The sequence below is a fragment of the Pelodiscus sinensis genome, chromosome 2 (assembly GCF_052426305.1).
Source record: "Pelodiscus sinensis isolate ZL-2025 chromosome 2, ASM5242630v1, whole genome shotgun sequence".
Classification (NCBI taxonomy): Eukaryota; Metazoa; Chordata; order Testudines; family Trionychidae; genus Pelodiscus; species Pelodiscus sinensis.
In genome coordinates, this window is record NC_143053.1 from 40,212,014 (window position 1) to 40,788,729 (window position 576,716).

General features: G+C 43.7%; 2 protein-coding genes across 4 annotated transcripts; both read right to left on the minus strand.

Annotated features, from left to right (window-relative positions):
• Positions 1-109,299: 109,299 nt before the first annotated feature.
• CPQ (carboxypeptidase Q) lies at positions 109,300-365,852 on the minus strand. Of its 2 annotated transcripts, XM_075920338.2 has the most exons (9): positions 365,452-365,852; positions 348,366-348,427; positions 341,987-342,442; positions 310,986-311,193; positions 280,884-281,091; positions 194,918-195,029; positions 167,419-167,510; positions 145,315-145,516; positions 109,300-113,698 (listed from the first exon to the last, which is right to left on the minus strand). In XM_075920338.2, exons 3-9 carry the CDS (start codon positions 342,411-342,413, stop codon positions 113,535-113,537), a joined length of 1,413 nt encoding a protein of 470 aa, XP_075776453.2. In that variant the 5' UTR covers positions 342,414-342,442; positions 348,366-348,427; positions 365,452-365,852; the 3' UTR covers positions 109,300-113,534. The 2 variants fall into 2 exon arrangements, with proteins under 2 accessions (XP_075776453.2, XP_006123989.3); XM_006123927.5 differs by lacking the exon at positions 348,366-348,427 and having other exon boundaries at positions 365,452-365,851.
• Positions 365,853-376,911: 11,059 nt separating this feature from the next.
• On the minus strand, positions 376,912-491,337 carry SDC2 (syndecan 2). Of its 2 annotated transcripts, none has more exons than XM_006123928.5 (5): positions 490,825-491,337; positions 399,592-399,703; positions 386,908-387,041; positions 379,792-379,933; positions 376,912-378,118 (listed from the first exon to the last, which is right to left on the minus strand). In XM_006123928.5, the coding sequence occupies exons 1-5, from the start codon at positions 490,882-490,884 to the stop codon at positions 377,955-377,957; spliced, it is 612 nt and encodes a 203-aa protein (XP_006123990.1). In that variant the 5' UTR covers positions 490,885-491,337; the 3' UTR covers positions 376,912-377,954. The 2 variants fall into 2 exon arrangements, with proteins under 2 accessions (XP_006123990.1, XP_025040876.1); XM_025185091.2 differs by lacking the exon at positions 490,825-491,337 and adding an exon at positions 490,388-490,417.
• Between the last annotated feature and the right edge of the window lie 85,379 nt (positions 491,338-576,716).

The window sequence follows — 576,716 nt, forward strand, 5'->3', positions numbered from 1 at the left end:
AAAGTGTGTGGACTAAAAGGGCCCGAGGAAATTATGTTCTTCCAGGTCTCACAGGGAAGTTTTATGAATTAAAATGTTGAGAGTGCTCCTCATTTGAATGAAGCCTGGAAATCACATTAACGCTTGTCCCTCAAACTAATGTAAAGCAACATGACATCCCATCATCCCCTACAGTCACATCTCAGACAGGAGTAAGACAGCAAGGTCCAAACAACTCCTCCTCTTTGTGGCCATAGATAATGGTAAGAAGGTTTTGGTTTTTTCACTGGTAGCATTTGTTTGTGGAACAACATTTTAGCACCTCTTGTCAAAACGACCCAGTTCACTCCTCATGCTGAAGCTGAGCAGGTGTGATCACAGAGAGCCAAGTTCATGCCTGGAGTAATGCCAGTGCACTCAGAGGAGTTACCCCAGGGATAAACTTGGCTGGAAGCATTTGATACATAGAAACCAGGTGCATTTGCTGGGGAACTGCTGCCATTACAATTATGATGGAGTGTTAGAGAGTGGTCTTTGCCCATTTTGCATTCCAGTCTAAACAATAGCTTTGTTCCTTGAAAGTTAAATACCTATTCAGGCAGTTTCTCTTTTCACATGCAGCAGAGGAATATTGTGGTTCATCCAGGAGGTCCATTGCAGAGATGTGGGTCTGCAGCATGTTATTCTGCAAAGTTAAATTGTTACTAATAAAATTGACCCACTCTAGCTACCTGCCCTTTTAAAATGATCTAGAAAGGACAAAGACATTTAAGGAGGCAACACACCAGAACAGCAGGGTGACTCTCCGAATGGCTGCACTGTAAGAAATATGGAAAGGGGGACCTAACTTCATCCCTTTCTCAGCTACGCAGATAGACTTACATGCCAGCATACTCACATTACATTAATTCTACAGCCAGGTAGTGAAAACTCAACAGCTCTGGCTGGCCCAGTGGCCTAGCTGGAGCACTGCTCACTGCTATGCCAGAGACCTAAATTCAATACATATGAATGGTTTATTTCAAAGATGTAAATAGCAATATTTGTTTTTACTGTAATTGTCACTCTGGTGGTTCATGACAGTCCCAGGGCAGACTGTCAAAACCAGGACAGACACTCCAAACGGGTAGTGTGTGCTGTCATTAGATTTCCTCAAGTCAGTAACAAATGTGAACTCCTGGATCGCTATTAGCTGTCTCACCGTGGAGTCACATATAGTCCTTTAGACCCACCAATTCGTCTTGCCGTCCAGACAAACTGGACATAGTGATAAATGGTCACATACACCAAAAATCACACCACATTCACATTGCTTCCAGTCCCAAGGGATCAACCCTTAGCCCTGGTCAATTAGCACCATACGGGGGGCTGACAGCCATGCTGGGGACCTTGGCCAGGTTGTGGTGGGGACGGACTCCATATTCCAGGAAGGGGCAGGGACTCAGGTGGAAGGGGTGGGGCCGAGGGCAGCCAGCCCTCAGTTCTGCCTGGACCATGGAGCCCCCTTCCCAGTGCTATCTGGAGTGAGCTGCACAGTGCCCTTGTCTTCCCAGGCAGCCGTAAGAGCAGCCTGGAGCAGTTCTGTGGCAGGGATTTAAAGAGCGTGGTGCTCTGGGCGCTGCCGCTGCCTCAGCTGGAGTCCTGGGCTTTTTTGAATCACTGGGCTCAGAGGCAATTGCCGTCCTTCCAACCCACCCCCACTCCAAGTCAGCAGGCCTGATGCCTTAGATCCTCTGCCAAAGACAACTCCTGTCATGTACTACATAATGTAAAGGTTTATTGACTAGGAAAAAGGAATAAGAGACTTATTTACAGGTCAAAGCAAGCAAACATACACCCACACAAGCTGTAATCTAAATCCTAAGAATGACACAGTTGTTGTTAGCTGTCAATTCAAACTGTTCTTCAGAGCTAGCCTAGGAGGCAGCCTCCCGGGAATCTGGCTTCAGTTTAGCATCTCTGCTGCTTCAGTGTTCAAACAGCTGAAAAGATGGGAAAGTTTGTCTTTGCCTTTGTTTTATTTCCTTCATTCAGCTTCAAAGCCCACAAGATGAGTTTCTTTGCAGTGATGTGCGAAAGGACCCATCTGATTTTGATAGTCCTTTTGGATGGAAAAGGGGAGGAAGGACAATTCCTTGTGTCTGAGCTCACAAGTCCAGAGCAAATGTTTTCAAAGTTATAAAGCAAAACCTTACTTATTTTTTCATAACCTGGAATACAGGTGCTACAAGTGAGATTAATGCATGGATCCACTCACGAGCATTTCATCTAAATACCAGATACATTTGTATAAGACTAAGTATTTTGCGCAAAACTAACAAATGGGTGACCTGGTCTGGTCTCTAGCTACGAGGATGTCAGTTCTTAGCTAATGTCTGTAGCCTTGGCAATAGCTGGCATCTGGCCTGCTAGCATCAAAATAATCCTTTCCATTATATTCTCTGGCTTGTTCTGGTGGCTGATTTTTAGCCCTGCAATACCTTAATAATTTTCTGTGGTGTGATTTCATTAACATTTCTTTCAATTCTTTCCATTCATGAAATTAGATGGATTTATTAATTCTTGCCAATTTTCTAAAACAGACAAATATTTTATAAGAAAATCCATTGTAGACAAAAAATAGTTAAGCCATAAAGGTACCAGGCCAGGCTGCTTGCTCACTTACACTGCTAAGTGCATTAAAGCCCATGGAGCTATTTTAGATTGATACCGGTATAAATTAAGATCAGCATTTAGCTACTTGTGCTGTGTGATTTAGTCATCCTAGTCACATATTAATGTTTCTGCACACTGATCGGATGACTCACAAAGCTGCAAAGAGCTTTCAGGGTGGCTACACAAATTTCTGGTGAGACTCCTTTCGCAAATCCACATTCACATTTGTATTTGCAAGTTTCTCTTTCAACAAACATTTTGGTGAATACAAGTGTTTGTGGAAGACCCTGAAAGAGATCATGAATAATATTGCAGTTAATTTGTAATTTTTATTCAAACAAATGTTCCTGAATACTTTTCTGCTTCACCCACTCCTCGTTTAGTGATGAAAAGATTAGGAGTACATTCTGCTGGTCAAAAAATGTCAAATTTTGTATTTTTCAACAATATAACAATTCCAACTTTTACCTCAGAATTATTTTTCTCCGCTAATTGTACAACTGAGCAAAAAAGCCATTTTATGAACATGTATGGCAAAAGTTCTCTCATTTCTTGATTGCGCTAGAAATAAATCTAAAGTCTCCAATAAAATGAGAGTTTGTTTAAAATCTAAGTGGTCAGAATTCTGATAGCTTTAGCAAGATGCTATATTTTAGGGTGCAGGAGATAAAACAAAAACAAGTAAAGTTTGCCCTGAAACACATCATCCGTTCTCTGAAAATAAGACCTAATGCATCCATTTTACATCTCATGGAATGAGACAGGATTTTTCAAACTCACAAAATGTTTCATTTTAGCATTTTTCACAGATAAAAAAATGAAACCATTCCACATAGGTCATTAAATATCTCCTGTTATTTTAGTGGACTTCGCCAGATATTTCATGGTTGAGAAGCAGGCTACTGCTGTGTGAGCACGGGTGGTGGCGGCTGGGGAAAACAGCAGCAGGGATCTCATCCTTTTCCCAGTGAAAGCATGCATTGTATGCTGTGCACCCAATCCTAATCCCATTGAAGTCATTAGGAGTTTTGCCATGCAAGGTAGTAGGAATCATGTATTTTTCCACTGCTAAGGCTAGCTAATGGTTTTCATCATACAAAGGCACACCACACATTCTGCTCCCAAAAGAAGGCTCACGAGTTAAGAGCATCAGCACCATGCAGGGCTGAGCCTCTAGTGATTTACTTTGCATATGTAATACAAAATATGCTACCCTCTTACTCTGTAAGAACAATGCGACACCAAAAGTGCTGTGTTAAATGAATTGGAACATTTAATGTAACTGTGTATTCTTATAACCCTCTAGATTTTAAATATATCCTTAATGATTGGTTTTCTACTGTGCTATTGTGTCATCCCTACAGAATGTTTGGGGGGTAACTATGTGGAGAAAGGGCACCTAATACAATTTATGCTCAATTTAAGAGAGAACACAGGTGGGTTTTTTATGTTAAAATGTAGGTCTGACCCTACTCCATGGAAGTAAATAGAGGAGTTGGATTGGGTCCTGCAGTATCTATTTTCCCATTAATAACTGAATGTTGCGCTGAGTGTCATTCTGTCAGCTAGTAAAAGGGAGAGAGAGACTCTTCAATCTTTGTTGGGTTTGAGATTAATTTAGGAGAGAAAACCAACTCAGCAGAAATGTATCTGGGATGAACCATTATGTATGTTAACATGGCATTGCCAGAGGTCTGACAGTGACTAGCCAATGAAAAGTCCATGTCAGTGGGCTGCTGACAGATATTTCTCAATATCCAGTGCTTAATTTGTGCCATGGCTTGTCAGAGCAGAGCCCTCACACTTCTAGACTTCATAGGTCATAGTCCCTGTACCTCTGGGCTTGCCATATTAGTAAAAAAATTGCTTGAGACCCGACATCTCTTCAGTTACAAATGAAGCACTGACAATATCAGAGATAGGGCTCTGTCCTGCATGGTAGAGAGTCTCTTCTCTGAGATGCCTACAATGCCAATGAAGTAGCAAGACTTACTCAGCACTTGCAGGCTGGAGCCCCTAGTTTACAGGGGGAAGTTGTTACCTAAGACATTCTCCAGACATGTGGAGAATGTGAGAAGTTTATACACCTGTAGCTGTGTAGTTCCATTTTGTTTTGGTCTAATTTCTTTCAGCTAGAACTTGGTAATTTGTGCAAAAATATGTCTGAATGTGTACTCAAATTCCCTTTGCCTGCATTCACTCCCTTAGCATGTTCCCCTTCCATAGGTATTCCAACTAACAAGCCAGCTCCTGACCCAGTATATGGCTCCTCTGTGCTGCTCAATGAAGTTGCCTTTTTTGGACAGCTGAGATCTCCCACGCAATGGGATAACCTATGGATGGCATAGGACTGATTTAGCTGGCTCTAGGCTACTACTTCTGAGCTCCCTCAGCACAGGAATGGGTAGGGGCACAGAAGAAATAAACTATGCTTTTGTAATCTTGGCCTGTGTAATCCTCCTGGGAGGGCTGTTACAAGATGGTGTAATTTAGGCTAAGTCTACACTAGAAACTAGGGGTGTGCTTTCCTCCTTTGTTATGCAAATGCATAATGAAGTATGCAAATTGTGTATCTTTTTTCGATTTAATTTCGAAAGAGGCTATCTTGAAATTTGGCGCGTCAACATGGCATCAAAATTTGAAATAAAGTGCTCTTTCGAGCCATCCCTTATTCCTCATGGAAAAGGCTAACAGAGGTGGCGAAAGAGAGCGTCCGCTATTTCGAAAATGTTTCCGAAATAGTGGGCGTGTTCCTTGGATGTGGCATTGCTATTTTGGGATACTTCTGGTATTCTAGACATAGCCATACTCATGCCAACTCCCATCAAAGTAGGGTGAGTATGAACAGCAGTGTAGCAATGGTAGCAAGGATTGTGGCAGCAGAGTCAAAGCAGAACCATGCCAAATACTCATTGACTGGTTTCAGGCAGATTTGGCTTAGCCACACCTTTACAGATGATATCCAGGCTACCATAGATATATTGCTATTTATTCTCATGCTGCCTTATTGAGGACTAGCCCAAATATGTGCACCACATATCACAACTCCAGCTCACAGTGTAGATGTAGCTTTAGGGTTGCCATAAGGATCTTCTAAGTTACGCTGGGGACCAAAGAGGCCCAGGGCTCTGTCGAGATCAAAAAGCCTGGAAGGTGGCATGAAGCCATTTTTCATCCTCCCCTCCAATATCCATGTATATGTGTCTTGTGCCAAACAGAGCTGATCTAGACCTGAGAATTGGGGCTGTTGAGTTTATTACAACAGAAATCTTTTTCAGAACTACATATTTTAAATAGCTATTGAGAAATATTCAAAATGAATGCTGCCTTCATAAACTTACCCCAGAAACCCGATTCTGCAAGTTTTATTCATCCAATAATAACAGAAATATCCTATTAAAATTAACCAAATCGTCTTCTTTCAGAAATACTGAACACTCACAACAAACTATTTGAGTGTGTGAGCTACAAAACAAACATCATTTGTTGCAAACTTTGTGCAAACTATTTCCAACACCACCATTCCAAGGAAAACATCAGCCACCAAAGAGTAGTCTGAAGATGAAAATAAAGGAAATTTGTTGACTAAGGGCAGGTCTACACCTTGGGGGTATGTCGGCTTAAGGTACACAATTCTAGCTATGTAAATAATGTACGTTAAGATGAGCTAGGGCACCATCATCACAGCAGGAGGTCGATGGAAGAAACACTCCTGCCGACTTCCCTTACTCCTTGCAACAGAGAGGATACCGGCATTGATGGAGACACCCTTAGCATTTGATTTAGCGTGTTCCCACTAGACTCACTAAATCGAACACCTGAAGATTGATTGCTGCAGTGTCGATCTTTCCAGCAATGTAGATGTACCCTTAATTATTCAGTGAATTATTTGTTCAGCTCTACTCACAAGGCATTTGACATGAGAATACCACTACACATTGCTGCTTATTGCTTCATAAGTATATGGCTTCCTTAATATATTTTTACTCCGTTAGTAGTTTTAGTGCCAGGTGTCTGCTAATGTAGCTTAAAAGTTGGAGTTATTTCCAGCTGAACATCTCAGCTCATTTTTTTCCTTGGGGAAAAAGATAGAAAGAGAAAACCTGCTCAAGCCCACACAATTATTGATTTGCTTCCTGGTAATTTAAACTCTCTCTCTCTCTCTCTCTCTCTCTTTTTCTCCCTCTTTCCTTTATATGTGGTATATGGTAAGGATGTTAAGAGGCAGATAAATGGTTAATTATGTTGTCAATACAATTTGCATCAACTACATGATTAGTTGATAAGGGAAGGCGCTCAGTCCTGGCTTGTGCCAGTCCCAGGAGCTACCTCTGCCATGTCACGTCAACCAGGATGATTTGTTTGTCCTAAAGAGCAATATTTTTTTCAAAATATTTTCCATTTTTTAATTTTAATTTTTTTCTCAAATGAAACTGTTCAACAAGTTCAACACAAATTTGCAAAATGTATCAGTTGACTAAATCTGCATTTTCCAGCAAAAATAACGTTCAAAGAAAACTTTCCTTACAGCTCTAATCATTGAAGGGGAGCACAGTAGGGCTCCTTGCATGTAATTGTTTGGCACTGATACGGATGTCCTGCCTTTGCTCTGTGGCCCGCCATTAATGATCAGCTTCATTTTGCAAGACTTGGTTGACTTCCTGTAGGTATTTATTGCTCCACTAGACAGCCATGGTATTCTGTGCTTCAAAGGCAGGAAGTCTACGGTTTGCTGACCCAGAATGCTTCTGACCTGAAAGATGTTCATTTGGTTTTCTGCACCAGTTGCTAGCTTTGGATTCAAAATGCCAGCAGAAACTGGGTGGTTTACGTGTTGCTGTTCACACCAGAGGTTTGGTGGGCTAGGAAAAGTGGAAACAGTGTGTGGGAGGGAGGAACCTTTGAGCACTGTCAAGCTGACAATCAGCCTTACAGGATTCTATGTGGTTATGGTCAGAAAAGTGACCCTGTTAAAAATGACAGCCTGCTGTTCTATATTTACTCCCCTTCGATGATTCCCACTTCCAATTTACTCCAAATGCTCAAGTCAAAACATTTTTTTAACTGCCAGTTCATCCTAATAGCTATCTGAGCAGTCTTTACATCGGACTTCACTGAGAAGATGAAAACATTTGGAGCCAGAGCTTACCCGGTAATTTTGTTGATGATACAAAAGGCCATGCAGAACACAGCTTACTCTGCTATAGCTGTACAGCCTTGCTGGGTTCACGCCCATCAATACTTTTTATTTCCGCGACTAAGGGAATACAACTCAGAAGACACAAAGGAAGCAGAAATGTTCAGTAACAAGGTACATTTTTGTAGTTCCTTTTCTGACCATAACCTCACTTTAATGCAGCCACAATGTGATCAGTGGCCTTGAGGATTTATTATTGAAATAAGCGTCTACTACATGCTGAACCAAATAAATTGTGTTATCAGCTCAAGTATATGGAGCTCCTAGATTCTTTCACATTCACTATAAACCCTAATTTTATTATGGTTTAATAGATAATAAAATTAGGGTTTATAGTGAATGTGAAAGTATCTAGGAGCACTGGTGGGGGTATGAATGCCAGTTCACAGAGCTGGAGGGGACTGTGAGAGCCATTAACATTTGGACATATAATAGTACTATAGTGGGGATCATGTCACTACTTCCATAGCTCCATGTCATGAAAATACCCTCTTAGCTGACATTTGGCAAACAACATGCTTCATAATAGGGGCAAAAAGATGAAATATGCCTGTAGTAATGTTGTGAGACCTCCCCTCCCACCAATATGAGGGAAATCGCTGTGGATGATATGGGAGGGGAGCAAAGGTCTTGGAAAATGAATCAGAATGATGAATAATTGTCAGAACTTTAACAGTGTTCAACAAGGAACTAGATAAATTCATGGAGAAAATGTCTGTTAATGCTTATTAGCCAGGATGGGTAGAAACGATGGCCCTAGCCTCTATTTGTCAGAGGCTGGGAATGGGTGCCAGGAATCATCACTCGATGATTACCTGTTCTGTGCATTCCCTCTGGGTCAGAGGTTCCCAAACTTTTTGACATGGGGACCAGTAAATTCATTCACGAGTTTTTGGAGGACCAGTAACATTCATTTGCATATTTGCATATTCATTAAGCAAATGATGAATATTCAGATACATTGTTTCTGGTCCTCCCAAAGCCCCCAGTACCAGCGTTAGCAAAGCTTTTGATACCGTCACCCACAATGTTCTTGCCAGCAAGTTAAGGGAATATGGATTGGATAAATGGACTGTAAGATGGATAGAAAGCTGGCTAGATCAGGGTTTCCCAAACTTTTTACTTTAGTTGGAACCCGGGTTTTTTTTAGTACTGTTTTTTGCAGCCCAAAAATATAAAAACACATATAAAAAAAGAATGAAAAATGAATAAATTTTCAATTTTCACCCGTCTGCATCCTCCACCCAGCCTGGGCCATGGCTTGGGGGACCCGGCACTGCATAGGTACTCCAGGAGGCGGGAGCAGGAGCAGACTGGGGGTAGGGTACCTGTCTAGGAGGAAGGGTGCAAGGAAGGGTAGGGTTGCCAGGTGTCAGGTTTTGTACCGGACAATCTGGTATTTGAGGGTTTTGTCTGAGAAACAAATTGAGAAATTACCAGACACACAAAATGTCTGGTATTTTCTAATTAGGTAAGTTTTATTGTAATTAGGTGCATCAGTCCTTAGCTGCCTGGATAGTAGATGTGCTCATGCTGCCTGAGTGTGTTTACCTGCCAGGCAGTTCACAACTACTCGAGGGAGGGTATGTGTGTGTGTGTGTGGGGACAAACTGGAATCCCCAGGCAGACTCACTCCTCTGCCAGGGTCTGTAGGGTCTGCATGTGCCCAGGTCAGTCCCTCCCCCCCCCCCGCCCCTTCTCCTCCTGATCTCCCAGTCAAGCCCTGCTGCCCCCGTCCAGCCCTCCTTCCGGCAGCCAGTTCCCACCAATCTCCCCCGGTCAGCCCTGCTCCCCCAACGACCCCCCCCAACCAGCCCAGCCGCCCCCATCCAACCTTGCTTCTGCCACCCACTCGCCTCCCCCTGCCCCCCATCTCCACAGGACAGCCCTGTTGCCTCCAACCCTGCTTCTGCCAGCTGCCCACCCGGATCGCCACGGAACTGCGCCGCTGCCTCCAACCCTGCTTCTGCCGCCCACTCGCCTCCCCCCCCCATCTCCGCAGGACAGCCCCGTTGCCGCCAACCCTGTTTCTGCCACCTGCCCGCCTAGATCTCCACAGGACAGCGCCGCTGCCTCCAACCCTGCTTCCGCCACCCGCCACCCACACACCTGGATCTCCACGGGACATCCCCACTGCCTCCAACCCTTCTTCCCAGCAGCCGGTTCTCCCTTTCCCCCGCCGCCACCTCCTCCCAGCCCGCCCTGCTCTGCGCCCCTACCGGCAGCCATGCTGAGGCCTGGTATTTTTTTCCCGCGGCCCGGTAGCAGGCTGTGGCCCAAAGTTTGGGAAATGCTTCTCTGGAGCACCTGGCATTGGCCACTGTCGACAGATAGGATAATGGGCTAGATGGACCTTTGGGCCAAACCAGTATGGACATTCTTATGTTCTTATGTCAGCTATGGCAGAAAGCTCTGTTCCCCTTTCACATAGCCTGAGGTTCTCGGCACTGGCGTTCTGATCCCATGCTGGGTCATGCCTAAATCTGTTTCTTTGGATAAGGAGTCTTGTGATTTTTCTACAGAATAAAACCTTTCATTAAAAAAAACTCAAGCTTGGACTTGGGAGTTTTGGGTATCTCAACTTTGGCAAAGCTTTAGAATTATATTTTTCTTTCTATGGTCAATACCATTTTAGATGAATAGGTAAAGGAATCTGTTATTCTCTACTAGGAAGAATTCGGCCCTTATAAAGAAATTGGCATGAGGTCTTGGAAATAGAAGAACGATATTTCCTTTGGTGTTTTCTCTTATAAACTAAGCCACTGGAAAGACGTGGCAGCCAGCTGCCAGGAGTGGAAGACTACAGAGAGAGTGTGTGTTTGCAGTGAAATGAATTTGCAGTACAGTAAGTGGGATCCTATTGGCTGCCGTTGATCCTGCACCTTGTTAACGCTTCTAAGCACTGTTCTACTCAGTCACTGGGCAGATATGAGCTGTGTGCTTGAAAGGTGGGGGCTGGGAATTGGCTGCAGGAAGTCAATTGTGGTTTGCGATTACCTACTAGTGCAAGTTAGGGACCTTCCACGAGTCAGTGGAAGATCAGAAGCAGCACACCCACAGAGTACCCATGACATGGCCCCCTCCTTCTCCTCACATTGGGCTGGCTGGCAGTGTAGGTACCAGCTTTTCATCAACAGCGAGTTCCCCTCAACAGTGGGAATTCTGCACTGTCTTCCGCTGACCACTTTAAATGCAGTGCTAAGTGGATTTAGCAGACTGGAGATTTCAGTTTAATTTGAATAATGGTGGCAGAACTGGGTACCCTAGCGCCTTGATAGACAGTGAAGGGCTAAGGACATGGGTTACAATGATATAGGGTGACCATCCATCCCATTTTTAATGGGACAGTCCCTTATTTAAACCATCTTGCAGGTGTCCCGCTTTTTTAAAAAACAGGCAAATTGTCCCATATTTTCACTCCCCTTTCAGGTCAGTCAGTGCAGCCTCAGCAGCCTCCTGCTTGTGGCTGGTGGATGGATGCAGGTGCGCAGTGGCCAACAGGTGGTGCTCTCAGGCAGGGTTCAGAGGCAGAAAGACACAAAGCTAGTAGGAGGAGAAGCAGCCTGTGTATGACAGGGGAGTGGTGGGGGAGGCTGAGTGAGGGGTGTGTGTCACAAGTGCACCCTGAAGCAGGGTTTCTCAAGGGGGGGATCTGCCATCCCTTTCAGCCTATGAGGCTGAAGTCCCAATCCACTGTGGGGCTGAAATCTCAGTCCCTGGTGGCCCCCTCCCACAATGAATTTCCTGTGTCCCCCCAGACTGAAGCTCCAATCCCTGTTGGCCCTCACAGGTTGAAGCCTCAATCCCCAGTGCCACGTCCCACTCAATTCCCAGCACCCCCAAAACCGAAGCCTCTATTCCACCTGCCCCCCTGAATTCTCTCCCAAACCCCTGTCCAGTTGGAGATGGAAGCTGGAGCTGGGCAGGGTAGGGCAGCTGCTCCTCTGGCTAGTGCCTCACCATCAAACCCCACAATCACCCAACAGGTGATTCATGGGGATGGCAAGAGGAGACATGTGCCCCCCAAACACCATGGGCAGGAAGGTCAAGGGGCTGGCTTGCAGCCAGTAGGCCCAGAGTCTCTGGGCAGATGGGGGGAGGATTAGCTGTGGGGGCTTGGCACCAGTAGCAGGGTCCACCCGTAACCCCACACTCACCAGCTGTGGCAGAGAAAGCAAAGCAACACAGCCCAGTGCAGTGCTCAGGAGAGGAGCTGGACCACCCCCACACTCCCAGCAGGAATCAGAGTGACGTGGCTGAGGGAGTAGACTGAGCTGCGCCTACTGCTGCTAGTGAATGTGGGGGGTCTTGACCACTGCTGCTAGCACCAGACCCTTTGTCTACTAGTTCCCGTTGTGCCCGGGGGGCATTATAGCATGTTGGGAGGAGGGGCTACTGCAACCGTTCTGATTGATTGCAATTAAACTTGCTTGAGTTTCAGCAGTTTTACCAGGTATCCTGTATTCATCATAGGGAAATATGGTCACCCTATGAATATACAAGTATTCATTTTAGGTACATGGACATCAAAAGTGGTTCTATTTTTTAAAGTAAAGTATAAACATTCATGGTTGGTATTCAATGCAGCAGGAAAGAGTTTTAAGGGGTAAATAAGGTCCATGTACAAAAAGGCCTTTGTGACTATATTTACTGTAAGCCAGGGATTCAGTTTTATTCTCCATGCAACTCATGTCTTAAGAGAGTCTTGTGGACACCTTCCCACTAACTGGCTATGGTGTAATACCTCTGTGACCACTAACACAAATGCTTACATGGAAAAGGAATATTAATATGCCTTTAGTTATCTTGTAATTCAGTTTAGTAGGTAGAAACAAAGAGTAGAATGTGTGATCTGCCACCTTCCTGCAAATCATCAGCAGGTGTTTTTGGCCCATCAGTGATAGACAGACTGTAGTTTGAGAACCTCTGCTATAAATAACTATGCACTTACATATACACTTTGTTGTGCAATAGTTTTATATGCATGGGAAATTGCAATTATCCTGTGTGTATGCTACACTAGAGTGTGTGCTTTTGTGTGTCGGCCCACAAACATTTTATTTCTAAATTGCACATAAGTATTTATGAATGACCATTTTAAAAATTCACATCAGCATGTATTCATACCAGAAGTGTTTACAGACAAAACCTGTCAAAAAACCAACACGATACAATATGATTTATCTGACCAGTCAAAATTATAAATTAATATTTAGAGGGAACTGTTTGCAATCATTTATAGAGTTAAAAAATTACAAAAAAAAATACTTGAGTGCTTGAGGATCAGGAATACATTTGAGGAAATTAAATATATTTATGGATAACCAATTAGTGGAAAAGGGGTAAATACACATTGGATATATTATTTATTGTGAAACCACTGACCTTTTGTGGTTATAGATTGAACAGTAAAAGCATGTATCATAAATAAAATTTCAGCTTTACATGCTTTGGACATTTAAAATAATTGAATACATGATCTGGAAAAGCTATTAGAACAATGATATAAATTACGGTAGTTGGTCTTAGAATATATGATGATGAATTATATCTTCCTGTAATATAGAACCTAACAAGTCCTCATCTCGATGCAATTTTACAGCACTATTTTTCATCTCAAGAAACTCATCTGACTGTAAAGCTGTTCTAAATCTAAACCATTTTTATTATACATCACCATCTGTTCCTGAGAACCCCCATAAACACAAAATCCCACTCCAAGTGTGGTTCTAGCTGAAAAGTTACTTTGGAAAAAGGATACCCTTCTTACGCAAAGCATTTGCTCTCTGTGAGTAGTCATTAAAGAAGCTATATTTACTGTACTGCATTTCAAATATGTACCCCAACTTCCCTATTTGGTTTATTTTTCTGGGGTGTTAGGATAGGGAGCCATTATATATATTACAGACATCCCCTCAGGTTAGAAAAACACAGATTCTAGACAATAAAGAGCTGCTCCATTAGTAGGTGCACAATGTAATCATAAGTGAATGATCTATACTTTCCTTCATCTTTCTCTTGCTTCTAATGTTCTAAAGAACCTCTAAAATAATAAAACACTCTCTCAATGACTTAACCACCTGCATTCTGCTACAAAGACCTTTTACATCTGCACTTGAAAGGGAATCCTCTGAACTGTCATTCATGTTAAAATTCAACACTCTCCGGGAAGGAATGAACAAATACTCAAACTATCTTACCCATTACCAAGATAGCTTCCCCAATTATCACCTCTAATACCATTAGCTCACAGACATCCCACTCTCCCCACCTCTAATATCATCAATTCACAGACACTTACCTTCCTTCCTTCCCCCTCCCCCGCCCGCATCTCCCTCCTGTTCTGAAATGTGATTTGTCCTTTTCATATGTGTTCATTTTTTTTAATTGTATCCTTTGGTATATATGGTTGTGACTATTTTCTTCCACTATTTGATCTGAGGAAGTGGGTCTGGCCCACGAAAGCTCATCATCTAATAAACCATCTTGTTAGTCTTTAAAGTGCTACATTGTCCTGCATTTTGCTTCTAAAATAATGGTGAGTTTTTGGGGCTTGATACTTGGGATGGTTGAGGTCCCTGGATCTCAGTCGTTGTTGTGGAATTGAGCCTCCATGGACTTGAAAATTAGTAACAAAAAAGCTTTTGTCATTTTCAGAGAAAAAAAATCTATTGAACTTCATCCTCCTCAGCCTGATGATTGTGGTAAAAACACTTGGGAAATCATGAGTGTTTCTTTTCCCCTCACTCATCCGAGGCCCTTTCTGATAGCAGAAAGCCATGATAGTGTGTGCCTGAGTTTTCTCCATTCAGCCAATTCTGCAGCTGTTAAGAAGCATACAAAATAACTAAGCCATCTTACCCAGCAATTAATCATTAATGTTTCTTGGAAAACATGTTAAATTGAAAAGAACAGTTTTATTTTTCCTAAAATATTACATTAAAGCTTCTTTTTCAATTGCTTTGCAGTATATCACAGAATACTATGTATTATGCATTAAACTATCCTATTTCTTCTTGTACAACCAGATTATTCCTTTGCCAAGTGCTCCAGTTGTAGAAGGTCCACTTTAAAAGTGAAATAAAAAGAAAAAGTTGACACAATAGGAAAATGTATAAATATGCTTTTAATTTGGATATGTCTGGAAAAGGGGAGGCATAACACAAGAGGATTAGGTGACATGTTATTTGAACGGACATATTGCTCTGTGGGTTATATATGAAGTCCTGAGAAAAGCTGGGATGTATCAGCCTGCTTTCCTGACATGAGCATGGCTGAGGATTTTGGACAGCCAGTGCACTGATTCTAATCTTTACCTCCTGACAGCTCATTACTTTACTCCCTGTTAATGCTGCACTAGTCTGCCTTTTCTGGTAGTGGTAAGAAATGAAATGAACCCCATGGTATATGTACAGCAGTTGCCACTCTCAATACACACCAGAAAAAAATGTACAATGCAGCATAATAATATTGTCTTCATCTCTTCCACAGAGACATAGAAGCAAGTTCAACACACACCGTCATATGTTTCAGAGGGCAGCTGTGTTAGTCTGTTTCAGCAAAAACAAGGAGGAGGCCTCTGGCACCTTAAAGACTAACACATTTATTTGGGCATAAGCGTTTGTGGGCTGGAGCCCACTTCATACTCAGATGCATGAAATGGAAATTTCTATTAGCCATGTATATATTACTACGTAGAGGACCAGTGCTAACCACGTCAATTCATTCAGGGTGGAGGTGGTACATTTGCAACAGTTGATGAGAAGTTATTGATACTAAAAAGAAGAAAAAATACTTTTTTTATGGAGCTACCTGTTGAGAATGGGCCACTTCTATACTGAATGAATCAACCTGGTTAGCACTGGTCCTCCTCAAAGTAATGTAACACACCCATCATTGAATTAATGTATTTATCCGTGTCAGTCTGAAGTTTCCGTTTCATGCATCTGAGGGAGTGGGTTCCAGCCCACGGAAGCTTACACTCCATAATGGAGATCACTGTACTAACTAGAACTAATAACTGAGATTTTTTAAATGCCAAAGCACCCACCTTGCCTCTGCATTAATTAGCATAGAGATAGCACCTGACATGAATAAGCCAGAAAGACTTGAGCAGGGCCAGTCTTAAGATATGTTGCGCACCAAGCAAAAGCAAGACTGTGACTTTCCTTCTGCTGCTAGAAGGAGAGATTACAGTGAAGGGTAAAGTAAATTGGAAGCCTTTCCATTGACTTCACTGGAGATTGGATCAGTCCCTTAGCTTCCTCCTCTGAGTCAACTATTGAATGAGGCCAATGAAAATCCATGCAGGAACAGAGGATCCTAAAAGTTTCTTGAACAGTTGTCTGTACCAAGGCTTGCAGAACTACTAGGGATAGAATCACCCCTTCATACAGGTGCCACCAATTGTATACATAATGCTTTCCCCTAGATCGCTATGGGGAATGAATCCAAACCTTTGTCAGCTGTCGTCATTGGCACCAATGAATTTGGCACTGCTCTGGTAATAGGATTTGCTATGTTGTGCTCCCCTTTTAGACTCCGTAATCAGAGCAGTCCACAGTTTGCAATTCTCAGTAGCAGTGATTTTTGTGGTTGATCTTGAAGGAATAATTTCCAGAGGGCATTGCCCACCAAACCATAACTAGGGCTCTACCAAATTTTTGGCCCATTTTGGTCAATTTCACAGCCATCAGATTTTAATAATAGTAATTTTCACAATTTCAGCTATTTAAATCTTAATATATCCTGGCAATATTCTCCAATAAGAAAATAGTGGTTACTTCAGCCACCAATTCAAGGCAAATGAATTGATTTCTGCTAGATGTAAATATCATATAAACAACCAATTAGTTATTTGGGGAAACTATGCCATGAATTAACACAGAAATAGCTGATAGTTATGTAACATTAAGGTTGCATCTACACATCAGGGCTTAACTTGAAATAAGCTACACAAATTGAGCTACGTCAATTGTGTAGCTTATTTTGAAATTGAAATTGGGAGCATCTACACAGCACTTATTTTGAAATAGAGCATTCTTCCTCTGACTTTCTTCCTCCTTGTACAATGAGGGTTATAGGAGTTCGAGTAAGAAGTCCTCCAGCTTGACAGTATCTCGACATTATTTCGAAATAACTGCCTGTGTAGATGCAGACTAAGTTATTTCAAAGTAACATTAGTTATTTTGAAATAATGTTGTTGTGTTGATGTACTCTCAAGGTGTGTCACCAACTTTAATCATGAAAAGAAACTTAAAGGGAAAGCTGCCAGTCCACCCTTGGGCTGTAACGACTAAGGGTAGCAGGTTGTATGTTAGCATCTAACAACTATGTCCCAGACTTAGCATTAAGGTTTATTGTCAACTTCAGCTTGAAATTTCCCAGGCATGTGCCAATTTGTACAATATCTTTAATGTTATTTAAACAGATTTATGTCTGTGTGCTTCATAGGGAAGCTGCTGTTTGTTGTGAAGTTTTCAAAATTTATGTGCCTTGCAGGGATATTTGAAAATATTTTGAAATGATAGCTAGGCAGTTTATTCCAATCAAGAGTGTTTATGCAATGAAAAGCAAGATCTCTACAAATATTTGTATTGTAACTGTACTTGTATATAGAACCCCAAAGTTTGTATAAAACAGGTGTTTGTTATATACATGTTTCCCTGCGATGTTAACCATCTAACCTACACTTTACATTGCTAGCTCCATATACAAACATAACTTATTTGGAAAAAATACACTGAAACTGTCATTAATTTTAAGTTAACTCATTACAAAGCTGGGAAGAAGGCTACAGAATACAGGATGCTATATCAATCAGGGTCACCTTTTGACTATTAAATATCAAGTGATCTTTACAGATCAGTGTTTTTCATAGCCAACTGCTCCTATATGACAGGTGATTATTTGGTACTGAGAAGAGAGGATTTTTATGGATGGATGGGTGGGTTATATGGCAGGGTTCTTTTTGTTTTGTTTTTTAATAAATGTGGGACATGTGAGAAGCACAAGATGTGCGGGGAAGAATAATCAAAGATCTCCCTGTTCCAGAGGAAATTTTTTTTAATAAACATTTTGATCACATTTTCTAATAATTTAGTACATATTCCATTCTTGTACAGAGCCCTCTGACAACAGTACCTGGCTTCCTCGACACGGTTAGTTTCTCTAGAGTATTTATTTATTTATTTAAAATATTTCTACCCGGCCTCTCTATTTAAAATATTCTAGAATGCTTACAAAAACGTTTAAAACAAAATAAATATGTATTGTAGCACCCTCTACAGTTTCAGAGACTTCTCCAAAACAACTACAGGTTGGGCCTACCTGGTCCAGCACCTCCAGGACCTCAGTGGTCCTGAACCAGGGAGATTGTTGGACCAGGTAGGTCAAAGTTCCCCTCCCAGCTGTCAGCCCCTGAGGTGCCAGCCTCAGCTATTGGGCTGCGCTCTGGGTCCTGCCTGGGGCTCTGTGTCACACCAGTCTCACTGCTACCAGCTCTAGCCAGGGCTGTGCTCCCCGCTGCACCAGCCCAGCTATGCTCCTGGTCACTGACCGGGGCTGCACTCCGTGCTGTGCTGGCCCTGCTGCCACTAGCCCTAGTCAGGGCTGCGATCTCCACCACACTGGCCTGGGCTGCACTCCTGGCAACTGGAGAGCTGCTGCTGCTGGATGGGGCTTTGCACCTGACCCTGGCCACCCCCAACCCCCACCTGGGCTCTCTGGACCAGCAATACTAGACCATGGATGTTGCCAGACCACAGAGTGTTGGATTTCAGAGGATCAACCTGCAAAAGGATAATCAGGAGACTAAAAAATTATTCTTGCATGTACTGTGGTCATTATATTATCCCATGATTTTAGGAGGATCTGAGCCAACATAGACAATATTGTTTCTTCTTTTCCCCAAAGATGGAGTTTCCCTTTAAAATTACCTCAGAGGTACAGATTGGGCAATGGCTTGTCCCACTATTCCACATGCCATACTCAAGACTAGATAGAATGCCTTTATACAGAGAGCTTAAAGCTTTCCATTTGTGAAGGCTTCATAAGAGAAAAATCTCCTGGATCACCATCCGTTCCAATAACTCCTGCTCATCGGTTTAAATATTACTCGCTGTGCACCACCACCACATATTCTGTGGATCAAAGTGCAAGAATAACTAGCTTAAAATCCAGATGAGCTAGGATCGACCTTTCCAATGGAACGAGACATGTATTTGCAGTTCAGGCAGGCTAGTCCTTGAGCATAACAGTTTTAATGAAAGACAAATATTTTGGATAAGAGGGCACACACACTTGGCTCCATATGCCCATTATCTGTTCCTGTGCTATCTTTTCCCCTAGAGGCGCTTCCTTTCGGTCAGAGCTGGGAATGTTGGAAGGAAGCATGGAAGAAGCTTACACTGCCATAGCTCAGCAATGGGCAACCAAGGCTAGTGAGTAGGTTCAATAAGAGGGTGCATCTACGCTGCACTGTTATTTTGAGATAACTAGTGTTATTTCGAAATAACTATGTGAGCATCTACACAGCCATTCCGTTATTTTGAAATAATTTTGAAATAACAGATGGTTTGTTCCAAAATCTGTAAACCTCATTCTATGAGAAATAACGCCTATTCTGAAACAGCTATTTCGAAATAAGGCGTGTGTAGACGCTCCACTGCTGCTATTTCAAAATAGCCCCTCACCAGGGCCATGCTAAGTTATTCCTCCCTAGTGCCTCCTGGGGCTCTAAAAAAACCAAGATAGCGCGTCCACATTAGGGAAGCCTGCATGGGATTAATTTTGAGGCTTCCCTGCTGTGTTGTGTTATTTCAAAATAAGCTATTTCGGAATAACTATTCTGGAATAGCTTATTTTGAAATAGCTGTGCAGTGCAGACGTACCCTCAATGGGCCCCAAGACTGTTGTGTCCAAGACAGGGTAGTTTTGCTAACTGTGCTTGCATACTTAGAATTTATGGGGTGTGCTGATTGAACCATATGTAGAAGCACTTTCATTGGATGCAGAGGGAGCACATGGCTCTCACAGTCAATGTTGTGTGCAGTCTGCACTCACCTCACTTCATGTGCCCTGGCTTTATGTGAGTGTCATGTTAGTAATACTGGTTGGAAAAAAATCATGCAGATGGAAACCAGCGGAATCTGGCAAACTTTGCGTGTGGGCAAAGATAAACAAATTGTCCTGCAGGGTCACAAATAAAACCTTGACAGACAGGTTGCTCACCACTGACAGAGTCTGTATTGTTTGTTCTGTGGATAGACAGGAATCTTCAATCTCCGCAGCTGCCAGTCTGGTACCTTTTGTTGCCCACTAGTTCCACACTGACAGAACCAGATTTTGCTATAGCTGATTTGGCTTAAGGGCTCCCAAAGAAATGTTTTTGGGTAAAGTGTCGTTCTTGGGAGGCACACAGCTGACATAGTGGACCCATACTACCCAATTCATAACCTCTAGCATGTAGGGTTGGAGAAATGAGAACATAAGAATGGCCAAACTGTCATACCAAAGGTCCATCTAGCCCAGTATCCTGTCTGCCAACAGTGGCCAATGCCAGATGCCCCATAGGGAAATAACAGAACAGGGAATCTTCAAGCAATCCCTCTCCTGTCACCCATTCTCAGTGTCTGACAGAGGCTAGGGACATCATTCCTACCCATCCTGCCTAATAGCCATTGATAGACGTAACCTTCATGAATTTATCTAGTTCTTTCTTGAACCCTGTTAGGCTATGTCTACACTGTGCAGCTGTTTTCGGATACTTCTGGTATCCCAAAATAGCTATTCCATGTTTTTTGAGCAAGCCCGTTATTTTGAAATATAATGGGCTTGAGATTCCAATGTCCCTGCAAACCTTGTTCCACGAGGATTAAGAGACATTTCATTATAGCAGTTTATTTTAAAATTTGGCACTGCGTAGACAGTGCCAAATTACAAAATAAGCTATTCAGAAATTAACTTGAAGTAGGCTATGCAATTTGCATAGCTCAAATTGCATAGCTTATTTCAAGCTATAGGTGCAGTGTAGATGCCCCCTTAAAGTCCTGGTCTTCACTCCTCTGGCAAGGAGTTCCACAGGCCGACCGTGCTCTGTGTGAAGAAAATCTTCCTTTTGTTTTAAACCTACTACCTATTAATTTCATTTGGTGACTTCTAGTTCTTATGTTATGGGAACAAGTAAATAGCTTTTCCTTATTCACTTTTTCCACACCAGTCATGATTTTATAGACCTCTATCATATCCCACCTTAGTCTCCTCTTTTCCAAGCTGAAAAGTCCCAGTCTTTTTAATCTCTCTTCATATGGGACCCCTTCCAAATTCCTAATCATTTTTCTTACCTTTTTTGGACTTTTCCAATGCCAATACATCTTTTTTGAGATGAGGTGATCATATCTGTACACAGTATTCAAGATGTGGGCGTACCATGGCTATATATAGAGACAATAAAGCATGTCCCTACACTCTTGCCAAGAATATCCCCAGGTGCTTGAATGATCCCTGGGGCCATGTGAAACTGGGTATAATTTAGTGATTGCTCTAAATTATACCAAGTCCCACACTCATGTTCAAGAATTGCAAAGGTGTCTTAGCCTACGTCTGCAGTGCAACGCTATTTAGGGATACTGGAGTATCCAGAAAACACTATCCCGTATCTTCACACCAAGCTGTCATTTCAAAATATAATGGGCTCACTATTCCAATGTCCCTGTAAAGTAAACCCAATTCCACAAGGAGTAAGAGATGTTTCAGAATAGCGGGTTATTTCAAAATTTGGCACTGTGTAGACAGCGTCAAATTAGGAAACAAGCTATTTTGAAATAAGATTGAAATAAGATCAAATTATGAAACTTATTTCAAGCGACAGTGCAGTGTAGACATCCTTGGAGAACGACCTCTGCCTACCACCCACTCAATAGCGCTGAGCTGCTCTCAGCTGACAGCTGAGGATCTAGCCCATAACATTTTAACATTGAGGAACAAAGTCCCAGTAAATGATTCATGGTACAAAGCTAATAAGAGATGTTATTATATAACACCCCCCTATCAGAATTACTTGGTTTTTGTAAAATACCACTAGATTGTACAAATGAATCTAGATTACTACAATCCCTCCTCTGATTTGTGGTAAACCTCAGCTTATTTGTGACATTCAGTTTTGTTGAGGAATAAATCCTGGAGAATAATATGGATGGTTTGTTTAAATGTAGCAGAAGAGAAACTCAGCCTGTTTCCAAATTTCACATCCAAGCCTTCACCTAAATTCTTATTGTGTTAGAAAGGGTAGGAGGTTGTCAGGAACACAAGTTACAGTTTCAGGTACAACCTAGACAAGGAATGTGATCCATCTCTTTAGGAAGCCTGATTACACGGGCATGGTAATTACTAGAGCACAAGGGGGAAATCACAAACACCCAAAAGGGCAGGTTTCTCTAAAATTGTCTTTCATTTGTTACTGGAATATATACTCTGCTGATTAAGTAAGTCTTTCCAGTCTTGTCACTGTGCTCAGCCTTGCAAAGCTTTTCCTTTTATTTTTAAAGGCAAGTGCCCTTGTATGCCCCAGTTTTTCTTATTTGTTTTATCTTCCATGTGTAAGCAGTTCCACTGAAAATAAGTGTAGCTATTAAGTCATAATGTGCATCAAGAGAAAAAGATTTTATTTTTGGATTTAGTTTTAGTTTTGGTTCCCTACTCACTTTATGAAGACTTCTGACTCTTGCACCACAGATGGGCCAGGCTATAGCAAAACTTCCCAGAACTTTATTTATCTTATGTATTTACTGTGGGTGAAGCAAAGCAAGTTTTATGTGTCCATTGAGGACTGTCCCTTCAAAGGTTGGGATGTTTGGTTTTGAAAAGCAGCTGAATGCTTAGATATTTGTCTAAAATTAACCTAGAAAAGCAAGGGAATGAAAACTGAAGCATCCAACAGTAAATACTCTCTACTTCCACACTGACAGATGTATTCACAGACAACACAACCGTCGTGCCCAGCAGACCATACCACCCAACCTTCACTCCACTCTGCTCTGGCTGCCTTCCACTGGCATAAGGTCTTTAAGGTCTATTAAGGACTCTGTCAGTAGCAGACTCAGAGCCAGCCTGTCTGCATCCCTGAAGTGCATCGGGTGGAGGGTTGCACCAAATAACATCTGTCTCCTTGGTCCCCACTAATCTCCTGCATCAAGCAAAGTCTGCCACAGGATGGAACTTTACCAGTACCATGCAACCCCACAACCTGACATACAACACAGGAGTGCTGCATATGAATTTCAACATTTGCTTTTTGTTCTAAGCCCTGTTGCTTGTGCAAGGATGCAGATCACTGACACTGCAGTGGCTTCTTTGGCTGGATGCTTTGCTGCACACCCTGTTCTTCAGGAGAGGGGCAGTTGCTGCTGGGTAGCTCCTCTCCTCCAATGCAGCCTGAAGAGCAGGCTCTTTGGGACAGTGCTCATCAGGCTCAGAAGAGGGGGAGGGAAGGGAACCGAAGCAGGCAGCTGGTGAGAAGGAACAGGGTTTGGGGAGCATCATGGGACAGGCATAGGGAGCTGCTAGAAGTACAGCTGCTGAGGAGGGGGAGGAGCTGCTGTATGGCTGGCCCTAGTTTAACAGTAATTTTGTCTCCTCTCTTGTCTCTTTACTCCATACTTTTTCCCAGGCCCACGGACAGGGGCCTCAAGGAGCCAGCTGCCCTAGGACCTGGCAATCCAAAGGCCCCAGGGTCCTTTAAGTCACTGCTGGTGTGCTGCATGGGGTGCTCTGGGTGGCTCTTAGGGCTGCCTGGGGAAGTACAGGAGCCATGGCATGTGCTCTGGAGGGGAAGGGTGTACCATAGTCTGGGTGGTGCTGAAAGCTGATTGCTCATGCCCCTGCCCTTTTCCACCTGAGGCCCCGCCCCTTCCATGTGTGTGGAGCACCTCCCCTCAAACACCTTGCGCCAGGGCCCTCAGAAGCTGTCAGCTCCCTTGCTTGTTCCTCATATGTAAGTGCCAATACCCTGTGTGCTCCAGAGCTGAAGCACCCATAGAAACACAATAGTGCGTGCTCAGCACCCATTGGCAGTTCACAGATCAGCACATCCCCCTCCCTCCAGCACTTCCTGCCCATTGTGGATCAGTTGTTTAGCAGCTTTCAGGAGAAGCTGCAGGAGGCGGGCAAGAGAGAGGGCAGAGAGGCACAACTGAGGAAAAGGGAACAAGCAGGGGTAGGAAGAGGCAGGGTGTGGGGGACTTGGGGAAAGAGGTGGAGTGGGGGGATCAACACTCTTCTGGCAACTCATCAGACAGAACTTAAGCCTCATCCTTTCTTCCTCTCCTTCCTCTCACCTGCTCTCACCTTCTGGTTAGCTAATTCCCTCCTAATTCAACCTACCACCCAGCTATCCCAAGAGGTGACTCTGCCATGTTTGTCTCCTTCCAAGTGATCGCTCTGCCAGCGTGCTCTACCCCATCCCCTACCTTTTGCCTTGTCTCTACGCTGTGAACTCGCTGGGACGGGGACTGTGTACTACTCAGAGTTTGTACAGTGAGACCCTCAATGTATCTCATCTCCTGGCTCCACTCTAATGAACAGAATTCTTAATCTACAGGAGGCAAATGTCAGACCCTTTGATGCTGCTTATTTAAGAAAAAGCTGATCGGCTGGCTAGTTCTCTTGTACCATGGCTGTTTTTACACATTATTTTTTTATATCACGGAATCATTTTTCTAAATTGGCTCCTGTGCAATGTGAAATAGTTTTGATCGGATTATATGGACAGTGGAGGCAAATGCTAATTTGATGCCTGTCAATATCTTGTAAGATTTCTCTTGAGATCTTATGGTGCTGTAACAGCCTATAATTAAATGCCAGAGGCCAGTTGCATCTCAGCTATAGCTTCATGGAAGACAGGGATGTTACACCAAGGATGAATTTAACTTTGCTATATGGAACTCTCCAGTCTACTTGACATCTTGTTATTTTTAATTTATTTTGATTTCCACATTTTCCCTCCACCATGCCTCTCTCATTTGTACTTCAATACCACTTTTCATCCCAATTTGAGTCATGCCTATGGAAGGCTGCCATTCATCACAGCTTTCTTTGATATGCAGCTTGCTTTCACTTTGCTTTATTTATGGATCAGTTATCCATTCATTTATAATTTCGTCTCTAAAAATACCAACACCAGCATTTCATCTGATGTGAACTGCAGGGAGTTTCCAAACTTTGCAGTAAGACCTACAAAGTTTCATCGTAAAGCCTGTATCCATATAGCATTGGGGTTTGTGCAACATAGTACCCATTTTTACTTATATATTTTGTAACCTTTCCCTCAAAGACTTAATGTTCATTATTAAGGAAAGCATTATTAAGAAAGGAGCTGTCATTTCTGCCTCCCCATTGCACTTGTTCACATTTTATAAATATCTTGTGGCACCTTTCCAATGACAGATATTTTTCATACACAAAAAAATTGTGCTTAGCTGAAAATCAAATTTCCATTTGAAAACTGTTCTCATGAAGAAACTTTGCCCAGGCCTATACATCACTTAATCTGTGCTGTGCCTGTCTGTAAAATGGGGATCAAACTTCCTTACCAGGAGTGATCTGAGGATAAGATCTGTTAATGGTTGTGGGGTTCTCAGATACCACACCTAATAAAGGCCATATAAGTAAATGGCTAGATATCAGAATAAGCAGTGTGGTCTGACACAAAGGCTCCCATGGCCTTTTAAATAGCATAGGATAAGGTCTTATTATACATCATGTCTGTGTCTAGATGCACCCCTTTTGCGGAAAAGGGATGCAGATTAGACACAGCGCAACTGAAAATGAAGCGGGGATTTAAATCTTCCCCACTTCATTTGCATGAACATGGCTGCCACTTTTTTCCGGCTCGGGGCTTTGCCGGCAAAAAAGTGCCAGTCTAGATGGGGATCTTTCGGAAAATAAAGTCTTTTCCGAAAGATCCCTTATTCCTGATTTTAAGAGGCAGCCATGTTCATGCAAATGAAGCAGGGAAGATTTAAATCCCCGCTTCATTTGCAGTTGCGCTGTGTCTAATCTGCATCCCTTTTCCACAAAAGGGGTACAGTCTAGACACAGCCCATTAGTGCAGAGTGTCTGAATTAGGACATGATCCTGCAATCTGCAGTGTGTGACTAAGTCTTTTACACTTAAATAGTCCCATAGACTTTGACTAGACCACTTGAGCGAGTAAGAGCTATTGACATGAGTAAAGATGACAAGATCCAGCCCTTAATAAGATTTACTACTAAGCTATGCTGTGTGCATATGTGTGTGTATGCACTCTGTATGTGTTATTTTCAGAGCCCAGAACAGTCTAAGCAGAATTGCTGGTAGACATTGGCATGCGTACGGGGTGTGCCGGGTGTGCCCAGGCACACCCTAATGTCTTAGGGTTGCCAGGTGTCCGGTTTTCTACCGGACAGTCCGGTTTTTTTAGCTCTGTCCAATAACAAAATCCAGAAAATACCGGACATGTGCAATGGCTGGTATTTTCTGCTTTTCCGACTGGGTGCCTGGAAGCCTGGCGGGGGGAGTGGCTGGGAGGCGGGGTGCAATCAGCACTGGATGCCCTGGCTGCGTGTGAGGAGGAGGGGCAGCCCGGTCCGTGCTCCTGCGTGCTGCGCAAGCGCGGGGTGGAGCCACAGCCAGACTGACTCGCGCTTCACCTGGACCACGCGGGGGGCGGGATCACTCTGGGATCTGCAATGCCTAGGTCAGTCCCGTTCCCCACCAGCTGATATGCTTCTCCCCTCCTGCCCCCTCCTGGCCGGCTGGTTGGTTCTCCCCCACTTCTCCTCCCGATCTTCCCCGGCTAGCCCTGCTGCACCCCCCCACCAGCACTGCTTCCGGCAGCCAGTTCTCCCCTCCTCCTCCTGAGCTCCCCAGCCAGCCCCAGTCCCACTGGCCGCCCCCCCCTTCCCCTGATCTCCCCTGGCCAGCCCCTCTCCGCCTGACCCCCTCTGCTTTCCGTTGGCTGCTCCCCCCCCCCGATCTCCTCCGGATAGCCCCCGCCCCCCTGCCCCTCTCCTGGACAGCCCCGCTCCCCTCCCGGATGGTCTCCCCCTCCCCCCCCATGAAGCGTGTCTGATATTTTTTTTAAGACTACCTGGTAACCCTATAATGTCTCAAAAAAAAGTGGCTTTGAATTTTAATTTAATTGCATGATACGCTCTTTTAGTTTTAAAGAATGGATTGCTGTATTATGCAATTAGTGCCGAATTGCACATGTAAAAAACAAACTAAGAAGTACAAAGTCCCATACTTAAGTCTATATTTTTTAAGTAAAGTTTAGTTGTTAATTAAAAAAATAAGTTTAGTTAAGTTTTAGTTTCTTTAGTTTGTTTGATGAATAAAAATAATGTCCTTCATGATTGAGTATTCAATAAATGTTCACCTTTAAAAAAAATAAAAAATAAAATTCCCTGGGTGCACACCCTAATGAAATGTTCTGCGCATGCCTATGCTGGTAGATCTATATTACGCCTCATGTAGCTCCATTCTGAAAGATGCAACACTCAACACAACACAAATTCCATCCTCTTGATTCTGTCCCACCTCCCAACAGTTGCAGATTAATATGCTCTTTCACTATAACAAAAGCCGGCCTGGTGCAGTTTTGGAAACCATGGTATAGTAGAACTCTGGATCCGAAACACAGGAGCACTTCTCTCTATTTAAAAGCACAGTTACTCATTTTACAGGCCTGTCTGAGCCTCTATTGTGTTTGGGTTCAAAAAGAATGTGTTCCTGCTCTTCCCTCACCTGTGTGGTATGCTGAGTCTCACCTGTGTGGTATGACTTTGGGCACCTGCAGCTCACTAAGGGTATATCTGCTCCTGAGTGGAAAGGGGTAATTTCCAGCTCAAACAGCCATAGCTGTGCTTGCGCTGATCGAATTAGCAATTGAAAAACAGAAGTGTAGCTGTGGCACCGTGGGCACTTGGAGGGGCTAGCCAGCTGCATACATACTCAGGGTTTCAGACGGGCTTGCGCTCGGGGCGGCTAGCCCTTCCTACTGCTTACACTGCTATTTTTAGTTCACTAGCTTGATCAAGCACACATTGGTCTACTCAAGCGGGAAGTGGCACCTTCCTATACACAGCCTCCCTGTGTTCCTGAAAACGGCTCGGTCCGAGATGGCTATTTGGCAAAGACCTTGTCTCTGACAATGGGCTATGTGGTTTCTCTCATGCTCTCACTGTTGAGTTTGAAAAGCAAACCTGATAATTTCCTTCTTCCTCTAGCAATGCAAACACAAGTGCAGTCATAAAGTTAAATGCATCCCGTTTTTGCTCATTGCAGTTGCCTGCCAGGAATGCAGAGCCCTCACACAAAAGGTTCGGGTTCAAAAATAGCCTGAAAACTCCTTGTGCTCGGGTTGGTGGAAGACTAATCTGGTAGGAGCAGTTTGGGAGAACATTCCTCTCAGCCTGCCCAGGTCCAAATGTGGGCATATGAGTGTGATTCACTGGCTGCACATGGTTTAGCAGGGTCTCCTCTCTGCACCCCCTGTGAGAGCCACTATTGCCCTGTAATTGTCAGTTTCTTTGTGTCACTCAGCTCTTTGGCAAGGTCACATGAAATCACACACCTTCCAGAGTAAACCAACAGTCCAACAAGCAATCATCCACTGACCTTACATAGGGCCTTCTCTCTGAGGCTGTCTACACTGCATTCTTTTTCCAGAAAAAGATATGCAAATTGCGAGTCACAATTTGTGTACCTTTTTCAGCTTTTTTTTTTTTTTTTTTTTTTTTTCAGGAAGAGGCTTTTCTGACATTTGGCCCCCATCTACATGGGGGGAAAACCTCCTTTTTTGGAAGATCCCTTATTCCTCATAAAATGAGGAATCCCGAGCTTCCGAAAGAACGCTCCCGCTTTTTCGGAAACTATTCTGAAAAAGCGGACGTGTTCTCTGCAGTCTCGACATACCCTGACTCTGGACTCACTAGTCCGTATCCCAGTAACACGTGGTTTCAATATTCCCCACACTTATGTCCTACCTTTCTTGGTAGGCTGACCGGGAAACCCACCCCTGGTTTCCAGTTCAGGGATCCTTAAAATAAAAGTAAATGTCTGGCTCTGCCAAACCCCTGCTGTCTTCCTGGACCACACATACCACCACTGCCCTTAGCTCTTTCCCACAGCCTCTTCTTGGGCTCACTGCGTATTAGTGTCACTCTTTCCAGACCTCTTCCACAGGCTCATTGTCGCTAAAAGCTGTGTCATGTAGTAAAAGCCTTACTTACAACCCTCACAAAAAGGGACATAAGAGAGGCAAGTGGGGAAATGACTGAGGCAAAGTGCAGTGAGGAGAGAGGGAAACCACATGGAGAGGACTATGGGAATCCCACAACAAAAACAGCAGCACAATAGTTCATACCAATCTACCTCTGTGTAGCATCTGTGGCAATATGAGTTCCATCAGAACTAGAGCCATTATAACACAAGCCCCTCATGCAACTGCTGGCTGCCAAGATCAGTCTTACAGAGCCAACCTTTCCAAGTAGTCGTCTGGCTGTCCCCCAGTTGTCTGTAGGTTGGGTACTCAAGGAAGGGCTGAAAGAAGGAGGGCCTTGGCTTTGTATCCAAAGAATTTTTTTTCTTTACATGAAGCGGCAGACAGCACAATGAATAAGGCTGGTGCTTGCACTCCCCACAGATGGCTTTAATGAAATAAGGACAGGGAGTGTCTAATGAAAAGTTTGAGAGGGCTGTTAGAGAAATTAAAAGCAAGTTAATAATTTGCATGGCAAACTTATTAAGAAATGGAAATTAAAGCTGTAATTGAAAATTTTATGTAATTAAAATCATTATGTGGAAAAAGTGAAGTCCTGCTATAGATGTAATAAGAAGCACAGAAATTGTTCACACATGCTAGAGACAGTGTAGCTAATTAAATGTTCTCCATGCTTCGGTTCTCTCTAAAAACTAAATAGGTAATTAATGTTTATCTGGTGCCAGCTGCAGATTATTCCATGATTCCACTGTGCACAATATGAGTTTCCCACAACATTTGCATTGTTGCAACGGGTAGTTTCAGATATTCCCCTTAATATTAAGAAATAAAGCCAGAATAATAGTGACACTGAAATAATGCTGAATTAGCATCAGGACTCATGGTGCTAGGTGCTATACAAACACATATGAAGGCAAGATACCTGCTCTAGAACACTTTGCTACAAGATGGTATGAGGCCTTGTGGATACTTTGGGAATGGGGATGGGAGAAAAATCTAACAGCTGAAGTGAGTGTGGTTGCTTGATTTGAAGTTAACAAATTCTGTTTCATGCTAGTGTCTATTTCATGCAATTTCATGGAAGAAAAGATATCTTTGTGAAAGGGTGTTCTCCTTTCCATGAGCGGGATAAGATACAATGGTGAATTTTGTGGTTAATTTGTGCCTGAGCTCTGACACTTCTGGACTGGCCATGTCAATAATGAAAGTAAAAAATTGCTTGAGCCCCAGTACCGATTTCATTACAGATTAAGCACTGGATAAATTTATATGAGAATATAGACAGCAGGTACCATATACTTGTTTCCATCGTGCCTGCTGACATAGAGTTGCTTTAGATTCAAACACCAGCCCTACAGAAGTTTGGATTGCTGGGTATTGCTGGATTCCTGGGAACTCAGGGGCTCCTCTGGGAAAAGGAGGAGCAGGGGTGTCTGCTATTTCTTTTTTTTAAGTACAAAGAAGCTAGTTTTAAACAGACAAAGAGGAAGAGTAATGCCCTTGGTAAATGTTTTTCAGACAGTGTTTGTTTACAGTATCTGGTTCACTGACGAACAGACACATACGTACCTCAAAAAAAAAAAAAAAAAAAAAAAAAGGCTCTATGTCTTAGCATTCCTGGCCTTTTTGTAACTTTCATCATCTTTAACTTGTCCTAACTGTGGCTTCTTGTTCCAGGAATAAATGTTTTTTGGATGCTGCTGCATTGCTGGCTCAGGTTGCAGGATTTCTGGGTAGCCCAACTTGTACCTGTGTGAGGGATAACCCTCACCTACTCTTCAAAGCATTTTATTCTGGGACATAAAAATCCTCTCTTTTCCCCCTATGTTGCTATAGCCGCAGCACATAGCTAAGGAAATCATCTGCTACAGGCTGACCACCACGTCATGGCATGGGTTCAGTGTTCACAACCTTCAGGCTAGACTGCTGGGTTTATTTTCTGTCCTTCTTTGCTGTTTTGAGTGTCACAATGTGGTCTCCGATACAGTGATTTCTTCTCTCACAGCTTTCCAAATCTTAACTATGCCTGTACATCAGACCTTCGACACAGCAGGTGAAATCCTGTTGTCCTTACATGGTCACATCTCTCACTGACTTCAGTGTGATTAGGTCTGGATAGTGGGATTTGTACTATCCAGTTTCACCCCAAATTAAGGGAAAAACATGACTGCAATTGATTGATTTGGTTGCTCTAAGACCACGTCCATTGGACACTCACAACACGTAGGCATCACACAGTGTGTATCAACACTAATATAAATTCAATACCAGTGCAGAAGCACTAGCAGCAGGTTAGAATTTAACTGCTCCACAAAAGCAGGGCCAGGGATCTCTTGTATTGTGAAGGAGTCACGACCTCATGTCAGTGTGATACCCACTAAGCCAGTAAATCAATACAGCTCTTTCTCCTGGCTTACTGCTACATTAGGATGCCCCTAACTAAACAGTCCTTTGATGTCAATCCTTTTATCAGCACAAAATGCACCCAGCTTCTGGTAACTGTACTATCACAAATTTGAAGCACATATGGCTTTGCATAATTCTTTTTTCCCCCTCAGAAAGCTGTTTCAAAAAAAGTAAATTCTAATATCACACTAATATATTGTATTTTTCAAAATCCTCTGGGAAAATTGTATGGTATGTTCTCTTTACAGTCCACTTTTCTACCCACTCACTTCCATTTTCACAGGCATTAACCACCAAAGGCTCTAGTGAATAAATGATTCACATTCTAGTTGCATGGGGTTTCCATGGATTATAGCACACTTGTAACAGCGCATCTACTGCATAACTCCCTGGTAATGAGGCAGGTCTATATTTGTTCAGTAGCAGCACAACCAGAGACATTTAAAAATTGCATCCCCATCTGATGTCGTAAAAGATGTATTTATTTAAAATAAAAATAATTTAAACTGAAAACCTACTGGTTGAATAAGACTGATTTTATCTGTTCATTACTGATTTCCAAGGAAGTTTACTACTTCTTTTATGTAGGACAATCCTCAATACAAATTATTATACACACAAACATTGAAATTTTTCAGGTCCCATAACATATAACACTTACCAGTTACATAGTACTGTTCATCTTCAAAGAATTCTGCTACTATGTACTAATTAATCCTCATAACATAGCTGAATGGCGAAGTGACTTTCTTCTGAGTTGGTCTCAGAGCCAGGATTAGATCACAGGAGATTTTGTCACTCACTTCTCTGCTGAGACTATGCCTTTCATATAAACAACTCCTGGCTGTTCTTCCCTAGGGAAATGCGGGCAAACAAATATAGATGAGGAGGAAAAGGCTTTGGCTGTAGGAGGAAACTTTTTTTGGTATTATGCTTATATATTGCATACATATGGCCATACTGATTTTATGGGCGCTAGGAAGAATTAGTATTTACAGGCTCTGGCTATTACTATTGCTGTATAATTTGCAAACATGTATTCTTCAGTGTCCATCATCTTTGCTTGTCTTTTCTCTTCTTGTGAGCAAGCTAGGTCTGAAGAGCAGAATTCTTGCCAATTACAATATCTTGTCCTTGCTGACAAGAACTGAGCAGAGGAAGGATAATGAGAAGTGCACTTGCAAACCAAACCACAGCTACTTGGCAGAAATTTTAGGGCAACACTCTTGATATTTTCCTTTCAAATAATTTCTGGAGACTAAACTCATGAACAAAAATGTTGACATAACTCCAGGATCTTCACAAACTATGACATAACTGTTATATAGCATTGCTTGGCGGGGGAAATCACTAACATTACAAATTATTACTATTGATTTATGAGCGTTAATAAAACGTGGAGAAACATGAAAATTAGTTATATACCAGACTCTTCAGCAGACTCATCCAATCTTGATTGAATCAAGAAAAGTTATCAAAGGGTTTTATCCCAAAGGAATAGGATTTATTCATAAATGGTGGACTAACATATTATAGGATGCTTGTGGTCATAGATACTACTAGCATTCGGATGCTACAATGATAAATGGAAGAAGAAAACCCTAGGATATTACTCTCTTGGTCTAAGAATTACTGTTAATATATGTTTTCTTTTTTGCCTGGAAGATGTGCCCAAGTTCAGGAAAAACACATAGACCCAAGATATTTGGTTCTTCCCATCCTGGTTCTGGATTTATTTAAAATCTTACTTATACATTTGCAATTAGGGAGTCATAATCCAGAGCTGCTTTTTGGACACAAGTCCTCTTCAACGGAATTCCATGAAACATCTTCCTGTGCCCAGTGTTATATATTACCATATTATTAAGATAGGCATTAAGGACGGTCACGGGCTGCACCTTTCACCACAAGCTGTCACTCTATCTCTATCCTAGATCTGTAGACCCTCTCTAGATCAAGGAACCACAGCATCCTCTTTGTCACTCTGTCCTCTGGTCAGGTCACCACTCAGTGTTGCCCACCTTTGGGGTCACAAAGTCCCTTCTCCCTAGCAGTGCTAGACAATCTTTTTTCTCACTGTCCCATGGCGCCACTCACTCTGTGGTGACTAGGGCAACCCGGGCCCACCCTCTACTCTGAGTTCCAGCCCAGGGACCCTCAGCTCAGAAGTTCTGTCTCTTCCTCTTTCAGACCTTATTGCTCCTTCCATAAGGATTGCTTCCTATCGCACCTGATTCCTCTTCTCCCTATGGTAGACCCGCTCCAAACCCCTCATTGCGCTGGAGTGACTGCTGTCTGCCTTCCTGCGCCCCTTCCCAACAGCCCTTTTTACCGCTCTCAACTTCTGGGCTTTAGACAAACCCCTCCTGTTCCTTCACAGCTGAACATGCTTCCAGTTAGTTCCCTGCCCCTGTCTCTTCCTTCCCATGCATCCTGTGGAGTTAATAAGCCACTTTGGCCATCTTACCCCCTTCCCGCCTTGGGTGGGGTGGGCACTCCATCACAAGGCCCATTGGTGTGCTTTGTGCTGCACAGGACCTGTCCAAAAGAGTTTATGACAGAGTGGGAGAGGGGGCGAGGTTCAAACGCACCTATGGGATGTAGGACCAGAAGTCCGACTGATTTTAAATCCATAGATTTTTTTCCTTTCTAAGGCCCTTATTTTGCCCCCACTGAATTAAGCGGCAAAGCTCCCATTAATTTTCATGAATATAAAGCATAAAGGGGGACTTACCTTTGTATTTATTTTTGTCCATGAGATCAGACGCCTTACTTCTCCACTATGAAAGCAATGGCCCTTTTTGTTTCTTGGTGTTGTTTATGCCTTACAGATGGTAAATGGTTTGGGAACTGGCAGCCAAAGACACCGCTGCTTTCCCCCACCTGAGGTCATCACAGTTGTAATCGGCAGAGGTACTTAACTGAGTGTCCCTTTCTGTGTAAATGGGAGAGCAGGAAAGTTTTTATGACAGTCTCTCTGCTCTGGCTCAGGCTTTGTGCCTTAGTCAGCATACAGATTTAACCATAGGAGCACAAAGCTCAGACCTGCAAAGCCCAGAGCTTTGTGTGGAGAGATAGGTTGAGGGCTGACAGTGTTTGAATGAGATCATGCATAAATATTATGGGTGAACCCTGTATTTTATGTTGCCATTTGAAGGGCCTTGGTGAGGCAGTTCATTTCCACAGAAACTAACTTTCATCTTTCCCTGGGAGTGCTCCACTCGCACTCAGCCCAAGACCCCACACAAACTCTACTCCTGCCTCAAAGGCCACTACCGTCTTCCTGTTCCCACACCACCCAGCTCTTGCTTTGCTCCTCCCACCCTGGATGCCTCCTGCCTGTTCCAAACAGCTGATCAGTGGCAGGCGGGAGACATGGGGGCCAGGAGGTGATTGGTGGGGCCCACTGAACAGCTGATCAGCGGGTGACTGGTGAGTGCTCAGCACCCACTTTTCCAAGGGCACTCCAGTCCCAGAGCAGTCAAAGATTCAGCACATTTCTACCATGGAGTTCAGTCCTATTTTTGTCATTCATCACCTAGCTTTGTCATCACTCCTGCTGATATCTCTCCTGAGGCACACAGCCTCTCCATACTTTACTTTGCACCCTGATGTTTGCAAAGAGCACATGCCAGGATCAAAAGAGCAAATGATTAAACATTTACACTAAAAAGAGCCATTTCCAATAGTCACCTCATAACGTGTGATCTTGACCTCGGTGTTTAGTTTTTGCAAATTAGAGGAGTCTGTGTGTGAAATTTGGGCAGCTGGCGTAAATCAGGTGGATGACAGCAACTAATTGAGGATTGTATGGAAGTGGGGAATAGGATCAATTCCTAAACTATTAATTTCTAGGTATTCTAATGCTTGGGGGGGTTCACTAGCTGTTGAATTTTCATAAAGACTCATTTTGCTTTGGGGCATTAGCCTGACTCTTTTGAAACACATGTTCAGAATTACCTTTGTTCCGACTTCTTGTTTTTTCTAACCAGTAAATGTAGAATTGCCACGTGTACAGACACATGTCCATTCATTTTTGTGAGTGTGGCTTATACCACAGGCTGTGAAAATTTGGGCTTGTCTCTATCTTTCAGACACGAGTCACAAATATCTTCCTAGTGGTGTTTGACTAGTATTCACTCAACTTTTCAAGTCTATAGACAAAAAAGGTGAACTTTCAGTTTTCTACATGAAAGTATCTGTTTCTTGAATCCTTTTCTATTTGCTTCAATAGCTTTACTTAGAAATAATTTATTCTACATACTTATTCCACATACTTTGATTGAAATAGTTCTGCCTGAATTTTCCCTTCATTCTAAATTTTCTAGTTTTTAGTCTCTTGTTTTTTCCAGACCTCTTGTCACATCGAAGAGTTTCTCATTCTACTCATCAAACCTTTTCACAATTTGAATATTTTTCTTAGATCACCTTGAAGTATTCCCTCTGATTTTTGCTGATGAAAATAAATGTATTCCCTTGTATCAAATGCTCTTAAATCAGGATTCATTCTGCTTGCCCTATTTCCAGAAAACTAGTACCCCGTAGGAGAAGCTGAGCCAAGCGAACCACACTCTTTCAGTCTAACCGAGAGTCTCAAACTCAGTTTACATTAGGGTCAGTGCCTGTCCTCAAATCCTGCTAGTGGGCCAGCGGGCACCCTTCTCTGGCAGGGCTCTGGGGGATCTCCCTGCATTGTCTCACCCACATCTCCCAGTCCCTCCTGCCAGCCTACATGTTGTCCCCCTCCCCACATCCCCTGGCCCTGCCTGCTGCCCCTATGCAATTAAAACCCCTATCCAGGGCCCCCCGGAGCCACCACCAGTAGTGCAGCAGGGCACTGTGTCACTGTTGGCACATCTCCGTGACCCATGTGAGGTGTGTGCAGATCCATTCTGTCCATGTTCAGTGTGGCTGCCTCAGGCCCTGTGCTTTGGGGACCCCGCAATGGCTGCCCCAACTGTCCTACTGATGAGATGATCCCCCATAATCAGATTAGCCCACAGGACCCTGGGTGGGCTGGGGCTGGCAGCGGGGGTCAGGCCCTCCCTCCCTGAGCTCACCATGGCAGTGGGAGCCACAGGGAAGTGGGTGATGTCAGGGTCTTTCTGTGGGGTCACCACTACCTCATCACTGTCCCCATTAAGCTAAGTTTTTGCAACAACCTTTTGTGATGTTGCTGGCACATCCACCCCTCCCTTGAAAAGCTGATGACTTTCCCCTAGCTAGCCCCTTGGGACTCATTACTGATCAGAATAAAGTGCCCTCAAATGAGCTACAAAGAAACAATTGCTCATAGTCATTATTCAGCAAGTATTTGAGAAGAATTAGCACATTAGAGAGAATCAGGAACTGCACAGAGACAATAACTTCAGAGAAGCAGCATAATCAAAGACATAATTGCTTGTGACTTATTTGTTTGGTCTTAAAGAGAAGAAAAGGACCTGAGTTCTCCCTCTCGGCCAATCATAATTGAGACTGAGAGCTTGGAGGTGAAGAGGTCTCAGCAGAAGTCTTAAAAGGATGGCCCAAGTCACCACTGGAGGAGATCATTCTCTGAGCATTAAAAGCAGGGCCAGTCATTTGTCCTTGACCTTGACTCATTCTTTCTCCACTGAGGGCTACCCACCCCTCTCCTCATACTGTGCTGCCTAGTGCAGTAGACTGGGTGCTGACCTTGTCTGTAAAAGCGACGAGGAGTCCTGTGGCACCTTATAGACTAACTGACATGCATCTGACGAAGTGGGTCTTTGCCCACGAAAGCTTATGCTCCTACACTTCAGTTAGTCTATAAGGTGCCACAGGACTCCTCGTCGCTTTTGCAGATTCAGACTAACACGGCTACCCCTCTGATACTTGACCTTGTCTGTGAAGACAGAGGCAAAAATAGCATTGAGTACTTCAGCTTTTCCCACATCATCTCTATGTAAGACAGCAGTAGGATTGCATAGACAGCAGATCTTCCCTCTTATCTTCCCTGCCTGTCCTTCCTGAACAGTTTATACCCTTCCATGACAATGCTCCAATCATTTGAGTCATCCCACCAAGTCTCCATTATTCCAATCATAGTTCTTTGACTCTGCCAGGACTTCCAGTTCTTCCTGCTTGTTTCCCAGGCTTCTTTCATTTGGAATGGAAAAGGGAAAAAAGAAGAGAAAGAGGGAGGGGAGGAGGAAAAAAGAAACCTAAAAGGACAAACCCTCAATGTCCCCAGTGATTCTGCATGACAAAGCCCTTGGTAGGAAAGAAATCAAATCACCTTAACCTAGTGATTTCTATGCCTAGAATTCAGCTGGTATCAGGTGGATCAGATCGGACAAATTCCAAACTCTCTGAGGCTCTTACCTTCTGAACAGGGACTTCAAAATCAATAATAGGGAATGAGAAAACTCCAACAAGTTTCCTCCTCATACTCACGTACTAATCCTAATTCTCTCTCAGTCCCCAGAGACCTTGAGAAAGAGCCTTGCTGCTGCAAAGCCACGGGAGCCTCTGAGGTTGCCCCTGCCTTGCACCTCTGTTCTGCCTGGCTGATGTCAGTGTCTCTCTATGAGGTTATCACCTCCCCACCACTGTCCCCCAATAGGCTGAGGTCTTGCAACAGGCCTTTGTGATGTCACTGCCACACCCACCCCTCCCTTGTAAGGCTGGTGTCCTGACCCTAGCCAGCCTCTTTGGATGTTTGAGTGGCTTCCCCGGATCATCCCACTTAATGACAGCTGATTCTGGGGATCCAGACAGCTACACAGTAAAGACCTAGAAGTTGCTCCCTTTGCCACACTCAGTTTTTCATTAATCAGTAGACTTAAGGCCAGAAAGGATCATTAGAGCATCAAATCCTATACCCGAATATCCTAGCCCTCCTGTGTATCATAGTAGCTAAGGGTATGTCTACACTACAAAGTTAATTCGAACTAACAAAAGTTAGTTCGAATTAACTTTGATAGGTGCTACACAGGCAAACCGCTAGTTCGAACTTAATTCGAACTAGCAGAGCGCTTAATTCGAACTAGGTAAACCTCATTCTACAAGGACTAACTCCTAGTTCGAATTAAGTAGTTCGAATTAAGGGCTGTGTAGCCACTTAATTCGAACTAGTGGGAGGCTAGCCCACCCCAGCTTTCCCTGGTGGCCACTCTGGGCACCACCAGGGAAACTCTTCTGCCCCCCTCCCGGCCCCCGAGCCCTTAAAGGGGCATGGGCTGGCTACAGAGCCCATGCCAGGTGCAAGCCTGCCAGCACCCAGCCAGCAGACCCTGCACCTGGCACGGCATGAGCCAGCCACCCGCTGCCACCCAGCCCTCCACCTCTTCCCAGGACCAGGCTGGCGGCTCCCAGGAGCCTGCCCGGGGCTGCAAGAGGCGGGCGCCCGCCTGGTCTAGTGCGGACATCGTGGACCTCATCCACGACCTCCACACTAGGCACAGGAAAGTGGCCGTCTAGGGCAGGATAGCTGCCAGCCTTGCCACCCAGGAGCAGGTGTGCATGAAGCTCAAGGTGGTCCAGTGAGACCCCCGACCCTGAGCCCTGAGCTTAGAACGGCCGTACTGGGTGAGACCAAAGGTCCATCTAGCCCAGTAGCCTGTCTGCCGACAGTGGCCAACACCAGCTACCCTGGAGGGGATGGACCGAAGACAATGACCAAGCCTTTTGTCTCGTGCCAGCCATCTCCAGCCTTCCAAAACAGAGGCCAGGGACACCATTTCTAACCCCTGGCTAATAGCACTCCATGGACCCAGCCTCCATGAATTTATCTAACTTCTCTTTAAATTCTGTTCTAGTTCTAGCCTTTACAGCCTCCTGCAGCAAGGAGTTCCACAGGTTGACTATTTACTTTGTGAAGAAGAACTTTCTGTTATTAGTTTGAAGCCTGCTACCCATTCATTTCATTTGGTGTCCTCTAGTCCTTCTATTATGGGAACTAATGAAGAACTTTTCTTTATGCACCCTCTCCACACCACTCATGCTTTTATAGACCTCTATCATATGCCCCCTCAGTCTCCTCTTTTCTAAGCTGAGAAGTCCCAGTCTCTTTAGCCTCTCTTCATATGTGACCTGTTCCAAACCCCTGATCATTTTATTTGCCCTCCCCTCTCCCACCCTCTCTCTTCCCCTCTCCCACCTTCTTTTCCCAGTCTCCCCGAGTTTTGTTAAATAAAGAGAGTTTCTATTTTTGAACACGTTTCTTTTATTTTGTACATCAGGAAGGGGGGCTAGGAAGGGGTAAGTGGAAGGAGGTGAGGGAGGAATGGGGTATGAGCCCTCAATGGGGAGGACTGGGGTGGCTCTGCCGGCTCCTCTCCTGCAGCCCCCCCGATTGACACCCCCCTGGATGGCAGCCTGCGGCAAGTGCAGCTGGGCTTATGGCCGAGTGTGGGCATTCAGGGCACTCCAAGACAGGACCGCTTTGCTGTCCCTCATCGAGTTAGACATGCGAGCGGGGAACCCCTGAGAACTGTCTGTCCGGGGTGGAGGTCGGGACCCTTTAAGCACAGCCCTCGGCCAGCCTGAGACAGCAGCTCCACGCTTTAAGTCCTAATCTGATGCCCTGCCGGCACTGCTTCCGGCCATCCTTAACGTCAGTTCAGGGTCCACTCAATGTGGACATGCTAGTTCGAATTAGCAAAACGCTAATTTGAACTAGTTTTTAGGTCTAGATACACTAGTTCGAATTAGCTTAGTTCGAATTAACTAATTCGAATTAAGTTAGTTCGAATTAGTGCTGTAGTGTAGACATACCCTAAGTGTGGAAGAAAACAAGCCTTCACTATGTGTTGTGTTTAAGCAACAAGTAGCTAGAGGCAGTTTTATTACGAGCTGCAGCAAGGGAAAAACTGGTTCGGATGGGGGGGATCCCCCCCTTCCGAGGCAGATCTTCCAATACAAGCAATTATGAAGCAGTTTATATACTGTCTATTAGATATAATAACAATAACAATTAGTCTTCTTCTCATTACAAACACCAGTGGCTAACAGTTATTTAGTTCTGCCCAGATGCTCCTTATCTCAAGGTCCCTGCCAGAGTCAGCGTTCTATCCTTATCTCCGTATGGAGGCGAGAGGCAAAGGCAGCGTCTAATTACAGATCTCGCGTTGTCAGGCTACAGACTTAGCCTGACTCTTGCTCTCTTGTTAACAAGACCAAGATGGCTGCACACAAATTCCCTTATTCCCTTTTCCTGCCTCCACATAAGTTTTGATCCAAGTACACACCCGAAAGGCCTCTAGTCTTCATTAGAAGATAGCAAGAAATGGAGAATCTCTCACTTGCTTTGTTAGTTTGTTCCAATGATGAATCATCCTCACTGTGAAATATTTGTGCCTTATTTCTAATATGAATGTGTCTGTTTTCACCTTCCAGCCACTGCTCTTATTCTGCTTTTTTCTGCAACATTAGACAGGCTTTTAATACCTGACATTTTCTCTCCAAGAAGGCACTTAGACACTTCAGTGAAGTTCCCTCTCAGCCTTCTTTTGTAGAAGCTAAACAGATTGGGCTCCGTTCAATAGCTCACAAGAAGGTGTTTTTCCTCAGCCCTCAAAACACTGGGCTCTTTGCTGGCCCATCTCCAGTTTTTCAACATCTTTTTAAAATGTGGCCCCTAAAACAGGCTGCAGTATCCAGTCTCAGTTTCACTGATGCTGTGTCACCTCCAGGTTTGGGATAGCCGCTCTGGGCCCTGTGCGTTGGGGTCCCGGTGGTGGCCACCCCAATTGTCCTGTTGACGGGATGATTCCCCATATGGAGATGAGCCCACAGGGACCAGGGTGACCTGGGGGATTACCTGGGGGGCCTGAAGCCAGCAGCAAGGTTTGAGCCCCTATGTACTCACCGCAATGGCAGATGCTGCAGAAAGCAGAGCGACACACACAGCAGCCCGCTCTACTCCACTGCTGTCTCCCAACAGGGTCACTCTGCTTCACTGTGGTGGGATGAAGTGGAGTGACCCGGCCCTTGCCGGCTCCACTCTTCTGAGTGGTGCAGGTGTAACCCACACACCTATCAGGTGTGGCTCACTGTCCTATGTAGTGGATCAAGGGAGCAGAGCGCCAGACCCCCAAGCAATTCCCTGGCTCACGCTGCTTGGGGGAGGGAGCTTTGTGGAAGGAGTGCCAGCGGGTGGATCACAAAGAAAATGAGGATCCATTAACTCGTCCTGGTTCACTTGCTAGCAAAGAGGCAGCATTTCCATCTGAGTTCTGCCAGCACCTGTCATGGAAGCAGATCTGGAATTTGCATGGCTTCTGCACTGACCCACTTACAATTCCATCAAGCTTCCTTCTCCCTGGCTTGGTCTGATGCCTTCTCCCTCAGACCTCTCAACCCAATCCCCCAGTTACTGCTGTGCTAATTTTGTATTATATCAGTGGTGTACTGAAAACTTGTGTAAGTTATCACTTTACTTTTCAGAGTGTTTCCCAGTGCTGTTTGCAGGCTTAGGGGGCTGTGTGCATGTGATCTGGGACCAGCAGCATTCAGTCTGCCAAGAGCTAGGCTGCAGGAAGGAGAGATGAGTTATGTATCTCTGTCTTAGGGGAGCAGCCTGCTTTGTCTCTTTGTTTTGTGAGTTATTGTTCTGAACCGTGAGAAATAAACAGTCTTAGATTGTAACTTTCCAATAAAAATCTCCTAGGCTCTATCTAACTTCTCTGTGTACACACCATGAACATAACAATACCAGTTGGACCTCCCTAGTCCAGCACCCTTGGGACCAGACCAATCCTGGATGAAGGATTTTTGCTGGACCAGGACAGGTCATGTCTGGCTCCCCTGCTACTGGTTCCCCCTAGCCCTGGACCAGCTGCCAGGCTCCTGCACGGTTCCCCCTTGCCACCAGCCTTGCTGCCCTGCTGGGTCCGCCACCACCTTCTCTGCTATGCTGGACAGCCCAGCTTGCTGTGTGCCAGGCTTCTAGCCCCAGTGAGCAGCACTGAGCTCCTGGCCCTGCTGGGAAGCCCTGCTGCAGTACGCTGAGCTCCGGGCCCCACTGTGTTGTGTCTTGCTGCCCAGTTGCAGAGTAGCCCAGCTGCAGGGATCCCAGCTTCCAGCCCTCCACCGGGACTCTCTGATCCTGGAACACCTGTGGTCCTACCGGACAATGGATGTTGCCAGACCAGGGAGTCCCGGATTACAGAGGTTCAACCTGTACATCCTTCTATGCAAGCAGCTGGTTTCCAGTGCAGTGTGGTCCATGCAAAATGGGCCTTTTAAATGAGAGCAGAGTCCTGTAAGTTTCAGGTTTAAATTAAAGCTCATCGAGCAACCATTCTTTATAAGTGGCTTGGTGTATAGTAATGGTTGTGATTAGTATTGCCCCTTTGGCTTGAGTGGTTAGCCAAAATCTGGCTCTGTAGGGTCATTAAGGTGGACAGTAACTGCTATATCCATCTTTGTGGCCCTGACAAATGCAGTCTTGCTCCATTCATCCATTCAGAATGCTGTTGCAAATGCTGTTGCCTAGTTCATTGCCTTGACCTTGCCACCCCTCTTGTTGCATCCCTCCATTGGGACTCCTTTTCTATAACATCAAACTTAAGTTACTTCAAGGCCCCTCACAACCTATCCTCATGGTACCTGTCATCTCTTATTCAGCAGTGACAGGTCAGCTTCTGCATCCAGTCAACCCATAATGTCAGCTTCCATCACCCACTTATTACAGCTTTAAACAAGTGCTTTGTGCTTTCTCCCTTGTTGCCCCTCCTGTCTGAGAGAAACTTCCTGTAAACATTTGCAAAACTACCTCATTATCTGTACCAAACTCTCCTTAAACTATTCCTTTGCTTTAGCACCTACAAAACACGTAACAATGGTTATGCTGGTGCTGTACTGAGGCCACTGGATAGCACCTAGGGGTAAATAGCACTCTGCTGCCATCTGTTGGTGAGAAGGGAGACAACAATTACACAGAGAGCATCATTTGCAAAGTGGTCTATACAGAATTACCTAAGTGACACTTTAGGGCTGCGTCTAGACTGACATGATTTTGCGCAAAAGCAAGTGCTTTTGCGCAAAATCTTGCTGCCTGTCTACACTGGCCACGAGTATTTGCGCAAGAACACTGACTTTGTAATGTACAAAATCAGTGGTTCTTGCGCAAATACTCTGACACTCCCGCTCAGGGATAAGTCCTCTTGGCAAGTATTCAGCAACATTAATTTCTTGTGCAAGAAAGCCCGATGGCTAAAATGGCCATCGGAGCTTTCTTGAGCAAGCGAGCGTCTACACTGGCACGGATGCTTTTGCACAAAAGCAAATCTTTTGCACAATGGCACATGCCAGTATAGATGCTCTCTTGCGCAAATACTTTTAACTGAAAAACTTTTCCGTTAAAAGTATTTGCGCAAAATCACGCAGCCTAGGAGTTACCGTAATAGAATGTAACCCACTCATCCTCTGGGTGTGGTGTACTATCCCATCTGTTCTCAGAGGGATAGCAGTATTAATCTGTAACTTTAAAAATAACTAGTAGTCCTGTGGCATCTTAGAGACTAACAAATACATATATATCATATCATGAGCTTTTGTGAGTAAAACCCACTTCTTCAGATGAAATGATCTTGTGTGGAGAAAAAAAGATGGACCCTCTGAATAAGGGAAAGGGGGGAAAAGTACCTGTCAATTGTAGTCCTGTTGCTAATTAGGCTGTGTGGTCTGGAAGTGTCCCGTATTTAGCTTTTGATGTCAATGAAGTGAATATAAGGAAGCTGGTTTTATAATATATTAACCAGTTCAAGTCTTTGTTCTGGCCAAGGGAGACAGTGTCAAATTTGTATATGAAGGTTAATTCCACACTGTCGCTCTATAATTGGCTTGTGAAATCCATCCCATCTAGTGGCACTGAGACCATTTATAGAGAGAATGAGTCTGTTCTATTACCTTAGCAGAGAGCCAGCTGGCTTTTCACTCATGCAGTAGAGGCTTATACACTAAGCTCCAGAGATCCCAGGTGTGATTCTGCCCACAGATGATGGAGATCTGTCAGTACAAAAACTCAGACTTGGTTGGGTAGTGAACTGAAGTGGGAAAAAGAGAGGGGAGAAGAGTCTTACCTTTTAGTGCCATTCTTACCTCTTAGTGCCATTGTTTTCCCTGCATTGATGACTTTGCACCACTGAGAGGACATGAAGCAAAGGTAGCTGTGTCCTACAGCCCCAGAAGACAGCAACAGAGGCAAGTGAATTCCAATAAGGCCTCTTTTACTCCACCACTAAACAGAGCTGACATCATTCTAGCTGTGTGGGACGGTAAGGACTCATATAGGGCTAGGCAGCCCGGAGGTACCTCCCTGAGTGCATTTCAGGCCTTTAGTGCTATGCTACCCGCTGAATGGAGTTCAGCATATTGGGGAGGGGAAAGTGGTTCAGGAAAAGGGCATTTGTCTATTGACCCTTCATACTAGTGGAGAAGGACCCAAGATAACAGACTACTCACAATGTTAGAGTGGGGGGAGCATTTTATGCATCATTCCATGACTGTACTAAGGCGGTCTTTTCCCAACTGATGCTGTGTACCGTTTTGTCCCGGTATAGTTTTTCTTGTTTCATACACAGACTCAGCATGTGTGAATTGAGCAATATTGCCCACTAAGGCTGCCCAGAAAAGGGAGTCAGTGATCCCAGAAACTCATAAGTAGGCCACAAGTTGGTCCAGTTATGTGTTGAGAGAGAACCTTGACATATTGAATCTGATCCTTTCTAATTCTAATGGAAGAGTCACACATACAGATGGTAACAACCACATATATTCCAGCTAAAAAAAATGATGAGACATTATACATATTATTAATCATAATATAGCATCATGTGAATAGTCAAACCAAAAAGTGTCTCCCTCACATTTCAGGGCCAAATTTTCAAATGGAGGATTTTAAATTAGGTTATCTGGTCAACAAGAATTTAGTTGGCTAGCTTTTGGTCTGAAACATTTGGAAAAAGAGAAAATTTGATCCTCATTTTTAAATTTGTGGGGGAAATGAAAACTTAAAAAAAATCATATTAATGTTTTGGAGCCGGGACTTTCTAGTCTACGGAGTCACTGATTGTATGGATAGAAGATCTCATTAGATCATCTAGCCTGACTTCCTGAAATAGATGGGCCATAGAATTTCACTTAGATATCCCTGGCCTGAGTCCAATTATGTGTGTAGGTAACTTAGTCCCTATCGGGCCTTTATCTCTTACCATCAGAAGAGTAGCAAATAGCACCAATAAACAAATGAGACAGGGAACAAATTGTTTCTGGGAAGCCAAACAAACATTTTTGGTTTTAGTCATGAATTACTGGAGATGGGACCAAACAACAAAATTTGGATCTGGATCTCACTTTTTGTACATTCAAAGGAGCTTGCATTTGGGGTTTTGGTTTGTTTTTCCATACACACAGAGCAACCATTTACTTTCAGTTGAAACTGCCATGTTTCAATTTACAGTCAATATAGCAATAAGAAAGAAAAAAGCTCAGTAAGGAAGCAGAGTGAGTTGGTGTATGACAGCTTTGAAGAGGGGAAAGGAAGGGTGGCCCCTTTATTTAGGACACTGGCATGGAATTTGTGAAAATTAGGTTCAATTTCCTGCTCCACAGTGCACTTCCTGTATAACTTTGGGAAAGTCACTTACTCTGTGCCTCAGTTCCCTATTTGGAAAATGGGGACAAAAGTACTTCTGTATCTTTTGTAAGAGTAAATATATTTAAGACCATGGGACACACAGATGCTACAGTAAAAAACACCGTAGAATTACCCGAGAGACTTAGAAAACAAAATGGCTGCTGTCCTGGCACCACTGTAAAATTCTTAAAAACTTAAACCTAAAGCAAAGACTTTTTTTTTCTGTATAAACATCAGAGGGCTCCTACTGTAGAGAAAGGGTAAAGAACTGCATTTCCCCAAATGGGAATGTTTTGATCTAGGGCTTTGTTTCGTGCCCATCACTACACATTACATTTAGGCAATGACAAATCTGAATTTCCACCACTTTATTTACCTAAAGGCTCCATAGCCACAGAGCCTCGTGGCTCTCATTGGCTCCAGTTCAACATTTCCAGCTAAGGGGAACCGTGGGAAGGGGCAGCCCAGGCCATTCCACGTCTCGCGGCTCTCCTTGGCTGGAAACAGTGAATCAGAGCGGATGGGAGCCGCAAGGCTCCATGGCTATGGAGCCTTTAGGTAAACAAAGCAGGGTGGGCAGCTTTCCCAAAGTGGGCCTATGGTCCACTTGGCAAAACACTGACATACACATATTGAGGTCTGGCTAGCTGCTAACTGCAATCAAAGGTCATCTTGTACTAGGAAAAATATAATCACTAATTAGCTTGCAGCTTACAGGAAAAAGTTATTACACAGTGTTCCCACACTGGAAGTCCAAAAACATGGACTGTGTATTGTATGGCATTAGACTGGTAATTCTTAAGCGGCCCGACACTCAGACGGGTGCCCATAACAAAAGGAGAAAGCTTTGCAGTATGATGAATGGTTCATTTGGAACAGATTCAGCGAATTCCTGAGAGTCACTTCAATGCCAGACTATTTTTATTTAGATGCGCCTTATAATTCATGGCCTTCAAAAAAGCCATCCGTGTCTTTATTTCTATTTTTGTTTCTCTTGTTCTGCGTTGTCCCAGTTTTCCCTCATTTGAGTTCTTCCTGCCACCCTTCTGGTGAAATCAGTGCAATGTTTAGTCTCTGGCCCAGAAAATGAGTGGGAGTGTCCCCTTTACAACCATTGCTGAGTCAGTTTCATGAATCATCAACCAAGAGTGCTACTCCCACTGCTGTATGAATGATGCAATGAGAGCATCTGCCTCCTTTTCCGATTCTTAACACTTCTCACATCTAGGGCAGATACACCCTGAGTGAGGCAGACTGCCCTGGGGCCTGGGAACCTGCACGCCTCTACAAGGACGACCCTGCATCACTACCATGATCAAATCCCACCAGTCTTGTGTGTGAATTTATACAGCTAAGAAGATGTTACCAAATACAGTCAAGAAAGCCAGACAGTGAGGAGTCAAGCCTCCCACCCTGATCAGCCTTTATGTTATTTGGGGTCAATTACCATAAACTATCAATTTTTCAGGAATGCTATTAGTTCAACGGCTGTATAAACCGAGTCCCTTGTTTCTTTGCAGTTACAATGCACAAGACCTCAAACACTAGTAAACCTAGATTTTTCTCCCCCTTTTTCCAGTTTTATTTTCTCCCAGAGTTAATGGTTTCCAGCTGTGTATTCTTTGGAAAGGTTTCCACACCAGCTTTTTCCATAATAAAGTGCTGGCCCACTTCCAAGCCCCAGATGTGCTATTTATTTACTCTGAAGCATCTGGCCCCCGACATGGTCCTGTCACTGCAACGTGGCAAACTTGTGAAAAACTCAGCCTGGCAGCCAGTTCTCAGGCAGTACTGTACTGGCAAGCCCTGGGAACATTGCAAAGGAGAAAAGGAAAGAGGAGTGGGCTGGAAATGAGGAGGGAGCAGAGGTCATGTTTTCTTGTGCTGTGCTTTCTAAGGTTGCAGATGATTAGTGACATTCAAATTGGAAGCTAGGGATTTCACTCTTCTCATAACAGAACCATACAGACATTAAACCTCCTAGAAACAGATCAGCCTGGCTGCTGTTTCTCACACATCCTCTCTGATTGTCTCCATGTGGCTTCCTGGTAAAGCCAAACACACTGCATTTCATGCTGGTGGATGGTGCGGCATGTTTTCTCTAAGTCATGCATTTTTTAAAAACCTTTGAAATGACTGTGGCCCTCTGGAGTAAATTAAGAATGGCATGTTAACCTTCCCTCTGCAGCTCTCCTTTGAGGTACACGTGTTTCATCAGAGCTTTATAGATCAGGCCGCAAATATCATCTTTAGCATCACAGCATAATGGCCATTCCTTCATTTTGTTTTAAAAGGCAAAATACAAGAGGATAAAATCTCCAAAATATTCCCTACAGTGAAAACTCCAACAATGGCAATTATAGTAAATATAAAATAATTGTTTAAATGATGGCACCTCTACTTTAACTTACACGTCTCATTGCCTTAATGCCAAGAATCTGAAATTATGTAATGGCACTAAGATGTCAGGTGGCCCTGAAGAGACAGATGTTTAAGCAGGTGTCAGCGATTGTTTTAAGACACGGAAGGAATCAGTCAGAGGTGCTGAAAGCCAAGAAGTCAAAAGTTTACTAAAGCCTGCATAGGAGAAACAAATGATTTTGTGAAACTGAAATTCCTTATGGTATGAGTTTAATTTTAAAAGTGTTGGATCACATTAAAAATGTGAATACTTCCCTGTCCTCCTATGCAGGCTACAGTTAGTGAGCTTGTGCCTGTCATTCACAGCTTGAAGAGTGTGTACTCCCTTGCTTTACAACTGTAGTAAAACAGCAGGGGCTGAGAAAGTTCTGAGCAGAAGTAGTTCTGTAGGGAAGCAGAGAGCAAGAGAAAGGCAGGCCATAAGGAAAATAGCGTTTTCCTTAATCTAATCATGTTCTGTGCTCAGTGTTGGCAGAAAGCTATTCCTTGTGTGATTCTTTACCATTGCCACATGATGAGCGACGTATGTCCAGATTTGTCATTTCCTTCAAGCCCACATCATAAATGTGTCTCTGAAGATGCCTCGGGGTCTAGAGCAGGGGTGGGCAATAATTTTTGACGGAGCCACCCCAAGATTCTGGTAAGTGGTCAAGGGCTGCACTTTTCTGTGGAAGGGACACGGGATCTGGGATGGAGGCTGGGTGCAGAAGAGAGCTCAAGTTAGGGGATTAGGGTGCAGGAAAGGGTGTGGGGTCAAGAGGAAGTTTGGCTGAAGGAAGGGTTTGTGACCTGGGGCTGGAAAGTAGGGTGCAGGTCTGGGAGGGTTAAGGGTGCAGGAGAGGATTCCTGCCTGGGGGAGAGGTTTAAGAAGGAGTACAGAGTCTGGGAGGAAGTTGTGACTTGGGGCAGATGGGCAGGGGGTGCCTAGGCAGCTCCAGGCCAACAGCGCAGTGGGATTCTTAGGCAAGTTTCCTGCCTGCCTCAGCCCAGGCCGCTCAAAGCGACTGGCTGCTCCATGTGCCTTTTTGTGCTGTGTGCCGGGGGGAAGGCTTCATGTACTACCCCCATCCCCAGCAAAATCACTGCAGCTCCCGTTGGCTGGTTCCCCTCCCCAGGTCCTGGTGAGGCAGGCAGCAGGTTGGAGCCAAAGGTGTGGCGGGCTGGATTCATCCCTCAGAACATATTTTGCCTGCCCCTGGTCTAGAGAAAAGATGCACGTACTCTTCCAGCAATACAGTAATTATATCGACCTAATCCTCCATATCGACAGCACTACCTTGAAGGAAGAGCTTTTCCACGACATTGAGACTGCCTCTTGAGGATATGGATTAATTACACCAACAGGAGATCTTTGTCCCATCAGTTTAGAGCATCCTCATTAAAATGCAGCACTACAACTGTGGTGATGCAGTGTATTAAGTGTAGCTGTCCAGGGTTCAACACCCTCTCCCTCCCCACCCCCCGCAGCCTCAAGTCACTCCCTCCTTAGTGTCCACTTTGATAGGAATGTAGCTTTATCATGCATACAGTGAAATGCACCAAAACGTTTAATTTGCCTGGAGCAACATTAGTTGTGTCAAAAGTTGAGGGAAAGTTTTAATTTTTTCCATAGACTTTTCAGCTGGAAATGTTTCTTACTGAAATATCCACACACCCAGGCAAAAAAGCCACAAGAATGCACAAGTCACACCTACCAGGAAGTGTACAAAGGGAGAGAAAGAGGAAAGGGTAAGCCCCTACAGGCGAGAAGCCACATGAGATAGAGCCCATCACTGGAAGCGCCGCAGATTTTGTGTAAGTGATTCCCACACAATTTTGGGGTTTGGTTTTTCGGGGGGGGGGGGGGAGAGAAATAACTCACTCACCTCCAGCCAGAACTTTCTAGACATGCCCAAACCATGTGCCCCAAAGGGCCACACTCTGATGCTGCTGCCTTGCAGGCACGAAGCTTGTCCGGAGTGCTACATCCCAGTTACATCCCCTTCTTACAAAATGTAGTGCAGTTCCACAGCACAGACCTCAGACACGCTTGCTCCTTGAGGCACACCCCCTCTCCTTTTATTAGATACAACAACACTTATTAGTGAGTTCATTGGAGCATAATATTTGGGAGGAAGAAGATGCCTTCACGTATGCCCCTTCAGGAGAGAATGGGATGATAAGGGACTGTGCAGGGCTAAGTGGTCATGTTAACAGGCTACTTCCCAAATACACTTTTTCCACAACTAAAAGTTTGAAATAGGAAGAAGGGAGTTTGCGACCAAAGTAACTCAAACAACCAGGCTCCACAGCTCTAGAGAAGCTTTGCCTTCCCTCCTTTCCATCATTCCTTGGGAGGAAGCTGTTATGTTCAAGGAGCAGGGGTCTCAAACTCCTCTAGTGCCAAGAAAAGAATGGCAAGGCATAGAATATTTCAGCTTTGGGAGGGCTCTGGCTCACCAGTAAGTCTATCAGTTTTTCAGCATTTCCACAGCCAATGTTGGCATGAAGACAACTCTGGAGGTGGCAGGTTAGAGGCCAGGGGAATAAATAGAGTATCCACCAAACAAATTAAGTACTGAAATGTTTTTACTGTTGGGGAACTGTGCATTTCCTATGTTAAAGCATGTCCCAATACCTTAGCCATCACAACAGTCATTTTCTGGGGTCACAAATTATTTTATGAAGTAAACACAATCACAATCGTCTTATGCTGTAGGAGAGCTGGTTGATGTTTTGTCAAGCCATGTATTCAAGACCTGTGGGAAATACAAGTACCACTTATGGGACTGCTTGCACTTGGCTTTCCACTATAGAAGAACAATAGCTATTTGTATTTCCATTCATTCTGCTTCTGATCTAGTACTGCAATAAAATGGCATACCAGCAAACAAATCATATATACAAGCACACTGATTTACATTGTAAATCTTGAGAACTGAACCATGCTTAGCAAAATTTAATAGATTAGCCAGTCTTTCATCTGGACCCATGTTCTTATGACCCAAATTAAGGGAATCTTTCTTTCACTGTTCATTTTCTTCTGGGCAAGAATCACTAAAGCAAATTTAAACAGATTTTTAAAATGAGCATAGGACCTCCTGGATCATCAAATCCAGTCCCTGCCGTCACGGGCAAATATCAGTTAACTTAGTTCCTCTTCAGAAATAGAGTGAGTGAAATTAAATCCTCTGTTCTTAGATGGTAAAGAGCAACAAAGCATCATTATGAGCAAGGTAAGGTAGTTATGCCAGTGAATTAGCAACCATCTTTATACACTGAGGCTGTGTCCAGACTCAGGGGTTTTTTCGGGAAAAGTAGCCTTTTCCCGAAAAAACTTCCCCTGCGTCCAGACTCAAGCCGCGTTCTTTCGAAATTATTTTGAAAGAACGCGGCTTTTCTTTCGATGGTGGTAAACCTTGTTTCACGAGGAAGAACGCCTTCTTTCGAAAGTTCCTCTTTCGAAAGAAGGCGTTCTTCAATGTAAATAGGGCTTCCTCGAAAGAGAGCATCCAGACTCGCTGGGTGCTCTCTTTCGAAAAAGCGGATTGCTCTTTCGAAAGATCCGCCTGCAGTCTAGACGCGATCTTTCGAAAGAGGCTCTTTCGAAAGATGCTTTCGAAAGAGCCTCTTTCGAAAGAAGCCTGCAGTCTAGACATAGCCTGAGTGACATCAATATGTCTGTATTACTCTGCCCAGCTAATTGGCTTTGATGCAGATTACGTGTCAGAAAGCTGGGAAGGTGAAACTCCCTCCTCCACCCAAAACCCAAAGCCAGAGCACAAAGGGGCAAGTGTTCTCTATCCTAGGGGAGGGAGAAATGGCCATGGCCCCCATTGTGTTGAATTTACATGCCCCTGCCACACCCCACCACAGTTGTCTTCAATAGCCCATGTGGCTCTTGGATTAGATCCTACATGATGCTGAGCATTCTGGACCTGAGCCAGCAAAGCACTTAAGCATGCAAGAAGCCCTATTGAAGTCAATGGTGCTATTCATATGCTTAACTCAAAGCATGTGTTAAAGTGCTTAACTGGATCAGGGCCAGAATGCAGATCTCTTCCATAGCAGAGTGGGTGGCAGGCATCCTTGCTGCAGGTCTCACACACAGCTGGAGCTTGAGTGACAGGAGAGCCCGTGCAGGTCCTTTGCAGCACAGATTAGCACCACTTGTGACTTTTGACATACACACTTTAGGAAATCTCTGCTATCTGTATTACACCTTGCTGATAATGGAAATGGTATGTTACAAACCAAATCAAAGGCTCATCTGGCCTAGAATTGTGTAGAGATGTTCCAAAAAAGTGATCATTAGTAATTCTCTGATGATCTGAGGTCATCATTCTATTGCAGCCAGAATGGATATCGGGTTTTATTACAGTACCTCTTCAAGGTTTGATTCAGTTTGGGATAGGATGTTGTTGGCACAGAATATATGATTCCCTGAGGTGGAAAATCTCCCTGAAAGTGGGTAGCATTGTTCTAAGGTTTCTTCTACTCTTCTAGGATGCTTGAAGTCATGTCAGCACCGCTAAACAGGATCTTTGTTCAGGGATATATAGTCAGAATGCCCAGGGGATGATCTCTTGTGAATGCTCCACCAAACAGAGCTCAGCCGTGCAATTTAAAGCTGTCTTCTCACAGAGTCGTTGGGGTGCAAACATTATCTCCCTTCTCCCAGGGTGAATTCAAATGGTACAGAGGGAGGCAAATGTTACCCCCTACTCTACCACAAGTGAGTTTATATAGCTGTCTGTCTCATCTGTCTGCAAGTCCAAGAACTAAAGCAACCACATTCAGTATGCAGCTTCCTCTTATTCGAACTTAAAGCAAGGCCAGGGTTTGGTTGTACCTGGAAAACAGGAAGTCCTTGGAATGGGACTGTTTTCCATAATATGGAAAGGTAGGGTTCAGAGAGAAGGGATGCAATACTCACAGTGGCCACTAGGAGGCAGTGAGTACAGGAGAGAGCTATATTGCAGCATTACCAGTGAGGGTATCTGTATCACCAAGAAAGTGGCCAGCTGGGGCTGGGGCTTGCCATTTTGCCTGCCATCAGACTGGGTAAGTAGCCTCCCTGCCCCAGGTGCTTCCCTACCTCCAGCCCATAGCCACAGTACCAGGGGGCAGGGAGAAAGCCCTGCCAGATGGGTGGGAGGCCCTTGCCAGTTGAAGGTCTGGTGAGGGAGAGAAAAGGACTCTGCTGACCAGAGAGCAGCTGGGGGGATGAATGAGGAGGCCCCTGTCAGCTGGAAAGGGGCTGGGGGGGGCAGGAGAGGAGAGAAAACCCTGCCAGATGGTACTTCCCCCACCCTGAGCCCCTCCTCACTCCCCAACCCTCTCTCGCATCCCTCCACATCCCCAGCCCCCTGTCCTGAGCCCTCCTTGACCCCCTAACCTGACTCCTGCACCTCATACTGCCAGCGTCCAGCATTGTCCCACATATCGCTTGGCCCTGCCCTGATTCCTGCATCCCCCACACCATCAGCCCCCTGCCCTGAAGTACATATATACTTATGAGACTTTTCCTTGAATTGATGGTATATGTCCAGTCACTGTCTGTTCTCAGGGATCCCACCCATTTCCCTCAGAACTCACTAGGGCATAGAATTCACTGTCCCGCATTATCTTTCTATGCAAATCTCTCCCCTCTTTGAACTACACCTGGAAATTCCTCCCTCAGGCTTCTTTTTGAAAGTTTATGATCACTATTGAGCCCATATTTATCATTTCTTCTCCTCCCCCATGGTGGGCTCCCTCTCTTTGCTTTTCTAGTATGAAATGCTCCGTGGTTACTGTTGTACCTCGGTGTTTTTGTACCTCGGTACCTTCGGTAGTCTGGACTGTCAGCGTCGTCTGGTCAGGGTCGTCCTGGCGCGCTCCTGACAGGACCTCTACTCCGTTGGTGGTGATAAACTTTCGGCTGCATGCGTAGCAATCAGTACTCCCTTTATCTAGAGTGTTAGACCCCGTGCACTTGGGTCAACACAGGAGATCTCTGAGAGGCCCTGGAAACGACAGATGCAGGCAAGGTTTGAAATCAATCGAGCATGTTTATTGTCAAGTGCGAAGCTCTACCAGTTGGTAACAGATCAGTACAGTGTTACACCACTGGGCACTATGGCCCGCGTTGACAAGGTACCAACACCAGGCAGGCCTATTGCCATAGATCAGATATTAACAGCAGTTAGTCAAAGTTAAGCTACTGTGCATTCTGTAAGTTTAGGCAATGATACCTGCTGTTCAGGCGCCTAGTGCGCCCTCCCAAGGTCGGCTGGAGAGCACCCTCTGCGGTGTCCTTTTATAGACAGGTACAAACAACTTACATCATTTCTTTACGTACCAGGTTACCACCCTCTGTTGCTTAGGTACCACCCCTCACCATATGGAAGGGGGGCTTACTTACTATCCTTCATGCTGTCAGTTCCGACCTGGTCCTGAACCTAGGTCAGTATGTGCATTAGTTTTTAGGGAGTTTTTGTACCGAGACATTTCTTATTAAGATGTTCTGTTACTCCCCTTTGGCTTACAGTCTGTACCCAGTGCCTCCCTATGTCCTTCCATGCTCGACCTAACTTACACAATCACACAATTATCAATAGGGCTTCTTTCTTCGCTCCTGTGTTACTGAACCAAAGTCTTGCTCACTAGATTGCAGGCCTGTTGCTGTTTCCATGTTTCAGGCCTTAGGCCTGCTGACTCCATATTACTGACCCTCAACTTACTACAGTTACTATTAAGTTTGTTTTCTATTCAACAGTATTTTGTACTACTATGGAGACCTCCCTGCCTCAAGGGTCTTTTGAGTATTCTCTACACACAAGATTATTGTGTTCTTCCAAACCATATGAGCTTTTCATAAATCAGCCGCTTTGCTCAGAAAATATGTAGGTCTCTTTGTGGAATTTTCAGAGACAATGATGTTGGAGAGTCTCAGTCATTCTGCAGACAAATTTCTTAGGGTAGTTGCCCCAATCCGTTGTAGCTTTGGTACAACATCAAGCCTCCCTGCAGGGTCCTTGAGCCTGGGCTTCAGTGCAAGCCTGGAAGTCTGCTCAGCAATGAAGCAGCCCTACAACCTGAGTGAGCTGGCACAGGCCAGCCACAGGTGTCCAGTTACTGTGTAGATATACTTTTTTCAGTGAGTCTAATTTCACCAATGGAAAACGCAATTGAGAAAAACATTGTGAATGTCTTCACAAAACCCCAGAGTAATACACAGCATTCTTAGCGTGTTTTGGCTTTACCAATCTAATTTACATTAGTAAAAGTCCTGGCCTCCATAACCACTGATTATAGCTTCAGCTGGAACGGAAAGAGATGATGGGTACTAAAATTCTTTGGTGGAAGCAGAGGGTTTGGCTATATCCCACAGAAAATAGTAGGTGACCCAAGGCCGCCAACATTCACATGGAAGGCCTGTTGGTTTCGTTACAGTAAGAAGGTCCGAAACTCATTCATATTTATGGCATTGATGAGAAGCACAATAAAAAGGTTCAATTCAGGAACGGTTAGCAGAAGTTTTCAGTGTTAGCTGGAGTTAGTGACAGTAGATATTGATCCCTCAAAAATCAATCCCGCACCAACTATTATCCTACTGTACCCTGCTCAGGTGACTGGAAGTTTTGAATATAAAGTGAAGACTTTCACTCATGAGCAAAGAGACAAAAGCTTAATGTGTGCATACTCCAGGCCAAAACAGCCATTCCTTTAACAACTAAAGTCTACGTCATTTGTGTTATACCCAAAAGTTCAGGATAATCAGGATACATTTGTCAATATTGTGGGATTTGGAAGTAGAACTTGTTGGAAAACTAAATCTTTCCCTTGAGAAATTTAAAATGAAAAAATTGTTTTTTTCCTAAAAGTAGATGCAAATTGATTTGAAGTTAAAATGTTCATTTTATTTCAGTTTTAGATTCATTCTTTCTTTCTCAAATCCAAACTTCCAAGCATCAGGAGGGATCCACTCTGTCATTTGTCATTCCAAAATCAAGAAACTGGTCCCCCAAAATCATGAGATTAAAAAAAACCTCATAATTTTTAAGCTAAACAACAACCAAACAATATATTTTTAGCTTCTTTATATTTCCCTTGATTTTTGGGTCTTGAGGCTGTACTCAAGTCACATTTGCAACCTTTTCTCCCCAGATGGCAGCTAGAAACTTAACAATTTTTTAAATGACAGATGAGATTCCCATGAGCCTGGGCTTTAAGAAAAAATATCAAATAATGCTAAACTCATAATAAAAATCACAATGGTTAGCAACCATGCTTTCCCACTACCAGCACGTTCATTGCCTACTTTGCTTCTATTCATCAGCGCTGGGACCATTGAATTGCAACCCCTTTGGACTTTGTCAGCTCCTGGAATACTAGATGGAGCTTCTAAAGCACCTATCTAAGGGTACGTCTACACTGCATCCCTAGTTCGAACTAGGGATGCAAATGGAGACGACCGAAGTAGTTAATGAAGCGGGGATTTAATATCCCGCGCTCCATTAACATGATCTTGCCGGCGCGCTAGTTCGAATCACAGTTGATTCGAACCAGGAAGTGCGCGCCGGGACGCGTTAGTTCAGACTAAAGCCCTTAGTCCGAACTAATGTTACTCCTCAAAAAATGAGCCCCATGTAAAACTAAGCTGCACCATGGGCTGCAAACAAACGGGCCGCGTGCCGCATGTTGAGTAGCCCTGTCCTAGAACATTTAAGGAATTGGTCGAAAAGAGTAGAGCCTTTAGCTATTATTTTTAAGGATCCATGGAGGGTACGAGAGATCCCAGAGGCATGGAAAAGGGCAAACATACTACCTATATAAAAAGAGAGGAGTCAGGACAACCCATTTTCTGGAACAGGCTATGTCTACACTACGGGGTTTTTCCGGGATACCAGAGGTAACTCCACGGTGTCCAGGGAACGCATTTGCTCTTCCGTTTTTTTTGGAGGAACAGCAGATGCGTTCTTTGGAAACCCTGTCCTCCTCCTTCCAAAAGAGGAGGCTTTTCCGAAGTTTGGACCAGTGTAGATGGGCCAAATATCAGAAAAGCCTCTTCCAAAAAAACTATTGGAAAAAAGGTAAGCAAATTGCGGTGTGCAATTTGTGTACCTTTTCCCCATAGATCAGTGTAGTCTAGACATAGCCAGAGTCATCTTAACTTCAGTATCCAGAAAGCTAATGGATGATAAGCAGCCGAGGTGATTAGTAACAGTCAACATGGATTTGTTAAGAATAAATCATGTCAAGCCAACCTAGTATCCCTCATTTACAAGATGACAAACTTTGTGAATGAGGGGATAGTAGGCGCAATGAGAGTATTGTGTACAGTCCCGGGCACCATACTTCAGAAAAGATTTGGAGAAAGTCTTGAGGAGAGCAACAAAAATTATTAAAGATCTAGAAAACATGATCTATGATGGAAGATTGAAATAACCGGGTTTGTTTAGTCTGGAGAATAAAGGACTGAAGGAGGACATGATAAGAATGAAAGAATGAATGAAAAAGTAGTTATAAAGAGGTTGTTGATAAATTGTTCTTCGTAACTACTGAGGAAAGGCCGAGAAGCAATGGACTTAAATTGCAGCAAGGGAGGTTTAGGTTGGACATTAGGAAAATCTTCCTGTGAGCGCTGTTAAGTACTGTAACAAATTGCTTAAGGAAGTTGTAGAATCTCCACCACTGGTGATTTTTAAGAGCAGGTTAGACAGACACTTATCTGGGATGATCTAGATAGTACTTAGTCTTGCCTCCATGAAGGGGACTACACTAGATGACCTACGGAGGTCCCGTCTGTTCTTGCACCAGTTTTTATACAAGGGAGTGAACTTGACCCCAGAGCAGTGGAGGACATACAGTAAGCAGACAGGTCAGTAACAGTCACTTGCAAGCAGCATGGAATAGCAGTTGGAAGACTGGCAAAGTAACTTGCAGTAGTGTTGGGGTGCACACTAACAAATGAGAAAACAAGCTCAGTTCACATCAAAGATTTCACTTTCAAAGAGGATTTCAGAGTTCAGAATAAATATGGAATGAGTGCACTATAATGAATTATCTTGTGTGCACATAAGCATTTTCAAACTAGTTTAACTCAACTTAATCCATTTTGAAACCCATATGTAGACATGCTGTAAAATAAGAACATGCAGAAATCAAGGAACACACTGACCTGGTCAAAACTGAAGTTTTTGGTAATGTTCTATATAGTGGAAGGGTCTCTGTTAAGGTTGAAGTTTTCTCTTTCTCTATAATGCTTTATCCTCTTACAGCACATTAAATTATCTGCATGCACAGGAAAAGCTCATTTTTTTAAAAAAAGTGTAGCAATATTCAGTATTTTGAAAAGATGATAATTGCTTTTGGAGAAATAAACAAGAAAGATCAGAAGAAAATCTGGTGATGTTTCAATTATCCGTCTTGTGTGAGCAGCATTGTAAAATGTAAGTGTATGATGGAGGCCTCTGCACTTTGCTGGAAATTGCTTCCTGAGAGGAGTGAGAAATCTTATTCCTTAAGGTAATTAAAAAAAAAGGGAACCCTGGAAGGGCTAAACCTAGAAATAAATACAAAAGGGAAAGACAATGCTGAGTTTATGTGAACGTATTTCATAGAAATCTAGAGAAAAGTGCACATCAAGAGGCCATCAGGCTCGTCCCCTTGAACTCAGGTAGAATTAAATATACCTAGGCTACTCCACAGATGATTGTGTAATTGTTTCTCAAAACCTCCAGCAAGAGGGATTCTAAAACTGTCTTTGGCAACCTATTCCAGTACTTAACTATCCTTGGACTTTGAAAGATTTTCCTAATATCTAACCTAGATCTCCTTTGCCTCAAACTAAACTCATTACTTCTTGTCTTACTTGCAGTGAACATGCAGAACAATTGATCATCACCATTTTTATAAAATTTGTTTCCATATTTGGATACTTGTGCCCTTCTCCTTAAATCTTCTCTTTTTTGGATTAACCAAGGCCAATTCTTTCAGCCTTTCTTCATCAACCATGATTTTTAAATTTCATTTTGTTGAAGAATGGAGCTACCAATGGCAATTATCTGGAATAATGTCCAAGAAATTCACAATTATTCTCAAATTAGTAGAGAGAATGCAGATTACTGTATCTTGACAGGAGGAAAGAGAACATAAACTGGGCCAATTTGTCCCCTCTTAACAACTGAAGTCAGTGGACAGAATTTGGCCTGTTTCACACACACAATTCTGTATGTTATGAAAGGCCTGCTGTTCTGTCTCTCCCAAGCTCTTACTTAGCGCTTCATTATTTGGACGATATTGTATGGGAAAGATGAGATTGGGCTGCAAAGTCATGCCATGAAGTCAACAGCCCTGTGATTCATCTAGCAGCAGAAGAACAAAATCAGAGTAAAGTCTTTTTGCAAGTATTCTGATTTGCAAAACTTGATCATGTTTTCTAAAACAAAAACACAGTGTTGGCCTTTTAAGAGCAGAGAACTGCCAGCTAGAAATTGGTCACCTAGCAACTGGACACTGATTTTTCCCTCACTCCTTCAAGGCAGCTGATAGCCACCACCAGCAAGCTTTTCAGCTTGCTTTTTGTCTGTTAGTAGGCACAATTCATTTCTGGTTTAAGTCTGTTGGAATCAGTGAACGGTTAGAGACTGACTTGGGCCCCCCACTTCTGGATCCCAAGAGACTGTATTGATAACAGTAAATAACCCATGGAGGTCTGGGATTCTTTTGTAGTTTTTCAATATTGCCATCTTTACCCTAGTCTAGGTTATATTAACTCCCAAAGAAAATGAAATACAAGAAGTAAAGGACTTCACACATCTAAAATGGTTATAGTGCTCTGAAAAGACCTTCTATACTTAGCAAAGATAAGAGCAGCCCTGGAGAAAGCAGGCTATCAGAGTTATGCAAATTAGTTTGCTTGGAGATTGAAGGGATGTTAAGATTACAATAAAACTGCAAAGTCTGCAAAAGAATTTCACACTGTTTTTTTGCACTTCTGAATATAGGATGAAATTCCCAACCAAGTAATATGTTTACGTATAGAACAACAGGCTATTTCCTAATATAGAATGATGAGGTACCCATGTAGATGGAGTGAGCCCTCTTAAGCAACAGACATCTATGTTGAAAGTGGCACTAATGCCTGAAAAGCCATGCACTTCAGAATTAAGGCTTCTGCCTTGGCTCATCCTGTTGAGAAGTGCATGAGATCAGAGTCTCCCAATACATAGGCATGAATTAGCTGTGTACCACCCTTACACAATTTATCTGTCTGCAACTGCATTCTAACTGGGCCATGGAATCCTTGTAACAGACTCAGGCAGGGAATGCTGGGCTAAGTCGACATGGCTAGTTGAGGAAGAAAGTGCTGGTTTATTTTGCCCATTTGTTCTTTATATGCTGTGACAGCGTTGTGTTTATTTTTTTGTAAACAGCTACCTTCATGGTTAGCAATCTTGCCAGGCACTTGGCTTTCAAAGCCAAGAAGTGTTCTCTGTCAACAAAACCAAAATAAAACTAATACCCTTTATTAAAGGGAAACATGCATATAAATGCCTCTTTGCTTTGAATGATACATTTTGTTGGGATTTCTGCAAATGTGTCACCATTTGTCCAGGTAATTCCTGCAGTCCTGTCCATCATATTCTTAAACTTATTCAGTTTGCACTGTAAATAAAAACATGGCTAGTGATTTGATCTTTGTTTTGTCCCATTATGCATAAGTCATAAGTCTATTTTCAATCAAATCAAAACTTTGTATCTGAATGCACTCAATCTAGATACGTTTTGAATTTCCGCTCAAACCAGATCTACAAACAAGGCTATTAGGACAATCTTTGCCTCTGTAGTTTGGAAGTGAAATTAGAACTTTTGCCTGACCAGTCCCTACTCCCGCTCCCTCCTCCCAGGGTACACATCAGTGAGGACCTAGTGGGAGAAGGAGGGGGTCCAAAAACATTTCTCAAGCTTTTCAAGCTGACCATCCCCACCATTTCCAGTTCCCTATTCCTTCTATCAGTCATAGTGGAAACACTCACCCTTCAAATTCATTCCAGCTCTCAAAACACTCTTGCACCCAGAGGTGTTTTTTCAGATTGCTTAGAAATGTTCGTCTCTAGTGTCCCCAGAGTTCTGTTGGGTGCTACCAGGCAAGCCTTCCTCACCACACAGCTAATACAGAGAGGAGGCAGAGGAGGACTGGACACTAGCTGTTGCCCTAGGTCTATTATGCATCCATGATCCATAGTCTATTCACTTCTTTGGACTTTGAATCAAACCCTTAGTTACTTTCTAATGAATAAAGACAAAAGGAAAAACAGGAAATGGGTTTTCATATTTCCTTTGTTTTTTATAATGTTTCTAGGCCACATTCTGTCTGCAAACACTCTCTGGATGAAGTCGCATGCCCAAAACTTGGGATTCAAATTTCCAGCAAAACCATCTCTCTCGGAATCTCTTCTTCCTTTCTATGGGCTCCCTACCATTCATTTCATTATGAATTATCTGTAACCATGGGGCCAATGCCTACATACTCTTGCCCCTGGGACTTTGCTGATCTTTGGGGGAGAATGTCTTTAAGAAGCTGGCAAACACAAAAGGAGACTAAATGGAATGTTTTCTTCCCTGACACCTGAGCTTTGAATGTGTTGGCAGTGAGTGATTCCATTTCCAGTCATACCTTGAGCCCTCTGAGTAAGGTGACAATAAAGGGTAAAAAAATGTGCAGTTGGTCTACAGAAAATAACTGGTTTCCTTTACAAAACACAGGCCTAAGCACATGATTTCCCAGGGTTTAAAGCCTGGAGCTCTTGCTTTGTCCTTTACTCAGGCAGCACTCTCATTGAACTAAGAGAAGGGATCCCCTAGGGATGCTACTTTTAGTAAATGTGACTTATCACCATTCTGGACTTGTAGTCAGGCCATCTGCAGTGAGGAAAGAACTTACGTTTGGTGGAATGATCTAACAGTGTAAGAAGTCTTTGTGCCTAACACAAAAGTACTCATCTAAACCCTTCTGACAAGTTACAAGTGTCCGTGTTACATGTGTGATGTTTCTTGTTCTCTGATCCTACTGCAGCAACTTCTGCAAAGTTTTCAGTTTTATACATCAACACACTCCTTATATGCTCACCCTACATAAAATGAAAAGTTGAGCTGGCTGAAAATTTTCCTACATAGCAATTTTTCCACGAGAAAATGCTGATTCTACAAAAGTCAAAATGTTCTGAAGAAACAGATCAATTTCAACAATGTTTCATTTCAGATAAAAGACCAAAATATTCTGTTTCACGGAGGAAGAAAATCAGCTAACTGAAGATGTAGTAAAGGTTAAAAGAGCACCTGAAGGTAAGTATATGGACAGCAATGACAAAGAAAGTTAAATATTGATTGGAGTAGTTGGCAGGTGGGTATCACTTAGTGAAATGCCTATACCTAATCCAGCTAGAAAACTGGGTGAGATCCAAGGGAAACACAGGAGATGCTTGCAAAGAAATACAAGAAGCCTGGGCAATAAAAAGGTGGAACTGGAACTACTTTTTCAGGAGGTCAAGTCATATAGGGATTGTAGAAACATGGTGGACTAGCACTCATGACTGTAATACAGATATGGAAAGGAAGATGTTGTTAGGAAAGAGACAAATAAAGGGAAAGGTGGTGGGGCAGCATTGTAACTCAGTGATTCAATCAATTGTAAAGAAATAAATGACAGAATGGAGAAAATGGAATCTGTTTAGGTTTAAAAAAACTTTGGGGAATGATAATAAAAGAATTTCTACTAGTATGGTGTTGGGGTCAGTTATGGAACTCTGTAGCTGGACTCTGCTATGAATAGAGATTTCTTTCATATTGTTAGGTCACGTCTAGACTATGTTTTACTTTCGAAAGAAGATATACAAAGTCGGTGGCAATTTGATATCTTCTTCCGATTGTTTTTTCAAAAGAGATTTTTTCCAAAAAAGCAAGCAGTCTAGACGTGTTTTTTTCGGGAAAAAACAACAACCCTTTTTTCGAAAGAACCTGTAAACCTCAATTTTTGAGGAAGATGATTCTTTCAAAAAAAGGTGGGTTTTTTTTTTCAAAAGACCCACGTCTAGACTGCTTGCCTTTTCAGAAAAAAAAAGCTCTTTTGAAAAAGCAATCAGAAGAAGACATGCAAATTCCTGCTGAATTTGCATATCTTCTTTCGAAAGTAAAACGTAGTCTAGACATGCCCTCAGAGAGATAAATACTACTCGTCACAAGTGCTAACTTTTATTTTTTCAGAGCGGTGCTTCACCACCACCCTATCTCCTGAGGTCCTGAACTAGCTCTGCCTCTTCCTAGCTCCCCTTTCCCAAAACCCCACCACCCACTCCATCCCATCCCATCCCCTGAATGTCTCCTGTCTGCTTCCAAACAGGTGACTGGGAGGGCCTGCCGAACAGCTGATTGGCTGTGGGCAGAAAAACAGCTGTTTGGTGGTGGGTGGATGACAGTTGATCAGCAGGTGGCTGGAGTGTGCTGGGTAGTCACCATTTTTTTTCTGTGGTTGCTCCATCCCCTGAGTACCCATGGAGTCGGCACCTGTGCTACTGAAAACTGTGTCATAATGGAATACTGTAATTTTCTGGGTCTAGATTGGAGATCAAATGCCACTAATGCTGGTAGGGCCCAGTTGTTCCAGGATAGGATAGAAGGCAGCTTTCTTCATCAAATAGTTACTAAAACAACCTGAGAAAATGCAGTTTTAGACTTGGATTTGGTAATTGGTGAGGACACCCAGGACCACCCAGAGGATTCAGGAGGCCTGGGGCAAAGCAATTTTGGGGGGCCCTTCCTGGCACTCCCTGTCTCAGACCTCAAACTTCAGACATTCTCGTGGGCCCAGGGCAAATTGCTCCACTTGCCCCCCCCAAGCAGCCCTGAGGACACCATGGAAGAACTGGTTGTGGGAAATCACCTTGGAATGAGTGATTGAGAGCTGCTTGAGTATAAGGAAGGAAGGATAACCCAAACCAGATTACAAAGCCTCAGAGGAGTAGCCGTGTTATTTTGTAATTTTAAAAACAAGAAGTCCTGTGGCAGGTTATTTTGGATTGACTTTGAGGAATTAAGGGTATGTCTACACTAGGCCCCTAGTTCGAACTAGGGAGGCTAATGTAGGCATTCGAAGTTGCAAATTAAGCCCGGGATTTAAATATCCCGCGCTTGATTTGCATCTTCCTGGCCGGTCGCCATTTTTGAAAGTTACAAGTCCAGACTAACTGCCCGCGACTACAGGGACCCGGTAGTTCGAAATAAAGTCCTAGTTCGAACTACCTGTTATTCCTCCTGGAATGAGGTTTAACAGGTAGTTCGATTTAGGGCTTTATTTCAAACTACCGGGTCCCTGCCGCGTGTGGACATGGGCAGTTAGTCCGGACTTGTAAATTTCAAAAATGGCAACCGACCAGGAAGATGCAAATGAAGCCCGGGATATTTAAATCCCAGGCTTGATTTGCAACTTCAAATGCCTACATTAGCCTCCCTATTTCGAAGTAGGGGGCTAGTGTAGACAAACCCTAAGGGAATTAGTCAGGGAAACCAACTAGACTGAAGAACTCAAGGACTTAAATATGGAGGTTGCTTAGAATTTCTTTAAATCAAATATACAAAAGCTAGCTTCAATTTGCATCCCAAGTAAGGGGAAAAACTTGAAGAGAAAAGAATCCAGATCCAGCAAGATGAATAACCCTCTCAAAAAGGAAGTGCTACAAATCAAGCTGACTTAGTTCTTGGAAGGATGAAAACTGGCCGCTGTGCAGTACAGATGGGAGAAAATTAAAGATGATCTACGTATGGCTCTCATACTAAATTAATACCTGCTTCGATTTTCAGTAAGACTGATAAGGTTGAACACAAGTATGAAAGCTGCACGGCTGATGGAAATGAGAGTATAGAAATGGAAATTACCACATCTGAAGTGGAAGAAAATGAACTTAATGTACTCAGCTGCGTGGGGGGGGGGGGGGGGGGGGGGGAGGGGAAGCAGATCATTCGTATCTCAGAATATTGAAAGAACTGATGCATGAGACTGCTACTCCATTTGCAAGGATTCATAATGATTCTATTTAGTTAAAGGTAGTTCCATGTAACTGGAGAATAGCTAACATCTAACCTACGTTTAAGAAAAGGCAAAAAGTAATCAGGGAATGGAGGGTCTGTCTTTTGAGAGGGGACCTTGTCTTCTTTAGTCTAGTGAGATGGAGGCTGAGAGGGGATATGATTGCTCATGCTCTAGATATTGCAGGTATATATACCAGGGAGGGTGATGTGCCGTTTAAATAAGACTATGTTGGCACAAGAACAAATAGATATAAACTGGCTCTGAACAAATTCAGGCTCGAAATTAGAAGACAGTTTCTAACCATCAGAGGTATGAGGTGCTGCAAGAGCCTTCCACTTATGGTTGCCAAATGTCCAATTGTATAAACCCAAACACGCTTACCCTGCCCCTGCCATGCCTCTCCCTCAAGGCCCCATCCCTGTCCTGCCCCTTTTAAAAGGCCATGCCCCCGCTCACTCCATCCCCCTCTCTCCATCCCTCGCTCTCCCCCACCCTCATTCACTTTCATTGGGCTGGGGCATAAGGTTAATATGTGGGAGGGGGATGCGGGCAGCCCCCAGAAAGCAATTGTCATGTTTGGCTCCTAGGCCTCAGGCATGGCCAGGCAGCTCTGCACACAGCCCTTGCCTGCAGGTGCCATCCCACAACTCCCATCATTGGTTGTGACTGCCAGCCAAGGGAGCTGTGTAGTTTGGGATGTGGATGGGGCCGCGTGCAGAGACCCTGTGCACCATCCCTGCACGTAGGAGCCAGACATGCCAGTAGCTTCTGGGAACTGCATAGAGCCAGAGCAGGCAGGGAGTCTATCATAGACCCTCTGGGCTGCCATTTTATATTGCAGGCCACACTTTTTCCATTTACCAAAACCCAAAGTCTTAGAAGAAAGGATTGAGCTCTGGTTTGTTTGACTTTCTAACTCTATTCCTCTCCCTCGTCTCCTGAAGCATCAGATACCAGGAATAGGCTTGCCAGATGCTTTCACCAAAAATCCTGAACATTGCAGGAAAAAAACTTGGTTGAGCAAAAAAAAACACTGGACAAACCCCAACCCAACCACACAAAAAAAGGTTGCTGTGCGTTTAAGAATCCCCACACCCCTCGCTTCCCCCCGCCCACACCAGATGCAGCAGAGGAGCACCGTCCCAGCCAGCCAAGAAAAACAGATTTAAAAAAATTTTTTTTTTTTTACTGGACAGGGGCCAGAAATAACGGACTGTCAGAGCGAAAACTGGACACCTGGCTACCCTAACCAGGAGCAAAAAACTACTAAAATATGCCTTTAATTCAGAGCTAAAATAAAGCTTGGTTTCTAGCGCACACTTTTTAGCACAACAAAACTTTCGGTGGTTCACTAAAGATGACTGCCAAAGAAAATGTATTTGTATGGGTTGAATCTGTTCAGAATCTTTCAACCAGCAGGTGTTCAAAGACCTGTAAGCAAGTCATGCAATTTACGTGCATTCCCTGCCTCTGGATAAGATTGTAATACCATTTGTCACAGGGCACTCTTCACATCAGGTGGTTGCATCAATCCATAACAAAACCACATCAGCGTGTTCTGACCTATCATCATGTATTAACCTAATGCTATGACAAGAATAAGCAAAGTCACACTGTGTTGCTGCACTGGGATATAAAATCAGAATGCCGGAAATCCAGTCAGGTGTTTTAACTTTACTGCTAAACTTGCATGACAGGGGGTGGAACCATGACAACTCAGATTATTCCATGGATCAAGAGCAAAACTGAAAACCAAAGAAGCAGAAGACACCTCTTAATGGTGTGCTCTTCCCTACAGTTTATCTAGGCAGGTGAGAAGCTGATGTGTATAAGAAATTTTAAAAGAGGGAAGGAAAAATCCCCAGATTGAGGTTTAGCTGGTCTCATGACCTTCCCCTGGGTAGCTGTGCAAAGGGTGGGGAAAGGTGAACTGGAATTAAGCCTCTGTTGCCAGAGGAGACTCCCACACCTTCTTAGGGTGGCAACCTCGTCTCCAGTGTGCACCACTGCTTATGATGTGCTGATGCCTAGAGGAATTGCTCCCAGAGTAGGCATACCAAAAATAAGGTCACACTTGGAGAAAACTAACTGGTTAATGGTGCAATATACAAAGTAATCAACTTCTCTCTCTGTTTCTTACAGATTCAATAAGCAGGATGTTTGGAGCATTTTCCTTGGCACTGAGCTTGACTGCTTATTTCAGCACTTCTCGATATGTCTACACTGCAAAAAATACCAGTGTAAGGCTACCTCCAGACTGCATCCCTCTGTCGGCAGAAGGATGCAAATAAAGCACTTCGAAAGTGCAAATGAGTCCGGGATTTAAATATCCCGGGCTTCATTTGCATACTCACGTTCTGCTGCTGTGCCAATCACACGCCATTTCAAAAGTGAAAGTGCTGTGTAGCCACGGTTCTGCCGACAGAGGGGAGCTTTTTCAACAGATCCTGTATTCCTCATTTTGGGTGTGTCTAGACTACAGGGTTTTTTTTCGAAAAAACTTCCCCTGCATCTAGAAAGCTGCCGCGTTCTTTCGAAAGAAAATCGAAAGAATGTGGCAGTTTTTTTGACCGCGGAAAACCTCGTTTTACGAGGAAGAACGCCTTTTTTCAAAAGTGCTCTTTTGAAAAAAGGCTCTATGTAATGCAAACTGTGCTTTTTCGAAAGAGAGCATCCAGACAGCTTTTTTGAAAGTACTGATTGTAGTCTAGATGCTCTTTCGAAAAAGGCGTGTAGTCTAGACATAGCCTTTTTGAGGAGTACAGGATCTGTCAAAAAAGCTCCCTGCTGTGCCAGTGGGGCTCCCTTCACCTCCCAGCTGGCAAGGCTCCCTGCCCCTGACCCTGCTCTAGCTGGTGGAGCTCCACTCTCCCAGCTGGCAGGGCCACAGTCAGCCCATTGCAGCCAGTGGGGCTCTGCACCCCCAATCAATGGGACTCCATGCCCCCAGTCACCAGAACCACTCCAGCTTCAAGCCTGCTGGCCAGGCTCCCTGCCCTCAGACCACTGACCCTGCAGGCTGCCAGACTGGCTGAGTGCCCAGCTGCTGGCTAGGGCTATCAGGTCTAGCAACATCGGTGTCCCTACCAGACCAGAGAGTTTTGGACCACAGAGGTTCAACCTGTAGTATTTGTTTGGGTCCATGTCACTGTGCCAGTATGGCCCCAGTTGCCTTACTGGAGGTATAAGCATCTATGAGAAAGGCTCATAGGGCATCTTGGGTGATCAATATGGATGTAGTCATAGATGTGAGTTTTAGCTCACCAAATGCATGCTTGATTTTGGGCTGGACTTGTTCATTCCTGCAGAACAGAGCAGTGAGGGGTCAGGCTTGTTTTGAGAAATATGGGATAAACCAGAAATATAAATCAGCAAATACAAAAAAAAAGGCAAGTTGGGAATCATATGGGGAGATGATCCAGTGACAGAAGCCCTGGATCTTGTGCGGGTCCATCTTGATCCCTTTGAGGATCAGGAGAAAGCCCAGAAATTCTGTGGAAGTGTGGTCAAACATGTATTTCCATGTTTAGCAGAGTTAGAGTTACCAGAAAAGCAAAAGGACAACTTGAACATGACCAGTGTTCTGCTCAAGGTTTTCTGAAAAGATCAGGATGTCATCTGTGTAAACTTCTATGTAGTGGTCCTGAGACATATAATTTATGAAGTGTTGAAATCTAGCCAGAGCATAGCTCAGGCTGAACAGCAGCACCAAGTATTCAAAATGACAAATAGCACATTCAGGGCATGTCTATACTAGGAAGTTATTTCCAAATAATTTATTTTGAAATAACTCCTGAAGTAACTATTTCGAAATAGCATGTCTACACTACAGGGAAGCCTCAAAATTAGTCTGATGTATGCTCCTTTAATGTGGACCTACTACCTCAACATAGAGCCCCAGGGAACACTGGAGAGTAATTACTTTGCATGACTCTGGGGAGCAGTTATTTCGAAATTGCAGCAGTAGAACGTCCACACTACTGATATTTCAAAATAACTATTTCAAAATAAGCGTTATTCCTCATGGAACGCAGGCGTTATTATATTGAAATAACCAGCCCCTTATTGGCTTGGTAGTGTGGCCATGTCACTTGTTATTTTGAAATACTGGGAGTTATTTTGAAATAACTCCCTACTGTAGACGAGGGCTCAGAAGGTAATCTTCCATTCATCACCTTCCCTTATGCACACAAGGTTATAGGCTCCCCAGAATTTCAACTTAGTCAATATCTGGACAGCCCAATAAGAAGCTTAGAGCTCTCCTAATCACTGTGCATGGGCAGGGTTAGTGCCTCAGTTGGGCTTCATGGACCACAATCCTAGCTGCTGTCTACAAGCAGCCTGGTGGATTATTGGAGTGTGCTAGTTTCCAAAACCCCCAGGTGCCAAGTTTCAAGACCAGCATGGCCTAATACCAGTGATGACACTGATTTAAAGCTGCCCACGTTAAAACCCAACCAACCTATTTGATAGAGAACTTAAATGACAATATTTTCTCCCCTAAGCATGCCCAATTACCTAGTCCAGGAACTACAGGAGCCAACAAGAAAAGTATCGTCATATTTATATGAGATGCATTTTTTCCTATTGGCCATCATGTAGAGTTTAACCTAGAACCAAAGTGGTGGAATTTATATCTAGAGGCAAACTGTCATTTCTAAGTTAATACATTTTTGTCTCATGGCCTGTGTTGTCTGAGCTATATCAGAAAAAAATGTTGATTTTTCTTATCCTGAAAGAAACACCAACCTCATTGCCAAACCTCAAGCATAATCTGATCTTGATCCTATGTATGACAAAAAGTTAGGTGAGCACAGCAGGGAACAAATTAAGATAAAGGATCTCCCAATGCTTTTGAAGTGGGGACAGTTTAAAATTTTGAAAATATTTATGGAGTGCTGGGGTGGGTACTTTTTTCTGTAAAAAAGCTTCCACTAGATTGGATAGTATGAGAGACTAAAGAAATTGGTTTAGTTTCTGAAGCTTTAATGGCTAACAAGTTTGGTAGCGTCTGATGGACTGTCCCCGAGCTATGTTTAGATATCAAGACTGCACACCATAAAGTTGCTTCAATTTCAGCTATAAGAAGAACTTGTGATGGGGATAGAACGGCAAATCTAAAATCTCTCTTTCAGACACTCCAGCCTCTTTTGCCTGTCACATATGAGTTAATAAACACATCTCCAGAGGTTTAGCCACTGTCTAATTTGTATATTTCCTGAGGCCATCTCAAGCTGATGTGCAGATTCCTAAGCATTAAGGAAATAAAGAGACATGAAGCCCACCCCAAAACATTTGTCACAGGTTCAGTTCCAGCTACAAATAAACCTGAGCCACAATATTTGAATCAGAATCAAACTCCCTTACAGGTAAGGGATGTTCAGATTCACCTACAACTGTTAAGTATATTTCTTAGTTTATCTCATCAGTTCACCATTCAATTTGTAGGCTAGCAGGATCCAGTCCTGCTCCTACTGAAGTTAGTCTGAATTTTGTTATTGTCTTCAATGGAGGAAGAACAGTCATCAACAAGTCATATTTGCAAAAGAAGCCTCTGAATTTTGAATGCCTCAGTTTTACTTGCCCACCATCAGACTTCAAAGTCCTGATTTTCCCATTGCTTCCGATAAGAGCTGTGCATATGCAGTTTCTCTGGGGTGTCTCACATTTTTGTCAGCATTTTGTATAGTTTTGCACATTAGTAAAAGCTGGGCATTCAAAAACAGAGGCACTGAAAATCAGAGCTCTCTTGTGAAAATGATGGTCTTAGTCCCTCAAATCTGAAACAAATAGAAAGCCAATTGATTACAGTAGAACCTGTGTTATCCAGCAAGCTTGGGGATTAGGGCGTTCTGGATATCTGATGGTCTCATCAATATAGGAACAACCAATGGACAATAATAGTAACATTCAAGTTTTTAATATTAGTAATTTTGTAGTGTGAGGCAGTTGGTCTCACATTTCTACTTTGAGTTAAAGATGATTAGTACTTCTTAAATAAAAAAATGTTAAGCCAATCATGATAAACCAAGCCAGACCTGTGTGCCTGAAGATGTGACCATACTGTGGCTGAAAGCAATGCTGGTTAACAAAGTTTTCTGGTTAACAGAGTGCCGGATAACAAAGGTTTCACTGTACTCTGTCTTATGCCAGATTTTCAATGAAAATAGCCAAGATTTTTTTTATATAGTGGAGTTGGATAACTCCACAGCAGATGGATTACCATGACTTGCCAATGCAGATTTTACATACTCAGAGCCCAAATTCAGCTAAATAAGTAAGAGTGTAACATTAAACAGTAACTATCCTGTTAGGAACTATTATATTCCAGCAAGTTTAAAAAAAACCACGAGTTGCTTTTGTAAAATTGCCTAATTACAGTATATTTTGAACAGATTTTTGGCAAGCAGCATCTACTCAGTAGCCAGACAAATATGACAGGCTGTGGCAACTGCTTCTTTCTGAAATCTGCTGGCCACAACTAGATCAGGAATCTGCAATTTATTTTGGGCAGATGATGCAGTTTCAGCACTGGCAGAGTAGTTCAAAGAACTAGAAAGTAACATCATGGCTGGGAATCTCAGCAGTTGTTCACAAGAACAGCTAGGTGGCTGAGACAGGCTTCTCTGTCTGTTTTTCAGCCCTTCTTCCTGTGGTGTGCCTAATTATGCAAGTTGCCAAGCCCCTTCAGAGAGTGCCTGGATGGGCACTTTCAATGGGAGTTAAGAGAGCTCACCCCTTTACAAATCTACTTCAGAGACAGCCGGGTGACCCAGAGTATATGAACTTTTTTTAATCCACAGGGACAAAGAAAAAAACACCTTGCTTAATTATTCCCAATTATTGTATTATGGGAGCATGTACTGGCCACTTCAAAATCATGGCTCATTGTGTTAAGCATTATTCAGACTTAAAGAGAGAGCCAGTCTTTGTCTCAGAGAAGGCAAAATAGAGAAGACAAAAATTACTTTCCCAATTTTTTTAAGAGATGGGGAACTCAGTCATGGAGAGGCTAAGTGAGTCACCTAATAACATATGAAGTCTGTGGCAGAGCCAGAATTTGAATTCACATTTAGTGTCTTCGCCACAAGAATCATCCTTCCTCTCAGCTTTCTTTTAATGGGAGACAATTACATTACGTTTGCAATTACATGGGAGGTTTTTGTTATGGATATTAATGAGATGTTATATAAATATACAGTTGCTGCTGGGATCAATTATTTATCATCCATTTACAAAGGACTTTAAAGAATAAAGTAAATTAGGAAAATAATTATTGAATATGGGTGGGATTTCCCCTTCCTTTCTTTTTCAAGTTACAGTTAATTATCTAGGAGATTAGAATAGCTGCACTGTGTGATTTTAAGAAGCATGTTCAGTCGGTCACCAATGTAAAATAAGGGTGTTCCAGTCTTATATACAAAAATAGGGTGACTGCTACCAGAATCAAAAAGGCTTTATCCACTCATGCACAGCACTGCAGAATAGGTGAGGTGATTGCATATGGGTGAGTGGGAATTCGTGGTCCTCTGGAGCTATGCATATTAGCAACTGCTGGAAACAAGATTCAAAAGTTCATGGACAATGCTCCATGCTTATGTAATAAATCTTGGGAGAACAGCAGTAGAGGAAAATAAAGCATCAAACCCAATGATTTTTATTTTGCTAGTTTTAATATTAAAAATGAAAAGCTTACAATGACAGCTGTGAAATTTTGTGAAGTGGTTGTAAGCTGGCTTTAATACGCTAGAGAAGTTCTTAAGATTCCTGAATAAGATAGGGAAAAAAAGAAGTGATGCATTTTCAAAATCTATTCTTATTGTTAGAGGTGCATGCTAATTATAAATGGAGTACACCTGAAATAAGGGTGGGTGTTCCCATGAATATAATCTGACATTAAAAGTGAATAAATGTTATTCTGTTTGAAGAGAAGAAAGAACATGTTAGATAGTTATGATGCCCCTCATGAAATTCTTGTCTTTACTGTTTATGCCATGTGAAGCCTTTAATTTGGATTGAATACTGAACGGTTTTCAGACAGTGCCAGATACATCAGTGCCAGTTCAGCTTACAAAATGGCTTCTGCTGTCAAGTCTGTCCCAGTACAATGTGTTCTTTCACTTTAGCCCCATGCCACTTGGCAGGTTTCAGGCATAGCTCAACCTGTCAGAGTTTCCTGCCATTAGCCCATTCAGTGTCATACATGGGTCTAGCATTCATGTCATGAGATATAAAAGATGGTTTGAAGGATGTGAAATTACAGGTGCTGTTCAGTCTTGCAAATCATAAGTAAAGTTAAACTAATTTTACTAGATACCTTTCCACACAATAGGTAGAAAGGGGTAGGAGGTGGCTATAATTACCATAAGCGACAAAGAGTCCTGTAGCACCTTATAGACTAACAGATGTGTTGGAGCATAAGCTTTCGTGGTCAAAGACCCATTTTGTCAGATGCATGTAGTGGAAATTTCCAGAGGCAGGTATAAATATGCAGGCCAGAATCAGTCTAAAGATAACGAGGTTAATTCAATCAGGGAGGATGAGGCCCACTTCTAGCAGCTGATCTGGAGGTGTGAACACCAAGGCTGTGTCTAGACTACATACCTCTGTCGTCAGAGGCATGTAGATTAGACACATAGGCAAAGTCAAATGAAGCCGCGATTTAAATGATCGCGGCTTCATTTAAATTTACATGGCTGCCACGCTGAGCCGACAAACAGCTGATCAGCTGTTTGTCCGTTCAGCGTGCTAGTCTGGATGCTCCCCTGTCGACATCAAAGCCCTTTGTCGGCAGCCCCGTTATTCCTCGTGGGATGAGGTTTACCGGGGCTGCCGACAAAGGACTTTGATGTCGACAGGGGAGCATCCAGACTAGCGCGCTGAGCGGACAAACAGCTGATCAGCTGTTTGTTGGCTCAGTGCGGCAGCCATGTAAATTTAAATGAAGCCACGATCATTTAAATCGCGGCTTCATTTGTCTTTGCCAAAACAACAAATCTACATGCCTCTGATGACACAGGCATGTAGTTTAGACGTACCCCAAGAGAGGAGAAGCTGCTTTTGAGGTTAGCTAGCCATTCACAAAATAGAGGACTATGTAGCACTTTAAAGACTAAGAAGATGGTTTATTAGATGATGAACTTTCGTGGGCCAGACCCACTTCCTCAGATCAAATAGTGGAAGAAAATAGTCATAACCATATATACCAAAGGATACAATTAAAAAAATGAACACATATGAAAAGGACAAATCAAATTTCAGAACAGAAGGGGGATGCGGGGGGGGGGGGGGAGGGAAGGTAAATGTCTGTGAGCTAATGGTATTAGAGGTGATAATTGGGGAAGCTATCTTTGTAATGGGTAAGATAGCTGGGGTCTTTGTTGAGACCCATGCATAGAGTGTCGAATTTTAGCATGAATGACAGTTCAGAGGATTCCCTTTCAAGTGCAGATTTAAAAGGCTTCTGAAGCAGGATGCAGGTAATTAAGTCGTTGAGACAGTGTCCTTTCTGGTTGAAATGGCAAGAAACTGTTTTTTCTTTGTGATCCTGTCTAATATCTGTTTTGTGGTCATTGATCCTTTGGCGAAGTGTCTGAGACGTTTGTCCAATGTACAAAGCAGATGGACACTTTCGGCTCTGAACTGTCATTCATGCTAAAATTCAACACTCTACGCGTGGGTCTCAACAAAGACCCCAGCTATCTTACCCATTACAAAGATAGCTTCCCTAATTATCACCTCTAATACCATTAGCTCGCAGCCATTTACCTTTCCCCACCTCTAATACCATTAGCTCATCACCTAATAAACCATCTTGTTAGTCTTTAAAGTGCTACATAGTCCTGTATTTTGTTTAAGCTACACCAGACTAACACGGCTACATTTCTATCACTAGCCATTCACAGTCTTTTTTTAAGTTAATGGAAGCTTTGAACATAAAAAGTGCTACAGAATGGCAAGAACTCTGAAAAATCAAATTCTAATTGTTTTAATTATTATTTATTCATATTACTGTAGGATCTGGGAGTCCCATTCAGGGCCCACGGCTCCAGAGTGCTAAGCCTTGTACAAATACAGAACAAAATATTAGTGCACAAAGAACTTACAAAGTTGATTCTCTTCGTCATTTTTTTTTAAAGGAGCATAACCCTTTTAAAATCCTAGATTGCTGAGCTTTGATCCTGGCTTTAAAAATAACGTAAAGTATCCCATTCATTTACAGCATTTTTTGCCTGGACACAAATTTCTGACTTGACTCTGTCTTCCTACACCATCCATGTCTCAGTGTTATGCTACTGCACAGACCTCTAACTTCTTCCTACCCGCTGAAGATGATTGGCCTCCAAATACAGAGTTTTAAGTGCCTTACTCAATGATGCATGCATTTTGAAGTGAACTTTTCAAGTCACCCCTTTGCATATTTCTCCAGTGGCACGGCACATGCTTGTGCTGCATAAACAAGAGGGCACCACCCAAGCAAAGAGAAAAACAAATCAGGGATTGGAAGAACTTCAGTCTACTAATCCTCACCCCTTATGTAAACATCAATGAAAATGGTCCAAAGTTTGATTTTTTTTATGTGAATGAAATGCTTTGATATTGGTGGGGATGGAGCAAGGCAGACAACCCCCGCTAGTCTTGATTCTAGAAAACAACAAATCAGTATGTTATCTAAAGCTGCCTCTGGCCAGTCCAGCATAGGTCAAGCAGGAAACTGTGCTGATGTGTTAGGCATTTCTTAACGCTGAGGTCTTTTAAAACATGAAATATTTGTGCAATGAGAAATGAGGTTCAGTTCGTCTTCTATTTTCTCACGCTGTTTGAACACAGGAGAGGGTTTCACTAATGACTGCCCAAAAGGCATTGGATTGGTGTGAAAAGCTAAAAATTAGCTTCTGCGAGTTGCTTCAGTGTAATTAGATATTTAAAAACATCTAAAGGGATATGCTAGTGCAGCGGCTATCTCAGACACTTACGAACAGGCAACATCACTTTGTTGTCTCTTTATTGCACAGTCATTGAATAAAGAAGTAAACTACACGGTTACTTATGGCAGCAAAACTTATGTTGCTCAGGGGTGTAAAAAACACATCCTGTGTTTTGCTGGCATAAGTGGTAGTGTGCATGGTGCTATGTTAGTGGGAGAGGTTCTCCTACTAACATGGTTACTACTACTCATTCAAGTGCTTTTATTATGGTGATGGGAGAGCTCTCTTCCATAGGCATAGAGCAGCTACCTAAGCAATCTTACAGAAGCACACCTGCATTGGTAGTGCCGTGCTGCTGTGAGCTTGCTGGGAGACATGGCCTAAAGTTTTAAGTTGCCGCTAAACATAGGTCTGTTTAAGGTCAGTCATGACAGGATCTGCACAAAGGATTAATATGAATCTGACAAATCATGTTTGAAAAATATATTTATTCTGTCAGATTTCATGAGTGCTAGCTATTTCTCCAGTCAAGCTGAATGATAGCATTCAGCTCTCATACTTACTCTTCTTGACAGCTAACAAGATAAACATGTCAGCATGTGATTTGCCAAATACTATCTCATGGAATTCAGACAGAAGTTGCCAAAAAGAGCTAACTTTCAAAAGGTGGATCATGACATAAAAAAAAAAAGCCGTAACACAAGTTTTCAATTATAGTAGCCCACAATGGAACACTCTGCTCTTTATGGAAGTTCAATATAAGCTAGGGACTGGGCAGTGCTAATCAGGTGCTTGGTGGGAATGAATCAAAAGGGCAATATTATCAGGCCTGAAATTTTAGTTATCTTGTGTTGGCATGTAGTGCTTAATGGACTGTGATTTTGTGATCTTTATCACAAAAATATTTATCTTTATCACTAATCTTTATCATTGGTCATTATTTACACTTTAGGAACAATTTGTATCCTTTAAGAGGAAAGCAATCAGAACACAGGGCCAAAAAAATAGTGTAGAAGCCACAAAACAGAATGAAGAATGGTGAGAGGACACTCTGAACAGTACTGAAGTGACCTGCTATTTTAATATAAGGTTTTTTATCTACAGCATCTTGAAATCTTTAAGAAGCAGAGGGAGCATGATAGGCTTCAGCGCCCCAAAGAGACATCTCATGCAATAATTATTTTCTGTCTACTGTGCCTACGTTGACCTGTCACTTCCAATGCAGCAAAACACAGATGGAAAGAAAATAGGGAATACAGTGTCTAAATGAAATGACATAGGGATTTAGCTATGTGGAATTATCCATGCTAGAATTTGGCCAGGACACTAGAGCTAACACCCACACAATTTCTACAAGTGCCAAGGCATAAAGGTTGTCTAGACAGAGGAACTGGCCAGCACAGGGGTTAGTGAAATAGAGAGCAAGCTCTTCACATCTAAGCTGACAGGGTTTGCCAGTACAAATGCAGCTCAGGCTGGTAATCACCAAAAGTCACTGCCAACTGATTACTGATTGCCCTGCATGAAATGAGATGATGATAGACTCTGTTCAGTTTCTGCTAGATGAGTGTCCATGTCAGAGAAGACTGGGATGATATCTGAAAATAAGGAGGCAAAACTGACACAAATGTAAGCTGAGCACAAGTTTGCAGTAGTAGATAAAGATTATGCTAATTTAAAGCAAAGGGATAGCCTGTCTTACTGAGTAACCATTGCCAAAAGCATCACAGCAATTAGCAATTAGTAATTTTCTTTGCAGTTTTGCTGGAGAGATCAAAGATTTTATGAGTACGGTATATAGTCTGAACTACCTTCTTGCCAAGAACTGGTCTCATTTGGCCAGGAAGAAACATGTTAGGTGAATTAGTGTGGAGAAGATTACATGGCCACACCTATTCTGTAAATTAGTGAAGACTTCAGCATCCAAAGATGCCAATCAGGTACCCTTCCTAGATTTGAACTGGCCCATCTAAAATTCATAGATTCTAAAGCCAGGAGGTACTGTTGTGATAATCTAATCTGGCCTCCTGTATAAAAGAGGCCATAGAACTTCCCCACAACAATTCCTAGGGCAAGTCTTTGAGAAAAATACCCACTCTTGATTTAAGAGTTGCTAGTGATAGAGAATCCATCATGACCCTGAGTAAGTGGCTCCAATGGTTAATTAATTTCTCTGTTAGAAAGGTACGTCTTAATTTGAGTTTGAATTTGTCCAGTTTCAACTTCCAGGCATTGGACCATATTATATCTCACTGAGTGAAGAACCCATTATCAAATATTAGCTCTCGTTATCCACAGTTGCTTATAGACAGCAATTAAGTCATCCCTTAGCCAGGTCACTAAGGGCATGTCTACACTAAAAAATTATTTCAAAGGAACTACATTTGAAAGAATAAGTCCTGATTTAGCAAAATCAAAGTGGTGTGTCCCCACTACAGGGGAGCATCGAAATTAGTCAGAATGATTTGGAAATAGCGTGTCCACACTGATTGGAGCCTGCCCCGGGCTTAGAACCCCCAGAAACACACTGGGGGGCACCAGGAGGGCAGACAGTTCCTGTGGCTGCTTGGTCAGGCAAGCTGTGGCACTTGCTTTCAGGGGCTCCTCCCTACGGCTACATCTCCCACACCACTCCTCCACTGCATGCAGCCTGAGTTGCTGCAAAGCAGGGCCAGGCTCACAGGCCTCGTGCTGAGCCTCATGGCACAGTACTTCCAAACTGCCCAAATGGTGCTCCAGAAGGATGAGGACCAGCCTGGATCGCAGGCCCCAATCACCCAGGTCTTCACACTTCTGCTGCTGCACATGCCCCTCAATCCCCTGGAGACCATGGAACACTGCTTCTGGTGGTGGGAGACCAGTTTGAACTGGTGGAACAACATCGTGCTGCGGCTATGGGAAGACGAGCAGTGGCTGCAGAACTTCCATGTGCAGAAGGCCACCTTCCTCAAACTCTGCGAGTGGCCCTCAGATGACACGACACCCATAAAAGACCCACCATCCCCATGCAGAATCAAGTTGCCATTGCCCTACAGAAGGTTGCAACACCAGTTCGTTGTGGGGAAATCCATAGGCTGGGCCATCCTCCTGCAGGTAGTCATGGTCATTAACCAGGTGCTGCTAGCTGCTAATGAGGGTCATCACTCTGGGCAACTTGGACAGAATTGCGGATAGCTTTGCCGCCATGGGCTTCCCCAACTGTGGGGAGCGGGGAATAGACAGCACACACATCCCCGTTCTGGACCCCAACCACTGTGCCTTGGGCTAGATAAACGGAAAGGGGTACAACTGCATACTGCTGCAGGCCCTTGTGGATCACAAGGGCTTCACCAATATCAACATCAGGTGGTCAGGGAAGGCGCACAAAGCCGGCGTCTTCCGGAACTCCTGTCTCTTCTGAAAGATGTACTCTGGCACTTTTCCCCCAACTGCACCATCAGAGTTAGGGAGGTACAAATGTGCATCATCATCCTGGGAAACGCAGCCTATCCCTTGCTCCCCTGGCTCATAAAGCCCTACATGGGCAGCCTGGAGCCCACCAAGAAGCACTTCAATGCCTGACTGAGCAGGTGCCGCACGGCGGTGGAATGTGCATTTGGCCATTTAAAAGGGAGGTTCAGGAGTCTCCTCACGCCTCTGGACCTCAGCAAGTGCAACATCCCCTTCTTGGTGGTGGCCTGTAGTGTGCTCCACAACCTGTGTGAGAGCAAGGGGGAGACTTTTTCTAAATGGCTGGCCAGAGTTTATGAGCAGCTGGACATCAGTGTCATCTGGAGAGCACATCAAAGAGCTGTGCTCATCAGGGAGGCAATGAGGGAGAGTTTCATGCAAGGCCAACTGTGAGACTCTCCCTGTACCTCTCCACAAGGAGCCCCTGCATTCTCTTTCCTCCCACACCTCTCCCTCCCCATCTTCCCCCTCCCCTTGCAGAGGAAATAATAAAGCCTTCGTTGTTGAAATGACAGGACTGATTATTGGGGAGATATACAACAGAGGAGGGACTGGGGAAAGAACCTGGAATGGGGAAGGGAGGAGGAGGAGGTTCAGGGATGGGGCTGGGAGCAGTTGGTCAGGAGGCTTTAGCTGCCCAAGAGGTCCCTCCACCATGTGTTCTGGGGCCCCGGTGGGGCTAGGAGGAGAAGCCATGGGGGGGCAGGGAGCTGGCTGGTGGCCTGCTCCATGCACAAGGCCATGCGCTTCGTCACCTAGGTGAGGGAGGAGCATATGGCCTCGTGCTGGCTGTAGCCAGACAGGAACCCCCCTGTAACATCAATTTTTGCTTGCCTGGAGCATACAGGGCACACAGAGCAGTAAACGCCTTGAACAGAAGGCCCGGATATGCAGGCTGCTGTGACCCTGGATGGCTGTAAACAGAGATATGCCAATTGTTGACCTAGAGGCTGCGAGAACTGCCTTGGCTGGCACCTATATTGATACGAACACACAGCCGTCCACGGGGGGAGAGGAATCTCTCACCCAGTAAAAAATGTCCAGTACTCACACTTTAGTTATCTCTCTCTTGCAAGTGTAAATTAAGTTGAAACTCCCTTGTAAGAACTGGCGTCACAAAGACGGACCAACACAATCTGGCATCTTAGATAAGAAAGAGGATACTGGCCCCTATGGGTATAAAGATGGGTCCAGCAGCACATTTACTCTGTGCGTCAATCTACCATCTATCTGCTGGTCAGGTTAGGTGTTTGACCTCCCGAGGTTCCACGGGGACACCCACCTCATATTCATCTTTCCTAGGAATTGAGAGACCAGCCCTGGCCTGATACACTGGAGTCGAGAGGCACAGAAGGGGGTAAAAATTGTACCTGGATGTGTCCTTTGTCTTAAGTGTACACATAGACTTAGAGCTCTTTAAAGATTAAGCTGTCACTTGGTACCATTATTTCTATTTTCTATCTTTATTTTCTTTGTAACCATTTTTAAGATTTATATTTGCTAGCAGTTAAGAAATAGAGCAATAGCCATTGTAACCATATGATTTATAAGCTTCTTTAATAAATCTGTAAGGGTATGTCTACACTACAGCACTAATTCGAACTAACTTAATTTGATTTAGTTAATTCGAACTAAGGTAATTCAAACTAGTGCATCTAGACCTATAAACTAATTTGAATTAGCATTTTGCTAATTTGAACTAGCATGTCCACATTGAGAGGACCCTGAACCGAAGTAAAGGCTGGCCGGAAGCAGTGCCAGCAGGGCATCAGGTTAGGACTTAGAGTGTGGAGCTGCTGCCTCAGGCTAGCCGAGGGCTGTGCTTAAAGGGACCTGACCCCCACCCTGGGCAGACAGTTCTCAGGGTTCCCCACTTGCTTGTCTACCTTGATGAGGGACAGCAAAGCAGTCCTGTCTTGGAGTGCCCTGAGTGCCCACACTCGGCACATCACAGCACTCGGCCATAAGCCTGGCTGCACTTGCCGCAGGCTGCCATCCGGGCGGGTCAATCAGGGGGTGTCAGGATCTAGGAGGCCCTGCAGGAAAGCTTCCACCCCGAGGAGCCCGAAGAGCCACCCCAGTCCTCCCCATCGGGGGCTCGTACACCATTCCTCCCTCACCCCCTTCCACTTACCCCTCCCTAGCCCCCCTTCCTGATGTAAAAAAGGACACGTGTGTTCAAAAATAGAAACTCTCTTTATTTAACAAAACTGGGGGGGGATTAACCTCTGGGGAGACTGGGAAAAGGAGGTGGGAAAGGGGAAGAGAGAGGGTGGGAGAGGCGAGGGGGAAACCTGGGAGGAGGGAGCTGGAAGGGGGAAGCCAGGGGAAGAAGGAGGAGGGGAAGTATCAAACTATGGTATGCCATATCTTCAGTACTGTGTACAGATGTGATCTCACCCCAGAAAAGATATTTTGGCCTTAGAAAGGGTTCCGAAAAGGGCAACTAAAATGATCAGGGGTTTGGAACAGGTCCCATATGAAGAGAGGCTAAAGAGACTGGGACTTTTCATCTTAGAAAAGAAGAGACTGAGGGGGGATATGATAGAGGTATATAAAATCATGAGTGGTATGGAGAGGGTGCATAAAGAAAAGTTCTTCATTAGTTCCCACAATATAAGGACTAGAGGACACCAAATGAAATTAATGGGTAGCAGGCTTCAAACTAATAAAAGAAAGTTCTTCACAAAGCAAATAGTCAACCTGTGGAACTCCTTGCCAGAAGAGGCTGTGAAGGCTAGAACTAGAACAGAGTTTAAAGAGAAGTTAGATAAAGTCATGGAGGTTGGGTCCATGGAGTGCTATTAGCCAGGGGATAGGAACGGTGTCCCTGGCCTCTGCTTGTGGAAGGCTGGAGATGGATGGCACGAGACAAATGGCTTGGTCATTGTCTTCGGTCCATTCCCTCTGGGGTAGCTGGTGTTGGCGCTGTCAGCAGACAGGCTACTGGGCTGGATGGACCTTTGGTCTGACCCAGTATGGCCTTTCTTATGTTCTAAGCTCAGGGCTCAGGGTCGGAGGGTCTCACAGGACCACCTTGTTTTGCATGCAAACCTGCTCCTGGGTTTGCATGTGGCCTTTGGTGGCCAGGATGGCAGCTATCCTGCCCTAGACGGCCACTTTCCTGTGCCTAGTGCAGAGATCGTGGACGTTGGAGGCCTCCCCCCAACCTGGATGAGGTCCACGATCTCCACACTAGACCAGGAGGGCGCCCGCCTCTTGCGGCCCCGGGCAGGCTCCTGGGAGCCGCCAGCCTGGTCCCAGGAAGAGGCGGAGGGCTGGGTGGCAGTGAGTGGCTGGCTCATGCTGTGCCAGGTGCAGGGTCTGCTGGCTGGGTGCTGGCAGGCTTGCACCTGGCACGGGCACTGTAGCCAGACCGTGCCCCTTTAAGGGCTCTGGGACTGGGAGGGGGGCAGAAGAGTTTCCCTGGTTGTGCCCAGAGTGGCCACCAGGGCAAGCTGGGAAGGGCTAGCCTCCCACTAGTTCGAATTAAGTGGCTACACAGCCCTTAATTCGAACTACTTAATTCGAACTAGGTGTTAGTCCTCGTAGAATGAGGTTTACCTAGTTCGAATTAAGCGCTCCGCTAGTTCAAATTAAGTTTGAACTAGCGGTTTGCATGTGTAGCGCCTATTAAAGTTAATTCGAACTAATGGCTGTTAGTTCGAATTAACTTTGTAGTGTAGACATACCCTAACTGTTTAAGCTTTAATCTGACTCCTTCAGTTGCTGTAACAGAACCAAGCACAATTTAACAGAACTTCAGCTGGCCATAAGGGACAGATATAGGAAGAGCTGGGCGTTTGGATCGTGTCGCTTCCAGAGGACAGATCCATAGGGGCATCTCTCAGTCTTCACTAGGCTGCCCGCTGCGAAGGGATCCTGTATCCTAGCAGTTAAAATCTGAGATGTAATAAGCTCTTCCTATAAACTCTGGGGCATCTGTCAGCCTGTTGGCTGCCCTCTGCGAAGGGATCCCGATCCTAGCGGACTAAGACACAGATGTTAAACTCCTCGGGGTGCCCGTCAGTCTCTCCTAGACTGCCCACTGCGACGAGGCCTTGTGTCCCAGCAGTTGAAGACTCGGGTGTAACACACACACACACTGCCCTGAACATCGGCTGACACTGGCTCACCAGCTGGTTCCAAGCAGCCTTCCTCTTCTCCTGGATGAGGGACTGCAGGCAGGCCATCTGCTCCTGCATTGGGTCCTTGTGGGTTCTTTTCCGCCTGCAGATCCTGTGAAGTCAGGCAGATGGTGTGGGAGTTGGGGGATGCACCAAGATCGCAGGTGGCCCAGCTGTGAAGACAAGTGACAAGGGGCAGTAATCCCAGGGGATGCTGTGTGTGAAGCTTAGACCCAATCTCTGAGCCGACACCGAAGGTCTCGGTTCACACGATGGCAATGTGCTTTGAGCAAGGCCATATGTTGCCTAGACAGTGGGCACTTTCCTGCAGGGGCACTGATGACCCAGGGGAGCATCGCTACACCCACAGCTCAGGGACACGCAGGCATGAGAAAGTGCCGGCCAGTCCAGGAACCTACTGGTGGGAGTGGGGGACAGTGCAGCTCAGCTTCCTTCTGTGCCCTGTACACACTCGGTCCGGCATGCTGCAGAAAGAGAACTTCTATCCCTGCCCACTGGAGGAGGGCCAGGGATGTTGGGGGAGGCGTGTATGAGCAGCAGAAGCTGCTTTCTGGAGTGCTACTGGGTTCCCCTGCACTTCCTCCCCCTGGCAGGTTCCCATGCACAAGATCAGTCTCCTCCACATCGCCATGCTTGACTAGGAGTGAATGCTGCACTCGAGCCTGTGCTGTGTGCAGAACTGCTGTGTGGCTCCATGACCCCAAACTCCTTAGTGGTGGCTTCTTATGGGAAGGTGTCCCACCACGGAGGCTGGGGCAAGGCAGGCCTCTCCAGGGGTTCCTGTGTGAGAGCGTCATGGAGCTGGGTGCTCCGGACTGGCGATCCACATGCAACCATGTGCACAGGCTGTTGTGCAGCCCCCAGGCCGAGTAGATTGAGTGAAGAGCATGCAGCTTCTTACATCCCATTGCCTGCCCCCATGTGTAGATAGGAAAAGTTATAGAACTCACCTGAAAAGGCAGAGATACATCCTGGAAGCAGGGATTGGCTCCAAGGTGAGGAGCAGCTCCTGGATGGTGGGCATGGTCACCTGGCTGGTCTCTTCTTCCTCCTTCTTATCTGCCACCCTGCCCTCCTGGAGGCTGACACTGGGTGTGTCCTGGCTGGACTCTATGATGATGGGAGGGAAATGACTGGTCCCCCTCCCAGGATGGCATCCAGCTGGTCAAAGTAGCAGCACATGTGTGGTGCTGCCTCGGAGCATCCACTCTGTTCCCTGGCCTTGTGGTAGGCCTGTTGGACCTCCTTAACCTTCATCCAGACCTGGTTCAGGGTCTGATTGTGGCCTTTGTTGGCCTGGCTAGTGGCAAACTGGCCGTAGACATCCACATTTCTCTTCCTGGTGCAGAGATCCTGGAGGTTGGCCTCCTCCCCCCAGACCTTGATGAGGTCCAGCATCTCCACACCAGTCCAGGCCAGAGCTCTCCTCTGTTCCTGGCTGGAGGCCGCCAAGGGAGCAGCAGGAGTGCTGGTAGCCGCGGGAGACTCTGAGAGAGTGTTGGGGTCACTCATGGCTCCCTGGGATGCTGCTGTGTTGCATGGGGCTGGCAAAGCTGCCCACATGGCACAAGCCCTTTTTCTGCTGCCTGGAGTTTTAAGCTCCACAGAAGGGGGAAGTAGCGGAGATGCCAGGTGTGGCCAGACTGGTCAGAACTGCAGCTATGAGAGGCCTCTGGAGGCCAATTATTTCAAATTAGCAGCACCGGATCAGTCACACTAATGCTATTTTGAAATAAGCATTATTCCCTAGGGAAAACAGGAGTACAGATTTCCAAATAATCAGCCTGTTATCATATATATAGTAGCCCAGTGTCCGTGATTCTGTAATGCTGAAATGCTGACTGTTGCCTCTGGGTGGCATTGTTGCCTCAGTCATGTCCTTCGCCTCCCGCCATGTACATCACCGCCCCACCCCCGTTTGCCTCCTGCCATGGCGCTTGGCTAACTTCTGCGCCTCTCAGCCGGGCCGCTGCGGAGGAGCCCAAATGGCCGCTTCCACCGCATGATCCCCAGTGGCGGCACGGCTGAGCAGCACAGAAATCATCCAAGTGCCATGGCGGGAGGCGAAAGGGAGTGGAGCAGTGACGTGAGGCGTGACAGCAACTCCAGGCCCCGCCCCCTGGCCATGAACGGCACCGCCTCTCCCCCGTGGTGCTCAACTGACTTCTGCGCTGCTCAACCAGGCTGCCACATGGGAGCAAGAGGCACAAGCGGCTGTTCGGACGCTGCGCTCCCCATTCAGCATGGAGAGCGTGGTGCCCAAATGGCCTCTTGCGCCACTTGCTCCTGCACAGGGAGCACAGAGCCCAAATGGCTATTTGGGCTCCATGGTCCCCCGAATGAGAGGCAGTAGGGGGAGGAGAAGAGAAAGAGAGAGATGGAGAGAGAGGCAGGAGGCAGAGGAGAGCTGAGAGAGAGAGGGGGATTTAGTAGGAAGAGGAGAGAGAGAGAGAGAGAGAGAGAGATGGACGTGGAGGAGAGACCTGAAAATCCCGTCTTATGACGGGTTATTGGCTAGTTTCAAAATAACAGGCTTGGTAGAGTGGACACTTTACTTATTATTTTGAAATAACGGGAATTATTTTTAAATAACTCCCTAATGTAGACCAGTGCTTACATTGGGGCAGGAAGATTTACAGCTGCATTCTTACAACAGCTGACCGTGACATTCTTTCATTTCCTTGCAGGGTGCATTCAGGATAGTCTCAAGCCTCAACTACCAGCATCCCCTTTTATATTTATATATGTCAGCAGGGGACTTGTGATGAATACTAAAGTGCTAACAGAAGGAACATACATTTCTGTGTTATAGAAATACTTCCAGCTACATCAGGTTATGTCATAAAAAGGTGCTCTACATGCTGGCTCCCTAAAAAGCCGTAGTGGGAAATAGGGGTGGAAAATGACTCTTCTGTTACGGCTGCCACTGAAAAAGTTGGCTGCATTTTAGGATGAATCTACCACTTCAATAATTTTGTTAAAATAAAAGCTTAAGTAGCAACATACATTTGCATGTTAAACTGAAGTGGTGAAAAATTAGTGGGATAAATTATGATTTAGTTACTGTCCAGCTATTCTCCAGGACTTAACTTTCTTGTAAACCTTTCTGCTTGGCAACAATAACCGAGGCTTCTAGGCAGCCCATAACAACAAACATCATTAATACTTTTTATACTTCAATAAGTATGCTTGCCACTCTACAGACAGCATAATAAATATTATTTGCTTTTCTAGAGAAGCATCCCTCCAAGTATCTTAGAACACATTGCAAACATTCATGAATTAAATGTGACAACACCCCTGAGAGGCAAATAATATCTCCCAATAGAAGAGGAAATCCAGGCACATAGAGGTCAAGTCACTTGCCTGAGGTCACAGATTAAAAATGCAACTGATGAGGGAACAGAATACAGTCTCACTTGTCTGTGCAAACCACAAGAAACAGCATAAAGTCTTACACCTCTTTCTTCAGTGCAATGCCCGGCCCATAGCACTCCATCCATTTCTCATATGAATATCAACTATCTGGACACCAAGTTAATTAAAAGAGTAACTTGGCTATAAAGTTCTCCCAGGCACTGCAATGCCCGGGGTCTGAATGTCTCATTGACATGCAGCCAACATTTTAACAAGGAGCACCTTCAGAAATCTCCTACCTTTCCAGCCACTGACCCAAACAGCACCCCTTTTCTCACTATGGCACCTTGCTGGTATTTCATTGAGACTCCTCTTGGTGAATCATAGAATTGGAAGAAACCTCAAGAGGTCATAGAGTCCAACGCCCTTCTAAAAAGAGGACCAGCCCCAGCTAAATCATCCCAGCAAGGGCTTTGTCATGCTTGGATTTAAAAACCTCTAGGGATGGAGATTGCACCACCTCTCTAAGAAGCTTCACCACCCTCAGTTTTTCCTAATAACCAATCTAGACCTCTCCCACTGTAACTTGAGACCATTGCTCCTTGTTCTGTCATCTGTCTCCACTGAGAACAGCCTCTCTCCAACCTCTTTGGAACCCCCTCTCAGGTAGTTAAAGGCTGCTATCAAATCCCCCCTCGTTCTTCTCTTCTGTAGACTAAATAAGCCCAAATCCTTCAGCCTGTCTTTGTAGGTCATGTTCTCCAGCCTCCTAATCATTTTTGTTGCCCTCCGCTGGACTCTCTCTGGGTATGTCTACACTAGAAAGTTAGTTCGAACTAACGGACGTTAGTTCGAACTAACTTTCCTATGCGCTACACTAGCGCTCCGTTAGTTCGAACTTAATTCGAACTAACGGAGCGCTTAGTTCGAACTAGGTAAACCTCATTTTACGAGGACTAACGCCTAGTTCGAACTAGCTAGTTCGAACTAAGGGCTGTGTAGCCCTTTAGTTCGAACTAGTGGGAGGCTAAGGCTTCCCAGGTTTCCCTGGTGGCCACTCTGGCCAACACCAGGGAAACTCTATTGCCCCCCTCCCGGCCCCGGAGCCCTTAAAGGGCCACGGGCTGGCTACTCACTTTGTGCCAGTTGCAAGGCTGCAAGCACCCGTGCCTGCACAGCCTGCACCTGCCACAGGATGAGCCAGCCATCCGAGGGCTCCCAGCCCTCCACTGCTCCCCACGACCAGCCTGGCGGCTCCCGGGAGCCTGCCCGGGGGCGCAAAAGGCGGGCGCCCGCCTGGTCAAGTGCGGAGATCGTGGACCTCATCGAGGTTTGGGGGGAAGCCTCAAATGTCCACGATCTCCGCACTAGCCACCGGAACGCGGCCGTCTATGGACGCATGGCTGCCAGCCTGGCCGCCAGGGGCCACCAGCGCAGCCGGGAGCAGGTGCGCTGCAAGATTAAAGACTTGCGGCAGTCCTACTCCCGGGCCTGCCTGCCAGGGGCTGACCCGGAGGCCTGCCCCCACTTCCATGCCCTGGACCGCATCCTGGGGCCTCATGCCGTCCCTGCCCCCCGGGACGTGATTGACCCCGGGGCAGAGGGACCGCTCCTGGACACCGAGGAGGAGGAAGAGGGCTCTGAGAGCCAGGAGCCTGCCGCCAGCCTTCCCAGGACCCGGGACCCCCGAGGCACCCCACAGAGCCACTCGCCTGCATCATCAGAGGCCGGGGAGGCGTCCACCTGTGAGTACCCTCGTGTTCCCCTTATGTGTACGGGGGGCTGGGGCGAGAGGGAGCCCCGGGACCGTGCGCCTGGGCCTTGCCCACTACGGAGCAGCAGCTGGGGATCCTGCAGGGGCCCTGGCCTTGCAGAGGGGAGCTGGGTTTCACACACCTGGGCCCCTGGGGTAATTGACCGCTGGTCTTCTTGCACCACAGCTGCAGCACCGGGGACTGCAGGGCGCACCACACCGCCTGCAGCAGCCGCCCGCGCCCGGGCAAGCAGGACAGCCAGGAACCAGGAGGACTACCAGAGGCGGCATCTCCGGTTCCTGGACCGACAGCTCCGTCTCCAGGACCACTGGGTCCAGGAGGACCTCAGGCTGCGCCAGAGGAGTCTGGAGGCCCTGGAGGAGCAGGGCCGTGCCCTGCGAGGCCACCTCCAGAGCCTGCTAGACCGCTTTCCATTTCCTCCTCCCCCTGCTCCCCCTCTTGCTCCCCCTGCTCCCCCTGCTCCTCCTGCTCCTCCTGCTTCCGCTCCTGCTTCCGCTCCTGCTTCCTCCACACCCCCTGTCCTCTCTGCCCCCCCCTCCACAACCATTCCCCACCGACGCCCCCGGACCCGCAGTGTGGCGAGACGGGAGAGGCACCCAGACTCCCACCCCTGAGCTTTCCTTTCCCTTCCTCCCTTCCCTCCCCTCCCCTTCCAGCTCCCTCGTCCCAGGTTTCCCCCTCCCTTCTCCCACCTTCATTCCTCCCTCCCCCACCCCAGTTCTCTGAAATAAACAGACGTTTTTGTTTGAAAAACAGGTGTCTTTATTGTACAGTAGATAGGGAGGGGAAAGGGGAAAGGGGGGGGGGTAGGGTGGAAGAAGGCCCCGGTGGGGCATGCAGGGAGAGGTCAGTCCTCCTCCTCCTCCACCTGGAAGCTCTCCCGCAGGGCTTCCCGGATCCGGATGGCCCCCCGCTGGGCTTCCCGGACGGCGGCGGTGCGGGGCTGACCGTAGTGTCCAGCCATGCGGTCAGCCTCAGCCATCCAGGCTGGCAAGAAAGCCTCCCCCTTCCGCTCACACAAATTGTGGAGCACACAACATGCCGCCACCACGGGAGGGATGTTGTGCTCGGCCAGGTCCAGACGGGTGAGGAGGCATCGAAAGCGGGCTTTCAGTCGCCCGAAGGCCCCCTCCACCACGATGCGGGCCCTGCTCAGCCTGTTATTGAAGGCCTGGCGGGAGGGATTGAGGTGCCCCGTGTAGGGCTTCATGAGCCACGGCTGCAGTGGGTAGGCGGCATCCCCCACCAGGCAGACGGGCATGTCCACGTCCCCGACCCTGATGTGGCGGTCGGGGAAGAAGGTCCCGTCCTGCAGCCGCTGGCACACGGAGGAGTTCCGGTACACCCGGGCGTCGTGTGCTTTGCCGGACCAGCCCACATTTATGTCCATGAACTGTCCCCGGTGGTCACACACGGCCTGCAGGATGACGGAGAAGTACCCCTTGCGGTTCACGTACCGGGACGCCTGGTGTTCCGGGGCACGGATGGGGATGTGCGTCCCGTCGATGGCCCCCCCGCAGTTGGGGAAGCCGAGGGCGCCGAATCCCCGGATGACGGCATCCGGGTCGGCGAGGCGGACCACCCTGCGGAGCAGCACCCGGTTGATGGCCTTGACCACCTGCGGAGAGAGACACAGCAAAGCGTCAATCAGTGGGGCGCCCGGGTGGCTGGGAGCATTCATGCCCTGGCAGTGCCCCGCGCCCCACTCCCGGAAGCAACCCCCCTGGCGGCGTGTAGTACGGCCGGGACAGCCCGACCCCTCCGGTGCGGGGCGCCTTCGCCTCCTCCCGCCCCCCCCTTTGTCCCTGGGGCGGCCCATCCCCTCCTCGCAGCCCCCCTCCCCCCCCGGCTCGGTGGCTGACGAGCGCCGTACCTGTATGAGCACTGCTCCGACAGTGGATCTCCCCACGCCGAACTGGTTCCCGACGGATCGGTAGCTGTCCGGCGTGGAGAGCTTCCAGAGGGCAATGGCCACCCGCTTCTGGAGGGGGATGGCGGGCCTCATGCGAGTGTCCCTTCTTTGCAGGGCAGGGGCGAGCCACTCGCAGAGCTCCAGGAAGGTGTCCCTCCTCATCCTAAAGTTCTGGGTCCACTGTCGGTCGTCCCAGTGCTCCAGGACGATGCGGTCCCACCAGTCGCTGCTGGTGTCCAGACGCCAGATGCGGTGGGGCACGCCGGTGCCGGGGCGCCGCCGCGGCTCCTCCACGGCCCCCAGGGCGGCCAGGCGGAGAGGCAGGGGGCTGACGTTCCCCAGGTGGTGCCAGGCAGCCTCGAGCCATTGCTGGCAGGCTTGCAGTAGCAAGTCCAGGACGTGCACCAGAAGGTGCAGGGCGAGCCGTGGCTCCATGTTGCCACCTGCGGCGGTCCTCCCCGAAGGGAAGCACCGACACAGACGGGCACAGAGACCGACGCTTTGCTGTCCCTCGGCGAGGTTGGCAAGCAAGCAGGAAAAGCTGAGAACCGGCTGTCCAGGGGGGGTCCCTTTAAGCACGAGCCTCAGATAGCCTCAGACAGCAGCCACACAAAGCAACTGCTGACCTGATGCCCTGCCAGAACCGGTTTCAGCTGCCCTTAAATGCCCCCCTGCGTCCAATCAGTGTGGACGCGCTAGTTCGAACTAGCAAAACGCTAGTTCGAACTAGTTTTTAGTTCTAGATGCGCTAGTTCGAACTAGCTTAGTTCGAATTAACTAATTCGAACTAAGTTAGTTCGAACTAGCGCTGTAGTGTAGACGTACCCTCTAATGTGTCCACATCTCTTCTGTAATGGGGGGGCCCAGAATGGAATATAATACTACAGATGTGGCCTCACCAGCACTGAATAAAGGGGAATCGTCACTTCTCTAGATCTGCAGGCATTGTTCCTACTAATGCACTCCAAATATGCTGTTAGCCTTCCTGACTACAAGGGGACACTGTTGACACATATCCAGCTTCTCGTCCTCTGTAATCCCCAGGTCTTTTTCTGTTGAACTGCTGCTTAGCCCATTGGTCCCCAGCCTGTAGCAGTGCTAGGGATTCTTTTGTTCCAAGTGCAGGACTCTACACTTGTCCTTTCTGACCTTCATCAGTTTGGGGATATTTTTTGGCCCAATCTTCCAATTTGTCTAGGTGGCTCCTTCCACACAGCAGCAGCAGCAGTTGGGGCAAGTATCCTGTGGCTGCTGTTGGCAATAACTGGTAATTATGGCTCTCTGTGAGCTCCGGGGTTTGTGAGATGTAAAGAATAGGACATTTCCTTCTGTCCTCCCTCCATTCCATATGCTTCCACAGGATCCGACCCAGCCTGTCCTGTCACACAACATACTGACTTTTTTCTCTGATCCTTCCAGTTATTGCTGAAGACACTTACCAACAATAGGGTGGAAGCTGCTTCTCAATTTTTCACTGCAAATGGGTCCGTGCTGAAACTGTGCCTCTCCCGTCCGTCAATACACTGAAATAAATATCATTTGCAGAAACAAAAGGATGATGCATGCAGAGAGCAGCCATGTTTATCCCATGAAAAAAATGGAACATTTCTGGACCAGCATTTTCACCTGTGCAGCTTCTAAACAATGCAGAAGATCTGCTAGGCAAATCTTGAACTTTTCCATCCCTGCGCTGATATGGATTTGTGAGTGTTGTGGGGAGGGAAAGGACAGAGGAGGAGGAACAGGAAGCTTGCAGAGTGCTTGGAAACTGCAAATTTCAAACATCTACTTGCATTTCTCAGTAGTGCAGCTTCATTCAGCCTTTGGAGGATATTGTTTTCGGAGAAAGGTTGAACGCCTTAGTGACTTGAATTGGATAAGGATTTCACCCCAGGCCTTTTAACTTGTGTTGTAGGAAAGGTCTAAATTAAAAAATTAGGTCAATCCAGCCACATTGCTCTGAGGTGTGAAAAATGTCAAGCCTCTGTGCAATGTAGTTAGGCTAAGCTAATGCCTGGTGTAGACAATGTTAGGGCAGTGGAAGAATTATTTCATTGACCTAACTGCCACCTCTTTGGGAGGTAGCTTACCTATCCATACAGAAGGGCTTCTCCCATTAGCAGAGCTAATGGCTATACTGAAATGCTGCAGTTGTGCCACTATCCTTAAATTAGGCTGCTAAACTAAGAAACTAGTTCACTCCTGTATTAGCCCAGTTTTACATGGGTGTTTCATTAGCATAAAACCAGAACAGGACACTAGTGAATCAGACCCCATGTCTATTAACCAATATACTACTTCACCAGCTAGTAAGATCAGAGAAACAAAACCCAGCTTTTGGAGACCGAACAGAGTTATAGGCCACATTGCCAGTAACAGTTTGGCATTTATGATTGCTCATAAGAACCAATCATCAGATCACATGACAAAGCACTCAGAATCAGAACACAGCAGAGAAATGTAAAAACTGCCTCACCTTTTGAAAAATTGCTGATTGGTGAAGGGAGGTGGGTGGAAATGAAGAGAATGAAAGAGACCCGATCAAATAAAAAAAAATCCCCTAAACATCATGTAACCTATTGCATTCAATGAGAAAAGGGGGAAAAAGGAGAAGCAGAGGTGAGACGAGGGGAAGAATTAAAAAAATAAGGAACAAAATTTGAAAATATAGAAATTTCTGATATGATAGAAAAACAGAAGCTTGATGGGAGTGAGAAAAGAATAGAGACTTTCATGAATGTTTTTTTCTTTTGGATGAAAAAGACATGTTTCTTTGAAAAAAGTGTCAGAAAAAGTTTCAACTAACATTAGCGGTCACACATTACCCATTTAAAAGAAAATTGAGTGTGTATATAATACAAGGAGTATGTGGAAGGGAACTCAGATGTCCTCCCACAAGAATATGAATCAATACAAGTTTCAGTTTATTGCATATCTTCCCTCTCCTCCCAGCGGGAGTATTTCCCTAATGGGAAAACTTTTTTATGAAGAAACCTAATTCATGAAATAACTTAACAAATAAAACCAAAATGGGGTATGAAGAACCCATGCAAATTTCAAACTGAGATGGGGTCTATGTTAGTTGGAGAGCAAAAAATTCCCATAATAGGAAATAATGAGTCTATTTGCTGCATGTGAATTCACTTTTTTTTTTCCTAGAAAGACATTCCATAGCAATTTCACATTACAGACATACATTACATAAGTCATAAAGTACATCATCTGAGGCTGTTATTGTACACCCCTCCACCCCATCTCACCCTGAAAATAGTGTTAAAGCCAGCAGTAGATATCCAGTATTTTGTTATACTAGCCTATCCCATTTTCCTGTGCTAGTTCACACAAAATTGGTTGATGTTTTTAAACAATATAAGGTTTTGTGACTTTAAGAATGCCTCAACGCCATCTGCTAAAGGATTCATTGTTCTATAACAGCAATTCTTATCAGGCCTGACCAGCCTGACCTCGCATGCAGCTTTCATAGTATTTATCCATACAGAACATCACGGGAAATTTTAAAGGCAAGCCAGGATCATGTTGTCATTAATATTGTTGTGAAATTATGTATTGACACTATGTAAAGAGTTATGTCTGTATACTGAAAAATCAGTTTTCAAATCTGAATCAAAGCAAGGTGGTCAAATAACTTTTTGCCAAAAGCTGTGTATTCATCTGTTTGTCTTGGTTCACCTGTCAATTAAGCGTTGTTGGCCAACACAATAGAAGCCTCTTTTGCATATAAAGTCAACACAAAGACATGAAGGCAACTTGGGGTCAACACCTCAGGGAATAAATCATGGGAGGTGGGAAGGGCAGGTATCATCCTGACAAGAAAAAACAATGAATTTGAGGGTCTACAAGGAGAACGCAATAGAATATCCCTTTATCCTTCACCATGGAAGCAAAAAGGACATCACTTCTTGCATGCATGAATGAAGGATCCCAGCCATTGTGGATGGATCATCTGAGCGATTGCTTTAGGTGGAATAAACTACTTTAGAAAACAGTTTAGCTTTTTAAAATTAAGTGTACACTCTTGGTTATACTTTTTGTGTTGTATGTTGACTCCTCTAAAGGTGGCAGCCCTATGTGAGCTAGTGTTTGGAAGTTATGACATTTGTGCCTTTTAATATAAGAACTAGGGGACACTAAATGAAACTAATGGGCAGCAGGTTTAAAACAAATAAAAGGAAGTTTTTCTTCACACAGCGCATAGTCAATCTGTGGAACTCCTTGCCTGAGGAGGTTGTGAAGGCTAGGACTATAACAGGGTTTAAAAGAGAACTAGATAAATTCATAGAGGTTAAGTCCATACATGGCTATTAGCCAGTATGGGTAAGGAATGGTTACCCTAGCTTCTGTTTGTCAGAGGGTGGAGATGGATGGCAGGAGAGAAATCGCTTGATCATTACCTGTTCGATTCACTCCCTGTGGGACACCTGGCATTGGCCACTGTTGGCAGACAGGGTATCGGGCTGGATGGACCTTTGGTCTGACCCAGTATGTCCATTCTTATGTTCTTATGTTAATATCCATTTCCCATGTTTAATGCCTATTCTCCTAGAATCCAAAGAATGCAAATCACTATAATATCCACTGACAAAATCAGTTTTTGCACAGCTCATTTTTGTTATTACCAGAAATTCAGCTTGCTCAGTGCTGCATTAGACCATGTAGTACTTTTCTTATATTTTGCTAAAACATTATGAACTTCCAAACAGTAAAACTAAGTAGGTTTTGCTGTACATGGCAACTCTCCTGATTGAAGAGGTCTTATCAGCCCTGTGTACTTGGGGAGTGTTCATTTGGGGTGCAATTTAGGTGGCAGAGAAGCATGAGTTTACTGTGTTGTGGTAGCCGTGCTGGTCCTAGGATATTAGATCAGAAGTTAGTCCAATAGAAAAAAATATGACATCACCTATCTTATCTCTTTAAAAACTTTTGCTGTTTCAAAACAACAATGAAAATATTTTACTGGGGGAAGGCTTTTTTAAAAAGCTTGTTTCAAAAATCTAAAGTGTGGCCCAATCTTGAATGATGGTGTCCAGTTGCTAAACTTCCCTGGATATAAAATTGGTCATGGGAGAGTGATTTCCTAGTGCCGAAAAAGGAATGTTGATGAGGAAAATTATTCAGAATAGGTGGGGCCAACCTCTGTATATTTTTAAAACTGCCCAATGTTAACAGATGATCTGTTATGGTGACAACACAGTTTATCTCAAATGGAAGGGCCAATTGCTGACACTATGCCCACATGGTGAGTAAAAACAGCACCTCTCCAACTGAAAAAACAAATCCAGTGGCAGGCAGCCAGTAAATTTGTATTTGCCACTGGGAGTTAGAGTGGGTCCCTCTCCAAGCAGCAAATACTGTCTATGTATTCTCTCTGAGCTCTGCAGAGATTTTCCATTTTGTATGTTGCACACACAGATTTGAGTGCAAGACGGTTTTAAGTGGGACCACACAAAGCTGTCAGCTCTTCTCCATTCCTAACTAATTACATTTTGCTGACTCATTTAGTACCTGACTTGGGTACCTTTGAAATGCATAGTCTCTGAACCACACATGTGTCTGTAAAAGCTCTCTTCAGTGAAAGTGTGCAGTTAGAAGCATCACATTGCACTGTGCACCTAGAAGCATCAATGAAAGCTATGGGAAGGCAGCAGAATGCTACACTGCTAAAAACAGCAGTGTAGAAAGGGGACCCATTTAGAGTATACACCCACAGGGGTCAGGCATGTCTTTACTATACGCACCTAACTAGTGCCTCATCGCCTCTGCTGTTATTTATACCTGCGCTAGGGGGCATGTCATGATCTACTCTACATATTGCCATAAGGAATGTACAGTGTAGCCATACCCAGTATTATCAGACATCATTTTCCCTTGTGTAAATGGCCAGACAGTTCCATAGGCTGCAAATATCCAACTAGAAAGCATTTGTTTAAGGGCTTGTCTACAGAAGAAAGTTAAACTGGTTTAATTTAAATTGGCTTTACAATTATTAGTTATACTAAACCATATGTAAACACATTTCACTTCAGTTTAAAAGTAACTTATTTCTGTTTAGTTAAAAGTGGTAAAGAATCTGGTTACGCTACATATAAACTCAGATTTCAAGTTCAGTGGATTATGCATAACAGGTAATCAAATCAATTCAAAACTGTTCAACTAGTGCAAGTTTTTGTCGGGACAAGGACAAATGGTTTGGACATTTGAATTTGGCAGTCAATTTAGCTATTTATTGCAGCTGCGCATATTCAAGATCTAAGTGTTGTTTTAATACACTGCCAAATAGAAATGCAATGTGAAACATTTTCATTAAAAAAACTGCAGTTATGCTGAATTTGGAATTTTATCACAAATTTCAAACTTGCTCTGTGTTGATCATGAGCTTTGCTAAGCTTCAGAAGCCTTTAATTGAAACTGGGTCTATGTACAGTTTTGACACAAAATCATGTGGAAAACTTGAAAGCAGGTGAAATGCAACCGTTTTAACTGAGTTTTGCTTCGAAAAGCTTGTGGTGCTTTCTGAATCCAAAACTGCAAGTAAAACTTGGAAGATGTGTGCTGTCCCAATTTACTGGTTGCTCCTTAAATCAAAGCACAGAGACTCACTAATTACATGCATAATGATGAGTCTTTGTTGTCTAATAATACACCTGTATTCACACAGCTCCCAGATTTCTGTCCCAGCTGTTTCTGTTGCTGACTCACCTGGGAAAGATTCTCTGGAGACAAGGTCTTATTTTCTTTTCTTTTTTCTGAAGTCCTAGTCAGCAATACTAAAGGGCGGATTCATGGCTATTGAAGTTCAAACTGAAGGAAATCACAAATGAACAGAAACTTTGCACAAACCTCTGCAAAGTGACACCTTATCAGTTTTGTCACTCAGAAATAAAAAACATGCTCTCTCAGATCAGAACAAAACATTGGCAGCTTCAGAAATATGTTAACGTTAATACTGAGATTCCAGATAGTGTAACTGGAAAATGAAGACTGAGGGAAGACTCTTGGTCAAAACAGTTGGAGCTACCTTGATTACAATGGAGGCACTTGAATGGCTCTTTGCCAGGGGAAGCAAAACACACTTCAAATTTTTTAAATGTAATTATGCTTTGTTGGTTATTTAAAAAAAAACTATTTTGTTTGCTTTGAGATCTCTGGACTCAGTGAGGTTCTGCAACCACATCTAGAAAAATACAAATTTGGAAATAAAAGACTAGCATCCCAGTAAACTATTTCATTTCCAGTATCCCTATAGTTTATCTCGGTGGTTCTCAACTAAGGCCCAAAGGCACTCCTGGAGGGGGGGAGGGACAAGTTTCAGGAGGCAGCCAACCAGCGCCAGCATTAGACTCCCTGGGGCCCCGGGCAGAAAGCCAAAGCCCTGATGCAAGGGGTGAAGCCTGGGCCCTGAGCCTTGCCACCTGGGTCAACATCAAATCCTGAGCAATGCAGCTTTGTGGGGATCCCTTGGCATGGGTCCTGAGTGGCTGCCCTCCTTGCTAGCCCCGAACATATGCAGAAAAGCAGCTATTGTGGCACATGTGGGCAGCGGCACTGGAACAGATTGTCCAGTAGGGGTGTAGGGAGCCATGGAACCAAACAGTTAACGCTGTATATGATGGAATCTGCCTCAAGCCAGGAAGTTCAGCAGTACCCCTAGTTCCAGACCTATGCAGACGGTCCGTGGAGTTTTTATAGAGAAGGGGACTAGGGTTGCCAGGTGTCCGGGTTTGAACTGGACAGTCTAGTATTTGAGTTTTCTGTTCGGGAAACAAATTGAAAAAATATAAACGTCTGGTATTTTCTAAATAAGATGTAATGTAGATTGTGATGTAATGTCAAGCGTGTTTGGTATTTTTTTGAAACGATCTGGCAACCCAAAGGGGAGTGAGGAGCTTCAGAAAGTAAAAGGTTGAGAGAACCCTTTGCTTTATCTGGCAGATTCATTTCCTGCATTACACAGGAAGACAGTAGAGGGTACTGTTCATTCCTCTTCAGCCAATGAGTAACAAAATAAAACGTTTGGTACAGCCAGTTCAAGAAAGTTCAGGCACCTCCCTAGCATGCCTGAATACAGGGAGAGACTGAGGCATTTGTCTAAGGCTGAGCTACTTGTGTGACACTGTCAGAATGAAACTGTTACTCCGACAGAATGATTTTGAATGTCTTGTGAAAACTCTTGTTTTATTGATGTAAGAGTATTGTAACTTCTTGCTTTACAGAGCAGCCAACCCTATCTTTCCCTAGATACAAGGTATCCAGAATGTGATAGCTTGAATTTTTGCGTATACCCTAGTTTTGCAGCATATCACCCCTACTTTAATGGCTTCACATTGTTGTCTAGAAAAGTCATGTATTGATTTTTATGTTCTTTTTATTCACTGACATTAAGAGACTTTCAAAGGACTTGCTACATCATGTTTGTCTGATCTCCTGTCTATTTATGTTCCAAATCATCCTTTAAGATGCAAATTGGCTGGCTATTTAATTTGCTCAGAATTTAAAACTTAGTATAATGGGAATTAGAGCTTTCCTGCAGTGACATACTCCTGAATCAAATCCACTGTTGGAGAAAGTGGGCAGAATTCCACTGACAAACAATGGAATTGCTCTGACCTTATTCTGGTTGGGTGGGGAGTATGTCCCCTCATCTGTAGAACATATATTGCTTCACCCAGGAAAAGTTTTACTTTGTGAGCTTTACTAAAGAATCAACTGGAAAAGAATATTTGTGCCCAGTTTTATTTCTCAATCCCGTTGTTCATGTTACAGAATTGAACACCAGCCTTTGTTTTTATATAAAGCATGGAACAATTTATTAGGGGCTAGGATGTTTTTAAAGTTTGGTAGCTCTAAAATTTTGTTCAGAAGTAAAAAGGCAGAGGCATACTTTTAGTCCTGTTGGGCTTCTCTAGATATATTTTAGTGAGATATGGAAAGCCAATAATACAGAGATACAACAGCTGAAAAGCACTGTCTGTATAGTCTCTCTGCAGGAATTTTTTATTTCATACATTATTTACAGGTTGCTGCAGTGACTCCACAAAGTTGGTACACTTTAAAAGGAAGAAAAGGGAGCAAAACACTTGTGCAATTTTCTTTAACTGTGAGAGTTGCTGTACATTGTATAAATAAATCATCACTATTTGGATTCATAGCAACATGATCTCTTTCCTGAGGGCAAGTGAAAGGTCAGATTTTTTGTGCTTGAAACTTCTGATGAAGCACACTGAGCACCAATTTCACTCCATTGCTACCTCACAAGCCACACAGCAGTGAGTGGTAGCAAGCCAAGCCATGAAACTTGTTACATAGAAAAGCCTCAGCACAATGAATAGTTGCCTATAGGAAATTGTGGAAGCCCTTCAATTTAGTTCTTAAAAATTGGGTCTGGAAAAACACTCAGGAACTGAGTGTATGAGACAGTCTTCTAGCTTAGCAGGGAGATAGATAAGCATGTAGTAGTAGTGCCGTGCAAAGCTCTGCCATTTCTGATCACAGCTTCATATAACACTTTTCATAGGCATGGGAAGTAGGGGTGTGGCCAGGTTTTACATGGGGCTCTGCATGGGGCTCTGCTTGTGCCTGGGTCCCAGGCTACTGGCCTCATGTCCGCCCCCGGCTCTGGCCCCAGTCTCAACCCTGTTACACCTGCCTGGACCCCGCTCCCAGAGACATGGCTCACCTCCCTGCCTCAGCTCTGGGAGTGGGGGCAGACAGGAGTATGCAGGCTGGCTTTCAGCACCCTTATTACTAAAAGGGCTCCAGTGCCACTGACTCTTTTTCAGTGTTACAGTTCACAACTCCACATTTCCTTTGAACAAACCCAACAACTCTAACCTAAACTCACCTGCAACTGCCCTATTCCCTCTGCTTTGGAGATGAATGGATGGGAAACCACGGACTATGGCACTACCTCTGTCCAATTGGCTCAGGTTTGCTTGAAACCTGGATGAGCCTGTCTCCCGATGTGGTTATCTTTTACCTGAATTTATGTTTTCTTACTAAATTTTCACGTAACTCTGTCCTTTTTATTTCCAGTCTCTCGTGTCATTGTTCCCTGGCAGATCAGGTTCATAGAATCATAGAATAATAGGACTGGAAGGGACCTCAAGAGGTCATCGAGTCCAGCCCCCCGCCCTCAAGGCAGGACCAAGCTCCACCTACACCATCCCTGACAGATGTCTATCTAACCTGTTCTTAAATATCTCCAGAGAGGGAGATTCCACCACCTCCCTTGGCAATTTATTCCAATATTTGACCACCCTGACAGTTAGGAATTTTTTCCTAATGTCCAATCTAAACCTCCCCTGCTGCACTTTAAGCCCATTACTCCTTGTCCTGTCCTCAGAAACCAAGAGGAACAAATTTTCTCCTTCCTCCTTGTGACACCCTTTTAGATATTTGAAAACCGCTATCGTGTCCCCCCTTAATCTTCTTTTTTCCAAACTAAACAAGCCCAGTTCATGAAGCCTGGCTTCATAGGTCATGTTCTCTAGACCTTTAATCATTCTTGTCGCTCTTCTCTGTACCCTTTCCAATTTCTCCACATCTTTCTTGAAATGTGGCGCCCAGAACTGGACACAGTACTCCAGCTGAGGCCTAACTAGTGCAGAGTAGAGCGGCAGAATGACTTCACGAGTTTTGCTTACAACACACCTGTTGATACAACCTAGAATCATATTTGCTTTTTTTGCAACAGCATCACATTGTTGACTCATATTCAACTTGTGGTCCACTATGACCCCTAGGTCCCTTTCCGCCATGCTCCTTCCTAGACAGTCGCTTCCCATCTTGTATGTATGGAACTGATTGTTCCTTCCTAAGTGGAGCACTTTGCATTTCTCTTTATTAAACCTCATCCTGTTTACCTCTGACCATTTCTCTAACTTGCTAAGGTCATTTTGAATTATGTCCCTATCCTCCAAAGAAGTCGCAACCCCACCCAGTTTGGTATCATCTGCAAAGGTTGTTTATAGGTATCTTGTTGCTACATTTTCTTATTTGAACAAATAGGATATTTTCACACCTGTCTATCTGTGTTTCCTGTACAATTATTTTTTGGTTTGTATTATAAGTCAGTTCTCAAAAGAAGTATCATCATTTCCTGCCATAAACACAGGGCAAGGATACACTTTTTTCTTTTTTACAGTGGGACACAATGGTCACCATTAAAAAGTCAATATTTACCAACCAGTGGTGTCTGAGATGTGGAGCCTTTCCCTATGCTTGGAAAACTGCAGCATTTCAGAGATCATGTAGTAATTGTTGGTAAATATTGCCTTTGTAATGACAACTACTTTCTGATTGAAAATGTTCAGTTATATATTTGCAGGTAGAGAGTAAATTTTATGTAAGACAATGAATAAATAAATTAGCTCTTATTACTTAAGGTGGGCATATCTTAACTGTGACAATGTTTGAAGAATTTCCCAGAAGAAAATGTTTGACAAAAATAATTCAAGGTGATGATTAATATTAAAAATATAGTTTTAGTTTCTCCTTAAAGTGAAAAGACCAGTTTCTCTAACAAAGTTCTAATGTGATTCCTCTTCAGTAAAGAGATGCAATTAATATCATATATCAAGTGAAGAGCCAGGGGTTGGCATATGAAAAGGCACATAATTGATATATTTGGTGGGGTTTGAAAAGTAAGTTATCAGGAAATAGTCTTCCTTTAGTCATTGGCACCACTTCAGAATTTAACATTAACTTTATATCCAGAGAAGTTCTCATTGTCATTAATTGCACTAGTAAAAAAATAGAATAGAGGGGGAAATCCTGTGATACATGACTAACCCTTAAGTGCTTTGTGAGGGATGATTCTTAATGATCTGTGCTAAAGGTTCAGTAACTGAAGAGAACAGAAGTAGAGAGAAGGTACACTCTTGATTTCAATTGCTGCACAGCATGATGGACAAGGATGGGGTCCCAAGAAGTTGCAGAGTAGAACTGTTGAAAATGCAGTTTGCAGAGATATAGTATAGGCCTGTTTTTTTAACAAACAGGAAATTCTCTGCAGCTCCTACATTTTGTCTGGTTTGCAATTAAATCCATATGAAACCAACTGGCTAAATAGTGTTCATCCCAAACTGGCCCAGGCTGGCTTAATAGGAAAGATGGACCAAGGTGCTGGTATTCAGCTGTCATTCACATTTGGGATAGGGTTCAATGCCAAGAGATGATGCTGAGAACGCACAAGCTGTACTCTGAAGAGCTGCAGTTACCATCAGGTCATGGCCCAAAGTTGGCAGAGATCGCAGGAGAACCAATGATGTTCCAAAGTTTTGCTCACATCCAAATATATAAAATAGACCACTTTTTGTTTCAGATAAATCAAAATTGGAGAGCAGGTATGGTTTAGGGATTGCCAAGACCACTCAGGAAGACAATGACAGAGCCAACATTAGAACTGGAGAGTTCTTGGCTTGCTGACCATGTTCAAACCACTTCAGACCAGGTTTACTTGTACAAAAGAATTTCTCAAAAAGCAAACTTTTCCACACCCAGTACATTAAAGTAGATTAGAATGCTGATAATTCATGGCAGCATCCATCTTCTTGCAGAACCCATGAGTAGAGAGAATTTGCTATTTTTTTAAAATTTAAGGTCGAGTGATTGATCTACTCACAGTATCAATCTATAATATTACATTTCTTCTTTCCACATTTGTAAAGTTTCTTAATCAAATCACTTTTGAGGTTTATCTGGAGCTGGCAACTCATTTGAGTATTTCTCAGACTTTTAGGGCAGTGTAATTCAAAAGAATTCTAAGCCTATTTTCAATTTGAGATCTTATCCTAGAGTTGTTTTAAACTGTGCTAATCATTTTTTCCAGATAGGAAACAAAAAGAGTTTTGCATTTGAGTGGGAGAAGGAAGGGAAATCTGCCATTTAATTCTGTCAGCTTGACTGTGAATTACACATTTAAGAGAGACCATTTTAAAGGTTTTAATTTAACATCAAAAATTATTCCAGCTGATGCAAAACCCTAAAGCCTATGTTTTAAAGGACCATCTTCCACAGTGTCTGTAAAAATTAATATATGATAAACAATGCTTATGTATTTGGGTATTTGCAATCTCTGCAAAGTTTGCTGAACATTGATGTCTTATTTAATCTTACACATTAAACAGATTTAGCAGCAAATAGTGGCATCTCCCAGACTAAATGCAGAAGTACATATTGTGAATACCTGCTCTGTGTGTTGCTCTACAGCTGTGGAAGAGAAGGATAAAACTTCCATTGACATCTAACAGAGAACGCGCAGCAACTGTTTACTCAGTTCTTTCACTTTAAAGATATTGTCAAGAGCTCTATTGAAAACCATGAGCATTCCTGCTTGTGTGGATGCAGCTCTGAAATGCTGAGACATAGAACATGAAAATATTTGACTTTAGCGATTTCACAATATGGTGACAATGCGATAAATTACAAACCTATTGCAAATTTACAAGGCAGACGAGTACAGTAGTTTTTAATATAATTCATGCTATCAGAAAAACAAACAATCAAACCAATACCACGGATCTCTTCTTGAACTGCACAAATAGTGCTACAAATTTACAAACACGGGTGAACTTCACCCTGGGGTGATGACCCTAAGCAAGGCCCATCCCTCTGCTTAAGCCCTTTGGTGGTGTGGGGGAACAGCAGTGCAGAGATCTCTGTACCTCCATAACTTAGTACAGTCTTCAGAGAAATCCTACATTGGTTGCAACAGGAAGAGTTGGAGATAAATAAAAGAATGACACGCTAGCTGGGGAACAGGGAGTGCTGCCACCTCTGGAAGTGAGGTGGCCTGCAACGAACATCTTTGGAACTAGGCAAAAGGAGGCCCACAGGCCATTCCCTCATCCTGGATTGACCTTTGGGACCATGTTAGGAAGTAACAAAGGTTACAGATCTTTGGTTTGTAACTGAAAGCAGAGGTGCGGAGTGTAATTGTAAGGTGTATTTCTGGAAGGCCTAGTGAAGCATCCTTTGTCAGTCATCTGAGCATTTATGCAAACCTACCAAGAACCTGAAGGGCATTAGTGCTTGGAACTCCCTCTAGTGCCTCCAAGTGTGATATTATGCGGGGTGTCCCATAGATGTGTAGGGTGAGGGAATGCTACAGCATTCACAGAGACATCCTACAGTGGAGTCGATTACATTACTGATCAATTAAACACTAGCGAAAATTTATACATGAATTTCATCGCTTTGCAGGCTGACTTCAAGGGCAACATTAGGCCTGCTGTTATGGTACCTGAAAAGTGAGGGAGGGTGTCACTCAATTTAAAGTAGTAATAGACTTAGCTTTCTCTTTCAATCAAGGTGTTTGGTTGTTCAGCTGATAGAAATTTTAAAAAAGTTATTTTGATAAATAATAGCAGAAATAGCAGAGAATTTGCTTTTTGTGGTTGTGAAGATAGTAGATTCTTTCATGGTCTACCTTGTGCTTATGATCCTTGTGTATGGTTTAGTTCATTACTATACATACTAGAATTTCATTTACTGCCATATATTTGTAATATCTATGAAACTGTACCTAAAACTGAACAGAACAAATATGTGTTCCAAACAAACTTATCAAACATCAAGAACAAAGGTTAGCTGGTACACTCCAAAGAGATATAACACAATGTAAAGTGCTTTCATACTTTTATGAAAAGTTAAGTAGTTGACATATTTAGATAACCCTGTTTTGTCCATATTTGATATTTCCAACAAACTCATAATACCTATAAACCCCTCTTTAGTATTGGGAAGGCAGATCAGCAAAAGTTGTTTCAACTCTCTTAGAGTCATAAGACTTGTTTGTCTGGCTTACGAAGGAATGTAGGAATTCACAATAGAATTGTACTGTTGCTTCTTGGTACTTATGAATAGACTATAGAGTCAGTTTATATTTGGATAGATTAAGATGAAGGACCTGCGCACAGAATGACTGTTGAAAAGAGGCATGTGTTTTCTGTTAGATAGTTATAATCCTTTGAATATTTACAAGGACCCATTTTGATGGGTAAAGCAGTCGATTCACGGTTTTCACTCAAATCCTATGCAGCTGTACAGGCCAGTTAAACATCTCATGGTTGAAAAGTCTCATGACTCTCATTTTACTAATTCTCTTTATTAACACTGAGCCTTTCTGGTAATTTAACACTTTGTGAAATGCACAGGAAAAACAGCAAGCCTGATTTGTATGAAAATGCAATAATTTCATTACTCAATTTTCAACCATCATTAGTTTTCTCTCTATGCTACATAGAAATCACACTACCCATGTGAATAACTGGCAGAAATTCATAATAGCATTGAACATGATTGAGCCTGAGTTTAAAGGCACTAGGAAAGCTGTTTAAATATGGGCAATAAGACAGGCACTTTTTTGCAGCCTAATCACTGACCTGAAGATCCCAGTAATGGCAGAGGAACTGATGATCCTGTCTGTGTAGCAGACCAGACATTGAATTTTCAAAAGGTCATTGAAGAAAATTCTAGAAAATATAAAAAGAGCCACAGAGTCTCAGTGAAATCCCAGACTCAAAGGCATTTCCAGAGAATCAGAGGACACATACAAGTCCCAAAATTATCCAGATGCAAAATAACAGTAATCTCAGTTCTTTCTAACATGAGAAGAACACATTGCAGTGTACAAGTCCAGAGTTGCTTTTTCATTTTTTGCTTTTAAATAATGAGTTTTGATGCAAAGTAAAAAATGAGGATGTAAACTTTGGACCCAAAATCTTTTGTGTATTTTTATAAAGGAGCAGATAAAACAGTTAAAAAAAAAGCTTATAGGAAGGTATACAAAAAATCATTGATTCAGAAAGTGTGTGATGGGGGATGGTGCAAGAGGCTTTTCTGATTTATTTCTTATGATTTTGCGATCTAAAGAAATTTTGCTCATGCAGACTCTAAATGCCAGTGTTGCATGAAATTGTATGATTATGTGTTAAGAAAAAAAATGACATTAGAGGATGAGTGGGGGTGTCCTGAATCCTAATCCTAATACTGGCTCCAGGATTGATATGCTGTGTGGCCTTGGCATGTCACTTCACCCCTATGATGCCATCTGATAGAAATATGACAATGTACTTCATTGTTACTACCACTGTTACTTAATTGCAACAAATCTTGTACCTAGCATGGTATTGAAGATGTTTATAGAAAATGTATGATTTATTGAATATGATTATATCATTTGGAGTCATGTATGAAATGATTAATACAGCATTAATTATGTACCTGTATTTCAATGTTTACTCATGTGGTAACACCCACAAGGTATTTAGCCTGCACCGCATGAAGGAACTATTCAAGTTAAGTGGGCCATCAAGGTACACTTAACTCACAGTGGACCATAGAAGACAGCCACCCATACTTGATAGACTTTCACGTGACCCTTCTAATTAGAGTATGGGTATTGGCCCTTACTATGACTAATCAAAATATATATGGACATGTGGCTCCAAACACCATCTTGTCACCTGTAATTTTCCACATTGAGAAGTTTTCCTTAATTTGACTGAAGCTATAAAGGGCCATGGAAACATCTCAATTTTGTCTCTTACTCAAACCTCTGGATTTTGAATTTATATTGATGGGAGCATTGTAACCAATGGACTGAGGACCTTCCAACAATTTGGAAGCAACCAGAGACTTGACTTAAGCCGGTTGTTTATTCCATCAGTGCTACAAGCTGAAGCAAGAACTTTGCAATTATTGTATGTATTTGATTCCTTTACCTAATTTTAATTCACTTTTTTTATACAAATAACCCTTTATATATTAAACCTAAAAGGACTGGATACAGCATGATTATTGGGTAGATCTGAGTTATATATTGACCTGGGTATGTGGCTGGTCCTTTGGGATCACAAGAACCCTTTAATTTAATGAAATTGGTTTTAAATAACCATTCATCTTTAAATCTAGAGTTTTTGGTGGCGATAGAAGGACTGGAATGCCTACAGAGGCTTTTTTTCAGACTTCTTGTTAGCTAATGTGTAAAACAGAAGTTTACATTTGTTGCTGGTCTGGTATATTTTATGGGAGAATAACCACCAGTTCTGGGGGTGTTTCTGCCTAATTCTCAGTTTTGAATTTGGTGTTCTCAGTTGTGATCCACAGAGGCACTATGAATCCCATCTGAAAAAATGGGCCCAATAGTGACTTACCTGAGGTTAGTGTTTGTATGGCACTTTGAAACTGTAAAGCACGAAGGGTAAGTAGTTTTAGAAGACAGCTAATCTAGAGAATGAATACCATGGTGAGAGTTAAAAGGTTTGAATACAGCTGACTTTTTTTTTAGATTAAAAAAATAAAGCAGAGACACTAAAGTCTTTGGTGCATTTCTGTCAGTTTTGCTGAATTAGGCATGCTAAAACAAAGAAAAATTTAAAATAAAAGGGAGGTTACTGACCTGCAAATGTAGAGTTTCTCCAAGATGCGTGGTCCATATTTATATTCCAAAGTGGGAGTTGCATGTGTACCGTGTGCTGGAGCTAAGGTTTTAGCAGCAGTGTCCATTGACCTGCAGACATAATATGTTGTCTTGTGCTCCATGAGACAGATGCAAGCTTAAGAGGCCATGAGAGGTGATGCTCTCTTAGGTACCCTCTTATCACTGACTAGGCTATTTGCAGCAGAGGGGATGATGGGAGGGTAATGGAATAGGATTGCCTGTTACCTGGGACTGGAGCCAGCTCAGAATGACATGGCATGGTGGGCGGCTGCTTCCTAAGAGCAGCCGTAGGTGGCGGGAGCCATGCTGCCAGCCAGCAGCTGCTCCCTAGGCTGGGGCACTTGCTGCCCCCTGTGGTCACTCATGAGTATAACTGTCTCTACTATCATACTCCTCCCTTTCCGTTTGATGCAAAATAATCACTTTCTATGCATATCCCATTGCCCTGGCACAACCAACGCCTGACTTTGCTTTAAATGATGATAAGAGGAAGCAGCACACCAACTTTGATAGTCCAAGCTCTTACCATTTAGGAGGAGTTCTTGAACAAACGGTCTCACAGATGGATGGGCAAACAGACAGACATGAAACCCTTTAAAATATATAGTAGAAATCTAAGACCCAGTATTGGTTAAACATTATTTAAATGAAATTAGTCTCAACTTCCAGGAATAATGCATGCTGAAGACTGGAACATATATGTGGGAAGTATTTTATTTTTGTGTACAGTAAAGGAAGGCTTAAAAAAAAAGATAAAAAGCATTTCACCAAAATATCATGAAGACATAACTGGTTAGTTCATTTGTGCACAAAATTTTCTTTCCAGCTCTATCATTCACCATCTACTCTGAAATCACTTCATTTTTAATTGAAATGCTTTCCTTTCTAGCCTGGAAAGAGGAAAAAATATTCAAGTGCCTTCTGCTTCAGGAGAGTCTTGAATTTTCCCAGTTCATCTGAGAGAGTTGAGCTGTATGCACCATTAACTTCTATACAGAAAACAACGTTCATTTCAACCAGCAATTAGTAGCAACTTTCCCATCTTGTGTAGTGATGAGATTTTTATGCTAATCATTAAACAGCAGTAAATTAATCATTTGGGCACATTTAGATGGGATGTATATTTCATGAGACAGATAAAGATATTGAGATCAGTTTGATATTTATTCACGGTAAATGTAAGTGTCTCAGATCATTATGAGGGAAGCATACTAAGTAAATATGCTGCCAGAAATGTATGAAGTCTAAAAGTGTAGGAATCACAGCTTCACCTCTAGTACTAGGAAATTATTGTCCTTCTCATCTGTATTTAATTATTGTAAGGGCAGTAAAACCCAAGGGACCATACATTTAAATCATTCAAAGAGACAGTATAAACTTCAAATACCACCATCACAGGAAGGACAAAATCAGTAACCTGATTTCTCATCCTATAACTCCCTCCTTTTATAAATGGGAAAAATTATGTACTTTGCATCATGCATTCATCTCAATTTACACAAGAGTTTAATCGGCCAAATTAATGATGGCTCTGATTTGATCCTTCCCCGCCAAAGTAATGTCTGGAAGCTGCAACTCGTAAAAGAAAGGAAGCCTGCTTGCATCTCTTCCCTCCTCTCAGTTGAGGAAAGAAGTTTGTAATACCTCAAGGAAAATATTTATTTTTTTGTACACAGTACCATATATTTTTACTACATTTAAATACCTCCATTCTTTCTTGGATTCAAAACACTGGAAAGGGCATCCCAATGCAATGTTAGCGGATTCTTGTTGACCTGAAGGAAACTTACATGTGGTGCATTTATTTTATCATGCCATTATAATAGTAACAACGAGCCCTGACTTCCTGTGTTGTCTGTACATGAAAAGAAAAATGAATTTTCCTAGCTGTTTATTTCTTATTTCTGAAGAAAGCATGACAGGTGGGCCTCACGCTGAGACCAGAGACATTGTATAATTTGATATGAAGGTTGATCACGGAGTCTTGTTACCAATATCACTGAATCACCTGGCTAGATGATTGCAAATACTTTCAACTAGAGAACTAAACAACTTATGTATAAATGTAAACTAACATTTATACATAAAGAATGTAACTTCCTCCTTTGAGCAAGAATAAAGGCAAATATTGAAGGGGAGCTACAAAGACCCAATAGAAATGAAAAGTCTATACATAATAATTTCATTATTTATTAACCACTGCTTGCACAACAGGGGCAGGCAATAATTTTTGCTGGAGAGGGGCACTACAAGCATTTGGAAAGTAGTCGAGGGCCACACTCTTCCATGATATGAATGGAGGAGGTGTGGGGTCTGGGATGGAGGTTGGGTGCAGAAAGGAGCTTGAGGGTGAGGGAGGGAGTTTGGGTGAAGGAGGCATTTGTGACCAGGGGCACTGGACTAGGGTGCAGGATTGTGACATAGGGCAGAAGGGGACTGTGATCTGGGGCAGGGAATTAGGGTGCTTGATCTGGGAAGAGATGAGAGTACAGGATGGGGGTAGAGGACTTAGCTATGTGGAGTGGGGGGCAGAGGGTTGGGGAAGGGAGGGACTGGGGTGCCAGAGGCAGGGTCTGGCCAGGAGATTTACCAGCCAATGTCTGTTCCTGAATCAGCCTCCCTGCCTGCCAGTGTTCCTTATAAACTGGGAGGCAGCACAGCTTAGAGGAAACACTGCTGCCTGCTCTGCCCCTGCACAGGCAGCAGCCATGTGCTCTGAAGCCCCTTGTGCTTTGTGGCTGACTGTTATTGAAACAGGCAGCTCCCATTGGCCGGTTTCTGGCCAGAAACTGGCCAATGGGATTATGCTGGGGGTGAGAGCAGCTCCTAAAGCTTTCCCCCTCCCCTCCAGACTCACATTTTTTAAAGAAAAACTGCCCTGCAGCTGCATTTCTGAGCAGCGTGCGGGTGGGGCAAGGCAAGTGGGGAGCCTGTCAGGGGCTCCCCACAGCGTTCGCGGCCCGGATCTGGTGGTTTGACAGGCTGGATCCGGCCTGTGGGCTGCATTTTGCCCAGGCCTGTTGTAGAACCTTTGAAATAAAGGCATTTGAAAAGCCAAGTTTATGAATTCTACAGTGTCTACTGGAAAAAATGTAAGTTTGGCAAAATAGCTGGTCTGCAATTCTCCTCTGAAGATTATCCATTCCTCTCAGTCCATGAGACTGGTAGAAAACATATTATCTTCAGAAGAAATAATTTTATTTGTTTTATAGCCCCTTCAATGCAAGCTGTGATCTAATATGCAATTGTAAATATAGAAGTTTTGCTTTCTATGCATCTCAGATGGTATTTCCCGAAGACTGTGATACATTCTCTCATTACGTTTTTTCCTGGTAAATTGGACCTACCCTTTTAACATCCAATTTGTAGTACAGATTCTCTTTTGAGAAGATAGTGGGAAGAATAATTTTTATGTGAAATATGGAATTGTACTTTGTTATGTATCTTGGAGGTATGTACAGGCAGCTTCATCTGGAAGTCTCATATAATAGGGCATCCTATATAGTACTCCCAACTCAGAATAATCTGCCTGTTGACATAATGGCAACTAGTGAACTTGCTTTAATGACAAAAATATCTCTTTTAGTAAGGATGGCTCATATGGGGGTGGAGATTAAAACTTGTAACACAACGTTTCTTCTTCATGTTGGAAACCTATCGATCTTTGAGGAGCAAAATCACATTGACAGACCTTGACAGATAATGATGTGGTGCCAAAATTCATGAAAGGTCTCAAAAACAGGTCTCAAAAACAGGACAAAGATGTGAATTTAGACTGATGACAGCAAAAATCTCCAATGACTGAAGACCACCAGACTTTTTCTGTTTAGAATTCCGCTGTCATGGGAACAGACAACTCAAGGACTAGAAATGTTTAGTACTGTACAGGTCAAAGCCAACTCCTTAAATTTCACCCAGGTTATCAGCTGGCAAGCAGTGAAGATCACAGAACACAGATGTACCGTATCTTTGGCATGGTAGGAGATAGAGCCATATAAAAATGCATTGCAGATACATATGGTGAAACCTGACACAGAAAGAACAGGATACAACATTCTTCCCAAAAGACAATGGGAAGCACTTGTGGCAAGTGCTGTAACCTGGCCTTTCAGGGCCAGGTAGTAAAGCTTAACACCAAATGGCAGGCAAGCTCCCTCCAACTGGGGGTACTGACAGAATTCTCAATCTTTCTTCTGTTTCCCCTCCATGATGTAAGTCTTGGCTTTTCCTAGATGAAGTGTGAATTGAACAACCTTATCTACGTAAGATTTCAGTATGAATTGTGTTTGAAGTGTCAGTAAAAGCAAGATATGAATGGATTTGGAAAAGTTTAAAGCTATAGTTTTACCATTGCACCTTTAAGACAAGGCATTATGCAAATTGTAACCTCTAGGGTTAATCTTGGCATTATAGGGCGGGTTATATATGTGAACACTGTATTAGTTTAAAAGGCTATGGAAGCATGAGATTACTTTTAGTGATCATGTATCATTCTATTAGCTAAACAAAAACAAAAAAACAAACAAAAAAAACCCAAAATAAAACCAAACCCAAACCCTGTTACATGTAACATGTACATGTACATGTTACATGTAAACACAATAGAACTACTGCAACAGATCTATTCAGTGTATTTTCCTGGTAGATAGGATTACTTGTTTATAGATGGTTATTTTGCCACAATTTTGGGACACAGACATTAGGCATTGATTAGAAGGTAAAAATACTTAATAGAAGAAACATGAAATAAACATCACAAATGGAAGGCATTAAATCAGCAAACAGAACCAGAACCATGGAAAAAGAATATGCTTTGAGGCAAAAGAACAGAAACAAAAATCAGCAAAAATTAGAATGGAAAAGGAATTTCCCACAGCTGTGGACCACATGCTTTAGTGGACTGAAAAATTCAAGTCTTCTTTCTTGCTGTTTTATTTCCTTGGCAACATCTCTTCCATGTCAGCAATTACATAGGAGACGACAGTCCAAATAGCAGCACAGAGATTCATCTGGCTTGGATCTTGAACTGTCATTGTGTCCCCTTGGGTATGATGAAACCAGAAGTATTTACTGTCGTCATCACGCAAGCTGGCACCTACAGAGAAGAATGGGCAATTCCTTATTATGCGAATACATATATTTTAAGATGAACATCAACATGAATTTATTCCTGTGCTGCTCCACCCTAAATCTATATGCTTCAGAGTAACTTTTCATATAATTTCACAGAGCTATGGAACATGAGATTTTTCAGCATGTCAGTAGAAATAAATTTTATATTATGTTAGCAGCCTTGTGTGAGTACATGAAACAGAAAACATGTAAATTAGTATAGAAGGGAAATGTAATATTTCTCTTAATATCTTTGTTGCGCCAGCAGTAATATAAATGCATTTATATATATAAAGCATGAACATTCAACTTCAGGAAATCCACATAATTATTTCAAGAGTTATTTTAATTTTTTTGTTTTTAATGATGGGGAATTTGAAACAGAATGGTTCTTTTCTTGTGATGCTAACTATGATGTATTTGTGAGTGTATGGATGACTTATTAGTAAGGCTGCAAGTCCATCATAGAAGTCACAGAAGTCACCCAACCAATTGCTTCACCTCAGATTTACCCCACCTAATCTACAGACCTTCCTTCTTTCTCTTCTCCTCTGCTCTCTCTCCTTGGTTGCCCATCCCTTCAACAACCCTGTTCCATTCCCTTATCTTTCCATTTAGCTAATCACTTTCCATCAAAACCTCTCACTTTAAAAAACCTCTCACTTTAAAAAAAATCAAAACCCATGGCTCTAAAATGATATTTGCCACCATCACATCAATTGTTCTTTCTGTATGTTGCATCTCTTTCCCTTGGTCTACCGCTTTATTTAGATTAGAAGCTTGCCAGGGCACAGACAATCTGCTATTCTGTTTGTACTGTACCTAACACAGCGGGGCCTGATTATGATTGGTCCTGAGGTACTACTATAATAAACATAATTAGCCATAGTAATGTTTTACTGACAGAGGCTCCACTCAGAAATTCAGTCATAGCTTAGATTAGTGGTGGGCAGCTTATGACCGGACGGCTGCATGTGGCCCATCAGGGATCTACGTGTGGCCCGTGAGACATTTTGTTTACCACTGCCTACGCTCAGGGTTGTCAGATTCTGCAGGTAGCAGCCCCTGTCCACGTTGCCTGGCAGCGTCTTTTAAGCCGGTTTCCCCCCAGCACGGGCTCCTACTCTCTGACCCCCTTGCTTCCTCTGATATAGGGGCAGCAAGGGGGAGGGTAGATTGTGAGTAGTTGACTTGACTACCCGATAAGCTTAAGCTTATCGGGTATTCGACTAATCAACTACTGTCTTACAACCCTAATCTCAGGCTTTGGTAGAGAATGAAAGAAAAATGTCTTGGCAAATCTCTTGGCACAGTTCTGTATCCCCAATTATTCTTGCTGAAATGTGTGTCTTGGGATCACACCCTATAATAATTCATCACCTAGTCCAGTTCTCTCTGAAATTAATAGGTATCTCTCTGTTGACTTTAATGGGAGTTGGATTAGGATGTCACTGAGCCTGATTAAATGAGCTCTGAATTTCTATCATCACATACATTGCTCATTAATGAGATTGTGTTTGTTCTTGCTGCTATTTTAGAATACGAGGTGAGGAGGAGGAGGAAAGGGAATGAATTTAATAATACTGTCAAACAGGAAGATCCTCTTTACAAGAGACATAAGATATAAAAAGAAAAAATGCTATAGAATGCTGTGGGTTTCATTTTAACATGTTCCTTTGGCACTTGAGCCATGCACATAGCAGTATAAGTCAATTTGCTGCCCACATCTAGTGATCCCACTGGAGTCAATTGGGCTGGGTGGGTAATAGGTATTAAATCTGGCTCTATAACATTGTGTCAATTTATAAAAGTTTTCAATATACTCCAAGTACTTATTAAGATTAAAATATAAACACATGCTGTTTTGGTTAATATATTAGCTGCTGAAAATACTTCACTAAAGATGCATTTGCAGTCAGACAGCTGTGGAAAATCCATTATATCTTTGGAAACAGATCTTTTACAAGAACCAGGGCACAACTTCCGTTCTTGGAATGTATAACAGACATTCCAGGAATAATAATTATGGGTTTATAAAATAGCGTTCTATCTTAGGCTTATATAATAGTGTTTATCCTTAATTCAGAAAAAACCATCCTTCATCTTGTAAAATATAACATACAGAAATGCTAAAACATGTTTCCTTTTTGTTTCTTTAAAATGATAATACTTTGTGCCCAAAAAATTAGACAACAGTGGGGCTTGCAGATAGTGGATTTTTTTTAAAGAGAATATATACCTGACGGCTGAGCTTTGTGACACCCACAACTATTTCCCATTTGGGACAATTTATACCTTCACGCCTGAGGCACTGCTATGGCATGGCCCCACAATACACCAAGAATTTTATGTTCTGACCTAGAACAACATTTCCTCAGCTCTCATCCCCTAGCACCCTTTCTCTACATTGATGACATCTTCATCATATGGCCTGTCATGATTATGAGGGTTAGCCAGCAGCCTGGGGATTAAGGGGTTAACTACACCTAGCCAGGTGGAGTGACCAATAGGAATGTAGGTGGGACTTTTCAAACTGGGACAAAGGAATTTGGGTTTTTTCTTTTCTCCCTTTTGTCTCTCTGAGAGAGTTCTCTGCAGCTACAGAGAGGGACAAGCATGTCTCTCTCTCTCCAAGACACCATTCTTCATTTTCTGTAAGTAGGGTAAAGTTTAGGTAGTTTCGTTAGGTTTTATTGTTTTATGGATTGGGTATGGGATCTGAGATCTGGCACTGTTTAAAAGATGTTTTGGCTTTTCTTTGTAACTAAGTTCTAGGCCCATGGAGTATCTCCATGAGTATATTTTGTTACCCTGCTATCTAGTCATTATGCTTGCAACAGGAATATTGTTGTAATAATAAAAGTTCTTTCTTTTCTTTTTATTAACCTGGCAGTGGTTAATGGTGTGCCCTGATTTTTGTGTTAGGGGTAAGATTTCCCAAATGATCTTTCCCCTGATTTCTTTATCAACATTTGGGTGGTGGCAGCGGAAGTTTTATTCCCAAGATCTAGGTTTTTAAGATCTTGGGGGGAAGTTTTATACCAAAGCCTAGTAGATAAGGCTTTGGGGTACACTTGCTGGCGCCCACTTCTGCATTTATCATGCCAGAGTGGGGAAGGAGCCATGACATGGCCCTTTGAAGAATTCCACAGGGATTTCAACAATTTCCATCCCACTATTAACCTCAGCCTGGACCAGTCCGCACAAGAGATCCATTTCCTTGACAACACAGTACAAATACACAAATACACGATGGTCACATAAACTCTGCCCTATACTGGAACCTACTGAGCTCTATTCTTACCTACATGCCTCTAGCTTCCATTCAGGACACATTACACGAGCCACTGTATACAGCAGGGGTGGGCAAAGGGGCCTCCGTTGGCCAGATCCGGCCTGCCAAGCCAGTGGATCTGGCCTGCAGCCGCCCTTCCCCCCCCCCAACGCTAATCGATACCTGGGGTGGGGGAGCGTGCAAAGTTTCCTCCCCCTGCCAAGGGCATGCAGCAACTAGAGAGAAAAACCAGCTGTTTTAAACCAGCCAGCGATTCTCTCTAGCTTCCACGTGCCCCTGGCAGGGTGGGGACAGAGGGTGAGAGACTTTGTGAACTCCCCTGCCTCCGGGCCCTGATTGGCTTGGGGGTGGAGGGAGTGCACAAAGTCTCCTCCACCTGCCAGGGGCCCAAGGCAGCTAGAGAGACATGCTGGCTATTTTAAAACAGCTGGTGGTTCTCTCTAGCCACCACGCACCCCTGGCAGGGTGGGGGTGGGAGCCTAGAGACTTTGGGTGCTCCTCCTGCCCCCAGGCCCTGACTGGCCATGGGGCAGGGGAAGCGTGCGAGCTCTCCTCCCACTGCAGTGCCTAGGGGGAACTGCCAGCAGTTTTAAAACAGCTGGCAATTCTCTCTAGGGGGCGGGGAGACTTCACATGTTCTTCACCCCCAGGCCAACAAGGGTTTGTGGATGGAAAAGCAGAGAAGTTTCCTGCCCCTGCCCCTTCTGCGTGAGGCCCTGCCCCTTCTGGGGCAGCCCAGGGCCACTTCAGAAATGTGTGGCCCCCTTTTAAAAATTATTGCCCGCCCCGGTCTACAGCCACGCCCTAAAACACAACCAGATTTGCTCCATCCCACAGAGAGAGACCCATCACCTACAAGAACAATATCAGGCATTCTTATGTAAGCAGGGTCAGGATAAGCTCTACCCTGACATCTGGTGGTGAACTGAGACTTCAGGGGCTGATCTCATTTGCATAGGCACACCCACCCTGCCTCGTATGTGCTCACAGCAGCCCAAATGGTCATTTTGGCCACTGTGGGATCCCCACTCTATCTGTTATTGAGGCAGAGGGGATAAAGTGTTGCTACTCTGATTTTGTGAATCAAGGACAATGGAATAGTGGAACTGTTTATGACAGAGGGATTCACCATAAATTAAGTAGCACTCGCTAGATAAGGAGCATGGGTTTTAAACCCAGTCAAGTTGAGAGAGGCTGGGGACAGGTCTTTGTACTTGGTGGTGGGGCCTTGTCTGAAGGACTAAACAACACTGATTGCACCCTCTCCACTGTGGAATATCAGAGCTAATTTGGATTCCATTAGGAGTCTAGTTGTGAGCTGACTTCACTGTGGGCCAATGGAGCACTAGCACTGAGGCTCCTCTATTATGAGTTGAACTTGCTGAGGAGCTGAAATCACTGTGTGCTGAGGGGATCCTGGTGCTATTCTGCGGAAGAGCTGAAATCACTGCTGCTGTGGGGAGCCTGGTGCTATACTGTTGAGCTACTAGCCGAGCAGCTTGTGGGGACAACCAGCAAGCACAGGCGGCCAGCAGAGCAGTTTTCAGGGACAACCGGTAAGCGCAGGTGGCCAGCAGAGCGGTTTGCGGGGATGACCGGTGGGTGCAGGCAGCCAGCAGAGCGGCTGGCGGGGGACAACCGGCGGGCAGCTGGTAGAAGTGGCAGCAGGCAGCCAGTGGAGCAGCTTCAGGAGCAACCAGCTGGCGGCAGGGGCATGGACTGAGATGACTGGTGGAGCAGGGCAGTTTGTGAGACAGCTGAGGTGGTTCACGGGACAGCAGGTGGAGTGTGGCGGAGTGACTCGTGTTGATGGCCGCAGCAGAACCCTACAGAGAGGTGGAGCCACGTAAGGTGTATCAACCCCCGCCCCCTCCAGGTTGGGATGGTAATACTCTGCCGAGTGAAATTTTGAAACCTGGGGCGGCACTGACCCGGGATAGAGACTTTTTGGGTGTTGGACTTTGGGTGATTTTTGGGTGGCTGGACTCAAGAGACTCTTGGGGTGTTGGACTTTTGGGGACTTTGGGTGATACGTGGCTGGGAGGTGGGTCTTTGCTCATGTTTGGTCTATGAATACGAGTTGTGGTGTTTTCCCAATTTAATGCTGAGGTTGGTTATCTCATGTTATTAAAGATTTGCTGCTATACCGAGGCTCTGTGCTTGTGAGAGGGGAAGAATTGCCTCTTTGAGGCACCCAGGGGTGTATGTAAGATTTCCCAGGTCACTGGGTGGGGGCTCGAGCCAGTGTTGTATTGCCTTGTTGGGAGGGGACCCGTAGATACTGAACCCGGCCCTTTCTGCTATTAACTCTGCTATTAACTCAGCCTGACAGAAGGGTTACACTTTAAACTTAAATACCTACCCAGGGAAGTGAGGAAACAGGTTGACAGAGCCAGACAAGTACCCAGAAGTCAACTACTTCAAGACAGGCCCAACAAGGAAAATAACAGTCTACCATTGGTCATTATCTACAGCCTCCAGCTTAAACCTCACTAGCACATCACTTGACAATCTACAGTCTATCCTGGAAAACAATCCCTCACTCTCATAGGCCTTGGGAGACAGGCCAATGCTCACCTACAGACAACCCCTCAACCTGAAGCAAATATTTTCCAGCAGCCACACACCACACCTCCGATACACTCATCCAGGAACCTACCACAGCAACACACCTGGTTGCCAACTCTGTCCCATCTCTATACAAGCAATACCATCACAGGATCTAACCACATAAGCCACACCCTCAGGGGCTTATACAACTGCACATCCTTTAAAGTGATATATGCCTTCAGGTGCCAGCAATGCCCTTCTGCCATACATACTGGCCAAACCAGAGAGTCTCTACGACAATGTTTCTTGAAGTGGTCCATAGACCAACTCTGAGAAAGCTACTACTGGGCTGCTCCAGTTTGTTTACTTACCGGCCCCACAGCTATGGTTGTGGCTCCCATTAGCGGCAGTTCGCCATTTGCAGCCACGGAGAGTTGTGGGAAGCAGTTTCACCCGGGTTGCTGCTTCCTGCGGCTCCTCTTGGCTGCCAATGGTGAACCGCAGGTAATGGAGCCAATAAGTAAACAAACTGGAGTGGCCCTGTAGCAGCTTTCTCAGAGTGGGTCCGTGGACCACTTTGAGAAACACTGCTCTACGACAAAAGATAAATGGACACTAATCAGACATCAGGAGTGATAACACACATAAATCTGTAGGGGAACATTTTAATCGGCCTGGTCACTCAATCATGAACTTAAAAGTAGCTATTCTACTGCAAAGGAATTTCACCACCCAATTACAGAAAAAGATGGCAGAACGGGAATTCATCTACAAATTTGACCCTGTTACTCTGGGCTTGAATAAAGACAGCAACTGGTTAACTCAGTACAAAGGCAGTTTCCCCTGCCACTGGCACTCACATTTTCACATCAAAAGCTATGAATGGGACACATCCAGCTGACTTAATTAGCTTGATTAACATGGGTCCTACTATTGACAGGTACTTGTTTTGCTATTATAGATATATATATCTTGGATTCTGTTATTTCCATTCTAACTCATTTGATGAAGTGGGTCTTATCCACAAAAGCTCATGATCATAGTATGTTTGTTAGTCTCTAAGGTGCCACAGGACTACTTATTTTAAAAGTTACAGACTAAAATGGCTAATACTCTGAGTCAGAATATTGAGAATACAACACAAATTGCGCTCACTGTAACTCTTTTTTAAAAATAGCTTGTACTGTATATCATTAGAGTCAGGCATAAATTGTATCTTATAAGGCCAATAAAAAACCCCAAGACAACAGCTATGTAAACAAGTTTACACATAACTAGCAATACAAGAGACAATCCATGTTCTTGTCCGAGTGAAAGAAAAAACTTTCCAAGTTATGGCTCAAATATTCAATTCTAGTTAAGGAGAGCTTAGAATGCAAATATAGTTCTATGCAGTCTTCATATCCTCAGTATCCAAACCTGGGGCCAGTCTAAACTCATACTATAGCTGCAAGTGGCTTCATAAGGCCATTACAGCATCCAGAGACCAATGAGGCCACACTCCATGAATCAGGAGGGTGCATACTAAAGGAGCTCCATCTGGCTTCTGGGCCATCATGCAGAGATGATCCTCCAGTGGCCATGTAAGTTGACTTAAGGAAAGTTTTGGGCTTCTCCACCAGCACAAAGCCACCACAATACAGTTCTACAATACTGCAATATGTGCATTTGGGGTACATTTATAGACATCACCCTTTTTAATTAATATTTACCCTATCAAATTTCACAAAAGTGATATAACAAGTTCTATGCAATGATTCCCAACATATGAAGATTTTGGTGTAAAATGTTATTCTGTGCAACTTTTCCATAGAGGTACCTTGATTGATTACAGTTAATCCTGGAATCTCTCTATCTGTATTAACATAGCAGCTCTATGAGCAAGCTTTTCTGTTTGTCAAATAAAACCCTTTCAGAGGTCACCAGTCTTGCCTCTTCAAAAAGCTTGAAAGTGAAAAGAAAGAAGCTGAGAAAACCAGCGAGGCATATATTTGATGCTCTCCTAATTCTAACCCAATCTGTTGTTCCCCACAGAAGTGACTGAAGTATTTCTTGTTTAGATTGTAGCATTATCTACTGAGCACATTAGCCATTAACAAATGGAGGATCTTTAATGAAAGGAGCATAATCTAGTCTAGCGGTTAGAGAAAGAGTCTGGGAATCAGGCCTTTGATGTCCTGTTCTTGGACTTACCAATAACTTGCCACCTGACTTTGGGAAAATCACTTCACCTCTCTGGCTTCATCCTACCTATCTGTAAAAAGGATAGCAAACATGCCCTACAAGGGTTTTGAGAGACTTAATTAGTGTGCTTTGAGATCTTCATGTGGAAGCTGTTATAGAAGCGCAAAGTATTATTTGTTGATCCTTTTCTAAATGATGCTGATTTGCAAAGAAATACAGCTCACATTCAGGGACTATTTCCCATTTTCTGGACTTGCAGTCTAAGCAAGACACAGTCAGTATTGATTATAAGATGATTCATTCTGCAACAGATATGAATGCACACTTATTAAACAAGATATTGAGCGAGCCTCTTCAAAGACAGTCTAATTAAAAATAGAAGCAGCTCTGAGAAGGAACGTTACTGTACATTTCTGTAGAAGTTTAATAGCCTAAAAAAGTTTACAGAGTGTTCACTTGGCTCTTCAATCTATTCTCCTCCATTTCTTATATACCCGAGAACACTAATCTGCTAGATCTTATTGCTGCTGAGTTCCCCCCCTTTTACCTGTTCTCTTTCAGCATCAGTACACTCTACCTATACCCTGTCACTCAGCCTCTTGTCCATTCTCAACTTGCTCCTCCCTGACCTCTTTCTTTTCTTCCATCAACATGGCTGATGATTCTCTCCAGGATTCATTCATTTTCTCCAGTCATTCATTCACCTTTAACTTTTGCCCTTCCCGCACATCTGCCTTGCCAACTCCGAGTGCCAGTTCACCTGCAACATCTACTTCCTCTTCCATCTTGTTATGACAGAATACTGTGTAAGGTGAATAAGGCTCCAAGTTTTCCTAGCCTCCTGGCCAAGGTTATGGCTATGAGTAATGTGGACTTAAGGGAATGGATGAAGGAGGAAACTATCTGCCACAGTTCAAATGGGGGTTTCTTCAGCATGCTGAGGACTAAGTTGAGGTCCCAAGTTTGAGTTGTTTCCTTACCAGCAGTGAAGAAGTTGAAGAGACATTTATAAACCTTTTCATAGCTGGGTAAGCGAAAACTGAAAACCCCTTGATTTGGGAAGTAAAAAGGTGTTATAGCAACTATGTGAACTTTGCTGGAACTCAGTGATAATCCTGAGATTTATACCGAACAGATAATCAAGAATGCGTGATTAAAGAAGGTATAGATTTGGTATCTGCACTAAGTCTGAAAGCCTTTCCACTGCTGGGGGTAAACTTTCCTTGCTTTAGGTTTTCTGCTATGAAGCACTATCATTTGTAGGAATTCAGGGCAGTCTAGTTCTATACCAGAGAGCCTTCTTGTAGCCACACCTTGAGGTGAAGTGCTGAAAAATTTTGAAGACTGATCAACCCCAACTCCTGAGTGAGAAGAATCACCATCGGGGAAGGCAGACAGGCAGTGTGTGGAGACATGCGAACATGCTCTAGAAACCACACCTGCCTTAGCCATGATAAAGCTATGAGGCTGGCTAGTAATTTTTCTTGTTTCATTTTGTTCAGAACCCTGAGTGGCAAGTGAGTTGGGGGATATGCAACTCAATTTGTAGAGCCCTGCAAATCCACGGATATTTGCTTTATATCTGCGAACATATATGTGGATATTCACAGCTCATTTTTGCAGATGCAGATACACATTTTGTATCTAGAACCCTACGCATTTGCGGATATCTGCTTTATATTCATGGGTATCTGCATCCATGCATGTGGATGCAGATAGCCACAGTTTCATTTTTGTGAATATGGATGCAGATGTAGATAGAAAATTTTGTATCTGCACAGGGCTCTAGATATGTGTATAGCACTACACAAATCCAAGGAAGGATTAGGCAGGGGTGGGGAACCCAAGGCCCGGGTGCCAGATATGGCCACCAGCTTGTCTGGATATGGCCCCCATGGCTTGGGGCTCCCCCCAACAGTGGTGAGGCCAGGATGGTGCTCTAGCCTCCTGCCCTCCCCCTGGGGCTGGAGCACACAAAATCTACTAGCCTGTGCTCCTCAAAGCTCTTGTGTGCGAGGGGAATGTCTTTCTCCCTCTCAGTCAGGGGCCATGTCAGTGAGGGTTTTTGGAGTGTTTTGTTTGCTTCACACTTGTATGTGGCTCTCAACTGATTTTTCTGTGAGTCAGTGGCCCCTGACCAAAAGCGGTTCCCCATCCCTGGATTAGGGTATCTCCCATCCAGCCACAGCCATGCCCTACCCTCAAGCAAAACTGTCTGCACTTTGCATTGGATGGAGTTGCAAAGAGATCTATCAGTGGGTGGCTGAGGTAATATGTAGCTCTCAGACTTAATTTTTCAGTTCCCACTTATACTGATTCTGAAATGTGTGCTGAGGGAATTGACCACTGTATGCTTTAGTCCTGGAAGATAAACCATTAAAATCTGTATGTGATGTGAATGTGAGATACACTAGTTAGATAGTTTTATGGATTAAGTACATAAGAAGTGGGATCTTACTCCTCCTGGATAATTACTATATTAATGTTCTATTGCTCAGCATTATTCTAATCAGGTCACCCGCATTGTATGGTAGGAAGTTTTCACAAGCATAAATAAGTGGTCTGAGCTCCAATATGTTGTCATGAAGGATAGACCTTGAACTGTGAAATTCAGGGAATATGTACTCCACCCTATTAAGGAGGGGTTTGTAACAATGATTTTTGTGAAAGGAGACTACAGATAAGAAATTTCCACAGACACTTTTGGTTCTTTCCACCAACTGAGAGTGTCAAAAACCTTCCAAGCTATTGACACCTATTTGCTCAACAGAGGTATAAATGGGTCTCAGCTAGGCCCGAAGACTCTGAGGCTATGTCTACATTGGCATCCCTTTCAAGAAAAGGGATGCTAATGTGACGAGTCGGAATTGCAAATTCAAGTAGGAATAAGAAATCCTCCGGAAAATGGGCTCACTATTCTGATGTCCCTGTAACCCTCATTCCATTAGGGTTAAGGGACGTTTTAGAATACTGGTTTATTTCGAAATGAGATTGAAATAAGATACGCAATTTGCGTATCTTATTTCAACCTACAGGTGCAGGTGTAGATGCACACTAACTGAAAAAACCTAAAAAATAACAAATAGTTCTGCAGCACCTTTGAGACTAACAAAACATGTAGATGGTATCATGAGCTTTTGTGGGCACAACCCACTTCTTCAGATGAAACAGGCAACCTGAATGTGGAGGGAAACAAACCAATCTCCCAGCTCCAGAGAGGGAATTATCATTGCGCAGGCTACCAATCTGAATTGATGAGTATGGATGAAAGCATTCAAAGTTCTGAGATCCACAATTGGTCTCCCTAACTCACTTCTTTTTTGAAGTAGGAAGTACAGTACCAAGAATAGAACCATTTTCTAAAACAATCCAGTGGAACAGGTTTGATTACTTCCAGTGTCAGGAGGGATTGTATCTCCTTGTTCAAATGATCCTTGTGAGAAGGGTCCCCAAGACAGACAAGAAAGCAACAATGCAAGACAGATCGGCCAATTAACCTGCAAACCAGGGGACATTTAGGCTAAGAGGAAAGCTCTAATGAAGGGCAGCTCATCTGTGCAGGAACAGGCAAGCCTTCTATAAAGCCAGGTGCTGTAGAACAAAGGAAGTTACAGAGGTGAGGGATGCTGTCACTTTCCCTGAGAGGAGGGAAAGAAAGGCATTTGCACACTTCTGAGGAGCAAGAGAGGGGTCACAGAGCATGATGACAGACCAAGGAGCTGTGAGAAGAGAGCATCAGGCTGACAGAGCTAATCCCCAGAAGTGACAAACACCTACAGAAGCACTGACAATAGTCAGTCTGCTGGTGTGCTGCTACCCCAATCCGTTATGCTGACCAGTACAGTAGCACTGTTTCTTTGTATGCCCCCATAAGTCTGTCTGTATCCACCTGTTGTCTTTTTCCTTACACTTTAATTACCTTAGGCAATATGATAATAACCATACTAAATAATATCAGAGGAAACAATGTTGGGTACTAAAAAAATCAGTATGCACTTGCCATTCAACAATGTCTATAGAATCATAGCACACTAGAACTGAAAGGGACCTCGAGAGGTCATCGAGTCCAGTCCCTTGACCTCATGGCAGGACCCAGTACCATCTAGACCATCCCTGACAGATGTCTGTCTAACCTGCTTTTAAGTATCTCCAGAGATGGAGATTCCACAACCTCCCTAGGCAACTTATTCCAGTATTTAACCACCCTGACAGTTAGGAAATTTTTCCTAATGTCCAACATAAACCTCCCTTGCTGCAGTTTAAGCCCATTGCTTCTTGTCTTATCTTCAGAGGCCAAGGAGAACAATTGTTCTCCCTCCTCCTTGTGACACCCTTTTAGATACCTGAAAATTGCTATCATGTTCCCTCGCAGTCTTCTCCTTTTCAAACTAAACAAGCCCAGTTCTTTCAGTCTTCCTTCATAGGCCATGTTCTCTAAACCTTTAATCATTCTTGTTACTCTTCTCTAGATTTTCTCTAATTTATCCACATCTTTCTTGAAATGTGGTGCCCAGAACTGGACACAATACTCCAATTGAGGCCTAATCAGCGCAGAGTAGAGCAGAAGAATGACTTCTCATGTCTTGCTCACAACACTCCTGTTTAATGCATCCCAGAATCATGTTTGCTTTTTTTGCAACAGCGTCACACTGTTGACTCGTATTTAGATTGTGGTCCACTATGACCCCTAAATCCTTTTCTACAGTACTTCTTCCTAGACCATCGCTTCCCATTCTGTATGTGTGAAACTGACTGTTCCTTCTTAAGTAGAGTACTTTGCATTTGTCCTTATTTAATCTTCATCCTATTTACTTCTGACCCTATCCTCCAAAGCAGTTGCAACCCCTCCCTGCTTGGTATCATCTGCAAACTTAGTAAGTGTACTCTTTATGCCAATATCTAAATCGTTGATGAAGATATTGAACAGAACCAGCCCCAAAACAGACCCCTGCAGAACCCCACTTGTTATGCCCTTCCAGCAGGATTGTGAACCTGCTCATTAACATACTAAGGTCCCACTGTTTCCTCTTTCGTGAAAACTTTTGAAATTCAGCTATTCCATTGAACCTCTAAACTGTAATGGATACTCCCCACTCAGTGTGTATTTGGTCTTATTTGTACTGTGTCTTCATGGTTCAGTACCTCTAGATTGCAAATAAGACCTGCTAGATGAGCAGAACTGATCCTCAACTTTACGCTGGCGTCTCCATCTAAATTGCTAAAATAATTAATGATAATGATTTATAAGCAGCTATTTAATATTTGTATTAGTTCCCAGAGGAGCACTTTTATGTTAGGAACTACACATACACTTATTAAGAAACCATCCCTGCATGGAAGCATTTACTCTCACTCTCTTCCCACCGGATCTCCTGGCTCCCTGCCAACATTTCCTGAATACCCACTGTTCTGGGTTTAATTCTTTACAGGCAATTTAGTTAACTGAATTCTGGGATGTCTAGAAAAGGAAAGTACCCCCCCACACACACACACCATCAAAAGTGTAAACAGACATGAGAGAGTGGAAGGGGAAGTAAAAGTGACTTCCTCATTGTCGGATAGGAGATGAGTGGCTGAGCCAGGACCAGAGACCAGAACTCCTGATTCCCAGGACAGTGCCTTACTCAGCAGCTCATGCTGCTTTTCATTGCGTATGTGCTCAAACATTAAACAAATATCAGAAGGGCCTTAAGGCCCCCCAAATCTGTGAAGCGATCATAAACCCTGGGAAGAACAAATTATGATGAGCTAAAGCTATTCCCCTCACATCCTGCTTGGCAGCGGTGTCAAGGCTAATTCCCCACTCTGGCACGATGAATGCAGATGTGGGGGCCTGCAAAAGCAACCCCAAGACCTGATCTCTATAGGCTTTGGTACAAAAACTCCCCCCAAAATCCTAATACCTGGATTTTGGGGAATCTGCTGCCACCATCAAGTGCTTTTGAACCCACAAACAGGGATGGACACTTGAAACCAACCCCAGGGCACCCCAAGGTCTCTTCTCCAAAGAGCTTGAAAAGAAAAGAGAAAATACAAGTTGCAGTCTGTGATTGCTGTCCCCTCATCAGAGGCATGCAGATCCTACAGACAGATTTTCTAGGACACAGAAATGAATCAATACCAGGTTAATTAAAAAAAGAAAGAACTTTCATTATTAAAACAATACCCCAGTTACGAGCACAGTTGGAATAGCTAGATGGTATGCTCCACCAATTTATATACTCAAGGAGGATTCCCCCATGGGCCAAAACTTAGTTGTAAAAGAGAGGAAAAACCATTTTTAACAGCACAGACATCGGATCCAAATTCTCAAACCAGAAAACAATAAAACCTGAAGGATTTATCTAGACTTTACCCTACTTACACATTATGAAGAGTCTTTTTCTTGGAGAGAGACATCTCTTCTGTCTTCCTCAGTATCTAGAGAGCAAACTGGCTCAGGGTATGTCTACACTACCACTCTCGTTCAAACTAGGGTGGTAATGTAGGCAACCGGAGTTGCAAATGAAGCCCGGGATTTGAATTTCCTGGGCTTCATTTGCATATAGCCGGGCACCGCCATTTTTAAATGTCCGCTAGTGCGGACTTCGTGCCGCGCAGCTACACGCGGCACGGACTAGGTAGTTCGGACTACCTAGTCTGAACTACCGTTACTCCTCATGAAACTAGGCTTCCTAGTCCGAACTACCTAGTCCGTGCTGCGTGTAGCCGCACGGCACGGAGTCCGCACTAGCGGACATTTAAAAATGGCGGCACCTGTCTTTATGCAAATGAAGCCCGGGAAATTCAAATCCCGGGCTTCATTTGTAACTCTGGTTGCCTACATTACCACCCTAGTTCGAACTAGGGTGGTAGTGTAGACATACCCTCAGAGACAAAGGAGGGAAACCCCCAAAATTCCTTTGCCTCAGTTTGAAATCCTTATCTGCATTTCTATTGGCTGAGCAGATACCTGGCTAGGTACAGGGACATAGTTAACCTCTTAGTCCACAGGCTGCTGGCCAACCATCATGGTTATGACACCATCCCTAGAGGTTTTTAAATCCCATCTTGACAAAGCCCTGGCTGGGATGATTTGGTTAGGGTTGGTCCTCCTTTGGGCAGGAGGTTAGACTCTATGACCTCCTGAGGTCTTTTCCTGCCCTATGATTCTATGAATCCAACTTTTGGGAAGTAAACTATGAGATATGATCCTGTGTGTCTTTTAAACAGAGTACACAGCATAAGAATAAATAAATAAAGAGGAAATACCAGTCTTGGCACATTATCTAATAAGTGCTGTACAGTGGGCAGGTCAGACGTTCCTGCAGAAAGGGCATGAGCACAGCCACTCCATGTTGTGCCTGACATTCCTACATGGAGGAACACCTCGTGGATTCACTTAGTTGAAGATTCAATAGCCCAAATTCCTGTGTATTAGTGCACAGAAAGTTTTCAGGTGTGAACCCCCATGCGGGTTCTTGGCATCTGCAATTATGGAGGGTAGCGGAGATATGTGATTTATCTTCAAAGGAATAAACTTTAAAGTTAAGAGGAGCAGGAAATATGACCTGGTAAAAGCTCTGTACAGTAATATAATGTCCTGATTTTTTGATAAGCAAGAATTTCACAAATATCAACTCCCTAAAGGCAGCTTCCTTTTTAAAAAATGGGTGTTTTAAGAGCTACTTTGGGTATAAAGTTATCCATTTTAAAATGGTATCTGTGGTACTGCAAGCCATGTTTAGCATTTAGATTGCTACTGTAGGAGTTTCACAAATGGTTTTTGAGCTTTCTTTGGTTAATGCAATCATGAGAACAATAATTGTAATGAAAGCCCAATTATTGTAGCTGGTCTCTGAAAATATTATGCTGCATCTGCTCAGCTGTTTCTTTCCTGGCATAAACCATAGATCACTGCTGACTTTCATGCCAATGAATTCAGGGCAAGTTTTTCATATAAAGCAAAGGTCACGGAGGAAATTAATATTTGTTTGAGGAGGTGCAACAATGCCATTAGTTCTGTGGTTCAGTCTCAAATGCTAAAATTATAGGGTAAGGTGCTTGAACAACACTACTACAGACACTGAAATAGTTTCAAGCACAGAGCTTATAAATAACATCAGATGTCATGCTATATTACCTCCTGAGTCAAGTCTCTAAAGGCTTTAAAATGCATGACTTACTAAGAAAGGTAAAAGGAAAACATTCAGTCAATTGTTTCCATGGCTAACTAAATGAGAGCACAATGTAAGAGAAATAAAAACTGAAGTATGCATATTTTGTGTTTTATTTAATGCACGTGAGTAGTAATCATCTGGATACACTAAAACAGACTACATTACAGTTCTGGATTACTGCAGTTACTTTTACAACATATTAACCTTTCTCGCATTGCTCCAGAGGATATGTCTACACTGGCCCCCTAGTTCGAACTAGGGAGGCTAATATAGGCATTCAAAGTTGCAAATGAAGCCCGGGATTTAAATATCCCGGGCTTTATTTTCATCTTCCTGTCCGGGCGCCATTTTTAAATCCCCCTAGTCCAAACTAACTGCTCGCGGCTACATGTGGCAGTCAAACGTTAACTGGAATGAGGTGTAACAGTTAACTCGAACTAAGGATTTAAATCCTTAGTTCGAGTTAACGTTTGACTGCTGCGTGTAGCCGTGGGCAGTTAGTTCGGACTAGGGAGATTTAAAAATGGCGCCCGGACAGGAAGATGCAAATAAAGCCTGGAATATTTAAATCCTGGGCTTCATTTGCAACTTCGAATGCCTACATTAGCCTCCCTAGTTCGAACTAGGGGGCTGGTGTAGACATATCCAGAGTCACAATGACAACTGGGGAGACTTGCATTTGATTGTATGAAATCAGGAAGTGGTTCTGCTCTATAGAACATACATTAATTGGAATCTAATATCCTAAACTGCTACCAACTTAAGAAAAGCAAATGAAGCTTCAACATTAAAAGCACTTTGAGGCTGTTTCCTTCCCACCCCTCCCCTCCCCCGCCACCTGGCCAATAGTTTTAAAAACAAAATTAGGGATACTGTATTGAGATGAAATCTCAAGCAACACAGCTTGAAATGGGACCTCATTTTTGTTCCACCATCTGCATTGTTTTGTTATAAGAATATGGTGCAAAAAACCCCCAAACTCTTCCAAATGAAGACTTAGTATGGAACATTATGAGGAGAAAAGTCTTATGTTATATCTGGAACATGGTGAGGAGAAAAGGCAAAGTTTATGAAACCAAAATAGATAGTTTGTAAGGGCACTGTGGAATTGCTGATCAGGGTAATAAATCCATCCTACTCCCCATTATCCACTATTTTATCAACCACAGTCACTGTTTTAACCGTAGGAAAGGACAGTGCAACAAACTGGTGTTTCTCAATTATCTGAGCAGAGTTTTCTTACAAAGGCTTCAAGTGACCGAAGCACTTAGGGCCATGCTTAACCTATGAGATATAAATTATCCCACTGACTTCAAGCCAGATTTTTAACAGTATTTAAGCACTTAACTCCTATTTGAAATCAATGGGAGTTAGGCATCTAAATGCCTTTAAAAATCTGGTCCTATGTCTTTAAGTGCTGTGCTGGAAAGGGTAGGGGCCTATATAAACTATCTTTCTTATTAACTACTCTTCCCAAAATTAAATTTCTTTAATTTTTCAAAATATTGATTGTCCTCACTAACCTGTTGCATCCTTATTTAAGACTACATTTGTAAATTTTATGATACTTCTCCACAGTGCTCTGTACAATTGCCTCCTGCCACTCTACACACTATTACAAAAGAAATTAATAAGTATATTGCTATTCAGATTACATAATGTACACCTGTGTTGTAAAACAATGGTAATTATTTCCCAATAAATGTAAAACATTTCAGATATTGGTGCCAAAATGCCTCATGTATCTGACTTGCCAACCAATGTCAATGTAAAGTGAACTGTGCGTAAGCCATTGAGTTCAGTTATGGGATCCTATTCTAGAGGTTTAGGGCTGTTCAGATCTCAGGTTTGCTTCATGCTATATCTAAGATAAGACTGTGGATCGGTCATCCCTTTCTAAGGCCTAGTCTACACTAGGAGTTTAGGTAGAATTTAACTGCATATGATTGTGTTTTCTAAACAATGAGTCTACACTACCAAACCCGTTCTGTTGACTTTAAGGGCCACTGAAGTCGGTTTTGGTACTTGTGCTTTTCACAAGGAGTAATGCAAAATTTGACGTTGCATGCTTGAATTTACAGTAGTGTAGACCCAGCATTGCAAAAGACACCATTCTTGGCATATGGGAGGCATCCAACAGTGCCTCATAATGACCGCTCTGGCCAGAACTTGCGACTCTACTGCTCTCCAAGTGAACAGGAAAAACCCCGGGAAAAGTTTGAATTTCATTTCCTATGTGGCAGGCATTGCAAGCACATCTCAGAGCAGGCAGCACATCTGAGCAGCACGAGTTCAAGTTCCATGAGTTCCAGTTCCAAGGGCTGCAGAAGAGCATGAGCATGGAGTGTGCAGGAGATCTTGGACCTCACTGAGGCATGGAAAGAGAAATCCTTTCTTCCGAGCGCCGAACCAGCAAAAGAAATGCCAATGTCTGTGTGAAGATTGCAAAGTCCATGGTGGAGAAAGGATACATGAGACACACCCAACAGTGCCATGTTAAAATAAAGGAGCCGAAGCAGTGCTATCACAAGACAAAGGAGGCAAACGGTGGATGGTCTGGTGGATTGCTGCAAACATGCTGTTTCTACAACCAGCTGCATGTGATCCAGGGGGAAGGGGAGGGGGCAACCAGCTTCCCAAGCCAGACCATGGGATCCTCCCAAGACACTCAGGGCAGCAGCGTGGAGGATAGTAATTCTTTCTACATGCAAATTCAGGTTGATATGTTGGCTATCTTCTCATGACACAGACTGTCCACATGATTAAGAAAAGCCTGATTAAAAAGACAGGGCTTACAAAGTAGCCACAAAGCAACGAACTCAGGCTTTGTCAGCCTGAGATGGAAGCAAAATTTAGGTAAGATATTTGTATCCCCTTGATGATGAAATGTACAAAACTTTTGCACATATGGTTACATCTTAAATCCACACAGAAGTTGAAATAAATCACAATCTGCTTTAATCAAGTAGAATACCCTGCCATAAAATAATATGTTGCACTACCTGCCAAATATTCTTTGAGTAATTTAAGGGGTTCATTTTGTTCTACAAAAACAAAACAATTGAGGAACATATTTATAAGATCATATTCTTTGTTCTACATCATATTTGTACTCCATTTCTTGAAGCCCTTAAGGCGACTATAGCTAGTATTGGATGCCTAGAAAGAGAGAGGAAAACATCAACCTCTTTGCAAATTCAGACATTAAAGAGTATGTCTTCACTGAAAATTAAGGTGCAACTGTAGCAGGGGTAGGCATATCCAGGATAGCTCTAATCTAGCAAGCATGGGTAATAATAGGCGAGAAGTGGCATTAGGGACTTGCAACCAGAGTACAAGCCAATTGGGGATCCCAGACATGTACTCTGGTTGCTAGCATTTCAGTCTTACTGTTAACCATACTAGATAGATTAAAGGTAGGCCAGTCGATGTTACAATCAATCACAACTTCACTTCCCATGTTGATGTACCTAAGAAGTACTGCTGCATTGACTGGAGGACTGAGAACTTTCTTAAGTCATGTCTCTTTAGGGTCAAAAACATACCAGGGAGACTTCAAAAGAAAAACAGCATTAGAGCCAAGTGCAGTCCAGTTGTTCCTGAGACTGCTCTCACTTCTCACAGCTGTCAGCAGAATCCAGATCTGCAAATGAGGCTTTGGGCTTTCAGAAACACAGTTCAGCAGAGGAGGCAATAATAACTACTTCAGTAATTAGGTTCTGTCATGCACTGCATGTCGAGGGCCCAGGGCTGATTTGAAATCAGAAGAGGCACCCAGAGTGCTTTTAGAGCAATCTATTTTAGTGAATGTTGCAGCCAAATATCCTTTTCCTGAAACAGTGAAAAGGCAATCATGATGTTTTCAGTTTCAGTGAACTTCAAATGCATTGCAAACCAAAAGAAGAGGGGATTGAACAGAGGAAGGAAGCAATTGACATGGAATAATGCTATCCAAGAAGAAATCCACTTATTGGCTTTTGCCCTATTTTTCTGAAGAGGGGACAAGTCACATTCATTAAGCTGCACATAAAGGCAGACGCTCTTTATACTGCCTGAAGAAGCTGAAAGGAAGCAACGTAGATTTGCAATAAGGAGTTAATACAGTAGGCTCTATGCAGGAACACAAGGACTGATGAATAAGTGGGTATAAGGAATCTTCCACCAGCTCTTAACTCTGAGGCAAAGTTGGGACACAAATGGCATGGGAGATGCTGATACTTGTGGGATAGTGATCCAACTGAAGTGGAGAGGCAGAATTTCTTTTAGTCTAATAAACCCAGAGAGGCCCAGGCCAATGCTTCCTGCAGCTCCCATCAGCCAAGAACAGCAAATCATGGCCAACAGGAGCTGCAAGCGGCTGTACTTGCGCATGCGCAGGTAAATAAAGAATCTGGCGGCCACCAAGGGCTAACCCTAGCGAACCATGAATGGCCAATGGGCATTTATTTCCAATCCCTGGTCTAGATGGTGCTTGTTTCTGCCATGAGTGCAGGGAACTGGACTTGATGACCTCTCAAAGTTCCTTCCAATCCTCTGAGTCTACAAACTGCACACGTGCAAATTGCAGCTTATACCAGCTCTGAGTATGGTAGGGGTTTGCATTGCTTTAGCTACACCAGTGTCTAATCATTGGTGTTTTTAACTGTGGCACGTCCCTAGCATAAATAGGACTTGAGCTATCCTGTCAGATGAACTTGATGTGTTAAGGTCTGAGTGAGAGAAAAAGAAAGATAATGCCTGGATGGACTTCAGCATTTTGCTTCCAATGACATTCTAACCAGTGGCATACTTTGTGCATAAAAGGGGTTTTAATTCTGCCCTTGAAATGTAAATGAATACTGCCAGCACAGACTTTGATTTCAAGCACATACTGCTGATATTGGAATCTCTGTATAATTTAGAAGCAAGGTTTCTGCTGTTGCAGTGTCTCATTTGCTTGCAAATTCAGTTAGCATTTTTAAGCATGTGGCAGAGCTATCAATAAATAACCACAGTAATAACAGCTAGGCAGGTGGCCACCAGGGATTACAGATGTCTCTAATGCTTCTTGTGTATTCATAGCCTAAAACTGAAAACAAACAAAAAGAGCCTTTGGCTTGAAAGCAGCAAGTTCTGCATATAGCTAGTGCATGGGATCATATAACCCTACCACAGTTACCCTCAAGTTTTTCCTTCCATTTTTTCATCTCTTAAATGTGCATCCTGTCTTAAATTAGAGCCAGAACCTGCAAAGGAGTCTTATAGAGCCAGTTGCAGGCACAGCTGCCCAGATGGAGCCAGCTGCAGGATAGGAGCCTTAGAATAGAACTTTTGGGGACAGGGCTAGCTCTTACTCTGTGTGATTATACAGCACCTGGCACAATGGAGCCCCCAATCCTGGACTAATATCATTCTCTTACATTTGAATACTGTGAATGAAGGGCAGAGTGATACATGTGTTGACAGTTCAGAAGATAATCTTGTGGCAGAGCTTTTCTGATTTTTGGTTACAACCTTTTAATAAGCTTTAAGGTTTCACTGTATATTAATGTGACTGCATTCACGTTATGTCCTTGGTATACCCTGAATTAAAATGCCACCAGACTGAGATGGTGACTCAAGATCTGAGGCTGCATAATCATTTATTTCAAATTCAAAAGATAATTCTAGTGCAGTATTATAAATATGCCAATAATCATTGGATTGGAATCTGCTTCTGACTAGTAGCCCAGTTCTCCCTTACTACTGCCTGCTTATACTGTTTGTATTTACTGCAGCTCTGCCTAAAGTTGTGCTTTGTACCTGGTCCCCCTTTAAGATAGAAGAGGATAACAAGATGGAGCTCCACATTGGAAGTAATTTTTTTTCATGTAGGCATCAAATCCTGGAGTGTACTCAGTGCAGGTATGTGGATTAACTTGTTTAAATTAATGATTTGCAACCAGATGGAGATATTGAGACATAGTGTGGTTAAGTGACATACCCAAACTCCTACAGGAGGTCTTGGTAAAGTTGGGAACTGGACATAAATTTCCTGAATTCTACCTCTGTTTCTTAACCACAAAACCCTCCCACCTCTCCAATTCTTGTCTACATTTTTATGTAGACCCCATCTGTGTTGATGATGTGTATCTCTCTCCCTCCTTCTACCTTCTAGGCATCAGGATGGTGGGTTTTTGGAGGAAAGGCTAGGTTGAAGAAATGAATTTAGCATTTTGCTCTGAAGAAGACAAGATTTGTGATCATCCCAATACCTTCTTGAAGTGAATTGAAAGGCTAATCCTCCTTTCAGTTGGCAGTTCTGCTACAGGGGAATACAGTGGTCACAGGAGACCTAATTAAAGAGGGTGAAGAAACCCATCAGATAGCTTTGATCAACATCATGGATGGCTTTGAAGATAAGGACCAACACATTAAAAGTGGCCACACATTGAACCTGGAAGAGAGAGCCCTGGCATGACGTGCTTATTGTCCTGTGCTGCTGAGATTGGGGCTGCTGCATAATTTCAGACTGTACGATCTTTAAGGGAATCTTTAAGACAGGTCAGCAAACTTTGGAATATTTAATAAATAATGAAAGTCACAGTGGTTTCCAGTTTGGAAGTGAATAGAAATTGGATAGCTTTTTAGGAAGTGATCCCTTAGGTGAGCAAAATGCTAGCAACATCAGACACAGAAGCAATAGCCCTTGCAGATTTCGTGAATGTGACAAACTACTAATACCCAAACTGGGTATTGTTTTTAATTCCCTTTTTCATTATAGTCACCAATGAATTTTATTTGAGTAGAATGCAATGGATCACTGAGAGGAAAAGTAGTATGAATATAGTACTATGATAGCCTAAATAATGAAAAAGGCACATAGAAAAATACAAAGTTTATCTTGAGATTGTATCTTGCCATGTCTCTGCTCATTCAGACATAGAGGGACCATTAAATCATCTAGTTTGTTCTCCTGTATGTCACAGGTTAATAACTTTCATACAGTTACCTCAGTATTGAGCCCAACAACTTGTGTTTGGTTAAAGTATCTTCCAAAAAGGGATCCAGTCATGATTTGAAGACCAGGAGATTGTTTCTTCCAATGGTTTAGCACCCTTGTTCAATATTGTGCCTTATTCCTGAGTTGAATTTGTCTGGCTTCAACTTCCAGCTGGAGGTTCTTGTGCCTTTCTCCACTAGACTGAAGGACCCTCATATTTTTTCCTAATGAAGATAGCTGTATAATAATCAATCTCTCAAATTTCTTTTCCTATAAAAGAAACAGACTGAGCTCTAAGGACACGTCTACATTAAGCAGAAGATCAGTGCTGCCACAGTTGATCTTCCGGGGTTCAATGTATCGTGTCTAGTATAGACCCGCTAGATTGAATTCAAAGGGCGCCCCCATTGGCACCAGTACTCCTGCTCATCACGAGAAGTAAGGGAAGCTGATGGGAGCATTTGCTCCCGTCGGCCTCCCACTGTGTGGACAGTGCAGAAACACGATGTAAGTTACATCGACTCCAGCAATGAAATTTACATAGCTGGCATTGCGTATCTTACTTTAACCTTCCCATGTAGCGTACAGCAGGCCTAAGTTCTTGACCATTAGGCATTTTCTCCAGGCCCTGTGCAATTTTCCTGACTTTTTTGGTGAACTCTCTAGGGCTTATGTCGGTGACAGGGTGACACAGTGTCCTTACGGACACTGAACTTCTTACAGCAGCTGTTGGCTGTCATTCTTGTCAATTTCAAGGCACCAGGTTAGAGCTCTGAAATTGACAAGAAAGAGAAGTGGGTGTGGAGGCTCTGGCTAGTGTCTAGGTGTGCTCCCATCGTGGAAGAGGGGAGCTACAGGACAGCTGAGAGCCTCAGGGCAGCATGGCTTCTAGGTGGGGAGGAGCTCTGTATGGAGCTAAGAGCACAGTTTCTGCCCCCCCAAACTGTGCCTCTGAAGTCGATCAAAGCACTTCTGAGGAAGGGCCATACCAACAAGAAGGGCAGCAGGAATGTGAACCACCATAGGAATTACGTCAGTGGCTGTAAGTCAACCTCACACAGGTCAATTTAAGTTTTTAATGTAGACATGCCCTCCAAAGAGACACGTTTGATTTTCTAAGAAATAGGAGTCTACTGATTTTTAATCAACTGGCGCCTTTGAAAAGTTTTGAGACCTTCATGTGGATAAAGCGCTTAATGTGTTTAGCTTGAAATGTTTTTCTTTTAATCCATTTCATGTTACTATTTCCACAGCCATATAAAAACAGGGAACAAAATGTGATGTTTAGAATGGTATTTACAGAATTAATAGTGGCCACATAGCTAAGAGAGAGATAAATACAGTAACCAACAGCAATACAAGAATCATTGGAAATTGCACCATTCTTTAAATTTGTTAATTCCATTTTTTTCACTATCAAACCTAATGAAGCCATTTCATATTTATAAATATTCATATGAGACTCTTTAAGTGCTGCTTCATCTCTTTAATAAGGTAAATGGTATGGTTATACTGGTTGTTAAATCAGTGTGTTGTAGTTCCTTAGTCTATCTCCATCAAAGACACATTACCAATTAAAATGTGGTGCAAGCGATTATAATACAAGAGAATAGCCACTAACAAAGCAGGAAAACTGAAGTAATGCAGCAACAATTTATAATTAAGCTTCCCCAGAAGTATAATTTTAGAGGTTAGTTCTTCTAGAAAGGGTATAGAAACTGAACTTCTTTCTCTGTATTAATCAGGATTCTAAAAATGTAGTACATTTGCTCATAATAAAAGATAAAATCCCATTGATATTGAAAACATCAAGTATTTTTAAGATGGTTGAGAGTTAAAAGTAAGGAAGAGAAAGCTTCTTACCTTGGCTGTCTGTAAAATTTACTTGAAGATTTATGTATTTTAAGGCCAGAAGAGACTATTATGATTATCTACTTTGACCTGCACAACACAAATTGCAGAACCCCAGCCAGCAACTACTGCATCAAACTTCTCACTTGTGTCTCAGCCATGACCAGCAAAGAACAATTCCCATTTTTTGAGGAAAAAAGGAGTGATGTTTTGAGATTTGTTTTCATTCTGTATTGGACAAGTCTCTTCAACATTTTTTAAGAAAAAAACTTGAGCAAGAGACACACAGAGAGAAATTAACAGAGACAATGGCACAGCGAAAGGGCTCTCATCTGGAATGTGAAAAACCTGGCAGAGCAGGGAACGTGAACCTAAGTCTCCCATGTTGCAAGTGAATTCTGTAACTACAAGGCTATTAGCTATTGGGTGAGGACTCTCTCCTCTCGCCTTCTCTTTCATGTGCCCTAATCCCGGACCTGAGAAACTTTCCCTACAACATGTATATCTAAACTGAACCAGAGAGAGAGGGATCCTAGATGGAAGGCTTTCCAGCTAGCACAGTCAGCTGTAAGCTTTGGGGTGAGAGAAACCTTTTTGACTATTAGCCTCAGTAAAGTTTAGGAATTAGCTTGCACGTTTGCCCTTTATTTCAATTCTGACTCATATGGATCTATACTTGTAATAACTAAGGCAGTGGTCCCCAACCTTTCGAGGTTGTCGGGCGCCAGGGGGCGTGGCCGTTCGCCCGCCGGGCGCCAGGGGGCGGGGACACTTGCGCCCCGGGGGCGGACCCCCCCATAGCCGCATGCCCGGGGGCGGCCCCCCGCATAGCTGCATGCCCGGGGCCGGCACTCCCCCCGCCAAGCGCCGCGCGCCTGGGGCCGGTGCTCCCCCCACCATGCGCCGCGCGCCCGGGGCCAGCGCTCCCCCCGCCATGCACCCGGTGCCAGGCCAGCCCCGAGCACCTGGCGGGCGCATGGAAATGCCCCCGCGGGCGCCATGGTGCCCGCGGGCACAGTGTTGGGGACCACGGAACTAAGGGTATGTCTACACTAGGTTGTTAATTCGAGCTAGGTAGGCAAATCAGGCAACCGAAGTTGCAAATGAAGCCCGGGATTTAAATATCCTGGGCTTTATTTGCATGTTCCCATCTGGCCGCCATTTTTAAATCCCCTTAGTTCGAACGAACTGCCTGCGGCTACACACAACAGTTTAAAGTTAATCCGAACTAAGTCCTTAGTTCAGATTAACTGTTACACCTCATTCCACAAGGAGTAATAGTTAATCCGAACTAAGGATTTAGTTAGGATTAACTTTAAAATGTCGCGTGTAGCCGCGGGGAGTTAGTTCGAACTAAGGGGGATTTAAAAATGGCGGCCGGACGGGAACATGCAAATAAAGCCCGGGACATTTAAATCCCGGGCTTCATTTGCAATTCCGGTTGCCTGATTTGCCTACCTAGCTTGAATTAATGAGCTAGTATTAATGAGCTAGTGAAGACATACCCTAACTGTGTCTTCCTTTAGTTAATAAAATTTTCTTACTGTTTTCCCTAAACCAGCATGTTTTGGTTGAAGTACTTGGGAAGCTCTACTTGGAAAGCTCTGCTTTGGTCAATAAGCCCGAAGTACAATCATTACCCATTCATTGTTGGAATGACAGACTGCTTATCCTGTCCAGGAGGGTCCTGCATACATTTCTGGGGAGCAAGGGTGGGGCATCTATGGGTGTTGTCCTGTATGTAATTCCTGGATGGCTGGGAATATAACCTGTAAAGTAGCTTCCAGCTGAATACATGAATGCTGAGTGAGCAGAGTTTGGAAGGGTTTGCTGCTCATCAGCAAAGCTGTGTAAAAAACCTCCCAGGCTGCAGAGCTAAGGGGACACAGCAGTCCAGGTTGCACCCCATGAAATGTCTCAAGAATACAATAGACTTTCCTAAAGATAAAACAAGTTTTGAAAGGTTAATATAGACATGAAATTATGTTAAACAGTGTGCATTTTAATAATGCCCTATGAAGTAATCTACATCCACTTTCAAAAAAGTTAACAGTTCATTTAATTACAGCACAGTAATTCCTAATTCTCAAAGCTTATTTTTATGGGACAATGATAAATTAAAAGCACAGATGAATTATTTTACAGGTTAATACTCCTGACTCTAAATTCAATCAATATTTTCAATGGTTCTAATAAAGAACCTACCATAACCATTACATCTAATTGCCAAGCAATTAAAATTGTTCTCTTAGCACAGTTTTAATTTAACATCTCCCAAATAGCACAAAATTTGACTTCTGCTGAGAGAGATGCTCATAATACTACATTTTCCTCCAGTGCCCTCATAAAAGGCATTAAAAGGGAGACTGGAGGCTCACAAAAATTGATTATAGTGATACCGGGATATGACAAGTATATGCACTTGTCCAGAAAATAAATAGGTACCTAAAGATAGGCTTCATAGCCTTAGGTGCTTAAGTCAGGTAGGGATCTACTGGGTGCTCAGTACTTTTGAATGCTAGTTTTTTCATTTAGGTAACACACATGGGCCTATGAAGCTAGCTTTTTTTCAGATCTTGGTCTTGATCTATGTACTTGAGTGGGGTTGTTTTTAAACTGTTGGGGGCTGTGCATAAACTACTGTCATCCTAAACTGCCATGTTAACACTAATTGAGAGTTGCATTAGGACGTGTTTCAGATTCACAGAGACCTAATGTACACTACTAAGGAAGGTCGATGTAAGTTGTTTGGCATCAACCATGTGAACTCCCTGTTAAGGCAATGCAGGTAAACAACATCTCCCCTTCTCCCATCAAAATACAGTGGTAGATGGCATGCAAGTGTGCACATGGCGTGACCTATGCCGACCCTGACAGTCCTCCAGCAGCAGTCCCACAATGCTCAACACTGCCAATTGTGAACTCCACTGCCCAGGGGTCACTGAGACTGAAAGCTGCCACTCCCTATACTCCACCTTGAAAAATGTCATGTACTTTAAAAATACTTGTCCTGATTTCCCTACTTATACCTCTCCCTTGTTGAGTGCAACTGCCCTGTTGACTGTATTAGCTACATACTTTCTGCCTGGAGTAGACAAGAAGCATTGGCTCTTCTAGACTAGTGGGGAGAAGACGCTGTGCAGGCATAGCTATGGACCAGCCATAGAAACGTGGACATCTACATCCTAGACCCCACACTCCCTCCTCCAGCAATGGAGGTTTGTTTAGCACTGCAAAGCTCAGAGCTAAGATGAAGGTAAAGGAGTCAGGATTCTTTTGTGGAAAAATTCCCGACTAGCTAAACCTAATCTATTCTAAACCTTCAGCAGAAGTAGTTATGAATGAATGTAAAAGGCACATATTATTGTTTTCCCTGGGATTCCTGACTCAAAAAGGCGTAGGTGGATTTTAATACTAGGAACAAAAGCTACTCTGGAACTCTAACACTGTAAGGGTAAGTCTACACTGCATCCCTAGTTCGGACTAGGGATGCAAATGGAGATGACCGAAGTAGTTAATGAAGCAGGGATTTAAATATCCCGCGCTTCATTAACATGATCTCACCGGCGCACTAGTTCGAATCACAGCTGATTTGAACCAGGAAGTGCGCGCTGGGACGCGTTAGTTCGGACTAAAGCCCTTAGTCCGAACTAACGTTACTCCTGTAATTTGAACTAGCGCGCCGGTGACATCATGTTAATGAAGTGCAGGATATTTAAATCCCTGCTTCATTAGTTACTTTGGTCACCTCCATTTGCATCCCTAGTCCGAACTAGGGATGCAGTGTAGACGTACCCTAAGAAATTAAATGATTAGGAACTGAATTTTGGGGTGGTTCTAAAATGCGCTATGAAAACAAAATAGCCAAGTATATTTTCAAGAAACTATGTAAATGAAATTGATGAATTGTGAACACTTGGCTGCTTGTTTAAATTGGATAACATTGGAAAAGCTGTTATAGTATGTTCAGATTGTTACAATATTATTATAAACCATACTTGTTCATTTGAACAGTGACAATACCACAGACAAAGCATGAAGCTTGCAAAATATTTAAAGCTTTCTCTGGTACAGTACATGATACTATCGGAAGCAGCAGTTCTTTTAATGGAGTTAATTATATCAGGCCATCTCTTAAGGGGAAAGCACCATACTTTGAATTGTGGGGGTACTTAGTGATTCATTTAACTGGAAGTTAAATGAAGCAAAATTTCAAACAGTAAAGAAAGAAACCAACTAATGTTCCTAACTGAATGGCAATTGATGAAAATTTCTATATATCAGCTAAACATTATTATTGTCTGGATTAGCTAGATTTGAACATGAAGACCTCTCTCTCCGTCCTTACACACAGTTTATCCCATCAGGCACCTCACAGATAGGTGCATTCCTGTTTCCCAATGCTTGCCCTTCTGACATTTCCATCACAAACAGCTACTGGGGTTCTAGGTCTTCCTACATACCTCTGCACCCAGGGGAATGAGCACAGATGTTAGATGGCAGGAAGTTGGGCAGTGTCCTGTTCTGTGAGAGCACATAGAAATAGTATGGGGCAGAGGGAGGAATCAATCAGTCAGTAACAACCCCAGGGCTTAGGGAAAACTCTCCCTTTCCTTTGTGGTGTATTGGTCCCTAGAAAAATCCATCTCTTTATAAAATGGGATCTCTTCCCAAATGTCAAAGACGATTTTACCATGACAGAATTTGTGCCCCTTTATACTTTCTAAATATGCACCAGATAGACTGGAAATTCTCAAATACCAGTGAATACACAGAGATACAGATCATCTATACCTGAAGCCCAGGAGCATTTGTGCATATGCTCAGAAGAAAGGGAGATGGAAGAAGCATGGTTATTGACAGTAGGCAGCTCTTACCCATCCATCCATTTAACCTATTTTTATGCTGGTGTAAAATGTGTCTAGTTGGAGCCTAGAATCAAGGACATGTAAATTACAGAGTGACAGCAGTTGGTTGTGCCACTTAGTAACTTGCACATGGAGTAGGAACATGGATGACCAGTGACCAGGCTCAGGGTAGGAGAGGGTAGGCCCCAGTCTCTTCCCTTCTGCCCTGGGCCCCTCCCCTTCTCTTCTGCCCTCTCTTCCCTGCAGGAGCCCAGAGCACCCCCAACGCTGGACTACCAGTTGGCACAGTCACAGCACCCCCAGACCCAGTCACATGGCCACAGCCCCAGAATGCTGGGTGGCCAGGCCAAGTGGTGCTGTCCAAGTGCTGGGTGGGCAGTGTGGCCCCAGCTTCAGCTGCCCTGAGTTCCCATGGCAGACCACCCAGTCCCAGCCAGCCTGGACCAAAACAGAGTGCTGGGAGCTGCAAGAGAGGGTCTGGGGTTGGAGCATTGGCAGGCTTTTTGGGAAGGCACTGCCTTCCCCTGCCTACAATACCCAACCCCCATGAATAGAAACAGTGCAACTGAGGTCTGACCGTAAGCAAACAACATTTCCCCCACAGTAAGAAGCATATGCTCCACAGCCCATTGCAGTGCCTAGGTTAGGAGGCTAGGAGAAGAGACAAGCCAGACAGTCCAACACAAAAAGGTTCCAAAAGTATCTAAGGTGCGTCTGCGTCATTCCAGTATCACAAAGAGAAACAATAAAGTACTTTAGTCATATGCCACCAAAAAGAATCTTGAAGATTTTGTTTGTTTTGAAATACCAAAATTAAACAAAAATACCAACTAGTTTCAGATCCTACAAGCCTATAGCCTGGTAGTTAGGATGTTCACCTGGAAGAGGGGTGATGTGAGTTCCAGTCCCTCTTCCAAAGTGGAGATTCAAACCTGGGCCTCCTGCATCTGGACAAATAGCTTAACCATTGGCTAATGTTATAAATGGACCAAATTACACACATACTGCTAAAGCTAGTAAGGGGACATATACAGTTTTCTGGCCCTGAAAAATGTTTTCCAGCTGAAGCTATCATTTGAAATTTGCAAATCTGTCAACTCAAAACTGCATTTTTGGCAAATAAACTATTTTTCCAAAAAGTTTTGTCCTGCCCAAGTTTCAAGTCACCATACTTTTCCAAGAAGATTCTTGCCTGTACAAGGCTCAGAAGTGCCACTGAGAGTAAAGGTGGAAACTATTTTTCAAATATATTTATAGGGTTCCATCCTTCACTAGATTTTAATGCACTGTACCTTTTGGTCTTTGAGTGCTAAATCTTGACAGAATAAATTTCTTGAAAACAATTACATTTGTTAAGTTAAATAAGAACAAGCGACAAGTGAGGGATATTTATGTTTTGGGGTTCTGCAGATGGACTTCTCTATTATTTTTAAACCACCAGTATAGGAAAGATTATAATAAATCATGAAGGCTAAAGGAAGATATTAGACCTGCTGTCCCACGCATAATCTAAATCTTTATTAAACTGACACACAAAAAACATTCTGACCTAATTCTTTGGGTTAGTCCTTAACTATGTAAGTATTTCCTCCCTAATAAAAGCTATTCAAGGAAAAAACTGAGTTGCCAAACATCAGATAGAGCAACAACTAGAATTTAAGTAATAACAGCATACAGAAATAACCAGGCCAACTCCGCCACTTTGTCTATGACTTCATCCAGCATTCTTACCTGGCACTCCATCTTTCAGCCAGTAATCAGTGTCTGTTTCACTACCATTTTCGTAAATGTCTGTAACATTGATAGGCTGCAGCAGCTGCATGACCTCTTTCAGGATGGCATGAGCTTTACAACTGCCTGTAAAGCCCAGGCCCGTTGGCATGAAGGTACCCATATCAGACTCCATGACGATGTCAAAGTTGGAGATGTTCCCCTGAACACATTAGAAAAGATGTTAATATTTATTTGCAAAGTTCTTGTAAGAATCTAATATTTGTCATTAGCTACGTTACTACATATTACTAAGAGTATACAGTATCAAAAAAAAAAAAAAAAAAGGTAATGCAGGCCAGAAGATATATATGAACTATATAAAACAGAAAGCCTCATTTTGGAGGAAGCTTCTGACCGGGTGGGGCTGATTAATCACCCGTGAAGCTGGGCTGCCACGCAGCATAAAGGGGTCACTGTTCTTAACTAGGGGTGTTAATGACTAGTCAACTATCCGATAAGCAAATACTCATCAGATAGTCAGTCCACTAGTCCATTTCCCCCTACTTGCTGCCTCTATCAGCAAGTGCCAGCGCTGCACAGCTGAGCCCAGGATCAGCTGTGTGGCGCTGCTGCACATGGAGCCTAGGGTCATCTGGAGACTCACCAGCTGATCCCGGGCTCCAGCGCGGCATTGCCATGGATCCCGGGATCAACTGGGGAGTACCCAGTTGACCCCGGGTTCTGGGGAAATGCCACGTGGAATCTGCGGTCAACTGGGAAGTTCCCAGCTGATCCCGAGTTCTGCTGAAATTCCGTGCGGAGCCCAGGTTCAGCTGGGGTCTCCCCAGATGACCCCAGCTCCATATGGCATTTCAAATTGGCAGCACAGCATGGAGCCTGTGGTTAGTGGGGGACTCAGCCTCACTGGGGACTCTGGTACATTTCAAAGCAGGCAGGTCATGTGCAGCCTGGAGTCAGCGGGACTCCATGCTGGCCCTGGGCCACATGCAGAGTTCCGCATTCCTCCTTTGAAATGTTCCACGAGGCGTACAGTTAGTTCGGATAGGAAGCCTAATCCGAACTAGCTAGTCCGTGCCGCGTGTAGCCGCGCGGCACGGGGTCCGACCTAGCCGGCGTTTAAAAATGGCGCCGTCCGGCTTTATGCAAATGAAGCCCAGGAAATTCAAATCCCGGGCTTCATTTGCAACTCCGTATGACTACATTACCCCCCCTAGTTCGAACTAGGGGGGTAGTGTAGACATACCCTTACTGAGCAGTGCTTCCCAGCAATAACAGATCCATGCAGAACTGACCCACAAGTAATTATGAAAATGAGCTCACACAAATATTACCACCAATGAACATTGAGAAGCTGTTGCCCCGACGCCCAGATTTTTTGAAGCTCAGCAACAGAACGTGCTGTGCATGCTCAATGTGCTATTTTTTACGCCTATAACTTGGTTCTTTTGAGAGCAAATTATTTCAGACATGGCAAAGATGAGAGTTCCTAATTCAGGCATAGGCTTGTGTACACAGGCAGTCTCGCGCTCACCCCCGTGCCTGTCTTTGAGGCCTGCGGGGCCACTCCCTCGCCTTTGTCACCTCCTCGGTTTGATGGCAATTGGCGGCCACAACTCTGGACTCTATAGCCTCCCTGGTCCGGGAACACAGGGTAGCAGGGCCCGGGCCCACCCTCTCTCACGGGCCCCAGCCCAGGGCCCTAAGGACAGGTTTGCCATGCCCTGTCCGGCTGGTGGGGGGATGGTCTGCAACTCACCAGCCCACCGGCCATCCCTAAAGGCCCTGCCCTGGGCTACTTCCTACCCTGCTGGTCCCAGCGGTGTCTCCACACTCCCCTTGGTACCATTTCTCCTCTTGCTCTCTTCTCCCCCCCCCCCCCCCGGCCTTTATCTTCCACCCTTCCCCTGACCTGCTGACCTCACCCACCGACCTCCCCAGGGGGCGGGGCATCCTCTCACTTCAAGCATGCTCCAGCGCTCAGCCAATGCTCTGTGTTCACCCCACTCCACCCGTCAGCTGTGCTGCCGCTGCCAAGCAGCGTGCACAGAATGTCGGCGCTTCCCGGCTGGCCCCGAGGAGCGCGAGCGCTACCGCGGGGTCAGTGCAGGGCGGATCGGCTTCCGCCGGGGCAGAGGCAATCCGCCCCGTCACAGCTTGCTAAAAGATTTAACAGAAAACTCTTTGAGATAGATCAACACAAGGAAGTGTCTGAAAAGCAATTCAACAAATAAAAAACTAAGTCACCTCCTCAAATTAATCAACAAATGAAGATATTTTTGAAAATAATTAACCTCTTGGCTAGTTGAAAAGCCTAAAAAGTTTCAATCTAGAAAGGTAAAAAGGTCACAAGTAACTGGGAACACAGAATTAAAATGGAAGTGTCCTCTCAGTCCTATTTCCAATGCAATTGTGTAAGTCGTGGGTTCTCACACTGGGCTCATGACAACCCTTTCATTCCTATGCTGAGATGAGAAGAGGCACCAGAAAGTGCACTCTGTTGTAACATGTTAGCAGTACTGAAAAGGTTGAAAACCAGAGCTACAGTTGATAGCATGTGTAAGAAGCTAGGCTTTAGTGCTCAGGACCTGTTAGTTGATCAGTGATAAGAGATTGTTCAGCACACCAGATGGCCAAGGTGTCACAGTTCAGGATAATTGCACCTATATTCACCCCACCCTACCCCACATGACCTGCTCCAGGGGTGCCCAATGAGGTCTTAGGCTTTACAGAATCAGCTGTCACTGGTCCCACTCCCTTTTGACCAGAGTTATAAGGCTGCACCTCCCCCTGTGGTACACAGTGACATCCTCAGCAGCTCTCACACATCTCCAACCTCCTGCTCACTATCTTCATGTCAGGAACAGACACAAGATTTTACCAGTGACTGCTCAGCTCTTAGAAATCAAAGCATGTTTAGTTCTAAGACAAACTTGTCTCAGAAAAAAGCATTAAAGTTATATTTAAATGCTCACTAAACATACCAGGACTCTCCCATCTTCTCGTGGGAAGTCTGTCTGGCCAAAGTCTTTCCAATCCTTGTGCAAGGGTGGGAGCCACACTGCAAGCAAAAGTTCTGTTTGCTGAACCAGGGAAGGCCCCAAGTCTGTTTAAACACTGCCTGTCATACTAAAAGTCTTTCTTTGTCCCCAGACGCCTAAAAAGTGTTCAAACCAGTCCCTCCCACCCTTCCCACAAAGTGAAGCTTCAAAAGGCTGAGAATCTACATAGCCTGCCTAGAGAATCTCCCTTAATCACTCCTTAGTGATCCCAGATTCTGTTGGAACCTCCACCCCACCCCCGTGATACAAGGTACCACAGCTCTCTATTTCCACCCACAGTGATCCAGGAACACATAAATACTGTTGTGTTGATCCAAAGGGCTGTGAATACTAGCAGCTCATATTGTCTGGCCCATCTCAGTATAATGGCTTGATGAGGCTTTCATGCTTTCTGGGTAAAAACAACATAATCCCCAAAGATACTGCATGTGGCTGCAATATCTGTCACACAAGAGTTGCCATTAAAAAGTGAATATTTGCTACAATTCCCACATTTCTCTCCTGTATTAGGTGTCAAAGAAGAAAATCTAGGTGTCATTAATACCCTCAATCTGGCAAATGCTAACATTTCAATGCTGACCTGGTTGCCAGGTGTCCAGTTTTCTACTGGACAGTCCAGTATTTGTGCCCTCTGTACGGTAGAAAAATTCAGGCTCATGTGCAATGTCCGGTATTTTCTGAATTTCCAGATGGGTGCCGGATGGAAGCCTGGTGGGGGACCGGCTGGGAGGGGGGGCTGTGATTGGCGCTGGGAGCACTATGGTCATGTGCAAAAGCCAGGCAGGGCGGGAGCAGTGGCTGGGACTCCCAGCCACTTCCCCCGCCCGGCTTCTGCACACAACCAGAGGCTCCCAGCACCAATCGCGGGCCCACCTCCCAGCTGGGAGCCTCTGGTTGCGTGCCCCCGCCCGGCTTCTACTAGCAACTAGAGGGAGTGCCTGCTGGGAGCACGGCCTGTTGGACTCCAGCTGTGGCCAGAGGCTGCCCCCTCTTTCTGCCCCCTTCCTCCGGCCCCCCCTCCTCCCGTCCAGCCCCCCTGGCCCTCGATCCCCCCCCGTCCCACGGCCCCCACCCCCTCCGCCCACCCCACCTCCCGGCCAGCCCCACCCCCCTCCCGGCCGGTCCCTCTCCCACCCACCCCATGATCAAGTGTTCCGCTTGTTTTTGGGGGGGCTATCTGGTAACCCTAACCACTATACCATATTTGGCTTCTAACAGAAGCATGTTAAGCACTAACTCTTGAGAAGCTCCACTGGATGCCTGGAAAGCACTAGTGTCTTCTGAACAATAACTCTGCTCAAAATAGTGCTCATATTACAAGGGATTTCTGGTGCAGTATGAGTGATCGATAGCAAACCAATGAATGGAGACAAACTATTTGTGGTTGGCAGCAGGAAGTGGTATGAATATAAGAAAGAATATTGGGGAAAAGATTATTTGAAAAGCAAAATTAGCCACACCAAGCAAGTTTCAATATAGCAGTAACACCAGCATGCAGAAAAGACCACTTAAACATTGTAGAATTATTTTATAAGTTGCTGATAAGAGTATGGCGCTCTTCAACTGTTTTCTATTTATATAAATGTTCACATATGTTTTCAATATTAAACTGATAAAATGAACCACCCACAATACACAAAGCTGCCTTTTTCCTCCTCTTTTATATTGTAAGTGTTTAATTGTTAGCACATGCTGGAGGGCTATGAAAACAGAATGTCTTTGAACAGTGAAACTAAATCGGATGGGAATTTAGAGGAAGAAACTGGCCACAAAGGTTAGAAATGCTCTTTATCCTTGAGAAGGTTATCTTTTTTAAGCATTTTGTCCATTAGAATGTAATGAGTAATTGCAAGTATATGCATAGTGGATTTAGAAAACAACAGTAACGTAGGCTACACAAAAAGTGATCTGGGCTGATTTCATCACACCAACTTTAGCAATTGTAATAAGACACTAAAGTTCCTGTGTATAAGGGAAGTAATATGTTTCATGTAAGAGTATCCTTAATTTCCTCTAGATGGTGCAGAGATAACTGCTGTTTATCAAAACAGGCTAAGGCCACATTTTATTTTCATAAGTGAACAACTGACTAGAACTGTTGGATTACAGAATAACTGGGCTCAGCTGTCCCTCCACCTCTCCCTGTATTGAAAATTGTATTCCTATGCAAGCTCACCAAAATCTCAGTCCCTTAAGATAACCAATTTGTCAGGGAACAATGTCTTTATTGTAACTTGCAATAATGCAACATACTTAATGGAGTAACTCTCACAAAGGTACAAAGCACAGAAAATTAAATGAAACACACTCTTGTTAATGTGAATTGCCTGCCTAACTATCTGCACATCAAGGACGTTTATCCTGTATATTCCTGTGGCTTGATCCTGTCCATAAACTATATTTAGTACAGGATGAATCTGCCACAAAAGAGGCAACTTCTTTCTGGCTTATTATGTCTACATCTTGTAATGAAACTTTGAAATGCATCAACATAAATTTCATTGCTTGCATATGCAAATAGACTGTTCCTGCCAATGTTTTCCCTCATTTATTTTTAAATATGCATTCCTATCAAACAAAACTAAAACATATTTTAAGTATATATCACCGCCTCCCTTTCAATCTATAAACCATGAAATCACAGCCAAATCCTTTCAGTCTATAAAAAGAACCAAAACATCTGGATTTCATGAGCCTATGGATGTAGTGATTCAGTCAGAAGGGTAACAAGCCCCACTAACACCAGGAAGCTAACTGTTTAGAAAACTTAATACTTAACAGGGATGATGATGCCTGGTCAGGCATGAGACTCAAACCATGTTCCCAAAGTCTCGTGACTAATCTACTGAGTCACTGAATTTCCTCTTTCAGAGCTGCAGGACTGGGAAACCAAAATTCCCAGCTTAAACAAAATGTGGAGGAGAGGAGAGAACAAGCTGTTCTAAAAGGCTTCAGTAGCATTTGAGCTATTTAAAATACATTTATCTCCTTTCTATACATCTGAGAATTTTAAAGAAAGAAAGAAAGAAAGAAAGAAAGAAAGAAAGAAAGAAAGAAAGAAAGAAAGAAAGAAAGAAAGAAAGAAAGAAAGAAAGAAAGAAAGAAAGAAAGAAAGAAAGAAAGAAAGAAGAGTCTAATGTCTTAGATGTTTTTCATTCAACTTAGAAGACTCCTGACTTTGCAAGGAAAGCACTAAAATTATGACAAAATATTGCCCTTGATTTTGTTGATTAAATATTTGTTCCGGGACATGGGACATGATGTGAGTTTGGCAGTCTCCCTTAAGAAACACTTACACTTGTATGTCAGGATTTAATCCTAGGAAATTTGGATCTAAATATAGTATTGCAATAACCTTCTCATACTAAAGATAGTCAAAGGATAACAACCTCCTGCAAGTAACTATATACATGTATAAATCAAGTTATGACTTATTAGCCTGGTAACCAAGAGCATGGAAAATGTGGTATGAAAATATGCGAAAAGCCTAAGTGTGTAACTTGCAAATAAAAAGGAAAACAAGAAAACCAATACAATTATTTTTAAAACTCATATATCACTATAATGTTCATTGAGTTACTATTTTTATCCACGTTCAGTCAATAAAGCAAAATGGCATAAATGGAAACTGAAGACAAAATTCGGAACAGCTGTTAGGAAGTAGAGATGAGCAGGTCGAAGAATGCTGTATCTGGCAACAAGTACAATGTCACAATTCATACTTGCTAGGAGGCATTGGACAAGGAGGAGTTTTTACCCCTCTCAATTGTTCTCAAACTATGGGGCAAGCCTCCTACTTTATGAGCACTTCTTTTTCTTCTTCTTCTTCTTTTTTTTTTAAGAGCTCTGGCTCTTAGCCCCGGGGCGAGGCTCATGGAGAAGGGCAGTTCTCACCTGGGAGGCAGGGATAAAGGAAACAGCCAAAACTCCACTACCCAGGCTTGGGCTCTCCTTTCCACCCTCACTTTACTCCCTCACTAGGAGCAGCCCAGGCTCAGGCTCTCCTTCCTGCTCTCTATCCCTCATTTGGAGATGGCAGGGCTCTGGCTGTCAGTGCTGGTGTGGCAACACAAGTGCTTGACAGCCAAAGTCCTGCCAACTGCCTTGCCTCCCTTATGTATGTGTTGCTGCTGGCACAGCACTGCCTTCTGAGCTGGGTGCCTGGCTGGCCAACAGCTCTCTGCTCTGTCTTAAGAGTTGGGTACCAGTATATGGGATGTCTGGGGTGGGGGGGCATGTACAACTAGAGATACAAAGAGTGAGAGCCCAGTTCAATACACTTGAGAACCACTGCATTTTACTAACAGCTATCCAGAGCACTGTGACTTACCATCTTGAGGTGGAATCTTGGCTCCACAGAATTCTATGACAGAACTCTCACTGACTTGACTAAGGTTCGGCTCTCATCTATAATCTTTTAATTCAGTGTTTCTCAAACTGTGCTCTGCGGAGCCCCAGGGCTCCGTGAGACATCTCCAGGGGCTCCGTGAGGTTGACAAACTGGAAACATCTATAGGTACAACACACACAATCGGTGGACCGCTGGGGCGCCGCATACATTTTTACGCATGTAAAGGGCTCCGGAGCCCAAAAAGTTTGAGAACCACTGTTTTAATTCATTATCATTATCTTTATTCACTTGGTGAAGACAAATTACTTATTTGTCCATGAGTTTTGTAGGAATGCTATTGTTTCTGTCAGTTTGGCAACCCTAAGAGACAGAATACTAGTTCTTGTTAAGTGTTTTGAGTGTCAGTATCAACTGATATAAACTACAAAAGGAAAAGGAGATTTCATTAAGAACAGAAACAATCTACATAGATTAGTCATGAGATTACCCAGGCCCTTATTTGTGGCCTTTGACCATTTTAGTACAGTAGAGAGCTTTGCCAGTGAGAGTTTTCTGCGTGTGCAGCTGGATACTTATTATACACAATTCCCTCTATTGCTCAGGAATAGAAATAGCCCACACATTTTCTGAATGATATTTTTTCATACTTGGCCTTTTTGAAGTTTTTCAGTTAAAAGAAGTCTGGCTTTTTCATTTTATTTGCAATTTTTTATTGAAAACATCAAACTGGTTAGCAGTGTTTTTAATTTTCTGAGACTTAGGTTAGTAAATGAAAATTTTTGATAAAATTTTAAATAATATTTTATAGACATAAATTGATACTTTTTGGAACACTTCAAAAACAAACAAAGCTTTAACAACATTTTGCAAAAATAGACTTTATTCAACCAGTTTGGCTCATAAGCCAATGCAGTAAAATTAAATGAAGTATTGAGGGAAAAAACTGACCCATATAGGTGATCCAGGGTTGATCCCGTTCTCCACAGGATCTACTGGAACAGTGATGGTTGTGGTCATGTCTAGAGAAGGAACAGTCTGACAGCAATGTGCACCTCTCTGGGAACTCAGTGACCAGTGATACCTGGCAGATCCACGATTGGAGACTTGTAACCCATGCCTCATGTTCTGGGACTGGTACTGGGTTGACAAGTGAGACCTAGAGGTCTTGTGGGCTGCACACTGGTGGGGATCTCCCCAAATATGGTGACACACACTTTGGAGACTGATGATGGGCCCCGTGACTCCTGTTGTCTGACAATTCCTCAGATCTGTAAAGGCAACTTGGCTCAATGGGTTGATCCAACACTCTTGCCAGAAGGCGCATGCCTCTGGGAGTCTGCACCAGGTAACTAGCAAAGTCCACCTCAATTCCCACTGTTAACACCTTGGACCCAGTGACTAGAGAGGGCTCCGATGCAGTTGCCTCCCAAGGTCCAAGGTGTGTTGGCTTTTCATAGGTGACTAATGCCAGGTGTACCATGTGATGAGGAATGCCAGTGCAGCAAACGTGGGTGAAAAAAATCCCAAGGTAGGCTTACCCTGTGGTCTCAGCACCAGCTGGGCTGGGTTGGGCAGCAGTAAAAGCATCAGGATTTCCTGCCCAGCCTGGAGAGCTTCGGGCATCAACGGTACCTGAAGCTGATGGAGGCCCATTTCTGTTTCCGGGCTTCCAGGCAAGGAACAGAATGGGCTGCACCTCTCAACATGAGCTGAGGCCTGACTTCCTGAATTGGGAGATGAGCTGCCCAACGCGGGTCTTAGCTCACTCCTAGCCCAGTTCATCTACTTGCAGAGAGCTGGAGATCGACCCCTACTGGCAGAGAGGGATCAGTGCCGGCTTATCTGCAGCATCAACAGGGCACTATGCACTGATGCCACAGTTCTGGGTGCTAAGTCAGTCCTTTGCTCTGGGGCCAGAGTGAGCACTGACTCCATCAAGAGCTCATGTCACACTCCTTCTTAGTCCTAGGCTTAAAGGACTTACAGATTGTTACCTATGTGCCCTTCACCAAGGCACCTGAGACAACTACTTGTGGCTTGCCAATGGGCATAGGCGTTTACAGTAATCACAGGGCTTAATTCTGGGGACTGAGGCATGTCCCATCCTTTGGCTGGGTCCCAGATGGGACTAACAAAACTACTGCTAAGGGCTAACTAATGCTATTACTATTTACACTAGCTGTACAAAGACTGAAGTGTCTATCAATGAAGCCCAAACAATGCTATGAGAGCAGTGAGCATTCTGTGCACTGTCACAGGTGCCACTTCAAAGGGTGCCAGAGCCTCTCCCCTATGGATATTGCTCAGGGAAAAACTAGCACCAATGCATGCGGCGAGCACATACACCTAATGTGGAATGGACATGAGCAAACGCTCGAAGAAGGAGGTGTGTTCCTTTTTAGCTGTTATCTGTCACCCTTTATACAGGTGAAATCCATCCGGCCCTTTCTCTCTTTGTATCCACTATAAGATTAGTCGATAAGGGTTGGTGCTTTGTCTAAGGCTCACGCTGGGTCCAGGAGCTACCTCCGCTGAGGCTCTGCAGTTTAAATGTAGTAGGAGCTGGGTGGCTTTTACTACATTTAAAATGCAGAGTCGCAGCAGTCTTAGACCCAGCGAAAGTCGGCACTGAGCTGGGCTTGCTTTTTCCCAGCTTGCACCAGATCCAGCAGTCCCTGTCCATGGCGGCCAGGGCTGGCTGTGAACACAGGGTGTTATGGCAGCAGCCCCTATCTGTGGGGGGCAGCTCCCTGCTGGGACCCCTGTAGACAGGGGCTGCTCTGCAGGATGCAGCAAAGCTTCTGCTCTCAGCAAGCCTGAGCCCACTGTGGACAGATGCTGTTTCACAGCAGCTTCCCTGCCCCCCTGCCCTTGCGCTGCTCCTTCTGATAGAAGAACATGATAGAGGCAGCAGCATGGAGGAGGGGCAGGTGGTACCGCTCCTGCTCCCCATCCCCCGCATGCTGCCTCTGATATAGTTGAATGCAAATGGTCAAATATTCAACTCAACTACCCAATAAGCCTAGGACTCGACTGGTCGCTTACATCCCTACAGCAAAGGTTTATGCACAGTAATCAAACAGCACCTATTTACTGTTAAAAGTGCATTATATTCACGTTCCATAAGGGCAATACTCCCAAGGGGCCAATAGTTTACTAGGTTTTACCTAAATTTGTAAGTGTTTGTTGGGGTACCCAGCAAAGGGCACTCATAGTTAGTATGAGTCTCACTACCGAGGTAAATAAGAAGCCTATTGGACATGTTTTCTAGTCTGTCAAGTTCATCTTGGGACATTTGTGTACACAGTGAATTTAAAGTATGCATAGACTTGCACTGCTGAATACCCCACGTGCAGGTGGTTTCTCTACCACAGTAAAACTAGCTGAGCTGGCTTCTGCTACCCAGAGTAAGTGGATGGAAAGCGTGTGGCAAGAAAGGGGAGGTAAAAGGCAGGTCAGAAGAAAAGAGGGAGGGAAGGTGGCGTGGTGGAGTGATGTTCTACTAAACCTGATTCCCCACTGGCCTTAAGTCCCTGAGGGACATTATGCCAGCAATGTAAACTACAATTGTTCAAATGCTACTTTAAGTAATGCTGAGACTATGCAGCTGAGAATCACAGTGCCACAACTGGCTTCTTGTCAGTCCTCCTTTGGGTGCAATGGAGAATCAAGCTCTGTGTTTATAAATGCCTAGCTTTCCATTAAAGTCTCCTTTGGAAAATCACAACTTAGTATTAAGAAACGTTTACTGTAATTCACTCAATAACTATCATGCAAAACATAATTGTTCAGGTAATTATATCTATATTCAACTCATTAGCACAATAAATATAGTAATAAATATTAACTAGGATTGTACAGAATTAAGTGGAAGTGGCTTTTTTCTTGTTTGCATCTTTATGTAAATATTTTTTTTATCCTTTTCTTCCATCCTCATCCTGGTGATTCACAAATAAATGGTTAAATAGAGATATCAAACTGATCTCCCCTAACAAGTTAAATTATTTGCCTAAACAAAAACAGGACAGTATAAGAGAGAGAGAGTTCAAACCATTGCCAAAATAAGCATTCAAGAAACAAATAGGTTCTATGCCTCAGGCTTCAACTATTTGCCTTCCATTCTTATCTTTTTTCCCTCTCCTGCACTGTTATCTTCTCCTTTACTGCAGGGGACATGTATTGGTACCGCTCCAGAAAAAAACCCTTCCCGTTAATTCTTGCAGGTACAGATGCGCAAAACACAAATATATAGCTGTGCAACAAGGTATGAAATAACATGCACACTGTTAATCTATGCAACACACATATCCTGTGCTTTTAATCAAAGAAAACATCTTTTAAGTAGGGATTATTACATTCTTAGGTAGAGTTTTCATCAAGTACCTTAAAAGAGAAATCCTATTATCCTCATCTCAGCAGCAAAAGAGAGCAATATAGTCTCCTTATTCTCAAACCAACTAATTCTCTTGTGTGTCTGCACACAAATAAGGACCAAATTTCAGATATCAAGGTTTAAACATTTTCTTTCCGCAGGAATACTCAACTAGGGCAAAAGATCAAATCTTTTTTTGTTACTAATAAGTACAAATTTAAATCAATACAAGTTGTTTTTATTCGTATCTTTCATACATTCAACTCTTGAGCTAAAAGTTACAACAATGGACAACAGGTACATCATAAATATTTTTACATTTCTTAACGTTCTTCCTCATTTTTTCCAATGAAGTATCTATTGCAGAATAGGTTAAACTATCCAGCCTTCATAAAACAACATCCAGATCTGAACTGTAATGGCATAACAAAAATTAAGAAACATTGTTTTCTGCCAAATTAAAAGGGATTTAGGTATTATTCACTCCATTGACTTACTAATTTGATTATTAAATGTAATAATTGATAATATGTCTCAATATATACTGAAAAGCAAACAATACTAACCACAGCAAATAAGCACAGACCTCTTGGTAGAGCATCAGAACAGAATGACATGATTCCAGTGGTAACATTTCTTTTAAAAGTGACTATTAAGCTAGCCCTCCAGATCCTATTTTCCTTACAGAGTGAAACTGCGTGATACCTTCACATCTGCTTTGGCAGTGTCCCCCTTATGAGCATCATGCATTCAGTACAGTGTGCCTGCTATGCCTCCATCTCCTGCATCCATGGACTTTTGTTAAAATTCTTGTGTTATATATTCTCCCATTTTGTTGCAACTTAATCCACCCAAACACCGTAATGTCAGTGATCAAACCAGTGTTTAAGAGACACTATCCTCTAGTGATACCACCCCAACACTGTTCAAGTATCCTCTTGGACATCTACTGACTGAGGGCTTGTCTACATGAGGAGTTTTAAATCTCAGTGAGCTCCCTTGTGTTGACAAAACTGCGTAGTTTAACATGGCCTCACATGTTACAGAAAGATAAACGACAACCTTCCCTTCTAGGCAAGCCCTGATAGGTCTAAAGTGTCCTAATAGTGTTGATGAAGGTGGATAATAATGTGGATTCCTGTTTTAAAGCACATTATTAAAGAAGCAAATCCAAACCCACTCACACTGCTCCTTATATGGCACCATTGTGATGTTAACTCAAGCCATTATTCAGGGGTAGGTAATAATTTTTGATGGGGAGCCCTCAAAGAATTTGGTAACTGGTCAAGGGCCACACTGCAGGGGTTTGGACTGTGACATAGGACAGGAGGGGGTTGTGACTGGGGGAAGAGGATTGGGGTGCAGAGTTTGGGAGGGGATATCTGTGCAGGAGGATGGACAGAGGGCAGGAGTAGGGGGGGCAGAGGTGCCAGAGGCAGACTCCGGCTGGGAGACTTATCTGGACAACTCCTGGCAAGCAGCCCAGCGGGTTTCTCAGGCAGGTTTCTTGCCTTTCATGCCCCTAGACTGATTGCAGGGGCCATGTGCGTTTGTGAATAGCTGCAAGCCTGAGGGAAGGGCGGGAGGGGTATTTCACACGCCACCTGTTCTTCAAACAGGGAGCTCCCATTCGCCGGAGACTTGTCAGTGGGATTGTGCTGGGGGTGGGTGCAGTGTGCGAAGCCTCTTCCCGTAGAACACATAGCAAACTGAAAAAGCCAAAAATCACAGCAGTTGATGAAAAGAAATCTGTGAAGAGATTCTGAGCAAGTTGCAAAGAGGACAAAATTGAAGAGAGTGCTCTTGGTGCAATGAGCAAAAAGAAGCTGTTTCCTGCTATTAGATCTGTCAGTGGTCAGAGATACAAGCCTTTGTGCATTCTTTGTAAATAAACAAGATTGCATCAGAGAAAATACCAGACTCCATCTATTTCTGCTTCCAGCTGGAATGTCCCCAGGACCGTGAAATTCAACTAGTTGCTTGGATTGAAAAAGAGGAACACAGGTGTCAAGGGAAGGATCCAGTTTCTAGGGTGACAGATTGTGGGATGATATTTTTGTTGAACAGAAATGGAACAACTAATTCAGATGCTTGCAAAAATCAAATATGTCCAGTGGGATTTTAAAAAAAGATTTAAAACAAGAGCTGGAGCATTTTCAAAAGGAATTCAGACTAGACCTGCAACAAACACAGGAGATGTCCTGGAAAAAGCCCAGGGAGGCTTTATAAGCTGAGATGAGAGCTATATTGGAGCAGCAACTACAAAGTACTCAGGCAGATTGGGAAACCCAACCGCAAAACACCCAGGCTGGAACAGTAAAATGGACTGATGAGATGATCAGCAAATTATCTGAGAGTCATAGACCAGAAAAACTGGAGTGAGAGAGAGTTAGAGAAGGGCCTGGCAGTGCAGGGGTTAAACAAAGCCTTTTTGCCCAACTAGCCCCACCCTGTTTTACCTGCAGCTAATTCCAGCTCCAGAAGGAGGATAAAATAGAAGAACATAGCTCTGTTAGGGGCTGACCAGCGAGGAGACAGGAGCTGGTTCTGCTGGCTGCAGAACCCGAGCCCTGATCCAGGAGCACGTAAGCCTCCAACCCCTCCCCTTGTTACAAAGTGGGAGAACCTACAAGGAACCCTCTCTGAGGAGGGAGAAATTGGACTCTTGGGGCCATGCCCCAAACTTAAGAACCAGACTTAGAAAAGAGGCCAGAAATCCTAGGCCTGGGCCCCAGTGGAAGGGGCCTACACCCCCTTTGCTGCCAGCTAACTCCAGCACTTAGCCACTACACCACCCAGACACATGGAGACAAAGCAAATATCAGCCCATTAGAACTTGCTAATAGAGATGAGTTACAGCAAGGACTTATGGAGCTAAAAACTCAGATACATAAGGAATTCAAAGGTTCACAGATCACAGTGGATGGCAGCTACCTGATTAATTGAACCAATCAGAGGGCTAGGTTTAAGACTGGACATTAACAAACTTTTTCTACCTTCTTTGGTACTCACAGAGACGCAGAGGTGAGAGATGAAGCTGCATCAGCTTAAATAATGCAAAATCCCACTCTTTCTCTTTGAGTGAAAATCTTCCTGGGAGGTGATTTGATTCAATTCAATGTAGTAGCTCAAATGAATGGCTGGGAAGAAGAACAAAAAGGGGGATAAGTAGCAGCCAACTTGGGTGGTCCAGCTTTGATTGTACTGCAGAGCTTACCACCAGAAAAGAGACAGTTATCCAAATTGGGTGCAAGTCTTTGACATGCAGTTTGGAGTGTGTCATGGATCTAAGCTGCCTGGAGCACAGTCAAAAGCTAGAAAGAGAAGGAGAGAAGACAACTCACCTGAACTGGCAGAGGATTCGTGCTCCTGTCATGCCCAGATATCACCAAGGCCTTTCAGGATAAACTGGCAATAGATCAATTTATAGATATTCAGCTGCACTGGGACTTGCAAGTCAAGATCAGTGAAAGGAGGCCAAAAGCAGTTCAAGAATCTGTGGAATTTGCCATAGATCTTGATTTTTTTCTTGTGGTGGTGCACCAGAAGAGGAAGCAGTTGCTAATGAAGCTTTGTAACTACAGCTCTGTAACTAATATGTATGATGAACCAGGTTAGAATCCCCTCTATGACCACACTGAATGATTAGAACAAATGATAAATTGGGTTTGTAAAACAAAAGGAATAATGTAAACAACAAAGGAAGGAATAATCAAATGTACAACTAGAAGAAAAGGAACATCTGCCTCATTGGCAATACTGCTGTAAAGAATCTGAGGGATACAGTGAATTACAAATTGCACGAGTCAATGATGTGATGCAGTTGCAAACAAGTTTCAGACAAGGTTTGGGGTGTGTATTAACAAGAGTGTTGTGCATAAGACATGGGAAGCAACTGTCCCACTCTACTTGGCACTTATGAGGCCTCAGCTGGAGAACAGTATGTGTCTAATTCAGGGCATCACACTTTAGGCATGATGTAGATAAACTGGAGAGTCCAGAGGACAGCAATAAAAATGATACAAGGTTAACACAACTGTGCACGATTAGTCTTAACATAAGACCACTGAGAAGGAAATCTGATAACCATCTTTGAATACATTAAAAGTTGTAATAAAGAGGATGGTGATCAATTGTTCTCCATGTGCAATGAAGATAGAAAAAGCAAATAGTTGGCTTAATTTGCAGCAAGGGAGATTTAGGTTAGACATTAGGGAAAATATCCTAACTACCTGAGTAGTTAAGTTCTGGAACAGGCTTCCAAGGGAGGCTGTGGCATCTTTATCTTTGGGGAACAGCAGAACTGTCTTAAGAGTTTGGTTAAGAACCAGGAGTTGCTCTCATGAACCAACAAAGATATAAGCTATATTGCTCTGATCCAGCACAAGACTGGTAGTGGGGGATCCCAACCCATTAAATAGCCACCTCACCAGTGACCAATAGCAAAAAAGGGAAGAGGTACTCCAGACCACTGAGGAAATTTATCAGGAAAGCATAACTCAGCCTTCAAATAGTTCTGGGCCTCACCCATAGTGCTGATTAAGAGTAAGATGGCAGCACCCAATTCTGTGTATACTATAGAGAATTAAATGAAGTCACTTCAGAAGTTTCTTTCCATTACCATAAGCTGGTGGATGATACTCTGGATGCTGTAGCAGAGTCAATCTGTTTTTTCACAGTGGATGTTAAAAGTGAGTACTGGCAATAGAGGTGGCTCCAAAGGACAGGGGGGAAATATGCTTTCACAGCAGGATAAGGCTTATGGCTTAAAGTACTGTCTCTTGGCTTGTGCAATGCAACAGACACATTGAAGAGGTGAATGGAGACAGTATTATGTGGCATGCCGCTCTTAGCATGTTTGTCAAACTCAGATGACATCCTGGTATATGGAGAAATCTTTGAACAGGAATGAAAACATTTAGAAATGGTCTGTGATAAGATGAAGGCAGAGAATTTAAAACTGAACTTAGGGTACATCTACACTGCATGGCACGTTATTTTTTGAAATAACGGGTGCACTATTTCGACATCCCGATAAACCTCACTGCATGAGGGATAAGGGATGCCTCGAAATAGTGCGTTATTTCGAAATTCGGTGCTGCATAGATGTGCCAAATTTCAAATTTCAAAATAGATTTGAAATAAGATTTGCAATTTGCATAGCACAAATTACATATCTTATTTTGAGTTTAGGGTTCTGTGTTAGATGCATCCTTAGAAATGTAAGGTATTCTAAAATCCACGTAATTTACCTTGTGCCCACAATTACTGAGGCGGGAGCATTCACTGATAAAAAGAAAACTTATGTCATACAACGCTAGCCAACTGCCCAGATGCTCACAGATATGCAGTTTTATATGACTTTGCTCCTATCACAGAAAGTCCATTTGTGGGTTTGCCAATATTGCAAAATACTGTAAAGGTTGGGTGAGATAGGGAAACCATTTCAGTTGTCAGCAGAACAAGATGTAGCATTTTCAGAGTTAAAAAAGGGTGATGGATACATGCACCTGAGGGTTGTACCAGACACATAGAAAAAAGAAATTCTGAAGTTATGTCATGAGATCAAAACCGATGGACATTTTAAAGCTGCAAAAACCTTAGCCAAGTTAAGGACGTATTTCTTTTTTGTAAAGAGCAGGCAGGATGTAGAAAGCTAGTGCAGGAAAACTGATGCTTACACTGAGAAGAAGGAGAATCTTTTTGCAGCAGTATCTTGTGGGAGCACTGATAGAGGGCATTGCTATTCATGCCCTTGGTCCTTCTCTGAGAGAGGGGCAGACAGTCACTATGGACTACTTCATAAAATGGCTAAAAACTTACTCAATAGGAAAGCAAGAGGCTGGGGTTGTGTCAGTATTTCTGTTGAACTAATTCTTTGCCAGATTTAGGGCCCAAAGTTAGGTATTCACTTTGAATCTGAAGTGTTTCAACAGGTTTGAGAGATTTTAGGGATCCACAGACTCCATCGTGCCTTCAGATTCTGGATATCTAGAGTGGTGCAAAAGGTTCAATAGGATGTTGGGGGTTAGCTGGTAACCTTTCTAACAGCAACAAAAGGACTGGGACCAGCATATTCTTTCTGACAGATCCCAGAGTAGCAGTCAGTGTACAAAATGTACCCCAACACTCTTCATATTTGGGCATGAGCCAAGAACCCTAGGAAACCTTTTGTACAGAGTTCCTGAAGAACAAAAGGAATTGACCCATTTGGAGTACACCAAAACTATGCATGCAAAACTGAAAAACTTCACACTTTTTCTAGGGAAAAATTTTGAATAGCCTCTGATAAAATGAAGAGATTCTCTGAAGTAAGGTCATATGGAGAAACTTTCAAAAGAGGGGATTTGGTTGGTTCCACAATCCTAAGAGAAAGAAGGGTAGGAGCTCTAAGAGGGATAGGAAACTTTGGGAAGGATTCAAATACAGTAGTTATGCAAATAAATAAAGTGGTGTACATGATGCAGTTGAGTCCCAGGTCTAAACCCAAAATGATCTATAAATGTCATATAAGGCAATATCAGGGGGACAAGAGCTCTCTGAATCTGACAACTAAGGATGCTGAGGCTGGAAAAGTTGTGACAGTAATGAGTCTCCCCATTCCAACAGAAATCAGAAGAAACTGTCACAGGGAGCAAAATTCACAGAAACAACAGACACACTTCAGGAACACATCTGAAGAAAGTTCAAGGAGACAAAAGCCCCAAAGAGGATTGGGAGGGCATACAATTCTTTTCTGTTTGTGATGTGAAACTATCTTGACAGAAAGACAAGGTATGTATGTAACCGTTAAGTATTCATTTGTAATTTGTTGAATTTATTTATTTTCTGTTTGGTATGGGTTATTGGGCTATCATCATTTTAGGCTTCATTGAGACAATGGGCGAAGTTGGGATAGGTTACTGTTATAAGATGGAGCAAAATACAGGACAATGTAGCACTTTAAAGACTAACAAGATGGTTTATTAGATGATGAGCTTTCGTGGGCCAGACCCACTTCCTCAGATCAAATAGTGGAAGAAAATAGTCACAACCATATATACCAAAGGATACAGTTAAAAAAATGAACACATATGAAAAGGACAAATCACATTTCAGAACAGGAGGGAAATGCAGGGGGGGCGGGAGGAAGGAAGGTAAGTGTCTGTGAATTGACAATATTAGAGGTGGGGAGAGTGGGATGTTTGTGAGTTAATGGTATTAGAGGTGATAATTGGGAAAGCTATCTTGATAATGTGTAAGATAGTTCAAGTGTTTGTTCAATCCTCTTTGGAGAGTGTTGAATTTTAACATGAATGACAGTTCAGAGGATTCCCTTTCAAGTGCAGATGTAAAAGGTCTTTGTAGCAGAATGCAGGTGGTTAAGTCATTGAGAGAGTGTCCTTTCTGGTTAAAATGGCAAGAAACTGTTTTTTCTTTGTGATCTTGTCTGATATCTGTTTTGTGGGCATTAATCCTTTGGCGAAGTGTCTGAGATGTTTGTCCAATGTACATAGCAGACGGACACTTTCGGCACATGATAGCATAGATTATATTTCTGGATGCGCAGGAATATGTGTTCTTGATCTTATAACTCACTTGGTTAGGTCCAATAATGGTATCAGCAGAATAAATATGTGGACAAAGCTGGGTGAGAGTTCATTATAGGTTAAGTTAAAACCTCTTTCAAACAGATATGTGAGTGAATCCCCCATTTAAGATAGCTGTAAGGGACAGTTAAAGGGCTACAGCTAAAACAAAGCGTAATAAAATGGGTCCAGAAATGAGCATGAGGTGATGGAAGGTTTGATAGAATAGTGTGGCCAGGTGGAAGGGAAAGAACTCTGAAGGCATTTCTCAACTTAAAATATTACTTAAGCATAGATACATACTACAGCAATGGGAAGATTCTCCCATTTAATCCATCTCCTTGAGAGGTGACAGCTAAGTCGGCAGAAAAATTCTTCCATCAATCTAGTGCTGTCTACAAAGGGGGATAGGTCAGCATAGCTGTGTTGCTCAGGGGGTGTAGATTTTTCATATCTCTGAGGGTATGTCTATACTTGCCCCCTGGTTCGAACTAGGGAGGCAAATGAAGCATGCTGAAGTTGCTAATGAAGCGTGAGAGTTAAATATCCCGTGCTTGATTAACATATTCACGGCTGGTCGCCATTTTAAAATGCCGGTAGCCCGAATGAACTCACCACATGTCGATGCAGTAGTCCGATCTAAAACACTTCCCTCGAATTCACTGTTACTCCTCATTGCACAAAGATTAACGGTTAATTTGAGGGAAGGGTTTTGGATCAGGCTATCATGCCTACACGCGGCAAGGTAAATCAGGTAACCAGCATTTTAAAATGGCGACCGGCTGCAAGATATTTAAATCTCATGCTTCATTAGCAACTTCAGTATGCTTCATTTGCCTCCCTAGTCCGAACTCAGGGGCAAGTGTAGACATACCCTGAGAGATTAAGCTATGCCATTTTAAGCTTTCCTGAGTAGACCAGCCCCACAGAAAACTGAAAAAATGACAGAAAGCGAGGAAGTGAAGGAGCAACTGAAATCATTCTTCACTATCTCTGAAAGAAGCCTGGGAAGAGTTTTTTTGGGTCCAGGCTGAAAAGTGTACTCTTGGTGCTATAAGCAAAATAAGCTGTTTACTGCTATTTAATTCCTACATTCAGAAATACACGACTTTGTACTTCTTTGTCAATAAATAAAACTACATAAAAGAAAATACCAGGCTACATTAATTTTTGCTTCCGACTGGAACATCAATGGAGTCCTGAAATTCTACTAGTGCTCAGGTTAGAAAAGGGGCAACAATCACATCATAAACACTGCCAGGAATTTTATTGCAAGATATCTATTCTATAAAACCCGCTTTCATGATAGAACAAAAACTTTAAACACATTTTTCTTCATTAATTTTTTGGCTTTCAATTGCAGATTTTAAGTATTGTTGAGATTAACTACCACCAAATAAGGTAACACAAAACCCAGATAAAATCAGGAGTTAGTTATATGATTAAATATATAAGACAGCTTCCTACAAAATGTTTATTTTTTGAAAATTTTTGGCTACAGGACAATTTTATGAAGTTATCCTTCATGTCATACAATCTTTTGAAGAGTGCACACATAATATGGAAATAATATTGTGACATTTTCAACCTAATTACCAATCCTAAAAAAAGAGGTTTTTAATTTTACTTAGCATAATCAAAAATAGCTAGTGATGGCATTTAAAATGTCCTTGATCCCACACAGTAACCAATAGCATGTAAAACGCATTTCAGATCATATGTAATGCCAACAGGTGGAACCAAAGCTGGGACCTATGGAGCTAAGTGCATGAGCCTCTACAGCTTGAGCTAAAAGCCAGCTGGCACTCAGCTAAGACTGTAGAGCAGACTTGTAATTCTCCCTGTAAGTGATCTAAGTGCCATGAGGTGGGACAGTGAACCACTCCCAGCAGATGTGTGGATGACATACTTCCTCTACCTGAGGAAGCGTGGTCCAACCTTCAGAGCCATCCCAGTTGAAATCCTAGACAAGTTGTACTAGTAACATCGAGAGGCAGAACTGAACCTGGGATCTCTGGAGCTTAGTGTATGAGCTTCTACTGCATGAGTTAAAAGCCAGCTGGATCTTAGCTACCGCTGTAGAGCAGATTCATTATTTTGTCTGTAAGTGGGACAGTGAACCACACCCAGCAGATGTGTGGTTAACTATACATACCATTAAAATGTTATATATCTGTGTTTCCAAAGACAGTTTTCTTTTTACTAGTTTATTCATTACATTTCAGTGGATGATACAATATGCAATGAAAGAGGAATGTAAAACATATATTAAATAAATTAAGGTTACCAAAGAGTACAGATTGCTCACCCCATTTGAGGACAGGCAGTAAGCTATGTTTGAACTCCACAGCAGATATCCATATGAAATATTTGCTTCATAATATCTTTGTGACATGACATGGTAGATCATGTAAAGTACATGCAGAGCTTATCATACCCCTTAACTTTTGACATTTAAATGAGAATTCTCTACCTTTGTTTACATTTTGCAAGTCAAATGAATTTCTAAATCAGAGAGCTACTTTAACAAAACAATGGAAGCTAAGCACAAGAGCATGGAATTTCCTTTCTTTAAAAGGCATATACAAAACACGAGTATTTCACAACATCTTGGAGATGAAGTTATGCCTATGTATCTGCAGGCAGAACAGAACCCTATGCATTTAGTTAGATTAATACTCTGAAATTTTGAAACCCTAGTATTGTCAGTCAAAAAGGCAAACACATTGATTATTTTATTACATTGTTTACCTTATGTAACTGGTAGTACTGCTCACCACCGACCCCTCCTTGTTCTTCTGCAGTCCACAGCACCAACCGCAGAGTTCTCTTGGGGCGGAGCCCTAGAACACACAAAATTAGGGGTTTAGTCCCAAACATTCTATTTGTCTGAACAATTAATGTGTTGGCTTCCATTCACCATTAATACTTCTATTGAAGCAGAGCAGATGATGCATAGCTAGGGCCCCTATAAATGTGGAAGGAGGGGAAGCCACAGCATGACACAACCATTTCTACAAGCCTGAACAATAGAGACTCCATAGCCACTTCCTCAACTAGGTCTCTTACATGGCAACATGTGCTACTGCCCCTGCCATTCTTGAAGTAAATCAACTAACCATACCACTTTCAGTGAACTTGCTGGTAAGGATCCTCATCCTTCCCCTTAATTGAAAATATGCTGTTAGATTTGTATGAGAAACCTCCCAGGGCTTTTTAACAAATACTAGGATATCATTTTGCTATTCATTACACATTACTAAGAATAAAATAGCAGAGAGAGCTGTACTTTATATCCTTAAATACAATCAGCTGTTGAGGTTATGCAACACTTTTTAAAACAAGGCAAGTGCAGGACAATTCTGAAACAGCCATAATAGCTGACAGAAAAGTAGGGTCTGAACTATAAAACAATGTAATGCTGCAACCGATCCAGGCAGATATACATTCTGGTCTTTGATTTATAGAATTAATTCAATCTGGTATGTCAATTAATAATTCAGTATATTGATTCTGTGCATCAATATTCAACTTTTTTTAAAAGAATGCTTAGAATTTCTATACAGTATAATTTTAACAACGATCAAGAGAACGAGTGCATAGGGTGAAGCTGGTTGTGAAAAAATTATTGGACTATAACCATACACAGCTTTGTCAATAATTATAAACCCTCTTTTTTCCCCACCAACCTGAAAGAAATCAGGATTACAAACGGATCTGACCCTGCCTTCCACTTCAACACAAGTGAAGAGGAGCTAAAGCTTTGCTGTTAGAAATTATGCATTAGGTACCTTACTAACTAAAGCCAGCAACAGAAATGAAATATTCTAAATATGTATTACAGAATTATGGAAAGTGCAAGTTTTTCAGGAAGTACAAACAATACAATTCAGTAATTAAAATTACATTGTGTAAATGAAAGTCGCTTTATTCTAAATGTGGAAAGAGGAGAACCCTTTTTTTTAAAAGCAACCCCCTAAAAAAATCCCAACAGCTTTGCTGCTCCACTTCTAAGTCATTACACCACAAGATTCATCTCCTTACCATTTCAAATCAATCATATGGGCCAGTGATGTCACATTACAATAATAATAACATAGTCATCACACTGAAGTTAGCAAGATTATGGTCACAAAGTAACCAAGTGTGGCAGCAGGTTGGTTAAAAAAAAGGCTGTCACAGTGGCTCTCAACCACGGCCAAGGAGTACACTAAGTATCTGGGAATACATCAACTCATCTAAATATTTGCCTCGATTTACAAAAGGTTGCATAAAAAGCACTAGTGATGTCAATGCAAACTAAAATTTCATATAGACAAAATAAGAAAGCTAGCAATTTTTCAGGTTTTTTTTTTGTATTTTGTTGTCTGATTTTGTAGGAATGTAATGTTTTAGTGAGGTGAAAATTGGGGTACAAAAGACAAATCAGACTCCTGAAAGCCTCCAGTAGTCTGAAAAGACTGAGAACCACTGTTCTAACACACAAATCACATTCTGGCCCCAAATCCACATCAAAATTGCAAAGAAAACTGCTAGGCGTGCACTGTTTTTAAAAAGGAAATTATTTGTTTAAAGCACACGCTTTAAAATCAAGTTTACCTATGGCTTAAATAAGAGTTTTGTTTTAAAACATTGCTTCCTAGGAAAGAATAATCCAGCAAGAGGTTGTTTTCTTGATTAAGGTATAATATCTCATAGAAGTATTGGCAAAATGTAATTTAGCCTAGAAAATCATGTTCTGTGTGGACCAGAATATATTACATGAAGAACTGCATGGCAAACTTTAAACCAGTCACTGTTTTAGTGCAGAAGCACAGAAGCATAAATAAAATAACGTGTGTCTGCTTTTTCACCTAGATAAATGATAGAATATACACTTTATAAGATGGCACTGGGATATCTTTGATCTAAGTGGCCTTCCACACGGCAATCAAATGCATTAATAGCAGGCATAATTCATTGAAGAGTTGATTGTTAACAATAAGAAGACATGTATGTAATCTGTTTGTTAATCTTCAATTTTACCTGGATGCATTATACACCTCAGCGTGCTTGTTATTACTCCTTACATGTTATCACAATCCTGGATCAGTTTTCCATGTGAAAATGCACCATGCTGCTACACTGGACTCAAACCACGAATCCCACATGTTCCTGGTTTGCTAGGGATGAGCAGAATTTAGGTGCTAGACTTCCTAGACACATAACCCACATGCAGACACCCTTCCTGGCTGTCCACTTGCCTCGCTTTTGACAGACGTGCTCCTACCTCCAATCTTCCCCAGTAGCTGCTATATCTTCACAGAATCCCATCCAAGCTACAGATCCTCTGGTTTACTGTTCCCTTCTTCAGAGGCTACATGACAACAAAAGCAAGTAATACAACAACTCTGCAGAGGAATGTATAAATGCACATATACTTTACAACTACATGACTCCAGGAGAGGGAACTGAAACCTGAGTCCACTCGTGCCCCATGACCAATGGACTGGGGCTCCAAAGCCAAAGGCTTCAGCACCAGATGGGGGCCTGTAATCTGAGCTCAGGCTTTGGCCCCAGACCACAGCAAGACTAATGCCAGCTAAGGCAAACCTATTAAAACTGGGTCACAGCCCACTTTGTGGCTCTGACCCCAGTTTGAGAACTGCTTCTCTAAGAAGAATTTACATAAGAATTAAACTTTGTAAATGAAATTAAGTTCCAATCCTTCCCCGTGTATTTGGCTTGTGGAATTGGCCTGAAACAACACAGTGACTTGGAGATCCATTAATGAATGTCCAGGAAGATTAAAGTGTTCTCCAACAGGTTTTTGTGTGTTGCCTTTTCGATATCTGATTTGTGTCCATTAATTCTTTCCTGTAGAGACTGTCCAGTTTGGCCAATATACATTGCAGTGGGGCATTGTTGGCATTTGATGGCATAGATCACATTAGTGGATGTGCAGTTAAAGAAGCCTCTGATTTGGTGGCTGATGTAGTTTAGTTCAGTGATGAAATCACTTGTGTAGATGAGTGGGCAGAGTTGCACCAGGGCTGATTGCAGGGGTGGGTTCCTGGATGATTATGATGGAGGTGTGCTGTGTAGTTACTGGAAAGAATTTGTTTGAGGTTAGGGGGTTGTCTGTAGGCGAGGATTGGCCTTTCCCCCCAAGGCCTGTGAGAGTGTGGAGTAATTTTTCAGGATAGGTTGTAGATTGTTCATAATGAGTTGAAGTTTAAGTTGTGGATTGTAGGTGATGACAAGTGGAATTCTGTTGTTTACTCTTTTGGGCCTGTCTTGAAGTAGTTCATGTCTGGGTACTCTTTTGGCTTTGTCGATCTGTTTTTTCACTTCTCTGGGTGGGTATATCAGTTTTATGAATGCTCTGTATAGATCCTGTAGGTGTTTATCTCTGTCTGTGGGACTGGTTCAAATCTGGTTGCATCTTAGGGCTTGGCTGTATACAATAGATTGAGAAATGTGTCTGGGATGGAAGCTAGAGGCATGAAGGTAAGTGTAGCGGCTGGTAGATTTCCGGTACAGGGTGGTGGAAATTTCTCCATCATTTAATTGTACTGTAGTGTCAAGGAAGTGGATCTCTCATGTGGACTAATCCAGGCTGAGGCTGATGGTAGGGTCGAAGTTGTTGAAATCCCTGTGAAATTCTTCAAGGGTCTCTTTCCCATGGATCCATATGATGAAGATGTCATCAATGTAGCGTAAGGAGAGTAAGAGTGCTAGGGGGCGAGTGCTGAGGAAACATTGTTCAAGGTCAGCCATAAAGATGTTGGTATATTTTGGGGCCTTGTGGGTGCCCATGGCTGTGTCGCTGACTTGAAGATACAAATTGTCTCCAAATCAGAAGTAGTTGTGGGTGAGGACAAAGTCGCAGAGCTCTGTAACCAGGTGTGCAGTGCTGTCATCGGGGTTGGTGTTCCTGATAGCCTGTAATTTGTCTTCATGTGGAATGTTGGTATAAAGAGCTTCTACGTCCATGGTGGCCAGGATGGTGTTTTCAGGAAGATTACTGATGTTTTGTAGTTTCCTCAGGAAGTCAGTGGTATCTTAAAGATAGCTAGGAGTGCTGGTAGCATAGGGTCTGAGGAGAGGGTCAATATAGCCAGATAATCCTGTTGTAAGCATGCCAATGCTTGAGATGATGGGTCGTCTGGGATTTCCAGGTTTGTGTATCTTGGGTAGCAGATACAAAACTCCTGGTCAGGGATTGGGGAAGGGGGGGTGTTAGTATAAATTTGGTCTTAAGCAGCTTCAGGGAGCTTCATGAGCAGTTGTTTCAGGGTGGGGTTTTTTTGTATTCTTTAGTGGGATCACAGTAGAATCTGGTGTTGGTGAGTTGCCTGGTCACCTTCTATTCATACTCTGTTCTGTTCATGACTACAGCGCCCCCTTTGTCAGCCTCTTTGATTATGATGTTAGAATTGTTTTTGGGCCTGTGTATAGTATTGCATTCTGCATGACTAAGGTAATATGTTATATGATGTTGTTTGCTGACAATGTCAGCTCGAGTATGTTTGTGGAAGCAGTTGATGTAGAAGTCAAGACTCTCATTACGACAGTTAGTAGGGGTCCACATATAGAAGCCTTTGTCTTGTGGGATTGGTGGGGGGAAGGGAGTGAGGAGGGAGAGCAGCAAGGTCTTGTAACTACTTGAATCATCTACTCACTGTCTCTCTCCCTCTCTTTTTTCTTTCCCTCTCCTTTTTTCCCTTCCTCCTCCCTCCCCTTATTTATTCTTGGATCTGGACTTCTAATACTGTGGTCATCTGAAGAAGTGGGTTGCACCCACGAAAGCTCATGATACTATCTACATGTTTTGTTAGTCTTTAAGATTCTACTAGACTGTTGTTTAAGTTTTTTTGTATTTATTTGGAAGTTTAGCAATTTATGGTACAGTAGACTCTGACAAAAATAGGGTCTGATAGGTAGTCAGGGGATTTCTTTTGGAAAATTCATAATACAGTTTAAGAGATTGTCTTTACATTTAAAATGTCAAAATAATTCTGCCTTCACACAGAAGAAAGGATCAACTTCTTTAAAGTAAGCTATATTCAAAGGTGATTTTAATGATGGTGTAAATCACACAAGGCATGCAAGTAGGTTGAAGAATTGTAAGTGGAGGTAAGAAGTTAAGTAGCTGCATTGATACAGTATTCAGTGGGTGTGCAAAATGAATATCTCACGATGAAGGGGCAGAAGGCAGGAAAAGCCTTTTTTATTTTATCCCATCCTGTTAGTAGCTATTACTAGTATAGCCCCATTCCTTCTGGTGTTTCCACATATGTGCTACACTTGGTTTGCACAACTTATATCAGATCCTGCACTTGCCCCTTATGCGAGTTCATTACATTAGTGAGGAATAAGGATCTTTCTTGCTCTCTTGGTCAGCAAGTATAAGGGCCAGGGACAATCACAGGAGGAAGTCAGCTGCACCTAATAAAAAGTGTAGTAGCAGATGTACAGACTCTGTGCCTGGGAACTCTGGAAACCAGGCTGTCTCCCAGGGCTCCTTCTGGGGCACTGCAGCTCCACCACTGTCAAATCTCTGAGGCTAAATGGAACATTTGAGCCCCCACCAAACAACAAACTGGTACACATTTCCCTACATGACCACTCACCCCACTGTTCTATTTGTTATGGAAATTTCCACAGAGCTGCACTTGCTTACACTGGCTTCAGGTTTGGCCCACTGTCAAATTTAGCATTTTTCCATTACTAGCCTACTATCTGGATCTGCTTTAATAAAGTAACTGAAACAAGATAAAAATGGCCCTTGCAGCATGTTCCATTGTTGTTACTCATTAAATCCTTACTACATCCTCTGAGTTGTTCAGGTTTGTAGGGTCATCTAGTTTCATTAGACATAAGAGATTCACTGGATGACACCAGCATTTAAAGGCTTCACAGGAAACTTAATGAGACAGCTTTGAAAAATGCCTGATGCCAATACAAGAGGAAGATCTAAATTCCCTGTGTAAAAAAAAAAAAAAAATCTCAAAAAAGAAATGTACAACTACATCCTCAGTTAACAGAAGCCTCAGAATTAGTTAAAATGCATTTGTAACACTTGTGTCTGCTCAAGCACTGTCATGGTTTCTATAAATAAAAGTAAACGGTACACTAAATATGATTTCCTATAAGGGTTCTTACTGCAATTTTAATGAGGTGTTTTCATAGTACTTTTCTGTCAATTGAATGCATTTACAATAGTGTAAGTTAGGAAAAAATCCATTCATTACTGGTTTGAGTTAGTTAAGCAAGGTAATAATCTTACATAACAAAAAGTCTGTTTCTCTAACACAAACATACTATTTGCATCTGTGTCCCATCATCACTCTGCTGTTCCCCAGAGTTGACATCTCTGTTCTCCTTGTCTAATGGTCTGTATCTAGTAGTTTGAGAGCCCATTTATTTTCTCTCAAACACATGGTGCTGAGGATTCAACACTATTAAATAATATGCTGTACATGGTGCCATTCCTCTAATTCAAACAGCCTAGTACAAACAATTTAAATTAAATACCCAATGAACATCTGATGGAAGTTCCTACCTATTTATAGTCATTTGGCAGATCAAAATGATAGTGGCCCATTTAAAAAAAATGAATCCTTTGATCTGGAGTAAGAGTCTAGAATCTAAAGTTAAACAGAAACCTCTTGCTCACCAACCAGTTAAGAATTCATTGCAGGTGCAGGAAACACTTTGGTATCATGTAATGAGACTGGGAAGCTATCCCTTTTAAGAGAAAAATCTGTTCACATTAGAATAAGATCCACTCTTTTTCTGAATGAATGATAAATTTAGCAGAATAGACAGACAATATTAAACTGTAAATCACACAGCTTATACAATTTATTTTGCAGGGCAAATCCTTTCACAATAACAAAACTGAAACTTTCGATTGACAGGCAAGGGAACTAAGCACCTTGGTGTTTTTAAAAATTCCACCCATCTTGAATTTAAAAAGTCTTTTTGCATAACTGCAGAAAACTAGTTAGTGGAAGAAAGGATTTTTTCCTCAAAATTAAAAGATAAATTTAAAGTGTTATTTAAAACTATTAAAAATGCAATGGAAAAACACATTTTTGTATTCATATGCTTTAAACATAAGAACATAAGATCACGAGAATGGCCATACTGGGTCAGACTAAAGGTCCATCTAGCCCAGTATCTTGTCTGCTGACAGTGGCCAATCCAGGTGCCCCAGAGGAAGTGAACACAACAGGTATTCACTTGGGTAATCAGCCCTCTCCTGTCATCCATTTCTAGCCTCTGACAAACAGAGGCTAATGACTCCATTCCTATCCATCCTGACTAATAGCCATTGTTGGACCTAATCTCCATGAATTTATTTAGTTCCTTTTTTAACCCTTTTTAAGTCCTGGTCTTCACAACATCCTCTGGCAAGGAGTTCCACAGGTTGACTCTCTGCTGCATGAAGAAAAACTTTCTTTTGTTTGTTTCATATCGGCTACCTATTAATTTCATTTGGTGACCCACTAGTTCTTTTCCTTATTCACTTTTCCTTATTCACTTTTTCCACACCAGTCATGATTTTATAGACATCTATCATATCCTTCCTTAGTCTCCTCTTTTCTAAACTGAAAAGCCCCAGTCTTCTTAATCTCTCCTCATACGGACCCATTCCAAACCCCTCATCATTTCTGTTGCTTTTTTCTGAACGTTTTCCAATGCCAATATATCTTTTTTGAGATGAGGCGATCACATCTGTATGCAGTATTCAAGATGCAGGTGTACCATATAGAGGCAATAAGATATATTTTGTCTTATTTTCTATCCCTTTTTTAATGATTCCGAACATTCTGTTTTTTTTTTAATGCCACTGCAAATTCAGTGGATGTTTTCAGAGAACTATCCACAGTGACTCCAAGATCTCTCTTGAGTGGTTGTAGCTAAAGTAGTCCCCATCATATTGTATGTATAGTTAGGATTATTTTTTCCAATGAGAATTACTTTACATTTATCAACATTAAATTTCATATGCATTTTGTTGCCCAATCATTTGGTTTGATGAGATCTTTTTGGAGCTCTTCACAGTCTGCATTAGTCTTAAATATCTTGAGCAGTTTGATATCATCTGAAAATTTTGCCACCTCACTGTTTACCCCCTTTCTCCAGATCATTTATAAATAAGCTGAACAGGATTGGTTCGAGGACAGACCCTTGCGGGACACCACTAATTATGTCTCTCCATTCTGAAAACTTACAATTTATTCCTATTCTTTGTTTCCTGTCTTTTAACCAATTATCAATCTATTAAAGGACCTTTCGTCTTATCCAATGAAAACTTATTATACTTAAGAGCCTTTGGTGAGGGACCTTGTCAAAGGCTTTCTGGAAATATAAGTATGCTATATCCACTGGATCCCTGTTGTTCATGTTTGTTGACCTCCTCAAAGAACTCTAGTAGAATTAGTAAGGTATGATTTAAGGGTGTTAAGGACTAGTCGACTATCCAATAAGCAAATGCTTATCGGATAGTCGAATCAACTAGTCGCTTTTCCCCTTTGCTGCCTCTATAAAATAGAGGCAGCAAAGGAGGGGAGGGGAGATGGGGTACTTCAAAGTGGCAGCGCTGCAAGGAGCTTGGGATACAGACTCTGTGTGGCACTGCCACTTTAAAATGCCTAGTGGAGCCCTGGACCCCAGCTGACCCTGGGCTCCACGCAGCACTTCCATGGAACCTGGGATCAGCTGGGCACTCCCCAGCTGATCCCAGTCTCCACACGGCATTTCAAAATGGCAGAATTGCATGAAGCCCGGGATCAGAGGAGGACTCTGAGTCCCCTGCTGACCGCAAGCTCCCTGCGGGTACTTCCGCTTTGAAATGTACATTTCAAAGCTGGCATACCAGGTGCAGCCTGGGGCTCTTGTGCATTTCAAAGTGGAAGTGCCCACATGGAGCCCAGAGTCAGGAGGACTTCCCACTGGCCCCAGGCTGAACACGGAGTTCCAACTTTGAAATGGACAAGAGCCCCCGCTGGGGCTCTTGTACATTTCAAAGGAGGAATGAGGAAGTGTCTACTGACTAGTCGAATAGTCGATGGAAAGTCAATCAACTACTCGACTAGTACATTAATGGATATTTAACATCCTTAGTATGATTTCCATTTACAGAAGCCATGTTGACTTTTCCCCAACAAATTATGTTCATCTATGTGCCCAACAATTTTATTCTTTACTATAATTTCAACTAATTTGCCTATTACTGACATGAGACTTAGCTAATCGTCAGGATCACCTCTAGGGTTGGGGAGGAGCCCCTCTTGCTCTGGCAGCAGGTCCTATAAAACTGTAATCTACCTCTGATCATGGTAGCTAAAATAATTTTGATGAAATCACCTAGGGAGTGATGCCTATTGGAAGATAAGGAGGGAACCAAGAACAGAGCCATCTGAAGAGAAAAACATTGAATGAAAAAGGAGGGAAGAAGGACATGAGAATTGCTGAACTAATACCTATTTAAGGTGCTCTTCTTACAGTGACTACAGAGCGAAGTGAAATGAATGTTACAGAGCAATATTGAATAGCCATCCCATGCTGTATCTGGGGTTTAAACAGAGAGCCGATTAGCGCAGTGCCTCAACAACTCCACAATTCACACCCTCAAATACTGTTACTCTCTCTTCCTGACTAGTAGCCAGTGTAAATTAAAAATAAACAGCCCAAAATAAAAAAATTAAAAGACCAAAGCTCAGTTTCAGCTGCCTCTCTGCCCACTATTCCACTTTTCTGAGTGACTGGCAACAAGCAGAGAGACAGTCTTCACTTGTATTCATTTTTTTCTGATTGAGTGATTTAATTTGGGGACTCCCTTCTTCTCTTTCAGCAGCAAATTATTCAAAATACAAGAAAACATTATAAAGGTCTTGTATAACGGAAAATACCAAGACTTCTCATTCTCATTCCAACTCTTTCTGGGATGTTCATTTATTCGCAGATTTGCCTCTTGCATCTGCTGTACTTTATGTTTTGATGGGAAAAGCAGAGATTTAGTGCTCTGCCTTTATCTTCCCTCAGTTCTCATGACACAGGCACATATCTAGTTCTTGGCTATACTGAAAATACATAAATTAAGAAAAAAGCACACACACAATAAGAACAAGATGATGCAGTGACCTCATTCTGAATGGTTCTTTGCATTTCAGCAGCTCCACTCGATTTTGAATTTGGAAAAGGCTGAATTTCCCTCTGGCACCAAGCTTTTAAGCCTTTTTATATATAAATAAAGAACCATTCCTTATCCTGAATCTAGTGAGTGCATTTGAGTTTACAGTGGAGAGGAAGCCAACAGGAGAAAGCTTGTAAGAGCCTGTTTGCCTAAATTTACCAAAGCAACAGTATGCTTTATGGCAGGACCACAAATATAATCATTCCTTTAGTATATTGTACTAACATGAGAACTAAAGCTTCTGGTATTTTCCAGATGTGCATTTCTGTTGGAAAAAGGGTGGGGAACATTTTTTGGGTTAGGGGCCACTGACCCACAGGAAAATCAGTTAGAAGTTGCAGACAAGTGAGAAGCAAAAAAACAAAACAAGCCCTCACTGACATGATTCCCTTTGTGAGAAGCAGAAAGACACTCCCCACATTGCCAATGCACACCAGAGCCTAGTGGGGCCCAGGCTAGTATATTTTGTGTGCTTCAGCCACGTGATCTCTCACAAGTGTACATACTGCATCTGTCAGTGTAGTTTTCTCCACTTCAGGTGTTTGTGTAGGTCACACAACCTGTGAATGCATGCAGGCTTTATATTCAGGAATCCTATTTTTTGAGATAAAAACTCCCAAATCCCCTGATTATATAAAAATTTTTTTTATAAAAAACCCAAGTTTTTTCAGGATTAAAATGAAATGCTCAACTTTATTTTCCTTGGTCACAGTATATATTAGGTACCAATTGAAAACATCTTATCAATATACTTACAATTTTTAAACAAGTTCAAAACCTATCGATGCCATCAATCTTTATAACAAAAAAAAGTAATAGAATTGCAAGTTACATTTGTCTGCCTTCAAAGATAATTTACAGCATTGCTGCATACCGTAAAGAACAGCACATTAACATCAACATAAAATTAGTCCTTGCCAAACTCAGTGACATAATCTTTAGGGGTGATTTTTACAGTTTTTGGCATCATTTCATAACTTCAATTACTCATGTCTGAAGGCTGAAGTGAATTTTGAGATGCACTAAACCACAACTCCTTATAGGCTGTTGAATAACCTCTATATACTAGAAGCAATTTATTGGAGTATGTTTAGCTATGTAAATTTAAATCATATTCAAAAGCTGACCACAAGAGGAGGAGGTTGGAAATGCTGAATAAATGTCACTGATATTTTCAGTGAAATTTAGTTAATAGTATATTTGTGACACCATACTCCACATTCATCCTAGTACTATTAGGCAGAATAGTGGTGCATTTTTTACAAGATCGGTCATGTAAGGTTTCACTGGAAAAGTTATGATTTGCTGAATATGAATATCCACTTTCCATGCATGTATCATGTCTGCATACAAAATTATGAATATTGACTATGTATCTGTATTTCACATGTAATCTCACCTTGGTGACACTCATAAGGCAAAATGCTTCTGGTCTAGACAGCCAACTGTGAAGGGCCTATTTAAAATAATGGGCCATGAGGAAAAACCATACACCTCAGGAGAAGCTTTTCCCTCAACCTAGTAAGCCTTTCTGAGAATACTCCAGACAACTTTTAATTAACGGCACCTATAACTTATGATATGCAAGCATGTATGACCAGGCTATGTGTCTCTGGAATCCATTTTAGGATGTCTGGTCTGGGACCGAAGTCTGAAGCAAAAGGTACTTGCTATATGCTAAAGCTATATAAGGCAGGGAGTGACATCATCTGTTGTTTTTTACTCTCCACAAGTAAACATCTAAAAGACGCTCCTAAAGAAGAAGACTTGTAATGGAGGTGGGGATCCCAAGCTGCAGAGTAAGAGGAGCTGGTGCCTTGAGAATCTGAAAGCCTGCTTGTATGGTCAGTCAGGGTGAGAGATTGTAATTCAAATTCTATCTTCTTAGTATGCGAAGCTTAGTTCACATTTTTTGTTTTATTTACTAGGTAATCTGCTTTGATCTGTTTGCTATCACTTATAATAATTTAAAATCTATATTTTGTAGTTAAAAAACTGTTTATGCTTTATCTAAACAAGTAAGTTTGGAGTGAAGTGCCTGAAAATCTTAGCTCAAAGGACGAGGCTGGTGCATTTCCTCTCCACATTGAGAGGGGGGCAAACTGTATGAGCTTATGATGTGCAGTTCCCTATGCAGCAGATGGTGGCATCATTTTGGGTTTACACACTGGGGGGTACTTGGGGAAATGGGGATTTTATTGGCTGTAGTGTCTCTGTTTTGGCCAGGAAAACAGGGTTACTTACCTGTAACTGTTGTTCTTCGAGATGTGTTGCTCCTGTCCATTCAAATGAGGTGCACGCGCACTGCGTGCACGGCTTCCCAGAGCATTTTTTTCCCCAGTGGTACCTGTTGGGCTGGCAGGTTGCCCCCTGGAGTAGCACCGCTATATCAGAGCATAAGTACCCTGCCGGCCCTCCCCCTCCTCAGTTCCTTCTTGCTGGAGACTCCGACGCAGGGGGAGGCTGTAGGGGGGGACGTCAAATGGACATGAGCAACACATCTCGAAGAACAACAGTTACAGGTAAGTAACCCTGTTTTCTTCTTCAAGTGGTTGCTCATGTCCATTCGAATGAGGTGACTTCCAAGCTTTCCCACCGGCGGTGGGGTCAGAGCTACCTCTCGTGAAAGAGACACACACACAGAACCATAACCAGAAACTAGAATTTTAATAAACACAACTAAACAGAACAATACCTGAAGTCAGCAGCATTGACAGCACAGGACATGCAATCACAACAAGCCAACCTGAAGTCTTTGTATTGATGTTAGTTCTCTCTTTTTTTTTTACAGAATGGAACCCAGGACAGCAGCATTGATTACAAACAAACCACAGACAGAGATGTTTAAACCTGGTGGGAAGAAGGGTTCACATTATACCCATGAGGAAGAAGGCAAGTGGTCGGGGAGCTAGGCACTCACCTCCCCAAAACCATTCAGTTAAACCTCTTCCCAAATCTCCTATAAAAAAAGAAGAGTACAGAATGTGTTATCACTGAAATTCCACTTAACAACTAAGGAAGGGGACAGGCAGCAGGCAAGTAATGGGAATGCTATTACCCTGAGCACAAACCACAAGCTAGAGTGTAGAGGTAGATGTGTCTTAAGGGGAAGCACATGGACGAGGGATGGAGTCATAGAGACCACTGAGGTAGCTGAGGGTTCCATTGACTTTGTAGCTGGAGGCAAACCCAACTCATAGAGGGAGGAGGGTATGGTGCCTGCCAATGAAAGAACTGCTCAGGCTGTTAGCTGTGAGCCCTTCACACCTACACAAAAGGGATAGATCGCACTTTAGAGAAAACAGAGGTGTGTGTCTTAGAGGGGGCCCCAGAGGAGAAAGCTGAGAATTAGTGAGTAGAGGAATGACTGTGGACTAATTACAAGGGAGGTGGGAGATTGCCCAGGACAGAAATGCTGGGTCAGCTTCCGTGGATCCAGGCATACAACCTATAGCTCAAGTTCTACGAAGGAATTGTGCAACTAACTTCCTGGAGGGGAGCAGTCAGATAAGTGACCTCTTGGGATACAGAAAGGGGTGAAAAGGGGCACCCCAAACCAGACCGCTTTTGCAAAATGTTGTTCCTGATGTATTTGTGGAAACTAACTGTGAGAGTGTGGAACTGGAAACGGTCCACAGCTTATCACAGCAACACAGTAGGCGAGGGAGCCCAGGCTGATGACTCTGTGGGCTCAGTGACGTTCTTGTTCAAGGTGGCACCCTGGGGGGAACCCAGCACAATAGTTTTAAAATCAAATGTAAAAACAAAAGATTCTCTATAAAAATGCAAAATCCACATTTTTCTGCAGCAAATGGTTTTCGAGGATCCCTGCTTATAAGAAGAGAAGTGATAGGTGTAATCAAACACCTTATCTTTGTATGCAGTTCTCCTTTATTTATGCTGTAGTAGCATGCACCCTGACTCTTGACATGGGATGGGAAGGGAAGAAATGCTCTCAATCTCACCTGCCTGACTTTCAGTACTCCCCTGTCTCTGGTATCTCTGTGTGGAAAGCATTATTTATACAAAAATATCCTGACTTAGCCAGAAAGTTCTAACCACCTACTGCAAACTCCACTGATGGAAGAGAGGCAGGGGAGAAAGGGAATTGCTTACCTGGACTCAAATGACTCAAGGAATGTAGTTGGAATAAGAGAAAAGAAAAAGCATAAATCAGCCAGAGCTCAGAAAACCTCAGATTTGCATTGCTTCACTTCTTACTTTCAGCAAAATGCAGGACAATGTAGCACTTTAAAGACTAACAAGATGGTTTATTAGATGATGAGCTATCGTGGGCCAGACCCACTTCCTCAGATCAAATCTGAGGAAGTGGGTCTGGCCCACGAAAGCTCATCATCTAATAAACCATCTTGTTAGTCTTTAAAGTGCTACATTGTCCTGCATTTTGCTTCAGCTACCCCAGACTAACACGGCTACATTTCTATCACTATTCTTACTTTCAGTACATCATAAATAGGTGCAAGTTCTGAGAAATACCCCTATGGCAGTGGTGGGTGCAAACTGATAAGGGAGAAACAAACAAATGATTTCATTAAAGAAGCCAACAAGACATCAAGCTGGAAAGATTCCCACACAGTCATATACATTGGATGAACAGCGAAATATTATGCTCAGTAAATCTCAGCCCACTATTATTATTTATCTAACCTTCCCCCTTCCTTGGAATGGCTATCCGTGCTGCGACCCTTGTGAGACATGAAGAGGTCAGACAATTCAAGTTTTTAAACCAATCAATTTAATGCATAAGCAGAAAAGGGTATTAGGAGATATCAAAACTAACTTTCACTTTTTGCATAGGAATTAACATATATAAACTACAGGTTGGACCTCCCTTAACTGGGAGTCTCTGGTCCCACAACATCAGTGGTCTGGCATGGACCATGGATGTTCCTGGACCACAGAACCCTGGAACAGGGAGGTCTGGCAGAGAGGTAGGAGCATGCTGGGGGCACCAGCAACCCAGTGTGTATGTGAGGGGCAGGGGGGAAACAGGCGGCACAACAGGGAATTCGGGCCCCAGCAGTGGCTGTGGAGGTCCAGCCCCAGCAGTGGCCAGGGAGCTCTGTCCCCAGACATGAAGCTCTGGCTCCAGCCCTCCGCCCCAGCCCTGGCTGCACAGATCCAGTCCTGGCTGCAGAGCCAGGTGGCTACTGACCTCTGTCAAGGCTTTGCAGCTCCCGCCCTGGCCTCAGAACCAGGCAGCTGCACAGCTCCAGCCCCGGCAGTAGAGCCAGGTGGCTGCAGATCTCTGCTCCAGCTCTGGATCTCTGGCTGTGGCGATCCACCCCGGCAACAGCAGGGCCGGCAGCATATAGAGAGCTGCAGGAGAGGCAGGCTAGAGTCCTTACCCAGTGGCAGCCCAGGCCAGGAGGAGAGGGACCTTCCCTGGTCCGGCAAATCCCCTCATTCAGGACCACTCAGGTCCAACTTGTAGCAAATGACAAACCCAGTTAAATTGTTTTATTTTGAGGTTTCTAGTATGTAATTAGTAACAAGTAAAAATGAATTTTTATGATCCAGCTCCTCTGCTAATGTAAATCAACATAACTCCACTGAAGTAAATGGAGAATCTGGCCCTGTCCATTACAGATACCTTTATTACTTGGGAAAGGAATAAAAACACTATTGGATTAAATCTTCAACTTCCAACACATGACCAACTTTTCTGGAAAGCAAACTGACCACAAACCAGCTTGATAGAGAATTACCCACAAGTATAAGCTTGAAGAATTCTAGGTAAAGATTTGTTCCTTTTCCTTGTGCTTCATCAAATCTCAGCATTAAATAAGCAGCAAAAGACAACATTTGATAATTTTAGTCCATGGTTACTATTTCATTTGAGAAAGGGGTGAACGCTTGTGAGTATCAAATATAACTACTAATGTGAATGAGATTGTGGGAGCACAGCACAGCACATGGAGTAATATGGTTGTACAGGTTCAACATTTGTAGTCCAGCACTCTCTGGTCAAGCAACATTTGTGGTCCAGCATGATTTTAGTTATTTGAATCTCCAATTATCAAGAGTGTGGCCAAAGTTCCCGCAGTCCCATAACGTTTTTTAATAGCCACCACTGCTCTAATTTACCCTATATGGCTTCTGTGTTTGTCTGTCTGGGTTGGTGGGTTTTTTTTTCCCTCTTCCACTCCCCTCCACAGTGTGTGTGCTGTGGCTGGCAGGTGGAAGCTGTGAGCTTCTAATTAGGGTTTGAAATCTAGAAGCCTCTGCTTATTGGTTGAGCCTTAATCAGGGGGAGGGTCTATCAGGCAGTCCAGGGCTTTATAAAGTTGTGAGTCAGCGACCAGGGAGCTTGCAAACAGAGACTGCTAACAGGGAGTTAGGAAGGGGGCAAGATACACTCACCATTCTTTAAAATCTTTTACTAGAATCATAGAATCATAGAACTGGAAGAGACCTCAGAAGGTCATCAAGTCCAGCCCCCTGCTCTAGGCAGGACCAATTCCAACTAAATCAACCCGGCCAGGGCTTTGTCAAGCCGAGACTTAAACACCTCTAGGGATGGAGACTCCATTACTTCCCTAGGTAACCCATTCCAGTGCTTCACCACCCTCCTAGTGAAATAGTTTTTCCTAATATCCAACCTGGACCTCTCCCACCACAACTTGAGACCATTGCTCCTTGTTCTGCCATCTGTCACTACTGAGAACAGCCTCTCTCCATCCTCTTTGGAACCTCCCTTCAGGAAGTTGAAGGCTGCTATCAAATCCCCCCTCACTCTTCGCTTCTGCAGACTAAACAGACCCAAGTCCCTCAGCCTCGCCTCATAAGTCATATGCTCCAGCCCCCTAATCATTTTGGTTGCCCTCCGCTGGACCCTCTCCAATGCGTCCACATCCTTTTTGTAGTGGGGGGCCCAGAACTGGACACAATACTCCAGATGCGGCCTCACCAAAGCCGAATAAAGGGGAATAATGACATCTCTGGATCTGCTGGCAATGCTCATCTTAATGCAATCTAATATGCCATTAGCCTTCTCGGCTACAAGGGCACACTGTTGACTCATATCTAGCTTCTCATCCACTGTAACCCCCAGGTCCTTTTCTGCAGAACTACTACTTAACCGGTTGGTCCCCAGCTTGTAACTATGCTTGGGATTCTTCTGTCCCAAGTGCAGGACTCTACACTTGTCCTTGTTGAACCTCATCAGATTTCTTGTGGCCCAATCCTCCAATTTGTCTAAGTCATTCTGTACCCTATCTCTGCCCTTAAGCGTATCTACCTCTCCCCCCAGCTTAGTGTCATCCGCAAACTTGCTGAGGGTGCAATCCATCCCCTCATCCAGACCATTAATAAAGATACTGAACAAAACCGGTCCTAGAACCGAACCTTGGGGCACTCCACTAGAAACCCACCGTCATCCTGACATCGAGCCATTGATCACTACCCGCTGGGCCCGGTCTTCTAGCCATCTTTCTATCCATCTTACCGTCCATTTATCCAATCCACAATCCCTTAACTTGCTGGCAAGAATATTGTGGGAGACCGTATCAAAAGCCTTGCTAAAGTCAAGGTATATAACATCCACTGACTTCCCCATGTCCACCGAGCCAGTTACCTCATCATAAAAGCTAATCAGATTGGTCAGGCACGACTTGCCCTTTGTGAATCTATGCTAACTATTCCTAATCACTTTCCTCTCATCCAAGTGCCTCAATATGGATTCCTTAAGGATCCCTTCCATGATTTTTCCAGGAACCAAGGTAAGACTGACCGGCCTATAGTTCCCTGGATCATCCTTCTTCCTTTTTTTGAAGATGGGCACTACATTTGCCTTTTTCCAGTCATCCGGGATTTCTCCCGATCTCCACGACTTTTCAAAGATAATAGCCAAAGGCTCCACAATGACATTTGCCAACTCCCTCAGTACCCTTGGATGCACTAAGTCCGGACCCATGGATTTATGTACGTTTAGCTTTTCTAAATAGTTCCTAACCTGTTCTTTACCCACCACGGGCTGTCCATCTTCATCCCATCTTGCGTCACTTGGCGCAGAAGTCCAGGAGCCGACCTTGTCCGTGAATACAGAGGCAAAGAAAGCATTGAGTACTTCAGCTTTCCCCACATCATCTGTCACTAGGTTACCTCCTTCATCCATTAGGGGCCGCACACCCTCTCTGATCACCTTCTTCTTGTTCACATGCCTGTAGAAACCTTTCTTGTTGTCCTTCACATCCTTAGCCAGTTGCAATTCCATTTGCGCTTTCGCCTTCCTGATAACCCCCCGGCATTCTCGAGCTATACCTTTAAACTCCTCCCTGGTCATTTGTCCAAGTTTCCACTCTTTGTAAGCTTCCTTTTTGTGCTTAAGTTCACCAAGGATTTCCCCTGTAAGCCAGTCCTACCATGTTTGCCTCTCTTGCTATGCGTCGGGATGGTTTCTTTCTGTGCCTTCAATAAGACTTCTTTAAAATACTGCCAGCTGTCCTGGACTCATTTCCCCTTCATGTTAACATCCCAGGGGATTCTGCCCATCAGATCTCGGAGGGAGTCAAAATCTGCTTTTTTGAAGTCCAAGGTGTGTATTTTACTACTCTCTTTTCTTCCTTTGGTCAGGATCCTGAAATCTACCGTCTCATGATCACTGCTTCCCAGGTTGTCACCCACCTCCACTTCCCCATTAGCTCCTCCCTGTTTGTGAGCAGAAGGTGAAGCTGCAGACGGCCCCTGGTCGGATCCTTCAGCACCTGTGTCAAGAAGTTATCCCCAACATTCTCCAAAAACTTCCTGGATTGCCTGTGTACTGCCGTATAGGTTTCCCAGCAGATGTCAGGGTGATTAAAGTCGCCCACGAGAACCAGGGCCTGCGATCTGGAAGCTTCGCTCAGTTGTCCAAAGAAAGCCTCATCTACCTCATCCACCTGATTCGGTGGCCTGTAGCAAACACCAACCACAACATCAATGCTGTTGTTTGCTCCTTTAAACTTAACCCATAGACTCTCAACAGGTTTTTCTCCCTCTTTATACTGGAGTTCAGAGCAATCGTAGTGCTCTCTTACATATAGTGCAACTCCTCCTCCTTTTCTCCCCTGCCTGTTCCTGAACAGTCTATACCCTTCCATGACAGCGCTCCAGTCATGAGAGTCATCCCACCAAGTCTCTGTTATCCCAATTAAATCATATTTCTTGGTCTGGGCCAGGGCCTCCAGTTCTTCCTGTTTGTTGCCCAGGCTTCTCGCATTAGTGTACAAACACTTCAGGTAACCAGTTGATCGTCCTATCTTCTCCATTCGAAACATGGGTCCTCCTTTCTTGCCCCTTCCTCTCTGCATTTCTTCCCGGTATCCGACTTTCCCACTCCCCTCAGGGTTGTGGTCACCGTCCCCCGACGTACCTAGTTTAAAGCCCTCCTCACTAGGTTTGCAAGCCTGCCCGCAAAGATGCTCCTTCCTCTCTTCGTTAGGTGGATCCCATCTCTTCCTAACAATCCTTGCACCCGGAACAGAGTCCCATGGTCGAAGAAACCAAAGCCCTCTCTGCGACACCATCTGCGCAACCACGCATTTACGTCCTCAATTCAACGATCCCTGCCCAGTCCTTTCCCTTCAACAGGGAGAATGGAGGAGAATACCACTTGCGCTCCAAATTCTTGGATCCTTCTTCCTAGCGCTACATAATCCACAGTAACACGCTCAAGATCATTCTTGGCCGTATCATTAGTTCCCACGTGGAGAAGCAGGAAGGGGTAGCGATCCGAAGGTTTGATCATCATTAGGCTTCCTAATCCGAACTAGCTACTCCGTGCCGCGTGTAGCCGCGCGGCACGGGGTTCGAACTAGCCGGCATTTAAAAATGGCGCCGGCCGGCTTCATGCAAATGAAGCCCGGGAAATTCAAATCCCGGGCTTCCTTTGCAACTGCGGATGACTACATTACCCCCGCTAGTTCGAACTAGCGGGGTAGTGTAGACATACCCTCAGAGACATAAAGGATAATACCTTCAATAAATTATTTTTTTAAAAATGCTATTGCACATCAATAGCGTTAAACATTTTTAGTTATGGTGAGGAAACAACATGGTTTGAAATACAAATTTAACTAATTTATAATTTATTTACTTTTAAACAGGGTAAACCACAATTCTGCATCGCTAGCACTTAGCATGGGCTGACACCTTCTATTCAGTGGTTTGGTTTATTTTTATATCAACAGCAGAGAATTTCTTTTAAATACAGCCTCTTCTCATAGGTAGCACATAATTACCATAATATTAATTTGTGACAATGGCAGATGCAAAATCACAACTATATAATGACTAGGTACTGTTAGGTCATCAATGGAAAATGCTATGTGGTGGTTATTACTCAAACAACTTTGTAACAGAGTAAATGAAAGTGCTTCATTTTAATAGGATCAACTGTGTGTAACAGCTCCATTATAGGTCAAACAACCAATCAATACATTATTCTAAAATTCATAACCCAAAATGCTTTGCCATTAGTATTGGAAATTTAATTTTTATACACATACATACGATAATTTACAAAAACCTTTCTATATCTAGAGAGAGAACCAAGACAGCACACTAGAGGCACGTCTACTCTACACAGAAGATTGATGCTACCACGGTCGATCTTCTGTGGTTTGATTTAGAGGATCTAGTATAGACCTGCTAGATTGAATTGAAAGGGTGCCCCCGTTAGTGCCAGTATTCCTACTCCTTGCAAGAAGTAAGGGAAGCCGACGGAAGTGTTTGCTCTCATTGATCTGCTGTGTGAGTGGGAATTTAAGATACATCACCTCTAGCTACATATTTTACATAGCTGGAGTTGTGTATCTTACTTTGACCTTCCCATTTAGGGTAGACCAGGCCTAGGAGACCCACAATAAACAATAGAACTTATGCATGTGCTCACAGATAAGAAAAATTATGCACTCATTTTATGTCTTCTCTGGACCAGACTGAGATCACAACCTCATTTCGCTTGGGATCCAAGCCGGTTATGAAGGCAGGTGTCCATAAATTAAAACATAGTGTTTGAACTCACTGTTCTATAGCTTGCTCCAAATGTAAACCATGTTCTATGTGTTTGATTCTGAACTAAGCTAAGCTTGATTTCATTTATTTTTAATTTATCACATATAATTTTGATTTCATTTATTGCAGAATATTCTGAATTTGTAAATCTTGCAAGGGAAGACCCAATGCACATTGTGTCGGTGTAACAAGAACTCATGTAATGGCAAACCAAACAGAGGGTACTAGCAAAAACTCTAATAATTCCCAGCTGAGAAAAACAGGACTTGACCACAGTTTTACAGTAAACGTACAAGCCACCCAATCTACTACCTGAAGAAATCAAATATTTCAACAAGGAGTGGAAATGGATTTCATTCCTGCATGAAAAGACACCCACTGAATAAAAGTTATAAAATGTCATTAAGAACTCAGAAGATACAAAACAGAGCACTCTAAAGGGCATCAATTAAGAAACTTGATTGGCTACTATATTTCAAGAATCATACAAAAGAGAAGAAAAAAAACAATTTAAAAGCAACTAAGAATTCCCCCCTAAAACTGAAATTGACTTTACCCTCCTTCTCCCCAATAAACAAAATAAAAAACAAAAAAACCCAAAAGTCACCAGCTAAATTACTTTTAGTCACTGACTTTATTTAAATCTATTCACTCTGCAGCAAGGAAAATGAGAAGGCTTTCAAATAAGGCAAAATAAAAGATGCATTTATTTATTTGCAGAAGTGCCTGGCACTTGTCATCACTGTAGTATATGGCTAATAGCATAACAGAACACTTAACATCCTTTTCCCCCCATGAAGAGCTCAGCATGGAGTAATGAGATTTTCAAGTATACATACTCTTGCAATTAGAACAGTGAAATGAACATTAAAAGGCAAGGCTGGTGGTTAAACTGAGCCATAGCTGAAGATCACAATGGCTGATTTTATTTTTAAACTAAGATTTAGATAATTTGTGTGTGCAACAAAAACTGAGCATAGAAATTGGACAGTTCTGAAGACACCTCACACAAATAACTGCTCATTTGTTCAGTGTATTCTTTAAAATTACCAAAAGCTACACAATATAGAGAATGTTCACAAACTGATAGTTATGGCCCCCACATAAGCAAAGCACTTAAGCATATGCTTAACTTGGGACTTAGACACCTGAGTAAGAATGAGAGAAGATATCTAGATGATCTTCTGAATTTAGGGATGTGAATGGGTAAGCAGATAACCTTAATGGGTGATGGTGCTTACCTGGTAATGCTGAACCATAATCTGGGAGCAGACCTCCACCAGGAGGATGAGGGGGAAGGGTGAAAGTGGTGGTGTCTGTAGTTCCACAATTCAAGATGTTTGGAAGCAAAACAAAACTCCATTACTGAAATGCTCTGGCATCTTTTCAATCCAGTTCAATCTTAGAACTGTTGGAAATTCGTTGTTGAATTCAGAAAGTGTTCCTTAGGGTACGTCTAGATTACAGGCTTTTGTCGACAGAAGTTTTGTCGACAGATACTGTCGACAAAGCTTCTGTCAACAAAGAGCGTCTAGACTACATTCAGTTCTGTCGACAAAGCAAGCTGCTTTGTCGACAAAACCCTGTAGTCTAGACACAACCCTAGATGCAATAACACCTTCTGTCGACAGAACTCTGTCAACAAAAGGCGTTATGCCTCGTAAAATGAGGTTTACCAGAGTCGACAAAACTGCTGAGTTCTGTCGACGTTATGTCGACAGAACTCAGCGGTAGTGTAGACGCAGGTATAGTTTTGTCGACAAAAGTCCACTTTTGTCGACAAACCTCTGTAGTCTAGACACACCCTTAGTTTTATGTATGTGCTTCACTTTCAAAAGGATGGTACTTTATATTTCTCTCAAAGCTGGTCCATAAAAGTTCTATAGCATCACAACTGTGAAAACTGGCTTGTGTAAAACATGTTGGTATTTTGGCCCCAATTCAGCTAGGGATATACAATCTCATTTAAGGAGTTAACCTAAGGGATAAAAGGAAAGCACAGTGTAGACATACCCTCACAGCTAAATACGAGATCCAACAGATAGCTTAGCATAAGTAGTTAGCACATACTCTAAAGGAATCATTCAAGGTGAAATGGCTCATTAGCAACCCTTCAGTCAGAGAACAAAAGGGAAGGTAGGAGGCTACAGTTTGCTGAAATAAACCATAAATCCAGTGTCTATTAAACCATTATTTTTAGTGCCTGGGAAAGTTATGAATTTAAGCTCCAGTGCTGTCTTTTGAAAGGGACAAGTTTTGTGCAGATTTTCTTTTAGGATGAGAACTGATAGGTCAAATACAGAGTGAGTGTTTGGCGAAAAGTATTCAGCCTCAGGTGATAGGGGTTTGTGTGTTTTATCATTTTCCCATGTGAGTTAATTTGAGATCATAGTGGCTGCAGATTTTGCATCTGTTATTCTGGCTAGATCTGGTACCCCACAACAGAACTTGACACTATACTAAAATGAAGAACTAGAAGAATTCCTCTGTAAGCTCTATCTCAAATTATTCTTTCAACACTCTCTATTACCATGTCCCCACCAACAGTTATAAGAAATTAATCATCTGCCTAGACACCACAGAGCAGGCAAAAATGCATTCTTGATCATTATGTTGATTGACTGTGAAATCTGTGAAATCCTTAAACATCACACACACCCCAACATCTCCACCATCAAGAGGACAGATATACAGTCCCTGAAAACTAACCACCAGAAAACAATCAGCAGACAAAGAGGACACGATCACAGTCCTCAACCATGATGATTATGTGAATAAGGTCATCAGACAAATCTCTGACAGCATTTACTATAAGGAACTCAAAGAGGACCCCACACCACAGTTTACCTGGGAATTTATGGATATCATCAAATCCTTCCACAAACAATTCCAGGAGAAAAATCTACAACCTCATTCCCCACAAACCCACTGCAGGGACCTTCTATGTGCTTTCCAAGATACACAGACAAGGGCACCCAGGCAGACCCACCTTACCAGGCCACAATACTTTTATTGATTGAATATTAGGGCTCATAAAAACCATCCTGTAAGAGATGTATTCCCCATGCTAGTCCTGAGAGGGCTAAAATAGGCCAGGCTAAGCCAATGACCTGATTAGGCAGCCAAAGAGGAAGTCTGGTGCTGTGTGGAGAGCTTTGATTACAAAGAAGCCCACCAGCGAGGGAACAGGCAGGGCTTCTATAAATCTGAGAGCTGATAACTCCTAGGGAAGGGGTGGGCAATCATATTAGAAGGGGAAGCCACCTCACAAATTTTTGAAGGGCTGGGCCTTGAGTGGAAGGGGCGGGGCTAGGACACTGCCATGCTCCCCAGCCCACAGACCCTGATTGGCCTGGGGGTGGGGAAGAACATGAAGTCTTTGCCTCCTGTTCCCCGGCGCCTACAGAGAACTGCCAGCTGTTCAGAACAGCCGGCGGTTCACTCCAGATGCCACACGTCCCTGGCAGGGAAAGGAGATTTCGTGCACTCCCCCGTACCCAGGTCTCGATGGGCCTGAGGGTGGGGGAGCAGCAGGGTGGCTGTGGGCTGGACTGACCCATTTGGCAAGCCAAATCTGGCCTACGGAGGCTCTCTTGTCCACTCCCTCTTAGAGGAAAGAGAGATGTGTTTGGACTTTACAGAGTGTAAAAATTAGGGATGTTAGCTATCAATTAATTGAATAATCGTGCCAGTGCATCAAAACTTAGCGGTTATTCCATTATTTGATAGTCCCCCGGGGCAGGGCCAGCAGCCAGTGCGCTCCTGGCCCCCCTCTCAGGGAGCACCCTGCCATCCCACACTGCTGCCTCTGTATCAGCGCTTGGGGTGATCTGGATCTGGGATGGCTCACACGAACCGGCCAACGCATAGGATGGCTCTGACTATAATCCAGATGTACAGAGCTTAGGGTGCCTGACTTTCCTGAAGTGCCACTCGGAGGCCATGCAGAAGGACAGCCAGGGAGCACTGTGGAGAACAGGCACTGCACAAAGTACCACCCATGAGACATGGAGTGGCAGTAACCAGTGGTCCCCAATTAGGATTGCCAGGCATCCAGTTTTAGACCAGATCACCCAGTTGAAAAGGGATCTTGGGAGTGCTGGCCGGCCCAGTCAGCAGCACAGTAGGGACCCGGGACTAACGCAGGCTCAGTATCTGCCCTGGCTCTGCCCAGCTCTCCGAAATGGCCACTGGGGTGGTTTGTGCAGCCCCATGGTGCATGTGCAGCCAGAGAAGTTCTGTGCATTGTCCCTGCCCTGAGTGCCAGCTCTGCAGCTGCCATTGGCCAGGAACCATGACCAAGCTGTGGAAACAGCATATGTGAGTATGAGGGAAGTGCACAGAGCTTCCTTGCCTGTCCATGCACTTAGGAGCTGCAGGGACCAGGTGGCATAATAAATTGCATTACCTCCTGCACTCCAACCCTCTGTCCCAGCCTGGAGACTCCTTCTGTACCCAAACTCCCTCCCCAAACCCTGCACATTCCCTCCCAACCTTCTGCACCCAGACCTGAGTCCCCTCCTGCACCTCAAATCCTCATTCCTGGCTAGAACTCTCAACCCACCACATCTCAACCCGCTGCCCAGCCCATAGCCCCTTCCTTTACATCAAACCCTCCAGAGCCCACCCCCCCCATCCACAGCCCTCACTCTCCCACACCCCAATCCTCTCCCCCAGCCTGGAGCCCCCCCTGCACAAATCCCTCAACCCTTGCCCCATCCTAGACCCTACACCCTCAGCCTGTGCCCGCACCCCATCCTGCACTCCAAGTCCCTCAGCCCCACCTAGAGCCCGCAACCCAAGTTGGAGCCCTCCCCCCCCAAATTTCAATCCCCTACCCTAGCCTAGTGAAAGTGAATGAGGATTTGGAAGAGTGAACAACAGTGAGATGGGGAATGGAGCAACCTGGGCATGGAGCATTAGAGAAGGGGCAAGGCCTGGTTGTTCGGTTTTGTGCAATTAGACAGTTAGCAAACCTATCTCTGATCGGCCAAATGCCCCTACTTAATCCCAGGAAGTTATCTCATTGCAGTCTGATTTCAACCCCGACTCGTGTCAGCCAGTTCTAGTCTGATATTGTCTCTGAACTCCAATCTCCGACTTCAGCTTGATTCTGACCCTGATACCTGTCTCTTGATTCCAACCTGGTATTGCCTCTGATCTCTGGTATCTGACCCTCTCCTGACTCTGACTCTTGTGTATAGGACATGGTCTTGCAGTTCCTCAAATTCCTGCCTAATAACTCTATTCCTCATGGCAGTCCTCAGCCAGCTGTGCCCCCTAGGCTAGATTACCGACATCCTGGTCCCTGACACAGAAGCAGGTAGCCTACAGTTACTCCCTGGGAGGAAGAAGTTGGAATGCTGGTAAACCCAGAGCAAGAAGGGAGCCTGACATGTGAAAATCTCAGGGAAAGTGGCAGCAAGATCCATGAGGGAAAAAGACTTGGCTGCTTCTCAGAGGGTCTCTGAGCTGCAACAATGAGTAGAGGGTGGATCCAGGTTTCCTCACCTGCCTTGGTGAAGTGGCACTACCTGGGAGTGGGAAGACTGCCTGAGTCAGTCTGGTTTTAATAAAACCCATTTCTCACATCAACAATAATCAGTGTAATAAAACATATTACCTCACCCACCTTCTCTCTCTAATACCCTGGGACTGATACAGCTACAACAACACTGTAAAGCATTATCAGAGTTCTCTCTGACTGTAGGTTTTATTGTTAAAAATGTATCCCTCCCTCCACTTAAATGGTGCAGACACAATTAGACAATTGTATTCTAATTATCTGAGCTCTTAAGAATAGATGGTGGGTGAACATAGGGCCGGGGGAAGCAAGCCCTCAACCCCTTCTGTGCGAGGCTCCATCTCACACAGGAGCCAAGCCCTCACCCCACAGGAAGAAGGTGGCATAAGAGGGAAACCTATAGGAATATTTTTCTGGATTTGTGCTCATAATTGTGTAGCTGATGAATATCTTTAAAAAAGATAGTTTTAAAAAAGTTGCATGACAGTCTTGGAAGTCTTAAACATTATATAAATATTTACCAAGATCCTTAATAAGAGACAATGCTTCCCATGATATAAATGCTCCACCACCGTCATCCATGGCTCCCTGCCCAACATCCCAGCTGTCCAGATGTCCGCTGACTAGTACAACCTAAAAATGCAATAAGAAAAGGACATGTATATGAAAACAACAGACTAGAAAAGCCATACAAGATACTTCTATGTATTGTGCTACAAGAATTCATGGGGTAGGTGTGCCCCATGTTGTTTAAAGATTTTCAAAATTCTGCTTTTTAGTTAACAGAAGTGTAAACCGAGGACCACACGCCTTGTCATCCTGGCTCAGAGCATTGGCTTAATGAAGTCTGGTATCCTGCATCTGCTAGTGACTAATAACAAATGCTTAAGTGAAAGATTTAGCCCTCACAGCACGCCTAGCAAACTGCAGCAATCAGTTTAAACTTTTAAACATGAAGAATGATTAAATTTATTTTAAGATGTATGACTAGTAAATATGTACTTTGACTGTCGGGTCTCCAGGGCAGAGACTGTCATTTTATAACTTGTTTGTACAGTCCCCAGCATAGGGAGACTATGGTCCATGACTGGAGCCCCTCTGAACATGCTACCACAAAATAAAACACCACCACCATATACCTCCACCACTACACAATCTACCAGCACTGTGTAGTGTTATAATTACAGTAGTCAGATAGGAATTTTAAAATGAATAATATATGCGTTTAGAATCCTAGAATCCTAGAATACTAGAACTGGAAGGGACCTCGAGAGGTCATCGAGTCCAGTCCCCTGCTCTCATGGCAGGACCAAATACTGTCTAGACCATCTCTGATAGACATTTATCTAACCTACTCTTAAATATCTCCAGAGATGGGGATTCCACAACCTCTCTGGAAGACACAAATTATTATAAGTAAATATTTGTCAATATTATCCAGTTCTTTTTGATCCTAAAAAAACAAACAAAAAAGTATTTAATTTTAATATACTATGGCTGTGAATGTCTTACACTGGCTACACGCTGCAGATGAAATCTACCCTACACAAAGATGGAATATCTGCTCTGAGCAGGAGATAATTGTTTTCAAATATATCAACTGAAAAAAGATATCCTGAACATATCTGGAAATAAAGCCTGCAGTGTATGTGGTAACACGGTCATTAAAATGAATCTCAAGAGGGTATCTGGTACACAGATTTTGTGAACACATACTGCAGCTAGATTGACATAGGTTTGTTACTGTCCACTGTATCAGTGATCTGCAAACTAAGATTTTAGTGAAGAAATGTAAGAGTTCTGAAGGAGGTGTTAACTGTCTAGAATGTCAAAAATTGTCTGCACCAAAACTTTAAAATGGCTATGGTATTTAATCAACAATTGGTTCTGGAAAAATAAATGATCACTCCTGGGAAATATAACTTCCGGGTGAAATGAATTGAGGGCACGTTTATAAACATATTAAAAATTGAGTTTATAATACATGTAATGCCTTCACTGCCACAGTGAAAGAACGCCTCACTAACACTGGATGATGTTCCCTGGCAACAATCTCTACACAAGAGTCTGATAGGGAATTACTTCTTATTCTTGTGAAATAACACATATTGCAACAGCAGGAAACTTTGAATCAGACAATGGTGTAATCCCTCATGGGATTACAGACTCTAATCACAAAGCATCTTTCCCAGCTTCAGAACATTACACTGAAACAGATTAAGATTCAAGTGGATTGAGAGCATTTTATGGATGAACTTTTACTTATATTAATGCCAAGAATAATTAAGTAAAGGCAACCAGTGTACTTCTAAGAAATTTCACAGTATAGACTTGCTTTTTGGCTATCACACTTCTACAGTAACCACTGTTATAGAGATTCTCTCCAGGAATTCTCCCTGCATTGCTTAACGATTATACACATGCACACACATTTATTCTGATTAGTAAAATATATTGTAAAAGGAGACCAAAGCTCTAGGAACTTTTGACATAAATTACAAAAAAGTATAGCAACTCAAGCTACAAGTCAACCTCCACTAAGAGTCCTTCCAAACAAAAAAATCCCAGGACTCTCACAAAAATTCAATGCCCATTTTTGGCCTTGGGCACACAAATGGATAGGGTTTATAGAGGAAACATTTCTGCAGAGAGTTTCCCCTTTAAAATAATATAGCAGTCATTTGAAGTGGCTTAGGGGTCTGCGGATGCATTAGTAGACTAAAGTACTGTGAATTAGTGAATATAACACATGGGTCATACAAGTTTTTACAAACCCCGCCTCCCACCCCCCCGGTGGGGTATACATGTCCGTGTCTTATGCAAGCTGATTTTTACTCAAATTAAAAGAAGACAAGACCAACATGATACGGCACATTGGCTATCTCTGTGTGCAAGAACCCACTTCACCAGTTTTTCTTCTAGTTTTGGCCACTTGGCTTTCTTTCCTTGGAGTGCTCTTTTCCGAGGATTTAATTTCTCAATTTCCTCTTCTTCTTTTCTTCACTCCTGAACAGACTTTTCGTTGATGGAAAATTTTCTCCCCACTGCTCTATTGCCATTTTCTTTTGCATATGTCAGAACAGATAATTTAAAATTGGATGTATATGATTTGCACTTAGGCAGCCTTACAAATATTTTGTTATAAACTGAAGAGGTTTTAAAATGGTGTGGTTCGTAGGGCTTATATACCGGTAACAGGGTAGTACTTATTGCTCAGCTGCCTCAGCTGTGGTTCATTACCAGTTCATTACCTGCAGTTCATTATCTGCAGGTTATGTACATCTGCGGGTAATCTAAGATTTTTTTTACACATGAAAGAAAAACTGTGGGTAATACACAAGTGCGTGTTATACATGAACGTGGGTTATATACACTAATTTACAGTAGTTGAGGTTATCAAGGATGTATAATAAATGATTATTCATATGAATTTCCAATTTGTCATATAGCTGTCACCTCCACAGATGTGCTATATACTTTCTACTGTATACATACATACAAATAGAGAGTTTTTAAATGTGCACCAAATTTCCACATATAACACTGTCTGTTGGTGCAGACAGAACATAAGCATAAAATAATGATATAAGTAATCTATTCAGTTTCACTAACAGAGAAACACAAAGATCTGTGTAAGACAGCATTGGAATACATGTGCCAGTTCTATAAAGATATTTTTTAGGATTAGATAGATGTCCATTCAATATGACAGTCCGAGCTTTGGCTTTTCTGCAGTTTCACTGTAAAGAAATTATTTTTCCATCACAACATTCTTATAAAGGGCAATAGGAAAAAAAGTAAAACAGGAAATGTTATTTTATTTCCTTATAGGCCAGCACTGTTGACTGATATCAGATACCTGTCAGTCATACACTTAATTTCTATCAATCAAGCTGCACTTACTATGAAAGCTAGCTGAATCATTATCCATCTATCCCATCCACCCACCCACCAGGGGGCACTCCTTTTCCAAGTCTGAGTGCCTTATGCCACTACAAAACAATCCTCCATGTCATATTTGCTCATTCATACTCAAGCCGTTATGCAAAAATTGTACACATGCCATTAGGAAGACAAGGTAGAACCATTATAGGAGCCACTTTCAGACTCTTCTCAAGAAACCCTTTCTTGACGCCGACCCTCTTCCAATTACCATCTTATCTCAAATCCTTCCTTTTTGAGCATGGTGTTTCGAACAGGTGTGGTAACGGAACTGTGCTATATGTGGAGTCACTATTATAGGCAGTGCAGGTAACTATGCCCAAAGTTAAGGTTGCTTAACATTTTCAATTATGAGAGTCTGTATTTCATTGTTTAGAACTTTTCCAAACTTAAATCACTTGACATTAATTTTCCATACCTTGTGTCTGCTTCAGGTGGCATTAGTTCCCCCCCCCCCCCCCCAGCTAAATAAAATACATCAGAGATAACAGGGCAATTCCAGATTGGCATACCAAATGCAGTTTTCTAATATGCAAAATATGCAGAACCAATATGTGAGCACAGCTTTAGGCAGATCACTATATTCAATCCAATCAAAAAACTGCTTTAAAATTGTGGTATCCCCATTTCAGAAGTCCTTTCCTTACCCCCATCCATCCTACATGCATAAAACCCTAAAAAATACCAACACAATACTGCTGTTTTCCATAAGTAGGACTAAAACACTGTTAAAACTACTCCTCAGGTAGAGGAATCCACTTACAAATTGGGGTCTGTGTGTTTAAGCACATACATGAATAAAACATATGTATTATTATTATATTACTATAGTGCCTAGGAATCTCATTGATGGACATGAATCCTATTTAGCTAAGCCTTGTACAAACACAGGACAAAAAGACAATATTGTTAGCTGGATAATTTGCCCACTCTGCCAGTATGGCAACTGTGAGTGGGCAGGTTTCTGCAACTTACAAGAATCCAAGGATTCTCTGTTTTATAAGAAATAAAAAAAGAGCAGAGACAGAAGGGTTTATGCATTACTAACAAAAAACTGATACACTTAAGCCTAGCACACCCAAGAAAGTCTTTTAATTAGTATCTTCATATACATGGTATACAACTGTGGCATTGCTCTGAGACACTCTTTAGAATGTATTATTTATAATAACAATAGCTTCAAATTTCATCTGGGAAAATGCTAGAGTACTGTATTGAAACACAGCATGTAGACATTAGCATCCATGATCACCTCTCTCAAATTATTCCTTAATTCATTGGCTGTAATATAAAATATGGCTTCTGCTTATTTTTTGTTAATATTTCCTGTACATTTTTTGGTGCCCAGACTTGTACCCTGACCCCCACTTGCAACTTCCCCGCCCCTCCCCCAAAACCCCTAAAGGTGGCCTACCCTACTGCAGCAACATATCTCAATCCATACAAAACAACTGCCTTTACAATACCTACATTCCTCATCTACAGACTAGTTTTTAAATATAGTACAGTAGTTCCATATGAGTATAATGTGATGGCATTTTAAAATCAGTCTGTTGTCTGTTCCATCAAGTGCTTTTCTGAAATCCAGATAAATCAGGTCTTTTCTTTCATCCTTCTCCAGTCTGATAATGTGCTTGAAAAACTTGAACTGAATTTGTCAGGCATGTGCTTCCTTTCATGAATCCAATTTAACTGTTCCAAGAACAGAAGAGATATTGGTGGATGAAAGAAAAAACATCTGCCATTAGCAAATTCTTCCAGGAAAAGCTGAAAAATGATTGTACTCATTCAAACAGACAACATGCTTGCTTTTCAAATAATGCTGCATGTTATGCTATTACTATCAGTAGTAAGATTAATTTAATTTTAAACATATTAAAGTGTAAGAGAGATTTTATGATTAATTATTGTTGTCCCCTTTTTCCCAAGTGTCTAGTCAAATTTCAGACCTTGGGGATGCTGCATTTGAGAAAAGAAATTTGTGGTAGTGAAGCATCTCTTTGATGTAGTTTTATTTATGAAGAATGTATAAGTGGTATATTCACTTAACACTGAAGGAACTAAGAACCTAAAAGGAGCAGTTTCTTAGCTTGGTCAGTCAGTCAAGAGAAGGCCCAAAATCTCTCTCTTATTCACTATCTTTTTCCAGGGTCATACTTTGCTTACACGCTGTTGCTTGGCTTTCTTGCCTCCCCTTTTCTCTCCCTGTCTGAGCTTTTTATGGGTTCTTCCACCCTGCACACCTCATCCAAACAGACCTGGTAACAAAACACAGTCAAAGCCTTCCAACTGCCATCATGGTGCTAATTTCCAAGCAGGTAGGATTAGTATTTGTTTGGGTGTGGCCCTTTAACTGTCTCTTACAACTCTCTTAAATAGAGGACTGATTTGTTCACTCATCAATTTGAATGAGTTTTTAACAGCCCATAACAAAGGCTTCACACAGCTGACAACAGTATACTGCTAGTGAACAGCATTACATATATTACTAGATCATCACAGCAAAACGCATCTATCAAAACAAATGAGTGCCCAGTTTCCTATTGCCTTACCTTATGCAGAGTAATGTAATAAGCTACTACTAGATAAAGGTCTTGACATGTTTAAAACCTGGTTTAATTATCCCCAGCGTGATTCCATTGATTTCAGTAGATAAATACAGCTGTCGTTTTGGTTCTCGGTTTTGTTTTTTTTAAACTTTGAATTAATTGATTGACAATTAAGGTAATTTACTCTTTTATAACTCTACAGATTCTCTACTTGTCTTTTCCAGGTTACAAATATTTGTGATTTTCCCTAGAGGTCAGCCCCCAGGATAATGTTTGTTGCCTAGAACAAATTTTTGGTGAGTGTCCACACTAAGCTAGGGGAAGAGAAAGATCTACGGGAGGATAGGGATAGTTTCCAGAGTGACATGGACAAACTGTAGGATTGGGCCAAAAGAAATCTGATGAGGTTTAACAAGAACAAGTGCAGAGTCATGCACTTGGGACAGAAGAATACCAAGCACTGCTACATGCTGGAGACCAAACGGCTAAGCACCAGTTTGGCAGAAAAGGACCTGGGGATTACAGAAGCTGAATGAGTCAACAGTGTGTCCATGTAGCTAAAAAAATGAATGGCATATTGGGGTGCATTAGTAGGAGCATTACCAGCAGATCTAGGGTATGTCTCCACTGCAGCAATATTTCAGGATAGCTATTCTGTGTCTTAACAGCATACCCGTTATTTTGAAATATCTTTCAAAATAACAGGCTCGTTATTCCGACATCTCTGTAAACCTTGTTCCACAAGAATTAAGGGAGATTTTTTAATAGCAGTTTGTTTTGAAATTTGGCGTTGTGTCGACAGCACCAAATTACGAAATAAACTATTTCAAAATACACTTGAAATAAGCTATGCAATTTGTGTAGCTCAAATTGTGGATCTTATTTCGAGCTAAGGGTGCAGTGAAGATGCACCCCTAGTAGAGCAGTGATTCTTCCCCTTTATTCAGCACTGATAAGGCCACATCTGGAGTACTGCATCCAATTCAGGACAAGACCTCCTCCCCAACCCCTGCCATTACAGAAAGGATGTGGATGCAGTGGAGAAAGTCCAGTGGAGGGCAATAAAAATGGAGCACATGATTTATGAGGAAAGGCAGAGAGATTTGGGCTTATTTAGTCTATAGAAGAGGCTGGGAGGGAAGGGGAGAGAGGGAAGATTTGGCAGCAGCCTTTAACTACCTAAAGGGGGATCCCAAAGAGGAGGGAGGGAGACTGTTCTCAGTGATGACAGATGACAGAACAAGGAGCAATGGCCTCAAGTTGTAGTGGGGAAAGTCTAGGTTGGATATTAGGAAAAACCATTTCATTGGAAGGGTGTTAAAGCACCGGGATGGGTTACTTAGGAAGGTGGTTGAATCTCCATCCCTGGAGGTTTTTAAACCCTAGCTTGACAAAGCCCAGGCTGGGAATAATTTAGTTGTAACTGGTCCTGCTTTTAGCAAGGGGCTGAACTCAAAGACCTCCTGAGGACTCTTCCAACCCTGTGATTCTATGCTTTACAAGTGTTAACTACTTCAAGTTAATTAGCAGTTTACTCAAGTAAAAAAGTCTAATGAAGACATGCCCTAACACAATACTGAGAACATTACAAATTTTAATTGATTTTATTGTATTCTTTAAATTATGTTTTCTGCTTTGGTCTCCAACTAATAATGACTTCATCTTATAGCCCCTTTAATTATATTTCACAGGCATTCAGAATGGCTTTCAAATAATCAGTCTAGCTGTCTTAACCAATTTGCAGTCTTACAGATATGATGATGTTCTTCAAGGAAAAAAGCTTAAAACTAAAATTCCTGTCTGTTCTATTTAATATCCAGTGTAATAAATCTCAACTTCTAGGCTCCTGATGAAATGACATTTCTGTGCATGGAACAGAAATGACACACTTGGTTGCACAAGAATCAAAAAACATTACTGCTAAGAAGCTGACTAACCTTCAAAGTGTCTCTGTATCACAACATACATAAAACATTTTCTTATGCTGAATTTACAAAACATAAAATTATTGGAAGTCCAGGGTTCCCTGGAAGTATACTTTTCCCATGTAATATTGAAACTAAACCTCTCCTTAACCCCATTAAAAGGAAATCTTAAAATCATGGAGCTGAGACCATTTGTGACAAATAAGAGGTCTGGGAGAAAATTAATCTAAATTGGTCTAATTAGGGGCTGTTAGTTGATAAAGGACATGCAGAAAAGATAGACTTGGCAGAATTTGATTTTTAAAAGAAATTTTTGACAGATATTTTGTTTTTAAGCATTTTTTAATCAATCTATTTATATGTTCATTATTGTGGAAAATTATGAAGAGGGTCAGACAATGAAGGGGTCAGAAAATAATTAATGACAGTAGATGCTGAGATTTAAAAAGCTAAAGCTTTCTAACAATCAAAACACATCACTTAACACAATATACGAAGTTAGTATACTTAGACTGAATGCTAAGTTCTGAAGCAGATTTTTCTTACTTTGTCTATTGGTAAATTTTTATTGTTCATGATAGAAATATATTTTTTCTGTTGGTATTCTGATGACATTTACTGATAAAAATCTAATCCTTCCAAGCCAAACTAAAAATAACAAGCTAGATGTATTTTCAGAATTTAACCCAGTATTCTCTGTACTAAAAATTACTACAATTTCCCTATTAAATGATGGATTTGAAGCCCCACAACTGCCATATGTTTAACATAGTTTAAAGTTTCATAATTGCCTAAAACAATATTTTCTGGAGCTATCATGTTTCTGAAACACTGGGTGATGTTGGTGGCCTATGATGTATGGGAAGTCAGACTAGAAGGTCTGGTTGTCCTCTCTGTCCTTAAATACCTTCAATCCTGTTTTAAAGGTAAATTTTCCAAAAGTAATGACAGTTAACTTTATTTTAAATACCCCCTTGTCTGGGAACAGTATGAAGAAAAGCATTTTAGTACTAAAACTACAACTACTTATAGAGGAAATATCATGGAAGTGAAACACTTTCTCTCATTCAGAGATGCCAGTAGCTACCTTTTACTCATGCTCCCAACTTAAGGATTAGCACAAGCAGAGTGTGTTGAGCACTCTGTGCCTGAGTGTTCTGATGAGTCATTTGAGGTAGTTACCCAGGATCCAAAAGGTCCAGCCAATCCACAAGCAATGGTGTAACCATGTAATCCCCGCCCCCACAATATATATACAGGCTCCAAACAAAAGCAGCCCCATTCCACTCCTCTCAGCAGAGTTTTTTACTCCAGTCCCACGACTTGAACTCTTGTCTGATTTAAGTCGCCTAGGTGACTCGACTTGAGACTTGACTTGGGTTCATTGTTTGTGACTTGAGACTCGACTTGAGACTTGCTAATTTTGTTAAATCGACTTTGTGAAAAAATTGTCCGAAAATGCCGATATTGATGGCTTGTACAAAAGTGACTTGACATTTTTAAAATTATGACTTGAAACTCGACTAGAAAGTGACTTTAGGGACTCGAGACTCGACTTGAGACTTGAACTGTAGTGACTTGAGACTCGACTTGGACTTGACAATGACGACTTGAAGACAACACTGTCTCTCAGGGTGTGTCTAGACTACATGCCTCCTTCGACGGAGGCATGTAGATTAGCCAGATCGGAAGAGGGAAATGAAGCCGCGATTAAAATAATCGCGGCTTCATTTAAATTTAAATGGCTGCCCCGATCTGCCGATCAGCTGTTTGTCGGCAGATCGGGGGAGTCTGGACGCGATGCGCCGACAAAGAAGCCTTTCTTCATCGGCACAGGTAAACCTGGTTTCACGAGGCTTACCTGTGCCGATGAAGAAAGGCTTCTTTGTCGGCGCATCGCGTCCAGACTCCCCCGATCTGCCGACAAACAGCTGATCGGCAGATCGGGGCAGCCATTTAAATTTAAATGAAGCCGCGATTATTTTAATCGCGGCTTCATTTCCCTCTTCCGATCTGGCTAATCTACATGCCTCCGTCGAAGGAGGCATGTAGTCTAGACACACCCTCAGTATTACCAACTTGTCGGGGATATCCCCAAACTGCCTGATAGTTATTACACTCTGCTTGTGATTCAACCCAAGCCTGTTTCTGTCCAGAGATAAACAGTTGCCCAGCTGTCTTGACACAGAGTCTCTGCAAATACCCTTATACAGAGGCAGCAGCTATGCTGAACTAGTTTGCAAAAAGGAACAACTAACATCTCTGTTTTAACTAAAGAATTCCAGTTTTGATCAGCTATAGTTGAGGGTAACCCAAGTGGCCGGGGGCAGTAATTCCTCTCTTAATCCTAAAGATTCTAAAAGATTTTTTCTTCTGTAGATATATTTGTATAGGCCTCTCTCCTCCATAGTAACTCAAGTCAGTGATGCGAATTTGCTCCAGGTTTAAAAACCTACTTCAGTATGATACAGACAATAAGTTATTTCAATTGCTGAGCTTACGATAAGGTCACAGTTACATACTGTACAATACTTTTGTGGAAAAACTTTGTACATGATAGTTTAGGGGTGGTGAGGCCTACATTCTTTCCCCCCCCCTTCCCTTTTCCCTATATCTGATGAGCCAGAAGCAAGTCTTTGGGAACATACGCCATTTAAGATAAGCATTGTTGCCAGTGTAGCAAGAACAAGTATAAGATAAGGGTAAAGCACAAGAACGCATAAACAATTCTGTTTACCCTAACGTACTGATTACGTAAACAGGGCCAAAGGACAAGAAGATCCAGATCAGAACCAGATCAAGTAAGCCCTGGAAATTTCCAAACTGCCAATCAGGGCAGGAAAACTGTATTTAAGGCTGCCTCAGAGCCTAGAAAATCGGACCTCACCGATGGGCTTTGGGTACTGGCGCCTCGGAAGCTGAGAGAATCTACCACTTCGTCCGCAGCCTACCCGGGGTCCCAGGCTTGCAGGAAGGGATGTAAGATATGCCGCTTCTTTGTTACATTTATGGGGCACAGCTGTTAGCTATCAAGAAATAAACTACTTATGTTTGACAGATACCTGTGTGGTGTCCTTTGTACTTTGGGAACCCAGTGTCGGACTTGAGACTTACTCTTGCCGAATACAAATTCCATACTACCAAATTATGTTTTGTATTGCTTTGGAAAAAATGCTTAACTCCGCAAAGTGCTTTGAGACACCTCGGGCTAGATCCTCAGCTCTGGTAGAGCTGCTTTATTCTCTGTTGGTGGTACAAAACAGCCTGAACACTGGATTACATGGCTAGTTTGGGATTCTCCAGGATTGAGTGAAGTCCCTTTTCACAGATTTCCCACTGGAGATGGTTGTAGATTTTTTCTTTTATTCTAGATAGGCTTTTATACTGTTCTCATCACTATAGTATCTGAGCACCTTCCAGTAGTGCATTAAGCAATGGGACGACACATGTCACACGCTGAACATAAATCAGAGTGGCCCTGAGGTTGTTCTAATATATGTGAAGGACCAAACTAAGAGATAAAAGAGGTATGAACTGGTGATGGCAGTTCCCCAGTTGTAGGTTAGCTAGATCCAGGTATCAATGACCTAAATCTCATTAAACTCTGTTAAGTAGTCCTGTGATGGAGTCCTTCCACAGTGCTAAAAAAATGGAACCAATACCTTTATGCTGGCAGCTCACAAGTCTAACTGATCGTTTTTGTGCTCTTTCCCTAACAGTCCTGTACCTACAACGCTCTTCAATATCTCAGAGATAGTTTAAATTGAACACACCAGAAATGATGCTCCTTGTCTTTCCTCCCAAGCCATGCCATTTCCCCCATTCCCTGTCACTACTGACAACACTAGCATCCTTCCTAACCAGGAGAGCCATAAACTGGGAGCCATTTTACTTTGTCCTCCCCTGCTCCACAAATCCCTGCTGTGTCCCAATTCTTATAATGTCTTTTATAGATGAATAGATTCTAAGGCCAGAGGGGACCAATGTAATAATCTACTCTGTCATCCCATCTACCATAGGTCATAGAACTTCCCCAAAATACTTGCCATTGCACATATCCATTATAGTGAAGATCTCACTATCCATGTTAGTAAAATTCTCATTCGGGCCTCATCATCTCCTCTTTGACTACTGCAACCTTTCTGCTGTCTATGGGGGAATCACTGACACTTATTTTTTAAATAAATTTAAATACAATTTAAATGCATTTTTTCTTTTTTACTTAATGCTGCCACAGCAATAAAAACCATAAATTAGTTGTTAATTTCTTTCCCACCCCAAATGCCACATATGGGTGAGGGTGCCCACACAACCCAAGGACTGAAAAGGTCAATTAGACCATTTACTCTACAGTATGTACCTGGAGAAAAGCCAGGCAGTGCTAAGGCCTAATTGGCTAATTAAACTCAGCTGGGAGGAGAGCTTGCATGTGTGCTCGATGATGTGGGCCTAATGACCACTGCAGACCCCAAGAGAGCCCCCCAAAGATCACAAATTGGAGAAGGACCAAAGGTGCCCAGCCAGGTTTATTGTTAACTATTACTGTCAGTTAACAATAGTTGTCAGTAGACGCTACCGAATCACCACACACATGAACTTACAACAATGGCCTCAGCTCAAACAGTGGGAGACTCCAACAGAATACTTTATATACAAGTACAAACAAATTACACATCACTGCTGATGTGTCAGGTTGCTACCCTCTGACGTTGTCAGGTTACCACCCTTTGATGCTACTTAGATACCATCCATCACCCTGTACCTCGTGGTTTGATTAGATCATCTCTATCCATCGTGTTGTCATTTTAGACCCTTTCCTGAACCTGGGTTGGTATCTGTGAGGAGTGGGTACCAAGGATTTTTTTAATGAGCTGGTGGTACTATATGCTTTCCACTTATGTCCAGGACCAATGAGTGTTCTACACCTGGGCCTATTACCAATTAGTGTTTTGCACTCTGAGCCCTGTTTGTGCCAAGTTCTATGAGCAGGGGCCTGCCTCTTGCTCACAGCTTAGCTTTGCTTTATGTTAGCCATGTTTTGTCAGTTGTTAGCTAGGCCTCAGGCCTCAAACCAGGCCTGTGCTACATGGGCTTATGTTTTAGGCCTTCATCTTACTACAAGAGTATTTCTGTGTTTCATGTTTTGCAATATTTTCCAAAAAGTGGCTACTGATTGTGGGTGGCTGAGTTCTTGAGTGTCTATCTTGAGACAGATTTCGGCCTAATTCTCAAAAGCGCTTAGTACACGTGCTATATATTATCTCTTGTTAACAGATGGATCCTGAATTAATAGAGGGCAACATGTATCCCGAAGACTTGCTTACCCTCTCCTCCCTTCCACCCAGACCCTGCCTCTGTCCTTTATAATGCAGAGCCGCAGCAGGAGAAGGGGGGCATTATGCTGAGGAATGGGAGTCCTGCAGAACAGGGACTACCCCAGCGACTTTGCACACTGGCTTCCCCATCCTTAATAATGCAAAGCATCAGGAGAGGTTATGTTGGGCCCTGATGTGAGCCAGACTGCATGCTGGAACTGCCTACCCTTATCAACTAATTGACTGGTTGATAAAAAAAAATATATCGACTACTTAATTAGGAATAGTGACAAGGAGTCCTGTGGCACCTTATAGACTAACAGATTTATTGGAGCTAGGGATGTTAAAATGGAGTTACATTCCTAATGAAGTATCAGAGGGGTAGCCGTGTTAGTCTGAATCTGCAAAAGCAACGAGGAGTCCTGTGGCACCTTTATAGACTAACAGATTTATTGGAGCATAAGCTTTCATGGGCATCTGACGAAGTGGGTCTTTGCCCACGAAAGCTTATGCTCCAATAAATCTGTTAGTCTATAAAGCTGCCACAGGACTCCTCGTTGCTTTTGCAGATTCAGACTAACACGGCTACCCCTCTGATACTTCATTAGGAATGTAACTCCATTTTAACATCCCTAGCTCCAATGCATCCACCCTACTAAGCACTCCATGACAACCTGCTAACAGACCTGTCCCTATAATTCTTCACTATTCCACCAAATTATGTGTCATCTGCACATTTTATCAGCAGTGATGGAATCCAAAGGGAAAGAGGAAAAGGGCATGCCCCAAACAAACATGGCGACAAAGCTGCCTGGATAAAGTAAAAGCAGCTGGCTTAACATGGGATCAAATCAAGACTATCGCTAAGGAACGCAAGAGATGGAGAATGACTGTGGAGGCCCTATGCTCAAAGGACAAATAGATAGAAGTTGTATTTTCTTCAAGATAATTGATAGTTATTGACTGTCACTGTGCAAAAGCAGACTCCACAGGTTACTTCAATACAGGCCTGATCCAGAGCTCCCTTGTATGCAAAACTCCTTCTGAAGTCAAGAGGCTGTATTGGGTATGCAAAAAACACTGAATCGGGTTCTCTATTTGCAATCTGTATGTCTACATTTCAAACTGCAGGTTAAATTCCTGCTTGAGATGATAAACCTGATCTACCTCTGAACTAGCACACTAAAATAAAAAATGTACCCACAGTGGTGTGAGTGGCTGGAGTGGCTAGCTGCCCTACCTGCCTGCTATTTTAGACAGGAATGTACTTTGGGTGGTTACTTCCTTCTGCTGCTCATGCCACCATAACTACACTGTGGGTGAAGATATGTCTCCTCAAAATGGAAATAAGATAATTAGATCTCAAAATGTAGGCAAAACTTTTGGATCATATCTGCCTAGTTACTGACAAAATCCAAAATCCTAATATGTGTATGTATGTATGTGTTATGTATGGCATCCCATCTTCTTTCATGCATCAGTGAATCTGATAGCTCAGTTTCTATTTCTAAAGCTTTATTACTAGGGATGATTAGAGCAAAGACAAAGAAGGAACAACACAACTACATTTTCAGGTGGCAGTTTCAACTACAGTACCAGTATCAACACAAATTGCCTTTCCTGACAAGCAAAGGATCTACATTTGACATGGAAGTCACTGAAGGAGAATAGCTATGAATATTAAGGTGGTATTTTTCTCTCTATGGCTTCTCTTTAATACTTTGAGATAAACTAACCAAAAGCTTAAAATGACTAATATGAAAGCCCACAAATACTTTTAGTTTAAAATACGTTTTTAAAGTTTTGTGGAAGAAGTTCGGAAGCAGTACAAATAGTGAAGTAAAAGAGTTCAGTAGGCTAAACCCAGTATTGCAGAAACTGTTGGGAAATTCTGCATAAAATGATGACACAATCATTTATGTCACCCTGACTTGTCCATGATTCATTGCCATCACCATCTATTCGGTGCAGTTCTAGAGACTTTGAAAGGAAGAAGTATGTAAGTTTGCTGCATGGGATGAGAGCCTTGAAGCTCATATATATTGGCAGGCAGTGGTTTAGTATGTCACTGGTTCTTATGCTGCCTGTGTCACTAGTGCAGCTGTGATGGAATACTGAATGGATGAGAAAAACTTTAAAAGGGAAATTATGAATTAGGTTAACATATAATTATTAGCTTATAGTAGTTAGTGTCTTCTGACTAGAAAAAAGTCTCTCTCAAGAACTCTCAGGAAAGACTGAGAAACAAGCGCAGAGGCAAAGAGAAGACCTAAAAACTGTGTTCTAGGAAAAAGCTTTCAAGCAGTTAAGAGAGAATTAACTTTCCTTTGGGAATAAAGGTGAAGAATCATGAAAGCTTAAAATACATTGAGCAGAAATTGTACTGGTAAAGAATAAAATGAATACACAGTGAGATTGTGTAATAACTGTAGTCGCTCCATAGTTACAGTTGTCAGTGACTTTCCATCAAAAACCTTATTTTGTAGGCTTCTTTGTCCATGTGCCCTCACATCAGCTTCTTTAACACCTGCTGGAATCTGGCCTGTACTCACAGGGACATGTGACTTTGTTGACCAACAATGGACTTTTGTACTCACTTTTCTGTTGGCCTTCCCTGACCAGGAGGAACAAGGATCTAGCTCACAGGTTGTGTTATTGTGCTGCCTCAACACTATTAACATCAAGGGGAAATTCCGGATGAATGGTAAACTGACAGATTTAGTGTTTGTCCCCCAGAAGACATAGTTCTGTTTCATGACATGCATCTGACGAAGTGGTCTTTGCCCATGAAAGCTTATGCTCCAACACTTCTGTTAGTCTATAAGGTGCCACAGGACTCCTCGCCACTTTTGTAGATTCAGACTAACATGGCTACCCCTCTGATACAGTTCTGCTTCCATGAATCAGTCTAAATGAGAGATATTTTATTGGAAGACTAATACGAAAACTATTCACACCAAGTAAAAATCAACCCAACAATCAAGTAGAAACTGCAAGGATTAAAGTTTAAGACATTTCATGACTTCCCTGAAATGGTACTATCAAATAAATCTTATCATTGAGAGTATCATCTTTTTGCCTCACCCAGTGTTCAGCTCAACATTTCCTTTCAGTTAATTCAGCCCTTGAATTTTAGAACTCTGAAATGTGAGCCAGGAAACAGAGCAGTTCAAAAAGAGATGCATCTTCCGGTATTTGTTGTATTCACATTATACAATTTGTTTAGCATGGTTTCAAATTACTCTATTGTCACGTTAGTTACATTCTACATTGTCAACCACTCAAAGTACACGATGGTAGGAAATACAAACTTGTTTACAAAGACTACACGGAGGCTCCCTTATAAGAGGCTACAGTTTCAATTTATATGTAACAAATGCCGGAAAGGAAGAGGCTACAGCTTTATCTTCAGTAGTTATATGACTCCCATTATTATAGTACCTGAGCACCTCACAATCTCTGATTTATTTATCCTTCCAACACTCATATGAAGTAGAGAAATGTTATGTCCCACTCCATTTACAGAGAAACTAAGGACATCCAAGATTATAAAAGTAATTTTGTGTTACAGAAGGGAACTGATCTCAAGTCTCCCAAATCCCTGGTCAGTGTCTTTACATTGGACCATGCTTCCCCCATGAAGAAAGCTTGAAAATGTGACAATGAGACGTATAGACTGCTGTAGGCTGAGGGTATTATTGCCTATTAAAAACATTTTCAACACCACTGGAAATGAACTCTTCTAAGAAGATGAAGCACTATACTGTAAAACACCAATTATCAAGGCCTTAAGGGACACCTGGTATTCAGATAATCAGAAGCCAGAAAGCAAATTTTGCAATCTGCACCTAGTCTTGGGTCAGGAGCCAAGGAAAAAAGGGGAACTTTGGGAATCTTGAAGGTCTGCTTGTGGGGATTTTCTGAGCAACCCTGCACAGCAGCTTCAGTCAGCCAAAATACCTCTTATAAAGACCTTCAATTAACTAGGGTTATGCTGCATTTCCTATACACATACACATTTCTAAAATGTTGAAGTCATTGTACTTCTAGTCTATTTAATCTTTCAGAAGTAAAGTTCTTCTATTCAATCCTAAAACTTCAATGATCTGAATCAATAATATTCAAATATATAGTATGAAGTGCAACTTTTCCAAAGTCTATAAACACAGGAAATGTGTATATACACACAAAACAAAGCACTATTACTTGGGTGTTACAAGATTTATGTTTCCTTACAATTACATTCATAGCAAATATATTTTAAAATAAACTTGCAGTACCATCTAGTCAAAATATTTAACGTTCTCATACCTAAAGAGGAAATATTGTGCTAAGTCAGATAGCCTAGTACTAACAAAGCGTTAATGAAATAAAAGCTTTCAACAAATACTCCCTGATTATGCTTAAATAACTAACAACAATTTCTGAGAAGTATTTGTCCCAAACTATTACTTTTAGTAAGTGAGCTTTCTTAGATATGTTTTAATGGATTTTCCTCCTATGAATTCTCTTTCACATCATAAGCAACGATGAACCATGGCAAAAAAGAAAATCAATTTTTCCCTGAAGTATTTTCAGTAGAAATGAAATACATCACAAACATCAGGAATGTATTAAAGAATTTGTTAATGGTCATGTTGAGGTTACTGTCACATTATGAGTGGTCTGAGTCACAATGGGCACACATTTATATGAAAGGCATACGGGAGACCCTGAGAGAGTTTCTCTGAAGGACCCCAGTAACTCTCCCCATGGCCTCTCCACTAGGGACCTGTGCCTTGCCCCACTGTGCCTTTCCCACAACAAACCCTCCCTTCCCTGTACAGTCAATAAAAACAATGGTTTTGTTTTCAAAACATAATTTTGTATTTTGTTTTTCAATAACAGTAACTGGGGAGGAGAGGGACTCAGAACCTGGATAGGGACAGGAAGGAGGGGACCTCAGGGCTGGGAGTGGCACGTGGTGTGGCAGAAGTGCTGCCTTGGGCCTTGGGGACTTTGGGGACCTCAGGGATGGGTGGGGCCTGCGACAACAGGAGGATAGGCAGGAGGGGGAGCTGGAGTAGGGCCAGGCATGGCAGGGGGCGGGGGCATAGGCTTGGCAGGGGAGGGGGCATAGACATTGCGGGGGGGCTGGGGAGGCAGGGGGCAGTAGCAGGGAGCTCAGGGGGGCAGGAGCAGGAACAGGGGCAGGAGCAGGAGCAGGAGCAGGAACAGGGACAGGAGCTGGGTGTGCCATCATCTCACAGATGGCGGCACACATGTTTTGGCCCTACTGCACCAGCTCAGCCCACATTTGGGTCTGTCACTGAGCATCCTCCTAGACTTTCTGGGCCAGGGTTTGTTGCATGTCCCGGAGGACAGCCAGGTGCTCTCTCATCAGGTCCTCATGGACCCTCTGGTGCCTGCAGCTCACCCAGCGTTGAGCGGCTGCCTCGGCTGGCAGTGATCACCCCTCAGTGACAGCTTGTCTGGCTGTGGAGCATAAAGAGGGAGAGGTGGTCAGTCATCCATGAAGACACTGTCCCTGAGGCTTGTTTTCCTCTGTGAGCTGCGAGCAACAGTCCCCGGGCCACCGGACGGGGATGTCCTTGGAGCAAGGCCACGTGTGGCCTGCACAGCGGGCTGTGCCTCACAGGTCCCCGAGATGCCCAGGGGACCATGCTTCCTGCCCCCCACCTCCTCGTCCCTTGGACAAGCAGGCAAGGAAAGTGTCCATTCCCATGGGCAGGAGAGGGGCCTGGAGCAGCCTGGTCTTCCATGGGGGCCGCACACACACCTGTGCCTGGAAGCACTGTCCACAGAAGCGGGTGATGCTTCGCGTACGCAGACATGCCTTTGAGCCGTGTGCGGCACTCCTCAATCTGTGTGTGGCCATGTGTGCAGGTCCAGGGGTCGCCGGTGGTGGGAGGGCATCCCCCCTGGGGGTCAGACGTGTGTGTGACATCCCCAGAGCCTGTGAGCAGGAGCCTGGGGGTACTCTGGGGCTGCCTACTGGGCTTGTGGTGCAGACTGGTGCTGCATACGCTTCCACGTGCATGGAGTGCAGCACAATGTCCAGGCTGAGAAGGCCCAGCAACGATTGCACCCCAGCCCCTCGGTGCCCACCTCCCCAGCCCTGTGTGTGTGCAAAACAGAGAGCACTCACCTGATGATCCCTCCCCACCCTTGGAGGATGCCTGCGAGACATCCAGGCTCTGGGGTACCAGCTCGAGGCTGAGAATGATGGCGCTGGCCATCTCCTCCTCCTCCTCCAGCTGGTCATCGTCCTCCTATTCCTCCTGGTCTGGGAGCCCCGGGCGGTGATGGGCGTCTCCAGTCCCGAGTCAATGACCAGGGTGAAGAAGGGGTTGAACCACCCCCCAGGATGCGGTGGAGTTCTGTGTAGTAGAGGCAGGAGTAGGGTCCTGCCCCTGAGCGAGAGCTGCCTCCCTTGCCCTGGTGTAGCCCTGGAAGAGCTCCTTCACCTTGCTCCTTAGTTGTTCGAGGCTCCTGGGGTGATGGCCCCTCATGGCCAGAGCCTCATCTATCCGGCCATATATGTCGGCATTGTGCCATTGCAAGTGGAGATCCTCACCCCAACAACTCAAGGAGGGCCAGGATCTCCGTCCCAGACCACAACAGCGCATGCCTCTTCTGGCCCCTGGCTGGGTCCTGGGAGCCCTGGTCATGCTCCCTGCGAAGGCCAGAGAGGTCTCAGGGGGCGTGTGGCTGGGCCATAGATCTGCAGCAGTGCGGCAGTCAGAGCCGTGCGGTGACTGCAGCTCCCAGGGACAGCTTCTTGCCACAAGGCTTGTCCCAGGTGCCTGTGTGTGACGGGGCGGCCCCGCCCCGCACTCAAGCCCAGGGAAACCACCTGGGGCCGGGGGTGGGGAAGGCCCCACCCACGCAGCCCTACCGGGCATGCTCCAAAGGGAGCCAAGGCACAAAAGGCTGCTGGCCTGCTCAGAAGGTGCAGACTGTGACCCGAGCTGGAGCTAGCAACCACGAGCCAGAGAGGGAGTCGCCAAGGGAGCTGAGCGGGCTGCTGCCGGGACTCCGCCGGGCTCGGCCCCAACGCCGGAGCCGCCGACCGACCCCCCGTGACCCGAGCACCGGACCGGACTCGGCCAACTCTGCGGCTGCCAGGGGAAGGACCACTACAGCCCGTCGACCGACGTCAACAGGTGGGACTGCGGCAGGCCGGGAGCAGGGGGTAGGAAGCGACCCAGGGCAGGGAGCTGGAGAAGCCCCTGAGGGCTCGGGGCATTGCAGGGAGGAGCCCCCGACGAGCCAGTGGTGGGAGCCACCCGCCACTACTTGGGCCCTGGGTCGGGGCCCGGTGGAGAGGGAGGGCCCGGGCCCCCCTACCCCTGCTGCCCGAGACCCTGGCAAGTGGGGACCGGGGTAACAAACACTGAACTGTGGACTAGGCCTCTGGGCCTGCAAACTGTGGACTAGGCCGGGAGGCCGTATTTCCCCTAGCACAGGGGCACTGAACTGTGGACTAGGCCAGTGGGCCGTATTTCCCCTAAGGGAGGGGCATCGTACTTTGGAACTAGGCCAGTGGGCCATATTTCCCGTAAGAGAGGGGCATTGTACTTTGAGGGCTAGGCCCAGACGGGCCGAACTAGGCCCCGGATGGGGGTGGCAACCCCAAGACAGAGGCGAGCCACCCGACACTGTGGCTTTAAGAGCTGGCAGGAGATAGGAACTATAGAGTTGGGATGAGTTTGGATGGAATGGCCACCAGGGCACCTGTATTATTTCCTGGAGGCCTCTTTTTTCGAAATAACTCCTTCTTCCACGTCCACACACGCCTTTTTCCAAAAAGGCGCTCTTCCTCGTAGAAAAAGGTTTACTGCTGTTGCAAGAACCCCTCCATTCTGTTGACTTTTTGTCGAAAGAACGCAATAGCAGTGTGGATGCGAGTATTGTTTTTCCAGGATAATGGCCGTTATTCCAGAAATATGCTGCAGTGTAAGCATACCCTACTTGTCTCCATAGCTTTTGGCCTTCTTTTAGGTATTGCAGGCCCAGCTCACTGATCACTGTGAAAAGGACTGAGATATTGAACTTGATACAATATTCTGTGGGGATCTCGCATAGTGTGCAGATGACAAATGTGATGGGATTTATTTGTGAGGATATATTATTAAATCGGTTTTAATATTTTTATAATGTTCTTACACATTTACAGAATTAAATTATAACTCAGAGCCCCAGGAGCTTCGGAAGATGATGCTTTATAAACTGAATTATTATTAGTTAGGGCATTGTACTTGAAAATACCATGGAACATGTTTACTCCCCTCCCACATACAACAAGGCCATTTATTCCAGGTTCCAAAGTGTGTTCTGGTTACATGTACATCACTATACAAACTAGGGTTGCCAGATGATTGAAACAAAAATACCAAAGGCTCCCCCCTCACCTACCCACCCCAAAAATAACACTGGGAAAAAATTCTGTTGAAGGGGAAAAAAAAGGGGGAGCCAAATAAAAAAAGACTCCAAGACTTATGAAGACAAAAAAAATTAAAATAAAACAGCATTAAAACAGCATGTCCCCTTTAAAAGTGAGTTCAGGGACAGGAACAGGAGAGCGGTTGAGCAGTAAGACCCAGGGGAAGCGTTGCTTCCCCTTGGTCTTTTGGCCAGCAGCCATTTTGTACCAGCAGCCTTGTGGAACCAGGTAAGCATGAAAGCTGGAGTCAGGGGGCTGGGGGTATTGGGAGCTGGGGGGGGCAGGGGTGTGGAGGCCGGGCGCTGAGTGTTTGTAGGGTTTCCAGGTGCCCAGCATTTTCACCTCCTGGCTGGGGAAAAATTCAGAAAATACTGGACATCCCAGGTGTCCGGTATTCTCTGAATTTTTTTTTTTACCAGACAGGAGGTGAAAATACCGGACAGTCCGGGTGAATGCCGGACACCTGGCAACCCCTAATACAAACTGTAGCTAGGACCAGTGTTGAACAATTAGACTCTCCACAAATGCCCAGAATTCTGGCTACTACCCAAGAGGCATACAGCTCCCCCTTTCTCTCCTCCTCACAACAGTTCATTCCTTCTCTACACAAGAAAAGCTTATACCCTAAAACAGTTACATCTCATATCTCATGTTGTGCCCCACCCATGCTAGCTGGACCAACTGTTTAAAACAGCATTTCCCAAACTATGGGCCGTGGCCTGGTACCGGGCCATGGCAAAAATATACCAGGCCTCAGCGTGGCTGCTGGGGTGCCACGGCCCCGAGCCCGGGCTGCACGCAGGATGCAGCCAGGATTTCCCGCCTCTTAGCTGGTCCATGCAGCGCCGCAGCCCCAAGCCCTGGCCCAGGCTGCACGGAGGATATGGCCGGGAGTTATGGGCTCCCAGACTGCCCATATGGCACCACGTCCCCAAGCCCTGGTCTGGGCTGGACGGAGGATGCAGCTGGGGTTGCTGGTCGGTGGTCTCCATGGGTGAGTGGCGGACTACTTCCTATGGGATTTCAGTGGCTCCTCCAGGGGGCGGGCTCTCTGGGGCAGCACAGTGCTTTGGCAGTGCCGGGGAGCACAGGCCACCTGACAAGGGCAGGGAAAGGGCTTCGTCTCCCCAGAAGCACGTGTATTTTCACGCAGCCAAGCCTGTGTCATTGGTTTTCCTGTCACGTGATACAGCAGCCTCAGCTTGTTTCTGCACAGTGGGACAACGTGCACGTCCTCTTAGGTTAACTGCTTAAGCTTTCTTCATTTATTTTCAATAACATACCCTCTAATTTTCATCTTCAATATGGATAAATGGCTGAAGAATGTGACCGTAAATACAACTAAAAAATGTTTAAATGATGTGCAGCCTAGTACAAGTGAGAATAAGAAGATAAAAACTCCTTGGACCCGCAATTATTCTGATGAGTATTTGAAATTTGCTGGTAGTGATCACTTGCCATTATGCCTAATCTGTCACACAGAACTATCCAACCATCAAAACGGAAATGCCATTTGGAATGCAAACATCCAGAATACGCAAGTAAGCCCATAGATTTTTTCATAAATAAGAGAAATGAATTAGCTTTTGCTATAAAAAGCATGAAAAGTGCACTTTCAATGGGCTCTTCAAATGAAAACTTTGTGTTGGCTTCATATGAAGTTTCAAAACTAATAGCCGAGACAGGTTACCTGCATATTGTTGGTGAAAGGTTAATACTTCCTGCATTGAATTTTATTACATACCGTATTTATAGAGGAAAAAAAGGAAATCAGTTGGGTTCTCTTTCTTTATCCAACAATACAGTGAAACGTAGAATTGAAGAAATGGTGAAAAATATTGAAGAAATGCTCATTCACCAACTACAGAATAGTCAGTTTTTTGCATTACAATTGGATGAAAGCACTGATATAGCTGACGCTGCCAATGTTATGTGTTTTGTTAGATATGATTATGAAAGCTCCATTCAAAAAGATCTCTTATTTTGTAAACCACTTCCAACAAAAACAACGGCTGCCGAAATTTTTAAGCTAATCAATGAGTTTATTATTCAAAGCGATATTGACTGGAAAAAGTGTGTTGGACTGAGCAGTGATGAGGCTCGACCAATCGCAGGGTCTCACACTGGGCTCGTCCTGCGGTTTCGAACTGTAGCGCCTGACTGTGTATGGGTGCACTGCAGTATTCACAGAGAGGCACTAGCTGTGAAAACTATGCCATCACTTTTGAGTTCCACTCTTCAAGAATGTGTGAAGTTTATAAATTATATAAAAGCTCGTCCTTTGAATTCCAGAATCTTTACTGCTTTGTGCAATGAATTAGGAAGTGAACATTAGCATCTCTTACTACACTGTGAGATTCGATGGCTGTCAAAAGGAAACATTTTGAAATGACTCTTTGAAATGAAGGATGAAGTTTTATTGTTCTTGGAGCAACACCCTTCATCGGCAGAAGATGTTATATTTACATTTAAAGACAGGTTTCATGAGTTTGATTGGTTAACAATGGTGGCTTACGTATGTGACATATTTTGTCTTTTAAATTATTTAAGTTTGATTTTACAAGGCACTAAAACTAATATTTTAAAAGTTCACGAAAAAGTTGAAGCAACAATTTAAAAACTTCGTTTATGGGCACAGCGAGTTAACAAGAGAAACTTTAAGTCTTTTTGTACTTTAACTGAATTACAAGAAAAATATGCTGAAACTAATATCTCAGATGTGATTTCTGCAGCAATCAAAGAACACCTCTTGGGACTAACATCACGTTTAAATGAATATTTTCCTCCAATTGATGCCAGTAAAATGTGGATTAAGAACCTGTTTACTATTGACACCGAAAATGAAGAAATACTACAACTGAGTGCATGAGAAGTGGATTCATTAATTGAACTTTCCTGTGACTCTGCCTTAAAAGAGAACTTTGATAAACTCTCCGTGATTGATTTTTGGTTGAGCTGTAGAAATGAATATTCACATTTATCTGAGAAAGCAGTCAAATTCTTAATGCCTTTTGTCACGATGTATAAGTGTGAATCTAGTTTCTCATCTTTGGTTTTCTTCAAAAATAAATATAGAAATAGACTGAATGTTGAATCAGATTTGAGGATAAAACTTTCTTCTTTTGCTCCTGACAAAGTTGCTATGTGATATAAAACAACATCATCCTTCCCATTAGTTCTCTTTTTAGTTATTTAAAAGTTATAAAGTGCACACAAATGACTTATATTCAACTCATTCAATTATGAATAAACAAACTTTACAACTGTTAAAATTCTACTGGTTAAATTGTAATTAAGATTAATGTTATGTAATGTTATTATTGTGAATAAATAATACACAGTGAAAACGTATTCATTTTTCATTCTTTTTCTTAATATGCATTTATATTTTTGGGCTGCAAAAAACAGTACTAAAAAATTGGATTCCAACTAAAGTAAAAAGTTTGGGAAACCCTGGTCTAGCCAGCTTTCTATCCATCTTATAGTCCACTTATCCAATCTCTATTCCCTTAACTTTCTGGCAAGAATATTGTGGGTGACCATATCAAAAGTTTTGCTAAAGCTGGCACTGATGGCTTCGGGAGGACCAGAAACTAATTTGCGTATTCATCATTTGCTTAATGAATATGAAAATATGCAGATGAATGTTATCGGTCCTCCAAGAGCTCGTGAATGGATTTAATGGTCCCCATCTCAAAGTTTGGGAACCCCTGGTTTAAAACAATGTAACTGGAGCTGCTTTAGCACATTTCAGCAAACTGCTTCTGAACAACACAGATGAGGCTTTAATTAGGAGAAATGGTACCTACAGAATATGTTAGGCACCGGGGCTTGATTTACTCTGCTGAGAGTCAGAAAAAGGCAAAAAAATAAGACCATTCCAACAGGAAGTCATGACAAACACCAGATATAAGCCTGATGGGAATAGTTTCTTTCAGAAAAAAAGGAACCTCACCCCCAGAAAACTGCTGAAAGCATTCAGGTGGGTTTAAATTCCACTGATGCACAAGAAATTAAAGAATGTGATGGCTAAAAGTAAAACAGGTTAACTACAAATTATGAATACTTGAAACAAGAAGCATTGAGGTTGTATAGTAGTTAAATCACAAGGCCAGGATCTACTCAATCAATTCCAAAAAGTTATTAAATGCATTTTCTGTCTAATAATAATATCTAGGTTTTATAAAGTGCTTTTCAGCCACAGATCTCAAAATGCTTTACACAGGTGGCCAGTATCATTATGTAACTATTGTTCCACCACATATAATATCATGAGCTTTCGTGGACACAACCATTCATATGAAGAAGTCGGTTGTACCCACAAAAGCTCATGATATCATCTTCACTTTTTGTTAGACTCTAAGGTGCTGCAGGACCATTCATTGTTTTATTAATTTTTTTCAGTTATAGACTAACATGGCTACCCCTCAAGCTTTTGTATATATATGATTACCTTTATTATAAGTGGCCAATTACTGGGAACAGGGAATTTTCTTACAGATAGTGTATATGGCCATTTTGGTAATCCCAGTTTTTTGTTAGTGCATTTTTTCCCAGCCTCTTACAGATCACAGAAATGTCAGGCACTTTACTTTAAAGAAATTTTAAAAAGATATCTGCCTTTCCATAAGGAGCCACACGTGAGATCATGCTGTTGGACAAAAAGCAAAATGCAAAGCAATACAGAAACTATACAGAACCACCCTTAATCACTAACAACTAACCATGAGAAACATTATCAAGGGAACAAGAATAAACTAAGACAATGTGTAGGAAAGAGAGGAAGCATAGTATGAGGGCACGCTGGTTGAACCTGGACATCTTCAATTACATGAAACTCCAAAAAGAGTAATAGAATAAGTGGAAAGTAGGTTTCAAAGGATAAATATTTTTTAAAAAACCCACCATGACATGTAGAGACAAAATTGGAAAGGTCAAGGCTCAAAATAAAATTAAACTAGCTATGGATGTAAAGGATATTAAGAAAATATTTTACAAATACGTGACAAGCAAGAGGAAAACCAGGGACAGGGTAGGCCCATTACAATATGAGAAGGAAAAGGCTGATAGAAAACAGAGCAATGGTCAAACTGAATTTAATGGAATTTAATGTCTTTTTTGTTTGTTTTCATCAAAAAAGTCAGCAATTATTGGATGACTAACATAGTGAATATCAGTGTAAATGGAGTAGAATTTGAGGCTAAAACAGGAAAAGAACAAATTAAGAATTACTTAAATCAGCTAAATGTCTCCAAGTTAGCAGTCTTGATGAAATACATCCTAGAATACTTAATGAACTGGCAGGAGAGATCTGAGTCATTCGTGATTATCTTTGAAAACTCAAGGAGGGTGGGAGGAATCCCAGAGGACTGGAAAAGGCACATATAGTGCTTACTATTAAAAGGAGAATAAGGACAACCCAGGGAATTACAGACCAGTCACCTTAACTTTGGTATCCAGAAAGATATTGGAACAAATAATTAAACAGTTAGTTGGCAAGTATTTAGAAGATAATAAGTAACAGTCAACATGGATTTAATCAATTACTACTACATGTAACTAGAATATTAAAAACAAACACTTTGTACCAAATATCTAATATTATAATTTTAAAAACTGATGTTTTTATCATGTTTTTTATCAATGCAACCATCTATTGAAATGTTAAACTAAGAAATATTCATCACAGATATGAATATCCAGATGGCCTAAATAAAGTTTTGAATATATATACACATATATATTAGTGTCCACAATTTTTAAAAAAGATCGTGGCTTACTCTCATCCCTCCTAGTTATCACCAAGTTGGACAAGTATCTACTTTTGATATCACTTCTCAAAAAAAAAATCTTATATCTTCTGATCTTACTTGTGGAAGCTCTGATTATTCACCCAAGTTCATAATCTTACTTTTAATGTTACTACGCTCACAGCTTCAATCTTATTTTGCAGTTATATATTCCACAGGTTAATTACAAAGATACATAGGAATGTCTGATTTACCTTCTAAAAATGAGTAGTCCCATGGCATCTTACAGACTAACACACACACACACATATATCATCACGAGTTTTCATGGGCAAAACCCACTTCTTCAGATGAGATGATACATATTTTTGTCACTCTCCAAAGTGCCACAGGACTACTTGTTGTTTTTAAAGTTACAGACTAACATGGCTACCCCTCTAAGACTGTTTTGCCTTCTGTATATATCATTTATCACAGGGTCACTCCTGGCTAGCAGTCCCTCAGTCAGAGGTGTAGAGAAAGGGGGGGGGCAGTTTCCCCAGGGCGTCATGCTAGGGGGGTGCCGGGCTGGGGTGGGAACGAAGCGCATGCTGCTCTGGCCCATGTGATGCTTTGGAACAGAGACCCGGGAGTTGGCTAAGTGCTCCTGGCTCTCTACACACTGCGAGCTGAGGCAGCAGGGCTGGGCAGCAGCAGCCACTTTAAAGGTTAGATTTCCTTACCTGGCCGTTCCGTTCCTTCGCTGCCTGGCTCGGGGGAGGGGGGAAGAGAGGAGACGCTCCCGGCACTGGGGGGAGCCTGGTTCAGGGGGAGGGGTGAGTGCATTGGGATGGGAGGCCCTGGGGGGGGAGGCTGGCTCACAGGGAGGGGTGAGTGCATTGGGATGGGGGGCTGGCTCTGGGGGAGGGGTGAGTTCATTGGGATGGGAAGGCCTGGCTCGGGGGGGGGGGTGAGTTCATTGGGATGGGGGGACACTGGAGAAGGGCTGGCTCTGGGGGAGAGGTGGGTGCATTGGGGTTACTTATAGTTTTTTTAAAAAATAAAAGATACTTTATAACAAAAGGAAAAACTTTAAAAAAATAGTCTAGTTACATTTTAAAGACTAACAAACATATAAATCAGGCATGTCAAACTTGAACCCTACTAAGGGCCACACAAATGGAAACTGATAGCTTTCAGGGACACCAAAGAAAATGTACTTCCATTGGAAAGTTGTAATTATTTATTATTATAGATTATGTTTTAGGTATATTTTATAATATTTTTTCAGGTCTTGTTTTAATATAATACAATAATTTGATGTGTAAAATTGTTATTTATTCAAATTTATATTTAAATTAAAAATTATTGTATACGGTACTTTTAAATTTTGTATATGATATATAACTTGTTTTGTTGAAATAAAAACAAGTATAGACCATGGTCAATCAAATAGAACAGGCTTCTGTGAAAATTTCAGATACTTTGTAAGTTTGAGATTTTGCATAAACATATAATTATTTGTGCAACTGCAAAAAATGACATACATTTGATATAAAATTAATATACTTTTTGTGATTTCATTGGGAAATAAATAAAAACCAAAACATTAACAAAATATCCCCCTTCAATCCCCCAGAGCCAGGTACTCCCATATCCCCATTCTAACCCAATTCCCCTCTGCTCCCCCAGAGCACCTGCTCCGCTCTAACCCAATGCCTCCTCCCTCCCCCAACTCAGACACTCCCAGCCCCTCTCCCCCATAACTAATGTCTGGGTCCTGGAGCCAGCATCTCCACCATCACACATTTCTTCCTCAGGAGCTGGGGAGGCGTGAGCATAACAGCCAGCTGTGAGCAGGCACTTGATGCTTGTACAGAGCAGCCCAGCCAACCATGATCTGCACTCGGCCATGTGCTCCGAGCGGCCAGTGGGCTGCCCTTTATTCTTTTATAAAATGTAGTGGAAGGCCACAAAAAATTTTGATTGGGCCACATGCAGCCCGCCAGAAGCCTGTTTGACATGCCTGATGTAGATGGTATCACGAGCTTTTGTGGGCACAACCCACTTCCACCCACGAAAGCTCATGATATTATCTACATAAGGGGTGGGCAATAATTTTTGCCTGGGGGCCACTTCAAAAATTTTTGAAGTATCCCTGGGTCACTGCGGAAGGTGCGGGGCCAAAACAGGAAGGGGTGGGACTACCCAGACCATGAATAGTCTGGAGTGGGGGAGCCCCTTTGCCGCTCCTTCCCACTAGGCACCCATGTCTCTAGTAGGGCAGGAGGCAGCTTCGGGCGCTACCCCACCCCTAAGCCAATCAGGGGTTGAGGACGGGGAAGCCTCCTCTTGCCTTTTCGAGGAGTACGTGGCACGTGGAAGCACCATGTGCTGCTCGCAGGGTGGGGGCAGAGCAGAGAAAGCTTTACGTGCTCCCCCGCCCCCAAACCCTAACTGGCCTGAGGGCAGAGGAGCAGCAGGGTCTCCATGGACTGGATCCGACCCACAGAGGCCCTTTTGCCTACCTCTGATCTACATGTTTTGTTAGTCCTTAAAGTACTACTAGACTGTTGTGTTGTTTTTTAAGTTTTTCCTGTTACAGACTATCTCAGCTACCCCTCTGAAGCTTATAAAAAAGGGTTCTATACTATACCATTCCTTTTTGCATCCCTGTTTCCTTTCTCCTTTGGCGAGTTGGGCAGGCAGGAGTTTTTGTAAAAACATATCAATGTGCACACAGTGCCCGCTCTATAGCTCAGCTAGTGCTGGATAATCAGAACCTCAATTCTAAAGAAGTTGGCATTACTGAAGTGATAGATCACTCCACCTTTTGTTGCAGATTTTCCATCTCCCAGTCATAGTAGAGACTTGGGAATAACATGGCTTTCTCAACTAAAAGTCTTATACGTGTTCGGATGTTGTGACTGTGAGCACCTGGAGAGGCAGTCTGCTCAAGGCAAAGTTGGCCTTGAATCTTGATATCTATGGCTTCAGTTGAATGGCTTGTGTGAAATTTGGAAGAACAGCTCAGAGAGACCTGTCTCCTGTTCTTTAGGATAGAATCTCATGGCAGCCTGAAGGAAAAAGTCCTCATGGCAGAAAGAAAGCCAGGCTTGAAGGGTATCTTCAGCCTTCGGCTACTTACTGCTTCAAGTGCCTTCAAGAAAGTAAGGGTGATTCTTGTGTTGTGTGTTAGTTTTATTTAAAAGTTTTTCGAAGTATTATTTTAATAGGTAAGTTATCTCATGTGAATGTAGTTTTTTCCTGTGCGATAATATGAAAAACAGTTAGGTTAACTAGGTAAGTAAATGGGCAGTTAGGAAGCATTACAGATTGCTTACAATAAATGTATTAGGTATCTTGTTAGTCTTTAAAGTGCTATATAACTTTTTTTCTTTTTGTTTTACCAAGATCAGATTAACACGGCTACCTTTCTATTACAATAAATTTGATATGCTCAAAATCTTTTTTACTTTTTATTCATTAAAGCAATGTGTTACTCATTTGCTATAGCTATAACAGTGGTTTTAAATGCTTGAATGAAATATAGTGATGACATTCATATTTAGGTTGTATAATATTAATTTCTCTAGTGTTTTATAAAACTTACATATTTAAGAATTTGACATTTTTTATATAAAAGACATGAACCTAATGAGAATGGGATATGAACAAACTAAAGAAAAAAAATTTAACAGAATATAAACCACAAAACTTTATAATTTATATGTCTGTAGTTAGTAAAATAAGTAATTAATTAAACAATAAATATCCTAAGAGGTGGTTTATTTACAGTGGTGAAGTGAGGAGGGCAGGGGGAAGGGGAAGTGGCCCCTAGGTGCAACACTAGTGAGGAGCCAGAATAGTCACTACACTCCCTGTCATCTCTCTCTCACCTGCTCCTCCTCTGCCCACTGTCACTGGCTGGAGCTACCTCCTCCCTGCCTCTCTGCCCCCAGCCCGACCCCCTCCACCTCTGCCAGAGAGTTAGTGTATACAGGTCCCAGCCCCAAACTGGAGGGGGTCGGGTAAGATGCGGTACAAGCTCCCCCCACTCCTCCTAGGGATGGGCTCAGCTGTGCACCAGGTTTGGGGCCCCACCATTTGGCGGGGAGGGGGAGGAGGGGCGCCAATTTTGCCTTCGCCCCCAGGCTCGTAACACCCTCGCTACGCCTCTGCCCTCAGTGCTGAGGGATGTCATTGGCCATCATGCTCTGTGTTTAAGTAGTTGGACTAGGTATTTCTGGAGTTCCTCACACAGTGTTTCCTAGTCTTGACTAACTTAAATATTGTGTCACCTTCAAATGTTTCCATTTCACTGTTCATCTGATTTTTAAAGCTAAGTTCATCATTTGCTACCCTGTGGTCCTTTTGTGCAGAAACTTATTTTAATGAGACTGGATTTTTCACATCTCAACCATTACTTTTAGAAACTATAGACCTTTAATGCCTGAGTCCTTCTCAGTTTCCATAGTTAAGTGACATTTAGAGTTCACTAGAAAACCTTGTGACAAAAATATTCAGTAAAGCCATGGAAACAAAGTGCCTAATTTTAAAATACAGTGAAAACTCATCCAATTTTTTGTAATCAAAATGTATTCAAGGTTTTAGAAATGTACTAACAGAACATAATGATGAAGAAAATCAGAGAAGTCAAGACAAATAATTTATTTTTTCACTTTACTCTAACCAACAGCTTTAACTGCTACAAAGTGCAATTTGCTCTAAAAAGGTCAGTGTTAGAATCTCATTTTGTGAGTTGCTTTCAGTCCCATGAACAAAGTAAAGTGGTCTCTTTTTTTTAACTGCAAAATTCAGTGATGTGGAGAACTTTGGCATTGCAACAAAGGACAGACAGAAAGGATACAGTCTAAACATATATGGTTGTTTGGTTTCTGTTCCGGAACTGCTGAACATAGAAATAAACTGTAGGAATCTTGTTTGCTGGCACTGAATTCCATAAGCAACGCTGCTTTGATTAAGAGGCCCACTTTCTTTCTACTGCAGAAACAAACTCATAAAAAGAAATCTCAGTGTATCAGTTGCTAAATATTCTGTACTTGCAAAAGTACATTCTCTGCAATTACACACAAAAGCAGAAGAGAAATAGGATTTTGACACAATCCTCATCTAAAGCCAAAACACCACCCACAGCTATTCCATGCACTGCTCTCAGTCTTTCTAGTTTGCTTTTGTACAGGGTACCCTGAAATGTTTGTAAACATCTCTTTTTTTAAGAGGAGAAATCTACCACACACTAAAAGCACAACTGGCACCTCTTCTTACCACCTAGGGTTAATCATCTGCTCCAGAGCAAGTTAATAGAGCAGCTCACAAAGGGTTATCTTCTGCTCCTTCTAATTGCCAGTGCCCTGAGCCTATCCTAATCAGCTTCAGGCTAGGACATGGAATAGGGATAGTGCTAGTGGCACTGAGGCTACGTTTATAGACTACAAGCCTCTTTTGAAAGAGAGCATCTAGACAGCAACCAGTATTTTCGAAAAAGAGAGGCAGTCTGGATGCTCACTTTCGAAAAAGCACTCTTTGCCTTCAATAACACCTTTTTTCGACAGGGCGCTTTTGAAAAAAGGTGTTAATCCTTGTAAAATGAGGTTTTCCACGATCGAAAAAACTGCTGCATTCTTTCAATGTAATTTTGAAAGAACGCGGCAGCAGTCTAGACGCAGGTGACTTTTTTTCGAAAAAACCCTGTAGTCTAGACACACCCTGAGAGATCTTCCTGGTCCTGTTCTAAGACCTCATTCAGACACCTCTCGACAATACTTGATGGAGCTGAGCATGAACAATGATATCCTGGTTCAGAGGTTCAGCAGGGGTTAACAAGTGAACACAGGATGACATCAAAACTCCTTCCAGACTACAGTGAGAAGTGACACCTGCATGTCCAGCAATCACCTCACTTGTGGCATTCTACCCTCCCCCTTATCCAACCTCCGTATGGAAAAGAAATCTCACAGTCAGAGGATTTAGCATTTAAAAAACTGACAGATTGCTGTTCACTTAAAAGTCGTAACATATTTTATAACTGAAGGAACTATTTAATATCTTGAGAAAAGCAAACAGCAACAGGCTTTTAACAGATCAGTTATAGCAAATGTGATTCTCTACAAGTTAATAAACCAGTAATTAATCATTTTGTCTACCTTTAACCACACTGCAGCCACACAAAATGCACTGAATGAAATTGTACATTCTTTTCCCTCCATAAATTTTCCATGGGTAAGCTTGCATCCATTTACCCCATAAAGAAATCAGCTAGTGACAGGGCTGGCTTTTAGAAGAGTTACAGTACGTGGATGTAATTGCTTTCACTTAAAAAACTATATCACATATCACAAAGTATTTCTTTCAAATGCTATCCAATAAATCAAAAGATCATGATTAATGTTAGTAACACATCTACTTTCAGCTGCAATGTTTTTACAGTCCACATATGCAAGATGAAGAAGTCGAAAAGAAGTGCCATAATCTTTGTATCACAGAGAGACTCTTTATACTAAGCAAAAACAAAAAACCCAAAACAACCCCCCCCTCCCCAAAGATACTTTCATGGTGCATTGTGTAAAACACATGCACTATGCTCATTATTGCAAACACATAATTTATCTTTCTACATTCTCCCCTTACTTTGGTAGGGTGGATTAAATGGATAATAGGAAAAAAAAAAGAACAGTGATTTTCTCCTCTTAAAAAGAACTAGGGATGTTAAATATCGGTTAATCGAATAGCCGATTAACCTCATGAATTCTTAGCAGTGAGTCGACAATTCTATAGTACCCAGGGGTGGGGCTGGCAGCCAGTGCACTCTGGCCCCACTCCCGAGGAGTCCCCTGCCTCTCTGAGCTGCTGCCTCTGTATCAGAGGCAGCAGTGTGGGGTGCCAGACAGGAGCTGGTCCATGAGACAAGCCAGTTTAAAAATCAGCTCCCCTTATGGACCAACTGCCTGTTGCGCAGGATAGCAGCAGCCTCTCTCCAGGGGAGAGGGGCTGCAGGTGTCTGAGCTCCCAGACCCAGCACGAGCCGGAACTGAGCTGGGCTGTCTGCCCGCCTGGCTCCTAATACACTTTAAATGCAGAGCCACAGCAGAGGTAGGTCCTGGACCCATTGCAAGCCAGGACTGAGCTGGGCAGCTGGCCAGCCTGCTAAAAAGTTTACTGTCGGAGGGAGAGGGGAAATGCGTGTAGTCTATAGCATTAACCTATAAGCTTTTGCTTATTGGTTAATTGACTACACTATTACATCCCTAAAAAGAACATCTGCTAGAAGGCCCACTGCATAGAATCATAGAACAGAAAGGAACCTCAAAAGGGCCTCTTGTCCAGTCCCTTGCACTAATGGCAGGATTAAGTATTATCAAGACCAGCGTTTCTCAAACTGGGGTCCAGCAGGAAACTTCAGGAGGTGTGTGGGCCACGCTGATCAACTCTTCCCCATCCCAGCCTAAGGAAAGCTTCCTATCTGCCATGGTTCTGTGTGGCTCCTGGAAACAGTCACCAAATCTTTATGGCCCTAGGCTGCTCATGAGCAGCCAGAGACACTTGGCAGTCTGCACCTCTACCCCACCAGAATGTCAGCTTCACAGCTCTCATTGGCTGGGAACTGTGGCCATTGGGAGCTGTGGGAGTGAGGGCAGTGCACAGAGCCTCCCTAGGTAACCATAAACCTATAGGCTGCAGGGAAGGTCAATGTCAGCTCCTCTGCTGATGCCGGCTGTGGGGCTCTGCTCCAGTAGCAGCAGAGGGGCAGGCATTGACTGAGCAGGAATGGGGGGCGGGGTAGTGTGTACTCGGGATAAGAGGCAAGGTAGCTGCAGAGCCACATGGCTGAAGGCCAGAAGCATAGTCCCATAAGAGCACTCTGAGCTGCGTGCCTGCCAGGCTGTGCTCCTCAGCCACCCTACCTCTTCCCCTGAGAAGCCCCCCATCCCAGCTCCTCTCCCTCTATCCCTGAGATTGAGTGCCACAAATGAGCTATTTGTGGCACTCCAGAAACTCTTCGAGGGTAGGGAAAGAGTTGCTGAGTGTGGGGTCCAGCTTTTCCCCGTGAGTGCTCCAACCCAAGAGCACCCACAGAGATGCTGGACCACAGATGTTGCAGAACTATGGAAGTCCAGACTATAGATGTTAAATTCTTAGCAAGAATATTAAACTACCGTGATGTTACAATTTATACCACGATTTTGTATTTGAATCCAAGAATGAAGTCAAAATGAACAGTTTGCTGACATGCTCATTCAGTATCTAAGCTAAGTGCCTTAAATTCACAGTACATGTAGTTTATCAATGACTAAAGATAGAACAAACAGAAAAAGAATTAGTGACTAAATCCATGCCTGATTTAGTCACTGCACATTATCCTCATTACATGCTATTGAATAAATAGCTTTACAGGCCAAAATTAAACAGAGTTTGTAGAAATAATTTTGATTATTTGTTACAGTTTAACTCCTCTCCCCCGCCCCCCCCTCCCCCACCCAGTAATGTTGACTTGTAACGCATTTTGGAACTTGGCGCAGCATCATAAATTCAGTAAGATTAGAATTTCAAGGAAGAATTGGTTGGCCAAAGTTACTAGTCTATCCATTTGCTTTGGATCATTTCCAGCTCTAACACACTTACTAAACATACTTATGCTCAGATAGCCAGAAACAATGTAACACTCAGAAACAACAAAGCACTTGAAGCAGCAACATTTTTCTTAGAATTCATTCACTGTTCCGAAGGGGTGAAATGCACAGCTTTTGGTAAATGGAAGTAATTCTATTTCAGTACAAAACATGTTTTCATGAGGATCTAAGAGATTGTGCAATGAAAGAACCCCAATTAGCAACAGAAGAGGGATTCACCTTTTATGGCATTAATTTTAAATACAATTATTTAAAGTGAAGTTTAGAAGCTATCTTTTTAGGAACTGCTAAAGCCCATATCACTATAGTAACTGAACACCTTTCAAGAACTCCAAACAAGGGGAGAGGCAATTCTTGATTCAGTCGTAAGTGGAGCGCAGGATCTGGTCCAAATATAGCTAAACCATAATAAAATATAATAATAAATTATAATAAATAATATATCGTGACCATAATGTAATAAAATTTAACATCCCTGTGGTGGGAAAAACACCTTAGCAGCCCAACATTATGAGATTTAATTTCAGAATGGGGAACAAACAAAAAATGAGATTAATTAAACAGAAATTAAAAACTACAGTAACAAAAGTAAAACCCTGCAAGCTGCATGGAAACTTTTCAAAGACCCTATAATAGAGGCCCAACTTAATTGTATAGCACAAATCAAAAAACACAATAAGAGAACCAAAAAAAAGTGCTACCGTGGCTTAACAACAAAGTAAAAGAAGCAGTGAGAGATAAAAAGACACCTTTTAAAATGTAGAAGTCAAATCCTAGTGGGGAAAATAGAAAGGAGCACAAACTGTGTCAAATTAAGTGTAAAAATATAACAAGAAAAGCCAAAAAGGAGTTTGAAGACCAGCTAGCTTAAAACTCAAAAAGTAATAAAATATTTTTAAGTACATCAGAAGCAGAAAGCCTGCTAAACAACCAGTGGAGCCCTAAGATGACCGAAATGCTAAAAGAGCACTCAAAGATGATAAAGTCATTGCAAGGAAGCTTAATGAACTCTTTGCTTCAGTCTTCACAGCCGAGGATGTTAGGAAGATTTCCAAACCTGAAACATTCTTTTTAAGTGACAAATCTGAGGAATTATCCCAGACTGAAGTGTCATTAGAGGAGGTTGAGGAAGAAATTGATAAACTTAACTGTAACAAGTCAACAGGACCAGATGGCATTCACCTAAGCGTTCTGAAATTGAGGAACTATTAACTGTGGTTTGTAACCTATCATTTAAATAAGCTTCTGTTTATTGGACGATACTGAGGCCAATATTTAAAAAGGGCTCTAGAGGTGATCCTAGCAATTACAGACCAATAAGTCTAACATAAGTACTGAGCAAATTAGCTGAAACTATAGTAAATAAAATTGTCAGACACATAGAAGAACATAATTTGTTGGGGGAAAGTCAACATCGTTTCTGTAAAGGTAAATCATGCCTTACTAATCTACTAGAGTTCTTCAAGAAGGTCAACAAACATGTGGACAAGGGGGATGGATATAGCATACTTAGAATTTCCAGAAAGCCTTTGACAAGGTCCCTCACCAAAGGCTCTTAAGTAAAGTAAATTGTCATAGGATAAGAGGGAAGGTCCTTTCATGGATTGATAACTGGTTAAAAGACAGGGGGAAAAAGGGTAGGAATAAGTGGTAAGTTTTCATAACGGAGAGAGGTAATTACTGGTGTCCCGCAATGGTCCGTCCTGGAACCAATCCTGTTCACCTTATTTATAATTGATCTGGAGAAAGGGGGTAAACAGTGATGTGGCAAAATTTGCAGATGATACCAAACTGCTCAAGACAGTTAAGATCAAAGCAGACTGTGAAGTGCTTCAAAAAGATCTCACCATACTAAGTGACTGGGCAACAAAATGGCAAATGAAATTTAATGTTGATAAATGTAAAGTAATGAGCATTGGAAAAAAATAACTCCAACTATACATACAATACAATGGGGACTCATTTAGCTTCAACTACTCAAGTGAGAGATCTTGGAGTCATTGTGGATAGTTCTCTGTAAACATCCACTCAGGGTATGTCTAGACTGCATCCCTCTGTTACCAGGGGATGCAGATTAGGCAGGTCGACATTGCAAATGAAGCGGGGATTTAAATATCCTGTGCCTAATTTGCATAAAAATGGCTGTCGCATTTTGCTGACTCAGCACTTTGTCAGCAAAAAGCGACAGTCTAGAGGGGGATCTGTCGAGAAAGAAAGCCTTTTTCGACAGATCCCTTATGCCTCCTGCAAATTAGGCGCGGGATATTTAAATCCTCGCTTCATTTGCAATGTCGACCTGCCTAATCTGCATCCCTCTGCCAACAGGAGGCATACCTCATCCCAGGAGGCATACCTGGGAGGCCAACAAATGCCTCTGATGTTGACCACAGAGAGTCCTGATTACTGCGCTGAGTAGACAAACAGCTGATCTGCTCAGAGCGGCAGCCATTTAAATTTAAATGAAGCGGTGATTATTTAAATCACTGCTTCATTTTCCTATGCCAGGTAGCCTAATCTACATGCCTCTGTCGCCAGAGGCATGTACTCTAGACGTACCCTAAGGGGGATATGATAAGGAATAAGGGGGATATGATAAGTGACTAAGGAAAAATGATTTACTTATTCCCACAATATAAGAAGTAGGGGTCTGTGACGGGGCGCCTCCGCCCCGCACTGGAACCCGCCCCCCCGAACGCTGAATCGGGGAGTCAGGGGGGTTGTGGAGCAGGGGCAGAGGGCCGCAGGAGATCCCGTCCGGGGAATGGCAGAAGTATGCGCGAGTGGCGTAGCGGGGAACGCGGCCCATCGGCCCTCTAGGACGCATAGGGATGACGTCATTGGGGACGTCATCCCAAAGAGCCAAGGGGGGAGGGCCAGGGATGCCGGGGGAGGTGGAGGCCCGGACGTCTGGGCGGGATAATTTAAAAGTGTCTTCGGAAGCCTGAGGAGGGAAGGGGACGCAGGAGAGGAGCGCCGGCGACCAGAGACAGAAGGAGATGGAGGCCAGAGTGGGCGCTATGTGAACAGCCAAGATGAGCTTTAACCTGGGTCCACTGGGTAGTCGTGGATGCAGCAATGGGGAAGAAGTGGCCCAGGGCAGGGTCGTGGACCCTGTGAGTGGGGGAGTTTAGGGGCTACAACCCCCTCTGCTGAGTAGGGACTTGAGTCCCTACCTTAGGGCCCTGGGCCGGGGTTCAGAGAGAGGGCGGGCCCGAACCCCCTTCCCCGGTTGCCTGAGAGCTAAACCTGCCTTGTGAGGGTAGATATTCCCCCAGGGTGGCCCGTGCACCACAAAACTAAATAAACCATGTAACTAGTACCAAGCACGAAGGAGTTAATTGGAGTGAGAACGCGAACCCCGCAAAGGGAATTCATAACAGGGTCACCAAATGAAATTAATAGGCAGTAGGTTTAAAACAAACAAAAGGAAGTTTTTCTTCACTCAGCACACAGTCAACCTGTGGAACTCCTTGACAGAGGATGTTGTGAAGACTAGGACTTTAACAGGGTTCAAAAAAGAGCTAGATAAATTCATGGAGGTTAGGCCCATCAATGGCTATTAGCCAGAATGGGTAGGAATAGTGCCCCTAGCCTGTTTGTTTGGAAATTGATGACAGGAAATGGATCACGTGATGATTACCTGTTGTGTTCACTCCCTCTGACATCTGGCATTGGCCACTGTTGGCAGACAGGATACTGGGCTAGATGTACCTTGGTCTTACCCAGTATGTCCGTTCTTATGTAACTTATGTAACTATGTAATAAAAATCTCTCTTTCCTATTTTTCTTTCATAGAAGACAGTAGGAGAAATAACTTGATTTGCTTATAAACTTGTCTTGCTGGTATGAGAGAGAGTTTTTGTGTAGAAGTTATCAAGTTAAAACTAAATCAAAGAAATGAGATAGATTGTTTGGTCTGGTAATTTTTCTTGTAGATATGCATACTGCAGTCTGTTCAGTTCCCGTGAAAGTTTTATCTTCTGCCCTCCATGTACTGGTTGTCAGTTTACTTGTGCCAGATGTAAATGAGATGGAGAACATGACTGCAGATAAACTACAGATCACTCAGGTTACCACCATTTCCTTATATGACTCTAAATACCAGAACAGAGATCTTTATAGAGTGGGGAGTCCATGTAGACAGAGCACTGTGATGATGAGTTTGTGGGGACATGTGCTGGTAGGCAGATGGGCACCATGTTTTGTACCAGATGACACTTCATCAGGGTTTGTGGTTTAATTCCTAGCAAGGAATTGCAATAATTATGTGGATGTCACAAATATGTGGTTCATGATTTGATATAGATCTGGCCATTAGATGAGACACCATCTTCTAGCCAGCTGCAGACTGAAGAAATGGTTTACCTCTACCATGTTCACTTAGGCATCCAAGAGAACTGAAGTCCAAAAGAAACCCAAGGCTATGGAATGACTTGATATGAGGTTTAAGGTGGAGAATCTGAATAGGAGGTTTGGAGCTCAGTTGTCAGGGGATTCAGACAGGTGCCAGATGAGGTCCTCCAAGATGAAATCTCTTGTGAGCCACATACTATGTGTGATTCCTCTATCTGCTCCTCTGGAAAGACAATGAGCTTTCGTGGGCCAGACCCACTTCTCATCACCTAATAAACCATCCTGTTAGTCTTTAAAGTGCTGGATAGTCTTGTCTTTTGTTTCAGCAATGAGTTCACTAGGCCATGAACTTTTTGTTATGGCTTTCTCTTCTAGATTAAAAAGATCTTTGGTACTGAATACCTTCTCACCTGAAGATAATTTTTATTGTAGGCCTCCGTCGGTCAGTTGACCATGGATGACGTATCCTAGTTCTCGTCTTGGTTCGTGTCGGATTGTCTGGGACAGCGTCGGGGACAGCGTCGTTGGTGGCTGAAAAGGCCAATCCGGGACAGGCATTCTTTGCCGCAGAAGTCGCAGCTGTAGGTGGTTCCCTGGCTGTTGTTGTTGCGTAACTTCCTGCGGGCTCGCTTTTCTTCTGATGCACGCATCATGTTCGTTTCGCCTGACTTGAGCTGTGTGGTCAGGGTGCCCCTCCACTTCGGGCGGTCTGCTGCGAGGTCTTCCCAGGACTGCGTGTTTATGTCGATGGCTTTCATGTCCCTCTTCACGACATCTTTAAATCGCAGGTTCGGGCGCCCTGTGGTTCTCTTCCCAGATGCCAGTTCCCTGTAGAGGATGTCCTTTGGGATCCTCCCGTCCTCCATGCGGCGTACATGGCCAAGCCAACGCAGGCGACGTTGTCGGAGCATGGTGTACATGCTGGGGAGGCCGGGCCGGCTCGAGTCAGAACTTCGGGGTTGGAGACTTTGTCTTGCCAGGTAATGCCCAGGATGCGGCGCAGACCTCGTAGATGGAAGGCATTCAGTCTCCGCTCTTGTCTCGCGTATGTGGTCCATGTCTCGCTCCCGTACAGCAGGGTGCTGATGACGTAGGCGTTGTACACTGCCATCTTTGTTGCGGTTGTCAGCCTAGGGTTGGTCCACACTCGGGTTGTCAGGCGGGCTAAAGTAGAGGCTGCCTTCCCGATCCTCTTGTCGAGCTCAGCGTCAAGGGAGAGATTATCGGTGATGGTGGAGCTCAAGTACGTGAACCGGTGGACGACGTCAAGCTGGTAGTCGTCTACTGTGATGGCTGGTGGAGTGACAGTGTCCTGGCTTAGGACGTTTGTTTTTTTCAAACTGATAGTCAGCCCAAAGTCTTTGCAGGCCATGGAAAAACGGCTCATCAGCGACTGTAGTTCTTCCTGGGTATGTGTGACGACTGCTGTGTCGTCGGCAAATATCATGTCCCTGATCAGCGTCTCGCGTATCTTCGTCTTGGCTTTGAGGCGAGAGAGATTGAATAGCTTGCCGTCCGATCTGGTGCGGAAGTAGATTCCTTCCGTTGCTGAGCCGAAGGCATGCTTGAGGAGCAGGGCAAAGAAGATCCCAAACAATGTGGGGGCAAGAACGCAGCCTTGCTTGACGCCGCTGCTGAAGATAATTTACACCCTAATCAAATCACCTCTCAATCATCTTTGATCAGATTGAGCTCTAGCTTTCTCATTGTAAGGCATGTTATCCAGCTTCTGGATCATTTTTTGTGTTCTCTTCACCCTCTCCAATTTTTAAAAATGTTCCTCAACTTGTACAGATCACAAGACAGAGCAGTCCCATTATTGCACAGCGAGGCAAAAACCACCTCCTTATTCCCAGGCAATAACCACACCCAGCCTAGACATCCAAGGACCTGAACAACCCTCCCTGTCCAACCATCGGGACCCCCAAATCCAATATTTTTCAGGGCAGTCCCCCACTCTGCAGGTATGGGTCATGCTGCCCATTCTCAGATTTATAACTTTGCACTTGCCAGTAATACAAAAGCATTTTATTCTAACGGGCTCAGCCTATCAACTGATCATGCTGTATAGCTGCCCCATCCTCACCATCTACCACTGTGCCACCCACAGATTTCACAGTCAGTGACCCCATATTTACTTTCAGATCATTAATGTAAATATTGAATGGATTGGGCCTAGCATATGATCTCTGCAGTGTTTCCACCAGAAATGTTCTTTCCTACTCAAACCACTTACCAAGATCTGCCAGCCAGCCAGCTCCTAATCCACTTAATATGTGCTTCTTTGATACGGTAGTGTCGATCCTCTTATTAGAATATTGTGTAGCACCACAAACAAGAGTGCAAGAACACTACATCCACCTAGCCACTTGTAATCTCATTCAAGAGTGAAATCAGTCCTGTTTGATAAGGCCTATCAATACCACACTGACTGACAGCAACTGTATTTCCCTCTTCTAAATATACATCTCTTCAATCCTGCCACAGCTTCTCTATCATTCTGCCCTGGATCAATGTCAGGCCATCTGGTCTACTAACAGCCAGGTAAGTCTGCATGTCCTCTCCCAATATTAGTACTCCTCCAGTTTTCTGAAATCTCCTTGGTATGCCAAGATTTATTACAACTCTATATCAGCAGGCTCTCTGGTGCAACACATGTCCTAGTAACATCACAACAGAGGGAATACACAATGTCACATAAAAGGTTAACACATGCATTTGACAAAGATATTAATACCCAGTGTTACTCATTTTCAAAGGACACCTCACAAGGCATATTTTGTACCAATAACATTGCAGTAGTGTGTGGGGAGTGAATATAGGGGTTCCTAGGGTTACAGAAATAAATATTGTTCCCTCCTAAATAAAATGCTCCAGTTTCAGATCTGGAAGTGGAAGAATGGGAAAGAGATTCCCCCCCTTCCCATTTCCTTACAACTTTCACACCAGCTTCCTTCAATCCCCACTTTATTTGAAAAATGAAGTTGAGACCAGTGTTCAAAACTTTTCCATTACAAAACCATGATCAACCTACATTTAAGAGTAAGACGTGGTGAAGGAGTGAGAGGGTGGGAAAATTAAGTTTGCAACTTAAAGCCCCACCTATCATTTTGGGCATCAACTGTTATTAACTCAGGGGTTTATAGATTAGCAGGTGTTTATGGAATGCCAGGAGGGCCTAGAGAATACATGCCCTTCTAGATCAAATAGCTGATCTAAAGAGAAACAGGTAAGCGGCATTTTTAGAAGTTTTATAATATTTCATATTTCTTTAGGAAAAATAAAACTTAAAAAAAACCCTTTTCAAACACCACCCCAAACTAAAAAAGAAACATCTTCCCAGCCCTTTAGATTCAATTGATGCAGAAAGGCAAAAAGGTAAGCTCCGATACTACAAAATGACACCTTCCATCTGGGGCATTCAACAGAGTGGGATGGGCTAGTACAAACAAAATGGGTTGAAATGAGTCATATACTAAAAATCTATCCCTTCCCTTTGCCAGTCTGAGCTTTCAACAACTAGCTCTGCTATTAACAGTTTTCTCACAGGAGAAAAAAAATCTTTCCAGGTCCATTCAATCAATCAAAGAGCTGTAATTTTAAGTCTGTAATTTAAACATGCTTTACGTGTTTAGGAAGATGTGGCTCATATAGATGACTGGCAAGCCAGCAATCAACTGAGAAGTAAAAAGTGTCTTTAGAAATAACATATGGAGGATCTTCATCTCTGATTGCCTTTGATCTTTCTTATGATTTGTCTTTTCACGGGGGTGGGGGGGAGGGTCTCGTGGGACAAACAAGGTGAAGTAACATGGGATTCAGCAGTGGCAGGGAAAGGTTTACATTTAGACTAACATGAAAAGAATAATTTCTTCATCTACCAAGAAGCATTGCTGCATGATAGGAAAAGGCAGCAATGAGAAAACTGACAGAACACTGAATGGTTTCCAGCAATACATGGGCATGGATATTTCATTACAACCACTGGATTAAGTTGAGCTGTGTGTGTAATTTATATATATATATATATATATTCATTCCTGGAACACATCATGACAACTCCTTCAGGGCTGATGAAATGCAGAGGTTATTTAACTCTCCTGTTCAGCACGCCACATGGGAAAAAGAGATCCTCTCTCTTCTGAATGTTCCAATCCCTCTATGGTTTGGCTCTCAAAATGTTTAAGTCTACGGAACACCAAGGTGGTCTCCAACGATCACTGGGACTCCCCAGTCTGTAGTTTGAGAACCACTGTTAGGTATGTAGACAGTAAGAGTTTTGTACTATGGATCCAGAGAGACATGTGAAAAAAGTCAGCACTACTTTAAATATGAATGTGATATTCTAGAATGTTGTGGTACTGAGAGTTGGGGCAAGGCTGGGGCAGTTTGGCTGTTTATGATGGTGGGAAGATTGGGGAAAGAGGTGCTGGAAGGCTGCCATTCCTATGGGGGCAGAGTTGAAGTTCTGTGTTGTCTGTGGTAGGGAGGTTGCTCTAATGGTGAAATGTGCATCTCTGGGTAGAAGACTAAAAATGTATGTTATGTTAAGCTGTCTTAAGTTTTCTCTTCCTTGCCTTTGTGACTTTGTATTAGGTATTTTACATATAGAATCACTTTAGTCCATGTACAGGAAGTCCCCGGGTTACTTACAAGATAGGGACTGTAGGTTTGTTCTCAAGTTGAATTTGTATGTAAGTTGGAACTGGTACATATTGCAGGGGAAACTCTAGCCAAACATTTCTCCAGAGCTCAGTTTTATTCTCCCACACCTCACTTCCCTCAGTCCTTTATTCTCAAGCTGAGGTGTCTGCTGAGAAAAGCCACTCCGCGTCTCCCTGGTCTGCTGGGGGGGGGGGGAGAGCGCTAGCTTCGCGTCTCCCTGGTCTGCTGGGGGGAAGCAGCTAGTGCGGGGTTGCCTCGCCCCATTTGTAAGTAGGGATCCGATATAAGTCGGATCCATGTAACCCAGGGACTGCCTGTATAACATGGTGTTTTGTATACTATGGTAGGAATAGGAAAAAAGTTTCCAATAAAAACAGAACCAATGCAAACCTTTCCCCGGAACTTGAAATTAACCTTTTGCCAATTCAAATAAATGTTCAGATAGTTTTTCAAGATTATTTAATTCCATACAAAACAAACCATAAAAAAAACGGGAAGAGAAACTGTTTGATTTTGCAACAACCACCAACTATGGCACCCCACCAAAGTTTCTGTCAGGCATCTAACTATGTGGGTGCTTACCTGAAATGTAATCTCTGTACCATAATTAATTTATCTCATTTATCTTTATCAACATTTTATACACCCTTCAGCAACATCAATTTCAATTAAAGAACAAAGATTTTAAAATCATGCTATATTTGTACTATACTCTAACCTGCATTTGATTTATTCTTAAACGGCAGGTATAAGATTAGAGCTAATCCATGCCTCTGAGATACCATACATACCTAATAAATAAAAATCCAGAAAAAAAACAGAGTTCCTAATGGATATGTTAAAATTGCCTCAACTAAGTGGAGATAGTGATAGATATCTAATTCAATAAGCCACAGTTTAATTGTTTAATCAGCTTCAGTTTTTGAATGTGTAAAATGGGACCAATACTAATTACTTAGGTTAAACTCCATTCCTGAGAGGGCCTGTGATTTGGTGGGTTGTATAACAGCATCAGAGCCAGGAGCCAGTGATGTGCTGGTACATGATTGTGGGAAAAACCCATAATGTTGCTAATTCTCTATTTCTCCATATGTAAAATGTAAGTAATATTTATGTGACCTATTTCACAATTAAATGAGGTCATGCGAAGTGCTAGATAAGTGCCAGTCAAAAAAAACATTTTTTTTGACTGAGCCGTCGATCAACGGATCTCATCTTCTATGATGCCTTTGGTGAGCAACTAAACCAATCCTTGATCAGGAGAGCCGATTACAGATGTCACATAAAAAGCCGCCAACTGCAGGCTATATGTTCTTTTCAGATCCTCCACTTTTCCTGCAATGCCTGGATACGCTGACTCTCAAAGCAATTAAGAGCTTGTACAATGGTTTGTCGCCAGGACAATCTGTCCTGAACTAGAGTTTCCAGATCATTGGGAGCAATGCCGCATGACTTCATACTGACATTTAAGATGTCTTTATAGTGCTTATATTGATCATGATAGAGCGCTTTCCATCAGCAAGCTGGCCATAGAAGACCATCTTTGGTATCCATGTATCATCCATCATCATAACATGACCAATCCAGTGAAACTGTTTGTTCATAAGCATTGCTTTCATACGCATGACACCACACAGCTTAAGAACCTCCGTATTAGGAATTTTGTCCCACCAGTTCACACTGGCAATCTTCCTCAGACAACGCATATAGAACTGATTGAGCTTCAAAACATGGTGATGATATATTGTCCATGACTCTGAGCCATACACCAGGACATTCAGGACAACTGCCTGATAAACCGCTATCTTGGTATGGAGTTTAATACCATGGTCATTCCATAGGCATTTGGTCAATTTTTCAAAGGCAATACTGGCTTTGGCTAGTTGAGCAGATATATCATGATCTACGGTTATGCTATAAGACAGTACACTTCCCAGGTAGCAGAACCTGTCAACAGCCTTAAGGACTGTACCAGAAGCAATCACTGGAGTGCTGGGCTCTTTCCAGACAGGCTGAGGCATAACTTCTGTATTCTTGAGGCTCACTGTGAGTCCAAAATGGTGAGCAGAAGTAACAAAGCGATCAAAAAGCTCCTGTGCATCCTTCACTGAATGAGCCAACAATGCACAGTCATCCGCAAACAGAAGGTCACGAATAGTTGTAGTAACCACTTTAGTGCGAGCCCGGAGTCTCCAGAAATTGAAAATACTGCCATCTGTTCAGAACTGAATAGGTATGCCCAACGTACGGCATAACTGAAAAGTAGATGTTGAACAGGAGAGGAGCAAGGACATATCCTTTCTTTGTACTGTTTGATATTTGAAAAGGTGCTGATGTGTCTCCATTGTCAAGGACATGACCAAGCATGCCATCATGGAGAGACCAAACAACGTTGATACATTTTTCAGGACAACCAATTCCTCCAAGTATTTTCCAGTGCCCATTTCTGTTGACCGTGTCGAACGCCTTGGTCAAATTGATGAAAATCACGTAGAGGTCCTGATGCTGCTCTTTACATTTTTCTTGTATCTGTAATATAAGGGGTGGGGAAAAAACACCTCCCACAGCCTCCCAAACTCAGGACCTCAGGGAAAGCACACCTACAGGGATATGCAAGTGCCAAAATGTATTTACAATATCATGGTAACTGTCTCACCAATTTCAACATGTCCTGCAGAAAAGCTATAGATATGATCATAGATTCATGGAACAGGAAGGAACATCCAGAGGTCATTAAGTCCAGTCCCCTGCACTCATGGAAGGACCAAGCACCTCCAGACCATCCCTGAGAGATGTTTGCCTAACATGCACTTAGAAATCTCCAATGATGGAAATTCCACAACCCTCCCTAGGCATTTTATTTCAGTGCTTAACTACTTTGACAGATTCATCCTATTTACCTCAGACCATTTCTCCACTTTGTCTAGATCATTTTGAATTATAATTCTGTCCTCCAAAGCATTTGCAACCCCTCCAAGCTTGGTATAATCTGCAGACTGTATAAATGTACTCTCTATGTCACTAGCTAAATCATTGATGAAGATATTGAAAAAAACAGGTCCCAAAACTGACCCGTGAAATCCCACTTGTTATGCTCTTGCAGCATGACTGTGAGCCATTGACAACTACTCTCTGGGAATGATTATCTAACCAGTTATTCACCCACCTTATAGTAACTCCATCTAGGTTTTATTTCCCTACTTTATTAATGAAAAAGTCATGTGAAAGTGTATCAAATGACTTACTAAAGTCTAGATATACCACATCTACCACTTTTACCTCATCCACAAGGCTTGTTATCCTGTCAAAGAAAGCTATCAGATGAGTTTGACATGACTTGTTCTTTACAAAGCCACTTTAACTGTTGCTTATCACATTATTATATTCTAGATGTTTGCAAATACAGGCAGTCCCCGACTTACGTGGATCCGACTTACGTCGGATCCGCACTTACGAACGGGGCTTTCTCGCCCCGGAGGTCGGGGCGAGAAAGCCCCGTTCGTAAGCTGCTCCGGTGCCCCTGGTCTGCTGGAGACCGTCCCCAGCAGACCACAGGCACCCAGACTGAAGCGGCAGCAGCGGTGGTTCCCCGCGCCTCTGAGGCTTTGCTCTGGCAAAGCCTCAGAGGCGCGGGACCCCCCCGCGGCTGCGGCTTCAGTCCGGGAGCCTGTGGTCTGCTGGGGACCATCCCCAGCAGACCACAGGAACCGGGACTGAAGCCGCAGCCGCGGCAGGGTCCCTCGCCTCTGAGGCTTTGCCAGAGCAAAGCCTCAGAGGCGCGGCACCCCGCTGCCGCTGAGGCTCTGCTCCCCATGTCCCTGGTCTGCTGGGGGGGGGCGCGCAGCTAGTGTGCTCCCCCCCCCAGCAGACCAGGCTTTTGTTTTGGACTCTGGGGCAGAGCAGCTGGGGCGCTGCCGATTGGTCCTGCAGCGCCCGCTCTGGGCACTACTGGACCAACCCGGCAGCACCCCAGCTGCTCTGCCCCAGGTCCTGATTCAGCCGCTGCTGGTCAGTTTCAGCAGCAGCTGAATCAGGACGCCTGGGGCAGAGCAGATGGGGTGCTGCTGGGTTGGTCCAGTAGCACCGAGGAGCGGCGCTACTGGAGCAACCAAGCAGCACCCCAGCTGCTCTGCCCCAGGCGTCCCCAAGTCAGCTTCTGCTGAAACTGACCAGCGCTGACTACAGGAAGCCCCAGGCAGAGTTGCTCTGCCCCGGGCTTCCTGGAATCAGCTGCTGATCAGTTTCAACAGCAGCTGACTTGGGGACGCCTGGGGTTCTTAAGTTGATTCTGTATGTAAGTCAGAACTGGCGGTCAGTTTCAGCAGTGTCTGAATCTGGATGCCAGTTCCGACTTACATACAGATTCAGCTTAAGAACAAACCTACAGTCCCTATCTTGTACGTAACCCGGGGACTGCCTGTAGATTCCTAAATTATTTGCTCCATTAGTTTTCCTGGAGCAGAAGTTAAGCTGATTGGTCTGTCATTTCCTGAGTTGTCCTTATTTCCCTTTTTGTAGATGGGCACTATATTTGCCCTTTTTCAGTCTTCTGGAATCTCTCCCAACTTCCATGACTTTTCAAAGATAATAGCTAATTGCTCAGCTATCTCTTCAGCTCCTTGAGTATTCTAGACATCTAAGGGTATGTCTACACTACCCCGCTAGTTCGAACTAGCGGGGTAATGTATGCATACCGAACGTGCAAATGAAGCCCGGGATTTGAATTTCCCGGGCTTTATTTGCATAAGCCGGCCGGCGCCATTTTTAAATGCCGGCTTGTTCGAACCCCGTGCCGCGCGGCTACACGCGGCACGGGCTAGATAGTTCGAACTAGCTAGCCATTCCGAACTATCTGTACGCCTCGTGGAAATTCAAATCCCGGGCTTCATTTGCACGTTCGGTATGCATACATTACCCCGCTAGTTCGAACTAGCGGGGTAGTGTAGACATACCCCAACTTAGCTAAGTGATATTTAACTTCTTCTTTTCCTATTTTAGCTTCTGAACCTACTCCATTTTCAGTGACATTCACTTTATTAAGCACCGAATCACCACCAATCTTCTTGGTGAAAACAAACAAACAAACAAACAAACAAACAAAATTCATTAAGCCATTCTACCATTTTCACATTTTATGTTATTGTTTCTTCCTCTTCATTTAGTAATGGGTCTAATCCTGTCCTTGGTGTTTCTCTTCCTTTTAATGCATTTTTAGAATTTTTTCTTATTACTCTTTATGTCTCTAGCTAAGTTGAGCTCATTTTGTGCCCCTGACTCTAATTTTGTTCCTGCATATTTGTATTATTTGTTTACATTCACCCTTTGTTATTTGATCTAATTTCCACTTTTTGTAGGACTCCTTTTTGATTTTTAGATCATGCAAGTTCTCCTGGTTAATCCAGGGTGGTTTCTTGCTATACTTCCTATCTTTCCTATGCAGTGGAGTAGTTTGCTCTTGTGCCCTTAATAATGTCTATTTGAAAACCTGCCAACTGTCTTCAATTGTTTTTCTTCTTCCACTTGCTTCCCATGGGATCTTACTTACCAACTCCATGAGTTTGCTAAAGTCTGCCATCTTGAAATCCATTGTCTTTATTTTACTGTTCTCTCTCCTACCATTCCTTAGAATCATGATCTCATTTCATGATCATTTTCACGTAAGCTGCCTTCCACTTTCAAATTCTCAATCAGCTCCTCCCTATTTGTTACATAAGAACAGCCATACTGGGTCAGACCAATGGTTTATCCAGCTCGGTATCCTGTCTGCTGACAGTGGCCAATACCAGATGTCCCAGAGGGAGGGGACACAAGAGGTAATCCTCATGTGATCCATTTCCTCTCCTCTCATGTAATCCATTTCCTCTCCTGTCATCCATAGCCATGGATGGGCCTAACGTCCATGAATTTATCTAGCTATTTTTTGAACCCTATTAAAGTCCTAGCCATCACCACATCCTCTGTCAAGGAGTCCCACAGACGGACTGTGTGCTGAGTGAAGAAAAACTTCCTTTTGTTTGTTTTAAACCTACTGCCTGATAATTTCATTTGGTGACCCCTATTTCTTATATTGTGGGACTATGTAAATAACTTTTCCTTATTCACTTTTTCCACACCAGTCATGATGTTATAGACCTTTATCATATCCCCTTTAGTCTCCTCTTTTCTAAGCTGAAAAGTCCAAGTCTTTTTAATCTTTCTTCATATGGGACCCATTCCAAACCCTTAATCATTTTTGTTGCCCTTTTCTATACCTTTTCCTATGCCAATATATCTTTTTTTAGATGAGGTGACCACATCTGTACACAGTAGTCAAGATGTGAGTGTACTATGGTTTTATATAGAGGCATTACTATATTTTCTGTCTTATTCTCTATTCCTTTTTAAATTATTTCTAACATTCTATTTGCTTTTTTGACTGCTGCTGCACACTGAGTGGATGTTTTCAGAGAACTATCCATAATGACTCCAAGATCTCTCTCTTGAGTAATTGTAGCTAAATTAGTCAACGTAAAGTTGGGATTATTTTTTCCAATGTGCATTACTTTACATTTATCAACATTAAATTTCATTTGCATTTTGTTGCCCAATCACGTAGTTCGGTGAGATCTTTTTTAAGCTCTTCAGTCTGCTTTGGTCTTAAGTATCTTGAGCAGTTCGGTATCATCTGTAAATTTTGCCATTTCACTGTTTAACCCTTTCTTTAGATCATTCATAAATAAGTTGAAGAGGACTGGTCCCAGGACAGACCCTTGCGGGACACCACTAATTACGTCTCTCCAGTATGAAAACTTACCATTTATTCCTACCCTTTGTTTCCTGTCTTTTAACCAGTTATCAATCCATGAAAGGACCTTCCCTCTTATCCTAGGACAATTTACTTTACTTAAGAGCCTTTGGTGAGGGATCTTGTCAAAGGCTTTCTGGAAATCTAAGCATACTATATCCATTGGATCCCCCTTGTCCACATGTTTGTTGACCTTCTCGAAGAACTCTAGTAGATTAGTAAGGCATGATTTACCTTTACAGAAATGATGTTGACTTTCCCCCAACAAATTATGTTCATCTATGTGTCTGACAATTTTATTCTTTATTATGGTTTCAACTAATTTTCCCAGTACTGATGTTAGATTTACCGGTCTGTAAATACCAGAATCACCTCTACAGCCCTTTTAAAATATTGGCATCACATTAGCTATCTTCCAGTCATTAGGTACAGAATCTTATTTAAAGGATAAATTACACACCAAAGCTAATAGTTCTGCAATTTGCCATTTGAGTTCTTTTAGAACTCTTGGGTGAATGCCATCTGGCCCCGGTGACTTATCACCATGAAGTTTATCAATTTGTTCCACAACCTCCTCTAATAACACTTCAGTCTGGGACATTTCCACAAATTTGCCACCTTAAAAAAATGGCTTAGATTTGGGAATCTCCCCAATATCCTCAGCTGAAAAGACAGAAGCAAAGTATTCATTAAGCTTCTCTGTAATGACTTCATCATCTTTGAGTGCTCTTTTAGCATCTCAATCGTCCAAGGACTCTACTGGTTGTTTAGCAGGCTTCCTGCTTCTGATTTACTTAAACATTTTGCTATAATTTTTCGAGTTTTTGGCTAGCTGCTCTTCAAACTCCTTTTTGGCTTTTCTTATTATATTTTGACTCTTAATTTGACACAGTTTATGCTCCTTTCCATTTTCCTCACTAGCATTTACCTTCCACTTTTTAAAATATAACTTTTTATCTGTGTCAGCTTCTTTTACTTGGTTTTTAAGCCACGGTGTGCTTTTTTGGTTCTCTTACTGTGTTTTTTAATATGGGGTATACGTTTTAGTTGGGCCTCTATGACGGTGTCTTCAAAAAGTTTCCATGTAGTTTGCAGAGATTTTACTTCTCTTACTGTACCTTTTAATTTCTGTTTAAATAACTTCCTCATTTTTGTGTAGTTCCCCTTTCTGAAATTAAGTGCTATAGTGTTGGGCTGCTGAGGTATTTTTCCCACCACTGGGATGTTAAATTTTAATACATTATGATCACTATTTCCAAGCGGTCCCGTTATTTTTACCTCTTGAACCAGATCCTGTGCTCCACTTAGGACTAAATCAAGAATAGCCTCTCTCCTTGTGGGTTCCAGAACCAGTTGCTCCAAGAAGCAGTCATTTAAGGTATCAAGGAATTTTATCTCTGCATCCCATCCTGAGGTGACGTGTACTGCCGTGAGTGGTCGCAATTAAGCAAACTGCCTCCTTCCCATGGGTTCACTAGGACTATGCAGAACTCTGGTCTGCCCCCTTGCTTACCTGTGAAGTCATCAAAACATTTAGACCAAGTACCAATTTGTGTTTTAATTAATGAGCATAACTTTATTGATGTTGCCACTTAATGAATAACAAAGTTAAAAGATAACAGCTAAGAATTAAAAGAAAATGAATAAAAAAAGAAAAATACAAAAAGCAAATGGTTTCTGCTAGTGTGATTACAAGGATACTTAGTGACGTCAGATAACTCGTTATCTAGTTTTTTAATTTCTTCTAAATTAATTTTTTAACAGAACTGCAACTATGAGGATCCTTGTTCTTATAGCTTGTCAATATTATTTTGTTTTTCTTGATTTTTTAGAATCTTTTTGTTAGATTTTTTGAATCTTTTGTTAAGTTTTTTTTACTCTTTTTGTTAGATTTTTCAGAGTCTTTTGTTAAGTTTTTTGACTCACCCGATCAGGTGCAGCAGCATCTCTCTACTGGCCAGGCAGAGCACGACGAATGCTGTTACGATGCCTGCCTCGGTATGGACTTCCTGCCTCTTGTCGTCAGAGAGCAGCACGTGAGTTCAGTTTCCAGAATGAGCTGTAGATGATGAGGTACCCACAGTCGTTACTGCAGGGTATTTATGGCCTGATCTCTCATTGTCTATTCAGTTCTGTGGTTAATTTGAGATGCAAAAAAAAAATTTCTCTTAAGGGTTAGCGAATTAGCTGAGGATCTTGTAAGTAGATGCAAAGAATTTTTTCTACTTACACCAAATTTGGTGTGTTACTCAAGAGCTAGTGAATCAGATGATGCTCTTGTAATTAGATGCAAGGAATTTTTTCTACTTATACCAAATTTGGTGTGTTGTTGAAGAACTAGAGACTCAGATGAGGATTTTTACTCTTACAAATGTTACTGCTTATTCTAAATTATCATGTTTCCTAGCATATTTCGTAATAGCAAAAAGACAATTCATGTAGTCTGTGGTTAGGCTATTTCCTCTTAAACATAGCTGTCTGTGCTTTTGCTATAGAATTAATTTTAAAAAGCTGCTAAGCATACATGACATGTACCTAGTCAATAAGGGGAAAGTTGAAATCCCCCACTATTACTGAGTTTTTTATTTTGATAGCATCGCTAATCTCCCTTAGCATTTCACAGTCACGATCACTGTCCTGATCAGGTGATCGGTAATATATCCCTACTGCTATAGTCTTATTATTGGAGTATGGAATTACTATCCATGGAGATTCTATCAAACATTTAGGGTCATTTAAGATTTTTACTTCATTTGATTCTACATTTTCTTTCACGTATACTGCCACTCCCCCACCAGCACGACCTGTTCTGTCCTTCTGATATATTTTGTACCCTGGTCTGACTGTGTCCCATTGATTATCCTCATTCCACCAAGTTTCCGTGATGCCTATTCTATCAATATCCTCCTTTAAAACTAGGCACTCTAGTTCGCCCATTTTATTATTTAGACTTCTAACATTTATGTATAAGCATTTTAAAAATTTGTCACTATTTATCTGTCTGCCATTTCCTGATGTGTTAGACTCTTTTTCATTTGATTGTGTCCCATCTGATCTGACCCATACTGCCATCCTCTCCTCCTGACTAGAACATAGAGCATCTCTATTAATAAACCCTCCTCTAAGAGATGTCTCTGTCCTATCCATGTGCTCCTCTGCACCCATCAGCTTTCCCCCAACCCTTAATTTAAAAACTGCTCTGCGACCTTTTTAATGTTAAGTGCCAGCATTCTGGTTCCATTTTGGTTTAGGTAAAGCCCATCCTCCCAATATAGGTTCTCCTTATCCCAAAAGTTTCCCCAGTTCCTAATAAATCTAAACCCCTGCTCTCTACACCATTATCTCATCCATGCATCGAGATTCTGAAGCTCTGCCTGCCTATTTGGCCCTGCGCGTGGAACTGGAAGCATTTCAGAGAACGCTACCATAGAAGTCCTGGATTTTAATCTCTTTCCTAGCAGCCTAAATTTGGTCTCCAGAACCTCTCTCCTACCCTTCCCTATGTCATAGGTACCTACATGTACCACGACCGCAGACTTCTCCCCAGCACTACACATAAGTCTATCTAGATGTCTTGAGAGATCCACAACCTTCACACCAGGTAGGAAAGTCACCATACGGTACTTCCGATCACCACCAACCTAGCTATCTATGTTTCTAATGTTCAAATCCCTCATTACTAACATCTGCCTTTTCTAATGATTGGAGTTCCCTCCCCTGGAGATGTATCCTCAGTGCGAGAGGATACCATAACATCCTCTGGAGGGTCCCAACTATGGGTTCATTTCCCTCTACTCCAGTTAACTGTTCTCCTTCCCTGAGCCTTTCATCCTCCTTAACAGTACAAGTGCTGTCTGACTGGAGGTGGGACAGTTCTACAGTGACTTGGAAAGCCTGATCCATGTACCTCTCAGCCTCCCTTAGCTTCTCCAATTCAGCCACCCTGGCCTCCAAAGCCCATTTGTGGTCTCTGAGGGTATGTCTACACTACAAAGTTAGTTCGAACTAACGGATGTTACTTCGAACTAACTTTAATAGGCGCTACACTAGCGCTCTGCTAGTTCGAATTTAATTCGAACTAGCGGAGCGCTTAGTTCGAACTAGGAAAACCTAATTTTACGAGGATTAAGCCTAGTTTGAACTAGCTAGTTCGAATTAAGGGCTGTGTAGACCCTTAATTGAACTAGTGGGAGGCTAGCCCTCCCCAGGTTTCCCTGGTGGCCACTCTGGCCAACACCAGGGAAACTCTATACCCCCCTCCCGGCCCCGGACTCCTTAAAGGGGCACGGGCTGGCTACGGTGCCTGTGCCAGGTGCAAGCCTGCCAGCACCCAGCCAGCAGACACTGCACCTGGCACGGATCGAGCCAGCCACCCGATGCCCCCCAGCCCTCCCCCTCTTCCCGGGACCAGGCTGGTGGCTCCCGGGAGCTTGCCCGGGACTGCAAGAGGCGGGCACCCGCCTGGGCTAGTGCGGACATTGTGGACCTCGTCCACGATCTCCGCACTAGGCACAGGAAAGTGGCCGGCTTGGGCAGGAGAGCTGCCAGCCTGGCCACCCACGAGCAGGTGTGCATGAAAATCAAGGGGGTCCACTGAGACCCCCGACCCTGAGCCCTGAGCTTACAATGGCCGTCCTGGGTCAGACCAAAGGTCCATCTAGCCCAGTAGCCTGCCTGCCGACAGCGGCCAACCCTAGGGACCCTGGAGGGAATGGACCAAAGACAGTGACCAAGCCATTTGTCTCCTGCCATCCCTCTCCAGCCTTCCACAAACCTTGGGCAGGGACACCACTCCTACCCCCTGGCTAATACCACTCCATGGACCCAACCTCCATGACTTGATCTCACTTCCCTTTAAACTCTGTTCCAGTTCTAGCCTTCACAGCCTCCTGCAGCAAGGAGTTCTACAGGTTCACTCTTTGCTTTGTGAAGAACAACTTTCTGTTACTAGTTTGAAGCCTGCTACCCATTCCTTTCCTTTGGTGTCCTCTAGTCCTTCTTTATGGGAACTAATAAAGAACTTTTCTGTATGCACCCTCTCCACCCAACTCCTGCTTTTAGAGACCTCTATCCTGTCCCCCCTCCGTCTCCTCTTTTCTAAGCTGAGAAGTCCCAGTCTCTTTAGCCTCTCTTCATATGGGACCTGTTCCCAACCCCTGATCATTGTAGTTGCCCTCCCCTCTCCCAGCCTCTCTCTTCCCCTCTCCCACCTCCTTTTCCCAGTCTCCCCCAGTTTTGTTCAATAAAGACAGATTCCATTTTTGAACACAATTGTCCTTTATTTTGTACATCAAGAAAAGGGGCTAGGGAAGGGTAAGTGGAAGGAGGTGAGGGAGGAATGGGGTACGAGCCCCCGATGGGGAGGACTTGGCTGGCTCTGCGGGCTTCTGGGGGTGGAAACTCTCCTGCAGCCCCCCAATTGACCCCTCTCCCCAGATGGCAGCCTGCAGCAAGTGCAGCCGGGCTGATGGCCGAGTGCTGTGATGTGCCCAGTGTGGGCACTCAGGGCACTCCAAGCCAGGACTGCTTTGCAAGCGGGGCACCCCTGAGAACTGTCTGTCCGGGGTGGGGGTCGGGACCCTTTAAGCACAGCCCTCGGCTAGCCTGAGACAGCATCTCCACGCTCTAAGTCCTCCTCTGATGCCCTACCAGCACTGCTTCCGGCCATCCTTAACCCCGCTTTAGGGTCCACTTAATGTGGACATGCTAGTTCGAATTAGAAAAATGCTAATTCGAACTAGTTTTTAGTTCTAGATGCGTTAGTTCGAATTAGCTTAGTTCGAATTAACTAATTCGAACTAAGTTAGTTTGAATTAGCGCTGTAGTGTAGACATACCCTGAGGGACAGGAACTCCTTGCACCGAATGCACATATATGCCACCCATCCATAGGGCAGGTAGTCATACATGCTACACTGGGTGCAATAAACAGGATAGCCCTCACTCTGCTGCTGGGCTTCTGCCTGAATTCTCTCCTACAGCTTGTTAAAATCAAGTCTAGAATAGTTTCCCCACCCCACCCGAGTAACTTTCTCTACCTTCTGAAATAAAAAATGTGTCAATCTAGACACCCGAATTAAAATATTTTATAAAGAAAGCAAGACAACTACAAAACAATATACTTGTATTTATATTTATACAAGCTACACTTGAAGCTATAAAAATGTTAATGTCAGCCATTTTTATCCATTAGCTGCTCTTTTATAAGCTTTTTAACAGCTAGATGCAATAAATGCAATACAAGGCGCTCAGATTCAGGAGAGAAAGTTCACTTTTATATCTAGTTTTCTCCAGCTGCATAGGAATTTTTTCACTATGGATTTTCGTTGTGCTTTAAGCACATACTTTAATTTACTGGACAAAAATCTCTTGTTCCCAGTATATTAGTCTATTCTGAGGCATACACAAATTATACATTTCCGCCACTTTATTTTATAAGATAAATCTTAAATAGATGACTTTCATGTACAGTTTGTTATGGGCAATGTCTCTCTGATTGCAGAGCATGAGTAGATCTTTACAACAGTAAAGGTGCGGTTTAGACCATTAGAAAAATAAAGTTCTCACTTTTCCATGGACACTTCCAAGAACCTTCAGAGCTACAGCAATTACAGTACACTAGGGGGGTCATACATTTCATAGCTTCTGCAGGCCAAGCGCATTGTGTGCACCATGGTCTCTCTGCATCGCTCCATTGCACCAAACTAGCTCCCAGTGTGAAAATCTCGCATGACCTGCTATTTCAGGGACTCACTTCAACCCCTCCATGCCAGAGGCAATGTTTCTCCCCTCATATACCACCACATGCCAGAAGCACTATGTGCCCCTCCCCCCGACTCTATTCAATACCAGAATCCTCCATTCTTCCTTCCCATCAGGGCACGATGAAGGTGTTAATGCTACAGAAGCCCTGAGTAGGTCAATGTAGGCCGGAAGGGGCCTATTAACCTTGGATGCTGCAAACAAAGAGGAGTCAGTGCTTGATAAAACTTAAGGATAGAGAAAGCCATAGTGGGGGAGGAGCTGGGCTAGGAGAACAAAGCCAGACAGCGAGAGCAGGAGGTGCTGTAGGAAGGGACTTATAACCACTCTCTGGAGGAACAGGAAGTTGATCGGGGACAAGGAAGAGGTAAAATGGGACAGTAAGCCCCATTGCCTGTCCTGGAGCAGGAAAGTCCAGCAAGAAGCCAAGAAGGCTGATGTAGGCGTGGAGGAAGAAACAGCTATGGTAATAAACCCAGAGGTAGGTCAGCTATAGAGGGGTGAGATAAGGAGGAGCCCAGGGAAAGCAACAGGGAGTGACCCTGAGCAGACCTGGATTGCCAGTCCTAGGGTCCCTGGGCTGGAACCTGGGGTTGTGGGTGGGCCTGGGTTCTCCTACCAGCCACTAGGAAATGGCACAGGACCTGGAGTGAATGGAAGACCATCTGAAGCAGCACCCAGACAGCTTGTCCAGTGGGACTTTGATACCCCTCAGAAAGATGGGCTGTACAGTGCCCTGGCCAGGGGCCTAAGTCACAAAGAGGGGACATTTCAAATCACGAAGAGAGGACCATGGTGCCAAAAACTGATGAGGGGGTACCATATGGGGAGAAGCAATTTCCTGATCTAGCTACAAGGAGGTGAACCTCCAGTGACTGGACCTTTTTACATTGGGGCTCTATGTGTCCCACACATACCAGGGGCTCTGTGTACACCTACATTCTCCTCTTTCCTCCATCCCTTCCTTCTCCAAGATGGCACCTCCCATCCAATTTCACCTTCCCCAGGTGCTCTATGTGCTCCTCCTATAATCAAGATCCCTCTTTCTCGCCTCTCTGTCCTAGGGATTCTGCTGCTTATCCTCCCACAGTCTCTCTCTCTCTCCTTTTTTTCAAGCTATAGACAACTACAGAAGTGATGAAGCTAACCAGATACCACAGATTCCATATGTCTCCCATTTTCCTCTTTTGGATTTTCAATTTTTTGACAAAGTCAATAGGATTCTGCCACCAATACCTAGAACATTCCCTGAAGTTTTGGGATTTATTAGCTGGAATTCATCTCTTTCAGTCTCAAAAGGAAAGGTTTTGTCCTTGGTGCATCAATGTAACTCCAGTGGACTTACTCAAAATTTACACCAATGTAAATAAGGAAAGAATCTGTCTAACAGTATTGGCGATATTTTCTTTGGTTTCTCTTCCAGGTCAAAACAGAAGCACCAATTTCTCTTTGTGATATTGCAGTCTCCACCTCAACCTTAGAAAAAACCTATAACACCAACCTCAACCTTTTCCTCAAGAGGCAGGAAAGGTTTTTTTATTACTCTTTTCTTGGCATATGAAATTATTTTTAGATCATGTACCTTAGAATCATAGAATCATAGGGTTGGAAAAGGCCTCAGGATGCTGTTGAGTGCAACCTCCTGCTAAAAGAAGGACCAACCCTAACTAAATCATCCCAGCCAGGTCTTTGACAAGACAGGACTTAAGAACCTCTAGGAATGGAGATTCTATCACCTCCTTTGATAACCCATTCCAGTGCTTCACCCACCCTCCTAGTGATATTGTTTTTTCTGATATTCAACTTATATCTTCCCCACTACAAATCGAGACCATTGCTCCTTGTTCTCTCATCTGTCTCCACTGAAAATAGCCTTTCTCCATCCTCTTTGAACCCCCCGTTCGGGTAGTTGAAGGCCGCTATCAAATCCCCCCTCACTCTTCTCTTCTGTAGACTAAATTAGCCCAAATCCCTCAGTCTCTCCTCCTATTTCATGTGCTCCAGCCTCCTAGTCATTATTGTTGCCCTCTGCTGGACTTTCTCCAATGCATCCACATCAGTTAGGGAAGAGGAAGGGAGGGGCCAGAATTGGACGCAGTACTCCAGATGTGGCCTCTCTAGTACCGAATAAAGGGGAAAAATCACTTCCCTAGATCTGCTAGCAATGCTCCCACTAATGCACCCCAATATGCTGCTAGCCTTCTTGGCTACAAGAGCACACTATTGACTCTCATCCAGCTTTTCATCTATTGTAATCCCCAGATTCTTTTCTTCAGAACTGCTGCTTAGCTGGTTGGTCCCCAGCCTGTAACAGTGAATGGGATTTTTCCATCCCAAGAGCAGAACCCTGCACTTGTCCTCCTTGAACCTCATCAGATTTCTTTTGGCCCAATCCTCCAATTTGTTCAGGTCACTCTAGACCCTATCCCTGCCCTCCAATACATCTATCTCTCCCCCTAGCTTATTGTCATCTGCAAACTTGCTGAGAGTGCAATCAATCTCTCATCCAGGTCATTAATGAAGATGTTGAATAAAACCGGCCTTAGAACCAATCCTTGGGGCACTCCACTTGAAATCAACAACCAGCCAGACACAGAGATGTTGATCAACACCTGTTGGGATGGACAATCTAGCCAGGTTTCTGTCTACTTTACAGTCCAATTATTCAATCCATATTTCCTTAATTTGCTGGCAAGAATATTGTGGGAGACCGTATCAAAAGCTTTGCTTTGCTAAAGTCAAGGTACATCACATCCACTGACTTCCCGATGTCCACAGAGCCAGTTACCTCATCACAGAAGCTAATCAGATTAGTCGGGCATGACTTGCCCTTGGTGAATCCTTGTTGACTATTCCTGATCACTTGCACCTCTTCCAAGTGCTTCAAAATGAGGATCCCCTCCATGATTTTCCGGGGACTGAGGTAAGGCTGACTTATCCTTAGTTCCTTGGATTGTCCTTCTCTTTTTTAGAGATGGGCACTACTTTTGCCTTTTTCCAATCATCTAGGATCTCTCCCGATCTCCAAAAGTTTTCAAAGATAATGGCCAAAGGCTCTGCAATGACATTTGCCAACTCCCTCAATACCCTCGGATGCATTAAAACTGGACCCATGGATTTGTGTGTGTCTAGCTTTTCTAAATAGTTCTTAACCTTTTCCTTCTCCACCGAGGGCTGCCCACCTCCTTCCCATATTGCATTGCCTAGTGCAGTAGTCTGGGAGCTGACCTTGTCTGTGAAGACAGAGGCAAAAAAAAGCATTGAGTACTTCAGCTTTTCCCATATCATCTATCACTAGATTACCTCTCTCATTTAGTAAGGGCCCCACATCCTCTCTGTTCACCCTTTTATTGCTAACATGACTGTAGAAACCTTTCTTGTTACCCTTCACATCCGTTGCTAGCTGCAATTCCAATTGCGCTTTTGCCTTCCTGATTAGTCCCCTGCATTCGCAAGCAATATATTTATACTCCTCCCTAGCTGTCTGTCCAAGTTTCCAATTATAATCTTCCTTTTTGTGTTTAAGCTCACCAAGGATTTCTGCAGTAAGCCAATCTGGTTGTCTACCGTATTTGCTTTTCTTACTGTGCATTGGAAGGTTTGTTCCTATGCCTTCAATAAGGCTTCTTTAAAATACTGCAAGCTCTCCTAGACTCCTTTCATGTTAGCATCCCAGGGTATCCTGCACATCAGTTCTCTGAGGAAGGCAAAGTCTGCTTTTCCGAAGTCCAGGGTGTGTATTTTGCGGCTCACCTTTCTTCCTTTGGTCAGGATCCTGAAATCTCATGATCATTGCTTCCAGGTTGTCACCCACATCTACATTCCCTACTAGTTCCTTCCTGTTTGTAAGCAGCAAGTCAAGTTGTGCATGGCCCTAGTCGGTTCCTTCAGGACCCAGGGGGTGCCGGATTATCAGATATGCCAGACTATCAGAAGGGGGGCTATGAGGAGTCTGGGGTAGGGTGGGGGGGATGCCACCCCACACCCCTCATAGCCCCCCCCCCCCGATAGTCCGGCTCTGCCCCAGGCGGCCCTGATTCAGCCGCTGCTGAAACTGATCAGCGGCTGAAACTGCTGAAACTGATCAGCGGCTGACTCCAGGAAGCCCGGGGCAGGAAGCCCAAGGGGCAGCACTATGGGACTAACCTGGCAGCACCCCAGCTTCTCTGCCCCCGGCTTCCCCGATTCAGCTGCTGGTCAGTTTCAGCCGGGCGCAGAGCAGCTCCAATTGTCCGGCAGCCAGAGCACTTCCGGGTTCCTGATGGTGTCAGACCATCAGGAATGCCGGAGCATTGGATGCCGGACCAATGGAGTTTTACTATACCAAGAAGTTATCCCCAACATTCTCCAAAATCTTCCTGGATTGTCTGTGTACTGCTGTATTGGTCTCCCAACAGATGTCAGTGTGATTAAAGTCCCCTGTGGGAACCAGGGCCTGCGATCTGGAAGCTTCTCTTAGTTGTCTGAAGAAAGCCTCGTCTATCTCATCCAGCTGATATGGTGGTCTATAGCAGACACCAACCACAACATCACCCCTGTTGTTCCTGCCTCTAAACTTAACCCATAGACTCTCAACAGGCTTTTCTCTCTCCACATACTGGAACTCTGAGCAATCATACTGCTTTCTTACTGCTTTTATGAACAGTTTATACCCTTCCACGACAGTGCTCCAATCATGCGAGTCATCCCACCAAGTCTCCATTATTCTAATCAAATCATAGTTATTTGACTGTGCCAGAGCTTTTAATTCTTCCGGTTTGTTTCCCAGGATTCTTGCATTCATGTACACACACCTTAGATTGCTCTACCTTCTACATTTGAATCAGGGGTCCTTCTTTGTTGCTCCTTGCTTATTAATCACTACCCGTTGAGCCTGATGATCTAGCCAGCTTTCTATCCACCTTACAATCCATTTACCTAATCCATCCTTTTTTAATTTGCTGGCAAGAACACTGTGGGAGACTGTATCAAAAGCTTTGCTAAAGTCAAGGTATATCACATCCACCACTGTTCCAATATCCACAGAGCCAATTACCTTGTCATAGAAGGCAATCAGGTTGGTTAGGCATGACTTGCCTTTGGTGAATCCATGTTAACTACTCCTATCATTTTCCTCTCTTCCAAGTGCTTCAAAACGGATTCCTTGAGCATACTCTCCTTGATTTTTCTGGGGACTGAGGTGTGGCTGACCAGTCTATAGTTCCTAGGATTCTCGTTCTTCCCTTTTTTAAAGATGGGCAGTACATGTGTCTTTTTTCCAATTGCCTGTAACCTTTCCCGATCAACACAAATTTTCAAAGAAAATGGCCAATGGCTCTGCAATTACATCAGCCAACTCCCTCAGCACCCTCGGATGTAACAGATCCGGCTCCATGAATTTGTCTATGTCCAGCTTTTCTAAGTAGTCCTTAATAAATTCTTTCTCCACTGAGGACTACTCAACTCCTTTCCATACTGTGCTGCCTAGTGCAGCAGTCTGTAAGCTGACCTTGTCTGTGAAGACAGAGGCAAAAATAGCATTGAGTACTTCATCTTTTCCCACTTCATCTGTCACTAGGTTATCTCCCTCATTCAGTAAGAGTCCCACACCTTTCCTAACCATTCTCTTATTGCTAACTTACTTGTAGAAACCTTTCTTGTCACCTCTGACATCGCTTGCTAGCTGAAATTCCAATTGCGCTTTGGCCTTCTTGATTTTTCTTGTAAGCTTAAGCAATATATTCATTCTCTTTCTGAGTCATCTGTCCGAGTTTCTACTTCTTGTAAGCTTCTTTTTTGCATGTAAGCTCAACAAATATTTCAGTATTAAGCCAAGCTGGTCACCTACCATATGTGCTTTTCTTACTTCACATTGGGATGGTTTGTCCTTGCACCTTCAATAAAGTTTATTTAAAATACAGCCAGCTCTCCTGGATTCCTATCTCCCTCATGTTAGTGACCCAGGGGATCCTGCCCATCAGTTCTCCGAGGGAGTCAAAGTCTGCTTTTCTGAAGTTCAGAGTCTGCATTTTGTTGCTCTCTTTCTTCCTTTGGTCAGGATCCTGATCTTGACCATCTCATGATCACAGCTGCCCAGGTTGCCACACACATCTACATCCCCTTCTAAATCCTCCCTGTTTGTGAGCAGCAGGTCAAGTTGAGCAAGTTATACAACCTTACCTAACTTCAATATAACCCACAGTAATAGAATAACCCATCTCTTTTATAAAAGGAATATGCCAACTGATAACTAAACTGTAGTAATCTTTTCAGATGAACACTTTTTCCTCAAATCCAGCATCATCCTTACCCATATGTATCTAAAGTGGTGTTGACTTAACCAATGAAAAAAGTGCTACTTTTAGTGGATGGGAGAAAAATCCAATTATTTCTTCTTTTACAAGGCTTATTTTAAAGTTCACCCCCCACATCCAAAACTAATGAATGAAATGAAGTTTTCAGGCTTGTTCCAAAACCTACTTATAAGCTACAGCCTATTTGTATATCATGTCACAGCTGCAGACTTCTAATGCTGCATGCAAAGGACATGCTAAAGAGACAGTCAACCATTTTCTAAACACTGTGCCAGTTAATATGAACAGCTCCCTGGAACACTTTGACATATCAGCAAAGCTCAGTGGACATCAAGATGATATGAAAAAGGGTGGAACGGAGATCCAAAAATTCAAGATGGCTGTGAATACAGATCAATAATGGGAGGAAGTAAAACTGTACCAAAAGAATGAACCATCTACTGCAGGGGTGCCCAAACTTTTTTCAAAGAGGGCCAGATTTGATGAAGTGAACATGCGTGAGGGCCGACCATTTTGCCTGACATTCTTTGAACCATTAAAATTAAATGCAAATTAACTATTTTATGCAAAGTTTATTGCAAACGGCACACTTTTCATTTCGTCACATGGATGACAAATCTAAACAGGTGTTAAATCACTCTGCCTTTCATATCTGAAGGCCAGATGAAAAAAAAATCCAGGAAGCTGAAATATACGTCAGGAACATTGTAAAGTACATTACATATTATTGGTAATAAAGGTTGTCTGTCAACTTTTAAGTTCAAAAAATATGAACAGGAACATAACACCAAGTATACATGTTGTGTCCAAATATATTTATAACTGATTTAGACCAACTGACATTAACTGAGATTTTACAATGTATTCATCTCAATACATATGGATTCGTTGGGGGCCATAAAAGATAGATATTGCCAAATTACCTGTGGGGCCGTATTAAACCGGAACACGGGCCGCAATTGGCCCGCGGGCCGGACTTTGGACATGCCTGATCTACTGTAAAATGCCCTCATTAGACAAGGCAAATAAGAATTACTGTCAATAGTTCAAGATCTCTTACTTCCATCTCTCTCTCATACACACATAGTTAACTTGATCTGAATTCCTATTCCCAATTACTTGTCAGAAAAGGAAAAACAAGAGTATTTTATGTTCTATGACAGGAAGAACAGCACTTCATATCACAATTCAGACTCTCCAAAGATATATGAGATTGGTCTGATTTCATAGACCATTTTGTTGCCAAGAAGTCAGATGATAGTTGCTTCCCCCATTTCAGACTGTAGCATATGCCATAGTGTACTGAGTTGCCCACCATGAAAGTGGGTCTCTAAACCTATTATTATATCTTACAGCAACAAATTCCACTGAAGTGCAGAAATGTTATTCTATGAAATACCTTCTCTTACAAGCAGCATATTAAACTGCTTTCCACTTGGCACAAGCAGGGATGAGGAAATCTTTGTCCAGTTGACATCATTGAAACAAAAAATTAAGCACCATGGTAATTGGGCCCAGACATACAATTTAAAAATAAAGCCCAGAATTCTAAATGATACAAAAGTACTAAGGCAACATAAATATTTCCCCTGCTGAGTTCAGATGTTTAACACAAGGCAAATGCTATTTCTATTTAACACTTGTAAGAGTTTCAACGGGGGAAAAAAACTAGAAGATCTTTGGATCACTGACTCGACTCCACTTTCTAAATCAGTACAGGCTAGAGAACTTTATTTCATTACATAATACTGTTCCATCTCTACCCCATGTGTGATAATGTATGTATGGTTAGATGGACTGTGACAGAGGGATTTTCTTTAGGCAATTTACACTTGAGCATTCAACAATGTTCTTGACACTTGCCCTTTACAGTGATCATGGCTGAAAGCTCACATACTGACAAATAACAGACGCAGCACTAGAAAGACTGAATGTGGCCGTGAACACTCTCCATATATGCAAAAGAGTATGGGGCTCTGGCTAGCCAAGTTCACAGGTTTCTGTGACTTTGACAAGAGGAATACCAGCATTGGTTTGGTTTTGTTCTTTTCTGTTTGAAAGCCAAACAGTGCTAGATCAGTGGAATAGCAGACAAACTATTAGGGTCTGCAATGATGGGCTATAAGGGGCATGTATTTATTTTCCAGCATGACTGCAGAAGCAAAATGAAAAACCTATCAGCACTGCAAAAGGGATTCCAATGTATTATTAATGAAGAGTCCACAATATGCTCTTTTTACCTTTATTTGGCAACTTTAGTGAAAATAAAAGGGTTGTGAAGAAGGGAGAATTTGTATAATATTTTTATGATTTGTATGTGTGCTTCTATACTTTGCAATGTCCCTCCCCACAGAATAAGATGGAAGGAGCAAAGCGTTAACACTTTTCCTTGAACATTTGTGGAAATGGTGGGTATGTCACCAGCGGAATGAATAGGATCAGTAATGAACTGGTTGAAACCAACCCAGATCAACAGAAGGTCCATGGATACATTAGGAAATCCCAGCAACTGAATGATCGACACTTAACCTCAAGAAACCCAGGCAGGTGGGAGACAAACTGAGCTGAGAACAAAGTGTCAGATGGCTGGAAAAAGCAGCTGCCTCAATAACTCTCACCTGTGACTAAGAAAAAAAGAGACAGACACAGAGGACCTGAGAGGGAATCCATTACAACCTGACTGGCTGATAGGACTGGCTTGGCCAAAATAGTCTAAGGCCTACCCCTGGCCTCCCTTTGCTAACCTAAGGACTTTCAGATTCTGTATGCCAAGTGACTAATCAATTGTTGCCTTGTTTTGGGAAGGCAGTCTGATGTCACTGTAAATATTCACTAAGAGCACTGAGCCTTGAAGCATTGTGCCCTGTGAGAGTGCAGTGAAAATGTAGCATGTTAGTATATGTATAAGAATATAATTAGTATAATGAAGGTAATAAAAGTCCCATATAATGTTTTGTTTCTAAATTCTGTATGCTTCTGTTTCACCCTGCTAGCCACGCTTCATTATTAGCAGGAACAAATGGTTTGTGCCATTGGTAGATAGGCATCAGGTAAGAGCATAGACCGATGTTAAGGCAAAAGGAGACCGTGACTTCTTTTGGTCATTTCTTTTAACTTAGGAGATGGTTTATTACAATGTTTGCTATAAGGTCTTGCTTCCTGTCTGCATTACAAATTAACTTATGTAAGGTTCTTTTGTAATCTCTTTAGAACTATATAATCCTTTCTAAAATATAATCCGGTCGGAAATTCTCTGTAAAGCTGTTTGGTCTGAGTGATAAATGTGTGCATGGGTAAGAATAAATTTGAAGGACATATGTCCAGATAGGCAAGAAGGACAGAAAGACTTGGAGACACCAGGAGACAATAAAAAAGATCCCCTATTGTGCCCAATGCTAAACAAGTAAACAGAATTGACAACCTTAGAGATGAGGCAAACCATGAAGAGGAGACTAGCTCTGTTCTATATTTTCATTAATGATTTAGATATTGGCATAGAAAGTATGCTTATTAAGTCTGCAGATGATACAAAGCTGGGAGGGGTTGCAACAGCTTTGGAGGACAGGGTCAAAATTCAAAATGATCTGGACAAACTGGAGAAACGGTCTGAGATAAACAGGATGCAATTTAATCAAGACAAATGCAAAGTACTCTACTTAGGAAGGAACAATCAGTTTCTCACATAGGGTACGTCTAGACTACATGCCTCTGGCAAAAGAGGCATGTAGATTAGGCTACCAGGCATAGGAAAATGAAGCGGCGATTTAAATAATCGCCGCTTCATTTAAATTTACATGGCTGCCGCGCTGAGCCGATCAGCTGTTTGTCGGCTCAGCGCGGTAGTCTGGACGTGCGGGGGTCGCCATCAAAGGCATTTGTCGACCTCACAGGTATGCCTCCTGGGATGAGGCATACCTGTGAGGTCGACAAATGCCTTTGATGGCGACCCCCGCACGTCCAGACTACCGCGCTGAGCCGACAAACAGCTGATCGGCTCAGCGCGGCAGCCATGTAAATTTAAATGAAGCGGCGATTATTTAAATCGCCGCTTCATTTTCCTATGCCTGGTAGCCTAATCTACATGCCTCTGTCGCCAGAGGCATGTAGTCTAGATGTACCCATACAGAATAGGAATCGACTGTCTAGAAAGGAGTACTGCAGAAAGGGATGTAGGGGTCACAGTGGACCACAAGCTAAATATGAGTCAACAGTGCAATACTGTTGCCAAAAAAAAAAAAAAAAAGCAAACATGATTCTGGGATGCATTAACAGAAGGGTTTGTGAACAAGATACAAGTAACTATTCTGCTCTACTCTGCACTGATTAGATCTCAACTGGATTAGATCTCAAGAAAGCTGTGGACAAATTGGAGAAGGTCCAGAAAAGAGCAACAAAAATGATTAAAGGTCTAGAAAACATGACCTATGAGGGAAGACTGAAAGAACTGGGTTTGTTTAGTTTGGAAAAGAGAAGACTGAGAGGGGACATGATAGCTGTTTTCAAGTACTTCAAAAGGTGTTACAAGAAGGAGGAAAAATTGTTCTCCTTGACCTTTGATGATAGGACAAGAAGCAATGGGGTTAAAATGCAGCAAGGAAGGTCATTAGGAAAAATTGGACATTAGGAAAAATTTCCTAACTCTCAGGGTGGTTAAACACTAGAATAAGTTGCCTAGTGAGGCTGTGGAATCTCCATCACTGCAGATATTTAAGAGCAGGATGGACAGACATCTATCAGGGGTGATCTAGATCAGTGTTTCTGAAAGTGTTCTGCAGAATCACTCTCAAAAACACATTAACTGGCCACCCCAGTTTGGTTATTTACCGGCACCGTGGCCACGGAGACTTGTGGCTCCTATTGGCGCCGTTTCCTTTTTTGCAGCCATGGGGAGCCACGGGAAATGGCATGGGCCAGGCCACCACTTCCCGCGGCTCCCCGGGGCTGCAAAGGACGAAACGGCTCCGTGGCCCCAGCGTCACTAAATAAACAAGCCAGGGCAGCCAGTTAATGTGTTTCTATGGGTATGTCTCCACTACAGTGTTATTTTGAAATATCTTATTTTGAAATAGTTATTTCAAAATACCTTATTTCGAAATAACGTGTTTAGACACAAAATGCATTTCAAAATAGCATTGGATGCTGAATCACATTTAAGGCCATCTGGAACCGGTTCTGGAAGGACATCAGGTCAAGAGTTACCTTGTGTGGCTCCGTGGCCCCAGCGTCACTAAATAAACAAGCCAGGGCAGCCAGTTAATGTGTTTCTATGGGTATGTCTCCACTACAGTGTTATTTTGAAATATCTTATTTTGAAATAGTTATTTCAAAATACCTTATTTCGAAATAACGTGTTTAGACACAAAATGCATTTCAAAATAGCAATTGGATGCTGAATCGCATTTAAGGCCATCTGGAACCGGTTCTGGAAGGACATCAGGTCAAGAGTTACCTTGTGTGGCTGTTGCCTGAGCTATCTGAGGCCTGTGCTTAAAGGGACCCTCCTGGACAGCCAGTTCTCAGGTTTCCCTGCTTGCTTGCTTACCTCACAAAGCATTTTTTTCTCTGCGTGCTCTGGTTGCCCTCACTCAGAATACCACAGCACTCTGCAACATGGAGCTGGAGCCACCCCTGGGCACTCTGGTGCTTCTCCTGGATGTATTGCTGCGAGCCTGGCAGCACATTCTGCAGGCAGTAACAGCAGAAGTGCCCCGCTGGGGGCTTGTGCCTCATTCCTCTCTCATGTCCTTCCACTTACCCCTCCCTAACTCCTCTTCCTGCTGTACAATAAAAGACACATGTTCATTACAACAAAGTCTCTTTATTGAACAAAACTGGAGTGTGTGGGGGGGAATGAAACTGAGGTGAGACTGGGGAAAAAAGATGGGAGAAGGGAGGATGGGAAAGGGGAGGGGGAAACCTGGGAGGAGAGAACTGGCAGGGGGAGGAAGAGGGAGGAGAAGCTCAGGGCTCGGGGTCTCGCCGGCCCAACTGTCTCCCTGTACCATAGGTGCGGGGGCCTCGGCATCCCCGGGGGGGTGGGGTGGCGAGGGTGTGGAGGAAGAAGCAGGAGGGACTGAAGGAATGGGAGGAGGAGCAGTAGCTGGGGAGGCAGCAAGCTCTGTACCAAGATCTGCAGGTGCTTGCAGATGGCATGGCCCTGGGCAAGCTGCTCCCACCGGAGCTGAAGCTCTTCCTGCACCCAGTGGTCGAGGGTGCATTCAGGGCTCACAGTGTCCCCAGGTGCTCCTGCTGGTACCCCTCCACTGCATGGGTGGGCCTGCGGAGTCCTCGGGTGTGGGAGGATGTCCCGGGTGGTGTGGTGCACTCTGTACTCGCAGGTGGTGTGGCTATGAAGAAACAAGAGAAGTGGTCAGTTCTCTCTGGGGACACCATGGGTGAAGCCCAGTCCCCCTCTGCAAGGCGAGGACGACAGTTCTCCACACCATCAGAGCCGATGTGCTTGCACAGAGGTCATGTTCGGGATGTCCTGCTATCCCCGGGAGTGGGAGCTGCCCCTGTGCTGTATATAGTATGGGTGTGTGTGGGGGGGAGGTGTCCCCTGCCTCTGTATAGAGGGGGCTTGCAGAGGGAGGGCATCATGCTGTGTCCCACCCTGGGGTCAGGAACATGTCTTGTCTCTTCACACATGCATGTGGCTATCAGACTAAGGCCCCTGTGTGGCAGCCAGCTGAGGCCACGTTCCCAGGGGTGGCATGGCACATGCTCGCATGTACACAGGTTGCTGTGTGATCCATGGTCAGCAAGGCTCACGTGCGCAGTCCCTGGTCTCCCACTCCATAAGGGGTTAGTGATGGCACTCACATGTAGTTCCTTCCCCGAATGACACCGGTGAGAGGTCCTCTGGGATGGCTTGGGGGTCCTGGTGGGCGGCACACTCCCTCTGGGCTCCTGGCCCTCCTCCTCCTCCTCCGTGCCCTGGTCAGGGCCCTCTGCCCCAGGGTCGATGACCACCTGAGGGGCACAGACCATCCCGCCCCCTAGGATGTGGTCCAGGGTGTCAAAATATGGAGCAGCTCTCTGGGTCTGTCCCTGTTTTGGAGCTGCCCCCTGTGGCCCTGGCATAGACCTGCTGCAGCTCCTTAATTTTCATCCAAACCTGCTCCTGGGTTTGGATGTGGCCTTTGCTGGCCAGATTGGCAGTCATACTGCCGTAGATGGCAGTGTTCCTCCATCTAGTGCGGAGATCATGGACGTTGGAGGTATCCCCCCAAACCTCAATCAGGTCCGTGATCTCCGCACTGGACCAGGAAGGTGCCCACCCTCTCCGGCCCCTGGCAAGCTCCTGGGAGCTGGGGGACTGGTCCTGGGGAGCAGTGGAGGAGTGGGCTGGCACTGGCTGCCTGTCTCATGCTGGGGCCACTGGGTCAGGGGCAGTGACTGCTGGCTCTGGGCTGGCAGGCCTGCAGCTGGCACAGGCACTGTGGCCAGACTCTACCCCTTTAAGGGCTCTGGGGGGCGGGGGAGGAGAGGAGTTTTCCTGGTTGGGGCCAGAGTGGCCAGCAGGGCACCCTGTGAAGGGCTGAAGGCCCCCTATTTCAAAATAAGCGTCAACACAGCGCTTATTTCAAAATAACAGTTTCGAAATAGGCGTTATTCCTCATGGAATGAGGTTTACCAATTTCAAAATAAGCGCTCTGCTATTTCGAATTAATTTCAAAATAGCGGTTGGCTTGTGTAGACGTTAGTACAGTTATTTCAAAATAACTTTGCTGTGTAGGCATACCCTGAGGAACATTTTCAGAAACACTGATCTAGATGTTGCTTGGTCCTGCCATGAGGGCAGGGGACTAGACTTGCTGATATCTCAACGCCCCTTCCAGTTCTAATATTCTATGATTAATCACCTTTGTACCAAGATAATTGAATGTACAAAAGAATTTTAGGGATTCCTCCCTGGCTTCAACAATATTGGCATAGATAAAATAGCAAAGCTTTTTAATGAGAACAAGACCTCAGAATGATGTTTCCAGTCTGAGATTAACATCACTGTGAAGAGAAATTGGTGCAAAGAAAGAAAGGAATTAGTATTTAAGCCATTTCAACAGTCCAAAACGGTAAGCACAGGAATGAGATTAGTTTGTCTATTAAGTGAATGGAGGCATCAAAATCTTATACTCCTAGAAGTTTTTGGCTAGGGAGCAATTTCATAACATACAATCAGATAACTAATTTCCATCCCCTGCACATTAAACCACAATGAAATAAACCTAATTTTAAGAACAAACTCAGGGCAAATAAATTCTATACATAATTTTACAATGTTTGCTTTGAGTGTATATTTATCAGTGCTAACCCTTTCCCTCCCTATCCAAATGCTAAAACTCATCTGTGCTATGCTAATCTGTTTCAACTAATGTAAACACAATCTCCCCAACCTCACTATTACACGTTTCCCTTCAAACTGAAACCATGATAGTCAATTTTCCACTAATCAGAACTAGTAACTTCTCTCTCTGAACTGCTCAGCTGTTATTTCCTTACCTACTATATTAAAGTTTATATTATTCATCTTCATATCTAAAGCCCTACACATCAACTCAGCCCTAGCCTGTCAGAGCTCTCATTGCCTATGTTGTGTCTCTTTCATTTTACCAAGAATGCTAGTCTCAATGCTCCCTTCATTTCCTTTTTTTCCCCCACTTCCATCTTCCCACCTTTCCCTGGGCTTCTCCTCTGCATCAGGCAAACTCCCAACCCATGTTTTATAGACCCCCCACTATTATCTTTAAAAGTGATTTGAATATGGAGAGGCACTTCTTCCATGACGCCCATATGCAGAAAAAAATAAATTAAAAAAATATTTTAGATAAAAAGTCTCTGGAACAAGGATTCTCTTGATAACTGATATTATGCACAGTAAAAGCACACAGTCAGTGCTTACCACATCAACTTATTATTTCAGCCACTTGATTCTTTCCATTGCATGTGGATATTTTAAGTTAATCTCTGACATTTGGCACTTATATTTCTGGCACTTATTTCTTCAGGATGAAAGATAATATATACATATATAGTTACTTTTTATACACCATAATTTTCTGTTCTTTTCTCTTTGATGCCTCAGGCAAGGGTCACAGCAGCCAAATGCCCCTGAGTACCTCACCTACTTCTGAATATCAGAATGCAAGAGGGATTTAAGGTAATTTTATAAAAATAAATATATTCAACAGTAGAGAAACAAAGCTTCTGTAATTATTCTGTAGAGCCTACGTATGTTTGAAAAGTATTACTGCAATAAAATCCCAATGTAATTCTGTCAAATAATGTGTGGGAGTAAAAACAACAAAGGAATGGATGAGAAGAAAAATATTATATTGCATCTGCTTATATTCTTCAAATCAATCAACAGGACTACAAGTCTATGCATTACTCAGATAAATTTGCTGGCCAAGAGAATAAATTCCTTCCAAGTTTAGTAGCAGTTAAGTGTAAATTTGGGAAAGGTAGGAGATACACATTCATCTAAAAACTGGGCAGTAGAGTAGAAAAGCCCTAACAAGGAACTGTAGGCTAAAATCTGACTTGCTTCTGAGAGAGAGAGAGAGAGAGAGAGAGAGAGAGATTGGGGGTAGATCGCCGAAATGCACAAGTTATCAACTATGTCTGAACCTAAGGATAAAGTGTAGAAAGTACTTTGCCTTGTGGCAAACCTTCTGCACGTACAACAAGGTATCAGAATGAAATGAAGTATAGCAGAATGACTTCAGCTCTGAGCTCAATTCAGTGTCACATTTAATCTCTACTCGGTACACGGGAGGTTGGCTGCCAGGAAATCAGTTACAGCTACTGATCCTGCACCAGCACAGCCCTGGTGTGAAAGTAAGTAGAAACTAGAGACCTTATGACAGTATCAGCCTAGCAACATTCCACTCTGCCACATATCCCAACATACTACCTACACTGTCTTGTTCTGATAGAAAATTATCTTCAATAAGAGGGAATGCTCCACTGACCATTTCCAGCCAGAATTCAGACACTTTGCACCATCTGAGCGTTACAAAATGACCAGATCACATTCTTTGTTACACCAATATCTATAATGCTGTTTGGAAAATACATTAAACAATAGAAATGCTTTAATTATTATTGTCTCTTTACAATATTAGTCACACTGAAACAATTCAATCAATGTACTGAACTGTTTCTTACAATAATGTAGATACTATGTTTCCAATATAAACTATTTAGGGATTCAGAAGCCATTGAGAATTGCAGGGCAAACTTTGCACAAATACTTACTCAGAAGCATTCTTTTACATGGTTTCAATTAGCTCTTGAATTTCAAATTGACAGTTTTGGTTTTAGATGTTTTTGCCAAGCTCTAGACCACGAAATTTCACATGTTTTTTGCTCTTAAATTTGCTAGACACCGTTGGCGGTTTGGAAAAAATGTTTTTGAAGCAACTAAGTTTACAGAATTAATTACTGTGCATCAACTGTTTGGTGTTTATATTATGATAACCCAATCTTCCTTTTAAATGAACTGCAGGCATTACTGTTATTACAAGCCATCCAGAAGGGCCGACAGTTTAGCTGAGTCCCTAGTCAAGGTAGGGTAGGCCTTGAAATTTAGCACTGACAACCTAGGAGATGAGGCAAACTTTCCTAAAGATGAGAAAATAAATAAAAGATAACAATGGGAAAGGTGGACAATAATCATGAAATGCCAATGAAGTGTAATTGTAGAAAACCCAAGATTAACACCACTTAAAATTAGTGGTTGCAGTATGACACTGCAAAATCTATAGACTCAAATAGGAATTTACCACTATAAAGATGGGATGTTTTTCCCATGGGACTCTGGATTTCATCCTGCATAGCTTCAGAACATTGGATTGTGCTCCTTCACTCAGCTCCAATCTAACTGGCCCTTAGATTGATCTGAGCTATAGACTGATAAATATAACAATATCAGCACATCAGCAGTATGTACGTGTGTGTGTGTATATGTGCACACGCGCATATGGTGCTTTTCATGTTGCATTAACAATAAGATCCCATCACACCATGAGATGACATATAGTCAATATGGAGGATAGTTGAAATCCCCCATTGTTATTATGTTTTCTGTGTTTTTAGTTTCTGTAATCTCCCTGAGCATTTCACAGTCACCATCACGATCCTGGTCAGCTGGTTGATCATATATTCTCACTGCTATATTCTTATTAGGGATGTTAAGAACTAGTTGACTACCCAATAAGCAAATGCTTATCAGATAGCCAGTTGACTAGCTGACTAGTCAATTCCTTTGCCTTGCTGCCTCTGTCAGATAGAGGCAGCGAGTGGGGGAGAGGGGAAAACAGGGAGCACCTCAAAGTGGCAGCACCGCACAGCTGAGCCCAGGATCAGCTCTGTGGCGCTGCCGTGCGTGGAGCTTGGGTCAGCTGGAGAGTCCCCTGCTGACCCTGACACTGAGTCCCCCGCTGACCCCGGGCTCCATGCTGTGCTGCCACTTTGAAATGCACAAGAGCCCCGGCTGGGGACTCTTGTACATTTGAAAGATGGCCCGCATGCAGCCTGGAGTCAACGGGACCCACAGATAATTCTGCATTCTGGAAGTGCATATTGACTAGTCGATGGAAATTCCATTGACTACTCGACTAGTAAATTAACCGTTACTTAATATTCTTAATTCTTATTCTTTAAGCCTGGAATTTATATCCATAAAGATTTTGTGGTACTGTTTAATTTAGTATAGTTTACTCCATGTTTTCTTTCACATATAGTAACACTCCCCTCACCAGCACTACCTATTATGTCATTTGTATATCTTTTGTATCCTTATATTACCATGTCCAGGGATTATCATGGTTCCAAAAGCTTCTGTTATATCAGTATCCTCATTTAATACCAGGCATTCCAGTTCACCCACTTAGTATTTAGACTTCTTTCATTTCTATATACAAGAACTTCTATAATTTGTCAATATTTAGTTGACCTTCATATTAAACCTCATGACATACCTAAGTCCAACAGAAAAAAAGAGGTTCTGTTCATTTAAGTTGGAATTAACATGAACACAAATCTTAAAGTAAAAATAAAAACATATGACTAACTCATTTAGATATATTTTATCTCTATTTCCTCTTGCTATCAGGCTGCTCCTTCTGTGAAGTGATGATCTGGCAGTTTCAAAAAACAAATCTCCTGGAGATGACTGAAATGAACTGCCATAGTTTTGGAAGAGGGAGGCTGGGGCCCAGTCTCAGCTTACAGCTACAGGAAAGAGGCCTAAACGGCAGGGCTTAGAAACAGTGCTTACAAACATTTTCAATATGGTAACTGAATGAGAGGTGTGAGAAACACACAGTGCAAAAGTTTAACAGTAGAATCCCCAACTTCATGGCACCAGACTTTTAAAATGTCCTTATTTATAGTTCTATCATATGCACAATTTGGTTTGACCAAATGCATTTGTGGAAGCCACATCAAAGAGCTAATGGATAAACATTTTGTGAACACGTTTAGAACTGACGACAGCCCATAAAACAACACTCTGTACAGGAGTGTTAAGCATCTCCAGTGACCTACTGGCAACCCCACTTTTTTGTTTAGCTACAAATGGCTCCTTACATGTATGCATCTATGTATGTGTATCACGGGGACATTTTTCATTTTCTTTTATCCCCTGGAGTTTTGCCCAGTATTGCAAATTGCAGAAGAAGATTGTTTCTTGATGTAGGGAAAGGAAGAGGAATGTGTAAGTACATAAACTTCCATTTCTCTTGTGGAGCAGGTTCTGTTATATTAATTACTTATTGGGAAGGAACTTCATGTTCCAGTACCTTAGTATCACTATGATTCAGGCCATTCCTAGGACTTGTCACTTACAAAGTATCCAGTCTAAAAGCTGGCTAAGTGGAAATGGAGCCGCATTTGTTCTATGAAAACAGAGGCACAAAAAGCAAGGTAAAGCAATCCTTCAATTGTTTTGTATGGTCCTAAATCAGCTAATGATACCCTTCTATTATGTTTTACAATATTTATACTAGATCAGATAATTAGTAACCATTTAAAATGTATATATTCTTCAGTGTACTTAGAACAGTATTTTTCTTCACTTATTACCTGGAAAATCAAGCACAGTGTGCAAAGTTCTCAACAGATGTTTATGTGGGAAAGGTATGAGTTCTCTGCTTTAAAGATTATTCAGGACATTGACTAATTTGCATTGGCATGATTAGAGCATTAATAACAGGCCTATAGTTTCCTGGATCACATTTTTCACTTTCTTAAAAATAGGAATTTTATTAACAATTCTCCAGAGGTCAATGCCCAAGTTTACAGATTCATTAATAATCCTTGTTACTGGCTTTGCAATGTCATCTGCCAGTTCCTTTAATATCTGGGCCTCCCAATTTAGTCCCATTAAACTGTTTGAGTTTGTCTTCCACCTCAGATGTGGTAATTTCTAATTCCTTATCCACACTTCCACTAGTCATCTTGCCATTACCAGTAAAATCTTCATTAGCATCATTAAAAAACTGCTGCAAAGTATTTGTCAGCTGCCAAGCCTGGCCCACAGTTTGAGAAACGCTGGCTTAAATGCAAGTAGCCCTGTGACCTGGCCCAATGCCGAGGGCAGGAACTGCTCTGGCCAGGCTGAACCCATGGCATAGGCCCGCCTGCATCAGCCAGGGGGATGCTGCAGCCCCGCTGAGCTGCTGGTTAATCATAACCAGTAAACATCACCCTGACCAGGGCACTGTACAGCCCATCTTTCTGAGGGGTATCAAAGTCCCGCTGGACAAGCTGTCTGGGTGCTGCTTCAGATGGTCTTCCATTCACTCCAGGTCCTGTGCCATTTCCTAGTGGCTGGTAGGAGAACCCAGGCCCACACACAACCCCAGGTTCCAGCCCAGGGACCCTAGGACTGGCAATCCAGGTCTGCTCAGGGTCACTCCCTGTTGCTTTCCCTGGGCTCCTCCTTATCTCACCCCTCTATAGCTGACCTACCTCTGGGTTTATTACCATAGCTGTTTCTTCCTCCATGCCTACATCAGCCTTCTTGGCTTCTTGCTGGACTTCCTGCTCCAGGACAGGCAATGGGGCTTACTGTCCCACTTTACTTCTTCCTTGTCCCCGATCAACTTCCTGTCCCTCTAGAGAGTGGTTATAAGTCCCTTCCTATAGCACCTCCTGCTCTCGCTGCCTGGCTTTGTTCTCCTAGCCCAGCTCCTCCCCCACTATGGCTTTCTCTACCCTTAGGTTTTATCAAGCACTGACTCCTCTTTGTGTGCAGCATCCAAGGTTAATAGGCCCCTTCTGGCCTACATTGACCAGTAAGGGTGATGCTGTAGAATATATTTAATTAAAAACATTTAAGAGGTCTCCATCATATCCAACTTGGATTCTGCTAGTCAGCAGTAAACTCAAAGCACTATGGCTGGGAAACCTCTAGTAGCTTTCTCCTCCAAAGTGATTTTGGCCCAAACAGACTCCGTATTATACATTTTCACAGTTGTTTGTAACAATAGTAGATAAAGTTTTCAAACCAATATGATTTCAACTTTGTGGTAGCCCTTTTAATAATGCTATGTATCTTTTGAGAAGATTTAAGAAGCTAGTATGACTTATAACTTAATTATATAATGGCAGGAGCACTACTACAGGGAAGATGGCATCATATCATCTCTTTAAAAGTGGACTTTTCTAACTCCTCTAAAATCAACAGGCTTCATTGTATTTCTTTGACATTTGGCATGTTTCATGAGGGTTCAATGTAGGGTGATTGTTCCAAATCTACAGTCATTTGAGCTAGGGGTTCTGGAGATAAAAACACCCAGGCAACCATTTTTTTTTTAAGTTTCTAGTTTGGTCAGAGCTAGAGATCAAACTATAGTAGTGATGTGGACATGGACATTGGGTGAAAGGCAAGCCACAACCCCACCCCTTCCACCCAAGGCTCCGCCCCTTCCATCTGAGGCCACACCCTCTCTGAGCCCAATCCTTCCGTGTCATGTGGAGAACTGGGGCTGCCATGCTGTGGCCCTGGCCTGGCCCTCCTGGTGGCAGGGGAAAGCCAGGCTGCTGCGCTGTGACCCAATCCCTTCCTAGCAGCCAGAGAAAGCCAGGTGCCATGCAGCCGCCATATCTCCCCCTGGCGGCTGGAGAAAGCCGAGCTGCCATGCAACTGCTCTATCCCATCCTGACGGCCAGGTGGAGCCGGGCTGCTAAGCTGCAGCTCATTTGTCCCAGGCAGCTGAGCTGCCTTCCCTGGCAGTTGGATGGAGTCATGCTGCTGCACCAGAGCTCTGGCCTTCTCTGGCAGCAGCCCCAGCCTTAGGCAGTCAGGTTTATAAGAAATTTTGGGAAAGCTGTGCCTTCCTTTGCCTACATTACCGACTGCCCATGGATATGGATCAAAAAGTTCTCCATCTGTCAAGTTTTACACAAGATAGTGCATGGTACCAACTAAATCTTTGGGGAGACCCAAAGTGAAAATGGTATTTGAGAACATGTACATATTACAGTGTGTATGTGCCAATTTGGAAAAAAAGACAAAAGGGTTTCCATTCCTGATATTTTTTGCACTTTAAATTCAACTTATGTCAGTGCTCTAAAATCCTAATGGTTACCTCAGATTGCTTTGAAAATTGCTGGGTAGAGATTTTAGGACAGGGTAAGTGATCCAAATTTGAAGTTATTTGACCAAGAAATTCCTAAGTTATTGTGCCCCTCCAAAAACAAAACAAACCCAAACCCAAACCAACCCCTATTTCTTCTTGTTGCCTTGTGCTGTTAAACGGAGAGGTACTAATGACTGGATGAATCACAAACATCTTGATAGCTGTGAACTCACCATTCAATTAACATATATAAGGATAAATTAATCACAAGGCCCTATGTCAGACAAAAGGAGTTTTTAACTGAGAGGCTGGAGGTTACTGCAATTTCATGGGGGGAATGTAATGTAAGTGTTTGGGGAGAAAAATTAGGCATGTGAATGCTTCTTGGAAGAGGAGGGGAGAAACACTGGGAGTTGAAGTGAAGGAGGCTCCCAGCTCTGCCAGTGCACATCCAGCAGTAAACAGATTTGTCAGTGTACCCTAATCCCACTGCATCCCAACCTTCCTGCACTCCAACCACCCTGTAGCTCACCCTTCCTGTACCTCCAGGCTGCCAGTGCACCTCAAACACCCTGCAGCCCAATCCTAATTTAATTTTATCTCCTTTTAATATATGGAATCTTGTAGGTGAGTGAATGGGTTGTATAAGAAGGCAAAGAGCTTGTGTAACCCACACACCTATTGGGTGTGGTTCACTGTTCCATGAAGCGGCACTTAGATCACTTATGGAGAGAAATTTCTTCTACAGCCTTAGCTAAGACCTAGCAGGTTTTTAGCTTATGTTGTAGAGGCTCACACACGAAGCTCCAGAGATCCCAGGTTCGGTTCTGCCTGTTAGCATTACGTTTCAGCAGCTATTTGCATGTTAAAGGGGCATACTGGGGTACTGCTGAGTTAAGACAGCACGGGCAACCTTAACATTACATCTCTTGGTCTTCAGAAATTTCAGTTTTGCTAAGTTCATTGTTCTGCAAAGGGGGATCATACCACCAAGCAATCAAAATTTTTTGTTAACAGGGTTATTTTTTTCCTATTGAATTGTATTACATTGATATACATTACAATGCACAGTTGGACTGGCTCTGCATTATGTGGTGATCATCAAAGACAAATACTTCCTTTACATTTTCTACTTTAGGTGCCCAGTTAGTTGCATATTTGCTAATGGTGGTGCTTTGAAAGTCTCTGCTTACTGTTCAAAACATATGGCATTCGAATTTTTATAATACTTATGTTACTCTAAGTAGATTTCTCACTCATTTTCAGAAGACCAAATCTGCTATTGTTTTATAGCAAAATTTAAATTGCTACTTTAACTCATGAAAACAGCACCTTTCTATTCCATCAAGCTTTTAATGCATTCCAAGATTCTTAGGCTTAAAAAGTGCACTGTAAGAGTTTAATTCTACATTGCATTTGATTGCACAAATAGTTGGATGGTTCCAATTTTTATCAGAGTTAACAAAGTATCATTTGTATGGCAAAACATGCATTAACTTCCCATGAGAAACAAGTACTGAAAACTCTCAATGTTCACTTGTTTTATTTTCTGTTTCTTAGGTTACACTTTCAAAGGTATATGTGGCACCATTTCCATTAACGTCAGCAGGATTCTTGTGGCTAAATAGCCACCTAGAGTTTCAAAAACCTTTGCTGCTCTGTTCAAGAACATTTCCTTGGGCTATTGAAAGAGACAGGTGAAGAAAGCCACAGAGAACATACATGGATGAGCCTCCTGCTTTAAATCTTTTAGAGATTTAAAATTTCTGAACATAATATTGCTTGCGGTGAAATACTATAATTTTGAAATACACGAGGAAGGGTAAATACAATAGCTACTCAAAAGTGTTGCTAAAGTTCACATGACAAATTAGGAGATAACTAACAATCTTAAGAGTTAAGACTTTGTTCTTTATTCAGTAAAGTTGTGTTTCATGTAGCTAAATTCATAACTGATAGTATATTAAACACTCAACCACAATGGAAGCTTAATCATTTAGCAGAAAAAAGGATTATACTTACTTCTTTCTAGGGTTCCTAGCAGTCACAATTCAAAGCTGTAGCTAAAACTATAAGGTTATTAAAGGACAAAACACTGTTAAAGCAAATAAAAATACGAAAGAAGATTTTAAAGGACTCTGATAAAGATACAGTACTCTTATTTCATTAAAATTAAAAAACCCTGAAGCTAAAAAAAAAAAAAAAAAAAAAGAATTCTGGCTTAGTTGATTCATTTTAGCATGGATTTCTAATGCTGCTATAGTTAAGATTATATCAGCATTTCCATTTTAAATGTACAACCAAAAAAATTCATTCCATGATGTCACTTGGCATAAAAAGGCCACATCTCAGGACACATCTACCACCACAAATTTGGTTTGGCTCATTTTAAGCTATAAAACTGGAAATTACAAAAGTGGAAAAAGTGGGAAAAAAATCTTAAGATAGTAGCTTCCAATTTAAAAACAGCTAACATTTAAACTGAACTTGCAGCTAGCTAGCTAGGTTCACCAGTGCATTATTCAACTACACTGAACTACTGTGCTGATCAGAAGCAATTAGCTGATTAAAGGGCTAATTGTTTTTTATATTAAAAATTAAGTTATTCCAAACTGACATTGGGATAAGAGGGAAGGTCATTTCATGGACTGACAACGTTAAAAGATAGGAGACGAAGGGTGGGAATAAATGGTCAGTTTTCGGAACGGAGAGAGGTCAATAGTGGTATTTCCCAGGGGTCTGTACTGGGACATATCCTATTAAATATATAATATTCTCTCTATATTATTCTCTCTATATATTACATATATATTAGAGATTTGTGCGTTGGTCTGCCTGAGAGTTTGTCTGTCTGCAAGTCTGTTTGTTCAAGAATTCCTCCCAAATGGTAAGAGTTAGGACCACCAAATTTGGTATGTAGTTTCCTCCTTTCCTAACTTAAATCAAGGTCAGGGTTTGGTTGTTCCAGCAAAATGGGATTTGCCTGGAATTCTATTTTTTTCATAACATGGAAAGGGAGGGGCAAAGAAAGGAGGGATGTGATACTAACAATCACCACTAAATGCAGTGAACACAGAGGGGGAGGCCACTCTCCATGGGCACTGGCTCCTGCCTGCCCTTCCCCCCACTCTGCTGCCTCTGGATTTAGAGGCAGCAGTGTGAGTGGGTAAACCACACCTTAGGAGCCGGTGCTCGTGCTTCCCCGGCAGCAGCATGGGGAAGGGAGAAGGCAGGACCGCAGAAGTTACCACCCCCTGTGTGTAAATCTGTAACCACTGACATTTTCAGCAGTTACATGCTTACCCAAATAAACACATTATAACATCCCTAATGTTAACTATAGTGAAGGGAAATTGGGAGGGAAACTTATTTATTTATTTGTAAACTTGGAATGTTACATGATTTTAGTCAAATTGTTTTAGTTAAATTGTCTCAACAACTATGATTCATGAACTCTTCCCCAACTGAAATGTGATAGTGGGGAAAGAGTCATTTTGCTGTTCTCATTTCTAGGGATGTAAAATCTGATTTAACCATTTAAACGTTATGGTTAATCAGTTAAATGGGATCCTGCAGGCAGTATTGTTAGTTTTACATATGTAAAGTGATCTCTGGATGTAGTTACACCACCCAGGGAGTGGCCAGTTGCCTGCCACTGGTCCTGGTAAGTGGCCCCTCTAACCCAAACCCTGCTCCCTGGCTGCAGTGTCAGATAGGGAGAGGAGAAATCCCCGCCATTTCCACTGCTGAGGCCCTCCCAGGAGTACTGCCATGATTGGGCAGCACAGCCCGGGCCCTTCCCCCAGGACCCACTGCCCCCCTCCTGCCAACACCACTTGGCCACCCAGTATGGCCACAGTCAACTGGCTTGCATGGACCCCCTTCTTTCCTGCCCTGGAGGCCTGTGTGGCCCCCTGCCCATACGCTGGGCACGAGGAGTGCTGGTGGGAGGCCTGCATTGCTCCCGAACTCTGGGCTGGGCCTGGGAAGTGCCAGCAGGAGGCCTGCATGGGCCACCCCTAGCCTGGGGAGCACTGGCAGAAGGCCTGCGCAGCCACCCGCCCACTCCCAACCCATCCCCGCAACCTTCAGCCCTCTCTCCCTCAGCCCCAGTCCAGGCCCTGCTGCTGGCCTGTGTCCCTCCCCCACCCATAGCCCTGAGAAGGGCCCAGGGAGTGCCAGCAGGAGGCTGGCATACCTGTTATAGTTGCCTGCGTCCGAGCCAGGAACACCTGATATGTCATCTAGTATATTCATAAATGATCTGCAGAAAGGGGTAAATACTGAGGTGGCAAAATTTGCAGATGATACTAAACTACTCAAGATAGTCTACTTTGGGCTTAACTGTGAAGAGCTTCAAAAGGATCTCACAAAACTAGGTGACTGGGCAACAAAATGGCAGATTAATTTTAATGTTGATAAAATAATGCATATTAGAAAACATAATCCCAACTCTACAAATAAAATGATGGGGCTAAATTGGCTGTTACCACTCAAAAGAGAGATCGTGGAGTTACTGTGGATTGTTCTCTGAAAACATCCATTCAATGTGCAGCAGCAGACAAAAAAAACCAAACAGAATGTTAGGAATCATTACGAAAGGAATAGAGAATAAGGGTGCATCTAGACTGGTGGGTTTTTCCCAGTCTAGAGAAACTCCACCACGTCCAGGGAATGCATTTGCTCTTCTGCTTTTTTTTTTTTTTTTTTTTACAGAAGAGCAAACGTGCTCTTTCAGAGAGCCCTGTATACCTCGTTCTATGAGGAATAAGGGCTCCTCTAAAAGAGGAGGCTTTTCCGCCATTTGGCCCCATCTAAATGGGGCCAAATGGCGGAAAAGCCTCTTCTGCAAAAGCTATCGGAAAAAACTACACAAATTGTGGAGTGCAATTTGCGTTGCTTTTTCCGACAAAGGACTCTAGCCAAGACCTAGCCTAAGACAGAGTATATAGCATCGCCTCTATATAAACCCACGGCATGCCCACATCTTGAATACTGTGTGCAGATGTGCTTGCCTCATCTCAAAAAAAGTTCAGAAAATGGCAACAAAAGTGATTAGGAGTATGAAATGGCTGCCACATGAGGAAAGATTAATGAGACGGACTTTTCAGCTGGGAAAAGAGACAACTGGGGATATGACAGAAGTCTATAAAATCAGTTAATTTCTATTAAGTATTTTTGTTAAAGGCAAGTAGTCACACAAGGAATAAACTATTTGCATAAAGATGAACTTGCGACATAGCTGAAAATAAAAAGGAGCAAACCTAATCCAAGTTCCATATTATTTCACCTGAGTGTTCTCCCCTTAGAATCCAGAAGTTCTTTACGCAGGTGTGACACACTCTCCTGTATACCAAGGCAGAATTTGGCCTGCTGTTTTGAAAGCAAATATTAAAAGCCAAGTTCTACAGAGTGCAGTAGGCTGGCAAATGAAAATTACTAGTTTTCAAATATAAATCACTCTTATTCCAGATTCACACTGACCTGTTCTGGGTACTTGCTCCCAACTATTTCTGCCACAGTGTTAAAGGAAACAGAATCAGGATAGGTCTTGGCTCCCATCTTCAGGGTTACAACAATCTTGGTACCTCGGGAAGATATCCGTGCCATCATTTCAGCATCTTCTATTGAAATGCAAGCTGTCGGAATCTTAGGCACATCAGATTGGTATGCCTGCCACCCAGTGTGAGGGCTACAATAATAATAAAAAAAAGATTGTGTTAATGATCTAATTTTGTAGGTTATTTTAACTAGTCTAAAATTATTAACAGAGCATGTTTCATGTATTATTTATTAGCAAATAAAGCTACATTCAATAGCAGTTTAGGTTCCAGAGGGGCACACTTCATTCACCCAAAAGCTTAAGACTAGAAATAAGAAGCTGAAGGGGAAGACTGATGTATGTCATATTACCAACAACACTACTGATGAAGTATCCAGTCCTCCTTAAGGCTTTCACTAACCCCTCCAACAGATATCCAAAAGCTCTACATACTCCAACTTCATCAAACTTGCACTCTAACACAAAACTATAACAGTAACCTCCCATGCTTTTGTAACCATTGTATCAATAGATCAGCACATCTGACTGTCTCACATTCATGCACCTGGGAAGTTATTCAGCCTTAACTACTGTGGCAGAATTCGATTTAAATGATAAATGTTGGTTAACAGCGATTTCAGCTGCCTCACTGAAATCAATGGAAAAGGGCAGATGAGTGCAGCTTTCTCCCTGCACTTCATGCCTGCAGGGGTCACTGGCTCTGTGGCAGAGCAGGAAGCCTTCTGAAAGAGTGAGTGAAAAGGGCTGTGACAATAGAGTGCTCCTTGCACAAGGCCAGGGCCAGCAACACCTGACTCCTGAAAGCAAAAGGAACGCGAAGGACGGAGCCGAGACCCCCAGCCAAGACGAGGAGAAGGAGGAGCCCTAGATTGTGGGGAAGGCCATTCCATTGCTGAAGGAATTCCCTACCCAGAGAGGAACTATTCAGCAGTCAGGTGGCCTGGCCCACAGCTGAGGGTTTCTTGTTCTCTTTGCAGCCTGGTTCTGGGGGAGAGGGGTCTCTGCTCTGCCAGGTCAGGGCCACAGACTCCCCCAGACTTTGTGTCCCAGTGTCTGGGGCATCTCAACTATGCAGGGAGCCTCTTGCAGTCCCATGGTCAATACTGGGAACCCCTGGCCACCAGCAGTCCCCTAACTCAATCTTATCTCCTCCCAATTTCCCACAACCGTCAAAATAAAAAGTTAAATATTTTTTTAAATTAAACATTGATGTTAATCATCAACATTGCAAAGAATTAAAAAAAAATAGTTTTCTGCCAAGCCTACTGTTAACAGAGCCAAGGTCAGTGTGACCCAGGAACCCTTGACGCCAAGTGGCAGAGGGCACATAGGGTTTTGTAAGAGTCCCTGGGGTCAGATGTATTATAACAATGTACTGCAGCGTGTTATGTGAGGTCACTTCCAAGAGCTAGTAGCCCAATGGTTCAGGGGTGGCAAGTTGTAGGACCCAGGATACCCAGGCCCCAGGAATATTCAGGCTCCGTGGGACCCAGCTCCACCAGTGTTCGAGGGAGGGAGCTCCACCAGTGTTGAGGGAGAGCCGAGTCTCTCCCCTAGCCATGTCTGCTGTCCCCTGCATGCCTCTCCCCTAGCTCACGAGCCATCTGTCCCCACAAGCAGCAGCATGGGGGCAGAAAGAGGGAAATGGGAGCCAGTGCTGGCAGGAGAGACATCAGAATGGAAGACAATAATGTACTGTCTTATTTGAGGAGCAGTCATATGACTGATTTCATGGAAAATTAACACACTGAGACCAGGAAACTCTCTCAGAAAATTTCAGAATCCAATCACAATCTGAGTCTCAAGAAAATGAGTGTTTTAATGGAGTCTAGAGAACGAAAACATTTCCACTAAACATAGTGCCCATATCTCATAGCCAGGGCCGGCTTTAGGCCGATTCCACCGATTCCCCCGAATTGGGCCCCGCGCCTAAGAGGGCCTCGCACCCTAAAGCAAGTGGTCACCAACCGGTCGACTGCCGGAATTGGAGCGCGGTGGCTTTGTGAGTCAAGCCCAGGGGTTTCTCTGTGCCGCAGGAGAGGGGGTCGGCCCCAGGGTTTGGCCAGGGGCGGGAAGGCGGGACATGACTCTGCCCTGTAGCTGGGAAATTAAAGGGGCTATGACTCTTTTTTTGTGTGTGTGGTGGGGTTTTTTTTTTTTGTTGTTCAACAAAAATCTTGGCTGCTGGGGCCCCGTCAAAACTGTTCAAATTGGGCCCCACACTTCCTAAAGCCAGCCGTGCCCATAGCCTAAGCAGGAGAGAAGAATCACCCCAAGTGTCAGCTCTGAGTGTCTACTATTCAAGAGAGCACTGAGAGGACATAGTTCCCATTATAAGACTATACTAGCTATTTGGGTTGAAATGTTCTGTGCTGAGTGTCTGGCGTAGGGTGAGGTGGGGTATTTTCGGTTTGGTTTGATTCGTTTTTTTGTGGAAATTTTCAGTCAAAATGGTTCGGACACTTTCAAGAAAGCTAATGAAGAGAACATAATTTTATCTTTGCCCCTCTGGTAACTGTTTCTTTGAAAATCTCTAGTACCCTCCCTCCACACACACAAGTTGGAGCAGAGTCTTGAACCTTGGCTGCCAATGGCCTGTGTGTTACAGATCTCCATCCTTGTGAAATGCAATCAAATTTGGCCAAATTATAAGCTTTTTAAAAATGGCATGTTCAATACTGTCCTATTACAACTTTACAGCTAATTCCCCCATCCCCCACCCCAGATAAAATGTGCACTGGGCATGCTCCTTTTTAGGGCACAGGCTTTAACTGCAGCTCTGTGCTGCTGGGGCCATCTCCTGGCACCCTATTTGACAAGAGAAAGATTGTCTCTTCTGTGTTCTCAGAGCAGGTCATGGTGATACCAAGGCAGCATAGAGGAGGAACGTGCCCAATTCAAATGCAGAGGAGAGAAGAGCTGGCGGGAGGAATAGATTACAACAAGGAGCTTGGCAGATGGGGGGGAAAGGAAAATGGGGACTGGCTGGGCAAGGAGATTAGGACTAGGAGCAAGGAGGCTATGAGGAGATACAGATGTGAAAATGAATCAGAGTGGCTGGGAAGAACTGGGATTATTGGACAAGAAGGCTGGGACTGGGATGAGAAGTCTGAGGAGTAGGGATTGGAAATGGCTAGGTAAGGAGAGTGGGAATGGAACAAGGAGCCAGGCGTGAAATGAGAAAGTGATACTATCCCATATAAGAAACAGGAAATTGAAGCAAAGAGAGATTAAGGTAAAAATATCCACCAATTTTGGATGCTCAATGTGAGGTACCTGAAATCTGATTTTCAGAGTATTTGCCATATTATATAGAATTATGTGACTCTGACAGCAGCCAGTATGGCTGATTGCAGGGCCACTCAAGCAGATGACTCCAGTGCCAGCTGCTCAGGTGGCCTCTGGTACAGCCATACCTGCCAGACCATGGGTTCCCAAACTGGGGTGCGTGCCCCCCTGGGGGAGGCGTGAAGAAATTCCGGTAGGGGCTTGAGGCAACCCAGCCCCCTCTTCCCCAAGTTGTGCTGCTATTTTTGTTTTTTGGCCCCGGTCAGTTCCTTTTTTTTCCTCAAGTTTTGCTGCTATTGGGGACAGGGGGCGTGAGGGTTTCTCAAAAATCAAAAAGGGGGCGTGATGCCAAAAAGTTTGGGAACCACTGTACCAGACAGATAGCCAGACGCTTGGGCACTCCTATAGCCGGATGCACCAGCCCGCTGCTTGTGCAGCTCCGGGCAGCTGGCTCTGGGGACTACCTGAGCAACAGGCCCTTCCACCGCATCCCAAGTGGTGCTCCTGGGATGCTCCCCTCAATTGCAACTGCTACCCCAAGATTTAGTCAGAGTATGTATAGTAAAAGTCACAGGCAGGTCACGGGATGTGAATTTTTGCTTATTGCCCATGACCTGTCCATGACTCTTACTAAAAATACCCATGACTATATCATAGCCTTAATTATATATCACTGTATATCTTCAAAGTAGTTTCTATTCATCTCAGCAGGGATATCCTTAGGATTTATGGGGCCTTATACTGTGTTGTTGAAGTGGTGCCCTAAGCCCAACACAGCCCAGGAGATGGGGAGGGGGGTGAATGACAATTTTTTTAGAAATGTGATTTTATAATCTTCAGCAACATACTAATGAAATATTTTAAAGCAAATTTTAAATTAAGGTCCTGTAGAATAAGGGTATGTCTACACCGTGAAGATTTTAGCAACAAGACTGTGTCAACACAGCCTTGTCGCTAAAAGTCAGCTTGTGTGAAGGCTGTTTTTCAGTACTTTTGCCAACAAAATACTCCCTCGCCCAGTGAGGGGTTCCTACATCAGAAAGGAACCCTGTAGCAAGGGCAGGGACAGAATCTAGTTACCCAGCATTCTATTGCTTCCCCTTTGATCCCATGCTTTCTGTTCCTGCAACTTCCTACCTCATACACTATACACCATCCAAACTCTGTGACAAATGATGCAGGGGTTCTATGACAACAGCCTCCATCAGTAGGCCATTCTGATTTATTCCCAAAGCACTATCCATCCTGTGCACTGAATGAGTAAGGGGATCTACATAGGGGAAAAATGTCATCATGTAACAAAGACTGTATCACAATGAATATGGACAAGAAGGCTGAAGTTGCACAGGCAACCTTAATTCTGATATTCCTTTACTTTTGAGTGAGTGACTGTGTAATCTTAATAATAACTCCTGCGAGTGGGGCTGCTCCGACTGGCCAGCACTGCTGCAGCTGCTCTGGCCAGTGCAGGGCCATTGAGGTCAATGGCCTGCGTGGTGCAGGGTTGTTGAGGCTGGCGGGCCTGGGGTTAATGGCTAAGGTGGGTTAACTTTTTACATGCCAACTAGTGAGATAAGGTTGTAAGGACAGATTTAACTGCTGCTTTCAAACCAGATCAGACATACTAACCATTTTCTGAGCAGTGTTTGGGGGGGTTGTTTGTCTGTTTGTTGCATGTTAAAAATGCCTCACTCTGGACCACTCATTGTCTTGGGGAAATATTAGTACTGTGTTGAGCAATTTAAGCATGCAGCTTGTCAAAGATGAGCAAGTTTACATGAAACTAATTTTACACTTTCACACATTTAATAAGAATTCAGAAGATAAATCCTTGCGTAACTGCCTGCAGGCAGATTCAAACCTGGGACCTCTGGAGCTTAGTGGAGGAGCCAGCTGGCTCTTAGCTTAGGCTGCAGAGCTCACTCATTCTTATCTCTTGCTGTAAGTGGTCTAAATGCCACTACATGGGACAGTGAAGCACACCCTATAGGTGTGTGTTACACTTGCTTTCTCAAATTCTTCCGGACTGGATAACAACATTGGAAAATTCTTTGTAAGAAAACATTTCCAGTAGCTAAGGAATCAATCTGATTACTTGACAGATCTTTTCAATGTTTTTCATACGATTCTGTAAAAAAGCCTCTTGCCATCTAGACAACATTAATGAAACACATTACACTAATAACCCTGTGCCTTTACAACAAACATTTAAAGAACATCCATCATTTTCAGAAAGAATTGAAGTAGTTTTAGTATTAGTGCTATTGAGCTATATGAGCTCAAATACATTTCTTCTCCTTTCTAGTCACATTTTCCTCTTTCTTTTCAAATGTTTTTATGCCACAGTGGGGATAAGAGACCTGCACAAATGAGAGGGGTAATGTGTGTCTTTAGTGACTAAACACACATTGCTATAAAATGCACAATTATTGGTCCTCAAGATTCTTTGAGCCACACCAGTCTTCACTGGTACTTATAAATACAGTGAGTACAAAAGTTTGACAGAACTGGGATTCTTAAGTTGTTGGTGAGGTTTTCAATCAGTTTAGTAGCTTTCTCTTAAAGGGCTCAAAATACTATTCAAAGATTACAGTCCTGATTCAGCACAGTACATGTTTCGAAATTTTTTGAATCAGACCCTATCATTTCAACTTCACAGCCCTAATCAGTCAAAACTCTTAGTGTAATCTTTTCAACTGAATTAAGTTAATGACATTTTGCCTAAGTAATAACAACAGTACTGTGGTCTATATGCAAACAGAGACGCTTCACCCACCACTAAATTTCAGTCATCTGCGTGTGAGGCAGCACAATGTACAACAAGGAAGCAAAAACGTATTTTAGTCTAAGGTTCTTTCATAAATCCCTGATCTAAAAAATGCCACAGGGCCTCATAGGTCCAGGTAGAGCAAACATGATTTCAGTCTAAGTTCTCATCTGAAAAGAGATACACAGCTACATCACATGAAACTCAGTACCTGGTGGCCAAAGGCGTCTATGTTTAATGTGCTATACCATCCTCTCTGGGTAGGATATTAGTTATGACTCATTAGCCCAAACATTGCATAGTTTTTTTTGTTTTGTCCTTTAAAATACTGTAATGTCACAAAAAATTGAAAAGTATGATCAGACACAACATTTTTCAAATTATAACAATTTTCTGCTACATTACTAGAAATTATGCTTAGAATTTTGTGGTGTGTTTTGAGGCTTTACTCAAGATGTTGATAAGTTTCCAATAATCAAAATGAATGATAAATGACAACTCCTCTTATATCTGTTCACATTCTGATAAAGCACAAACTACAAGTGATATAAACATCAAGAACAATTTCAAAACCTGCAGTAGTGGAGTGTTTGCCCCACAGTGGCCAGAAGGGCTCAAAGTAGACTGAAGGGAGCCTGCACAGAACCCCTGCCAATCAGGGAGAGGCTTAGAGGGAGCCAATCAAAAGGCAGCTTATTGGGGCAACCCTGGTCATAAGGAGATGCTCAGTTGGGTCCTGACAAGGGTAGGGTTGCCAGGTGTCCGGTTTTGAACCAGACAGTCAAGTATTTGAATTTTCTGTTCGGGAAACAAATTGAGAAAATATAAATGTCCGGTATTTTCTAAATAAGATGTAATGTAGATTGTGATGTAATGTCAAGTGTGTCCGGTATTTTTGTTGAAACCATCTGGCAACCCTAGACAAGGGAGAATGTGGGACTGGTTCCCACAAGGAAGCACCTTAGCGAGACCTGTGCTGGGCAGGATCAGGGGAGTGGGAAAGAGACTCCAGCCTTACCTGCCAGGCTGCAGGCCTTGATATAAGGGCTAGGAGGGTGCAAAGGTCACAGGGGAAGTGGCCCAGGGAACAGGAGGAAGTTAAGGAACAGTGATGGAGGGCAAGACGAGGTTGTACCTAGAGGGTCCCTGGGCCAGAGTAGTGGGTGGGCTTGGGTCCCCCCCCCCCCCACACCACCCGTTGTCACCAGGGAGAGTGGCCTATACATACTATGCCTTGCCTCTAAGGCTAGGGGCTAGACTTTGGGTCTTCATTTGGCCACAGTGACAGGTAAGACTGAGGATTGCTGATACCCCTGGAAGGGACTGAGAAACTGATACGTGTGCACTTCTGGAGAGCAGTGTCCTGAAGAGGATACCATGGTCCTGGGAGAGATGTGAGTCCAGAGCAGAGAATGGAGAGAGCACAGAGCGATGATGAGCGAGATACTGGCCAGAAAGGGTTGGCCTGCTGAGGAGGCAGATAATTCACAGTGTGACCAGCAGGAAGTATCCCATCAGTGAGTCTCAACCCTGTCATACCCTCACACTTTAATGAGTCCATTCACCTAGTTTCCTGGAAGTATTGTTTCTTAGCACAGATAGGTATCATATGCTGCACTATCATAATTCATTTTTATCACCACCTGTATTGATTTTTCTTCTACTGTTATTTCCCAAATGTTCAACTAGAAACATATTTTTCTCCAATATAAATAGAGATTACATTTCCTTCAGATGTGCCATCCTACAAGTTTCTCTGTAAGCTCGACTAAAGTTTCTAGATGACAAATTAAGATGTATACATACTAGAGACTCATGGGTAATCTAACATTTTCAGGTAAAGTTAACCCTGGCTACATCCACAAGCTATTTTTTCCACCATTAAAAATATTTGATGATGCCATTAGCTTTTTCACCTTTTTCTGTGTTGCTAAGAATTTTTTTAAAGCAGCAGAGCACACAACATGCTTACTCTGTTGATGGCAGACAAGAAACCCCCCAGAAAACAACTAGCATTCTAAGGTATTGTAAGGTGTTAGTAACAGGCTGAAAGCAAGTTACAGACTCTATGCATCATCACCCCCCCAAAAGAGGCAATGCTACAGTGCTGTGCACTCCCAATTGTAGATCAAACATACCGTTATACGGGAAGGTGTTCTGGCTACAACCAAACAAATCTTTGCATATTAGACAATCACAGGCCTGGTTAAAGTTGATAGATGTGCAAAGCATGTTTCATTCAGGTTAAATGAAGGAGAAATTAAACTCCTTTTACATAGTGTTAGCTGAAAGATTACAAGCCACCATCCAAGATGGTGTGGTGTGGTGATACACAAATAGGGCTAGAAGGGGACAATGATCATCTACTATGGTCTCCTGTATAATGCATTCCATAGGACTCCCATCAATTAATTTGTTTGAACTAGAGCATATCCTCTAGAAAACCATGATTTAAAAATGACCAATGATGGAGAATCCATCATAATCCTTGGTAAACTGCAGTAAAAGCAAGAACCAACATCGGAAGGGGTTCCTGGGACTGACTGCAAATGCAGAGGTTAGGGAATGGGTTCACAAGATGTGCAAGTGAGGCAGAAAGCAGAGAAATTCGGGGACAAAGAGAAGTGAGTTGTAAGAGTGGTCCTGATGAGTTGTAAGAGTAGTCCTGAAAGGGAGCAGAAAGACTGAGCTTCCTGGAGCATGGAACTCACTGGAGAGTCAAGTTTGGAAGCTGGGAGCAAGAAAATGCCTGCTGTTCATTTCTATTGTGTTTAGGGAAATGAGGCTCTAGGTACATTATTTGTAAATAAACAATATTGCACCACAGAAAATATGTATCATCGATTTTTTTCTCATAATAAAAACGACCTGGTAAGATAATGAATACTGGCTAGCTGCTGGACCTAAAGAGGCAACAATATTAAATGAAACCAGACTTAACACCAATTATTGCAATTTACTATTTGTAGATGGGCAATTTAATCCACTACCATACATTCTTTTATCTTGGCTTATTATCCATTAGAAGGTCTAGTCAACGTGATAGTGCTCTCATTCAATGGAAAACTGGAATTATTTCTGAAAGAGTATAAGGTGCATTAAGTCCTGTAGCACTTAGATACCACTGTGATAGGTGCTTTTTTGATGTATTATTGTAAGTCCTGAAATGCCAGATCTATCCTTTTTTTGTAGTTAGAATTAGTAGATTAAGGTAAGTGAATCTAGCAAGATTTGTCCTTCACAAACCTAATAAATAATATAAAGTCATGCTTTTCACTCAGCATGTGTATAAGCATCATGAACAATTGACAAGAATCAGCTAAGAAACAAACAAAAAATGAAAAACTAAGGTGAGATGCCTGTGTGTTAAGGAAACTAGCAAAGGAAATTCAGGAGACACTGACAATTTTTACTACTAGTAAAATACAAACATGGAACATATCAAAAGAATGTTAGAAAGAAAAAACCAAAAGAGCAAAACAAAAAGAAACAGAAAGTGCTACTGTATTCAATTAGTCTGCTGCCTATTCTGGATAAAACAAACACTCACTAGCTATATGCATCCCATGGAGAATGGCCTATGTTCTCCCAAACCCCTAACCCCAGAAACATGTCCTGATTAGAACGGCCTAAGGGTATGTCTACATTGCACACTTATTTCGATGTTAAGTCATGTTATTTCAAAGTAACAGAGTGCATGTCTACAGAGTAAGCCCATTATTTTGAAATAATTTTGAAATAACAAGCTTCTTATTCCAACTTCTGTAGCCCTCATTTCACAAGGAGTAAGGGAAGTCGAAGAAAAAGTGTTCTTCCTTTGACTTCCTGCTGTGTAGACAGCGCCTAAAGCCAAGTTAAGGTACTAGGACTTCAGCTACGTAATTAACGTAGCTAAAGTAGCGTATCTTAACTCGACTTTAGCCCTCAGCGTAGACGTACCCTAAGAGACATATTATGCAACACTAGAATTAGCCTGTGGTTCACATAAAAGCATTATTCATTGAGCAATGTACTTAAAAAACCCATTCAAAGATGTTTAAGAAGAAAAACGAAAAAAAAAATTTAGAACATTTGGTAGAGATTCTAAGAGAAATTTGGCTTGCTAGTAATTTGGTCATGTGTGAGTTCAGAAGTCACCATTGCTCATGTGGGCTACAGAGAGAGATGTTTTATTTATTATTGTTCTATATGTATTTAATTTGGGTGTTTTTACATTGGTTTTTGATGGGTTGAATTTGGCAACTTATTGACAACTGGATTTTTACAAACTCAGAAATCTTCATAACTGAAAAATACAAAATTGAAAAAAATGAAATGTTACAGAAAATTTAAAAAACTAACAAATATTTTTAATATTGTTGGCTAGTCTCAACAAATAGATCTGCTTTGGATATATGCAGAGACTTATCAGCTGATAACACAAAAATAAGCTTTTACTATTTTTTAATTCCCATTAGCACTATTGAACAGCTTTGGGAGATAGAGATCTGGATTCTTTTCTTACATGCGCAGAGTTGCTAATAAATTTTAGTTGAAGGTCCAAACTTTGCCTTCAATCCTGCTGAAGATATTAATATGTTTATAGCTACTTCCTGACTCTCAAACATGTGGCGCTTCCCCACAACGTGCTTTGATCATAGAAGATTACTCTTCACTAAAATAAATAAGACTCTTGTACAATCTACCATGTGTGAAGGTAATGTCCCGTTATTAAGAACAGATTACTCACTTTGTACTGTATGTTACATAACCCAGTAATGATTATTTTGAACTAACATGTAATTGATGCAGTAGCTGTGAAAGTATTTGGAAAATCCTAACAAACAGTATGAAATACTTGGGGCCAGTTCTCATAAATCTTACACAGGAAAATGTCTCACTTCATAAAGGGTAGTGTATGAATTCCTCTACCACATCAATTCCATTAGGTTTAAGATTTGGGAAGCATACATGTATTCAACACTATGTGTTCATTAAAATTATGTTCTGCCAAACAAATCTAACAGTTCTGATGTAATTGTTAATTTACAAGACTAAGGGAATACAGTGAATACATATTTGTATTTCTCTAAAGTATTATCTTCAGTACCACGTAAACTAAAGAAACTATATAATAGCCAGATTTTTTTTAAAAAGTTACAGCATAAATTAAATATGGTTGGACACACAGGGAGCAGAGAGCAATTACGAATGGTGTAAAGCTGCCAAATGGGAATCATATCAAATGGAGTCAGTACTGGAACTATAAGGACTGCTGTGCTAGGGAGGAAGAAAAATCTGCACAACCCATTTCAGTCATCAATATAAAATGGAAGTTCACATCAGCCATGCGTCAGACAATGCTTTCTGTATCTTATAGTCATTAAGATGTTCTCCTAGAAGTGACAATACCTTAAGGGAGTGGGTTAACTAATACAGCTGTATGACCTTCTCAGGTTCTTTGCATGAAATACCTAGTCTTCTTCCTCCTGAGTTTACATCCCTGCCATCCTCTGGGAATGCAGCTGCCTGCTGAAAGTTATCCTGGATATAGCAACAGTGGGATTGGAAGGGAATGCCGAGGACAGACTTAACAGTCCAGCAGCTGTGAGCCTTTGGCAATATGCTTTGTTTGTTTAACTCTTGGCTTTCCAAGGCCTAATGCAGGATCCCTATTTATATATTCAGTGATCCCACAGAGGAGAATAAATTTAAACAAACTGTGCAAACAGATGCTAAATCATACAGCTTCAGGAAAGATAAAGGCACTAACAGGAAGGATATTTGGCATCTGAGTCACCCTATTGTGGAGTACAGATTACTGAGGGCAGTCAGCTAAGGTACCCCATCTTCTTGAAAGATGGGAGAATGGGCTGCTTTCAAAGGGTTGAAAGGGAAACAGATTAGCTTGGTGCCACTGAAGAAACCGATAAGAAAGAAGGTTACATTTCACTGAGACAGTCAGGCCTCTTCAGCGAGGACAATGCAAAAGATAAATAGAGGGCAAATGAGAGGAAAAGGGCTATAGAGGTCTGATTTCTAGGGATGTCTCTCTGATGTGGAAAATGAATGGGGTTTCTTCTCCATCTGCCCCATCCACACTGAAAACCATTCAGAGCTGTCTTCACTGTCTGTGCCCATAAATAAGCTCTACAGTACAGATGCACAAACTCGTGTTATGCAGAAACACACTCAGGCTGTGTCTACACTGCACCCCTTTTCCGGAAAAGGGATGCAGATTAGACCAGCCGGAATTGCAAATCCGCAGGGGATTTAAATATCCCCCACGGCATTTGCATTTACATGGCTGCCGCTTTTTTCCGGCTTGGGGATAAGCCGGAGAAAAGCGCCAGTCTAGACGCGATTCTCCGGAAAATAAGCCCCTTTCCGGAGGATTTCTTATTCCTACTTGAAACTTGATACCTAAATCTATCCCCTTCCCACTAGCAAAGCCTGCCCACCTTCTAAAAGCCCCTCCCCAGCCTTATGGGAGGGACACTGGACCCATGTCCAATTAATTTCGGGGAACAAATAATGAAAAAAGGATCAGGGAGTGCAGGCTAAAGGTTTAAAACTAGGGAGCCGGATGGGGACACTGAGCAGAGAACCCCAGACAGCGCCCACTGCTCCTCAAAGCTATCGAAGGAGCCAGAGGACGCCGCCCAGAGGAACCCCTCCGGGAGCCATTTTGGGCCCGGCCTAGCCCCACCCCCTCACCTGACCGGAAGGCAAAGGGCAGGGCTAGGACTATAAGAAGGCTGCCGGGGAGCTCAGTCAGGGGGCAGCCCCTGAAGGAGCCGGAGGCCTGTCCGGAGCTCCTGCCTGTGGAGGTTAAGACCCGGGCTAGGCCGCCCTCAGCAGTCTCCCCGGAGGCCGGCCAAGGCTTCCCTGCCCAGGTTACGGAGGCCGGGCCAAGCCTGCCAGCAGAACCACCCGTGGACCCAGAGGACGGGCCCGACCTGGTGGACCAGCTGGACCCCCGATGGATACTGGAACGCCGGGCCGGACGAGCGCACGGGACGCTGCAGAGCTCCAACCCCTTGACCCCTGGATTGGGCTGGCCGGACACTGCGGGGACGGCAGCGCCTCGACTCCCTGATGGACCTGCTGGAGCTACAGGTACCTGGGAAGGGGGAGACAAGAAGTGGCCCAGGGGTAGCCCGGGCCAAGAGCGGCCCGCGGCCAGCAAGTTACAGGCCGGAGCCCTGCTGAGCCAGTCGCAGCTGCACTGCTGCATTCAGGGCCCCTGGGCTGGGGCGCAGTGAGGTAGGTGGGCCTGCGCCCCCCCGCCACCCTCTAACCGGGTGGCAGTCTCCCCCTCAGCGCTGCTGCAGATGCCCTACCAGGCCCGCTCCTGAATGAGGAGCTCCTACAAACTTGTGTTTGGTTGCCTTGCCTCAGGGCCTGGCCGCCATTTGCTGTGTTTGTTGCCCGCCCTGCTCGAGGGCACGGGTTTACCTACGGTGTGTCTGGGACCGACCATGTGTTGGGCGGGACCTCTTGATGGGGCAGGACTAGACTGGGTGCCCTGCCCATAACTGTGCAATGATAGACTGACAAGTGGTGGACTTATTCCTCTATGGCCTGGACCTGAAGGAAGGCTGGGGAGAGACTCACCTACTATTTTAGGGCGCGATAATGCAGGGAGGCAGGCACGTCCCCCACTGTGCTGGAGGCGGAGGAGCCGCCTCCTGAAGGCCTACCAGCCTGTCGCAAACCCATTCGCCCCCAGAAGGGGGAAAAGCTCAGGCTGTGGTGGACATTGCCAGAGGGCAGTGTCCTGAAAGGGATCCGGCCACCTGCCAGCAGTGCTAATTCCCCAATTTGACAGCAGGTGGCGCTGTGATGAGCGGGAAGCCGCTACACCCTGCATGCTGCATATTATATTTATTTGTCAAGCTTGTTCTTCAGTAAAGCGATAAGTTATTCAGTGGCGATAGGCAGGGAAACATCTATATCTCACTAAAGCAAGTAAGTTACTCCCAGTTAAAATGATTGAATCTAGAAGCAGTAGAGGGTGCTTTTTTCCTTCCATTGACACTTTTCAAAGTCCTAACCTTGAAATCTATTGCAAATAAGGTCCCTTTAGATACAAAAGGTTTGTTTAAACCCTATTATAATATTACATTAACTTTCTTTTTAAATAGCATATCCTGAGCAGTGAGACAGGCTGGCAGGCAGAACAAAGTGGAAAAATGTTCTGATACTAGTCTGAATGAGCACCACATTCTCCCTTTACTGAAAGAAAGCACCTAGTTTCATAGAATTATTAAGGTTTAGGTCTTGTCATTCTCTTGGGGGTTAGAGGGCAGATTTTTGCCCTCCAATCCCCAAGTGAGCTTGTATCCCAGGAGTTAGTACTATAGGGCTTAAGCAAAGACAGGGAGCTTTTATAGTAGAAATGATAGAATGAAGAAAGGTTGCTCAGAAATGTCCTGTGAATAGATCTCTCCTTGGGATCTATGAAAGATAGGAAATTCCCAGATAGATGACATTTTCCACTGTGAATCCGATTTGGGCACTTTCTGGAAAATGTTTTCAAAGCATTGAACTAGGACACCGTGAGAGCTACAATTTGTTCTGGGAAAGTTCAAAAGATATATAGAAAGAAAATGAAAGTTTCTTCTTCTGATAGAGATTTTTTTTCAATAAATGGAAGTGGTAGTTGCAGTCAGTAGCTATTTGTCTGAGTCACTGCCACTTCCACAACCTGTTGTCTTCTGAGTAATATGTTTGAGCCAGAGGGTCAATGCTTACATGAAACAAGAGGTACAACAGCAAATAGTTTCTGCAAGATTAATCTGAGCCTTCATTTTCAGTGATAAAGAATATACTTATGTAACAGAACCATTTGTCCATGATAAGAAACCCCTGCAAAGCATTTTGAGATGGTGCAGAAATTATCAGGCCCAGAGAAAATATCTGAATATTTTTGTTTCAAGAAACACTGCTGTAAACTGGAAGTCTCCAGGCTTCCTCTCATTATAAAGATAATAGGAAGAAGAGAGTTCAATTTGCTTTTCTTTACGGAGCAGATCTTTACCTACCAAGTCTTCTGGATTTTCCCAGCCATTTCATCTCAGTGGCTATGACTTCATAAAGGGAGAAATATAAAGAAATCTAAAAGCTTCTCTTTTGAACCTGAGGGGAAACACTTCCTAGTTTTGCTGTCTGATTTGGTTTTCATATTGTCTTTCTTTTCTCTTGCTTTCTTTGCCTCAGGCTGAATGTCCAATATACTAATAACCTTTAACATGGCCTTGGAAGATTAAGAAAACACTTCATGCTATGAACGCTTGGACTCAATCTGAAAGATTCCTCAAAAAGGAAAGCAGCACTGCTATTGGATAGGGAGCCCATTCTCTGGTGCTTTTCTGTCTTTTTATAATTCTTTTGAAAAGACTGATTGAAGAAACTTCCCATTTAATCTCCAAGACTTTTAGAACCTTGAAGGAAAAGAAGGACTTGTATCAATTCTCCTCTTAAATTGTATTTGATTTATTTTCCATTGTTAAAGGAGAGCAGGAGGGCTGCTCAAATCAAAGAATCATTCTTTGCATGCACTTGTTCATTCAGGTTGCTGATGAAAATGTTTTCTGAGGATCAGAGGCAGGGGACACGTGATTTGCATTCGATTGGAAAATGGTGACTGTAATAGGTTGGTCTCTTTGGGATGTCACCCTATTTGAATCCTTTTGTTTCCAGGGGTTTTCAAGTACCTTTTTAGGTGGGGAGACAGAGATGAAGCAAACTGAAGACCCTAATTATTTTCCTCCCCTGCCTTATATACAATTTCCATAAAACAGAAATTCTTTGTTTGATGCCCCCACCTCCCAGTGAAACAGTTCAGCAGTCCAAACTGCAAATAGCATTAAGATACCAGGTCACCTGGTCCCATAACATCCATGAGTCAGTGACAGCATGGAGCAGTGGTCCCCAACCTTTTGGGGCTCCTGGGCGCCAGGGGGTGGATCCACTCATGCGCTGGGCTACCGGAGGCGGGGCTGCACACGCGCCCGGGGACGGGGCCACCCATATGCCACCCACCCGGGGCCGGAACAGCCCATGCGCTGCATGCCCAGGGCTGGCGCTGCTCCTGTGCCGCGCACCCAGGGGTGGGGTTGCCCATGCGCCGTGCGCCCATGTGCTGTGCGCCTGGGGCTGGCGCTGCTCCTGTGCCATGCACCTGGGGGAGGGACTGGCCCCGATCACTCAGCGAGCACACAAATAGCCAGGCGGATGCCATGGTGCCCGCGGGCACTGCCTTGGGGACCACTGGCATGGAGCATCCGCAGGAAGGCCACATTTTTCACAGCCCATTCTCCTGGTTGATGGGTCATCAGCCCAGTCTGGCTTTTTCATTGTGGAACCTGAAGTGTTAGTAGGGGGTGTCATCCAAAGTAGTATAGTTGGAATACAGATACTATAGTCAATATAATTAACTTCAGAAATAAAAATGATGCCTACATACAAATAGGATAATTATAGTCAGTAAATCATAACCTCTCATGTAAAGTATCATTGGAGTTATCTTACATAAAGTACATCTCAGTAATGTCATTCATATCATAAGCATATTTTCATAAAGAATACAGAATATCATTTCACAGTGATCATTTTTATAAGGCAGTGTGTCCAAACCTAGCTAGTTTGGCCCCTGAAGCAGGGAAGCTGCAGCAGTTAGACACTTCACTGTGATCTGGCTCCACAAATTATCACCCAGAGTTATGGACAGGCTAATGCACATTAGATTAAAGACAGTTCTACTATACCTATATGAACTTCAATCAGATCCTGTGAATACAGTCTAGACATAACCCCTTCAGAGACAGAAAAAAAAATCCAAACCACAATAAGACTGGAAGATGTAGGTAAGATGGAGAAAGGCCATACTGCCTAATAGAGTTCTGATATAGAATTGTGGAGGTAGAAGATTAAAAAAACTACATTCTTGCTACATGAAACGGGGGTTAGAAGCTTCTGGTATCAGGCTCCTGCTGAGAAAATTAAAGTATTGGTGGTTTTACAAGGACTGGAATGCCTCAGGAAATTGCTCTTTGACTTCTTGTTAGCCGGTATGATGAGACTGAAATTTACTTTTGTTCTTATCTTAGAAGAGAATAAATTCCAACTTTGGGGTGCATCTGCCCATTTTTCAACATTTGATGTTCTCAGGTGCGACCCACAAAGGCACATTAAAATTTCAAATATAAACTCATGAATAATACAAACAGGCAAGTTTTGTAATGTTTGAGTGTCTATTCAGAAGCTGCCACTTATAATTTTAGAGGCACAACGATATTTTACAAATATCCATATGTTGAATTTATGTCTTGCTGTCAAATATAATCCATCACTGTAAAATATATTGCACTGTATAGTTAAAATATTTTATAGTAGAACTCACTAAATTATTCATTGCAAATAACATTTGTTTGCAAATTTTGTTCATTTTTCCTGTTCCTAAACCTATCCTTATTTCTACAAGTCCATCCTGGATGTATATCACTCACTCACAATTATTTATCAATTAGCTGACAGGGACAGATTGCAGTCTGTGGTTTGTTCATTCAACTCTTTGTTTAATCTATCTGTATGTATTCATTTTGGTGTGAAATTGGGTACGAAGTCCCATACTATTGTTTCTGCTCCTTGAGTGGATGACAGGATTTTAATACTAGAGGACCTAAGAGGAGCAAAGCATTTTTTTTTCATTTTAATTTGCTGATTTGTCAAACTTGAAATGTTTTATGAGAACATTTAAATTTCAACAAAATTCCAAAAGTAGAGAGGTTTTAAAATCTCTCGAGTTTCCTGCCAGCTCATCCACCTGGCTTCTTGACAGCCCTCGAGGCAATCTGTCTCAGAGCTAGGCCTCCATTTCCTTTTCCAGGGAATTTCAAAATTGTGGGTGGAGAGGTGGGAGGGAGGAAGGGAGCGATGTTCCTCCACAAAATGGAATTATCTTTCTCCATCCAGGGCCTTCTATAGCAATGCTCAGGCAACTCTAGCCAGAAGCAGGGAAAGGAGGGAGGCTCACCTGCAGCCTTAGAGGAGCAGGTGGGAGATGCGGGTGGAAGCAATTGGCATGAGCATGGATTGGAGGATTCAGCAAGCCAGAGTGAAGTGGCATTTTGAAGGGGAAACCACCATTTCTCTCCAGCCACCAATTGTGCAGCCACTCCCTGCGCCTCCTGAGTCCTCTGGCCTGCGCTCACGCTGCTCGTCACGCTACTCGTTGGTGAGCAGGGGCTAGGCACATTCCACAAAGGGAAGTAGTCGGGAACTGTCAGAGCACATATACAGCAACCAACTGCATAGGGCACCATATTTTTTGGTCCCTTATGCAGCTGCATGTTTTGCATATAGATAGGGACAGCCTTTTCTCCAGCCATCTCTACTTCAATTTTCTTGTCAGCACCACTGATTTCTCACTATTCAGATCCATAAATCTCTATAGAAAAATTAAGCTTTCACCAGTCAAAACTTTGTACCTTCAAGAAATTAATTCTGCTGCCAAGTAAAAAGTTGAAGCCTTTTGAGATATAGTGCTGGCAAAGGCTCTTGTATCTTCCGGACAAAGAAGAAAATGTATGTTTAAGTTAGAAATATTACTGAAGAGAAGCAGATACTTCTGTCAGAAATGAACCAGCACAAACTTTGGTCTAGAAGATTAAAAATAACCTGAAAGTTATCATGGAATAGTGCTAGGTCATGGTAGTACAGAACAGACAAGCAAAGTGATTTAAAAAATGTTAAAAAGTTTGTTTTCTATGCAAACTGTATAACACTACTTCATTGTAGTCGGGTTCCTGTTTGCCACATGGCAGCATGCAAGGCACCAACAAACCAAATAAAACAAAAAGTGATTGTACAATAACAAAAGCTGGCAAAAATGTAAGAGCTGGTGTATTGTTTGGAATCATATTTTTTAGCTTACTATTTGAAATGGATGACATTTCCAATTTTCAAACTGAGTGTCTTTTTACATTTAATCCCTCCTGGCATGCAGTTCAAATTAATATTTAACAACTTACTTCCCAAACTACTGAGTGTTTGGGCTTTTCTGTGCGGGTGCCCATGTATGTGCCTTGTATTCACTGAGTGAACAGAGCAATGTTAAGTCTCCTATTTTGCCTATAAGAAGCACTTACTTCTGCTCTCTTTCACTGCTGTCACATGAGACAAATATCTAGCTCAGGAGGCTGGGGGATAAATTAGTAATCCCATTTAGTTTTACATGTCTAAAAGTCTTTCATTCTCCCCTAAGCAGGTGTCAGATACATAGTACAATCTTCATTAAATTCAAGTGTCTGGGGAAAACACTAATTTGTTCAAATCAACATAAGTTTGGATGATATGTGTTACACTACAACAGATGGTGCTATTGAAGAAAAAGAAATTACAAACCCAGCTCCTGTTCTGTGTGTGCTGTATTCTTGTTTATTTACCATGATGTTGTTTATTACAAGAAAACTAAACTAAGAGGTGCAAGGAAAAATGAAGGGGCAAGTTGAAGGTTTCATGAGAATGTTTACAATTACAGAGTATTTAGTGACAAGCATGGTCTAGGCCACTGAACTTATTGGCTGGTGGTCCAGGCAACTTGCTGGGTACAGGGCAAGACTTCTGCTGTCTAACTCTCAGAAGATACAGGGATTGGAGCCCAAGATTAGAGCTCCTACTCATTTACTCTGAGTCATACCTGGACTTTTAGGGGGAGAAGGAAATTCCACCCACCAATACATGCTCCCCCAGAGGCCAGGAATGGGGGAGGGGGCACCAAGAAGGAACATAAAAGGAAACCGGTGGATAACACCAGTGTTTGTATGTGACAGCGGGCACAGGGCATCAGCATATACAAGGAAAAAAATGAAAGAGAGATTGGAGGGAGGAAGAGAATGAAAACAATTCAGGAAAAAGGAAGAGAACATTACAGGGAAAGCAAGAGAATAAGGGGAAAGCGAAGGAATAATTAGACGAAGGGTTTTATATTGTACCACCTTGCCATATATAGCAGGAAAACACAGCAGAAACTAAATGGACTGAAGGAACAGAAAGGGGGGAAAAGAAGAGAAAAAGTAATAGATCAAATAAAGTTTACTTGCTTTCATCTAATAACTTTACATTCCAAAGCAGAATTTTTGCTATACAATTGAATGACCCATAAAATATTTACCACAAAATCTATCAGCAACATTTGCATATTTTACTTACACGCACACAGAGTACACAGGGTATACAGAGTTATAGTAAAATTCCTACTTCTGCATCCAAGGTACTGCCTAGAATGCTTTCTACTTTGGCGAGGACAGCCAGCCAATGAAAATAGTTTCTGCTTGGAAATAGCAACAGGGTGCCAAATTCAGACAGAATAAGACCTAGAGGAGAAAGTGTCCATATCAACAAGTTGTGGGCTGATGAAAATACAGTATCCCGACTGCTATACACTTGCCAGTGTGGTCCTGCTACACATGTTACCAGCTTGCTTACTTAACTGCTGCAGCACAAGACTTTGCATTGTTTTCAAGCTATCTATTGTAAACATTTATAAAAGATTCATTTGGTTTGTAGCATTTAGCTGGTGCATAGACCTTTCCATTTTTTGAATACCAGAAACGCTCTCAGTTTTGTGTCCTGTCATTCCGCCTACCCCCACTAACTGCCCACAAAGGCGCCATTAAATAAAGTTATGATACCATATACTGTAAATCTCTTGTTCCTACAGGAAAGAAGGATTTTTCTTTCAACTTTGTGCTTGATCTTATTTTAATCAACCAGCATAAATGTCACAAACACTGTAAATGCTGAAAGACATAGTTTATCTGGAACATATCCCAAAACTTGTATTTTCTTCAAAATTTGTAGTAGATTACTGTTAGTTACAAATTCTTTCCTAGCCCCATTTATAAAATGGAGTGTTTTTGCCACAAAATATCCACAGAAAGCTGATAAGCCCTGCATTAGGTTTCCTGTACTCACTTGGCAGTAAATGTTTATAATTTCTGAACCTTACATTAGCTTATTAATCATTGCACAGTCAAGCTACTCAAAGGGCAAAACAAGTCAACATTTGATCTCTCCAAAAAAGCTGACTACTGTTTACTGATGTAAGTCAATATTTGTTTACATGAAAAAGTTTAGTTTTTCCAATTTTTTTGTTACTGTTGGCCCAGGGAATGCACCTTTAAAAGACTTCTGAAGTACTGACAATTTGGTGATGAAAGTTTCTACAGAGAAAAAGGCTGACTATTGAAGAGAGAGAGACACTCAATGTTTTCATAAACCAAGTTACCTACTCACTGCAGCAATTTACTGCTAATATCAAGTCTAAGCCCCATCAGAACCAAGTTATATGGTTCATTTCTATGACATCATGATTTGGCCCTGATGCATCAGTGTGGGGATGTGTGCGGATTCCTACTCTATAGACAGAACTCCCATGCAGTGTGGTTCTACACACCAAGTAACCAATTGCCAGCTCATCCAAGGGGCAGGAGAACCTGGCAGTGGCAACAGTGCCCTTTCCTGCATCTCCGTAATTGTCTCCCCAAAAATTCATATGCATCCAATAATGAAAGTAGCACAGTAGCAAACCTTTTCCTCCACCCTTCAAAAGCCCATCAGCCCTTGTAATCCCTGCTCAATGGAACCCTAAAGGGACCATAAATCCTGCCCTGACAACAGCAATCTAGCAACTACTTGCCTTAACGGGATTAAAGTAGAGCTGAGGAGCTTCCGAGGGGGGAAAAACACATTTGGGATTTTCCTAAGTCTCTCTGTATCTTGCTACTCTTTAATAAGGAGCCTAAGTAATTTTCAAGTGTTACTCTACTGCAGAGTACCAATTTGTAAGCCATGATTATTATTCTAAGCTACTACTGCACTATCACTTAAAAGCCACAGAGTTCTAGGTACTGAAAAAAACACCATAATAAAAGAAAGCCCTTAGCTAAATGAGTTTATGATATAAAAGACATAATTGAGCTTCATGAATTGCTACTCCTGTATTCATCAGAGACAACTAAAACATTGTCATTATTTATATCATGGGAAAAGCAGGTAAGTAGATTTTGTATATGTACTAGTAGATTTTCAAGATGATTTTGAAAGGCTGCCAGAATTCCATTTATTAGTCAATGTGTGTGTGTGTATATAATCTATATTAATATTCTAAGACAAGATGTAAATCTTCCAGCTCACAAAGTTAGTGAGATTAGTATAGCATGGTACTAGCCACAATAATTGAAGGCCCTGCCTTTTGTTACTGAGGAATAATCTGTCACTGGCTTTTTTCCTGTAGCCAACTGCCCTCCTAATATGCTGCTGCCTTCATGGATCTAGCATTTCCCATTAATCAGTAAGAAAAAGCAATGCAACTTGAATGGAATGGTCCTGAATCTGATTGACAAGAGGCAATGAGTCCAGCAGAGCTCATTCAGCGCTGCCCATCAGGAGAACAGACAAGGAAAGGCACAACAGGTAGTTAAGAGGAAAATAAAACCAGGAGAGAGCTGGAGAAAACGCACCTTGGCTAGCACACTAATTCTTGTCAGTTACAGACTAGGAGAGCAATCATTCAGGCATCAGGAAGTGGCAAGAATGACAGGCTAGACCCAAACTACCTATCTTAAAAGTAGGAAAAGAGATTTTTTTTAAAAAATAGCACTAAAGAAAAGAACAGAAAGGGCAGTCTCATGCCGTTTCACATTCAAATACTTTCCTTACAGCATCCATTTTTAAATCTTTTCTGAGGATGACTGAAATCCCCATCCTAGATGAAGGAATTAATGCCTCCAAACAAATGTGGTTTTGGCATTTGTTTAGTAAGGATGTTAAATACCAGTTAATTGAATAGTCAATTAGCCTCATGAATTCTTATCTGTTACTCCACTATTCTATAGTCCCCGGGGGTGGGGCCAGCAGCCAGTGTGTACCAGCTCCACTCCTGAGGAGCCCCCTGCCATTCCATGCTGCTGCCTCTGTATCAGCAGGCAGGAGCAGGTGCATGAAGGGAGCCAGTTTAAAAACCAGCTCCCTGCCCAGATCAACTGCCTTTCTCCCAGGGCTGCTGCCTCTGGTACAGAGGCAACAGCACAGGGTGGCAGCAGTCCCTGTCTGGGGAGGGGCTGAGCTCCTCGAACTGGCATGAGCCGGAACTGAGCCAGGCTGCCTGCCCGCCTAGCTCCTAATACACTTTAAATGCAGAGCCACAGCAGGGGTAGGTTCCAAACCCATGGCAAGCCAGGACTGAGATGGGCTGCTGGGGGGTGGGGTAGGAATGCGTGAAGTCTATAGCAATTTCTCTCAACCAGGGATACTCGAGAGAAGTCTGGGGGATATGTCAACACAACTGAAATTTGGCCGGCTACAATTAAGTTGTTTAAACAAATGCATTGCAATGGTAGAAAAAAATTTGTGTGTTTGAAAACTGTAGGTACTGGCAGTACTTCTAAAAAATTTTTAAAGGGGTACTTTTTAAAAAAAAAGGTTGAGAAACACTGGTCTATAGCATTAACTGATAAGTGAAAGCTTATCAGTTAATTGACTAACTAACAGACTCTTTTAATTTAATTCTGAGTAGTACTGAAAGCAATAACCAGCTTTACCACCTTCACTTTCTATCCCCCAGTCCTTGTTTCCTAACTTTCTGCTACACTTTCATTGCCTATTATGCATTTCTACATAATGCCCGTTACACAGAAATGTAAGGGAGGTCTTTCAAACGAGCCTCTCTTCAATGTAGCAAATCTAGGGGTGAGATACATGCCTCCCCCGCCCCCTTTTTTTTTTGGTGCTCAATTGAACAAAAAATTAGTTTCCTATACTCTTTGGAGAAATCTAGTAAGAGACCAATGAAAATATAATATTTGTTTTGCTGTTACTTAAGAAAAAGCAATCTGCAATAAGCCATTAAGTCAAGTTACTCTCTTTTACTTAGCCATTTATTTAAGTTTTAACAATATATTCTGCTTTAAAATATATTTTCTAATATTATTTTAGTTATTGCCATAATTTCAGAGTCCAGGGTGATGGAGATAGTGACTGTATTTAACTTAATGACGGACAGACCATTTATTTTTCAGGTGGCATTTTGAACAGTTTCACCTTTGACAATATCCTGAAATAGCATAGCCACAGCCAAGGTTGACTCCTTTAGCAGGGTATGGATTAAAGACGTTAAATTGTGGTTAATTTACTAGTCGAGTAGTCGATGGAAATTCCATCGACTAGTCGATAGGCACTTCCACATTCCTCCTTTGAAATGTATATGCCCACTGAAATAGCGCTGAGCTCATTCAAAATAGAGCGTTCGCACTCATTGGACACTGAATCGCATATAAGGTCACCTGGAAGCACCTCGGGCAGGGCATCAGGACAGCACTGTCTTCTGTGGCTCAGGCTTAAAGGGACCCCCCTGTACAGCCATGTCTCAGGTTCTTCTCCTTTACCTACCTCCTTGAGGGACAGCAAAGCCTTTCCTTTGCCTGCTGTGGTTGCCCTTGCGGACAACTCAGCTCTCTAGACATGCAGCTGGACGTGCCTCCCACCAGTCGACGTCTCTTATGTGTCTTAATGCACTTCCTGCTGCAGTTCCTCTCCACTGTCCTAGTGCTATCCATGCGGCTTGACTCCACCTACGCTCCCCTGCACATTGTGCACCACCGCTTCTGGCGACTGGGCACCAGCTTCAACTGGTGGGACCGGATCATCCTGGAGTGGTGGGATAACCAGCAGTGGCTCCAGAATTTCCACATACGGAAGGACACCTTTTTGGAGCTCTGTGAATGGCTCACCCCTGCCCTCAGGCAATGGAACATGCAGATGAGACCTGCCATCCCCCTCCAGACGCAGGTCGTCATTGCCATCTGGGAGCTCGCCACACCACACAGCTACTGATCCATCAGGAACCAGTTCGCTGTGGAGAGATCGACCGTTGGGCCCATAGTCATGCAGGTATCGTACTACTGTCCCAGGAGGGTGGTGAACTGAATTGCTGGAGTGGGGTTCCCTAGGCAAGGGAGGTGGGGGTGGTAGTGGAAGTCCTCTCCCTGATAAGTTTTTCACTCCCGCCTTCACAAAGCCCTGATGAGGAAAGGGGCAAGTCAGGATTGCTCCTGGTGTGAGGGGATTGAGAGGGGTTGAGTTCGGGGCCTCCCAAGCACCCTGGCACCCCTGTGATTCTCTGTTACTTTATCTCCCTCTACAGGTGTTGAGGGCCATCAGCTTGGGCAATGTGGATCCCATCAATGCTGGCTTTGCTACCATGGGCTTCCCCAACTGCAGGGGGACTACTGACAACACCCATATCCCCATCCAGGCCCCTGGCCACTGGGCATCTGAATACATTATACAGACGGGGTACTTTTCAATGGTTCTGCAAGCCCTCATTGACCACCATGGCTAGTTCACAGATATATATGTCAGGTGGTCGGGGAAGGTGCAAGATGCGGAGTCAAGAGGTCGTGACCGCTCCCCTCTTACAGCTGATCCAGGTGTGGAGAACAAAGAGAAGGACAGTCATCCTGGGAGACACTGTGCATGAACCCTAGTGTTCATCTCTAAGCCAAGACCCAAAGGCCTCAGGTCAGACGAAGGCGATGTGCTTCAAGCAAGGCCATCTGAGGCCTGGACAGTGGGACCTTTCTGGCAGGGGTGCAAATGTCCAAGGGGGGGAGCCTCACTACCCCCCATGTCCTGGGCACAAGCAGGCATGGGAAGGTGCCAGCCAGACCAGGAGCCTGCCGGCAGCAAGAACACCAGGGAGCGGCTCAGCTTCCCTCCATGCCGCGCACATGCTGGGCCCAGCCGAGGCAGTGTCCCACACGGAGAGGACTTGTATCCCTGCTTGCTGGAGGAGAGGGGGGCAGGATGTTGGGAGGAGGCATGTGTGAGCAGCAGATGCTCCTCCACCTCGCCGCACTGTCCCCAGGAGCGGATGCTGCCCCAAGAGTACAAACATGCCCATGTGCAGCAGTCCGGAGTGTGTGTGTGTGGGTGCGAAGGGGGTATCTTCATGTTCCCAGCCTCCTTCTAGTGGTGGCTCGTGGTGGGAGAGTGTCCCACCCCACTGCTGGGAGTAAGGCAGGCCTCTCCAGACACCCTGGGAGCCAGAGTGCAAGGGTCCTCTTTTGCTGCCTCCCTGGACTGGCGATCCATGTGCACAGGCTGCTGTGTGATCCCCAGACCTAGAAGGCTGAGTGAGGAGCACAGAGCAGCCTCTCACCACCCACCGCCTCCACCTGTCTGTGTCTAGGGAAAGTAATGGCACTCATCTGAGGAGCCTTCCCCAGCTTTGGATGATGCCCAGGAGACATCCTGAGAGGGAGGTACCAGCTACAGGGCAAGCATGACATCCTGGCTGGCAGGCATGGAGCTGGTGATGGTCTTGTCCGGCTCCTCCTCCTCCTCAGCACCAGCTCTGCTCCCTGAGAGTGTGACAATGAGCATCTCCAGCCCAGAGTCCACAATGAGGTGGGGGGGATGGGAATGCCCCCCCTCCCAGGATGCAATGTAGCTATTTGTAGTAGGGGCAAGCCTGGGGTGATGCCCCTAAGCTGCGCTCCCTGGCCTTCCTGTAGGCCTAGTGCCATTCTTTGACCTTCGTGTGCATCTGCTCCTGGGTGCGCATGTGGCCCTTGTGGCCCGGCTTTCAGCCATCCGGCTATAAATGTTCACACTCCTGTGTCTGGTGCAGAGATCCCGCTGGTTTTCCTCCTCGCCCCAGATCTCTAAGAGATCTACAATCTCTGCATCGGACCAGGATGGTGCCCTCCTTTTTTGGCCCCTAGAAGGATCCTGGGAGCTGCCTGAGGCAGTACTAGCAGCTGTGGGGGGGTTCATCTGGAGCAGTGAGCTTGGCAGCAGGGAAGGCTGTGCAGGATTCTGCTGTGTGGCACAATGCGAGCAGGGCCTGATTTGTGCCATAAACCCTTTTCCTTCTCCCTGAAGCTGGAAGGGAAGGGAAGGGAAGCTATAGAGTTCTGATGATTGTGGACAGAGTGGCCAGTAGGGCACCTGTGAGATTTCCTGGAGACCACTTATTTCAAAATAACTCCAGCTGCCCTGTCTACACATACCTTATTGTAAAATAGCTATTTTGGAATAGGCATTATTCCTTCTAGAATGAGGGTTACAGAATCTGGAATAAGATGCCTGTTATTGCGATATTATTTCAAAATAGCAGCCTTACTGTGTAGACGCTTGGAGAGTTATTTCGGAATAATGTCGTTATTCTGGAATAACGCTGCTGTGTAGACATATCCAGAGATGCCTGAAAAGGAGTGCCCTCAAGTAGGCCATGGAGGAGTTAAGGGTGCTGTCGCCCCAGAACTGACATACCTGGTGGTAGCAGTGTGATAATATAGGGTCCTCAAGTTACCACCCAGCCTTCATAAAGCAGCATGTTTATTCAGAACAAAACGATTATAGCTTACCCAGTGTTATCTGTCGTCCACCAGGGACCCAGGCAGTTCTGTAAACAAGTTTGTCAATTCTTTGTTCCAGAGTTAGTCAGCCCTGAGCCAGGTCAGGCTGACCCTTTATACATAGTTTTGAGACCTTTTTTTCCTAGGCCTTCTGAACTACGTAAAACCAATCTCTTGTCACTTTGCCTAGAGACCAAAGCTGCAAAGGGCTGGGTATCTGCATAATCGACATTTGGAATTCGCAATAATCGTCCCTTCCTCTCTGCAGTAATTCCACAGGAAACCCACTCAGAGAGCCAGGAACACAGAGCTATATATTACACGTATAATAGTCTCTGAATTTCCTGTGTGTCCATCAATCAAATCTGGCACAAATCAATATACTTGTCTTTGAAGCTTCCATGTTGCCAGTCTCACACCTGTCTCACCCTTCTCACCGGTAAGCTGTTAATGAAGACCTGGCCTTGCCTTTCTCAGCACAGATGAACATTTTAAGTGTGAGCCTGTGATTTTTAGAAAAAAAATCTCTAGGTAAAAATCTCAAATTCTATTAATAGGAAACTAAACCAACAAATACAAAACATCCACTTTAGCACATTAAGAAAGTAAAGTTCTGCCAACGTGTACCTACAATTTTTTTAATTAAAAATGTATTTTTGTGAGTCATGGGTTTTTAAAAAAAAGGTAGTCAAAGTGACAATTATAAGACCTATTTATAGTAGACCAAAAATAATTATTTGATATGAATATACACTTCATCCTCCTGATGTCACTTTAGGGCTATGTGATTGCCCATGAATACTAAAACAACAGACATTTATTCTACTTAAACATACAAAATTATGTACTTTTAAAATTGCTGACAATTTGCCTTACGTTGCTACCAGAGAAGTATTTTATATTGGTTGATATAGGAATATTTATGGCAGCATTAGGGATGTGAAAAACTCTTAAAAGCAATCACACAAGATCTGGAGTGGTGGCAGCAATGAAAACATTTTGAAAGAATGAAAGAGCACTAGGGGCAGAGCTTGGAACAGTTTCCAAACCAAACACCCACTTGAAACTGGTCAGCTTAACACATTACAGAGAATGAAGTGCCTGCCTACACAACCATGTAAAGTAAAAGGTGAAATATGAGTCAATGTCCCTCTCTCACACCCGCACACCCTCCCCTCACATCCACTAGTAGACATGTCTCTGCTAATTTGACACTCACCAGGCTGCTATGTTTGGAGATGGCCTCATTGGACCCCCTTGCTTTAAGCCTCCTTAGTCTGAAGAGGCAGCTCTCTTACCAGGTCTCTAGGACTATTATCTGAGAGCTGATGCTCTTTCTGTAGGGTGGACCATATGTTTTAGCCAGGACAGTCCCTTTTATAAGCCCTGTCCTGGCCACCCTGATTTTTTCTTCCAAAAAGTGGGAAGTGGAGGAACATGTCAGGGGTCGAGTAGCAATACCAGCCCCAGCGTTTGGGAAATATGATCATCTCTCTATATAGCATCTCTTTCTAAGAGCTGAGGTGCTGCAGTCCAACTGTTTAGATCCTCTGAGTAATGCTGGCTCCCCCAGACTCTCCCATGGCTTAAGCACACATCTCAACTCCATTCCGGTGAGTGCTCCAGGTTCACAGAGTTTTACTATTCAGAAGCACAAAACAGATGAAGCAGACAAACACACACACACACACAGAGGCACTTTGCATACCATTCTAAGGCAAGTTACTTTTTAAATAGCAGAAGAAATATACAGATCTATATGAAATAATGAACACACTAGTATGCTTGTCCCTGCCTCAGCTTCCTCGCCATGATGGAGAATTCTTAAAAGTTTAGGATAGAGTCCTCTCAGGAGTTCAAAATCAACACCTCCTGTAGTTCATGGCTTCTCATCTGGATCATGGAACCTCTATCCCTGACGCAGCATTTCAAAGGGGCAACGCTGTGGAGCCTGGGGTCAGCTGGGGACTCCCCAGATAATTCCAGGCTCCACACAGCATTTCCCCAGCTGACCCCAGGTTCCAGGCAAGCGCTGTGCAGATCCTGGGGACAACTGAGGAGTCCCCAGCTGATCCCAGGTTCTGCTGAAATGCCACAAGGAACCTGGGGTCAGCTGGGCACTCCCCAGCTAACCCTGGGCTCTACATGGCATGCAGTGCAGCATGGAGACCAGGGTCAGCGGGAGACTCAGAGTGCCCCACTGACTTTGGGCTCCATGGCTTTGAAACGCACCAGAGCCCCCTCTGGGGGCTCTGGTGCATTTCAAAGCAGGCACCTACATGCAGCCCAGAGTCAGCAGGACTTCCCGCTGGTCCCGGGTTGTATGTGGAGTTCCACGTTTCTCCTTTGAAACGTACAAGAGCCCCTACTGGGGCTAGGAATGCGGAAGTACTTATCAACTAGTCGAGTAGTCATTGGAAATTCCATCGACTACTCAACTAGTCAATTAACCGCAAATCAACATCCCTAGTACGGAGTTTATAATCTAAATCAGAATTTGTAAGTAGTACCCTGTCAGATTTCCCAAATTGTCATGCACACAGTAAGTAATACATTCTTACCTATAAATAGAAAAGGAAGTAATCGATCTGATAAGGGATGCCACCGCTCCAACTTTACCAGCTTCAACTGCTCCCTGTAATCTGTATTTGACTGTTTCTTCATAACTGACGAAAGGCTGATTGTAAACAACAATCTTCCCCTTGGCGTCTTGAGCTCTTTTGTGTAGATCATCAAAAGAAGTGACCACTAGGACTTCAGCAGTAATTCCTAGAAGTAAACATCACAGTAATTTTAGATGTGTCATCCTATCACCAGGCCTAAGCTATTTCGGTACATACACAAAAATACACGTCCTATAAAGCATGCATAATGCAAATCAAGCAGTGGAGGTCAAACATAAAAACCTCTTACTAGAAAAAATTGGAGGTAAAGTACTTCCTCAGAGAAGGTTATTCAATATGTCCTTAATAGTGAAAATCATGTTATCAGCTGATGTTAAACAGAAAGGAACAGCAAGAGGAGATGTGGGAAAAGACTTTTTCCAAATAGGCTTTAATGTACAAATGCAATAATTTATAGTGCAAACACATTTTTAAGGATTTAGCTTAGGAGCCAGAAGGAGTTTCTATGGGATTAATAATACAGATATTTAATCTTCTCTTGTAATCGTTCTGTTATGTTGCTAAACATCTTAGGCTGATGTCACACATATGAAAATACATAGTTTTGCAATGAAACACTTATGTGTTCTCTACACTACCAAGCTTCGTTGACAAAACTTATGCCGACACCTAAAAGTCAACAAAATAAAAATAACCAAAGGTTGTTCACACTTTCTCCCTCTGTTGACAGATCGTGTCCACGTTGGAAGCACCATCATCAACAGTGTAAGCAATATGCTATGGGCATATATAGCACAGTGCAATGTTGTGGGACAGTGGAGCTGATCACTGCGCATCTTGTGATTTCCTCCAAGTTCTCCCACAGTCTCCATGAGTAACTCGGTGACATCTCCATGCTAAGGAATGTCAAAGTTTCCCCTCCCATCCCACACCCCACAATCCCAACAGCAGTCTGCCTGCCGCTGTGTTTCTAGTGTGGGGCAGAGCAGAAGCATTCCATTCAAACAATTTGCTCTTTGTTTCCCAAAAGGAGCAGCACACTCAGCTGTCAGACACTTCCTGGATCTTTGAAAGGGGAACGGTGCATGCCTGCAGGGCAACAGAGATCAAAACACTGAGGGTACGTCTACACTACCAAGTTTGGTTGAGGAAAATAATGTTGACATGCCAAAGTCTCCAAAAAAAAGTGGTCAAAGCATGTTTACACTTGCTCCCTCTGTCAACAGATTGTGTTCACATCTTTAGCTCCCCTCTTGACAGTGTCCAGCAACACCATCTGGCACTAGGTGTTGTGGGACCACGGAACAGGGAGTGAGTAGTTTTGGGACTGTACAAAATGTCCCATCAGGCACTACTTTGTTTCATGGCTTCCGGAGTCCATGTGCCCTTTTTCCAACTGTCATTCTCTGCTGTGCACTCCAGCATCTGCAGCGAGAAAGAATGGACCCCACACTTCTCCTGCATGCTCTCAACTGCCATTAACCTTGTGCATGGCAGCGAAGATCATCTTGAAGCTACCGACAGAGGAGCTTGACAGTGTGCAAAATATGGACAGAGGCAACCTGTCATTGCATTTGGCACTCAAAGAGCAGCTGTACAGGGTAGACGATTGCTTCTGAGCTAGGGAAATTAACACTGATTGGTGGGATTGAATTGTCATGCCGATGAGGGGATGAAGATCAGTCGCTGGAGAACTTTAGAACACGGTTACTTACTTTCATAACTGTTGTTCTTTGAGATGTGTTGCTCATGTCCATTCCACTTAGGTGTATGCATACCGCGTGAACGGACTGTCAGAGTTTTCTCCCATAGCAGTACCCGTCAGCCAGCCAGGGAGCTCCCTGGAGTGGTGCTGCTATATCGGTGAATATATACCCCCACTGGCCCTCCAACCCTTCAGTTCCTTTTTGCCAGAATACTCTGACACAGGGGAGGTGGGTGGGCTGTGGAACAGACATGAGCAACACATCTTGAAGTAACTGTTTTTCCTTTGAGTGCTTGCACATGTCCATTCCACTTAGGTGACTCCAAAGCTATACCCCAGGAGGCGGGACTGGACCGCACCGAGAGATGGACTGCAACCCAGCTCTACCCACAGCAGCATCCTCCTTAGTGTGGAAGAAAACATCGTCCTCACTCTGAGTTTGTAAGCAACAAGTAGCCAGAGGCAGTTTTATTACGAGCTGCAGCAAGGGAAAAACTGGTTCGGACAGGGGGGAAGCCTCTCCCCCCCCCCCCCCCCGAGGCAGATCTTCGAATACAAGCAATTATGAATCAGTTTATATACTGTCTATTAGATATAATAACAATAACAATTAGTCTCCTTCCCATTCCAAACACCAGTGGCTAACAGTTATTTAGTTCCACCCAGATGCTCCTTATCTCAAGGTCCCTACCAGAGTCAGCATTCTATCCTTATCTCCGTATGGAGGCGAGAGGCGAAGGCAGCGTCTAATTACAGATCTCGTGTTGTCAGGCCACAGACTTAGCCTGACTCTTGCTCTCTTGTTAACAAGATCAAGATTGCTGCACACAAATTCCCTTATTCCCTTTTCCTGCCTCCACACTAGCATGCTGTGTAACAGCATAGTGGTTCACAAAGGTGCGCACAGACAACTAGGTAGCTGCCCTGCAAATCTCTACGATGGGCACCTGGGCCACAAAGGACATGGAAGATGCTTGGCTCCCGTGGAATGAACCATAATGGGTGGAGCCGGAGCTTGAGCCAGCTCGTAGCACTCTTTGATACAAGCCGTGATCCAGGATGAGATACCCTGGGCCGACGCAGGGTGGCCCTTCATCCTGTCCACTATAGACACAAACAATTGAGGGGACTTACAGAAGGGCCTTTCTAAATAAAAAGCTAAAGCACGTCTCACATCAAGTGAGTGTAAACTCTGCTCTGTCTCAGAGCTATGGGTCTTTGGGTAAAAAACAGAAAGAAAAATATCCTGGTGAATATGGATCTAAGACACTACCTTAGGCAAAAAGGCAGAGTGGGGGCACAGCCTGACCTTATCCTTAAAAAAGGCTGTGTACAGAGGGTTCACCAACAGGGCCCTCATTTCCGACACTTGCCTGGCCAAAGTAACGGCCACCAGGAAGAACACTTTCCAGGAAAGGTGCAGAAGGGAGCATGTCGCCAATGGCTCAAAGAGGGGACTCATAAGCTTTGTGAGAACCAGATTTAGATCCCAAGAGGGCAAGGGCTCGCACACCTGAGGGTAGTTCCTATCCAACCCCTTAAGAGAACAGTGCACCATGGGATCTGAGAAAACTGTCCTGGCACCTGAGTCCAAATGAAAGGCCGAAATGATTGTATTTGTATAGAGGAAGGTGCCAGGCCTGGACGCCTGAGCCCCAGGAGGTAATCCAAGATATCAGATGGAGGGGCCTCCATAGGGGATAATCCCGTCACCTGACCAGAGAACAAAGTGTTTCCACTTCACAAGATAGGAGGACTGAGTGGAAGGCTTACAGCTTTCCAAGAGAACTGCCTGGACCTGCTCCGAACACTGCCTCTCCATGGCCGTCAGCCATGGAACTTCCATGACATGAGGTGCAGGGAGCAAAGGTTCGGGTGCCGAAGCCTGCCAAACTCCTGAGAGATTAGGTCCGGGCACAGGGGAAGTGCTAGAGGCCATTCCATTGAGAGTGCGAGAAGGTCCAGGAACCAATGCTGACGAGGCCACGCCGGGACTATCAGGATTATGGAAGCCTTAAATTCCCTGACCCTGAGGATCACCCCGTGGATCAGCGGGAAGAGGGGAAAGGCATACACTAGACCCTGAGGCCAAGAGATCACGAGAGCATCCCCCAGAGACCCTGGGCTGTGGTTGAATAGGGAGCAAAAACGAGGGCATTTCCTGTTGCTGCGGGTCACGAACAGGCCCAGGTGGGGACATCCATGGAAAATGGACAGGGTGATATCCACCCTGAGACACCACTGGTGCCACTCAAAGGATCTGCTGAGGTAATCTGCCAACCCATTCTGGGCCCCAGGAAAGTAAGCGGCTGCTGGGTGGATGTCATGAGCCATGCAGAACTCCCAGAGAAGGAGAGCCTCACTGCATAGGGGACAGAAGCGAGCACCATCCTGTCTGTTTATATAAAACATCACAACCGTGTTGTTGGTTAAAATAGAAATGTGCCTGTTTCAAAGCTGTAGCAGGAACACACCACAGGTGAGGCGAATAGCTCTCAACTCCCTGACATTGATACAAAGGGAGAGGTCTGTGGGGCCCCGACGCATCCAAAGCTTCCCGAGGTGGGATCCCGAACTTGTATTGTAAGTGTCCGTCACCAGCTGAATGGACGGGGAAGAGCTGAGAAACAGCATCTCTTCACAGATCACATCCTCGCATAGCCACCAGTCAAGGGATTTCAACAAATCTCCAGGCACCGTCACCACTGTGTCCATATGCTGGAATGCCGGGTTGTGGATCAATGCCAACCATAGCTGAAGCGGCTACAGTCTAAGCCTGGCATGTCGTACCACATAAGTGCAGGCTGCCATAAGTCTCAGCAGTCTCATGCAACAGTGGGCCGTCATGGTGGGGAACGACTGGAGCCACAGGATGGCCTCCTTTAGTGTTATGAAGCACCCTATGGGCAGGGAGACACTGCCCCTTGCTGCATCCAAGAAAGCTCCCACAAATTCTATTGTTTGAGTGGGGACCATGCTGGATTTGGCCTCATTTAGTATAAGACCCAGCCTGAGGAAAGTCTCCCTTACAAGGGATATGTAACTGATCACCTGGGACGGGGGAGAGGGGGAACCTCTTACGAGCCAATCATTCAGGTATAGATGAATCTGGACCTGCTGCTTCCTCAGGAAAGAGGCCACTACTGCCACGCACTGTGTAAAAACCCTGGGGGCTGTAGAAAGGCTAAAGGGGAGCGCCATAAAGTGATAATGGTCATGACCCACCATAAAGCGGAGGAATCGTCTGTGCTCAGGCATGATAGAAATGCGAAAGTAGGTGTCTTTGAGATCGAGGACAGTGTACCAGTCTCCCATATCTAGGGAAGGTATGATGGAGGCCAGGGTAACCATCTTGAACTTGGATTTTATATGAAGGTATTTAGGTCCCTCAGGTCCAGAATAGGGAGGAAACTGCCCGTGGCTTTTGGGATCAGGAAGCAGAGTCTTGTTTCTTAAAATGTGTTCCTTGGAGAACTCACAGGTGTGCTGGGACCATCTGAGGAAAAATAACGGCCACTAGAGCCGCTGAGACGCAGCAGGTGGTGCGAAGGGTGGAAGAAGTGAGCAAGTGGTGACGCAGTGATGTGGCTGGAAATGAGGCGGGGCGACCCGCGTTCCTCCTCACGTGCTTCTGCATCCAGCTTGCAATCACCCGGGAAAGCTCCGTGCCTCGCTTGCGCCCCTTGCCAGAGGGGAGGAGCATTTCAGGGCCAGCTCTGATTGGCTGTCTCCGCTGCTGGTCTGGGGATCCTGTCTGCCAGGGGAGAGAACTGCCCTACAGTTGCCATCCCAACCGGGTCTTTGCATCGCTGAGTATGCGTCCAACTTCTTATAGAAATGGCAGGTCTTCAGTGAAGCATGGGAGCGTTGGTTCATCTCATGAGTCTTATGATAGGTTAGTCTGAGTTCTTTAATCTTTACTCATCACTGCAGCATGTTGCTCATATACTCCTTTTCAAACAAGTCTTGAAAAATGTTCCCAAATGTGTCTCAGTTCCTATGGGTCACTCGTAGCTGGGACTGGACAGACTTCTGTCCCCATACACTCATCAAATTCAACAGCTCTGTGGCAGTCCAAAGGGGGGAGCATTTGGTGTGATGGCCAGGAATGGGCACCTGGGCAGATTGTCTAAGACCATTGCACACTGAGCCAGCCTGTGGTATGAGGGCTTCCGAGTTGCTCAAGCAGCAGGAAAAGGGATTTACATTTTGTGGGGCTTATAAAGAGGTGGGGGCAGACAGCTGGTCACTTGGTTGTCATTTGGCAGCAGGATTCAAATTGCTGACCAGAATGGCTGCTTGGGAATTCTGGGATGCTTCCTGGAGGTCACGCTCAGTGAAAAATGCCTCGAGGTGTCCACACTGCATATTTGTTGACAATACAAGGAAGGGAAAAGACAAAAGTCTCTTATGAAGTCAGAGGTTTTTTATTGACTAAAATAGCCATTTTTTGCGATGAAAGTCACATTGCAGTGTGTTTGCTCACACACTTTTGTCAACAAAATGTACTTTTTCTTGACAAAACTTGACAGTGTAGACAAGCCCTGAGCAGAGCATTCTGCAATACTGGGGGAAGCCAGTTCTGTTGATAAAACAAACAGCAGCATACACTGACTCTTTGTTGACAATAAAGGGAAGGGAAAAAAAATCCACCTCTACATTTTTCCCTACAAAAGTCACATTGCTATCTGTATGCTCTCACAAAAAGATAGTTTTTGACAACAAAACTTGGTAGTATAGATAAGGCCTTAGAACAGGGCAAACAGTGGGCAAACTACAACCCTCAGGCCGCATCTATCAACACTTTTAATTCAACCCTTCAGGTCCTGCTGGGGAGAGGGTCTGGAGCTTGCTCTGCTCTGTGCATGCCATGGCTCCATGCAGTTCCTGGAAGCAGAAGCACATCCCATCTCCAACACCCATGTGCAGGGGCAGTCAGAGTGTGCCATGTATTGCCTCCACCCCAAGCACCGCTCCTACAGCTGTCATTGACTGGGAACTGCAGCTGATAAGAGCTGCATGGGTGGTGCTTGCAAGCGGGGTGCACTGCATAGAACTGCCTGGCCACACTTCTGTGCAGGAGCCAGCCTGGAGGGGAACGTGACGCTACTTCTGGGAGCTGCTTGAAGAGGTGAGTGCAGCTCAAAGGCTGTGTGTAGACTGCAGGGTTTTTTCAAAAAAAGTAGCCTTTTTTCAAAAAAACGTTACCTGTGTTTAGACTACAGCCGCATTCTTTCAAAATTAAATCGAAAGAACGCGGCTTCTCTTTCGACGGCGGTACTCCTCATTTCACGAGGAAAAACGCCTTTTTCAACGGAGATCCGTCAAAAATAAGTGAGTGTGGACGTGGGGAGCCCCTTTTTTCGAAAATAAGGGCCTCCAGGAAGAAGCCCTGGTGGACAATCTGGGGCATGCCTTGCATGTCTCTGGTTCCTGTCTGCAGCCATCTTTTAAAGGGACAGTCACCCTCACAGCCAGTTGTGGCAGCAAAGCAGCCAGAGCACACAGCTGTTCCAGTGCAGCCATGTCTCAGCCCCAAGACCCTCCTGGCCCTTCCAGACGGCCTTCTGGGGACCCAATCAGGGGCTCCAAATGCCAGGCACTGGCATGGTCTGGGCCAGAGCTCAAGACCCTTCTCGAGCTGTGGTCAGAGGAGGCCTTATAAGCCCTAAACACTAGGCGGTGAAATGCAGACATTTTTGGCCGCATGGCAGAGGCTCTGGCCAAGAGAGGGCACCACCCGTGCACCCAGGACCAGGTGCGCTCTAAAGTAAAGGAGCTGTGCCAAGGCTATGTAAAGCCCAGGGAGGAGAGCTCCCGTTCTGGGGCAGCCCCCCGCTCCTGCCCTTATTATTCGGAGCTGTCCCAGATCCTTGATGGTGGGGAAGCACACACACCACTGAGTCTCGTCCAGTCTGTCTTGGGGGACCCTGTGGTGGAAGCGCCAGAGCAGGACCTAGAGCAGTCCAGGGAGTCTAGAGATGGGGAGATGGTGCCGGAGGAGGAGGACAGCGAGGAGACGATGACCCTCACTCTGGAGCCAGTCACTCAGACCCCAGAGGCCTCCTAGGTGTCATCTGATGCCGGAGACGAAGCAGCAGGTGAGTGCAGTGAGGTCGTGGAACACACAGGGTGGGGGAGGTGGGTGCACAGTGGGAGATGCACAAGGGAAACCTGTAATGTTTACCATGGACATCATGCAGCTGGCTGTGCATGTGCCAACATGTTCAGTGGTAGTGTGTGACACGTGGGGGTGCGCCACGTGGTGGCATAAACCATGTCCGGATGCTCAGGCTGATGCCCAGGTCACACATGGTGTTATCTTCAGAATGTCTGAGTCCCTTGTCTGAAGGAGAGGGTATGCCCTTTTGGACAGCTGTTGCACACATGACTGATTGTGTCTTCCTCTTTTCCTCCACAGCCGGACCAGCCGTGCAAGAGGGCCGCAGCACCCCAGCCCCACCTCCATCCTAGGGACATGGGAGCCGCAGACACAGGTGTGTCTATGCAGACATCCTGAGGCAGCATGTGGCAGCCGTGCAGGATCTCAACGCCATCCTGCGAGAGAGGACGGACCGAGGCAGAGGCTCGGTGGTATGACCGGCTGATGGAGGATCTTGTCCAGCAGCGCACGTCCCTGTGTGTCACTCTCTGGGAGGTCTGTGGCTTGCCTGCTCCTGTGCCTGGTCCTGCTCCTCCAGCACCCCATGACCCTGCCCCACCAAACCCCCCTTCCACAGCCCCATCCCTTTCCCCCCTTGTACCTCCCTCTCCCCCAGCTCCCCCAGTCTCCCATCCCCTCTCTCCTCCTGGCCCTCCTCTCCCCAAGGCCTCCCAGATCCAAGTGCACCTACCCTCTGTCATTCAGCCAACAGACAGTCGCCCCACCCGATCCCGAGGCCATGGTGGACCCCGAACACGAGACACCAGCAGGAGACTGCGAGCAGGCAAGCACCGTGCAACCTGATCCCCTTCCCCCCTCCAGGTTTCAAGCACCCCCATCACCCCAGTTAAATACCAAACATTGTGTTTAAGAAAATGTTTGTTGTACATAGTTTGTCATTAAAGTATACTTTCTCCAGCAAAAATTAAAAAAAGCTTTTTTATGTTTGCAACAGTTATACCTTCTTTCAGTTATTGACATTTATAACAATAAAACAGAAGTTATTCTTTTCAGACAAACCCTGGTGTTTATTATTTCTACACACAGGGTCAGGAAAAGGGTTGAGGAGGGAAGCTTGTATTGGGCCAGGGCCAAGCTCCGATACAGGAGCCCCTCAGGAGAGTCAGTGGCCTCCAATAGAGAATTGCTCCCATAGGGCCTCCTGGATGCAAACAGCAGACCGGTGAGCCTGGCGGATGGCAGCTGTCCGGGGCTGGGCAAAGTGCCTCTCCTGACCATCAGCACCTGTACCCCACCCTGGTAGGAAGGCCTCCCCTTTCTTCTCCACCAAGTTATGGAGAACGCAACACATGGTCACCACCTCAGGGATGTTGCTCTCCCCCATGTCTAGCCATGTGAGCAAGCACCGGAATCTCCCTTTTAAATGTCCGAATGCACAGTCCACCTGGTTGCGAGCCCGGTTAAGATGAGCATTAAACTGCTCCTTGCTCGCATCCAGATAGGCCGGTGTAGGCAGTGTAGGCATCAGGGGGTAGGTGGCATCAGCCACTATGCACACCGGCATGTGCACATCCCCAACCGCAAAGTAACGATGCGGGAAAAATGTTCCTGCCTGAAGCCTCCGGTAGAGGTACGAGTTCCTGAAGATGCAGGCATCATGTGCCCGCCCTGACCACCCAACACAAATGTCAGTAAACTGGCCACGATGGTCAACCAGGGCCTGGAGGACCACTGAAAAGTAGCCCTTTCTGTTAACGAATTGGGCTGCTCGACGGGGCGGTGCACGGATTGGAATGTGTGTCCCATCGAGTGCTCCTCCACAATTCGGGAACCCAAGGGCAACAAAGCCGGCCATGATGCTGTCCAGGTCTGCTAGACGGATGAGCCTGTTCAGCAGCTCAGAATTGATGGCCCTCACCACCTGCAGAAAGAGACGGGCAGCAAACTTTTAGAAGGGGTGCCTTATCTCTTAGGAGGAGAACCCACCACCCACCTTCCCTCTCAAACACCCCGGGAATCCCCTCCTCAGTGCTCCTCCGCCCCCTCCACCCCCGTGCAGCTCAGGGTGAGTGGAGGAGCGCCCTCCCTCTCCCATTTTCCTGACAGTCTCCCTTTCCCCCCCCCAAACAGTGACTGTTCCCCAACAATGACTTACCTCCATCAGGATGGACCCAACAGTAGCCCTGCCCACTCCAAATTGGTGTCCCACGGAGCAGTAGCTGTCAGGGGTAGCCAGCTTCCAGAAGGCAATAGCGACCCTCTTTTCCAGGGGGATGGCGGGCCGCAGGTGGGTGTCCTGCCATTGCAGAGCCGGGGCGAGCCAGGTAAACAGCTCCTGGAAAGTGGCCTTCTGCATCCGGAAGTTGTGGAGCCACTCCTGGTCATCCCAGAGCTCCATAACGAGCCAGTCCCATCAGTCAGAGCTGGTGTCAAGCCTCCAAAAACGCCTGTTCACAAAGAAGTTCGGAGGCAAGGGCAGTGGGGCTGCATGATGGGCGAACCCTTCATACCTCTGGTCTGGGTCCAGATGGGGAAGTAGCCTCATGACTGTGTCATGCAGATGTAGCAAAACTTGCAGTATGATGGCGTGGGGCCATTGCCTGCCCAGGGGCAGCTCTGGCTCCATGCCACAAAAAGGGGTCTAAATCAGAAAAACCTCCAAACAGAAAACCTGCTGGGGTGTCCCAGGAAGCTGGGCACTCCAAACAAGCACTGCAATGCCTTGCTTACCTCTTAGAGGGACAGCAAAGGCAGCTGCAGGAGCAGAGCAACGGGTGTTCAGGGGTGTCCCTTTAACCACGCGTCTCTGCAAAGGGCAGGCAGCAGCACCCAGAAGGAAATGCTGCCCCCATGCCCTGGCAGAAGCGGTTCCGGGTGGCTTTTTCTTTTGAAAGAGTGTCCAGCAGTCAGGATGCTCTTTTTTGAAAAAGCGGATCGATTTTCCGATCTGCATATTGTAGGCTAGACGCTCTTTTTTGAAAGACGCTTTTTCAAATGAGCGTCTTTCGAAAGAGCCGTGCAGTTTAGACATACCCAAAATATGCACCTCTGAGCTCGCCCCCTACCTCAGCTACTGTCCCAAACCTGATCCCCCTCCCATCCTTCAAACCCCTCAGTCTCACCCCAAAGCACCATCCTACACCCCAAGCCTCTCATCCCCAGCCCCCCTTGTTTAAAGACATTTATTTTGTATATTTTGACAGGAAATGTTGAAAATTGGTGTTCAGAATAGTTTTTATAAATTGGTGTTCAGAATAGTTTTTATAAAGGTTTAATTTTTTTTGACGCCCAATGCTATTATCTGATGTGCATTAAATAACAGTCTGCCCCTTGCATAATTTCCTGCAACTATGCAAACTGGAAAAGAAAGATCAAAATCTAAAAAAAATTGCTTGAAATAAACATGTTATCCATCAAATTTATATAAAAAAAATTGAATTCTACCAAGCTTAACTGGATTTCATGGCTTTTAAGAAACCATTCACAAAATGACCACAATGCTTAAGATTCAATCCTGTGGAATGGTTACAGCAGTAAGTGGAAAATGTTTAACAGCCAGGGCCAGACTTTGCTGCTAAATATAGAAGCAGTATGGATGTCTGGTTTTAGTGCTGCACGTTAGACTGAGAAGCCACAAAAACACATCAGTAAAAACTGAAAGTAATAACAAATGCTTGGCCAGCTTGGTTTGTTCTGCAAGTTACTGTAAAATTAAAAAGAAACTGGGTATCCTTACAAATCTTAAATAGCTCACTATAAAACATTATTAAAATGTTATTTAGAAAAGCTTTTAAGTTAATTGTATATGCTCAAGAATTCCTAATGCTATTATCTGATGCGCACCAATACCCATTATTAGACTCTCTCTCTCAGCATCAACTTATCCAAATTAAATGCTCATTTTATGTTCTTTTTTAATTTTTAAACATCAAAACAGTATAAATTGCCTTCCACACATGAAAGAGAATATTTCACATTAAAAAAAAAAGTCTGTTTCTTAAAATACACAGTTGTAAGAATGCAGCAGGCAACTACTGATGTAGAAAAAAAACCTACGAACTTTAGCTGCAGAACTACCCCATGTGAAATGTGTGAAAATTTTAATTGGATAGCTGTTCAAACTTCCAGCTTTACAGAAAGGGCTACAGCAGGCCAAATCAAAGTATTACCGTCAAATTTTACTGAAGTTATAGTGGCTTATATGTGAAGTGTACTGATAGGCTCCAGCTGCTTCTAATGAACATGTTTAACTGTATACCCAAGGAATGTCCCAATGACAGGATCATTCTGGAGTCTGGAACCATGCCACTGGAAATAAAGCCAAGTATCTGCAAAATTTCATTTTCCACTAGAAAAATCAAGGTCACAGCAGGCTGGTACTGCAATCTGCACTTCATATTAGCTTTTGTAACAGATGAGAGAAAATGACACCATCTAATTCACCTAGTACTCCACTTAGATACCATACCAAGCATCAGAATGACATGAAACGTACTAGTGATTGCTCATCAAGGAAAGCAAGGAATGTAACTGTTCTTGGCATTGCCATTCTGCATTCATGAACAGAAACACCAGAGTTATTTACTTTTTAAGGAAAGGCACTTGCTATCTCTAGCGCCTAAAGAAAATTCATGCCGAATTACCTTTATGGAGGAGGCTCAAAGAAGCTAGGCATCAATGAGCTTTGTACTGTGAAATCTTAACTCCTAAGAAAGCGGATGCTGAACTATGAACTTAATTCTCTAGCCTAAAAATCCCACTTTTGATTGTTCCCAAATAGGTTTGCTTTATTTAGCTCCTGACCAAAAAAACCCCCCAAAAAACAACAACAACAACAAAAAACCAACAAAGATCCTCTCTGCGTGTTTAGCTTAATGGCAGCATGATATATGTGAAGTATCAATTACAGTACTTTACACATTAGAGCCCAACTTCACTCCTGGGTAGCTTCTGACTAATTCAGTATCTCATTAGCATATGTAGGTCACACTACAGGGCTACTCCTCTGATACTCTATAGCTTATCAGTCACACCAATTAAAAAGATAATAGGAGTGTTTCACTTAAAAGAGGCAATAGGATTTCATTCAGCTGTGACAGTAAAAATGAGTCCAAAGACCAAGTAGTTCACTCCAAAGAAGATAATCCAAAGAGGACAAAATCTGGGTTGCTCCCCCAAAAATGGGGCACTGCCTCATATTATATCTTGCTGAAGCTTTGCATTCTTTGCTAATAAAAAGTTCCTCCGCCCCCAAATCTCAACGTCTCACTACTATTTGGGGGGGGGGGGGTAATTTAGAAAGCCATTCTTCAATCTATTGCTTACTCCTACCATTGCCTGTCACAAAAGTCAGCTGCAAGTTGCACTATGCATAAGTGCAGACCAGCCACAGGGAGCAAAAACTATAGAGGGCAGATAAACTAAGAACCATATAGGGGTGAAGAAATGTGAGTGACATTTCCAGAGACCAGTAATGAAAAGGGAATAGCTGGTACTGAGAGGCTGAGAAAAGAGACATACTTACTCTGGATGAGGCTGACCACATACCCCATATTAGATACTGGGTGTTACACAGCACATGTCTATACACAAAGCGAAGGTGGGATTGTAACATGGCCCACACTACATTTATCGAATTAGGACTGAAGGCAATAGTGAAGAGGTGGCAGCACAGGCTTCAGAATGGGTTAGCAGCCCCAGTAGAAGACTTTTGGGGACCCTATGTACATACTTATGTCACTAGCTCCCCAGGATTACAGAAGTTTTGGGGGACCTAAGGCAAAATTGTGAAACTACGTTCAACCACACTCCAGGGAAACAAACAAATCTACTAATGAAGAGAGACTCCGTGGCACCAGGGATTGAAAAACAAGCCTGCTTGCCCTTACCCCACAGCGACAGCTACTATGCCAAAGATCCAGCTCCCTGCTTCAGGCACTGCAACCTGGCACCCAGGCTGAGTGCAGCAACTCAGATTTCGCCCTGCCAGCCCACCCTCATGATGGAGGGACAAATCGGGACAAATGTGAATGAGCAGCACTGCAATCTTGCCTTTGTCTTGCAGCACCACTCAGGCTTGTGTCAGATCACAACACTACTCAGTTTGGGTGTGTCTAGACTACAGGGATTTGTCGACAAAAGTGGACTTTTGTCAACAAAACTAAACCTGCGTCTACACTACCGCTGAGTTCTGTCGACATAACGTCGACAGAACTCAGCAGTTTTGTCGACACTGGTAAACCTCATTTTACGAAAAATAATGCCTTTTGTCGACAGAGTTCTGTCGACAGAAGGCGTTATTGCATCCAAACTGTCCTTTGCGTCTACACTGCCATGTCGACAAAGCAGCTTGCTTTGTCGACAGAACTGAATGTAGTCTAGACGCTCTTTGTCGACAGAAGCTTTGTCGACAGTATCTGTCGACAAAACTTCTGTCGACAAAAGCCTGTAGTCTAGACGTACCCTTTGAGAGAACACAGGGGAAAATGCCCTTTACGCATGCCTCGCTCTGGGTGATATTAGTAACCAGTGTAGAAGCCTGTATCACCACATCTTCACCAGTACTATTCCCTATTCTAGCTAGATTATAGCTAGCGTGGGCAAGCCTTTTCACTTAGTTTTGCTGCGGCAAGTGGCGGTGTAAATGGCTCGTTGGCGAGAGTCAACAATGCAAACCCCAGTCACAGGGGATGGAAGTATTTTGTCAGCAAAAATGCCAATAAACTGGTTATTGGGCTAAATGCCCAACTTTTAGCAACACTGTTGTATTGCTAAATTCTGCACAGTGTAGACAAAGCCTTAGTAAGCTTCCACTCGCGAACCACAGTGAGGCAAATTAAATACGTCATAGGGCTGAGAGGTAACTATTGGGATGAGCTAGTAACCAACCAAATCCACTCAACCTTGTGTGGTTCCTGCCATTTTTTCACATGAAATAATAATTAAAACCAGATCATTGGAGTGGTGGGAGGGATGAAGAAAGCAGAAAACTGTGAAAAATAAACAGACTGAAAGTAATCTTCCGCTGCAGGCCAATTTAATATACAGGGAACCCCTGACTTATAACCACCCAATTTATGACCTCCCGCATTTACAATGGCATATGACGCAAACTCCACACATCAGTACCAGCCAGCAGTGGGCAGCATTTGAACTGGCGCCCTGTCAGGCCAGGACCTTGCCCTGGGTCCTGATCAGCACCGCTGCAGGCCTGGGACATTTGTGTAGCCTGTCCCTAGTGACTGCCCTGCTCCGACCAAGCATGGCCTCTCAAGCCCAGTACACTGGGGACTACAACTCCCAGGAGGCAAAGTGGGCAGCTGTTTCTCCTGCCACGTGGCCTGATGGGAATCGCAAAGGATGGGGCTGGGAGCTGTGACTGGCTCTGTTACAGTAGCGCCCTGCCTGGTTGTATTTTTAGGATATGAAATGGGTTTCCAGGAACGGAACCGCCATTTATAACATTGTGCCTATGGGAAATAATATTTTAATTTATGACAATTCTCCAAGAACCAATTAGGTCGTAAGTGTGGGGGCCACCTGCATACAAAAGATTCCATTGCACAAATGCACGTTCATAACTAATACTAAAAGCCTGGCTAATACAGAAGTTTGTCTCAGCATGCAGGTAGCGACAGCAGACTAAACATTAGAAAAATCTTAAATCATTGTTTAGTGTTCGTTCCCAGCTATGTAAAGGCTGTAAATCTGATTTCTGCAAAGCTGTCATAACACCACATGTCTAATAGCTGTCATGAAAATTCTCTCTTTCTGGAGATTCATCTTCTGCACTGGCCTGCCAGATGAGACACTGGAAGCAGATCACTTCAGATCGACACGTGCAGTTACCCCAAAAGACAATTTACTCACCCTAGAGTTAAAATACTTTAACCAATTAAATCATTGTAAAGCTCAACACTTACTCCCTCAAACTGGACAGCTGTTTGTATCATCAAAATGAGTTTCAGATTACAGTAATAATATAAGGGATGTTTACTCTCAATTATGGGAATTCAAGAATTCACAAATCTCTAGGCAGCCTGATGGCATCTTCTGAATTAGATAGATATTCTCTCAGTTCCAGCAGATTATTGATTCCAAGAGAAACTCCCTGGCAAGACAAAGTTGACTTTACAGTGTGCAAAGAATCAAAACTGTCAGGGATTTATTGTTTTAATTTGCTTCAGCTCCCATTAGAGTATTTATAATAAAAACATACCAATTCTTACAGATGTACAGATTTAAAAGTCAGTTACAGTCAATCTAATTATGTATTGAAGTAAGAGGGTAGCAGTACTGAATTGAAATGTAATGTATGTCTCTTAAATTGTTTGGGCTATTAATTTCCTAATTACTCAGGACCCAAACTATAGTATTTTCACTGTGCATTTTGTCAATGGCTTGAACAAGGACAGGCCTTTGGAAATTTCCTTATAGAAAGCAAACACAACCATCATTATGATAACCTTTTGGCTACCAATATGTGAACTATTCAAACCTGCAAACAACCCACAACATCATCTATTTCAAACTATAATACAGGTTGAACCTCTCTAGTCTGGCCACCTTGGTACTTGATCGGTGTCGAACCAGAGAATTTTCTGAACCACAGGAGATCAATATTGTTTAGCAGCATTAACAACACTTTCATTGCTTATTGGGCTCTCAGAAAACATTTAGAGGTAAATTAGAGCTAAATAACAGCACAGGACAATGACAGTCAGGCAGTGTTCCCTGTAAGCTGACTGCTTGGGTGGCCACCCACAAGAGAGTCAAATGCTGCCCAGCTGATTATCTGGCAGCATGTGTTTCTTCTGGTGGTGTGCATCTATGTATGTCTCAGTGCACATAACATTTATTCAGCACATGGATTGAAAAAAAATTAGAGGGACATTGCAGCCAGGACTAGGGGCTATAAACAAACTTTATGGGACCACTGGAAACTTGGCCACACTCAGGAAAAGTGAACATCCAGCTAACTAAAATCATGCCAGACCACAGATGTAGCTAGATTAGACTGTGCCAGATTAGAGAGGTATGACCTGTAATCTGGGATTAAGATTTCTTTTACAAATTCTGCTGATCTAGACATGTAAAATCTCATTGTCTGGTGTGTCGAATTATTTATTTAGCAATTTTTACTCCTAACATATGCCATACTTCTAGGCCTAGGTATAAGAAAGTAGGAAACTCCATTAGTCAAGGCTGCATTAAACTTTTCCATCCATTACAGTTTCACTTTCATCACGTAATAAATAAAGGTAAACCTGGATCACCTGAAACAGTGATACACAAATCAATGAGATCTAGCTCCTGGACTCAGAACCCCCACCTACTCCAGGGCCAGAGCAAAAGACACAAAGCTGAAGCACACACTCCACCGCAGCTGTAGAGGGCTGACAAGAGGAAGAACAGGGCCCTCATTCACCTTGGCCAGAGATAGCCATCAGAAGCTAAAGACTCCCTCACAGCAGAGTGAACAATGACAGAAGCAGCAAGGCAAGGCAAGGCAAGGCAAGGCAAGGGATAGAGGTTGTGAAGCCTCCCAGTCTACCTTCATTTCCACCCTATCAATGTACTCCTTCCCTTCTCTTTCCTCAAATCCAGTGCTCCTAACATCTCATTTATCATCCCCCTCCTGAAGAGCGGATGTTTGCCAAGAACCTGTTAGACATACCCCTGTATATAGCATTGCTTTCCCTCACCCATGTCTTATCTGTTCAGATTTTAAACTCTTCAGTGCAGGGATGTCTTCCTGTGTGTTTGCACAGTGCTAGTACAATGGGGTCCCAATCCCAACTGGTGTCTTTGGATGCTGTTGTTATGTAAATAAAAAAAGTAATAGAAGAGGTACTTTCCTGTGTGGCTTGCTGCACAGAAAGAGCAGGAGAGAATTTCTATTTCTGAATACATCAGAACATAGCTGCTGACTCCGTAGCTAGAGCACCCACAGGGGAAAAAATAGTAGGTGCTCAGCAACTATCTGCTCCTCCCTGTCCCCACCCAGCCTGCTAGTAGGCTCTGTTAGCCTCTTCCCCTCCCTCCTAGCATCTGTCATCCACTGCAATTAGCTGTTCAGTAACATTCAGGAGGTGCTGGAGGGGAGGGAAGAGGCACTGGAGGGGGCAAGAAAGGGCACAAAGAGGCAGTGACTTGGAGGAAGGGCAGAAGAGGGGCAGGGTTTGGGACAGAGTGGGAGGTTAAGTACCTCCCAGGAACCAGGAAAGTCAGTGCCCCTGTATCCTAACCAAGCAGAAGAGAGCTTCTCTGCTACAGTTCTCCAAAGGTCCATGGTTACCTCAAACAGGGAGGAGTTTAGGAGGTGAGTCACTCGAATGGGCTTAGTCCAAGGAGTTTCCTAAACTGGTTAGGGAAAAAGTCTCTGCTTCTACTAAGCCTTGAGCTCTACTGTTCAGGTACCTTCTTTTTCAGCACTATACACATCTCATGTCTTAGACATAAAAGGACAGAAATGTGTGTGATTAAGAGCTGAAATTCGATACTTTTTCACTTCTTCCATTGTTACTTTCCAATGGAAAGGAGAAATCAGCTCAGCTGTGCCAAAGAGTCCCACAGAACTCAAAGAGTCTTTCAGCAAACCTGGCCTGGGTTTCAGGCTTCCAAAGAAATCAGGCAAATTAAGCCTGTCAAACTGCTGGAAGAAGAAAAAAAAAGTTTCACATACTAGATTTTATCCTTCCAAAAACTATTACTATGTATTACAATATAATTAGTGATACTTATAATTAATCCTCAGAAACAACTCTTCTGAGCCAACACAAACTAATGCACATTAAGGATAAATACAAATGGAGGGAAGAAGGAAGTGCAGACCAAAGAAGGAAAATGCAGTGAAGCAGAAGGCTTTTATCAGAGATTCTGTAAAATGAGAAGATGCTTTTGGAAAATATGATTTCACTTACCGCTTGGAACAGCAAGAAGAATTACTTCATAAAAATAAAATTACATAGCAAGGGTATCCAAGTGGATATGAGGCTATTTGGCTATAATGATGCATAGCTCACAAACTAAATATACTGTACATTTCATTAACAAAAAGAAAAAAGATGATAAAACCCAAAAATTACAAAAGACTGCATTATAAAAGACTACTGTGTACATCTTCCAATAAATACTAGATATTATTGTAGCAGTTTGGTTTAAGCAAATGCAGAGAATTGTGCTATGTAAGTACAGCCAGCACAGTTTTAGTGGGTCTTGAACCTGGCTGCAAACACAAGGCTCTGCATCAAGTGAGCCAAAGGAAAAATGGAGTTATTTACATTGGGAAACTACACCACAGTCTTCAACAAGCTTGTTCTACATGTCTGATGCTTACAGAACCTTAAATCTCATCTTGGTTGGATTTTGTAGCAGAGGATGACTATATAAAGCTATTTGGACAACTGTAAGGATTGAATTAGGAATTGTAAGCACCAAAACTTCAGGCCTCTACTACTCAAGCTTGAGCATATGTCTACAGAATGACAGTTTGTTAGACATAAATGTAAAATTTTCCAAGTCTATATTCAGACCAGAGAGTTCTCTGACATCATTTGTGGTATCTATTTGTGGATCATTTCTGTAATCACATACTAAAGGGGAACTACAAAAATCATATTTAGAAAAAATAGAATCAAATTACATTGGAGAAATACAATTGTTTAATTGTTAAAACACTGAACCTGGTGTACCACTGAAATACTGTACAGGGCATCCCCACTACACATCCAAGAAAAGTTCCAAAAAATGTGGATGTATAGTGAAATGACTTAAAGTGGGGAATTTGTTTCCTCACAGCTGATTTCCATTTGCATTTTTTTTTTGCTTGCACATGCGACTTAAGAGCAGGGAATGGAAGGATATATAACGCATCAGTTCCTATAAGCGCCAACGACATTAGTGCAGAACCAATGTATTCCTGGGCGACTTATAGAGGGGACACTCTGTATTACAAGATAAATCTGGAGTGGTACCAATAAGCTCATATAGTACTTTCCAGTTGTGTGTCCACATGGCCAGACAAAATAAACGTGACATCTGGATATTGATTTTAAAGATTTAAATACCTCACTTTGTGCGCTGTGCTCACTTTGTGCGCTGTGCTCTATTCAATATTTAATTCACTGCTAATCACGCTTTTATTTGAGTTCTAAACCTTCAGATGGTTTTGAATAGATTACATTTTATTAAAATTTTGGAAGATACATGGAAAAATTCAGTAGAAAAATTCAGTAGAAAACCAGTACTTTCCCTTGAAGCTTGACCAAAAAAATCCATAACATTTACACCTTTAAATAATACAAATCTGTTAATTTAATACCTATGTGTGAATTTAGTTGGGCAAAATTAGACTATCCTGGTGAAGTGCAGTAAGATGTATGAAGGGCCCTTGCTAGTGTAATCTATTTTCAGAATTTTACATGTTGATCACCCATTTGGTCCCTTTCTTTAGAAAAAAATCAATACTTTTCTGAATTGCTTATGAAGCTTGATATTAAACAGCCAATTTGTTTTTGCTTAAACAATATTGTATTCAGCTGTAATAGCAACACTATTTTAGAAATAAGGCTATTCGCACTAAAATAGGTGGCAAAACTGCCACTGACTTCAATAGAATCAGAGCCAATACTTTTTTGTCAACAGTGTTTGTTTTTAAATAGTCACAACTGGTTTCTGATAAAATGTTATGCTTTCCTCGCTTTAGATTTCAGTTTTTTGGAACAAAAAATAATCAGAAAACATTCCTCCCTTTCAGGGCCGGCTCTAGGTTTTTTGCCACCCCAAGCAAAAAAATTTTTGGCTACCGCTCCCCCCCCTTTTTGTCCAGGGAGGGTGCTCATGCAAATGCAGCTTGCACAGCTTGCTGGGGGTGCGCGCACAAATGCAGCTTGTGCATCTTCCTGGGGGTGGGGCACGCGCTTCAGGGGGAGCCCAAACCCTGGGGCATTTTCATCTCCTAGGAGAGTGCCAGGGACTCCCCACGTGAGGACAATGGGAGGAAAGGTTCATCCACAGCAAGTCCATTAAAGACTTCCAAAGCATGCAGCTGTTCACATCACCTAGTGCTGGCGTCCCGGCCCCACTCCTCACTCTGCAAAGGGATTTTATTATTAGAAGCCTTATAATCACTCAGACTCCAACCCCAACATATAAGCTGTCCAGCTCTTGGTATCCATAGACAAGAATCAGCCTCACTATACAATAAGACAGTTCAAAGGAATTAAGAGAACTTTTGTTTCAACTCCCCAGCTCAACTGTCCAGAACAAGACAAGCACCAGACAACAAAACCCCACTAGCCTAGGGCCTATTCCATTGGTCCTTCAGGGACGGACCAAACAGCCTCTGAAGCAATGTGGATTGATTTAAATAGCTTTGATTTAAATCTCTAATTTTAATCATGATTTAAACCAGCAAGCAGAAAACCTAGGTTTAAATGAGCAATTAATCATTTAAGTTATACTTTTAAAATATTTTCCTAAAGGATAGTTGAGTCTTATTGATTAGCAACCTTTAAAACATGTTGATTTACAACTAAATATAACCTTTTTGCCAAATTTGGTGCTTCTATTTACTAACCAGGAGAATACACTCAGTACAGCTACAAACTAAAAAAATGCCCAAATAATTGTGTAACTTACATGTAATTAGAGTCTTAATTTTCACATTTTTATTCTATTACACTGATAGAATTTCTTTAAAAGTCGACAGGAGACATGTTCTATTTAATTTTTTAAATTTAATTCAGAAGTTATTTAAATAGGTTATGATAAATTTAGGCCATAACAATTTTTAATTTAATTTTAAAGGTATATTATTTAAAACAAAGCCTATTTAAATGGGATCACAATTCCAATTTTAATAAAGCTCTTCTGCCCCAGACAGGAAGGGACTTGGGAACACGGGCACTGGGAACACCTGAGTTCCCCTTACTCAGACAAAGGGAGAGGGAGAATCACCTGGGTCCCAGGCAGGGGTGAGGTGGTCAGGACACAGCACAAGGGGGCTGGGTTCCTGGGCAGGTGGGGGGGGGGGGAGGATTCGGGGCCCAGAGAGTAGGGAGATGGGGGATTGTTTAGAGAGCCAGGCAGGAGATGGGGATCCAGGTGGGAGGCGGGGGAGAAGAGGAGACCAGGTCCCAGCAGGGTTGCAGTGGGCCAGGAGGTGGGGTTGCTGGGTAGAGGCCGAGCCGGGGAAGGAGAAGAGAGGGCGGGAGGGGGAGGGGGTCACGGGACAGTGGGCAGGGGAACACGGGACAGTGGGCAGAGGCGGGGGACAGCCGGGCAAGGAGGGTTCACAGGCAGGGGAGCTGTGGGGGAGAGAACACAGGTGAGGGGGGAGGTGGAGTTGCAGGGAGGGCGCACGGGAGGAAGGGTGGCCAGCCAGGGGGGGCACACTCACGAAGGCAAAGAAGAGGCCGCCAGGCTCAGCCTCACCAGCCGTGTCCGCCCCAGACCACCCTCCAGGAAGCACTCTTGGGGCTGCCCACACAGAGCTCCCAGCGCCCCGGGGCCAGGCACAGGCTCCAAGCAGCCGGGCGCGGGGCTCCTAGCTTGGGGCAGCCTCCGCAGGGCTCCCCACTCGGGGGATGGGGCCCTGCCGTGACTGAGCCCCAGCGCCCGCTGAGCCCCTGAATTTTGCTCCAGTGAGCCAGCTGCCAGGAGCATCCACCATGGCCGCGACCTGACCCGCCAGGCTCAGCGTCACCAGCCACGGACGTGCTGCTCCAGGGCCAGGCGCCCTGCCCTCCCAGCTTGGGGAGGCCTTTAGGAACTGTTTTAAGTTACGCTATATTTGGGGGCTTATTCCACTGGTCCCTGTAAAATGAGATGACAGAGTAAGATACCTAACAGGAAAAATAAAATTCATTTTAAAACACACACAAATATTAGTTTTCTAATAGCTTCTTGGTAGAACATCTGCTAAGCTACTATTTTTACTCAATTATAGGATCACCAAAGCAGCAATTATATCTATTTTCCCTCAAAGATTTTGGGATATAATCAGTACTACTGGAAATCAACAGTCTCTATATAAAATCTGTACGTTTTGCCAATTTGCAGCATTGGAAATAAGATCAGGTCAATGCCTAAATATGGTAAACCTCTAGTTTGTTAGTGCTTTTTAGTATTCAGTTTAAAATGCTAGCTCTGAACCCAGCCCTATGAGATGCTGAGTATTTCAACCCGTGCTGACCTCTTTAGGAGACTCATAGGGATGTGTTTTGGCCTCACTAATGCAGACATGAGAGCCATGAGTTTATGGCTAGATCCAGGAAAAGTGAGAACTAGGTCTCTGATGAACCTCTATTACTGAGCCAGCCTTTCCTTGAAACCAAGCCCTGCAGACAAATGTCAGCAATACCAATTTCTCAAAGGAGGTAAAGCACCTTCTATAGTTAAAAGGAATTATGTTAACTTGGAAAGAAACATTTCTCTCTGAAAGTTGGGACTTACTATGGTTATAAATACATCACTATTAATAAAATTGAAAGAACCTTACAAAATACAAGTTTCTGTATTTTTTCCAGGCAGCCTATTTTCTACATTATGTCTAGTCAATTTTATTGTTCCTATTGTTTTGACAAGGAAGAAACTGACTAACTGGAGCCTAGCTGTTAAAAAGCAATTTTTTGGGTAAATGTGTAACTGCTGAAATTTTCAATGGTTATACATTAACACATGGTGGGGAGGTGGCTCTGCAGGAGCTGATGCATTTGGAGAAATGGCTTTTATGACAGTTTCCCATGAGCACAGGCTCCTGCAGAGCCACCTAGCCCACCCCATGCTGCAGCCTCTGATTCAGATGCAGCAGCATGGGGTAGCAGGCAGGAGCCGAAGCTCACATAGAGCTAGCATTGAAGCTGACTCCCTGTGTGTACTGTCCACTCCTCCTGCCCTGCTGCCTCTGCATCAGAAACAGCAGCATGGGGAGGTAGGTGGCTCCCCGGAAGCCAGTGCTCATAGGGAGACTGCTTAAAAGTTGGCTTCCCACAAGCATTGGTCCCTGCCCGCTCTCTCCCCTCACTGCTGCCTCTGATACAGCAGTAACTGTGAAGATTAACCGATAAGCCTAGCCTCATCGGTTAACCATTTCAATGTGTACACTATCACATCCTGACTGTGGAGCTTAAAAAAAACCCTTTATAAAACCAATTTTAAAAAAACTGAAAGGACAATTTAAGACTGTAAAACAATTTTGATTTTAAACTCCTAATAACTGCTAAAAAATTTACCTTTGGGGCTGAAATTTTCTCCTCTTTACTCAAAAGAGAATTATTTCATTTGAGCAAAACATTTTAAAATCTTGGGCATACACAAAATGAAAATATATTTGTTCTTTCCTAAAACTGTCTAGCTTTCTTTACCTTTACTTGCATTCATCCATTCGACTGAATTTGGAAACATGGCATCTTGGCATAATACTTATCCCAGTTAGTACAACCTGAAGCAGGATAGCAATAAGTATAGCTATATTTTTTATATTACTCATACAGAAAGAGTGTAAAAAATATGGTGCTTGCAGTTCAAAAGTGGTCTGATCCTTGCATCATCTTTCTTGGACAAAAAGGCTCTGCCTTTTGCTTCCTTGACAAGGTACATCAGGTCCAAAGTGAAAGTTGTCATTCCTCAGCAGAGCAAAACACTGGGGATGCTCCAACAACAAATGAATTGCTCTATGCATTCCTTCCCTCCTCCCCCCCAAAAAGACTTTTCAGAGAAGATATTCTGTAAAAGTTTGGAAAAAATCAACATTAAACTGATTGGGAAGTTCTAATAGTTGAATTTGTATGTTTATAGTGATCACTCTTCTAGACAGAAACTAAGCATGACATTTGTGTTATCCTTAAAATGCATATTCCTGTGAGCCAACAACAATTCAATACTAGAAGACTCAGATGTTCAGTTACAGTATTTCAAGCAAACGGTGATTCAGTCCCACAACTTCTTGGATGAAATGAAAAATCAATAATGCCAATGATGCTCTGAGTGGACTAATTTGAATACTTCACATATGTTTTACAGTAGCTCCTTCCTTCCTTGTTTTCTGGGAATTAGGACACAGCAAACAGCAATATCTGGGAGACAGGGAACAAGTCTAGGAAATTAACTGCCCAAACATCAGAAATGATGAGCACCATCTCAGAAAACTGTTTGAAATCATTTGTATGTTATATAATTAAGTTGACCTAACTTACATTGGTATACAGCTACTGCACAATTACATCACTTGTGCAAGTTCACACTTTGCTCCTTGTGTGGCAGTGCACATCTTTATCAGAAGTGTTTGCATCAAGTGTTTGTTCTGTCAGCATGGGGCACTGCGGGGTGGCTCCTGAAAGACAATTACTGTTGACATGAGCAACATAGTGTCTACACTGACAATGCATCGACCTCACTACAGCTATACCAATCCCGCAGTTAGGTCAGCAGGAGTGAAATTTAAGTGCAGATGTAATACTGACAGATGGAACCAAACCTGGGACCTCTGGAGCTTAGTACATGAGCTTCTACTGCTTAAGCTAAAAAGCCAGCTCGCTCCCAGTTAAGGCTGTTGAACAAATTCATTCTCTCTCTCTGTAAGTGGTCTAAGTGCCACTACATGGGACAGTGAACCATACCCCGTAGGTGTGTGGTTACACAGACTCTTGCACTATTAGGTTGATGTAAACTGCCTTGTATCTACTTAACTCTGTAGTGTAGACCAGACCTGACAATATATTTTCCATCCCAAGTTTGAAACCTAAGGAGCTTGTTCTGGAGGCATCTCTCTCTCTCTGAGCATCACAATTTCTAAATCCTCTTGTTGGCTTCTGAGTCCTTTGGCAGTGGGACTTTCCCTTCCAGGCACCTCCTAAATTGTGTACTTCCTCAGCTGTCAGAAACAGTGAGGGTCAGGAGCTCAGTAATACCTAGCAATTCTGCATAGTCTTCTGCAGAATCAGAGCCCAAACAGAAAGACTCACCTTGCTAGGACATAATAATAGCTGAAGTCAGCTGGATACTCCCTGTGATGGTTGCTTCTCATACTTCATGAAATTGGCTTATCAATACCTCATGTAACCGATCAGTTTTTATATTACAATCTACTGGATCTGTATATATTGTTTTGGTGTATGTATCATTGTTGTATGTAAAGTTAGAAATATGAAGTATAAATTTGTTCAGAGTTTTAAATGTGTCTGGAAGCCTTAATGACTGGGTGATCAACGTAAAAAACAAAGAAAGATATTTACAAGTTAAGTCTAAGCAGTGGTTGGTCCTAGGAGGACATGTGACCGTAACACTGGTACTGGGATACCAGTCTGACTAGGTAATTTTCCAAGGAAACACATGACACACACTTCCACACTCTGGTCAAGTCTAAACACATTTGCTGGAGTCTTTCTCCCTATATCAGCCTGCTTCCTTTGCCCCTGACTACTCTGATTCTTTATGGGAAGTCCTGAGACCATCAGGGCACAAGAAAACAGACAGCTCCTTTGTGCCCACATCTAATTCAGGCTCCTATGTGCAAGGTTGCTTCTCTCTGATTTTCAGCTAGAAAGGAAAAGGCCAATGACCCGAGAAAGACCACACCCTCCTTCTTTATAACTATTTCTCTTTGTAGGTGACACCCTCGCCAGCTTCCCCATACTGCACAAACCCAGGCCATGTGACTTTGCTGCCAAGCCAACCTCCCCCCTGACAAAAACAGTCCTCTTGGCTGGGAGCCAGATTACAGCCTGTAGAAATTATATTTCAACAGTCAATGCATGTGAAGTCAAAGGAAAGAAAAGAACCTGATTAGAGGCGGAGTCCATTTAAGAAGGTGCAAATTTGGTCTCTCCCTGAAAAAAAAACAAACAAACTAGAGGAGTAAGACAAGGCAAGTGTAACTAACTAAATAACTAAGGAAAACAAACTGTGCATAGACTAGTGTTCTTACTGAACTGGTCATCAATGGCCCTTGATTGACAGTGGGAACATTTTTTTCATTTTCACTGTAAGTAGCTTGGCTAGAAACTGAAATGGGTGAAAAAAACTAAACACCTAATGAATGGGTTTAACATTCACTATAAATACATTTTACAAACACTGAACTTACAAATATTAAAAGGCTATAATTTTTCTAATGTTTCTTATTTGTTTTTCATTTTAGGCACAAATTTACCTCTATTGTAGGGTTGCCAATTTTCTAGTTTCTGAAAAACAGTTTCCCTCCACCCCACCTCTTGCCACAGACTCTGCCCCCTCCTCAGTCTTCTATCCCCTCGCTCCATGTCTCACTGCTCTACTTCAACCCAAGCTGGACTCCCTCTGCTCAGGGGTCTGGATCAGGAGCTGCAGCCAGATGTGGAGCCCACTGACTTACTGTCCATGAACTGCAGGTAGGAGGTGGCCACAACTGAGCATGAGCTGGCACAGGTTGGCAGCAGGGGGTAAGGACTCTGACTGGGGGTGTGGGCTTTAGGCTGGGGATTAAGGATGTTAACTGGCAGTTAATTTACTAGTCGAGTAGTCAATGGAATTTCTATCAACTACTGGATTAGTTGACAGGAACTTCCACATTCTTCCTTTGAAATGTACAAGCCCCACTGGGGCTCTTGTTCATTTCAAAGGAGGAATGCGGAACTCCGCCGGCAGCCCAGGGCCAGCGAGAAGTCCTGCTGACTCTGGGGTGCACACAGACCAGCTTTGAAATGTACAAGGGTCTCCGGGAGAGGGAGGGGGGGGTTCTTGTGCATTTCAAAGCGGAAGCACCCTCATGGAGCCCGGGGTCAGCAGGGGAATCAGAGTCTCCCACTGACCCCGGGCTCCATGCTGCACTGCCGATTTGAAATGCCATGCAGAGCCCAGGGTCAGCTGGGGACTCTCCAGCTAATCCCAGGATCCTTGGAAATGCCACGAGAAGCCCGGGATCAGCTGGGGAGTCCCCAGCTCTCCCCAGGCTCTGCACAGTGCTGCCACTTTGAAACACCAAGGTGGCGTTTCAAAGGAGTAGAGTCGTACAGCTGACCCAGGGATCAGCTGTGAGGCACTGCCCTTTGAACGCTGCCTCAGCATTTCAAAGTGGCAGCACCACACAGCTGATCCCAGGATCAGCTGTGCAGCACTGACGCTTTGAAGTACTACCTTTTTTCCCCGCTTTGCTGCCTCTATCTGATAAATCTAAGGTTTAACCAGTTAACTGATTAGCAAGGGTTTTACAGCCCTAACCAAAAAGTGGGCATCTACCAATCCTATTGCTTCATCTCCCTTTCCCCTCCAAAACCTGACAAATGTATAACAACAAGATGTCTTGTCACCAAATCATGACACTGATTCTGTTTACATTTTATATTTCCTATTTGCCTTGGGTCCCTTACTTGTATGCTGTAATATAAAATTTCTCAAACAAAATAAAATTCCTTTTCAATGTGCATTTTAGTAGTGCTCATCATGTATAAGGCATGCAGTGCACGTGCACACAAACATGCTCAACCCCCCCCCCCTTGACAAGATGAGTTTACAGATTAATCAATAAAATTAGGCTGTGTTAAACTTTACTGATCAGATCGAGAACAAGATTATTTTCACGGAGGATAATTGGGATGTTAAGAAGCAGGTATTTCACTAATTGTGTAGTTGATAGAATTTTTATTGACTATACGATAAGCTGATAAGAGACAGCGCTCAGTCCCGGCTCACACCGAGTCCAGGAGCTACCTCTGCTGCAGCTCTGCAGTTTAAATGTAGTAAGAGCCGGGCAGGCAGGAAGCAGCCTGGCTCCTACTACAGTTAAACTGCAGAGCCGCAGAAGGCGTAGGTCCCGGACCCAGCGCGAGCCAAGCTTGCTTAGTCCCAGCTTGTGCCAGATCCAGCAGTCCCTGTTTGAAGGAGATTCCAGCGGGGAGCTGGGACCCCACACGAGGAGAAGAAGCTGCCGAATATTGAATAGCATAAAGCATTATGAAAATAAGATTGTTCTGTATTAGGAATATCAACATGTAATCAACTATACAATTAACCGATAAGACTATGCTTATCGGTTAATCTTGTCGACTGCACACATTCCTCCCCCCCACTTGCTGACTGTATCAGCAGCAGCAGCCAGGGGGAGGGGGAAGCAGGAGCTGCCTGCCCCCCTTGCTGCTTCCTCTATAAGAGACAGCAGTGGGAGACTGGGGGTAAGGGAGGCTGCTGCGAAGCAACCTCTGCGGTGGCCTAAGCACCCCTGAACAGAGACTGCTCCGCATCCCACAGAGCAGACTCCGTCCATGGCAAGCCTGGGCCTGCTGCCTGCACAGGCTGATCCATGGCAGCAGCCCCTCTCTGCTGGGAGTCCGCGCTCCCAATGGACAGAGCCTCTGTCCGTGGGGAGCTTGGACCCCCCATGGACAGGGGCTGCTGCTACCCCAAAGTGCTGCCTTTGATACAGCTTGGGGATGCAGGCAGCTGGTCTGCATAGGGAACTTGATTTTAAACCAGCTCCCCATGCCACCTCATGCTACTACCTCTGGTACAAATAGTCGTGTAACCACTAAGATTTCATGCACACAACTATTCAATTGCCCGATATCTAACATCCCTATTGTGTACGATAGTACTCCCTGGACAATACTGTGCCATAACTTACTCTGGATTAGAAAGCTGAGTTCACTTGAAGCCCCAAAGTTTAGTGAATTTGAGGAAGTCCCAGCTTCTCTAAATTACCAGTGTGGCAGTCTGGGTTTACTGGCATAGTGTCCTGACAGATTTTCTGCTCCGTCAATGATGATAACCAGTCATCTGTGTCCGTTTCTGCATTTGCTCCTGTTTGCTGCATTGACTGTGCGCAGTTAACACAGCAGTTTCAAAAGAGCCCCCAAAGACAACAAAATTAGATAAGGGATTGAAGGCGCCTTGGCAGGTTTATTGTTAAACGAAGTACAATAATAGTGGATAGTAGACTCTACCCAACCACTATGCATATGTACCCCTAACAATGTACTGAATCAGTCAGCGATATAGAATAATCACTTTTAATTGGCGATCATGGCAAAACTCAAGCTGACTGGCACAGAAAGGGATAGCTTCTTTTGAGATCAGGCTACGGTTTCCATGCACAAATACGCCAAACTTAAGGAGCTTTGCCAACTCCTGTTAAATACAGTGCAAACTCCTGAAGTAACACCTCACACAGAAAGTTCCAACAAGACAGTGTTCTCTGGATCACAGCAATTTAATGGCAGAAGAAGACTGGCCTTTCTACTGACATGATTTAGGATATTCTTTTAGAGCAAGAGTGCACTTCTTTTTCCTATCAGAAAAGCCATGCAAATTTGTGAATGAACACTTGACATCCATGGATATCCATGGCTCATTTTTGCAGGTATGGGGGCAGATATAAATTTGTATCTGGAACTCTGCCAAAATGTGGATATTCACCTTATATCTATGGGTATCCACATCTGAGGATGTAGATGCTGATATCTGTGGACTATTTTTGCAGATACAGATAAGGATACTAGTTTTATATCTGTGCAGGCCTCTACCCCACTAACCCCCACTCCCTAAAAGTCAGTTGTGGGCCACTCACGTCCCCATGGGGGGCTCAGACTCAGAGCTTCCCTTAGACTCCAGTGTGGGGCCAAAAATGAGGGGCTCAGGATGCAAGAGAGGACTCCAAGCTGGCACAGGGAGTTGGGGTGCAGGAGGGATGAGGACACTGACTAGGGGTGCAGAATCTAGGGTGGGACAGGGGAGAAAAGGTTTAGAGTATAGGAGTGGGCTCTGGGCTGGGGGTGCAAGCTGTGGGAGGGAGTTAGGGTACAGGAGCAAACTCTAGCCTGGGTCAGAGGGTTCAAAGTGGGGGTGTGGGCTCTGGGAAGGATTTGGGGTGAGGAGGGGGGCTCAGGGCTGGCTCAGAGGGTTGGAGCATAGGAGGGAGTTTTGGCTCTGGGTTGAGACAGAAGATGAGGCAACTGGGTGAGGAAGGGGCTCTGAGTTGGGGGGGTGCAGGCTCTGGGAGAGAGTTTGGCTGTAGGAGAGTTTGGCTCAGGGCTAGGACAGGACGTTGAGGTGTGGGAGGGGGTGTTTTGGTGCCATTATAGATTTTGTTTGTAAAAGTAACAGATAATGAAGATAATGGGCAGTATAACGTGTTACCTTCTGGAGGAGTTGCAACACTGCTTCCAAGTCCTAAAATAGCAATGCTGTGGTTCCTTGGTGCCAGCATCACAGCAGACTCTTCTCCCCTCTCCCAGTGAGGCACTTTTACAGGCTCCAAGTTGACATTTTCCAACCTATCCTCCAATAGGGCATTAAACATGTATTTGATGGCCAACTCTAGATTTTTTGAGCCGCTGAGTCTAGGTCCAGTGGTGTCAACAAAACGTGCCAATCTTTCATAGGATCTGTTCTGGGCTTTGCCATAAACAGCTAGGTTGATAATAGCCTTGGCAATATCAGAATACCCAGCTATTTCTCTTTTAATTTCTTCAGATGGTTGTTGGTGGCAGTCATCCCTGCCTAAAGGTTTCCCTGTGCATTGTGGTAAGACATGGATGAAAGCTATTAAGAATAGGAATTTCATTTTCCCTCCTTTTCCTTTACTCGGATGGCCTGTTGGAGAGGGAAAAAACACAATTATAAATCATTCAGCTATCAACAATACTCTTGTAATTTGTATTGGCAGGCAGGCTAAGATAAAAATACATCTGATCAGAACAAATGCAAGTGGCAGAGAAATAAACTCAATTTAGAGACAGAATTATTGAAGACCAATGCAAAAAAGTTAATTAAGCAACTGGACACAAGTGGTACTGCTGTTCAAAAGCATTTCACTGGTGTAACGTTTCTTTAAATATGTTGTTTCCATTCAAGTCTATGGGAGGTTTGCCAAGGCCTCCTCCACCAAAAGCAGGATAGTCCACCTCCCCACGCTGCTAACCCAACACTGGATAACGTGCTGAATCATTACCAACAGCACACAACAGATCTGGACAAAATGTCTTCTGAAACTCATTGAATAAAACTGCTTCAGACTGGTCAATCAATAATATACACTTTAAACAACACTTTTAATACCAAGATTTCAAAGCAATTTATAAATATTAAATAAAACCCAATGCCACCATGAGATAAGAAATCATTCCCCCATCACACAGATGTGCAGTTAAACTAAGAAGCAGACTTCCTAGTGAATCACTTGGGACCAGAGTTTCTCATGTCAATGGGAGTGGAGGGTGCTCACCACCTCTGAAAAGCAAGCCCTAAATGACTGGTTCAAGGCTTCTCAGCCCACAAAGCCCATAACTTCTACTGTGGAATAATATCTGGCATGCACTATGCAGTACCCACAATTCCTGTAATCTCATATTGTAGTCTGAAGAATGATTACAAATTACCAAAACATTACTTCTCCTCTGATTAGCATTTTGAATATTGGCATTTTTTAGCCTGCCAGTCAAATAATACTTAGAGGATGACCAGATAGTTCACAATGTAATATCTCTACGTCTGAGTCCAGATATTTGCACTGGCTTGACATGTGTTTCAGGTGTCTATATGTATCTCTGGTAAAGCTATATGCTCTAAAAGACAACACATTTCTTCATTGTCTCTGCTTTAGAAGTTCTCAGCTGGCTTTATCTCCATTAAGATGTTAACCTCTTTAAAAAAGATGGTCTAAAATACAAGTAAACTGACCCAGGAACTTCTAGAAGCATGGAAGGCTTGTAAGTTTCTTAGCCGTGTTTATTGTTAGAAAAGAATTGGAAGGTAGAATATGTAAAACTCTTTATTCTTACACTTAATAGGATAGAATTGTTACACTTTCCTCTGAATTTAAATTGAGTTTATGATGAGGTGGAATAACCCCTGAGGCCCCCTGCTGAAGGTCTTGGGTCCTGCCACTTCCTGCCCCAGAAGAAGGCAGCAGAGAGGTCCTCTGAGCTGCCTAAAGCCACCATGTGGAAAGCAGCCAATCAGGGGCCAGCTGGTGAGTATAATAAGTGATGCTGGGCCAGAGCAAGAGCAGTTCCATGCCAGAAGTGGGAGAGAGTAAATGGTGCTCTGGGCTGGTTGCTGGGATTCCACTAGGATAAGGCTCTGAGATAATAGTTAAGAAGGTGCTGGGGCCAAAGTGGCCCAAGGAATTATAGCAGCAATGTAGTTATTGAAACAGATGTTGCAGACTACAGGGTCTGTGGCTGAGACATGGAGTAAACGTGAGTCCAGATCCTTCCTAACCCCACAGAGTGAGGCGCCCCAGAGCAGGGAACTGAACTGAACTGAACTACAGGCCCTAAGAGAATAAAGATGTTGCCTCCATGGCAGGAGCTCTGGGGCCCTGCTATATGCCAAAGTGAGGACAGAGAAAAACATTACAGAGAGTGGCCCCTGTTGGACTTGTACCCCAGAAGGGGTTTGCTTTATTTCACACAGAGACTGTGTGTTTCTGCTGGAGGGCAGAGTCACCAAAGAGCCACCACACATGGAGGGAGACTTCAGGTTAGGGATCTCACTTTCTCCCCCTCATCCCTTGCTGCCTCTATCAGAGAGAGCAGCAAGGGGGGAGCAAGAGCCGGCACTATCTCTGGGGGGAAGGTGGTACAGTGGGGAACTGGCAATGCTTCTGCCTTTGAAATGTAGCAAGAGCGGGACTCTTGCTGCATTTCAAAAGCAGAAGCACTGTAGGACCACAGGGCAAGAGGGGGACTCAACCAGTCTCCTGCTGGCCCTGTGCTCCCTGCTTTTGAAATGTACAAGAGCCCTGCATTTTGGCAGGAGCTGGAACAATGATTTCAGCAGTAGGCTAGTAAACACTAAGGTCTGCTTGTTTTTAAACTTGGGACACATGTTCATCCTGCCTATGAAAGCATGTGTGTGAAAGCATAAGGAAAGCACATGTGTACCTAAACATATGGAAAAGTAGCATAGCCGGTGGACCTTTCAGTAAAGGAAATCAAAAAGGTCACCCCAAATAACTTTTGGGAGACCCAATTGCTAGACTTTTAAATTGAAATCCAGAAGTGAATCTATAATCACCCTGGGATGTTCACAGTGCAAAGGCCTTAGAGGCACAGAATGAAGGAACAGAGAATGTTGAGGATTAGGTGAGAACATTCAAGAGGGAACTGTAAAGGCAGAGTTCTAGATGTAGTGGCTGTTTATTATATGGTTAACCAGCAGCCAGGAAACTGGTGTGTGTTTTTTGCTAAGCAGTGTGTTTTCCCCATGTTCCTTCCCCTTGGACTGGTTAATTTCATGCTCCTAGCTACTCTCTTGTAGAGACATTAGTAATTTTCTCAAGACTACCTTGTTCACTTTCTTCTGATTTTTGCCAAGCTTATCACCCCCAAAATTGAGTAAAGGAGCTAATTTGAGTCTTGTCATAAGTGGTAAGAGAAGGGTTTACTAGAGTTAGCATCAAAGATTTGAGAGTTTTAGGATGGGGAGTTAGTGTTTGCAAATCTCCTGAACAAAACAAATGCAGTTAGGAGTCTTTGTATTATAAACACAGGTTTTGTTTTGTTTTTAAATAGTGTTTGCAAGTGATCTAGACACAAATTTTCATCTTTTTTGGGGGCTGAAAAAAACCGAACCCCTTAACTCAGAAATGCATCCTTCACTAGGAAATTGATGCTACAGGGCTCACCTGCACTCTGAGTACTGATTCCACCCCAAGGGGAGCTCCATGAGGAATTGTATTTAGGCACAGAATTCCTCTTGTAGGTTTCCAATACACAAGAGGAGCACATATGCAGCTAAAGGCTTTTGCAGATGCAGCATCCTCCCCATCACATACCCAGCAATTCCATGCATGGAAGAGATCTAGCTCACCACCCTGCTTCTTCCCTGTGGAAGGAGCATAACAACTGTGATTGTACCCAAATTTGTTCAATGGTGCAAAGATGGCAGTGAGGCTTATAATGCTCTCCTGGATTATATGCCCTGTAGGATGAGGTCAGCTGTTAGTACATTGTAGGAATCACTCACTACTTGACAAAGTAACATCATACCCTGCTATACTACAGTACAGCAAGCACTCTGCTCCTTGGGCAGATGGAGAACAGAGCATCTGTTGTCTCAGGCCACAGAAAGTGAAATTCAGCATTTCAGTGAATCGGCTGGGAAAATAACGTGCTGATCCTTACATATTCCACTAGTCAGATATTAATCAGATTTAGCAAATGAAAACAACTGTACCAGCGAGAGATTAACAGTAATAGGACTTAATGATTACTCAGCATATTTAATCAATCATTTGAAAACAAAAAAATCAGCACTTTGTGAGAATGTAGGCTGCAAAACGAAACATTAAAATGCAAAGCCAGTGCTCATCAAATACATGCTTTCAACAGGGAATTTGAACACAATGTTAGAACAGACTTGCAGACTCTTCGCTACAGAAAAACAAAGGTACGATGATAAACTAGGGAGATCTAAAAAAATAGACTACTCAGTCATTCTGATGGCTGTTGACCTGCTCACAAAGATGGCTGACTTTCTTCCTTGTCATTCCATGCCTCCTGCCCAGCAAATAGCCCATCTCTTCTGGAAATGTGAGGTTTTTTGTCTATCTACCAGCTCAACCTTAGATATAGGATCACAATTTACCTCCCTGTTTTGGGGAGACATTTTTGGGATTCTTGGCAGTTTTTCTCATGTACTGCTCTCAGACCAACAGACAGAGTGTGCCGACTATGTCCTGGAGCAGTAACTCTGCTGCTTCATCAAGTATCACCAGGATGCCTGGACCCCCCTACTGCACAGTTTACATAGAAAACCACCACCCTCTCCTTACTTCAGCAAAGCCACTTCTTTCCCAACTACAAAGGTCACCCTCCACTTTCATCTAGACTTCACGGTGGGACTCTCCATCTCCTGCAGCATACATTTAAATACCTACTGTAGGTACAACATGAACTGTGAAGGCATCTGAAGACTGCTAAGAAGCCATGGCCAGTAAAAATCCTCAGGACACACCAGACTTTGCAATGGAGGACAAAGTCTGGGTGTTTACCCCAAACATACAATTCAAGTGCTCTTCAGCAAAATTAGATCACTAACATATTGCTCCATTCCTAATCATTACATGAATCAACCTACTACCTTTAAGTTATAGCTTCCACCCTACTTTCCATGGCCCTTTCCTGACACCACACACAAAAAAATGCATTTTTGGATTGCTCCAACCTGCTACCCCTAGTGGTAACAGTCCAGTAGGGATATAAGGGACCTGGCAGACTGGGAAGAATACAGTGTTCCCAAGATTGTTCATCTGCATTCATGCCCCAGACCTATGACGACTTCCACCAGGCTCATCCTGACATGCCAGATCCAAGGATTCCTAGAAGACACCCTGAAAGGAGTGGGGTACTGTCACTCAGATGAAACTCACTGTCATCAGCTAATTCAATTAATTAGTCAGGCCACTCTTTGGCCAGAGACACCAGCAGGCACCTTCCTACATTCTGCAGGAGCCCTGCGTCCCAAGCTGTTCAGTAACACTCCATGCCAACAAAAATGATTAGGGTATGGAATGGCTACCATATGAAGAGAGATTAAAAAGACTGGGACTTTTCAGCTTAGAAAAAAAGAGGAGACCAAGGGGGGATAAGACAGAGCTCTATAAAATTATGACTGGTGTGGAGAAAGTGAACAAGGAAAAGTTATTTATTTGTTTTCATAACATAAGGACTAGGAGTCACCAAATGAAATCAATAGATATCAGGTTTAAAACAAACAAAAGGAAGTATTTCTTCACTCAATGCACAGTCAACCTGTGGAACTCCTTGTCAGAGGATATTGTGAAGATCACAACTTTAACAGGGTTCAAAAAAAGAACTATAAAAATTCATGGTCCATCAATGCTTATTAGCCAGGATAGTAGGTATGGTGTTCCTAGCCTGTTTGTCAGAGGCTGAGAATGGGAATCACTTGGTTCTGTTCACTCCCTCTGGGGCACCAGGTAGTGGCCACTGTCAGAGGACAGGATTCTGCGCTAGATGGACCTTTGGTCTGAGCCAGGATACCCATTCTTAGGCCAACAGCTGTGTCTCCGCTCCTGATTCTTGCGCCTAGCCCTTGCTCAAGACCTCCGCTCCATCTGATACTTTGGCTGAGACCCTCTGCTCCTGATTCCTGGCTCTCAGCTCCAGCTAACCCTCACTGTGTGGTAACAACTCCTGATTTGGGCTCTGGTTACCTCTGTTCCAACCACAAGGCCAGCTGCCTTCTATGACCATTAGGCAAGATCACCCAGGGCCTGGTGCATAACAGAGAGAAAACTTAAATGAGAGTGTGGGAAACTCATCTATTCTACTGTGGTAAGATTTCCTGAAATTGCAGTTGAAAACAAAATACAGACAGAAAGAACAGAGTTCATAAGGATCAAAGTCATGGGAAATGAGGAAAGGAAACAATAGGTTTAGGATAATGACCATTTAATTGCTAAAAGTCTTCTAAATCTGTCAAGTATTTTTTCCCCAACTATGTATACTGTGTGATTGCTCTCCAAGAAATGCAGGAAATCACATACCTTGAAATATATGCAGTGGTCAGTAGTTAGGATAATATCAGATCACTCTGAAAAGCCCCAAGCTAAGGAGAGAGAAATTTGCATGCTTAATTGTAATGCCTCGTACATTTAGTGACACCTAAGAGAAAGTTTGTTGCGACAGCTGTGGAGTAAGAAGGCTTGAAGGTTAGGTGGATTTGCCATGTTAGAAGGAGATTTCACTTTTTAAAAGCCATAGGGTTCTTCTGCCTCATGGAAAGAAAAAGCAGCAAAAAGCTTTAAAAACCAGAAGTGTGACGTAGGAAAACAGGTATTTTTCCATGTTCTCTTGTTACACCTGGCCTGGGAATAGAAAGCTGTTAGAGCAGAGGCAGTGGACAGAGACATGGGAAGGGGATGAGTTGGCTAGATATAGGGTAGACTTTTCAGTCCTTTCTTCAGGAAGATAAAAGCCATCTTGTACAACTGAACAAATAAGAATACCTCGCAAAGATCTTCTCCCTCACAACTGCCTCCCCTGGTTTTTACCTTAGGACAGTATAATCTGAACCATGGAAAAGGATGTGATCAAGTGAAGGCTGGAGTTTTGGGGACTCAAAAGGCGAGAAGAATTTACACTTAAGAGGCAAAAGGATCAATGACTGAGAAATCAAATTCTGAGCTAGTCATGGGTGGTGAGTGAAGGTAGGGCTGGGGGAAGCAAGTCTCCAGCTTTGTCTCCAACCCCGCCCCTTCTGTCAAGGCCCTGCCTGCCCCCAGGAGCCAAGCCGCTCTTCCCTCCTTTTCCCCCCACACAGCACCACGGGGAGGGAGAAGGGCACATGTCCTCAACCTCCCTGGCCCCAGAGCACGGGCAGGGTGGATGGTGTGTGACCTGAGCCTCTCCAGCCCTGGAGCACGGGGAAAGTGGGTGGCCCCAGCCTCCCTAGCCCTGGAGCATGGGGAAGGCAGGCGCTTGGAGGCAGCAACACTCCATCCCACAGGCATACTGGGGGCGGAGTGTGGGTGGGGCCAGGCTGGCAGTTTGGAAAGGGAATGCCTTCCCTCGCCTAGCATACCAGCAACCCATGGAGCTAGTTACATTGCTTCATGTCATGGGGCGTCCTAGTACCCAGGACACCCCTTGTTGTCCCTCGCCAAATGGGGCCCCTAGTGTCAGGGCTAGTTTCGCCTTGTGGGCTTTAGTCCCAGATCTGGTTTCTCCTCTATTGGGGCAAAACGGCCTCTTTGGCCTAGTCGCCAACCTAGTCCTCCCTAGTAGGGTATATACAGCCTCTTGGACCCAGTGACAAATCTGGTCCACCCTTATTAGGGTATATACAGCCTCGCTGGCCCAGTCACTAACACCACTCCCTCCTCCGGGTACGGGCGACCTTGAAGGCCTGGCTCACTGGTAGGCCTCCCGACGGACCTGGGTGCTGGGTTTCCATGAGGCGGGAGCAGAAGGGGGACCCGGGCCCTCCCGCTCCACCGGGTCCCAGCCCAGGGCCCTGTTGGCAACGATAGTGCATGCGGCCTGCTCAGCGGGGGTTCCACCCGAGGTCAATCCCTCACCCTGGGCTCCTTCCTACTGTCCCTGGCCATTCTTCCGGTCTCGGGCCATGGCACGGCAAGTTGGGGCCTTGTAGCAGTCCTCCCGAGCCAGGGCTGTCGCTGCAGCTCTGGCTGCAGCGGTGGCTGCTGCTCCTGGGGCTGCTGCAGTAGCTGATCAGGCACTCCAAACTGAGCTCTTCCCCTCTCGCAGTCCACCCCATCTGCCCTGTGTAGCCCTGTTTTATCCCAGAGCAGCTGGAGCATGCCCAGTAAACTACAGGGGGTGTGGCCTCCCTTACCCTGCAAGTTGAGTTCATCCCTTCCTGTCTAGTGCAGGGGAGACTCACCCCTTCACATTCATCATTCAGCCACACTGAAAAAAAGGTCAAACAAAATGTCTTGGATTTGCTAGTTAAGATGTATTCCTGCAGCTCTGATGCCAAAGGTTTTGATTTCAAGGATTCCACTCTAAGACTAGCAGAGCAAATCTGGCTGAATAAAGAGAAACCTACATGCCAAGATAAAGTGAAAACAGGAACTGTTATCTATGAAGCACCTGATGAACAAATCTCACCTGGATAATGCAAGATTCTGAGGCTGAGGGCTAATATTGGGATCTTATCAAGTTTCCTCAACAGCAGTCAATATGGGAATATCACTTTATCAGTCAGACCCCTGCACAAGCTGATCTGCTAACTGTGTGGACTTATGGAAGCTGAATACAAACAGTTTGCCAAACTGTGCAACAACAGTTACAAAGGCATTTCTTGGAGCTCCTCCAAGGAGCATTCCAGCAGAGAGGCCGTTGCTGAAGATATGTACACTCAATAGTGCTACCTACTTTTGCTAGAAAATGCCAAGATTCTCTTAAATGCAATTTGCCAGTAGCTATATTTTAGTGCTAAGGGAGAGTATTTTCTACTAAAGCTTTTCACCAAAAGTACTGGACAAGTGAAGTACTGCAAATGGAAAGGGCTTACATTTCTTTTTTGTTTTTAAGAAAGTTCTAATATGTATTATTCAGTGGACCAAGTTATATCCTGGTGTAACTCTACTGACGTCAATGAAATTATACAGGTGGATAATTTGACCTAATAGTCAAAGCACTCTTATATGGCACAGCTGTTAAAAACATACTCTTGAAATGCACTGCATCTTTCTAAGGCCACGATCCCACAATGTATTTCAGCAGCTACTTACTTTTGCTCCCAGGAGTATAAATCACTGAAGTCAATAGAACAAGAACTATGTCATTTGTAATTGCTTTGAAGGAACGTCAAGTGATTTTTGGCTGCCTCACTTGAGCTACACAGACTGATTTTTAGAACAGTGATGCAGCCACGGTTCCAATGAATCTATAAGAGCTGAAGATTATTCAGCATCTCTGAAAAGTATTAGATTTCAACACAATGCTAAGCAAACTTTACAGATCAAAATATTAGTTTATCTGATCATTTTCATTATTCTACTACAATTGCTACCTTCTTTTAGGCATTGAAATTTCAGGGGGAAAAACAGGTGTGTACATGCAACCGACTATGCAACACTGAAAAGTTGGCTGATTCCTGGTTGAAAATATGGTTGGACTTATTGGAAAAACTAGTATTTGGTCTTTGCTTCTTTGTCATAAGATATGCAATTAGGCTTCTCTTTACAACCCCGTCAACGAGTGGTGGATTGACAAGCACCAACTGTACAAAAAGAACATAATTTAAATTAATTTCCTATTGTGTTAGAGATCTCCTCTCCAGCAACTACATACAAGCTTGTTAATAAGCATTATGAATTTTTAAAACTATATGAATTTCAGTTGTGTGTGCTAGCAGTTGTGAGATTTATGATAGGGGCAGAACGCTGCTATGTGAGCAACATATTCTGATATAGATATACTAACACTAATATCAGATTCAGTGTATCATATTGGGCCAATGTGCTCCTTTGTGTTGTACTGAAACATTACATAATAAAGGAAAGTTTTAAAAAAGCTAGATGGAAGAACTGGAGAGCAGATATTGTACTGAAAAGAATCACTCACCATCTTCTACTATATGTTTGAGAGTTAGACTCAATCACAAGCTGTCTATGCATTTGTTCAAGAACTCCTCCTAAATGGTAAGAGCTAGGACCACCAAATTGGCCTGCAGCTTCATCTTATCATAACTTAAAAGAAAGGTAAGAGTTTAGTTGTGCAATGGAGGAGAATGTGCATGAAGGCCTCTCCCCTGCACACCACCCTGATTCATATGGGAACATACAGAAAAGAGACAATCACTAGGCAGGAGAATGGGGCTGGCTGGGGGTGCATTCCCCCACTTCAGGACTGCCCCAGCCCCAAGCCTCCTACTTCCCCCAAACATCCTTTAGAGAAGCTGAGAGAGGCTGCAGCTCTCCCCTTCATTAGTATGGGGATATTGTTGGTTGCGCCACTTCATAAGGGAGTGAGGGGAAAAGTGCACAGTTTTCTGCATTCCTCAATCTGGTTGGGAAACACAGGGGGCAAATTAATCTAAACCTGCTCCAGTTTAGAGGTTAGTGGGGGACATGCACCACCCCCCAGCTGTTCCCATTGGAGAGATGCTTCTCACCTGCCCCCAACCTTCTGTTGTGGTGAGAGAAGGCCAGAGCTGTCCACTTTCCAAGGGGCAACCTGCAAACGGAACCTCTCATTCTCAACCCCACCCCAGAGCAATGATTTAAATGAAGAAAAACAAAATCTAACTAACTGAGTTAAGAACCAGAGCAATGCCAGATAAATCTTCTAGTAAAATATATATATATATTTAAGATAGTTCTTCGCTCATTTGAAGAAACAAGATTGTGACATGGCACATCCCATATTTTGTATGGAAATGGGTTTTGAATATGAAATATGCATAACTGAAATATACTTTATGCAAAAATGGAGCAAATAACCTATCATTCAAGATCTTGAAATCTGCTGAACGTGTGTGTATGTGCATGGATCATTCTTCTATGTGAAATTAGAAATATAAAGTGTAAACCTGTTTATTAATCTAGATCTTCAAGTGAAAGCCATTATTGTACATAAGGAGCTTAATGATCCAGTGCTCAAGACAAGTATCAATAAATAATCATGGTTTTCCAGTAAGCCTAAACAGTGGTTGGTCCTACAAAGACATGTGACCATGCCACCTGGTGGTGAAATCCATCTTGAATTTGGTATTTTTCCAAAGTGATGGCGGAATGCGACAAAAACTTCCTGCCCTGGAAAAGCCATTCAAGAAATGGGAAACAAACTATGATGGTCTTCAGCTGGCTTTACAGACTGCTCTCCACCCCAAAAGGATACACGAAAGTACCTAGAAGCAAAAGTACTTTAACAACAGGGGTAGAGATGAGCTGCTGGACCAAGTTAAGAAAAAACAGCTGTGGTCTGAAAAAGACTTCACTGAAATAAAAACTAAGGTGAGAAACTATGATATGTAACAATTTCTCTTAGTGTATTAGGCTTAGCTGGCACGGTTTGTTTTATTTGAGCTTAGTATCTTACTTTGATCGGTCTTATCACTTGCAACTAGGGATGCTAAATTGCGTTTAATCAGCTAATTGAGTTGTCGATGAAATTTCCATCGACTACTCAATTAGTCGATAACAGGGGGAAACTGCAGAGCTGTAGCGGGGTTAGCTTCCGGCCCCAGGAGCTGACTCTGCTGCAGCTCTGCCTTTTAAATATATTAAGAGCTGCCAAGAAGGAAGAGATGCAGCAGGGGGTCCAAGCGCGAGCTGGGAATCAGTTGTCCCGGCTCGCACCCAGCCCCAGAAGCTGCGCCTCGACTTTTTAAATGTTTTAAGAGCTTGGCTCTTAATATCAGGTAACTGCACTTTTACTCCCCCTTTGTGGTCCATCAAGAGCACCCACTTTAGGCTCTCAACTGTCTCTTCTCTTGGACAGAAACCCATGTCTCACTCTCTCCTGACTGGGGTTTTAAGACTGCACTGTTCCCTAGAAAATGAAATGTCTCCAAAAAGTCACACTGCCCGAATAGGCCTGCATCTACACTCTGTGTACTCTCCAATGACCAGTGTGTGGCCTACAGTTAAAAGCTACTATCCAGCCATTTCTGAATAAGCACATTTATTCTTCAGGTAAAAGAAAGTGCATAGAAAAGCCTTCTTGCTTGCTAAAAGAGCTACCAGAGGGCACACATCAGTCTCAGAGGGCCCTAGTAAGTCAAGTCCTTTGGATTGGGATCCCTCCTTGGGCAAAGCTCCACTCCATTTCCTAGATCAAAAAAAGGCCCCAAATCAATTAAACTCAGGCTCTTGATCCAAAATTCCTTCCTTGTTCTGCTGCTCAGGGTGCGTCTACACAGCAGGGTTTAACTTGAAATAAGCTACACAAATGGAGCTACATCAATTGCGTAGCTTACAATAATTCCTCATTTAACACTACAGATATGTTTCAGAAAATGATTGTGGTAAGTGAAAACGTGTTATGCAGGGTCAATTTTACCATTGAAAATAATGGAAAAGGTGGGGGTTGTGTTTCAAGTGGTGGTGTCTGTTGGGATCGGGACATAAGGTTGGGAGAGAAAGGGGACTGGGTTACAGCAGGGAGGGGAGGTGTTTGTCTCTGGGGAAGGGAAGAGGAGAAGAGGGGGATTGGGTTGGGAGTATGCCCCTGCGATGGGTCTGCCGAGATCCGCACTGTGTCCAGCAAGGGGGGTCACCAGGGAACGGTGCGGCAAGCAGCAAACCCTCCGCCGCTTTGCAGGGAGGCAGGGGAAGCCCCGTGCAGCCGCTGGCAACAGACTGGCTGGGAAAATCGTGTTATTCCGGGTATAGTCATGTAATTCAAAAAACATTCCCTAAAAAAAAAAATCATGCTATCACGAAAACGTGTTAAGCCAACACGTGTTAAATGAGAAATTACTGTATTTCCAAATAGCTTATTTCAAAATTACAAAATTACACAGCAGGCAGTTATTTAGAAATAATGCTTGTTATTTTGAAATAATGTTGGTGTGTAGAAATACCCTGAGAATCCATTATGAAACCATATATGTGAGCCTTTGCAGGGGCTATTATCAGGAACCAAGGCCCACAGCACAACCAGCTCTGGTTAACCTAACAAGCAGAGCTGGCCTGCAGTTGGCTGCTTGAGTGTCCTTCCACAACTACTAGACATGACTGTCCATGCCCCAGTCATGTGACAAGCAGTACGTCTCAAGAGGTGTTAGAATCTGAATGAATTTGCCTAATAACCCCCCACTGTTCTTAGTTTCTCGGCAATTAGTAGTAACCCTACCTCACTGAGTAGAACACAAGCATACATAAACAATTCATTTAAATCAATGGACCCCAAAGGTAGATATTGAAACCCCATGAAGTGTCACAATTCCTTCCATATAGAGCAGTGGTCCCCAACCTTATTGTGGCCAATAGCACATTCATGTTTTCAGAAGAGTGTGGCGGGCGCCAACAATTTTTCAAGGCTTATTTTGTATTTGTACATTAAATAATATGAAAAACATCATATTTAATATTACATAATATATTAATCCATAAGATAAAAAAGGTAATTTTACATGTAAAAGGTATTAATTAAATTATTTGGCAATTATTCGCCCTCCCCCTTTGGAGAAAAAACAGAAAAAAGCCGTCAAATGCGCAAATTGAAGGCTATTTTCATATTAAATGTGAATTGGGTAAATTTGATAGAAACTTAGTTGGATAATTTTTATTTTAATTATATTGTAATTCATTTTTAAACAAAATTCTGCATTAATAAAAAGGAGGGAATGTCCAAATGTTGAGCAATAAAAGCATCCTCCCCCTCCCAAAAAAATCATGAAACCTTAAAATCTCACACTCCCCATCCCCACCATCTGCTGCCATGTCTCCTCCCCTCACTCCATCAGCTCCCCTGGTGCCTGCTGCCCCCCAACCTCTCACCTTCCTCTGCTGTCCTGACTCCTGCCCTTCTCACTGACCTCAGCACTCCTGAGACCTGCCCCCCTCCACCAGCCCTTCTCTCCTGTGTCCACTCCTCCAGTAGCCCCACTCTGATCATGTGAACTACCCCCGCTCCTAACACCTTCCTCTACAGACCTGCCCTGACTCTCTCCTCTGGTGCTCGTCCCTCCCCTGCAGGTATCTGCCCTTCTGCTTCACCCCCAGAATCCCCTGGCACCTGCACCTTGCCTTACCCCTGCACCCTCCTAGTGCCTCCCCCTTCCCTCACTGCCCCTGCCCCCTTTGCCCTCTTTTTCCCTAATGCCCACCCCCCACCACTCTCTGCCCCCATTCTCCTCATGCCCCTGTGCCCTCACATGATTTGCTCCATCCCTGCCTTCCTCATGCTCACCCCTTCTTTGAAGCCTTATCCCAGCATCTCCTCCTCCCTCTCTAGCCCCCAATGCCCTTACCCTCTCCTCTCCCAGCATCACTCTGTCTCCCCTCCCCCCCACTGACACCTCCCCTCCTGCCCTTTTCCTCATTGTCTCCACTTGGCCCCTTGGCATTTGTCTCTCCTCCACACTGTCCCTTGGTGCCTTCCCCTTTCTTCTCCTGACATGCCCCCCTCCCCTCAGCACAAGCCCCTTCCTCTCCCACCCCTTCCCCTTATTCTTCTCCCACCCCCACCTTCTGCCTTCCAGTTTGAGTCTGTGATTGGGTCCGGCCCCAGCTGCTTCTGTGACCCCAGACCACGTGCCGGGCCTGGAGCTGGGCTATGCGGTTTTAAAATTTAAAGTCCCGGGCCGTGATGTCACAGCACGCTGGGCGTCTCCCCTCTCAGCTGTTGTGCGGGCGTTTGAACACACTGCGCATGTGCTCCCTCAGGTGTCTTGCAAACCAGCGTCTCCCCTCTCAGCTGTTGTGCGGCGGCATGCGCTCCCTCTGATAGTCTCGCGTGCACCCCACCTTGGAGACCACTATTTTAAAATGCCCGCGGGCACCACATTAGGGACCCCTGATATAGAGGTTACATAGAATCCCAGCCCTCAATAATACAGGAGGTCCCAGACATGCAACCGCCCACACTTACAACCATTTTTGTAAGTGCGGAAGGGGTCAAAACCCCCCGACTTACGTCTTCAGCCCTCATTTACAACAGCGCACGGCACCTATCGTAAATGAGGGCTCGAGTTACGATGCCCCTGACTTGCGATGCTTTCCCAGGAATGGATCGCATCACAAGTTGGGGGCCTCCTGTACATAAACTAAATACAATAAGGTCTTTCAAGAACATTGCACTGAATGCTATATGTCACAACTGGAAAATGAAGTAACACTACCAAATGTCAATCAAATATTAACAGAGACAGATTAGCCTTTTACAAGTCAAAGGCTTTTGACTCGATTCTTAAATTCCTGAGTTATGTAATTCCTCTTCTGCAATTTTTTTTTAAAGTTCAATTTTCATATTCTAAGTAAGGTTGTAAAATGAAATTATTTTGTTCCAAGCTTTAACACTATTTTTATATTTTTTCTAGTAAGAAAAATCTTCAAAGCAATTATTTTTACATGCAACTACATCTCATTATATATCCTAGTAACAAACCTCTGTAAATCTTTGCTATGTGAGAGAGCCAATATTCCTTGAGAACAATGAAGTAATGTAATATTAAAAATTAAGTCTAAGCATTACTTACTTTCAAATATGACGCTTTTGTGCTATATCAAATTACACAGCTTGAAAGCACTAAAAAAAAGTAGGGGCCAGGAGTGAGGGGAGGAGCACAAAGAATTATTGATAAATGAATGGCTATTAGGCATAGTGTAACACATATACAATTACTATGAATCTCTGGTAACAGACTGGGAAAGTTGAATTATAAATCAGACCCCTATCTAGAGTAATCCTAATGTAACCATATAACCGTACATAGATTTAAACAGAGTTAAGACTCCAAGATATCTAATAGAGAATCTTCTTTATTTATTGCTTAGTACACAGTAGCACAAGCCAGGAGAAGTAACTAAATTAGCATTTTTACAAGTTAAAATCTCACTTATGTAGTAGACACACAAGATATTTCATTCAACAATGCAGCATTTATGCAAATCACTTCAAGTGCTACATTAGTATGTCACACATACTATATTGTGTGCTGAAATTGTAAACCAATAAAATGCTGCTCTAGTGGATTACCTACAGAGATAAATGCAAAATGTATTGTTTTGGCAATTTCATCCTACTTCCTATTGCCCTTGACTGGTGCCCTGTTGCACAAGGCTTACAAAATACTTGACAAATACCATGTTCTGTCTCTCTACATATATGGTACCAAATAAGTCTCATTTATTGGTACCACATATGTAGCACAGATTAACAGCTATAATCCCCCCCAAAATTAGCTTTAATCTATTTAGGAAGAGAATTTTCCAAAAATTCTAATAATAATCACCAGGGCATGGCTAATTTTGTAAACTATGAAACAATCTTCTCTCAGTAGACTCATTGATTGAACTTCATGATACTTTAAAAAAATGAAATCAGTCCTTACAAATCTTCACAATTTCCTTGTCCCAGCTGCCGAATTATCCATTTGTTTTTTCATGGTTTTAACAGACGTCTTGAATTTGATAATACAAAGGGTGGCATTGTACTTGGGTCATAAACATTAGGGGAGGATACTGCACTTGGCAAGTCAAAGCTGACTATAGGATTACACATGCCCTTGAGCTTTTATATATTTTAAAACACTAGTGACAGCACTAACGGTTGTGAACGTATATATAGAAAGCCCTCTCTCACTCCCCAAATACATGCTAACCCTTTTCCTGTCTCTTCAGTAACACACATGTTCTACCATTAAGCATGACCAGTTATACTACTCAAGATAAATGAAGTTAAACCAAGTACAACAGGAAAGAAAACAGCAAGGGGGGGAAATTCATCCCTATGCTTGAGTGCTGCTCCAGAGCTTCAGCTGTCTTTAACATACCCTCTTAGGTATTTCCAGTTACTAGAGTTCACTTTAATCAGAGTTCCAGGCTTGTTGATCTATGATCATTAAGGGAATAAAAGTTTTAGGCTCAATTCCCTCAGGTCACTCCATTCTCTACGTAGTTACACGTGAGTGGAGATTCTCAGAAATTGTTCATCTGCTTACAGGAAACTGGAGCCATGTATCAGTCCCCACCCCAGTAGTAAGTCATTTGGTATGTGAGACCTCTACTGCAGAGGAATAGAGAGACTTTTTGGATAACAACATGCAGGAAAATGCAACCTCTACCGTGCCATCATCAAACCCAAATAACGTAGCTTCCATTGTGGATTTGTTTGTTTCTTACTGAGGTAAGAGTTTGGATGACCAAAAGTGGAGTAAAAATCCAAGAAAAGGAGAGGTGATGCTGGAAAGTTGGGAGAAACATTCATTCAATGGTGAAGAAGATGACAGGGAGTCTGTTAGTGAGCAAAATTCCACGTAAGCTTCTTCTCCTGCTGGTGTTTGCTAAAATGAAAATGAATGACAACTTGAGGTGCAATTGATAAGCGATTCTGAGGACACCTGGCTATAGGCATCTGCCTATCCACTGTCTGAGAGAAACCTGTTTACCCAGTCTCCAGACTTGTTTGGTAAACAAATTTAAGTTCCACATATCCATCGTATTTGTACAGTCTCTTGGGAGTTCACCACACATATCACCCTCCCTTCCCCCCCAAGAATACTACTGTTTAGTAAGCAATGGGCAAGCTGCACAGTTTGTTAGGGTAAGCCACTACTGGGCAGCCAAACACATTGTTAGCCTTGAGTCCACAGTACAGCCACCTGCTGTTCCCACTGGTCATGGTTTGCTGTTCCTGACCAATGGGAGCTACAGGAAGAGACAGCCAGGAAGTTCCTGCAGTTGCGAGTAAGGGAAGTTGAAAGGAGTGTTTCTCCCTTCGATCTTCTTCTATGGGGCCGCCCCAGAAAATCAATGTAAAATGTGTCAACTCCAACTACACAAGTCATGTAGCTGAAGTTGCATATCTTACACTGATTTTCTCCATCAGTGTAGACCTGGCTTTTGTTGGTCTTTGATTGTTGATAAATACCATCTTGATCTTATTGGTAGGAAATATCTGCTGGCACAAAAGGAACAGGAGATGACACTGGTTTAGAAACAAACAGAACACCCTCCAGTCAGCATTAAGTTTGTCAGGTAATGGCTTCTTCAAATTCTCAGTATGTCTGTGTCACAGGTGATATAGCTTGAATTTTCAAGGTGGCTTGCCTGGATTGGGCCCTCGAGGCTCAGGGCTCTCTCCCAGCATGTGGCTGTAGCAAACAAACTCTACTAGCCTAGGCCCCTGCTAGACACAGTGCGCATTATTGATCAAAGAGTTCCTAATTCTAGAATTAATCTACTGATTTAACCTCAGGATCAGTAGAAGAGGATTCACTTGGTATGTTTGTTTTTAAATCTGCCTTACTTTAAAAAAATTGCCGTATGATCTGGATTAAAAAATCATTATAAATGATATGATACTTCTCAAAATCAAAAGTTTAAATCTTACACTAAGTTGCTCAAGCAGCAAGACTGGAAGCATAAAACACTTTCTGCAAATCATAAGAGAGTCTGAATACCATTAGGAAAAAAACCTCAACATTTTCAAAACATGTCAGGGAGTTGCCAGGTGAGAGAAGTATCCAGGGCTTGCTCACTTGAAAATACAAAATTAACCCATCACATCTACACACCAATCCTTATGTGATGCTACTGTCCATGCTGAAACACTCTGACAAAAACAGACCTGCCTGGAGCTACAAGAGAAGAATGAAGGTAAAAATCAAATACAATTTCTGGCCTTTGAAGAAAAAGATATTTCCATTGGTGCCAAAAACTTCCATTAAATATATTTTTAACTTATCGAAATAGATTTGTTAATTTTCTCTTTTTGAAAATGTCTGTAATAATCACAACATCTTAGGCTTAAACCTCTAAATATGTGTCTTTTTCTAAACCCCTATGCATGAAATGCTCCCCAAACTGGTTCATTAAGCCATCCTTCTTCCTGTCCCCACTAAGGCTTCCTTCATAATGCCCACAAAGAGTGAACAAACAAATCATTAAAATCAAAATCTCGTGTTCCTTCCTCTAGCCTTCCTAGGGCATTTCATCCTTCCATCTGGGCGGCCCTTCTGCACCCAACCTCGACTCTGCACCCTCTCCATAGAAAAGTGCAGCCCTTGACCACTTACCAAAATCTTGGAGTGGCCCCCCACCAAAAATTATTGCCCGCCCCTGGCTTAGACACTGGTTACCTTTTCCAGGCCTGAGGAAAAGCTCAGTGATGCTTGAAAGCTTGTCTCTTTCTCTATAGAAGCGGGCCCAATAAAAAAATACTACTGTGCCTACATTGTCTCTCTTAACACTCCATCTGTGATAGGACAGTAGAAAATTTAAAAATGACTATTTGCCAATTGTTACCAGTTACCCCATAAGCTTTCTATTCTAAATACAGGAGAAAACTGTATGACATCTGATACCTGTTTTTAAACATTGACATTTTAATGGAGACCATCACCCATTTAAAAAAATAAGGCCTAATTTTTCAAAACCAACTAATGATTCCGTCTTCCAATTTTTGGGTGTTCAAGCAGAGACACCTTAATTGGGACCTCATTTTAGAAAATACTGAGCACTGGCCCTGTGAGGAAGAGGACATTTTTTTAAAAAAAATCCTCTTTTAAGTTATGGCACCCAAAAATCGCTAGTCACTTTTTACAAATTTTACCTCTACATTTTCAAAGGACATGAAAGCGCAAAAAGGATTTATTCCTTGTGGGGAGAGGAATAACTCTACCAGCAAAAGCCCTCTGGTTCTGTTGATTTTCTTGCACAAAAATACACTTGAAGTGTGGACACTCCGCCGGTTTTTGCGCAAAAACCTTGTAGTGTAGACATAGCCTCTCATTATAAGGAATTTCAACTTTAGGAAGTTTTCCTTCATCAAGAAACTAGAGTTTAGAACAATACAGAGGAGGTAGTTAAGATTTTATCGCATCCATTAGGAAGGAAACATAGCCAACTTCAGGTCACCTTTAAAAAGTTTTCTACTGAATTTCACATTTTGAGATTCCTCCATGTTCACAGAAACAAATATCTAACATTACTGAAAAACAGTGTGTGACAGACAAGAATGCATGTGTAGGCCACACAGCACCTTCTATTATTTATTACATCTGAGGATTCTAATGACTTGGTCCTTTTTACAAGTGAGATATTTTCCTCCTACAGCTGTCACTTCTTTAGTGTGCTATCACCCTCCTCCTTCAACCTCTCGCAATTGGAGGGAAAGGCATAAATGACCAGACCCACCTTTCAACTTTCACACAAAGAAAGTAAAAGCTTTACTAGTCTCTGGAGCAGAAATGAATAAATGAATCCCTAGTGCATCTATGTGCTTGGGTAATTATATCAAGAATAAACTTGGTCTTATAAGTTACTTTCTATACTGATTTGTTTTGATTTTATTAAAGAATGCAACATGCAAAATTATACTATAAACCAAATCAGAGGAATTCACATGTGCTCTAATGACAGATATCTCCCAAGTATGATCAATGTTAGGCTGTTTCTTCCCAGCCCACATTTGTAATTTCTTTTTGTCTGTTTTGCTACGTTATTTGTATTCCATTAACAATAGTTTGAATGCCAAGGAACAAGGCTAGGCAATCCAGAGATTTAGTATGAATTTGCAAACTTCTACTGGCCAAGACCTGCTCCATGGTGCCATCTGCCCCCACTTATGCTGCTGCCTCTATCAGGCAGGGAGGGCAACTTCAGTCGGCGCTGCTGCCTCTGACACGGAGGCAGCAGTGTGGGGTGGCAGCAGCCCCTATCCATGGGGAGTCAGAGCTCCCTGTGGACACAGGCAGCTCCAGCATCCCCTGGAGAGGGGCTGCTGTCACCCCCACACTGCTGCCTCCGTATCAGAGGCATCAGCACAGACTGGCACGTAGCCAGTCTGTGTGGGGAGCTAATTTTTAAACTGGCTCCCCTGGCAGATCAGTTCCTGCCTGCCACCCCACAATGCTGCCTCTGAAACAGGCAGCAGCATGGGGTGGCAGGGGCTCCCTGGGAGTGGGGCCAGAGTGCACTGGCTGCCAGCCCCACCCCCACGGCCTAAGATGTCATAGTTATACAACTATTCAATTACATGATATCTAATATCTCTAATAAAAAGTATTTCTGAAGAGCATGAGACAGCAAACGGCCACATGAATGAGTTCAAATAAGAACTTATTCTAACAGAATACCGCCCAAGAAAATTCTGGCCCACCTAGTTCATCTTAGCTTTAAGCCTTATGAATCTTTTGTGACTGAAGGAGAGGAGTACATGCTTGACAAGTGTATTAGTAAGTCCTCCATTCCAACACATGATCATACTAAAAATTGCATGTTACACAAGTGCTATAACATAGAATACATTCCTGAATACATTTGTAGAGACACAAATCTCAGGGTACATCTACACAGCAACATTATTTTGAAATAACTAGCATTATTTCAAAATAACTTAGCCCGTGTCTACACAGCAGGCCATTATTAGAAATAATGTTTTAATACTGTCAAGCTGGAAGACTTCTTACTCTAACTCCTGTAACCCTCATTGTATGAGGAGTAAGGGAAGTCAGAGGAAGAGTGCTCTATTTTGAAATAAGTGCAGTGTAGACATTTCCAATTTCAAAATAAGCTACGTAATTGACATAACTTGAAATAAGCTATGCAGATTGAGCTAAGCCCTGCTGTGTAGATGCACCCTCAATGTGTTAAAAGGAAATTAAAGATGTGGGAAAGTGGGTGTGAAACACATTCACTTTCCCTTTGCAGAAGATCTGTATTTTATTATAACACGCAGGCAAATCAGACCTGACTTTCAGAGGTATTAGACATTCACAATTCCAGGTGAAATCAATGGAAACTGCACATGTTCCGTACCTTTGAAAAATCAGGCCCATTGTAACCAGACACTGGTAAAGTTGCTTTTCTTTTTCCAAAAGTGCTACTCATTTTGCATGCCTGTTTTTGGGTGGCCAAATAAAGATACTTTGGGCCTGATTTTCAGAAGTATTATTCACAGCTCCTGTTAATTTCAACTTACATTATGGATGGACTTACGCACTTAGAAAAATGTGAAAATCCTTTCGGGACCATTGCATTAAAAATAAATTAAAAATTTAAAAAATCCACAGTAGTTGCATTTCAAAATTTTGTCCTTGATATCTTTCAAAGATGTATGAATGGGCTCTGCTTTCCAACTAGCTTATATTTTGCTTCTCAAAAGACACAACCATTGATTTTCCAATTACTGTCCTGGAAGTACAAAAAGTATCAGAACTGTATAAGGCCTTCTTAGAACGGCATGGATCACTCTGTATCACTCACAGGTTTTGAATCATACTATTTTGTGCATTTATATCCAAGGGGCAGGCTGATCTTATCTTTCCACTATCCTGATGTACATGTCTCTCTTCTTCATTCTTCTCTTCTTCATTCTATTCTTGTCTCTCTTTTGCAAAAAGGAATCTTTCGGTATGGTAGCAGACTCCTGAAGTGAAATGGAGCCCAGCACTCCAGTTCCAGTCTGAGCAGCACTTTAAACTGAAAATGTGGCTATGGCACAAGTGCTAGGAGAGATCTCCCCCAGTGTTCTGTGTAAAGCACCTCTGTAAGAGGAGTAGCTAAGAATAGCTTGGTTCACACTAGCACTTTACTGGACCATAATTTGCTGTGCTGGGGAGAGGACCTGTTATACACCTGAACCCGAAAATTCCAGCCCTCTAAAGTACCAGTGTAGACTTTGTCTAAAAAGCAGAACAGAGTTGACAGCTTCCTTAAATGCGGGGTTGGTGAGTAGTAGTGAGCACTGCAGTAGTGAACAGGAATAGTGAGCAATGCAGCCAGCTCAGGCTACCTAAAGCAAAAGACAGGAGAGCAGTCTCCTACAAACTTGCCAAGGCCAGAGAGAACAGAAGGTTGTGATGAGAAGCTGCAGGAGACACCTGCTTGCTCTGGAGTCAGAAAGCTGAATCCGGAGGACCAGAGAAGCCTACCCTCTGGGGAATGATAGAGTGGTGAGCTGGGGAGAGGTAGATCCTGGCCTGAAAAGGAAACAAGGTGGAGAACTGCAAATGTTCTGTATCTTTGAAAAATCAGGCCCATAGTAACCAGACAGCGGGAATGTTGCTTGCTCGGGGGCAGGGACAGTGGCTGGGGCGAGGCAGAGAGAGAGACGGTGGAGTTGCGATGAGCAATGCTAAATCTATATATGGCATATTGGGACTTGAAAGATTGAATGTACCACTGGGACTGTGCTAGGGATAACTGCATCACACCACAAATACAACCAAGCAGGTGCAAGAGACAACAGAATGGCACAAACTGATCGCACTGGAGTTCGGGGGCCGGTACCATATTTATCACGTGAGCCATAGGCAGGCATGAACCCCCAGGAAAGGGGACTCCTCGTGCCTGTGCACGCTCAGGTAGGCTGGGAGGGCAGCGCTCCCGGCTCAGCACTGGGGCCCGCCCCGACTAGTACCCAGCCCCGGCGTCGCCCCAGGAGCCCGCGCGGCTGGCTCAGCAGAGCAGGAGAGAGAAGCGGCTCACGCACCTTCCCCGGCGGGTCGCAGGGCCCCGAGGCCGCTCGCCCGGACGCGCTGGCTGGGAGAGGAGCCGGCGGCAGCTGCAGGCGGCTTCACCTGCGCTCAGATCAGAGGGAGGCGGGCACTGCAGCTTCCCGCGCCCTGCTGCGCTGCCTCCTCCGCCCGGAGCAGGTCGCTACTAGTCCCGCTGGAGCCGACGTCTGCTGCTGCTTCCTCCTTCTCCTCGCCCAGCGGGGCGCGGTCGCTGGCCAGCCGCAGCTCGGCCTCCTCGCGGCAGAAAGCTCTTCCCCGGTTCACTTTGTGCCAGGGCTGGCCCGGCAGCGGATAGGCCGACACCTTTGGCTGCCGCCTCAGTTAGGGACGTGAAAACCCCTGCTTGAGCCCCAGCACCTCTCTCATGCTAAACGAAGCGCTGGTCTCCAGGCACTCACTCCCCAGGGGTCACCAGGAGGCAGGGACAATGGGTGTCAAGTCTCCTCTGCCAGGCCTTGGTACCACCCATCTTACTGGTGGCTTCAGGAGTCAGAGGCCTGGGGCTAGCTTGATGCCTGGCGAGGGGGGTCTGCAGCTGGGCTTGCTCAGGGGCAAGGCTGGGCAGCTGGGGGATTTCTGCAGCTGGGGGCAGGAGTTGCACAAAGCTCCAGTATGTAGGGCTTCCTGGAAGGGGGTATCCCCCACCACCACCATGTCAGGAGAAAGTTTAGTCTCTAAAGTATGATTCTGTTGCTTGGGTTGTTACAGATTCTAAAGCCAAACCAGTCTGATCAGCTCTCTGCCCTCCTTCATCACACAAGGCCATAGCTCTGGTCTTCCTGGTCTTGATTGTAAACTTGCCAGTGATGGAGACTCCACCACAACCCTTGGTAATTTGTTCCAAAGGTTAATTACTCTCACTGTTAAAAATGTCTACCTTATTTATGGCTGAAAAGGAGTTGCTGAAATGGACTATTTCAATACTTGTAGTTTCAAAATATCAGTGGACCCCCTACCTCAATGGAGAGTTTTTCCTTTTAATGGAATAAGGCTGTGTCTACATTGGCAAGATTTTGCGCAAAAACTTGCTGCCTGTCTACACTGGCCACGAATTCTTGCGCAAGAACACTGACATTTTAATGTAAAGAATCAGTGCTTCTTGTGCAAGAACTCTGATGCTCCTGCTCAGGAATAAGCCCTCTTGCGCAAGTGTTCTTGCGCAAGAGGCCAGTGTAGACAGGCAACATGAATTTCTTGCGCAAGAAAACCTGATGGCTAAAATGGCCATCAGAGCTTTCTTGTGCAAGAGAGCGTCTACACTGGCACGGATGCTTTTGCACAAAAGCACATGCCAGTGTAGACACTCTCTTGCACAAATACTCTTAACACAAAAACTCTTGCGTTAAAGAGTATTTGCGCAAAATCTTGCCAATGTAAACATAGCCTAAGTGTTTATGTCAAAAGAAGTTACCTCAGAATTCCCCGTGTGATAGGCTCCTTCTTTTCTTTCATACCCTCTTTGCAAAATCTTTCAATAATATTAATAGAATATAAGTATTTGATTATTGCCAATGGGCTCTGAAGCGTCTGCCTCTCTCTGCCAACCATGATGTGTAGTAGGGACGCGATAATGTGCATGTTTAAACAGAAATGGTTAACCTTCACAGTGACACACAAGTCCCCCACCTACCACTTGCTGCCTCTGTATCAGAGGCAGAAGCGCAGTGTGTGTGTGTGTGTGTGGCGGGGGGGGGGGGAGTGCAGACTGGAGCCAGTGCTTGTGGGAAGCTGGCTTTTAAGCTGGCTCCCTGTGAGCACTGGCTGCTGCCTTTGTAGCGCAGGAGGGAAGAGGGGGAAGGTGAGAACTGGTATGCTTAAAAGCCAGCTCCCAGTGCTTACTGGCTCCCATGGAGCATTTTCTTCCTCCCTCCCAGGTGTAAACATGTAACCAAAAATTTCAGCAGTTACACATTTACAAAAACACATTTTAACATCCCTAGTGTACAGCTGCAGTTCACTATGCTATGGCTTAGTGTACACAAAGTTGTACGTTTAACTAAATAAGTCTGTTTTAAAACAAATTTACTTAAACTGGTGCAACTTTTGTATTTAGACCAGTAGTCCTCATCCAGGAGTTCATGCACCATTGAGGGCATATAGAGGTGTTCTGGATCTTGTTTATACTGCCCTATAAATATTTATATTTCAGTTGTTTTATTTTATAATTATATGAAAGAAAGTAAGCAATTTTCCAGTAATAGCATGCCATGACATTTTGAATTTTCATGTCTGATTTTTGTAAACAAATAATTTTTTAAGTTATGTATTACTTGGTGGTACTTCAGACAAATCAGACTACTGAAGTAGATACAGTAGTCTGGAGAGATTGAAAGCCAATGGTGTAAACACATTTTTGGAACTCAAACCTAGGCATTGCTGCAGCAAATACTTAGGCACGTGTTTTAACTTAAAGCACAAGTAGTTCCAATACAATCAGTGAAACTGCCCACGTGTTTAAAGATAAGCACATGCCCAAATGTGTATAAGATCAGAACTTTAGTAAAACATTTTGGGACAGTCTGTTTTCTAACTGTGGAGAACTTTCCTCCACCATCCAACATTGTTCTCTGATTCCCAGATAATCTAGTTGGAATGGGAGTAGCCACACTAAAGTTGTTTTGAGGAGGGATTTTAAAGAGGAAAAGGTATTACTAAAAATAAGTCACTTCACCTCTGCTAGTCTGGCCCCTCCACCTGGTTATTGTATGTGATTTGTTTGTATTTTTCCATGTTTATGGAATGTTGCACACAATAGGGATGTTAAAATATGGTTATTTTACTAATCGAGTCATTGATAGAATTTTTATCAACAACTCGATTAGTCGATAGGGAAAGTAGCCAGCTCAGTCCCAGCTCACACTGGGACCAAACCCTGTTGCAGCTCTGCAATTTAAAATGTAGTAAGAGCCTAACAGCCTGCCCCCTGACTCCTATGGCATTTTAAATTGCAGAGCAGCAGCAGAATTTGGTCTCAGATCCAGCACGAGCAAGAACTGAGCCGGGCTGCCAGCCCACCTAGCTCCTACTGCTTTTTAAATGCAGAGCAACAGCGAGGGGGGCAGGTGGCACCGCAGAGAGGGTTCCCACCAGCTTCTGCTTCCTTTGCTTCTTCTGATATAGAGGCAACAAAGTGGGGAGAGAGAATGTGAGTAGTCAACTTGCCTACCCGATAAGCCTAGGCTTATTGGATAGTCAACTACTCACTTACATCCCTAGCACATAACCAGCAAACATTAATAAATCTTCCACATTTAAATTGCACAGTTTTTGAGACCACTGTTTAGGCAGAGGAAGGAACTGTTTTAATCAAAATGTTACAAAACTAACCTGTTATCATGACTGTCTTATTTGTTTCCTGTGGTTTGTGAGTATTCATTACATATCCTGCCTAAGAAGTTTTGTCATACGTTGCTTCTGTAGCAGTGTCTCTGCATGGTGAGTACAGCTAGGGAATAATGATTCCATAAATACCTTATTGCAACTCAAACAACAAAATATTCTCTGTGTGAATGTAGCACACAGTGCACTTTAAACACTCTGCCAGTGAGTGGTTCCCTAATTTCCTTCTAATTAGAGATGAGATGTGGGGCAGATCTGCCTGGGGGATTTTATGTATATAGTGTTGTTGTAGCAGTGCTGGTCCCAGGATATTAATAAAGACAAGGCAGGTGAGGTAATATCTTTTATTGGATCAACTTCTGGTCAGAGAAAAAAACTTTTGAGCTACACAGAGCTCTTCAAGTCTGAGAAATTTACTCAGGGCCCGTCTATACTTACCACAAGATCGACACTCAAGAGGTTGATCTAGCGTTCGATTTAGTGGGTCCAGTATAGATCTGTAAATTCAACGCTGAGGCCGGCTTCCACCAGCATCTGGTATTACTCCTTTTGCAAGGAGCAAGGAAAGCCAACGGGAGCATCTGGCAATTCTGACATTGCTTAATCTCTTGGTGCCACAGCTCTCAATGTGTACAATGTACTTGATGCTTTTTTTTTCTACCTGTTGTCAGCCCCATTTCTTTAAATGAGAAGCTCTTTCTATGTTCCCTACTACATTTGGGCTCTGGTTTTGGTTGGAGCTTCCAAGATGCTACTGGAATACAAATAATTAAGAATAAAGCACTAGCATTCCTCATATAGTATTTTTTGTAACGAGTGCTCAAAATGTGAATGGGGGAAAAAAGCATGTGAAGATTCCAGTGGAGAATCTGCCAACAGAGGACTGATGATTGGGGAGGGAGGGTGGTTAAAGTATGAATAATCAGGATTGGCTTGGATGGATAGCCCATTTGCCAGCTATTCCTGCTTAGAAAGATAATCCCTATTTTTTAGTAATTTATTTGCCATTTGTTCCACTGTCTCTCCAAAAGTTCCCATGGGGTTCAGTGTATTTCAATTGCATTACAAGGTGTTTTCCTCTTCAAAGGCCTCTATTGAGCATTTCCTACTGTTGGCAGATACTAATGTGTATATATAGATAGAGCCATATGTAACTGAGCTTTCAGATTTTATTTCCTTCTGTCAGTCTTGCAGTTTCAATTCATTGAGAAGAGAGAAATGTTCTGAAGTTCCCACCAAATGCTGGCATTCAACTACTACTAGTGAGAAAGCATTGGGGCCCAGCTTTTGCTCACTTTAGGCCTTGTGCTTCCTTCTTCTCATGTGTTCCCCATGGAGAACACACATCCTAACAGTGCACAAGGTTGGTGCAAAGGGAGGCAGAAGGGGAATATGAAAGAAAGTAGCAGATACAAAGTATAATTTACCCTACCACATAACCACCACTAGCCCCTCCACAGGTATTATACAGTTCTTTTTACACATCTAAGTGTGGAAGGGAGGTGGGCTGTATGCCTGGGAGTCACAAGTCATTGACACTGTGATTTCCTTTGTAAATTACTGTCGCTCTGAGGGTCAGTAACTTTCACATACCACCAGAGTTTGAGCATGTACAGGGAAAGGAACCTGCACTGGTATCCAACATACAGTATATGAGTTGTGCTGTAATTTGTGGGGCTCAAAAACAGCACAGGGACCTCATGAATAACTTGAGATTCATGGGGCTTTCCTTCTGTATTTCTGCAGAACTTCAGACTATTGGAAAATCCTGGTCAGATTCTTGGTCTCCAAAGGACTGCTAGTTCAACCAGACCCCCAAGGGAATACATGCTCCCTTCCCTGTGTTTTTTATTGGAAGAGGAGCAGGTGGCCCTCTAGCACCGATTATGTACTGAATGGCAAGTAAGAAAGTTACAAATGCATTTTTTGTTTCTTAAGCCTCTGAAATGCATTCATCTCTATAGAACTTAGGCACCTTTATCAATCCCAGTGTATGTGCTTGTTTAATAGAGAGAGGGGGGGCCAAGGTTCAAGTTATTTCCCTCTCCCAGTCCAACACTTCCTATCCCCATATTTAAAACTCCAGATAGGTCATATCCAAATAAAGCAGTATTCCACTTCCTGGTGTAACACTGGAATTGGAATTTTGTAACTAATAAGTCAGTTATAATAAATGTATGTTATAGCAAAAGTTTGGATTAAACTTAAATAGAAGATGTAGGCCTCAAGCAAGCAGCTTTGTTAACTTAGCTCCAGTTCTATTAGATGTTAGCATGTTAAAGTGAAGGGACGAAATATTGTAATATATAGTGATTTTAGTGTTAAAGAAGTTTAATGTTGAAAGACTTTGTAACTTTGTTAAAATGACTAGAAATTCTCCTTTGTTCCATGCTGCAATTCTGTAAATGTATTGTTTGTGTAAATGAGAGAGAATGTTTTAGGAGAGCTAAGTGTGAAGGCCACTGCATGGTCATATGGTCAGAGGAGGGGCCGGAGACTCAGAAGCACCAAATAATAAAGCACACTAAAGACGCAGACTACTGGGCAGACTGACAAACCCTGAAGCTAGAGGCAAGCACTCCTTGATAGGGAACTAATCACAACCTTTGCTGGAAAGACAACACCCGAGGGGTTGTCATCTTAGTGATATCGGACGACTGTGAGAACAACTTCTTCCCAATAAGCATATATCATAGGAAGACTTATTGTGATGCTGAATGACTAATTACGTCTTGACAAGGCAAAATGCATAGACTTGGCATGGAAGGAAAATCCTATAAAAGATGGAGTGTCTTGTATGGTTTTTCGGCTTCTGTCCTGCTAAGATCAAGATCAGGAGGGGGGCATCAGTCCGGACTGACACATGAACCCGGCTCCCTTCCTCACATCTGACCTATCGGGCCAATAGGTCAGGCTGAGCAACAGACTGGTAACTATTCCATCAGCAGGATGTGTGTGTGTGTGTGTGTGTGTGTGTGTGTGTGTGTGTGTGTGTGTGTGTGTGTATGTATTTATGTAAATGCATATGCTACTTTGTTATATTATCAATAAATGCAGCGTGTTATCTTATCTCCCTGAAAAAGGTCCCATATGCTTCTTATAAGCATAACACTGGACAATGGATGTTAGATGAAATTCTCCTCATGGCGCTCCTGAAGTATTCCTCTTTTCATAGTAAATCATCAGTCCATTTATACATCCCTCCTGCATTTATCGTCATTATATCTAAGGCACAGAGAGGCAATGGTGCATTATTCCTATTAACAGCACCTTCAGGATGAGGTTAAAAAGATGTTGCAAATATGGATTGTCTCTTTCCAACAACTGTGGAGACAGTGGGAAAGGTTTTTTATCACTTCCGTTGCATAATGCAATTTAGAGGATGGTGTGATACGGTCTGTAGAATTAATTTCTAAAGAATTTTGGGTGAGTTTTGATGTACAGTGCTATATAAATGCAAACTCATGAGATGGATTTTAGAGGGTTGGGTATAACTGAACATACTGGCCATTTAAGGCAGGCCTGTCACTTCTTACTGGATCTCAGTCCATTAAGGTTGTGCATTCTGCAGTCTGTAATTCAGGAGTGGCCAATCTATGGCTCTGCAGCCACCTGTGGCTCTTCTGAAGTTAATATGCAGCTCCTTGCTCAGGCACTGACTCTGGGGCTGCAGCTATAGGTATCAAATTTTCAGTGCTCAACTTCTAGCTCTACCTCCTCCTCCAAGCGTATTGCACCCTCACTCCTTCCTTCCCCCACAGAGCTTCCTGAGTGCCACGAAACAACTAATTACAGTGGACAGGAAGCACAGGGAAGGAAGAGGAGGCACTGATCAGTGGGGCTGCTGGTGGGCAAAAGATACTGGAGATGGGAGAGGGGGCACCTAATGGGGAATGCTCACAAATTACTGTCACTCTTTGGCAATGTACATTGGTAAACTGTGGCTCCTTCTCAGGCTCAGGTTGGCCACACCTGCTGTAATTGATGGATAGATGATGGGAACTGTAGGCTGGAAATGTGTGCTGGGCAAAAACTTGGTTTAAGAGGGAGCTGGAGAAGGAAGCCATGATAGTCTAGGCTAGAGTAACAATGCTTTTAAATTTAGATACTTAAGAACAAACACGGGAAGCAGTCTTTGGAGAAGTATGAAGTGAACATGTGAGGCTGCAATAGACTTCTGCTTAGTTGTTCAGAATTTCCAAGCTGGAATATTTAGTAGAGGGAGGGCACAGAGCCACATATGGAACTAAGGCCCAGCAAGGTGTTTATACACCATGAGTGATGAACTGTAATAGAAGTGAAGAAGAATGTTTGAACAGATCTGAGAATGAGGTGCAGCTCAGGGAATGCAGAACTAACATTGAGTTCCTGCACCATGAGGGGAAAACTCTGACAGAAGAGAAGACGGTTCACCTACACATAAGAGTGTTGTAGACCTGATAGTGAAGAACTGTATAAAAGGCTGCTGCTCTACTAGAGTTTCATTTGCTTTGCCCAAAAGGGAAATGTATATTACTAGCAGAAGGAGATAGTCACAGGCGCAATTCTGTCAGAGTTGAATTTTTTTAAATGAACAAAACATTAAGCTACCTGTCTTCAGGGCTGAAGGAAACACTCATTTTGTCCATTTTTCTCTCTTTCTAGAATGAACTCTTGTTCTTTAGTTTTGTTGTAATAGAAATTGTAAAGATGAAAAACAAAAACCAAACTTTAATTTTTTCTTTTAAGGAGAGCTGAGAATAGAAACAAGTGTGAGTCCAAAAAAAAAGTTTTCACAGGAACTTTGAACCACAACTATTGCAGCACTTCCTGTGCTTCAAACATTAAAAACTTTCCTATCTCCTGTGAGAATGCTACATTTATGGAAAAGATAATACCATTTAATGTACAAGTTGATTTAACAACTTGGTTAACTGTTGTATTTAATGATAAAGATAAGCTTTAATCCCACTGCTGTGACAACTGACAACACACACAAAAATAATCTGTTCCCATTTTTCCTAAATAGTCTCCCAGAGCTTTTAAATAAAAGTTGCTGTGTTTAGAGAAACTCTTTCATTCCATCAAGGAAATATTTTAAAAAAATGTTTATACCCTCAGACCACAAGAGGCTCATGGAGTGGGAGGATTACTAGGAATCAAATGTTTCCCTAACAGCAAGTTCAGTTTCCCACAACAAGAGAAGCCCCAAACTGCTGCTGGATTATAGTTGTTGTCTGGAGGAAATTACTGTTAGTCACCTGTTTTAAATCCAAAAAGTCCTTGGCATATAGCAAAGTAACAAAAGATCCATGAGAAAAATCACCCCCTACAGTGAATATAGGGTCTATTTATTTAAAACAATTAAATATATTGTGTTGTTTTTCCTGGATTTTTAACAGACATTCCTACTTCTTCTCATCTAGTGTCGGAAGTGAGTTCTCACAAGTAGGGACCACATCAATTAATTCAGCCTGACCTTTGGTTAAGAGAGGAAGTAGGCTTCCCTTCACCCCTCCTTCCCGCTCTCCCTCCCCCCTCCCCCCCCCCCCCCGGTTTACTTAAAAGTTTTCAAATGACTACGTGCCTTCACTTTAATTCAAAATCTCCAAACTTCATATATAGCTCATATTTTAAAGGAGTATTTTTTAAGTTCTTCCAGATGAATAGTTTCTGCACTAGAAGCAATCAGAGTTTTGTTTAAAAATTTTGTTTAAGAAAAACTTTCTATTGATTTCAATAGGAGTTCTGCTAAGAAGTGATGGTAAGATATGACCTAAATCATTAATCAAATATATATTAATGGTTAACTGGTAAGTTTTTTTCTGAAACGAAGAACTTTTATATGTTCTTACTTATCCCAATTTTTTTATATGATACCTAAAAGAGCAAAAAACTTAAATATCAAATGGCAACATGTATGGAAAAGCAGAGTTTCACAGATATCAGCAGTTCAAAGTATAACTAATATTATTCATTCCATAAAAGAAAAGACATGAGACAGACACTTAAGTTATTTACATAGGACTTCATTTGCAAAAATATAAAAAAGGAAGCAAAGTGTTTATAGTCGAGATTGAGTCACAATAAAACTGGACTGGGACAAGTACTAAAACTTATCAGCCACAAGGAAATGTTGTATCAGATTTCTAAGCAGTTTCATAGTTGCTAGAAAAGCACTAGTGGAGGCCAGCCAAAAGGTTTTAAAAGAAGCCAGGCCACAGATATGGATGCCATTGCTGGAGAGAGTGATGTGAGGGAAGTGTTCCATAGCTTGGCATCCAAGTCTAGTAGCTGCCAAGCAACATCCATTAGCAGCCAAAGTGCTGGCTCCAACACATCCAGGAGGAAAACAAAGGGCAGAAAACTGAAGACCAAGTAACATTTGAAGATTTCTGTCTAGAAGGCTGAAATTATGCACAACTGCCAGTTTCCTTTTTAATACTGGAATATTAAAATACTAGAAAACAGATGATGTTGACAGAAGTCTGATCCCTAGATTTATGAATGAAAACTAAACTGATATTTGTAATCAAGATGATAGCTTTGTTAGAATTTCATTTTAATAGCAGTGTTGGCATTAGCAGTGGAAATGAAGAAAGGTCAAAATGTGACTCAAGGCAATAAATAATGTTGTTAACTTTCATTCCCACTGCTGATTGCTTTGCTAAACAAATGACATTTCAGGAGGGCTCTATTAAAATGCCCACAAAGCTAACGTTTTCCAAATTCTGGTGCATATTATGGGCTGTTTTTGAAAGAGTGATTTCTAGAGAAAAGAGTACTCAAATAGAACCATAAGCTAACCATTACTGCTGGTTGTATACAAATGTGAATGAAATATGCATAATAGAGAATTTCTGTAGAACAATTTTAACAAAAATATACTAAATTGTGTACAATATTTACAGTAATGAAGCAAAGGATCTGAAATTCAGAAGTGAAAAGGTTGGTTATTCAAGCAATTTAATATTGATCTGCTGAGGAAGAAAAAGTAGACAATTTATCATGCATTTAATGTTTACAACTAAACTAAACAGCATTTACTACATCTTTAAGAAAACTCAATCTACTGCAAAATAAAATGGGCTTGGAGAAGACTGGATGTCAGACTATACAAATGAAATATTAGTTTAGGCATGGTAGACTTTATTTTGGCACTTTAACAAATATTTTATTTTATAGCAGTGGCACAGCATTTGCCAGAAATTTTCTTTTCTTGGCACCGTTATTTCAAATAGTTGTTTTATTAATTGAATTTCATTAAATATTGCACAATAAGATATACCTATTAAATATTTACCTTGATTTTAGTTGGTGAAGATATATGGCTTTGGAAAATCTGCCAGCAAGCCTAAAAGGTTTTTAACTACTTACAGTATAGAAAAAAATTAAATTTTCCCTAAATGACCACTGAACTTGGAGCAGCAGCAAATATTAAATGATTATATTATTTGGAGTCCTACTATTTTGTATGTACAAGGGTACAGAATTGTGAGAAGCAAGTAAGTTCAGTTCTGTCCACCTCATTTTGAAATTAAGAAATAAGAAAAGAGGAAATTAACAGACCTGAAGTCAGAACCTATCATAGGCAAACATACTGCTGTCATCTTTGTTATACAGCTATTTGAATGCTAACCAATAAAGTCTTTTTTATCTTTTCTACTTGAAATAGGTCTTGTCTTCTCCTATGAAGATACGCCACTTCTCAATTCTCCTTCTGGAGTCTGAGTTGAATCAAGCTGAGCTTCTCCAAAGGTGAAATAAAAGAAATTATATCCATAATACATGAACCTGCATATACTCCTTTTGAGTTTTACAGCCTGAAATTAACATTTGCAGAAAGTGTATGTCTATGCCAAAGCTGCCATTGAATATAATGAAAAGATTGAAAGCCTTATAATTCACAGGCATGATTCCAAGTTTTTACACAAAGAAATATTCAAGGTTTTCCCTGCCATTTCTGAATCTCTGTGCAAAGCATAAGCCTCATCAACGGCTTTTTTGGTCTTAGTTTCCAAATAACATGCTCCAAGATTTAATAGACATAATTTGTGATATTAAACATAACCATGTAGGAGTAAGGTGAAAAAGTACAAAAGTATATGACTATGACATTTCAGTATTAGGCCACGTGATTTATTCAGTAGTGTTTATGTTCCCAAATTACAATTTATGTCTATCATCCATGTAAGACTACAAAAGTTACCATTAGAATCGTCTGTGCTTATAAAATACCAACATTTTCTTTTACTGTTATATATTCATTAACACCAGTCTGCGACAAGTTACATAGAATCATAGGCACTTCAAAGGCTTTAAAACACGTTTACAACTTAAGTATACTTTTAAGAACAAAAATTGATTTTTAAACCCCTACGTGTAACTTCAAATTCAAGAAATTAACAGATACAGTGGCCATAGAAATCTGCAGCAACTTTTCAGAATACTGTTAGAGTCTTTGGGTTTGCTTAGGCTTGTCAGTAGCTTACTTCAAATCTTACTTAAAGATTTGTTTAGTAAGGATATGACTATACAGTTTCTAGTAATAATCCAATTTTACACATTATTTTGCTGTTACAAATTTCACTGAAGCTACAGTTACATTGAGAAACAATGCAAAGTGTAAAATTGATATTCGGACACAAATTGATACAAAGTGGAGGTTAAAGTTTACATAGCTGAAAAATTACATTTACACTAAAAGTTACTGTCATCTGAATTATCTGAAGACAAATTGCACCATGACAACTACAAAAAGGCATTTTTTTGGAAATCGATAAATTAATGAAATAAAAACTAACTTGTAAGATCAATCTGAGACATGCTGACAAAAATTAAACAACTTTCATTGAGCCATAGGATAAAACAATCATTTTCATTATTTTATATTTATGCATAAAGTTTTAAAAATGATTCAGTGAACATCAATGGTTTTATAAAATAATGCTTTACCACTGCTATTCACAGAACACTGCAAATGTTAAGTTTTAATTTTACATTTTTTAAAGGAATACATGAAAAGTTTTAAATACAATGGGATTTTATCATAAAGGTGCCATAATGGCTCTTTAAAGAAAAAAGATCTTCATTATTCTATGCAAAAGCTTTATTTAAAAGAGTTCAGTGATCTCATAAATAGAGACACTAAGTAGGAGTTTTATGCATAAAACTCCTTAGTAGGTGCCTTTTGATAGGCAGCACTGGATGGTTTACGTTCACCAAGGTCGTAGCTACCTTCATCCTTCTTCCTCATGCGATATACCAACAGCAAGATAAGGAAAATTGCGAAGAGAAAGCCAATAACTCCACCAGCAATAACAGCTGTAATAAAATGAACAAACATTCACAATATGCCAAAATAAGACCCATAGCTTCAATTTTTTTCCACAACAGAAAATATTTACTAATTATTTGCTATCCTTTTAAAATTTAAAAATTGGCTACAATTAAGTAGCTATCTAGATTTTTTTTAATTAAAATTACAAAACTGTAAAATTTTTCTGTTTAAAAAACAGGTTTTTAAACAGAAAAACAGTTCAATAACGAGTTTTCTTTAAAAGTCAAATACATGATATGGCTCATAGTTCTACAGAAATTAAAAAATGCAGCTCAAAGTAATAATTTTTTTTAGTTAAAAAATTAATGCTCCCAGAGCACAACAACATGATCATATATAACCATAAAATCTTAGCTACTTCTCAACTTACTTTTAACACGCGCAAGTGACTTTTCCAACATTAAAATTACATATAATTTATTCCTGATTACTATTCAGTTTTACCAAGGAAAAAACAGATTCATGCCACATCTCCTTAGTTCTGTTACCCCATGACCTAAGCCTAAAATAAATTTCCAGATGATAAACATTGTGTCCCTTTGATGTAGCCCCAAAATGATATTTCGTGTGCCGTGTATTTGCCCATGTGCATAAGCTAGCAATTTACACTACACTTATCAAATCTGAAACATTTACACTGCATACGCCATGTCAACGCTAGTTTTCTCTGACTCAAACCCCTTGAGTTTCAGAGAAATTCAGGTCCAGAATGTTGTAACTTGAACTCACTTCTACAGCTCAAACCACCACCATCCCTTTTGGGAGATGCAATTTCCAGAAGAGTTTGGATGCCACAATTAAACCTATAGAAGAATTTCACATTTATAAATTCCTGGAAATCAGTGCTGATTATAAAGAAAAACAGAATAATGATATTAGTATGACTATCTGGTGCTACTTTGCTGAAACACCACAAAATGAGGGGACAGCTTGTGACTTCTTGGTCCACACATGAGATGACCATCTATACAGACATCCCTGCTTCTCAGTGTAAACAGAGATTGCAATTTCCATAGTATCATCTCTTCTGTTTCCCAGATAGCACTCTATTGGGATAGGTCAGGCTGGTGGGGAATAGATTTTTGCCCTACAAGTTCAGATTACAGCTCTCCTTTCCTAGGCTGTGAAAGCTAAGAACAGTCAGGTAGAAGCACTGAACTTCTGGGGATAGAATACCTGGCCTGGCAAAGGGTAGGCTATAGATAAGTGTTTCTTAAAAAAAAATTGTTTGGTGTTCCTCGGTTTTAAAAAGTTTAATGAGGAACATCAAGGATTTTTTGTTGAGTGCAAAAAAAAGGGGGGGGGGAGTTGTTGAGCAAAAAACTTTAAAATGGCCTTTAAGGGTGGCCATTTTGAATTCTGTTGTTCTCCGCGGCACACCTCCGACTGCCTCGCAGCACACCGGTGTGCCGCGGAACACAGTTTAAGAAACACTGCTATAGATTAAATAACTCTGGGCAAAGACCAGCTAATTATCCACCAAAGAAGAGTGGGAAATATATGATCCTCAGGAACCCCACAAAAGTGTGATGGGTAACACCCTGGGGACAATATGAATTTTGATTATATTATTCTGCTGGTAACAGCCTTGTATTTTCTATATTTTATTTTTTCTCTATTAATTTAGTAAAAAAGGCTTTTGCTGGCTATTCCTTACCTGCAAGTACTTCTGTTCTTTGAAAGAGGTTTTCTGAATGCTTCTCAGTAAATACATCAGTGTCATCACCAGGGTCGTTCTTTTTGTTAGCGTTAGACTTTGTCTTCTGAATTTTATCTTTGTCGTCATTTTCTTCAGGTGACTGTAGTACAAAATTTTTTTAAAAGCTATTATCTCATTACAAAAGTATATTTCTTCACTTTAAATGGAACTTCATACCTAAACATGCACATTCCAACACAAAAACAAGTAGGGAGGCAGTAGCATATTTAGGGTGTGTCTACACAGCAATTCTGTTATTTCTAAATAATTTCAAAACAACAGTCGGCTTATTCCAACTTCTGTAAACCTCATTCTACGAAGAATAATACCTATTCCAAAATAGCTATTTTGAAATAAGGCGTGTGTAGACGCTCCATTTCTGCTATTTCGAAATAGCCCCTAACCAGAGCCATTCTAAGTTCTTTCTCCTGCAGCTCTATGTCGAGATAGCACATCTACATTAGGGAAGCCTGCCTTGGACTAATTTTGAGGTTTCCCTACAGTGGAGATGTGCTATTTCAAAATAAGCTATTTCGGAATTACTATTCTGGAATAGCTTATTGCGAAATAACTGTGCAGCGTAGATGTAGCCTTATTGAAAAGTGATATGGTCATCATAAAGTTGAAACATAAAACATGTTCCTATGAGATCTGTGCAATTATATGGTCCACATCTCTAAAAGTGCATTGAGTTACAAAATAAAAAGTCCTAAATGCCCACAGAATTACTAAACATAGGAAACTAAAGTAAAAAATGGCTACACCTATTCAGAGGCAAAATCTGCATTCAGCATCTATAGTGCTTTGATTCTCAGAAATCATTCCCCTTGATAGGTCATGCTGATGAAATCAATCAAGAAAATAAAAAGCAGTTTCACTGATGGGACAGCTAACCTTAGGGAAGGTAGAGTTATAGTACAGAAGAATTTAAAGACAGCACAGAATTTGGCAACAAATCAATACAGTGTGATTGAATAAAGATAGACTAATGCTTTACATAGGGATAGAGAATATTATGTACTAGGAATGTTAAAATTAATCAACTAATCAAATAGTTGATGGAATTTCCATCGACTATTCAATTAGTTGATAAGGGTGCTTCCACTTAGAAATGTAGCAAGAGCCCACTTGGCTGTGGCTACATTTCAAATGTGGAAGTGCACCATAGTGTCCCACCTTTCAAATGTACAAGAGCCCCAGCAGGCTCTTGTGCATTTCAAAGATTGAAAAACCACATGGAGCCCGGAGCCAGCAGGGAGCACCCTACTGACTCTGGGCTCCATGTGGCGCTTCTGCTTTGAAATGTACAAGAGTCCCAGCAGGGGCTTAAAAGCCAGTTGTCCCCAGCTCCAGCTCCATGGGAGGGGGCAGGGGCGCGGTGGCAGTGTACCACCTTTGAAATGTACAAGAGTCCCCACTGAGGCAGAGGGGAGAAACTGATTGAAGTTGTGGAAGTCTAGGATAGTCCTCCATCTGCCCCTAGTTGAAGGAGATGGTTCAGTCCGTGTAAGAGTACATCTTCGTGAGAGGGGCCCCTGAAGAGGGATGGGCAAGGGTAGTGGGAGAAAGGGCTAACTGAAAATGGGATACAGTAACTTCTTCAAATAATTTCTAGCACCCATCTGTTGGTAGTGATGTGTGCCACGCTGGATAAAATGAGACTAGACTGTTGACAAATGTTGTGGATGAGATGGATTTCTGCCATGGACATACTGGGGCTGTAAGACCCTCAACCAACCCTTCAGAAGGTCTGACGTGAAGTGGATGGTTGTGGGGCTGATGTCTGCAGACACTTGTCTACACCTATTCTGGCACAGTTAGCACTTATCATATTGCCTATGTTGTTGGTTTACAACTTGAGGTGAATTTCTTGCAGTGGGGGCACTGGGAGGTAGTGTTCTCTTCACCCAAACAGCAGACACATTGGGAATACACCTTTTAAATCCAGGTGAACCAGGCATGTCCCAAGAGAAAAGCAGTTACTAGAATACAGGAACCTTAAAAGCTTAGAACTAGAACGTAACTAACTCTAGTTGTACTATGATTTTTTTTAAACGACAACACTACTACGCACTATTAAACTGAGGGGGAAAAAACAGGAAACTGCTATCAATAACCATCTAAAATGCTAACACTAACGCTTGAGGGCGATTGCTGGGTTCCGACCAAAACCAACAGCAGTAGAGAATGAACTGGAGGGGCTGCTGGCTGTGCATGTGCAGTAGTCATTGCAAACATCACGCGCCCACGGCTCCACATGCGCAGCTACTTAAATTCTTCAATTAGAAGCACAGCGGCATTCAGACACCTTAGGTAGAGCATCCACAGAGATGCTCCTCAACAAAGAATCTGTACAGTCTAGAGAAAAGACCAAGTCTTTATGATAATTCCATATCTATTATATAGGCTAACAAAAAAGGAAGTAGTAGTCAAAGCACATTAAAAAAAGTAGCAAAGGTCTAAAATGAAGCAAAAGGACAATAACTAGTAATCTATCACAGGGAGGTCAATGAAACCTCATTAACATGACTGTGGAATTATCATTACTAGACACTGGCACAGCAAACAAAATTATTCTATTTATTACTTGTATTACCACAGCACCTAGGAGCCTAGTCATGGCCCACTGAGCAAATATGATTCTGCAGAAAGCTATGAGTAATATTCTGCAATGATACATACAGGCTAGATAATTCAAGGGGGCATTTTCATAACATTCAAATAATACCAATACAGGCAGTCCCCGGGTTATGTACAAGATAGGGACTGTAGGTCTGTTCTTAAGTTGAATTTGTATTTAAGTCGGAACTGGCATCCAGATTCAGCCACTGTTGAAACTGACCAGCAGTGGCTGAATCGGACACGCCTGGGGCAGAGCAGCTGGGGTGCTGCTGGGTTGGTCCCGCAGCATTGCTCCTCGGCGCTACTGGACCAACCCGGCAGCAACCCAGCTGCTCTGCCCCAGGTGTTCCCAAGTCAGCCGCTGCTGAAACTGACCAGCGGCTGACTACAGGAAGTCTGAGGCAGAGCTGCTCTGCCCCGGGCTTCCTGGAATCAGCCGCTGATCAGTTTCAACAGCGGCTGAATCTGGATGCCTGGGACAGAGCAGCTGGGGCGCTGCCAGGTAGGTCACCGCAGCGCCACACCTCGGTGCTGCGGGGACCAACCCGGCAGCCCCCCAGCTGTTCTACCCAGGCGTCGGCGAGAAAAGCCTGGTCTGCTGGGGGGGGGGGCGGCACACTAGCTGGGACCCCCCCCCAGCAGACCAGGGAGATGCGGAGCAGCTTTTCTCGCCGCAGAGGATGCGGGCGGCGGGACCGTGGCGCGTCTCGGCAGTCCCGCCGCCCGTGTCCTCCGCGGCGAGAAAAGCCGCTCTGTGTCTCCCTGGTCTGCTGGGGGGGGGGGGGGTCGCTAGCTCCGCGTCACCCTGGTCTGCTGGGGGTAAGTGCCCCCCGTGCCGCCAAAGGCAGCGACAGTGGGGGAGGCACCCCGCACTAACGGGCCCCCCCCCGGTTCGTAACTAGGGGTCCGGCTTAAGTCGGACCCATGTAACCCGGGGACAGCCTGTGCTCAACTCCAATGTTCCCTCTCATTTTTCCATCCATGTGTAGAAGAATACATTTTATGTGCACTGAGGCATGTGCTGACTGGGCACTGTGGGTGTTCTGCTAATCAGCTGGACAGCATTTAAATCTCTTCTGGGTGGCCACCCAAGCGCTCAGTTTACAGGGAACACTGCTCAACTCCTAATAATTAGTAGTACTGAACTCTCTGCTGCATTCAGTGGAAGCCATTACGTTTTCATTGAGTGATAGGGGAGGAAATTAATCTTTCCCTCAGATGTAAAAGTCTGTCTGCTAGTCTGTCTTTGGAATGGCGCTATAACCTGAAACAGCAGCATATAAAAATCAGTCTTCTCTAGTCCAAATTTATACATTAATAAAGGAAGATCAAGTTTCTGGCCCTGTACTCTGAGTCTCTTCACAGCTCCATCTCTCCCTTCCCTGCTTTTGTCTACATCACCCAGTCTCAACATCAATAATACTATTTTAATATTAAGTGCAGCTTTCTAAGGGTATGTCTACACTACAGAGTTTTGTCGGAAAAACATCGGTTTGCCGACAAACCTGAGTTACGTCCACACTGCAATCATGTTCTTCCAAAAGTAAATCAAAAGAATAGAGGGTTTTTTCCAGCATTGGTATTCCTCTTTCTACAAGGAAGAAGCCTTTTTCTAAAAGAACTCTTTTGGAAAAAGGTGTGTGTTGACAGGAAAGAGGGAGTTCTTTCGAAAAAAGAGGAAAGAGAAAAAGCACAGGTGCCCTAGTGGCTACTCTGTCCATAGTAATCACAGCTTAAATGAGAGATAACGTCCATTCACTCTGGATGCTATCTTTCAAAAAAGGAGATTGCTTTTTTGATGTGCTTTTGTGTGTGGACGCTCTCTTTCAGAAGAAGTTTTTTCAGAAGATCTCTTCCGAAAAAAGGTTCTTCCAAAAGAAGCTTGCAATCTAGACATAGGCTAAGGGTATTTTCCACATTGCTCTGAATATTTTTAAAATTTAATTATCCATACTCAAAACATCCAGGCACAGCAGTAAGCTATTAAGGGTACGTCTAGACTACCGCGTTTTGTCGACGGAAGTTTTGTCGACAGATACTGTCGACAAAACATCCGTCGACAAAGAGCGTCCAGACACATTGAGTTCTGTCGACAAAGCAAGCTGCTTTGTCGACAGAACTCCGTAGTCTGGACGCAATGTTACAGGCAATAACACCTTCTGTCGACAGAGTTCTGTCGACAGAAGGTGTTATGCCTCGTAAAATGAGGTATACCAGCGTCGACAAAACTGCTGAGTTCTGTCAACGTTATGTCGACAGAACTCAGCGGTAGTGTAGACGCTGGTATAGTTTTGTCGACAAAAGTCCACTTTTGTCGACAAACTAGGTAGTCTAGACACACCCAAAGACATAAGCAAAATCTTTTCAGTGTATAGAAACTATCTGAACTGGTTACTTAGCTGCTTTCCTAAAAGCTGTACATGTGATCAGTCTTACTTAAAGCTTCTTCCCATAGTTTAATAAGCACTGGATTCAGCATGTCCAAACTTTCTCCCTCTATATAAAAAGAGTAATAAATATAGTCTGTATGTAAACAACCAAAGAAAAAGATGTTCAAAAGTGACTAGTCATAACTTGAAAAGGGTCTGATTTGCAGAGTACTTGCCCTCTATAAATCAGACCCTCTTCAAGGTATCAAGTTAGGCACCCAAGAAACAATAGACAGTTTGGAAAATGTTGATCAATGCTGACTCTCCCACTACAGAATATGTATTTCATAGGCAGAAGCAGCACATTTTCCCCATAGCATACAGCCATCAAGCCTCTTACCTAAAAGAGAATCTCCAAGCACAAAAGAGCAATTCTTATCATAAGCATTCAATCCTGGTAAGTCTGTCAGCATGAGTCTCACTTTTATAATAGATGGAGTTTACGACCCGCTTTGGGCTGCATTCCCAAGCAACCCAACTCCGAGAAGACCCGGTCCTGGTGTGCCAGGGGCCGCTACCAGCCTCACACCATCCACGGGCTATGCCTAGATCAGAAGGCTTGAACTCTCTTCTGATCGAGGCACAGCCCGTGGACGGTGTGAGGCCGGTAGCAGCCCCCATCGCGCCAGGACCAGGTCTTCTCGGAGTCGGGTTGCTTGGGAATGTAGCCCAAAGCAGGTCATAAACTCCATCTAAGGCTAAATACCAGCACGAGACCGATAGTCAACAAGTACCTTAACGCAAAGTTGAAAAGAACTTTGAAGAGAGAGTTCAAGACTTTTCTAATAGTAATTCTGTGATATGAATGCCTGTCAATTATTCTTTTAATCATTGTTACTTACACTGTTTTCTATCTATGTGCCAATGGAACTGGTCAATGACACAGTAAGCATTGTAAAATACCATATTTGAATTTTAAGGATGATATTTTCCTTAAGAGAAACCTGGAGAAAAGCATGACATACCAAAAACACACACACAATTAGCCCTTTTAGAACTGAGTATGGGGAGGCAGCTTAATACAGTCCTTATTTAGCAGCTCTTTTGAGACATAATGAAGGGTTAAGATTGTATTTTGTGTTTACATATTATGTGTTCATGAGAAGCTGTGCTCTCCTGGCCTTGATGCTCTTGTCTTAGAACTAAAATTTAGAGTTAGTACATTGGTTCTACACAGGGAATTAAAAGCTCTATGGCCAGTTCTACATTTAATTTCATAGCGTATAATAATACAAGGTTAGGTTTGTATGATTATTATAGGTGCAGACTTTCACTAAGTGTATTTTCAAATAATCTTTTAAGGCATTGTAACAGGTTCAGTCCTGTGTGTGAGTGCCCCTTGGTGGCTGAAGGGGGGGGGTGTCTCACAATATGTACTCGCCTGTCTGCGGGTGAGTCAATGTCCAGTCCATGGCTGGGGTTCAGGCCTCTTCTTTAACCCCCTTACTCGGGGGTAGTTTGCAGGGAGGATTGGGGAAAGGGGCATCCAGGCCCACCCACTCCTCTGGGTCCTAGCCCAGGGACCCTATACGTAGCAGTTACCTGCCAAGTTTCAAAGTCCATAATTGCAGTCATGTCCCTGGGCCACTTCCCTGGGGCACCATTTCATCCAGCCCTTCTCGAGGGCCTTGTTGCTGAATTCCCCTTGTCTGGGGTTCTGCAAAGTTGTCATTGACTAGCCTTTAGCCACAGGATCTAGCTCTGCTCAGTTATGGAACTGTCCAAGTTTCTGGTGTTCCCCATCCAGCCCAGAGGGTCTGCCTGAGTTGAGCTCCAGGAAGGAACTGACAGGCCTTACCTAGCAGCTCCCTATACAGCAGCCTGCCGCATCCTGACTGGCTATTGTGAAGGCTGCCCCTCTACCTTGCTGAGAGGACCTCTCTACTGCTCTTGGTGCTGGCCAGGGTGCTGAAAGGTCTCCAGCAGGGAGGTCGGGCTTTGTCTGTCCCATACAGAATTATGTTTTATTAAATCTATTTTAAAAATATTATAATACTGCAGTAAATAGTAACTGTCCACAAACCTTTGTTTGTGCAGGTATCTTGGTCTGTGTTTTCAGTGTAGTTGTCTCAGCTTTCGGCGCATCACTAGTTGATGGTATCTTTGGAAGTATTCTAGATGTTTCTGTCACTGAGCTATCTTCATCTTCTTCAGCTCCTAAAATAAAATAATGATGTTGAGGAAATCTCTTAATGAAAAGAGGTTCATCCATATACATTTAATTTTGACTGTAACTGAGTTCCAACCAAAACAAAAAAAGATGTTCTGTTTGTAATTATTCATAACCACCTTGCTTTGCCATAAAACATTTGAGAAAAATGCTACCATCAACTGTAGATAAAAAAATATCTCCACCATTCTCTGTATTAATTATCAGACTTTTAAAGAAGAGTTTTCTGAGTAGCTATATAATACAGGATTGTAAAGACTTGAAGGAGAGGCAAGGTCATCAGAGAATTCCTTTTTTGCAATATGAACTGACAACTTGGAATTATAGGAAAGTTTGGATCCCATGATGAAGAGCTATTTGGATATGGCATTGTAAGGAATTACCACAAAGTAATTAAGTGACAAGGGTACTGGATTCAAGGAAAGCAAAAGTGAGTGTACTTTTTAAAAATCTAACATGCAATGTCGTATATTAAAATTCACCACTGTAAAAGTCCATCAGGACAATTCTAAAAAAACACCACAATTAAGGCATAGACAATTCCTGGAAAAGACTGTATGAAATACGTTTTTCATATGGGGCTTTGTGAAAGACCGCTCAAATATTTAAAAGCAATGTCCTACAAAGCAGGGATGGGAAATCTAAGGCCTGGGGGCTGGATGTGGTCCCCATTTTGCCTGGATCTGGCTTCCACAGCATTGGGGAGCCTGTGCTGGTGCTCCAGCCCCTCCTCCCTGACTGTCCCCCATGGGGCTAGAGCACACAAAATCTACTAGTCTGGGCCCCCCTAGGCTCTGGCGTGCAAGAGGCATGTGGACCGTTTCTTTCTCCTTCTCAGGGGCCACGTCAGGGTGGGGTTTTTTTCTCTCACTTGTGTGCGGCCCCTGACTGATTTTTCTGTGGGTCAGCGACCCCCAACGCAAAAAAGATTTCCCACCCCTGCTATAAAGAAAGAGAAGAGAGGAAGCGTCCAATAAGAAAAGGTATCCTTGCTTACCTAGAAATATCCCTACCTAAAATAACATGGTCCACAGATACATTACAATAAGAACTTCAGCCTGCTTGTAGCTTGAGGGCAGAATCAGGCCACTAGCAGCAGAGGACTGTTTCACTCCCTGAAGGTCCCTTCAGTTCAGAAAACTGCCTTAGTTAAATTAATTCCAGTTCTATTTACTTAAAAGTACAGAATGTGATACATACACTAGGAATGCCAGGTTAAAAAGTTAACTGGTTAACCCTGGAGCAGCCCCCAGACTCTGCCGCGCCTTCGGTGGAGGGGAGCGAGCTCCTCCAGCGAGGCAAGGCTCCTGGCCACCAGCCTTGCTTTCATGGGTTCCCAGCTGCTGGCAGCGTCCCAACAGCCAGCCCCATGTCTGAGAGCTCTCGGCTGCCAGAGTATTCCCAGCAGTGGAGTTTAACCATTAACAGTGACTGATAAGCATCAGCTTAACAGTTAAACTCTTGCATCCCTAATGTTGGCCAAACTAGATAGTCTCTGTGCCAAAGGATAAATGGACACAGATGGACATCAGGAATGTTAACAGACATAAACCTATAGAGGAACATTTTAACCTCCCTGGCCATTTAGAAATGGATTTAACAGTAGCCACAAAGAACTTTAAAACCTAATTACAAAGGGAGACAGCTGAACTAGGGATGTTAAACATTGTGGAATAGGGTAACCATGTACACAGTTCATTCACTGCAGGCTCTTCAGTATAAAGCTTAGCTTTATACCGCAGAGTCCACAGCAAACCCTCCCTGGGTGCAGAGCAGCCAGCTCCTGCTACCCTAGCTCCCAAGGAGGAGGCTTTGCTGCGGTAGCGAAGCCTCCTCCCCAGGAGCAGAGCTGGCCACCCTTGCCTCTCCCCCCAGTTCCCAAGGAGGCGAGCTGGCTGCCTTTGCCTCTCCCTCAGCTCCCAGGGAGCAGGCCTCACTGCCCTGCCACAGTGAAGCCACCTCCCCAAGAGGCTGAGTATAACCAACACCATTAACCAATAAGCATCCTCTTATCAGTTAAACAGTTAGTCCTGTTCACTCTAAGTTAAACTGGAATTCATTTGCAAATTCAATACAATCAATTTAGGATTGAATAATGATCTTAACTGGTTAACACACTACATAGGCAATGTCCCCTCTCTTGATATTCACATCTCCACATCAAATGCTGCGAATGAGACACATCCACCCTGACTTGATTAGTCTCATTAACACCAGTCCTACTCTTGACAAGTAACTTCTTTTGTTGTTCTTAAATACACCCCTACCTTTGTAATTCCCCTTCCAATTCATTTGATTAAATAGGTTTTACCCACAGATACTGACTAACACGACTACCCCTTGAGACAGAAGAGATAGTGAGGCTGCTGGTTTGTAAAAGTCTTTCTTGAATAAACTCTAAAGATCAGAATCCAACAGGCAGTCCAACATAAAGTTTGTTCTTCCATGAGAATTCCAGGTATTCCTGGAGATTTCAGTGTTAAGCCTTAGACATTTCCTATTAATATTTAAAATAATCTAAGATGAAAAAGATCAGACCAAAAACTTCCTTTATTGTTGAAGCAAGCTTGGCACTTACAGGAAACTATACCACGTTGGCTTTGATGAACGTGAACTGACAGTTTGATCTCCTTTTTCAAACAATACAGTTAACCAATAGCCATTTAGACTATCAAGACAGTTCACAAGTAGTTTACTATGTGGAATTACAAACTTCCAGAAGAGACTGAACTAGGGATGTAAGCAACTAGGGATGTAAACTGCTTATTAGGATGAAGATGTCTGACAAACAATATGAATCAACTGGTTGGTAACTTAAATAATTCACTTTGCAATGCATCATTCTTCAAGACTCTCTGCGTGTAGACTTCTTATTTTATATTGCATAATACAGACCCCTTATTTCACTTCAGCATAACTCAGCTTCCCAAGGGAACCCCATCCTATACATTTTTTCTCCACAAAAAAAAGTGCTAGTGAGTTCAATGGGGCTTACTCCAAAATAAAGTGCACTCTGAGCACAATCAGTCTTACTTTTTTTGGTAATTTGGAATCAGATCTGCATCCTTGCTGAAAAAAATGTAAATGATTAACTGAATAATAAAGTAAGAAGAATTGAAATGAACTATTAAAATTATTTTTGAATTTTGTTTCATGATCCCATTTAAGTATAAGCCCTGGTCTACTCTAGGGCTTCGTCTTCACTGCAAGTTCTTCTGGCAGAAAATATGCTAATGAGTTGCCCAAGATCAGTATGCTTGTTGGAGAGGCATACGGATCTTGCACAAAACGGGACTTTTTTACCTAAAAAAAAAAAAAAAAAAAGAGAGTCAACACTGCTTCTAAGCATAGTTCAGGCAACAAAGTGTCAGTAGCAAATGATTTCAGTCATCTAATAAAACCACCACTGTGGATGGGTTTGTAGTAGGGACCAGCAAGGACACCATAGATAAACAATTTGCCTGGTTCATTTATGCCACAAATTCTCCTTTTTACTTTGTTTATAATAAGGACCTTCATTGACAAGGTTGAGTTCTTAGAACCAGGCTATACTCATCTGGTATAGCAGACATTGGTGGAAAGTTGCTAGATACAGTGTATGAGAAGGAACTTTAACAGTGTGCAAGAAATACTGAGGGAAAATTTGCCAGTGTAACCCTTGATGATCCAGTAATATGTGCCTATGTGATTACAGAACAGGGGCTTACATATCTTTCAGAAACAACAGATACACTGGGACATGCCCAAACAGCAGAATATTTCAAAGTGCCAATGAAAGCTGTATTAAACTGAACGAAAATTCAACTATCACATGCACATTTGCATCACCTTAATAACATGGCCGCAGTGCCCATTTAATGCATCTTTTAACCAAAGACTGAAGTTCGTCTTCTCCCAAAATAAAAGAAAATGTTGTAGTCACAAAATTCTTCCCTACCAACCATTTTGCCTCAGCTTCACTGAAAAGAGCAGGAGGATCCAAATTAATTTTCCCCAAAAAATGTTCAAAGGAATTCTGTAGTTGATTATTTTGAACAATTTACTAAAAATTAGCCTATTCTCATAAAACTTTGTGAAGAAAACTGGGATTATGGAACTATCTCATCCAAAGTATCTAACATAGGACTAAAGAGGAGTGTAGAGGACATGTTCAGTATACTGGAACTTATTATCCATAGCCTTAAACAACTTCAGAAAAATTGTTGCTGCATTGCTGATGCTGTCAAAATTTGGAAGTCACTTCAAGAGACACTGAAGAAAGAAATACCTCACCAGAAAAGTAAAAGTGAAGAATAAAGAAGAAAACAGATCAAAAACTAGCTCCATCTCACTTTCTTGCAAACATTCTTAACCCCAGATATAAAGGTAGATGCCTAACTTCTGAAAATGCTGCTGCTGCCCTGGTATGGGCATCTCAAAATTATTGCTCAGTTATGCCAGTCAGAATAAATTTCAGAGAAGGAAAGAAATCATTTAACCAGTACACGTTTACTGATGATGTTTTGAACAAAGTCACTCCCCTGAACTGGTGGAAATAATTAGATAGGCACCTTGAAACAGAGTTCCTTCATTTGCTAACCCAACTTTTCACAGCAGTAGCTTCGTCTGCAGGCACAGAGAGAATGCTGTCACATTGTTTGGTATTATTCACACAAATTTAAGAAATCATCTGGGAGTTGAAAAAGCAAGAAAATTCACATTCCTGTTTCAGTCTATGAATCAAAACGACAGTGGGAATGGGGAAGATGAGAGCTCATTGCAGAAGTTTTAAGGACACTGTACATTTAGTGCTCTAAAGATTTGTCTGACAGAGGTAATAAAATTTGAAATTTTTTTTAAAAGGAAGTTTAAGGACAGCCGTAGGCTGGCAATTCAGTAGATTGCCACAATTGCAAATGTGAAACATTTATGTAATGTTTAAGATTTAGTTTAATAAAATAAGTGCCATTGTGTTCGTCTGTGTTTTAGTTCTTACCATTCTTAATCTACTGCTGCTATATCTGCAGCTTGACACAGGTAATGAGTATTATGTACTATTCCCTAAATTAATAAAAATCAAGTTGTCTACAAAAATTACACAGAACATAACCCCTCATAGATATTGTAAAATGCTGTACCGTGTTGTAAATTAACATGTTTTAGTGATCAGATTTGCACCATTGTTTAAGATATATGAAGTAGTATCAGTGGAGAACTTGATTTAAAATCATCTTGATGTAAGTCAATCCGCCCTGATTAGATCCCCGTGTTGGATTTCTAACAGTATGTAGGTAACAGACACATTTAGGCATTTTAGTCCCCAGCAATATAGGCAAGCATGTTATAGATTCTATTCTACTCAACATGCCTTTGATAACTACCTACCAGGAATGACCCTGTTTACCACTGGATTTTTTTTATATGTCCTTAAGCCATTGTTTTCACAAGTCACCCAGCTTGGCGACTATTTAACCTTCACTGGTCCAGCATTATAGGAGTCAAAATATTTCTGTGTGTAGATTTTCATCCCTAACTTGGAGAGTCACAGAATTTAATTATCAGAATTTCCACTTGCTTAAGATGACTTTCCTCAAACCAGTCAATTGTGGAGGTGTTGGTACATTATTAGCCCTTGTTTTTTTCTGAGATGACCCACCTCCATTATTAGGCATTTGATGAAATATGTTAGTGTAGCTGGTACTCAAAAGGATGATCCTTGTGTGGTGATAATGACCCATAATCTCAGGTACTTCCTGTGAGCAGCATGGACAGAGATATGGAAGTAAATATCTTGCAGTCTGAAAGTTGCAAGCCAGTCCTGTGAATTACTGATGGAACTATGGAGGCAAAGTTACCATTTTGAACCTGAAACCACAATGGCGGGGGAGAGGGGCAGGGGAGACAATCAAGTATTCACAAGAGTAGGATCAGGCATCATTCCACACAGAGATGGGAAATTTATGAAGCGTGTAGTGGGGTGGAGTGGTTGCTCACTGACCCGAAGGCGGAGGAACACCTCCAGGAGCCATTTTGGGCTGAGCCGAACCCCTCCCAGTCACCTGACTGGAAGCCAGGAGGCGTGGCCAGGACTATAAAAGACCAGGCATAGACCTCAATGTGGGCCCAGCCTCTGGAGGAACCAGAGGTCTGCCCAGCACTCCCTGCCTGGGAGGCTGAAGAGTGGCTGGGTCCACCAGGCATGCTCACCCTAAAAGACGGACCTGAACCCCTGCGCTGGCCCACACCCTAAGGCCAGCCTGGACCTTCAGCTGTGCCTGACCCAGAGGACCATCCGGAAAGTTTACCAGCCTGCACCTGGGGACTGGCTGGGACCTCTGGACCTGCAAGTAGCTGAGGACTGGCTTGGACCACCTGGACCTGCCAAACCTCAAACCCCTGAGAGACCAGCCTGAAGCCCAGCTATGTGCCGAGGGGGAGAAGGGAAGTGAACACGGAGGACAGTTAAGTGCCTCAGATCAGCATGTTGTGGGCTGGAGCCCCGCTAACCCTGCAGCAGTCTGCACTGCTGCTACTAGGGTCCTTGGCTGGGATGCAGTAGGGTGGGCAGGCCTGCGTCCCCCCCCCACCCACCTACCAGATGGCAGTCTCCCCCTCTCCATCACCACAGGCGAATTGCCTGTACCACTCCTGAGCTAGGAGACAAACTATTTACCACTGAAACTGTTTGCTTATTTCCCCACCCTGAATCAGGGCTGGGATCCTGAACTGACTGTTCGGTGCTCTGCCTAAACCAAAGCCTGGGCTCCCAAACTACTAAACTGTGTTTGTTTATTGTCCTGCCCTGACTTACGGCCAAGGCTCTGCCCTGTGTTTATTTGCTGCCCCATCTGAACCAAGGCTTGGGCTCATGAACTACTGTTTCCAATTGTAGGTTTGTTTGCTGCCCCGCCCTGAACCAAGGCCTGGGCTCCTAAAATGTCAAACTGTGTTTGTTCATTGCCCTACCCTTCCCTAGGACCAGATTGCCTGTACTAACTGGGTTTGCTTGCTGCCCCACCCTGCACCTGGGCCAGAGCTTCTGAACAGTTTGCCTGTCACATGCCCTGAAGCAAGGCCGGGCTCCTGAACTGTTTGCCTCTCGCTGGCCCTGAACCAAGGCCAGGGTTACTGACTATTGAACTGAGGGTTTGTTTCAGTGCCCACAGTCGTGGGCGGAGTGGCCGCCCACTGACCCAGAGGCAGATGAACCCCTTTGGGAGGACTAACCGGCTACCAGGAGACTTCAGTCTTTTCGGTGAGGGTTCTTTATAAGGCAGTCCGGAGTTCCTTTTCTTAAGCTACATCTATACTACAAGTTTTTTTTGGCAGAAAATATGCTAATAAGGGACTCATTCGTATGAGTCACAACATCATTAGCATACTTTCTGCCGTTTCTTTTCGCACAAGGGGTTTTTGCACACAAAAAAGGAGTGTGGACAGGGTTTTTTTTTTGCTTAAAGACCCTGTTTTGTGCAAGATCCTTATGCTTGTCCCGGAGAGGCATAAGGATCTTGCACAAAACAGGGTTTTTTCACACAAAGAAAGTCCACGCTGCTTCTTTTTGCACAAAAACATCCTTGCGCAAAAAGAAATGGCAGAAAGTATGCTAATGATATTGTGATTCATGCTCATGTGTCTGTCATTAGCATATTTTCTGCCGCAAAAACTTGAAGTGCTTAGAGCTCCTTTTTGAGCTCTCTAAAGTCTTTTTGTAGATTCTAAGGGAATGTTTAGCTGAGGATGCAGGAAGTGAAGGGAGAAACATTTGAACACTGGTGGTCCTGGCATACTTCCCCATTCCCATTTCTGGGGTAGAGAATTAAAAGGCCAAAAAACCCAATCAAAACAAAGTTCTAGAAATGCTATAAAAACATTGAAGTAATCTAAATTCTAACAACATAGTAACTCAGGCAAATTTAATCAGCAGAAGCAGTTATGCTGAATGCTCCATCTCAAGCCAAGGTGGTTGAAAAGGAACAGAGGGCAATTCACTCACACAGCCCTATATGGCCTTGGCAAGATGCACGAGGCTGTGCAGAGTGCATGCAGGGGCTGAAGAGGCACTGCCACTGAAAATCTCTAACAAAGTGCCCAGCATGCACGCACACCTGAAGAGGAGTATCCATTGGAGCACTACTCAAAGAAGTTTTCAGCACCTTGGATAGTAGCAGCAACCCCAGTTCTGTTGTCATCTGCAGATCCCTTGGTGCTGTGTATGATGTCAGCATAGACAAGGTGTTGAAATGGTGTTGCAGAGGTCAATGATGACCAAGTAGTCAGCACTAAATGTCATGGTGCATTTGCACACAACAAATGAGATGTTGCTAACAGAGGTAGTTATATTCAGTGCCGAAGACAGTATTAGAAGTACAGTACTATGCTCCTTCAGGGCTCCAGTGGTACCCATGTCAGGCCTTGAAGTCAGCTCTTCTTGGATTGATCAGCTGAAGGGGATCTGTAGGTTTAGTCTGTAGTATGAAGGAATTGAGGGGTGGCCTGGCATGCTCCATTATGTCCTTGGTACTGCACATGAGGCCACTCAAAGCGCATGCAGGCTCAACAGACTGTGCTGGCCAAAATTCTCCAATCTGGAGCTCACAGGGTGCATACACCCCAAGAATAGAATATATATACACCCAGATAATCACCAATGAGCAAACGCTCACCCACTGAGAGCAGCTCTTCAGTGGAATTTTAAAGTTGAGAGGGACCATACATAGAACACTATCTGCCCATGTTAGCAGTGGTTGTGAAAGCAGGCAGAGATATTTAGTGTCAAATGAATTTTTTTAAATTAATTAATTTAGTTAGTTATGTTGTCTGGATGCCACCTGAAAGTTTCCATGCCCAAAACAGTGGGATGAGAAGGTGCCTCTTTGAACTTGGCCACCTGTCAAATACTTGAATAGCAAAGAGGCTACTCTTTCACTTAAAGTCTCTCCCTTTTAAGAACACAGAATTTCGGCCTCAAAGAAAACAGCCAGATTTATCTTCCACGGTAATGCCACATAGGATTTTGTTTGGAGCAACACAGAGAAACATTCTGTCTTAAACAGAGGTCCATGTAGAAAGAAAGAAATTGTGGGTCAAAAAGCCTCTATTCTTCCATATCTGGACATGACCCACACTGGCAGCTTGGATGTACAACTCAGTACTTTCCCAGTTTTATAGGGGTACGGCTAGACTGTGGGGCTTTTTTGGAATACCTCTGAAATCCCCCAAAAAACTATGCTGCGTCCAGGGAACCTGGACTATGCCACTTATTTTATTTATTTATTTTTTTGCAGAAGAGCAAACGCGCTCTTTCGGCAGCCCCTATATTTCTCATTCTACGAGGAAGAAGGGGGCTTCTGAAAGAGGGATTTTTCCGACATTTGGCCCAGTCTAGATGGGCCAAATGTTGGAAAAACCTCTTCTGAGAAAAGAATTGGAAAAAGATACGCAAAATGCATAGCACATTTTGCATACCTTTTTCCGACAAAAACTTGTAATCGAGCCATACCCCTAGGTGTGACTGGGAAACCTCATCCCCCTATTTTACACTTTTCCAGGTTGCAAGCAGGAGTGTGAAAGGGATATACAGTTATAGCTTATCAAGTGCAGCTGAAGACCTGAGCCTGAAAGATTTTATCTTCTTTTCTAAAAAATTCTCTGATTATCTAAGGGGGTGGGGTAAAGAGGGAAAGTGAATATTCCTGTCCAGAGGAATCCGAATGTCTATGCCCTGATCTGCTATGCTGCAACCTGTGAAGCTGGGCACAGGAACCATGCCCTGAAGTTCTGCCCTACTGTACTCTGAGGGCAAAGAATGGAAACTGCACTCTCCTAAATAACGATCTCTGCTGAATCAGAAAGCAAGACACTGAGCAGGCAAAGCACACAGCCAGCTGACGGGCCTTTACTAAAGTCTTTTAAACATTACATACAGATGTGTTATTAGTAAGTGATTTTTTGATTTACTGAGGATTTCAGCAACACGTAGGCTACAATAAAAATGTCTTCATATAATGAACCTGCTTAGGGCAACTTTCCTTGGATCATATTTTCAAGTTTTAGTAGTTAGTTACTTCTCTCTAATTTTAGGACTACTTATTTTTAATCGCATGCACTTATTAAAATATTTATAATGCAAATTGTTAAAGCCAAGTTGGTCCCAGAATATGAAAGAGGCATCATGGGTGAGATAGGATCTTTTATTCTCTTGGTGAAAGAGAAAAGCATTGAACTTACACAGAGCTCTTCTGGCCACACTATCTCTCTATAATGCAAATGTAATTAATACAATATAAGTTTCCTTGCCTACATCTGATTAGTGTCCAAAAGTCCTGAAACAGACCTCTCAGTCTGTATCTGCAACTTTATAAAGGAAAAAAATATTACTAATAGGTTCTAGATGTTTATCTGACCTGCAGGAGCAATCAAATACTTAGAGGTCTACATTTGATTTATGCATCCCATTAATTTATACTTGCCAAAATGGGGCAGAAAAGAAGAGGGAGTTTTTAATACTGTCATGAAAATACTCACACAGGTTGAAGCAAACACCGAACCACAATTAGGGTTCCTAAAATATTCATTTTTTAAATTATGCCTGTCCTCACAACCTGTGAGCATGAACATCAAAGAGAGTAACTGCACAGATTTCAAGGTATAATTATACTGGCTGTATACTGCAGCTAGCAAGTGTGCAATAAGCAAAGTTCTTCCCTTAGCTGAGTCTGGATCAGGTGCAAAGGGTAAACATCCACTGACTGTATCTATATTCAACTACAGTACTATCCAGAAGCATAAAAGCATATAATGAGAGTTGACAGTTCACTAGGGCAAAAGAAAGATAGGGAAGAAAGTCTGTGTTTAAAAAAAAAATCTCAAATTAACAATAGATATTCTCCAGGAAAGTTTACTGTCTCCACATGAGACAATAACTGATTCCACATGAATCAGTAATTTACTATGTACTTCCCTCTCTGCTCCACAAATGGCAACATAAGCTGCTCTCACACACCACCAGGTTGACTACAGGGCTGGGCTGAGGTTTGTTTGAGGGAATCCTTCTCCCCAGCTATGTAAGCAGCAGAGATCTTATCCTTGCACACACTCTGGAAAGAGTTCAAGGGGAACAGGTTTTTCCATTAGGTTGCATGATTGAGCATGACCATATGCTACTGCAGTGCTTCAGGAAGAGAGAGAAAGCAGGCATTAAGCGGCTCAACTCCAAAAGCATGGCCAAAAGTTTAGCTCAGGTCCAACCAAATTAAGAGATAAAAACGTACAACAACAATGTAACATTTAGGTTTTATTTCAGTGTGAATCCAATACTTTTTCTAAAGATCCTGAAAACTTTGCCTCTGGAAGGCCTATCTATTTCAATTGTAGCTTTGGACACAGAACAAGACTAGCAAATGAGACACAATGCTTGGACAAAGCTTGATAAGTAGGGGTACATCTCCACTAGCTCATTAACTCGAGCTAGGTAGGGTAATGAGGGCTAACGGAGTTGCAAATGAAGCCCGAGATTCGAACTACCTACTCCGTGCTGTGTGTAGCCGCGGGCACGGGGTTTGGACTAAGGGGGATTTAAAAATGGCGGTGCCCAGGAACATGCAAATGAAACCCGGGATATTTAAATCCCAGGCTTCATTTGCAACTCCGCTTGCCCTCATCACCCTACCTACCTCGAACTAACAACCTAATGTAGATGTACCCTAAGAGTTCTCACCCTAAAATAGCCAACAGAGGACCCATGTCATTCAGTTTCTTTAGCACAGAAAGGTCCACTGTTGGATTTGTGCACCTTACAATGCTGAAGAATATGAATGACATGAGTCCCCAGTTGTGATCTCCACCTGATATATTTCCCACCTTGGATAACTACTCTATTGCTGGCCTTTCCAGCACTCCTCAATTCATCTGATGGAATTTATACAGTTGACACTTAATCAACTCGTAAAGAAATTGATTGTCACTATATAGAACATTTTAACTGAAATCCAAATAGAAATATAGTCATTGCATTTATTCTATTCACCTAATTGATGTAATTACATCAGAAAAAACTATCAGATTTGTTTGGTGATGTCTAGACTTTTATTAAAAAGATGTAAGAAGATTTATCAGTATTTATCTGAATGTGCGCATAAGAAAAATAAGACTATATTAATCTAGTATCCTGCTGCAAACATTTCAAATCAAAGATGAGGATACCCAATTACGATTCAAATCTACCCATGGGGGAGAGAAGAGAACACTTACCCAAATCTCTCTGTTTCTAAACTCCAAGAAACTCAGCACACTAGAGACAAGATGCTGGAAAATTCAGTAAAATTATATAGCTATTGGGCAAACTGAATAGTAAGAGCATGAAGTTAATAGATAAAAGGATAAACCTGGAGAGGTGTTCAGCACAATGCACATAGAGAGCTAAGTGCCCTGAACTCCCACTGAAGCTATAATTTCAAGGTGAACAACAACTGTCAGGCTTAGCTAGACATTCTTGTACTTGCTGAATAACAATGAAACTTTATAATGGAATGAAAAAAATACAGAAACATGTCTTACCTGAGCCTGACCCAGAAGAATAATCGTCATCGTCAATTGGATAGACGCCTGATGCTTCTTCAACAGAGCTGTTGTCGAGATACAGGTCTTTATCAGAGGTCAACTCTGCTCTCTGGAAAATAGGTAAGAAGGAACCATTAAAAAGGGGGCTATTTATATAATGCAATGTTTGCTTTACTTTTATTCTTATTTCCAAAGCTGATGTTCATACATCAATTGTATATATTTAAAGAATCGTAAACATATAGGACTGGAAGAGACCTCAATAGGACATCCAGTGAAGTCTCCTGTACTCAAGGCAAGGATTACGTAAATAACTAGATCACTCCTGGTGGGTATCTGTCTAACCTGCTCTTAAAAACCTCCAATGATGGAGATTCCATAATCTCCCTGGGTTAGAATTCTTTTCAATTAAAAAGAGGGTTAATATCACCAAAACGAATCACACCTAAAAATATTAAGTGTTGTTTATGGATAATTATATTTGTGGTTAGACAACAGCTATACCTACAGAATTATGTTCAGATCAGAGGCTCTCACTGCTGAAAACCACGTCTTTCTTAAATGCTGGCTCCGTAAGAATACACATTGTTTCAGTTTTCTTGATATCCCCCATCAACTTGTTCTATCTTTTCCAGTCCTAGAGATACTGTCTCCTCAAACTGTCTTCTCCTATCATAGAATCATAGCAGATTTGGGCTGGAAGAGACTTCAAGAGGTCATCCAGTCAAACCCCCTGCTCAAAGCAGGACCAATCCCAACTAAATCATTACAGCCAGGGCTTTGTCAAGACTAGACTTAAAAACCTCAAATGATAGAGAGTTCACCACTGCCCTAAGCAACCTATTCCAGTGCTTCACCATGCTCCTAGGCTACGTCTAGACTGGCATGATTTTCTGCAAATGCTTTTAACGGAAAAGTTTTTCCGTTAAAAGCATTTGCGGAAAAGAGCGTCTAGATTGGCACGGATGCTTTTCCACAAAAGCACTTTTTGCGGAAAAGCGTCCATGCCGATCTAGACACGGTTTAGCGCAAGAAAGCCCCGATCGTCATTTTAGCCATCGGGACTTTTTTGCGCAAAACAGTTTTCAGCTGTCTACACTAGACCTTCTGTGCAAAAGCATTTCCGGAAAAGGGCTTTTACCTGAACGGGAACGTCAAAGCATTTGCGCAAGAAGCACTGATTTCGGACAGTAGAACATCAGTGCTTTTGCGCAAAATCAAGCGGCCACTGGAGACAGCTGGCAAGTTTTTCCGCAAAAGCAATCGCTTTTGCGGAAAAACTTGCCAGTCTAGATGCAGCCCTAGTGAAATAGTTTTTCCTTATATCCAACCTCAATCTCCCCCACTGCAACTTGGGACTATTGCTTCTTGTTTTGTCATCTGTTACCACTGAGAACTAGGGATGTTAAATTGTGAGTAATTGACTAATCAAATAGTTGATGTATTTTGCATTGACTATTCAATTATTTGATAGGGCGCTTCCGCTTTTGAAGGGGTGTTGCTACACTTCAAAGGCAAAAGCTCCGTGTGGACCCCAGAGTCAGCTGGAGACCCCAGAGTCAGCTGCTTTGAAATGTCGCAGAGAGCCCAACATGAGGCTCCACAAGGCGTTTCCAGGCAGCAGCGCTGCACGGAGCCTGGGGTTAGCAGGCGAGTCCTCAGCTGATCCTGGGCTCCACGCGGTGCTGCCACTTTAAAATGCCACATTCAGCCCGGGGACATTTCAAAGTGGCAGCACCACGTGAAGCTCGGGGTCTGGCCCCAGACTCCATGAGGTGCTGCCGCTTTGAAGTATCCCCTCCTCTTCCCATCCCCCTTGCTGCCTCTTTCTGACAGAAGTAGTTGGGGGGGAGGGGAGGAAGCAAGTAGTAGAATAGTCAACTAGTCCTTCACATCCCTACAGAGAACAACTTAGCTCCATCCTCTTTGAAACTCACTTTAGGTCATCTTTTGGGAAACTATAAAGGGTACATTTGGCTTTTTTTTTTTTTTTTTTAAAGAAACTTTTGGCAACTGATTCTCCTTCCAGTCCGCCAAACACCTGTTCAGCACAGTTACCTACTTCGTTATAAATTATTCTTTAGTTTGACCTAAAATATCAAAATCTACCTCTTATAGGAAAGTGAAAAGACCACACTGACATGGTAAAGGACCCTTTTAGAGCAGGAATATATCAAAACCTTGGCCTCTGCCCCAAGTCTTTCCTGGATGAAAATGCACCTAAGATTTGAGAATGTAACCTAATCTAGCTCTTTTCAGGATTCTTTATACTGAAGGTTAAATTATTTAAGTAAATTGTCTATATCAGTGAACATACCCTCTAATGAATGCTCAAAGGCTCTATAGAGCTACCCGATACTTCTCCTGGAGGACCTAGGCTAGAAGTGTGCTATCTTCCTTCCCGGAGAAAAAGTAAGAGAGGAATAGTACTGGACTCAAAGAAGAACCATCAAATGCAACTTTTATCTGAATTTGCAAATTAATTTGTGCTTAAATATAGCTTCTAGAAGACCTATTTTCAGCAGCCCTTTTAATTAAATGCCATTTACTTAAAGCTGCAGCAGTCGAGTGTATAAGTTGGAGGAAACTATGTCTTACACAAGCCAAGAGATCCTTTGCTGCAATGTACCTCTTGGAAAATCAAGAGATTGTCATCATCCTAGATGACAAGGCATGTGGGGCATAAGAATCAGTTGAGGCTCCATCTCATATAAAGGAACGAGTCTGTCAAAAGACAAACATCCTGCTTCTGATAGGATTGCAGAAAAGGAACAGATCCATTTTCATATGCCTGCCTTTCTGATTTTTCAGCCATGCTGTAGTATGAAGTACAAAAAAACGCTTAGTGCAATGTAACGGATGACAACATTAGATTATGTGAGTAGCAGAATGGAGAATGGGGCTCAATGAATGGAAGGTTCAGCTCATCCAAGCTCCAAAGCATCTTGAAAAATGTCAGCATGTCCTGCCTGTTCTAGTTCCTGCTAAAGACAGCTTGAGTGATAATTCAGCTGTCCATAGGCAGAATGGTATTTTATACATGATGGCTTCTTCGATCTCAGAGGAAAGTGACAGCATATTTCAAGAAAAAGTTCTGCCAATGACTGACTATGCAACAACTAATCCTGCTGCAGAAAACATACAGGCTGCATGTACACTGGCATGATTTTGCGCAAATACTTTTAACGGAAAAGTTTTTCCATTAAAAGTATTTGTGCAAGAGAGCGTCTATACTGGCATGTGCCTTTGCGCAAAAAATTTGCTTTTGCGCAAAAGCATCCATACCAGTGTAGATTCTCTCTTGCGCCAGATAGCGCCGATGGCCATTTTAACCATCGGGCTTTCTTGTGCAAGAAATTGATGTTACCTGTCTACACTGGCCTCTTGTGCAAGGACACTTGCGCAAGAGAACTTATCCTTGAGCGGGAGCGTCAGAGTATTTGCGCAAGAAGCACTGATTTCATACAGGTGAACATCAGTGTTCTTGTGCAAATACTCGCGGTCAGTGTAGACAGGCGGCAAGATTTTGCGCAAAAGCAGCTACTTTTGCGCAAAATCTTGCCAATGTAGACACAGCCACAAAGTATTATAAGAAAAATCAGAAAGGTAAAAATCCAAATGTACATGAGAATACTTAAAGATTTACCTGTAACTTTATTACATGGCAAATGTTGCCATAGAAATTGGCTTCTTCTAAAAAATAACAGTGGAAAAACACAAACACAATATTAGAGAGGATGGGAATTAGTTTGTATAAAGTAAGAAACAACCCAAACTTATGCCCAGAACTCATAAAGTGTTGGGGAAAGCTTAATAATCTATTTTTTTTCATTTTTATTCCCCACTTCATTTCCTGGTGCTGGCTAAAATAAGAAGCAAAAGTAGTTAAGTTCTGAAAAAAAAAATGTTCTAGTGCTTGTAACCTCACTAGAAACAGAAAATACTGAAAGTCAATCAAGAATGCTTACTCTGATGAGATTTCCTGCCCAATTTTGCAGACCCCATCCACTGTTATATAAAATATCCACACATTCACATGCTATGCCAACCACATTTTCTAATTACCAAAGGCTTCTCCCACCTCCAAGAATGGTATTTTTGTTGCCAGTATTTTGAGGACAAGGGCAGCTAGAAGCTATAGCACTATACAATCTGAATGAAAAAAACAAGATAGCATTCAGCAGCAATTCCAACTTCATTGGCATATTTTAGTACTAGCAGAATAAAATACAATCTAAGGCACCACATAAATACTCCCACACCAAGCCATAAAGAGAAAAGGACAATACTGGCCCAGGTAACCCCACTCCTTCAGCCATGCAGAATAAGCACCAACTGAGTTGAAAAAGGAGCAGCCACGATCAGAAGGCGGCACCTGGGAAAAAGGACAGACCTGCTGTCACAGCTCCTGACAAGAGCACTGGAAAAGCGTCCCTGAGTATTGTTCTCTGGGACTGAAAGTGAGGAGAGGAAAGCAAGGAAGTGACCCAGGGTTTGTAATTCAAAGGGCACCTTCAGGAGCCAGAGAGGCGGACTGGGTGGGGCAGGGCTCCCCTAACACTACTCCCATGACAGGAAAGTCTCAAATCGCCTGTGCACCTCACCATATAGTCCTGGTTCACTATTCAGATGACCAACCCACTGGGTGCAGGTACTAAGTACATGAATCTCTGGGCCACCTAACTAAGGACTCTACTGATATACAAGTATTTGTGGATGAGCACCAATAACTTCACAAGAAGTAAACTTCAAGTACCAGTCCAAAGGAAAAAAAACGGTTTCCCGTAATACCACTACACACTATATGAAGAACTGTAGGTTTCAGTGAGTCCCAACTATTTTACATCGAATTCTGTGATGATCAGGCCTGCAACTTATTTTAGATGAAGGGAGAGATTCTTGACCCTGCCATTGTATCCCATTCAAACAATTCTTCTCTGATATAAAACTTGGACAGACTCAGAGATATTTCTGTGGGTCCACCCATCCATCCTCACTGTCTGGGTGGAATAAACAGAGTTATTAAGGAATTAGTTGAAACCAACCCAGATCAAAAAGAGAGACCAGAGAGACACTGCAAGCTCAAATGACTCATGAATCAACTTAACAATGGGAAGCTGCAGACAGGGGGGTTGTGAACACAGTAATGCACAGCCTGGGGAATAAAGGACTGAGGTATGCCCTGGAGAGATTAAAGAGTTTCTTGAGGTCTGGTGGAATGACTGAAGTAGTAACAGAAAGACAGAGCCTGACATGGAATCCCCACCCGCTTGGCTGGTGGTTTGCTCTGGCTTGGCCAGAATGAGCTCTCCTCTCACTTCTAACCTACAGACTTCCAACAATGTGTGCTCCAGTTGAATAATAAATTCTACTGTTCTGAAAGAATTGGTTGGGTGTCACTGCAAATATCTGCTTAGATGCATTAGTCCCTGAAGACTGTACAAGTCACTGCCCAGAGTTTATCTCAGCTGGGTTCACAGAGCAGAGCAAAGCAGGATGAACCCAGAGGCTTCAGTCAAGGAAGCAGTGAAGCTGCAGGTCCTACCCTGAAGAAGGAATGGGACTCCTTGGATGCCTGCCACAGTGCTAAGGCTTTTCCAAGGGCCTGTTTAAAAGTCGAGGCATAGCACAGATTCTGTGGCTTCATGACACATATTTGTAACAGGTGCACAGGCTACACGGACAAATCACTTATATGTAAAACACTTGCAGAGCTATTAAACGACAGAGATACTCAGTATGGATGGCTCTTATCAGGTCTTCAATCTCACCCGTAAGCCACAGAAAACACTCATTACATCTTGACTGTGATCTCATCCATCAGTGGTTATCCCCACTTATGTTTATATTCAAAAGACATATGCTACAAAATCCTGAGGCCTAGATAAATTAAACACATTATAAACCAAAGATGACTGGAGCACAATGGTTATTGAATAAACCAGATTACGTCTAAAACTAGTGAATGTACAATAGATTAACATCATCTGTGTACTAGATACGTCTGTTCCACATACATGTTGAGTTTATAAATCTGAAAGTTATTTAATTACAAATCATTTTACTGGAATAAATAAAAGTATATAAATCAATTCATTTTATTGGAATCACACTGTGGCACAGAAATACTTGATAAAAAACTTCCTGTCAATAAAAGAGGAGAAAGTAAAAACAGGGTATTCTGGTTCATTGTTTCTCTTGTAAAATAATCATTTATCAAAATTAGGGTTGTAAAGTTTGATAAAAGCTCTTCAGAGCAATAGAAAGAGGCTGAAAAGAGCACAGAGAGTCGTTAAAAATGAAAAACATTTCCTACTTATCCTAATAACCATTTACAGGCAGTCCCCGAGTTACGCGGATCTGACTTATGGCGGATCCATACTTACGAACAGGGCTTTTCTCGCCCTGGAGGACATGGGCGGCGGGACCGCCCAGACACGCTGCGGTCCCGCCGCCCGTGTCCTTAGGGGCGAGAAAAGTGGCTCCGCGGCTCCCTGGTCTGCTGGGGGGGGCAGCAAACTAGGGAGATGTGGAGCAAAGCCGCGGAGGATGCGGGTGGCGGGACCGTGGCGCGTCTGGGCGGTCCCTCCGCCCGCGTCTCCCTGGTCTGCTGGGGGGGGGGGCGCAGCTAGTGCGCCCCCCCCCCAGCAGACCAGGCTTTTCTCGCAGACGCCTGGGGCAGAGCAGCTGGGGGGCTGCTGGGTTGGTCCAGTAGCGCCAACGAGCGGCGCTAGTGCACCAATCCAGCAGCACCCCAGCTGCTCTGCCCCAGGCGTCCCCAAGTCAGCCGCTGCTGAAACTGACCAGTGGCTGACTACAGGAAGCCGGAGGTAGAGTTGCTCTGCCCCGAGCCTGGAATCAGCCGCTGATCAGTTTCAGCAGCAGCTGACTTGGGGACACCTGGGGTAGAGCAGCTGGGGTGCTGCCAGGTTGGTCCCCGCAGCGCCGAAGTGCGGCACTACGGGGATCTACCCGGCAACGCCCCAGCTGCTCTGTTCCTGGCGTCCAGATTCAGCCGCTGTTGAAACTGATCAGCGGCTGATTCCAGGAAGCCCGGGGCAGAGAAACTCTGCCTCGGGCTTCCTGTAGTCAGCCGCTGGTCAGTTTCAGCAGCAGCTGAATCTGGACGCCAGTTCCGACTTACGTACAAATTCAACAAACCTACAGTCCCTATCTTGTACGTAACCCTGGGGACTGCCTGTAGTTCTACAATACTGTTGTTGCAGATCGTTTCCCCCATGTATTGAAGACAGGCAAAGCTGATTGCTAGTGTCTTAGAACATTCAAAGCACCTAGGACTTTGAATGCGATGGCAGTCAGTAAGTCTGATTCATGGTGGGAAAAACTGTATTTACAGATGAAACAGTGAAACTTCTGTTCTCTTTTTTCAATATAGCTATGAGATATAGAATTTGAAGTTTGCAGCAACATTAATTAATGACAAATTGCTGCTCCTTTTCACAGACTGAAGTGTTTCGTATGCAATCCCATATAACTAAGGTCAAACAGATTTAAGAAGTGATGTTACATTGGGAGACATACAGAAACATGTCCATATGAAAAAGAGGACTATTACAGAAAACACCATAGCACGGCTGAAGAGAAATTCACCAAAAGGCTGACAAAATATAGTGCAGAAGAGAAAACTGCAGAAGAAAAAGACATGGGGCTGTGGCCTCCAAACTAATCAAAGACTAAAGATTCATAGGAAATCCTGGATCCCTTAAATTGTGGCTCTCTCAGAATGCGTGTGGCTTATCTTTTTGCAATTTTCTAGAACTCCTTTCTTATAACAGGGTAGCCAGTTCACTAGCCAGGTTTCAGTCCCACACCCTCAAGACTTCACTAATAAAACACTGCAGAGAACAGAAATGTCAGGGCTGGATCTACACTACAAACTTACATTAGTCTAACTCGGGGTGGGTAATATAGGGTTACCATATATCTTGTTTTTCCTAGACATGTCCTCATTTTTACTTGTTAAATCTCCATCCAGTCGGCTTTTTTAAGTGGCAAAAAATGGCTGGGATTTTGCCCTGCAAAAGGGATTGGGGAGGGGACAAGGCACATGCCTGTCAAATGGAATGTTTGGAGCTGTTGCGCGCCCAGACGTTAACAATTTCTCTGCACATGTGCCCAAGTGCCTGTAGGGGAAAGCTTGCGGCTGCAGCTGCAGCGGCTCCAGCGAGACCCAGAGAAGGTCTGATGTGGGCGGGAGGTTGGCTCCTCTCATGGAGTTACCGTGTTACCCTCCGTGATTATGTCCCTAGCCCCACTAGATTATATCCCCAGCTCTGGGGGAGAGAAAAGGCATTGGCTTAGAATGTGGGCGGGCTGGAGAGTTCCTGGCTCTGAGGGACGGGAGGGGATGGGTGGGTTAGAGCAGGAGGGCTGGGGGTGCCTGGCTCTGGGGAAGGGGTGGGTTAGAGCAGGGAGGCTGGGGGTGCCTGACTCTGGGGGAGGGGTGGGTTAGAGCAGGGGAGCTGGGGGTGCCTGACTCTGGGGGAGGGGTGGGTTAGAGCAGGAGGGCTGGAGGTGCCTGGCTCTGGGGAAGGAGTGGGTTAGAGCAGGAGGGCTGGGGGTGCCTGACTCTGGGGAAGGGGTGGGTTAGAGCAGGGGGGCTGGAGGTGCCTGACTCTGGGGAAGGGGTGGGTTAGAGCAGGGGGGCTGGAGGTGCCTGGCTCTGGGGAAGGGGTGGGTTAGAGCAGGGGGGCTGGAGGTGCCTGGCTCTGGGGGATGGGAGAGGAGGAGAGGGGCACTGTGGTGGAATGGGAGGACTGGAGGGTACCTGGCTCTGCAGGAGGGGTGGGTGCATTGGGTTGGAGTGGGGAGGCTGGGGGTGCCTGGCTCTGGGGGAGGGTGGGTGCCCTGGGTTAGAGCAGGAGGGCTGGGGGGGCTGGTTCTGGGGGAGGACAGGGGCACTGCGTTACAGCAGGGAACTGGGCATTAGAAATTCTGACTTCTTCCCTTTCCTGTAGCTGGGCAGTGGGTCTGTTGGTTAGATTTGGGGGTTCCAGGCTAAGCTCTGTGAAGACTGTGGGAGCTGGTGCTTGGTGGGGCGGGCAGGGGAAAGGAAGGGATTCTGGGAAGCAGGATTCCTGGGTTCCTTTTCTAGCCATGCCACTTCTCCCCTTGGTGCCTTTAACTTCCTGTCCCAGGACGCAGGGGCGGATATAGGGTACGGCGAGCGGGGCGGCCACCCTGGGCCCTGCGCTTCAAGAAGCCTCGCACATGCGCCGTGTCAAAGGGGGGGGCCGTGAAATTGTGCTGCCCTGGGCCCCGCAAAATCATCATCTGCCCCTGCTAGGACGGGCCCCAGGCAGCAACCTCCCTGGCCCCCCACTCTCTCCTCAGGCCCCATAGCAGCCTGGCCTATCAGCTGGTTGGCGGCGCCACTGGAGCCTGCACTACTGCGCGTCTCGGGGCAGTGCAGCAGGGAAGTGGGAGCCTGGCATGAGGTGTCTCCTCGTGCCATGAGAGCCAGTGGGGCAGCCCCAGCAGCAGCAAGGCTGTGGCCAGAGCCCTAAGCTTGGCGTGCGCAGGGATGAGCTTGCTGGCTCCCAAGCCTGGCTTCCTGTGTGAGTGGAACAGCCACCGCCGCAGCGGCACCAGCAGGCACCAGGTGCCCTCTTTTTTGAAAATTCAATTATGGTAATCCTTGGTAGTAATTTTTGCAGGGGGGCCACTTCATGAATTTTAACAGTGGTTGCAGGCTGGGGATGGGTCCTTGGGCAGAAGGGGCAGAGTCTTAGAGATTTTGCGTGCTACCCCACCCCTAGGCCAATCAAGACCTGGGGGCAGGGCAGCACACAAAGTCTCTTGCCCCCACCCTGCCATGGAGTGTGCCACCTAGAGTGAACCATCAGCCATTTTGAACAGCTGGCAGTTCCCTCTAGGCACTGTGCACCCTTGGCAGGAGGAGCAGACTTTGTGTGTTCCCTCTTTCCCCCATAGTAATCAGGGCCTGGGGGCAGAGGAGCACACAAAGTCTCTCGCCCCTTTGTCCCCACCCTGTCAGTGGTGTGCTGTACCTAGAGGGAACCATAAGCTGTCTTGAACAGCTGGCAGTTCTCTGGTGCCATGCATGCCTGGCAGGGGAAGGAGACTTCCCACACTTGCTCATTCCCTGGTCTCAATTGGCCTGAAGGCAAGGGAGCGGCCAGGCAGATCAAATGGCTTGGTGGGTTGGATCCAGCTTACAGCCTCTATCTTGCTCTCCTGTTCTAGCTACATCACTTAGGGGTTGTGATAAAACACACTCCTGAGCAATGCACTTATACCAATCTAGCCCCCAAGTCAGCTGCCTGCCACCCTAGAGGCAGTAGCGCAGGGTGGCAGGTGGGAGCTGGTATAACCATGTAACCACTGAAATTTTCAGCGGTTACACAGTTACTTAATTACACGCATTTTAACATCCCTAATTAGATGCCTGTATTTCTTTGAAATGTTGGCTCAGGCATAAGGAAAAAGACTACTACAGAAAATTAACTTCTCCTAAGATCTTTGCTCCAGATCCAGTCAAATTTATCGGGCATTTGTTGCCCTCTATATTGTAAAGCAGAGGGAACAAAGGCCCAGGACATCTGTCTGAAAAATGTCTCTTCTATAGGGAATAATTAGCCCTCAAAAATCTAATTAGAATTCATCTCTCCATCTTCCAAACACTTTACTCCCCAAGTATTGACTGACACGGAACTCCTCAAGACAGGGACAATGTCCTTGAATGTACTGCACTGTGTTCCACATAATGGGATCTTGATTCTGATTGGGGGGAGGGGAGATGCTACCCTTGGGCTTCTATAGCAATATTTTACTAATAAGATAAACAAGGTATTTAAGTATGCCATACTGGAGACCTCACTTTTTCCCCCCTTGGCCAAGTTACTCGCACTCTCTAGTTAACTGAACACTGCTTACAGTAAGGCTGCTCTGGGAAACAGTCTGCCCAATTGTGGTGATAGTCAATATTATTTCCATAGCAGCGGGCCAAAGGTCTTATGGCAGTGGTCCCCAACCTTTTAAAGTAGGAAATCACTTTCTGCAATCAAACCAAGTACCCTTACCCTGGCTTCTTCATGCCCCTTCTGTGAGGCCCCGCCCCTGCTCACTCCATTCTCTCCCCCTCCCCCTTCCTCCCTCACTTTCACCAGGCTGGGGCAGAGGATTGGGGTGCAGGCTCTGGTCTTGGATTACGGGATTTGGAGTGCGAGAGGGGCTCTGAGCTGAGCTTGGGGCAGGTAGCTGGGGTACTGGAGGGGGTTCTAGGTGCAGGCTCTGGGAGGGTGTTTGGATGCAGGGGTGCTCGGGGCTAAGGCAGGAGCTTGGGGTGCAGGAGGGGTTCATGACTGGGGTAGGGTTGTGGGCGCCAGCTGGGAATGCTTACCTCAGGAAGCTCCTGGGTGGTGGTGCAGTGGGGCTAAGGTAGATACACCCCTTTCCTGGCCCTGCACCACTCCCAAAAGCAGCCAGCAAACTCTCCCCTGCCCAAGTCTTGTTGTGCCCCCTCTCTGCTCTGTGGCGATCAGCACCCCTCTTCTCTCTCCCTTGCCCTGCCCAAAAAGCTTCTGAGAGGCCTGCTCCAAGGCAAAAGGCAGGAGATGCACAGCAGTGGAGGGAAGGGCAGCTGAAGTGCCCACACTTGATAGCCTCCTGGCCAAACCAGTCAATATCACCTGTCAAAGGCTCCAAGATCTACCAGTAGATCCTGATCTATTGGTTGGTGACCACTGTCTTATGGTAACAGAAACTTGTCCATACCCCATAGAAGTTCGTATCTGCACAAAAAGTGAAATGCTGTCCTGTGATAGGAGCTAGTACTGAATTGATTAGGCAGCTCTCAGCTCTTCTGATTAAATCAAAAGTATTTGTTTAAGGACAGTGAATTAGGGATGTTTAATATCAGTTCATTGAATAGTTGATTAACCTCATCAATTCTTATCAGTTACTTGACTGTTCTATAGTCCTGGGAGGTGAGGTGAGCAGCCAGTGTGCTCTGGCCCCACTCCCAAGGAGCCCCCTTCCACGCCACGTGCCAGGTAGGAGCTGGTCTGTGAGGGGAGCCGGTTTAAAAACCAGCTCTCCTTGTGGATCAGCTGTCTGTCGCCCCGTGCTGCTGCCTTTGATACAGAGGCAACAGGGTGGGGTGGCAGCAGCCTTTGTTCGGAGTGGGGGGTTTCTGAGCTCCCGGACCCAGCATGAGCTGCAAATGAGCTGGGCAACCTGCCCGCCCAGCTCCTAATACACTTTAAATGCAGAGACGCAGCAGGGGTAGGGCCTGGACCTGGTGCAATCCAGAACTGAGCCGGCCTGCTGGCCAGCCTGATAAAAAATTTACTGGCGCCGGGGGGAGGGGGGAGAAGGGATGCATGTAGTCTATAGCATTAAATCGATATGCTTTTGCTGATCAGTTAATCGATTAATCGACTACACTATTACATCCCTACAATGAATACTTTATTTTAAAAGTGCTATAAAATTGAGGCCATTTGCAGCCCTTATATAAGTATGAAACAATAACAACTCAGCATTTGTATGTTCATGGGCTCTAGATCTGCAACTCTTGTATTTGCCTGTGGCAATGAGAGTGCAGCCTCGGTGCTGAAAGAAGTGTTTTGGACTAAAGGTTTGTTTGGCTCTCTCATCCATAGTTAGTACACTGTCTAGAAAATATGCCCGAAAGATTATTCAGTGCTCTTTGTTTCTAATGTAGAACTTCCTGATGCTGCATAAAAACTATAACTTCAAGCCTTGCATATCTCACTGCAGATAAAGAAACAGTAGACTATCTCTGGCTGCTGAAGAAAAGCATGAATCCCAAAATAAACAGAATTTCTAAAAGCCAGTTCCACTTCAGGCGGTAACAGGAAAAGACAAAGATATAGGATTCAGATAGGAAATATAAAAGTTGAACCAAATCCCTAAATCCAGTCTGAAAGATCACAAGAGGGTGTGTAAACTGGTATCTCAGTTATGTTTTAAAGGTTTACATATAAGAAACAACAGACCCAGTTTCCAGATTGTTTTAGTAACTGGAAGTATAGCTGAAAATGGCAGAATAAATACAGAACACAAACATTAGTGCCAAAGAAGTTTCTTCAATACAATGGCTCAAATTAAAAACACATCAACAAAAGCATCTTGAGCACTTAAGTGGACATTTTTCAAAGGCACCAAGGGCAGGAGGACACTGAGGGGGCATTCACACTGCTCCCTTACCTCAAAACTTATTTCAAAATTTGGCACTCGCTACACAGCGCCAAATTTTGAAATAAAGCGCTATTCCGAAACATCCCCTAACCCTCATGAAATGAGGATTACAGGGCATGCCAGAATAGCACGCCTGTTATTTCTAAATCTATACTGAAATAACAAGCATACTCAAAAGATGAGGAATAGCTATTTCAAGATACTTCCAGCATCCCAAAATAGCACCACAGTCTAGACATAGCCCTAGTTTTCCTTAGTGCACTGAAAATTTTCCCCCAATATATAAGTATTGTACTTTATATAATGACAGGACCTACCGAGACAATATTTATCCATGCTAATGTGCAAATTGTTTTTTAATATGAAAGTTCACAGAACCTAAAAGTAGCATTTTGACCCATATTGAGAGCAGAACTAGATCTGTATTGAAGACAGAAAGTGGCATCCCTTTTCACTAACAACTGGCCCTATGAGGTAACTTCCATTGCTAAAGCTACTGATTATCAAGGTTGTAAGGAACCCAAAACATCTAGGAGTGAAATCTTGTTTCACTTTGATTTAGTTGCTGAAGAGAATGCAAACAGGCTGTGTTGAATAATCCGATCTCTTGTTCTAAAGCCAATTTGTCTAGGATGGACAAGACCCTGGGGCCTTCCTATTAGAAGAAAGGGAGCAATCAAGCAAGAATGAAAAAGTTTTTCTGTTCTTCTACAAAGATCCTAGCAATGGGATTTGTCAGCACTATGGCTTCAGGAATGGACAGTGCCCTCCTCTAAAGCCATATCTACATAGGACTACTCAGGAAAGTTAAGTCAAATCAGCTAAAGATGTGAAATCAATGCCCCTAAAGGTATCAGTCGTTAAACTCCCAAGGGATGCTCTCATTCAGGAATAAAGTGAACCTAATTCCTGTAACAGTTTATGCATATGTTTATGACTTTTCTAATGTTTGTTCTTTTCTGGGGCAGTTGTTGAAAACTGACAAATTTTATCACCTATTGAATATCCTTTCTGGTCTCTATGCAAACATTTTGTGTTTGCCTAGCTGACAGCCACCTGTCATGAATCTGGCTGCGTGTAGAAAACACTCCATAAACACACTCAATTATATGAAATTTGAAACAGGAGCAAACCTTTCTCTTTCCATTTTTGCTGTGCTTGTGTGCCATTATTACACACCACGAAATGCTGTTGCACCTCCGAGAAAGAAGCACATCTTTCAAATGGGGAACCCCTAGGAAAAAGTCCTACATCCTAGTCACCCAAATAAATGAAACTAGACAAATGAAAACTAATTGGATTACAGGATTCAGAACAGTTTTTAAAAAATTATTATTATTGCAAACAATTACAAGTTTTTTAACATTCTGTAGTTGGAAATTCAAAAAGCCTCCACACATCTTAGGAAGCAGAAATAAATTGATCTGCTTGACAAGGGAGTCACTTCTTTGCTTAACAGCCAAGTCTATAGACCTGTAGGATAAGATCCATTGGCCTTCCTAATCAAAATGAAAATTGCCCATGTGTGCTAGAGGGAAACAACAATGCAATATATGAACTAAAATAGACTGCATTGTTGAGCTCTTGATGTAAACTATGTGGCTACGTCTACACTGGCCCCTTTTCCGGAAGGGGCATGTAAATTTCACGAGTCGTCGTAGGGAAATCCGCGGGGGATTTAAATATCCCCCGCGGCATTTAAATAAAAATGTCCGCCGCTTTTTTCCGGCTTTTAAAAAAGCCGGAAAAGAGCGTCTAGACTGGCCCCGATCCTCCGGAAAAAGTGCCCTTTTCCGGAGGCTCTTATTCTTACTTCAAAGAATCAAAGTAAGAATAAGAGCCTCCGGAAAAAGTGCCCTTTTCCGGAGGCTCTTATTCTTACTTCAAAGAATCAAAGTAAGAATAAGAGCCTCCGGAAAAGGGCACTTTTTCCGGAGGATCGGGGCCAGTCTAGACGCTCTTTTCCGGCTTTTTTAAAAGCCGGAAAAAAGCGGCGGACATTTTTATTTAAATGCCGCGGGGGATATTTAAATCCCCCGCGGATTTCCCTACGACGACTCGTGAAATTTACATGCCCCTTCTGGAAAAGGGGCCAGTGTAGACGTAGCCTGAATGTTAGTACATTTCTTTATACTTCTAGGGATTCTGCATTGACAGGGTTTAAAAAAAAATCACAAACAGAATGTAGAATTGAGTACTATAGCTTAGTTGTCTCCTTTACCTTGAAAATTCAAAGGCTGCTTTTCAGCCAAATATACAACAACAATTACAGTGTTTCATGTAAAGGCATAACTTTAACGTTAAGTTTCCCTGACAATCCTGGAATTAAAATGCTCAAAGCCCTTGCAGTACTTTTCATGCAAAGCCATCATCAATCAGTGTTGAGAAAAGTTTATTCTTCCACTCTGCTTTGACATGGCTGGAGTATGAGCAGTCATCATCGAAGAAGCAAGAAGCAGCAAGCTACTTTAGGGAGGCTAAATGCAATTCAGTTTCCAAAGCACTACTCCAGTTTGAATTTTTGAAAAGCAAGTTGCATTCTGAAGGGTATCAGCAGCCAGCTACTCAGACAACAATATGCATCAGATTGATTTGCCTCAGTTAGCATAGCAATTTTCTGCACATTTTCCAAAAAGCACTGATGAGTTTCACCCAAAAATAGAATGACACACACCATGCAAATTGTTGTCACAGATCAAAAATGCTAATCAGATTTTGGAATGCAGATCAGCCCATGTGCACACAGGATAAATTGACGGTGCAGATGGGACCTAGTCACTCATTTAATACCTTTTAAAGTACTGAATGAAGATGCTAACATTTTTATAGCACCAAGGTGCCCGTTTTTGATCAGTGAGAGGGACTGGTAATTTTCTATATATACCACAAGTGCACATGCCTGCCCTCAGTTAGTTGTTTTTGAATGTAACATACATCAGTTTTCCCACACTTCTCTAGCTTTGCTGTTCCTTTTTATATCATTCAGAAGAACACTTAGATTTCCTTACTTCTCTAGAGAATGTGGATGAATGATTAAAGCTGCCAGGGTAACCTCTTTGGCATGCATGCCAATAACTCCTCACCTAATAGCCTTTCCTCTGCCTCACTGCCCTAGTCCACTGGTGATTACTGCAATCCCTTGGAGTGGTCAAATTACAGGGCAGACCCCATGGAAACCTATTTGGAACTGCTGAAGCTCAGACCAAAGAATGATGTTTTTAATACAGATTGTTCTTTTTAAAGTCTTACAAAAGCAGCTATAATTTATCGTACTGGAGCACTGCAAAAATCTACCATTTTTAAAGCCGTGTATTGATTCCTTTCCGGTTCATGGTTTTCAAGAAAATAACCCCATGCTAAGAACCACAAATCAATTTTCCAGACTATGCTAACATAAAACATTCTAAATTAAAAGATATTTTTGTAAATTGAGAAATATGTATCAGCTACAAAAATCCCAGTTACATCCCTTAACACAACAGATAAATAAAACCAGAGTAGCTCAACAAATTCACTAATTAAACACTTATTAAATCTCATTTGTCATTGTAAAAGCTGTTTACTGTCAAAGGTCATGTGAGATTTGGCTTTGAAAGTTTGAACCTTTAATTCTGAATTTGTAGCACAAAAGGAAAATTTGTTTACCTGAAAGTTTCCTTTCTTTGAGTAGTCAGATCCGCAAGTCCTTTACAATGGGTACTTCAGTACATTCTAGATTATGGGAGAATCAGGGCTGGCATGCACTAACAATATGGGAAAGACCTCACTCAAAAGAAAAAATCCTTCATAGCCAGATTAATTCCACTTTGTTTTCATATGTTAAAATTAGCTAACACAACCTGTAAAGAAAAAAAATGTCACCTACTGCAAAGCACAGGATAATTTCTCATGACTAATAAAGTCGAATCTTTAAATACCAAACCAGATAGTTGTATTCTTGGCAATCTAGTTTTCTCCAGAGTCAACTGTACTCTATGGATCTTGTTACTCGAATAACGGTCAAAATACAGAAAGACAAAAATCCCTTGTCATCTAAGGAAAGTTAACACTGTGCACAGACATTCTGTAAAGACTTGGGGTGCAGCAATGAGGCTATGGGGAGGATCATGCATCAGAAATGGTCCTACCCTCTGGTTACACAAAGGTACCTCTTGTGTGATGCTCTTGTCAAAATACTGAAGTAAGTTTCCTTCAGACTGAAATGAGCAAACCAATCTAGACAGGAAAGGGAGGGAAGAATGAATTCTAGGGTTTAAGTTTGAAGTAAAAATTCCAGGTGTACAGCTTCCTCAGATCTAGGACTGGACAAGGACTTCCATCTAGGAATTAGGAAACAGTGGAATCAGAACCCGCTAATTTCTGAGTTTTTCCTGGAACCTCTTCTTCTACTGCCTCCTCCTTAAGAATGGAAATCAACTATTTAACACAGAAATGTGAGAGAAGCCCCTGAATGGGGCTGAAGTGGGAGGACATTTTGTAGAGAGGGTTTAAAACTGCATAGCATAATCATCGTTCATACTGCCCAAAACCCAATTTGTATATTCTAATCTTTTGCCAATTACTGTAAACATGGTATAAAACCATCTCCAAAAGTTAGCAAAATAGAATTGAAGGTTGGTTTGTTGCTCTCAAACATCACAACAAATCTGAGGCCTACCTGCTGGTAAAGTAGTAAGGGTATGTCTACACTACCCCGCTAGTTCGAACTAGGAGGGTAAAGTAGGCATACCGCACTTGCTAATGAAGCCCGGGATTTGAATTTCCTGGGCTTCATTAGCATAAGCGGGGAGCCGCCATTTTTAAATCCCCGCTGCTTCGAACCCCGTGCAGCGCGGCTACACGGGGCTCGAACTAGGTAGTTCGGACTAGGGTGCCTATTCCGAACTACCGGTACACCTCGTTTCACGAGGAGTAACGGTAGTTCGGAATAGGTACCTAGTCCGAACTACCTAGTTCGAGCCCCGTGTAGCCGCGCTGCACGGGGTTCGAAGCAGCGGGGATTTAAAAATGGCGGCTCCCCGCTTATGCTAATGAAGCCCGGGAAATTCAAATCCCGGGCTTCATTAGCAAGTGCGGTATGCATACATTACCCTCCTAGTTCGAACTAGGAGGGTAGTGTAGACATACCCTAAGGGAAGATGAATTTGTTTGTTTTATCTGGATGTAAAGGGACATTGCTTCTGAAAAAGTAGTAGACTGACGCTGACATTTCTGCCATTAACATTGTTTGCATTTGTTGAAATATGAAACTAAAGAACAAGATGGACAATACTGCTATTGATACCTGAAGGCTGGTGAAAGAATTCTCCTCTTAAAAGGCTGTAACAGACCCAAAGGTTTGTCTCATTTTCTCTAAATACTTAATACGATTTAGAACTCAGAAGTCCATTCCTTTCAAAACAGAAGATCGTCATAGTCTTTGACCATGTGTCGCGAGAAGAGAGGAGAAGCATAGCCATGTCTGTCTTCTGAGAGTTCTCTCCGCAGCTGTCTGTTTTGAAGATGCATCAGATAAATCTAAGGCTTTCTGAGCATCTGCTTAGCAACATTCTGTCCACTACAATATTGCATGACAGAGGGCACCCTGTAGTACTCCTCTTCAGGACCCTCTAAGAATTCATGGTTCAAAGATGGTTTAAACTATTTCCCAAAAGGTCCCATTTAATTAGTCCTCTGACACATACTCTGATCCTCTGGGCCCAAGTAGTTCTATCTCTCTCTCTTGATTAACCCCGAACTCCACAAAACAAAACTCAAAAAGTCTTCATGCTAGCCAGCCTTGACAGTCTCTCCTCTGCTTGGACAGGGTCTTTTCCAGGCTTCTGTGCTTAAAAAACACTCACACTCCCTCCTTTTTCTTCAGCCTTTCCCGCCTTGTTAACTCAGAGCCCAGCAAGAGCTTCTTGCTCTTCTTTGTCTACAGCTCTAGCTGTGGTTTCCTGCTCTTTTTTACACTGGTATCACCTGGTTGGACCCAAGTGCAGCTTGTCCTCTGATTGGAGTAAGCATCCTTAGAACCTCAGGGTAAGAACGGACCACAAGGGTCATCTTGTCTAGCATTCTGCCAAGAGGCAAGATTTGCTCTGTCTAAATCAGTGGTACCTTTGGTTCAGAACACATATTCCTGGGGATCTGAAGAGGTATCCCTAGGGGTATGTCTACACTAGAAAGTTAGTTCGAACTAACGGACGTAAGTTCGAACTAACTTTCCTAGGCGCTACACTAGCGCTCCGTTAGTTCGAACTTAATTCGAAGTAACGGAGTGCTTAGTTCGAACTAGGTAAACCTCATTTTACGAGGACTAACGCCTAGTTCGAACTAGCTAGTTCGAACTAAGGGCTGTGTAGCCCTTTAGTTCGAACTAGTGGGAGGCTAAGGCTTCCCAGGTTTCCCTGGTAGCCACTCTGGCCAACACCAGGGAAACTCTATTGCCCCCCTCCCAGCCCCGGAGCCCTTAAAGGGCCACGGGCTGGCTACTCACTTTGTGCCAGTTGCAAGGCTGCAATCACCCATGCCTGCACAGCCTGCACCTGCCACACAATGAGCCAGCCATCCGAGGGCTCCCAGCCCTCCACTGCTCCCCAGGACCAGCCTGGCGGCTCCCGGGAGCCTGCCCGGGGGTGCAAAAGGCGGGCGCCCGCCTGGTCGAGTGCGGAGATCGTGGACCTCATCGAGGTTTGGGGGGAAGCCTCCAATGTCCACGATCTCCGCACTAGCCACCGGAACGCGGCCGTCTACGGACGCATAGCTGCCAGTCTGGCCGCCAGGGGCCACCAGCGCAGCCGGGAGCAGGTGCGCTGCAAAATAAAGGACTTGCAGCAGTCCTACTCCCGGGTCTGCCTGCCAGGGGCCGACCCGGAGGCCTGCCCCCACTTCCATGCCCTGGACCGCATCCTGGGGCCTCATGCCGTCCCTGTCCCCCGGGACGTGATTGACCCCGGGGCAGAGGGACCGCTCCTGGAGACAGAGGAGGAGGAAGAGGGCTCTGAGAGCCAGGAGCCTGCCGCCAGCCTGCCCAGGACCCGGGACCCCCGAGGCACGCCACAGAGCCGCTCGCCTGCATCGTCAGAGGCCGGGGAGGCGTCCACCTGTGAGTACCCTCATGTTCCCCTTATGTGTACGGGGGGCTGGGGCGAGAGGGAGCCCCGGGACCGTGCGCCTGGGCCTTGCCCACCACGGAGCAGCAGCTGGGGATCCTGCAGGGGCCCTGGCCTTGCAGAGGGGAGCTGGGTTTCACACACCTGGGCCCCTGGGGAAATTGACCGCTGGTCTTCTTGCACCACAGCTGCAGCACCTGGGCCTGCAGGGCGCACCACACCGCCTGCAGCAGCCGCCCGCGCCCGGGCAAGCAGGACAGCCAGGAACCAGGAGGACTACCAGAGGCGGCACCTCCGGTTCCTGGACCGACAGCTCCGTCTCCAGGACCGCTGGGTCGAGGAGGACCTCAGGCTGCGCCGGAGGAGTCTGGAGGCCCTGGAGGAGCAGGGCCGTGCCCTGCGAGGCCACCTCCAGAGCCTGCTGGACCGCTTTCCATTTCCTCCTCCCCCTGCTCCCCCTCTTGCTCCCCCTGCTTCCGCTCCTGCTTCCTCCACAACCCCTGTCCCCTCTGCCCCCCCCTCCACAACCATTCCCCACCGACGCCCCCGGACCCACAGTGTGGCGAGACGGGAGAGGCAGCCGGACTCCCACCCCTGAGCTTTCCTTTCCCTTCCTCCCTTCCCACCCCTCCCCTTCCAGCTCCCTCGTCCCAGGTTTCCCCCTCCCTTCTCCCACCTTCATTCCTCCCTCCTCCCACCCCAGTTCTGTGAAATAAACAGATGTTTTTGTTTGAAAAACAGGTGTCTTTATTTGACAGTAGGTAGGGAGGGGAAAGGGGAAGGGGGGGGGAGGGTGGAAGAAGGCCCCGGTGGGGCATGCAGGGAGAGGTCAGTCCTCCTCCTCCTCCACCTGGAAGCTCTCCCGCAGGGCTTCCCGGATCCGGATGGCCCCCCGCTGGGCTTCCCGGACGGCGGCGGTGCGGGGCTGACCGTAGTGTCCAGCCATGCGGTCAGCCTCAGCCATCCAGGCTGGCAGGAAAGCCTCCCCCTTCCGCTCACACAAATTGTGGAGCACACAACATGCCGCCACCACAGGAGGGATGTTGTGCTCGGCCAGGTCCAGACGGGTGAGGAGGCATCGAAAGCGGGCTTTCAGTCGCCCGAAGGCCCCCTCCACCACGATGCGGGCCCTGGTCAGCCTGGCATTGAAGGCCTGGCGGGAGGGATTGAGGTGCCCCGTGTAGGGCTTCATCAGCCACGGCTGCAGTGGGTAGGCGGCATCCCCCACCAGGCACACGGGCATGTCCACGTCCCCAACCCTGATGTGGCGGTCGGGGAAGAAGGTCCCGTCCTGCAGCCGCTGGCACACGGAGGAGTTCCGGTACACCCGTGCGTCGTGTGCTTTGCTGGACCAGCCCACATTTATGTCCGTGAACTGTCCCCGGTGGTCACACACGGCCTGCAGGATCACGGAGAAGTACCCCTTGCGGTTCACGTAACGGGACGCCTGGTGTTCCGGGGCACGGATGGGGATGTGCGTCCCGTCGATGGCCCCCCCGCAGTTGGGGAAGCCGAGGGCGCCGAATCCCCGGATGACGGCGTCCGGGTCGGCGAGGCGGACCACCCTGCGGAGTAGCACCCGGTTGATGGCCTTGACTACCTGCGGAGAGAGACACAGCAAAGCGCCAATCAGTGGGGCGCCCGGGTGGCTGGGAGCGTGCGTGCCCTGGCAGTGCCCCGCGCCCCACTCCCGGAAGCAACCCCCCTGGCGGCGTGTAGTATGGCCGGGACAGCCCGACCCCTCCGGTGCGGGGCGCTTTCGCCTCCTCCCGCCCCCCCCTTTGTCCCTGGGGCGGCCCATCCCCTCCTCGCAGCCCCCCTCCCCCCCGGCTCGGTGGCCGACGAGCGCCGTACCTGCATGAGCACTGCTCCGACGGTGGATCTCCCCACGCCGAACTGGTTCCCGACGGATCGGTAGCTGACCGGCGTGGAGAGCTTCCAGAGGGCGATGGCCACCCGCTTCTGGAGGGGGATGGCGGGTCTCATGCGAGTGTCCCTTCTTTGCAGGGCAGGGGCGAGCCACTCGCAGAGCTCCAGGAAGGTGTCCCTCCTCATCCTAAAGTTCTGGGTCCACTGTCGGTCGTCCCAGCGCTCCAGGACGATGCGGTCCCACCAGTCGCTGCTGGTGTCCAGACGCCAGACGCGGCGGGGCACGCCGGTGCCGGGGCGCCGCCGCGGCTCCTCCATGGCCCCCAGGGTGGCCAGGCGTAGAGGCAGGGGGCTGACGTTCCCCAGGTGGTGCCAGGCAGCCTCGAGCCATTGCTGGCAGGCTTGCAGCAGCAAGTCCAGAACGTGCACCAGAAGGTGCAGGGCGAGCCGTGGCTCCATGTTGCCACCTGCGGCGGCCCCCCCGAAGGGAAGCACCGACACAGACGGGCACAGAGACCGACGCTTTGCTGTCCCTCGGCGAGGTTGGCAAGCAAGCAGAAAAAGCTGAGAACCGGCTGTCCAGGGGGGTCCCTTTAAGCACGAGCCTCAGACAGCAGCCACACAAAGCAACTGCTGACCTGATGCCCTGCCAGAACCGGTTTCAGCTGCCCTTAAATGCCCCCCTGCGTCCAATCAGTGTGGACGCGCTAGTTCGAACTAGCAAAACGCTAATTCGAACTAGTTTTTAGTTCTAGATGCGTTAGTTCGAACTAGCTTAGTTCGAATTAACTAATTCGAACTAAGTTAGTTCGAACTAGCGCTGTAGTGTAGACGTACCCCTAGCTATTTGCCTACTTTTACAACAGGCTTCATAAAAAGCACTAGCAAAATCAGTACAAACTAAAATATCATGCAATGTCTTGTTTATTCTGCTCTATATGCTATACACTGAAATGTAAGTACAATATTTATATTCCAATTGATGCATTTTCTAATTATATGGCAAAATGAGAAAGTAAGCAATCTTGCAGTAAAGGTGTGCTGTGACACTTGTATTTTTATGACTGATTTTGTAAGCAAATAGTTTTTAAGTGAGGTGAACGGGTACCAAAGGCAAATCAGACTCTTCAAAGGGGTACGGTGCTCTGAAAAGGTTGAGAGCCAATGGTCTAACCATCCAAGACACATTGCTATCCAGCGTTTTATTTTTTTAAACCCCCCAGTCAAGGAGCTTCCACCACTTCCTTAGGCAGTTTGTTCTACTCTTCTTATGTTAGGAAGTTTTTCCTGAAATTTAATCTCAAACTGCTATGCTGTTGTCTGACCCCATTGCCTTATCCAACCCTCTGTGGCAAGAGAGAGCTATTTTTATGGAAGCCTTTCAAGTATTTTAAGACTGCGATCATGTCCCACTCATTAATCTCCTCTTTCCCAAACTAAACATACCCAGTCCTTTCAGCCTTTGCTCATATGGCTTGCATTCCAACCCTTTGATCATCTTTGTTGCTCATCTCCGGAGCCTTTCCAGATTTTCTACATTCTTCTTATGCAGGGTGACCAAAATTAGACACAGTACTTCAGCCTAGGGATGTGAATGGGTAACCTTACTGGGTGATGCTTACCCAGTAATGGTAAACTGGTGCTGGGAGCAGCTGCCTGCTTGTGGCCTGCTGTGGACGGAAGTCTGCTCCAGCACCGCTGGGCTCCCATGTCATGCTGCCAGCTCCTTGTCCATGCAGGCTAGCAGGCAGGAGCCCCAGGTGGCAGGGCTGGCTGGTGGGAGCCCCAGGCTGCAGGGCCAGGAATCTCGCAAGCTGGTGACTGCTCCCCTTCTTCAGCTAAGGCCTAAATAAGTGCTGAATAAAGTGATACTATAACCTGCCACCATGCTATCTCTCTGTTAATGCAGCTCAAAACTGCATTTGTTTTTTTGGTTTTTTTTGCAACAGCATCTCATTGCTGATTCATGTGATGAAGTTGTGATCCACCACAACTCCCAGAACCTTCTCAGTAGTGTTGCTGCCGTGCCAGCTTTCCCCTATTATGCATTTGTGTGTTTTGTTTTTCTTCCTTAAGTGTAGCACATTACATTTGTCTTTGTTTAATTTCATTTTGTCATCTATAGCCTAGTTCTCCAATTTTGAATTTTAGTTCTGTCCTCCAAAGTGTTTGAAGCCCCTTTTCCCCCAGATGTGTCATCTGCAAATTTGATCAGTATGCTTTCTATTCCTACATTCACTTACTCTTTGTTAACAATTGTTTAATCAGTTATGGATCTATTTAATGGTAGTTCTAACGAACCTGCATTTCTCCAGCTTACTTATGAGAATATCATGTGGGACTGTGTTAAAAGTCATGCTAAAGCCCAGGTATATTATGTCCACTGCATTCCACCAAACCAGTTACCTTGTCAAAAATGGAAATCACGCTGGTTAGGCATGATTTGTTCTAGATAAATCCATGCTGGCTCCTAGAGATCAACCCTTCATATACAAAATATTTGCAAACTAAATGTTTTATACATGATGGCTTGTCCCACAGGCTAGAGAGCCATTGTGTTACATCCTCTTTAATAAGGGCACTAGTCAGTTTGCAATGATCATCAGGAAGATTCCTAGTAAAAAGTGAAATCTTTTCTCACAAATGAAACTGGCACATAGTCCTGAAGGCTAGGTAATTAGCTATCTTCACATTTAAAAGATGATGAACATTTAAGAATCTAATCCACCTCATTCCAGGAGTAGAACAAATATTCCACTCTTTGTTTTTTCCATTGCTAAAGCCACTATTAGAAAATTAGATGGAGGAAATATATAGATACAAGATGCATAGGCGTGCGCACGGGGTGTGCCGGGTGTGCCCAGGCACACCCTAATGTCTCGGGCCCGCTAGCCCGAGCCATTTTTGCGCCCTGGGCCCCACCCGGCCCGGCAGCACCGCGCGGCCCAGCAGCATGGCACGGCGACCCTGAAGTGGTCCTGAGGCGCCTGGGAACGCCCCCGTCCAGCACGGCATGGTGCCCTTGAGGCACTCGGGAGCGCCATCACCTGGCCCAGCAGCATGGTGCGGCACCCCTGAGGTGTCCCGGGCTAGGGCCCAGCCGGCCTGTAGCTTGGGCCGGCTCTGACTCCAGCCCCGCAAATAGGAAGGCAGAAGCCGAAGGTAAGATAAGGGAGGGGATGGAAGGGGTGGGAGAGGAAGGGGCTTGTGCTGAGGGGAGGGGGCAGGTCAGGAGAAGAAAGGGGAAGACACCAAGGGGCAAGGGTGCAGGAGAGACAAATGCCAGGGGGGGGCAAGTGCAGACAATGAGGAAAAGGGCAGGAGGGGAGGTGTCAGTGGGAGGGGGGACAGGGTGATGCTGGGAGAAGAGAGGGTAAGGGTATTGGCGGTTAGAGGGGGAAGGGAGAGGTGCTGGGAGAAGGCTTGAAAGAAGGGGTTGGAATGAGGAAGGCAGGGATGGAGCAAGGCATGTGTGAGGGCACGGGCATGAGGGGAATGGGGGCAGAGGATGGTGAGGGGGCGGGCACCAGGGAAAAAGGGGGCAGTGGCAGTGAGGGAAGGGGGAAGCACCAGGAGGGGGCAGGGCTAAGGGAAGGTGCAGGTGCCAGGGGATTCTGAGGGTAAAGCAGAAGGGCAGACACCTGCAGGGGAGGGACCAGCACCAGAGGAGAGAGGCAGGGCAGGTGTGTAGAGGGTATGAGGAGGGGTAGCTCACATGATCAGAGTGGGGCTACTGGAGGAGTGAGGGCAGGTCTCAGGAAGGCTGAGGGCAGTGAGAAGGGCAAGAGTCAGGACAGCAGAAGAGGATGAGGGGTTGGGGGGCAGCAGGCACCAGGGGAGCTGATGGAGCAAGGGGAAGAGACATGGCAGCAGAGGGAAAAGGTAAAGGTTTATGAGATATTTATTAATAACTTGGGTGCCACAGTGGCACATCCAAACAAGCCACATGAACTCAGTACTGGTGCACAACACAACATTCATTCTGCTCATGGGAGGAAACTGAGGGAACACTTCCCCCAGCCTCTCCGCCCCCATGTTAATGTCACACACATTGGGTTAATGCAATTTCAGGATAGTTGCATGAGGGGGGGTTTGGTGGGGGCCAAATTAATCCCTGTTGGTAGGGGGATGGTGGGAAAAGTCCTTGGGGGGGGGGGGTCACATGACACCTTTTACTTCTGGTTATGTGCCCATCTTGTCCCCAGAGTTTTACCTCCAGAGGTGTGGCCAATGGGAGTCAGGGGGTATGGCCAATGGGGGTAAGGGGTGTGGTTAACAGGAGTCAGGGGTGTGGCTAATGGCGGGCAAAGTACATTTTAAAAAAATTCTTTGGGTGCACACCCTAATGAAATGTGCTGCGCACGCCTATGACAAGATGACTCATATGGAATCTGATAACCAACTGCTAAAAAGGTGGATAAGCTTTAATAGGAAGATAGATTATTCCTTCAGATTTTTCTGACATCCAGAGAACCTCCAGAACTAGCAGAAAAATGCTCAAGTATGCAAGGATGCCAGAGACAGGATAAGGAGTCTTCTCCAGTGAAACAGAAGGTAGTTTTAAAGTAAAAACTATTTTGCAGACTAACCTTTGTAACTGGATAGCATCCCTCAGGTGTGGAAGTGGAGCCTACTCCCATATTTAAATTGAGAGAGGAGTCCCCCATGGATTCCTGCTCCTGATGCAAGATATCATGTGTCAGCACAAAAGACTCATCTCTTCAGCTGTCTGTTGACATAGGGTCTGAGTACTCCAAATCCACAGAAACATCCCCACCTTGATGCAGACCTGAGGTAGTAGTTTTTAAAGATGGTTTATATGGAAACCCTGGAGATTGGCCAGTTTGGCCCCTCCTGCCAAATTCCTCAGTCCAGTCCAGTATCAGTAAGAAGGACAGTTCATCCCCAAAGAAAAGCTCTAAGGAACTGGAGTATCTGGACAAATGGGTAGATCCAGCTCCTCCTCTAAATGCAGAACTGCACTGAGATCTGACAAGTAAAAAACTAGATTTACTACTGTGATAAGGATCCACAACAGCAACAAGAGTGACCAAATTCTCTTAGGGGCCTTGTGAGGTGGAGATAACATGACCAAGGACTAATGTGGTCAGGAGGGCAAAGTGTTGACCTAGTGCCCTAACCACTAGGTTACACCATCATCACAGCATCTGATGCTGGGAAAGCTATGGGACATGGCAATCTTTTAAATCCACTTTTGCTTGTTCTTGAGATCTGTCATCACTAATTAACTGTAAAACTCAACACTATCAACAACTAACTATTCAAAGAGTAAGGCACTTATCTAACCTGCTAAGGATCTTAATTCAAAGAAGGCTCCCATCTATTCATACTCAGCAGTCTGAAGGAGCTAAAACAGGAACTGCTACTGTACCTCCTTTCATAGTCCAGTCCCAGAATGTGCTCAAATGTTGTCGGATCCGCAGTTACGAACGGGGTTTGCTGCCCGTCTCCCTGGTCTGCTGGAGACCAGCAGACCAGGGAGATGGGAAGCAAAGCCTCTGAGGACCCTGGCAGCGGGACAGCCGCGGCGCCTCTGGGCTGTCCGCTGCCGGTGTGCTCCGTGGCTTTGCTCCCCGTCTCCCCTGGTCTGCTGGTCTCCACCAGACCAGCAGACCAGGGAGACGGGGAGCAAAGCCGCGGAACACGCCGGCAGCGGGACAGCAGCGGCGCGTCTGGGCTGTCCGCTGCAGGTGTGCTCCGTGGCTTTGCTCCACGTCTCCCCAGACCAGGGAGACGGGGAGCAAAGCCGGGGAGCACGCGGGCAGCGGACAGCCCAGACGCGCCGCTGCTGTCCCGCTGCTGGCGTGTTCCGCGGCTTTGCTCCCCGTCTCTCTGGTCTGCTGGTCTGGTGGAGACCAGCAGACCAAGGAGACGCGGAGCAAAGACGCGGAGCACGCGGGCAGCAGGACAGCCGCGGCGCGTCTGAGCTGTCCCGCTGCCCCCGTGCTCCGCGGCTTTGCTCCAGACGCCTGTGGTACAGCAGCTGGGGCGCTGCCGGTTGGCCCTGTAGCGCCGCTCTGGGCGCTACTGGACCAACCCGGCAGCACCCCAGCTGCTCTGCCCCAGGCGTCCTGATTCAACCACTGTTGGTCAGTTTCAGCAGCGGCTGAATCAGGACGCCTGGGGCAGAGCAGCTTGGGTACTGCTGGGTTGGTCCAGTAGCGCCGAGGAGCAGCGCTACTGGAGCAACCCAGCAGCACCCAAGCTGCTCTGCCCCAGGCGTCCCCAAGTCAGCGGCTGCTGAAACTGACCAGCGCTGACTACAGGAAGTCCCAGGCAGAGTTGCTCTGCCCCGGGCTTCCTGGAATCAGCCGCTGATCAGTTTCAGCAGCAGCTTACTTGGGGACGCCTGGGGTTCTTAAGTTGAATCTGTATGTAAGAACTGGCATCCAGATTCAGCCTGTTGAAACTGATCAGCGGCTGATTCCAGGAAGCCCAGGGCAGAGCAACTCTGCCTGGGGCTTCCTGTAGTCAGCGCTGGTCAGTTTCAGCAGCGGTTGAATCTGGAGCCAGTTCCGACTTACATACAGATTCAACTTAAGAACAAACCTACAGTCCCTATCTTGTACGTAACCCGGGGACTGCCTGTATGGACAAGTGGAACTACAGATCCTCAATCTTGCCCTAGGTCAGGGGTTGGCAACCTATGGCTCATGAGCCAAATATGGCTCACTAAGGAGTCAGATAGGTCTCTTTGGAAGCTCAAGCCCAGACCCCCTTGCGCCCGCCGCTGCAGGGAGCCTGCAGTGGTGCTACAGCAGGCCTGGGCAAAGAATCCAGCCATGGACACAGTAGGGAGCCCTCAGGCAGACTCCCCTGCTTGCCCCACCACTCAAAAAAGCCACTGCAGGGCCATCTGTTTTTCACAAACTGTTAGCCGGGAGAGGCGGGGAGGAGGGAGTGGTGCTTCATGCCTGCTCCAGCCCCCAGCACAATCCCATTGGCCAGTTCTGGCCAATGAAAGCTGTTTGTTTCAAGAACAGGCAATGTGCAAAGCACCAATCACCCTGCCTTTCAGGCTCTTAGTGAGACTTGCAGCTCAGCAATGCTTCTCAGGCAGCAGCCTGCTCTGCACCCACACATGCTGCCTGGCCATGTGCTCAGTGATTAAGTGTCCCAGCCACAGCCTGCCTCTGGCACTCCAGCCCCTCCCACCCCCACAGCCCTCTGCTCCCTACTCCCATCACACATAACCCAAACCCTCTGCCCCCTTCCTGAGCCCATACCCCCTCCCAGGCCCTGCACCCCAATCTCCTGCCCCAGGTCACAACTACACCCCAATCCTGTGCCTCGGATCACAACTGCCTCCTTCACCCAAACTCAGTGGCCCCCAACCCAAAAAAGGTTCCCTATCCCTGCCATAAATAAAGACAATGTTGAAACCTTTTGTATTGGGCATAATACTTTACTTTATATAAAAATAGCCAACAGCATCATAACACTCCTGCACCCCCCCCCACGCACAGCAACCCTGAGCCCATCATACACCTGAACTACCTGCCCTAAGCCCCTCATTCCCCACATCCCCAGCCCCCTGCCTTAACACTCCTGTACCCACACATACCCTAAGCCTGTGCCCTGAGCCCATCACACACCTTAAGCCCTTCATATCCCCACATCCCAAGACTTCTGCACCCTCACATCCCCAGCCCTAACACTCCTGCACCCCACACATAGCCCAAGCTTGTGTCCTGAGTCCATCATACACCTGAAACTCCTTCCCTGAGCCCCTCATCCACTCCAACCCAGACTCTTGCACCCCAAATCCCCAGTCCCCTGTCATAAGATTAGAATCATAGAATCATAGAGCTGGAAGAAACCTCAGGAAGTCATCAAGTCCACAAAAGACAGCTTGAATCTCATGAAGCTGAATTTGACCAGTTATAATGTAAACTTCCTCTATTATGGTATCTTCCCAGGACACATGAAGAAGGATAAATAGCTGTTAGCTTATTTAAGACAGCTGCAAATCCTCCCAAACTTAGTTTCACTCACTCCGAAAGAGCCTATCCTGTTTATTGAGGAGGGAGGTTTGTTTTACTGTTGTGTGAGAGACAGTGAATACAGACCCACACACAGGACCATGCTGTTGCACAAGTCTAATTCATAAAGTCAGAATGGATAAGAACTTAAAAATGGGATGGTAATAAACCACAAATACCAGTGATGATTGAACCCAATGAAATTCTAAACAAAGATCTCCTAGCCATGCTTGCGGCAGTTTCTATCACTTCATGCTAACCCGACAGGCAGTGTAGGCTTCAGAGTGGGGTTATTGTGGTGCTAGCTGTGTTTCTGGGTTGTGGTCATATGTGGGTAGGAAAGGATGTACTGAGATAGTTGTATCAATCTGTGTGGGTAGTGTGCACTATAGTAATGGGCTATGTGTGTCTGGAGCCACTGTGCATTCTAGTCGTGTTGTTGTGGGGCTAGTTGTGTTGATGGATGTATGGTCGGATTATACAAGGAAATCTGTTGATTTGTGCAGATGGCAGTTGAGCACCAGGGTGTGGCAGATGGCCCAAGTAATCTCAATCTGTACAGGCTCCCTCAAAATTAATGACCGTTTCATGCAAATTATCTGCAGAGGAATGATGGTGATTGTCTTACGTACTTCTAATGGTCTAGAGAGCATATACACTTGCTTTACTGCAGGAGTAATTTTGTAAGTCAAAACAGCTAGGAACTTAACAATTGGATAGTAACAGACCACGAAACCCAGTGATGATTCAGTGTGCTGATATTCTGAACAAAGAATCATGCTTTTGGAGCTGTTCAATCGCTTCACACTCACGCTTAATAGGCTTCAGAGTGACAGTCCTGGAATCTTTTTACATAGATTTGATCTCCTACCTCTGGTTCAGACAACTGCCTGCCTTCCCCAAGGAGGAAGAATTCCCCATTTTTATTTTGTGTGAGCACAGACACTTAAAGGAGCCAGCACAGATATATTTCCCTTGGTGCTTTCTGCATTAATCTGCTATATTGCACTCCAAGAACCTGAGTGGAGGGGAAGCAGAAACTGAGTATTTTCTATCCTGCTGCACTCTGTGAAGGAGAGCAGGGGAAAACTTGCTGCTTTTATTTATTTCCCCTCTGGACGTTTGTTCCCACGGTTCTGCTTTGGAGGGGGATAGGGATGTAAAACTGGATTCAGACACTGCTCCAAAAATTAAGTTCTAGTGTTCGCATGCCTTCATAGTGCTTCCCTTACCAAATTACCAGGGAAGGTACTATTGCAAGATGGGCAACTCACAGACTCTATTCTTTCTATTGGACAGGGTCCATATGGGCTGGATGAGTCTGCACTTCTAGAGATTGCCTATCAGTACGGGTCACCTGGGGCAGGAGGCAAAGGTTATAGAGGTGGCAGCAGAGGAAAAGAGCAGTCCCCTTTTAGCATCTATTACACATTGAGCAAATGTTCTCTTTTGTGCGTGAAGCTGGTCAAAAGGACAGAAAAATTGGGTCTGTCTTCCTTTTTCAAAGTGTTAATTATTCTGGTTGGTTTGTTTTTTTAAATACAGTTTCAACCATTGTTCCTGGTATTCAAGACCATACTCTTTTTTGTAATTCCAAAATCCATTCCTAGTGCTTTTAAATAGAAACAATATTCACCACTCTCCAGTCCTTTAGGAAAGAACTTATTTTGATGAGATTGTTTAACTTCATTAGTAGCTTATCTAGTTTGTTCTGAAATTTCTTCCAAACCCATGAATCATTTCATCTGTACCTGCTGCTCTTAGATTTATCACTTTGTTCTAGCGCCTCATCTTAAATACATCCACAGAAGTTGAGGAACAGTTTCTGTGGAAAGGAAATCACTTAGCTTCTTTGCAATGTCTTTATTCTCCTTTAATTTTCCATTTACTCTCTGCTAGTTTAGCAGACTCAACAATGTCTCTCATAGACTTCCTGCTTCTTAGAAACAAATAGTTTTGTAATGTTTTGGCTGTTTGCTCATCAATTCCCACTTTGCAAACCTATCTTACATGTTACCTATCCTTATTTCATTTTCTGCTCTATAGACTTAACTTGGGATGGGTTTCCAATTTCAGAAGGATACCCATTTGGCTCAAATAACATCTGCTTTAAAGATTTAAAAAAAAAGGAAATTATCCAGTTTTATATTTAAGTACCACCAGCCAGTCAAGGGTAACCGGGGCATACCAGTATTGCTAATAAATATTCACTTGTACATCAGTCAGCCAAAGGGCAATTAACTTGTTAGTCTTGCATGGATTATCCGTGTAAGAATATTACATGTATCTTTGAAAGTGCAAAGTTTAAGGAATCCTAAGGATAGCGTAATGGCCAGCTTTGCAAGCCACTCGATTCATTTTGGTAATCCTTCTGGGACAAATCGACACTTAGAGCAGGCAGGGGAGGAGGGTATGGATGAAGAATAAGGCAGCCAACAAAGATGTCATATTTAAATTCCAGGGCAAAAAAAGAATCAGCATGTACCTGGTTTACATTGTATTTCTTTAAAGAAAATCCAAAGGTTAGTGTTTGCCAGGCTGAAGCAATTATTCTGAAATATGAGTCTCTCCCTTATTGTTTTGGTCTATACTTGTTTTTATTTCAACAAAACAAGTTATGTATCATAAAAATAATTTAAAAGTACCTTAAATATATATTTAAAAATTATTAAAAATATTGTATATAAGTAAATAACAATTTTACAAATCAAATTATTGTACTATATTCAAACAAGACCTGAAAAAATATTATACAATATACCTAAAACATAATCTATATAATAATAAATAATTACAACTTTCTGATAGAAGTACATTGGTAGCCCTGAAAGCTATCAGTTTTTATTTGTGTGGCCCTCAGTAGGCTTTGAGTTTGACATGCCTGGTCTAGATATCTTCACAATCAGTGCGTACAACACAGAAAACTAGTAAGTGGCAACAAGAAAGGGGTTTGTCAGCTTTCATTTTTTGCCCCCTGTTTTCAATCCTTCTCTTCTATGCTTCTAATACTCTACAGATCATTGCAAAATTGCTGTTAGAAATACATTGCTAAATATCAAAGCTACCTAGCCTGTCTAATTGCTATGTGGCTGAATGTTCTATGTAAACAATAAACTACAGAAAACATTCAGAGACACACAAAATAGGTAAATACACCACCAGAATGGTATGAAAAAAATGCACTATATCTCACACTTTAAACAATTATTCTTTGTTTCATTTTAAAGTCTTTGACTGTATAAGCTCTCCAGAATGAGGAACATGACTGGTATCAAAAAGCAAACTTGCACCCAACACATTCTGCTATATGTTCATCAACCTCCCTGGATTTGTACAGCTTAGTCATGAAGTTAAAGGCAGTCTGATGTATGATGCTAGTCTTAGGTAATTCACAAACCTCAAATACACTACAAAATTAATTCAGCCTAATTTAGGCTGAATTACCACCATACTACCCCTTGTGTTGGTGGGGTGCGTCCCCAGAAGGAACAATTCCACTGAATTATCTTTGTGGGGTGCTGACATCTGGAGGACTCTCCCTCTCCCCCACTTCCAGAGCTCACTGAGCCAGGTGCAGGCTCAGTGTCAGAGCAGGAAGTCTACCAACAGTGAAATTGATATTCTTGGCAGATTTATGGGTGCTTTTATTTCACATTTGGTCTCCAGCTCTAGCTGTCAGCCCCACCCAGGGCTCACAGCTGGAACCCTCCTCCCCCCAGGACTGACCACTAGGGCTGGAGACCAAATGTGAAATAACAGGACCTGTGAAACTGACAAGAACGTGGATTTCACTATTAGTAGGAACAGTTCCAGCTGTGAGCCCTGAGGCTGTCAGCTCCAACATGGCGGGGGAGGAGGGGCGGGGGCACGGCAAGGAGGACTCCTGCTGTAAGCCCAACACCCAACTGACAGGTTGGGCTGTAAGTGCCAGTGATGGGAAAGGGCCCCACCCGTAGCCCTGGCTCCCAACTGACAGCCCAGTTCAGGTTGTCAGCACAGGAGAGGGGATGGCTGACAACCAACAGGAAGTGTAAGTAACATATTATCTACATGGACACTGCATCCTTCCAACTACCTTGACCTAAGCACTACCTATCTCACTGAGGTGGAGTTATTAAATCAATGTAGTGGGAAACTTACATTGATGTACACTACAGTATCATTGTAATGTAGACCCTGAAAGAGTTAGATCATGTAAGCTTATGTTGACCTAATTAGGTAGTGTAGACTAAGACTGTCAATCAATTGGTTTAAAAGACTGCAAAAAGTTACATTCAGTGAAACCTTTATCATCTGGCACTCTGTTAACAAGAAAACTTTGCTGACCAGCATTGCCTCCAGCCACAATACTATCACATCTTCAGGCACACAGGCCTGGCTTGGTTTGCCGTAACTGGCTTAACAATTTTTTATTTAAGTAGTACTAATCACCTTTAACTTAAAATAGAAATGTGAAACCAACTGCCTCACATTACAAAACTACCAATATTAAAAACTTGAGTTTTACTATTATTGTCCATTGTTTTTTCCTAGGTTGATGGGACCCTCAGATAATGGGAATTTTTAGATAACCAGAATGCCCTGTTCCCCGAGTGTGATGGATAACACAGGTTTTCCTGTATTTTGTTTCCAAAACAAATACTAAAATTGTACTTTTACTCAGAAAAATGGCTATGTTTGAATGATATCTTCTTACCAAAAAGAGCAGGATTAAGTTAACTCTGTGGAGTAAAAGAAACATACCCAATTTTGGTGACAAAAATACGTTTTTGCTATTGTTACTTAGTTAATATAGTTAACCTGGATTCTAATTTAAGTTCTGTATCAGACTTGTTATGTAAGCTCTAACTACTGGGTTAATTATGCCTTCACTTCCACCTGTGCTATTCCCAGTGTAATAGGGTTGCACAAACATAACAGAAGGCTGAAATGTTCTTACAGACTTATTACTACTGGTAATGACCCACAATTCAGACTTAATACATTATCTTTCAGCTTTCCAGATTAAATCTGCAGCACTTTCAGTCTGAAAGAGAGGGGAAGAAGCCATCTTCCTACTCAAATGTATTACATCGGATGTAATATGGCACTGAGAGACCAAGAGAACCTTTCTTCAGTAACTTTTCAAGGAAAGAACCATGCTTCAACATTGGGCTCTTCAAAATAGAATGGGACCGATCACATGCTCTTTTTTGTTATCACTATTAATTTTCATAAAGAAACAGACAATAAAAAATTTATAATAATCTTAAGTGCTCCTTAGCATATATAAATGTTGCAGTTAGATCCTAAATAAACAGTTGCAGTGTTGCCTATCTATATGGTGAAAACAAAAGAATACTTTTGCCAAGTTTAAGAGTATCTATGTGTACATATATACACATACAGTGTTTTGATTATTCAATGCCCTCTTTTTCTCCTCTAGCTCTGCTGCAGAAATCTGGCAGGTAATGTACATTTGTTAGCTTTCAAAAAAAAAAAAAAGGATTATTTACTATACTACTTTTGTCCAAAGCAAATGCAATGCATATTAAACTGCTATTCTTAAATGAATATCAATCAGGAATTTAGCTCATAAACAGCCAGAGGGGAAAACAAATTGTACATTGAAGGCATTAGAAAGCTGTTGTACTACTGCCTCTATAGCTTGAGTAATATGATCACTTACATCAAAGTATAACTAGTCAATATGGAATGAGCAAACACAGTTTCACCAGCCTGAAGACCAAGGATCTAAACTATGCAATAGACCAACACAAACAGCATCTAGTGAATTGGTTTTTACCTACAAAAGCTTAAACCCAAATAAATCTGTTAGTCTGCAAAGTGTTACAGGAATCCTCATTCTTTTTTAAGATACAAACTAACAGTTACCCCTCTAAAGCCAGGTGATTAATAGCATTTAGTTTACAAAATATTGGTCTCCATAAACTGAAGTTTGAGGTAATGCTTTCAGCAGTTTGCACTGCTAAAGTTTTCCATTTAACTTAGTGGCAGAGCACCATCCCTTTTAGGAAGATAAAGATCCTGATTCTAATCCCAGCAGTGACTGTGGGGATGCACACATATGCTCACACTACAATCCCCTGGGGAAACATGTGATGGTCAAAGCACAGATTATGGGTTATGGCTCAAATATAGCAGGTTATGTAACTAAAATCCTTAGCCAGCTTCTCTTTCATTCTTTTAAAATTAGTATGAGGAAAAAAAGAATTGTGGGGAAAATTACACTAAAATGTATTTGAATCCAAGAATAAAGCACTCAAGTGGCAATACATATTTTAATTATTTTAATTTGTCAACAATCCCATCTGGTCAGAATCTCCTATAAATATTTGAAGTAAGAACTTACTCTAACTTTTCCTTTTTCATTTGATTATTTACATTTTCAAATGTGAAAGTAACATTCTGAAGTGTAACATTCTTCCCGGCTTGGAATCCAGTATGAAAGTCATCTCAACTTCCAAAATACTGTGCAGCAGTAGGGAAAAGGTTAGGTATATTAAATCTCCTATGGAGTCAAATGCAGAAGAAGCCACCTGTCATTCTCACAGCAACTGCTGAGCAAGTGGCACAATGTAATGCACAATAGCCCAGCAGAGTCTAGGTCTAAAAATGGAAAAGAATGACAACGGGGTGCTAAATGGGGTACTATGGGCAAGCTACTGACTGACTGCCTTTAAAACAAGAATGATCAATTCTCTATCCACATTACTCATCCACTAACAGGTTAAAAAAAACAAAACTCACAATGAAAGCCATAGAAAGTTTTCTAAACAATTCTACTTGCTATTGAGCACATACAAATTGGAGGTTAACATGTTCTAACTCAGATTCTAATAGCTCTGCAGTAGGAAAAAATAGAGTACTAACTGTTCCATAACAGCTGATCAAGACTGCAGCATATACCCATTCCACTTCAGGTGAGTATGTGCTCAGTGAAGATGCCTGTGCACTGGTCATACAAAAATCTGAAGTGGAATGGACACGTGCAATCACTTCAAGAAGACACCCATGTAAAAAATTAAAACATCCTATTTTGCGTCCTGCATCTGAGAATAGACATTAATAGAGGACAGAACTTTTTTTAATATTTGCCGTCAATTAAAAATGTAATTCAGTTGATGTAAAGATAAAATTTCACATTGGGGCACCCATCTACGAAATGCTGTCAGTTTTACAACTGCACAAATGCCAGCATAGTTCTTCAAAGCTGCTTTTCTTCCTATGGATCTTTGAGTTACTTCATGGTCTTTGTGGCAGCAAGAGGTTAGAGATTATATGGGCTTTGTCAGTATATGCTCTTGGGAAGAAATATAATCATTCCCCAGTCAGAAACAAGTCCAAAAACCCAGCTCTAAATGTTCAAAAGAAAACTCCAGTCATGTTGCTCACTGCCATTCTGAGACTTCACAGAATAATACACATTTGCTATCAAGACCAAACTGCATTTTAAAGTTACTACTACTAATATATGTCACTTTACAAGTGATTAATTTTAAATAGAAAAGTAATCTGCAGTACTCCTATTTAAATGGTAGGGGAACCAAACCAAAATCAAATGAAAGTCCACATGACAAAATTGGCATAACCTGTATCTTCTTCCAGTTCCCTTTGTATTAGGGATGTTAAAAAGTGGGTAATTGGGAAACCAAGTAATCACTGAAAATGTCAGCAGTTACATGCACCCCTCGGCACGGGGAGAAAGTCAGCTCCCAAGGAACTGGTGCATGCCAAAAGATAGATTTTAAGCTGGCTCCCACCTGCAGCCCTGCACGTGGTAAGCTGGCTGCCACCCCCACAGTGCTAGCTCTGATACAGAGCCAGCAGCATGGGGTGGCAGCCGACTCCCCAGGAGTGGGGTAGGAGCCTGCATGTAACCATTAATGGTAACCAATAAGCCCAGGCTTATCGGTTAACCATTTAAACAGTTATACTTTCACATCTCTACTTTGCATTAAATTCAAATTCACAGCAAGTTGAGTCTAAATGCATGTAATTTATTTGTGGAAGGGCCATAACTAGCACCACATCGTGTGTCACCTCTTAACTTTGAAGAGGGAAATGATTTGCTCAACATTATAAAATGGATCAGAAGTAGAACTGAATTCTGCTGACTCATTCCCACACTTAATCCACTGTGACTAGTAGGCCAGACTACTGGAGGTCTTCATCTTGCTGAAATGTCTTTTCATATGTGCCATTATGAACTAGTACAGGAGCCAAAACGATTGAAACTATAAATGCTACCTTTTCAACAGCCTAGTATAAAACTGATTACCATCAAATAGCGTTCACTGCTTAAAACTAAACTATCTGCAATTGCAGATAGGAAGTATTCAGTCCCAATGCTGAATTTTGCATCCATTCAAATAGCTGGTGATATTTCACTGACATACATTTCTCTTTTCTTGGTAGGCACTTAACATTACTTAGAGGAAAGTCAAAATAGACATTTTCTCGTTGACACTAAGGTTGACATCAACTCTTGGGGTCATGTCTTCCAAGCAGGATGCAGTAGAAGAAAAATCCTCATTTACACAGACATTGGCTCATGTAACTACCCACTGTGCACACAATGCCTCATGCATACATGTGGATTTATGAGAGGGCTACAGGTGTACATTTTTTATCGTGCACCATTATGCCCTGTTTTGAAAATGTGATTTTAGAAAATAGATGAAAATTTGGGAACTGTGTTATGATCTTGTGCTGTCTACAGATTTTAGACTTGAAACAATACCATGAAATGCTATGGCATTTAGAATCTTCTCCAGCCTTCTTATTCAAAGGTATATTGACTCAGGAGTTACAACTGTTATGTTCTAGGTTTAAGGACTTACTTACGATTTCTCTTATTTTCTAGGGATGTAAAATCCCATTTAATTGTTTAATTGGTTAACAGATTAATGGAGGGGCCAAGCCAGATCGGACCCTGCCTGCAGTGGGCCCTGCAGGACTGGAGCAGCACCCTGCCCACGGCGGGCAGGGAGCAGCTCCAGTCTCAATTGGTTAACCAGAACTGGTAAATCTCACCCATTATGGCTGAGGCTTATCAGTTAACCGGTTAACTGTTCACATCTCTAATTTAAACACACTTATGCTTGTGACACACTAACATTTCAACAAAACTGTACCTGCAGCATAAAATAATTTCCACACACTTTTACTCCTGAATAGCTACTTACTCTGTGGATTTCTGTATCACTGGGACAAGCAACACAAAGAGCCAATTTTCCTTTATATGGGTTAATGTTAAGAAGTAGATATTAACACTCTAGCCAAGTCATGGGACGCGCATTGGAACTATGCCAGAACCCAGGACAGCTTGCTCCCAAGGGAGCTATGGCACCATATCACGAGAGGTCAGACTAAACTAAACTTCTGCCAGCTAAACTACAACACTGCATAAATCATCCTCGCCTTTCACACATGGGATAGGTTCCAGAGCAGATTAACACAAAAACTTTTACTAGATTGTCAACTACCTATTAGGTATGTGAAGTTATAATATAGTAGAATGATGTAGGCTATGCACTTACAATGTGAAAACAGATTTTGTGAGAAACAGAGTCTCCAAAACCTAGAGCTTTACTGGGAAAAAAAATTAATGGCAAAGTCACCATTCACTTCAATATTGCCTGTCATTAACAATAACATGCAACATAAAAACCCAGCCAAAAGTCCCAGACAGTGTCTATGTTCCTAGAGCTGCTTACAGTTCATATGATTTACTTCTTTCAGCAGAAGTGGAAAACAGAACTAAGATTGTATATTTATTTAGTAATGTCTTTAACACAATCTACTGCCGAGATCAGGTATCTTCCATTTCAATTATACGGTACTGAAACCTGTGGGGAAGGAGAGGTAATTAGGTAACACACAAAACCCTAACAATACTGTTGCCATGTTCTTCACCGGACCTATATTCACCTATTATGCTTGAGACTGCTCTGAATGTCAGGATCCATGTAAGGATTTTTGTTGCTTTTAATATTTAGAAACCTCACTTGGTTTATAATTTTAAATATAAACCAAACCTTAAAAATGTAATTAATTTTAAAATATCAATGAATAACTTCTTACTGGTGTATGGGGAAAAATTATAAACATATGGGGTGGTCACCCTACATTTTGAGCAGGATGTGGTACATTTATCACAGACCCCAACAACACCTTATAACCACCCCCAAAACAGCACCATAACACCATAACCACACATTAGTGTAAATACTTTATAAATAATTTTTTACTTGCCATTCTGAACCTAACACTCTAGGCACAGCCTGTCTTGCTCTAAGCTTTTACAGACTTTCAGTCTCAATCCAAATAAAATACTGCATGGTTCTTGCTTAGTCGCATTGGGTATGTTTACACTAGCCCCCTAGTTTGAACTAGGGAGGCTAATGTAGGCATTCGAAGTTGCAAATGAAACCCGGGATTTAAATATCCTGGGCTTTATTTGCATCTTCCCGTCCGGGTGCCATTTTTAAATCCCCTTAGTCTGAACTAACTGCCTGCAGCTACACACGGCAGTCAAACGTTAACTCGAACTAAGTCCTTAGTTCGAGTTAACTGTTACACCTCGTGGACTTAGTTTGAGTTAACATTTGACTGCCGCATGTAGCCACGGGCAGTTAATTTGGACTAAAGGGATTTAAAAATGGCGCCCAGATGGGAAGATGCAAATAAAGCCCAGGATATTTAAATCCCGGGCTTCATTTGCAACTTTGAATGCCTACATTAGCCTCCCTAGTTCGAACTAGGGGGCTAGGGTAGACATACCCCAAAAGACCAGAACACTCTAACTATTGTAAGAATGGCAAACACGAAACACACTCCTTGCCCTTTACTACATATGAACCAAAGGTAAATTGAATTGTCATATTTTAAGAAAGAAAAAATCACATACACAAACAAAAATTGAGATGTCAAATGAAAACCGTAAAGACAAACTTCATCAGGTCTCACATGAGGGTTGAAATATAGTGGCCTATGTACACTTCAGAGATCCAGCCATGCTTGACATCTGAAAGGGAGCAATTACGGTGGCCACAGAAATTTCAGTATACCAGGGCTGACATAAGCTGTATTTTTTAAAGGCTTCAGAATATAGTCCAGTAGTTGTGTAATTGATGGTTACACAGTAAATGACTCCTGTTTATCTGTAATGACATATAACCAGACTATAGGTGGATCATCACTGATCTTGGAGAACAGCACTCATTCTCTGGCAGCTTTTTAAGTAGGAAAGATGTAGTTATGGTATAATTCCTAACTATTACCTTCAAAAACAGAAGGTGGTAACACTTGTGGTTGTGTGATCACATATGATGACTACAGTTAGTTCAGCTATGTGGTATACAAGCACTCAGATACCACTGTGTTGACTGCATTACAAGTACTTACAAATAGGAGTACAATTCAATCTGTTAACAATTAGTGGTAAAGCACTGTCTGGGGGGGGGGGGGAGGCTTCCTACACCTATAAACACTTTTTACCTTCCACTTTGCTACTTACTTTCTCTTTGGTGGTTGCTATGAAAGTTACTTTGTGGTAATATTCTGAATAAATAAAATGTACCCTTCCATTGCCAAATCCAATATAGCTGTTCAATGAATGACCAAGAAACATCAAACGCTTTCAGAATACTAATCTGAGCACATGAATGACCCAAACAAATCATTTCAGGAAGGCCAAGATGTGGCCATCTATAAGAAATAAAATTATCATGCATTGTTTAAAAAATAAAGAAAGAGTACATGCAGGAAGACAAGAGAAAGTAGCTGCATTATAAGGCCCATACTGCAATTTAATCTACACTAAAATCCACAAAATGCAAAGCAATTGAGGTTTATACTAAATAGGAAAGGATGTAATATTATGTAATCCTGAGGACTATATCAAAAAATTTTGCATTCTAATATGTAAAGAGCTTGAAGTATAATCCAAGGATTAAAATTCAACATCCTGTTTCTATTATGCAATGAACCATAAACCAGTCAATCATGCAAAATCTGCAAGGCAAAAATGCCTCTCTTCCTTGACAAATTCACCTCATTTCAAAAAGAAATAAGCTTGACCTCTAAATAGGAGTTGGACAACTTGATTTCCTTAGGGAACTGATGGGCAGGATTCCCCCTCAAATTAGCCTCTGTGGGTAAGAAATCCAGGAAAGCTGGCCATATTTTAAAGAAGCCTTATTGAGGGTGCAGAAACAAACCATCCCAACATGCAGAAAGAAAAGCTAGTATGGCAGCTTGGATTAAAGGAGATGTCTTCAGCGAATTTAAACACAAAAAGGAAACTTACAAGAAGTGGCAACTTGGATTGATGACTAAGGAGGAGCATAAAAACATTGTTCAAACATGCAGGGTATAATCAGGACGAGCAAAGCACAACTGAAGCTGCAACAAGCAAGGGATGTAAAGGATAACAAGAAGGTTTTCTACTTGGAATGTTAGCAACCAGATGATCAGGAAACGTATGGGATCGTTTTTGAATAGGGAAGGCAACCTAGTGACGGATGTGAAAAATGATCATACTTTTTTTGCCTCGGTCTTCACAAGGTCAGCTTCAGACTTTTACACTGGGCACTACAGTACAGGAAGAAGGTGAGCAGCCCACAGGGATGAAAGAACAGGTTATGGACTATTTAGAAAAGCTGGGAATACAAAAATCCAAGGGGCCAGATCTAATGCATCCGAGGGTACTGAGAGAGTTGGCTGATGTGACTGCAGAGCCATTGGCCATTATCTCTGAAAACCTGTGGTGAATGGGGGGAGGTCCCAAACAATTGGGAAAAAAAGGTAAATGTAGTGCCCAACTTTTAAAAAGGGCAGAAGGAGAATCTGGGAAGCTAGACCTATCAGCCTCACCTCAGATCCTAGAAAAATCATCCAGCAGGTCCTCAAGGAATCCATTCTGAAACACTTGGGCGGGATGATCTAACCCAGAAATGAGCAATAATTTTTTAAGGGGAGCCTCTTCACAACTTTCGGAAGTGGCTGTGGGCTGCCCCGTAAGGGGTGGGACCTTGCGCAGAAGAGGCAGGGCCATGTATTATAAAAAGACACCACTATTTTTTTTTACATGAATTAATTCAATATTAATAATAATTAACCAAATACAACATTATCTAAAGATTATCGTGAATTGTTTTTATGTTGTAAATTTGATCTGACAGCTTCCTTATGCATGCATGCGCCTTTATTGCTCTATTCTGTCAATTGTGTCTGATGAAGTTTTACTTATGCAGTAAGTCCTTATAGCTTCTTGCATTCTGATTTTTGCTAGAGCTCCGATAGCAAGGGATCCGGATCTAACTGAAGGTGTGCTGACAAACTGGTGTCTCTTATGCCAACAACTTCCCTGCTTCTTATTAGTTTTTAATATTTCATATTGGCAATGATCAGCAAGACTATGATCTGTGATAATAAAAGTCTCAGCCGCCTCCTTTTGTTCCTGGCACCTTCTATAAACATTTCTCCGTTTCATACACAGTATTCTGTCCACCTATGAAATGAGCATCAAAAGCTTCTTTCACTTTGGTGTATTCTTTCTTTTCCTCATCAGTGAAGGGCAGGGCTCACGGAATGTCATCAGCAGTACCAGCCATGGAAATTATCAGGATATTTATTTGGAATTCTTGTGCTTTCTCTGTGCAATAAGAAGCAATTTGGAATTGCTTAGACCTCTAGATCCAGCAAAGCCAACTGCCTCACCTACCTTTTCTTGCAGAACCACTGGCATTATGGCAGCCACCCGGCTTATAGAAGAAGTTGAAAGGGCTTGCGCCTCCCTAGCTCCCAGGCAACACGTAAGGGGGAGGGGCTGGGAGCTGCCACACAGGCCAGATAAAAGATCTAGGCGGGCTAAATCCAGCCCAATGACAGGCTCTTGCCCAGCCCTGATGTAAATACAGAATACACGGTGTATGCAGGTAACAAGGCTGTATCCTGGGTTAGAGACATCCCCGTGTGAGTGTACTGTTCTAGTTACTAGAGAACTGTATGGGAAAAGAAGCAATGAAGCAACTTCCCAGCAAACATTCAGGAGGCTATTGCATGGCAATGGAGTACTCCCAGGTTGAAGTGGTACAGCTGTTCTGTCACTGCTGGAAATGAAGACTTGCTAGAGGGTTAACAAGCCCTTCTCAAGAGGGGAGATTGGGTGGGGGGACAATGGTAGAAGCTGTCCCAGGGGGAGAAGCTGACAAAGCTACTCCATTGAACGAGACTGAAGAAGTTGGATCTTCCCTGATTGAGGCAATGATTAAATCTTAGAGAAACGCAGGCAAATGTATAGAGTGTTTTATTGGTAAGATCTGTTTTCCCTTAAATACGTTTTTTCCAAATAAGTAACTTTCTTGAAGGAGGCTATATGGTGGAGGGATTTCCCCATCATGCTCCCAGAAGAAACTGAGGATATTAAACCCACGTCAGGCCTGCTCCAATGATCACAGGAACTCAGATAAGACACATGTGGGTAGATGCATGTGATTCCACTGGAGAAACTTGACTAAGACCTGAGAGAGGGTGTGCTCAAGAAAACCAGAGGCTGCCAACAGCAGTGCAGATAGACCAGTCATTGAGAGAGCTGAACAAATTTTATGTGTTTTACTATTGAAGTTATGTTAGCATGCACATTTACATGTGAAAGGAAAAGATGACCTCAGCAGATGCAGCTTTTTCATTAACCTAACTGATGAGTAGAGGTTATCCTCACTTGTCATTAGCCATGTTTCTTTTATATCGCTCCATGAATGGAAAATGAATAAAACAAGGTTTTGTACTTGGCACTGGCCTACAAGAATTCTATTAGGCTGAGTTCCCATCACTTCTTGCAACCTCTAGAAAGCCCTTTACCACTTAAAAGCAGCATGATCCCAGCTTTGCTCATGGATCACAGCTATTTATGCAACACCAATGAGCATGCACAACAGCCTTGTGAGTTTCAAAGTGTTGCTGGAAGGAGGGATCCACTTTGCACAGTGTAGACACAGGCAGAATTACACTGTTTGTAAATGTTGGTTGTTAGACCAGGAGGAAAGAATTTATGAAGTGAGAAACATGGGGGAAGGGAAGAGAGCAAAAGAGTCTTCTGACAACTGGACCAGCTACTAGCTATTGAAAAGACACTGTGCCTCCCTAAGACAAGGATAAAAATTCCTGCAAATGAGTAAATCCCACATCGAGGCTGACATGTCATCATCATATTAAAAAAAAACCACACACATTAGTTACTTTAAGAACATTCAGAAGAACATGAATTAAAGGCATTGTGTCAACCTTTCCTCTATTTTTGAGAAACTCACACATAGCAGGGCAAGTTTTTGAGTAGATTATGCATGGTCACTCCATAAGTCCTCAAGAAGTTCAAGGTGATCAAGAAAAAAAAACAAGGGCAGTTCCACAAAGGTTTTATCTCAAAACTTATTTTCCCCTTTGTGAGAACAGAGGACAGGCATAACACCAAATAAACCATCTATACCAATTAGGAATGTAATCAGTTAACCAACTGGGAATGGGGAAAGGAGACCACTCCAGCCCAGCTGCTGGTAGTTCCATGCTCGCATCTGGTGGGGCTGGAGCAGCCCTCTGCAAAGGGATTGCTCCTGGGCACTGGATAACCCTTACCTGGTAAGGGTGATGCTTACCAGGTAACCTGTTACCCATTCACATTCCTAAAACCAACAGAGCTTAAAATGTATTGTATCTCCCACATATATCATGCAAACATAATAATTTAAATTTTCCCCTGCTCATTGTGTTATGACAACCAATATTGAAGTTTATCTTTCATGTAGGATAATTGGTTAAATAATTTAAACAGCCATGTTTACGAAGAATTAAAAGGGAAACTGTCAACATGAAATCTAATCAATTACAATTTTGAAAGAGAGAGAGAGAGAGAGAGAGAGAAAGAGAGCGAGCGCGCACACAAACTTGTTGGGAAGTACACTTGTCCTGGAGACCACTTCTCAATGCTCAGGAAGAGCTCTGGGTACCTGGAAAGCTTGTCCTCTCACCAACAGATGCTGGTCTAAAAATGATTATTACTTTTACCACCTTTGTCTCTAATATCCTGGGACCAACAGAGTTACAACACTGCATATTTAGACTACAAATATTCTAGAATGAAATCTTATGTGCTGGACAAATTAACATGAATCATTTTCATTTCTACAAATAGGCAGCACTAGAAATAGCTACACTAGATACCTTACACCCAATAACAGTTCACGGTACAAAACAACCTTCATATCGGTTGGGACCTGTAAGTGCTACTGTAACAGAAATAAAATATTTATCTATTGTATGATTATAATATACTTTGCATGTATCTAAGTTTATAGAAAAAGAATGATTGATATTTTGTATTAAAAAACAGTCTGTGGTTGTATAATGAAACCCTGAAGCATAAGAAACATACACAAATGATGGCAGCCAAGGTTTAGCACGCAGCTTTAACTTTTGCAAACGTTATAGGAGGTAATGGTCACACCAGATAAGAATTGTCTCTTAGATAACAATGAGCCAGTTCCAGGGAAGACTTTAAATCACAGAATCATGGGACTGAAATTTTGAATTTGATCCCATATTAAACAGCCAGCCACTACAGAGAGCCAAGTACTGGGGGCTGAAGTGTTCTCAGCGATTGTTGTGAACTAACCATAACTCTTCCACGCTGGCAGAATTTTCTATGTACAGAGAATTAAAAATAAAATTCCATCTGGGTTTCAGGCACAAACAGGCTGCAGGTAATCCAGGATACTGGCAATACATAGGTGGAGATCAGGAGAGATTCCTGGTAAACGTCTGAAGACGCTTAGCTCAGGAATGACACGTTTAATATTAGGTGTAGCTATAGACGTGTGCTAAACAATGGTTTTTCAGGAGTGACCAGGTTATGTTGTGTTTTGATAGTGGAGCAGAAGTTAAGTTTCATTCCTCCAAACAAGGTGCTGATGATCTCAGTTAGTAAATCACAAAACAACCCCAGCATGATATTTTTAAAGGTGGAATCGTGTTCCAAGGCACTCATTCATAACAAAGCTTTTGTTCTCATGCTGCAGGCCACACATTTCAAACCATGACTGCACTGAAACCTTAACAGGAAAGTTTACCCAGTTCCTTCCTTCCCAGTTCTTGGAAACACCTAACAGACATGTTTCCTAGATTAGGGCACAGTAGCGTTTTAGCCATATCATCAAGTAATATGGAATAGAAAAAAAGGACTCCAGTATATTAATCCCTATGAAGTCTTCAAATGTGTAAGTCGAAACAGACGCAGTTCACCTTTATATCAGTAATGCATAAGATTCACAATATCTTTAACTCAAAGCTTGCTACTCAATATGGAATTGTAATGTTGACAGACCTGGGTCATCAATGGGTGGGACCAAACCTAAGATCTGTGAAGTTCAGTGTACGAGTACTTCATGAACTAAAAGCCACACAACTATTAGCCAACGCTGTAGCACTAGCAGATGTATCAATCTCTAGATGACCGAGGTGATCTAGGGGACTAAGCACCACACCGGCAGGCATAGGTTACACATTTACACAGAATTTTTATACCTATACATTTACTGTCCTTTGCTTTTCACAAAGATACAACTGAAAAATTTCCACACAAGTTTAAGGATCAGAATGCTTTTTTTTAATAAAAAGTGAGTGAACTCTAAAACTTCCATATAATTTCATTGTTACAGAAGCTGTAAGTTAAAAAAAATTCATATAAAGTCACTGGCATGGTGCATCGTGGCCTACTGGCATACTTTAGAAACTACTTTGTCCTTTAGAAGAAGGAATAAATATTTTTCCAGCTACAGCTGGGTCTTTTTGCAAAACAGGAGAGCGCTTTAGGTCTATACAATTTATATATCTATAAATTGTTTTAATCTCTTAATATATAGGCATTAACTCACACTCACAGCCTTAAATTACTGTTTCAAGTACAGCCAGTCCCTGAGTTACAAACGCATCAACTTACAACCGTTAATATTTTCGACCAACCTCCTATACAGCCGGTCCCCGAGTTATGAACGAAATCTGCACTTACGAACAGCACAGCCATACGTAAGTGAATGTAATCCGATTTACGAACAGATCGAATTACAACCTAGTGTTTGGTACATAACTCGTTCGTAAGTCGGGGACCGACTGTAGTATTGTCTCTTTGTGGATTCACAGCACTTAACAAGGACATTTGCTTCAGTAAAAGGTAAATGAGATTGCATAGTCAAATGTGTTTCACATCCAAGTTTGGGCCTCCATCCTGCATGGCTCTCAGTATCTCACGTGCTTCTTAGCAAGCACACCCATTACTCTTCAATGGAAGAAGAAGGTGCTGTGCAGCTCACAAAAGGGACCCAACAACTTGTAGGATCATCTCCTTGGCAGTGTCTAGGCTACATCCCTCTTTCGACAGAGGGATGTAAATTAGACAACGAAATTGCAAATGAAGCGAGGATTTAAATATCCTGCATTTCATTTGCATAATTGTGTAATGGTGCTCTTTCAAAAAAGTGCCATTTCGAAAGTAAAATTGCGGTCTAGACGCGGTTCTTTCGAAAACAGGCTTCTTTGAAAGATCCTGTAAACGAATTTATATCCCTGCTTAATTTGCAATTTCACCGTGTCTAATTTACATCCCTCTGACGAAAGATGGATGTAATCTAGACACAGCCCTTTAATTGTAGGATCTTTACTATTTGCCAGCAAATAAATGTTGTTTTTAAACAGTTTTCCTTTACTTGGCTGGTATTCTAGAGCATTTTCAGAAAGTTAAAGTAAATGGTAACATTTGCTGCCTAAATCTGTTGAGGATATACACATGACTACTTTATTTGTAGAAGCACTTAACTGAAGATTATTTTTCTAGATATCTGTAATGTAGCGCTCCTTGCGGGCAGATGACCCATTAACTCACTTACAAAGTGTGCTGCAAAATTCTCCCTTGTTATCAGCCAGTTTAGGTTGTGGTTTTTATTAATCAGTTTTGGGACAAGAAAGGGGAGATTAAAGCTTTAGACTTTCTGACATAGTCCAGTAAAGTTACATTTTGCCTAAAACTTGTATTTTCCTGATGCCACACAACACAACTTTTTTCTAATGTGATCAATGTTAACTGTGTAACTGGAAAATAGTTATCTTTAGCTGTTATGATATACTGAATTTTAACAAGACAAAAATGATAAAAGTAAGCTTTAGAAAATCAACCACTGTACAATGAAAATCCTTGTTTAGTGAACAACCCAGTCATGTCTAGTAATTACCTTAATGGCTTCTGAGGGGTAGCCAAGTTAGTCTGTACAGGATAAACTTAAAAAACAACAAATAGTCTGGTAGCACTTTAAAGACTAACAAAACATTTAGATGGTATGAGCTTTCATGGGCTAAAAGAAGTGGGCTGTGCCCACCAAAGCTCATGATACCATCTACATATTTTGTTAGTCTTTAAAGTGCTACCGGACTATTTATTAATTACCTTAGTATGAGGTTTAAAGTAAAATGTAACTCCCCTCTCAAAAAATGCAAGAGTACAATAAGCCCTCATGATTTAAATGCAATATAATGAAGTATTGTAATAAAAAAATAGAAATATGGTTCCTCCTTATCGTTTGTGGTCCCTTTAAAAAGATAAACTATTAGAGCACCTAATCTATTACTAGGGCATGCAGCAATTCCTGCCAAATGCACAAGCTGTTCAGAAGATGACAGGAGTTGATATAATCCAACTTATCTGAAAAACTTCCTATTAGCAATATCACTTCCTCAAAGGAAGACATTAAAGTTACTGGATTCCTAGCTACAGCAATGATTCATTATGTGAAACAAACATGAGTTTAAGAGAACATTTTTGGTTTTTGAAAGGATAGTCATCTCTAACTGTTTTTTTTAATCAGAACAAATGTATGCTACCCACTAGATATTTCTATAACAACTTTAAAGCATATTATAGATTTTGCAAAATATTTACGTAACTAAAGTGAAACTGGTTATCAACTTGCAGGATTGAGAGTACTTTAGTGTCTCCATTTATTTCTGGTAACACAATCCCTTTCAATTCTTTTTTTTTAAACCCCAACATTCACCCAAAGACTATTTTTACCTTTTCACATTACAGATTTAGAGTCTGTAAAGTTAGAGTATCAAGTTTAGCAAAGAGTACGTAAACCCTGAGCTTTTAGTACTTACATCTCTAGAAACTCAGATTACCAAGAAAAATGCTTTCCCTTATTAAGTCTTTATTATGAAATAGCTATTCATAGATTCCTGAAATACCTACAATTCTTTTCATTCAGTACCAAGAAACTCTTATAAGCTTAATGAATTGAAGAAACATTATACCTTAACAAAGACAAGATGCTTCAAGAAACAGGAGGAATTTTCATTCAGTATTTCACACAAGTGAAAAATCACTGAGAAGAGTTGAAACACATTAAAGAAATATGTGTGAAGGGTGGAGAAGGTAGGCTGTTCTTAGTAAACAGTTAGGCTGTTTACAGAAATATAGTTAAAAATGGGGGTCAAATACAGATTTCCTCATAAAATAGTTATGAAAATATGTGCTCTCTCAATACTATGGAAAGCAAGCAACCTTTTTGTGTGAATCCTTTTCTAAAACAGGATGTCGCTTCATACAGGTGGACAACTTAATAATTTTGATTTAAAAAATGTGTTGTTTAAATATGGTTCAAATAAGGTATTGTTTGAACTGCTTTTACATTTCTTAAAACAGGCAGCACATAGGCTAAAACTTAAACTGAAAACAGTCCTCTGAGGTATCTTAGCCTGCTTTTCTGGAATGGCCATACTGGATCAGACCAAAGGTCCATCTAGCCCAGTAGCCTGTCTGCCCACAGTGGACAGCACCAGGTATCCGGGAGGGGATGGACCGAAGACAATGATCAAGCGATTTGTCTCGTGACATCAGTCTCCAGCCTCTGCCAAACAGAGGCCAGGGACACTATTCCTACCCCCTGGCTAATAGCCTTTTATGGACCTAACCTCCATGAATTTATCTAGCTTCTCTTTAAACTCTGTTATAGTTCTAGCCTTCACAGCCTCCTTTGGCAAGGTGTTCCACAGGTTGACTACGAGCTGTATGAAGAAGAACTTTCGCTTATTAGTTTTAATCCTGCTACCCATTAATTTCATTTGGTGTCCTCTAGTCCTTATATTATGGGAACTAATGAATAACTTTTCTTTATTCATCCTCTCCACACCACTCATGATTTTATATATCTCTATCATATCCCCCCCTCAGTCTCCTCTTTTCCAAACTGAAAAGTCCCAGTCGCTTTAGCTTCTCTTAATATGGGACCTGTTCCAAATCCCTGATCATTTTAGTTGCCCTTTTCTGAACCCTTTCCAAGACCAAAATATCTTTTATGAGGTGAGGAGACCAAATCTGTACACAGTACTCAAGATGTGGGCGTACCATAGTTTTATACAGGGGCAGTAAGATATTCTAGGTCTTATTTTATATCCCTTTCTTAATAATTCCTAACATTCTATTTGCCTTTTTGACTGCCGCAGCACACTGTGTGGACGTTTTCAGAGAACTATCCAAGATCATCTTTCCTAATTTGTCATAGCCAAATTATCCCCCATCATATTATATGTATAGTTGAGGTTATTTTTTGCAACGTGCATTACTTTACACTTATCCACATTAAACTTTATTTGCCATTTTGTTGCCCAATCACTCAGTTTTGTGAGATCTTTTTGAAGTTCTTCACAGTCTGCTTCTGTCTTGACTATCTTAAACAGTTTAGTATCATCATAGTAAAATAAATGTATTGCACACCTGCTACATACTTAGATCAGGTCTACACTAGGGAAGAAAGTCAAACTCAGATATGCAATCCAGCTACATGAATAGTGTAGCTGGAGTTGACATACCTTAAATCAGCTTTCCATAGCATTCCCACTGCTTTTTCCCTATCCACTTCCCTTACTCCTCAAAACCTGGTGGAGTACCAGAGTTCACGAGTGCACTATCAGTGGTCGATTTAGCGGGTCCTTACTAGACCCATTAAATCGATCTCCCGGAGCTCAATCTCTGCTCCTGGTATGTGGAGACAAGGACTGAATGTAGTAGCATCCACCCGGAAATTAGATTTTTAAGACTCATGAAGCACAACCTCCTTGTTCGGGCTGAAACAATGCCCATGCTAACATTTCAGTCAGACAGAACACAGCTAATCAATGGCAACCATTCTTCAGGCCACCAAGTCACCTCCATTTCTTTCAACTCCAAGACATCGCCAATTTCCTTACCAATGAAGGCTCTTTCACAAGAGATCTAGACCAAGCGTAAATACACTCTGTAGTTACTGCAAGCCGTTCCAGAATGTGCCCAAAATGGATTATATCACCTGGATGTGATGCACTCGATGACCTTTTACTAAAGCAAATGCTAGTCAATTATTACTGTTGACATCCGTGAAACAATGGTTCAAAGGAAAGGGGCAGATACCTCATCACTTAAGAACTTTGAAATTAGGGTTGGAATAGGGAGGGGAAAAAATAAAAAATACACTAGAAAACATGTAATAGGGAGCAATCCTCTTTTGCCAAGGAAATGGACTAGATGACTTGGAAGGGCTTTCTGATCTCAAAGTTTTATGACAGCAGAAGTAACTTTGCTAATTTTTAAGAGGAGTGGCATCAGACAAAACCCCTGCAATTTCAGAAAGAAGGTTTTCACAGCTAATACTGGCTAAGAAGATAAATTATGGTGAAAACCTTGTTACATGCAAGTGAGCCACCTGGGGGGGTTCAAACTATTAGTGGCCAGACCTATTTTTATCTCATTCCTCTGTCAGACCTTAAAGCCGAGAGGAACAGTCCAAAATTCTTTTGCAGCTTGGAATGAAACATTACATATACTGGCTTAAGGTACAAACTTATTGTATTTAAGGAGTGTATTTCTACAAATCGGTGTCAGTTCTCCATTTCCAGGATGGAACACAGAAGCTGATGAAAAGGGAACAAGAGCATTAGGAAAAGTGGCTTAAAGAGCAAGAGAGGCCACTAACGCTAAGCCACTCCCACAACCAAAGAGAGAGTTGCTGTATTCAAGGCAACCAAACAGATAAACACGGGCCAATCTTAGGGTGCATCTACACAGCACTGTTATTTCAGAATAATGGCCATTATTTCAAAATAATGTGAGCGTCTACACAGCAATTCTGTTATTTCGAGATAAATTTGAAACAACAGACAGCTTATTCTGACTTCTATACACCTCATTCCATGAGGAATAACGCCTATTCTGAAATAGCTATTTTGGAATAGCAGTAGTGTGGATGCTCCACTGCTGCTATTTTGAAATGGCTCCTCCCCAGGGCCATTCAAAGTAATTACTCCCCAGCGCCTCCTGGGGCTCTAAACTGAGGTAGCACATCCACATTCGGGAAGCCTGCCTTGGACTAAATTTGAGGCACCCCTGTAGTGTAGACATGCTATTTCAAAATAAGCTATTTTGGAGTATTTCTTCTGGAATAGCTTATTACAAAATAAGCGTGCAGTGTAGACATACCCTTAGAGTGCAATTGCCCCAATTATGACCACAGTTTAAGCACCATAGTTGCATGTTTTGTTAGTTATAACACGACAAATCCCAGGAATTTCTAATATTCACTAATAAATTAATTCATTTACGGCTACAATTTTCTACATAGAACTGCTAAGGAAAAAAGATTCATTAAAATGTTTTGTTAAAAAGCTTTCTTGGAAATGTTCTAACAGCAACCCCCCCCCCCCCCCCCCCACACACACACACAGAAACCAAATAAATGTTGTGCTTATGTTTTAAACATTAAAGTGCTATTTCACCATATGAGAAAGGTCTATCCAGCTAGTGTCATTTTAGTGCTCAAAGTCAGTGGTTCTCAGCCTTTGCAGACTGTTGTACCCCTTTCAGGAGTCCCAGAGCTCAGGCATGTAACTTATCTTAACAGGGCCTTGTTCAGTGTGGGCCCCCTGCTTGTCACCCCTTCATAATAGCCCTGCAGTTGCAACCCCCACCACCCAAATCCATTCCTTGATTCCCAAGCTGAGAAACACTGGTCTAGAAAAGTTGACGTACCTGCATGAAGACCTCCGCATAACCCCCTTTATAGACCCTCTGCTCCAAGCCACAAGTATGGACCATTATTTGTCTTAGGAATCTTATCAGTAATGTATCAAGAGAGACATTTATAACTCTTCTTGAGCATTTTGTCTCTCCACTGAAGAGACCATGTGCCTCAACCTGAACTGGAGCTGCTGTACAGAAAATTCACACCCATTCTATCAACTACACACACTCTCCAACTCTTGCTGCCTCTGCATCAAGCCGCTTACCCCCAGCTCTACTGCCTATCAGAGACAACAGTCCGGAAGTGTGTGTGGGTAGGCAGGAGCCAATAAATGTGGGGAGTTGGCTTTTAAGCTAGCTCTCCATGCATGCCAACTCCATGGAACTGCCTTCTCCCCCACGCCTGTACGCTTTGGTTTGGTGTGGGGAGGTGCAACCTCTGTCCATGGCGGGCCTGGGCTCACTGCAGACAGAGGCTGCTCCCTGGGCTGCGGACTCAGCCTCTGTCCATAGAAAGCTCATGCGCCCCACAGACAAGCGCTGCACTGCCCCACAATGCTGCCTCTGCATCAGAGGCAGCAGCGCGAGGTGGCAGGGGGCTCCCCAGTAGTAGGGTAGGAGCACACTGGCTGCCAGCTCCACCACTAAGGACTATTGAATAGTCATGCAACCAATCGTATTTTGTGTTGTTATACGATTATTCAATTACACACTAACATCCCTAGACCAGATGTCCCGATTTTATAGGAATAATCCTGATATTTGGGGCTTTATATTATACAGGTGCCTATTACTCCCATCTTGGGTCACAATTTTTTGCACTTGCTATCTGGTCACCCTAGGAGACGCTCCAGAGTCCACCAGCCCTAGGGAAGAGTGAAATACAACTCTTTGAGTCCGAGGCTACATCTAGACTACGGGGTTTTTGCGGGATACCAAAGGTATCCAGGGAATGCATTTGCTCTTCTGCTTTTTTTCATGGAAGAACAAACGCACTCTTTTGGGGACCCCTGTATACCTCGTTTCACAAGGCATAGGGGCTCCGCTGAAAGAGGAGGCTTTTCTGCCATTTGGTGGGGGAGGGACTCAGCAGAGGGAACAGGGCTGTAGGTGATGCTGGGAGCCTGCATCCCCCAGCCCCAGCTGCACCGACCACCCATGACTAATCGTATAGTCAATACAAATTGAATTGACTATACAATTAGCTAGGTAACCACAATTTAACAGCCTTAATTTGGGATACAAAAGGTGGGAAAGGATTTATTTTCCATAACAATCCCTTACAACTTTTAACAAATTTAAACAAATACACAAGTGAGAAGGTACATAGTGAAACTGCTACAGGTATAGATGTTTTTGGGAAGGGATAAATGGATAGAGTATACAATACCCGCCTTTTTGCAAAATATGTTTTCTACAAATTAGTCATGGTTTCTGGGATCTGGTATGATAAGAGTCTACAAGTCTATTTTCATTAATACAGCCCAAGTTCTATTTTGCAATGAAGGACAACCAAGGATTTAAATACACAATATCGTACTTATCAGTGAAGACACCTAAAGTCAGACCTTAGTTTCTGCAGTAAACTGCAAGTTATAAGAGAGCTTCAGGTACAATCAAAGAAATTGATACTTTGTATTCTGCCATCATAGCATTGAATTTTTCATTTTTATACAGAATTCCATTTTATTTTATGCTACCCCTTAATTTCCAGAATTTATAGATTTACATATGGACACCACATATTTTTGGGGTGTCATTACCAGAAGCATTAGAGTTTTCAGATCAAATGAAAAAAGATGCATTTTCCTCTTACTTTAAAAAATTCTGGGGAGGAGTACAGTTGAACTCCTATCAAAACAAATCCATGTTGGGAATTCCTACCTCAATATCCACAGCTATGTATAATGTTTAATAGGTATATTAACTGAAAAATTATGCAAATAGTTCACAATTTTCACATTTAAATGGTCTTTCTTATGTGAAGGAGTCACGCTAGGTTTAGGATTAGTTTGATGCACTCCATGCAAATTCTACTAGATAAGCTAAAAGTCCTGTCCCCTTCCTTGCAAAACAACAGAGTTTTTAAAATGCTCTAGTTACACACTTATTTTTCCTCTCTAAAGTCTGTCATTAATTCAACTCCAATCTATAGAGAACAACAGTTTTATCTTTGTTCTTCAGTTATCACTACAGACATTGCATGCTAGATCCCAAGCTGGTGAAGTGTAGCTCCACTGAATTCATTGTGGATGGAGGACACAGGCAAGAGTCAGTTTATTGCTTCACCTCCATTTAAGCATATTACTTCTATCTTCAAAAGTGTTAAAGTGGGTCATCTCTGCTCACATCTTTCTTTTCCTAAGTCTTATTGCCCCTTAATCATTTCAGCAGGAACACTTTTTGTATAGCATGCTGATTGAAACAGCAGGTGAAGGAGTACTGTAGTTTTAACACAGCCAGTGAAAGCCCACGGCACATTCAGAATGGCATAGTTATTGCTGGTAGATAAGATGGGGTTGTAGTAAAATATAGTAAAAACTATGTGTGCTTCTTCCCCCTTCCATTACTTAAGCTTGAAACAGCACATATCATTTAGCTAATTGCGCATGTTTTAGAAGCTGTAGTAAAAAAGGGAACTAGCTGTTTAGACCCATTTCTCAAGGACTGGATTACACGTATTACTTGAGTTAGGGAAATCTGCTAATTGCTATTGCTTAAGTAAGCTATACTGGTGGTTGTTACTGAGTGGAATAAAGTTGAAGTATGCTAACCAATAACGCTGCAACACGAAGCTAAGGTAGCAAATCAAGACATGCCAAGTTAGATAAGAAAGTTAAAGAAAGTATAAAAAAGGATGCTTAGCCTACGCCCGAGGTCGGCTTTGTTTTGAGCATTGAGTTCCTTAGCCGAACCTTGGTTGCAACCAATAAACTTGAGTTGGACCCAGCCTGAAAGTGTGACTCTCTTCTTGGGGCAAATCAGACTAGCCTCCAAGGGGATGAAACCAGCAATTTATGCAACAGGGTGATAGATGGCTCCAAATACCTTGATTAAGAAACTGCTTTCTGACCCAAGATGGTTATTGGTCCTTTTGGTCAACACTAAGACCTTAAGTGGCTGCAGAATCAAGTTTTAGCCATGGAACTGCACTGCACTGCACTCTAAACTTTAAGACTGAGCTCTAAAAAAGTGACATTTCTAGCACATGCAGTGGCAAAGTCTCAGAAACATTAACTGAATGTAAACAAAGAAAGCACAGTCTTTCTGAGTTTTCAGAAACATGACAGACAGCCTGAAATGGACCTCATTTCCTCTCACTGGAATGAGGACTCTGAAGTGTACTGGTAACAATTTTTTTCCTACCACCTGTGCCATCTGTGATGCCTGCTTGTTAGATCGGTACAAACCTCTAGATTCTAAAAGAACTGTTTAAAATGTAAGTCTGATAGGCATGTCTTCACATTCTCAGCTCGTTACTCGTAACATGAATTTTTATTAGGTACTGGATAATGTTATAAAACACTATGTGCAGAGTTTTAGGCAGAATACAGAGGATGGTAGAATTGATTGCGTGTAAGGTAAGCATGTCTTTGCACAATCCAGAGTCCCAATGGAACTATTCCCTATAAAGTTAAGTATGTGCAGCTGTCTTTGGAGGTCAAGACTCAGGTTCTAATCTTTAAAAATTCAGGATGTTCATAAGATACGAGGTTCTCTACTTTTGCAATGTAATTATGTCACATATTTAAGTAGTCATAGTATGTATACATTAACTCCATTTAATCCAAGTGCTCTTCTTACAACACCGAAATTGAACTAAGCTAAAGTATCACAGAAAGTGAGAATAAGCAATTGTAAGTGGAACACCAAATTATTTTTTAGTTTAACAGTCCTATGTTCTTCCAGCTTCCCAGTAACACACATCCTTTATATTTTACTGCATACCAAATACATTGGAAAGTCATTTGTATGTTTTCAGTACAATTATACTTTGACAAGTCTGCAGAAAACTCTTAATAAGAGTTGACAATAACCCCCCCAAAAAAGTTAAAAGGGATGAACTGCTATTTGCTGCTGATTTAAGGAAAATATCATAATTAGCTTCTTTCTAGGCCAGCAGCATTTACATTTTTAACACACAATGACCATCACTGAGCATTTCCAAAACTAGCTGAAATGGATAGAACATACCCCAAAACAAATTTTAAACACTGACTCATTCTTCTTCAACTGAACACCTTCCACACCCCTACAGTGTTCATTCCAATTCTGGACCAGTTTCATGCAGTGACAGTAATTAAAAAGTCAACATTTACTCACATCCACCACAGCATGAAATCCAAGACACTTAACTTATTTATGAACATAAGGGCTTTCGTACTAGGTCAGATCAGTGGTCTATCTACACCAGTGTTCCGTATCCAACAGTGGCTAGCATCAGCGGTTCATGGGAACCATACAGAACAGAACCACTGCAATGATTCATCATCTTCCTCTCCTGGCTTCTGGTAGTCAAGAAGTTTAGAACTGCCTGAAGTTTGCAGTTGCATCCCCAACCAGCACGGCTAAAACCCATTGATGGACCTATTCTCTATGAACTTAATAATTCTTTTTTCAACCCAGTTATACTTTTGGCCACCACAACATTCCATGGTAATGAATTCCACACACTGACTATGTGTTGTGTGAAAAAGTATTTCCTCTTGTTTATATTAGACCTACTGTCTATTAATTTTGTCAGGTTTCCCGATATTTGCATTGTGAGAAAGGGTAAATAGCATTTCTGTGCTCACACCATTCATGATTTTATAAACCTCTATCGTATTTGCCATTCAGTCTTTTTTGTGAGAGGAACAATCTTAAACTCTTCAGTCTCTCCTCGTATGGAGCCATTTCATATACCATTCATCAACAATGTTGCACTTCTCTGAACCTTTTCCAATTCCACTGTGTCCTCTGAGTTGGGGTGACTAAAATTGGACACAATATACAAGGTGTGAGCATAATATGAATTTATACAGTGGCATGATATTACCCGTCTTATTTTCTACCCCTTTCCTAATTGTTCCTAAAATTCTATTAGCCTTTCTGGCTGCTGCTGCACACAAAGCTGAAATTTTCACAGTGATTCCAAGATCTTTCTTGAGTGATAGCAGCTAATTTAGAACACTTTATTATGTATGCACAACTGATATTATGTTTTCCAATGAGCATTAATTTTCACTACTCAACATTGAATGTCACATAACATTTTTTTGCCCAGTCAACTATTTTCATGAGATCCCTTTCAGCTCTTTGCAGTCAACTACTTTGAATAATTTTGTATCTGCAAACTTTGCCACTTTACTGTTTACCTCTTTTTCCAGATTGTTTATGAATATGCTGAGCACCACTGGTCCCACTACAGGTCCTTGACAGATATTGCTGTTTACCTCTCTCTTGTGAAAACTGACCATTTATTCTTCTCCTTGGTTTCCTTTCTCTTACCAGTTACTCACCTATGACAGGACCTTCCCTCTTAGCCCATGACCATTTACAGGAAACTCCCGTCTTACGACAGCCCAAGTTGCGACCCCCGACACTTACAAAAATGGTCCTAAGTACAGAAGAGGCTGAAAACCCCCGACTTACATCCTCAGCCCACATTTACACATGGCGCCGATCGTAAGTGTGGGTTTGAGTTATGTCGCTCCCAACTTGCGATACTTCCCCAGGAACTGATTGCATTGCAACTCGGGAGCCACCTGTACTTTAAGAGCCTGTGATGTGGGACTATGACAAAGCCCCTCTGAAAGCCCAAGGACACTATATCCACTGGCTCACTTTTTCCCCACAAGTTTGTGAGCCATCTCAAAAGAATTCTAACAGATGGGTGAGGCATGATTGCCTGTTCCAAAAGCCATGCAGACTTTTCCCAACATATTGTATTCAAATAGACCTGATAATTCTGGTCTTTAATATAATTTAAACCAATTTGTCTGCTATCAAAGTTAGACTTGGTCTTAAATTGCCAGGATCGCCTCTGGAGCCTTCTTCTTAAAATTGGTTTAACATTGTACTAGATGAACAGTGGATAGCTAGAGTAAGGATTTTAAAATGCAATTAACTGACTAGTCTACTGGTCGATGGAATTGCCATCAACTAGTCGATAGGCACTTCTGCATTTCTCCTTTGTAATGTACAAGACCCTTGACTGGCTTTGAAATGAACGTATATTTCAAAGGAGGAATGCGGAACACCACACCGTGTACAGCCAAGGGCCAGCAGGAAGTCCCATTGACTCGAGGCTGCGGTGGGCCTGCTTTGAAATGCACCCCGCAGCATTTCCATGTGGAACCCAGAATCAGCTGGGGTGTCCCCAACTGACCTCGGGGTCCACAGCTTCCCCTTCGAAACTGCCGCCTCCGTGGCATTTCCTCAGAGCCTGGGATCAGCTGGGGACTCAAAGGCACAAAAGGGGGGGGATATCAACTAGTCAAAAGACTATCCAGTAAGCAAATGCTTATCGGATAGTCAACTAGTCTTTTACATCCCTAGTACAGAGGCTGACTTACATGATACTTTACCTATCATTTTTAGTAGTTCTGCAATTTCATCTTTGAGTTCCTTCAGAACTCTCAAGTATATACAGCTTGGTCCTGGTGACTGTCTACGTTATCAGTTTGTTCCAAAACCTTCTCTATTGACAACTCAATCTGAGAGTTTCTCAGGTTTGTCACCTAGGAAGAATGGCTGAGGTGTGGAAATCTCCTTCATAACTTATGCAGTAAAGATGGATGCAACAAATCCATTTGGCTTCTCTGCAATGGCCTTGTCTTCCTTGAGTGCTTCTTTAGCATCTCAATTGCCCAGTGTCTCCACTTGTTGTTTAGCAGACTTTCTGCATCTGATGTACTTAAAGCCATTTTTGCTTTTAGTTCTTGTATCTTTTGCTAGTTGCTCCTCAATTATACTTATACCCTTAAACTGCCAGAATTTCTGTACCTTCTTATCCTCATTAGGATCTGACCTCTAAATTGTAAAGGAAGGCTTTTTACCTCTAATATCGGTCATTACCCAGTATTCTTATGGTCCTCCTGATTGTCTTTTCTGATTTAGGATATGCATTTAGCCTTAGCCTCTATTATGGTGTTTTTAATTAGACCCCGGCTACTTTGCAAGCATTTAAGCTTTGTGACAGCTCTTTTTAATCGGTCTATTAAGTGTCCTCATTTTTGTGTAATTCTCCTTTTTAAAATTAAACATTACTATGGTGAAGAGATTGGCATTATCTCCCCCCAGTGATAAGGTTAATTATGCCATGGTCACTAGTATAGATTAGTTCAGCTACAGTTACCTATCAGATGAGACCCTGTGGTCTACTTAGGTCTAAATCAAGAATTGTCTTTCCCATTGTAGGTTCTAGGACTAGCTGCTCCAACAACCAACCATTTATGGTATCTAGAAATTTTGTTTCTACATCATATCTTGAGGTGACATTTATCCAGTCAATACAGCAATAGCTGAAGTCAACCCTTATTGTATTTTCGTAGCCTACCTAACCTTCCTGACCATTTCACAATCTGCACCGTGCTGGTCACATGGCCTAAACAGAGTAGAACATCAGAGTTATGAACACCTTGAAAATAGAGGTCATTAATAACTATGAAATGCTGATAACTCTGAACAAGACCTTATGGTTGTTCTTTCAAAAGTTTACACCTCCACATCGACTTTAACAAAGCTTTGACACTTTACTAAACAGAAAAAAATGCTGCTTTCCTTTTTTTTTTTTTAAGTAGTTTATGTTTCACACACTAATCTACTTGCTTTTTTTCCTTGTTTGGGTGTCTGCTGCCGCATGATTGTGTACTTCTGGCTCCAAATGAGGTGTGAGGTTGACTGGTCAGTTCATAACTCGGAAGTTTTACCGTACACTCTTTTTATAATCAAGCATTCTAAATGGAGAAGAGACCTTCTGTATCTCTGCTCTCAAGGTACTCAGTCACAATGGGAATGGACACTGGAGAAATGCTCTGAATAAGATTAAATAATGCATCTCAGATACAAATGAGCAGTAACAGCAAATAAAAGCTGACTTTTTAGAGGCCAGCCCTGTGGGTGACACTTCACGAACATCTTACTTTTTTAAATAAAGAGTTATTTCATTAGAGCAGGGGCAGCCCGTCCATATAGGCAAACTAGAAGGTCACCTAGGGCGCCAAATTAAATGGGGCGCCAAATGGTGGCACATTATCATTGAGGGGTTTGGAGGTGGGGGCGCCGATTGCGTGGTTCGCCTAGGGCACCAGGTGCTGGCAGCTAGTCTAGGGCTGCCCCTGTATCATAGTGTAACTAGTCTATAAATCTGTAAATGCACAGGCCATTTAAAATAAAGTAAGATGTATTTGGATTTCAAAGTGTTGCCCTTTTTCACTGAGAGGCCACTAACTACACTCTACTGTTCCTTATATACCATGTTTGAAATCTATTTCCCCCATCACAGATCATTTCCCCCTCTCTTCCAACAAAAGACATGAATATAGATTTTCATGTAGGAAGGCTACATACATATAGGAAACTACCCCACAAATCAGCTATCTTGTCTCACAAATAGATCAAATTCTATTAAATTAGAAGCCATAAAAAAAACCCTGAAAGGATTCTTCTGTTTTACAATATGAATCATCTATTTCTACTGCCTACAGTTCATTCTGTTATCAGATAAAATGCCATTCATTTTTTCCTTCCTGCAGTACAGAGCAAAATAGTTTATTGTCCAGTCAAATAGGAGACAGGTAAAATCTAGTCAAGCAGCAGCAGCACGTATACTAGCTTAGAGCTACTGTCCTGCTCAAATTCTCCTAATGCGGAGAAGGAATGGGGAGAAGAAATATTCACTGATCTCAGAGCTTACTGAGCTGAGGACTCCCTACAGTGTTATATTTTCTTAGGTTAATTTGGGACTCAAGAAAACAGTCAAAGCCCTAAAATGAGGTGGCACAGAATAAATTCCCTCTTATTATTTATTCTAGCTCAAATGGGATATAAGATCACCACTGCTTCTACCTAAACTAGCTTACTAGGATTAATGAATCTAAGATTTCTGCCTACAAGGACAGCAAATATTTCCTTAATATGAACACAAGAAACTGAACAGTTCCTTCCAACTCAAACACAGATACAGCAGCCCCTGCATATGGTGACTCTTGGTTATAGTATAGTGTTCAAGCCAGTGCTGATGAGTAAAAGCCATCTAGATTGCCATTAGGAAGGCTCTTGAACTATCCAACAGCATCACAATGTGAAATTAAACACTGAAAAGGAAACTTTAAAAGATGTGTTCAAGGAGGGGGTTATCTTTGTGATTTTTTGTCCACTGCAATAGCAAAACTTTTCAAACCTGATTTAAAATTATTTCAAAAGTTTATGTGGTACAACCTGTCACAAAGGAACTATCTTCACAGATTGCATAATCATTAAGGATCTGATCAACAGACAGAGCTCGGCCGTCTGCTGTGCCCAGGTAGGACCACACTGATCTCAATGAGGCTTTGCATGGGCACAACTGTCCACCCATGCTTTGTGAAGATTGGAGACTAATTTTGATTTTTGCTGTACTTGCTGCTAAAAGCTCAAGAACTGATTTCAGGAATGTGTGTTAGCTTCTGTCAAAGACATGTACATCACACTAGCTCAGTAACTGCAAGTAATTCAGATGTCAGACCATATTTGTGACCTTATCTATATTGGTCCTTTTTCTCATTGGCAAACCGACAAAGCTGAAAGACTTAAACAATACAATGTGACTGATATTTATTCACAGTGATAAAATGTCACACACTTAACAGATGAGGGCAAATTTGCAAGTCCCAAAATTAAAGTTAGTGATTAATGCAACGTGAAAGGGCAGTAAGATTCAAAGAAACTAACAAAAATGAATGATACAATAGACAGCCACAAAATAATTGAAATAGAAAGAAAATTACATTACAAAATAGTCAAATAAAGAACAGAAATTTTCAGTAGGATTTTATTTGAAGATTATATTCTCTAATGGATATCTTAAAGACTACTTCAAAAGCATACATTTCTTCATCTATTTAATGCACAACATGTCCACTACTGCTAAGTTCTTCTATTTCAAGTTTTAATTTTTTTTAACTAATCAGTAAAAAGAAAATCCTAATTTCTTTACATCTAAATTAAGGGAAAATATTAACATATAGATATCATACATCCTTCCAAACATTTGTCAACAACCACAAGAGGTCAAATGTTCTTTGCACATTTTGAATAGTGAATTATCCATCCAAGTAGAGTTATTTCCCCAAGTTACAATAATCAAACCCTACTGCAGGAGTCCATGACCTTGGATCTCGACCCATCAGGGCAATCCACTGGTGGGCCACGAGATGTTTTGATGACATTGACCATCTGCAGGCATGCCCCTCTCCCCCAGCTCCCAACAGCCAGTTTGCCATTTCCAGCCAATGGAAGCTGTGGGAAGCAGCAGCCAGGTGAGCCTCCTGCTAGTTCAGATTCAAAGTAAGGATCTGCAATGAAATTCTATATTTACAAGAGTTGGACAGTGCAATTGTCTCCCTCAGCCAAGCAGGAAAGCAACACCCCATCCCACCTGCCACTATCTACATGAGTGACCTATCCAGAACTTGGATCCAGTTATAATTCAGAGGATGCCCTAATCTAGAAACATTGATACAGTAATTCCTCATTTAACACTATAGATATGTTTCAGAAAATGATCGTGTTAAGTGAAAACGTGTTATGAGGGGTCAATTTGAAAATAATGGAAAAGGTTAGGAGACAGTGAAGGTTGCGTTTCAAGCGGTGGTGTCTGTTGGGACTGGGACATAAGGTTGGGGGAGAAAGGGGACTGGCTGGGGAAATCGTGTTATTCCAGGGACGATCATATAATTCAAAAAACGTTCCCTAAAAAAAATAGTGCTATTACAAAAACATGTTAAGCGGACACGTGTTAAATGAGGAAAAACTGTATGTACCCAACAGAATTGTCAACTGTTGTGTATTATTCTCATTATACCGTTAAAGAACTTGCAATAGAGACAGACTTGTGTATACTATGAATGTAAGCATACTCTAAAGCCAAAACTACAACATACTGTATGCAGTGAATACGTATAAACTATAGTATGAATTATGTATTTTCTATTTTTATTGTGTTTAGAGGGTCATGTGCAGTTGAAGATGTAAGCTCTGGTGTAATCTCTTACAGCAAAAAAGACTTACATACAAGCCTCAGGGTGAGAGGAATGAATGAACTGTAATGGGTAGCCAATCTTAAACAGGTGGTTTGGTTTAACTATTAACTTTTCCAGTATATCATGCCTCATTCTAAACAAAACAAATAAAAGGTGTATAATGAAAAGTAGTGAGAAGTAAATAACTATATTCTTCAAAATTACTTGTAATTGCCAAAGTTTAATAAATATATAGTAGTCACCATTAAACACACCGCGCCTACAACACAATTGTTAGGAGACAGTGAAGGGAAATAATTGCAATATCTAAAAGATGAATATGTTGCAAGTGTGTTTTTAAATGGTGACCATTATAGAATAAGCACATTAGTCACTCTGTGTAGTTAACTGACTAGAAGAATCTTCAAGTAACAGCTATTAAGACCAAACTGTTGTATAACTTAACAGGATTTGTAGAGATGAAAGAACCCAAGTTGAATTTCCAGCAGCTAAACACTACATCATGCACAGTTCTCTAATTTTTCCCCTTTAGAATAGCCAAAACACAACTGTTGTGTTACACAAGAGTAAGTGTAGGTGAGAACACTGAGAGAAAGGTTTTACTAGGCTAAGCTATTATCTGTACCCTTACAAACAATGAGCATGACAGAGGGATTGAGCATTCAATGACTAGCTCTTATACTTCATGATTGCCATGGAAGCTGTAGGTGCTGAGCCTTGGTATCAGGTTCTGCACAGGAAGTTCCTAAATTGCTAATGGTGTTTAAAGGCTGCCTCTTTGCATTTTAAAAGGTAAATGCCAATAACCTGGTTTCATTTTGAAGTGAAATTTATTTTCAAGAAATTCTGCCTCATGTAACTAGCCAAGTGACCAGCAAACAGGTGCCTTAAATAAAGAGATAAAACCACATGTTAAAATGCTAACAAAATTCTACTGGCAACCTTAGGAATATGTTCACTTAAGACATGGGGTGCCAGTTAGAGACTAACATTTGTACAACTCCTTAAAAAGTCTGGGTGGTTTTGATAAAAGTGCAACCAAAGTTATTACATTCTCCTCTTCTCCCTCCCCCACAGCCAAGAAAAAAAATCATTTTAGGATAAAAAACACATCCATAAGCAAGTGTTCTACTAAATAAGACCATGTGTTGCCATACATTTTTTCTGCCTGCGTGTCCAACTCTTATTACATTTAAACTGAAGAGCCACAGCAGGAGTAGCCCCTTCCCTTATCCACTAACTGTATCGACTACATGATTACCTAATTACCCACCTCTTAACAGCCTTACTCCAACAACTTCTACCTGAGCTAACCCTGAGGCTGGAGTGGAGCCACAGAGGCTGAGGGCTTCTGATCACAGCCGGGCAGGAATGAGCCCTCACTAGCAGCCAGTTGCGGGCCAAGAGGAGGACATGGAGGGAGTGGACCGGGAGAAGGCAGCCTTGCTGCTGCTGGAAGAAGAGCGCCTGGGGTGGGGCACAGAGGAACAAGACAGGCTGCAGCAAAGGTGCTGTTTTTATGCAGATGAGCACACACAGGTGCGTAGGGGCACCTGAAAATCTGGTCCTATGCAGCCATGTATTTTGCGTACACATAGGCACAGCTCTGATGTGATGTATCATTGCCCAAAGAGACTATAAACAAAAGTTCAGTTATCTGTTTTACCTATTTTTAGGCATGATGTTTCTCAGGTGTTATGTCTGATTGTCTAGGACACTCTTTCAAAGAGAGCTTTGAAGTCACAATCTTAATTTGTTATGCTCCTACAGCTATAATTTCTGTTTGTAGCTATCACTCCAAAATTACATTATGATCAACGGAACTAGTCACCCTTTCAGTTTTGTCAGGTAGAGTAAATATTAGGTTTTCCTCATAAAACAAACAAAACAAACAAACAAACCAGATAACCACTGGCTGTATGGGAGAGGGGCTTGCTTAGCCCTCAGATCCTCCTGGAAAATGTGATTTGTATGACCAATAAGCCCATTCCACTGAGACTAGGTTTAACTAACTATACTGAATATCCAAGTTTGTATTACAATCAGATTTTCTTTAATTTAAAGCAGTAGTTCCCAATCTTTTTTTATACTGGGGACCAGTAAACCCATTCACAAGCTTTTGGAGCACTGGTAACATTTGCATATTCATTAAGCAAAAGATGAATATTCAAATACATTGTTTCTGGTCCTCCCAAAGCCCCCAGTTTCCCGACCCTAATCCCGAGATATCTACTTCTCCCCTGTTTGGGACTGGTAAGGTTAGAAGGTCTCCCTCAGGCCTGCCAGGTGACTCAGCTCATATGGGCCCTGGAGGTTGGGGGAGAGGACACAGGGCTACTCACCCAGTTGTGCCTGCGTTTATGGGTGAAACCACAAGCCACATCCTGCCTGGGGCGTGTCGCTGGCCCCACCTGTCCAGCGGGTTGTTCTGCCCCACCCCGCTTCTGGACCCAATCCCAGCCGCTTTATCGGCCGGCACCAGTTCCCCCGGTTGCATCCACCATTCTGTGTCGGTGCGTATGGCCTTCTCTCTGGGTCCTAGCATCCGCCGTATCTAGCCCCACCACCCAGAAGCATGCCCAGCAGAGACGCCACAGAGGCGGGCTCTCTCCCAAGAATTGTGCACAACATTTTTTTTGAGGACTGGTATCTTTTTTTATTTTTATTAGGACTGGTACTGGGCCGCAGACCACACTTTGGGAAATGCTGATTTAAAGGAATCAATTTCTGGAGAATGCAAGATATTTACCTTTAAAAAAAAAAAAACTATAAACAATTCCGGATGTTTAGACTTAAACCAGATTTTTTAAATGAGAAGTTGTTCAGAAATCCACTCTAAGCCATATTTCTGTAGCTTATGCATTCACACATTTGAAGTCTGGGGAAGAAATTATTTCGTCAGTTCAGTGGATGATCCATTTCAATCCTCAGTGTGAGCCAATTGAATTCACATCTGCTAAGAGGATTTGCCCTTGAAGAGCTACACAGCTTCTGTCTGGAGACTGCTAGGATACCCACATCTCCATCCAAACTCAAAGTGACAAGCAGCAAAAAAGAGAAATTCCAACCTCAGGCAAAAAAGCAGCAGGTGGAACATTTTTTCATTTACATAAAACTGTTCAGGGAGGTTCCCTCCTAACTGATGCTACATTCTACATAATCAGCATGACTATTTTATCAATTATTGATAGTTAACAGTTTCAGGGATTTGAACATAGTTTGGGCTATCCATTCTAAATACTTTCTTGTAGTTATTAGCTATCTCACTGAAAAGTTCATAGTGTATAAAAAGACCAATTCCTAATAAGCTCAAGAATATACAGAATACTTCCTGCATAGACACACAATGAAGCAGTTAATCCCTATCTGTTTATAATAAAGGATACAAAGTAGATGTGAAAATCTTTTATTGGACCAAGATATTATCTCAGCCACCGTGGCAGAGTCCCCACTCAGACCTCTTGGTCTGGTACACCTTCTGGTCTACAAATGAGCCAAAGACACTCCTGGTGCAGTCACCCATGCTTTTATTGTTAGTTCCCACCACCTTCTAGGTACAAAGCTTACAGTCAATTCAGCCAGCTCCTCCATCTGCCTGGGCACACACTCAGCCACACCCTGGCTCCTTCTTACCTCTTCCTGGCTTCCTTCCTCTGCCTTATATAGCCCTTGACCAGTGAGGCCCACAGCTGCTTCTAATAGCCCTTCAGGTCTGGGCTTGCTCTGCTGTTTCCCCTCAGCCTCTTTAGCCAGGCTACAGTGGCAAAGCTCTGGCTTAGCCAGCAGTCTGTCACACACACCTTGCAACTTTAATATACTGGGATCAACACAGCTGCACCACCACTCTCTATAAAATGAGAATGGAAATTAATTACAATATGCAGAAATGTATTAATTATGGACTTCAATTTAAACATTTTCATGTCAGTCAGATTTGCTAAATGATATTATACCTTTGCTCACCCACTTAATGGTTCCAGAACAACCTAAGAATGTTAAGGACTAGTCAACTAGGGGTATGTCTACACTACCCCGCTAGTTCGAACTAGCGGGGTAATGTATGCATACCGCACTTGCTAATGAAGCCCGGGATTTGAATTTCCCGGGCTTCATTAGCATAAGCGGGGAGCCGCCATTTTTAAATCCCCACTGCTTCGAACCCCGTGTAGCGCGGCTACACGGGGCTCGAACTAGGTAGTTCGGACTAGGGTCCTATTCCGAACTACCGTTACTCCTCGTGAAACGGGGTTCGAAGCAGCGGGGATTTAAAAATGGCGGCTCCCCGCTTATGCTAATGAAGCCCGGGAAATTCTAATCCCGGGCTTCATTAGCAAGTGCATGCATACATTACCCTCCTAGTTCGAACTAGGAGGGTAGTGTAGACATACCCTAGTTGACTATCTGATAAGCATTTCCTTATCAGATGGCCAAGTTGACTAGTCAATTCTCCCCCCCCCCCCTTTGTTGCCTCTATCAGATAGAGGCAGCAAAGAGAGAAGAGAGAGGGTACTTCAAAGTGGCAGCACCGGAAAGAGCCCATACCCGTGGTGCATTTCAAAGGGGCAGCACCCTGGTGGCATTTCAAAGCAGCAGCGCTGCACTGAGCTTACCCCGGGCTCCAGGAGGCACTGTCCCTTTGAAAGGGGCAGCACCACACAGAGCCTGGGATCAGCTGTGCAGCTCTGCCCCTTAGAAATGCCACCACAGTGTTTCAAAGAGGGAATGCCGCACAGAGCTCAGGGACAGCTGGGGAGTCCCTAGCTTATCCTGGTTTCTGGGGAAATGCCGTGTGGAGTCCAGGATCAGTCTCCAGTTGACCCCAGTTCTGCATGGCATTTCAAAGCAGCAGCGCTGCATGGAGCCCATCCCCCGCTGACCCCAGGCTCCACGCATGCGCTTCCGCTTTGAAATACACAAGAGCCTGCACTGGGGACTCATACATTTCAAAGCTGGCACACCACCTGCAGCCTGAGGCCAGCAGGAAGTACCGCTGACTCCGGGCTCCATGTGAGTGCTTCCGCTTTGAAATGCGCAAAGCTGGGGCTCTTGTACATTTCAAAGGAGGAACGCAGAAATGCCTATTGACTAGTCAAGTAGTCGATAGAAATTCCATCAACTACTCTTTGGGTTTCATTGACAGAGCTCTGCTAACTTGCACTGCTGCTACATGTTGTGGGCAAAGTGTGTTTCCGTTTCCAGGGTGATAAAACTGAGGTGTACTTTAAGTTTTATTTTATATTAAAGTTGCAAAATAGTTCCTATGAAAAGCAGCCTTTGGGAAATGGGTCAGCATGACATCTGTGAGCTTTCATAGACGTATTGGATCTTAAACATACTGTGGACAGACCGGTAGCTGTTTTCAGCATTAGGCTCCTTACCAAAATACATATTTACTTTTTAAACCATGACGCCACCAAGAAAGACATTCCGTTCTTTCGGGAAATACTGCCCATTTTACAACTTTCTCCCAAATGTTATTTCCTTTTGCTTATTGTGGATTTTTCTCCCAAACTTTCAGTAAAACAAGCATGATATGAACATCAAATGTACAAAGAGTTTCACAATAAGCCACTGCAACAGTTTCCCAATCAATGCACTGTTTCCCTAGTCTTTCAAAAACCAAACCAAACCAAAACAAAAACAAACAAAAAAAACCCTGCTTCCCCAGTATATTTATTTTATTTTTAATAGAAATGGGACTAGAAGAAAAATTGTCCTTTCAACTCTAGAACAAATAAAGAGTTAATACTGGAACAAACATTTATCATGGGGCAAGCCACCTGTCCATTTTTAGTTCGGACTCAACAAAAACAACGCCATCTACTAAATATTCAGACTCTTTCGCTATTGCCAATTCCTAAAAGTTTTAAAAAATCCAGAGGAAAAAACATTCTTATTTAGCTCATCTCCCCTTCTTCTCTTGTGTTTGTTTCTCCTCTCTCCTCCCCCAGAAAAAAATGGACACCTCCCAAGAAAAGCCAGCCTCTCAGCTGGATGATTTAATCACACTAAGTAAACCTTAAGTTTCCAAAGGCAGTAATATACTGTACTCACACTATATTAATTAGGATTAAAACACCTCACCATCCATTCCTAGAAAAGCTTGAGATAAATATTTCCTGCTATAAAACTCTAGCGCTACGTCTAGACTGGCCACATAAGACCGAATAGGCATGCAAAGCAGGCAAGTCAGAATAGGGAAATCCGCGGGGGATTTAAATATCCCCCGCGGGATTTAAATAAACATGGCCACCGCTTTTTTTCCGGCTTGGGGAAAATCCGGAAAAGAGCATCTAGACTGGCGCGATCCTCCGGAATAAAGCCCTTTTCCGGAGGATCTCTTATTCCTACTTCCTTCCTACAAAACTCCTTAGCTAGAAAAGCTCTGTTTCAGATGTTGCAACTGCGGCACTACTATAGCTCCAGAAACAGAGTTGTCACTTTCATGGTAGCATACTTTCTAATCTAGTGTTCCAACAGTTCCATCTTAGCCCAAGTTTGGTGCTACTGGAGAAGGCTAAATTAGATTTGCATAACAACCACATGTTTGAAAGCCGGGGACTTTGGAGTTCATAATCTGACCTGGTACAACTGCACTCTCTCTGTCTAATAGGATCAATATAGCTACTTCAGAATTGAGTATTTGGGGAATATTTCACATTCTTGATCACAAATCAAATGAGATGTCATGTGCTCTACCACAAATTGGCTAGAAAAGAGTCTATGCCAATATGAGGCAAGGATCTGAAGTCACTTTTGGAAATACAGATGGAGTATAGTAGTCATAAGTAAGCAGGACAGGGTCATACTTATGGTTCTGCAGAAATTTATGACCTTGGATTCTTCTGGGATTTTCAACATATTTTATTAACTAAACAATTCCATTATTTTAAATTGTCATATATTTTAAAACAACGTGTTAATGACAGTTTGTAAAGTCCTTCTTTCTGAAAATATTTTAACACACTGATGCATAACAACAAAATGCATTAATTTAAACTTATTATTACAAGTTTTTGTGGCAAAATCTGTGGACAAGTTTAGCTGGCAAAATTTGTTAGGCTAGGAGGGAAAATGGTGCATGGGATGTGATAGGGAACAAGTTACACACTGTGCACAGTTAAACAGGGGTTGGAGAAGAAACAGTGACAGCACTGAAAGAGTTATACTTGTTGAAAAATGAATGGGAAGGCCATGTCAGCTCACCTCCATTCCCTGGCTCTCACGCCTTAGCCCTTCCCACCCATGTGTTTTCTAATTCATTCTTGCTTCCTTCCTCTAATTTTCTCTGCTGCTCTTTGTCCACAATAGATTTTCTAAGACGAACAGGAGAAAGATCTTCCTTTCTTTGAAGCAAGCTGGAGTACAATTACCTGTGCTTGCTGTTGCAGTGAGCAGCTGGTGATCTAAAACAGAGTTTACTGCTGCAACTAGCTTTTTGCTCAACTGAAACTTCACAGCAAATAAGTTCAGGACCCAAGAATTTTAAAAAGCCACAAGACCAAAGGCTACATCTAGACTACACAGTTTTTCCGGGATACCAGAGGTATCCCGGAAAAACTGTTCCGCGTCCAGGGAACATGTTTGCTCTTCCGCTTTTTTTGTGAAAGAGCAAACACGCTCTTTCAGAAGCCCCTGAATTCCTTGTTCCACAATGAATAAGGGGGCTTCCAAAAGAGGTTTTTTTCCAACATTTGGCCCAGTCTAGATGGGCCAGATGTCAGAAAAACCTTTTCTGACAAAAGTATCAAAAAAAGCAGCAGTGTAGACGTAGCCAAAGTGTGCACTCACTTAACCATTGTCATTACAGGGTATTCCCTATGAAGTGATTGGCACAGAAATACAGACACATAGCAGAAGTGGGCAACCTGCGGCCCACTGGGGCTCCACCTGTGGCCCATGACCCCCATCTGCTCCCCTCCCCCACATGCTTCTTGTGCACTGGGGCACCGCAATTCCTGCTCCTCCCCTTCCTTCCTTCCCAGAGCTGGAACATGCAAATAAGCTGTTCATGGCTTCCAAGCTCTGAGAGAGAGAAAGGGCTAGATTAGAAAGTGCAGGGCTCTGGTGCCTCAGTGAGTGAGGCACACATGGGAGAGGGGGACAGACAGGAGGTCTGTGGGGCTTATGTGGCCCACCCACTCCCCTTGGTTGCCCATCACTGGCATATAGTATATATGCAGTAGACTTTAAATGCAATGGGTACCATTGGCTCAGCCATATACATATAGCTTAAAGACCTATTGACCTTTATAGGATTGTTCCTCAAACAAGCGTCCTCTAGAGCAGCATATTAATCCTATCTTGGATTGTGCCTCCCGATTTTTACCCTTGAATTCCGGGAGTGTCTAGTTTTAGGCAGTCAAAGTAAGAAATGTCAGTAAAGGTAGGTGTAAATATCTGTGGGGGGGTCTCAGGGTTAATAAATTGCTCATGATGCAGGGTGTGCATAAGCAAGCTCTCAGAGAGCAGCTGCTGAGCTGGAGATAATCCTTCAAGAGTTCTGCTACAGAATCCTTCTTCTTTCTATCCTAGTGAAATTGCTTGGCAGCAAACCTGAGTTGGTTGGACTGTATGTTCCAGACACTTTATGCCTGTGACTGGTGTGGAAATGACTTGGAGAAAGCCGGGATCTATTTCTTTTTAGATTTGCTCTCTAGTACACATGCATGTTTATATAGACTGCTGAGGTAGAGTAACAGTTTTTTTTCTCCCCTGCGGTATACACGGAGTGCAGGGGGGGGGGGGAGAGATAACCGATGAAAAACTGGAGTAGTAAACTGCACTAAAATATTCCACCTACTGTGCTGCCAATATTGAAGCACTGAGATTTAAATATTTGGTAGGGGGTTATACATTTGTTTGGGGTTTGTGTTTTGTCCGCCCGCACCCCCACCCTGCATAGTAACTGTGATTTGTCAATCTGCTGTTGAAACTAGTGTTGAATAATAGGCATCATTAACTTGCTATTTATTACACTGATCCTTCTACCTTGAAATCACAGTTATTGTTTTTTATCATTTATACAGTCAATTACAATCAGATTGTTTTGAAGGACACCCAATATGATGCGCATCATTTGAAAAATGTCATCTTTACCAAAATATTGCACATGGCCCCCAGAAAGTCATTGTTCAATAAATCCTAAATGCTGAGATTAACGCAGAATTGGCTCTAGGCATTAATTTTCCAAAAGTTTTTGGGGGCAGGAGATACATTTAATTCTGATAATGACTAGTTTGGCAGAAGTAGAGAGCAATTCACAGCTCCCTACAGACAAGCCATAGAGCAATGGCATTTTGTGATTATTTTAACACAAGGAACCACATTTCAAAAAAGGGGACAAAATGGCAACTACATGTGAAGCAGCACCAAAGTATACACACTGATGAAGTATTTATATTACCTTATATTGCCTTGAGACGTAACTGGTAATTCCTAAAACAAGACAACGTACCACAATAAAGCTGATACTAAGATAGAAAAATTGGTGGCAATTTTCCAGCAGCCTGGCAGCTATATTGCAACTAGTAACAATACCAATGTCTGCTTATACCCGGGTTAGGAATCTGGGGGCTTGGAAGTTTATTTTGAAACACTTTTAACAAACACCTTAAGCTATGCCAACTCTGGCACTGGTTCAACTGCACCATTGTTGAAAAGTAGACAAAATTTTCTACACAAGAAATATTAAGAGACCTGATCACATCTGTTGTGAATTATTTAGCAAGAAATTAAAAAAAAACCTAAAGCATGTACAACAAAACTAAGAAAAGAGGACCTACTCTGCAAGTAATTAGCATTCCAGAATTTGGCACTTTACTTCAATGGAAATTGAAGTAGCCATTCTTTTAACTACTTGCCATTTTTCAGACAGACTCATTAAAACAAAGAGCAACATAACCACATTTAAAAAAAACCTCCTCCTCTCATGCATGTACTGAGTTCCACACTTCAGGTCTAGCTTCCATTCAAAAAAGTCTCAAGCAAACAAGTCTCTCATAATAAAGGCTAATTGACAACTGCAGAGTACAAAATAAGAGACTGCTTCTACTTAATTGAAGGTCATTCCTGTTAAGCTGTATGCTATATTTAACACTAGTCTTGTAATGGCTGCTTCTGTTCAGATGCTCTGCAGCAAGGTTTTATGTGCTGTTTAAGATATGAAGAATGCACTATCAAATCCTTTTGCAACAAATTAGCAAGACAAGACAGGATTTCTCACTTACTAAGTCAGGGTTGCTTTAAATCTGTCCATTTGAAGACTATACCAGTCATTTTAGTGAATTAGAACTAACAGTTTAAGAGATTAATTTAACTATTATTAATTATTACTAGTAATATATATATATATATATTGTTGCCTGCTTGTCCTCCTGTGAACCATTAAATAGCCTATATTTCTCAGTTCCCCAGAATAAGTCACTGGGTCAAAAAGTAATTATGAAAGAACAGGATTCAGAGTCCCATATATATCAGATTACAACAAAGGGGCGGGAGAATGTAATTCAAGCAGCAACACTTCAGTTAAAAGGGCAAGTGAAATCTACCACAGGAAAATCAGAAAATTAGGTAAATGCTTTCTATATTTGTGAGAGAACATGTATATTACATAGGGATGTTAGGTAGCGATTAATTTCAAAGTCGGAATGCCACATGGAGCCCAGGGCCAGTGGGAAATCCCACTGACTCCAGGCTCCATGCAGTACTTCCTCTTTGAAATGCACAAGAGCCTCCACAGGGGATTCTTGTACATTTCAAAGCTGGGACACCAAGCAGAACCTGGGGTCCGCTGGGGAATCCCCAGCTGATCCTGGACTCCATGCAGTGCTGTTGCTTTGAAATGCCACGAGGAGCCTGACGATGGGCTCCCTGCAGCATTCAAAGTGGCAGTGCCGGATGGAGCAGCTGACCCCAGGCTCACGTGAAGCTGCCGATTTTAAGTCCTCCCCTCTTCTGCCCCACCTGCTGCCTCTATCTGATAGAGACAGCAAAGGGAGGGGGAGCGAATAGTTGACTATCCTGTCGACTATCCGATAAGCATTTGCTTATTGGATAGTGAACTAGTCCTTTACATCCCTAATATTACATAGTTACATACTCTAAAAAAGTTACACAAGTTTCAAAATGGCAGCGCTGCAGTGCTGAGCCCCCGGGATCAGCTGTGGGGCACTGCTCTTTGAAGTACCCTCTCCCTTTTTTTTTGGTGGCTGGGAAGGGATGATTGGCTGCAGGTGTCTAATTAGCCTGTGGCTTCTAGCAAGCTCTAATTGACCCAAGGTGCCTGCCTGATTATGCTCCATTTAGGCTTCGCCTTTGTTACTCAGGGTAGAGAAAGCTGTTCACCCAAGCCCCAGCATGTCTTCTCTCCATTAGTGTACAGCAGACAGCTGATTGGGGTCTGTCACAAACCCTATCTCAGAATAGTTTCATCTTAGTGATCACCAAAACTTAATCATACAGTAACTGTTCCAGTCCCAGCCATAGCCTACAGAAAGGTGTACTTTACAAATTCCTGGTTGAACAAATAGCATTTCCCAAAGGTGATCATTTCTCACTCTTCTTTGAGATTCTATGCACCAATTGCCACTGTCAGGCACCATATCAATATATAAAATTCTAACACTAACATGAAAAGGGCAATGGTTGGTATGATAAAGGAATATCATACTGATTATGGAGTCATTTATGCATGAAATTAATCTTCAGTTTCAATACAGGCTGAACCTCTAAAAATGGGACTCTCTGGTCTGGCAACATCCGAGGTCCAGCAGGACCACAGATGTTACTGGGCCACAGAGCCCCAGTGCCTGAGAGTAAGGCACAGGAGGGCTTGTGGTTGGGAGCCCTGCCAGGTGGTGGCATTGGAACCAGGAGTCCAGCCAGGCAGGGATAACAGTGGGGCCAGGAGTCCAGCCAGGGACAGAATCCTGGCCAGTCATGGCAGCTGCAGTGTGGCTGGCAGCAGTGGGGCCAGGACTCCAGCCAGGGACACAGCCCTGCTGCTGCGGCAGTGCCAGGAGTCCAGATGGTAGCCACAAGGAGGTGGTGGCTGCCCAGCTGGGGCTAGGAGTCTGGCTGGGGCAAGCAGCCTAGCTGGGATTGGGGGAGGGGGAAGGTGAATGAGAGCCCCAGCAGTGGCCGGGAGCACTGAGTAGGGCAGGCAGCAGCAACCAATCCAGGTGGACAGCAGCTGCGGCCAGGAGCAGAGCCAGTCGGGGGGGCCAGAACTGACTTCCTCTGGTCTAGCAAATTCCCTCATTTGGAACCAGTCAGGTCCCAGGGGTGCTGGACCTGGGAGGTTCAACCTGTAGTTGTCTTTGAAACTGGAGAAATACTAAGCTAAGAAGTCTCCAACATTAGATATGCACAGCCGCTGACTACAAAGGTCCAAAGTGGTTATGGAGAGCTTAAAAAACAGAAACAGAGGATAGGAAGGTGTCGATGGTATGGGTACTGAACACACACAAGCTGTCCACAGGCAAGAGTGTGTTTTAACCTCACAAGAGATACTTGAACATCTTATAAAGGCGGTATTGAAGGCAACTGGCTTCACTGAAGGCCAAAGTATGACATACTTGTGTTCATTAACTTACTCCACTATACACTCTCACTGAACTGAATTGGGCTATTCATGGAATAAGGTGCTACATCGGTAAGCATACAAGAATCTGACCCTATGCAGTTATTGCAGCTTCCCGATAAAGACTGAAAATTGTAATGCAATTCATCACACAAGATGTAGAACAGAGAAGAAAGATCATGATTTCCTATCCAGATGGGAGGTGTGGGGGCAGAACAGAAGTATTAGATAAGACTGGTATCTGGGAATCCAGTAGGAGCCAAGGATACACAAAGTTTTTCTGTATGTAAACCATAACATAGAACAGTTATGTCTGAAAAGTATCACTGCCAAGGCATAAAATGTAAAACAGCGTGGTGGTCTCACATATCATTTAGAGCTCAGTCTTTCAGAAGCATTCACACAGGCAAACCATCATGTACTTCAGTGGAGCCTGGCATAAGTGCAGGGGTTTGCCCAAGAAGCTGTCAGCATAGGATCTGGGCGTTAGTAACCATATATATAAAAGTATCTTACACTGTGGAAAACAGTATTGTCCTTGAAATATGTATTGTCAATGTCGCAAGCAACAGCCAGTAAGACATACTGTGTGATTTACCCAGCTCTACTCCAGGGGTACAGACCCAGGTCCCCACAATAACTCTAGTACATCACTATTCTTAAGTGATACAGTGCTGTGAACGGAGTACTTTGGTGACACTGTTTAGGTATTTTTTAAAGGTAACCATTGTATGATGCTCCCATTGCTTCTCCTGCTCCCATTGCTTCTCCTTTAACCTCAATCCCTGCTGAGTCTTCAGGGAGAATCCAAACATTATAGAGTAGGTTGGAGTTTGAGTCCAGGATACACATAGTTAGATCAGAACACTCAGACCATCACAGTCCAATTATGCTCATCCAATCAGCCAAGGCAGCATCTGATACAGCCATAAGAATCTACACTCTAAACATGATTCTGAGATATTCTGTTTGTCAGAGGTTCATCTATTTACATACCACACCACTGTGTAATCTGAACAACTATCCTGTCACTACAGCTGGGGGGGAGGCGGGGGACAGAAGTGATGTTGAAGAAGAGGGATATGGCAAAGTGCAGGTCTATTGGGAGAAGCACTACATTGCTTTAACTTAGCATGCCTGGTGAAGACACTCTGTGCCAACAGGAAAGCACTCCTACTGGCAGTGTTACGCCACCTCCGCGAAAGATAGAAGCTATGTGAGCAGGAAAGCATCTTCTACTGCCAGAGTGCCAGTGTAGATACTGCTTATTAGACTGCTGTAACTTGCATCTGTCTGGAGTGTCTTATTCACACCTCTGAGCAATGCCAGTTAGATCAACATAAGCAGTAGTATAGACCTGCCCTAAGAGATGAAGCGGGAAGCAAGAACAAGACAGGACTGGATAAAATTTTTTAAATACAATTAAACAGGACATTTTGAATACGAATGTTAGAATGTAGTCGTATACACAATTAACTGATAAGCCCATACTTACTGGTTAATCATAATGACTACTTGTGTGCACACACAGCCCTTGCTGCCTCTGTGTATCAGTATCAGAGGCAGCAAGGGACAGTTGGAGGGGCAGGTGGGAGCCGGTGCTTGTGAGGAGCGGGCTTTAAAGAACAGCAGAACAGCAGCACTGGTTTCCGCCTGCTCCCTTCCCCCCTACCCCTCACGTGTAAAAGTGTAACTGCTGAAAAATTCAACAGTTACATGTTTACAACAATAAATTATTGCTAACATCCCTAGTTTTAAATATACACTGTATTTAATCAAAACTTAAAAGTAGGTAAAAAAATGATTCTCACAATTACACTTTGGCTACGTCTAGACTGGCCACAAATTCCGGAAAAGGGATGCAAATCAGGTAAGTCATCATAGGGAAATCCGCGGGGGATGTAAATATCCCCCGCGGATTTAAATAAACATGTCTGCCGCTTTTTTTCCGGCTTGGGGAAAAGCCGGAAAAAAAGCGTCTAGACTGACGCGATCCTCCGGAATAAAGCCCTTTTCCGGAGGATCTCTTATTCCTACATGCTTATTTAAATCCGCGGGGGATATTTAAATCCCCCGCGGATTTCCCTATACTGACTTACCTGATTTGCATCCCTTTTCCGGAATTTGTGGCCAGTCTAGACGTAGCCTTTGTGTTTAATTTATTTAGCTTGAGGAATTATAGGAAAGAGGCTGCTGCTGCCTCTAACTTCCAGGAGTACTAGAGGTAAGTGTTATGAAGACCAAAGGCAATTTTTTAAAAGCAGTTTTGTTACTTATTTAATTATCTGTCTTTCCAATGTTCTGTGGGGGACTTCTGTGGTACCTTCTACATTTCTAAAAACAAACACAGCTTCCAACTTCAAACCACAAGTGGGAGGGTAACAAACATAGCCAGCACTCAACATGAAATACTCTCTGGAATAGATCATTTCTGCAGAAACATGCTCTCTGACATGTTTTATGCAGTTTCATTTGAAACAATTCAACATTACAGTAAAAAAACATAGCTTTATAGCTGAGAAAAAACAAATAACATGCTGAGGAAATTATAAACAATTCCAATGAAGACTAAAGACTGGAAGCTGCATATGGCATTTTAATGCAATAGACAGATATAAAACTTTCACTGAATTAATAAAACAGCAGCATCCTTCCCCTCACTCCCCCCCCCCCCCATCTCACCCCCAGCATTCTGTAGTGCTCTGTGTTGGGACAGACGCTGTTTTCTCCCCCCCTTTTTTTAAATCCCCAATAGCATAGGTGCCTCACTCAATAATAGACCTATACATGTATTCTCCATTTACATTATATGATGCTACTGCATTTTTTCAGAACTTTTCACGATCATACCATTAACTTTATGTAAGCAACCTCTTCATGTCACCAATTTCTGATGTGCATACATTCTATTCCAAGGCTTCTTCTCTCCTTACTGCACAAAAATTTACATTGACAACTTTCACCTCTGACACGAGACCCATCTAAATCTTGTGCATCAATGAGTTGCCAGACCTAATAATATAATACGAGATGAAATCCCACTTCAATAGAATCACAGAATATATGTTGGATGTCTGACCCCCGACCAGGATTGTTCTATCTACTTCCCAAGATCCATAAACCTGGGCACCCCGGACGTCCCATCATCTCTGGTATTGGCACGCTCACTACTGGTCTATCCAGCTATGTAGACACTCTTCTCAAACCCTTCGTAACCAATACCCCCAGCTATCTCCGAGACACTACTGACTTCCTAAGGAAACTACAAAACATCGATAACCTCCCCAATAATACCATCCTTGCCACCATGGATGTAGAAGCTCTATATACCAACATCCCACATGAAGACGGATTACAAGCAATTAGAAACACTATCCCAGAGGACACTACTGCCAACCTGATAGCAGACCTATGTAACTTTGTTCTCACCCACAATTATTTCCAGTTTGAGAACAACTTATACCTCCAGATCAGCGACACAGCCATGGGTACACGCATGGCCCCACAGTATGCTAACATCTTTATGGCTGACCTAGAACAACGTTTCCTCAACTCCCGTCCCCTTTCACCCCTCCTCTACCTACGGTACATCGATGACATCTTTATGATCTGGACACATGGCCAAGAAACACTGGAGATATTCCACAGAGATTTCAACAACCTACACCCCACCATCAACCTCAGCCTGGACCATTCTACACGAGAGATCCACTTCCTGGACACCACCGTACAAATCAACAATGGAAAATTAGACACCACTCTCTACAGAAAACCCACCGACTCATACAGTTACCTACATGCATCCAGCTCCCATCCAGAACACACCACACGATCCATCGTCTATAGCCAAGCCCTTCGATACAACCGCATCTGCTCTAACCCCACTGACAGAGACCAGAAGCTTCAGGATCTCTACCAAGCATTTATAAATCTCAACTACCCACCCAGAGAAATAAAAAAGCAAATTGAAAGAGCCAGACGAATACCTAGAAACCATCTACTTCAAGACAGACCCAAGAAAACCAACAATAGAACACCACTTGTCATCACCTACAACCCCCAACTTAAACCTGTCCAACACATTATCAATAAACTACAGCCTATATTGGAACAGGATACCATACTCAAAGAGGCTCTGGGAGACAGACCCATAGTCTCCTATAGACAACCACCTAACCTCAAGATGATTCTTACCAACCACCACAGGACATACCACACTAATACCAACCCTGGTACCTTCCCTTGCAACAAACCCCGTTGCCAGCTTTGTCCACATATTCATTCTGCTGATACCATTATTGGACCTAACCAAGTGAGTTATAAGATCAAGAACACATATTCCTGCGCATCCAGAAATATAATCTATGCTATCATGTGCCGAAAGTGTCCGTCTGCTATGTACATTGGACAAACATCTCAGACACTTCGCCAAAGGATTAATGCCCACAAAACAGATATCAGACAAGATCACAAAGAGAAAACAGTTTCTTGCCACTTTAACCAGAAAGGACACTCTCTAAATGACTTAGCCACCTGCATTCTGCTACAAAGACCTTTTACATCTGCACTTGAAAGGGAATCCTCTGAACTGTCATTCATGTTAAAATTCGACACTTGCCAACAAGGACTTAACAAGACTTTGAACTTTCTCACCCATTACCAAGACAGTTTCCCCAATTATCACCTGTAATACCATTAACTCACAAACATCCCACTCTCCCTACCTTTAATATCAGCAATTCACAGACACTTACCTTCCTTCCTCCCCCTTCCCACCCCCCCGCATCCCCCTTCTGTTCTGCAATGTGATTTGTCCTTTTCATATTTGTTCATTTTTTTTAATTGTATCCTTTGGTATATATGGTTGTGACTACTTTCTTCCACTATTTGATCTGAGGAAGTGGGTCTGGCCCACGAAAGCTCATCACCTAATAAACCATCTTGTTAGTCTTTAAAGTGCTACATTGTCCTGCATTTTGCTTCATCTAATCCACAGGAAATTCTCAAAGTCTGATGTTCTCCCAGCAACATTAGCTAGCGATATAAAAATGTGAGTATTGTGTAATGTGTAACTGCTGAATTTTTCAGCGATTACATGTTTATACACAGGGAGGGAAAGCAGGAGCCGGTGCTCACAGAGAGCTGGCTTTTAAGCTGGCTCCACGCAAGCACTGGTTCCAGCCAATACTCTGTACTGATCTCTGTACTGATACAGAGACAGTAGCGGGGAAGGGGGGGGGATGTAACTGAGAGGGTTACTCAGATACACATTCACATCCCTAATGTTAGCTTGGCCCACTGATGCATATACAGTATTTTGCATTACTATTTGTGGTGCTAAATGTGTGCCTCAAATGCATGTGCAGTGTGGCAGATTTAACGCTAGTGTGGAAACCTTAAATTTTGGATTCCTGAATTATGGTATGTTTACATTATACCAGGAGTGAGCAAGAAAAAGGCAGCGGTTCACCTGGGTTATCCCCTGGCAGGCCACCGCTGCTATATTTACCTGCACTACCGTAGGTATGGGTAACTGCAGCTCCCACTGGCCGAGGATCACTATATCCAGCCAATGGGAGCTACAGGAAGTGGCACAGACTGGGACTGCAGCTCCCATTGGCCAGGAATAGCGATCCATGGCAGGCGGGAATGCCCGTACTTGTGGAGGTGCAGGTAAATATAGCAGCAGTAGCCTGCTAGGAGCTAACCCTGGTAAACCAGATCCTGCCCGCAGGCCGGTATTTGCCCACGCCTGCATTACACTGAATTAGTTTTTTCCTATATCTTCTTTGAAGGATTTTTTTAAAATACCAAAAACCCCATCAAACTGATGCATTTGTAACTCCATATTTGACTGTGGTATCACACAATATGGAAAGGTACCAAAGTGGTTTGACATTAAATGAAAGGGGATGTTTTTGGTTTGGAATCAATTTTAGGAACATACTGAACTAGTGAAGACTGCATCCAAAAGGAGTAGGATTGCTTAACGGAGCAAAAGGAGAATTTGCAGTTTGAATGACAGTCCAACCTGAGGTCTACATATGCAGAACTCATACTTTCCATTTGCCTTTATGGTCATCTAAATACCAATCAAGCCCAGCCAAGTTCAGCTTTTAAAGTCAGATGAAATCAAGCATGTTCAGACCAACATAAACCATGACAGAGGTGTTCCATTCAGCCAGAAATTCATCTATTTATCTACCTATGTATTTATACCAGGCTCACCACTGTTGAATCTAAATACCTACCCTGCTGCTAAAACTCGAGCAGCAGAAGGAGGCAGGCTAATCTGCCAAGCAAGTTCCCTGTGGAAGGAGAGGGAAACTGAAAAAGACCTCTGAAAAACCATTCTTACCTTGATGAAGGTCTCATTTTGTTGACCCATTTGTGGATGCAGGTTTGGCAGTGTACGGAAACTATTCTTCACTTAGGGAGACAATGCCCTTAAGATTAGGCTGGTCAAGCATTCAGATGCTCTCTGAGAAGGGCTACAGCTCTGATAATTTATGCACTGGCAATATTTGTAATTACATTAACCCATTAGCTTAACATTTCTGAAGTGTCTTGCAAGTGAGAAGTTAAGGATGGTTATTAGATACACAAAAAGATCTGAACCACTAAAAGCAACCTTCAATCATGTACAAATTCCATCAGAAAAAAAATACTAGCCTTGAAACTAAAGAAATATTAGCAACAAGGACATCTGACATATTTACAGTGCAGATGGTATTAGGTTGTTAAGTTATAGAAATGGAAATGGATATTTTGGTTCAATTCCTAGCTCAACCACAGGAAAAGATTTGTTCAGTTTCATTTAGACAAATCATTTAATTGTCCTGCACCTTTCGGGTATGTCTACACTACAGAGAAGATTGAAGCAGCCGCTATCAATCTTCGACTTAGCAGTCTGGTGACGACAGCTAATTCGAACTGAGAGGGGCACTCCAGTCAATGGTGGTGGTGGTGCTGCTTCCAAGAAGAGTAAGGGAAGCGGAAGGAAGAGTGTGCTCCCTTCAACTTCCTGCAGCGTGGACAGCACCAAAAGTCGAGTTAAGGTACTTTGACTTCAGCTATGCAATTAACGTTGCTGAAGCTGTGTACCTTAATTTGACCTTATCCTGTAGTGTAGGCATACCCTTAGAGAATTCAGTGTTTATTCATTTTCCACAGACATAATTCAAACTTAGATTAACAGATTTTATCTAAATTTCCCAAAATAAATTCACCTCTGGGTTGAAACAATTTAGCCTAAAAGAGAAATTTGAGTAAGTTAGTGTATAGCACTAAAAATAGGGATTTAGAGTGAAATGCCCAACTCACACTTAAATTAAACATTGCTTAGGTGGCACTCTAATAGCTTATTTACTGAAAAGGACAAATTCCTCAGATTTATCACTGCACTATTAGTCATTATTTCACTCTAAATGAACCCTCTGCTCCAGATCCAGACAAAAATAATTCACTTGGTGCAAGTATGTGTGTTGTAAATGGTTCTTTTAAAGTTATTTCTTCTCCCAGTACAATAATTTTTTACTGCAGACGCACACATTTCATGTTGCTGCCCATAATATGTAGCATCCTTTTGATATTATCCCTCAGGACCATGCTATTCAAAAACATTAAAATAAAACCACTTACAATAGGGATGGTTATTGTTACAGGGTCAGACATTAATGCACTCCTTTTATTCAAAAGACTGCAAATCATGTTTCAATGGAAGCAAGAGAAACCATGTTCTTAGATCAGTCATGCAATATAACCTATGCATAAATTACCAGCTCTGTAAAGATTACCACTTGTCTTTAGTTCCTGCTTACAAGACAACTAAACAAAATCTGTTCACAGAAAAGCCTAAAGTAATTCTCCCATACTTGCTACAACAGAAAACCATGTCATGCCATTGTAATAATGTGACTTGAACCAAGACCAAATTGCTCACTTACGGCTTGCTGCAGTTAAGACAAGAGGCACAGCATAAAAGACATCTTTATGGCTTAGATACAAGCAATGTCTTACAGGGCCCTAGAATAAGCTTTTCATTCTCAAGAAACAACATCCCTCTGTTAAAAAAATACAGTCAGTCAAATCTAATAAGATTACAAAAAGGTGCTTTTGCAGAACTAGACAAGTACTCTTTGTTCAAACTCTTAGACTCAATAAAGCAAGTAATTCTTTGCCATAAGGAAAATGTTTGAACTAGTCAATGAATGGCAAAAGTCAATTTTGTGGGATAATCTGATTAATAAATGTCATCCATATGCCACTGCTGCTGTTTTAAGACAATTGGTGATGAAAAGAGGGGCATACAGAAATCTGTTCAATGTACCAGTTATTTCCAAAGGTCTCCTGCTTGTATCTTTAAGAGGCTCCTCTGTAACTTTAAGGTAGCAACCATCTTCTCCTGATGAAGGAAAGGATTATTGGATGTCTTTTGAATCTCACTGGTGTCTCTACTTTTAATTAGCTGGAAGAGATTCTCATTTATCAGTATAAAGAAACAATCTCTAATCATGAGGAATTTATCAGGAGTCAGGTAGGGCATTATGAGGCAATACTATTAAATTTTTGGGTAACGGATTGTTTAAAAAAATGAGAACTAAAAAAGCTAAAAGTCACAGGAAATAGGATGGAAAAAAAAAGGCTGAGGATTTTAAAAAATCCAGACCTCTACTACCAGAAGTCTGGCCATGTTTTGGTCAACCTAAGTTTTAGTGTGAGGGCAAAGGCAGGAAGTATTAGAAGAAGTCTGTATCCATCCAAGGCAGATTTGCTCCTCAGTGGTGAGAGGAAGATCAATGCAAACAAAAGTATACCATCATATCATCTGAAGCAGTCTAACCAGCTCAAAACCACCACATTAGACAGACAAGATGCACTAATACCTCTGTCTCTTATGTGCAAGCGTCTTCCAGCAGATCCCAAAGGGCCCAGGAGATTATTTTAATCTGGCCCTAAATATTATGCTCTCATCTACTTTCTAACAATTATCTATTAGGTATCTAGAGTTTACAGACAAATAACAGGTAAATGTCTCTGCCCCTAGGGTCTTCCAAGTATTAAGTTAGATGCACTTCAAGCTTCATGTCTACCATGTTCAAAATGGAAGCTGGTTTATGACCAAAAGCCAAATAGTCTACTGGGTTTTAATATTTTAAGTTTGAAAACATGTATTGAACTAGAAAGCTTAAGGATTACTCAGCCTAAACTATTATTTGACAAACGAAAATATTTCCATGAACACGACAATGCTAAAAACACACCAGCATAAGTCTGTCAAAGAACAGCCAGTATCCAAGTGGTTCAGTAGCTTCAGATGTTTAACAAGGTATTTTAAGTATACATGGATGAAGGCCTGTAATGGGTCTAGTCAGAAATTCAGCTAAAGAAGCAGCAGCTTGACACACTATGTTATCATGCACCAGATATTTAACAAGACGCTAAGGAAATACCACCATCCTCTGGTTTGGAGTAAATATGGTCTTTATAGTCTATGTACATTTGGAAAAGCAAGTACTGTAACCTATCTTTGTTTAGAAATGCAGTAAGATACTCAAACTGACCCAGCAGATAAGACTAAATATACTGAAAATGAACACGCTCTACGCAGGTAAACCTAACATATGACCTATTGCCTCACTTCCCCCCTCCCACTCAATTATCTGTCTCCAAAGTCCATATCATTCCTCTCTCTCAATTCAATACCAACTGCCAAAACTCATGGGCAACCAAGACACAAGAGGAAAATATTTTAGATTCAAGCTTTTAAGTGGGCAAATATTTTTCAAATGATATTGAACTGTGCCCTGATATTGTCCTTTTAATGGCTAGAACAATGTGTTAAAGTCTATGCTATATGTCTACTTCACAGCATTCAAACTACAAGAGAAAAAAAACATTGCAGTGATTTTTTTTTACTAACTTAAGGTTGATATATCATTGCAGTGTTATTTTGCACTAAAAAACAAGAAATCAATCATGCCCATCATTGAACTTTTTTGTAATAAAGTGCAATGCATAGATTCAAAAAAATAATGTTAAATTATTCTGCAGTGCAAAAAGAATATATTCACTCCTTTCAAAAAAATTGGCTAATTTAGTACCATAAAAAATGCTGGATGTTCTCGCATATTGTCTTTTTTTTTCCTGAAATGCTACCAAAATCAGACTTATAACTATGAACAATATATTTGACATTGATAATTGGTAGAATTTCCTATATCCACATAAATTAAACTTCAATATTCTTATATTTTATTAAGAACAATGTTTATAAAATCCTCCTGTATCTTTCCTAAAGATAGCTCTAGGAAAAAATGACTAGAGAGGCCAGTATATACTTACAGCCAGATACTAGACACAGCATAAAAGCAAGAATTCCTCCTTTACTACTTATACAATGCTTTCACAACTTTCCTCCAGCTGCAAAGGCACTGCACTACACTAAAGGCAAGCAGCCAGCTCTACTCCTCTAGATACTTTATGCTGTACTTCCATTAACCCATAAACCAAGCAGCACTGATTCATACCTACGAACTGGCCTCGTGGCTCACAGCAAAAAAAAAGCAATAGTCCTAAGGCAAAACATAAAACTTAATATTTACTAATTGCTGTGGAATACTAATTACAGAACTGCACAGTTATGTCATCTCTAGAAGCTATTATAGCTGTAAAATTTAAATAGAAAGCATTAAAATATACTGTACGTCATTAAAGACTTGCCATAATAAACTGAGTTTAATTTTTATTTTTCATGATACAAACTAAAATCACTAGTTATGCTACGGAGAAGACTTAGTTTTATTTTAAGAAAATATCACCCTTAAAAGGCTTTCATGAAAGATTGGCTCATCCTTAACCAGAGATTCTGTATTGTATTCATATTTAAATAATATCTAAAATACTTGCAAAAATATTGCATGTGAGTGAAATTGTTTACCACAGTGGAGCAGCTCACTCTAATTGAATTACATTGTCATTGTTTCTTAATAAGAAATTGAAGCTCAATGAACTGAGAAATGTTAAAGACCCTAAAAATACTGAAGCAGCAGCAAATGTAGTTTGAGATTATCTAGGGAAAGGTGATACCAAAGCGCATACAAGCATTAGTGAAAAAGCCTCAAATGCTAGTAAAGTACTATGATCTCCATTTTATGGAGAGAGAAAGCAAGAAACAGAACTCTGCCTACCAGAAATTCCAACTCTTGCTGCTGACTTAATTAACTAGAGAACTAAAGTTAGTGGAAATATATTTGTGGGTTTTAAAAAGGTACACAACAAATTATACTATGCTTCTCAGAGAAAAAAACATCTGCAAAGTGTTATCAGGGAAAGAGTCATCCTTAAGCCTCTCCATGTTTTGAGGAGGCTCCACTTGTATGTTCCTCTCACAGAAGAGCTCTTGTTTTCCCTGCCTGTGATTTTAGATACCAGATTGCCTGGAATGTTTCTCAAGGGTAAATACTCAGTCTGAGCCAGGAAGCTCTTTTTTCAAAGTATAATATTGTCCGACACACTAAAATTCTCAGTAAGTTTTTTTTTTAAATCCTTAACTGAAAAGAGGCAAGCTGAGATTAACAAAATCACTTTATGTGCCAAAGAAATGAGGGTGTAAGACCTCAACTTTGCTGAGCTATTGGTTTCTTTTCAGTAGTTATGATGCAAGTATTACACAGAAAATTGCACGGGGAATATAGAATGCAAGCGATAACCTCCAGGGAGTCATGTTGACTCCAAATTTCACAAACTCGAGAACACTAACTTCGCAGTAAGGGGCGGGGAGAAGAGAACACAAACATGCCTCACGGGAGCGTTTTCATCGTCTTCTTTTACATTAAGATGTAGCTTAATTTGGACATACGGTAGGTAGTGGAGACAGTACAAGTAAGTGCTGTAGCTGAATCCGTCAACTCCCCAGGGCATTTTCAGGATTTGAGTTATTTTGCAAGGCAGCAATTCCCTTCGCGGCAGAAGAACCGAGGAAAGCATGAGGCAGGGCAGTTTTAAGGGAGAGCAAATCAGAAAACATGTATTGTTCCTAAACCGGAGCATAGGAGTCAACTGAATACAAAACTCCTACTACTTGGGTGGGAGAAGGGGGAGGAAAAGCTGGAGACAGCAGTGCAACCACTTACAGACCAAAAGTCTTCCGCTGCCCCATAGCACCATTGTTACAGCCCAAAGGAATCCCTGGTGGTTTCTACAGCTGAAAAGCCTATTACTGACTAGAAAAGAAGCAGGAAAGAACACAAGACAGACATTTTCTACATTCTAACTATGCCACTTACACCCCCCGCCCCGCCACAAAAATACATTAACTAGAAGAAGCAAATGGCAATCCTCAGAAAATACAGCTTCAGCCAGAAATTACTATCCTGTCACTATACACGGCGAATCAGAATAACTGCAATACGATTTCTAACTCGTTTTTAGGGCAAGACTGTGAATTCTCAACCCCATCCTATCACGTTCGCCTCCAGGCCACCAACAACTCCTCAGCAGCAGAGCGCAGAAAAACACCAAACTTTATCTTCTAGAGTGGCAGGGTCACACCAAGAGTCACGTCTTTCTCTCACACTCTCCCCAGCCACGCACGGGTCTAGGGTTTGTTTTTGTTGTTAACAAAAAAAAAAAAAAAAAAAAGTTGTCCGCTATCAACAGATGCCTCTGCCCGAATCATAATTTACAGCCCCGCGCAAAGGAGAAACACGCACCCTTGGACAGATCATCAAAGTGACTTCAGCGGGCTCCTGCTCAGCAGATGTAGCAGCAGCTAGTCCTCCCCCTTCCTTAACCCCCCAGCCCGCTTCTCTGTGGAAGAAGCGCGTTTCTCTCCCAAGAGCTTTGAGGCTGTTGTCTCTTCCCCCTTCCCGCGCCCCAAAGTCTCCCACTGGAAGGGGGGATGGTTATTGCACAATCCCCCTCACCCCAGCCTAGAGCTCTCCCCAGCCACTGACAAGGGACAGCGGGAGGGAGGGCTCGCCGTCCATCTGCAGAGGAGCTCCTGCCCCTCTAGGGACTCTACTGCGCCTGGCTGGGACACAGCTCCGCAGCTTTCTTCCCCCAGCAACTGCCCAGCCCGGCAAGGATGAGAAGGGCTGGTGCTGTCACCCCCCGGGAAAGCCCGTCCCCCCACTCCACCCTCACTTACCGACTCCCCGGACACACAGGCCACCAAGCCACAAGTGAGCAGTATCCACGCGCTCCGCATTATTCCCGGGGTGCAGGCGAGGCAAGCTGCCGCTTCAGGCAAAACCCAGCCGCCGAGCGATCCCCGGCTGCTTTGCCGCTACCAGAGCCCGCAGCACCAGCGACAGAAATCCCGGGCTCTCCGCTCCCTCCCTCCCGCAGCCGCCTCTGGCGCCGCCGCTTCTCACTTGTTGGCTGCCTGCAGGCAGGAATCCCACTAGGCACAGGGCGGAGTTGGTTGGTTGGTTGGTGGGGAGGGTGTCTCCCTCCCTCCCTCCTGCCCCGAGGGGATTTTAATTTTCCGGACACAGTTTCGGCTGCATCAATAAACGAGGGAGCAAAAGTTTGGGCGCGCGGAGGGGCTCGAGGCAGGAGTGGGGAGAGCGGAGCTTCGCAGGTCCCGAGCTGCTCCCTTCGCCCTCGGTCAGTGCAGGGACTGTCTCCGTCCTCTCCTCTGCGTGTGAAAAGGCAGCAGAGCGACTCCTAGTTAAGCCCAGGAGAAATTCCTGCAGGATTACAGCACAGATTGGCAGCTCAGGCAGCCAGTAAGGGGTGGGCCGTTTTGCAGCGGCCCCTCTCTCCTTTCTCCTTGTACACATCCAAGCAACTTTAGTTTTTGGTGTCTCCCCTTCTATTTTTTGCCCCCTTTAATACCAATGGAAATCGTTTGCAACGCCGCGGAGAAACGGAAGGGATCATGTTCAGCTTATTTTTGCTTTGAAGTATGAGAAATGGGCCGATATAAACAAATAAACTTGGAAAGATCCGTTTTTTATAGCTCGGCAATCGGAGGTTTTTTTAAGCTTTTAGATGTTTGTTTGGAGTGGTGATCTCTCTCACCCCATCCCTCTCAGACTTCATTACATGTTACAATATGTTAACGGAATGGCATGCGGAATTGCCTGCTCCAAGCATTCCCACATCACAAAGCTGGCTCAAAAGACTCACAAGATTGCTGGGGATTAGCATTTTGGAGTCTTTTTATTTGCTATTTGGGGTCGCCTTTAGGTTCAGATTTTCGGGCTTTTCTATATAAATGAGGGCTAGAAATTTACAAAAATGAAATCTGAGCTTCAGGTGTAGTCATGAAATGCAGGATTTAGGAGGGACACATTGTCTATAGCCAGCCCTGCCATAAATATTGCAAGATCTGGCAGCCATCTAATACATACTTTTAAAATTCTGGGTAGGTGGAAACTAACTGGGAAAGCAAACAGTTTTACACAATCCTCTTCCCTCCCCCCATTGCACTATGGCTACGTCTAGACTGGCATGATTTTCCAGAAATGCTTTTAATGGAAAAGTTTTCCGTTAAAAGCATTTTCGGAACAGAGCATCTAGATTGGCACGGACGCTTTTCCACAAAAGCACTTTTTGCAGAAAAGCGTCCGTGCCAATCTAGACGCGCTTTTCCGCAAAAAAGCCCCGATTGTCAGTGTTTTTGTGGAAATACTATGCTGCTCCCAAACTTTTGTGCAAAAGGGCCAGTGTAGACAGCTCAGATTTGTTTTCCACAAAAAAGCCCAGATCGCGAAAATGGCAATCGGGGCTTTTTTGTGGAAAACAAATCTGAGCTGTCTACACTGGCCCTTTTGCGCAAAAGTTTGGGAGCAGCATAGTATTTCCACAAAAACACTGACAATCTTATATGAGACGTCAGTGCTTTTGCGGAAATTCAAGCGGCCAGTGTAGACAGCTGGCAAGTTTTTCCGGAAAAGCGGCTGATTTTCGGAAAAAAACTGGCCAGTCTAGACACAGCCTATGTGGCTTACTTCAGAAACTAACAGCGGACATTCTGAGGGGCCTGTATTATTCTGCAAGTCAGATTAGATGATCATAATGGTCCCTAAATTTAAACATCTCTAAAGACCCAAGATGATGTAGAAGAAAGCTCTGTGAAGTTTCCCTTGCAGAGGTTTCCACAATCCTGTGTCTCTTTTCCACACTCTAAGTTAGGGGAGGGGAACCTACAGCCCATGGGCCAGATCAGGCACCCTACTTAATTTGACTTGGTTCATGGCAAGTCTCTGCACCTCCAGCCAGAAGTCCCAGGCCTTGGCACCCTCCTTCCTTCCCTTATGCCCTGCTGGGCTGGAGCAGGAGCGAAGCTATGGTATCCCAAGTTGAGTGCAAGTGAAGTAAATGAGTGAGGGTTTATGGCTTTTTTTTCTCCTCACTTGTTAGTGTGGCCCTAAGTTATTTCTGTGCATCAGAGGCACATGACAGAAAAAAGGGTCTCCACTTCTGCTCTCTGGCTTGGACACATGAGCTGTGTCTAAACTGGCAAGTTTTTCCGGAAAATCATCTGCTTTTCCAGAAAAACTGGCCAGCTGTCTACACTGGCTGCTTGAATTTCTGGAAAAGCACTGATGATCTCATGTAAAATCATCAAACTATGCTGCTCCCGTTTGGGCAAAAGCCTTTTTCCGAAAGACTTTTGTGCAAAAGGGCCAGTGTAGATAGCATAGTACTGTTTTCTGCAAAAAAGCCCCGATCGTGAAAAAGGCGATCGGGGCTTTTTAGCGGAAAACCACGTCTAGATTGGTCATGGACGCTTTTCCACAAAAAGTGCTTTTGCGGAAAAGCATCCTGCCAATCTAGACGCACTTTTCCGAAAATGCTTTTAACGGAAAACTTTTCCGTTAAAAGCATTTTCGGAAATTCATGCCAGTGTAGACGTAGCCAGAGGTTATATTTTTACTGCGATGAAAGAATTAAGTCCTGGAGCCTAGTTCAACTGAGTTGCAGCTCCCTGGTATCTTGGTTCCACTTTCCTTGAACATACCCCTTACTAGCATAAAAGTTCAGGCCATTCAAATGGAAGTGCTCCCTCACCCAAAATCCCCCTTAACCCTTCCTCACATGTAGATCCACAGAGGAGTCTCTATGGCAGGAAATGAGACAACTGTGCTGTAGAGTGACTACCTTCCAAACAGAAGAAGCAGTTTTGAGTGTCCTCCTCCTGTGTATGGATATGATCCTGGGAGAACACAATAGTATTAACACTCGTCCAAATACTGATTTTCAGAACTTTTTACAGGCACTCTCTTCTGAAATCCACTTTGGCTTTTTTTTTCAACATCTTCAAGCTTTGCGCAGTACAGTCATTAATGAATCAATGGAGAGTTTGGAATAAAAACTGATTACACAATATATCACTTAATCTTCAAAACATACTGCAAACATTCAGACCCCAATCTTGTAATGTGATATGGGTGGACAACTGGAAGAAGCCACTGAGTTCTGTGCAAATGGAGGGGTCCACTCAGACAGAGTACTTAGCTGGACTGGGGTATAACTACGAATAAATCCACAGGCCTGTAAGGTAGATCACTATTATCCTTCCTTTACAATTGAGAAAAGCGAGGCAGAGGCTCCCATCCTGCAAACTGATCCAAATATACTTGTGCAGAATCCCATTGACTATAGGTATAAATGTCCATGTACACAGATTAGCTTTCAGAATCAAGGCCTGAATCACTTGCACAAGGCAAAAGAAGACCTACAATTAAAACACAGGAATGCTAGGTATGTATTTTCTGATTCCTTAGTAATGGGTGTACATCAGTGTTTCTTAAACTTTTAAGACCAATGAACACCAAACAATATTGTTTTTTAATGAGGAGCACCAAGAATTTGGTTGAACAAAAAACAAACAAACAAAAAAAAAAGGTCGGGGGAAAAGGGTCGGGGGGGAAGTTAGTGAGAAAAAAAGTTGCCTGCCCCTTTAAGGGCAGCCATTTTGAATTCTGTTGTTCTCTGCGGCTCACCTCTGACTGCCTCATGGCACACTCATGTACCACAGAACACAGTTTAAGAAACACTGATGTACATTATGTTAAATGGTAAAAACAGTAAACAACAATGAAAACAAAAACATAAAAAAGGCATGTGCAGGAAAAGACATAAGGAACCTGAGTACTGATTTTTTCTAATTACTATGGTGGGCTATTTCTGCCTTCATGTGCATATGTTTTAAACAAAAACACTTTCTTTGAATTTGTTACAATCTCTCTTGCTCAGGGATATACCCACTCTGTTCCAAAATCCCCTGCAGACTAAAACAAAGGCTTCTGTCCTCTAAGGGCTGTAAGGGTGCATCTACTACACTGTGAGGATGTTAAGTATCAGGTAATTGACTAGTTGCATCGTTGGTGCATTTTGCCCTAGGGCTGTTGTTACGTTCAAAGGCAAAAGCACCATCTGGAGCCTTGGGTCATCTGGGGACTCTGTGTGGCACTGCTGCTTTGAAACGCCGCTGCGGCATTTCAAAGCAGCAATGCCGCATGGAGCCCCATGTAAGCTGGGCAGTCCCCAGCTGATCCTGGGCTCCACGTGGCACTGCTGCTTTGAAATGCCACGAGGAGCCTGACACCGGGCTTCCCGTGGCATTTCAAAGAGGCAGTGCTGCACAGACCCCGGGGACAGCTGGAATCCCCAGATGGTCTCGGGCTCCGCACAGCACTTCTGCTTTGAAACGCCGCATGCAGCCTGGGGACACCCCATCTGGCCTCGGGCTGCATGCAGCTTTTCAAAGCGACAGTGCTGCATGGCGCCCGGGGCCTGGCCTCAAGCTTCAAGTGGCACAGCTATTTTGAAGAACCCCTCTTCTCCCCCGTCTTGTTGCCTCTAACTGATAGAGCAGTAAGGCGGGGAGGGGAAGCAATTAGTTAACTATCCTGTTGACTCTCTGATAAGCATTTGCTTATTGGATGGTCGACTAGTCAACTAGTCCTTCACATCCCTACTACACAGCATTCTAAATTCAAAATAAGATATGCAGAGTGCATATCTTATTTCAATTGTATTTCAAAATAGCTCATTGCAAAATTTGGCACATCAACACAACACAAAATTTTGAAATAACGTGCTATTTTGACACATCCCTTAACCCTAGTGGAACAAATATTTAAAAATAATGGGGATGTTTAAAAGATGCAGGGTAGCTATTTTGGGATACCTCTGGTATCCCGAAATAGCCCCGCTGTCTAAATGTACCCTGAGGCTCCTCTTGAAAGGAGCTCCTCGTGGTAGATCCCTGCAGTCAGTGGGTTCCTCCTCACCCCTGAGTGTCTGTTGATACAGAATCTAGTACAAATTTGTGGCCTAAACCTTGGCATCTGTGGCCTCAAATCTTCAAAGCACATGCTTAGGTTTACACAAATATGGGTAATCCCATTGAAGTCAAACATAAAGTTAAACATGTGAATAAGAGTTTGCAGGATTGGGTCTCAAGGTTGCAGATAAAATAATTTTGTAAAAGTGACTCTAAATAAAAAGAAAATAAATTGTCTTTGAGTCACGGGAATAGCAAAAGTAGGTCCTGAGTCACTTGCTGCCTTTTAGCATTACTAACATCATCCTGCTCAGAGTTACATCCATATTGCAACAGAAACATTTACATGTGGCCCTATTCCACAACAGCTGTGCTACATAATCATAGCCAATTGTATGTGCACCTGCTCCTGTTGTTACCCTGGTTTTATAGGGACAGAAGCAAGAGGGAGGCCCAGCACGAAGCAGAAACAAAGTGTTTTTCACCCAAAGGAAGTGTGTAATAAGAACTACAATGGGAGAGTAACCAGAGACAGGGAACATACTAGAAGGGTGCCAAGAAAAAGCTGCAGGCCTGGGACACTTGTGATCCAAACCTTCAGTCATTAATCACTGCGTTGCCTTTGTTGTAAAACAGCTCACTCCTCTTTTAGGTCCTTAACATCTGCATTATCAAAACAAGAGTGTTGGGTAATGGTCAAACCGGGTTATTATAACATCGTTTGGATAGCCAATAGGGACAAGGACAAACCATGTTAAAAACATTTTAAAAATGTGCTTTAGCCCAGGTGGACTGGAGCATGGTATTTTCAAATCTGATTGTAGTCTAGAGATAAAGCCAAAGTGGAATCCAAACATACCCCAACCCTTAAGAAGAGCCAAATTTGAACTTACTGTGTGTGATATAGGAGGAACAAACCCCTAAATTTGGGGAAAGTTTGGCATGAACACTGGATTCATGGCTTTTGATCATTCACATTGGACAATCAAAATATGGTACAACCAAAGCAACTGCTAATCTGCCTAAACTGGACTAAAATGCAGTTGTTTAATAGTGTAGACATGGGCTTGAAGGATTTTTCCTACAGAATGTAAAGTGGTTTGTCTTGGATTTCAGTGAATAGTCATGGTTAGAAACAGATGGTATAAAGTGTGGGACTGTAAAATAACACACAAGGCTTAGGAGAAAGTTGATGACTTAAATCAGTGGTTCTCAAACTGTAGCATTTGCTAGGACTCTGCAGAGAGCTATCTGGTTACATGGTTCTGGCCTAGTTTCAGCTGCTACATCACATTTAAAGATAGTGACTTTTTAGCTAAGTACTTTCCTAATATTAATTTTTCATGTGGTCAACTGCTGCAGTTGCCACAGGTGTGTTATACAATTACATATGGGAGGGGAGGTGACCCATACAAGTCTGAATGGGACAGGAACTGCCAACAGTACAATCTGTCTATAAAGATGTAGCCAACAATATAAAAAACTGGAAAACGCCAGGTCTAAACCATCTGGAGAAGTACAGAGAAAAGATCTGAAAGCCTCATAGTGCAAATAAAATAGGCAGTTATTATTTAGTTGTAGCCAACATTTGTTGTATAAATGATCAGTAGCTTTACTTCTGCTGGGAATCACATTAAAAGCAGTAAAAGATCATAAGTTATTTTGGAACAGCGAACGAGACAAGAAAAAAAGTGGATGATTTTTGAGCCAATATAGGTAATTAATTATCTCAAGCAAACCGATTAAAATTCTCTACTGCTATGTGGCCCTCAGTAAGTAGAACTGTTTGGTACAATCCAAAAATTATTATAACAGAATTCAGTACTATATAGTACTATAGTATAACAGAAATCTGTTATTATAACAGAATTAGTATAACATCCTGAAATTTACCCGGTCTTATGTTTTTATCATAAGACCACAAAAATAGTCCTTCTGTATGAATGTATGAATAATACTACAGGGCTATGTCTACACTGGCCCCTTTTCCGGAAGGGGCATGTAAATTTCACTAGTCGTCGTAGGGAAATCCGCGGGGGATTTAAATATCCCCCGCGGCATTTAAATAAAAATGTCCGCCGCTTTTTTCCGGCTTTTAAAAAAGCCGGAAAAGAGCGTCTAGACTGGCCCCGATCCTCCGGAAAAAGTGCCCTTTTCCGGAGGCTCTTATTCCTACTTCAAAGTAGGAATAAGAGCCTCCGGAAAAGGGCACTTTTTCCGGAGGATCGGGGCCAGTCTAGACGCTCTTTTCCGGCTTTTTTAAAAGCCGGAAAAAAGCGGCGGACATTTTTATTTAAATGCCGCGGGGGATATTTAAATCCCCCGCGGATTTCCCTACGACGACTAGTGAAATTTACATGCCCCTTCCGGAAAAGGGGCCAGTGTAGACGTAGCCCAGGTGTTCAAGGACCATAATGTTCACAGTTCCTCCCCAAGAAGCCTGAAACCTAAGTATCGGGAAGTCAGGGGGAGACAACATATGGATACAACAAACACATAGGGAGGGGGTGACAAGAAAACACTCAAATAAAACTTGTCTGCATGAAAAGCAGTGATCACTTGGTACCAGCTGTCTGAACTATTTTCAAGTTTTTTAAAAGCATCATGGCAAAGGAGAGTTTTAAGGAAGACTATGAGATGGTTTTGTGTATACAGGGAGTTCCTCTCATGATTGGGGCAACATAGGAGAAAGCTCAGAGGTGCTCCTTTGAAATCTACAATATATTTTAGTTTGTCTGTCCATCTGTCTCTATCTGTTTAAGAATCCCTCCTAAAGGGGGGAGAGCTAGGACCACCAAATTTGGTATACAGTTTCCTCTTATCATAACTTAAAGCAGGATAAAAGGTTTGATTGTGTCAGGAAAATGGAATGTGCCTGGAATGGGATTACTTCTCAGAAAACCACACAGAAAAGAGACAGAATCCTCAGGTAGGTGAAAGGAGCTGTCTGGGGGTGCCCCCCTTGCCTGTGACTGCCCCAGCCCCACGCCTTCCACCCTCAAGTACCCTATCGGAAGGTAAGAGGGGCTGAAGCTCCTCCCTCCAATTCATACAGGAACATTGCTGTCTACTCCCCTTTGTCAGGGAGCAAGGGGAAAGTGCACAGTTTGCTGCATCCTTACTCTGGCTAGGGACTATAAGGGGCAGACAAACCTGAACTTTCCCAGCGGGGGATATCACCCTTCCCCCCTGGCTGTGATTACTGGAACTGCAGCAGTCAGAGAGAGTCACTTCTCGCCTGGTCCCAAACTGCAGTGGTGAGAGGTAGTCCTCTCCCCACTGGGGCAGCCTGCATAGTGAACCCCTCATCCCAAGCCTGAATCAAGGATCTGTGCAAAACTGAGTAAATCATCTCGTTTAACAAATAAACTATGAAGGCCAGTATCAATGGCAGAGCAGCAGCAAGTGTCAACGTCTCAGTAGCATACAAGAGAAAAGGGTGGGGGACTAGGCTGTGAAGAACCTTAAATGAAAATAAATAGTTAGTGCTTTGTTAGACTGGAGACAAAGCTGGGGAAGGTGATATAACTGAAATTTGAAATATTGTTTAATACGTGGCAAAAGGGTCATGAATATATATTCTTAAAGGCTACATCTACATTGTAGGCTTTTTGTGCAAGAACAGTTATTCTTGCGCAAAAACTTGTGGAGCATCTACACTGCACGTGCATTCTTGCACAAGTAAATTTATGGTAAAGCATAGGAAAAGAGAGCTTCTTGCGCAAGAGTTATTCCTCTCCCTATGAGGAATAAGCCCTCTTGCGCAAGAAGGCAGTGTGGATGGGCAACAGGGGTTTCTTGTGCAAGAAACACCTATGGTTAAAATGGCCATTAGAGCTTTCTTGCACAAGAGAGCATCCACACTGCCATGGATGCTCTTGTGCAAAAGCACATCTGTTGCGCAAAAGCACATGGAAGTGTGGACATGCTCTTGCACAAAATAGTTCTTGCGCAAGAAGCCTGCTGTGTAGATGTAGCCTTAGAGCAGTGGTTCCCAAACATTTTGGCCCCCCCCTTTTGATTTTTGAAAAACCCTCACACACACACCCCCAAATAGCAGCAAAACTTTGAGCAAAAAAAAAAAAAACTTGATGGGGGAGGCTGGGTCACCTCGCACCTCTTCCTGGAATTTCTTCACGCACCCCCATAGGGGCACGCCCCCCAGTTTGGGAACCCATGCCTTAGAGTATTAAGAAGATTGGAAAGTTGTTGGACCTGTGATGAGGGTGACATCAAAACTATTCACTAATCCTGATACAAAGATCACATTAAAACTCCTATTTAACAAAGCATCTAAATCAGGCTTAATTCCATCTTTATTAGGCAGAACTTATGTATTTTTGTATGTTATAACGAAATCATTTTACCAATCACTGTTTCCACTCAAATTTTTCATTAATCTCTTATGCACACTCATTGCAGGACTATTTTGAGCTCCTTTTGTGGACCACATTCACAAAAAAGCACACACAGACCCAAGAAATTCCTGTGAACAGGTCTGCTGATGAACATTGGGGCTACGGCTACATTGGTGCGTTCTCACACAAAAAACTCATTTGCGGAAGAGTTCTTCTGCAAAAACTCTTCCAGAAGAGAGCGTCTACACTGGCATGTGCTTTTGCACAAGAAATGTGCTTTTGCGCAAGAGCATCTATACCAGTGTAGACGCTCCCTTGTGCAAGAAAGCAGCAGAGTGGGGGCTATCCATTTTATTGCGTCAAGTGTAACATGTATGATTACCTGCCCTGTGGGCTGGTGGCGTATGTGTGCACTCGTTGCAAGGAGCTCCTGACCCTCAGAGACCAAGTTCGGGCTTTGGAGGCCAGGGTGGCTGAACTGGAGGAGCTAAGGGAGGTAGAGAGCTATGTTGATGAGACTTTCTGGGACACTGTAGTACTGTCCCACCTCCAGTCTGAGAGCCCCAGTGATCTTAAGGAGGATGTAAGTCTCAAGGGAACAGGGCATTCAATGGGAGCAGAGGGAAACCATCCCGTAGTTGGGACCCTCCTCCCAGAGGATGTTGCAGTATCCTCTCACACTGAGGATACCTCTGAGGGGGAGGGAATGCCAGTTAGGAAGAGGTAGGTGTTAGTAGTGGGTGATTCGATTGTTAGAAATATAGATAGTTGGGTTTGTGATGACCGGGAGAACCGTATGGTCACTTGCCTGCCTGGTGCGAAGATTGCGGATCTCTCGAGGCATCTAGATAGACTTATGTGTAGTGCTGGAGAGGAACCGGTGGTCGTGGTACATGTAGGTACCAATGACATAGGGAAGGGTAGGAGAGATGTCCTGGAGGCCAAATTTAGGCTGCTAGGAAAGAGACTGAAATCCAGGACCTTGATGGTGGCATTCTCGGAAATGCTTCCAGTTCCACGCGCAGGGCCAGGTAGGCAGGCAGAGCTTCAGAGTCTCAATGCGTGGATGAGACGATGGTGTAGGGAAGAGGGGTTTAGATTTATTAGGAACTGGGGACACTTCTGGGAGAGGGGGAGCCTATACAGGAAGGATGGGCTCCACCTAAACCAGGGTGGAACCAGACTGCTGGCACTAAACATTAAAAAGGCCGTAGAGCAGTTTTGAAACTAAGAGATGGGGAAAAGCTGATTGGTGCGAAGATGCACGTAAATCGGAGGGAGACTTCTCTTAGAGGAGAATCCATTGATAGAGATTCTCTAAGCTGTAGTCAGAAAGAGAGGAGGGGAGAGGACAAACCATGGGCCAGAGCAGACAAACAACCACATTCAAAGGAATCCAATGCATCAGGGAAGGGCAGACAAATAAGCAGTGGCAAATTTTTAAAGTGCTTCTACACAAATGCTAGGAGTATGACTAATAAGACGGGTGAACTGGAGTACCTCGTATTAAATGAGGAGATTGACATAATCGGCATCACTGAAACCTGGTGGAATGAGGAAAATCTGTGGGACACAATCATACCGGGATATAAAATATATCAAGAGGATAGAGCAGGCCGGGTGGGTGGCGGAGTGGCACTGTATGTGAAAGATAATGTAGAATCAAATGAAATAAAAATATTAAATGAATCAACACGTTCCATAGAATCGCTATGGATAGTAATTCCATGCTCCAATAATAAGAAATTAGCAGTAGGGATATATTACCGACCACCTGACCAGGACAGCGATACTGACATTGAAATGCTGAGGGAGATTAGAGAGGCTACCAAAATAGAGAACTCTATAATAATGGGGGATTTTAATTACCCCCATATTGACTGGATACATGTCACCTCAGGAAGAGAAGCAGAGATAAAATTTCTCAATGGCTTAAATGACTGCTTCTTGGAACAGCTGGTGCAGGAACCCACAAGGGGAGAGGCAATTCTCGATTTAGTCCTGAGTGGAGTGCAGGATCAGGTCCAGGAAATAACCGTTACAGGACCGCTTGGGAATAGTGACCATAATATAATAACATTCAACATTCCTGTGGTGGGAAGAACACCTCAGCAGTCCAGCACCCTGGCATTTAATTTCAAAAAGGCGAATTACACAAAAATGAGGAAGTTAGTTAAACAGAAATTAAAAGGCACAGTGACTAGAGCCAAATCCCTGAAAGCTGCATGGAAACTTTCTAAAGACACCATAATAGAGGTCCAACTTAAATGTATACCCCAAATTAAAAAACATAGCAAGAGACCTAAAACAGTGTCACTGTGGCTTAACCGCCATGTAAAAGAATCAGTGAGGGACAAAAAGGTATCTTTTAAGAAGTGGAAATCCAATCCTAGTGAGATAAATAGAAAGGAACATAAACACTGTCAAATCAAGTGTAAAAATGTAATAAGAAAAGCAAAAAAAGATTTTGAGGAACAGCTAGCCAAAAACTCAAAAAGAAATAAAATGTTTTTTAAGTACATTAGAAGCAGGAAGCCTGCTAAAAAACCTGTGGGTCCCCTAGATGATCAAGCTATAAAAAGGAGCAATCAAGGACAATAAAGCCATTGCAGAGAAACTAAATGATTTCTTTGCTTCAGTCTTCACGGCTGAGGATGTTGGGGAGATTCCCAAATCTGCACCGTCCTTTGTGGGTGACGAATCTGAGGAACTGTCCCGGATTGAAGTGTCATTAGAGGAGGTTTTGGAACAAATAGAAAAACTTAATGTTAACAAATCTCCGGGACCGGATGGCATTCATCCAAGGGTTCTAAAAGAACTAAAATGGGAAATTGCTGAGCTATTATCTATGGTTTGTAACCTATCCTTTAAATTGGCTTCCGTATCTAATGACTGGAAGGTAGCCAACGTTACGCCAATATTTAAAAAGGGCTCTAGAGGCGATCCGGGCAATTACAGACCGGTAAGTCTAACTTCAGTACCGGGCAAATTAGTCGAAACAATAGTAAAGAATAAAATTGTGAAGCATGTAGAAGAACATAATTTGTTGGACAAAAGTCAACATGGTTTCTGTAAAGGGAAATCCTGTCTTACTAATCTATTAGAGTTCTTTGAAGGGGTTAACAAGCATGCGGATAAGGGGGATCCAGTAGATATAGTATACATGGATTTTCAGAAAGCCTTTGACAAGGTCCCTCACCAAAGGCTCTTGTGTAAATTACATGGCCATGGGATAAGAGGAAATGTCCTTTCTTGGATTGAGAACTGGTTAAAAGACAGGAAACAAAGGGTAGGAGTAAATGGTAAATTTTCAGATTGGAGAGGGGTAACTAGTGGTGTCCCCCAAGGGTCAGTCCTGGGACCAATCCTTTTCAACTTATTCATAAATGATCTGGAGAAAGGGGTAAGCAGTGAGGGTATGTCTACACTACAAAGTTAGTTCGAACTAATGGACGTTAGTTCGAACTAACTTTAATAGGTGCTACACTAGCGCTCCGCTAGTTCGAATTTGAATCGAACTAGCGGAGAGCTTAGTTCGAACTAGGTAAACCTCATTTTACGAGGACTAACGCCTAGTTCGAACTAGCTAGTTCGAACTAAGGGCTGTGTAGCCCTTTAGTTCGAACTAGTGGGAGGCTAGCCCTCCCCAGGTTTCCCTGGTGGCCACTCTGGCCAACACCAGGGAAACTCTATGCCCCCCTCCCGGCCCCGGACCCCTTAAAGGGGCACGGGCTGGCTACGGTGCCCGTGCCAGGTGCAAGCCTGCCAGCACCCAGCTAGCAGACCCTGCACCTGGCACGGCACAGAGCCACCCACCCGATGCCCCCCAGCCCACCCCCTCTTGCCGGGACCAGGCTGGCGGCTCCCGGGAGCTTGCCCTGGACCGCAAGAGGCGGGCACCTTCCTGGGCTAGTGCGGACATCGTGGACCTCGTCCACGATCTCCTCACTAGGCACAGGAAAGTGGCCGGCTAGGGCAGGAGAGCTGCCCGCCTGGCCACCCAGGACCAGGTGTGCATGAAAATCAAGGTGATCCACTGAGACCCCCGACCCTGAGCCCTGAGCTTACAATGGCCGTCCTGGGTCAGACCAAAGGTCCATCTAGCCCAGTAGCCTGTCTGCCGACAGCGGCCAACCCTAGGGACCCTGGAGGGGATGGACCGAAGACAATGACCAAGCGATTTGTCTCCTGCCATCCCTCTCCAGCCTTCCACAAACTTTGGGCAGGGACACCACTCCTACCCTCTGGCTAATAGGACTCCATGGACCCAACCTCCATCACTTTATCTCACTTCTCTTTAAACTCTGTTCCAGTTCTAGCCTTCACAGCCTCCTGCAGCAAGGAGTTCCACAGGTTGACTATTTTCTTTGTGAAGAAGAACAACTTTCTCTTACTAGTTTCAAGCCTGCTACCCATTCCTTTCCTTTGGTGTCCTCTAGTCCTTCTTTATGGGAACTCAGGAAGAACTTTTCTGAATGCACCCTCTCCACCCAACCCCTGCTTTTAGAGACCTCTATCCTGTCCCCCTCCGTCTCCTCTTTTCTAAGCTGAACAGTCCCAGTCTCTGTAGCCTTTCTTCATCTGGGACCTGTTCCCAACCCCTGATCATGTTAGTTGCCCTCCCCTCTCCCAGCCTTTCTCTTCCCCTCTCCCACCTCCTTTTCCCAGTCTCCCCCAGTTTTTTTTCAATAAAGACAGAGTCAATGTTGGAAGAAACATTATCTTTATTTTGTACATCAATAAGAAGGGGGGCTAAGGAAGGGTAAGTGGAAGGAGGTGAGGGAGGAATGGGGTACGAGCCCCCGATGGGGAGGACTGAGCTGGCTCTGCGGGCTTCTGGGGGTGGAAGCTCTCCTGCAGCCCCCCAATTACTCCCTCTCCCCAGATGGCAGCCTGCGGCAAGTGCAGCCGGGCTGATGGCCGAGTGGTGTGATGTGCCCAGTGTGGGCACTCAGGGCACTCCAAGCCAGAACTTCTTTGCAAGCGGGGCACCCCTGAGAACTGTCTGTCCGGGGTGGGGGTCGGGACCCTTTAAGCGCAGCCCTCGGCTAGCCTGAGACAGCATCTCCATGCTCTAAGTCCTCCTTTTATGCCCTGCCGGCACTGCTTCCGGCCATCCTTAAGCCCTGTTCAGAGTCCACTCAATGTGGACTTGCTAGTTCGAATTAGCAAAACGCTAGTTCGAACTAGTTTTTAGTTCTAGATGCGTTAGTTCGAACTAGCTTAGTTCGAATTAACTAATTCGAACTAAGTTAGTTCGAACTAGCGCTGTAGTGTAGACATACCCTGAGGTAGTAAAGTTTGCGGATGATACCAAACTGTTTAGGATAGTCAAGACGGAAGCAGACTGTGAGGGACTCCAAGAAGATCTCACCAAACTCAGTGATTGGGCAGCAAAATGGCAAATGAAATTTAATGTGGATAAGTGTAAAGTAATGCACATTGGGAAAAATAACCCCAACTATATGTACAGTATGATGGGGGCTAATTTGGCTACGACAAATCAGGAAAGGGATCTTGGAGTTATCGTGGACAGTTCTCTGAAAACTTCCACACAGTGTGCAGCGGTGGTCAAAAAGGCAAATAGGATGCTAGGAATTATTAGGAAAGGGATAGAAAATAAGACCCAGAATATCTTACTGCCCCTGTGTAAAACTATGGTATGCCCACATCTTGAATACTGTGTACAGATGTGGTCTCCTCACCTCAGAAAAGATATTTTGGCCTTGGAAAGGGTTCAGAAAAGGGCAACTAAAATGATTAGGGGTTTGGAACGGGTCCCATATGAGGAGAGGTTAAAGCGACTGGGACTTTTCAGTTTAGAAAAGAGGAGACTGAGGGGGGATATGATAGAGGTCTATAAAATCATGAGTGGTGTGGAGAGGGCGCATAAAGAAAAGTTATTTATTAGTTCCCATAATAGAAGAACTAGAGGACACCAAATGAAATTAATGGGTAGCAGGTTTAAAACTAATAAAAGAAAGTTCTTCTTCACACAGCGTGTAGTCAACCTGTGGAACTCCTTGCCAGAGGAGGCTGTGAAGGCTAGGACTATAATAGAGTTTAAAGAGAAGCTAGATAATTTCATGGAGGTTAGGTCCATAAAAGGCTATTAGCCAGAGGATAAAATGGTGTCCTTGGCCTCTGTTTTTCAGAGGCTGGAGAGAGATGGCAGGAGACAAATTGCTTGGTCATTGTCTTCGGTCCACCCTCTCTGGGGCACCTGGTGCTAGCCACTGTCGGCTGACAGGATACTGGGCTAGAAGGACTTTTGGTCTGATCCAGTACGGCCGTTCTTATGTTCTTATGTTCTGATGGCCATTTTAACCATAGGGCTTTCTTGCGCAAGAAATTCATGTTGCCTGTCTACACTGGCCTCTTGCACAAGAACAGTTGCACAAAAGGGCTTATTCTTGTGTGGGAGCATCATAGTTCTTGCGCAAGAAGCCCTGATTTCATACAGTAGAACGTCACCAGAACACACGGCCAGTGTAGACAGGCAGCAAGTTTTTGCACAAGAGCAGCTGCTTTGGCTTAAGATCGTGCCAATGTAGACACAGCCAAATGGTTCCCATTCATTCTAAGTGGTGTAGGACTCACAAATTATAGGTGGAACAGATACGACTGCCTATAGTTAAAGTTGCCAGATAGTTTTCATTATAAGACCCTATAGTCAGTTGCTTTTAACTTTGCCAAACTTTAATTGTCCAGGATAAAACTTCCCATGCTAGGTGCATCAGTCTGGTTTTTTTCTTCAAGTTTTCAGCTAAAATGGATCAGCAGTGTCCAAGAATGAGATTAGGGAAAAATCCATTGTTTTACCCATATTAAAATAGTCTTCCAAATATTTTTTAGAAGTTTTAACACCTTTGGAGTAGGAATTTGAAATTCAGCAGGGGGGTTGGAAATGTGCCTTTTGCCATCTCTGTTAAACTTCCTCCTTATCTGGCTAAGTGATCATTCTCAATCAAACAAGTCACAGTTCACAAATGCTTAGTCGAGATGTATGTGATGGACCGGGCCAGGTCTGGGCATCAGCTCTGGGTGAATTGCTCAAAACAAGGACTACTTACAGCCCTCGACTGGAGACCTTTCCCAAATAGGCCACAAACCAGTCACACAGAGCACTTCAGCTGCCAGTCTGGCCAGCCGGAAGCCTCACAAGGAAAACCTCTCAGGCACCCCAGCTCTCCCTGTGCCACAGTCAGCCTTGGACCCTACACACAGGTGAGAGGTTATAAAACCCAATCTCACCAACTCCGAACAGATCCTCCTGGTCCCAAAGAACCAGTCACAGTCCCAGGCCAATTTACACTTTTGATCTGACCCACAAGAGCACGCTGAGCCAATCTTTTAGAATCTAAAATCTAAAGGTTTATTAATAAAAGAAAGAAAAGGTTGAGAGTAAGATTGTTAAAGAGAATGCATTACATACATCAATCACCAAGTTCTTGATACAGGCTCTTAGTAGAGATGTTACAAACTTCCAGCTTAAAAGTCTCTGGTGTACATCCTGTACTTGGACGGGTCAGCAATCCTTTCTTGCTCTCCATCCCTATCAAGAATGAAACTGGAATCAGGAGCAAGATTGAAGACAAGATGGAGATGGCACTTTTATATTCCTTTTATATTCCTGGTGTATCCCAAACTGGAGCTGGTCACGTGATCAAGTGACCTATCTCTGTTTCACATGCAAATAGCCATGAGGCACTGGCTGGTCTGCAGGTTTCCAGACACATTCCTTATGTGTGTATTGGCCACTCCGAGAGCCATTGTCCATGAAGCAGTGCTAGTTAGCACAGCCATTCACTGAACAATCCTTCCTCACAATAGGCGGTCCAGGCCCTTTTCTTCCTCCCAGACAAAGAACATCGAAAATACAAGAACAGAGCCCATATTGATAACGCCACATACAAAAATCATACAAGTACATGAGTATCATACATAGAATCAGCAGAGCATAAGCTTTCATTTGACACCTCATATGGCCCACTTTGTGCAGAATTTGGAGCAAACACCACCCGTGGATGCAACAGTGATCTGTCTGCTCACTTTGAAATCCAATAACGTGACAACCTGTTAAAATTTGGCAGCTATCTCTCCAAAGATTTTAACTACACTGAGCATGCTTCATCTGAGGCTGCTGGGATGGATCACCACTTTAGCCTGGAACTGTTCCTCTGGGTGACTGAGGGCTGCTACAGAACAGGGCACAGGAGGTGAGATCAGCAAGATTGTCCCTCCTGTGATCTCAGTCTGTCCACTGATGGTGCCCAGGCAGTGAAAAGAGGAAGAGGTAGCCTGATTAGAGTGCAGAAAGAGGGGGCTTGAAGATACCAGTAGCTGGACAGCATCCAGCAGAGGGGCAGGGTTGGAGAAGGGGATGATAGTTTTAATAACAAATAATAATAATAATAATATCACCTCATCAAGAGGTTCTGGGAGAATGTGTACAGTGGGGCTATGTTTACACTACAGAGAACAAGTCTGCTTTTCCGCTTTTTTTTGCGGAAGAGCAAATATGCTGTTTCAGAAGCCCTGTCTTCTTCCTTCCACCAGGAAGAAGGGCTCTTCCAAAAGAGGAGGCTTTTTCAAAATTTGGCCCAGTGTAGATGGGCCACATTTTGGAAAAGACTCTTCCGAACAAACTATTGGAAAAAGATATGCAAATTATGGAACACAATTTGCGTACCTTTTCCTGATAGATCATTGTAGTCTAGACATAGCCTGGGAGTGCTTAGAGTCATTGAGACAAACTGCAGACCTTATATATGATGGAAATCACTTCAAATCAGCAGATGCTACTGCATCACTATGCACATGTGTGTGCGCGCGCGCACACACACACACACACACACCCCCTAGTTCCAATGCCTTAGAGTTCACCTCAGAGAAGAACTGTGTAAATAAATACATTCAAGCTTGTGAAGCACTCAGAGGGTATGTCTACACTACCGCGTTATTTCAAAATAGCTTATTTTGAAATAACGCGTCTACATGCAAAATGCATTTTGAAATATCATTTTGCTATTTTGAAACAGTGCGTCCACACTGGACTCTGAATTGCATTTAAGGCTGACCGGAACCAGTTCTGGCAAGGCACCAGGTCAGGACTTACTGTGTGAGGCTGCTGCCTGAGGCTCTCTGAGGTCTGTGCTTAAAGGGCCCCCTTCCACCTTCCAGACAGCCAGTTCTCAGGTTTCCCTGCTTTCTTGTCTACCTCGATGAGGGACTGCAAAGCATTTTGTCTCTGTGTGCTCTGGTTGCCCTCACTTGGGACACTACAGCACTGAGCAACATGGAGCCGGAGTTGCCCCGGGCACTCTGGTGCTTCTCTTGGACACGTTGCTGCAAGCCTGGCTGCACTTGCTGCAGGCTGCCATCTGGGAGGTCCATCTGGGAGCTGTCAGTATCCAGGAGGCCCTGCGGGAGAGCTTTCACACTGAGTAGCACTAAGAGCCTCCCTGGTCTGCCCCACTGGGGCCTTGTGCCTCATTCCTCCCTCACGTCCTTCCACTTACCCCTCCCTAACCCCCCTTCCTGATGTCAAATAAAATACATGTATTTTCATGAACATAAACTCTCTCTAACAAAACTGGGCGGGGGGAGGGAATGAAACTCTAGTGAGACTGGGGTAAGGAGGTGGGACAGGAGAAGGGAGAGGGTGGGAGAGGGGTGGGGGAAACCTGGGAGGAGGGAGCTGGAAGGGGAAAGCAAGGGGACCAACTTGATTTTCATGTGAATGTGCTCCTGGGTTCGCATGTGGCCTTTGGTGGCCAGGCTGGCAGCTATCCTGCCAGAGACACCCGCATTCCTCCATCTAGTGTGGAGATCATGGATGTTGGGGGCATCCCCCCCAAACCTGAATAAGGTCCATGATCTCCACCCTGGACCAGGAAGGCGCCCACCTTCTCCGGGTCCTGGCAAGCTCCTGGAAGCTGGCAGACTGCTCCTGGGGAGCGGTGGAGGGCTGGCTGGCAGTGGTTTGCTGGCTCATGTTTTGGGGTCCCTGGGTCAGCAGCAGTGACTGCTGGCTCTGGGCTGGCAGGCTTGGAGCTGGCACTGGCACTGTGGCCAGGGTCAACCCCTTTAAGGGCTCCGGGGGGCGGGGGAGGGAGAGGAGTATTCTTGTTTGAGGCTGGAGTGGCCACCAGGGTACCCTGGGAAGGCTGGAGGCCCCCTATTTTGATATGTGTCTACACAGCACTTATTTCAAAATAGTTATTTCGAATGTGGTGTTATTCCTTGTAGAATTAGGATTACCAAATTCGAAATAAGCGCTCTGCTATTTCGAGTTCATTTGGCTGTGTAGACGCTAGTAAAGTTATTTTGAAATAATGCATGTTATTTCGAAATAACTTTGCTGTGTAGACATACCCTCTAGAATCTCTAGTGATGACAGCCTAAAAACTGCTCATGAGGACATGTATTAATTTGTGTTCATTACAGGGTTTGGTGGAAGTGCAGTAAATGAGGCTTAAAGCCCACACATTGAATGAGGAGGATAAAAACATATATTGAATAACTATACATTTTCTCAGTGAAGCAAGGGATCCTCACGAAAATATAGAATGATCCTATAATTAAAGACTTTGTGAAGGTTTGGCTGTACCAATTATTTAGCACTATTATCAACTAGTAAGATTAGAAATCTGATGTACTGATTAAAATCAAACCCTTTTAAACTCTGGGTAGAGATAGAACAAAGTTATTGTTGTGCAATCAAATTCCACATGATCTCTTGAATAAAGAAATCTTAGTGGTCAGCATTAATACATATCACCCTTTTATAAAAGCAACAATACACTTTTGGGAGAATTTATTCAGAAAGTTAAGCCCATACCCAGCACCTTTCAGGGCTACAGTAAAGGATACACAATTTTTAAACCCACTATATAAGCCTGAGAGATTTTGACATTTGGGAACATACAGATCTGTTTAGAGACAATGCCTTTAGACCACTTCATGGAAGACAGTAACTTGCACAAAACATCAAAATTCCAGGATAGTAATATCTACAGTTGAAACATTTTTCAGCATTCCCAGAAAGAGGCTAACCTAAGCAGGAAATTGATGTAATTTGAGAAATAGAGTATATCCATAAAAAAGAAAAGGTTTACTGTCGAGGGGTGCGCTCCCCTTGGGCGAACTCCCACGGTCAAAATCCCCCATGGGTCCACTTATTAGCATCTGTACAACCCAATGGCTTGAGTCTGAGTCCCAGATCCCCCTCTATGGGGGTCAGTGCGGCTCAGCAGCGTAAGTCTCTATAGCACTCCCCCCCTACATCGGGGTCATTATGACCCTGAGGCCCACTCCACAGGCTTCAGGAAACTACCTCTGCCTAGGAGCATTGCTGAGGGAGGGATAGGGGGACCTGGGCCCTCCCACTCCACTGAGTACCAGCCCAGGGCCCCATTGGCAGTGGCTCAGTCCATTCCTTGCTCTGCGGGGGTTCCCTCCCTGCAATACTCTGAGCACTCGGGGTTGCAATTCCATGCCCTGGTCTACTTCCTACCACCCCACACATCTTCCCATTGCTGTACCTCCAGACTGTCTCCAGGGTCATGGCTGTCACTGTGGCTGCGGAGGCAGTGGTTGCTGCTGAGGCTGTAGTGGCTGCTGCGTCAGGTTGGGCTGCATCTGCTCCTCTGGCTCTGGTGCTCGCTCAGCAGGTCCTTCCCCTGCTGCAGTCCAGCCTGAGTGAGCTACCTCAGGGCCTTTTATACTCAAGCTCACCTGTGAGCATGCCTGGCAAGGCCATGGGGGAGGGGAGCTCTAAGCCAGCTGGGCCCAGCCCACAGTCTCTTCTACAGTGCGGTGCCAAGGTGCCCTTAAGCAGGCATCTGGGGTCTATTTGGGCCCAGGTTCCTCCTCTATAGCCCGAGAAAAGAAGTCCGCATTTGTATGCATCTTATCCGGATGGTGAGCGCTCTCAGCCAGATGGGCCCAGCCCACAGTCTGTTCTACAGTGCAAGGCCGAAGCCCCACATCACACTTACTTTCAGCTATACAAAGTAATCTCAGTATGTATGTCTACACAGCAGTGTTATTTGAGAATAACTGACATTATTCCAAAATAACATAGTCTGCGTCTACACTTCAAGCAGTTATTTTGACATAATGTCAAAATAATGTCAAGTTGGAGGACTCCTTATTCTGACTTCTGTAATCTTCATTTTATGAGGAGTGAGGGAAGTCAGAGGAAGAGTGCTCTTTCTCGGACTTCCTGCTGTGTCGTCAGCACCAAAACCCGAAATAAGCTATTTCGACTTAAGCTATGAACTGACGTAGCTCAAGTTGCATATCTTATTTTGGCTTTAGCCCTGCTGGGTAGATATGCCCTATCTGTTTAGAACAAATAATTATGTTCATGAACAGAAAGTTGACACAGGCATATACTTATGGAATGGGTGAATATATAGAACAGTGGTCCTCTTACCTAGTAAAAACAGTAATAAAATTACATTAAAGTTATTTAACAATGGTACTGAACTTCCTTTAAAATTAAACAAATGTATGGTACTGGGAGGGGAGGGGTAAGTGGAAGGATGTGAGGGAGGAATGGGGCATGAGCCCCTGGTGGGGAGGACTGGGGTGGCTCTGAGGACTTCTTGGGGTGGACGCTCTCCTGCAGGGCCTCCTGGATCCTGACAGCTCCCCGAAGGAACCCCCCCCCCCGGATGGCAGCCTGAAGCAAGTGCATCCGGGCTGATGACCAAGTGCTGTGGTGTCCCGAGTGAGGGCACTCAGGGCACTCCAAGACAGGACTGCTTTGCTGTCCCTCATCGAGGTAGAGAAGCAAGCGGGGAACCCTGAGAATTGTCTGTCTGTGGTGGGGATAGGGTCCTTTTAAGCATGGAGCTCAGTTAGCCTCAGGCAGCAGCTCCACACACTAAGTCCTAACGTGATGCCCTGCCAGAACTGGTTCCAGCCAGCCTTAACTTCGGTTCAGGGCCCACTCAGTGTAGACGTGCTATTTCAAATCCCACTGCCAGGACAACTACTACCTACACCCACATGGTCACACTATTCAATCACTCTTCCATACATTTAATGACAGGAAAACATACCACTAACATACCTACACAATGACACAAGCTGAACCCAAAAGACCGAACCCAGAAGACCGAACACCAAACCCGAAAGAATCACAGTTAGGGTATTTATAGACAAAAAGGCGGGAAGATGTTATTAGGGCTGAGTGCAACAGCATTTGGGCAGTGTGCAGAACTTTTTGGATCATGTGCAGCTCTTTTGGGATGGAGTGCGGGAATCTTTAGGCAGAGAAACCCCTCGTCCCTTTCCTTTGGTTAGCTGACAGGATTGTATACCCACAGATTCCATTTTAAAATCCAAATAAACTCCAGCCCAATTATACATTTCCATAGATTACAGTGGTAACACACTCTGGTAAAATGATGTAAGAGGAAAATCAGGCCCATTGTTCTCCAAAAAGCTCAGTGATAAGAGTTTAATTGGTAAACAGAAAATGACATCAAAAGAATTTTAAGTTCTTTGCAGGATCCAGGAGACAAACTCATTAAATATCCAGTCATATAGGGAATTAGCTCCACCTTTGTGAATACAGAGAAGGCAAATACTGAAGTATAGCTCAAAGGAAGACCATCCTGAAAGCCTATATTTCAGAAGGCCCAATGTCTCTGGAAAAGAGCCCCATACACTGAATCCAGAAAGGCAAAACAGAGGCCTGACCCTCAGTGCTTTTCAACTAAATCCAAGCCAACCCCATTTTTGTATATGTTCTAAAATAGTTTACTCCTCTTCTTTCCTTTCACTTCTCAGATCTGATTAGGTCGAAAGAAGAAAAATCAGTTTACCATAAGAACAGGTTCCTGAATAGTGTTTCCAATTGGATCAGTAACAAGTACTGGAAATGTTGCAAAAAATCTTGGCACGAAAATTAATGTTGGCTTCACTGAAGTCCCATTGACTTATAATGGGGTCAGGATTTCACCCATATTCTTGCAATATTTCCTGTCCAGTTTTGCAGACCTCAGCAGTTTGGATAGGATTGACCAAGTGTTTAAAGCTTTGATGCTCAATAAAACCAAACTTAAGAGTCTCTAGAAATATGCTCATTACTAAATCCATCCCCAGGGCACAGGAGGCTGAGTATTGCACAAGGGAGACCATCAGAGAAATCATTGGTGGGCAGAGATGACCATGAAAATTACTCAAAGTCTGAATGTAAAATGGTTTTCCTGGACCTGGATAATGGAGTGAAGAGTATTCTTATAAAATTTGCAGATGACACTAAGTGGGGAGGAGTTGCTAGCACTTTGGTTTAACAAATTGGAGATCAGAATTCAAAATTATGTTGACAAATTGGCCACTTGGCCTGAAATCAACATCAAGAAATTCAGTAAAGATATGTGCAAAACACTGCACTTACAAACAAAAAGAAGGCAGTGCCCAGTTACAAGACGGGGAATATCTAGCTAGGCAATAGCACTGCTGGGAAGGACTCAAGGTTATAGTGCATCACAAACTGAACAGGAGTCAATAATATGATGCACTGGCAAAACAAGGCTAATATTGTTCTGAGGGGTATTAGCAGGAGTGTCATAGGTAAGACGGAGGAAGTAATTCTCATGCGAGCATCAGCTCTGGTGAGGCCTCAGCTGGAGTGCTGTATCCAGAATTGGTGTCACCTTTTAAGAAAGATGTGGATGAATTAGAGAGCAACAAACATTTGAAGAAGTTTAGAAAACCTGACATAAAAAATAAAACAAAAAACAACCCTGGTCTATAATAGTAGTTCTCGAAGGCACTGCTAAGAGGCTCAAATCAGGGTGAATTGCTTAGAAACAGGGCTAATTACAGCCCAAGATTGGGGGTCCTCCTTTATAAGGCACCAAACCAGTCACAAAGAACACTTCAGCTGCCACTTTGGCCAGCAAGAAGTCACACAAGCAACCCCCTTACACACTCCAGCTCTACCTGTGCTACAACCAGTACCACTCCTTACACAGATGAGAGAACAGGTTCTACAGATCCCAAAGGACCAGCCACATTTCCAGGTCAATTTATGCCATAGATTTTACCCCAAAAAGCGCTCTGTGCTAATCTTTTACAATGTAAAATCTAAAAGTTTATTAAAAAAATAAATAAAAGATTGAGAGTGGAATTGTTAAGAAATCACATTACATACACCAATCACAAAGTTCATGATGCAGGCTCTTGGCAAAGATGGAATACACTGCTATCTTAAAAGTCTCTGAAGTACATCTTCTGTTAGAATGGGTCAACAAATCCTTCCGGGACCTTTGTCTATAGCAAAGATGCTTCTGAAGTGACAAGCAAGAGTGAAGACCAAGATGGAGGAACCTGCAGGTCCTTTTTATAATCTTGCCCATGTTGAGGCAATTCCATTGTTCTCCCTGTGAAGGAATCTTCCAAAATGGAGTTTGTCACATGATCAAGTTACCTGTCCATGAATGACACAGTCCTTTTTAGGCAAGGGGTCATGGCATACCTGCTTGACTGCAGGTTTGCAGCAGACTTCCGCAGATGTTTATTAGCAACACTTGGCCCATTATCAGAGGAGTAATGCTATTCACTCACTAGCCACCCCACACAGTAGGTGGGTGACACCTGTTGCTGTCTGTCAGAAGCAAACATTTAAAACATAATTACAGAGCCAATACTCATAACATAACATACAAAAATCATACGGGCATATGAAGAGCATAAACAGAAGCAGCAAAGCATAAGCTTTGAATAGACACCTGACTTGGCCCGCTTCGCACAGAATTTGGGGCATCATACCACAGAGGGTGCAACAATGATCTTCATGATCATATTAAAATCCAATAGTGTCACATGGTCATGTTCAGTCATGAGAAGAAAGACTGACATGTTAAGGGCGGCTATAAAAAGAATGGTGTTCAATAGTTCTCCATGTCCATTGCTGGTAGGGCAAGGCTTAGGGGTTTAATCTGTAGCAAGGGAGATTTGGGTTCAATATTAGGGTAGTTAAGCACTGGACAAGGCTTCCAAGGGAGATTGGGGAATTACCATCATTGTAGGTTTAAGGACAGGTTAGACAAACACCTACCACGGATGATCTAGGTTTACTTGGTCGTGCTTGGCTCAAGGAACTGAATTAGTTGATCTCTTGAAGTCCCTTCCATTCCTATCTTTCTACGATTCCATACAGCTTCCTTACAGTCTGAATTGTCTCTTGCTTGTCAACTGAGCACTCATCTTTTCCTTGTTAATTGTTCATCACTTACAACACTGGGAATGAAAATTAAGTGTCTACATGGACTCTTGTCTAGGAAGGAGTATGGCAGAAAGGGATCTAGGGGTTATAGTGAACCACAAGCTGAATATGAGTCATCAGTGTGATGCTGTGGCAAAAAAAGCAAACATGATTATGGGATGCATTAACAGGTGTGATGTGAGCAAGACACGAGAAGTCATTCTTCCGCTCTACTCTGCACTGGTTAGGCCTCAGTTGGAGTATTGTGTCCAGTTCTGGGCACCGCATTTCAAGAAAGATGTGGAGAAATTGGAGAGGGTCCAGAGAAGAGCAACAAGAATGATTAAAGGTCTAGAGAACATGACCTATGAGGAAAGGCTGAAAGAACTGGGTTTGTTTAGTTTAGAAAAGAGAAGACTGAGGGGGGACCTGATAGCAGTTTTCAGATATCTAAAAGGGTGTCATAAGGAAAAGGGAGAAAACTTGTTCATCTTGTACTCTGAGGATAGAACAAGAAGCAATGGGCTTAAACTGCAGCAAGGGAGGTTTAGGTTGGACATTAGGAAAAAGTTCCTAACTGTCAAGGTAGTCAAACACTGGAATACATTGCCCAGCGAGGTTGTGGAATCTCTATCTCTGGAGATATTTAAGAATAGGTTAGATAAATGTCTATCAGGGATGGTCTAGACAGTATTTGGTCCTGCCACGAGGGCAGGGGCCTGGACTTGATGACCTCTCGAGGTCCCTTCCAAACCTAGTATTCTATGATTCTATGGTGATTAGTTACAATTCTGGCACCCAACCACATTAGAGGTTATCTGGCAGTAACTGGCTTTCTCACTGGCACTACAAGCCCACAAGGGGCTGTCCAGAAGCAACCTGTTACTTTGCTGGTCACTCTGTTCTAATTATATTCAAGTACTTACTTCACATGGATAATATGTTGCTTTGGTCCCACCTTCTCTTCTCTCTCCAACTTCTGAATGTTCTGCTTATGGGTTCAATGGAAAGATGTCATCATCTGACTCCTGCTCTGACATGGTGTTGCCTCTGTTTTGACACAAGTGTGGGGAACCATTCAACATTTGGTGCAGTAATTCAGCAACTCCTGGTGGAGACTGTGTTACCAACGTTAGTTGTTACTGAGCATACGCTGGGTGACACATGCTGTATAAAATAACTGTGTGCCAGATGAGGCTGCCAGCAGAAGTGGCATAGGACTAAGTCACTGGCTGCAAAATACACTTGGACCTCTTTAATCCAGCAATGCTGGGAAACAGGGTATGCCAGATTAGGGACTTTGCTGAGCCAGGAAGGGCACTTTGGGGTCTGGGCACGAGGAGGATGTAGCAGGGTGCTTACCTGGTGCTCTGCTCCTGGGGGCACATCTGACTTTGTGTTCCCCACTGCTCCCAGGCTCCACTCCTTGGCACTATGGAAACTGTAGAAAAAAACTTCAGGGGAAGCATGTTGCTGTGCTGCTGTTCCCCCGGTTGCTGGGAGGGAGAATGGCGGCACGCGGAGCCGCTTCCTCCTCTGCACCACAGGTATTCCCAGATTAGGTTTGCAGTGTGAAAATAAACTGTGCTTTTATTATCTGTACCACTAATTAAATAGTTGCTTACTAAAAAATTGCTTTCTGCATGCAGTCCCAGACTACAAGAGATTAATTCTGTCCTGATTTACACCATTCATGTCTGAGGTGTCTGGGTATAAGTCAAGGCATAATTTAGCTCACAGCAGTTTGGGGAAGGAAACATGTTGTTATTTGCTTGAGGAACACAGTGTAAATGTGTACGGCATTCTACGGGGTATTTAATAATCTACTATATATTTGAGAGAGTTTGCACATATTTGTCTGTCTGTCCATCTGTGAGTCCAGTTGTTCAAGAACGCCTCCTAAATGGTAAGAGCAAGGACTACCAAATTTGATATGCAGCTTCCCTTTACCATAACTTAAAACTAGGTCAGGGGTTGGCTTTGCCAAGACAATGAGATGTACCTGGAATTTGATTGTTTCTCATAAAAAGGAAAGGGAAGGATCTGGTAAGAGAGACAGTTATACTGTGGAATGACAATAGGGGGCAGCAAGGGGCCAGAGATGGAGATTAGGACAGCTGTAACCCCACTGGGCCAGCAGGGAGCAGAGGTGGAGAAAGGGACAGCTATCTACTATGTATTTCAGATAGTTTGTCTGTTTGTGTGTCTGTGTGTCTGTCTGTCCCTCAGCTTGGGGACATGTACACCTCCCCTGGCTGTGCCCACTGCTGCTGCAGCAGCTAAGGACATGTTCTTCTCACCTGGCCCCAAATTGCTGTGGTGACAGAAGGATGGGGTTGTCCTCTTATGACAGGGTGCCTGCCCTGCACTGGCCCTTTAAGACCAGGACTCAGGCCCTGAGCCTGGGCTGGGAACAGAGAGCCCAGCTGAAGCCGTTAGGGTGAGGGAGAGCCCAGCTGACAGCTATATATAGAGAAGCACAGTATTTAGGAAGGGAAGCCAGTGAGGAGCTGACTGCGGAGGAAGCAGGAGCTTCCGGGGGGGGACCCGCTGGGGATAGTCAGCAAGGGCTGGGAGAAGGCCAGCTAAGGCTCCTCTGGCTAGGGGCCAGAGGCAAGGCCTCGGGTGTGGAGGTGGATCACAGCGTGGCTTAGGTAAGCGGGGCCGCGGAGATAATCCCACTGCCAATGATGAGCAACCCATACAGACTGTAAGGGTATGTCTACACTACCTCCCTAGTTCGAACTGGGGGGGTAATGTAGTCATACGGAGTTGGAAATGAAGCCCGGGATTTGAATTTCCCGGGCTTCATTTGCATAAAGCCGGACGGCGCCATTTTTAAATTCTGGCTAGGTCGGACCCCGTGCCGCGCGGCTACACACGGCACGGACTAGCTAGTTCGGATTAGCCTTCCTAATCTGAACTAGCTAGTCCGTGCCTCATGTAGCCGCGCGGCACGGGGTCTGACCTAGCCGGCATTTAAAAATGGTGCCGGCCGGCTTTATGCAAATGAAGCCCGGGAAATTCAAATCCCGGGCTTCATTTGCAACTCCGTATGACTACATTACCCCCCCTAGTTCGAACTAGGGGGGTAGCGTAGACATACCCTAACTTACCCTGAGAGGGGCTATATGAGGACAGTCAGGGGCCACTGAGGCACAGTGGGGGCTTGCACCCTGACACCTCTCTACCCAGGGAAGCCTACATAATAAACTCTAATCCCCAGCTTCACCCCAGAGCAATGATTTAAATGAAGAAAAACAAAATTTGCGTTAAGGACCTGAACAATGTCAGGTAAATCTTCTAGTAAAATAACAAATGAAGAGAGAAATCATCAAAAGTTTATTTTCATTGTATTTTTCTAGGGCATTTTTTAATGGACAAAAGGAAGATCAACTGTGGAAAAATTAGAACATCTGCTAACATCAAAGTCATGGCTGTGCTTTTGCAGTGTCCCGTCACTGGGCATCAGCCAGTCAGCATCATGTCAGTTCCACTGTTTTATTAAACTACTGAATTGAGAGCATTAATTAAACATATTCTGACGATAGTTTTAACAGATGCCAGCTGGCCCCCATCCAGTGTCAGAACAGAAATGCTGTGCAAACTCACAGCCAATGATGACTTTGATCTTTGAAGAGCTTTGTAGTAGTGGAAGGAAATGGGAGGATAGCAGTGTGGGAAGAAAAAAAAAGAGTGGCATGTGATGGAGTGAGAAATATCTCCTGCAACTTAAAAGATGCATTGGTGTGCTTTCTTCTTCCCCCTCTTTCCTCATGTTGGGTGATCAGCATTGTCACAAATGCTACCAAACAAAAGCAATGTTTATTGCTAAGGGTCCATTCTTGCAAACACTTACCCACATGAGTAACATGATTCACACGAGTAGTTCTATTGCCATCAATGAGATTGAGCCTGCAGCAAGTAATGTTACTAACATACCTAGTTACCTACCAATCCTATGTTAAAATAATGGCATAAGGATATAGAACATAACAACAGACTACTTCAGTAGAACACAGAGCAAAGTAAACCGAAAGTTACAAGAACCATTAAACTTACAACTTACATTAAAGTTACAAGCAATGTTAAACAAAGCAAACTGAAAGTTTCAAACAAATACCCGAGAAAACCCTTAACTGTATATTTTATTTATTGATTCATCATAAAATATGCTAGATACTTTATGGACCAGTAAAAAGATATTGTCTTGCCCTGTGCAGTTCACAGTTAGATAAACATTGTATGACAGACAGAAAAGGTAAGCAATGAAAACTAGCATAAATAAGCAGTGAAGAACACTGTGTCATGTTAGTTCCAAATATTTTTTAATTCATATACTGTACTAATTTTAATTCTTTCCCATGCTAACAATTAATCACAGGCAGTTGAGAAGTGAATTTGTTTTTCTTGTTTAAGAAATATAACTGATGGACCATTTTTCTGAATTCAGGGTGGCATCTTTCCTTTTCTGGGTCAAGAATGAACCAATGTCCCAGTATTTTGCTAGGGGATTCCATGATGTGCCATCTTTCTTTCAGGTGGCACTTAAGGCTGACATCCCAACTATTTGTGGTCATTAGTGATCCCCTGGGACTCTTCACAAGAGTCTGCAGTAGCTGAGTTGGCACCCTGGCAATAGAACATGATAGCAGGAATTCAACATCCCAACTATATAAATGGCTTCTACAGCTGCAATTTAATACATTCCATGCTTCTTACCCTAATTTCTAAACTAATGTGATGATATGACATGACATTTGTGATTTCCCCCCATTCGACATTCTTTTCTGTAAAAAGAGACAATTTTTAAAAAATCTGTTAGTTTCTGCTTCCAGAAGGAGAAACTTAGCAGAGCAGAAGTTTCAGCATGACTCATATAGGTCATTGACTTAAGTGCTTTTAATGGGTTTCAGTGACACCTCTAAATATAGCTTGCCCAAGAAAGTAATGCCTATCTAGATTATAATTGCTCAGGCCTCCGTTCTATTGAAAAGTGTCTGGGAAAGCCATGGAAATGGCTCTTACATATCTGAGAAAGAAGAAAAAACTTTTATCTTAGATTAAGAGAACAACAAAACCAGAAGACTTATATATAGTCTCTATAAGAGTGCCTATATCTCTCCAAGAGTGAACCTTGTCTACATACAAGAGGCTTACTACAGACAATTTGCAAATGAATCTTTTACATACACCAGTTGCTACAGCTCTTAAGCTTTTAAGCTTCCCTGGGTCTCAGCAGGCTGCGGAATGGTATCCTTCTTTAGCCTCTCTGACACATTTCCAAGGCAAAAACTCTCAGGCTATGTCTATACTATCATTTAGAATGGTAGAATGCATATTGCTCAGGGGAGTCAGTAAACCACCCCGCTGAGTGACATAAGTTACACTGACATAGGCACTGGTGTTGGCAGAAGAGCTTCTCCTCCTGATGTAGCTGCTGCCGCTCGTTGTGGGTGGATTAATTATGTTGATGGAAGAGCTCTCCAGGCTGCATAGAACAGCTATATTAGAGAGCTCCCAGTGATGCAGCTGTGCTACTGTAAGCTCTCTCACGTAGACATAGCCATAGTCTCTTATTGATACCTGTTCAGAAATGGAGACCCTTAGCCCACCTGCCATAAGCCTGCAGGTCTGGTAGCTTAAACACACCCTCTGTCAGACCTGCCCACCTTCCCCTCCCCCTCCCCCACATGGAACACATGAGCCTTCTAGGTGACAGGAGGCATGTGTTAATCGTAAAGCATATAGCGCACACAGTCGGTTTCCCCAGTTTAACACGCTATTTGTTCTTAGTTACATGCTAATTACACAGATCTACATGAATAAAAACTAACCCTACACATATTTTTCTTCATACAGGCTTTCCGTTCCTTTGGGGCATGGCATCTGGTTTCAGGTAGATAGGCAGGGTTCTATGTACTGGGTTGCTTCTCCTTCATTATCTCTTGAGCCCCCAGAGAAGCTCTCGTTCACCATATTGACTCTAGTATTGTGCCAACATGGCCCTGCACTATCAGGGTTTGCAATATTTTGACCCTCTGACATTATTAGTTTTTACAGCTGCGTGTGCTATGAATGGATGCTGTCTCAGACTCTCACACATTGTGTACAGTCTAAGATCTAGTACCAAACTTGGAGGGATTAGCTAGGTTTTTTCCTAATGTTTGCTGCTTTATCTGTAGTAGAAGCAGTGAATAAATGTTGCATCCCATCAATATCTCCTGCTCTGCTTATGATCATACGGATGCCATCATCTCCACCAGTTGCCATATGTTTTGTTAGTAAGCCTGGGTATGTCTACACTACAGCGCTAATTCGAACTAACTTAGTTCGAATTAGTTAATTCGAACTAAGCTAATTCGAACTAACGCATCTAGAACTAAAAACTAGTTCGAATTAGCGTTTTGCTAATTCGAACTAGCATGTCCACATTAAGTGGACCCTGAACCGGGGTTAAGGATGGCCAGAAGCAGTGCCGGCAGGGCATCAGATGAGGACTTAGAGCATAGAGCTGCTCTCTCAAGCTAGCTGAGGGCTGTGCTTAAAGGGACCCGACCCCCACCCCGGACAGACAGTTCTCAGGGGTGCCCCGCTTGCAAAGCAGTCCTGGCTTGGAGAGCCCTGAGTGCCCACACTGGGCACATCACAGCACTCAGCCATCAGACCGGCTGCATTTGCCGCAGGCTGCCATCTGGGGAGAGGGGGCAATCGGGGGGCTGCAGGAGCGCTTCCACCCCCAGAAGCCCACAGAGCCAGCCCAGTCCTCCCCATCGGGGGCTCATACCCCATTCCTCCCTCACCTCCTTCCACTTACCCTTCCCTAGCCCCCCTTCCTGATGTACAAAATAAAGAAAACGTGTGGTCAAAAATAGAATCTCTCTTTATTGAACAAAACTGGGGGAGACTGGGAAAAGGAGGTGGGAGAGGGGAAGAGAGAGGCTGGGAGAGGGGAGGGCAACTAAAATGATCAGAGGTTTGGAAGAGGTCCCATATGAAGAGAGGCTAAAGAGACTGGGACTTTTAAGTTTAGAAAAGAGAAGACTGAGGGGGGATAGGATAGAGGTCTATAAAAGCATGAGTGGGGTGGAGAGGGTGCATACAGAAAAGTTCTTCATTAGTTCCCATAATAGAAGGACTAGAGGACACCAAAGGAAAGGAATGGGTAGCAGGCTTCAAACTAGTAACAGAAAGTTGTTTTTCACAAAGCAAAGAGTCAACCTGTGGAACTCCTTGCTGCAGGAGGCTGTGAAGGCTACAACTAGAACAGAGTTTAAAGAGAAGTGAGATAAAGTCATGGAGGTTGTGTCCATGGAGTGGTATTAGCCAGGGGGTAGGAGTGGTGTCCCTGCCCAAAGTTTGTGGAAGGCTGGAGAAGGATGGCACGAGAGAAATGGCTTGGTCACTGTCGTCGGTCCATCCCCTCCAGGGTCCCTAGGGTTGGCCACTGTCGGCAGACAGGCTACTGGGCTAGATGGACCTTTGGTTTGACCCAGTACGGCCATTGTAAGCTCAGGGCTCAGGGTCGGGGGTCTCAGTGGACCCCCTTGATTTTCATGCACACCTGCTCCTGGGTGGCCAGGCTGGCAGCTCTCCTGCTCTAGACGGCCACTTTCCTGTTCCCAGTGTGGAGGTCGTAGACGAGGTCCACGATGTCCGCACTAGACCAGGCGGATGCCCGCCTCTTGCGGTCCCGGGCAAGCTCCCGGGAGCTGCCAGCCTGGTCCCAGGAAGAGGGGGAGGGCTGGGGGGCATCGGGTGGCTGGCTCGAGCCGTGCCAGGTGCAGGGTCTGCTAGCGGGGTGCTGGCAGGCTTGCACCTGGCACGGGCATCGTAGCCAGCCCGTGCCCCTTTAAGGGGTTCGGGGCCGGGAGGGGGGCAATAGAGTTTCCCTGGTGTTGGCCAGAGTGGCCACCAGGGAAAGCTGGGGAGGGCTAGCCTCCACTAGTTCGAATTAAGGGGCTACACACCCCTTAATTCGAACTAGTAAGTTCGAACTAGGCTTAGTACTCGTACAATGAGGTTTACCTAGTTCGAACTAAGCGCTCCGCTAGTTCGAATTAAGTTCGAACTAGCTGAGCGCTAGTGTAGCGCCTATCAAAGTTAATTCAAACTAATGTTAGTTAGTTCAAATTAACTTTGTAGTGTAGACATACCCTCTGGTCCTGCATTCAGTGAAGTCACAAACGTTGCCATTAACTTCAATGGGTTCAAGATTATGAGCTGCTATTCTCCAGGGTGGAAACATATCCAGGCATTAACCCAAATAGAGCTCTTCTACTGAAGCAAATTCTGGTTTTATTAGGTAAATGTCATCAAGATCTCATTGACAGTACACAAAAAGGGAAAAGCTCAACTACAATCATATAAAGTTCAATTAATAGAGTATGGGCCAAAGAATCTGCCTTTAACACAGATATGCAAGAGATCTGGGTGCAAGATGGCACCTCAAACTATGCTTCCCATGGAGCAAACAAGTAGGACACAGTGGGTGTAAATGCTACCATATCAGAATGGGACTGTAGTTAGCACCCCCTTTCACTGATGTAAATAACTGCACAAACTGCATGGCCCAAGATGGTTAAACGGTTTTGTTTTTCAAACTACCTGTTAAAGGAACTGGATGTGACCTGGATAAGTCACACGGACCCAAACTCTCACGGGTATTTAAGCTCCTGACTTCCATTGATTTCAATGGGAGTTAAACACCTAAATATCTTGGATGATCTGGGCTTTAGTTGCTCTGCCCTGGTCTACATTAGGGAGTTATTTTGAAATAACCCTCCTTATTTCAAAATAATAAACAGAGCATCCAAACTACCAAGCCTCTTATTTTGAAATAAAGGTCTGGTTATTTCAAAATCTATACTTCTGCTTTCCTCAGGGAATAATACTTATTTTGAAATAGTTATTTAGTCAAAATAACTAAATAATAATAAATAACTAATAATATTTAGTTAATAGTCAAAATAATTACTTCAGACTACTCTGGGAAGTAGTTATTTCAAAATAGCAGCAGCAGAGTATCCACACTAATGCTATTTTGAAATAGTTAGTGTGGATACTCTGCTGCTGCTATTTTGAAATAACTACTTCTGGGTATGTCTACACTACCCCCCTAGTTCGAACTAGGGGGGGTAATGTAGTCATACGGAGTTGCAAATGAAGCCTGGGATTTGAATTTCCTGGGCTTCATTTGCATGAAGCCGGCCGGCGCCATTTTTAAATGCCGGCTAGTTCGGACTCCGTGCCGCGCGGCTACGTGTGGCACGGACTAGCTAGTTCGGATTAGGCTTCCTATCTGAACTAGCTGTACGCTAGTGGTGGAACGAGGTGTACAGCTAGTTCGGATTAGGAAACCTAATCCGAACTAGCTAGTCCGTGCCACACGTAGCCGCGCGGCACGGAGTCCGAACTAGCCGGCATTTAAAAATGGCGCCGGCCGGCTTCATGCAAATGAAGCCCGGGAAATTCAAATCCCGGGCTTCATTTGCAACTCCGTATGACTACATTACCCCCCCTAGTTCGAACTAGGGGGGTAGTGTAGACATACCCTCTCAGAGTAGTCTGAAGTAATTACTACCCAGTGCTTCCTGGGGCTCTAAGTCAAGGTACTGTGTCCACAATAATGGAGCTTGTCTTGGACTAAATTTGAGGCTTCCCTGAAGTGGGACACGCTATTTCAATTTTGTTATTTCAGGAGTTAATATTTCAAAATAAGTTATTTATTTTTCATGTGCATATACTCAGAGCTGCATTTGTGGCCACTGTGGCCACACCTGCTATCTCCACTGCTTCCCTTCTCTTGTGGAGCTTAAAACTCCAGGCTGCAGGAGAAGAGCTTGTGCCACGTGGCTTGCTTAGCAAGCCCTGTGCCATACAGCAGGATCTGATAGATCCTGACAGATCCATGGCAGAGCCCAATGCTCCTTCAGAGTCTCCCATGGCTACCAGCACTCCTGCAGCACCCTTGGCTGTCACTGGCTAGGGACACAGGAGAGCTCTGACCTAGACTTTTGCATAGATCCTGGACCTCACTGAGGTCTGGGAGGAGAAGACCAGCCTCTAGGATCTCTGCACCAGAAAGCGGAATGCCAATGTCTATGGCTGGCTGGCTGACGAGGACCAGACCCAGACCCTTGACTAGGTCCAGATGAAGATTAAAGAGCTCCAGCAGGCCTACCAAGGCCAGGGAACAGCGCATAAGCTCTGGGGCAGCACCACACACTTGCCGTTACTACAAGCAGCTGGATGCCATCCTGGGAGGGAGGCCAGTCAGCTCATCATCATAGAGTCTGGCCAGGACATGCCCAGTGTCAGCCTCCATGAGGGCAGGGTTGCGGACGAGGAGGAGGCCAGCCAGGACACCATGCCCACCAGCCAGGACCTGCTCCTCACTGTTGATCCAGTCCCGCCCTTCCCCCCGTATGTCTCCCAGATATTGGATGAACCTGGGGAAGGTACTTCAGGTGAATTCTGTAACTTTCTCTATCTACATGTTGGGGGAGGTGACAGGCTGCAAGGGGCTGCACACTCCTCAATTGGCCTACTTGGCTTTGGGGGTTGCATAATAGCCTGTGCAGATGGGTGCACATGGAGCGCCAGTCCGGAACACTCAGCCCCACGTCACTCTCACACAAGAACACCTCTATCCTTGGAGAGGCCTTCCTTATTCCGGCTTCTGTGGTGGGACACATTCCCATGACAAACCACCACTAAGAAGGCTGGGGTCATAAAACCACATAGTAGTGCCTCACATGGCACAGGGTCATGCCTGCACTTGGGCAGCATCTGCTTCTGATCAAATGCAGCGATGCAGAGGAGAATGATTCCATGCATGGGAACCTGCTGGGGGAAGGAAGAGGAAGGGAACCCAGTAACACTCTCTCTGACAAGTGGCATCTGCCATTCATGGACACCACCCCCAACACACACACACACACCTTCCAGCAGGCAGGGATAGAAGTTCTCTCTCTGTGGGACGTCGCTAGTGCCAGACCCAGCATGTGCGGGACACAGAAGGAAGCCAAGCTGCCCTGCCCCTACTGTTACCTGCAAGCTCCTGACCTGGCTGGAACCTACCCATGCCTTCTTGTCCCCAAGCTGTGGGTGTAGCGATGTCCCCCTGGGACATCCGTGCCCCTGCAGGAAAGTGTCCTCTGTCTAGGCAACATATGGCCTTACTTGAAGCACATCAGCATCATCTGAACCGAGACCTTTGGTGTCAACTCAGAGAGTAGGGCTAGGCTTCATACACAGTGTCTCCTGGGATGACTGCCCATGTCACTTTCCTTCACAGATGGCCCAGCTGTGAGCTTGACACATCTCCCACCTCCCACACCATCTACCTAACTCTGGGGAGCCTCAGGAGGAAGAGAACCCGGAAGGATCTAAAGAGGGAGCAGATGGCCTGCCTGCAGTCCCTTGTCTGGGAACTCGAAGAGGAGTGCTAGGAGTGGGCTGCTGACTGGGAGCAGTGGCAGGACTCCTGGGTTCAGCAGGCACTCCAGCACTCCATGTGCTCCTCCCTCACCTCAGTGATGGAGTGCACGGTCTCATGCATGGAGCAGGCTGCAAGCCCCCCCCCACTCCACCTGTCCCCCCATGGATTCCCCTTTTAAAGCCCCCCCAGGGGACACAAGGGCCCCAGAACACGCAGTGGAACTTCTCAGGCAGCTGAAGCCTCCCAAGCAACCTGAGGCAGATAGCAGTCCCAGTCCTATCCCTGAGCCCCTCTCCTCCTCCTCCTCCTCCTCCTCCACCTCCACCCGCCCTCATTCCAGGTTCTTTCCCAGTCTCTACCCTGTTGTATATCTCCCCAATAAACAGCCTTGTTTTTTCAACAAAGAAGGTTTTTTTATGTCCTCTGAAGAGGAAGGGGGAAGGTTGGAAGGAAGGGCAGGGAAAGGGGGGTTGGGGGAGGAAAGGCACACAGATAGAATGCAGGAGCCCCTCGTGGAGAGGCATGGGGGAGAGTCACACGACTGGCCTTGTACAAAACTCTTCCTCAAGATCCCACTGATGAGCACAGCCCCTTGACGTGCTCTCTGAATGGCACTGGTGTCAGGTTGCTCATATGCCCTGGCCGCCATTCAGCCTCTGTCCCCCACCCTAGCAGAAAAGTCTCCCCCCCTGCTCTCACAGATGCTGTGGAGCACAGAGCAGGCTGCCTCCACAAAGGGGATGTTACGTTTGCTGAGGCCTAGGCGGGTGAGAAGTCTCTGGAACTCCCCTTTAAGCGGCTGAATGCACATTTCACCACCATGCAGCACCTGCTCAGCCTAGCATTGAAGTGTTCCTTGGTGGGGTCCAAGCTGCCTGTGTCCAGGCTGCCTGTTTCATGAGCCAGGGGAGCAAGAGCTAGGCTGAGTCACCCAGGATGATGATGGGCATGTCCATCTCCCTGACTCTGATGGTGTGGTTGGGGAAAAAAGGGCTAGCGTTCATCTTTCAGAATAGGAAGGATTTCCAGAAGATGTGGGTATTGTGCACCTTCCCCGACCACTTGATGTTGATGTCAGTGAAGCATTTCTTGAGATCCACAAGGGCCTGCAGAACCATGGAGAAGTACCCCTTCCTGTTTATGTAGTCTGTGGCGCAGTGGTCGGGGGTCAGGATGGGGAAGTACATGCTGTCTATGGCCCACCCCAACATCCATCATGCTGTCCACGTTGCCCAGAGTGATGATCCTCCATAGCAGCACATGGTTGATGGCCTTGGCTACCTGGAGGAGCACAGCCCTTGACTGGATTTTCCCACACTGAACTGGTTCCTGATGGAGCAATAACTGTCTGATGTGATAGAAATGTAGCCGTGTTAGTCTGGGGTAGCTGAAGCAAAATGCAGGACAATGTAGCACTTTAAAGACTAACAAGATGGTCTATTAGGTGATGAGCTTTCGTGGGCCAGACCCACTTCCTCAGATCAAATAGTGGAAGAAAATAGTCACAACCATATATATTCCAAAGGATACAATTAAAAAAAATGAACACATATGAAAAGGACAAATCACATTGCAGAACAGGAGGGGGATGCGGGGGGGGGGGGGGGAAGGAAGGAAGGTAGCTTCCACAGGGTGCACGCTTCTGCATGAGGATGGCGGGTCTCAGTCAGGTGTCCTGTCACCTGAGGGCAAAAAAAAAAGAGGGCGTGTCTACACTAAGAAATTATTTCAAAATAATTCTGACTCATTTCAATGTTCCCCAGTAGTGGGGACGTATTATTCGGATTTTATTATTTTGGGAGTTATTGTTTCAATTTTAGTTATTTTGAAATAATTTCCTAGTGTAGACATGCCCTCTTTTTCACAATTCCCCATGTGCAAAATGGGGATAAATAACACTTCCTTGCCTTACATATTTCATTGAAGAATGTGTGTTCTTATGTACGTGTGCTGCTCAGATGCTCAGTAGATGGGGGGCTGTGACGGGGTGTCAGGGCCCTGAGGAGCTGCTCCCTCTGAACCCCGCACTGAGGGGGAGGGAAGGGAGGTGCTCTGGGCCTGCGAAGTGGCACCCTTGTGGCTGTTCCGGGCCACCGCTGGTGCATGTGCGGAGGCACGCGGGAGCACCGCGCCAGCTGAGCAAGCGGAGCATGCGCAGGTGTCCTGGCCAGAGTGTGCTGGGTTTGAAAGTCTGCAGAGGCAGGAAGGAGGGGGAGATGGTGCAGAGCCAGACCTCCCTCCGCTCAGGTAACATGCAGTGGTCGGATGGCCCACGGGGACTGATGCTCCACAAGGAGAACCCGGTACCAGTAATCCTACTTCCTACGCCAGCGTGGAGGAGAAACAGATGGTGGGTAGGAAGCAATCCAGGAAGGGGTGGATCCGACATTGGCTGGTGTTGGAGATCACGCTGGAACCCATGGGTCGGTGAGTAGTGGGGCGCGTCCCCACCAACTGAGCAGAGGAGTGGTGCCTCTGCTCTCAGGATCCTGGGTTGGGGCCTAGAGATGGGGAGGGCCCAGGTCCCCCTACCCTCTATGAGCTGTGGAGTCAAGAATCCAGGATGATAATCCTGAGTCAGGACTAAAAGACTGGATGCACTAGTGAGTGACTGATATAGGTTGGATAAGGACATGGGGAAAAGGGGGTCACGGTGAAGAGGTGGTTCATGACTGTCTCTCGTGTGCTCACGATGATGAGGCCTCATTGTGCCTGAGTAAGCAACTGTCGGGGCTTAGCCCCCCGTTCCCCCAGAGTGGGACAGGGCCACATAAGAATCTAAGATAGTCATGGAGAATGTGCCAGCTTCATCACATGCGACCATGGTGATTTTGCACCAACTGCAAGAAGTCAGATATTGTATCTGGTGGCTCCCCTATCTATCATGGTGGAAGCTGATATACTGAGACACAACTACCATATACTGTAGGTTTGCATTTATAGACTGTGCTGCCTGAGCAAGTGTTATTTTCTATAAAGTCCATACATAAGGTGATGAATTGCTAGATCAATATCATAGTCAATACTTTCCTTGGAAATCCAGATATCTAGATTACTGCAGCCCTTACGCCACTGGAGATGTTTTTCCATCCATGTAAATGACAAAAGGGAGTTCCTGAGACAGTCACATTTTAATAGGTTTCTATTTTTTAATGAAGAGTTTGATGGCTTGCAAAAGCTACCTCTTCTTTAATAAGGTGCTCAGGATCCAGCTGTATGTTTTTTCCAGATGCAGATACATACATGAGGCTTCTTGGCACACTCCCAATTCGCTTAAAAGATAAAGTGTGAGATGAGCATCTGGTTCACACTATTGCAATCTTTATTAAGACCTAATATCTTCTCCAGAATGGTACCATCTGCCACAATTCAATCCCTTGTTCACTCACACAGCCACTTTTCTTGGAATACTCAGCCAAATTAATTATTGCCATTTCCAGAATGTCCCTTCCTAAAGCATTTTAATATTTTATCTGTTTCAAGAAATTGTCCACATTCTTTGTACTCCACAAGAGTCGATATTAAATATATTATGAATGTTACCTCAGATTCCCAGGAATTCATTTCAGTGTTTGCTCAGTCCATCATTTTGGAAGGGTGATGTGGTTTGATTTTTTAAAAAAATGAATTTTCTCTTTGTGAAGTTAAACATAGGGACTACATCTAGACTGCCCCCTCTTGTGCAAGAGAATATGCAAATGAGGAGAAGCAGTGAATATTGCCGTGCCTCATTTACATACTTAATGAGCTGCTATTTTGTGCAAGGGGCTTTTGCGCAAAAAGGAGCTGTCTATATTGCTTCTTTTGGTTCAAAACCCCCCTCTTGCGCAAGAGGGGAGTTTTGCACAAAAAGGAACAGTGTAGACTTGGGCAAAAATGGCAGCTCATTAAGTATGCAAATGAGACATGGTGAAATTCACGGCTTTGCCTCATTTGCATATTCTCTTGCACAAGAGGGGGCAGTCTAGATGTAGTCAGATAGGCTGCGTCTAGACTGGCAAGTTTTTCTGCTTTTGCGGAAAAACTTGCCAGCTGTCTACACTGGCTGCTTGAATCTCATGTAAGATTGTCAGTGTTCTTGCGCAAATGCTATGCTGCTCCCGTTTGGGCAAAAGCCCTCTTGCTCAAATGCTTTTGCGCTAGAGGGCTAGTGTAACCAGCTGAAAACTGTTTTGCGCAAAAAAGCCCCGATCGCGAAAATCTTTTCCGTTAATAGCATTTGCAGAAAATTGTGCCAGTCTAGACGTAGCCATAGTGTACGCTTTCCTGCTCTTCCCTGCTGTGCCCTCCAGTTTTCCTTTATAGAGGTATCTGGGGACCACCCTTTGCTATGAAAAGTACCTAGTGTTGAGCATGATATAAACACGCGGCCATTTTAAATATCTTCCTCATTCAGTCCCCAGTCTGGTGGCATCACCAAAAAGGACCACAATTACAATTTTTGTGAGATAGATGCATGCTTTCTGGGACGTGGACAGATATCATCAGTCTATTTAAATAGGGCACTAAAGAACCAGGCAATAGTGACATTTTGAGTCACCACCAGCCAGTGAAAATATGACAATCTCTGTTGGAGTAGAAGAAGATCACTGCTTCCAGCATACAATCCCATATTTGCAAAGGTTCTTAATAGCTTCAGCTCTAGGACTTGTTTCTTTTGAGCGATATTTGGGGATTTACTCCCACTCAACTGGGGAACCAGAGAATCTCCAGTCATTGCAGTTGACTGGGTTCTCAAGGCTCTTATTTTTCCTCATTACTAAAACATTACAGAATCAGAACAAACACTGGCAAGAAATTAAATGTGATTTTCTACATGTTGGTGTTTTCAGAGGGTGACAATATAAATCAGCATGTGTGCTAATATTACAGCTTTGCACCTGTGGAACTTACATCAAACAGCCTCAAAGCACTTTGCAAAACTGACGAAACATTAAAATTCCCATTGTACAGATAGTGAGAACTGAATAGCAAGCAGGCCATCACTGTGATTGGCAGCTCACATTAGCATGGCTCTTCATGGTGCCAGGTCAGTGTATTTCAAGGCTCCTCACTACTAACGATCGACCGTTTGCATTGTAATTATACTGTGGTCAGCATGTTCCACACTGTAGCGCTCTAGATGGGTCGCCTTTCAACTAATTCCCCTTTTGCAGAACAGAGAGTCCGGATGAACATTCAGAGTGACCACAAAATATGCTTTCAGCCCAGTGCTGTGCTCTATAGTCCTTACCCCTTTTCTGGAGGCTTACACCACACTCCTGGAAGGGGCTATAGGGCAGGGAAATTCAACTCACAATAGTGAGAAGGTCATGTCTGAGTGTTAATAAGAACTGTTACGTCCCATCAATCTCCCTCCCTAGTTATGATAATATGGATACCACCATCTCCATTGTTAAATGAGCCCCCTTTTGCTAAATAAATGGCTCTAATCCTGCAACCAGGGTAGACAATAGAAGTTGACATTAACTTTAATGGGTGAAGGACTATGGGCTGCTGTGATTCCCTGACTGAGAGGTGACTGGTCCAAATTTAAGTGAGTGGCATTGCAACCTGGGCGATGCTCCCTTAATTTTGCTATAATTGAATTATTAAAAGAATCACCACAATGTCCCAGGATTCACATTCCCAGCCCATGAATATCTGAGGTAGGGAAACAGAGGCCCACTCTGCCCTCTGGGTTCCAGCTAAGCAGCTGTGGTCTCCTTCTTATGTCCATCACTGGTTTGCAGAGCTGCTTCCTGCCTTTGCCTGCTAGCAGGAGTCCATCATGGAAGTGCACTCTACAGTCTTGTCTCCCTGGAGTTTATCTCTCTCTGTGTAGCTTTCACCAGCCCACACTAAAGAGCTTTCTCTAGGTGTCTTTGTTTGTTTGGCAGGTGCCTGGAAACACTTTGTATCCCACCTGGGACATGAACTCACTCCACCTCTCTTCTGTCAGTTCTCCACCATTAGCCCTGTAGTCTTTCTTTTATAGCAGCTACCCAGTCTGGTTCTCCCCAGATGGGTTTAATCCTCAATGTACCACAGAATGGGGTCACTGGGCCCACAGACTCACTGTAAATTAATTATTTGCCCCTGCTTGGTATGTGCCCCACAGTCACTTTATTTGGGGTATGTGAATGTCTCCAAGCTCCTTGCTTTAAGCACTGCTTTGAAGTGTAAGGTGTAGGAACTCGTTTTGTCTAATTCCAAACATACTCAGGTGTAAGGGGTGTCAAAGTCATATTCTGAATCAGTGATTAGTGGGTTCACATTACACTGTGCCTATGAAAAATAGAGTGGAACATGGGGATAAAGTGCTAATAAAACAGTAAGTACAGTGGACCAGTTACTCTGTGATGTAGGCTGGCTATTTCAGTTTACACCATCTGAGGATCTGGCTTGCTGTAGACGGCCTTTATATGGTAGGCCAGACTAGATGTTGATAGAGGATTTCCTTTTCTAGAAAACCTGATCGTTTTAAATTTGAATCACTGTGGAGAAAACAGCATTGCAGGGGGGAAACGTTGGGGAACAGCACTGAGTTTTGAGAACCACTTGCCTGCAACTTTCTCCTTTGCAAATAAAGTGTAAGGGATTCATGAAATCTCTAACACCATAAGATTTATCATTCCCTAAGGAAATTGGTGAACAAACAGGAGAGCTGTCTCTCTTTTTGTAAAGATGGAATGTAGCTACTTTTCATGCACTGATATTCACATACTGGCTAGGTATTGCAAAGTGTCTTTGGTTGCTTTTGTTACTATGCTATTGATATTGTGACAGCCTGTGAATTGCTCTTGCCAGGGTGCTTGATAATATGAAAATATGGCCTTTGTGGATGGGCCTCACGCCATCTGTCTGAACCCTGCTATTGTGCAATGAATGTTTTCTATATACTGTGAATGATGTAACATTGCCTGTAAGCTATCACTGCTTGTATGGATTTCATATGAATTTATGTGCTTTTATGGTCACAATAAAAAATTAAATAATAAAAAGTGAAAAATTACAAGTCAAGGGTATGACTCCCCTGGTGAAACGGCTGCAAAGTATTTTACGTACTATACTTCAAAAGTTGTATATTTCAACTCAAGACCTATTCTTTGAAGAATTAGCAAGATATACCAGATGGCAAAAACATACCAGGTAGGCAGTAGGTCTTTTTAATGGGGGTCTGAGATTAATCCCAAATGGGCTGCAATCATTGTAAGAGTGCTGAGTAAGAAGAGGGAGAAAAAGAGGTAGAATGGATTATAGGATTTTCATCAAAGTTATGATCTAGTGTGTTGAAGTTCCAGTCTACGTCAGCCTGGCAATAACTATCCTAATAAAATAAATAAAATTTCAGCATATTCCGAGTCAAGAAGGGACCTCTGTGATCACCTACCCTGAATTCCTGTATAACACAGGTGGTAGAACTTCCCCCCCCAAAAAAATTATTCCTAGACCATTTCATTTAGAAAACACATCCATTCTTGATTTAAAGCTGGTCAGTGATGAAGCATCCACCCCTCCATCCCCCCTGGGTCAATTACGCTGGTTAGTTACCCTGACTGTCAAAAATTTACCCTTTATTTGCCATCTGAATTTGTTTTGTTTCAACTTCCAGCCCTTGGGTCATGTTACACGTTTCTCTGCTAGACTTGAAAAGTCCATCAACATCAGGGAGGCTCCGAGGAACCAATTTGCCAATGAGGGGCACAGCCATTTCTGTATTTGGGGGTTGCTTCCCTGCCTCATCCCACTCTTTATCCTGATCAAGGCATTTCCATGAAACCAAAGGCTTCCATAGGGGCCGGAGTGATTGATATGGGCTGTGTCACACAAAATAAATGTATTGAACCCTTAATCAATTTTCTCTTTGTTGATCCCTTTCAATCATGGTCCCCTACATGGGGTGTGTTAAGGCTTGTTGGTAAGGAAGGGTAAGGGTCATTGGAAAACCTCACAGTTGTGTTAATGTCCCGCTATCAAAGTCACAGCTGCTGTGACATGAAGTGGAGTTTGCTGGCAAGAAACCATTATCAGACAGTAAAAGGGAGTGTATGGGCACAGAGAGAGGATTGCTGGGTAAATAACTGTGCATGTGCTGCTAGGGATACTTCTGTGTGGGTGTGGAGGGAGGGTTGTGGGACAGAGAATTCTGAATGTGCTGCCAGGGAAGTTTTCAGTTCTGTTCACTCTGCATTTTAATTAGACACTTCAGCATCTTGGTTTGGTCTTCTATGAGCTTTGCATGTGCTCAGGGGCTTCTGTTCTAGCTTTCATCTTCCGGGCCCATCTTTCCTCCCTTTTTTTGATTTGGAGTGATCAGTGTTGTAAAACATCCTTCACTAGGTCCTCTCTGGTCCTCCAGGGTCTTTTCCTAAGTTGATGGAGCCTGTCAGTAGGGGAGCAATTTTGAGCAGCCCTTCCTTGAAGCTCCTGCTCTGGACTCCTTTTATATTTCTGTTGTGTTTCCTAAGTAAAAATGCATGATTTCTGAACAACAATCTGTTTATTCTTGTGCTGAAGGGATGGGGGGAGGAGCCTATAGATAAGCACATTGACTACAAGGACACATCACTGAGAGCAATATGCATAACTCTCAAAACTGGCCATTCACAAAACTGTCTTTCAAAGCCTTTCTGATTTGCACTGGCCTGTACTATGCTCTCTTTATTGCCCTGGTGTCTGGCTGCTCAAAATCCCTGGCAAGGCAATCTGCCTCGGCTCCCCCAGCCTGCCACATAACTTTCACCCTTACTCTCACATACACAGGGAAAAAGTTGTTAAGAAAAAAAAAAAAAACAAGCCGGGGTGGGACCAGCCTTTTTAACAGATGTGGCCCCTTTAAGACATGTGGCCCAGCCGACTGTCAGACATTTGCATACAGAGGTGCTGTTATGCGCCATTCTTTCCAGGAAAGCTCTGACTGGAGGTGCTGGTACTACATACCGGGCAGACCCATCACAAAAAAAGCACTGCTTTCACAAGTATTATGGAGCACAAAGCAGGCTGACACCACAATGGGAATGTTGCATTTGCTGAGATCTAACCTACTTAGTATACTCCAGAACCTTCCCTTTAACTGCTGAAAAGCGCATTCGACCACCATACGGCACTTGCTCAGCCTGTAGTTGAACTGTTCCTTACTGCAGTCTAGGCTGCCCATGTACAGCTTCATGAGCCATGGGAGCAAGACGTAGGCTGGGTCGCCAAGGATCACGATTAGCATTACAATGTCTCTGATGGTTATTTTCTTATCTGGGAAAAAATTCCAGCTTTCAGTTTGCCGAAGAAGCTGGAGTTCCTAAATAAGTGTGCATCATGCACCTTTCCCGACCATCCCACAAAACAGCCCTTGTGATCCACCAGCCCTGCAGCACTGCCAAGAAGTAACCCTTGCAATTTATGTACTCCTTGGCAAGGTGGTCTGTTGTTAGGATGGGGATGTGTGTTCCATCTATTGCCCCACCAGTTAGGAAACCCTAGCATGGTAAAGACATTCACTATGTCTTCCATGTTTCCCAGAGTCACTACCCCCCACAGCAGAAGGGTATTGATTGCCCTAGCTACTTGGATCACAACAGCCCCCACTGTGGATTTCCCCACCCCGAACTGATTCCTAACTGACTGGTATCTGTCTGGGGTTGCAAATGTCCACAGGTCAATTACTCGCTTCTACACTGTTAGAACAGGTCACTTTCTGGTATTCTTGCCCCTCAGGGTCAGGGAAAGCTATTTGCAAACTTTTATTTAAGTGTCCTTATGTTTGCAGAAGTTTTGCTGTGACTGCTGATTGTCTATACCTGCATCACAATTCAGTCCCACCAAACTTTATTTGTCTGATGGCACCAGAAACGGCATTCCACTGTGTCTGGAGGATCGAATGCCAGCAGCATTTGCAGTTCGCTTAGCTCAAGTGCTTTGCAGAAGAGTAAGTTCATGGCCTCCCGAGATTCTTCCTCATTCTGGAAGACCCTGGATATACTCTGGACATACTCCAGCATTAGGTGCACTAAGGTTAACATCATCATCATCATCATCATCATAATACATTGATGCTCATTGGGATCCATGATGGGTTCCATATGTATGCTGCTATGGCATCTGCAGGGAAAAAGGGTGCAAAAAGACTGTTTGCCATTGGTTTTAAGTGGAGAGAGGGGGGAGGAAACAAGTGCATTATGGGATGTTGATAACATATACCCAGAACCACCCACTATACAGTTTTAGTTCCAGCATGCATTTGGAGCATCATAACCCAGAATGCAAAGGGGCACAGACACTGTGGGATAGCTACCCATGGTGCATCACTCTTAAAGTCAATGATAGTCTTCCTCCTGCAATGATAGTCATGCTATTTCAAACTATGTGGAATACTTGTCCACAGTGAGGACATGCACCTTTGATATTACAAAATCAGGTGCTATAAAGTCAACCTTAATAAATTCAACTTTATCTCACAGTGTAGACATGGCCTGATAGATTTGCAAAGCAGTTTGAAATACCTTTCACATTCACGATACTATATAAAACCAAAAGTCTTTAGTATTTGTTTCTTGGAGGTCATAGAGCTATATTAATGTAACACCATTCAAGGAGGTGAGGGAAAGTGACAGCATGAGATAAGAACTATAGTTACATAAACAGTACTTTCTGCTAGAAATAAATTTTCAGAAAACTGTAAGTTTGCCAAACATATGCACAGACTGATGAAACCAAAAGTGACACACTGTAAATGTGTTCACTGAGTAATTTGTGTGAGCTCTTTCCATTTACTGAGTCAGGAGATTACAGGAACTTGCTGCACTGTTAATTCCAAATGGGCATGTGAAGTTTTTTATCCTATTGCCTCAGGGTAGTTTGCATTTACTTTATAAAACACCTTATAGTGAAGAGTTTGATTTAGGTCTACATACAACATGCTTCATGGGAACATCTGGTAATTTAAAAATTAAATTAAAAAGAAATGAAATAATACCCAAGTATCTCTTTCCCACAGAATATCTGTTTTTTTCCTCTGGGGAAATCCAGTTTCCAGAGTCTTTTACACATATCCTTTCTATTGTAACCAAATTAACATGTTTGCGAGAGACTAATTTCTCAAAGCCCTAAAACTATGCACTCAATATACCAGTAGCTATTCAATGCATTTATGAGATGTTCTTGATTTGTTAAGCACTTTAAATGAAATGCTGTTAATATAATCAGAAAAGTAAATAATGTTTGTATTTAGTGAGTCAATGCATTTGAATCACAAGCCTTTTTCCATGTGAAAGGATATGGAGGTTTGTAATACAACTCAAAGCAAACACCGAGATTATAAAATCACACTTGTTCAAATAGGATTAGAAAATGTATTTTAGCAGAGTTTACAAAGATTTCAAAGAGAAAATAGCAATTTTTTTTCCATTGGGAAGGTGGAAAGTATGTGATGTATGGACATTGATTGTACTTTTTCAGATTCCTAAAGTACTACGCAATCCGCATTCATGCTGTTCCTCAGGTCAGACCTGCCATTTACCTTCCACAATATCCTAGTCTTCTACCATGCACTATAGTTTGTCTTCGACAACCACTTCAACTTTATTTTTTTTATAAAAAGTGGAAACCAATAAGGAAAAGTCTCTTTCTGGCATCAGTGTTTGATGGAAAACAAATATTCAGAATCTCTACATCCCTTCTGTCCAACCCTTCTGATTTATAATTTTAACAGACAATACATAAAATATATTGATGAACAATTGAGAGGTTTCCATAGTCTGAAATGTACCTTGAAGTCACACAGTAAAATACAATGCTCCAACTCTTAAGGTACGTCAAGACTGGTATTTTTTTTCCTGGAAAAACTCCACCATGTCCAGGGAATGCACTTGCTCTTCCGCTTTTTTTTTTTTTTTTTTTGCAGAAGAGCAAACTCGTTCTTTCAGGGAGCCCTGTAATCCTTGCTCTAGGTATCTAGATGGCTTATGAACAGCAAATACATTTTATCAAAATCTGCATGGGTTTGTCAATGATCCAACAAGGAGAGCTTATGAGAAAAACACAGCAAGAGTCTTTTACAAAGAAAGAAGTTAGTCAGCCAGATGATAGGGGTCACTACCAATTATTATTTCCAAGGTGAAATAATTTAGCTTGTATATGATACCACATAGTTCAGCTAGTCTTAATATATTTGTTATTATTAAGCCTCATTATTGGATCATTGACAAATCCATGCTGATTTCGATAAAATGTATTTGCTGTTCATAAGCATTCCCTGAATTGCTTGGAGAAATAATTTTCAGACTATAGATTGTGCACAAGTTGTTTGCTTCAGGTATCCACTGTTCCTTACTCCTATTGTGTGGTTTCTGGGCCCCGATTAGATGAGTGAAGTATTTTAAACAGAGAATAAACAGTAGAGAATAGCACAGAGCAACTGATGCACTTCTGTTTCAAAGAAATATTAGTCCTAAAATTCAGGGATCTTGGGACAACAAACAGCTGGGTCACTCCACTTCACTGTGGCAGCAGGAAGCAGAGTGAACTGGCCCCTGGCGGCTCAACTCCCCCTGAGTGATGCAGGCAATGGGGAGCAGAGAATAGTGGGCTGCAGCTCCTATCCCATACGATACTGAAAGGCTTCCCGCCCACACTGTACTGAAAGGCTGCTGCTGGCCATGCTCTGGTGTGAACCCTGACAGAAATCTGGGGAGTGGGTCCTGTGACCCACATGTTTCCTTGAGAAGACGTGGTGGCAGGTACCAGAAGTGGGAGGTCTATCCCGGGGGCTTAGCCAGGCATAAGGGATGGAGAGTGCTGGGCGGAGAAGGTCACCCCCATCCCCATGTGAGAGAGGTGTATGGGAATGTGTGTGTGTGTGTGTTGCCTCTCCCTGTGCAAACCTTAAAGATAAGAAAGTAAATAAAAAGACTCCAGCTGCCCAGTATTTCTTTTTAATGGGGGCTCAGTCAACTTGATGTTAATTTGAACATTTGTATTGCACAGTTCCAATTGACTGCCACTGATCTCACTTGAGCAATTTTACCGGGTGTCCCATATTCAGCATTGGGAAATATGGTCACCCTAAATAGTGTAATCCCATGGAGATATAGCAAATGAAATTCAGTGTTTTTATTCAAACTAATTTCCAGACATCTAGGCTTTTACTATTTAGCCACTTTTTGTGAGTTTCTGCAGTAGTAACAAAGACACAGAGAAAATATTAGCATTATGCAATATTGAGCTTTTGCTATGAAAATATATTTTGCAACCTTTTGCATAGTTTGAAAAAAATTCACATAACCAATAACAGTCAGTTCTCTGAAGGAGTCCTTGATTTGTGCTTTTAGCAATCAGTAGTTCTAGCCATACAAAGTCTAAGGGCCGCATTTTTATTTCTTGGATTTTCTCAATGTTTGCGTTCCAGATCAAATAACATTTAGACACTGTGACAGGATTTAATTACTTATTCCACCTTAATTCATGACTCTATGGTGCTCTGGAGATCTTAGATTGTAATAGGGAAAAATGTATTATTCCATTTGAAACAGACTATTAGCATCAACAGAGCCCTGGAAGCAACTAAAGAGTATGTATCCATGCTGTATTTCCAAAAAAGAGGCATAGTCAATTTAGTTATGGAAATGCACAGTGCCACAGTGAAATATGCATTCTCCAAATTATGCCTCTCCTTTGCAAGTCCTGGATTCTTCCCATGAGTACATTTTCCAGTAGTTTTTCCAGCCTAGCTTGTGTTAGGTAACATTTCTCCACCACTTCCCTTGTAAAACTCTTCTACTGAAGTCTCAGACCACATAATGAATTAAACTGGGGTTAGAGCACAATTTACTGCTATATCACAAGAGCCTTCTATTGAGGTAGAAAGGAAGGTTTCATAATGTCATGGAGACAAGTTCTGCTCTTACTTGATATTCAGTAACTCTATGGAAGTTAGTTGGTTTGCCTGGATATAAGAGGACAGCATTTATCCCACTTCATTTGTTACAAAACAGAGAGCATATTCTAATAACTAGGGACATGTCTACACAGCAGCGTTATTTCAAAATAACTCACGTTATTTCGAAATAATAACGTGAGTGTCTACATGAAATTGTTTTGAAAAAACAGGCATCTTATTCCAAATTCTGTAATCCTAATTTTACAAGGAATAACACCTATTCCCAAATAGTTATTTCAGAATAGGGCATGTGTAGATGGGGCAGATAGAGTTATTTCAAAATAAGTGGACCACATTGTCATGTAGCGATGGGACAACCAGCAATGTCTCCAGAACTTCCACATGTGGAAGGCCACCTTCTGGAGCTCTGCAAGTGGCTCGCCCCTCCCCTCAGGTGACAGTACACCTGGATGAGACCTGCCATCCCCCTGCAGAAGCATGTCACCATCGCCCTATGGAAGCTCACCATGCTATCACTTTGTTGGGAACCAGTTTGGCATGGAGAAATCCATAGTTGGAGCTGTACTCACACAGGTTTGACTATTTTACTAGGAGGGTGGTGAAGCACTGGAATGGGTTATCTTGGGAGGTGGTAGAATCTCCAGCCCTAGAGATGTTTAAGTCCTGTCTTGACAAAGCCCTGGCCGGGATGAATTAGTTGGAATTGGTCCTACTTGGACAGGGGGGTGGACATGGTGATCTCCTGAGGTCTCTTTCAATCCTATGAGTCTATGTTTCTAGGATTCTATAGGTGGTGAAGGCCATCAATGCCATCCTGCTGGGGAGGGTCATCACCCTGGGAAACGTCAACCCCATTGTCGCTGGCTTTGCCATCATGGGCTTCCCCAATTGCAGGGAGGGGCATAGATGGCACCCACATACCCATCCTGGTCTCTGACCACTGTGCTACTGACTACATCAACAGGTACTTTTCGATGGTGCTGCAGGCCCTTGTGGACTACAAAGGACATTCACTCACATTTATGTTGGGTGGTCAGGGAAGGTGCACAATGCCTGCATATTCCAAAACTCAAGCCTGTTCCAGAGTATGCACTCTGACACTTTTTTCCCTGACTGCACCATCAGGGTTGGGGATGTGGACATGCCCATGTGCATCCTGGGTGACGCGGCTTACCTCTAGTTCCCCTGGCTGATGAAGACCTACACGGGCAGGTGGATCATACCAAGGAGCATTTCAATGCTAGGCTCAGCAGGTGCCACATGGTGGTGGAGTGTGGCACCTAAAAGGGAGGTTCAGAAGTCTCCTCACCCATCTGAACCTCAGCAACCAGAATACTCCCCAAGGTGGCAGTGGCCTGCTATGTGCTCCACAACATCTGTGCAAGCAAGGGGAAGACTTTCTTGCCAGGTTTGGAGGCAGATACTGAGCAGCTGGCAAGGGCTTATAAGCAGCTTGACACTGCTGACATATGAAGGGCATATCAGGGAACTGTGCTCATCGGGGAGGCCTTGAGGGAGAGTTTCAGCCAAGGCCACCTGAGAGACTCTTCCCCACAAGGGGCCTTAACAGTGCCCCTCCGTGCCTTTCCTCCCGCACCACTCCCTTCCCCTGCTCTCCCTCCCACCTTCCTCCCCTCCCCTGCAGACCAAATAATAAAGCCTTTTCATTTTGAAAAAAACAACTTTCATTTTTCATTTGGGGGATATAGAACAGGGGAGGGATTGGGGAAAGAACCTAGGAGAGAGGAGGGGGGAGAGGGGTTCAGGGGTAAGGCTGGTTTTGATGCCTGCCTCAGGAAACTTGAGAGGCTTCAGCTGCCTGGGAGGTCTCACCACCACATGTTCAGGGGCCCTGGCAGCCCCTGAAGGGGGTTGGAGGGGAAGCTGGGGGGCAGGGGTAGGTGCAGGGAATTGGGAGGCAAGTGTGGGGTGTTGGGCAGAGAGTTGGGGAATGGAGGTGGGGAAGTGGATGGTGGATTGGTCCATACATGTGGCTATGTGTTCCATGACAGTTGTAATTGAGGAGCACATGGCTTCATGCTGGCATGACAGCTGCTCCCACATGATCTTCCTCAGCTCCCGGTCAGCCTGAGGCTTCTCATGATTGGCAGTCCGCTCCTGGCCTGCCTCATCAAAGCTCTGGATGAGGTAATGGAGGCAGTCCATGTGTTCCCGCAGCAGGAGCTTGCGGGTTTGCTTCTGTCTGTGGATCTTGTGGAGTCGTGCTGATGGTGTGGGAGGTGGTGGACATGCTACACTCGCAGCTGGCTCAGCTGTGAAGAAAAGTGACAAGGGCAGTCATCCCAGGAGACACTGAGCATGATGCCTAGACCCAATCTATGAGCTGACACCAAAGGTCTTGGTTCCAACTATGGCGATGTGCTTCGAGCAAAGCCATATGTTGCATACAGAGCAGGCACTTTCCTGCAGGAGCACAGATGTCCCAGGGGAGCATCTCTGCCCCCACTACCTGGGTACATGAAGGCATGGGATTGTGCTGGCCAGGCCAGGAGCCTACGGTCAGGAAGTAGGAACTGGGGCAGTTCAGTTTCCTACTGTGTCTAGCACACACCAAGTCTCGCACTGGTAGCATCCCTCAGAGAGATCCCTGCTGGAGGAGGGGTGGTTTAGGGATGCTGGGGGAGGTGTGTGTGAGTGGTACAGGCCACTTGCCAGAGAGAGTGCTATTGGGGTCCCCTCCTCTTGCTTCCCCTGGCAAGTTGCCATGCAGGGGACCAGTCTCCTCCACATTGCCGTGCTTGACTAGGAGCAGATACTGCCTGAGTGTGGGCATGAGCCTGTGCCATGTACAGCACTGCTGTGTGTTTCCATGACCCCAGCCTCCTTAGTGGTGGCTAGTCATGGGAAGGTGTCCCACCACGGAGTCCAGAGTAAGGCAGGCCTGTGCAAGAACCTTGTGAGACGGAGTGATGAGTCCCTGTGTGATAGCCTCATGGGTCTGAGTGCTTTGTACTGGTGCTCCATATGCAGCCATGTGCACAGGCTGTTGTGTGAGCCCCAGGGAGAGAAGGCCAAGCAAGGTGTGTGCAGCCCTTCATCTGCCCCCATGTGTGTATAGGGGTGTCAGGGGGTACGCCCCTGACGGGGCTGCTGAACCCCTTATACTGACCCGCGTCTCCTTCTGGGCCTATACCGCACCCCAAAGTCCCCAAAAGTTCAGGCCCCTCTATCCGGGGATATACGGCATCAATGTCCCAACACAAAGTCCAGGCCCCTCTATCAGGGGATATACAGTAGCACTGCCCCAACACAAAGTCCAGGCCCCTCTGTCAGGGGATATACAGTATCACTGTCCCAACACAAAGTCCAGCCCCCTCTGTCAGGGGATATACGGTATTAATGCCCCAACACAAAGTCCAGGTCCCTCTGTCAGGGGATATACGGTATCACTGTCCCAACACAAAGTCCAGGCCCCTCTGTCAGGGGATATACGGTATTACTGTCCCAACACAAAGTCCAGCCCCCTCTGTCAGGGGATATACGGTATTAATGCCCCAACACAAAGTCCAGGTCCCTCTGTCAGGGGATATACGGTATCAAGGCCTAGTCCCTCTGAGGAGCCTCTTCCGGCCCCAGGCCTGGTTATCCAGGGGGGGCCTGCGTGGTAGGGGGACCCGGGCCCTCCCTCTCCACCGGGTCCCAGCCCAGGGCCCTTTTAGGCAGGGTCTGTGGCTCCTGCCGGCTCGGCGGGGAATCCGGCCGATACACGCCGAGCCAAACTTGGTATCCCCTACCCTGGGCTGCTTCCTACCACGCCCTGGTTCCCCGGGGGCCCCCTGGCCTCCGAGGCAGTACCTGCTGGGGTTGTGGGCAGGTTCCGGTCTCCTGGAATCGGGGTCTGCTCCTTTGGTGTCTGGGTCCAGCACTGGCAGCGGATCTAGTCCCAGCGGCTGCCCACACACTGGCCTGGCTTGGTCTCCTCCTTCCCCCAGCTATCCTCCTGCCTGCTGGGCTCCCCCTGCCTTTATACCTGGCCTCTGCTGGGAGCATGCCCAGCAAGGCCGGAAGGGCGGGGCCCTCTCAGCCAGCTGGGCCTGGGCTACTCCCAGCCCTGCAGTGCGGGGCCTGTTCGCCCCGTCACACGCCTTCCCCCTTAAGGGGTTGGTTATGGTCTGATTTGATTTGGTTTCCTCTTCCTCTACCCGGGAAAAAAAATCTGCGTTCAGGTGTGTCCTACCTGGACGGTGGGCCACTTCGAAGTCGTAAGGCTGCAGCGACAAGTACCACCGCATTATCCGGGGGTTGGTGTCTTTCATGCTGTGCAGCCATCGTAACGGGGCGTGGTCCGTTATCAGTTGGAAGTGGCCGCCCAATAGGTAGTACCGGAGGGCGTCTACGGCCCATTTCACGGCCAGCGCTTCCTTTTCGATCGTGGAGTACTTCTGCTCCCTTGGGAAAAGTTTCCGGCTCATATATAGTACCGGGTGTTCTTCCCCCTCTATTTCTTGGGCTAGTACGGCCCCTAGTCCTCTCTCGGAGGCGTCAGTTTGAAGGATAAAGCTTTTCGCAAAGTCTGGGGGGAACAACACGGGTGCTCCTGTCAACCTCTCTTTCAGAGTTTGGAAAGCTTGCTCGCACTCCTGTGACCACTGTACCTTTGTTGGCATGGAATTCCTTGTTAGATCTGATAGTGGTGCCGCCAGAGCCGAAAAGTCTGGCACGAACCGGCGATAATAGCCCGCTAGCCCCAGGAATTGACGAATCTGTCGCTTTGTTGTTGGTCTTTTCCACTCCTGGAGGGCTTGTACCTTGTCAATCAAGGGTCTTAACGTCCCTCTCCCCACGGTGTACCCCAGGTAGGTCACCTCTCTCCGCCCCAAGTGGCACTTTCCTGGATTTGCTGTGAGGTTTGCCTCCGCCAGGGTGTTTAGTACCGCTTCCAGGTGTTGTAGGTGCTCCTGCCACGTGTGGCTGTAGACCACTATATCGTCTATGTAGGCTGTGGCGTACAGCTGGTGGGGACGCAACAGGTGGTCCACTAGGCGCTGGAAGGTGGCGGCTGCTCCGTGCAGGCCGAAGGGCATAGTAACAAATTGGTATAGCCCAAAGGGGGTTGGAAACGCGGTCTTCTCTTTGGAAGCCGGGGTCAATGGGATCTGCCAGTACCCTTTAGTTAAGTCCAGCGTGGAGAGGTACCGAGCTTTCCCCAGCCTCTCCCGTAACTCGTCCACGCGTGGCATGGGGTAAGCGTCAAACCGCGACACAGCGTTGACCTTCCTAAAGTCAATACAAAAACGCAGAGATCCGTCTGGTTTTGGGACCAGCACTATGGAGATGCGCCACTCGCTACGTGACTCCTCGATGACCCCCATCTCCAGCATCGCCTGGAGTTCCTTCTGCACCGGATCCCACATTTTCCTAGGTAGTGGTCGTAGCGGGTTCCGAACCTTCTGGCCGGGTATGGTGCTTATGTGATGGCTCATCATGTTCGTGCGACCTGGCTGGCTGGATAGGACATGGGTGTACTTCTGGACTAACCCGAACAGTTCCTCTTTTTGTGCTGGGGTCAGTTCCTCTCCCATGGTGACAGGCTGTTCCGTGCCTAGCTCCGCAGCCACCGGTCCCAGGTCATCCTTCGGGGGGCAGGGATCAATCAAGAGTCCTTCCTGCGGTCTCCATTTTTTTAGCAAGTTCACGTGGTAAACCTGCAGGCCTTTCTTCCTCCCCGCCAGTCTCACCTCATAATCTACGGGCCCCACTTTGCGCACCACTTCGAAGGGGCCTTGCCATTTGGCGAGTAACTTTGACTCGTGGGATGGTAACAGCAGGAGCACCCTCTCCCCGGGCTCAAACGTCCGCAGTTTTGTCCCTCGGTTGTAGTACCGAGCTTGGGTCTCCTGCGCCTGCAAAAGATTGGTTCGTGCAAACTCTCCTAATCTCTGGAGTCGTTCCCTGAGCTGTAACACGTAGGGGACGGTGCCCAACACTCGGGATTCTTGCGCCTCCCAATCTTCCCTCAGGAGGTCGAGTATTCCCCGGGGTTGCCGCCCATAAAGGAGCTCAAAGGGCGAGAAGCCTGTAGAGGCTTGCGGCACTTCCCGTATGGCAAAGAGTAAGGCCGGGAGAACTTTGTCCCAGCCTCGGGGGTCTTCCTCCACAAACTTACGAAGCATCGACTTCAATGTCTGATTGAATCGCTCCACCAAGCCATCAGTTTGTGGGTGATACACCGTTGTTCGCAGGGCTCGGATATTTAACAGGCGGCATAGCTCTGCCATTAATTTCGATGTTACATTTGTGCCCTGGTCCGTCAATACCTCTTTAGGTATCCCTACTCTGGAAAACACCTTAATAAGTTCTGCCGCTATAGTAGCGGCCGTTGTATTTCTCAGTGGCACAGCCTCGGGGTACCGGGTCGCATAATCCACTATTACCAAGATGTACTGGCACCCTGAGCTAGCTTTCTCGAGGGGCCCCACCAGGTCCAACCCAATGCGTTCAAAGGGGGTGCCTACCACCGGCAGGGACACCAGGGGGGCTTTAGGGACCCCCTTCGGGTTGGTGTGCTGACACTCGGGGCAGGACTCACAGAACTCGCGCACCTCCCGATGGATCCCCGGCCAGAAAAACCTCCGGGCCACTCGCTGTAGTGTCTTCTCCCGACCCAGATGTCCGGCCCAAGGATTCGCATGACCCAGCTGCAACACCCCCTTTCTATACTTGGTGGGGACCAGGAGCTGCGCCAGTTCCTCCTCGGTCTGCGGCTCCCGGACCACCCGGTAGAGCCGGTCGTTGTGTACCTCAAACCTGGGGCCCTGCTGCCTCGGCGTGGTCCCCGGTTCCTCGTCCCGCGTCTCCTGGGCCTGTTCCCAGGTGCGGCTGAGTGTTGGGTCCTCCCGCTGGTCCCGTAAAAAATCATTGCTACCTCCCAGCCACGCCGTCTCCTCCTCCTCTGCAGGCCGCCGTGGGGTTCTCGCCGGACCTGGCGTCCCTGCTTCCTCTACTGGTGCTCTGTTGGGCTCCGGGTTATCCCCCTGAGCTGCTATCGGCCCCGCCCGGGGCCTCCTTCCCCTTGCTGGTGGGTCCTCCTGGGCCCAGGCTCGGATTATCCTGCGGAGACCAGGCCAATCTCGCCCCAATATCACTGGGTATGCTAATCGGGGGGCCAACCCCACTCTGCAAATCTGTTCCCCACAGTCATCGGTTATTCGTACCCAGGCAGTCGGGTATGATCTTATGTCCCCATGTACACACTGCAGCAGGATGGGACCCCCAGCAGGCTCGGGATCCGCCACCAGGCTCGCCTGAACCAACGTCTGGCTACACCCCGAGTCTATTAGGGCCTTGACCCGGGTCCCTTCCACCAGTACCTCTGCCACGACCTTAGCCGGCCCACTTCCCCAAGCCCGGCGTCCCTCGGTCAGTACCTGGGTATATCCACAGTCCGCTATTGCCTCCGACCGCGCTGTCCCATCTCGGGGGGCTAGGCGCTCCTCGCTCAGCCGTTGTAGCAGCTGCTGCTGGTGCTCCATTTCTTCGGCAGCCCATTTCTGCAGCATCTCGCTCAGCTGTCGCAGCTGCTCCCGGTGTCTCTCTGTCAGTACTTCCAGCAATTTTGCGGGCTCCATCCCGCTATCGTTAAGACACTGTCTTGGTTTACTAGGCAATCAGTTATCCCCTCAGTTCAGGGGTGATCAATACCCACATTCTCCACCAGGTTGTCAGGGGGTACGCCCCTGACGGGGCTGCTGAACCCCTTATACTGACCCGCGTCTCCTTCTGGGCCTATACCGCACCCCAAAGTCCCCAAAAGTTCAGGCCCCTCTATCCGGGGATATACGGCATCAATGTCCCAACACAAAGTCCAGGCCCCTCTATCAGGGGATATACAGTAGCACTGCCCCAACACAAAGTCCAGGCCCCTCTGTCAGGGGATATACAGTATCACTGTCCCAACACAAAGTCCAGCCCCCTCTGTCAGGGGATATACGGTATTAATGCCCCAACACAAAGTCCAGGTCCCTCTGTCAGGGGATATACGGTATCACTGTCCCAACACAAAGTCCAGGCCCCTCTGTCAGGGGATATACGGTATTACTGTCCCAACACAAAGTCCAGCCCCCTCTGTCAGGGGATATACGGTATTACTGTCCCAACACAAAGTCCAGCCCCCTCTGTCAGGGGATATACGGTATTAATGCCCCAACACAAAGTCCAGGTCCCTCTGTCAGGGGATATACGGTATCAAGGCCTAGTCCCTCTGAGGAGCCTCTTCCGGCCCCAGGCCTGGTTATCCAGGGGGGGCCTGCGTGGTAGGGGGACCCGGGCCCTCCCTCTCCACCGGGTCCCAGCCCAGGGCCCTTTTAGGCAGGGTCTGTGGCTCCTGCCGGCTCGGCGGGGAATCCGGCCGATACACGCCGAGCCAAACTTGGTATCCCCTACCCTGGGCTGCTTCCTACCACGCCCTGGTTCCCCGGGGGCCCCCTGGCCTCCGAGGCAGTACCTGCTGGGGTTGTGGGCAGGTTCCGGTCTCCTGGAGTCGGGGTCTGCTCCTTTGGTGTCTGGGTCCAGCACTGGCAGCGGCTCTAGTCCCAGCGGCTGCCCACACACTGGCCTGGCTTGGTCTCCTCCTTCCCCCAGCTATCCTCCTGCCTGCTGGGCTCCCCCTGCCTTTATACCTGGCCTCTGCTGGGAGCATGCCCAGCAAGGCCGGAAGGGCGGGGCCCTCTCAGCCAGCTGGGCCTGGGCTACTCCCAGCCCTGCAGTGCGGGGCCTGTTCGCCCCGTCACAAGGGGAAATGATGGAACTCACCTGAAGTGCCTTCACTGGGTGTGTGTGAGCCCTGGGAAAAATCTTGGGAGCGGGGGGACTGGCTCCAGCTGGTGACCACCTCCTGGCTGGAGGGCATGGTGTCCTGGCTGGCCTGCTCCACCTCATCCTCCTGCAGAACCCCGCCCTTGTGGAGGCTGACGCCAAGTGTGTCCTGGCCAGAGTCGATGACGGAGGGGTGGGAGGTGACCAGTCTCCCGTCCCAGGATGGCATCGAGTTGCTCATAAAAGCAGCAGGTGTGCAATGCTGCCCCAAAGTGGGAACTTTGCTCCCTGGCCTTGGTGTAGGACTGCCGGAGCTCCTTGATTTTCATTCGCACCTGGCCCAGGGTCCTGCTGTGCCCCTTCTCAGAGGCCATCTGGCTGTAGACCTCAGCACTGTACCTCTTGGTGAGGAGATCCTGGATGTCTGTCTCTTCCCCCCAGACCTCGATGAGATCCAGGATCTCCACACCAGTCCAGGCCAGTGCCCTCTTTTGCTCCTGGCCAGGGGCATCAGAGGTTGCTGCAAACATGCTGGCACCCGTGGGGGACTCAGAGGAAGTGCTGGGGTAGGCCATGGTCCACTTAAGTGTGCTATGTGCACAGGGCTAGCAGGGCTCTCCTGGTGCCACAAGCCCTTTCCCTTCTGCCTGAAGCTTTAAAGCTGCAGAAGGGGAGCAGTGGAGATATCAGAGGTGTGGTCAGAGTGGCTGTGACAGGCCTCTGGAGGCCAATTATTTTGAAATAACCACAGCTGAACTTCTACACTAATGCTATTTTGAAATAACAATTTTGAAATAACCAGTATTCCTCATGACAAGCAGGAGTTGCTATTTGGAAGTAACCAGCCTGTTATTTTGAAATAATAGGCTTGGTAGTATGGATGCTCCTCTTGTTATTTTGAAATAAGGGAAATTATTACGAAATAACTCCCTAGTGTAGACCAGGGCATTTGATGAGTAATGGCGTACATAGGAACATTTAACCTCCAGAAGAACTGTTTTGAACACAAGAAATTCATATTAACTTATTCCTTCTCTGCAGTCCCAAAAATATTGTTTTCAGCAGTTTGTTTTATATTTCAACCTCTTTTATAACTTTTCTGCCAGAGATGCATGTGTATCAACTACACATTTTGAACATGCAGCACTTCTATAAGGCTATGTCTAGACTGCAAGCCTCTTTCGAAAAAGAGCGTCTAGACTGCAAGCAGTACTTTCGAAAAAGCAAGCCGCTTTTTCGAAAGAAAGCAGCGAGTAGGTCTGGATGCTCTCTTTCTAAAAAGCCCTGTTGGCATTCAAGAACGCCTTTTTTCGAAAGAGCACTTTTGAAAAAAGGCGTTCTTCCTCGTGAAATGAGGTTTACCGCCGTCGAAAGAAAAGCCGCGTTCTTTCGATTTAATTTCAAAAGAACACAGCTGCAGTCTAGACGCAGGTGATGTTTTTTTGAAAAAAAGGCTACTTTTTTAAAAAAAAAACCCGAGTCTGGACACAGCCAAGTCTTAGTATTAAATGAGCCAGATTCTGTTCTCCGTTACACTGTTGTAAATCCACTGCATGCAACTGTGAAATTGGTGTTTGTGTGAGGAGAATCAGGCCCAGGTTCTCTAACAGTCATGAAAGTTACATGAAGTATAATCAAAGATGGAAGAGCATTGGAAATAAATTGATGCAGTCCCCCTGACCAATCTGAAGTTTACTTCCTTTTGTAACATCTGTCTTTGATCTTTTCTTTTTGAATGAGTAGAATGACAACTTGTCCATTGTCAGGAATTCCTGGTGACCTTTTGCTAATTTTCTAAACCTCTATGAAATGTATTAGAATTATAGCCCATATCTGGCTAATAATCCCAAGTACGCAGCTTGCAAATCTTCTATCCTTTGCTGTATCTTTTCAATCTATGGAATTTCCTTTTTGAAATAAAGAGAACAAAGTTGTACATATGCATAGTCAGAGCCACAGCTGGTCTAACTCAACGTAAGTCCACTGATGCTTTCAAAGGAATTACATTGCAATTTACTCCAGCTGAGGAGCTAGCGCGCAATATATCCTGAAGTGCCAGAAATTCTAGCCAAGCCTATACAGTAGAACATCTTCCTATACTGACCTTCAAAACCCTCATGTTGGTTTCAGATTTCTTGCAGAACTTGGACCAATAGATCTATTATTATTCCACTCAAAGTTGCCTTCAGGTTACTTGCCTGATTTCTATTGTGCTTACTTCTAGACTAGATGAAATTATTTTATTCTCAGCTTCCTTATACTGATCTTTGCTCTACTAAATTACATACATTTCCCTTCTTCTCTAGAGTATAGTACAAAAATGCTTGATTAGCGACAAGTCTCAGTTCCTGCTTGGTCATGGCAAATATAGTTTTTCACTTAAAAGTTACATCCTCTTTAGGCAATTCTCCTCACTACAAGCTGGTAATCTTTGAGAGTGCATTGTTCTAGTTGTTTAGTTAACTATGCCTTGGTACTTCTTGATAGTTGTTTCACCAACTACTTCATGTGAAATGGGTCTTGGGTTTTCAGACACGATGAAGCTTAAATTCGACTTTTCTGTGTTTTCGAGAGGTTCCGTATATGGCATTAACATTGGGCCTTTCCAGAAAATTTGTTTAACTGTTATTGAGCCTCATTTTGAGGTTTCATGTTTCCCCATCTAGATTATGAGACTAATTTCAACTTAACCCAATAGAGCAGGCTTGTTAAATACTTAGGGCTTGTCTACACTACAGAGATCAAAGCTGCCACAGTCGATCTTCCAGGTTTCAGATGAGCGGGTCTAGTGAAGGCATGCTAATTTGAACTGAGAGGGTGCTTCCATCAACGCCAGTAGTCCTGCTCCTTTGAGGAGTAAGGGAAGCTGATGGGAGCATATGTAGAAGGCACCAAAATGTGATTTAATATACTTTGACTCCAGTTACAAAATTAATGTGGCTGGAACAGTATATTTTAATTCAGACTTATCCCCTGGTGTAGACCTCTAGGGTCTCTGAAAGCTTTTCATACAGTGTGCTATATCTTGGAATTGCCCAACAGATCACTTTCCCTGTAACTGGCAATCCAGTAAAATTCCAGTACAGGTTGTACCTCCAAAATCCAGCAGGACTACGGATGCTCCTGGACCAAAGAGCCTGGGAGCCTAAGGGCAGGAGGGCCAGCTGGGTGGAATATCAGAGTCAGCAGCCCAGCTGGGGGCAGTGCGGGAGCAGAGCTGGAGTCCCACCGTAGCCTCAAGCAGCCCCTGGGAGTGTGGGGCTGAGGTTGGAGCCAAGCGGCAGTGGAGGGCCACAATCCCCATGGCAACCTCCAAGAGCATGGGGTTGGAGCCCCACAGCTTCCCTTGGTTGCATGGGGCCAGGGCCGGGGCCCAGATTGGGGCCCCGTGGTTCCCCCTAGTTGTGTGGGACCTGGGCTGGGGCTGAGCAGGGCTAGGACCAGAGCCCCAGTCCCAGCCTCGTGACTGCTCCTGGCTGTGTGGGACTGGAGCCCTATGGCAGGAGCCTGTGCTGCCCAGGGAGCCAACAGTAGCTGGGCAAGCAGCCCAGCCAGGTTGGGTGGGGAGGGCGAGGCAGGGTTGCCTGCTGGAGCAGCGTGCCAACAGCAGGTAATAAGCTTGGAGGCTGGTGGCAAGAGACCTCCCCTGGTCCAGCAAATTCTCTTGTTTGAGACAGGTCAGGTCCCGATGATGCCAGACCAGGGAGGTCCAGCCTGAAGCAACTGCTTACATAGCAGAACAGTGTTATGAAATATTCATATATTTTCAGCTCTCTTTTAGGAATTGGAAACATAGAAGGAGAAATAGCACCATGGGACCAGTTCACTAACAAGTTTGCTGAAGGCCACAACTGGGAACCCTCTGCTACATCAGTAGCTTCTTCAGAAACAGACACACTGCTGTTCTCTGAATCAGCTGGCAACAAAGCAGAGTGAATTCCCATCAGTGCTTCTTGACCTCAGTCTTTTTTGTAGATCTCATGGTAGGATTCTCAGATTGCTCTTCAACTCAAAGAGGTGTATTTATGCTGCACCGTTTGTTTGCTCATAAATGTAATTGTGTTTGATTTATTTAAAAGAGGGCTCTTTTTTGGTTGGCAGTAGTTGGGTAGAAACATCATCTTTCATGGCACTCTTGATAAGATTGTACAAATTTCTTTATTATTTCCAAGGTCAGAAACATTTACTAAGGAGTGAACTATACCAGATGAGTGCTTGCAGAGTGAACACTGAAGTTGCTGGTGGTGGTGTATTTAAATCACTATCCCAAAAAAAGGGGGAACTTTTTCTAAAATTACACAAGTCTAAATAAAAGGGATCATGTAATATTTTATGAAATGTTATTTCAAAATTTGACAAATAAATGCCATATTCTATTTAGAACTGAGCTTTTAATAGCTAAGCAATTAAGGTTTTAAATGTATTCACTGGGAAATGGAGAGCTCAGACGATTACAGTGAGGTTGTCAGTGCTTAGTGATAATCTATGTATTTATGTGATATTTTACACTAAACCCACAATTGTTAAGTATCTGTTACCATAACTGATCAACCACCACCTTCAGTTATTTATATATGTGTAACCCCCTCTTTCCTCCCTTGGTTACTCGGGAGCAGGTCAAGCTCACCTGTGTGCCAGGGCACCTGATGGTTTTACCATTAAAGGAGATCCTGAGTACCCCACTGGTGATGTTGTATAGTTGGGGATTCCCTATCCACCCCCTTGTTGCAGTCCCTTGCTCATAAAGGAATACACAACCATGGTGCCTCCATCTGGCTGAGCCCTGTACACACTTAATGGTATGCCTTGGGAGCCTCCAGGAATAATATTGTTCCAGAATTATCTGGATGTAACTCAAAAACAACAATTATAAATAATATCTCTCTAACTGGTTAAATTAGAATTAACACACCTTTACTTAACAACTTAAAGAACAGGGTTTAACAGACTAAAAGTGAATACAAACAATTAACAAAGTACACAGAAATAAAGGAAACGTATCTAACTGGCATTTATACTGCCACCATTTATCCCACTCCAGAATGTCTTCCTCTGGATCTCAGAGTCCCAGACACTTGCCTGTGTGGGTGCGCTTGAAGATCTGCATCTGGAGTGGAGATAGCACTGTGCAGGTTCTGTGTGTGTCAGTCCAGGCAGCAACAACTGCAAAACCCCTCTGCTGCTGGAGCAGGCCCCACCAAGTGCCAGCAGCTCTGGTTCACTGGCCAGATCATTCTACCTCTCTTTGGACCCAGAGTCAATTTGTAATCTGTGCAGGCAGCACTTTCCCAAAAAGCCACAGTTACTCACAGCACTGTCTATCCAGGCCCCCATCAGCCACAGGCAGAGCCAGGGTCTTTCCCCTCCAGGGACAATCCCAATAGACCCTGAAACAGCCTGCTAGATCAAAGCCCCAGCAGGCTCTCGGCAGCAGGCTCTAGCTTCCAGCAGCAGCTCCTGGACTGGAAAAGGCTCCATACCAGCAGTCTGGCTTTTCTCTCCAAATTGAGCCCCTCAGCTCTCTTCCTGAACTGCTTCGAAGAGAGCAATCATTTCCCTCCTTTTTCCCAAGTGTTTATGGGAGTTGTAGTCTCTAGGGCTAGATTGCAGCACAAAGGATACTCCCATTAAAAGTCAGAGGCTCCTATAGCAAAGGGAGCCTACATGGCTGCGTCTAGACTGGCATGATTTTCCGGAAATGCTTTTAACGGAAAAGTTTTCCGTTAAAAGCATTTTCGGAACAGAGCGTCTAGATTGGCATGGACGCTTTTCCGCAAAATCACTTTTTGCGGAAAAGCGTCCATGCCAATCTAGACACGCTTTTGCACAAAAAAGCCCCGATCGCCATTTTCACAATCGGAGTTTTTTTGCGGAAAACAAATCTGGGCTGTCTACACTGGCCCTTTTGCCCAAACGGGAGCAGCATAGTATTTCCGCAAAAACACTGACAATCTTACATGAGATCGTCAGTGCTTTTGCGGAAATTCAAGAGGCCAGTGTAGACAGCTGTCAAGTTTTTCCATAAAAACGGCTGATTTTCCGGAAAAACTGGCCAGTCTAGACACAACCCATATGTATATATTGTACCCTATTTTCCCTGCCAATTGCCTATGTGTCTTTCAGACTATAAGCTTCATAAGATAGGAATTGTGACATATGTTTGGAAATCATACACTGAATTGCATCTCAAACTTTCTGATACCAGGGATTGGCTTGCTGCCTTCCTAAACTATATCAGGTCAATCTTGGAGACTGGTCATTGAGAAACACTGATCATGAGGGCCATTGTAAACAAATAAAATGATAATAACTATCTCGGGTTCTGTAACGGGTTTTGCAACACCCCTGGAATGTATCAGTGTACTCTTGTCTCAAGCTCTGGAATTCAGTGACACAAGTGAGTGTTTGTGGACAGTGGCAGCTAGTTAGGAACAACCTGTGAGCTTTTAATTCCTGGCTTTTATTGCTGAATTTCAGAACCTTAACTTTATATAAACAGTATTGTGGCCAAGTCCCTGGCAGCTGTGTAGCCTGGTGGCTAGGTCACTGAGTAAGCAAGTGAAATAAGGGGGTGCTGCCTCCCTGTTTCCCTTGTGATCTTGGCCCAGAAACGCCAAACCACTCCTTATCCAAGTCCTTAAGTTTGGGGTGTGGGCCCAAGAGTCCAGATTCCCCTTTGTCGGGGCTTTTCAGTAGGTTCAGGCTTTTTCCCAGAAAGGGTGAAGGTGGGAGCTTTCTTGCCTCCCAGGCTGCTGAGCAGACAGGCTCTGGCTTGTGCCTTGAAGCTGCTGAACCAGGCTCCTACTTCCTTGCTAGTGAGACCCAAACTGGGCCAGACTCCTTCTTTTTCTCCTCCCTCCAGGCCTGCCATTGGTTGCAGGTAAGGTGGGGCAGGGCTAGCTGGACCCTGGGGCATTCTTTAGCTCCTGGGACAGTGGGCTCTCCTTTCTCCGCTCCCTCACAAGTATGTAGTTTGTAAATGTTAGAACTCGATAAAACACTATCCCTGAGTGTTATGAGGTAAGTAAGCATATCTATTGTGAGTGGGTTATGATTGTAAACAAAGCTGCAGACAATATACCAGGGAGGGAGATGGGTCGAGGGATATTTGCATTTTTCATTTAAACTGCTGCAAGTCCAGGAGTTCACTTGCAATTTAAAATGTCCAAGATAATAGTCCCTGTGAATGCTGTGATATTATTCGTGACTGTGGCATTGAAAGACAAGGCTGCTGTAATTTCAGGAAGTGTTATTCACAACCTTTTGGCTATCAAAAGAAACATGCCATTTAAATGTAACTAATGGATAATATATGAATAAAGATTAAGCTACAAAAGCTAAAGAGGATTATTTAGAGCACTTCCATTATGTGAAGCCATTAATATTTAGACATTCATGAACATTTATGTAACTAATGCTTATTTTAATGGTCTCATATCTTGCTTTGTTAACAGGCTGGCAGAATGTAATATGAAGCATAAGGTGCAAGCTTCACATGGAGAAGTAAAGGCTACAGTTCAAACTGTTTTGGCTTTAAGGCTTAGGAGAGGATGGTGTTTGTAGGACAGAATGCAAGTCTCAGAGAGTTATCTGAATATCTGTCACTCTAAACCTTAAGGCAGTAATCAGCACTGCAGAGGGCATCATAAAAAGATCTGTTGAGTTACAGCTAAATCAATATGATGGCAAATTCACAGAGGAACAGGCTATGTGTGAAATCTTTGCTCTCACCACTGAAGAGGCAAAATCCAGAGGGATTTCAGAGAGGTCAGGGTTTTACCCTAGGATCTTGATTTACCAATGCATTACTCCAATTTTACAGCTGCGTAAGTCCACTGATTCCAGTGAGATTACCCTGGTGTAAAACTGGAGTAAGGTAGTGATGAATCAGCCCCAGAATTTCTCAAGCAAATAAATGCAATCAGGGCAGACATTCAAAAAGTGGATTAAATAACTGATTGCGTATGGGGAGATCAAGGTTATTAGTTAAGGTTTCTTTTCTGCTAAGCCAGACTGAAGTTAATAATTATTAAGCATATTTTGCAAAAAGGCAGGGGTAGGTTTTGACCTATGTTAAGCATTAATGTGAGAAACAATTACCCAGAATAATATTTGATGTGTCCCCTAGAGGCCCAGTTTGAGTGGTGAGACACAAAGGTGCAGCTGGAACACCTGTGTGACTCACATGCCCCTAATTTGCATCAGCACAGTTATTTTATGGTCTAAGGCACTTTTCATCCATTAATCTCATTAGATATTCCCTAAAGTAACCTTTCTTTTTTACTGCAGTCCCACCATCTGGGCATGTTTGCATTCTAACTAAAGGCAGAGTCCAACATAGATCACCAATGGAGAAAAAAAATCACCAAATCTTGTCCCAAACAGTTGCATTAATAGCAACATCCCTCCTTTGTGCTGCACCATACAGAGGGCTCTCCATGGGTCTAAACTCCAGAGCTCTATGTGGAATAAGAGGACAGTAGGCTCATTGGGGCAGACCAAGAGTGGAGCCTGCAGAGGAACCTTAGGGCTCAGGAGCCAATCCTGTGGCCTATTTCATGGGAAGACTGGAGATCTCCATGGCAATTTCCCATAGGAAGATGTCTGGTGGAATGTTCTAGCCCCCTTCAGTGTCATTCAGTGGGTAGCCACACTTTTTTCACTTTTCAAGATGTTTTTATTCTTGGTCTGGTCTCATTCTATCATCACTGATGGGTTATAACCAAGAGAATCTGAATATAAAAATAAAATGAAAGTGAGAAGTGCACACTATACACACCACTCATATCACTTATTTTTGTGACTGGTCTCTGAGTAATCCCACAGTGTGGATGCACTGTGAGAAATCTTTCATGGGCTACATTGGGGTGGGCAATAGCACAGCAGTGGTATTTGTCCACCCCTGGGCTACATCATGTACTTTTTATCCAGAGGACCTTACTCCATCCCCTCATGGTCTCTAAAGGTTTCCCCAGCACACCACGTTTCTTCTGGTCAGATCTAGAAGCTGGAAATGAAATAAACAAGGTAACTCTGAGAAAGAATGAGCAAGAGAGAAGGACTCTGTATTGGCCAGCCTTGACATAGTGTTCTTCTGAAAGAACTCAAATGTGAAATTGCAGAACTACTAATTGTGGTGTGTAACCTATCCTTTAAATCAGCTTCTGTACCAAATGACTGAAGGATACCTAAAGTGATTTTTAAAAAGGCGCTAGAGGGTTACAGGCTAGTACAACTAACTTCGTTGTACCAGGCAAATTGGTTGAAACTATAGTAAAACACATAAAGGAACTTAATTTGTTGGGGAAGAGTCAACATGGTTTTTATAAAGAGAAATCACGCCTCACTAATCTATTAGAATTCTTTGAGGGGGTCAGAAAGCATGTGGACAAGAGTTATCCTGTGGGTTAGATTTTCAGAAAGTCTTTGACAAAGCCAATCTAAGCCCAGCGGTGCTGTATAATAATATGGCTGGCCAGGAGGAGCTCAGTCTTGTGCCAACTCTATAGGGAGATGGACTTTGCTGCCTGCTAGGGAAGGTACTGTGGACAGAGCAGTGGTCAGGGGAGTTAAGGCCTGAATAAACCCCAGCAACAGGAGTTGAGGGAGTTACTAGGGCTACAGAGGAGCAACCAGGGCAGGAATAGGCAGCAGGTCCAACTCTCCTGCCCTCTCTGGCAATGATGAAGTGGCCAGTTCAGACTGCAGTTTGGCTCTGAGGGAAGGGGCTAGATGATGAACAGCAGTGGGTCAGTGAGGCAAGTGGTGGCGTAGGGGTAAAGGGGCTCCCTAGGGGAATAGGATCTCAGAGTGTGGGCACTGCTAAGGAGCAGTGCCTTGAGAGAAGGGACACAGGTCATAGTCTGGGAGGGACCCGGGTCCCAATGAGTGATGGAGAACAGACAAAAAAGTAACAGTGAGTGAGTCACCACTAGAAGATGGGGCTCTGAGGCTGGAGTGAGCTTATTCCTGGAGTGACCCAGCAGGAAGGGCTGCAGTTGAGAGTCATAACTTGTTACACCCCCTCCCCCCCAAAGCAAACCAAAACCACCAGCTAGAACCCCTGGTCTAGGCTGGCACTAAGACAAGTAAGCACCTGACTTGAGCCACCTACAAGGATCAGCCTGTGGCTAAAACAGGGATTCTAGTGCATAAAACCATCACACCAATATCAAAATCTATAGTTAAAAAGAGGCTTGGCTGATTGACATAAGGCAGCACACCCAGTACACAGAACAAACTAGTCACCAAGTATGAAGGATTTTCCTTCCTTTATAATAGAACACAGATGTCTTAATGCTATATATGCATACAAAATAATGCCAGTCTAATAGCTGAGCCCAACATAAACCTCGCCTCTGCATCACAAGGGCTTCTCTCTTTCTGGTGTAATTGTCTTGGCTCTGTGACCATCTGGAGAGGGAGCGTTCCTGTTTTGTGGGAGGTGCTGCTTTCTAGCTTTCAAGGACTCGGTCTGCCTCCCCCTCAGTTCCCACTGCCAGTAGGTAGGGTGGAGATCTCAATGTTACTTCTCCTTTAACTCTCTGCTGCCAGAGGAGGAGATGGGACCAGAAGAGCACACACCTCACAGTCTAAAGTTTGGAATGGAAAAGTGACAAAGCCAGTGTGTTGCTAAGTCTGTGTGAGTCTCAAACAGCTATTGCTGAAACACAGTCTCACCAATGTGATAAGAAATCAATTCAACTCTGACCATTACTGGTTTCCTTTCTAAATCCTTGTTGTGATGAATCTATCCTGCCCAGCACTCACCCACCCTTTGCTCCTGACCCCAACAACCTTAATAGCTGACATCTTGCCTAGTTATAAAACACAGGACCAGAATGACAAACCATACAAAAGCCACGTATAAAGTGTCTGCCTCCCTCCCTCCCACATCAGGACAGTGTGCAGAGAATGGAGAAAAACAAAACAAAGAGGGACACTACAGGATGCCAAGGACTCTTTAAAAACCACAGAGAGACTGACTGCACTACAGAGATTGATTTCTTCTAAAGAGCCCTCTGGGACCCTGCACCTGCTTTGCTGACCAATCCTGTAGCACATACACACCATACAGAGATACAATGGGGAGAAGCGTGGTACTCAATAGCCCTGTTCAGACGTGGATGAACTACTCCCAAACAGTAGCAGCCTGTCAATACAGGTGAACTAAGCAGTCGCCTAGGGCGCCAAGATAAACGGCCATTGAGGGCTTTGGAGGCGGGGGCGCCAATCGTGCGCCGATCGTGCATTTCGCCAAGGGCACCAGTTGCCGGCAGCTTGTCTAGGGCCGCTCCTGCCAAAGAGCAAGACATCTTCCTCCAAGAGAGTTAATACCCCTCTCTAGTCCTACATACACTCCACTATAGTAACAGTAAATAAAATTATAATGATGGGGGCAAACAAACATGATTTTCAATGAAGTTTTGCTGCCTGTTTGAGTCCTCCACAGCAATGTTCCCCCAAGCTTGTTATTTAAAGGCACTTTTGAAAATGCACTTCATTTCTCTGTAGTAGCGGTAAGTTTTTCAACAAAGTCCTGTGATTAAGGCCAGGTCCAAAGCTCATTGAAATCAATGGAAAGATCCCAGTGGACTTTGGATAAAGCCTTTGCAGCCTTGGAACCTACTACTGAAATGTTCATAATACTCTCTGGGGTACAAGAACAAGAGCCTTTGTTTCAAAGGTTAATTCTGTCTCAGTGGAACCTAGAATTGGGATGTCAGTGCTATTATTTTAATCTCACTTTATTGTCTCATTATTCTGAACACTGCATATCAGTCAACATATTATACATTAGTAAATTATCTGTGCAGCATAGTGTCTTCTATTCATTCTTTGACTGGAACATTTGTTAAATGTATTTATTAATTTAATTGGCCACAAAACTGTAGAGTGGAAATTTAGATTTTTAACTGTAATTTAATTCTTTCTAAGCAGCACAACAGCCATCACGTTGTGGGTTCTACATAAAACCATATGTAGTATCCAGATCCTTTTCACTACAACATAAAACCCAGATACGAGTAAAACGAAAAGGAATTTTTCATATTATTTTCCAAACCTGTCTCTTTACATTAGTGGGTTTTTTCCTCCCCTCCCTCTGACTTACTGGTTTTCTAATAAAATTTGTTTTTTCCACACTCACAGACCTGTTTGGTCTCAGACACAGGCAAATTGTTGTCTCTGAGATCTCAATCTTTTAATTAATACATTTTTCATCCAAATGCTAACGCTAACATTTGCCAAGTATAATCCCAAATGAGCAGCAATGAGGTAGGATCTTTGAAAGTTCCTTTAGTATGTTATGAATAATTATAGTAAAAAACCAAACTGTTTAATCACCACCAGGGTAACCTGATTCTTCTTAGAGAATCAAAGACTTCAGATGCAGTAAAGAGGTGGTCGTTTGTCCTGCAAGGGAAGGACTTTTCCCTATGGTATAATTTCTACTGCTTTTTCCAATCTCATTTCATTTTTAAACAACTCTCATCATCATCGTTTGAGCATCAAGAAATGGTGCTTCCCTTGGGAAACTTCCTATGTGGTCTAATGATCTTCCTTATCAAGATGATGTTTAAGGTATTCATCTTACATTTTCCTTTCCTTATTTTCTTCCCAATACAAATACAGTACAAATTCCCAGTATAAATCTTCAGGCTCAGTGCAGGCAAAATTTCCATAAGCTTCTGCAGGAGTTTTCTCTGCACAGAACCTACAGGATCATAAACTCATAGACTTTAAGACCAGAAGAGGCCATCATGATCATCTAATCTGACCTCCTGCACATTATGAGCCACAGAACCTTCCCCACGCACTCTAGGGCTATCAGTCTAGGTTTGTCCTGGAGTCTCCAGGAATTAAAGATTATTCTTTTATTAAAGATTGTCATGTGATGTAGCATCAAGGAATACATCCAACCAAAAATGGCAACCCTAACTCACTTCTGTAAAAGAACCTCTGGCTGCATTACTGAATTAGCTCCTTTGCTTTTACACATCTGGTTTCAGGGTTTGTGGAGAGGGCAGCGAAATGAGTCATTGATGCCTCCACAGACTAAAATAAAAGAACCTTTTAAATAAGAGAGTGGAAAAGGAATTTTCAAGCTGCTATGAGACATGTTTTTATATTTGATAATTTCTACTCCAAACCTTGACACCAATTTAAATTATAGTGTTGGTGAAAATGCTCTAGAACTAAATGTGTAGAATTCCATAACATTAGCTGTCAAAATAGATGCAAGACAAGTATTTGTTTTTCTCAAGGAAGACAGTCCTAGAGGAATTTTATCTGAGTATAAGTTGCAGGATTGGCTTCATTTTTATTTCAGAATAAATAAATAATGCTAAAGTTGTGAACAATTTGTTGTCAGTTATTAAATACAAAGTACAGAGTCTGATTTTCCTCTCACTTCATACAAGTGGTGTTATTCCTGATTCACATCTCTGTGAGGGTATGGCTAGACGACAAGTTTTCGTCGGAAAAAGGTACACAAAATGTGCTCTGCATTTTGCATACCTTTTTCTGCTTCTTTTGTTGGAAGAGGCTTTTCCAACATTTGGCCCATCTAGATTGGGCCAAATGTCGGGAAAAAAAACTATTTCGGAAGCCCCCTTCTTCCTTGTAGAACAAGGAATGCTGGGCCTTCTGAAAGAGTGCGTTTGCTCTTCCGCAAAAAAAAAGCGGAAGAGCAAACGCGTTCCCTGGACGTGGCAGAGTTTTTTCAGGATACCTCCGAAAAAGGTATCTGTTTTTAATTGAATTTTCTATGATTTATAAGGATTACCTTTAGCTGTGCATCCTCACAAATGTTGACAGTACTGTCCGTATAAGGAAATCATTAGCTTCCTGCTAAACACATTTCCGATAGTGTTTTTACACTGCATGCGCAGTGAAATGAAATTCTTTATAAGCTAAATAGCCCTAAGTACTAAACAACCAGTGTCCACATAGGTAACTATAAAAGATGATGAATCCCTCACAAAATGCAGGGCATGTTCAAATATCTAATTTCTATTTGTCTGCTTTTCAATAGTTTCTAATACATATTTCACATATATAAACAATGTATTTGAGATGACCGGATACTGGGAATAGTGTTCACATCACAAGCATGGCATGTACCATGACGTTTTCATTTTACTTTTAAGGAGAGAAATGATTTTCATACTCTGGTGTGTTTTGCATTTACAAATGATGAGTCAGTGTTTAGTATTGGGTTCACTCAGTAGTAGCTCCTGGAACCAAAAGAATATTGTGCTGGCAATATTTTCCATACATAAAGTACAAACATATATTTTCATTCTAAATTACCTATTTTAGATTAAGGGAAAACAGCAACAAACAAGAAAGATCAAGGATAAAATCTCCAGGAAGGGGCCCAGTGTTATCCTACCCGCTAGCATTCTTATCTCAACACAGAGTGAAGGTGCCTCCTTCTGGCAGACAGCAGATTCATTTAAAGGGGCCAAACATAACCACAATACCCACCACAATCTTGACTTATGAAGATCATGCAGAGTTTATTTTTGAGCAATATTTTTTTTAAAAAGGGTCATATACAGAAAGGCACAATCTCTCCTCACCTATTGGTGATGTATAAACTAGCAAAATCATTTATTTTTGACATTGCAGCTTTTTATGGCTCATGTATCTAGATGGTAAAATCTCCAAAAGACAATGGTCATTCCAATGTCAATTTCCTGAGAGCCATTTCCTCGAGAAGGACTAAAAATTGTAACCACTGTTTACTGCTATATAAAATTTCTCCTTCAGATTTATAAGGGGCCTAATCCAAATGCCAAGAGGGAATTTAGCTCATGCACAAGTGAATCCAGACATGCCAGAAGTTAAAGGAAATTTAATTTCCTTTTTGTGGGACTCAATCTAGAGTTGCCCAGCCTTAATGGCTGCTGTACATACATATTTTTCAGTCTGTTCTCCACCCATTTTTGTGAGCTTGAGCGCCCTGGAGTTGGCAAGCAAAGCAGCTGGGTCAGCAATGGAAAGAAAGAGTCTTTCATTCAGGCCGTTATTCCTCCTCATCCTTTGATTATTGAGGCGTTTTGAACACAGTGGTTAAAATTAGAGCCACAAAAGCCACAGAGCTTTGCATGACCAGTGAAACAGGGCACCCAGGGTGCATCCCGGCATTGTAACAACCAGTGGCAGCAAACTGCTCCCTTCCTACCATGTGATTGTATTACAAAATTTCCTGTACACTGGGAGACTGGCTGGGCTTTCCAGGCCCCAGCTCAGTGCTCCATTCTACACACCTGTTTGCTGACAAACAAACACTTCCTTCTCGTGCTGGGCCTCGTTCTAGTGTTTGTGCATCTGGGTTAGGCACACATGGGGGCACACTATTCTGGATAGCTAGTGTGACACTTTTAGGGGTTTACCAAGATGTCCTGGTGAACAAAGAGGGCAATTGCCCTAGGACCTGGCAATTCAAAACAGCCCAGCGCTCCTGGCGGCTGCTGCTGCTACTGAGGCAATGGTGGTGGTTGGAGCCCCAGGCTGCCAGAGCACCATGCAGTACACTCTGGACAGCTCTGAGGGCTGGGAGGGGAGGGGGGTGTTCCATGGACTGAGCCGCACTGAGGGCTGCTTGCCCTGGCCTTGCCCCATTTGCCTGACCCCTCTAGGGTCTGCCTTCCCTGTGGCCAGAGTGGAGCTGCAGAGACTGAGGACTCCTCTCTGCCCCCAGACTGGCAGAAGGAGCCCTCGCTAGCAGCCAGCTGCTGGCTAAGAGGAGCACATGGTGGAGGAGGGGGCAGAGAGAAGGCAGCCCTGCTGCTGCTGACAGGAGACAGCAGTGGGGTGGGAGGGCAGAGAAATCAGGCAGGCTGCAGCAACGGTGATACTTAGACAGACTTAGGCCATACTTAGACAGACAAGCACACACAGCTGCATAGGGGCACCCCAAAATTTGGTGCCCCAAATTTTCAGGTGCCCTACAGAGCTGCGTATTTCACATATGCCTATGTTTGACCCTGCATTTTTTTTGGCAAAAGTGGGTGTTTGTCCTGTTTTCTCTTGCCAACTGTTTGCCTGCCAATTTGGTATGGCTGGGGCAAGGCTTAGAAGAGGGACTATCCTGGCACAAACAGGATGAATGGTCATCCTATTTCACCTCAGCTCAGTGCTCTCCTTTGCACAAGACACTTAGGATGTGTCTACACTACAAAGAAAAGTCAGAAAAAGATATATTTTCCCGCTTTTCTTCTGAAAGAGGCTTTTCTGACATCTGGGCCGTCTACACAGGGCCAAATGTTGGGAAAAACCCCTCTTTTGGAACATCCCTTCTTCTTTGTAAAACAAGGTTTACAGGGATGCCAAAAAAACATGTCTGCTTTTCCAAAAACATTTTCAGAAAAGCAGAGGCATTCTTTGGGCGCGGCAGAGGTATCCCAGAAAAGCTCTGTAGTCTAGACATACCCTTAGATGTATCTACAGAAAAAACAAGCTGAAGTTTATTTAACAAGGCTCGAGATAAAGATTCACATAAAGTAAGTAAAAGATTTGGAAACATAAGACTATAACATACCATGCAGCCTATAGCCTATACTTAATAAGTTACTGTCCTGTCTAATAAGATATTTCTCACCCAGAAGTCAGTCCACACCACATTTGTCTAGTCTGAAGAGTTGGACTCTACCTTCCAGGTGACACTCACTCTGGCATAAAGGATGCCACTTGATGCCCTTTTATCTTCTCTTTTACAATCCCAGGCTTTTACCTCTGTTATAATCAGGGCATTTCATTAACGTCAGCTTAGTCTCAATGCCCCTCCCCCCCCCCAAGAGTCTTTCCTTATGGTTCTTTAGGCTTTGTCGGTGCTCAAGCCTGGATCTGGTCCAGACAGTAAACAAAGGCTGGGTTGGGTTGATAGATGTCAGTTGTCCTCAGTGTTGGTGGAGTCATCTCTGAGCCCCACCTGGCCTCAGGTGATATGTTTCCCTTCCAACAATTTTAGAACCCAATCATTTACTTGTTACATAACTCTAAAAAAGGTTCCCACATAAGCATCCCTTGGTTACCATGACAACTAGTTAGTTCTTTGCATTTGGTAGAGATCCCACACAACCCACTTAGTGAAATAGTGGAAAGGTAATTGGACACAGGTGCAATATACCTGCCTGGGTAATAGAATACGTATTATCACAGTTAATTATAGGGGATTAGTAGAGAAACCACTGCTGAAATGAGGCAAACATTTACTATATTTTTGTTTAAAAAAGAGAGCAAAGTAATGAACATCATAAAAGTATCAGCATCCAGGGTTTATTAGAGTCAGAATATGGGTCCCTATGCTGTTTGGAGATATGGGGAGAAAGAAACAGAACTGTACCATGAATGGATTCTTCAACTGTGAGCTGTCTAGACAAGTGAATGATTTTTTGGTTTGTGTTTGTAAAGCAGCAAACACAATGGAATATTGGTTCATGAATAGAGCCTCTAGGCACTATGTTAATACAAATTATTCATTTATATTAATTATTATTATTTTATTATTAAATTAATAGAATGTTGGTTCCCAAACAGATAGTAGGCAGGGACTGGAGTCAATATAGCATCCATCAAACCTTTCCATGAGAACATAAAATTATGACTAGAGGACCATGGCTTTTGTGCTGGTATGTTGGGTCAGAAGAAAATGCAGACCTGAGAGGCCAGAAGTAGCATGTACAGTGGCCATACATGGCACTATCCACTGGCAATCCCATGGGAACTTCCTGGGAGTCAGAGCTGCTTGATACTCCACTAATTTCTGCTCCAGGTCCATTGGCCCTCTGTCTGGGGAGATGAGTAGGGTGCATGTGCTCAAAGAGCCAACAACTGGAGCTTAATTCCCAATCTTTGCATGTCCATACATCACATACTTCACCGTAGTATCTGAGCAACTTCCAGTAGTGCATTAAACAATGTGACTTATATCTGTCCATGTGTTTGCTCTCTTATCCTCTCCTCAGGTGGAGACCTTAGGAGGGTCCTGGGGAGCAGTGAGGAGAGATAGGTCCTATGTGTAGGTGCCTTAAGATCCACTGGTGTAGGAACAAGCTGCCTCATGTATTCTTGCATTCCTTGCAACCAAGAGGCCCAATAATAAGGTATGTCTGGAATTCTGGGGTGAAAACTTGTGCATGGAGGATCTGATTCACCTCCTGTTAAAGTCCTGTTAAACTCCCATTGTTAGATTAATTATTAGATTGCTACTATGGTAATTTCCAGAGGCCCTGCTCTGAATTGGGACCCTGTTGTACTGGATATTGGATAAACTCACAGGAATACACAAGGCTGAATTCACTTGCTCCCTAAACCATAAGGAGCCATTTACACTCAAGCAAAGTAGATATAGGAACCTACCATTTTGACTAAGTAGCATTTAAGTCCTAATTTGCATAGGAGCAAGGCCCAGATCCTCAAAGGTGCTTAGCCACCTTATACCCAATGGGCCTAAATGACTATCCATGGTGGAGGATAACAGTGAATTGGGCTCACAATCTGCCCAGAAAACCCTCTCAGGCACTGAATCCTGGTGTCAGATCTTCACGGGTGCATCACTAGTCTATCATCCTTGTGGAGGCACTATTGTCCAACAGTGCCCCCAGGAGGGCAGCGATCCATCAGTGCAGATCAGATTGCTTTAGAAGGGCCCAATGGACTTCCCTAGGTTGGTCTGAGTGGACAAATGCTGTGAAGTTCCATTGCTTCCCAAGATGCGCTGAGTGTCCTAAGCTCCAGGGACAGCAGGGCAAGAGGAGGGGACTCCGCACTTGCTATGATGAAGCTGTAACTTTCATCCCAATATGTTGTGTAACACCCATATTATAAGCTCCTGAAATGTCTACTACTGGCACTGCTGAAAGCACTGCAAAGCTGGGGGAGCAAGGAAGCTGCTGTCTTATGTAAAAATACACTGGAAGAAATAGATGTAAGATGTAGCTTTTAATTACATGCATGCATTTGAGTTACAGAAATAAACATTCCTGGGAAGAGAAAGATCCATGCCAAATGGGATGACATTCTTTACACTCACATCAGATCTCATCCCTAGAGGAAGCACAGCTAGAAAAGGCCCTCACATCTGGAAAACAGCTGAGGGTGACTCAAGGGACTTAATCCAAATATCCTGGAAACTTTTTTTTTTTTTTGCATGACGCACAGATAATATTATTGACACACAGCTGGGTGCTGATCTCTCTCGTGTGAATATGAAATCTGCCCCATACTGGGAGCTTTCTTTCCCCACTGTGTGTGTAAAGCAAAAATGGAAATGTCCTCCTTTTTCAGACAATGGAAATAAATACAACTAATATCTCTATGTTTAGACAGGATAGAACATCTCATACGTGGGAGATAGCATCAGGCACTTGGCAGCAATGACGCTTTTGTTTGTAGAAATAAAAAAATAGAATTTGGATAACTCTATGAGCTGATGCTTCCATCAGCTGGAACTTGGCTGGAATATAAAATCACAGCCTGATCCAAAGCCCGCTGAAGTCAGTGTTAAAATCAGACCCTTTAAAAAGATGCCAAAATGACTCATTTTCTTCCTGGGAGACTCAGATGTCTTTGCACACCTGTCAATGCCCTGGGAATTCCTCATATTCCCTTGCTTGCTGATTGTGCACCTTGGAGGGCCCAGGGTGTGGCCAATATCCTTCAGTCCAAGGAGCGCTGGAAGGGACTCTTTTTGGAGCCCACCAGCGTTATGTCTGTTCATGGAGAGAAGTTACCATTAAATTAGATAAGGCTGCACCACGCCTTTGCTCGCAGGCTGAATGCACTGCAATTGTTGGCTGCAGGATCAGAACACTCAATCCCTGCCTTGCAATGAAAAGCAGTATCATTGACCTTTCAGCAAAAATAAGTGTCTTCTGTTAGTAGCACAGAGGGAAGATGTGTGGCTTTAACAGGCCTCTGCTGAGGATGGTGTAAAAGTGCATGTCCTTGGGGAGCACCACCTGAAAGTAGTGAAGATACTTGACTAGATCAGAAGCTGCAGGTACATAGGATACTTGTGGCATAAATGGGTGAAATCAAGGGTGGAAACCACATTTGGCAAAAAAAGGGGGTGGGTTTGGCAGGTTGATCACTTGTTAGAATCATTATAGGCAAATTCATCAAAGCGAGAGAGGGAAAACTAGTCATTCTGATGATGAATGTGACGGCGCGTTGGGGTTTTCCCGTCTCCTGCACCCCCGTAATGGCATGGACAGACTCCACCAGCCAGTGGAGGTCACTCACAACACACTGCCCAGCATAGCAACCAGCAAGGTACCCCCCACTACGTCACAATGAAGAATAGAGCAATGAAGCTATTGCTCAAGCATTTGATTTACTCTTTCTGTCTGTCCATCCCTCTGGGGGTGATAAGCTGAAAAAGCACATAGGTCAATATCCCCAGAAACTCCAACAACTCCTGACAAACACATGAAATGAACTGAGGACAGGGCAGAGAGTTTGAAGAGCGAGTTGGAAAACCATTGGCCTGTGTGGTAGGCACTTTAAGGCACTGCATGAAATGAGATCGTCTCAGAAATAGGTCAGCAACAACTGGCACTTCCATGTGGCTCTGAGAGTCGGCAAGGTCAACAGTAAAGTCCATGGAGATACATGGAAGGGCTGAGGTGGAGTTGGCAGCAGAATCAGATCGCTGAGGGATTTGGTGGTGTTGAAAGGATATCTGTTTGAGTACAGACACCACAGGAGTCGATGTAAGACTCAGTGGACAGATGTAGTTTCAGCCAGGGCTCTTGAAATATGGGTAAAAGAGTTTGGAGAACAGTAGGTGGTCTCTTTCCAGTCTCTATCCAGTCAAGGATAGAGGCTCAGGCAGCAACATATGCATCCTGCAGGTGAATGCCTAGATGTGAAGATGGTATCATCAGGAGGACTTTGGCTTCCTTGACCAGAGGATGCTGTTCCAAGAAGGATGGCTAAGCAGAGATAGGGTCCACCTATCGAGGAACGGGAAGAGCTTATTTGGATAGAGCTGGCTAACCTAGTGAGGAGGGCTTTAAACTAGGTTTACTGGGGGCAGGTGACCAAAGAACTATAGGAAAGTAAAAAACATGGAGACTTGGGAGCCAGCTCAGAAATTGGGGGAGAGCATAGGCAGTAATAGCAGGGATTAACCAGAGACAAGATAGAATTGAGGGGCAAAATCAAATCAGTATTTTAGTTGTCTACATACTAATGTAAGAAATGTGAGGAATAAAGAGGATTTATTAATGCAGGTAAATAAAAACAACTATGATATAAACAACAAATGGCCTGGTAGCACTTTATAGACTGATGTAAGCAGGGTCAGGGTAAACTCTATCCTGACATCTAGTGGTGAACTGTGGCAAGTGGTGCAAAGAGACTTCAGGGGCTGAGCCCAATTTGCATAGACACACCCACCCTGTCTAGTATGTGCTCACAGCAGCCCAAATCGTCACTTTGGCCACTGTGGGAGCCCCAATCTCTCTGTTATTGAGGCAGGGGGGATAAAAGTGTTGTTACCCTGATTATGCGAATCAAGGACAATGGAATGGTGGAACTGTTTATGACAGAGGGATTTGCCATAAACTAAGTAGCACTCGCTAGACAAGGGGCATGGGTTCCAAACCCAGTCAAATTGAGAGAGGTTGGGGATAGGTCTTTGTATGGGGGTGGGCTGTTTGAGGGCCTAAACAACACTGATTGCACTCTCTCCTCTGTGGAATATCAGAGTTAATTTAGATTCCATTAGGAGTCTAGTTGTGAGCTGCGGAGTTAACTTCACTGTGGGCCAGTGGAGCATTAGCGCTAAGGCTCTTCTGTGATGAGCTGAAATCACTGTGTGCAGTGCTGTGAATGAGAGCTGAAATCACTGTTGCTGAGGGGAGCCTGGCACTGGGCTACTAGCAGAGCAGTTTGCAAGGGACAACCAGCATGCGCAGGTGGACAGTAGATGCAGCTGGCGGGGCGACCTGTGAGTGCGGGCAGACAGCGGAGCGGCTGACGGGGCGACCTGCGGCTGGTAGGAGCGGCAGCAGCGGCAGGAGCAACCAGCTGGCAGCCCGGAGCGTGGACCGAAGCGGCAGCAGACAGCTGGCAGAGCAGCTGCAGGAGCAACCAGCTGGCAGCCCAGAGCGTGGACCGAGAGGCGGATTTGCAGAGCTGGACAGTGGAGGCGGCTCACCTGACGACAAGGAGTGACTCGCGTTGACAGCGGCGGCAGAACCCCACGGAGAGGCGGAGCCCCACACGCAGAGATGGAGCCATCGGTGGAGCCACCACCGGACCACGTAAGGTGCATTGATCCCCGACCACATAAAGTGCATTGATCCTCACCCCTCCAGGTTGGGATGCTGAAACCCTGCCGGGTGGACTTTTGAACCCTAGGGCGGACTTTTGAACCCTAGGGCGGCACTGATCCAGGGCCGAGACTTTTGGGGTGTTGGACTTTTGGGACTTTTGGGGTGTTGGACTTTTGGGACGTTGGGGAGATTTGTGGCTGGGGGGAGGGCCTTTGCTCATTGTTTGGTCGGTAAATCCGAGTTGTGGTGTTTCCCCAGTTTAATGCAGATGTCCGTTACCTCATGTCATTAAAGGTTTGCTACTATACTGAGGCTCTGTGCTTGCGAGAGGGGAAGAGTTGCCTCTTTTGAGGCACCCAGAGGTGTATGTAAGATTTCCCAGGTCACTGGGTGGGGGCTCGAGCCGGTGTTGTATTACCTCGTTGGGAGGAGACCCCTAGATACTGAACCCAGCCCTTGCTGCTATTTACTGCTATTTACTTGGCCTGGCAGAAGGGTTACACTAACAAAACATGTAGATGGTATCATGAGCTTTCATGGGCACAGCCCACTTCTTCAGATGACTGGAGTTTTGAGTTTAGGATGTGCAGACCCAAAATAAATAGGAGAGTGGGGGCGGGGGGGGGGGGGATGAGGAGGTGGGAGATAGGGAGCAGAGGGTATAGAAAATTCAGGAAGAGAGAGGGAATCAGTAAGTATCTGAAGATTGGGTAGTTAAAATGAAGCAGATAAGAATAAAAGAATTTGACTCTTAAAAACAAGGGTGAGATCATGGTAGGGGTCTCCTTCAAACCACCTAATCAGGAAGTGGGGATGGATAAAGCTTTTTTTTAGACAACTAACAAAATCATCCAAAGCACACGACTTGCTGGTGATAGGAGACTTCAACCAAGGTTGCCGATTGGAGAGGGAAAACCGGGCAGTTGCCCCACTGCCTGGTGATTTAAAAGAGCCTGGGGCTCCAGGCCACCACTGCTGTTACCATGGCAGCAGCAGCAGCTAGAGCACTAGGCCCTTTAAATTGCTGCCAGAGCCCTGCACGGTGTGATCCAGGCAGCACTTAAGGGCTGGCTGCAGCCTATAGCCCCGCACCTTCCACCTAAGGATCTACCCCAGAGCCCTCACACATTGCCCAGGGCCTGGTGAAGTCTGTTGACAGCCCTGACTTCAACTATCCAGACATGTGTTGGGAAAATAACATAGCAGGGCCCTGATTATTTCACATATTCTTAGAATGTATTAAAGACGTTTTTATTTCAGAGGGTGGAGAAAGCTACAAGGGGGAGGCTGTTCTCGATTTAATTTTAAGAACTAGGGAGCAATTGGTTGAAAATTTGAAAGTGGAAGGCATCAGGGTGAAGATGATCATGAAATGAGAGTGTTCATGATTCTAATGAATGGTAGGAGGGATAACAGCAAAATAAAGACAATGGATTTCAGGAAGGCAAACTCAGGATGTTGGTAGGTAAGATCCCACTGGAAGCAAGTGCAAGAGGAAGAACAATTGAAGACAGTTGGCAGTTTTTCAGAGAGATATTATTAAGGGCACAAAAGCAAACTATTCCAATAGTAACTATTTCAACTGAGCTTTGATCCTGCAGATGGAGTCCAGATTCACACCCTCAGGAAGTCCTATTGAGGTAACTAGGATTCAGTGCTGGTGACGGAGACCACCCCTTGGGATTTGCAGGATTGCTGTCTGATGTAAGAACACTTAGAATTAAACATTTACTAGAATGCAACAGGGAGTGTGAGTAAGAAGTAAGAGGCTAGTCTTGGGAGAGTTCATATTTTAATGATCCAATTTTTTTAGGCTGAGAAATTTCCTGTGGTCTACAGTATATTTCCAGACAGGAAACTCAAATTCTCTGCTGCACTACCCTAAGTAACTGCCACCAAAGAAGGGAAAAATATCAGCAACTTCTGCTCACTTCAACCTTCCAAAACAATCAAGCTCCATGCAAATCAAATATGCTTCTTAGTCAAAGCTCTCTCTGTACCTACTGAGCTATAAAATCACTTTCTGTGGTTAGAATAAATATATCTCGTATGTTAGGCTCAGTCCAGGATCTGTGGAGAGGTGCCCACATCAAAACATTATTGCCATTTCACACACATTGCATTTAACTCTCTTCTTACTAACTTCAAAACCAATATCTAGCTGGGAGAAGGAAGCCATTAGGAAGGCTCTGATTTTGATATTTAGTATTATGAAGGTCATAGTGAAAAATGATCAATGCCCTCCACTTAGGTCAAGTCTACACTACAAAATTTTGTCAATATAGCTATGTTGCTCAGGAGCGAGAAAAAATCCACACCTCTGACCAGCTAGGCTGGCAAAACCCGCTCACTCCTTCCCATGTAGGCACAGCTTTAAAGAGTCTTTTTGCTGGGAGAGCTTACATCATTCAGGAAGGTGGCTTACTCAGACCAACAAAAAAATCTTTTTATGGCAGCATAAGCTGCTTCTCCATTAGGGGACATTGCTGGTATAACTATACAGTGAACCCTCGTTTATCGCGGTAGATAGGTTCCAAACCCGACCGCGATAGCTGAAAATCCGCGAAGTAGGGACACCATATTTACGTATTTATTTAACATGTATATTCAGACTTTCGAAATTCGAAATTTCCGGAAAATCCGCGATATATTTCTTTTATAATATATACATACGTAATGAAAAAAGTCCACAAAGTCGTGAATCCGCGATGGTCGAACCGCGAAGTAGCGAGGGCTCACTGTATCAGCAAAGCTGTTCTGGTGCAGACTAGCCCATATTCCATGGTATAAAATAGACTCAAGTATGCCAACAGCAAATGAGCTTTTAGTTGACACCAGGCAATATCAATCAAAAGGGCTTCAGTTTTCAGGACTGTCTATTACGATTTATTAATTGTTTAGATGGGGACTCCATTGTTCTACACATACAAACGAGCAGTGCAGAACAGTCCTGTCATGGAGATTTTAAAGTCTAACTAGATAAGATAGCAGAAGAGCAAGTAGGTAAACAAAGACACAGGCAAATTAACTTGCCAAAGGTCATACAGCTGGTCAGTGGCAGAGCTGGGGAGAGAGCACAGGTATCCTTACTAGAGCTGTATGAATATCAGAGTTAGTTGGATCATTAGTAATTCAAACAAAACAGTATTTATTAATTACTAATTATTATGTAATAAGTAATACACAATTTTGTGTTCTAACCAAAAACAATTGTTTTAAAAATTTTGGTGGGAATCAAAAAGTTGAAAATTCATTTTGGTTTAAACTGAATGCTTTATTTTAAAAGATTTTTTATTTTTTTAAAGTAAAATGAAAGGAAATTTGGAAACAAGTTGTTTTGAACTGAAAAATGCTATCCCTGCTGTGTCTAGGCTACAAAGTTCTATTGGAAAAAGATACACAATTTGCGAACTGCAATTTGCATAACTTTTTCTGCTTTTCTTCTGAAAGAGGCTTTTCCAACAACTGACCTGTCTACATTGGGACAAATGTTGGGAAAAAAGCCTCTTTCATAACATCCCTTCTTCCTCATAGAACAATGTTTACAGGGATGCCGAAAAAACTGCGTCTGCTTTTCTGAATTTTTTTCAGAAAAGCAGACGCGTTCCTTGGACGTGGTAGAGCTTTTCTGGGATACCTCTGGTATCCTGGAAAAACTCTGCAGTCTAGACGTACCCCTGATGAGGCTCTGGAGTCAAGTTAAAACAGAAACAAAACCTATGGAAATAAAGGCAAGTAAATCTAAGATAATGTAGGTTACTCTGGGCATAGTGAGAAACTTGGCTTCACTTTCGGTTTGCATTAACTGTTATTAAACATCAGTGGAGCC

Coding starts and splice junctions, on each gene's coding strand:
- CPQ (XM_075920338.2), bottom strand. CDS start 342,413: ATGAAATTCCTATTCTTAATAGCTTTCATCCATGTCTTACCACAATGC. Junction 195,030..280,883: donor GGAGCAAGTACCCAGAACAG/GTCAGTGTGAAT, acceptor TTGCATTTTTAG/GTTGTACTAGTCAGCGGACA. Junction 145,517..167,418: donor AGTACTACCAGTTACATAAG/GTAAACAATGTA, acceptor TAATGTGTTCAG/GGGAACATCTCCAACTTTGA.
- SDC2 (XM_006123928.5), bottom strand. CDS start 490,884: ATGCGGAGCGCGTGGATACTGCTCACTTGTGGCTTGGTGGCCTGTGTG. Junction 399,704..490,824: donor CCTGTGTGTCCGGGGAGTCG/GTAAGTGAGGGT, acceptor CCTATTTTCCAG/AGAGCAGAGTTGACCTCTGA. Junction 387,042..399,591: donor TTCTTCTGGGTCAGGCTCAG/GTAAGACATGTT, acceptor ATTTTATTTTAG/GAGCTGAAGAAGATGAAGAT.